At 37.4% G+C, this 504,989-nt stretch overlaps 138 protein-coding genes across 139 annotated transcripts; 63 read left to right on the forward strand and 75 right to left on the reverse strand.

The window, feature by feature from the left end:
• Positions 1 to 807: 807 nt before the first annotated feature.
• Positions 808 to 1,908, reverse strand: EAE97_005647 (uncharacterized protein; the record flags this gene model as incomplete). Its single annotated transcript, XM_038876159.1, has 1 exon — positions 808 to 1,908. One exon carries the CDS (start codon positions 1,906 to 1,908, stop codon positions 808 to 810), a length of 1,101 nt encoding a protein of 366 aa, XP_038732635.1.
• A 4,013-nt stretch (positions 1,909 to 5,921) lies between these two features.
• Positions 5,922 to 6,404, reverse strand: EAE97_005648 (uncharacterized protein; the record flags this gene model as incomplete). Its single annotated transcript, XM_038876160.1, has 2 exons — positions 5,922 to 6,300; positions 6,340 to 6,404. The coding sequence occupies 2 exons, from the start codon at positions 6,402 to 6,404 to the stop codon at positions 5,922 to 5,924; spliced, it is 444 nt and encodes a 147-aa protein (XP_038732636.1).
• Positions 6,405 to 7,598: 1,194 nt separating this feature from the next.
• Positions 7,599 to 8,339, forward strand: EAE97_005649 (uncharacterized protein; the record flags this gene model as incomplete). The annotated part of the gene is made up of 4 exons (XM_038876161.1): positions 7,599 to 7,667; positions 7,777 to 7,975; positions 8,073 to 8,227; positions 8,280 to 8,339. The coding sequence occupies 4 exons, from the start codon at positions 7,599 to 7,601 to the stop codon at positions 8,337 to 8,339; spliced, it is 483 nt and encodes a 160-aa protein (XP_038732637.1).
• A 532-nt stretch (positions 8,340 to 8,871) lies between these two features.
• EAE97_005650 (uncharacterized protein) lies at positions 8,872 to 9,716 on the reverse strand (the record flags this gene model as incomplete). The annotated part of the gene is made up of 2 exons (XM_038876162.1): positions 8,872 to 9,201; positions 9,480 to 9,716. 2 exons carry the CDS (start codon positions 9,714 to 9,716, stop codon positions 8,872 to 8,874), a joined length of 567 nt encoding a protein of 188 aa, XP_038732638.1.
• A 613-nt stretch (positions 9,717 to 10,329) lies between these two features.
• EAE97_005651 (uncharacterized protein) lies at positions 10,330 to 14,722 on the reverse strand (the record flags this gene model as incomplete). The annotated part of the gene is made up of 3 exons (XM_038876163.1): positions 10,330 to 11,131; positions 11,181 to 14,338; positions 14,417 to 14,722. The coding sequence occupies 3 exons, from the start codon at positions 14,720 to 14,722 to the stop codon at positions 10,438 to 10,440; spliced, it is 4,158 nt and encodes a 1,385-aa protein (XP_038732639.1). The 3' UTR covers positions 10,330 to 10,437.
• A 407-nt stretch (positions 14,723 to 15,129) lies between these two features.
• Positions 15,130 to 16,052, forward strand: EAE97_005652 (uncharacterized protein; the record flags this gene model as incomplete). The annotated part of the gene is made up of 2 exons (XM_038876164.1): positions 15,130 to 15,214; positions 15,277 to 16,052. The coding sequence occupies 2 exons, from the start codon at positions 15,130 to 15,132 to the stop codon at positions 16,050 to 16,052; spliced, it is 861 nt and encodes a 286-aa protein (XP_038732640.1).
• A 946-nt stretch (positions 16,053 to 16,998) lies between these two features.
• Positions 16,999 to 17,397, forward strand: EAE97_005653 (uncharacterized protein; the record flags this gene model as incomplete). The annotated part of the gene is made up of 1 exon (XM_038876165.1): positions 16,999 to 17,397. One exon carries the CDS (start codon positions 16,999 to 17,001, stop codon positions 17,395 to 17,397), a length of 399 nt encoding a protein of 132 aa, XP_038732641.1.
• Positions 17,398 to 18,158: 761 nt separating this feature from the next.
• On the forward strand, positions 18,159 to 18,596 carry EAE97_005654 (uncharacterized protein; the record flags this gene model as incomplete). The annotated part of the gene is made up of 2 exons (XM_038876166.1): positions 18,159 to 18,270; positions 18,322 to 18,596. The coding sequence occupies 2 exons, from the start codon at positions 18,159 to 18,161 to the stop codon at positions 18,594 to 18,596; spliced, it is 387 nt and encodes a 128-aa protein (XP_038732642.1).
• A 235-nt stretch (positions 18,597 to 18,831) lies between these two features.
• EAE97_005655 (uncharacterized protein) lies at positions 18,832 to 21,296 on the reverse strand. The gene is made up of 4 exons (XM_038876167.1): positions 20,931 to 21,296; positions 20,323 to 20,770; positions 19,860 to 20,275; positions 18,832 to 19,813 (listed from the first exon to the last, which is right to left on the reverse strand). The coding sequence occupies exons 1-4, from the start codon at positions 21,025 to 21,027 to the stop codon at positions 19,011 to 19,013; spliced, it is 1,764 nt and encodes a 587-aa protein (XP_038732643.1). The 5' UTR covers positions 21,028 to 21,296; the 3' UTR covers positions 18,832 to 19,010.
• Positions 21,297 to 23,117: 1,821 nt separating this feature from the next.
• EAE97_005656 (uncharacterized protein) lies at positions 23,118 to 23,639 on the reverse strand (the record flags this gene model as incomplete). Its single annotated transcript, XM_038876168.1, has 1 exon — positions 23,118 to 23,639. One exon carries the CDS (start codon positions 23,637 to 23,639, stop codon positions 23,118 to 23,120), a length of 522 nt encoding a protein of 173 aa, XP_038732644.1.
• A 3,950-nt stretch (positions 23,640 to 27,589) lies between these two features.
• EAE97_005657 (uncharacterized protein) lies at positions 27,590 to 27,958 on the forward strand (the record flags this gene model as incomplete). The annotated part of the gene is made up of 1 exon (XM_038876169.1): positions 27,590 to 27,958. The coding sequence occupies one exon, from the start codon at positions 27,590 to 27,592 to the stop codon at positions 27,956 to 27,958; it is 369 nt and encodes a 122-aa protein (XP_038732645.1).
• Positions 27,959 to 28,927: 969 nt separating this feature from the next.
• EAE97_005658 (uncharacterized protein) lies at positions 28,928 to 29,287 on the forward strand (the record flags this gene model as incomplete). Its single annotated transcript, XM_038876170.1, has 1 exon — positions 28,928 to 29,287. One exon carries the CDS (start codon positions 28,928 to 28,930, stop codon positions 29,285 to 29,287), a length of 360 nt encoding a protein of 119 aa, XP_038732646.1.
• A 1,138-nt stretch (positions 29,288 to 30,425) lies between these two features.
• EAE97_005659 (uncharacterized protein) lies at positions 30,426 to 33,110 on the reverse strand. Its single transcript, XM_038876171.1, has 9 exons — positions 32,835 to 33,110; positions 32,120 to 32,767; positions 31,940 to 32,054; positions 31,621 to 31,888; positions 31,449 to 31,566; positions 31,255 to 31,394; positions 30,982 to 31,192; positions 30,813 to 30,928; positions 30,426 to 30,676 (listed from the first exon to the last, which is right to left on the reverse strand). Exons 2-9 carry the CDS (start codon positions 32,471 to 32,473, stop codon positions 30,652 to 30,654), a joined length of 1,347 nt encoding a protein of 448 aa, XP_038732647.1. The 5' UTR covers positions 32,474 to 32,767; positions 32,835 to 33,110; the 3' UTR covers positions 30,426 to 30,651.
• Positions 33,111 to 33,687: 577 nt separating this feature from the next.
• On the forward strand, positions 33,688 to 37,488 carry EAE97_005660 (uncharacterized protein; the record flags this gene model as incomplete). Its single annotated transcript, XM_038876172.1, has 7 exons — positions 33,688 to 34,074; positions 34,285 to 35,164; positions 35,284 to 35,320; positions 35,377 to 36,089; positions 36,137 to 36,205; positions 36,278 to 37,202; positions 37,263 to 37,488. The coding sequence occupies 7 exons, from the start codon at positions 33,688 to 33,690 to the stop codon at positions 37,486 to 37,488; spliced, it is 3,237 nt and encodes a 1,078-aa protein (XP_038732648.1).
• Positions 37,489 to 37,528: 40 nt separating this feature from the next.
• Positions 37,529 to 38,119, forward strand: EAE97_005661 (uncharacterized protein; the record flags this gene model as incomplete). Its single annotated transcript, XM_038876173.1, has 1 exon — positions 37,529 to 38,119. One exon carries the CDS (start codon positions 37,529 to 37,531, stop codon positions 38,117 to 38,119), a length of 591 nt encoding a protein of 196 aa, XP_038732649.1.
• Positions 38,120 to 39,420: 1,301 nt separating this feature from the next.
• EAE97_005662 (uncharacterized protein) lies at positions 39,421 to 47,604 on the reverse strand (the record flags this gene model as incomplete). Its single annotated transcript, XM_038876174.1, has 2 exons — positions 39,421 to 47,207; positions 47,538 to 47,604. 2 exons carry the CDS (start codon positions 47,602 to 47,604, stop codon positions 39,421 to 39,423), a joined length of 7,854 nt encoding a protein of 2,617 aa, XP_038732650.1.
• A 477-nt stretch (positions 47,605 to 48,081) lies between these two features.
• Positions 48,082 to 49,114, reverse strand: EAE97_005663 (uncharacterized protein; the record flags this gene model as incomplete). Its single annotated transcript, XM_038876175.1, has 2 exons — positions 48,082 to 49,009; positions 49,071 to 49,114. 2 exons carry the CDS (start codon positions 49,112 to 49,114, stop codon positions 48,082 to 48,084), a joined length of 972 nt encoding a protein of 323 aa, XP_038732651.1.
• A 1,836-nt stretch (positions 49,115 to 50,950) lies between these two features.
• Positions 50,951 to 52,610, forward strand: EAE97_005664 (uncharacterized protein; the record flags this gene model as incomplete). Its single annotated transcript, XM_038876176.1, has 2 exons — positions 50,951 to 51,429; positions 51,482 to 52,610. 2 exons carry the CDS (start codon positions 50,951 to 50,953, stop codon positions 52,608 to 52,610), a joined length of 1,608 nt encoding a protein of 535 aa, XP_038732652.1.
• Positions 52,611 to 53,592: 982 nt separating this feature from the next.
• On the reverse strand, positions 53,593 to 54,765 carry EAE97_005665 (uncharacterized protein; the record flags this gene model as incomplete). Its single annotated transcript, XM_038876177.1, has 1 exon — positions 53,593 to 54,765. The coding sequence occupies one exon, from the start codon at positions 54,763 to 54,765 to the stop codon at positions 53,593 to 53,595; it is 1,173 nt and encodes a 390-aa protein (XP_038732653.1).
• Positions 54,766 to 56,658: 1,893 nt separating this feature from the next.
• EAE97_005666 (uncharacterized protein) lies at positions 56,659 to 58,303 on the forward strand (the record flags this gene model as incomplete). Its single annotated transcript, XM_038876178.1, has 3 exons — positions 56,659 to 56,701; positions 56,754 to 57,313; positions 57,515 to 58,303. 3 exons carry the CDS (start codon positions 56,659 to 56,661, stop codon positions 58,301 to 58,303), a joined length of 1,392 nt encoding a protein of 463 aa, XP_038732654.1.
• An 11,596-nt stretch (positions 58,304 to 69,899) lies between these two features.
• On the forward strand, positions 69,900 to 72,456 carry EAE97_005667 (uncharacterized protein; the record flags this gene model as incomplete). The annotated part of the gene is made up of 4 exons (XM_038876179.1): positions 69,900 to 70,581; positions 70,634 to 71,297; positions 71,358 to 72,284; positions 72,327 to 72,456. 4 exons carry the CDS (start codon positions 69,900 to 69,902, stop codon positions 72,454 to 72,456), a joined length of 2,403 nt encoding a protein of 800 aa, XP_038732655.1.
• Positions 72,457 to 89,236: 16,780 nt separating this feature from the next.
• EAE97_005668 (uncharacterized protein) lies at positions 89,237 to 91,036 on the reverse strand (the record flags this gene model as incomplete). Its single annotated transcript, XM_038876180.1, has 1 exon — positions 89,237 to 91,036. One exon carries the CDS (start codon positions 91,034 to 91,036, stop codon positions 89,237 to 89,239), a length of 1,800 nt encoding a protein of 599 aa, XP_038732656.1.
• Positions 91,037 to 91,173: 137 nt separating this feature from the next.
• EAE97_005669 (uncharacterized protein) lies at positions 91,174 to 92,325 on the reverse strand (the record flags this gene model as incomplete). The annotated part of the gene is made up of 2 exons (XM_038876181.1): positions 91,174 to 91,467; positions 91,507 to 92,325. The coding sequence occupies 2 exons, from the start codon at positions 92,323 to 92,325 to the stop codon at positions 91,174 to 91,176; spliced, it is 1,113 nt and encodes a 370-aa protein (XP_038732657.1).
• Positions 92,326 to 93,406: 1,081 nt separating this feature from the next.
• Positions 93,407 to 93,661, reverse strand: EAE97_005670 (uncharacterized protein; the record flags this gene model as incomplete). Its single annotated transcript, XM_038876182.1, has 1 exon — positions 93,407 to 93,661. One exon carries the CDS (start codon positions 93,659 to 93,661, stop codon positions 93,407 to 93,409), a length of 255 nt encoding a protein of 84 aa, XP_038732658.1.
• A 21-nt stretch (positions 93,662 to 93,682) lies between these two features.
• EAE97_005671 (uncharacterized protein) lies at positions 93,683 to 94,531 on the reverse strand (the record flags this gene model as incomplete). Its single annotated transcript, XM_038876183.1, has 1 exon — positions 93,683 to 94,531. One exon carries the CDS (start codon positions 94,529 to 94,531, stop codon positions 93,683 to 93,685), a length of 849 nt encoding a protein of 282 aa, XP_038732659.1.
• A 247-nt stretch (positions 94,532 to 94,778) lies between these two features.
• EAE97_005672 (uncharacterized protein) lies at positions 94,779 to 96,498 on the reverse strand (the record flags this gene model as incomplete). The annotated part of the gene is made up of 5 exons (XM_038876184.1): positions 94,779 to 95,234; positions 95,349 to 95,365; positions 95,632 to 95,763; positions 96,103 to 96,303; positions 96,456 to 96,498. The coding sequence occupies 5 exons, from the start codon at positions 96,496 to 96,498 to the stop codon at positions 94,779 to 94,781; spliced, it is 849 nt and encodes a 282-aa protein (XP_038732660.1).
• A 636-nt stretch (positions 96,499 to 97,134) lies between these two features.
• EAE97_005673 (uncharacterized protein) lies at positions 97,135 to 98,818 on the reverse strand (the record flags this gene model as incomplete). The annotated part of the gene is made up of 4 exons (XM_038876185.1): positions 97,135 to 97,304; positions 97,356 to 98,343; positions 98,393 to 98,464; positions 98,519 to 98,818. 4 exons carry the CDS (start codon positions 98,816 to 98,818, stop codon positions 97,135 to 97,137), a joined length of 1,530 nt encoding a protein of 509 aa, XP_038732661.1.
• A 624-nt stretch (positions 98,819 to 99,442) lies between these two features.
• EAE97_005674 (uncharacterized protein) lies at positions 99,443 to 100,067 on the forward strand (the record flags this gene model as incomplete). Its single annotated transcript, XM_038876186.1, has 2 exons — positions 99,443 to 99,820; positions 99,879 to 100,067. 2 exons carry the CDS (start codon positions 99,443 to 99,445, stop codon positions 100,065 to 100,067), a joined length of 567 nt encoding a protein of 188 aa, XP_038732662.1.
• An 8-nt stretch (positions 100,068 to 100,075) lies between these two features.
• EAE97_005675 (uncharacterized protein) lies at positions 100,076 to 106,574 on the reverse strand (the record flags this gene model as incomplete). The annotated part of the gene is made up of 3 exons (XM_038876187.1): positions 100,076 to 100,561; positions 100,618 to 106,226; positions 106,283 to 106,574. 3 exons carry the CDS (start codon positions 106,572 to 106,574, stop codon positions 100,280 to 100,282), a joined length of 6,183 nt encoding a protein of 2,060 aa, XP_038732663.1. The 3' UTR covers positions 100,076 to 100,279.
• Positions 106,575 to 107,369: 795 nt separating this feature from the next.
• Positions 107,370 to 108,266, forward strand: EAE97_005676 (uncharacterized protein; the record flags this gene model as incomplete). The annotated part of the gene is made up of 1 exon (XM_038876188.1): positions 107,370 to 108,266. The coding sequence occupies one exon, from the start codon at positions 107,370 to 107,372 to the stop codon at positions 108,264 to 108,266; it is 897 nt and encodes a 298-aa protein (XP_038732664.1).
• Positions 108,267 to 108,756: 490 nt separating this feature from the next.
• Positions 108,757 to 110,613, reverse strand: EAE97_005677 (uncharacterized protein; the record flags this gene model as incomplete). The annotated part of the gene is made up of 3 exons (XM_038876189.1): positions 108,757 to 110,451; positions 110,526 to 110,542; positions 110,604 to 110,613. The coding sequence occupies 3 exons, from the start codon at positions 110,611 to 110,613 to the stop codon at positions 108,757 to 108,759; spliced, it is 1,722 nt and encodes a 573-aa protein (XP_038732665.1).
• A 294-nt stretch (positions 110,614 to 110,907) lies between these two features.
• Positions 110,908 to 111,759, reverse strand: EAE97_005678 (uncharacterized protein; the record flags this gene model as incomplete). Its single annotated transcript, XM_038876190.1, has 3 exons — positions 110,908 to 111,219; positions 111,284 to 111,343; positions 111,388 to 111,759. The coding sequence occupies 3 exons, from the start codon at positions 111,757 to 111,759 to the stop codon at positions 111,169 to 111,171; spliced, it is 483 nt and encodes a 160-aa protein (XP_038732666.1). The 3' UTR covers positions 110,908 to 111,168.
• Positions 111,760 to 119,211: 7,452 nt separating this feature from the next.
• EAE97_005679 (uncharacterized protein) lies at positions 119,212 to 121,287 on the forward strand. Its single transcript, XM_038876191.1, has 2 exons — positions 119,212 to 119,860; positions 119,919 to 121,287. The coding sequence occupies exons 1-2, from the start codon at positions 119,562 to 119,564 to the stop codon at positions 121,171 to 121,173; spliced, it is 1,554 nt and encodes a 517-aa protein (XP_038732667.1). The 5' UTR covers positions 119,212 to 119,561; the 3' UTR covers positions 121,174 to 121,287.
• Positions 121,288 to 121,851: 564 nt separating this feature from the next.
• Positions 121,852 to 122,976, reverse strand: EAE97_005680 (uncharacterized protein; the record flags this gene model as incomplete). The annotated part of the gene is made up of 1 exon (XM_038876192.1): positions 121,852 to 122,976. One exon carries the CDS (start codon positions 122,974 to 122,976, stop codon positions 121,852 to 121,854), a length of 1,125 nt encoding a protein of 374 aa, XP_038732668.1.
• A 1,279-nt stretch (positions 122,977 to 124,255) lies between these two features.
• EAE97_005681 (uncharacterized protein) lies at positions 124,256 to 124,974 on the reverse strand (the record flags this gene model as incomplete). The annotated part of the gene is made up of 2 exons (XM_038876193.1): positions 124,256 to 124,427; positions 124,481 to 124,974. The coding sequence occupies 2 exons, from the start codon at positions 124,972 to 124,974 to the stop codon at positions 124,256 to 124,258; spliced, it is 666 nt and encodes a 221-aa protein (XP_038732669.1).
• A 2,227-nt stretch (positions 124,975 to 127,201) lies between these two features.
• On the reverse strand, positions 127,202 to 128,355 carry EAE97_005682 (uncharacterized protein; the record flags this gene model as incomplete). The annotated part of the gene is made up of 4 exons (XM_038876194.1): positions 127,202 to 127,220; positions 127,289 to 127,935; positions 127,998 to 128,080; positions 128,133 to 128,355. The coding sequence occupies 4 exons, from the start codon at positions 128,353 to 128,355 to the stop codon at positions 127,202 to 127,204; spliced, it is 972 nt and encodes a 323-aa protein (XP_038732670.1).
• Positions 128,356 to 131,285: 2,930 nt separating this feature from the next.
• EAE97_005683 (uncharacterized protein) lies at positions 131,286 to 132,299 on the forward strand (the record flags this gene model as incomplete). The annotated part of the gene is made up of 4 exons (XM_038876195.1): positions 131,286 to 131,454; positions 131,543 to 131,787; positions 131,849 to 132,012; positions 132,068 to 132,299. The coding sequence occupies 4 exons, from the start codon at positions 131,286 to 131,288 to the stop codon at positions 132,297 to 132,299; spliced, it is 810 nt and encodes a 269-aa protein (XP_038732671.1).
• A 1,519-nt stretch (positions 132,300 to 133,818) lies between these two features.
• EAE97_005684 (uncharacterized protein) lies at positions 133,819 to 137,075 on the reverse strand (the record flags this gene model as incomplete). The annotated part of the gene is made up of 3 exons (XM_038876196.1): positions 133,819 to 133,941; positions 133,999 to 136,557; positions 136,626 to 137,075. The coding sequence occupies 3 exons, from the start codon at positions 137,073 to 137,075 to the stop codon at positions 133,819 to 133,821; spliced, it is 3,132 nt and encodes a 1,043-aa protein (XP_038732672.1).
• Positions 137,076 to 139,896: 2,821 nt separating this feature from the next.
• Positions 139,897 to 142,285, forward strand: EAE97_005685 (uncharacterized protein; the record flags this gene model as incomplete). The annotated part of the gene is made up of 8 exons (XM_038876197.1): positions 139,897 to 140,088; positions 140,141 to 140,362; positions 140,416 to 140,686; positions 140,738 to 140,885; positions 140,935 to 141,175; positions 141,241 to 141,432; positions 141,479 to 141,698; positions 141,747 to 142,285. 8 exons carry the CDS (start codon positions 139,897 to 139,899, stop codon positions 142,283 to 142,285), a joined length of 2,025 nt encoding a protein of 674 aa, XP_038732673.1.
• Positions 142,286 to 145,990: 3,705 nt separating this feature from the next.
• Positions 145,991 to 148,228, forward strand: EAE97_005686 (uncharacterized protein; the record flags this gene model as incomplete). Its single annotated transcript, XM_038876198.1, has 1 exon — positions 145,991 to 148,228. One exon carries the CDS (start codon positions 145,991 to 145,993, stop codon positions 148,226 to 148,228), a length of 2,238 nt encoding a protein of 745 aa, XP_038732674.1.
• A 2,480-nt stretch (positions 148,229 to 150,708) lies between these two features.
• On the forward strand, positions 150,709 to 152,364 carry EAE97_005687 (uncharacterized protein; the record flags this gene model as incomplete). The annotated part of the gene is made up of 5 exons (XM_038876199.1): positions 150,709 to 150,774; positions 150,831 to 150,860; positions 150,941 to 151,249; positions 151,305 to 152,021; positions 152,074 to 152,364. 5 exons carry the CDS (start codon positions 150,709 to 150,711, stop codon positions 152,362 to 152,364), a joined length of 1,413 nt encoding a protein of 470 aa, XP_038732675.1.
• An 803-nt stretch (positions 152,365 to 153,167) lies between these two features.
• Positions 153,168 to 158,645, forward strand: EAE97_005688 (uncharacterized protein; the record flags this gene model as incomplete). Its single annotated transcript, XM_038876200.1, has 3 exons — positions 153,168 to 154,053; positions 154,114 to 155,056; positions 155,114 to 158,645. 3 exons carry the CDS (start codon positions 153,168 to 153,170, stop codon positions 158,643 to 158,645), a joined length of 5,361 nt encoding a protein of 1,786 aa, XP_038732676.1.
• Positions 158,646 to 160,798: 2,153 nt separating this feature from the next.
• EAE97_005689 (uncharacterized protein) lies at positions 160,799 to 166,025 on the reverse strand (the record flags this gene model as incomplete). The annotated part of the gene is made up of 2 exons (XM_038876201.1): positions 160,799 to 161,546; positions 161,683 to 166,025. The coding sequence occupies 2 exons, from the start codon at positions 166,023 to 166,025 to the stop codon at positions 160,799 to 160,801; spliced, it is 5,091 nt and encodes a 1,696-aa protein (XP_038732677.1).
• A 2,271-nt stretch (positions 166,026 to 168,296) lies between these two features.
• On the reverse strand, positions 168,297 to 170,190 carry EAE97_005690 (uncharacterized protein; the record flags this gene model as incomplete). Its single annotated transcript, XM_038876202.1, has 3 exons — positions 168,297 to 169,588; positions 169,643 to 169,851; positions 169,907 to 170,190. 3 exons carry the CDS (start codon positions 170,188 to 170,190, stop codon positions 168,297 to 168,299), a joined length of 1,785 nt encoding a protein of 594 aa, XP_038732678.1.
• A 5,867-nt stretch (positions 170,191 to 176,057) lies between these two features.
• Positions 176,058 to 177,972, reverse strand: EAE97_005691 (uncharacterized protein). The gene is made up of 3 exons (XM_038876203.1): positions 177,684 to 177,972; positions 177,165 to 177,503; positions 176,058 to 177,116 (listed from the first exon to the last, which is right to left on the reverse strand). Exons 1-3 carry the CDS (start codon positions 177,909 to 177,911, stop codon positions 177,030 to 177,032), a joined length of 654 nt encoding a protein of 217 aa, XP_038732679.1. The 5' UTR covers positions 177,912 to 177,972; the 3' UTR covers positions 176,058 to 177,029.
• Positions 177,973 to 178,155: 183 nt separating this feature from the next.
• Positions 178,156 to 178,775, forward strand: EAE97_005692 (uncharacterized protein; the record flags this gene model as incomplete). The annotated part of the gene is made up of 4 exons (XM_038876204.1): positions 178,156 to 178,203; positions 178,317 to 178,377; positions 178,459 to 178,588; positions 178,661 to 178,775. The coding sequence occupies 4 exons, from the start codon at positions 178,156 to 178,158 to the stop codon at positions 178,773 to 178,775; spliced, it is 354 nt and encodes a 117-aa protein (XP_038732680.1).
• A 416-nt stretch (positions 178,776 to 179,191) lies between these two features.
• On the forward strand, positions 179,192 to 180,230 carry EAE97_005693 (uncharacterized protein; the record flags this gene model as incomplete). Its single annotated transcript, XM_038876205.1, has 4 exons — positions 179,192 to 179,270; positions 179,327 to 179,764; positions 179,816 to 180,103; positions 180,151 to 180,230. The coding sequence occupies 4 exons, from the start codon at positions 179,192 to 179,194 to the stop codon at positions 180,228 to 180,230; spliced, it is 885 nt and encodes a 294-aa protein (XP_038732681.1).
• Positions 180,231 to 182,120: 1,890 nt separating this feature from the next.
• On the forward strand, positions 182,121 to 183,302 carry EAE97_005694 (uncharacterized protein; the record flags this gene model as incomplete). Its single annotated transcript, XM_038876206.1, has 1 exon — positions 182,121 to 183,302. One exon carries the CDS (start codon positions 182,121 to 182,123, stop codon positions 183,300 to 183,302), a length of 1,182 nt encoding a protein of 393 aa, XP_038732682.1.
• A 905-nt stretch (positions 183,303 to 184,207) lies between these two features.
• EAE97_005695 (uncharacterized protein) lies at positions 184,208 to 185,713 on the reverse strand. Its single transcript, XM_038876207.1, has 2 exons — positions 185,346 to 185,713; positions 184,208 to 185,293 (listed from the first exon to the last, which is right to left on the reverse strand). The coding sequence occupies exons 1-2, from the start codon at positions 185,397 to 185,399 to the stop codon at positions 184,295 to 184,297; spliced, it is 1,053 nt and encodes a 350-aa protein (XP_038732683.1). The 5' UTR covers positions 185,400 to 185,713; the 3' UTR covers positions 184,208 to 184,294.
• Positions 185,714 to 186,280: 567 nt separating this feature from the next.
• On the reverse strand, positions 186,281 to 188,447 carry EAE97_005696 (uncharacterized protein; the record flags this gene model as incomplete). Its single annotated transcript, XM_038876208.1, has 4 exons — positions 186,281 to 187,357; positions 187,416 to 187,758; positions 187,817 to 188,087; positions 188,149 to 188,447. 4 exons carry the CDS (start codon positions 188,445 to 188,447, stop codon positions 186,426 to 186,428), a joined length of 1,845 nt encoding a protein of 614 aa, XP_038732684.1. The 3' UTR covers positions 186,281 to 186,425.
• A 2,701-nt stretch (positions 188,448 to 191,148) lies between these two features.
• EAE97_005697 (uncharacterized protein) lies at positions 191,149 to 192,474 on the reverse strand (the record flags this gene model as incomplete). Its single annotated transcript, XM_038876209.1, has 1 exon — positions 191,149 to 192,474. The coding sequence occupies one exon, from the start codon at positions 192,472 to 192,474 to the stop codon at positions 191,149 to 191,151; it is 1,326 nt and encodes a 441-aa protein (XP_038732685.1).
• Positions 192,475 to 193,920: 1,446 nt separating this feature from the next.
• EAE97_005698 (uncharacterized protein) lies at positions 193,921 to 195,572 on the forward strand (the record flags this gene model as incomplete). The annotated part of the gene is made up of 5 exons (XM_038876210.1): positions 193,921 to 194,121; positions 194,174 to 194,378; positions 194,496 to 194,905; positions 194,972 to 195,232; positions 195,381 to 195,572. 5 exons carry the CDS (start codon positions 193,921 to 193,923, stop codon positions 195,570 to 195,572), a joined length of 1,269 nt encoding a protein of 422 aa, XP_038732686.1.
• A 598-nt stretch (positions 195,573 to 196,170) lies between these two features.
• Positions 196,171 to 196,569, reverse strand: EAE97_005699 (uncharacterized protein; the record flags this gene model as incomplete). Its single annotated transcript, XM_038876211.1, has 1 exon — positions 196,171 to 196,569. The coding sequence occupies one exon, from the start codon at positions 196,567 to 196,569 to the stop codon at positions 196,171 to 196,173; it is 399 nt and encodes a 132-aa protein (XP_038732687.1).
• A 2,036-nt stretch (positions 196,570 to 198,605) lies between these two features.
• EAE97_005700 (uncharacterized protein) lies at positions 198,606 to 199,607 on the reverse strand (the record flags this gene model as incomplete). The annotated part of the gene is made up of 2 exons (XM_038876212.1): positions 198,606 to 199,210; positions 199,289 to 199,607. The coding sequence occupies 2 exons, from the start codon at positions 199,605 to 199,607 to the stop codon at positions 198,606 to 198,608; spliced, it is 924 nt and encodes a 307-aa protein (XP_038732688.1).
• Positions 199,608 to 203,819: 4,212 nt separating this feature from the next.
• EAE97_005701 (uncharacterized protein) lies at positions 203,820 to 204,473 on the forward strand (the record flags this gene model as incomplete). The annotated part of the gene is made up of 4 exons (XM_038876213.1): positions 203,820 to 203,861; positions 203,912 to 204,044; positions 204,102 to 204,272; positions 204,319 to 204,473. 4 exons carry the CDS (start codon positions 203,820 to 203,822, stop codon positions 204,471 to 204,473), a joined length of 501 nt encoding a protein of 166 aa, XP_038732689.1.
• Positions 204,474 to 205,011: 538 nt separating this feature from the next.
• EAE97_005702 (uncharacterized protein) lies at positions 205,012 to 207,202 on the forward strand (the record flags this gene model as incomplete). Its single annotated transcript, XM_038876214.1, has 6 exons — positions 205,012 to 205,417; positions 205,477 to 205,511; positions 205,583 to 205,790; positions 206,727 to 206,816; positions 206,880 to 207,038; positions 207,105 to 207,202. 3 exons carry the CDS (start codon positions 205,012 to 205,014, stop codon positions 205,598 to 205,600), a joined length of 459 nt encoding a protein of 152 aa, XP_038732690.1. The 3' UTR covers positions 205,601 to 205,790; positions 206,727 to 206,816; positions 206,880 to 207,038; positions 207,105 to 207,202.
• A 581-nt stretch (positions 207,203 to 207,783) lies between these two features.
• EAE97_005703 (uncharacterized protein) lies at positions 207,784 to 208,503 on the reverse strand (the record flags this gene model as incomplete). The annotated part of the gene is made up of 1 exon (XM_038876215.1): positions 207,784 to 208,503. One exon carries the CDS (start codon positions 208,501 to 208,503, stop codon positions 207,784 to 207,786), a length of 720 nt encoding a protein of 239 aa, XP_038732691.1.
• Positions 208,504 to 209,114: 611 nt separating this feature from the next.
• Positions 209,115 to 210,693, forward strand: EAE97_005704 (uncharacterized protein; the record flags this gene model as incomplete). Its single annotated transcript, XM_038876216.1, has 4 exons — positions 209,115 to 209,171; positions 209,232 to 209,726; positions 209,779 to 209,910; positions 209,973 to 210,693. 4 exons carry the CDS (start codon positions 209,115 to 209,117, stop codon positions 210,606 to 210,608), a joined length of 1,320 nt encoding a protein of 439 aa, XP_038732692.1. The 3' UTR covers positions 210,609 to 210,693.
• A 118-nt stretch (positions 210,694 to 210,811) lies between these two features.
• Positions 210,812 to 211,342, reverse strand: EAE97_005705 (uncharacterized protein; the record flags this gene model as incomplete). Its single annotated transcript, XM_038876217.1, has 1 exon — positions 210,812 to 211,342. One exon carries the CDS (start codon positions 211,340 to 211,342, stop codon positions 210,812 to 210,814), a length of 531 nt encoding a protein of 176 aa, XP_038732693.1.
• Positions 211,343 to 211,790: 448 nt separating this feature from the next.
• Positions 211,791 to 212,372, reverse strand: EAE97_005706 (uncharacterized protein; the record flags this gene model as incomplete). Its single annotated transcript, XM_038876218.1, has 1 exon — positions 211,791 to 212,372. The coding sequence occupies one exon, from the start codon at positions 212,370 to 212,372 to the stop codon at positions 211,791 to 211,793; it is 582 nt and encodes a 193-aa protein (XP_038732694.1).
• A 1,699-nt stretch (positions 212,373 to 214,071) lies between these two features.
• Positions 214,072 to 216,231, reverse strand: EAE97_005707 (uncharacterized protein; the record flags this gene model as incomplete). The annotated part of the gene is made up of 3 exons (XM_038876219.1): positions 214,072 to 214,297; positions 214,350 to 216,144; positions 216,201 to 216,231. 3 exons carry the CDS (start codon positions 216,229 to 216,231, stop codon positions 214,072 to 214,074), a joined length of 2,052 nt encoding a protein of 683 aa, XP_038732695.1.
• A 2,111-nt stretch (positions 216,232 to 218,342) lies between these two features.
• Positions 218,343 to 222,632, forward strand: EAE97_005708 (uncharacterized protein; the record flags this gene model as incomplete). The annotated part of the gene is made up of 8 exons (XM_038876220.1): positions 218,343 to 218,723; positions 218,781 to 219,057; positions 219,109 to 219,196; positions 219,251 to 219,512; positions 219,588 to 220,056; positions 220,111 to 220,493; positions 220,540 to 221,139; positions 221,190 to 222,632. The coding sequence occupies 8 exons, from the start codon at positions 218,343 to 218,345 to the stop codon at positions 222,630 to 222,632; spliced, it is 3,903 nt and encodes a 1,300-aa protein (XP_038732696.1).
• A 709-nt stretch (positions 222,633 to 223,341) lies between these two features.
• Positions 223,342 to 224,497, reverse strand: EAE97_005709 (uncharacterized protein; the record flags this gene model as incomplete). The annotated part of the gene is made up of 2 exons (XM_038876221.1): positions 223,342 to 224,156; positions 224,323 to 224,497. 2 exons carry the CDS (start codon positions 224,495 to 224,497, stop codon positions 223,342 to 223,344), a joined length of 990 nt encoding a protein of 329 aa, XP_038732697.1.
• Positions 224,498 to 225,722: 1,225 nt separating this feature from the next.
• Positions 225,723 to 227,692, reverse strand: EAE97_005710 (uncharacterized protein; the record flags this gene model as incomplete). The annotated part of the gene is made up of 2 exons (XM_038876222.1): positions 225,723 to 227,591; positions 227,642 to 227,692. The coding sequence occupies 2 exons, from the start codon at positions 227,690 to 227,692 to the stop codon at positions 225,723 to 225,725; spliced, it is 1,920 nt and encodes a 639-aa protein (XP_038732698.1).
• Positions 227,693 to 228,651: 959 nt separating this feature from the next.
• On the forward strand, positions 228,652 to 229,396 carry EAE97_005711 (uncharacterized protein; the record flags this gene model as incomplete). The annotated part of the gene is made up of 2 exons (XM_038876223.1): positions 228,652 to 228,712; positions 229,053 to 229,396. The coding sequence occupies 2 exons, from the start codon at positions 228,652 to 228,654 to the stop codon at positions 229,394 to 229,396; spliced, it is 405 nt and encodes a 134-aa protein (XP_038732699.1).
• Positions 229,397 to 229,798: 402 nt separating this feature from the next.
• Positions 229,799 to 232,585, reverse strand: EAE97_005712 (uncharacterized protein; the record flags this gene model as incomplete). Its single annotated transcript, XM_038876224.1, has 1 exon — positions 229,799 to 232,585. The coding sequence occupies one exon, from the start codon at positions 232,583 to 232,585 to the stop codon at positions 229,799 to 229,801; it is 2,787 nt and encodes a 928-aa protein (XP_038732700.1).
• Positions 232,586 to 233,056: 471 nt separating this feature from the next.
• On the forward strand, positions 233,057 to 234,633 carry EAE97_005713 (uncharacterized protein; the record flags this gene model as incomplete). Its single annotated transcript, XM_038876225.1, has 2 exons — positions 233,057 to 233,141; positions 233,213 to 234,633. 2 exons carry the CDS (start codon positions 233,057 to 233,059, stop codon positions 234,631 to 234,633), a joined length of 1,506 nt encoding a protein of 501 aa, XP_038732701.1.
• A 393-nt stretch (positions 234,634 to 235,026) lies between these two features.
• On the reverse strand, positions 235,027 to 235,284 carry EAE97_005714 (uncharacterized protein; the record flags this gene model as incomplete). Its single annotated transcript, XM_038876226.1, has 1 exon — positions 235,027 to 235,284. The coding sequence occupies one exon, from the start codon at positions 235,282 to 235,284 to the stop codon at positions 235,027 to 235,029; it is 258 nt and encodes an 85-aa protein (XP_038732702.1).
• A 2,104-nt stretch (positions 235,285 to 237,388) lies between these two features.
• EAE97_005715 (uncharacterized protein) lies at positions 237,389 to 241,583 on the reverse strand (the record flags this gene model as incomplete). Its single annotated transcript, XM_038876227.1, has 5 exons — positions 237,389 to 237,646; positions 237,714 to 241,196; positions 241,256 to 241,342; positions 241,397 to 241,487; positions 241,552 to 241,583. 5 exons carry the CDS (start codon positions 241,581 to 241,583, stop codon positions 237,389 to 237,391), a joined length of 3,951 nt encoding a protein of 1,316 aa, XP_038732703.1.
• Positions 241,584 to 244,289: 2,706 nt separating this feature from the next.
• Positions 244,290 to 246,001, forward strand: EAE97_005716 (uncharacterized protein; the record flags this gene model as incomplete). The annotated part of the gene is made up of 3 exons (XM_038876228.1): positions 244,290 to 244,409; positions 244,538 to 245,786; positions 245,844 to 246,001. 3 exons carry the CDS (start codon positions 244,290 to 244,292, stop codon positions 245,999 to 246,001), a joined length of 1,527 nt encoding a protein of 508 aa, XP_038732704.1.
• Positions 246,002 to 246,959: 958 nt separating this feature from the next.
• On the reverse strand, positions 246,960 to 249,377 carry EAE97_005717 (uncharacterized protein; the record flags this gene model as incomplete). The annotated part of the gene is made up of 2 exons (XM_038876229.1): positions 246,960 to 248,455; positions 248,525 to 249,377. The coding sequence occupies 2 exons, from the start codon at positions 249,375 to 249,377 to the stop codon at positions 246,960 to 246,962; spliced, it is 2,349 nt and encodes a 782-aa protein (XP_038732705.1).
• Positions 249,378 to 249,698: 321 nt separating this feature from the next.
• EAE97_005718 (uncharacterized protein) lies at positions 249,699 to 250,263 on the reverse strand (the record flags this gene model as incomplete). The annotated part of the gene is made up of 3 exons (XM_038876230.1): positions 249,699 to 249,765; positions 249,822 to 250,045; positions 250,105 to 250,263. The coding sequence occupies 3 exons, from the start codon at positions 250,261 to 250,263 to the stop codon at positions 249,699 to 249,701; spliced, it is 450 nt and encodes a 149-aa protein (XP_038732706.1).
• Positions 250,264 to 251,181: 918 nt separating this feature from the next.
• EAE97_005719 (uncharacterized protein) lies at positions 251,182 to 252,435 on the forward strand (the record flags this gene model as incomplete). Its single annotated transcript, XM_038876231.1, has 5 exons — positions 251,182 to 251,496; positions 251,586 to 251,638; positions 251,702 to 251,727; positions 251,814 to 252,212; positions 252,269 to 252,435. 5 exons carry the CDS (start codon positions 251,182 to 251,184, stop codon positions 252,433 to 252,435), a joined length of 960 nt encoding a protein of 319 aa, XP_038732707.1.
• A 2,060-nt stretch (positions 252,436 to 254,495) lies between these two features.
• On the reverse strand, positions 254,496 to 255,051 carry EAE97_005720 (uncharacterized protein; the record flags this gene model as incomplete). Its single annotated transcript, XM_038876232.1, has 2 exons — positions 254,496 to 254,870; positions 254,923 to 255,051. The coding sequence occupies 2 exons, from the start codon at positions 255,049 to 255,051 to the stop codon at positions 254,496 to 254,498; spliced, it is 504 nt and encodes a 167-aa protein (XP_038732708.1).
• A 700-nt stretch (positions 255,052 to 255,751) lies between these two features.
• Positions 255,752 to 257,140, forward strand: EAE97_005721 (uncharacterized protein; the record flags this gene model as incomplete). Its single annotated transcript, XM_038876233.1, has 2 exons — positions 255,752 to 256,711; positions 256,760 to 257,140. 2 exons carry the CDS (start codon positions 255,752 to 255,754, stop codon positions 257,138 to 257,140), a joined length of 1,341 nt encoding a protein of 446 aa, XP_038732709.1.
• Positions 257,141 to 258,510: 1,370 nt separating this feature from the next.
• EAE97_005722 (uncharacterized protein) lies at positions 258,511 to 258,966 on the forward strand (the record flags this gene model as incomplete). The annotated part of the gene is made up of 1 exon (XM_038876234.1): positions 258,511 to 258,966. One exon carries the CDS (start codon positions 258,511 to 258,513, stop codon positions 258,964 to 258,966), a length of 456 nt encoding a protein of 151 aa, XP_038732710.1.
• Positions 258,967 to 260,316: 1,350 nt separating this feature from the next.
• Positions 260,317 to 262,015, forward strand: EAE97_005723 (uncharacterized protein). The gene is made up of 2 exons (XM_038876235.1): positions 260,317 to 261,131; positions 261,186 to 262,015. The coding sequence occupies exons 1-2, from the start codon at positions 260,667 to 260,669 to the stop codon at positions 261,783 to 261,785; spliced, it is 1,065 nt and encodes a 354-aa protein (XP_038732711.1). The 5' UTR covers positions 260,317 to 260,666; the 3' UTR covers positions 261,786 to 262,015.
• Positions 262,016 to 270,093: 8,078 nt separating this feature from the next.
• On the forward strand, positions 270,094 to 276,539 carry EAE97_005724 (uncharacterized protein). The gene is made up of 2 exons (XM_038876236.1): positions 270,094 to 270,706; positions 270,800 to 276,539. The coding sequence occupies exons 1-2, from the start codon at positions 270,273 to 270,275 to the stop codon at positions 275,676 to 275,678; spliced, it is 5,313 nt and encodes a 1,770-aa protein (XP_038732712.1). The 5' UTR covers positions 270,094 to 270,272; the 3' UTR covers positions 275,679 to 276,539.
• Positions 276,540 to 276,563: 24 nt separating this feature from the next.
• EAE97_005725 (uncharacterized protein) lies at positions 276,564 to 277,844 on the reverse strand. Its single transcript, XM_038876237.1, has 4 exons — positions 277,656 to 277,844; positions 277,370 to 277,595; positions 277,036 to 277,193; positions 276,564 to 276,854 (listed from the first exon to the last, which is right to left on the reverse strand). The coding sequence occupies exons 1-4, from the start codon at positions 277,742 to 277,744 to the stop codon at positions 276,716 to 276,718; spliced, it is 612 nt and encodes a 203-aa protein (XP_038732713.1). The 5' UTR covers positions 277,745 to 277,844; the 3' UTR covers positions 276,564 to 276,715.
• A 129-nt stretch (positions 277,845 to 277,973) lies between these two features.
• Positions 277,974 to 279,889, forward strand: EAE97_005726 (uncharacterized protein; the record flags this gene model as incomplete). The annotated part of the gene is made up of 2 exons (XM_038876238.1): positions 277,974 to 278,197; positions 278,251 to 279,889. The coding sequence occupies 2 exons, from the start codon at positions 277,974 to 277,976 to the stop codon at positions 279,887 to 279,889; spliced, it is 1,863 nt and encodes a 620-aa protein (XP_038732714.1).
• Positions 279,890 to 288,033: 8,144 nt separating this feature from the next.
• EAE97_005727 (uncharacterized protein) lies at positions 288,034 to 289,466 on the reverse strand (the record flags this gene model as incomplete). Its single annotated transcript, XM_038876239.1, has 6 exons — positions 289,204 to 289,466; positions 289,046 to 289,158; positions 288,852 to 289,012; positions 288,709 to 288,798; positions 288,195 to 288,654; positions 288,034 to 288,136 (listed from the first exon to the last, which is right to left on the reverse strand). The coding sequence occupies exons 1-6, from the start codon at positions 289,249 to 289,251 to the stop codon at positions 288,034 to 288,036; spliced, it is 975 nt and encodes a 324-aa protein (XP_038732715.1). The 5' UTR covers positions 289,252 to 289,466.
• A 905-nt stretch (positions 289,467 to 290,371) lies between these two features.
• EAE97_005728 (uncharacterized protein) lies at positions 290,372 to 292,886 on the reverse strand. The gene is made up of 5 exons (XM_038876240.1): positions 292,146 to 292,886; positions 291,377 to 291,951; positions 291,000 to 291,352; positions 290,841 to 290,975; positions 290,372 to 290,759 (listed from the first exon to the last, which is right to left on the reverse strand). The coding sequence occupies exons 1-5, from the start codon at positions 292,182 to 292,184 to the stop codon at positions 290,452 to 290,454; spliced, it is 1,410 nt and encodes a 469-aa protein (XP_038732716.1). The 5' UTR covers positions 292,185 to 292,886; the 3' UTR covers positions 290,372 to 290,451.
• A 124-nt stretch (positions 292,887 to 293,010) lies between these two features.
• Positions 293,011 to 293,376, reverse strand: EAE97_005729 (uncharacterized protein; the record flags this gene model as incomplete). Its single annotated transcript, XM_038876241.1, has 1 exon — positions 293,011 to 293,376. One exon carries the CDS (start codon positions 293,374 to 293,376, stop codon positions 293,011 to 293,013), a length of 366 nt encoding a protein of 121 aa, XP_038732717.1.
• An 844-nt stretch (positions 293,377 to 294,220) lies between these two features.
• Positions 294,221 to 296,804, reverse strand: EAE97_005730 (uncharacterized protein; the record flags this gene model as incomplete). The annotated part of the gene is made up of 3 exons (XM_038876242.1): positions 294,221 to 294,553; positions 294,603 to 296,454; positions 296,509 to 296,804. The coding sequence occupies 3 exons, from the start codon at positions 296,802 to 296,804 to the stop codon at positions 294,221 to 294,223; spliced, it is 2,481 nt and encodes an 826-aa protein (XP_038732718.1).
• Positions 296,805 to 297,164: 360 nt separating this feature from the next.
• On the forward strand, positions 297,165 to 298,441 carry EAE97_005731 (uncharacterized protein; the record flags this gene model as incomplete). The annotated part of the gene is made up of 2 exons (XM_038876243.1): positions 297,165 to 297,373; positions 297,424 to 298,441. The coding sequence occupies 2 exons, from the start codon at positions 297,165 to 297,167 to the stop codon at positions 298,439 to 298,441; spliced, it is 1,227 nt and encodes a 408-aa protein (XP_038732719.1).
• A 45-nt stretch (positions 298,442 to 298,486) lies between these two features.
• Positions 298,487 to 299,080, reverse strand: EAE97_005732 (uncharacterized protein; the record flags this gene model as incomplete). The annotated part of the gene is made up of 1 exon (XM_038876244.1): positions 298,487 to 299,080. One exon carries the CDS (start codon positions 299,078 to 299,080, stop codon positions 298,487 to 298,489), a length of 594 nt encoding a protein of 197 aa, XP_038732720.1.
• A 706-nt stretch (positions 299,081 to 299,786) lies between these two features.
• Positions 299,787 to 300,524, forward strand: EAE97_005733 (uncharacterized protein; the record flags this gene model as incomplete). Its single annotated transcript, XM_038876245.1, has 1 exon — positions 299,787 to 300,524. The coding sequence occupies one exon, from the start codon at positions 299,787 to 299,789 to the stop codon at positions 300,522 to 300,524; it is 738 nt and encodes a 245-aa protein (XP_038732721.1).
• A 296-nt stretch (positions 300,525 to 300,820) lies between these two features.
• Positions 300,821 to 302,831, reverse strand: EAE97_005734 (uncharacterized protein; the record flags this gene model as incomplete). The annotated part of the gene is made up of 2 exons (XM_038876246.1): positions 300,821 to 302,613; positions 302,661 to 302,831. 2 exons carry the CDS (start codon positions 302,829 to 302,831, stop codon positions 300,904 to 300,906), a joined length of 1,881 nt encoding a protein of 626 aa, XP_038732722.1. The 3' UTR covers positions 300,821 to 300,903.
• Positions 302,832 to 303,618: 787 nt separating this feature from the next.
• Positions 303,619 to 304,803, forward strand: EAE97_005735 (uncharacterized protein; the record flags this gene model as incomplete). The annotated part of the gene is made up of 1 exon (XM_038876247.1): positions 303,619 to 304,803. One exon carries the CDS (start codon positions 303,619 to 303,621, stop codon positions 304,801 to 304,803), a length of 1,185 nt encoding a protein of 394 aa, XP_038732723.1.
• A 1,543-nt stretch (positions 304,804 to 306,346) lies between these two features.
• On the forward strand, positions 306,347 to 308,314 carry EAE97_005736 (uncharacterized protein). The gene is made up of 3 exons (XM_038876248.1): positions 306,347 to 307,428; positions 307,487 to 307,639; positions 307,693 to 308,314. The coding sequence occupies exons 1-3, from the start codon at positions 307,091 to 307,093 to the stop codon at positions 307,772 to 307,774; spliced, it is 573 nt and encodes a 190-aa protein (XP_038732724.1). The 5' UTR covers positions 306,347 to 307,090; the 3' UTR covers positions 307,775 to 308,314.
• Positions 308,315 to 308,897: 583 nt separating this feature from the next.
• EAE97_005737 (uncharacterized protein) lies at positions 308,898 to 309,578 on the reverse strand (the record flags this gene model as incomplete). The annotated part of the gene is made up of 1 exon (XM_038876249.1): positions 308,898 to 309,578. One exon carries the CDS (start codon positions 309,576 to 309,578, stop codon positions 308,898 to 308,900), a length of 681 nt encoding a protein of 226 aa, XP_038732725.1.
• Positions 309,579 to 310,067: 489 nt separating this feature from the next.
• On the reverse strand, positions 310,068 to 310,775 carry EAE97_005738 (uncharacterized protein; the record flags this gene model as incomplete). The annotated part of the gene is made up of 1 exon (XM_038876250.1): positions 310,068 to 310,775. One exon carries the CDS (start codon positions 310,773 to 310,775, stop codon positions 310,068 to 310,070), a length of 708 nt encoding a protein of 235 aa, XP_038732726.1.
• A 546-nt stretch (positions 310,776 to 311,321) lies between these two features.
• EAE97_005739 (uncharacterized protein) lies at positions 311,322 to 313,167 on the reverse strand (the record flags this gene model as incomplete). Its single annotated transcript, XM_038876251.1, has 3 exons — positions 311,322 to 311,619; positions 311,674 to 312,966; positions 313,043 to 313,167. The coding sequence occupies 3 exons, from the start codon at positions 313,165 to 313,167 to the stop codon at positions 311,322 to 311,324; spliced, it is 1,716 nt and encodes a 571-aa protein (XP_038732727.1).
• Positions 313,168 to 313,472: 305 nt separating this feature from the next.
• EAE97_005740 (uncharacterized protein) lies at positions 313,473 to 314,721 on the forward strand (the record flags this gene model as incomplete). Its single annotated transcript, XM_038876252.1, has 4 exons — positions 313,473 to 313,504; positions 313,556 to 313,644; positions 313,695 to 314,587; positions 314,638 to 314,721. 4 exons carry the CDS (start codon positions 313,473 to 313,475, stop codon positions 314,719 to 314,721), a joined length of 1,098 nt encoding a protein of 365 aa, XP_038732728.1.
• A 188-nt stretch (positions 314,722 to 314,909) lies between these two features.
• On the reverse strand, positions 314,910 to 315,924 carry EAE97_005741 (uncharacterized protein; the record flags this gene model as incomplete). The annotated part of the gene is made up of 2 exons (XM_038876253.1): positions 314,910 to 315,823; positions 315,879 to 315,924. 2 exons carry the CDS (start codon positions 315,922 to 315,924, stop codon positions 314,910 to 314,912), a joined length of 960 nt encoding a protein of 319 aa, XP_038732729.1.
• Positions 315,925 to 316,223: 299 nt separating this feature from the next.
• On the forward strand, positions 316,224 to 317,243 carry EAE97_005742 (uncharacterized protein; the record flags this gene model as incomplete). The annotated part of the gene is made up of 3 exons (XM_038876254.1): positions 316,224 to 316,393; positions 316,466 to 316,982; positions 317,040 to 317,243. 3 exons carry the CDS (start codon positions 316,224 to 316,226, stop codon positions 317,241 to 317,243), a joined length of 891 nt encoding a protein of 296 aa, XP_038732730.1.
• A 1,095-nt stretch (positions 317,244 to 318,338) lies between these two features.
• EAE97_005743 (uncharacterized protein) lies at positions 318,339 to 320,922 on the reverse strand (the record flags this gene model as incomplete). The annotated part of the gene is made up of 9 exons (XM_038876255.1): positions 318,339 to 318,394; positions 318,516 to 318,851; positions 318,946 to 319,017; positions 319,083 to 319,193; positions 319,250 to 319,655; positions 319,707 to 319,828; positions 319,878 to 319,925; positions 319,972 to 320,341; positions 320,494 to 320,922. The coding sequence occupies 9 exons, from the start codon at positions 320,920 to 320,922 to the stop codon at positions 318,339 to 318,341; spliced, it is 1,950 nt and encodes a 649-aa protein (XP_038732731.1).
• A 1,441-nt stretch (positions 320,923 to 322,363) lies between these two features.
• On the forward strand, positions 322,364 to 323,906 carry EAE97_005744 (uncharacterized protein; the record flags this gene model as incomplete). The annotated part of the gene is made up of 2 exons (XM_038876256.1): positions 322,364 to 322,711; positions 322,773 to 323,906. 2 exons carry the CDS (start codon positions 322,364 to 322,366, stop codon positions 323,904 to 323,906), a joined length of 1,482 nt encoding a protein of 493 aa, XP_038732732.1.
• Positions 323,907 to 324,841: 935 nt separating this feature from the next.
• On the reverse strand, positions 324,842 to 326,354 carry EAE97_005745 (uncharacterized protein; the record flags this gene model as incomplete). The annotated part of the gene is made up of 2 exons (XM_038876257.1): positions 324,842 to 324,985; positions 325,101 to 326,354. The coding sequence occupies 2 exons, from the start codon at positions 326,352 to 326,354 to the stop codon at positions 324,842 to 324,844; spliced, it is 1,398 nt and encodes a 465-aa protein (XP_038732733.1).
• A 353-nt stretch (positions 326,355 to 326,707) lies between these two features.
• Positions 326,708 to 329,243, reverse strand: EAE97_005746 (uncharacterized protein). Its single transcript, XM_038876258.1, has 4 exons — positions 329,045 to 329,243; positions 328,476 to 328,841; positions 328,085 to 328,403; positions 326,708 to 328,029 (listed from the first exon to the last, which is right to left on the reverse strand). The coding sequence occupies exons 3-4, from the start codon at positions 328,353 to 328,355 to the stop codon at positions 326,975 to 326,977; spliced, it is 1,326 nt and encodes a 441-aa protein (XP_038732734.1). The 5' UTR covers positions 328,356 to 328,403; positions 328,476 to 328,841; positions 329,045 to 329,243; the 3' UTR covers positions 326,708 to 326,974.
• Positions 329,244 to 330,733: 1,490 nt separating this feature from the next.
• On the reverse strand, positions 330,734 to 333,873 carry EAE97_005747 (uncharacterized protein; the record flags this gene model as incomplete). The annotated part of the gene is made up of 2 exons (XM_038876259.1): positions 330,734 to 333,533; positions 333,596 to 333,873. The coding sequence occupies 2 exons, from the start codon at positions 333,871 to 333,873 to the stop codon at positions 330,734 to 330,736; spliced, it is 3,078 nt and encodes a 1,025-aa protein (XP_038732735.1).
• A 359-nt stretch (positions 333,874 to 334,232) lies between these two features.
• EAE97_005748 (uncharacterized protein) lies at positions 334,233 to 336,137 on the forward strand (the record flags this gene model as incomplete). Its single annotated transcript, XM_038876260.1, has 5 exons — positions 334,233 to 334,476; positions 334,823 to 335,094; positions 335,146 to 335,294; positions 335,343 to 335,586; positions 335,661 to 336,137. 5 exons carry the CDS (start codon positions 334,233 to 334,235, stop codon positions 336,135 to 336,137), a joined length of 1,386 nt encoding a protein of 461 aa, XP_038732736.1.
• Positions 336,138 to 337,261: 1,124 nt separating this feature from the next.
• Positions 337,262 to 337,807, forward strand: EAE97_005749 (uncharacterized protein; the record flags this gene model as incomplete). The annotated part of the gene is made up of 1 exon (XM_038876261.1): positions 337,262 to 337,807. The coding sequence occupies one exon, from the start codon at positions 337,262 to 337,264 to the stop codon at positions 337,805 to 337,807; it is 546 nt and encodes a 181-aa protein (XP_038732737.1).
• Positions 337,808 to 339,414: 1,607 nt separating this feature from the next.
• EAE97_005750 (uncharacterized protein) lies at positions 339,415 to 340,875 on the forward strand (the record flags this gene model as incomplete). The annotated part of the gene is made up of 3 exons (XM_038876262.1): positions 339,415 to 339,734; positions 339,810 to 340,127; positions 340,191 to 340,875. 3 exons carry the CDS (start codon positions 339,415 to 339,417, stop codon positions 340,873 to 340,875), a joined length of 1,323 nt encoding a protein of 440 aa, XP_038732738.1.
• A 307-nt stretch (positions 340,876 to 341,182) lies between these two features.
• EAE97_005751 (uncharacterized protein) lies at positions 341,183 to 342,585 on the reverse strand (the record flags this gene model as incomplete). The annotated part of the gene is made up of 2 exons (XM_038876263.1): positions 341,183 to 342,271; positions 342,481 to 342,585. 2 exons carry the CDS (start codon positions 342,583 to 342,585, stop codon positions 341,183 to 341,185), a joined length of 1,194 nt encoding a protein of 397 aa, XP_038732739.1.
• A 1,371-nt stretch (positions 342,586 to 343,956) lies between these two features.
• Positions 343,957 to 344,467, forward strand: EAE97_005752 (uncharacterized protein; the record flags this gene model as incomplete). The annotated part of the gene is made up of 2 exons (XM_038876264.1): positions 343,957 to 344,200; positions 344,274 to 344,467. 2 exons carry the CDS (start codon positions 343,957 to 343,959, stop codon positions 344,465 to 344,467), a joined length of 438 nt encoding a protein of 145 aa, XP_038732740.1.
• Positions 344,468 to 345,129: 662 nt separating this feature from the next.
• On the forward strand, positions 345,130 to 347,410 carry EAE97_005753 (uncharacterized protein; the record flags this gene model as incomplete). Its single annotated transcript, XM_038876265.1, has 4 exons — positions 345,130 to 345,153; positions 345,267 to 345,657; positions 345,719 to 346,608; positions 346,666 to 347,410. 4 exons carry the CDS (start codon positions 345,130 to 345,132, stop codon positions 347,185 to 347,187), a joined length of 1,827 nt encoding a protein of 608 aa, XP_038732741.1. The 3' UTR covers positions 347,188 to 347,410.
• A 468-nt stretch (positions 347,411 to 347,878) lies between these two features.
• EAE97_005754 (uncharacterized protein) lies at positions 347,879 to 349,824 on the forward strand. The gene is made up of 2 exons (XM_038876266.1): positions 347,879 to 349,281; positions 349,348 to 349,824. The coding sequence occupies exons 1-2, from the start codon at positions 348,112 to 348,114 to the stop codon at positions 349,516 to 349,518; spliced, it is 1,341 nt and encodes a 446-aa protein (XP_038732742.1). The 5' UTR covers positions 347,879 to 348,111; the 3' UTR covers positions 349,519 to 349,824.
• Positions 349,825 to 350,859: 1,035 nt separating this feature from the next.
• EAE97_005755 (uncharacterized protein) lies at positions 350,860 to 352,809 on the forward strand (the record flags this gene model as incomplete). The annotated part of the gene is made up of 3 exons (XM_038876267.1): positions 350,860 to 351,066; positions 351,122 to 351,469; positions 351,526 to 352,809. 3 exons carry the CDS (start codon positions 350,860 to 350,862, stop codon positions 352,807 to 352,809), a joined length of 1,839 nt encoding a protein of 612 aa, XP_038732743.1.
• A 411-nt stretch (positions 352,810 to 353,220) lies between these two features.
• EAE97_005756 (uncharacterized protein) lies at positions 353,221 to 355,763 on the reverse strand. Its single transcript, XM_038876268.1, has 6 exons — positions 355,324 to 355,763; positions 354,581 to 355,056; positions 354,158 to 354,520; positions 353,877 to 354,102; positions 353,594 to 353,816; positions 353,221 to 353,533 (listed from the first exon to the last, which is right to left on the reverse strand). Exons 1-6 carry the CDS (start codon positions 355,427 to 355,429, stop codon positions 353,479 to 353,481), a joined length of 1,449 nt encoding a protein of 482 aa, XP_038732744.1. The 5' UTR covers positions 355,430 to 355,763; the 3' UTR covers positions 353,221 to 353,478.
• A 555-nt stretch (positions 355,764 to 356,318) lies between these two features.
• On the reverse strand, positions 356,319 to 359,295 carry EAE97_005757 (uncharacterized protein). The gene is made up of 4 exons (XM_038876269.1): positions 359,053 to 359,295; positions 358,924 to 359,002; positions 356,867 to 358,873; positions 356,319 to 356,819 (listed from the first exon to the last, which is right to left on the reverse strand). The coding sequence occupies exons 1-4, from the start codon at positions 359,179 to 359,181 to the stop codon at positions 356,470 to 356,472; spliced, it is 2,565 nt and encodes an 854-aa protein (XP_038732745.1). The 5' UTR covers positions 359,182 to 359,295; the 3' UTR covers positions 356,319 to 356,469.
• A 2,111-nt stretch (positions 359,296 to 361,406) lies between these two features.
• Positions 361,407 to 362,735, forward strand: EAE97_005758 (uncharacterized protein; the record flags this gene model as incomplete). Its single annotated transcript, XM_038876270.1, has 1 exon — positions 361,407 to 362,735. The coding sequence occupies one exon, from the start codon at positions 361,407 to 361,409 to the stop codon at positions 362,733 to 362,735; it is 1,329 nt and encodes a 442-aa protein (XP_038732746.1).
• A 1,145-nt stretch (positions 362,736 to 363,880) lies between these two features.
• Positions 363,881 to 364,280, reverse strand: EAE97_005759 (uncharacterized protein; the record flags this gene model as incomplete). Its single annotated transcript, XM_038876271.1, has 2 exons — positions 363,881 to 364,157; positions 364,228 to 364,280. The coding sequence occupies 2 exons, from the start codon at positions 364,278 to 364,280 to the stop codon at positions 363,881 to 363,883; spliced, it is 330 nt and encodes a 109-aa protein (XP_038732747.1).
• A 2,288-nt stretch (positions 364,281 to 366,568) lies between these two features.
• EAE97_005760 (uncharacterized protein) lies at positions 366,569 to 366,806 on the reverse strand (the record flags this gene model as incomplete). The annotated part of the gene is made up of 2 exons (XM_038876272.1): positions 366,569 to 366,723; positions 366,761 to 366,806. 2 exons carry the CDS (start codon positions 366,804 to 366,806, stop codon positions 366,569 to 366,571), a joined length of 201 nt encoding a protein of 66 aa, XP_038732748.1.
• A 1,388-nt stretch (positions 366,807 to 368,194) lies between these two features.
• Positions 368,195 to 369,310, reverse strand: EAE97_005761 (uncharacterized protein; the record flags this gene model as incomplete). Its single annotated transcript, XM_038876273.1, has 1 exon — positions 368,195 to 369,310. The coding sequence occupies one exon, from the start codon at positions 369,308 to 369,310 to the stop codon at positions 368,195 to 368,197; it is 1,116 nt and encodes a 371-aa protein (XP_038732749.1).
• Positions 369,311 to 370,845: 1,535 nt separating this feature from the next.
• EAE97_005762 (uncharacterized protein) lies at positions 370,846 to 372,387 on the forward strand (the record flags this gene model as incomplete). The annotated part of the gene is made up of 2 exons (XM_038876274.1): positions 370,846 to 372,113; positions 372,183 to 372,387. The coding sequence occupies exons 1-2, from the start codon at positions 372,064 to 372,066 to the stop codon at positions 372,385 to 372,387; spliced, it is 255 nt and encodes an 84-aa protein (XP_038732750.1). The 5' UTR covers positions 370,846 to 372,063.
• A 1,097-nt stretch (positions 372,388 to 373,484) lies between these two features.
• On the forward strand, positions 373,485 to 375,317 carry EAE97_005763 (uncharacterized protein; the record flags this gene model as incomplete). 2 transcript variants are annotated; one of them, XM_038876276.1, is made up of 4 exons in its annotated part: positions 373,485 to 373,864; positions 373,918 to 374,014; positions 374,079 to 374,660; positions 374,874 to 375,317. In XM_038876276.1, the coding sequence occupies 4 exons, from the start codon at positions 373,485 to 373,487 to the stop codon at positions 375,072 to 375,074; spliced, it is 1,260 nt and encodes a 419-aa protein (XP_038732752.1). In that variant the 3' UTR covers positions 375,075 to 375,317. The 2 variants fall into 2 exon arrangements, with proteins under 2 accessions (XP_038732752.1, XP_038732751.1); XM_038876275.1 differs by having other exon boundaries at positions 374,079 to 375,317.
• A 297-nt stretch (positions 375,318 to 375,614) lies between these two features.
• EAE97_005764 (uncharacterized protein) lies at positions 375,615 to 377,468 on the reverse strand (the record flags this gene model as incomplete). Its single annotated transcript, XM_038876277.1, has 3 exons — positions 375,615 to 375,920; positions 375,977 to 377,229; positions 377,288 to 377,468. 3 exons carry the CDS (start codon positions 377,466 to 377,468, stop codon positions 375,615 to 375,617), a joined length of 1,740 nt encoding a protein of 579 aa, XP_038732753.1.
• Positions 377,469 to 377,743: 275 nt separating this feature from the next.
• EAE97_005765 (uncharacterized protein) lies at positions 377,744 to 378,319 on the forward strand (the record flags this gene model as incomplete). The annotated part of the gene is made up of 2 exons (XM_038876278.1): positions 377,744 to 377,789; positions 377,847 to 378,319. 2 exons carry the CDS (start codon positions 377,744 to 377,746, stop codon positions 378,317 to 378,319), a joined length of 519 nt encoding a protein of 172 aa, XP_038732754.1.
• Positions 378,320 to 379,380: 1,061 nt separating this feature from the next.
• Positions 379,381 to 383,288, forward strand: EAE97_005766 (uncharacterized protein; the record flags this gene model as incomplete). The annotated part of the gene is made up of 4 exons (XM_038876279.1): positions 379,381 to 379,762; positions 379,809 to 382,492; positions 382,543 to 382,599; positions 382,654 to 383,288. The coding sequence occupies 4 exons, from the start codon at positions 379,381 to 379,383 to the stop codon at positions 382,687 to 382,689; spliced, it is 3,159 nt and encodes a 1,052-aa protein (XP_038732755.1). The 3' UTR covers positions 382,690 to 383,288.
• Positions 383,289 to 383,462: 174 nt separating this feature from the next.
• On the reverse strand, positions 383,463 to 383,904 carry EAE97_005767 (uncharacterized protein; the record flags this gene model as incomplete). The annotated part of the gene is made up of 4 exons (XM_038876280.1): positions 383,463 to 383,549; positions 383,625 to 383,671; positions 383,722 to 383,818; positions 383,869 to 383,904. 4 exons carry the CDS (start codon positions 383,902 to 383,904, stop codon positions 383,463 to 383,465), a joined length of 267 nt encoding a protein of 88 aa, XP_038732756.1.
• A 437-nt stretch (positions 383,905 to 384,341) lies between these two features.
• EAE97_005768 (uncharacterized protein) lies at positions 384,342 to 384,913 on the forward strand (the record flags this gene model as incomplete). Its single annotated transcript, XM_038876281.1, has 4 exons — positions 384,342 to 384,371; positions 384,467 to 384,500; positions 384,670 to 384,801; positions 384,858 to 384,913. The coding sequence occupies 4 exons, from the start codon at positions 384,342 to 384,344 to the stop codon at positions 384,911 to 384,913; spliced, it is 252 nt and encodes an 83-aa protein (XP_038732757.1).
• Positions 384,914 to 385,938: 1,025 nt separating this feature from the next.
• On the forward strand, positions 385,939 to 387,429 carry EAE97_005769 (uncharacterized protein; the record flags this gene model as incomplete). Its single annotated transcript, XM_038876282.1, has 1 exon — positions 385,939 to 387,429. The coding sequence occupies one exon, from the start codon at positions 385,939 to 385,941 to the stop codon at positions 387,427 to 387,429; it is 1,491 nt and encodes a 496-aa protein (XP_038732758.1).
• Positions 387,430 to 388,536: 1,107 nt separating this feature from the next.
• Positions 388,537 to 389,649, reverse strand: EAE97_005770 (uncharacterized protein; the record flags this gene model as incomplete). Its single annotated transcript, XM_038876283.1, has 1 exon — positions 388,537 to 389,649. One exon carries the CDS (start codon positions 389,647 to 389,649, stop codon positions 388,537 to 388,539), a length of 1,113 nt encoding a protein of 370 aa, XP_038732759.1.
• Positions 389,650 to 390,886: 1,237 nt separating this feature from the next.
• EAE97_005771 (uncharacterized protein) lies at positions 390,887 to 393,920 on the reverse strand. Its single transcript, XM_038876284.1, has 4 exons — positions 393,828 to 393,920; positions 393,284 to 393,767; positions 393,005 to 393,216; positions 390,887 to 392,835 (listed from the first exon to the last, which is right to left on the reverse strand). The coding sequence occupies exons 1-4, from the start codon at positions 393,877 to 393,879 to the stop codon at positions 391,667 to 391,669; spliced, it is 1,917 nt and encodes a 638-aa protein (XP_038732760.1). The 5' UTR covers positions 393,880 to 393,920; the 3' UTR covers positions 390,887 to 391,666.
• A 644-nt stretch (positions 393,921 to 394,564) lies between these two features.
• EAE97_005772 (uncharacterized protein) lies at positions 394,565 to 395,911 on the reverse strand (the record flags this gene model as incomplete). Its single annotated transcript, XM_038876285.1, has 6 exons — positions 394,565 to 394,759; positions 394,822 to 395,084; positions 395,138 to 395,156; positions 395,278 to 395,411; positions 395,489 to 395,591; positions 395,666 to 395,911. The coding sequence occupies 6 exons, from the start codon at positions 395,909 to 395,911 to the stop codon at positions 394,565 to 394,567; spliced, it is 960 nt and encodes a 319-aa protein (XP_038732761.1).
• Positions 395,912 to 399,209: 3,298 nt separating this feature from the next.
• On the reverse strand, positions 399,210 to 401,697 carry EAE97_005773 (uncharacterized protein). Its single transcript, XM_038876286.1, has 2 exons — positions 401,170 to 401,697; positions 399,210 to 401,070 (listed from the first exon to the last, which is right to left on the reverse strand). The coding sequence occupies exons 1-2, from the start codon at positions 401,259 to 401,261 to the stop codon at positions 399,546 to 399,548; spliced, it is 1,617 nt and encodes a 538-aa protein (XP_038732762.1). The 5' UTR covers positions 401,262 to 401,697; the 3' UTR covers positions 399,210 to 399,545.
• Positions 401,698 to 402,300: 603 nt separating this feature from the next.
• Positions 402,301 to 403,004, forward strand: EAE97_005774 (uncharacterized protein; the record flags this gene model as incomplete). The annotated part of the gene is made up of 3 exons (XM_038876287.1): positions 402,301 to 402,413; positions 402,506 to 402,838; positions 402,902 to 403,004. 3 exons carry the CDS (start codon positions 402,301 to 402,303, stop codon positions 403,002 to 403,004), a joined length of 549 nt encoding a protein of 182 aa, XP_038732763.1.
• Positions 403,005 to 403,990: 986 nt separating this feature from the next.
• EAE97_005775 (uncharacterized protein) lies at positions 403,991 to 404,513 on the reverse strand (the record flags this gene model as incomplete). Its single annotated transcript, XM_038876288.1, has 3 exons — positions 403,991 to 404,197; positions 404,279 to 404,353; positions 404,418 to 404,513. The coding sequence occupies 3 exons, from the start codon at positions 404,511 to 404,513 to the stop codon at positions 403,991 to 403,993; spliced, it is 378 nt and encodes a 125-aa protein (XP_038732764.1).
• A 585-nt stretch (positions 404,514 to 405,098) lies between these two features.
• EAE97_005776 (uncharacterized protein) lies at positions 405,099 to 406,342 on the forward strand (the record flags this gene model as incomplete). The annotated part of the gene is made up of 3 exons (XM_038876289.1): positions 405,099 to 405,256; positions 405,308 to 406,049; positions 406,106 to 406,342. The coding sequence occupies 3 exons, from the start codon at positions 405,099 to 405,101 to the stop codon at positions 406,340 to 406,342; spliced, it is 1,137 nt and encodes a 378-aa protein (XP_038732765.1).
• A 742-nt stretch (positions 406,343 to 407,084) lies between these two features.
• EAE97_005777 (uncharacterized protein) lies at positions 407,085 to 408,024 on the reverse strand (the record flags this gene model as incomplete). The annotated part of the gene is made up of 2 exons (XM_038876290.1): positions 407,085 to 407,930; positions 407,992 to 408,024. The coding sequence occupies 2 exons, from the start codon at positions 408,022 to 408,024 to the stop codon at positions 407,085 to 407,087; spliced, it is 879 nt and encodes a 292-aa protein (XP_038732766.1).
• Positions 408,025 to 409,822: 1,798 nt separating this feature from the next.
• EAE97_005778 (uncharacterized protein) lies at positions 409,823 to 413,284 on the forward strand (the record flags this gene model as incomplete). Its single annotated transcript, XM_038876291.1, has 1 exon — positions 409,823 to 413,284. The coding sequence occupies one exon, from the start codon at positions 409,823 to 409,825 to the stop codon at positions 413,282 to 413,284; it is 3,462 nt and encodes a 1,153-aa protein (XP_038732767.1).
• A 5,045-nt stretch (positions 413,285 to 418,329) lies between these two features.
• Positions 418,330 to 418,872, forward strand: EAE97_005779 (uncharacterized protein; the record flags this gene model as incomplete). The annotated part of the gene is made up of 1 exon (XM_038876292.1): positions 418,330 to 418,872. One exon carries the CDS (start codon positions 418,330 to 418,332, stop codon positions 418,870 to 418,872), a length of 543 nt encoding a protein of 180 aa, XP_038732768.1.
• A 3,541-nt stretch (positions 418,873 to 422,413) lies between these two features.
• Positions 422,414 to 423,031, forward strand: EAE97_005780 (uncharacterized protein; the record flags this gene model as incomplete). Its single annotated transcript, XM_038876293.1, has 2 exons — positions 422,414 to 422,700; positions 422,806 to 423,031. 2 exons carry the CDS (start codon positions 422,414 to 422,416, stop codon positions 423,029 to 423,031), a joined length of 513 nt encoding a protein of 170 aa, XP_038732769.1.
• A 36,834-nt stretch (positions 423,032 to 459,865) lies between these two features.
• On the forward strand, positions 459,866 to 461,035 carry EAE97_005781 (uncharacterized protein; the record flags this gene model as incomplete). The annotated part of the gene is made up of 2 exons (XM_038876294.1): positions 459,866 to 459,871; positions 460,814 to 461,035. 2 exons carry the CDS (start codon positions 459,866 to 459,868, stop codon positions 461,033 to 461,035), a joined length of 228 nt encoding a protein of 75 aa, XP_038732770.1.
• Positions 461,036 to 465,031: 3,996 nt separating this feature from the next.
• On the reverse strand, positions 465,032 to 465,526 carry EAE97_005782 (uncharacterized protein; the record flags this gene model as incomplete). Its single annotated transcript, XM_038876295.1, has 1 exon — positions 465,032 to 465,526. The coding sequence occupies one exon, from the start codon at positions 465,524 to 465,526 to the stop codon at positions 465,032 to 465,034; it is 495 nt and encodes a 164-aa protein (XP_038732771.1).
• A 1,361-nt stretch (positions 465,527 to 466,887) lies between these two features.
• Positions 466,888 to 472,058, reverse strand: EAE97_005783 (uncharacterized protein; the record flags this gene model as incomplete). The annotated part of the gene is made up of 16 exons (XM_038876296.1): positions 466,888 to 467,587; positions 467,638 to 467,718; positions 467,775 to 468,208; positions 468,254 to 468,438; positions 468,498 to 468,562; positions 468,612 to 468,662; positions 468,724 to 468,795; positions 468,847 to 469,045; positions 469,100 to 469,339; positions 469,389 to 469,551; positions 469,599 to 470,326; positions 470,386 to 470,619; positions 470,666 to 470,945; positions 470,991 to 471,217; positions 471,268 to 471,790; positions 471,846 to 472,058. 16 exons carry the CDS (start codon positions 472,056 to 472,058, stop codon positions 466,888 to 466,890), a joined length of 4,395 nt encoding a protein of 1,464 aa, XP_038732772.1.
• A 30,287-nt stretch (positions 472,059 to 502,345) lies between these two features.
• EAE97_005784 (uncharacterized protein) lies at positions 502,346 to 503,193 on the reverse strand (the record flags this gene model as incomplete). The annotated part of the gene is made up of 2 exons (XM_038876297.1): positions 502,773 to 503,193; positions 502,346 to 502,636 (listed from the first exon to the last, which is right to left on the reverse strand). Exons 1-2 carry the CDS (start codon positions 502,806 to 502,808, stop codon positions 502,346 to 502,348), a joined length of 327 nt encoding a protein of 108 aa, XP_038732773.1. The 5' UTR covers positions 502,809 to 503,193.
• Positions 503,194 to 504,989: the final 1,796 nt, after the last annotated feature.

The following is a 504,989-nucleotide window of genomic DNA, read 5'->3' on the forward strand; positions in this document are numbered from 1 at the left end:
ATAGATTTCGAGTAATTAGTCATCGATGGCTTAAAATGTAGAACCTAGTCAATCAGGAGAGCCGTGGTCTGGTGGTGTTGCATCAAATATATGATCAAAAAGACCAAGCAGATAATGTGAATGAATTGGACAATCATACTGAAGATGACATGTGAAGCTCATAGTCTAGATGATTGGATAAAGAACCATCTTTTAGAAGACATGCCAACTGTTCCAGAAACATTCCTAGATCCAGACGACTTTAATTATCATTTTCAGTTGTATTTTTGATGCGCATTTCGCAAGAGGCAAAAATCCTCGAATGTAAAAACCGCGAGTAACAGATAGTAGGCTCGAACAGCATCTCATCCCTACTGGAGAAGCAAACTAGCCCTCGTACATGTTTCGACAGCATTTGGAGATAACACATGTACACAGCCACTAGAAAATGAGGCTTCTCAATTTGACTACAATAAAGTTATGGATCAAGTAACTAGGATGTTGAGAGCGTACAACATTTCATGAATCCACATACCTACTTTTATACCAGCACCTCTTTCATCTGTCTAGATTACTTCACTTGAATTGAGGATCGATTCATTCATCAACATAGCATCATAGCAATCAAATCTGTACTTTCGGTCCAAAATTGTTAAAAATTCAATTCGCTTGCTGTTGTGGTATCCAAGACGATGACCAAAATTCGCGGCTCAAAGCCTTTCCCAAGACGAGCCAATGTGTAACGCCTGACTTTGATTTTCTTACCAATCCAAATTTAACCGCCCTTGACCACAATATGCTTTCCATCAACCCAAATTACGCTGTGGTCTAAACTTCGAGTTTCTTCTCTTGTTCAATAGGGGTGGCCATCTCATCAGCCCAATCGCCAGCTCCGACCAGTGGAGAAATGACACCTGATGTCGCATTTTTGGATGCTGAGGTTGGTGGTAATGATGGGAAATCCTCCGGCGCGGGTACAGTTTGAATTTGCTGTGCTGAACCACCTCTTCCCCCTCTACCATTACCCCTACCTCTTCCTCTTCCACGCCCATTTCCCCGTCCTCTATTCTCATCATAAATGTACGCAGACATATCATCTTCTGGGGTATCGTTAAACCTACTACTAGCCAAACCACCTCTCCCTCCAATTACTCCACCATGACCACCCCTAACATATTGTGAGCTCCTTCCCTTATTATCCTCGAACTCCTTTTCATCCTTGCCCTCATCCCATTCCCTACCACCCATAGCCTTTAACTTTCTCTCTCTATTTTTCATTCTCTCGCCTTCCATTACTTTACCCCTTTCAATTTCCTCTTTTCTCTTGCGCTTCTCTTCTTTCTCCTTTGCAGCATAGCCTTCCCTATCTTTCTCACTCTTTCTGAAAGATTCTGCCTTTTCTGCATTTATTATCTTCATTCGCTCGAGCTTCGCTGTCAATTCTTCTTCGGTCAACTTCTTGTGCGATGGACCGCCAGTTAAAGAACGATCACCACGAACGGAAGGTGTGGGCTTTGGTTGAGTTTGTGGTTGCGCTTCAGTAGGAGATTGTAGAGGAGGAGAGTTCGAAGGCGCAGCAACTGGAACTTGTTCGACAGATTGAGGTTGAATGGCGACAGGCTCTGGTTCTTGAGTCGCATATCTCGATGATTTCAAACCATTATTCGGCGCACCACCTCGACCTCTTCCACCTCGTCTTCTATCCGCGCCACGTTCCCTCTGATTTTTGTTGTTGTTATGATGGTTGTTATTTGAAGGTCCAGTAGGTAAGGATTGTGCGCCATTGCTATGTACATATGTTTCTGCAGTTGGTGAGAGTTTGGAAACAGATTGAATTGGTGCCTCTTCTATAACTGTAGGCTCAGATGCAGGTTCGAACTCGTCGGCGAAAAGATCATCATCTCCTCTTGATTGCGCGAATTCATCCATGCTGAGTATGAATGAACTGGTGGGGTAAGTGGAAGAAGGTAGACTTGTTGAGTTCTTTGTAGAGTGCTTGCAAAGGAGGAACCAGCTATTTAAGTGTATCGCACTGTGAATTTCGAATTGAATTATCGGTTGTATATCTAATTTTGGAGAATTATTGGTGGTGAATAGCACAACAACCTTGAAGTTATTAGGTGAGTTTTCATGAGAAGGTGGGAGGACCGGCTAAATGTCGGCAAGTGGATTATGTAATAATACTCCATGATGACATTGATGACGACAAGTTGTGGATGGCCAATGCTATGAAAATCATAAAACGAAATATTTACTGCATGTACCCAGTTTCAATCCTACATCGAGTCGAAGGACGTCTTTAGTTTGACTAATTCAAAGAAACTTAAGTCTTTTTAGGGGAAGCCCTCTATTAATTTTTATTACTTACTAGATAGGCTTCCCTGTTCATCAAAAGGTAGACCAAGAAATGTGATGGAGCATCCTACGTGTTGATGATTTTACTCGCCTATAATCTTTGGATGAAAGTGTTTCAGTAAATTAGATATCTACGGAATACTCAGCAGTCGCAAATTGGATCACCACCTCAGAGTTGGTGACTCGATGGTCATCTTAAGCAGAGCCGAAGACATGGCATGAAGCGAATTCGAGACTAAGAGGGATTCATTCCTTCACACAATAGCATAGTAAACACAGAAATTTGTAGAGATAGAAAATATCGAATTATCAGCAAGATAAAATATACACTGAGGAAACATTCGTACCGAATTGAGAATACCATCACTCATGTATAGCTCAAAATATAGTAACCAACAATTGAAAAAAGCCATAGCTCAAAAATATACCTAAAATAGTTATTTCTCAACCTTTTCAATAATATATAATTATTTATTAAAAGTATTTGAATAAGTTATCTGAAATATTTTTTAATAAAAGAAATTTAGTAATTGTTTGATATGAAATATATTAATTATTCTTAAAATTTTACTTTATCTTGAATTTATAGTTTAAAATTGAAGCTTTTCAAAAAAATAAAAATAAAATAAATTAAGTAATAAAATTGTTATAAAGAGGAATTTTTGAATTCGATCAATTTTTATTGATTGAATTAATATAAATTAATTTTTAAAAATAATTTGTTCAATTTTAATTAATATATGCTACGAGCATCGATATAGAATCGGCATCGAGCCGATATTATTTCGATACTAAAGAATTTTCATATATATATAGCTTCAAAAAGAGATTTTAAAGAAATCAATAAAAAGTCTTATTTTAAGTCTACACCTATATTTATATTAGTTATCACCTTATATTCACTCTAATAATTCTTTTTATTCAATCTTTTTAGAATAAGCTAATAACTAGTTTTTGAGAATAGCTTCGAAAGCTTTAAAGATAGTTCTTTCGAAGATCTCATTTCAATTAAACTACAATATATCTACGATACGCTTGTAATATATAATTGATATTATTTATATTAAGATAATCTCAATTTCCTTTATTTAAATCGAATTAAAAGAAAGTTAAGAAAAAGAAAATGTTTTTATAATATAAATTCTTTAGAATATTTATAAGGCATTTTTGCAATATACCTTCTGTATTCTTTTGAAATTATCGTAGGTCATAGGCTAGTAGTATTATATGGAAGCTAGCTCGATTTAACAACTAAAATGGATTATATAAACAGTATAGCACGTGATATTAAAGAATCTATATATTGATATTCAATTTCTTATTTTACATTCAATGAGGAAAAGGCCTTATTTTATGCTTTTTCCTACTAATCTAGCTTTTCCGCTTTCGTTAATCTTTTGCAGATCTCTTCCTAATCCGGCCATTCTTTCGAAATAAAGCTCTTTTTCTTATTCTTTATTTCGTAGTCTGTTTTCGGATTTATGTCCGTTTTCGAAAGCTTATAATCGACGATCATGTGATTTGATTATATAATACGCTCATATTAGGTTGAATGCTTTCAAAAGATATATATATATTATATTATTTTTATTAAAACAATAGAAATAAAATAAAATAATTAAATAAAAAGGAAAAGAAAAGAATATTAGAAAAAAGAAGAGGATTCTTTTGAGAAAACGAACTCTATTCTAAACAATATCTGCAAGATACTAATAGTACTCTTATTATTTTATAAATCCTATTAGAAAAACAGAACCCCTTTATAATACCTCAGAAATCTTTTATATAAAAAAAGACCTAATTAGTTATTCTATAAATAATTAGATTCACTAATTAAAGCTGATTACAAACAATTGATATTATATTAAATAGCTTATACCTAATCAAAAACAAAATAATATTTGCTAAAGTCGTTTATTTTATAATAAATGTAAATAGACTATTTTCAGGATTTCCTTTAGGTTTTAAGAATCCAATAAGAAGCTAATAGAATTCCATATTTTTCAATTATTTTCAGAATTTTCAGGATTTCAGATTTTAAGTATATTTATTTAGTTAATGTCACGCTAAAAGTGACGCCACCTATAGCCTTAGGCTAATTGGGTTTATATAGGCTTAATTCTCTCGTGACAGTTAATTTATAAAATTCTATTATTTTTTTAGAGTTTCTAGGTTTTTGAATACTATATATTAGCGAACTATTATCGAATTCTAATTTTATAGATTTTATAGATTTTCGGAGATTTAGTAGGAAGCTAATAAAGCTTTATTATTTCAAGATTTTCCGGATTTTCTGGATTTTCTGGATTTTTAGGTTTTTTATAATATTCCGAATTTTCATTATTTTTAGGATTTTTAGGATTTCGAATATTATATAATAACGAAATACTATTGAAGTTTTAATATTATAAGTTTTATATATTTTCAGAATAAATAAGTTTTTGAAATTGAAAGTTGAAAAAAGAAAAACAAAATCCTATTGAATATAAATTATTATTCTATCAAATCGATTTCTTTCTTTCAAATTTTTCGAAAATTTTAAGAGTTTCAAATTTCGAATTATAGATTGGATTATTCCTAATATTCTTATATTACAATATAGCTTTTTTCGAAAACTATAAAGAAATTGAATCTTATAAAATGAGAATATAAGTATTATATAATTAATTCTTACTATAGGATTTAATAAAACTTCGAAAATATATCGATATAATAGTAATTGATTATCGAATAATTTTGAAAAGCTTTTGAAAATGAAAATTTAAAAAGAAGGATGTTATTACAAGCATTAATATAAAACCAGTATCAAATCAATATTATTCCGATACTAAAGAATTTTCATATATATATAACTTCAAAAAGAGGTTTTAAAGAAATCAATGAAAAGTCTTATTCTAGGCCTACACCTATATTCGTATTAGTCGTCACCTTGTACTCACTCTAATAATATAAATTATAATATTATTATTGGAAAACACGTGATAAGACATATGATGTGGCACGTACACCACACACATAAAAGGTTTTACGTGTAGATTCTACTTCAATAATACACTAAGAATATATACTACAATTCAATACATTATATCATATACGTAACTTACTGTCTATTTCTAACAATTATATTAAAATCTTTTAATAATTGATTTAAGAATTTCTAGAATATATGAATTTAAAAAGAATAAAAAATGAATATTTTTAATATGTTTTTTGATTTCGACTTATTTCAATTGTCTAGTACTGTATAATCGAATCAGCTGAGCTTCAATATTTACATACGTCTATATATTTAGAGCATTGATCTAGGATTGATACGAAAAGCCCTCACATCTTGTTACAACAAACTCACCCACGAAAAAGCAGCAAAAGTTAGACTGCAATATCTCTAATTATCAATAGTTTATTTCAAATCCGAGTTGCAGAGACAACATACACATTGAAAGGTCTAATGCCAAACTGCAACGATACCTCAAATCTGATAACTTCTAGAGGTTCACTTGAAACATTCGACATCTCCACATTCATTCTATCAGCATTCACCTCTCAAAATCGATGTGACACTAACTCAGTACTGTCATCCGCTCTTGCTAGTAACAGAAATACCCGGTCAGTGTTCGATGACAACATGAGCCCCGCGACAAATTTCGCATCAACAAATGGATTTTAGATTTTGTCGTGAAGTTTAGCATAGACCGCCAAGGCGTGTAAGTAGCTATCGATGATTTCCATGGATTTGTGGACCAGGACCAGATTCTAGATACCCCATGAGGATTAAGTGGTTTCTGTACGCTCATAACTTTCAAACTTATGATGATAGTGAAATGATACTTCTTGTTTAATTGGATTTGACTGGGCTCAACTTCGTCAGGAGCACTTTGGTGGGAGAACAGTCCACAGGTGATAGAGCGGTTGCTTTCCACAAACTGAGTTGCAATCACATCTATAGCAACATTATAGAGATGTCGCCTTTGCTAGAATGCGTATGGAATCTTGATCCGGGTCCACGGAAGGCGGGTAATCATGTTGGTTAGAGCCCACTCCACCGGAATAAGTGCTGAACCCTGGGCCATAACAGCAAGGCCTCGGTTAATAGTGGGGGTTTTATTAAGCGAAGTGTTTTGAAGTCAGATCAGCCAATCGACTCTGATTAGATGTCGAAGTACATGAATTAGCATGGCAATCGTCTTTTTAATCGAGGAATGGTTGAAGCATATATACTTCGAGCCTTTTCACTCCAGCAAACATATGAAGCCGTAAGTCTGAGTAAAAAGCGACGAATCCTATACCTTCATGACTCCGTTGAATGATGGGTTCTTTTTGTGTAATATTTGTAAATTTCTACCATACACAAGGAATCCCCAGTAAATCCAGGTAATTTGTGTCCAGCAATACTACACTCGAAACCCCAAGATAGTATTCTTGTCATCAAAGGATGCGTTGGGAAATGTTGAAAGTTCCCATATTCAAATCAAAAACGAAACAATCGCATCTACTCTTTGTATTGCATTGCAGTCCCTCGTTTGATTACCACAATAAACATGCAACAAATCTCCTTTCAGAGGATCTATTGGGGGTTTGAGATACATTGGTACCTCCATGTTCACCAAGAGCCTTTTTAGCAGCCAGCACTTGGAGACTATCAAGTGAAAAGGTCTCATGACAAAATCACTGATATCATCAAGGAATAATCTTCTGCTGGTAAGAATTAGTACCGGTCCAGTTTTTGATTGAAGAAAGAGGTTGCCAAAAATGTATCATTTGTATGAGGGTTGATTTGGTAGAAGTGAAGGTGGAAGCACAAATACTTCGAAGTGAGCAACGACTGAGATTAAATCAGATTTCAGGTTCAAATGAAATGACTTTTGCCACCCATCGTTTTTCTTATTATCTGATGGAATGAATGTAACAGCCGGGCTCATAAATGTAGATGAGAGGTTGTAGTGCCCAAAGAATTTTGGATTATGAGATCACGGGCTACGGAATATCATTCTACCGGACACCGACCGATTCCATTTTCAGCGCTAGGAATTTTATCAATTCACCATCATATCGCCATCGATTGAAGAAAAAAAAAGGTTGAACAATAATCAACCAGTAACGACCATTTATAACTCCGACCAGTCGCAATCATCTCAATCTATCGGTGCTCATACTTCGAATCCAACGCTCATCTGCCACAATCTCAAGACTTCACGATTTTTCTAGACGGGTCATCGAGCGGGAAGAAAAAAATAACAAGTCCTCTCAACTAAAGAATATACAAAATGGATCACACACGAGACCCATGTCCTTGGGTGGCCTTGAACGATTTCGGAGGAGCCTTTTGTATGGGTGTACGTACTTGCACCATTCTTTCTACTCTCCCGAGAAATACATCGAATTCCGCGGATTTCTCAAGTATAGATGTCATAAAAAAAGACATACTGATCAAGTTGTTTTCAGGCAATCGGAGGTGCAGTATGGCACGGTGTTAAAGGCTTTCGAAACTCACCTTATGGCGAAAGAAGGATTGGCGCACTCACAGCCATAAAGGCACGAGCTCCTGTACTAGGAGGAAACTTCGGTGTTTGGGGTGGGCTCTTCTCGACTTTCGATTGCGCTGTTAAAGGATTGAGGAAAAAGGAGGACCCTTATAATGCTAGTATGTTCTTCCGAAGATTTTAGCTTGGAACCTTCGCTGGCAGATTGTTGAGCGGGTGCATTGCAGCGATTCGAACGAAATACTGACACCGAGATAGTTATTGCTGGATTCTTTACTGGTGGTGCTTTAGCAATTCGTGGTGGTGCAAAAGCTGCAAGAAACTCAGCGATAGGATGTGCGGTTCTCTTGGGTGTTATTGAAGGTGTTGGAATTGGGTTCCAAAGAATGATGGCAGGGAATACGAAATTAGAGGTACACATTTTCTTTGCCCATTTCCGTCCATTCCCATATTAACTTTTAATAGCTACCTCCACCTCCCCCACCATCTGAATCCGGTCAAACCGGGTTCCCAGCTGTCGCATAATTTCTCTACTTCACATTGCTAAAATATAATACCTCATGTTGGTCGACCCCTCCAACAAATTACACAAACTCTACTCTTTCCGTCCAACCGATAGAAGGTTTTGGCCGCATGTATTTTCCTACATTATAATATCGTGTAGGACACCAGCACTTCATACTGGACTTGTTTGCATAGCTGGGGTTGGTGTATGTATATCTAGATTTGACCTTTTGGACCCTTTCCCAGACTTGAGGAAGGTTAAGGTTATGTTATCAAGCGTAACGAATGGAAATGAAGATAAAATTTCATGTGCCTCTAATTATGATTTTTTTGGCCGGGCTGTGTGCAAGTGATCCAGAATGATTTGTTTGGTTTAGCGGCCAACTCCTTATTGTTTAGCAAGCCAAAAATCTCATGTGTATATGTCTCTTGGTTTATGTAAGTGAAGGTTTCGTTTCGTGTTGAAAATTGTGACTATTGGAATTTTGATGACAACATTTATTTCATTTCCCATTGTACCGTATCTCCATCAGTCATATTAATCAATCCATCCTCACTCTTCTACACCGCTACCAATGAAAGTAATCAACTCTTCCAATTTACCATCTAAAGCTTGCGCTGCAGTCAATAATCCATTATTTCCTCTATCTATGGCACCAATTAAAGTACTAGGTACTTGCCACGTGATTTCCGTTCCCTCTTCACCTGATAATTGACGGACTAGAACCTCCACAGGTACAAATAATCCTGCGTCGAGAGATTTACTAGATTGAGAGAGCATCGTAAGAGCTATCAGTGGATTCCCGAGTATGATACGTTTTAGACCGAGCTGTGGATTGGAATTGATATTGAAGAGTGGGAGCCAGGAACCATGATTGAATTCCTTTTAATTGTCAGTCAGCGTCATTTCCTCTTCACAGGTATGTGTTGGTATCAACTTGGTTGATAAATATAAGTACTTAGTGCCATGGTGGTTGTATTGTTCTTCATCATTATTATCTATGGGAAGCTAGTACTAAATATAGGGAAGCGATAGCGCGACGCTAGCTAATACAGTGCCCTCTTGGATCACATGATCAATGTCCCGACAGTATGCTTTCAGGGTTTTCTTCGCCGTCACAAGCCAGTAGCAGCAGATAGAAACGATTGGGGCAAACATACACCAAAAATCATAAATCCTTGAGGTCCAACGGCCGCCTCAACTCCTTCAATGAATTTCTCCTTGTTGGTTTCGTCATATGATGTGATATTTGCGGCGATTGCTAGCCATTTTAAATCTGTAGGTTTCCCAATTGAAGCATAGAGATTGGACATAACAGTCTCAAATGCTAGAGAGGTGTGTGAAGTTTTCCGAGTTACAGAATAAGTAAAGAAAGTTATTGAACTTTTGTGAGCCATGATGGAAATAGGAATGAGACAAAAGAGAGTTCTAGATGAAGAGAGTTTTAAATGTTCAGAATCCAGATTTCGGAAGAGGACTGATTGAAACTTGGGTCGCTTTTAAGTTTCAGGGCATACTAGTAAGTTAAATACTAGTAGTAGTCACGATCACTATTCAAATGATTACTGATTGTATTTGTTGGTACAACTTAAGAAAGAGTCGCCTTTGAATGATATTCACTCATAGTGGAAAATAGCCTCTTTATTTATCTTTCATCAATGATATCCATTACAACAATCTCAAGAGTTCCTAGAAATGGGGCGTCAACCATGGTTCTCACGGAAAGAAGTACAGGATTTTGGTATCACGTGATATAGTTGATTACTTTACATTTCGCCAACCGAGGCTGATTGCATCCACCAGCTACTCACTCCCCGCTCTGAGTTGAAGGTTGATAAGCTGTTTATTGTGCTATAAAACTATCTAGACAATGCGCAAGATATGTATCTTCCAAATTATTGGCTCTCCCTTTTCAGCACCATGAACCATGCGCGGTGATATTGGAGGTCTATTTCCTAATAAAATTCCGAGTGATAATTGTAAAATCTTACATCTTGGTTGTTTTGAATCTATGTAGTCTGAACTAATTAATTGACTGCCAATCTAGCGTATATTTCTAGAACTCCCCTTAACCTAGTTCTACTCGAAAACCAGGCGGCGATACCATTTTCTTAACAATTACTGATCCATTCCATCCAACTCTACTAGCTTCAATACAACTTCCACTACCTCATTCCCGGACAAATCCATTCCAGGCTCATCAATCTTCTTTGCCAAAACATCATCCAACATTCCTCTCAATCTACTGACTAAAACACCGATACGTGCCCAACCCCTCAGTCGTAACCAACCATCTACCAAAAGACCTCTACCCAATGTATCTAATGTGATTGGTCCAGAGAATAAAAGTGCCGTATATGCGTTAAAAGGTGTAAGATCTCTAATAAATACTTTACTCGTCGCCATCTTATTGAAATAACTCATATATTTGCTGTTACCAGGGAATGTTTGTGCATCAAAGATTGTACTACTTGGATGAACAAAAACACGTCCGTTTTCTTGATTGAAATATTTGATTGTCTTTGCTTCCGGATCCAATTCCACAGCACCAGAGACAGAGGCCGCAAATTTTTTATCTGGGAAATCGATACGTGCAAGTTGAGGATTAAAAGCTCCTGCGCAAAGGGATCGAATGAGAGCATTGTTTGATGATTTAGCCGATAAAGCTGGAGGAAGAATAGATGATGATGGGATGAAACCTATTTCACGTAGTGACGTAAGATATTGAGTTCGATTTGAGGATATATCATTGAGTGTTTGATATGAGAGGAAATTATCGTTGCACCAATTTCGAATTTCTCCTTGTCGATAACTATTGAAAATTAGTGTCAAATATTGATATCGGGATTAGAATAACATACTTTCTATTGTTAATCATCTCGAACCATTCTTCGAAAGCTCGGAGATCGCCAATTAAATCACCCTGATTCTTAGCGAACTTTGCCCTTGCAGATTTCGACTCTTCCCTTCTATCCTGCGGTGATACAAAAGGCGATTTGACGGTCAAGATAGCTGCGATTGTGACAGCAGCATCCAAACAACCAAACATAGCTCCGTAAACCATTAGTTTACCGCAACGAAGGTCAGCAGGAATCATTGAAAGATGACGACCTAAAGCAGTAAGATCATCTCCATCAAGGGCACCCATTCTTCCCAATAAATCCATAGCACCGTCAACAGCAATACTCTCAGGAGGAGTAATGGCACTTGCTAAGAATGATCCAACCTCTTTAATTCCCATAGCTCGTACAGATAAACATAATTGTTCCAATGGTACTCGTCTAATCTCAGGTTCAGGCCTCTCCATCATCTTCGACGCCTCGGCATTTCGTGTGTATAACTTGTAACATTTTCCTGCTTGAACACGACCTGCTCTACCTCTTCTTTGCTTACATGCAGCACGTGAAGCCCATACTTCTTCCAATTTGCGCATATTATTTTGAGGATCATAACTAGTCTCCTTAACACGACCAGTATCTATGACTGCAACAATATCATCGATTGTGATTGAAGTTTCGGCAACATTTGTGGCAACGATGACTTTACGTTTGCCATACGGAGCATGTGGAAATACTTTTCTTTGATCTGATGATTGCAGAGATGCGTGTAATGGTAGAGCATGTAAATTCGGTATGTTCTTCAAGTAATCCAGGGTTCGAGTGATTTCAACCAGACCTGGCATAAAGATGAGAATTCCACCATCTTGTTTCAGATGAGTCAATTCAGCATTAATCTCTTTGACAGTTTGACTGATTAAATCATAATTGATTCTCATGCCAATACTTTGAATAGCAGCTGCGACGTCTTGATCCATACCAGATGTTTCCTGATTGTCTTCCTGGTACTTACTACCAAATCCTGGATTAAAATTAGTCATTCGAATAACATCGTCAAGATAGTAGTCTTCCACTGGGTATGTGCGACCACTGATCTCGACTCTACCAACTTTTCCACCACTCTTGAAATAATCTTCGAAAATGCCAGCATCCAAAGTGGCACTCATCAAGATTAATTTCAAATCTTTTCGTTGGCGAAGAACGTCCCGTAACAAAACAAGTAAGAAATCTGTATCCAAAGACCTCTCATGAACTTCATCGATGATAACATGACTAACATCTGCAAGAGACGCCACTACATCATCACTACTTCCTCCAGATGTTTGTAACCGCCTTAGAAGTACACCTGTAGTCACAAAGGTAATCTTGGTATTCGGTGATGCTTTTGACTCTCCCCGAATAATGTATCCAACCTCTTGACCAACGGCAGAACATCTCTCATCACTAACACGATCCGCCAATCCCAAGGCAGAAATACGTCTAGGTTGCGTACAAATAATTTTCGCACAATCTCCAAACGCTCGCTGATACATGTCATCCAGTATAAATTGAGCCGATTGAGTTGACTTTCCAGAACCAGTTTCACCTGAGATAATGGTAACTTGGTGAGAATTCACAGTATCCACGATAATATCCTTCATTTCCCACGCGGGTAAAGTTCTTCGACCTTTGATCATAGATTCCAATTTCGGATTGAGCTGTCGACTCTTCCATTCATCCTGACTTTTAATGTTGGCAATCCATTTAATCGCTCTAGGATGTCTTGAGATATTCTGTCTTCTCCGACGAACTGGCTGAACTTCACTGACTATCGATGCAGCGGCTGAAACATCGCTAAGCTTTCCGGGTCTTTCAATGATACTATAAAGATTTTGTTCCACCCAGTCTATCAGGAAGAATAGCATATGTTCACCCAACAAACTATCCATGGCAAATTTCAATGCCTGCTTCATAATGCTCAAACGAATATATGCCGGCAATTGAACGTGAACGGATATGACCGGAACCTTTTCTGGATACTCAGAGGATCGACGAAATTGGATAATAGGTTCGACAGGAAGATTCGTTCCACGCTTTGATGGTTTGATTTTAATTCTGCAAACATCTTTTGATGGACGTGAATATTTCTCGCCAAAAACCGACTGAAGACCAGTCATTTCCTCTTCCCAAATTTCTTCCGAAGATTCTTTGGCATCTTCCGTATCCCAGGATTCCTCGCTTGGAATAGACTCGACCTCTTTTCCACTCGATAAGAGTATGTGTTGTAAAGCCTCAGAAGTTTTTCCTTCATCGTTATGAATATCATAAATTTGCTTGCAAAGGTCGATTGAATATCCAGCTTCAGCCAATCTCTTGATAGCACCTTCACGCTTTAAGTCACTACTTGCCATACTAATACCAGCAACGTATCCTTCCGGCAGCGCCCATCCTGGTAGATCATCCTCTGGAACATGGATCAATAGCCATTCAAGTGTCTCCTCTCTATCTTTGCATATATCCACAGCTTCTTCAATATGACTCTGCCTGAAGTCAAGAGTCTTGAATTCTTTCACAATTGAATGCTTCTGGAAGTCAGACAACTTGACATCGTGTGGGTTCCAGATAGCATGTTTTCTTACTAAACTTTCGACTTTCGTTCGCGTACGTTTACCCATCTCGATTTTGGGTACCTTAGTCCACCCTCTGTGAATATTGTTATGTAATGATCCCCCTCCAGTTGAATTTGTACCATTGCTTCCATCACCACGTAATGCCAATCCTGCGCCTCCTGGACCTGCTGATCCAGGTGTATTCATCGCCTTTTCTCTAGCCTTTTGTTGTTCGTTCCGCTTCTTTTCCATTGCAGCTTTTGCATCTTCTCTTTCTCTCAACGCAGCAAATGGATCCGCCTCATACATCCATGCCTTTCCTTCCTTGATATCCTCTTTCTTCAAAACTTCAAACTCACCCTTCCATAAATCTCTATAATCAGGTGGAAGTGTCATGTGAATGTTTCGCATATTGAGAACCCGAAAGAGACCATATGTGGCAGCGAAATGTCTAGCTTCAAGAGCCGTAGGTTTGACGGCAAGGTGCTTATGCGAAGGTGGTAATTTGAAGGGGGCTAGCGATACAAGTTCTTGAGTTTTCGTATTCTTAGCCTTTAGGATTACCATTGAGGAGAACCCTTCCGGAGTTTTGATCTATTGTTGAAAACAATTAGTATTTCGCCGTCATTATTATAGACATTTCTGGAATCTCCACAGCATTGAAACACTCACCATGGTATATTCTGGTTTCTCCCATTTTTGCTTTTGACAATGTTCCGAAAGTAAATTGACAGGCAACTTTCCAGTCCATGATTGTCCACCAATCAATTTCTTAACATCCGGTCTCTTTGGCGCCTCGCCCAATGGATCGGGTCCATCTTGTCCTTGAGTTGGAGGCTTTCTTTGCTTTGGCTCTTTATCCGAATTTGAGAATACTATAAAGCTATCATCTGCAGCGGGTATTGTTGATGCTTTATTTTTACCGGCAGATGTACCTGGCTTTGGTCCACCCTTCGATGATTGTCCTTTCTTGACCATATTTGGTCTCTGCAGTCTTGATGACAGGCAGATCCATGAAATCAAACTTAGTAGTAATGAAGGCGTTGAGATCTTTTAGTGGTTCATTAAATTTGGATGTTAGTTTGAAATAAAGCTTTCCCCACAAGGCTGAAATAATTGTAAAGCTCGGACTTTTTTGCATTTGAAATGTATGTGCGTCATTCTGGTGGAACTTTGAAGCTCAGCCTTGTTAACTACCTGGTACCTGACTGGCGAGACTGGGTACGGAATTTGAATCCAATTAGTAGTCATCACCGAGTGAACATTAATTAAAGTACCGTTGCGTAGGTACTATTCTACCACTCTCTTTTACAAATTGGGTATTGACGAGGGTATATTTAAGGTTGATATCTGGAGTCTTACCAATACGCAGCTCTATCGTGATTATGACTTCAAAAATCGAAGACGATACTAATGGTACATCTCAAGCGTCTTCCTTATCTAATAAAAAGTCTCCTAAACCAAACGCATGTACTGTAACACCATTCGTTCTTTTACTCCCGCTATGTAAAATACTAACAAGACTTTTATAGTTACCCAAATAATGTCAAGTTCGCGATCCAAACGCCCTAATTCTTCTCCAACATCCTCCCCCCCTCCCAAAAAGATTGCGAATTCGAATCCTTTCCATTTTGGTCGAGCGGGCCTCGGAGTTTATCTATCAGACCCCTCATCACACCCTGCATCACGCATGATCTATCACAACTCTTCATTTGTAGCGATTCATGACCTTTACCCTAAATCTTCGGTTCATGCCCTTCTAATTCCACGAGAGGAGAAATGGAATAGCATGCACCCAAAAATCGCGTTATCCAACCCCGAATTCCTCGAAATGGTGAGACCGGAAGCAGAAAAGTTGAAGGGAATAGTCGCATCAGAGTTACGTCGAAAGTATGGACCGGAATCTGCAGAAGATTTGCAGAGGCAAAAAATACTCAACGGAGAATTCAATCTAGATGATGATGCTGAGATGCCAGAAGGTAGGAATTGGGAAAAAGATGTTATGATTGGAATACATATGCATCCATCTATGGATCATCTTCATATTCATGTTCTTTCCGTGGATCGTTATTCTTCATGTCTGAAGAAGCGAAAGCATTATAATTCATTTGCTACACCATTCTTCGTCAATTTATCAGAGTTTCCTTTGTCTGAGGAGAGACAAGAAGCTCTTGATAGGAAAGGACAAGGTAAAGCATGGCTAGAAGATAATTTGAAATGTTGGAGATGTGGTATGCAATTTGGAAATAAATTTACTAGATTGAAAGAGCATTTGGAGTTGGAGTTTGATGAATGGAGAATAAAATAAAGGTCAACCAAAAATCACCATGTCAATTTTCTTCCTCCACTCAAATTCATGAATAGGCTATATGGAAAGCAAAACGATTGGGGTGAATTCAAGACAATGCTTTTCTTTCATGCTACTTGTTTAATTCTTCCAGAATTTGCTAGTCCATCATCAAGCTCTCAATATACACTCGTCAGTGTCTAGAATTCAAGCAGTCTAGTCTTCAGATTTCTGGCTATCATCAATTTTTGCTTTGCTACTCAACAACAATACCAAATGCGTCTCGGTATCAAATGTCAGTCAAGCTAGGATTAGTATATAGCTTCTTTTCTACTAATTTGGAAAAATCCGCTTGATTCCAGCTTCATCGCTCTTCCTTGTTTTTGGTGTACAAAAAGTTATGCCTCGTAACCAGTCTTATTACATTTTTCTATCTCCGGATACTTACCTCATCAGACATCGATCTTGACACAGGTTCCTTCTATGAAAGTTCTACGACTTCTGTCATGTGGATCAAATCGATCCAACAATTGCACATAATTTCTGCAACACAATTACTGACAGGTCCACCTCAACCACACTGATCGTAGGGTTCGGATATCACGTGTATATACGTCCATATGAGTCGTAACACACCAAATAACAGAAAAAAATTCTAGGAAAGGGCGTATGCTAACCTAGTACCTACGAGATTCTTTCGTCCAGAAAACAATCCACCTCGCTTATCGAGCCCCTTTGTTCGCGCTGTCGACTCAACACAAAGGAACCCCCTTCACCACTGTTTCAAAACTACTTTGCAACAATCATAATTGTGTTCATAAAAATAGCTTTCCCCCACCTCAAATATTCCCATTTCACTCCATCCAAACTCCATTCAACTAAGCCCTCACCAAACAATTCACCAACTAACCACAAGCTACCATTCTAGATCCTCACTTCCAACTACAACTCTCAAATTACCGAAAATATGTCCGGAATGAACGCTGTTACAACAGTTGTCGCTTCTCTAATCGTTATTATCTTCGTTGTTGTCTTCATGATCTTCGTTCCCAGCTACATGGGCATCAGATTTGAGCGTCGACGCATCGCAGCTCAAAAAAACCGTACATCAATGAACTGGCCATTCCCTGCACAACAGGAACAAGGACAACATCAACAACCAAAACATGAATCCGATATCGAGATGAATGATTGGCCTTTGAGATACCCAGAAGCGGTTTTGACAAGAAGACCTTCTGATTGGCCATTGAGAAGAATGGAACCAGTAGTTATGTCGGAGAGAAGAAGAGAAAGTGTTAAGAATGTTGGTTCGGAGTCTGGTAGTGCTCGCGGTGATCTTGAGGGATTTCCTTACCATGTGCGATAAATGCTGATATTTAGCGCTCAGATGGAGAGGACTTGGAATGGTAAGTAAGAAACGTGATGCTAGACGTCACGAGTTTCTCATCAGGTAAGTGCAAGTACATTCAGATAATTCAATCTTTATATCCAACAAACAGTACAAAAATATCTATAAACGTGACCAATTGTGAAATGAAATAATATGATTATAATTACAGAAACTTTCTAGCATTAAGTTTTTGACGTTCGCACCTAATCAGACTAGAAATGAACTAAGACATCATGTCAATTCTACAACGTCATTAAAAAAGATCTACAGCGGGGTAACCTTAATGTAAGGAGAATTTCACATACCAACACCATAAATTACATCAATGGCTCAAAGAGCACAGAATTGAGTACACGATACGAGAAAACGGCTCTGTACAATATCTGAGTTACACAATATGTGTAGATCGGACTGGTATCAACTTTTAGAATGTGCAACGTATGATTCCATGAACGAATGAAGATCCATTTGCTACTAGAACACGAGAAACTCTACTCTTTCAGGTAAGGGTTTAGAAAACTGGTACGTTTTTTATGTTTATGACGGAGGACTAATGCAAAGTGCCGCTGCGGTCGGCTGAGGATATATTTTCTCTCAAAAAATGGTGAACGCACCGTTATATATATGCAGAGAACTTTCCCAATGCTGGTGCGTATTTTTAACCTTACCACATATCGTACTGAGAAGAAAAATCACCTTGCAACTAAAACATTTCACATTAAAAAACTCAATTCAAAATGCATCTTCGAAACTTTCTCTACGCCCTCACCTCCCTCACTCTCACAAACCTCGTGACCTCCTCGCCAGCTCAAGCCGGTACTCTCTCTACCCCACCCCCACCAGGAGAGAGTAAATTTCCCTTTCTCCTCTCACTTACACAATTAACTAACAAATACTCAGCCTATGTAGTCGGCTTTCCCATCTGCGCGATTCCCGGATTTACTGAGATTCCCGGCAATTATACCGAAACTATTCATCAATATCCCAACGCCACACTCGCGAGCTGCATCAACGAGTGTCGATCTGCATATCCAGAATGCAAAAGTATTGCTTTTCATGCGCGGTATACAGAATGTTTGTGGTTTGATGAGAGAGTGGATAAGACGCAATTGTATGAGGATGATACAAGTGAATTTGTTCATTACGATTTGATTTGTCCGGTGCCTGCTTGTTAGGTATGGAGGAATAGATGTAAATTGACGGCTGGGGGTAGGAGTTGAATGAGATTGTAATAATTTAACGAAGCGATGAATGAACTTCACTAGCAATGCTCTGATGAAAATCAACGACAAGGAGGTCAGTGGGATGACCGGTGGAGGTTGATGGAGACTCTTGATTCTATCCTTGCTCAATCAATTTTTCTCACTGAAACATTGTCATTGAGGAAATTGCTATACCATAGATTCTGAATGCATCTGAATCGCAATGTTCTGCTTCAATTTTTACTATATCATTTCTATATCTCAAATATGTTCAATCTCCCATATGAAGCCTCCAGGTGAAATACCCCGTCTGTCCCCAGTCCGAATCATTGGCAAACCAACCAGGGTGAACCAATCTATCATTGAAACATTAAGTATTATTTCCATTCATCTATTCCTCTTTTCCTTCATTCCTCTCTGCCTACTCTCTCTTCTCTCCCTTCCTTTTCTACTCCTCGATATTCCCCTCCTCTGGATTGTTCTCTTGACCCACCAAACAATCATATCCCTCATTAAGAATAAAATAACCACAAAAGCAACAGGTAAAGCTATTTGCCAAAAATATTTCTCGTTATGTTCTATACTTGGCATATCGGTGAAATTCATTCCAAAGTAACCTGTCAAAAAACTTAACGGCAAGAAAATTATCGTGACAATTGTCAGTTGTTTCATAGACTCATTTTGATATGCTGAGATGGTATTGAAAATTAAATCAATCATTCCATCAGCGTTTCGTCGAAGTTGATCCAAAGATTCAGTAATTAATACGATATGATCTTCAACATCTCCAAGATAAGTTTGTGCCATTTGACTAATCTTAACAGCAGATGCTGCCTTTTGTACATCACCTCTTTGTCCAACATTTTTATGATCCCGAAGGGAATTGATGAGGTTAGCAATTGGATTGATGAAGTTGCGCAATGTAGTTATTTCGCTAGTAACGACGTATAATGATGTTGTATGTTTAATATTCGGATTTGTTAAGACATCAAGCTCTAATGAACCAATAATGTCCTGATAGGCGGAAGTAACAGGTATAGCAAGATCAATGACGGCATCGATAACGGCCTGCATTACCATTGATGCATCACATGATTTGCGAAGTATTGTATCAGAATTACTTAATCTGTGAAGGATAGGTTCTTCAATATCATCTGCGGAATTTTCGAAGAAGGAAATGACGGTATTATCTATGATATATTAGATCAAACTCGGCAAATTAAGAAGACTACTAACCGGCAGTCAAGAATATTGAGACCTGCTCAGCACTAACAGCCAACTTCTTTTGTGTCAAAGGAGAAATTTTCTCCATGTGTGCCGCTCTTTCTTGGTTTGGTCCTCCATGATATCTTTGTAAAGTCCTTAATTTTTGCACTGGGGAGGATTGTACACCATCCGTATGTCCAGTGATATATTCCTTACTTGTATCATGAACACCGCCTGCTAGCGCATCGATGGGTGTAACATTGGAATTCCTCCGTTTCATGAATTTATATAATGCTTTACGGAATGGTCCTCGTTTCCTTTTCCTTGGAGCCTCCAGTGTTATATCTTGTTCGTCGTCGCTATCGTTTTCCGAATCGCTATCTTTATCTGGATGTAAATGGACGAGTTTTTGCAATGTCAAAACGACATAAGTATGGTCAGTATACCTATAAATCGTTAGTCTTCGACCATGAGAATGTACTGTACAACATACCAATCTGCCTTTGTCCTATTATTGAGATTGACCATATCTTCAATTGCCAATCTGTGTAATTTCTTCTTCTTGCCAATGGCTTGTATTACATCCCAACTTAGTCCATTAACATTGACCCATCGACATTTAATCCACTCCTCTTGTTCCATGTCCATAAATCGAACAAACTCATCATTATTAAATTCTCTTTTGACTATTTTCTCCTGACTGAAGTCCACAAGAGTTATTTGACAATCCTCGTGTAGGTTGAAGCTAGCAGTTCGACCACCATAAGGTTTTGATGGATCTAAACCAGGTTCTTGTCCTGGATGCCATTCTGGTTGACTTGGTGAAACATCAACAGTGGGAAAGGTATTGGTTCGTGAACGGGTTGCGCGACGTCGAACTGGTGATTGTCCCGCCAAAGAATCTGGGGCAGATTGAGTAGACATTGTAGGCTCGAGTTCATCTACAAATTGAGAATAAGCAGATTATTGAGAATGTGCACATAAAGATGATATCCATCGGGAGACATGAGAATGTGTGCGAAAGTTCTCAGAGTGAGGAGAATGATATATGCCGTTGTCGCACAGATATATTGATTGGTTCAAGTTGCGAAAGAAACTCACGGCTCAGTCTAGGAAATGGCTCCGATTCAAATCCCACAGTTCTTGATGGTAATTCTATACCCCCAGGTGAAAAATCTCTTATTTCTGGTTCATACATTCTTCCTTTTCGAGATCATTTGTATGCGACGTGGCAAAATCTTGTTGTTTCAATTCCTGGATTGATCAAACTCCTTTCCTCAAAATCGGACGAATTCGCGATTCAATCTCCAGCCCTCTATTTTTCTATAAAACTAATATCGCGTTACAATAGGGGTATCAAAATAAAGATTTAATGAATAACAAGAATTGAAAACAAAAAGTGCAAGAAAAGCAAGTAAATACAGATAGAATGAAGATGTTGATAATTCACTTGTTGAGAGTAAACAATGCATCGATGGTTCATCTGATAATTAATTTTTGGTGTACTCGAGTGCATGAATAAACAAGACAAGCTTTGCCAAGCTAAAATTACCTATTTCTGGGAAAGCCACATTTTACCAAGTGCCCACTTCAAATTTGCATGTCAAAAACAACCCCTATCATTTAACGAATACTAGACACCGGTACGGTAGTCTCTCACTAAAGGAGGTCCTTCATATGGAAGACCTTACTCACAAAGTGATGGACATCAGAATAGATTTTCATATGAATATACTGATGTTATGTATACTTTATTTCATTTCAGTTTGTTCACAAAGGCGTTGTGGCATCTACAACATCAACTATTTGGGATATTTAAACCATTTTCCTGTATGTAGGTGTGAAAATGAAGATTCAGAACTCAGGATCGTACGGGCCAATAGACCCTAAACTTCTAGTAAATGATGCTCCGCTAGGCCACTGCCGTGGAGGCTTCTTCGCTTCGCTCTAGGAGAAAATATGTTCAATTAACGATTGAATTAATTGAAGTGGAAAACGAAGGAAGATGTTGCCTAGTAATTCGTGATCAACACATGTATGAGGGCTTACATCTATGAAAACTTTTGAACAAAGTTCAAATATGTAGATTCGCATGAACATAGCTATTGTATTTAAACCCATAATGATACACAAGGGGAGGAAAGAATAGAAGTCCAAGAGGTTCTCAGGCCAAAACAGGAAAGAGGGGTTCCATCTAAATAGTCAACATGTATATGATAGATAGATAGGTACTATGATCTGAAGAATCTAGATCACACCTATTGACGTGATAAGTAGTCCGTTGTGGTTCAAGACCTGCCCAGGTGCCAGGTGGACATCAAATATGCTTAGTCACTATTCGTCAATAGCGGTGAATATGACGTGAAGAACGTCAAAGCCCATTCAAACCTTATCAATCTCCTGTCCACATTCGCATCCCTTTACAAAGTATCTACCTACCTACCGGTATCTATCATCGCCCGCACCAAGAGCCCAACACGATACAGATACGTAATCACAAGATGTTTTCAGCTCAACCCAATATTATACCTGATTTATGACAAACACGGAGAGCAGTGGACCCCAAGAAGATCATTATTTCCTAAGGTTATTTATTAATATTCATAAACTTTATACACAGCTATGCGAACCATCCAGCAATATCTACCCTAACAGGCCCCCAATCAGGCCCCAATTACTATAAAGTACAAGTGTTTTATACTTCGTGCATTAAAATGATAGACAGGTGTAAAACGAGGCTGACACGTGGCTGAGTAGTTCTCGAAGACGATTTATGGTTTTTTACATCATTTGAATGTAACCGCCAGGGTGGGGCAAAACATGTGTGAAATCACATCTTATCTTGGCTACCAAAATTTTAATTGGAAGCCTTGTACCTTACCTACTGTGTGTAGATCTTAATATGCCCGTACAAGTGTCGTGCATTAGTAATCTGGGGAGAATACCAATTATTGTAGATCTGAAAATGGAGAATCGATGGCTGTTCTATTGACGTGATGTTGGATGATCTGCCCGAAATTGATGGGGCAGAAATACCTTCCCACGTGCGAGACTATAGGGAACGAGGATAGAGCGAGTTAGAGATCTTCCTGTGCATTTACTACATCCTATACTCCGTTTGGAGAGAAGACATGTTTCAACAGATCACTATGTAGTTCTCATGTCACTGTCAACCCATCAAGCCAGGTAATAATAAAGATCGAGAAGAGAATAATTTTCATTTGGTATCATTTCCATATCGCCATCATAATACCCCTTTCATAATCCATTTCTACCGCTCTATTCTATTCAATAACCATGCGCATCCACAATTCTTAATTCCGAAGCCATACCAATTTCAAAGGGAGAATGAATTTCAAATGGCGATCCAATATTGATATCCAATCCCGTAAATGAATCTCTATCTCTCCCAAAACAGTCCCCATCAAATCTTGATGTTGGGCGAGAGGTATTCTTCCATGGTGTTGGTGGATGAACTGGTACCATAAAGTCATATCCTGATTCGTATGTACCCATAGGTTGTAACAAAGGACTTGCACAAGGTGTAGATCTAGCGCTTGGGAGACTGGATGATCTTGGAGTGTATGTGGGTGCGTCACAAGTCGATGATGCTTCGGAAGCATTACTTCCTCTTCTTTGACGTGCTGCATCACCAGATGCTCGAAGAAGGTCGAAATCCATTGATGATGTCTTTTTTATTGGTCTTTGACTTCGTGTGCTTTGTGCTAATTCTCCGAGCTTCATAAAGTTATCCATGTCTGATATCGAGATGATTGGTCCGCCGGCCATTTGTGAATTTGATGAAGACATGATTTACTACTGTTTATTAGTCTTTGTCAAGATAATATCTTGCCAGGAACAAACTTACAAGTGTAGAAGTTGCGAATGATTGATTGAATGAAATCCTGACCAAGTATAGATTGCTTGAGAATAGATGATGAATGTTTCTCAAAGTGTAGAAAAATGTTTTCGTGGATTGTAAATTCGTGTTGGTATATATTGTGAGAGAGAGAGAGAGAGAGATAAATTCTGAGAATGAAACCGTTGTAATATTCTCAAAGTCGTAATGATGTAATGAAGTGAAATCGTTAAGGATAGTATGAGTTAATTTATTAAACAATAAAGTTATAATACGCGAAGAATGATTGTGTGGTATAAAATTTAACTTTCCAGCAGGAGGACGACCGGATACATATATCAAGACCCGAAAACTCCGTACAACCAAATCACGAAATCCTACTAAACACGATATTCTAGTACCCCATGGCCAGCGCCTAGAGATTTAAGATCTGCCTACCACCTGGGTCACCCCACTCGCGCTTGTCACAATCCACCCGAGATCCACCATAAGGCTGTCTCCGTTTCTGACCCAACCAAAAGTTTTATATATTAAGAAATGAATGAACTGAACCGTGCCGTAAAATGAGGAAATAGGTACCAAGCGGTTGCAGTTCGCTTATCCAGTCGTTTCATATGATCACCACGTTTTTGGGGGACATGCGTCTAATTTTATGGGCCTATCAATCCGCCTATCGTTCTTGTGAACATGGACAAGCGAAGGCGGTGTTCTTGGTCTATTAGATCCACCAAAGAAATAAATTCTACGATTGGTGCATTTGTTCCGGAGATCAGGTTTGCCGCCGGTATCAATTAAGCTCCGAAAATCCTTGTTTTAGGCCATCATCATAACCGTTTAAGAAAACATTCAAATCCAATGCAGGGATAAGAAAAGGGAGGACAAGGGGGAAGCTTGGTATGTATGAAACTCTCACATGTTGTACTTATAGAGTTTTGTTTTGTTTCTTCCTTCCGGATTTGGATAAGATACCAACACTGGAAATGATCGAAAATTCTAGATATCTCTTGGAAAGATAGTTTCCACAATATTCGTATACGACACGTATATCAGCGGTCTCATTTTCTGCGACCTAGATGTCACTCGAAAAGACCCTGGTCTAGAATTACTCGGGGAATAAGATCGATTGGTCTAGTGACTCCATTCGTGACTATGAAGTAAATAAAAGAATCCTCCTGTTGGAATATTTAATTGTCGGGATACTGCCATGCAGATTCATTAATTGTTGTTGGGTTCTTTTGTATTCATAGCTAACGAAATTCCAACAATTGTATTGAGCCGAAGCAGTAATCTTGCGCACTTGTCCACACGAGATTCCAGAATAATTGTCTAAATGTCATTTGAAGTTAAAATCATGGTAAACGTTTCTTGGGAAGTAAATTTTGAAAGTATAACCAACTGACTTTTACAAAACATGTCATATGAGGACTCTTATCAATTCAGGGGATTGAAGTTGCGCAGCTTGGTGCCCATTAAAGTTAGATTACGAAAATTAAGGTTAGTTGGGGTTCCCAACCTTAACTTCCACATTGGGGCTTGATAGCAACATGCAATCCGGAATTCCGATTCCCTTGAACCGGAACAACTATTCGTAATTGAGAATATTATAAATCACCAAGTGGTACAATATAAACAACAATTAGAATGTCGTTTGTCATGAAACATCTCTTGACGCCTCAATCGATATTTAAGAAAAACTACAGATCCATTAGTTTGGAGCCGTGTGAAAATTTCATCCTGCTGTGTAATCATAGGATATTGTGAAAATTGAAACAGTTGGAAAATAATATTCCGTCATACTGCAATGCCTCACAGATCACGAATTTACTTACCATGCACTTATGTATCTGCCATGTATTGGATTCGGCGATAACTTTCCTCAAAAGCATGCCATTGTTGATGCATCTAGCTTCTATCAAACAAATATAGATAGGATCTGTATCAAATCCATCTTATCGTAGGTTTGATACTCGGCAGGCGTGATGTTGCGACTGGTACGGCCACGATAGAGGGTTGCAGTTACGAGATAATATGTACCAGACTTGAAGTTATGGTTTGAAGCTTACCTGGGAACCAATAAGATTTTGGATACCGTTGATGTTGATATGGGTGATGAAGTGGTGTTGGTGTGGTGTTGGTGTGGTGCTGCAAATCTTGCGTCTGAGCTTTTCCTCTCATGGTAATCAATATTCATACAGTTAAGTTCTCCATAGCAATTGGTCGAACTGGTTCTACTTTTCCGAGTATCTGGAAATTAAGGACTGATAATTGTAAACAGCCACCAACTCGGGGAAAGAAACCGGCGCTTTTACCAGTTTGCTAGATTGATTAATGGTTGATTCTTCGAGGATGCGTAGATTTTCAAGCATGGGGTATTGCTATAGGAAATAATGCGACCATGCAATACTGCACTTTTGCCGCGAGCACGGTATATACGATGCCAGTCTTCTGAAACATGAGCAAGGGGCTGTAATACTCGCGATATTATACCAAAGCTGTAGGAGCAAGGCATAGCATAGGATGAATGGAAACTATGTTAGTACGTCTCCCAGAGTTGGATGAATGCAAAATGCAAAATGAGAAATGCTGAAATTGATGACTCTGCCCTAAATGAGTAGCGAGAATCACAATGTGTGGTGTCATGTTGTATGCATCTTAGCGGAAAATCCTTATACTATTCTAATTATCTGACCTTGGAAAGCATGAGTTGGTTCATTTTCATGAATTCTACACTGGCATTGCCCTTTTTGATAGAATCCTTTGAGAATGGAAATGATCTATTCAAAATGTGAGCAAATAAATCTCGTGGAAAGTAAGAATAACTCAAGATAAGTTATTTACACCAACCCATTTTTATTCAAAGCTAGAGATCAATTTTTTTCCAACATTTCCTTACTCGGCCCGTGAAAAGAGGGTAAAAGTTCCTCAGTTTCGCCCGAAACTATCCGACCGTACTTAGTGGATGAATATCGGTCCTATCTTTTTCTAGTTTTTGCTAGTATTCGGGAGTTTATGATTTTCCGAGATCCGCGACCGGTCCAAATGAAATGGCTATACTATCTACGGTTGGGCTATTTGGAACTTTTTATGATCAACAATCAGATGAACTATCATTGGTACACTTACTTTTGACTTCAACGTGAAACGGTCGATCTTGAATATCAATTATCATGACAATTACTAGATCGTCTTCCTGCAGTAGTAGCATGTTTCTAAGAACAACAAGATCAAAACGAAAATGAATTCTACTAGGATTGAATCAAAACCTGACATCAGGACGTTCAAGGGTCCAAACACTACAGTCAATGCTAGAAATATTTCTCCGATAAATCTACATCGCTTCGAATACCTAAACCACATGGTTTATAGCTTTTGGTATATCGTTGTTTACCATTCTAGATATGCATTAGGAAAACCATGTCATGCGCTTAGTTTTCAGAGTAACGGAAGAAATTCAGAGATCGCATTCACTTCTTCACTAGAAGACTAGTAGATTTCAGATGCATGACAGGGTGTAAAGGATGACCATATCCTAATAGAAAATCTATCAGTAATCTGATGTTGGAAAAGCTTTCATAAGGACGTGTCACGAACTAAATTCTTGGCTCAAAAGATGATCACTTCTTTCCTTGGATTCCCAAGAGCAGATTTAAACTTTTTGATCCAGAAAATCGGAACGAAACAGCAGGGTCTTTGTCCGTTGGTTAGTGTTGCCACGTGGAGATGTTAGTGCCCGTTATAGCGTCAAACAGACCTTCTACCATCCCGCTTGGGTCATCTAACCCCACCTAACACTTTATCAAAACATAATTGACAAGTTCTAAAATGTTTGTATACAGGTTTCAATCTCCTGGCTCAATATTTTCATCCTTTTCTACATATGAAATGAAAGAATATCGACACAATGCCGCTCAGAAAATCATCGGTCATTGACATCGCACCACCTTCTGAATACAAATCATCTCAAAAATCCCATCATTCACAAACTCCAAGTTACAGTTCAAATTGTAGCACATCCTCGAATGTATTCTCGAGATCTTTGAGTTCCTCAAGCACTTCGGATTCTTCGTTTGATTCGAAAAGATTGGAAATAATGAAAACACAAACGATAGAATGGTCATATGAACCCGCATCACATTCAGATACGGAGAAAAGTCTACACAGCTCGAATACGTATCATACATGGGAAACGCAAGGCCCAAAAAAGGATCATGTCAGAAATTCTGAAATGGGGAAACTCTCATCAAAGAAGCAAAGATGGACTAAGGACTAGGACCCGAGAGTTTTACATCACTGAAAATTCTATTTCTTTGATAAATGAATATCAGCTGCATGGCATGAAGAATCAGAGTCGCAGTATCAGCGTTCATATCCATGAGGTCTGGGTAGGATGTAGAGCCGAGAGATTAGAATAGAAGTGATGTCTACTCGACGGCTCATTCATACCACAACCCATACTCAGAAAGCACAAATCACAAGAGAACAACCACTCGAAGGGTATCCCGAAGGATTCGCACGTAAAAGTCTCTGTCAGATTAGGCTTTCGATATCTCTGAATGTATCTAAATGAAGATGCGCTGCGCAAGTTTATTGGTACTACATACGGAGCGAGTAAAGTCCAGAGATAATCACGCGCTCATTATCAGAGAATATTGTAGGAAAGCGACGAAGATGAGGATATGAGAGGACAAGAATGTTGACCTAGCTTTCGAGCTCTCTACTTCATGCTAGGGGATGTTGTATGAGAAGCGACGCAAATTGAGGGTTCTAGACAAACTGGATGTGAAACGGCGACAGAATGTTACCGGACGAAAAAGGGTGTGGAGAAGGACTCCTGGAAAAATCGCACTGGAATTCCAAGAAATGTTCGGAATGGGGAGGAAGTTTTAGGAATTGAGTAATTCGGTGGAGTCAAAATCAATCTACACAATAGAAAATGTTTGATATTAATCAGGCTCACAGCGAAACACAAAGACTTCTTTGTTACTATTTTTAGGATATGTCTTCAAACAAAACATTTAAACAAAGAGACAAAGCAAAATATCTTTGATTGTACGAGAAAATAAGAACAATGCCTCAGTTAAATCCATAAAGTAATCTTGAACCCCCAACCCCTCTTCGCCTCCAAGTTACTTCTCAATTTTCTATCCCACCAAATCCTACATCACTTGATAGAATTCACAACAAAACTTCACAGCAACATCACAGCAACATCATCACCACCCCATCTTACCACGACAAAATGGGTCTCTCCAACAAAGGCGATAGTATCGCGGTCTTCACTCTAGTAACATTCTTCTTCATTTTCCTTTCCATCTTTCTCATATATGTTCCCCGCTATATCTTTCTTAAAATCAAGAACCACAAAAAAACACCCAGTCGAATAGAAATGAAAACTTGGTTTCAAAGAGGAGTTGGAATTACTTCATCGATAGGAAGACGAAATAAAGTGAAGAGAGATGCAAGAACTGCTCAATTTGAAGATATTGAGATGGGAGATATATCGGGCGTTACGAGTGCGAATGTGAGGAGGGGTGCTGTGGTTGTGGCATTGCCGGAACAAGGCAGAGTTTCTGGTGAGAGATTACCAAATGTGATATAAATGCTGGCATTTATGTTACTTGGTGAGTATGAGAAGTAAGGTATGAGGTATGCTATGATGCTGGACACTGTGTTATACTGACAGGTAAGAATATAATTTCATAATTTTTTTAATATAACTTTTTCATGTGTGAATGGAAGGATTTTGAGTGACTCTAACGACCTAGTCTATTTTTGAAGCCCCAAGAGTTTTGGATAAAGGTATAGGACTACTAAGCCAACTAAAGATCCTTTTGTTTGACTTAAAAACAACAAGAGATACAAACTCTTCTTGTTTATGATTGTTCTTTGTACTTCTGGCTGATCAAAGGTTGTACGCATCGCAATATTCATTCTTTGGGCTCATAACTCGTAGTAATGTTTCCATGAGAAAGAACCAGCTGGAGGCAATGGATCTCGTCTTGATTTCATAGGGAGCAAAACTTCAAGCCCTGTTCGCGGAGGAATACTGTACCTACGGAGCAGGTTTAATGCATAAAATTACTGGAGGTAACAGCATTCTCGGGTTGAGAGACTTCTCAGCTCTTGAAGCATTCGCAAACTTTTCCGCAAGAATAGAAAAATCTGTATGAAGTTTCCAACTTTGGAACCCTTCAGAGTATTTGTTTGGCGACTCGCTGAAAGGTCAGAAAGCTTAATCATCAAAATGGAGCCAAGCCAAATAACGCAAACTTAGAGTCCACGATCCCGGAATTTTGTGATGGACCGAAGCATGCTACCCAGAGTTCCTTGGCCAGGTTTTGATGTGAATATTCAAGATTTCTGGTGATTTCAGAGATCCCCACCCCTATTCACCACTAGAGAATAGTGAGCCTGATTTGCTTCACAAAATTCTCTAATTTTTTTTAGAAAACATGCTTTATTTGACATTTGTCAATTGTATCACCCGTATAGAGTAAATGTACTAGCTACCAATGTTATCCCAAAGCTTTTGAGGTCCCCAAAATATCCAAAATCACATTCCTTCTGCAGACTTGCATTGGCACAATGACAAAAAGAGTTGGTGTCGCAAGAAGAAATCAGTCCCTCTTTTTATCGCTGTGGCTAGCAATGCGTGGAATCTCATCCAAAACCCGAGAGAGAAAGAACACCATGGGCCCTAAAGATATTTGAGGCACTCTTGACAAACAATCACCTTACGCACAGCCAAGTGCAAACGCAGCGGAAACACAGACTTGTCCTCTACTCATGATCTTTCCGCCAACTCTAGGTGGATATCTAGCAGAATATTCTAGTGGCATGCCATTCAATTCAGCAGAGATCTCAAGCTCAACACAATAATGCGGTTTGGCCAGTTTTTTTTCCCCATAACGACGTTCTGCCAAGGGTATCTTTTTTTGAGTTTTGAGAAAAGTCATCTCAAATTCAAGTCGACCAGCTATTTGAGCATCTAAAGAAAAGTATGTCAGCAACGCTGTAATTAAATAATTCAGAATAATTTCAAGAAGATGGTAGTCTACGACGATCCGCTTTGTAACCATGAAGGATCGTAGTAGGAAAACTGAAGTCAAAAAAAAAAGATATACTTCGTCCTATCTGAGACATAGATCAATTCCTCACAGATCCAGGTTTCATATTCCTCAGGAAAGGCGTGAATTGATATCCAAGGCTCAAATCGATGTCTAGGTGGGATAAGTGAGTCCTATTTGATAATTAGCTAAACACCTTGTGCCGGGTTGACAAATCTCAGCTTACTTTGAAAACAAAATAGTTCACAACATAGAGATAATCTTGATTTTCAATTGAGCAGTTTCTAGCAGTGCAGTTCCTATGTGCCTCAAATCCTAGTACCGTCGGTTGATAAAGCTCTTTGCGGAATATTCCGTAGCTAGACTGGGCCCTTCGTGCTGGACCGTTATTCTTGTTCAAGGCAGCTAGGACGGCACCACAAGATACCGCTGTGACTCTATCCATAATTTAAGTCAATCACTAGCTGTAAAACGTTCAAAGAATATCCATGGAACTTACGGATATCCAGAGGCATCGTTTCCTGTCACTAACTCAATATCATAACCAACCTCGGGTTTATTTGACATCTCTCTTAAATGGTTTCGAAGATAAGACCTCAGGGATGGAGATGCTCCAAATCTTCTAAGTAAGAATACTTTCTAGAACATCTGTTAGTTCATTTTGCAGAGTTCCAAAATCTCCTCAATGCGTACCTTGACTTTTAGGCCTTTTTCAAGTGCAGTGAATAACTGGGCATGCAATAGCTTCTTTACCCGCTCCAGAAGAGGATTGAATAGTTCTTCCCAATCTTGTCTATTTCCGTAACCGAAGCTACATTAGCAGGTTTTCATTTTGATCAAGAATTTGATGCGGGGTGGAGCAGACTTTATGATAACGATGTGACCATCATCGAATCTTTTCTCTGCGTTTTCCTTCAGCCCAGGAAGATGGAGACGAGTTTTTAGTCCGAAAAGAGAGGTTAAATCTTTGCGTCTCTTATGATCATTCTCAAAATTCGGAATGAAACGATTGACAATTGATTCCAAGGATTCGCCAGCCGGCCACATATTGAGTAGATAACTTTCATCTTTTAATTTGTTGAGAAGCATATTTTTCCAGTTCTCATTGAGATAATTACTTCCACAGTTATCACCTGTTTAAGTCAGCATAATTGTGAGTATTGTTGTGAAAGTCTCTGACCTACCTCCTGGTGTAACTTTTTCCTCGCTCAATCTCAGAGGATGCTCTGTGCCAATCTCATATGTGATAATGTCGACAGTGCCACCCCCACAATCTGCTATAATGAAAGTTTCTCTGGGCTACATAGAGTTTGTTAGTCTTCATTCCTCCAGACTAAACGTTATGCATAAATGAATCAACTTACATGTACTGAGGAATTCCCTGCCAGCATATAAATTGCAGCCGCTTCTGGTTCCGACACAATATATGGTATGCCGACTTTCTTTGTTGAAATGTTTCCGAATTTGACAAGCCTTGCGGCGGTTTGTAGTGCAGTTTGAAGAATTCGAGACACATTAGGACTCCAGATCGTTGGTACAGTCAAGGCAAACTCGACGATAGACTGACTAGAAAAGTTGTGGAGTTGAATGAGCTGCTCTTTGGTATGATTGAGGACTTTCACTAGAAAGTCTGTAAATATATCGAGGACATCCCTGACATCAGGATTATCTTTCGAACCATGTTTGCGAATAATTCCGTTATCGATCAGAATCTCCATACTACGAAGTAGCTCAACACGATCGTCATGTGTGTAAGCTGTAGGAACCAGGTGTAACTTGGATCTCTTGACTCTAGTCCCAGTATTCCGGGAGATATTTTCTCTGTACTGCTGATGATGCACCTGGTAACCCCAGAGAAACTCCGAGGACTCGTCTCCACTCGACTCGGGATTTGCGTTTTTAACGAAAGTCAAAGAGTGACTTTTGTCAGCATATACGAATTCATCCAATGTTCCATCCTGATCGTCGGTGTCCTGGGGCGCCTCCCTAGACAAAGAAATCGGTGAATGCCACTGTAAATCTTATTAGTAACGCTCAGGTATTTCGGATGCAATCTGAAGTAGCCGTGAACCAACTTACTGTCTCGGAAGGTACTTGAGGGCGAGTTCCCCCAGCATTACCACTACTCAAATCATCTGGCCAGTTTTTAATGCTCAAAAGTTGTTCCGGGAAAGCTCGAAGATGCCGTTCATTGATAGGGTGGAAGAAATAGGATACAGATGTGAAGGTGGTTCCAAAGTCCACGCCAATGACAAACTTCTTTTCGGTCGTGAGATTCTTAGAATTTTGCTCAGCTATGCTCGAATTGAACTCTCGTTCTCTCAGAGAGGATCTTGCACTAGGCGCACTGCGTCATGCACTCATGCTCATTAATTGAAGTTGTTTGGGGTAGACTGGATTCGAACTCAAATCACAGGTTAAGAGGGAGAAAGTAATGGTCTTTGTGCGGGGAAATGAATTTGGGGGATTGGACGCAAAGAGGGATTTTAAAATATTAGCTGAAGTTTTGCGGCAAAATCCAGACGGTTTCGTTGATCATTAATGACTTGGTTTATTTTGAACATGTCAAGTGGATACAAACAAACGGATGAGAATTATTATGACAAATCAACATACTCTGACCAGCATCTCGGCAGGATGCATTTTTTCTTTTCACGGATGGCAATCGACGGGAAGTAATATCTATCAAGGATTCTTAGGCAGCAAGCTACCAAGGGTTTTCACGCAATTCAAGAAGCTGGAGCACCGTTTGGATTTACGGTAGTCGAATATTTGAATAGTATTTAGTGATCACCGTAGAAAAGCAAACTGATCATCTCAATTAGTGCTGGAAAGTCAACAATCTCTACATATAGGATCGAAAATTATATTGGAAACATCTGCGTGGTATTTGTGTCCATTTTTAATCAATCAAAAGAATCATTCAGTAAAGATGGGTTCATGGCCACTCGATCATGATGTGGTTCTCTTTGCTTGGCTCGACTTTTGCAATAAACACAAAATAGATTATTTGGCAACAATCGAACGACAATTGGAAGAAAGGACTGAGATTTCTCGTTCAAGATCCGCTGTATGTAGCCACCTCCGCTACACTGAGTGGAGATGCCGCAAGCCAAATGAAAAGCGCAGAATCCAGCATGATGAGCTCGTGCCGCATATTGGAATTATTGAGGCTGGATCTCAAGGTTTGCGGTACCCTCCGAAAGAAATGACCCCGAAAATCAGAAAGACTTTACGCGAATATGAAAAAGAGTACAGCCCAGAAAGAATCCAAAGGTTGATGAGGGTCACATCCGAGAATAAGCCGAGCCAACCAAAAGTATAACCACCCCCTCGAAGCTCGCCTCCTGTGAAAAAGCCAGCATATTCATCAAGTAACGTTCGAAAAAGAGTTTCGCCGCCAGAGGACGGGGAGTATTCAAATAAAAAGAGATGTGTAGAACAGGTACGCATAATTTTGCTTCACTTGATCTGGAACGTGAATTCTTCCTACGAGCAGTTCGATTCAACTGACACACTCTCGAAATAGAACACTAAGTCTATTCCATCTCAAAAGCAGCGAAGAAAGCTTGAACTTCAAAGGCCTCAGCTTACGTCTACACAAAAAAGTGCGACGATTCAACCGCTGAACGGCAGGTTGCCCACCAAAACAAAACTATCAAACGTTCAACCAGAAATCTCTCATCTTTCCAAAACCCCCTCCGTTGATGGAGAGCGTGACGACAAAGTTATAGAACCAACTCAAAAACGTATTGACAAAGTTATATCAAAAAGTCAAGAAAGCTACAAGGAACGCTTGAAGGAGAAGGAAGCAGAAATAGTTGCTATCCGCAAATACTGGGATTGCGACCTTCGGGAACTCCACGAGAGAATTGAAAAGCTTCAACAAGCAAATCTAGGACTAGAAGCCAAGGATTCGAGTCTGGAATCAGCTGTTATCGATGTCAGTAATGCAGAAAGAAATCCATTGGCAGATATGATTGGCCAAAAGAACAGAGAAACTTGGAAATTGACTGATATGATTCACCGACAGTTTGAGGTATCAAGTATCAAAGAGGCACAAGTAAAGTACCTCCCACGTCAACAAGTTGTTAATGCCATGAACGAAATTCGTCTGGAGTTAGAGACAATGACTCAAATGCAAGACTTCTCAAGTAGACTGAGTTCAAAAGAATGGTTCGGCGGAGACTTTGACCACTTGGTAAATTCTGCTTTCGCTTCTCCCGAAGGATCGATCGGCGGCAGGCTTCGATTAAAGAGGCTGGCCTTAAGAACTGGTTCATTTGCAGCACTCAGCATCTTGACCATAACTGCATTGAGAGATTGGGTTTTCCTAACAGATTTTCCGCGGGTAGAGTTAGGATCTTTGAGTCTGATTGAAGCATATCGCAGCATTGCTTTTAATCAAGGTGAGCGCTTTTCGTCGATAATTTTCCTTCTCTGATCATATTCGTGGACAGCATTATATCCTATACTTCTAGCTTTGGGTTTATTGTGATCATCTAGAGTACTAATTCAAGAATAACAGGCGGATGGGATGAACTGCGATGTTACGATTTCGGGGCGTTCAAGGAAGACATGAAAAAAAATACTTTAAGGAAGAATTGATTCGTACCGCCAGGCAGCTTTCATGTCGGTTGTCAAGGACATTAAGTCTTATTTTCGGCAAAAGTCTTGAAGAGGTGGTAGAGAATTCCTCCCTCCACACGTGGGGTGAAGACTTTGAATCCTGGAAAGAGAGACAGTACCACTTTGAAAAGCTTTTTCGGATTGCCTTGGAGTTGAAGAGTGACTCTATAATCACGGATGATACCTATACCTTCGAATTTCTTCTGAATGAGGCACACGCCAACAAGCCAATTGGTGAATCGGAAGCTCCTGAAGGTTTTTGGCTGCGATTTTCTATTGGCGCATACAAATCAAAACCATTGGTGACCCAGGATAAAAGGGTTGGTGCACTCGTCCAAACACGGAATTTTTTATCCTCTGTAACTGACGGCTGGATTTGCAATTATCGGAAGGACCTATATCTCAGTATTAATCGAGAACATGATCCCGAAATTATGTTATCGCATAGCAGAGTTTCAAGTAGACTCGCTGGGAGATCTCGGACTGATCGTCAAAACCTAGAGCAGGAGGACTTTCAACCAGAAGAGCCTGGTACCTTGGAGATGGCTTACAACAATAGTATTACAATTGACAAGATATCAGAACCTATGAGAAATATCCCACAGCTTCCTCTACAACTCTCTGGTATACCATCGGAGCATATGTGCAAAATATGCAAGATGAACTTTGGAAATAATCAAGGTTTGAGTGCGCACCAGAGAAATGGTAAGCTAAGAATATTACTTGAGAGATTGTACTAACATTCTTTCAAGGGACTTGTAGGCGATGCAAAGTATGCCGAACGGTTTGGCCTACGATAGCTGCTTTGAAAGAACACGCCAGTAAGAATCATAACGAAGAAATTGAAGATTTTACGTCTAGCACGGGCGATCATGTGTAGCCACAACAAGCAGCAATTCCTGCTTCAAAACGGGAAACTAAATCGAACATGGCCATTGAAGAAGGTATATGTGAGAAGGATGGTATCGAGGGGAATGATGCCGAGGATGATGATGTCGGGGATGATGTCGGGAATGATGTCGAGGAGGATGATGCTGAGGATAATGATATTGAGAGGAACGATATTGATTGGTCCTCCGCAAAAGCCTTGGGGATTGTGAGCAATGGACAGGCAGATCATCCTCACACCACAAAATCTCGAACATATTCAATTAGTGAGATACCCAACAGCGTCGATTTCGAGCAAGAACAAGGAGAAGAACCAGGATCGGCAGGATCAGTCCCGTGTCTCTTTTCTACGATTGAAACGGACAATATCAACCTTTTACCTAAAGAAAATAGGACCGGGAGCGAGAAAATTGACTACGCTTCAGAAGAAACAGAAGGCGAGGCACTCAAAACATCAGAAAGTAAACACGCGTGGGAGAAAATTGAGCATGGTGAGGGGGATATGGTTGGGTTTGAAGATTCTCGACATCGATCTAATTCGCAGACAATCATAGAATTTGACGGTCCAATCGAATTAGATTCAGACACTTTTGACACCAAAGGAGACGCGGCTCTTGATTTATGTGAGCAGAAAACTAAAGCCGAATCCGAAAGTTCAAGTACTACTAATTCTTCCATGAGCGATCTAAATCTGGAAACTTTGGAGACTCAATCTCCGGATCACTGGATCATTATCGAGGGTTACGACACCTCAAACATTTTATTCGAAAGCCCCAGACTGATACCTGAAAGACGCGCAAGTCAATTGTTCTTGGTAACTACTGAGAACGAAGAGGCCGTGGATGAAGATGCGGATGGATACAGGAGTCCTGTAATGAATACTCCTGAACATGTTATTGCGGAAGAACCCAAAAGTATCAATGCCGCTGAGTGAGAGGATACCGATTCGAGCAAACAGGATGGTTGTGAGATCAACTCATACGATGGTAGTATTGGAGTTGACCATGATGACGACGACCAAACAGAAGAAAACGAGAACTATGAAAGTCATGATGTTGATGACGAAGAGGGTGTAAATTTGGACAATAACGATGGCAGAGAAGCCACAGATGATGGCTTCGTTGGGGACAAAATAGACGAAACCGAAATCACTAACGGTACGGGAACAGCTGAAGCAATGAGCGGAATCATCAGACACCATCAGGGAAATGTGTGAAAAGTATACCGCTTGGATTTCAGTCACCGCAAATGAAACCATGGAAGTAGCCAGCAACGAAAGCATTGCGGATATTTTCAAGAAACTTTGCGAAGATTTCACATGTGTTGTAGTCAATATATACCAGACTCCAGAAGCAGAAAGTGAGAAGACCATTGACGTCGATGATGTTGCATATCATGAAGCGCAGGAACCTGAGGGGGTAGATGTCACTACGAAGCAGCATATTGAAGACTATGTCAACAACACTGATATGGTGAAAGACGAGATAAAAATTGAAGACGAGAATGAAGATTCTCTCCTGAAGCACAAAGCCGAGGAGGATAGAGTCATGGAGGAGGATGCCGACGTTCACGACAATATGACTGCTGAAACAAAAATCGAGAAAAGCATCGAGTTTTCGGCCAATGAACGAAATGACACGGGCAGCGATCAGCCACTTGCACGAGCAAATCAGAGCGCGGACAAGTCAAATGATCGGAGTTCTCCTGTGAATGAGGTGCAAGGAAAAGGCTCGAGTCTTGGGAATGAAGGCGGCTATGGTAGCTCTTTGTGGCGGTTTTGTGATCGTTTGCAGAGGCCGCAACAACAAGATAAGTCGAATGGTGCGGAAGTTCAATCAGAGGTATAATCAGAGGTACAACCAGAGGTACAATCGGAGAAAAAGAATGATTTAGAACTTGAGGGGGACGATATCGATGAAGTACATGTCGTTCCAACGGAGTTTGCATATGATTAATGAATTGGCGGAAGAGGGTGCCTGTAATTGACATGCTATCTACAAATATGAGGTAATTGAACAATAAAGAGACGATGATGAGAAATCGATAACCTATGAGTGTGATGTGATGCTTTGAAAAAGAAATGAAGATGAGCATGATATTTGCCAAGCAACTAACTCAGTCTCAATCTTACACGTGATCTGATACCGTCCAAGCTTTCTACAACATTCCAGGCTTTAGCCGTGAGTTTAGTGTTACATGACAGGGCTTCTAGGCTTATCGGTCGCAGTGCCTACCTACAGCGACGTATTTTGAAGGCTAAACTCAATTTCACCCGTCCACCAGATCCCTTGACATCTGATACATATTAAAAGCTCCCAAATATCAATTTCTAATGCAAGAGAAGTGATCAAACATTCCTAGTTTCCTACCAAACAATATCTTCTAAATCCACTACACTCTACTAGGGCTTACCTATTTACATCCATCCATCTCCACACTCCACCTTACCAAGATGTACATCTACAAATGGATACTCATCACTCTAACCATCCAAGTTACCCACTTATCTCACCATTCCTACCAATCTAAACTCAGTCTTTCATCCCGCAAAATGATCAACAAAAGCCTCCACCCTTTTTTCCCCATTACCCCAGCACCGTCAACGGCAGCCTTAGCTCTCCTATCCACGACCTCTTTATTACGAGGCGCAACGGCACCGGTGAGATGTTACGAAAGTATTCAAACACTTGCTTCTGCGAACAATTGCAAGAGTGGTTGTATGGAATGTGTTCAGGGTGATGTGGTCTTAACAAAGGTCATATGAATGGACTCTGGAGAACGACAGTGTATTGTCAACGTTGAACATGAGATAAATGTGTCTCTGGCTTAAATGGAGATGGAGAACTCATGGAGACTCTTAATCTGGGTACAATCCATGATCACTACCAAAATACTTTGGGGCAAATGGATTGATTCTATAATTATATTTCGTTGAGTAATAACGAAGCCGATCTAGGACGAAGTGTGTGCTTTCAAAATATTATGCGCCAGCAGTAAAATTATACTTGCTCTTTCATCCCCCCCCCCAAAAGTTACATACCATATAATAATTACAGTATACTGCATTGTTGTTTTTTCCTTTCGCGCCTTATACCCCAATATTCCACCATAACTCCAAATGATTTCAAAATCCACTACTTCAGTTCCATCATTGATCACTCTCCACCAAATATTTTCCCACAATCATCCACCACCAATCACCTACCTCCCAACCTTCCATATCTTGTGCCTCTCTAGCAGTTACGCCCAACCCTTCATAATCACATTTTTGCCAAACACCCTTTTCAACTCCCCAATCAATCAATTGTTTGATTTCCCATGCGTCGAGACTCGGTGCGAACACCCTTTCCAATCCCTCAATGTCAATACTACTTCGTAGAACGAATGCACCGGTAACTCCTAGGAGCACTTTTCTCCACATTCCCTCAATTACTTCTCCCGTTATACTTCTCCAAACCGGAAGCGCACCTCTTGCCCCAACAAATGGAGGTTCCGAAATCATGGCGTCAAGGTTAGGTATTGCGTGATTGTAAACATAACTTGAAGTGGGCGCGATATCCATTTGAAAACGATATTTCGCTTTGTCGATAAGTCTTGTTTCGTACCCGCCTTCGGTGAGACCAAATTTGTTCGCTCTAATGTTACTTTTTTGAATGTGAATACACCCATTAGCTTGTAGATTCGTAATAGCCAACACGGCACCTTCATTCACACCCCAAGGTATGTTCACAATAGACTCCCCATTTCGAAACTTTTGATCCAAGTCACACTTGAATAAATAAGCTTCTCGGTATTGTTTCTCGAAGATGATCTTTCCCGTACGAACGAAAACGGCGTTGAAAGCATCTGGAAGATTGTAAACTCGACCATTAGTACGAAGGCGTTTATTTTTGGTGATTATCTTGTTCTTCAACAAATCCTCTCTAGCTTCAATGATGATAGCGCTTGGAAGACGATTGAGCAACTTGTTTGCTGCTTTGCTATCCCATAAATGATCTGGTGTAACAGCTGCGGCCCTGCACCAAGATTTTGCAAGTGCGTAGTCGGTTATCTCATAATTGAGAGCATCTGGTTTCAACGGGTTTGAAAAAGGTACAGAATTGACAAGATTCATTCTTTGATAAACGGCAGCAAGGGTGTAATAATACTGTTCGGACCAGTAATTACTTCGAGTTTCGGGGACTAGTGCATATTTTTTCTTAAGTTCTGGGAATGAGCTTGGAAGGTCAAAGACTTTTTCTTCTTGTGTGGGAGTATTGATTTTTGACATGGCCCAATCGATTAAAGCGTTGAAATCATAGTCGACAATATGATCATAATCGATTGATTGGACTTGACCTTTTCGATATCCCTTGATGAAAGCTTCTTGGAAATCTTTTGTCAATTTATCGACCATTGGCTTTTTCTTAGCCCAAACAACCTGCCACCATTTCCTCAGGAAATTCAAGGAATAATCTTTAAAGACCGTTCCAAGAATAACCCAATCAATGTTCATTTCTAATCCTCCAAGCATTGCTCGAATGATAACAATACCCATGGTCAACCTCGCTTCTTCATCAACAGCTAAACCTTGCTCCTTGAATCTTTGTCTCTTTCTGCGAATATTCATATCATAATTGACCATTTGAGTACCGAGTAATTCTGCGGCGTATCGAACATCTCTGTGAACACCAAGAAGATCATCTGGCGCAGATGTGAGACGTCTAGGCATTACCCATTTGTTTTTCAGGCCTTTACGTACTCCTACATGTGGCTCCTTTTTCTGTTGTCTCTTTCGTTTGGCCCCAACAATGGTGTTTTGCTCTGGTGGTAGATCATCATTGTCTTCGAGAGCTGAGTATGGTATAGTTTCCATTGTAAAAGCAGTACGATCAAGCCATTGCATCTTCAGCTTTTCGGCATCGGTGCAAGCTACAAATGGATGAGCAAGATTCCACAGTCCAGCAGATTCGTCGAAAAATAAATGGGATAAACCTGGTGTCGCAGGGGTAGATGGTATGGAATCCAGACCAGGATTGTTCTGGCGACCAATTTCCTTTTCTAGTGGTTTAGCCTCGTAGTGATTCAAAATATCGAGTTCAGTCAAGCCATTAATACTAGCTTCCGTCAAGTCCATGGGATCTGGGGTTAATGATCTGTAAGCTCGCTTTGCAAGACCAGTATGTCTTGATATATCAGGATTCTTTTGTGATCTGGTGTGATATGTATAATTTCTTTTTGGCTGTCCATTAGTCTTCGAAATCTCTACTTGACCATCTGGTCGGTCAACAAGATCTCCCCGAATATTCTTGTTGAGAAAGAACTTTGATGGAACGGAAGGACGCATGATTGGTTTGTTAGTATGAATAACTGGTCGATGACTATCTTCCCGCTGCTGAAGATAATGTTCGCCTTGAGGGTTTCCAACAGTAATCTTATTTGGTCTAGTAAATATGGGATTTACACCATGTCCAAACGGTCTCACAGACCAAGAACCAGAATCACCTTGTATGAATGTAGTTGGCTCCGGAAGACGCTCTCTTATCTTGTAAGTTCTCTTTGGTTTGGCAGGTGTATTCCATGCGCTATTCGCCGAGTTTTGTAGCATTGTTGATTTTGATGACCACGTATGTTCCTGTGAAGCAGTTGTACCCTTTCTTCTTTCTAGTTCCTCGAGATTGAAAGTGTGAGCAGGACGTCTCATACGAGGTTTTATTGATTGACTACCATTGATATTTGCCGGAACCTGTTGGTACAATGGATGAAATTGCGACTCTCGCGTGGGGGTAGATCCAGGAAAGGGTGAAAACTCGCTTCCAGCGCCATCTGAATCTACATCGAGGTCCATTGGATCGTCTTCAAGGTCATCCTCGGCTTCCAATGCGTGAGCCTCAGGTTTGAACTCGTCATCTGAAGAATCGCCCCTACCTAGCTCCCCATCGGATCCCAGTACATCATTGAGTTGCGTTTCTATAACCTTCGGTGCCAAAGGAGGAAGCTTTCCAATAGAATTCAAAATCTCCAAAATGACACCTGGAGGAGAAAACCCAACTGGAATGTAAAATTCAGGATGCTTTGCTTTTGTATCATCTTGCATTTTGGTAATATCAGCTGAGGATGGGGTAGCCGCTTTTGGATCAAATAAAATGCTCCTAGTTATAGTTCTACTCCTAGCACCTGCAAAGTCAAATGTGATCTTTGAAAGTGCTCCATCCTCAAGTAACTCATCAAGAGCTCTGACAAACAACTTGTGTTCTGGAAGCACCCTAGAATTATGATAATACTTGAGCCAACATGCAACAAATGCAAACCAAAGGCCACGCTCTCCCGGTAAAGCATTGTTATTAGCCCGAAGAAGACAAAGAATGATATCTTTAACAACCTTCTCTTTCGACAATGGTGATACTGATTTTGGAAGCAAATGTTCTGGGGTTTGAGGTAATGACGGGATTTTGCCAAGTTCTTCAACGAGCGATGGTTTCTGCTTGACAATGTCAGCAATTTCCAAAAGTGCTGGTCGTTCCCCTCCCAAAGATTTGTAGACTTTTCCATTTCTACCAATGACCGGATCCCCTCGATCTCCTCTACTTTTGTCTGGAGATTTTTTCAACCCGGCAACTTTAGCAGCCCATTCAAAAACGGAGTCATCTGAGTCGCCGTGTTCAGACTCAGACTCGGATTGATCTGACGGTTCGGGTTGAACTTCTTTCTCTGGAGAAGTCACAGATTTACTTTTTGCCTCTGTCACTTTCGCCTTTTTCGGCGTCTCCTTTTGTGGTTTTCCATGTTGGCGTGGCTTGGTAGACGGAGCCTTCCAATTTGGATTGCATGTTGTTTGTGATTTAGAAAGATGATACTTGATACCTTCTTTATTCTTGAACCTAGAGCCACATTTTTCACATTTCCAGGGCTTGAGAGCGATCAATTCTGGATCTTCTGCCTGAATTATCTGGGGATTGGCCATTTGCACAAAAATTCGAGCAGTAACCAAATTTGCTCTCATTTCATTTGCAGACTTGTGAGCTTCTTTGGTGCGAGCAATCAAAAATCGATGAGCAGTAATTGAATCGTCATCCATCTTCTCTTTCAGGCGTAACTCCATCGGATTCGAACCCGGCATAGACACGATTGGGTTTTCGGCCATTTTAAAAACTTGCATTGTCCAAGTAGGCTCAATTATGCTTTCAGCCATTGGCCAGAATTTTAGTGTTGTTTTATCAGAAGATAAGATTAAATTCCCCATCACAGAATTGTAGATCGAAGACATGCGAGCAAAGATTGATTCAAATGGAATAGCATCGGCCTTTTCGAATCCTTCAAGATCATCGGGGTTAGCTGCTGGTGGTACTGTTCCAACTGGCTCGGCGATAGATGTTGAGGATTCTGGCAATATTGAACTCACCCCCGCTGAGATCTGGGGGCTTGGTATCTTTTTAATGTCAGGTATCAATTTCTTCTGTTGCTTCAATTCTGGAGCTGATTCGGAACCGGGCTGGATAGACGGTGATCTGTGGGATTGAACTGGAATGGGCTCCACCGAAGTGAGCTTGGACTGAGGTTCTACAGTTTCGGAAGACTGATTTTGATAAGATGCATGATCAGGTTGAGACACCTCCAGAGACTGCATTAATGCAGGATCTTGAACAGAGGAAGAAGAGGCTTCTACTTGTGTTTGAGATATTGTCTGACCTTGAGCCTGCTGTTCAATCTCGGGTCTATATGGGTGTGCATGACTGTTGGTAGAGGGAGAAGAGTGTGGTAAAAGTGTTGGGGACTGAGTCTGAGCCTTTCTCTCAATTTCTGGTCGGGCTGGATGTGCATGGCTTTCGGTAATTATCGCATGTTGTTTAGATAACGAAGAGTCTATTGGACCGAATTGCTCGCTGAGAGGCGAAGATACTTGCACTGGTCCCAAACTGTCTTTTCTTCCCACAAGTCTCTGTGGTTGTTGAATCTTTGCAGAAAAGGTAGTTGTAGAATATGGAGATGAATTATATGGAACGGGCGAAACAGACCCAGGTTGAAATACATGGGGGTGATTTGTTGACCTGGGACTACTATATGGAGCTAGACCGTTGGCAAGATTTTCTTGCGATGTATGAGACGATGTAGATGGATTTAAGCTATGAGAGACAGAAGCAGGACTTGATTGCTGGATTGAGTCTACGCTCATTGGAATAAACGGAGAGGCTTCCGATGATAGAGTATCCGGAGCTAAGAAACCTGCCGGCCATTGAATCTTGGATCTTGCATGAGGCGGCTTAGGAGGTGATGGTGGTAAAAATCCTGCAGGCCATGAATCTTGCATTGGGTCTTGACGGTCTGGGCTTTGTTGTATAGGACTTTGATGATCCGGGGTATGAATATGAGCCGGATTTCTAGTCAGCCAAGAGTTCAGGGCTGGGAACGTAGGTGTAGCCTGTCGACCGTCTTGATACAAACATTTGTACCTATCAGCTGGAGATGGTGTAAATATAGCTGGTACGTTGCCGCGGTATGATTGTTGATAATGGCGACCAGCAACTTGCTCATATTCAGACTGCTCTCGGTACGGTGAAATATGAGAGTTGAGATTCGGTGCTGGTGGCAGAGAATTTCTCATAGTTGCGTGTGACGGATGTGTTTCTAATGATACATTCCATCGTTTTGGTTGTGACTGCTCCATAGAAGCTGAACGAACTTCAGTCTGAATTGTGTCAGCCTGGCGAGAAAATTCACTATTGAACTTTTCAAATTCTAGTGCTAGTTCTTCGTTTGACGGGAAAGAGTCGGGGTGTGTATTGGAAGTTGATGATGGCTTTGCAGCTGACAAGGCCTTGAACTTTTCGAACTCCAGTGCCAGTTCCTCATTCGATGGAAATGAGACAGAATTGAGATTGGGTCTTTCCAGTTGCTTTTCAGGCGTAAGTATTGGAATATCTGCAGTCTTTTCAGTCTCAATAATGGAAGCTTCTGATGGATTCGCTGTCACAGCACTGGGCACGTCTGGGAGAATTTCAGGTCCAGGAATAGGCGCATCCAAAGATTTTTCAATTCCAGCACCAAGTAATTCCATTGGCTTTTGTGGTTCGGTGTCCGATGTCCTTGGGCGCTTTGAATTGTCTGTTTCAGATTGTTCATCTCTCTTTCTTTTCTTACGCTTTTCCTCTTCAGTGGCAGCGACATTCTTTGCAGCTTCTGACTCAGCTATAGATTGCAAAGCTTTTCTTCTCTCAGTAAGTACCTCAATCCATGTTCCCTTTCTATTTTCCAACAAATTAGGGTCACGAAGTTTTGCGGACTTTATCAATACAACAAATGTTTTTTTTCGAGCCAGCGATCTTCCTTCCTTAGAATCAAGAGGGTTTATATAGACGCCATCGATTCCAGCTTTGCGCTTCTTATCATCTTCTTCCCTTAACAGATCCTCATACGAGGTGAAAATTGGTTCACGGTGCCTTCTGTGGGGCTTAGATTTTGACGGTGTAGGGGAAGCCTCAGATTTTCCGGATTTTTCGACAACCGCAGGCTCAGGCTCTGGTGATGCTGTTTGAGTGGGAGTAAAGAATTTTCTGGGTTTTGGTTGTCTACGAGATGTACGGAGTCCCGATTCTGAGATTTGAAGTCCCGTATCGGCTGTATCCTCAGAGTTTATCTCTGGCCGCGACTCACTAGAAATTTCTTGGCGTTTGACTGTAGATCCTTTAGGACGACCACGTTTTTTGGGCGCAAGCTTTGGAGTTGAGAATGATTCCAGCTCGGCGAGTGACGAGAAGCTCATAGATGCAGGATCCTTCGGAGAACCCATTTCTATTGCTGAACCGCTAGGGGTGGCTTGACGAGCTGTACCTTTCGGACGGCCACGCTTCCGTTGTCCCGGTACAGGTCCGTGACGAGTTGCTTCCCGCGCAAAATAATCAATGTCATCTGCAGCATCCTCAATTGGAGATGTCTGTTGGACACCTTTACTAGGGGCGTTGCTTGATTGTGGAGAATGGTATTGATATCCAACTATAGGTGCAGATTGACCATTTCTTGACGAATGTATTTTTATTGGATGTTTTGGGATACTTATGTGTACTGCATCGCGTTGCTTATCGCTGGTTGTGGCGGTAGTATTTGAGGCTTGTTCTGACGAATCTGGACGTACAATATTAGAGGCTACGACGATAGTATCTGCATTGGTCTCTGGCGAATTATCAATCTCAGGTGTTGGCGTAGGGGTACTTTTGGCCGGAGGATGCCCATTACTTTCGACAACCTTTGGTTCATTATTATTTGTAAGATGGGCAATTTGGGGAGTGTGAAACCCGTCAGCCTCGGCGCGTGCTGCATTCAAAAGGCTTTGCAATCTTCTTTGCGAACCTTGCGTACCTCGTGGATCATCTGCAATCTTGTAAGACTTCTTATTACCAGACATCGGCTCAGAGGAAGGTGCTGCCTTTGTAAAAGATCCGTTCGGGATTGAATCCAATTGTTCTTGTGGTTCTGGTGATTGTTGCATCGGAGTTGTCACATCCGGAATGACTGAGCCAGGAACTGCTTTTGTTGATGAATCATTACTGACAATGGTAAGTTGCTCGATTGGCTCTCGTGCTCGCTGTATCGGTGTTGTTCTATCTAGAATGACTGGTCCGGAAGGGTCGATTAGAGCTATTGAGGTAGTAGGCCTTTCGTTGCTACTCGCTATCCTCTTTTCCAAATCCTTCTCGCCGAGTTCCTCCAAGGTGGTATCAATCATTTCAACATCAATTGGCTCTCCTCGGACCACAACTTTTCTGACACCATAGCCTAGAGCGACTGTATCACTCAACTCCAAACTCTTCATTACACCAACCTCTTCCTCAGAACCCTCTATCCTAACGTCATCCCGCTTGATAAAATCTTGCCAGACCTCATCTTTGATTTGCTCATTGGCAACAATTTCTTCCTTGAAATTTTCATCAAACTTCTCAGAAAGACTTTGTATAGCGATTCCTAGAGATTTTCCATCAGTTATGATCTCAACCTTGTGAAGGTCTCTCTCCCTATGGTTGACAGAGGCGGGTGATCTTCGTGGTCGATCACACGTGATGGACTATCACATCACATTCGCGAGAAACTCCAAAAAATGATGAAAAAGAGTGCCCCGCTCTCTCAAATGCGACTACAGACCACTGGACCATCGTAACATTTTTGTTGAAACAAGTCTGCTCATGAAGGAAACCGTGAATATCGATGACCCCAGTCACACAATATCCAATAGAAGGATTAATGGAATAAAATTTGACAAGGCTGAAAAGATTTTGAATATAAAATTTGACTCACCCTGCTCTCCTAAGCTCTTCACGAATTGATAAAACCAATCCATTACTTCCTCTTTTCCTTTTGGCATTGTGAAAAATTATCAACTCGCATTGTCTTATGAATTGAACGTGATTGCAATTGATAGAAGCAATAGAAATTTATCAAATTTTGAGGTTGTAAAAGTTGAAGTTGTATCTGTACAATGTTTATATTTTTGCGACATGTGAATTGAAAGACAATTGATAAATCTGCGATGAAGGCTTTGAAGCTTAAAATTTTAAGCGGGTATGGTATTGCGGGGTTTTGGTAGCCTTGGTACATGCACTAGTCAAATCAATGATTGGTCAAAGTGAGTTTTAATCAGGCTGTGACCTCGAAGTGAATATATTAATTGGAATTGAAAACCAATAATGACGAGCAAGGCTGATGAAAATTACTTGGTTTGATCAAATGAAAGTATTCGGGGGTTATTCAATATTACTAATAAGTTTCTCAACGAGTACATTAAAAGGGTTAGTATTTCTTATTATCTTGAAGTAAATTGGAGGTGTTCCATTCAAGTATATTATTGTGACTTGACTTTGTCCTTGTGATCCTTCATCATTTGTCTATATGATTCAACGATATTCTTCCTCTCTTCACCCAATTCTTCTCTTCTCCTTAAGCTTCCAGCTGCTTTGGGTACATCTGAAACTTCTACCTTGACTCCATGAAGCTCCTTAAACTTAGCTTTAGGAACTTTGGTGAAAGTTGGCGGAGCCTGTACCACATCATTCAACCCAGCCTTCACCTCACCTCTATTCTTCGCGATTATTGCCCAAGGATCATCATTCCCATCATCGATTTCTCCCAGAACCTTCTTCTTCTTCTTTTTATTCTTGCCTGTCTTTCCATCTGTGTTTATGTCGGACTTCCACTGCATTTGCCCTTCTCCATCCATCTCCATATCATCCTCCTCCCTCAATTCTGCTGCTTCTTGTCGTTTCTCTTGAATCTTTTTCTCTTCTTCTCTCCATTCATCATACATTCGATGCATCTTCTTCTCCGTCTTGGTACGTCCCTGTTTGAGACCTAATGGATCTTTACCGCCTTTAGCGCTTTTATGAATCAATCCTCCAACAGGTAATGCCGCGTCAACTCTTGCTGAAAACTCCGACATCTTTTCTCCAGGTCTAATTTTAGGAATTTCCATGGCTGGCTCTTCTTTCTTTGGTGTTGATACATTCTTCTTTTCCGAATCGTCGTCGTTATTCTTCGCCTTTTTGGCTTTTGGTTTTCTCAGTCCATCATCTAATCCTTTGGGTAATTTCTGTCCGGATTTAAAGGCCATGAGCCTGGCAAATGCTTTCGGTGTGTCATCGTCCGCATTGGTGTTTCTCTTTCTCTTCTTGTTTTTGCGCGTAGGATTTAGTTCGCTGGTAAAGATTCCGTTGGCATTGCTGGATTTAGAAACAGGTAGAGGTTTTGCGATGGTAGTGGGTGGTAGGTTAATACTATTGAAACATTGGGTTAGTAATTGAAAGTGATAACTCATTTTGATTGGAGAACTCGTACGTAGATTTATCATCCCCCCCTTTACGTGTATGTTTATGCGGCATATTTTCCAAGTGACTGAAAGTAATGTAGTATTGTCGTTGTCATTGAAAATCTCTAGTGATCTAGATTTGCGCAAAGAGATCATGGAAATTAAGTTTTTCTGCCATGAGGTCTTGGGCGGTGAGCTCCTTAGCTTGGCATCATTGATTTCCATTGCATAATTCTAGACTAAGATCTCCCATAATAGCCACTCAAACTAAGAGAAATCGCATTGTCAAATCAAATACAAATTAATAATAAATTAAAAACACCAATAACTTTATGATATAGTTATCTATAACGTGGTTTATTAGTATGCAGGCTATATCATTATATGGGCCACTTGAAAATACACCAAAATTTGATTTTTTTTTAATATTTGTATTTTAATAATTAATCATTATTTTTGTAAAAAAAAAGAATGCTAAATAATAATAAAAAATTAGTTTTTCAGAAATCTAGTTTTTATATAAATATTCTTATTATATTATAAAAAAGTGGAAATTATCACGATTTTCATTATAAAAAAATTATTTCTTCAATAACTACTATAATAATTCAAATTTCTAATAAAAAATTAAATTTTTATAATAATTATATAATTAAATTTCAAATTTTCAAATTTTATAAAATTATATTATTAAATAAAGAAAATGCACGATTATACACAGACAAATTTTGTATGTAAAAGAAGGTGGCTCATATAATGATATGGCCCACATGCTGATAAACCACGTTAATCACCTCGTTCGATGAACTTACATAATATTTTACGATATACGATTATCATGCCACCTCCGCTCTTAAACCTAAAACTTGAGAAAATCACAAAACGATGGTCTCGTTCCCAAGTATCTTTGTACTTGATGGAAGATGGATCTTGAAGCATTCTTAATGGTGGCTTTTAACACGTGCCCAACGAACGCGGCACGTTTGTCTTTGATGTGCCCCGATAATTGACCCTGATGGTCTAGATCCATTTGTTTGTTCCATGGGGTAAGATTGAAATGGCATATGAGATGAAGGCGTCGAAAGGTGTGCTTAATCTATAGGAAATGCTTGGACATATGACCGAAAGCAGAATCATATCCGGGGATATATGTACGTTGAGATGCAAAATGTCTAAAGGATCAATGTGACCATACAAAACATGTTTCTAGAATCATTTGGTTCTAGCAAGTCACAACTGAAGAAAGTGTGCCACCAACATTTCCATATTAGTTATTCCTTAAATTTCTTAAATTTCCCATATTAAATTCTTCGTTCCCTACATAATTCTTTTCCTCTCCCTGACAAGCATGATCCTTTAACTTTTTCCTGAATCATACAATATAACGCAGCTGCGGGTATTTTCTACAACCATATACGAACTTCCCAATCAGAAAGCTTCAGTCTCATCCAAATCCTCATCCTAAAAATCCTACCTGCCCTACCGTTACCAACAACTATACTAGACCAAATGTCAACTAACTGTTTTACATATACGGAAATACTCCAACGCCAACTATAATACGAGCTCTCCTTCATCGCCTCATCCTGCTGTTTGATCTGTCAGCAGTGACATTTCGACATTTCCCTCCAACGAACGCACGGAACTTGGGGTCTGGAGAGCGCTTTGAATCTACACCAAAACAGCAAAACTGTCTCAAGTATTTAATACCTCATAATTGTCCTTCGAAACTTGGTCCAAGCAATTATTCAGACTCAAACGACAACTGTTTTCATATTCAAGTCAAGTATTCAAGGGAACTCTTCAATTCGAATTGGAATTGTTTTAAACATTTCTATTTATACTGGACTGAAAGACCCTGCCAAGACTCTCAACTTTCTTCGATACGACTATCAATACGGGGAAAAACATGTCCCACTTATCACCCTGTCATGGCACCGAAGCTACTGTGATGTATGATGAAATGACGGAAATGTTAAATGGTTCCATACGGAATTCTCATGATGATGATATCCAAGCTTCAAATCATTCATCTAGATTCTTAACTCGTTCTAGTTCACCAATGGAGAAATCAAGAAAACCAGCAGATTCTTTCGAATATTCGGATACACCGACTCTTCGAGGTGAATTCATATCAAGACCGAGGAATTCGAATCAGACGAGTAGGGCGAGTAGGGCGAGATATTGGTTAAATAAGATGACTTTAAAGAGTAGGAGGAAATCATCATTTGATGAACATGAAGGATTTGAAGATTTCAATACAGATACAACTTCAGATATTGGTGATGGGTTATTGACGGGTTTACATAAAACGACCAGACGGCAAACGAGAAAGAATGGAATATTCAATTATTTCGTCTTTGGGGGGATAAGTGGTCTAGGAATATTGTGAGTTTTTTAAACATTCTCTACTTAGCAATTTAGTACTGATATCTCTTAGATCAATTCTTCTTTTCACGAATCTTATACTCGGGGCCGCAACATTATTTTGGGGTCATGATATTGATGATGTTTTGAGAAATTGGGGGAAATCTGGAACAGGAACAGAAAATTTGGCTTGGTATCCAACCGACTTCACACGAGATATAAACCCTATTCCATGTCATTCGCACAATGATTATTGGAGGCGAGTACCATTATTCGATGCATTAAGAGCAGGATGTACAGGAGTGGAGGCTGATGTTTGGCTTTTTGACAATGATTTATACGTTGGACATAATACTGCATCATTACAACGAAATCGAACATTTCAATCCCTCTACATTAACCCTCTTGTCGAAATTCTCGAACGACAAAATCCAACCACTGATTTCTACAATGGAACAAATCATGGAGTTTTTGATGCGGATGATGGGAAATCCCTAACACTTTTAGTGGATTTAAAAACTGATGGTGCAGAAACATGGGAATGGGTCCTCCAACAACTCGAACCATTACGAAAACGTGGATGGCTTTCTTACATGGAGAATGACACTTTACATACTCGACCTATTACTGTTGTTGGAACGGGTAATACACCATTCGATGTCCTTACGAAGAATTCAACATATCGCGATGCCTTTTTTGACGCGCCACTTGAAACAATGTGGGAACCAAAACATGTTACTGAGGAAATGAAAGATTGGTCTAATATTGAAGACGATTCATCAGGAGAAGATCTAGATGAAGATGAAGAAAATGCAGAGGAACAGATCTCAGAAACTTCTACCTCGATACCGATTCCAGCGAGAAAACCTATGCCGATTCCTCATAAGAAACCAAATAATGGACAGGGTATGTCTGGTGTATCACCAGATACTGATTTTAATCCTCTAAACTCATATTACGCATCTGTTTCTTTTCACAAAGCAGTGGGTACGGTATGGAGAGGAAGGCTAAGTCCTAAACAAATGAAGATCATTCGTGGGCAACTTAGAGGGGCACATAGAAGGGGACTGAAGGCTAGATATTGGGATCTGCCAAGTTGGCCGATTGGGCTAAGAAATCATATTTGGGATGTTCTTGTTAAAGAAGGAGTTGATTACCTGAATGTAGATGATTTGAGAGCGGCAGCAAAACAAGTCTGGTGAGGGGATTATAGATTTTTCTCTCGGACAAGAATTTGCAAAGACAAGGACGATAAATGGTGCAATGCATAGTGGGGTGTGTATAGGATGGTTGATTGACGATCGTTCATCATGATGTTTAAATATTAGCATTGGGGCATTTCTTTGAGGGCTTCCTGGTGCATAGATGGCGTTTTGATCTGCATTAGCATTGGGTATACCTTGGGAGTAGTTTGACATGAAGGCATGATTAGTATGATATTCTATCCGAATAGTTTAGTATAAAAATCAATACAACATTTGCATTTTGGGTGTGGCTTGTGGTGAGATTTCGTTTATCCAGATCTGTGAAACGGCAGCCATGACCTGAGAAGAATGGATAGGCGAGAAAAGGGAAATTTTGGGGAGGGATGGGGAAGAACGGGTGAGGAAGGAGGTGTAAGGAAGGAGAAAGATGGGAGACTATTATCTCAAAGCCGATTCAATATGATGTGCCATAACTAATGGCAACGAGCAAAACTTTTCATCTCTTATCCGGATCGGAGCTCGCTATTGAAGTTAATTTGCAAGTGTGTCTGAGCAAAAAGAAGCGGGGAGCGTGAATTCTGGTTATTCAAAAACAAGCCTAGTAGAAATTCGATGTTAGAAAGTATTTCTAGAGGCAAGGCAAAGTCCCACTAGAGATGGCCAGGTCATTTTACCTACCCCAATAGTAACTCAACGTCAATCGGGTTCCCACTTGGGTGCCCATCGACCATGACATACATCCATAACATATCACCGCCACCACAAACTCCTTGACGCAATTTTTGGACATGAAAAAAGAAGAAACTGTTTGCTATCTATCTATTCTAATTTTTATTATCACTCATAAGAGGATTTAGGTGTCATAAAAGACTGCGCAGAATGGCTCCTATGAGTTATCATTCAATATCCCCACAAGGGAATAGTATAAAGGGAAAGAAACCATTCGCCATCCACCTAACGGGCATAGAACTGGTTCCATCTATTTTTTGTTCCTAGGATGCTGTGGACAAATCTTCTGGAAACTTAGATGATCTGGTGCACCACATCGGAGGCACACCTTATGTAGGCCATGTGTGCCCGTCGTACCAGCAAGATGGTTGTTGAGGCCTGCACACTGTGGGCTTTTCCCATCTGAATTTGATGGATGTGAGACTGATGGGCCTCGTCTCTCTTGTTCTCGATATCGAGAAAGGTATCCAATGAGTGGCGGATCATTTGGTATGACTGGTTGATGGTCTCTAAAACCCTCGCTGATAACTAGTGCACCTTGTCTTACCACTTGATCTAGATGGTGATTTCCCGAGATTACTTGCTGAGTTTGCTGTTCTTCAGTATCTGCATTCAGAGGTTGCGGCAGAGTCAATTCCTGTCGTCGGTGTGTGCGTTCCAATGAGGCTTGATTTTCAGTTTGAGTATCTTCTTCCTTCTGAGCCTCTGCAGTATCAATGTCTTCTGGTGCTTGGGTATGGCGAAGTCTCTTGGCAGTACGGGATCCAAATCCTTCCTCTCCTGCACGCTTCTGTTCCACAATGGATGAGGGTCCCTCCATTATATGCTCTGCGGTGTAACGGGTACCATCTGCTGCGTGGGGCGCACCATTCAACAATAGGAAGCTCGACAGTGGAAGGGGAGGAGGATTTTCAGATTCGAGAGTATCGATTCCTTTTTCTGTTTCAGTTCTGCCGCCTGCAGTAATATCTTCGGTGTTGGTAATCCGAGAGGGGCGCGAATCTGGTGAGTTTTCAGGTAAATCGGAAGGGTGTTGAATACTTGTGCTTGCTCGATCTCGCATTTGATGATGGTTTCTCAAATTGAGCGCCTGCTGAATTTGTTCAATATCTTGCTGTTGCGTCTGCATTTGAGTACGCATCTGTTGTATATGATCCTCCAACATTCTTATCTGTATTCCACCTTGCATCTGTGTTTGTGTTATCTGTTGCATTTGTCGTATCTGCTGTGTCCATGATACCACAGCGGGCGATATTCGAAATGGAGAAGCGGGTGATGGACTGATTAAAGTATGCGCCATGTCAAGCTCCAGATTCTGGTTGTCATCTTCTTGTATTTGGTCATCGCCATGATTCTGATAGCTTTGATCTTCTGAAGTATACTGGTCTCCATCAGGAGTATTGTTCTTTCGATTGTCCGCCATTTTTATGAGTCGAAATTTACTGTATGTTTTTGATGGTGGCCGCTCTATTTCTTCAAGTCGCAAATTGTTGTGGGAGACCAAGCAAAATCCGGCAGCTGGGCTGAATTTCAGTTTAAGTGAATTTCCTCTCAAGTGTTTGCGTCTGATCATCTCGGACTACTAAGCAATGTTTACGCGTCAGACTTTGGGGTTCTTCACATTTATATAGTAAGCTCAACAACATTGATAGAATGTCATAGCACGCACTTCCTGTCAAGAGCGCTGAATTTAGTTATAGTTTATATCAGCATGAGTTTGTAACATCGTGGTATCGCAAGACCATAGTATCCTTATTGTGAATTAGATTCCCTTTGAAAGATACTGTATTCTTTTGGAGAAGAGTGAACGGGTGTGACATGTGGAAAGATTATGGAAGTGATCAGATTGAAATGAATTTGTTACATATAGCGGGCTGGGGTTCCGCTCGGAAAAAGTTCCTCCATTTTGAGGTGATAATGATTGTAAAGTGGACCGCGGGATAAGGGGCAGCTTGAAGGTCGTGTTGAAGTATTTCTGATACTGGGTGGAGCGGATAGGTGCTTCTGGGACTACTTGTCTCATTTATAATTAGATATGGGATGAGTAGCATCATAGGGGCATGGTCAGATTAGTGGAATATAATATGAGAAAGATTGACCTCGGGAAGACAAGATTCAACATTTGTGCTTGCTTTAGCTCTTTTAGACAGTATATAAGGAATTACGGCGAGGAGCATCGCGGTTAAGATTACCACAACGAACGGTTCTGTTTGAGTGGTGAAGTGATCTCGTAGGAGACACAGCTGAGGAACCTACTCGGAGTGTTGCATTACTTCAAGGAAGCCGATGGATGGGTTCAATTCCCGGCAGTATATTCATTTCCTTTCGTGCTATAATAAGGATAGAATCCTGTACACAGCCTAGCCTTGCTATTCAACCACCATCTTTACTGTTACTCTCGAATAAGACAAGGCAATCATAAACTTTCCATCCTATCCTGTCAACAATAACATATTGCCATCTCTGAGTAGTTTAATGATTCATATATCTGAACTGATATAATATATACTGAAATAGACATGTCACACGATTATCTCCATAGTTCCAATATCAATCTTTACTTTTTATATAATAAAAAGGCAATAAGAGTATAGCGCGCTAAGGAATTTTGTTCTATAACAAACAAAGTTTGTAAAAGTATTTTTTTTTTTTTAATTTATCAAATAGTTAATTTCAATTTCAATTTCAATTATTATTGTTGTTATTCTTTAAGATGGATGATTTTATAAATATTGTGTTTTTGTTTAAGTAAATTAAAGAGAAGATTAATATAGTTTATCAGTACGTGCATTATATCAGTATGTGTACTACTCATTTTATATACAAAATTCATCTGTGTGTAATTATACACTTTCTTTATTTATAAATTAAAATTTCTGAAAATTTAATATTAAATTTCTAATTATATATGAATTATAAAAATCTAATTAATTGTAAGAAAAACTTAATTTATAAAATAGTTATTATAGAAATAATTATTTTGTAACAAAAATCATAACAATTTTCATTTTTTCTAAGATTTAATAAGAATATTTATATAAAAACTAGATTTCTAAAAATCCATTTTCATATAATTATTTAATATTTTTTTTTTTCTAAAATAATGATTAATTATTAAAATAAGAATATTAAAAAAGGCCTAATTTTAATGTATTTTGAAATGATACACATACTGATATAATATACGCACTAATAAACTACGTTATAAGAGATGGTGATAATTAAGAAAAAGTTATTAAAAAGTTTTTCGAAAGTAAACTTAAGGTTTTTTGAAAAAGATTAAAACTCAAGAAGTTAGAAGATACTCCTTTGGAATATGAGATTAGAATCCCAAATTCAATTTGTGCTTACTTCTGTATGTTTATATTCAATTTATTTTCTTTTTAAAATATTTAATTAATTTTTTGATAGGGTATGAGAATGGCATTAAGAAGGTATATGAGCTCTTCCCTGATGCATTCACGCCCAGATCGAGATCGAAGGCTCCAGAAGCCAAGATTAAGAAGGTTGAGAGATCTGTCGTGGCACCATCACCACCAAGCTCGTCCACAACCTTGATTGCTGGTATTCCGTTGCAAGATTGGTTGGCGCTTAAGCAAGGAGATCCAGAAACTGCCCAGGAATTGATGGAGAATTGGAAGGCTGCGCAAGCAGAGAAAAAAGCCGAAGAGGCAAAGGCAAAGGCAAAGGCAAAGAAAGAGGCTGAAGAAGCAGAGGCCAAGGCAAAGAGAGAGGCTGAAGAGTCGAAGGCTAAGCCGAAGTCAGATTCTACCGCCAAGAAAGAAGGTTCGGAATCAGATGTTGATTTGTCGCACCTGCTCGACAACAGAGAGACCTCAGCGTACGCGCCCGGTGGAGCATGGAGAAATAGATTGCAGCCAAGTCAAGATAGAAAGGGTTCTAAGTCGCAAGATTCGAATCAGAAGAAAGGTTCCAACCCTCAAAGTAAAGATGAGAGAGAGAGCAAGCAAGTCGAATTCACTCTTCCGCTTCGCTCAGACATGCAGTGATTGATGAATGTCGCTGTCCAGTCTCAGCCTGGTCAGGTCTCCAAGATGTTTGTCGGACCGAAAGGAGAGTACGTCCATGAATTAGAGAACTACTTCAAGATCAATATTGTGAAGTATTGGAGAAAGAATGGGAAGTTCTCGGTGCTGCTTCTCATTCCATAGCCATGGAAGAAATACAAGCATTGGGACAATGTTCCAGCAGAATACAAGCGAGCTCTCAACGCAGCATACCAATTTTTGGAGCTTTGGGCTCAATTGAATAATCGCCCCGAGACGAGAACAGCTTTGGAGTTTCTCAACATTTTGTTGAAAGATCCAGAGCAAGTACCTCAAGATGGTCCTTTGAAGGAATTCCTTCTGAAGACCAAGAGAATTTTGAACAGCCCGAATCACGTTTCGAATTTTTTGAAAACTTCTGGTGGCAATTCGAGTTGGGCAGGATTTTCTAACAGCGGCCCAATGTCAGGTGGAGGACTTCCCTCGACTGATTTAAAGGGAGTTCAGAGCCGACTCGAGCCATTGCGCAGTGTTGGCGATAACCTCGGAAGCTCTGAGGATGAGATTCAGATTGCCAAGTTGACTACTGACATGGAAGCAATTTTGCTGGCTAACGAGGTCACGGAAGAGGAGATGCTAGATCCTAATGGACCTATGCAGAATGAATCCAAAGCTCGCGTTAATTGGATCAATTGGCGTAATCAGAGAGAGGCTTTGGTCAAGAAGAGAAAGACAATCTCTGCTGTTTACAAGGGAGGTGTCAATGTCAATGCAGTGACATTCGGTGATCCAAATCCGTTTGTTTTACTTGCAAAGAAGGAATCGAAGGAGGAATTGAAGAAGGGATTGGAGAAGGAAGGTCCTTCATCTCCTGCTGAAGCAGAGAGTGAAGAGACATCAAAGACTATTACTGAGGGGGGTGAAGATGCTGGTGGCGACACCTCGGTAGATTAAGTCAAGAATATGAGGGGATTTGAATGGAGGTGGGGGAGAGGGAAGGAGAGAGGGTGGATGAAAATTATGAACTCTTGAGAGTTGATTGAGTGATTCCTGAAGGAACACAATACCTCCTGAAGGAGATGATTGCTATGATGAAAACTCTTGAGAGTTGGTTCAGTGATTCCTTGAGGAACACGAAAAGACGACTTGCTTTTTGAGCATAGTACATCGACTTGGTAACTATAGTTATTGAAAATGATACTTGTCAACAACACCTAATGAAACGCTGACTATTTTTATCTACAGATGCCATGTCATGGCGTTGTGAATCTGCGGTGAATTTATGTGTGATATATTGAGGTCTCCCAAATCATTTTCCAGACAGCTGAATGTGTTCCTGCGGCAAAGAAAGATCAAATGTGACGGCTCCATCAAACAACATTTCATGGGATTACTCAACCAGAAACCCCTAAGATATTCCATAACCCGACTGAGGGTTTTCCGGAGTGTTATGAAAACAGGTAAATTGAAATTACTTTCATGAACAAGTACCGAGTGCTCTCTGGACCTAATCCTGGATGCGTGATTCACAAGGCAAGTGCTGGGCAGTGATCCCCAAAGAAGTTACAAGCGAGCTTCAAAATATCTTCCGTGCTAACTTGGGGGTGGAGAAATGCATATCCCACCTTACCAAAGTTGGGCTCATACTTTGGGATTTAGATTACTAGCCAAGACCTCTACCCCATACTACTGAGCTTAAAAGTATTGACCAACTCTATTTGCGTCAATCCAGCCCTTGTCGTCTCAGTGGCATTCCACTGTGTAAGCAGGCACCAAGACACAATTGTCATGACTTTAAGAAGGTATACTCTCCAATGCCCATGAACGAGTGTCGAATCAATATTCAGTTGTTGATCAACTAATAAAGCTATTTAAATCATGAGACTGAACGTGGTAAGTGATGATGTTGAACTTCGGTCCCGTGGTGCTGACGCTATTATATAAGCCGCCAAACATCGATTGGCGGGGCGGGGTGAAAGGGTGCACGCGTACATCCACCTCATCCCTCAAACCTCACGTTTTGCCCCACTCTATCTTCTTCTTTAAAAGACTATATGAATGTACTATACCTTTTAAGATGTGTCCTCATATGCCATTCAGTAACAACTGTGAAAGTTGACGGATGCTATAATATGTAAGAATGGGTGAAATGTTGGACCACAATTCCACTCGGTCTATCTAGCCTTTTCTCCATCCGCTTCTACCGCAAATGAACACGACCACAACTTCGAGAAAGTACTGAAATGCTTACTCGTTACTTTGATCCTATTCACAGATCAATCAGTAGCTTGAATACAAGAGGTGGCTAAACACCCTTTACAATGCATGATAGGCTTCTACCTTGGAGATATCATTCTTCGAGATGATCTTCCTGTTCCTAAAAGCCAGATGTCTAGAGTCCAGTTTCCGCTCTTGAGTGGGCAGAGCAAAACCGTGTTGTCTCCCCGTTCTTGTGTTCTCGAATCCTCTTTGCTCCTGCTCACTGTCCTCTGATTAGCACCCTAGTTGGGACATTTCTAGTAAGCATCAGCAGGAGCAGCGACGCCCTCGATCTTCTTACGCGATTCCCACTATACTGCTTGTTTTATGACCAGTAGTTATTTTCGACTGCCTCATTCGCTATCGAACAAAATGCCACCAGCAACGATAGGCCTTCGCCATTATCCCTGAGGTATTGGGCCCCTTCGATCACTGGTCAATTGATAGGATTAATCGAGCGACGGTTAAGGGTTTCTTTGGTAGCTACCTATGGCCGGGTGTACCGTCATGAGTGTGCATTAACTGAAGTCACTCGCCGTACTCGTCGCAAAAAGTGCCAGAGCCACACGTCAATGACTATGATGGTGGGCTCGCAATAGGTAACAAATTTACTACCTCTCGAATCACTCTCTCAGGTGATATCATAGTGTCAGCAAAAGAGCCCCAAAATATTCAACAGTCGCGGAATTTTAATGATTGTTCGGATGTGCAATCGCTCTCGAACGCTTCGTCGACTCGACGTATTACGTACAACCCTTTATGCGATGTGCCTATTACCCAGGTCCTGTCAGACCATAGTCTCTAATCCCATTATTCCAGAGTCTAACTAACGTGCCCGAGGACGAAAGCATACCGCACCGCGTTGTCGATGGTTAATGGGGGCTTACGGCATGTCAAATACCGCTTGAAGCCGTGAAAGCGTATTATTAACCGTATACATTAATGGCTGAATTTGATCGTTGCAACATTCTTGGGATGATCTGAGCCGTGGCGTAAAACGGTGCGATTTCAATCTAGTTACAAAATTAACTACTTGCTGCCCTTGTTCTGGCGTCATCGCCGTAGGTCATCCAGAACGCGTTAATATATCTGCCGTTCCGGGGTGTGGCCCAGTTGGGTTCGAAAAAATCTAGTGATTAGTTCTATCTTGTGCGGTTTTTTTCGGACTCCGTGATAGAGCTTACGAATCTGTACGCGCACTGCAATGTTTTATAATCATGCAGTAATATTGGGAGCCCTTGGAATAGCCGTGGGTCATTAATAAAACTTGCCATTTCTGACAACTTTTTGTCACCTACTATCAATGCCCCTTTCTTGCTGTTATCATTTTCTTTTTGTCTGTCACGAAATTTTAATAGTTACATGGGCTTTCATACCCTATATTGTAAAGCCTTCAGGGTGTACAAAGGCTCAAGTGAACTTTGTCAAGAATTAGTTTTTGGAAGGTAATTCTGAACAATCAATCTAATCAATCAGGCAGTCGTTTGAAATCCTCTAATTTAAGCTTATACTTCCTGATAATTCAGCAAAAATGAACTTTTTAAGTTCTCTGATTATGATCGTAGCGACGAATGAACGAGGGATCATCACATGCATTCTTGATTAACGTGATTTATCATCAAGTGAACCATATCATCGAGTGGACCACTTTCACCTCAATTCACACTTTCAAACTCATATTATTCAACAACAACTAAATCAATTAATTGAAACTATAAAGATTCTAATAATCTAGAATCTATTAAATCATTTTGACAAATTCTTATATTATACTTAATCTTTCTATACTTATTATAACATCAATTAAAAAATACTTTTCTATTAGAATTCCTCTTTTTTTGATATTTATTATATTAAATCTGAATATCAATCTCTTATTGAGATAATATATCAAAAGCCTTTTATTTAGTAAGTATTCCTTTTTAATATAATTAAGTTTTTTTCATATATCAATACTTATTTAATATTTCATTCACTATTTGAAATGTATAAATCTTTATATTCAAAAGTATATTTTCATAAGCTAATCTCTCTATATTTTTACACAAATCTGAACACACACAACAGCGAGCTTAGATCGTACTAAGCCGCACCTTTCGACTATATAAGCTCTAGTATCAGATATACCTATAGTTGTCGCTAACAGCGTAAATGCTATGGCAATTACTTCTATAAGAGTATTAATTGTAATCAATCCCTAGTTTATTTGTAATCAATTATTATCCTCACCCTTATTATTTAATTATAGTAATATGGGCATTTATAGTATAAAAACTACAAGAGCTATTATATTAAGTCTATAAGTAACAAGAGAATTTTTTATTATAATATAATTAAATGCTTTTGATGAGTAAATATAACTCAAATATAAGATTTATAAAATATTTGAAAAAATACTTCAACAATTCGAAGCTGATAGTATACTAAAAAAAGCATTTTTTAGTAAAAAAGTATATAATATAGCAATAAATAATATCAAAACCAAATTATTATAAATTATAATACAACCTATAATTGGAAATAGGTATAGTAATAATCCAAATTACATCTATGTGAATATTACAAAAATCCCGAAAAACTTGAATACATTTATAAATACAAATATATATATATAAGGGTAAATCAATAAATAGAAATCAATCAAATCCTAGAGAATTAGAGTAAATATCTATTTACTAGTAGTAGAAATTATTATACTAATAATAAATCGTTTAAGTATTTATATATTAAAAAAAGCAATTAATAAAGCTATTTTTAATTTAAAAGATATTGATATAGCGGCTATTATTCTTATAATTATTAATTAAATAGTATATATTGCTAATAGTGTTATATATAATAAACTTTTTGAAATTGAGAATATAAAAAAGATTAAAAAGATTCTAAATTATAATAACTTGGAATGATTTATAATATAATATTGCTATATACTAAAAAAAATTTCAATTTTTCTTAGTAGTTTGAATAGAAATAGAATATTAATTATTAAGGAAATAATAACTAAGGAAATATTAATATAAATAGGTATTCCTTTAATTAATTATTAAATCATTATTTGAACTACTAACTTCTATAAGTAGATCTGAATTATTAGTTTACTAAGAGAAATCTCTCCCTTTTAACTTTTTGATAGCTCTAAATAAGTTTAGTATATTAAACCGAAATAGTATATTATTCACTATAATTTAGAATATCAGAATTTCTATAATTCTATAATATATAAGAGTGCTTTAAGATATAATAACTATGGTATCCTATAAACTAATTATAACAGCCTATTTAGGTCTGAGTATAAAAACAAAATTGAATATACAAATTATACAGAATCATTCTAGATTGGGTATAACAGTTATTCTGTAATATTGTATTAAATTAATAAGAAAATTGTATATCTTATAAAATCCGAAATCTATAAAATCAAGAAATATAATCGAAAAACTCATTTAATTATTGAAATATTAATTAACAAAATATCTACCTCAATTATAATAGCTTCTTGGAATGTTATAATAAAAATTCCTTTCTCCTTCAATCTATAGAGAATATATTATTATATATAAAAATCTGAGTAATTCCTAATATATTTTTTAGAACTTCTTTTTGACTAATAGTTTGCTCAAGGATCTTTGTTATTCCAAAAGGAAGCACCCAAATAAAAATAGTTTGAATAAGAAAATATTCTTTAATATTATATTATCACAATATACCGATATAAATATCAATATTGACCTGAATGAGTAGTTACTTCTTTTAGTATTATAGTATTAGTTGCTAGATAGCTACAACTCAATTCATATAGATCAACTAAGTGAATATATAGAAGAAGATAGGAACATATATTATAATATTATAAATAATATATAAATAAAAATTGAAGATTTTATACATACAGGAATCCTTTATATACCCTAGAACTCGAATCTAGAATTATTCAGAGTATAATCTTTTTATATTGATAAATAACTAGAATAATCTAAATAATTCTAAAAGAAAAAAAAAAAGATCAAAAACAATAATATATATATATAAAAGCAAGTGATTATATATATAATAAAATGTATATAATTATATTAGAGTTTTTTCTAAATAGAAATAAATAATATATAGATTATTAATATATATTAATAATTAAATATTAGGAAGATAATAAATCTAATAATCTTTTTGATTTTTTTTAATTGTATAATAATAGATGGTGATTTCAATATTAAGTATAATCTATTCGAATCTAATATAATCTTGATTGATCAAGAAGCTTTTTTTATAGAATAATTCTTTTTGAATAGAATAAACTTTATTAGGATTTTAGGAGTTTCTATTTATAAAGTAGACTATATAATTGATTTAATCTTCTTTAATATTCCTTTTACTAATATTATTATTAATATTAATCTAAAAAGTGGTTTTGATTATGAAATATAGATAATTATAATCCCGAATTTTATCTTATTTATTATTAAATTCTCTAATTGTATAATTAGTAATAAAGGTTTTTTAGTTTTTTAAGAGATTATAAAAAACGGAATTCCTTATTTTCCAAATCTAATGAATATACTTACCGAATAGATTAATGAATTAATAGATATATTAGATTCTTTATTTGAATTAATAATTCGTTTAATAGAAAAAGAGAAAAGTGTTTTTAGATGCTTTATCTTCTAATGAATAAACAAATGCAGAATGATATATTAAAACTATAGAATAATTAGAATTAAGAGTATTAATCAAATGGAATAATAATAGTGGGGATTAATGATTATAATCAAAAAAGCAAAATACTAATACTAATATAAAATAATTGATGGGATAAGCTGTGATAAAGATTTATATAAAGTAATTAGTTAGTATAAGCTCACTATTAATCTTAGAGTATCGTCCTTGATTATTAATAATATAATAATTGAAAATATTATAAAAAAAGCCTGAATTCTATAAAAAGAGATTTTTGAATATTTTAATAATAATAATAATTTTATAATAAACCTATTCCATTTAGACTATATATTTAATAGACTTTTATAAAATATAGAAATATTTTTTGAAAAAATGGAAAAGAGTGTTATAGGAGTTTCAAGCATTTCACTAGAATTTAATCAAGTTATTATTTGCCTTCTAAAAACTTATTGGAATTTTATTAAATTAATAATTATTAGAATCTTTAATAAATACCTATAACTTAATTATTTTTTTAAATAAATGAAGATAGACAAAAATAATAATAATTCTTAAAATTAAAAAAAAAAACAAATTATTAATATAATCCTAATAATTGATAACCTTATTTTTATATATTTTAAAAGATTTAGAATATATAATTATTTGATATATCTCATAAATTATAATAACAATAGGAATACTTAATTTATAATATAATAGAGTACTCCCTAAATAAATAGTAATAAATCTAATTACTTTATTTATATATAATATTGAAAAAACCTTTACTTATAAATAAAAAGTTATAATAATTATATTAAATATTCAAGGTATATTTAATATATTCCTGCCAAATAGATTACTAGAATACATATATTAACAAAAATAACCCCACTTTTTTCTGCAATTAGTTTAAGCCTTTCTAAACAATTATATAATGAAAATTCAATTAGAGAATACAATTATAGAATATAACCATATCAAATATAATACCCTATAAAACTTTCTATTTTTATTAATATTATATATTCTATACTTTATTAAGCTTTTGAATTATAATATCAAACTATATTTCAAATATACTAATAATATTTGTATTTATTATATATTCAAGAATATTTATAAGAATATTAATTTTCTTAAATACAATCTCTACTAGATTTTCTAATGAAATAAACGAAATTATATAGTATTTATATCAAAAAAACTAGAGATAATATATTTCTCTTAAAGGAGAGAGGTGTATATCCTATATTTAGAAATAAATAATAAAATAATAATTCATTTAATTAATAAGATAAATAATGAAATTGTTTAATTAGTTTTATATTAATTAAAAATTTAATTTAATTAGAAATTTTTTTTTAAAAGATATATTACAAAACAAAAAGCAAAAGCCCGCAAGATTGCGAAATATATTAAAAGATTTGTATAAATATATTATAATCTATTAACTATAATATTATATAAAGTAATAATTATCTATATCCTCTTTTTTATTTTTTATGGATTCGAGATATAATATATAAATTAAATAAAGTTAAATTAAATAAAAGAAATTACTTATAATATAATAATAAGTATAAAACTAAGTAATTATATTATTAAAGTTGATTAAATAATTATTCTAGTAGTAAAAGGAGTTTTGCTCGTTTAATATATAATTCCAATTATTACAATTTTGAAAAACTCTAAACTACCACCCAGCAAGTTAATATTCAAATAGATATAAATAAGATTTGTATTTCAATTTCGCAAAGTAGATAAAAACTATTCATTAATAATTCATTTAATACAAATATTTCAATATAAAATAAATAATATTAATCTTTATAAATTAATCAAATTAATTTCAAAAGTACTAAAATTAATACTTTTCCCGCTATATTTCTTTACAGAAAGCTGCATTAACCTTATAAAAGATATGAAAAAAGAAGCAGCTATATTTGAATTTATATAATAATAAAATTATTTGTCCAATAATTATATTACAATTTTCTCAAATAATATTAAATAATATTATTAAAAACAAAAGATAATCGATTATAATTATATAATCTATTAGGAATAATCTCAAATAGTATTTGATTATAGAGTAATTAATCTATTCTTATATATTTTTGATATTAAGGTAATGGATATTCTAAAAGGCTTAAAGCATATAATTTGATTAGAGTTGATTGAATAGATTATTATATATATCAATAGCACCTTAGTTATTTAGTATATCAGGAATAATATTTCTAATTTATTCTAATAAGCATTTTTATATTATTATAAGATTATAAGGAATAGGTAAATAACAATTCAATAATTACTTAAACATATTGAAATCCTTGGAAACAAGAAAACCAATTAATTCATTAATTAGAGTGTTTACAATAATCATATTGAAAACAATAACTTATTGTTCCCTATTATCAATAGAATAAACTTAATAATTAGAATTTTTAAATAAGGAATAGAATAGAAATAGTGAAAACAAAATAAGATTATTTTTGCTAATTAATATTATTATTAATACTTTAATTATTAAATTAAGGAATTTGAGGAATTTACCCTCCTCCATTCTATTCTATAATAATTGATAATACTTAGAATTGGATATAAAGATTTTACATTTTATTATTAATATTTTTAATATAATAATATTATTTCAGAATATTTTTGTAAGTATAGTAAAGAATCTAAATATTTAATACTCTATTGATTTTCTTATATTCATTTTGATAATTAATTGAATAAACCCAATTCAATTTTATAAAATATAAAAAATGCAATTAATTATTTTTCTTTTTTTTTAAAAACTCTAATAGATTTTGTAATCTTTTTAATAATTATTAATTATTTCAAGTAATTATATTTAATTTCTTTAGAAATTCTCTAATTTCCTATTTTTATATTATTAATTAGGGCTATATTCTTTTTTAAAGTTATTTCTCCCTTTTCCCTTTATTGCTATATACAAACTGTATTATATAAAAACTAATAATATAGGGCCTTAAAGCTAGCTGCAAATCTGAACTATTTAGTATAAAATGGATTGAATAATATTAATATTATAAGCGGGAGATAAGTGGTAGGAGTATATATAATGTTTTTAACTACTTTTTTTCTGATCTGTATTATAATTATAAAAGAATGGAATACATAACTATGCTAGTATTTCTGTTTGTATAGTCCATTCCTAGTATTCTCTGGGAGGTTATAGTGAGCCCCTGTGGCTTATCCTCTGGATGTAAATTAAAATAAATAAATAAATAAATAAATCTATATTTTTAGCTAAAGTTAATATAATTTCGAATATAAATATAGAGAAGCTTGATTGATAACGAGTTATTCGAGATTTTATTAAAATTAATTATAAAAAAGTTTCAAATAGATTATAAGGAATTTGAGAGATTTATAAATCTTAATTAAAAAAAGGGAGAAGTAGATATGCGAATTCGAATATTCAGTTTCGAAAGTATAACTTCAGAATCGAAAGGTATTAAATCTATTTCTCGAAACCCTGATTTCATATTCTAAGAGATAATTGATTTTTTGTATACAACTTTAAAAGCTATAAAGAATTCAATTTTTGAAATATGATTAATATATACCTTAATAAATCCATTAATTTGATTATTATATAAATATTTCAGATTATTAAAATAATTAATATCAAATAACTAAATTAAATAACTTGAATATAATAGTAAACTTAAATATATAATATTGTTTTCTTTATAATATACTTGAAAAGCTATTAATTCATAATTTTCATATCTATTTAGTATTAATATTCGATATTTGCTTTTTTTTCAATTCTTAGTATACTTATTGAAATATTTCAATTATTCTAAATTCGTTTTATTATTTGTTTATTTATTAGATATAGATTTAATAATTTATTCTATAGAAAAATTAGTTTTGATATATTAATTAGAAAGATAAATCTGTTTTTGAATTATTAGAAATAAGGAAATAGTTTTATTCTTTCTATTTCCATATATTATTACTATAGTTTATTCTCGATTACCTAATTATATTGATTTACTTCTATTATATCTCTTAATATTAGTTATAATTATTCCGAAGTATATTATATCTATTATAAAGCCTGTTTTATTAAAATTATAAAAATTATTATTCAAAATATCAAATTTCGCTTATATATTTATAACCAATCGAAACTAGTCTTTAATAAACTTAAGATTTTTGTAAAAAGCTTTTTGAAAATTATAAATATAATTAAAATACATTTTTAATTCGATTCAACATTTTATAAATTAATATATTTAGAGCTTTCTAATATACTTTACATTCTTTAATTCAAAAATATAATTTGTCATATTTTTTATTCCCTTGAATTTAAATAAAAAACCTTTTGAATTTATATCAAAAATATATTAAATAATAATCTTCTTTTTTAATTCTATAAGTTTATATTAATTCACTCAAATTTCAGAATATAGAATTAAACTATTTATTCTATAAATAAAAATTGTATAAAGGATATTATATAATTGAAAGGTTTTTTGAAAATTTAGTTTTTTATTGTTTTTAATAGTTTTGATAATTAAAAGTAAGTGTACTTCTTTATTATTAAATTGTATAATAAATAATTAATAAATCATATGTTGAAGTTAGTTATGTTTATTAAGGTGAAAGTGGTCCACTCAATGATATGATTCACTCGATGATAAATCACGTTAAGCTTAGATTGTTTGGGCTATCTTGGTGTTCTCGGTGTTTAACTAAAAATTGAAGTGCCGGTGTCTCCACTGAGTGCGGTACTTGTACTTTCAATCTGCCCGTTTGACACCCTAACTTCATGAAAACAATTATAAGCATCATGTAGGCAGTGGAGTGGACGCGTATGCTATCCAATCACAAATGGTAGCGCATATCATGGAATTTGACATAGTCGTAAGGCTTGGCGTTTTTCGTCACCCGTCCACATTCGTTCACACTGTCCACGCATAACCATACCCATACCCTTACTCGTCCACACTCGTCCACACTTTTGCCAGCCGGTCTGCAGTTCCTATGGATGCTACATGGCACTAGAAGTCTCGTTTCACGTTGCAAAGTGTTTGCTTAGTGAAGGTCTGGTTGATAGTTGAGATGATCGTTGCCAACGTTAATCAAGAACTGCATGGCCCATCATCTAGAAGAGCTCTGATATCAACCATGAATTGACAGTGGCAATTGGTCTTCATTAGATCTGGTATTTCAGCTACTACTCGTCTGGACATAACGCATGGTAAGGATATGCTAGGCGAGAGGCTACAGGCAATACTACCTTCCCCTTGATGAATGACATTCAGAGGGTCCCGTCCACTTTACGATGAGGCGTATAATCTAAGTAGTTGAAGCCTTGATATTCAGACCGGAGACTGGTCTTCTAGCAAACCCATGGTGGTATATAGAAAAATAGTCACAATGAGCGGCAAGATTCGTGTCCAGTGACATCTTCTACTCTTTGAACTCCTCTAAACATTATATGGGTCGCCCTGCTGAATAACTTTAATTTAAAGAGGATGGGGAAGATTGATCTATAGACCCTTTTGTGGTTTGAAGATATATAAGACGAGTACAGAAGCCATGCTCTGAAAATCACCAATACTCACATCTCATTCATTCGTTTAACATGAAGGGCCACAAAGTCCTCAGTGTCGCTTCGGCGCTTTCATTATTTACCATTGGCCTTTGCGCCAGTAATTCCACCACAACTACACCTTCTTCTTCATCAGGTCTTCTCGCAGATGGCAACGTAAACTTGGGGGCTGCCTCTGATGCGTACGAGAAAGCTGTTACTTTCATATCTTCTTTGATCTACGCCCAAAAGATCGCTATCATCACCGGCCAGTCGATCGACGATGGCAACGTAACATGGACTCCCTTGGCATCCAGGGATGGTGCCGTTGGCATCAACATGAACTTTTTTGTTTCAGGATTTAGCACACCTCAAGCTGTCAGCATGACCTGGAATCGTACACTGTTTCTTGAAAGTTTCTCAGCCCTTGGAAAGGAGTTCTATGCTTTAGGTGTTAGTTTGGCGGATGGACCTATCTCTAGCTCAATGGGACGTGTGGCTTATGGAGGCCGTAATGGCGAAGGATTTGCTCCCGACCCATACTTGAACGGTATCGCCATGGGACAAGCTATTGTTGGTATAAGCAGTGCTGGTGTTGTCACAGCCGGTAGACATTTTCTCTTCAATGAACAGGAGACAAATCGATCTTCTACCAACAGATATTCGAGCAACGTAGATGATAAGACAACTCGTGAAGTCTACCTCTGGCCATTTGCCGATGCTGTCAAATCCGGCAGTGAGTTAAATCTTTTACAAAGGAATGATTAAAACTGACATAGTAATCTTAGTGATGGCTACCATGTGTGCCATGAACAAGAACAACACCCTTTCTTGCGAAAACTCCGAACTCCTCAACAACTACTTGAAGACCGCCGTTGGCTTCCCAGGTATGGTCACTCCTGATCAAGGTGCTCAATCTACCTCTTTCGGCTCCGCCAATGGTGGTCTGGATTATGAATCATCATCACTATGGTCAGAGGAGATCCTCGAAGCTGGTATCGCCAATGAGAGCTTTACCCAAGAGAGGCTAGATGATATGGCTGTTCGTAATGTCATTGGATATTACTTTGCTGGCCTTGACGACGGCCTTCTACCTTCGGAGTCAGGTTACACTGATGATCGTGATGTCCGTGAAAATCACGCCGATATCATACGACAAGTTGATGGAGAGGCACTTGTCCTTCTCAAGAACACGCAAGATGGTACGGGTCGAGGTCTACCCTTGAGCAAGCCTCGCACTATCTCTCTTTTTGGAGCTCATGCTGGTCCTGCTATGGCTGGTCCCAACCGAGCTTTCAGTGTTCAAGGAACCCCTGCCGACACCTACCAAGGTCATCTCGCCGGTCCTGGTGGTTCTGGTCAACCATCGCTCTCCTATCTCGTTACTCCATTCCAGGCCATCAGCGCCCGTGCAATTGCCGATCGATCGATGATCTGGTGGGTCCTCAACAAGTAAGTCCAATATTCTATTCTCTTATCGCTTCTAGAATTACTGACTAATTTGTGATGTAGTACATACACGGATTCTTCTAGCTCGTCTAGTGGTATGGGCGGTGGCATGGGTGGTGGCTTTACTGGAGGTGGTATGCCGACTACGAATACCAACAGCACCAGTATGACAGCTCCAGCTAGCGCTTCCCGAAACAGTAGCTCCAGCTCCGGTTCCACAAACTCTGTCAATCTTGGTAATTTGGGCTCAGGCACAGCATTATCCCCTTCAATCTCGAACTATGCTTTGAACTCTGCTGCTTGTCTCGTTTTAATCAATGCCGACTCTGGAGAGGGTGCTGACCGTGGCGAACTCTCCAATGATGAGCAGGATACTATGGTCACTACCGTTGCCGGCAACTGTAACAACACTATTGTGATTGTGAACACTGTTGGTCCACGTATCCTAGATGCTTGGATCGAGCACGAGAACGTCACTGCCGTTCTGTACAGTGGTCTTTTGGGTCAAGAGTCTGGAAATGCGATTGCCGATGTCCTGTACGGTGATGTAAACCCTAGTGCCAAGCTTGGATACACTCTTCCCAAGAATGCCAGCGATTACCCCTCCGAGTTTAACATTTGCGAGGAAGATCAATGCGACTACAGTGAGGGAGTATACCTTGACTACCGCTACTTTGACTCCAAGAATATTACCGTTCGTTACCCATTCGGATACGGTCTCTCCTACACCAACTTCACTTACACTACCGAGGTTGCTGCTACCATTGTCAATCAAACTGCCCTCACATACAAGTACGCTTCAGGACCAATAGGTCTTGGTGGTGAAGCCGATCTTTGGGATGATGTTCTTAACGTTACTACCAGTGTCTCGAACACTGGCGCTGTAGCTGGTGCTGAAGTTGCTCAACTTTACATTAGCTTCCCCGATGAGGCTGAACAGCCAGTTCGCATTCTTCGGGGCTTTGAGAAGGTCAATATTGCCCCTGGAGAGTCAGCAGATATTTCTTTCAGTCTCCGTTGACGTGATCTTAGTTATTGGGATACCGCAGCTCAGGCCTGGGCAGTTGCCTCCGGCGACTACACTCTCTCTGTTGGTGCCAGTTCGAGAGATTTGAAGGCTAGCACTACATTGACCCTTACAATTGGCTTCACTAGTACTTAGTGATGTACTTGATGCATACGGCAGTAGAGTTTTTATCCCCCAATAAATTCTTTCTTATTTGTATATAGAATTTAGAACATATAGATAGCGATCAACAAGTTGTTTCTTTAGGTTTTACCTCATTCCAAATCTATATTGTGTCAAAATACAATGTGATACTCTTCATAGTAGATTTTTAATCTACTTCTTTTACTATTATATAATTGCTTCTAATTGAGATCGAGTAGTATTGATATTAGTACTTCGTGGTTATGAATATTAGTAAATTATCTAGTAGAATTGAGGTTTATGTTTTAAACAAGATTTTTTTGCGTTTTAAACGCTTTTTATTTGTGTTTTAAACGTTACGAAATCAAAACTCGTTTTAAACACTTTTCATTTCTGTTTTAAACACTTTTTATTTACGTTTAAACATGTTATCATTAATACTTGCTTGAAACGATTTTTACTTAAGTTTTAAACAGGAAATATTTACGTTTTAAATAATAAATTCTTACGTTTTAAACGATAGTTATTTGTAATGTAAATAATAATAATAATCTATAATGATTAAAGTCTATTAAAGTAGTTTACTATTCTAAATTGACTTAGTAGAGAGCTTGAGAATCATTAAGAATGAATAGAGAAACTGTCACGGTCATGGACTAAAGGGCTCCATTAGGCACATGATAGTAAGCCCTCGGGCCTACTGTATGCCGAAGGGAGTCCGCATATATATATAAATTGTATAGTTTTTATAAATTTAAAAGAATTAATAAAAAATCTTAATACTATATTTCATCTAATTGATTTATTATTAATATTTATTTTAATAATTTTTTTCATTTTTTAATAAAGTAATTTATCAATTAATATTTATTAAAAAACTATTAATATTAATATAATTTCTATAAAAAGAATATTTAAAGATTATAATTCGTGTAGTATAATTTCAAATCAATTGAATAGGAATATTAATCAATTTCTTAAGGAAATCAATATCAATATATAAGTAATTTAATTACAACAATCTTTTGATAATAAGGATCTATTATTAATTCAATAACTTTAAGAAATAAGAGGAGAAATAATTATTATAAAGAAAGCTTATAAAGCAGTAATGGATTGCTTATTATATATAATTATTTTAATCAATTATAATAATTCTGTAATTACAATATATATAATTCTTAGGATTATTATTTTAAATCAAAGAAAGCTTTTTAAGCTATAAAAACTAAAGTAATATAAAGGGAAAAGTATTAGTAAAACTAAAGATTTTTTTTTTTAGATAAAGATTATATTTCAAAATAATAATGGATATTATTTTCTAATGGATAAGAAAAAAATAAATTATATTATTTAATATTTTGAAAAGCAATCTTTGGTGGTTTAATGTTAATATAAAAATAAATTATTAAACAAAACAATAAAATAGGGAAATTTCAAAGAATATATGTATAATATAATTATAGATAAGGAGAATTAGTAGTAATAGATAATTCAAAAAATTGTATATATAAAATAAAGAAAGGACAAAATTATAAATATCTTTATAATATATTTAAAAGATTTTGAAAAAAATATTAAACAAAAGTTAAATAGTATTTAGAGAGAAAAGCTATTGGTAGATCTTTTATCTAATTTAGCTCAAAGAATATCTGAGTTATTCTAATAATTTGAATTTTATTTCAAATTTATTAAATATACTTATAAATTGAAAAATGTTGATAAATTATATTCAAATAGAAATGCTAGGGAATTGTAATAAGTATATAAATATATCTATTCCTTTTTATAATTAAATTTTTTTTTAAAATATTTTTATATATAAAATAATATATTTATAAATACTATTTCTCAAAATCGAAAATCAAATTAATTAATAAAAGACTTAGTAATTAAACTAGAAAAACCTTTTATTGAAATATTATATATAAATTATATCCGAAATATTGTTTATTATAAATATCAGCAAAAAGAGTATTATATTATTATATATCAAAACCCTGTTATATATAGATATTATAAAGAAAAGCATAGAGATTTTATTTATTCAAATAATATATTTAATATCCCTCATTTAGAAAATGCTTAAATCTAATTATTATAATAAGTATTCCCTTCATACTAGACTTACAAAAAAAAAGGAGAGTAATTTGTATAATTATTGTGTTTTTCAATATAAATAAAAAGCTAATAGCTTTCCGATGTTTTATTGATTTAGGAATATAAGTTAATATTATTTAATAAAATAAATATATAGAATGAGATTAGATATTAAGTAAAAAGAATATTCTATTTATATTCGTAAATAATATTGCTATTATTTTATATAAGGATTATAAGTTTATTATAAAAATAAAGAATAATAAAAAAAAGAAAAGAATTTATATTTATAACTTTATTTTTATTATATTAGATTTACTAAAAATAAATATTATTCTAAATCTATTTTGGTTATAAGTAGTAAATCTGAATATTAACTAGAAATCAATATTTCTTTAATATTATTTTAATTTTAATAATCTTGAGATAATTTTGGTAAAAGAATTTTATTAAAAAATAAAATAAAACAATTAAGTTTTTATAATATTTTTAAATAATAGTATACTTTATCAATTAAAGATATAGAATTGTATAATACTTGTATTAAAATTATTTATTATATTAAAAAAATTCAAAAAATATAAAATAATATTCTTAAAGAATAAAAATAGTTTTTTATTTAATTATTATTCAATAAAATATTATATTGATTTCGAATCTGATTCAAACTCTTTTTGGAACTTTATTTATTTCTTATTAAAAAAGAAATTCTTAATATTATAAAAATATTTTAAAGAATATCAGAAAAAAGAGTAAATTAGAAAATTGATTAATTTAGTAAGTACTTTAATTATATTTATATTTAAAAAGCGGGAAGATTATTAATTATATATTAATTATTGTAAGTTAAACTGAATTATGAAGAAAGATAGAATCTTATTATTTTTTATTAATAAATCCTTAAATTGATTGTAGCAAAATATTATCTTTATAAAACTAGATTTAAGAAATGTATATTATTATATTTATATATAAATAAAAAACAAATAGAAAACAATGTTTTATATATAATATAGTTAATATAAATATAAAGTAATACTATTCAGTCTTACCAATACCCTAATAATATTCCAGATATACATCAATTAAGTACTGATAGGTTTAGTGGATAATATTTGTATAATATATTTAAACAATATTCTAATCTATTTAAAGAATAAGATTATATATATAATAAATATTTAAAGGGTTTTTGAATATTTTATTAAATATAAACTCTATACAAAATTAAAGAAATATATTTTTTATATAAATAAAATTAAATTCTTAAACTTTATTATTTCAATTATAGGGGTTATAATAGAATTAGAATATATTTAGATTATAATAAAATAGTTTATATTTAGTGATCTTCAGGATATATAGGTATTTCTTAACTTTACGAACTTTTATTAATATTTTATTAAAGTCTATTCGACTATAGCTTATAGTATAATTGTATTAATACAGGTAAAACACTACAACCTTTTTGCACAACAGTGAGCTTAGATCATACTAAGCCACATCTTCCGATTATATAAACTTTAGTATTAGATATAGCTATAATTATTGCCAATAATGTAAATGCTATAATAATTATTTTTATAAAAGCATCAATTATAATTAATTCCCAATTTATTTGCAATTAATTATCATTTTTATTTTTAATATTTAATTATAATAATACAAATACTTATAATATAAAAGCTATAAGAACTATTATATCAAAATTATAAATAATAAAAGAATTCTTTATTATAATATAACTTAATATTTTCAATAAATAAGTATAACTCAAATATAAGATTTATAAAATATTGAAATAATATTTATTATTCAAAACTAATAATATATTTGAAAAAATAGTTTTTTAATAAAGAAATATATAATATAATAATAAATAATATTAAACTAGATTATTACAAGTATAATATAATTTATAATTAAAAACAAAAATAATAATAATCCAAATTGTATTTATCAAATATTACAAAGATCCCAAAAAACTTAAGTATATTTTATAAATATGAATATATATATACAAAAACAGATTACAGAATAAAAATAATTAAACCCTAGAAAACTAAAGTGGATATTTATTTATTAATAATAAGAAATTAGTATATTAATAATAAGCTACTCAAATACTTATATATTAAAAAAAATAATTAATAAAGCTATCTAATCTAAAAGATATTAATATAATGAGTATTATCTTTATAGTTATTAATTAAATAATACATACTACTAATATATATTATATAATAAATTTCTCAAAATCAAGAATATAAAAAAGATTAAAAAGATTCTGAATTATAATAATCTAAAACAATTTATAATCTAATATTATTATATATTAAAAAAAATCCCAATTTCTTTTTATAATTTAAATAAAAATAGAATATTTATTATTAAGGAAATAATAATTAAGGAAATATTAATACAAATAAGTATTCTTTTAATTAATTATTGAATTATTATTCAAATAACTGATTTTTATAAACAAATCTGAATTATTAGTCTATTAAAAGAAATTTTTTTTTTTAGATTTTTTAATAATTTCAAATGAATTTAATATATTAAATTAAAATAATATATTATTTATTATAATTCAGGGTATTAAAGTTTTTATAATCCAATAATATATAAAAATATTCTAAAATACAATAATTACAATATTCTATAAATAAATTATAATAATTTATTTAGATTTAAATATAAAATCAAAATTGAATATATAAATTATACAAAATTATTTTAGATTGAATATAACAATTATTTTATAATATTATATTAAATCAATAAGAAAGTTATATATCTTATAAAATCTAAAGTTTATAAAATCAAAAAATATAACTGAAAAACTTATTTAATTATTAAAGTATTAGTTAATAAAATATCTATTTTAATTATAATATTTCCTCAAAGTATTACAATAGAAATTCCCCCTTTGATCCATAGAGAATATATCATTATATACAAAAATCTAAGTAATTCCTAATATACCCTTTAGAACATTTCCTTAGCTAACAATTTGTTTAAGGACTTTTACTATTTTAAAAAGAAGTATCTAAATAAAAACAGTTTAAATAAAAAGATACTCTTTAACACCATATTAACACAATATACTAGTATAAATATTGATATTAATTTAAATAAATAATCACTTCTTTTAGTATTATAGTACCAATTACTAGATAACTATAATCTGATTTATACAAATTGGCTAGGCAAATATACAAAAGAAAATAAAAATATATATTGCGATATTATAAATAATATATAAATAAGATTTAGAAGTTTTATATATATAGAAATCCTTTATATACCCTGGAACTTAAATTCAGAACTATCCAGAATACAATCTTTTTATATTAATAAATAACTAAGATAATCTAAATAATCTTAAAAAAAAAAGGAAAAGACTAAAAATAATAATATATATATATAAAAATAAGTAATTATATATTTAACAAAAATATATTCAATTATATTAGAATTTTCTTTAAATAAAAGTAAATAGTATATAGATTATTAATATATATTAATAATTAAATATTAGAGAAATAATAAATTTAATAATCTCTATAATTTTCTCTGATTATATAATAATAAATAGCAATTTCAATATTAAATATAATCTATTCAAATCTAATATAACTTTAATTAATTAAAAAGCTTTTTTTATAGAATAATCTTTTTTAAATAAAATAAACTTTATTAGAATCCCAAAAGTTTTTATTTATAAAGCAAATTATATAATTAATCTAATCTTTTCTAATATCTCTTTTGCTAATATCATTATTAATATTAATCTGAAAAATAGTTTTAATTATAAAACATAGATAATCATAATTCCGAATTTTATTTTATTTATTATCAAATCCTTTGATTATATAATTAATAATAAAAACCTTTCAATCTTTCAAGAAATTATAAAAAATGGAATTCCCTATTTTCTAAATTTAGTGAATATATTTATCAAATAAGTTAATAAATTAATAGGAATACTAGATTCTTTATTTGAATTAGCAATTCACTTAATAAAAAAAAAGAAAAGTATCTTTAAACACTCTGTTCTTTAATAAACAATCGAATACAGAACAGTACATCAAAACTATAGAATATTTAGAATTAAAAATACTAATTAAGCGAAATATTAGCAAAAAATATTAATAATTATAATTAGAAAAGTGAAATGCTAATATTAGTATAGAATTATTAATAAAATAAATTATAATAAAGATTTATATAAAGTAATTAGCTAGTATAAATATACTACCAATCTTAGAATACTATTTCTAATTATTGATAGTATAATAATCGAAGATATTATAGAAAAGGCTTGGATTTTATAAAAGGAGATCCTCAAATACTTTAATAATAATAACAATTTTATAACAAATCTACTCTAATTAGATTATATATTCAATAAATTTTTATAATATATAGAGATATTTTTTAAAGAAATGAAAAAAAGTATTATTAAAGTTTTGAATATTTTATCAAAATCTAATTAGATTATTATCTGTTTTCTAAAGATTTACTAAGATTTTATTAAATTAATAATTATTGAAATCTTTAATTAATATTTATAACTAAATTATTTCCCAAATAAATAAAAATATATAGAAATAGTAATAATCCCAAAGATCAAAAAGAAAAACAAATTATTAATATAATTCTAATAATTAATAGTATTACTTTTATATATCTCAAAGGATTTGAAATACATAATTGCTTAACACATTTTATAAATTGTTATAATAATAGGTATACTTAGTCCTCAATACGAAAAGGCATTCTCTAAACAAACAATAATAGATTTAATTATTTTATTTGTATATAATATTGAGAAAATCTTTGCTTATAAGTAAGAAATTATAATAATGATATTGAATATATAAAGCATATTTAATACATTTTTATCAAATAGATTACTGAAATGTATATATTAGTAAAAGTAGCTTCACTTCCTTTTATAATTAGTTCAAGTTTTTTTAAGAAATTATTTAATAAAAGTTCAGCTAGAAAATATAATTATTAAATATAGTTATATCAAGTATAATACTCTATAGAGCTTTCTACTCTTATTTATATTATATATTCTATACCTTATTAAGCTTTTAAATCAAAATACTAAGTTATACTTTAAATATACTAATAATATTTGTATTTACTATATATTCAAAAATATATATAAAAATATTAGTCTTTTCAAATACAATTTTCATCAAATCTTTTAATAGAATGAACAAAACTGTATAATATTTATATTAAAAAAGCTAGAGATAATATACTTTTCCAAAAGAAAAGAAATATATATTCTATATTTAGAAATAAATAATAAAATAATAATCTATTTTATTAATAAAATAAATGATAAAACTATTCAATCTATTTTATACTAATTAAATATTTAATTTAATTAAAAACTTTTTTTTAAAAGATATATAGTAAAATACAAAATGAAAGTTTACAAGATTATAAAATATATTAAAAAGTTTATATAGATATATTATAATTTATTAGCTATAATATTATATAAAATAATAATTATTTATATTCTATTCTTTGTTTTTTATAGATTCAAGATATAGTATATAGATTAAATAAAATCAAATTGGATGGGGGGAATTGCTTATAATATAATAATAAATATAAAACTAAGTAATTATATTATTAAAATTGATTAAACAATTATTCTAATAATAAAAAAAGTTTTATTTATTTAATATATAATCTTGATTATTATAATCCTAAAAAACTTTGAATTATTGTTTAATAAATTAATATTTAAATAAATATAAATAAAATTTGTATTCCAATTTTATAAAGTAAATAAAAATTATTTATTAATAATTTATTTAATGTAAGTATTTTAATACAAAATAAATAATATTAATCTCTATAGATTAATTAAATTAATCCTAAAAGCATTAAGATTAATACTCTTTTTACTATATTTCTTTATAAAGAATTATATCAACTTTATAAGAAATATAAAGAAAGAAGTAGCTATATTTGAATTTATATAATAATGAAATTATTTACCTAATAAATATATTATAATCTTTTTAAATAATATTAAACAATATTATTAAAAACAAAAGATAATTAGTTATAGTTATATAATCTATTAGAAATAATTTCTAATAATATTTGGTTATAAAGTAATTAATCTGTTTTTATATATTTTCAATATTAAAATAATAAATATACTAAAAGATCTGGAATATACTATTTAATTAAAACTAGCTAAATAAATCACTATATATATCAACAGTATTTCAGTTATTTGATATATCAAAAGCAATATTTTTAATTTATCTTAATAAATGTTTTTGTATTATTATAAGATTATAAGAAATAAATAAATAACAATTTAATAATTATTTAGATATACTGGAATCCTTAGAAATAAAAAGATTAATTGATTTATTAATTTAAGTATTTATAACAATCATATTAAAAATAATAATTTATTACTCTTTATTATTAATAGAATAAACTTAATAATCAGAATTTTCAAATAAAAAATAAAATAGAAATAATAAAAGTGAAATAAAATTATTCTTATTAACAAATATTATTATTAATATTTTAATTATTAAATCAAAAAATCTAAGGAATTTGCCTTTTTCTACTCTATTCTTTAATAACTAATAACACTTAGAATTAAATATAAAGACTTTGTATTCTATTATTAATACTTTTAATATAATAATATTATTTCAAAATACTTTTATAGATATAATAAAGAATTTAAATATTTAATACTCTATTAATATTTTTATATTTAATTTGAAAATTAATTAAATAAATTCAATTTAATTTTATAAAATATAAAAAATGCAATTGATTATTTCTCTCTTTTTCTAAAAACTTTAATAGATTTTACAAACTTTCTAGTGATTATTAATTACTTTGAGCGATTATATTCAATTTCTTTAGAGATTCTCTGATCTTCTATTTTCATATTATTAATCAAAACTATATTTTCTTTTAGAACTACTTTCTTTCTTTTTCTACCATTATATATAAATTGTATTATACAAAAACTAATAATATAAGATCTTAAAGCTAGTTATAAGTCTAAGCTATTTAGTATAAAATAAATTGAATAGTACTGATATTATAAGTGGAAGATAAATAGCAAAAGTGTATATAGCACCTCTAGTCGCTTTTCCCCTAATCTATATTATAATCATAGAAAAACAGAACGCGTGGTTATGCTAGCACCCCATTAGTATAGTTTATCCCTAGTATCCCTCGGGAGGTTGTGGCGAGCCCCTGCGGCTTGCCCTCTGGATGTAAATTAAAATAAATAAATAAATAAATAAATAATTGTATTAATAAAAAAAGCGAAAAAGGGAGAGAGTATAATCGAATTCAAATGAATTAACAAAATTCAAAAGGCTTTTAAAACTTTAAAAAAGGCTTTTATTTTAATACTAATCCTTTAATATTTCGATTCTTTATTTTATATAATAATTGAAACCAATATATTGATATTTATATTAGAGTATATATTATTGTAATTATTCCTTATAGATATAAAAATATTATCTATATAATAATAGTATTCTATTATGTTTTATTTGAGAAAACTAAATTCTATAGAATAATAGTATTTTATTTATAATCAAAAATTACTTGTAATATATAATACTTTTATATAATAATATTATTATATAATAGATAATTGATATATAATTATAGTTATATTTGATTATAATAATCTTTAATATTTTATAATAAAGAAAAGCCTAAATAGCAGACAAGCTAGATAAATAAAGATTTTAATTATATATAATTTCGAAATAATATATAGACTAGGAAAGCTAAACCCTATCAATAGACTATTATATCACCCTGATTATATAATAGAAATAGAGAATATCAATAATATACTCTTAATCTTACAAAATAAATTAAAGAATAAATTAATAATTATAAAGTTATTTTATAATATATCCATCAAGAAAATAGAATCTCTATATAATATTATAGACTTTTTATAACAAAAAAGGTATAACTTATTATTCTATAAATAATTAGCTTTATTAGTTGAAACTGGTTATAAATAATCAATATCTTATTAAATAACTTATATTTTAATAAAAAACAAAATAATATATAAATTAATATTAAAAATAATAAAAAATATTTTATTATATTTTTAATAAAATAATGAATTTATAAAGAATAAAGAGTATCTAAATTAAAAACTGTATTCCACTAGAATTGCTCTATTATGGTAGGTAAGTGCTAAAAAGCTGCTTAAATATAATAAGAATGCTTATATACTGCTAAACTTTGTTTTGAAAGTAGAAATCCTGGAAATCTATTATAATAATTTTATAAATAAATATTAGAGTATTGCGAAGACTTTCAAAATCTTGAAATCAAAATATTTCTAGTTTTTAATAAAAAAAGATGTTAAGAATTATATTAAGATCTATATAATATACTAATAAATTATTATAAAAAAATATAAATTCTATAGCGAATTATAAACCTTTTTTATACTTTATAAATTATAAAAAGAAATAATTATAGATTTCATTATAGATTTGCTTTTTTCAAAACTAAATAAATATATTTATAATATAATTTTAATAATTATTGATAGGTTTATAAAACTTATTCAATATATTCCTATAAATAAGATAATTATATTACTCAAACTTGTATAAAAACTAATATAGAATATATTCAAGGATTTCGGAGTATTAGAAGGTATTATTTCAGATAAAAAGCTATAATTCACAAGCAAGTTTTGGAATAATTTTCTATTCTATCTATAGATCTATTAAAAGCTTTTAATAATATTTCATTTATAAATTAACAAATAAATTGAAAGACAAAATCAAAATCTAATTTATTATATCATTTGTTATATAAATTACTAGTAAGATAACTAGATATTATTATTACTCTTTACAGAATTTATATATAATATTATATAATATAATATAATAAACACTATTTCTTTCCAAGTAATATATAAATATCAATCTATTTTTTATTATATTAATAAAAATACTAATATTATAGAAAAAGTATTAGCGATATATAAACAAATTACTTTTCTTAATAAAAAAAAAAAAAAATTAAAAGAATTTTAATAAGCTATTATTAAACAAAAAGTAGCAAAAGTAAAAAATACAATCCTATAATAATATAATATTAGGGATAAGATAATATTAAATATACGAAATATTAAGCAATTTTAATTAAAAAAGAAATTTTCAGATTAATTTATAGGTTTTTTTATAGTAATAAATATAAAAAGTAATAATCAAATATACAAACTCAAGTTATTACCCACCTATAAAATTCATAATATCTTTTATATTTCTTTATTAAAATTATAATATAAATAATCAAATACTATAAATCCGTTATTATTAAAAGAAATAAATGAATACTTAGAATATGAGATAAAGAAAATTATAATATATAAAAAAAAAGAAAAGAGTATTTAATATTTAATTCAATAAAAAGATTATTAATTAATAAAAGATATATAGAAAGCTTTTTATAATTTCAAAAATGCAAAATAAGTATTAAAAGAATATAACAAAAAAAAAAACTATTAATATAAATTTTAAAGAAAAGAAAAAAGAATATTACAAAATAATAGGGTTATACTATATATCTATCTAAGAATTATTATTATTATATAATTATTGAAATCTTTTCTTCCTTTATTATCTTTTATTTTAATAAAAATAAGAATATAATTTTTTATTTATTAATATATTATATATAATTATTAAACAAATCATTTCCTTCTAATATCTTTTAATAATCTCTAATTTCAATTTATAAATCTTAAGATTAATATTAGTTGAATCTTTATTAAAATTAGATTAATAGAATTGATATTAAGTTTTTTATAATATTTTATTTTATATAAGAGTTTATTTATAATTGATATAAATATAATATTGTAAAACTATTGTTATAATAGATTAATAATAAGGTTTTATAGCAAAAAATTAGATTTTTGATATTATACCCTTAAAATATCAATTAGAGAGAAAAGAATTTCAAAGTAGATATTATCTATATTATTGTTATATCATTTTTCTATACCTATTAATATATCGATCTTATCCTTATTAACTTATTCTTCCCCTTTTTCAGAAATATTATTAATAAATCAATTTTCTAGTAACTTAATAATAATATTTCATTATTTCTTATAAGATCAATTAATATTCTTATTCTTTTATTAAGGTTTTCCAGAGAAGTCTATTTAATTATTAGATTCTTTTATATAAATCTTTTAATTTAAATCTAATATTTTTGAAATAAATAGAGAATCTTTTATAATATCTAAATTCTAATAATTAAATATAAATAAAGTTTCAAAAGTAAATAATAAAGCTTTTTATTTAAAAAACTTCTAAGGAGTTTTATAAATAAAAGAAAAAGAAATAAAGAAAATAGAATAATAAAATATAAATAGTAAACTAATAATAATATTATAATATATCAAATGCAAAATATTATAAATATTATCTAGAACTTTGGAAAAGGTAATAATATATTATAAAACCTTTAAAATTTAATAAAAAATTTAAATATTTTTATTATTCTTTTTATTATTCTTATTAATATAGAATTTATTTTTATTAGATTCAAAAAGGGAAAAAAATTCTTTGGGGAATTGAATTCTATATTGTTTGTGCTTTATATAAATTTTAGAAATAAATATATTTAGTATTTTAATAGTGGGTTGATAGTAAATATAATCTTTTGAGTTAATTATTATATATAATATATTAAGTTAAGGAATTATGAATAGAGTAGCTAGTTATACAAATATTGTAAGGGGTATTGGTTCAAAAACTAGGTTTGGTAATAATAGTATATCTACAAGAATTATATAATTGTAAATAACTAAAACTACAAATTCACTTTTATAATCAAAATCGACTATAAAAATAAACTTTATAATAAAATCTGGTATAATAGTATTCAAAGGAAGCAAAGTATTTTATACATTTAATAGATTAATTCTATAAATCCAATATTTAAACAAAAGGGAATTAATTATAGATTAATAAGAATCTATAAAGTATTCCAATAAATTACCAAATCGATTAAATTTATTCACTATTAAAAAACCCAATTTCTCTATTGATTAAGATTTATAAATATCTTTATACTTAGTCTTTTTTTATAAGAAAATCTTTATATTTTTTGTATATTATTTCCCTTATTGAATTATAATTATATTATTTATAGCTTTCTCTATATTATAGACTAGAATATTATTATAATAAGTATATATTTGATATATAAAATTAATATTAGAAATATATTAGGGAGATATTAGAATATAGATTTTCTTTTAGTAATAATAATAGTTATAGAGAATATAAGGATTATTATTGAAATAGTAAAAGTTATTAGAAGAAATATTAATAATATATTTGAAGTAATAAAAACAAATAGAGATAATTAATTCTGTTAGGCTAATGATCAAATATAATATAATAAATACAACACCACCAGATTGAAGAATAGTTATTATAAAATAAATAAAAACTAGAAAGAATTATATTATTCAAATAAATATATTTTCTAAAAAAAAGAGATTTCTTTTATAAAGAAATATAATAATTTGCTGATAAAATAATAAAATATATAAAGATTGTTTATTTATATATTAAATTATTTATAATATACAAAAGCATTGGAATTTTCTTTTGGGAATATAATAAAGGCATAAGCATATTGTAATGTGATTATATATTGTTTAAATAGCCTTAGGAAATAAATAATTACTTCTTAGGATATAAAATATAAAAAGGGGGAGTTCTATTATGGTTATAGATTAAAGAGTTTTATTAGATATATAATAATAAGTCCTTGGGTTTATTATATATTAAAGGGAGTCTGCATATATATATAAATTATATAGTTTTTATAAGTTTAAAAGAATTAATGAAAAGTTTTGGTGCTACATCTCACTTAGTTGATTTATTGCTAGTATCTACTCTAACAGAAACGATTTCTTTTAATAAAGATGATTAAAATGTCTTTAAATTTAATATAATTAGAAATAGAATTAAAGTAATTATTCGTGAATATATTAATCTATATCTTTTGAAAAATTGATCTCAAAACTATTTTAATTATATTCAAAAGTAATTTAATTACCTTTAAACATAATTTAATTACTTTCAAAACTAATTAAATTAATTTTTTTCCTTCAAATCTCGATTTCAATAAAAATTAATTTCAAAGTTCATCACTTTCAAAATATGAATACAAACTAACATGTTTTTATCAGTATACGGCCTATATCACTATGCAGCTCATTTTCACCCCAATTCACTCTTTTTTCTTTTAATATATATTTTATTAATAATTTATAATAAATTCGAATAATCAAGAAGCTTATATACTTCTTATTATTAAAACTATTTAAAAAAAACAAAAAAACAAATATACAAAAGATTATAAAAATATATAATATTTTATATATAATACTATAATATCAAATTAATAATATTATTTTTTATTCAAAATATCAATTTATATTTTGTAATTTTTTAGAAATAAAAAAGAATATTATTTCTAAATATATATTTAATATAAATATAAAAGATTTTTTATTTAAATTTAGAAATATAAAAAATATAGTAAATTATATTTTTAAATCGAAGAATACAAAATATATTGAAAAGCTTTAGGTATATTGATTTGTAAAGTATTGAATTGAATCAAGAATATATTTTAATTATATTTATAATTTTCAAAGAGCTTTTTATAAAAATTCTAAATTTATTGAAAATTGATTTTGATTGATTATGAATATATAAGTAAAATATAATATTTTGAATAAATATTTTTATAATTTTAATAAAATAGGGTTTATAATAGAAATTATATATTTTGAAATAATTATAATTAATATTAAACAAAATAATAAAAATAAAATAATATAATCAGGTAATAAAAAATAAACTATGATAATTATATATAATAATAAAAAGAATAAAACTATACCCCTATTTCTAATAATTTAAGAATAGATTTATTTTTCTAATTAATATATCAAAATCGATTTTTCTATAAATTAGATTATTAGATTTATATCTAATAAATAGATAAATAATAAAATAAAATTAAAATAATTGAAATATTTTAATAAATATATTAAGAATTAAAGAAAGAGTAAATATTGAATATTGATATTAAATAAATATAAAAGTCATGAATTAATATTATTTTAGAATTATTATAAAAAGAATAATTTTAAATATATATTTATTATTATATTCAAATTATTTAGTTTAATTATTTAATATAAGTTATTTTAATAATCTGAAATATTTATATAATATTCAAATTAATAAATTTATCAAAATATATATTAATTATATTGCAAAAATTAAATTCTTTATAATTTTCAAAATTTTATATTAAGAATCAATTATAATTTAGAATATGAAATTAGAGTTTAAAAATAGATTTAATATCTTTCAATTCTGAAACTATATTTTCAAAATTGAATATTCGAATTTATATATTTATTTTCTTTTTTTTCTAAATTGAGATTTATAAACCTTTCAAATTCTTTATAATTCAATTAAAGCTTTTTAATAATCAATTTTAATAAAATCTCAAATAACTTATTATTAATTAAACTCTTTTATATTTATATTCGAAATTATATTAGCTTTAACTAAAAATATAAAAAAATTAGTTTATAAAATATATTTTGAATATAAAAAATTCATATATTTTGAAAAGTCAATAAAACATTAAGTAAATATTAATATATAAAAAAAACTTAATTATAATAAAAATAGATTTCATTATTAAGTCAAATAGAAATACTATTCAATATCTTAATAATCTATTAAAGATTTTTGTAATTAGGAAAATATAACTATTATCTTTTATTTAATGAATCTAAATAAACTAGATTTATTAGTCTAAATAAATTTCAAAAAATCTATTGTTTTTGATTCTATTGATGCTTTATTAATATTTACACTAAATATATTAAATATACTTCTAAAATAAGATTAAAATAGATTTAAAAAACCTTATTAATTAACTATTATTTCTAAAAAGATTTATTTTAATTCAATAATGGAAATTAGAGTATTTGATTGTAATTATAGATTAATCATTTTAAGCAAGGAGTATTATTATAATACTAATTATATACTTTATAATTATCTTTATATTTTAGATATAAATCATTAGTATATTCTATTTCTTATAAGTAAAGTCTTACTCTTTTATAGCTCTTCTATTCTTATGATATAATATAAGTCTTTACCTATACCTTGATAATATAATTCATTAAAACGATCTAATTAAAACATACTATAATTCAATTATAATTCTCATCATAGCGTCTCTTTACTCTCTTTATTATATCATTTACCAACTTTCTTTTAATTTCTCTATTAAAATATTCTCAACTCTTATTAATTATTACGAGATTATATACTTCTTTATAGATTTTAATGAATTTCATATTTAAGTATATAAGATTATCTATGCTTAGAAGAATAAACTATATAGCTCATAAAAGCTATATTTATACTAAAGTAATTTGTGGTTCTCCATAAAGAGAATATACTAACTCGAAATTTATATATTATCCATAAGGAATCCCATAAGGGGTACGTCTGAAAACGGAAACTTTCTGATCTGAAATTTCTCAATCCCTTCAATCAATATTCATGATATCATCAACTCCTAATTCTTTCAAGATTTCCAATAACCCTTCATCCAACTTTGCTTGAGAAAGTCGATCATGACACCAGGTCCTCTGTTCTGAATTGACACAACTAAACGCCAACGTATCTGATTCATTGATCGAGTAAGATAAATTCCCAAATTCTAATACCTTGTCTTTGCACACACAACCCTCTTCAACTAGATAAATAGTACGTTTCTCCTGACAAACAAAAATGATCCAATCCCATGTTTCTTGGGAAATGATGTACAAATTTCCAATGGAAATGAAATCTTCCGAATAGGTTTTCTCAAGTATGTCTTGGAGGTTCTTGGAACTATGTAAGACTTGATATAACTTCATAATTATCTCATGAGAATCTTTGAGGCATGTACGGAACTCATTTCTAAGTAGAAGATTCACAGTATGCCTGGATACTGATGATTCTCTTGTTTCGTAGCAATTCCATATTTCAGGAAACCTACGACCAACTTGTTGACATAGTTGATCAAAAGCAAGACTGAGTATTGATCCTTGATTTGATATATGCCTATCGGTATCTTTGAGATACTCTTGAATGCATTTTGCAATCATGTATCCTACGAAATGATCTGTGGTAGAACCGAGATCTTCCATGATACTCATGATGAGCTCCAAACACTCCGATATATTGTATTCTTTCTCAATAAGAATAGCAAATAAACGCAAGGATCGTGTTTGGACCTGGTGGTTCGTAAAATCTCTTGCCGCAGCATGTAATAGGTGACTTGATTTGACATGAAATCGCCACCAAGGAGCATTGACTTCTGCTAACAACATTCTTGGAATGATAGCATTATTTATGCTAGTCGTATGGTCCAAAATAGACTTTGCCAATTCTTTCCATAATTCATAATGCCTAGGATCGCTTTGAACAGATGAGGCCAAATAAGTTCCAATGAACTCAAAGGCGGACTTCTTCAAATCCTGCAACTCGATATAGTCTAATGACCAGAGACGATCCGCAGAATTTTTCTTGGCTCTCCATCCATCCTCGACCTCCTTTAAAGTATCTGAGCTCTTGACCCTCAAGTCTCTATACTCCTGTAAAGAAACTCTCAAGTCATTGAGAACCATGAGACACCGAGCTTTCCATGATTCTGATGAAGCTGCATTTAAAATGGCTTTCCAGAGGTATCTTCTGCCTCGAAACTCTGATTCTTTCTTTTCTTGAGAGATCAACTGTAATTGATGCTCCAATCTGTATATCTTTCCTCGACCAACTCTACAATCCTCAACTCTCTTTCGATAGAGTGCCTTGAAGATGAAAATATCCCAGGTCATGAGTGCGGCAATCTTGTTGTGTTCCTTCATATAATCTCGCTTTTCCTTCTGGACTTGCTTCAATTTCTTTTCATGAGCGGTCTGTTGTTGCTTTAGTTTCTCTCGGTGGGTGGTTCGCTCCTGTTCTGATTTCTTTACTTCTTTTTCATGAACGGATCGTTCCTCTTTCAACTGAATTTGATGATTGGATTTTTCTTGCTCCATCTTCTTTTCATAACTGGTCTGCTGCTGCTCCAATTTTTTCTCATCGGCATCTCGTTGATGTTCCAATATCTTTCTATGGGTAATCTGCTGTTCCTTCATTTGCTGCTGATGATTGGCTCGGTTCCGCTCCAATTGTTGCTGATAGACGGTCTTTTCTTGCTCTGTCCTTTTTTCATGCTTAGCCTGCTGTTGCTCTAATTGCACTCGGTAGGTGGCTCGTTCGTTTTCCAATTTATCTTCATATGCAGTCTGCTGTTGTTTCATTTGCTTTTGGTGGGTGGCTCGCTCCTGCTCTAGTTGCCTCGTAAAAGTAGCTTGCTCCTCCCTCAGTTCTTTCTTAAGATCATAAATGTCTTGTTTGTAATTTCCAAGGCTGACCTGATGTGCCTTTCGATATCCATCTACGGTCTCCTCGAGGCGGATCTATCTTCTTGAAGGTTCTTGATGGTTTTGTCGCCTTCTGTAATCTTTTCATCTCTCGATTTGACATTATCCAGTGCAACAAATGTCTCTGATTGGGATTTCCTGAGAAGTTCTCTCTCCAGCACTCTCTGATCTTGGTTTGCTTTCGCTTCGGCTCGAAGTGTTTCTTGGACCCTACGAAGATCGGAAATCTCAAGGCTTTTATCAGACAGTCTTTCACTCTGTTCGTCGATAGTTCTTCTTGCCCCCTTCAATTTTTCGTGAAGCTCAGTCTAACCTTTTCTAGCCCTCTCTAATTGCAATATGCAGACTTGGTGACGAAATCGAGACATTTCAAGCTCATTTTGCAATTTTTTCATGGTATCTTTCGTGGAACTTCTATCAGCAACTTCTTTTTCTAGTTTCTCCATAGATTGGGAAATCTCAAGATATGACTTGTTGGCTTCCCCAGCTTTCTCTTCCAAAGTTTTGATGGTATCTTGCGCAGATTTATCTTTAGCAATACATTCTTGAAGGTGTTTCTCGAGCTTGGATAGCTCGTCGACTGCCATCTTTCTTGCTTCAGTCGCATCATTTTCAGAATCTCTCTTTGATCTCAGACTATCGTAATCTTTTTGGAGCTTTTGGTTCTCATCCTTCAATGCTTGATACTTGGTCTTGGAAATGCTATCTTCTTTGGCCAGGAGCAATTCTCGGAATTCTTCGCCCTTTTCTCTAACCTCATCTAGATCACCCTTGTAAAGGAGAATGACTTCGAGTGCTTGATAGAATAGACCACTAGGCAAATTGTCTTTAATTCTAAGAACTTTGTGCTTCGGGAGGCTGGTCTGAATCTCTTTTTCTGCATCATCGCAAAAAGCTTGAACCTTTCGGAGTTTCTCTGTTGCAAATTTGACTCTTTGTTTGGAATTTTCTAATGAAACTACCGTCTTCTTAAAGTCTCTAATTTTTTTCTTGGTGATCTGACCATCATCGGATAGTATTTGAACGCTGTTGTTGACTTCCATCGATAGTTGCTCATGGCGTTCCATAATCTCATCTGCTTCTATCAAGTCTGGATCGAATCTTTCTTCACCAAAGTCTAGTGAAACAGACATTGGCTCATCTTCTGGATGCAATATTTGCGACATGGTGTAGAGAATGAAATTTGTTGTTGTTGGATAAAGAGAATGATTGGTACGAACACAGAATGATACTTCTAGGGCGTTGGGAAACTTCATTTTACATGGATTCACGTGTTCAAGCACATAGGACTTAGACACACCACCCCCTCAAGTATCTTTACCACACATTTTTGAGAATCTTAATTTTTGAGGATTATTGATGGCACAGATTTGATAAAAGATCCCTAGGATATATCTCTAGTATCTTAGATACACTTCGAATCGCGAAGCTAGGAAGGGGGAAAGGCAAAAAAGATTCTCCTGTACAGTGACATGTACAACCCTAAGATTTGGGTACTTTGAGTAGAATTTCCATAATCCCGTAAGGGTAATTCCAAGTTTTCATCATCAATCCCAACAGGTCACTTAGCATGCCATATGTATCAAGTCGCATTAAATCATAATCAGCCCAGAAGGGCAGAAGGGCAGAAAATAGTTTCATAATTCTTGGTTACCTTGTGGTAAGCTACCATTCTATTCTGCTGCTTATCAATTGGGAGGGAATCCTCCCTTATGTGAACTCAATTGCCTCAAATCTTTTTCGATTTCTCCTGGACACAAACTGAACAGTAACCAAACCCTTCACGAAACTCTCTTACATCTTCCCTTGTCTTTCAGTATCTTTCTGTATACTTCCAGATTCTCCCATATCTCATATCCTCTACTATCCTCCGGTATCCTTCCAAATTCTCCTATCTTCTCATATTCTGCCCCATTATTCCTTCAACCCCGAATACCTTTTGATGGTTGCGGCTGTTTTATGTATCCTGATATTACTCCCTGCTACTAATCCTAACCAAATGGTTATCATCCCGGCCAAATGGCCTAAATCCCTTCAAACACAGTAAAGATCAAAATCTTTCAAGCCACCAACTTAATTCCACCCCCTTGTGACGGAAAGTCTCAAGTCCATTCCTGGAAGCCAAAAGGCCCATTTTTTCTCTCGCCAACCCGAAGTCTTTCATCTCTTAAATTTCTTGTGTATCCCTGAGCAGCTTGATTCTTGACGTTGTTAGGTGGTAGTGATGGGATGCTGAATTCGAGGGTATCAAGTCCCACGAGAGGTCTCGGGAGCATCGACATTCATTTCACTGCTGTCCCATCCATCGGGAATTTCCTCTCTGTCATAGAATAGCATGTATTCTCCTATATCTCTAACGCTCCACGGTGTGTTGTGATTGTCTACACCTGTACATGGAAACTTCTTGTCGTGTTGACCGACTTGATCCGGTAACATCTCTTGCCCATTCTTCCAATATTTTCTTAAACTTGGTAATCTGCCAGGTGTAATATTGACTACCATGGCTAAAACATATGTCGATTTTCAAATTTCCAAGCTGGTGACCTTCGGAATTCTCTTATCTGTAACTTCGTACACTGCCCCAGGAACCTCGACGTATATCTTGCGTATATCTGCAATAGTCCTACGGCCGGTTTTGACTTTGTAGTGTATTCTAAGAAAGGTTGATGGATGGCAGAAGCTCTGGGTGAAGGCAGTCTTTTCAGCAGGGTAAAAGTGCTCTGTAAGTGAACCTGAGAGTGACGAAGAATCATCGAACTTTAGTTCATTCAGCTCAATGAACTTTAGTCTTGGAAAAAGGCCAGTTTCTGTTTTTGCGCTACCATCTTTATTGATGATCCGATTCCAGAACAATCTATCGACGAAATGGAATTGTGGATGATCTTTGAAGAGTGATTTCATCTTCCCAATCAGTGCAAGAAATGATGTATCGTCTTTGCAAATGAATCTACTGGACAAACTTTCTATGAGTTCTCGTTTCATCTTCCAGTCCTTTTCTTGATCCCAGCCGAAATCTTTCATAGCGGCTGCCATGAAAAGCTTCTCGAAAGTCATGAGTATCTTGATGGTTTCTCTTCCTGGCGCTGAATTTGGACCTGGAATATTGTTGGATGTATATCCGAAGGTGGTTAAAAATCGCAAAACTCCGAGCATGATATCAATGCCAGATGTATCGTAACTTTCTCTGAGATTATGAAGCTGCTGAATGGATTCATCTGTAAGTTCCCCTCGTTCGTTTCTGGTCAAATCGAGATTGTCAATATCCGCTTCCTCAAGGAAAGCTCCATAATGAGGTCGAATATTTCTAAGGGCTAAGATCTCATGAAATTCTTTGTTCTTGTAAATATCGGCAGTATTGGGTATTTCATCCATGATTGCAATTGATGGATAAATGATTTGAAAGTAAATGTTTGATTATTTGTTCGTAATGTGATTCTTTGGTTTGTGGCTGGAGTGGTAAAGAATTTTGGTTGGTATCTATAATTGGATTTCATTACGTCACGTGTTGATTTTCGCTTCATCAAGGAGAGTCATTTCAAAATGATTTTAATACTTTTTTTTATCAAAACGATTTTGATGTCTACTAAAATGATTTTGATACTCTTTTACTACCTGTATTCTAATTCCTCTTCATTCCCCCTTCCCTTTGCCCTTCCCGATTCCCAACTCTCCTCCAAATATCTCTCGAGCTAAGCAGTGTACTAATAACAGTCATCACACCTACAATGCCCCTATCACTAACGATCCATCCCGTTCCCGCTCCGGGTTGAAAGAGATCGGCTGCATTTTCAACAATTTTGAGCAATATTTCAGTCTTGTATTTTCCCTTATTTTCATTTTTCCCTGGCTGTTCCACGATAACCTGTGTGATTTCGACTGGTTTCGCTGATAGATCTGAGCCATGTGGATCTTGCTGTGAATTGGGTTTCGGTGTTGTGTCGTTACTTGCAAACAGATGGTAAAGATCCCATAGCCCTCCAAATATCGATATACTCAGCGAATAGAACCAAAATTTATTGCCTTCGAGAGCACATGTTGAAGACCAAGGAGTATTGCATACACCCATAATATCTAACTGTTTTATGAATTGGGATTAGTGACATTTCTTACATGGCTTTTCTGATTTTGTTCTCTTGTAAAGGGTTGGCAAGAAAAATACTGGGTAGGCAGTTGAGTAGCTGGTACTTACGATGGTGAGACTTTCCACTATTTGAGTAGATCTTAGTCAGTCAAATTTCAAAAGAGCGAGAGCGGAAAGTAGTAACCGAGGGGAAAAGGAGCGGAAGGGCAAGAGAGTAGAAGTGTAAGAGACTAGGAGTGTTGGTATGTCGAAGGGCGGAGTGCGGGGTTCTAGATATATGAAAGTCAAGGAGGACATGAGCGCCTAAGCGTTGGAGTGTAGGAACTCTGGAATACGAGAGCGCGAAGGCATAGTGATATAACAGCGGAGGACAACAGGAAAAAAAACTCACATCCCAAATAAGCACCCATAAATCCCGATTTTCCTACATTAATCAACATCCTCATCCCATCTTCATTTAACAAACTATCCCATGCTTTTGAGAAATTTTTGATGAATCGAAAGAAACGCATGTAGCGACGTCCTGTGAGGGTGTTAGTTCAGGCTCTTCTTTATTATTCATGCCTTCGGTGTTCGTTTCGCTCTTTGAACCCGTCTTGGGATGAAGACTAAAACATGGTGGGCAAAATCTCCATTAATCTAACCATCGAACGATGGTCCTTGGGTTTAAACTCCGGAGTCAGGACTGGTTGGGTGGAAGTCTCGCACACTAATACAAGCATCTCATTCCCATTCCAGAGTAGCCTCCTTCACTCGCTAAATCTCCCCCTCGTCCCCTCATCCCGTAGTCTCATCTTCCCACCATCCTTCCAACCCCCCCTCCCCGCTCCTCCCTTCCCATCAACCAAGAAATAAAACCTACCAACAGCAAGCTCCCTTCTCGCCTTCCACAACTTCTCCACAATCTGCACCTGCAACTTCCCATCCACACTCCCCTCCCCCCCTCCGCTTCTCCTCCCCATTCCAATCCCCAACCCCAACAAAATCCACCCCAGAACCGTCGGATAAAATGCACATATTTGACATAAAGCTTGTATCAACCTTAGAGTTTTTTCTAAGCCGGCTTTTCATTGGGTACAAGATTAGTAAACAGTTTTTGCAAACCTACGCTATTGGATGGGAGGGTACAGCACGTGAGTTCAACGCAGTAAAGGGAAGCGGTAAGAGAACAACAGAGAATGAGGGAAAGAATGGGGGAAAGAATAAAAACCATACCAGCATCCGAAGCAAAATCTACCGCATGTTTTAAAACGCCCATTTTATTGACCTTCTTCTTCGCAGAATCCGTCAAGTTGTAGTAATCCACGGCACGCCCAAGTTGTGATTAGGTATCGTAAAAATGAATTTCGATCCGAGCCGAAACTATCTTCTTAACCACAACAATCTTTTCCGTAAATTCAAGAAACAGTATGGGAAAGTCTAAAATATCAAAGACCGTACCGTACTTATATCATTGAGAAAACGTCAATGACGAAGTTCAGGGCTTCTAGCTAATGAATGACAAACATTTTATGCCTGACCCGACTTGCATGGAAAAGTTCTTTGTGGAGTAAAAAAGTGAGGTGGCACTCAAGATCGCTTAGCTAGGAACATCCTAATCGTATCCCCTGAAGTGTACCTCGACGTCTATGATTTGCTACGTATTATTGAAATGCCTACATTATCTACCGTGTGAATATCATTTTGATTCTAATCTTCATGATTTGCATACAGATAGTTATTCATGACACAGTAATAAATACATCACATCTCAAATAATCAAATGAACTAAAATATTGGCTTCCAATTGAAATAAAGCACCCATGCTTGAAATCAATAAATACATTTACATCCCCCTATGAACAGTCGATCATTCCATTCACTTCCCAATCCATGCTCCGCTTCACTCCCTGATTTATTGCCCAGGTGAAATAAGTTTACCTTGTTGCAATGCATTATTGTCCCAACCACCAGCCAATGCTTCACCTCCATTCTTCTCTGCATAATCCTTCATTCTTGCCTCTAATTCTGGTCTGAAATGTCTAATAAGACCTTGAATAGGCCAAGCAAAAGCTTCTCCGAGAGCTATTGATATTCGTCAGTCAAATTCATCATGAGAGGTAAAGATATACATACCACAAATAGTATGACCCTCAACTTGTTTTGTAAGTTCTTGCAACATATCAATCTCACGAACTCTACCTTGACCCTTTTCAAATCTTTTCATGATTTGTTCAGTCCACTTGCTACCTTCTCTGCATGGTGTACATTGACCACAAGACTCATGTCTATAGAAATGACTTAATCTTGAGATGGCACGTACAACATCAGTACTCTTATCCATAACGATAACAGCTGCTGTTCCAAGACCAGATTGACTATCCTTCAATGCATCAAAATCCATCAATTGATCATCACAAACATCCTTTGGTAAGATTGGTGTAGATGATCCTCCAGGAATAACAGCTTTAAGGTTATCCCAACCTCCACGAACACCACCACAATGTTTATCAATGAGTTCTCTAAGAGGAATACTCATCTCTTCTTCAACGGTACATGGGTTATTAACATGACCAGAGATACAGAAGAGTTTTGTACCGGCATTTCTTTCTCTACCAAAGGAAGCGAACCAATCTCCACCTCTTCGACAAATCGTTGGTGCAACAGCAATAGTTTCGACATTTGCCACAGTTGATGGACATCCAAAAAGACCGACAGCAGCAGGGAAAGGTGGCTTAAGACGAGGCTTTCCTGGTTTACCTTCGAGTGATTCAATCAAAGATGTTTCCTCACCACAAACGTAAGCTCCCATTCCACGATGAACATAAACGTCAAAATCATATCCACTACCACAAGCATTCTTTCCGATCAATCCATCTTTGTATGCTTCTTGGATCGCACGTTGTAAAACGGTAGCTTCGTGATAAAATTCTCCACGAATGTAGATATATGCGGCCGTACAGTTCATTGCTCTTCCTGCAACTAAACATCCTTCGATAAGTTTGTGAGGATCCTTTCGCATAATTTCTCTGTCTTTGCAAGTTCCGGGTTCTCCTTCATCTGCGTTTACGACGAGATATCTTGGTTTGTTGTCGTTTTCCCATCCTTTGAAGTTCATGAATGACTATCATAATTTAGCTTTATCCATTTGCTTCATGAAACATTAAACCTACCCATTTCATACCAGAAGGAAATCCAGCACCACCACGACCTCTCAAACCAGAAGCCTTGATTTCGGAGATGATCTATTTTGAATGTCAACATCCATACCACTATATTTGCAAACCTTTCCAACATACCCAATCATGACCTTTTGCGAGAATATCCTTCGTTCTATGCCAATCACCATATTTTTTCGCACTCGCAAGATCCGCTCCGTGATGCCCATATAAGTTTTGAAAGATTCTATCTTGATCTCTTAATCCACCCCATTGTGTCTTCTTTGGTGGAGGTGGTGTATCTGCGACTGTGGCAAGTCCTCTAGATTGTTGTATCGAAGAAATCGAAGGTGTTAATCGTGCTGTTGTTGTAGAAGTAGATAGGATTCGGGTTGAAAGTGTAGAGGCTGCCTTTGCAGAAGGCGCATTTCGCGAAAACATTTTGATATGTATTTTGTGCTCAATTGAGCGTTGTTGTGAGTGGAGAGTGATCGGATTGGGGGGAGGTTGAGGTTGTAAATATTTCCGAATAGTTCAAGTCATCATAGAAATCATCAATGTTTGATTGGTTGAAATGACAAAGCTACAAAGTGGTGGCGATAGCCGAGAACTTCCGTTGGTAAGTCTGAATCTGGAACTTTAAATTTATATATTCCATCTCGACTCTTCTACTATTCATATGAAACAAGTGGTAATGTTATTATCTTTTGAACTTCTTATTCTTTGAATTATCATCTGAATATACTTTTATTTTGAGATTGATAAATATTCAAAGATTTTATAGAAGTAAGCGGTAAAAATTGATATATTTTGCTCATTCTATAATACCTGATGCTTTGCTATACAATCGGATAGAAAAATTACTCACAACAACCTCTATTGACCCTCTAGCAGATACATCAAACACCTCCACAAGCCTCGAATTCGTGTTCGGGTTTATCAATACAACAAATCATTGGCCAGTACTGGCCGGTATTCACCAGGACCTACTAGGATTTCCCTGTACCTACCTTGCCAAAGACCTACACTCTACATTTCAAGCCTTGACACCGCCTATCATCAATCATGTCCTCCGCCAAAAGAGCTTCCATGCTCCCTCCACCTCCTAAACCACCGATTTCATTCTCAAACAATATCACCATCGCAGACCATGCCTCTCTCATTGGCACAAATCTCATAACCATTCGAGGACATACCATTCTTCATCCACGTACCAAATTGAATAGCAGCTTTGCTCCCATTACAATCGGTACACAATGTGTTATTGGTGAACGTAGTTCAATTGGCATGTTGAATTTTCCATCGGAAGAACAAGCTCAAGGTGTTACATTGGAGAACGGTGTTATAGTAGAAACTGGAGCTGTTGTTGAAGCAAAATTCGTGGGACAAGGAACTCTCATTGAGATTAATGCAAAAGTGGGAAGAGGGGCTGTCATAGGAAAGGTATGGAATTCGCAAGTAAAAATGTTACTATGATATGCTAATGATATACTTTACTTAGCATTGCAAGATTGGACCAATGTGCGAGGTTGAAGAAGATGAGGTTATTCCAGATTATACAGTGTTATATGGAAATGGTTTACGTAGAATAGATAAAAGTGGTGTGGAAGGTCTCAAAATGAAGATGATCGGTCGACATGTAGATGTGCTTAGAAGGCTTGTTCCTAGCAATTTATCCAAATATCAATGATACCCTTTTGATTTCTCTTGTACTCCTGATATTCGTTTGCCTCAATACTCATCATAGGTATAGCTATGCTACTATTTTCCATACATGATTTCCGTAACTCCTAAAAAAGTTCCATCTCTCTTAAAAAAAAAAGAAAAAGAAAATGGCCAAGCGAAGGCTATGCAACTCTGAAATATAATACAAGCAAATATAGTTTAACTTTTGCCAATCAATTAATTACTTCCTCCTCCACCCCTAGGACGTTTTCCTCCATTTCCTTGTGAACCACCCTCTGGTACAGGTCTCTTTTGTCCAGGCTGAGCATTTGGGCTAAAATTTTGAGCTGCTGCATTCATTCCTCCCCGTCCCGTAGGATTACCCCTTCCTCTACCGGCAGCTCCTCCACGTGGTTGATAAATACCTCCACGACCACCTGCACCTATATTTCCACCTCCACGGTTTTGATTACCGCCACGCATTTGTGGTAATCGTGATTGATTTCCTGCTTGAGGGGCCTATAATTCGTTAGTATTAGATGTGAGAGGTTTAGGTAATTAGAGGTGTTGCTTACAGATGGGATATTACTGACTGGCAGTGAAGAGGCACCATTGGTGGATGGAGTTATTGGACGTGGACCAGAAGGAATTCCACTCTTTGGGGGCTCAGCCTCCTCAACCTTGGTGCCTTCTGCGGGCGCACTATTGGGTTGGGTTCCGGTTACGTTAGTAGGGGGAACAGCAGCTGTTGTGGTGTTTGCCGCTGCTGGCAGAGCTGCTGAAATCGGATGGCTTGGTAAAGCAGTTGTAGCCGCTGTAGCAGCTGGTGTTGGTGGAGGTGGTTTAGCATTCTTCGCAATCTCCCACACCTCGCCGACTGGCTTTTCAGGGGTATCTGTCGCCGCTTTTTCAACCACAGTGATTTTTGCAGTGGCGTTCTTCACCCTGTTGTCTAGCATGTTGAGCTTCAATGATGACTTCTTCTCTGCCATCAAAACAGCCTGCGCTTGACTGGTTTCGGCCTTTGCTTGAGCTTCAGACAAAGTAGCTTCAGCCTTCTTCCTTTCCTCTGCAAGTTTTTCAGTCACCAATTTATCTTGCTCCGATTTAAGTTTCTGAGTTTCTTTCTCAAGTAGCTTCTTCAAATTATTGGCAAGAATACTCTTGATTGTTGGATTTGTTGATAAAAGATGTCGAACTTGATCATCCGAAAGATCTGAACCATCAGTCGATGGTGCAGCAGCTTTACTTGGAGTGGCAGGTGTCGCTGAAACGGCATTTTCTTCTACCTTTGGAGCAGATGGAGTAGGTGGTGGAACGGATGAATCAGCAGTTTTGTTCTCTGCAAGCCAAATTTGTTTCTCTTGCTCAAGTTTTAGCTTGAAATCAGCCTCGAGTTGTACTCTAAGAGTTTCCTTGGATTCACCAAGTTTTTTATTCAAAGCTGCCTTCATCTTGTCGGAACGTTGCTTGAGTGTAACTTCCATAGATTCTTCAATTTCCTTTGCCTTCTCATCACGTTCCTTAGCCATAGCTTCAGCAACAGCTATACGTGCTTCCAATGCCTTTCTCTCTTCCTCTGAGATACCATTTTGATTTTCATCAATCTGTCCCTCATCAGCAGCATCATCCATCGGGGCATCGGATGTTTGAGCCTTTTGTTGTGATCGTGCTTCAGCAGCGTCAGCGATGGCATTATCTCTCTCGGAGTTAGCAGCTTCGAGTTGTTGCTTAAGTTCTGTGATTTGTTCCTCGAGAGCTTGCTTCTCCAAGATTGCTTGATCACGTTCCTTACGAAGTTCAACAAGTTGTGCATTGACAGCTTCGTTACTTTCCGATCCATTCATTGTTGGAGGTGCAGAGGGGGTCTTGGGTGATGCAACAGATTGAACAGCATTAGCCAATGCTTGATCACGTTGAGTTTTAACTTCATTCAATTCTTGTTCCACTTCAGCAAGCTTAGCTTCTGCGGCTTCCTTTTCTTCCACGGCAGTTTGAAGTTGTTCTTGTAGAGAGGTGAGCTGTTCTTGAAGGGAATCCCTCTCAGAAATGGCGACATCTCTTTCTGCAGCTCGATCATTCTTATCTTTCGTTAAAGTGCGATTCCTCTCCTTGGCTTGCTCAATCAACCTTTGTCGGGTAGTTTGCCATTGTGTTCTGTCATTCTCCATAGTACTCTCCAAAGTTTGTACCTTCTCCTGCAATGGCTGTTGTTCCTGCAATAGAGAGTCTCTCTCACTTCGTAAAGTCTCAATAGTCTCCTTCATTTGTTCCATCTCAGCAGGGTCGATCCGATTGTACTTGGAAAGTATATCTTGGTTGCGTTTCTGCCAACGATCACGATCTTCCTGCAATAAATGCATTTCACCCTCCATTGTCTCTTTACCATGTTCCAATTCACGAACCTTTGTCTCCAATGGTTGAATTTGTGCCAAGAGCTCTTCAACGCGTTTGGTTTTATCCGCAAGTTGAGATTGAGCTTGGCGGGCCTCATTACGCAAGGTAATACTACTTTCGCGGAAAAGATTGAGCTCATTGAGTTTGTCCATGAGATCCTTGTGTGCAATGGAGGTTTTACCGCCATCAGCATGAGAGCGTCGCTCTTGATCTAGTTTCAGTCTAGCTTCGTCAAGTTGAGATTGAGTGTATTCGAGTTGCTGTTGTAGACGTTTGGCTTCTTGAATCTTGATATCATATTGAACCTCGCCAATCTCTTTTTCGCGTCTCAAATAAGTATTCAACTCACGCAAACCTTCTAGAGTACGATCAGTTGTTCCATCCGCGGTTGGTGATCCAGCTTCCGATGCACCTGGGGCGTTGGATCGGGATTCTTGCAAAGCAACGATTTGTGAAGAAACATTATCCAACTGTTGGTGGAGAAGTTTGTTCTGTGCATTGACATCGTCTCGCCTAGTCTTCAACTCAACCATCTCTCGTTCGAGTTGTTCACGTCGTTCCTCCCAAGATGCTTCGCTTTGGCTCAGAGTGACCTTGGCAGACTCAGCCTCCGCCTTCAATGTTGCTGACTCTGATTTCAGTTGATTATATTCAACGCGTAGAGTTTGAAGATGTTTTGCGGCTTCAGCATGCTTGACGAGTTCATATTCGTAATCTTGTTGAGCTTTGGTGGCAATGGCTGCTTGGGCACGAAGGTCTTCTTGATGAAATTTAGCGGCTGCGGAGTCCTTCTCTTGCTCATCCTTCAAACGTAAGATTTCTGCCTCAAGTCGTGATTTCTCTTCTTCAGCTTGCCTAGCAACTTCACCTTGTTGATTTCGAAGAGCTGTCAGCTCATTGTTTGAATTGGTGAGCTCGGTAGAAATATCTTCAGCTCGTTGCTCAAGTTCGCGAATCTTTGCATCTTTCTCCTCGATGATCTTATCCATCTCCTCGCGAGCTTCATCCAATGTGGCGTTAAGACTTTGTAACTCCTCCTCGGATGATTGACTGATAGACTTGAATTGCTCAGCTTGATGCTTTGCATTCTCAAGCTCCGATTTTGCTAATTCCAAATCTCTCTTCAATTCTGAAAGCTCAATTCCCAATTCTTGTTCGCGACTTAGAGATTCGTCTTCAGCGCTTGTATCTTGTCCGACTGTCTCCTGAGCATTGGTTCCTGGTCGTGGTGTAGGTCTTGGTTGTAATAACTCAACACGTTCCTCTGCACTCTTGAGTTCGATGTATAATTCATCTACTCGAGCTTGGAGATGATCGCGTGATGTCTGTGCTGCAACAAGCTCCTCTCTTGCCTGGCTGAGACTATTTGCAAGCTCATCAATTCTCTTTTGATTCTGTTGAGCATCATAGTCCTTTCTCAACTGTGCTTTCTTACTCTCTTCAACCTCATCGTTGAGCTTTCGCTTTGTCGAATTCAATTCCGATTCCAAAGACTCAACTTGGGTCTGTAATCTTCTTCTAGTTTCGGATTCGGATAATTCGCGTTCATTTTGAAGAGTTTGTTGATTGGCAATAAGTGTATTGAGTCTACTGCGTTCGTTGGCGAGATTTTCATTATCCTGACTGAGTCGATCCTGGATGTCCTTCCAAAGCTTCTTTTCGGCCTTCAGGTTGGCGGTTTCATTTCGCATGCTCTCCACCAATCCCTTAGCTTCGATCAAATCCTCAGCTACTTGTTGTGTCCTCAAGTCTTGCTTGGCAGCAGCCTCGGAAAGAATTTGAGAGCGCTTTTGCAACTCGCTATTTTCTGTCTGCAACAATGTGTAATTAGAGTGCAACATTTCGTAGCGTTCATTGGCAAGAGTTAATTGACTACTAGCCTTGGAAATTTCTGCTTGAAGTGCGCTCTTTTCCGATGACAGTCGTTCTGTTTGCTCTCTAAGAGTGCGTCGATCAACAGTTTGTTCTTCCCGGTATTGATCAAAGTGACCTTGTAATTCACGCAATAAAGCTGCATAATTAGCATTGTCCTTTTGATTTGGATTTTCAATTGTTGACATGACACCATTGCCATCAACTGATTGACCAAACATGGATTGAAGATCAGAATTTGCAGGTAATTGTCCTCGGTGTTGAAGCATACGACGGAACATGTCTCTCTCCTTGATATAACTTTCGGAACGAGTAATCATAGATCTCAACTCATCCTTCAAGTCCTCAACCTTGGCTTGGAGAGTTTGTACTTGTTCATGGTCTTGAACGGCTTGATTCTTTGCAGCTTGAGCTTCTTCGCTTTCCATCTTTTGACCAAGTTCTCGAGTAATCTTGAGCAACTCTTGATTCTTTTCTTGTAATTGACTGATGCTGCGGAAAACGGTAAGTCTCTGACTGATAAATCGATCGGTATCAGTCATTCCTTCTAATGAATCTTCGCTGACTTCTCCTCGAGCTAAACGTTCCATTTGTGCTCGCTCACTAGCATTCAAAGTCTCTAATCCTCTCTCTTTCGCATCTAGATCACAAAGAAGCATCTTGATCTGGGCGCTGAGATCTCTGAGTTGTTGTCGAAGAATATTCACCTCTGCTCGTGCTGTAGAAGCTTCACTTTCTGCCCGTCTGACATCTTTCTTGGCTCTATCACGTTCCTTGCCTGTTTGATCGACAAACTTCGACATCTCCACTACCTCCTGTTGAAGACGTTCGTGCTCGGCTTGCATTTCTTCCAACTCGGGTTGTTTCGCTTCAAGTCCTTGCATCATCTCCTCCATCTCAGCCGCAAGTCGTTCACTTCGTCTCTTCTCGGTAGCCAATTGACCCTTGACTTTGTAGAGTTCATCAATAGCTTGAGTAGCCGTGATAGCAGATTTACTGCGCAAAGATCCAGGTGTACCAAATTGAGCAGGTGAACCAGATCTTCCAAACACAGATCCATTTAATCCTCTTTGTGGGGTTGATGGTACTGAGCCGGGTTGGGGTTGTGAGGATACAAGGGCTTCAAGTCGATCAATCTCGGCTTCGAGTTCCGAAATACGATGCTCCGCCTGTTCACGTTCTTGTCGTTCTGCCTCAGCTGCTTGTTGACATCTACCAATTTCCTCGGCAGCTTCATCCTTGATTTTTTCTACTCCCCCTTCGACCTCCTTCAATCTTTGTCGGTGTGTCTCGGTTTGTTGGGCTTGTAGCTCGGCGAGACGGCGTGCGCTCTCCAATTCCTGGCGGAAACCATCTTCACTTTTTGCGGCTGCTTCTTGAAGTTGCTGTATCTTCTGAAGTGAATCCTCTGCTTTCTTTTGAACTTCATCCAATCTGGTTCGTAAAGCTTGTTCGGTGCGTCTCAAAGACTCAACATTGGAGGTGGCTTCTTCATTAAGACGCTGTAATTCTGCAATTCGTGCACCCTTCTCTTTGCGATACTTCAAAGCTTCGGCGCTTTTAGTCTTCAATTCATTCTCAAACCATTCGTTGTTGCGCTTGGCCAATTCGACTTCTTGTTTCAAAGATTGCTCTCGGAATTTAGCGCTGGATGCCGCAGAGTTTGCATTTTGAACGGATTGTTGTAGAGCTGTAATTTGTTGACTAAGTTCTAATCCTTTTGCATGTTGCTTTTGCAAGTCTTGTGCAAGAGCGCCATTAGCTGTTGTCTTTGACTCGATAACAGCTAATGCATCGCGATTCGAGGATTCGAGAGAAGAGATTCGTGACCTTAAGGTTTCTAATTCAGATGTCGACGTCGAAGAAGTAGATTTCAAGGTTTGAAGTTCATTTTGAAGAGATGACCTTGAGTTCTCTAAAAAGATATAAATCAGCATCACCATATAGTATAGTAAAATTCAAACATCTTACCCTCCTCATTGAGCTTTGTTCTCAACTCTTCCACATTTTTCTGCGCCTTTTCCACACTTGATCGAAGTCCTTCAATGCGCGTCTCTGAACTTCTCACAGCATTTTCAAGCTCGATATCAACTCGCAGTTTATCTGCCGCCAATTCATCATGTTCGCGTGCCTTTGCGGTAACAGCTTCAAGGACGCTTCGAACTAATTCCGCTGTAGGATTATCAACAACTGTCTCAAGGGTCTGTTGCGGCACACTTAAATATGCCGACAAATAATCGACATCAAGTACCGCGGTCGCCATCTTGAAAAGATTCCTTCAGACAATTCGTGGTTGTGTTTTGTAGAGGACCATTTGAAATGAGTGGTTGAGAATTTATGTTGATCGCGTTGCTTTGAGAAAGTGAAGGTAGATGAAAGTAAGTAATAAAGTTGAAAGAAACCCCAGTGGCCAATATTAGATTGAGATCTATAAAATTCCTTTCATTTATTGTACGACCATACTAAATCTCGGAATGAATGAATATATTAATAAGAGTCAGTATTCAAATACCCACGATGATCAAATCGCGGTGTTGTCAGTTTCTTGTATAGATTCAATCAGTCTTTGAAAGCTAGCTTCCATGTTGCTTTCAGGTCGGGAAGGCGCTGACTAATATGTACAAACCTGGGAAAATTGAATAATGTGAATGGATGGTTATCTTTAGCGCACGCTTGGGCCCTGTACGTTCTACATGCGCTAAAATTTACTCCCATGCAATTTCTCAGCCTCATCTACAGTACAGTACGGAGTCTTTAAGGCACTGAGTAACTTCTTTGTCTTATTTCAACGCATCCCGTCGAACGTTGCGCCAAATCTTTTCGAACTCTCCACAGCTCTCGATTTTGAATACATACTGTATTATCCAGTCCTTACCCGTCGCACGCATCAGGTAATCGACATCAGGCTTCCTAATCTTTAAGCACCGACGTCATCTGGACCTTAAAATCATTATACGGTTGTGCAACATCTATTAGGCCTTGACGCAAAAAGGTCTTTTGGGCTCAAACCTATTTAAGACTTTCAATCTCGATACATTCAATATCATTAACCGTCATCATGTCTTCATTCCTGGAGAAGCAACAAGCAGCCTTTGCAAAGGGTATTCAAAATACTTCAGCTAAGATTACAAGCAAGCAGCGTCCCACTGCACCAGTCTCAGTACCATCACCCGCTCCATCAAATACCTCAAATACATCGAAGAGCGAGAACAAAGATCCCAAACGTAAGAGAGAGCCCACGAATGTCGTTTACTCTCAACCTGCTGCCACCGGTTATGGAACAGAAGCATTTACACAAGTCACCTACGTTATCGAATTTTTGAAGAAGAAAGATGAACCCAAAACTTTCCAGGAGATTCTAGAATATTTGAGTCAGGTACACGTCGAGCAGAGTAAGAAACAACTCATTGCGCAAATTCTCAGAAGACATGATCGAGTTCAATGGATCGCAGATCCTGAGTTGAAGGTACAAGCTTGGGATTCTGGCACATTCAAACACCGACCCATCATTGGTGTTCGTAACAAGGGAGCTTTGTTATCATACCTTCAAAACAAACCTGATGCGCAAGGTGTCAGTGTGAAGGATTTGAAGGATGGTTGGCCAGATTGTGAAGATGCGATCAATGAATTGGAAAAGGAGTACAAGATTTTGGTTACGAGAACAAAAAAGGATAATCATGCACGAATGATTTGGATCAATGATCCTACTTTAATTCACCCTGTCGAATCCGAATTCCAAGTCATGTGGCACCGAACGGAACTTCCAAGCGTTGATGATCTTGTTCGAAAGCTCCTCGAAAATGGACAAAAACCTGCCAGTGAAGATCCAAGTAAGCGTGTCAAGGTAGCTCCAAAGGCAAAGGAAAAGAAGAGAAAGGCACCAAGAAAGGGTGGTCGTACCACAAATACTCACATGGCACATTTGTTGAACGATTACTCTCATATGAAGCGATAGATGGATAGCGGAGAAATTGTAAAAAAAAATGGTGGGACGGCGTTTTGTGAAGGGGTTCAAATCATAATACACAGCGAGGGCGTTTAAATTCAAGATCTCAAAGGATGATTCTTCATTTGTAGATCCCTTGACACATGGGAAGGGATGGGGACATGGCTGGGTGGGTGGGAAATTGATTTATACAATGCCATGCAGAACTTACGGTAGATGCGTTATGAGGATAAACCCGACATAGAATACATACTTGCTTTTTATTGATCTTAAACTGCACATGTAAATTCTTTGCGCCTTTCGGGTTTTGGTAGTTGCTAAACTGATATATTATTGTGACAGAGCCCATATATAGATGCCTAGGCAGAGAAACATGCATCACACTCCTTATTTATTTTCCCTGTATTGCAAAAGTTCTCCCCTGGTCCATACGCGAGAAGTACAATTCAGGGGTCAAATAAACCATCAACATCAACATAAAACCGCTTCCCATAAATAACTACCAAGCATCAAAATTCCCAAATCCCCCCGACTTTATCTTCTTCTTAACAGGCGCCTCCTCTTCGTCTACTTCCACAACACCAACACCATTATCCGTTCCACCAGCTTTAAGATATTTTCCCACTCCGCCCGTCGACTCATTTTGTACCACCGTTCCATCCCCCCTAATCCGTTTACCAGTCCAGGTAGTTTTATCATCTTCTGTTCCTCCCTGCCTCATAATTTCCGCTTTTTCCTTCTCCGCAACATCTTTCTCCTGCTTCTGTTTTTGGAATTCTTCAAATGGATCAACGAACACTACCACATTCTCCATGACGATATCTTTTATAGGACGACTTTTATCGTCTACTTCCACCTTTTCGAGTTTAGAGAGTACATCCATACCACCGACCACACGACCAAAAATGGTATGTTTCCGATCTAAATGTTTAGCTTCTTTGTAGGTGATGAAGAATTGACTCGAGTTGGTGTTTTTTCCCTTGTTGGCCATACTCATTACACCTCTTGAATCATGAGTTAAAGGTCCGTCGAATTCATCTTGAAAATTCTTTCCCCAAATACTTGAACCTCCTTTACCAGTTCCTGTTGGATCACCTCCTTGAATCATAAAATTTCGGATATTCCTGTGAAATGATACACCATTGTAGTAACTTTTTTTGGCCAATTGAACAAAGTTCCATACCGCGCGAGGTGCCGTCTCGGTTTGTAATTCAATATTCAATGATCCCAAATTCGTTTCGATCCTAGCGTACCCCTTTATCTTAACTCGTTTCGGCTTTAACATGTATTCTTCATCCGTAAGAATTGCTCTTTCTCCACTGGTTTCTGGAGTTAAGCCTGTGCTTGTAAAACTTGCTGCCGCTCTTCCTGTTGTATATTGTGCTGCATTGTATGCCATCTTCTTTTCCTGTAATAATGAAGGTTTAGCCATAGAAGTTGTCGACCCTGGTTTAATCATTGATTTCGTGCGATTAACATCTCCACCAGCCTCCCTTTCCCTTCTAGCTTTCTCGACAGCTTCCTTTGCCCTCAAAACTTTATCTCCAACTCTGCCCAATGCATTAATATTAACGCTACCTTTCGACCTCTCTTCCTCTTGTTCTTTGCTCAAAACAGATTCTCCTTCTTTCAAAAACTTGAACTTGCTAAGATCTCGACTTTCGATATTTTGCGGATCTTGTAATGTTATGATATCCGACCTCCCAAATTCTCTATCGTCGACTAAATCCAACCACATCTTTGCTTTGATATTTAATCTTTCGACAGTTTCCCATGCAAATACATTGGCCTCAGTACCATGCCTTATAGCGACGATATGTGTATTATCTGTAAAGACTTTGAAGGTAACTGGATCCACCATTTCTCCTTTACCATCCCCTCCAGCACCACCAGATCCTCTTTCTTGCGCATCAGTATCTCCATTCCGCGCAAAGTTCAATTTTATCAAATCTTTCGCACTCAACGGATTTCCATTAATAGGATTTGTGCCATGCTTTTCGAGCCATTGTGAAATAACTTCTATATCGAATATAGTACCTTCTGCTGTACAGACTGGATGTTTGAATGGTTGTAAACTCGCCGCACAAAAGTTGAATGGAAGGCGCTTGAATGAGCCATTGGGAGCTTTTTGAGAAACATTTGATCCACTACTCGCGGAGAATGCATCAGAGGATGACCATTCGGAATGGGTGATCTAAATGCGATGTAAAGATTAGCATATGGGAAAACTTGACATTGGAACGTAGTCTGGGACTGGTGAAAGCTCACATATAGTTTGTCCGTGCCTACGAGAAATCGATGTTAGTATGCCATTGTATTTTAGATCTAAATGGTATTGCGACGAACCTTTACCCATTATAAACTTTTAATATTATGTTGTGGATGGTTGATGGAGGTATGAATATTTAGAAGAGAGCTTCATCAATTGTTTGATATTTTAGCGCGACAGACTGTTATCGGGCTTATCGTGGGTCGCTACAGTTACTTCAACTCCCTGGAGGTACTACCTAGTAGGTTGGTAGGTATTTTGAATCACACTTCATTGTCATATGCATATCAAAAATCACCATACAATTTATCATAATTCAATATTGCATATCACTTTGTTTCTTTGGAGATGTATGGATACTTAGTTCTTGACGATGTTTACTCAGGATCATTATTTGGTCTCTCTACCCGTACACTAAAGCTACAGTCCTCCTGGATGTGCTCCACATAAGAATTAGACCATCCTCTCAAGATTTTCTGCCTCCTTTGCAACAAGCTCATCAACCGTCAGTGCAACATGATGGAAGCTTTGTTTGGATCCATCCCAATAAATTGCTAAGCTATAAGTATCAAGTGATAAAATCACAGTAGTTGTGAAAAAAAGTGGTTGCGTCAAGTGACACCGTGAGAATATCATTCTTTCTTATGCCAACGACGTGGTAAAAAGAATGAATCCCTGGTGAGCCCTGGTGAGCTGAGAAAAACGTATTGGTGTTAGTTGAGCTATAACAAGTTGTTGAATACATACTTATACATACCCCTGGCCAAGTGATCCTCTCCCTCCATTCACTATTCATTCTTCGCTTCCCCTCAATACTCTGATAAAATATGAACAGTGACAACTGCTACATCTCCAAATCACTCTTTCATCTGTAATACTATCCATACTCCACCATTGCTTTTGTTCCTTTTCCCATTGAATCACAGCTTGAACTTCTAGCTCACCAAAACTCTCGCCTGGATACATCTCAATGTATGGCCTATGTTTTTCCAGATCGTCTGTAAGTAAAAAATAACGAATATGGTACTTGGGGGACGTAGTACTATCCTTTTCAATCTTTTGAAGTTCGATAATTGGTTCTAATTTTGTTGGTATGTTACCCGCAAGAAGGGGAAAAGCTTTGTTGAGTCGGAGACGAGCATCCAAGGCCGAAAGAAAGAGAGAAAGGAGGTTGGACGAGTGTCCCCTCGGGATACTAGTCGCAAGACAGCAGAGAATGACACTTGAAGACATCTTCTCTCGCTGGAGTGATGCGGTTCGGGAATGAACAAGGATTCAACGTAAGTTTTTAAACCATTCTTCCTCCAGATAGGGACTCTTCCTCTTCAGCTCTGTAGTAACAAGCTATGAATATCTATATTGATCGTCGAATTCAACTATACTTGTGCAGGTTTGCTTGAATAACGCTGTGGATTTTTTTGTTATGAATCATCTTCTATACGACAGCACACAATCTGCCTGCCGTACCGATTAACATCACCCTATCAACTCTGTTCTCATTTTGAGTAGCCGTATATAATTTATAGCAAGTGAGGTGTTGCCATGATGAAGTTTTCAATCAATCGCATGTTTGCCCATGAAAGAGGCCATGAGGTTCCCCGCAACGTTTAGGTGCCCGGGAAGAACGGACATCTGATTGTTAGTTGTGATGAAACAATGACCAAAATCTTGTGACAATAGAAGGTAGATGAGTATAAATAAATCGCCCTGCTTCCTATGCACACCAAGTTCAGGATATCCATAACCTCCTTAGGATTGTGTCATGTTCAAATATATTTCGGCTTATAGTTCATGCCGCTCCTGACTCACGCGACATCGCATTTAGAAGACGTATCTAAAGATTCTAGCGAGTTAATAATGTTGAGTTTCCATTACTCACCCTGAAACCTAAACATGAAGACCGTAAATAAACGAAAAATCCATTCTGGAGCAAAGTAGAGCAAGCAAAGTAGAGCAATGGTACCCCGCACCCCTCAATCACCCCTCATCGCTTCACTACCCACCCCCAACTTTTCAATTCCCAAATCTCGCACAATAATTGAGATCAAACACAATAATACTCCCCCAGGTATCAAGTTTAGAAACTTGCATGAAGCAACCCATGATCACAAGATAAATGAAAGCAAAGACAAACGACAGGTACAGTAATTGAATCAATTGACATTTCGCAAGCTGAGAACTGTACACTGGTTGGATTCCTAATGAAGAGAAATTTACTTCCGAGTCACAGTGTACATTGAAGTCCTATGAGAATCTACTACTTTTTCTCAACAAAAAAAAAGAATTCAAGATCAATCCAATCGGGTCACTACCAACCATGGAATCATCTGGAAAAGACTGAATCGCTGTTCCTCGAGAATTTTGCACCAGACAAAAATCACCAATGATTTCTCATCGAAACGACACATGACGCGAAGACATTCGATGTGAAATACTAGGACACTGGTTCTTGAATCTACACGGACTAGAGCCTGAAATGTCAAGACATCAGAAGCGCAAAAATGAGCAACAAGAAAGGAAGATCTCCTGGTACATACACATTTAGTACTCACAAACCCAAGACACTCAACCTTTTCTACATGCATTCCACTCAGATAAGCACCACTCAGAACTCACATTTCACATCTGTATCGCACCTAGCCCAGCCACATCTTAAATGCATCCCAATCATCACCATCTCAAAAGCAAAAGTAAAACCTCAACCGCTTTACCGATCCCACTTCTAACCGCACGATACGTGCATTCCTCAAAATCCCGATGTTTGCAAGACAATCATCAATCTGCTTGGCCGCTCGCTGAGCGACTCGAGATCTACCGTACATACATACATACAGTATATAGTACATACTGACCAGTACCCAGCGTGCCTATCAGATGCAGCAGAGCCCTACCTCCCGTTCGTGAATATGCATGCAGCAGCAACCAGCTCGAGTGCCATGTCACACTCGCCCGCGTCTAGACAATTGACGTGGTCCGCCACGCCTTGCTGATGGACACTCCGTCGGCGCGCAGAAAGAGTGGAGCGTATCGGCTACGCCGCAGGAGCGGCAAACACATGGCATCTGTGGGGTGGGGATGCGCGAGTGAGACTTCGTTGGTACTGGTATGCTATGTGTATGTGTATGTGTGTATGTATGTGCGATAGACGCAGATGATGCGGTGAGGATGAGGTTGGTTTGGATGTACGGAGAATGGTTGGATTTGTTTACCGTTTGTTTTTACAAGGAGATTGAGCGAGCGGGTTGGGCTGGCCTGGGCTTGGGTTAGCACCCGGTATGTTTTGGAGTAGGGGATTGGGATGGACTGGAGGGGCTTGAGGAGGGGCAGAGGTGCAGTGTGGAGTATTATACATCATTTCATATCACATCATCTCTCATCCACAGTACCTACCATACTCCAAGACCTCGATATCAACGTAAATGAATAAACATACGAAGCACAATATAAAAAGGAAGCGGTGTACCTACTGCCGGGCGGTGTAAGGTAATTGACAACTGCCGCCCCTCTATCCTCTCGAGCTTCGGGGAGTCATTCCAGACCCACCCACAATATCACGTCGAGAAGAATATCCGTAGCGGGGCGGAAGTACCAATTGGTTGGAGCCTCAAGGTGCAAGGATGGAGGGGAAGATACTCCGTATATATATTTATTGTATGTTGTAGAGTAATTTGTGCGGACGATGGAAATGAGAATGGGGTGGGATGGAGAGAAGGATATTGCCGCATAGGCGGTGAGATACCGATTTAATTCGCTTTCGTCCCTTCACGAGGCCGAGACAAGGAACAGGAAGATGGGGAGCACGGCATGTGGAGAAACTTTCGCGTTGCATATTGTGGGTGGAGGGGAGGGAGGGGGGGGTCCGAGGGGTGTGTTTCGAAAAAAGGGGCAAAGGGGAAAGGAAAGGAAGGAAAGGAAAGCAAAGGGAGAAGAAAGACAAGAAAGACTTGCTTGCAATTATTTGCTTGGAATACGGTACAGTAAAACGGTAATAAAAGATATAGATTATAAATAAATAACAAATAAAAGAAATAGACAATTATTTCGCCCCCAAAATTCTCATCGTTTAATCGCGTACCACAACTGTTCCAAAATGTTTCAAAAAGATCACATCATATCGTCTTGCGCAATCTGAGCCATCTTACTGTATGGTATGTGTGTGTCTTGCTTGAAAAAGGAAAATCTGTTTCACATGTACGTTTGTGCTTTTCCTAGTAACTCTCAAGGTGTAATTTTATTAATGCTGGGTCACTATCACATGACCAAGACGGTTTCTACGTGAGGGAAATTTCTAAATACACACCATGATGAAGTACCACCACGCCGTTGCAACCCCCCGATATCTTTTTACTGCGAAAAAGAAAATATGGAGAGGCGGCGCGGCAATTACATGTTCTTGTTTGGGGTTGGACAAGCAGATTCATGCCGTGTTTGCAGAAGCGTTTGGAGACTTAGTTTTTGGGGGGGAGGGGGTCTAGATCTTTTTGATATGTTTGACTTTGATTTTGCTCAAACCTTATTATTATATGGTAGACAGGTAGCTTCTTGGGTTGGTATCGTTCACTGATAGATGGTGGATGGATGGATGGCTTAGAAGTTGGTGTTGGGATGGAAATCATAGTTCATAGTTCATAGTTCATACAGTCAGTCAGTGTACACTAATCAATCAATCATATCATCGATCATCCAACTTCCCGTTTTAGAAAATGAAGGGACATATCGAATCTGACTGTACTCTCTCCGGAGGATCTATTTTTTCCTTCCCTCCAGTGTAACATCAAATTCACATACCATACCCATCCATACCCATACCACCAATGTGCCACACGCGCCACTGCAATACGACTCTGGAACCAGGCTTGTTCTGGAAATACAGAGGCGAGATTGATTTATGCAGGATGGAGGAACACTGCACGCACACATACATATATACACACATCGATGCAAGGACAATTGTGCGCCGTACGTAGATACGGTACAAGCAACTTCTTTTTCTGGATGCATTATCCGAGGTTGTATATGGAGGATGTGAGGGGTGAGTAGACGGGTGGGATGGGTTATCCTCATGCTGTATCTAGCCTGTGTGAGGAGGCAGGTACACCTACTAGGTAGGTACCTCCATTGGTAATGCAATGTGATGTGATGTGAGTGGCAAAGTGAATAGGGATAGAAGTGAAGAATCGGAGGAATCATTGAGAATTCCGACTTTCTGCATAATGAAGTGTATCATGATTATGAACGTGAAGATGGGGAAAAAAGGGGAGAAGGGCCGGAGGTAGAAAGGGCCAGAGGGATGAAATGTGGTGAGATTGGTGGGATCGTATGGTATTGTGTCTACTGGATTCCAAGGTTGGATGATATAATTGACATTTGACAGGCATATTGGGTACTGGGAATTTGGGGTAGTGTGATGTTTATTTCTTCATGTAAGTGGTTTGGCTCGGTTGGTTTGGAGTGGCACAAGGGGATGGATTGTTTGGATAGATGATTATGCTAAATGCTAAATGCTAAATGTTGAATGTTAAATGTTCAATATCAAACGCATTATCATCAGATACTCTACGATACCTACCTACCTGGGTAAAGATAGTTGGGTAACATGGAACGAGCCATTGATCTAGTGGGACCAAAAGTCAAGTAAGTAACCTACGGAGCGGAGAATCGATACTAACTATGATCTATCTACGGAGGTATCGGATTGTGTGATCAATTGAGTAGTAGTAGCACCGCTGCACCGCACCATCTAGTGATATTTCTCCGGAATTATGGATTCAATAGGTTAGATGACCGACAACGGAGAAGTAGGAAAGCGGAGGGTGGTATTGTGAAGGGGTGGAATAATTTTATTTCTGATGTGAGGATGTGATGTGAGGATGTGGTGAGAAGGATGAAGGAATGCATTGTTGGAGGGATCGGAGGGAGTGATGGATGTGATGGATGTGATGGATGTAATGGATGTAATGGATGTAATGGATGTAATGGATGTAAGGTGGTTTGTAAGGTGGTTTGTAATTCTTTAGCATCTACGTCTTTACTTGAAATATACTGAAATGGCGTAGAATTATTGCTGAGTGAGAAGGTTGAGGGGCTGAAGTTTGATATAGTACTTTATGAATGCCAATGAAAGTTTAGATACCTGCATTAATACTGGCAGTAGTTGGTACTGTAGATTTGAATAAATTCTTAATTACTCGAATGAGTATATCCTCGAAGAAATAATAAAATCATACCCATTCTTGAAATCCCAATGTCAATATATCTATGTCGGTCGACCTTACGTTCAAAGTTCTCGAACAATTCCAATTCCACTTCCACTTCCACTTCCACTTCCACTTCGATCCCTTTTCGCTTTGATACCCACGTTCCCTCGCCTCCCGAGTCCCCTCGCACGTCTCCCCTCACCGATCTATATCATACCATCCTATACCCTACCCTACCTTACCCTACCCTACCCTACCTCCCATACGGTTTCTTCCCCAAACCCCTGATCGACAAGGAGGGGCAACCGCCGCGTCGAAGGTTTACGAATCAATCTCCTCTGGGCTCCATCAGCGATATCCAAAGATCAAACTTCCCTGTTGGGTTTGCTCAATGATGAAACTTAATATCAATCTTGTTGATGATATATTGACAAACACCTTCTATCCTGTGTAAACCTTTGTAAACTGTGCGTATCCGTTCCATACGGTGACGGTAATTAGAGAAAGTTTATTGCTTCGATCCAGGTATCACCATCACTCCGGAGTTTCCTATCATCTATAGAAGACCGTCTTTGAGAATCAAAGTCCAAATGTCACTCCCCGTCCATCCCGAGCATCCCTAGATATTTCTCTAACATGCTAAAGAAACTAAAGGTGGATCATCTTTTGTGGTTGAAACTTTATTGAGGAAGGTTTTGAGTGAATTTCTTGGGAACCTTGGGATCTTGGAAGATTAGAAGATTAGAACATTAGAACATTCGGGAATTTATTTATTCATTCAGAAATTGATTGCGTGGTGAATAAAGGGAAATAAAGGGGTTCATTTGTAAATCTCTCTTTACGAATGCACTATTCTGAGCTGGGCTGGGCTGGCTGGGCTGAGTATGGAACATATGTCGTACTTTTTGATATGAGGATTGGTAACGTATACAAACGTATCCATCTCCTAGGGAGCTTTTAGGTGGCATAGGGAGTACGAAAACAGGTACGAAGGAAGGCAGAGAAGCTCCACATGAGATTCTGGAAGTATCATCATCTTTATCATTATCATCATCGTATTATCATCATCGTATTATCATCATCGTATTATCATCATCGTATTATCATCATCGTATTATCATCATCGTAGGTTACGTGCTCGTAATAGATTCACATAAGAACAAGTAAGATATGATTATATATATATATATATATATAGTACTATTATCGTATTCCAACAGGTAACAATGCTATATAAGCCAAGTACATACAAGTGAATACCTGGTAATCACCCAAAGTATAAGCAAGAGATGGAGGAGGTACCCTAGATTGGTACGTACGATGTTCCTAGATAGGTAGGTAGGCAACCAAGGAAAGTTTCCCAAGCCTTCTTTTCTTGTTGGATAATAATCTAAATTTAGGATAAAAGGGTACACAAATCAATCTTTCCTTCTTTCGAGTTCTTTCTTTCTCTCTGGGTGATTCGCCATCCTTACGTATGTTTAAATGGGACATGAGATGATTGGTAAATAGGAGTGGTAACTGGTAACTTGTAAGCTCTCATGAGATTTCCATTGAGAGTGGTGAAGGTATGGGATTTCACGTATGGGCTAGAAAGTATAAGCTTGAGCTATGAGATCTGTTGTATGAACTATAGACTATGAATCATGAATCATGAACCATGAACCACGAACCTTAACCCTCAACCATAAATTACAAACCATAAACTCTCAATTGTAAACCCCCAGCCATAAACTCTATCAATAACTTCAAACTTCACACTTCACACTTCACACTTCATACTTCATACTTCAAACCCATCAAAATCTACCATGGAGGCTGTGTTAAGTTGGTTTTGCACTACTGTACGGTAAGGTAAGGTAAAAAGGCTTGAGCCCACTCATCAGTCGTACTCACCCACTCACTCACTCACTCACTCACTCACTCACCCACTCACCCACTTGCCCACTCTTTACGATGTGTGTTGGAAAATGGAATCTGGAACCCATAAATATAATGTAAGAGAGAGGAGAGCTTAATTCTTTAATTCTTAATTCTTAATTCTTAATTCTTACTAAATTGATTCAAATGGCGTGAACTTGACTTGGCGTATTACCTGTGTAGTTAAGCATCTAGACTGTTCACGCTAAACCTAATATGGTAAGTTCTGAGATCAAGCATGGATCCTATTGAGAACATTCCTTTCTGGGATCATGACTTTCCATCAAGTAAATGAATGATGTGATGTGATTGGTCTCTGGATTTCCTAGAATGATCTTGAATAAACCCCTTAACCGAACACCGTGTTCAATTGATAAAGAGGACAGATCTCCCACCTCGAATATTCCCATCTCACCCACACAAGCAATCCAATCTCTCTCTCTCTCTCTCTCTCTCTCTCCCTCTTCTTTCTATTCCATCTATCCTTGCTTGGAACCTTCCATCATCTTCTTACTTTTAATTCTCTTCTTCCATTCCTTAATTCTTATTCGTCTATCTACCTGAATTAAGGCATCTCCAGGCATCTCCAGGCATCTCCAGGCATCTCCAGGCATCCATTGACTCATACCTTCCATCTCAAGTGGGCCACCTGTCCTCCTCATTATGGGCTTGTCCACATTTGACCCCCTCCACAATATCCTACATCTACAATAGTCATTCTGTGCATTAACCCATTTTGATTGTCCCTTTTCCTCTCCATCTCCATCATAGAACATCAATAAGAGATCCACTCAGGAACTTAAGAACTAAGTTTCATCATCCACTTTGAGTTCGAGGTCAAGGTCGAGGTCGTCATTATCAATATCAACCTCAACCTCACATATAACCAATCCACATCAATCACCATACCACCAAAAGATGTCGACTCCAAACCTAAAATTTGAGTTATCACCAGCAGATTCTCTCGCCGAATCTTTCACTTCGATACCTGGTCAACAATATCCTTCATTATTTCACACTGAAGGAAGCATGGAGCCACTACAAGCTATGACTCCACAATCTTTCGATGGTGATAGCATGTTTGGAGATGATATGGGTGAGGATATGGGTTTAACTGGAAGTCTCGCTGGTACACCTGCACCAGAAAAGAAACAAGTCAAGAAGAGAAAGTCTTGGGGTCAACAATTACCTGAACCCAAAACCAATCTCCCTCCAAGGTAATTTAATTCACTCGTCATTCATCACCTCACAACATTGACTAATCTAATCCCACAGAAAACGAGCAAAGACAGAAGATGAAAAGGAACAACGTCGAGTTGAGAGAGTTCTTCGAAATCGTCGAGCTGCTCAAACATCGAGGGAGAGAAAGAGGCAAGAAGTTGATAATCTTCAAGCAGAAAAAGATCAAATCGAACGTAGAAATACCGATTTGCAATTACAATTGGCAGATATGCAAGCTAGATATGAAGAAGTTCGTCGAAAGCTAGAAGAGGTTACCGGTATGGCTGGGGAAAATATTACACCAGCATGCCTTCCTCCTTCATCTGTTACTTCATCACCAAGTCGAAAAGAAAGTTTCGATGGACAATCCCCACTCGCCTTTACAAAACAATTATTTGGAATGGAAGAGTCTGGATCAACCATGACATCAATTAGAGATAGTCACAATACCATGCAATCAGCAACTGGTACTGTTGATCTAGCTTCCGTTTCCCCACCACCACCTTCCATGGAATCAAATGATGAGGACTCATTCAACCCCAGTTCTTTCGGTATGACACAACATTCTGCTGCAATGTTGTGCGACCTGCAGTGTCAACCGAAAGTACAAGGGCATTGGATGAGTACCCCTCAGAATATTCTAATTTCACGGGTTTTGGTCAGTACACTATGGGTTCAAATGATGACTTCACCAGTCATCTCGAATATCCTGATTCCCTTGGTGCAGATCAAACTTTCTTTAATGAACGGATCGGTCCTATCGTCGACGCCTTCACTAATAACTTTGATAATTTGGTTACTGACAACAACGGCGCCACTAACGATGCCTTATTCGCGGACTTCATTCACCAAGACGAGATCACACCATCTGCGCCCGAAGTACACTCTTCGGATTCGATTGTTGAGGAGACTCTTAACCTGCAGTCCCAGCTTGGCGCGTCCTCTTCTGGATGCGACGCTGGAGACAATGCGGTTGTCGTCTAATCAACAATCAGCTAGCGATTGTATGAACGGCGCAAAGGTGTTTGATCTTCGTTACGGTGGTAAGTCTTCGAGTTTGGAATCTTTAATAACGTTGTCTTGGGCTATTAAAGTTATAATGAAGGAACAGGCAAAGGAACAGACGTCGACAATTTCAAAACCGGACGCGGTAATGAATGTTGAGCAGTCTTCTGAGAAGGATTTGTTTGAATTTAGAGAATTTAGTAAGGGTAGGGTGCATGGGAATTCTTCTGTGAAGGATAACAGTATACTTGGGGAAAAGTCCTTGGACGGACATTGGAGTATGGCGTTGGAGGATGATCAATAAGTTGATTCATTTCTCTTGAAATTAGCGATATCATAGGGTGGTTGGCGTGCTAGACCTTGTATCATCACCATTGTGCCAATACAAATATTGAACATTTGTTCACATGAATTTTTATCGTTCCATCCGTGAAGCTTGATTGTGATTGTAATTTATACAAAGACCATCGTTCCTTAGCTTAGGGATGCCGCTCCGCTAGGCCACTGCCGTGGGGGCTTTCGCGCTTCGCTTGAAGAAGCGAATGTAATGTAAGTGAAGGACTTCCAACCTCATCAAGTATCCAATAATGCTGCGCCAAAATTAATTATGAAAAATCAAAGTATAGTGTTTTGATCAAACTAACTACTATCTATCAATATTCCCGTACTCCATAAACTTCAAACCGAATCTATAACAATCGCTATCTATCAAAATTTTAATGCTTTAAAAACTCCAGAAACTCCAAACTTCAAACTTCAAATCGAATTTATACATCTTTCGATACGATGAGATGAGATGCGCGTACTGACTGGTTGACTGACTGTGTGGATATATAAACCCAAGCAGTTACGCAGGTAGGTAGGTAGGTAGGTAGGTAGGTAGGTAGGTAGGCAGGTAGTACCTACTCATACCTACTACCGGCATGGTATCATATTGAAGCCTCGAAGCCTCGAAGCCTCACCCGAAGCCGGATCCAGACTATCAATGATTATTTCTGTATGATTGAAAGGATTGCGAACTCATATAATGATTTGAACCATGTGCATTGTATGTACTTGACGACTGATGATGCTGACTCATCATAATTGATGTTTGTCTTCGTTTTGGTTGTTGCGGACGTGGTGGTGCTGTCGGTAGTGGTGCTACAGGGTATTCACTTGGTGTGTATGGTGATAGGGTCTTAACACTTCTTGGATGTTCACGCTCCGATCTATGTGATGATGATGGTGGTTGTTCAGTGAATTCACTTGGTGATGGGGCCCTAACCCTTCTTGGACGTTCACGCTCCGATCTATGTGATGATGGTGGTTGTTCAGTGGATTCACTTGGTGATGGGGCCCTAACCCTTCTTGGACGTTCACGCTCCGATCTATGTGATGATGGTGGTTGTTCAGTGAATTCACTTGGTGATAGGGCCTTAACCCTTCTTGAACGTTCACGCTCCGATCTATGTGATGATGGTGGTTGTTCAGTGAACCCACTTGGTTCGTATAATGATGGGTCCTTAACGCTTCTTTCTGCATTGCTTTTTAAATATTTCTGTATCGTTCTGGGTGTTGTTGTTGATGATGATGGTGGTGGCGGTGGTGGTAGTTCGAGAGGTGGCTCACGTGTACTGCTACTTGCGCCATGTTCACTACTCAGCTGTCTCACAGTTAAGTCTGAGTCGCGAGAGCTTGGAACCCCGCTGTGTGCATACCGTCCACTGCCCCGTATCTTGGTCACTGCCCAATCTTGATTCCTCGTATGACTAGAAGTAGAAGCAGGACCCCTTCTCATAGACGGTTGTACAGAAATTTGGCTGATGCTATCCCATGGCCCTACAGTATCGGCATAACTATCAGTATCAAAAACATCGTTATGATGACCAGAACGACCATCGTTATGAGAACCAGGAAGTCGTAGGGTTGGGCAGAATGGTTCTCCTGGGGGAGCCCTGTTCACCGTTTCATGTGGTTGACGTAGAAATTGTCGAAGGCCATTATTAGGACCACCCTCGCTCGGCGAATAGTTATAAACTTTCGTTTTCCCATTGCCAGTAGTTGTTATTTCGTTCTGGGCCTGGGTGGTTCGCGAGATACGGGAGCCGGATTTGCCAGAAGGCATGATTTTTTGAATGAGGATATAAGAGGCGAATATGCGAGACTTCGGAATTGCTGTGGAAAGTGAATTGTGCGCGCTGCAGATCTTTCTTATTAGGACTTTTCAGGGTATAAGGTTCATGGATATATATAGGTAGCATTTTGAATATATATGTCAGCCTGAAATAATGGTCACTTCTCGGTACAGAAAAGGGATCGAGAAATCTGGACCGAGACCCGGAGGAAAATATTGCCTAGACGGTAACCCCTCGGTGACCCAATCCCACGATAATTTTGGCGACATATTATGGAAGTAAAAATGGGCCGAGAGGTTTGTTTAGATCCATGATAGCCATTTCGTCCGAATGGGTCGGAAAATGAGGCATTGGAAAAGTTTCAAGAGTTGCCTAGTAACAATTCGTCAAGTAAATCAACCAACAAAGAGGACATCTGGAAATATTGACTCGTTAGTTACTGATTTCGGACCTCACTCTCATTTCGTATACGGTTCAAACACTCCGCCAGGCCTGTATCGTGGTGCTTTCATCGCTTTGCTCTAGGTACCTAGAAAAAGACAACGTTTCAGCGAAGCGATATAAAGAGGACTGAATTTCCATGTCGGATTTTACCAATTTGGTGTAAACGTTATAAAGAAAGTCTCTTCAATTATATGATAAGAAACTTTCATGTATGAATAATGGTAGAATGAATTGTTTCTAGATATATAACTGAGACATATAACGGGCAAGATGGTGAGAAAAGGAAATGAGAAAAGGAAATGATCAATGATGAGAAGAATTGGATTGCGGAAGCAAGCAATTGAAGACAACGGGGTAAAGTATTAACAACAGAGTGGATGAAGATGAGGTAACTAAAAGGTCTCTGGTAGTCCGAAAACTTAATCTCTGCACAAATAACAAAATGATGTGAGGGTTTCCTTATCCCACAGCACAGGTTAGAATGATTCGCACTTCAAGAACTGCACTGTTGTTATGTAGATGGATGAACAAACAATTGGATAGAAGGATGAGTGAACGACTAAATATATGAATGAATGAACGTCAGATACATAGATATATGTGAATAGAGGCCAAATAAATGATTGCATATATCCCCTCCTCCACTCCAATGTGTAAGGAACGATGAGGTAAAAGTGCAGAACAAATTGTCAATTCGATTCATTATGAATCAGTACTTCCCCAATAACCGCAGATATAACAGCAAAGCAGTGTTTCATAACCAGTATAAGCTTTCCAGTGGACCAGTAGATAGATATTGGAGATTGCCATGTCGATGAGTCGATATCATACCAAATTCTCAGCAGTTTGTCTATTCCCGTCGTCTCTAAGAATAATTCGATGAGCATCATTTCGACCAAACAATTCCTCTCGATTTTCATCGCTTTCACTGTGGAAGTGAAATTTGAGCATAAAAGTTTGATTTTGAATCGGTAATGCTATGATGTATTGTATAGCCCTGAAAGAAAATATTAGAAAACTATATCCACAAAAATATTGTTGATAACTTACATGGCGAAAAAGGCGATTACAATCCCATCAACCACTAGATAATTCTCGTAGTTGTTCACCATCCCACCAATCATTGAAAATGCTAAACCACTAGCCAACAAGAAATCCATAACATTTGTTGCTTTAGCTCCATTTGGTCTAACGGATAATTTACTCTGCCAGGAACCACGGCTAATTTCAACAGTGACATGAAAGACTGATGAAACAAATGTATGCAGGATTCGAACGGTATTGAAGATCAAACTGAGCATGAGAAAGACATCAGCAGCGATATACTTCTCATGACCATAGGTAACGAATAGTGCGAAAGCGGCTGATCCGAATGCGAGGTTCATGAGTCGGAGAATAAGTACATAGTTGATGGTGATAGAACGACTCTTGGAGGTACGAGGAGAATATTCCTCAGATGTTCGATATCCATCTGAACTTGGGGCAATGTATCGATCTGAATCCGTGGATTCTCGAGGGAGGGGAGAATAATCTGGGGAACCCATGATTGGAAATAGATGCTTCGTTATTGATGCTGTAATTCTATAATTTGACGAAAATGTAAACGCGTAGAACGAACGAAAAGAATGAATGAGAAGTACTACATGGAAATCAAGGACATTTGAGGTAATAAGTAAACAAAACAATACGATTGACAATCCACGTATTCAATTCTTATGTAAACAAAAAGCAAGGTATCTATCAAAGCGCTTCGTGTAAGAAAGGCGGCGTATGAAACTATATACGGGAATTTCGAAATAGCTTCCACAAATCAAACAGATTGACTCGGCCACTCAACCTTAAATCTCAATGATCTATTGCAAGTGTCATATAAATATCAAAGATCATTGGCTGGAAAACTCGCTTGAGTTCCATCTTGCATATACCCAGCCTTAGGGAGGATTTGAAATGCATATATTTGTACCAAATGGACCGGGACTGCAGAGCATAGCCACGTTAATGGGTTCACTGTGACGGCCTGCTAGGAGACACTCGAGGATGAACCATATAATGAAAGATGAATGCCTAATTGACCATCAAGTTGATAAGATAAGTATCCTTGAATGTTTCATGTGTGTGACATACCGTCCCAACCTCTTTCGCTGTTGTTCGTGAAATGTCTTCGGGGCGTCGTGGACGTTCTATCTTGATAGGTACTTTGTAGACTCGGTGATTACCCATATGGTCTGTCGATCTTGAATTGCGCCGTTCTTTATGTCTGCCTTGAGATATCATCAACTAAACAGATTGAATGCATGAATAGTTCGTTAATGATGAGTACGCCCTTTTGAGATGACTGGGTGATTGGATGTTTGACAGACAAGATAATCAAATATAGTTATGAAATGATGAATTAAGAGTATGGGGACCTGTCCTGTCAGTAAACTTGGTGGGGGTACCTAAATTAAGTGGACGGCAAGTATGAAAGGTTAGCGTGTATTACATAACATTCTATCATCTACTATGCATGATTATTCTATTACTTCAAGAACATCATCGACGAACATGTATCTACAAACACAAGTTTGATCTATAATACCTCGCTGTACAATTCTAAAATGTCAAATAACCACTACCAATCATTCAAACTCACCCAGTTTTACTTCTCACAATCAGAACGCAATATCCAAGGACCAGCGACAAGTAGATTCGCAAGCCCATTTCAACCATCACACGTTGAATTCCTCATGTCGAGTTTCTGAGTTTCTATGTTTCTGTCCCTCCTACAGATAACTGGATGGTATTCCCTGTTCTCTTCCTCATCATTCACTATCCTTCGAGATAAACCATTGATCGCCCACCCCTCATTTCTACTCTTTCGAACACACCAAGTGCTCCCAGCCCCTTGCCACCCCTTGAAACCCCGCCTCACAACTTCAACACCAACACCAAGATCAACACCAACATCTCACACCACTACCTACCCACTACCCACTACCCTCTACCACTTACCCGCAAGTTTAAGTATCCCCGTAAACTCTCATTCCAGTACTATAGCACTATAGTACCGTAGCATCATACAACCTTCAGCATCCATAAATCCAAGAGATGCAATTGGAATCTCCCTTCCCTACCACCATCAATCTTCCTTTCTTCCAAGCTCTTCTCTTCTCTTCCACCACTACCACTACCACTACCACCAACCTCTCAAATTCCATGTCCCCTCATCTCCCTTCCCTTCCCGCCACTTCCACCTTATTCATGGGGGCAAGCCCCCAAACCCCCTTTAGCTCGCTACGCTCGATTCTCAGATATCCTTTCCTTATTCCCGAATCCTAAGCCTCATTCTCCATTCTCCATTCCTCATGGCCTTACTCCTAATCTGCCTCCACGGCAGTGGCCCCCGGAGGGCCAGCGGAGCGACATTTACCCGCTTCTTGACTTACCTGCATACATAAGCTCTACCGAACATACCAATAGGTACTCAAGAGCTTCTCACAATTTCATACGTAGGAAAGTTGGTTTGTAGTTTAAAGGTCAGAAGCAACGCCAATGTAGATTCATCTATAGTGATCTAAAAGAATTTCCTTCCTTCCTCCATCCATCCATTCATCCATCATTCATAATAAAAAAGAGCTCCTTTCAGTATTCATCTAGGTATTCGTTTGCTTTCATTCGTTCGTTCGTTCATTTGCCCGCTCGCTTGCTTGCCTTCCATCAACCATTCATCTCTCCTGTATATGCCCCTTATTCATCCACAACCTCGCTTCCCCATTCTAACCATCATTCCATCTACAAAATTGTGCCGAAGCTATATTGTCAATGAGATTAGCATGCGTCGCAGTACAAATCCCACCGAGAACCCCCAAAGGAACTTACCCAAAAGTCTGTTTGATACTTCTAACATAATATTCACTCCAATTTCTCTTTGTAACTTCTTCTTGGCCAACTGGAACACCAGACCAAGAAACTCTCATAACCGTGACATTATCAACATCATTTTGATCAAAGTTAATCTCTAATCTAGAGAAATGTCCTTGTGGCCATTGATCAAGTCTCCAACTTTGTACGATTTTTGTTGGTTCAACAAGTTCAAGGTATTCACCAGAAACATTTCCTCCAAAAAGTTCGAATTTTCCTCCCTTCTTTGCACCTTCAAATAATTTTGGGGCGGCGCGTGTAAATGCGGCAATTCGAGAAGGATCGGTAAATGTTTGATAAAGTTCTGAAGCTGGAGCTCTGAATTCTTCATTATCGGTAACAGTAGTTGTGTTGACTAAAGAAGAACCTTTGTTGGAAGATGTGCTTGTAGATTGACCTGGAGCATAATGAGGATAAGTCTTTGCGGCTGTGATTTTGGCAGCTGGATTTGCATCTGGTGCATGTTGAATATCTTTTCCATGTTCCGTGATAAGAGCAGGACCTAATTGTGCGAACCGTTTTCGGAGTTGTGGAATAACCTTTGCACGAAGAAGATCCTTGACTGGGGCTTTGGAATTGGCATCAGAATAAATATCTATGTCAAACTAAAAAATCACCATTAGACAATTCATCCCAAGTGTTTATTCAGGAGACGATTCAAACATACAACATACTCATTCTCTTCTGTATCATGAGCAACTTCAGGAACTGTGATGGTACCACTAACGGATTCATCATCTTTGGTTTTGCCTAGTCCAATTAGACAGAAATTCATAATATTGACTATAACTACAGGGCATACCTGAATACTCAATAACGAGCTTGACATCAAATATGGTAATGACCTTTCCCTTTCGTTGATTGACATCAACATCTCCATCCATACTAATCAATTTATCCAATTGAGCAGTAACACCATCCTCCTCTGCTTTAACCTCCTTTATGTTATCCTCCAACCATTGTTTTGCCCATGTTGAAGCATCTTTGTTTACCCAGTGCCAATTGTTTGGGTTGTGAAGAACCATATTGATCGAAGTTTGATTGAAAGTTTGTTGGTTTAAAGAATCTGCCAAAATTGAATGTCAGCGACATGCATTTAAAATGAATGTGAAGATTTTCCAATATGTAAATGAAGGTTTTTTTTTTGTTCAGAAGGAGGCCCGAAGGCCATAGCATTGTCTTCAAAGATATGAGTACAAATCGACTCTGACTGGTGCCAGCTTGTGTCTCATCATTAAAAAAAAGGAAGGGGGTTTGAGATCTCTGTAGTGAGAACTATTGCAACGTACCTTTTAATTTGTAGAAGAAAGGAATTAAATGTAGATAATTATTAAGAAAAGCAACACAATCAAACTTGCAAAGTTGATATGACTGTAGACTGAAGAAAGAAGGGAGTATTTAAGCAGAAGTAGAAGAGTTGTTGAGATGGTGGGAAATGAGGCAGAAGTAAGAAATTATTTTGAAGAAGAAATCAAAAGAATGAATTGGAAGTTTTGAGGACAAGAAGAGGTTCAAAGTCAGTGGGGCTACATTCTAATATGGTGTAGTGTGGAATTTGTGATGCCTTAGAATAATTGAGAATTGTAAGGCATCAATCTAGATGGGTAATGTTACAAGTAACAACTTGGTGTATGGAAATCAAAATTGATATTTGAATCCACGAATGTCCTCATCTACCTACCTATCTAGGATGCACAGCAGGAATACTTGAAGAACGTGCGACGACAAGTATCGAATAGTCACTAGCAGCGTTATGTGTACTTCCCAAGAGAGACCGGGCATCTTCATACCAGTAAGAATTTCTTGAAACCATTCCATGCACTCTCACGGATCTAGAGAGCGCGCACAAGCCTCAAGAGGAAGAAGTCAGCCAGGTAGCAATAGTCGGCACTCTACTATTACCTAGTACATCATTATCAGTTGGGGCTCAACCGCCTAGATCATATCAATTTCGGGAGTCCGGGAACAAACAACCACGTACCAAATGAAAGTATGACTTCCGAACAATTCAGCTCTGTGATCAACTCAGCGGTTACTGGTTACTGGTTACTGGGTATTCCGAATTTTGTCTCTTGGATAGCGTCATGTGAGTTTTCCATCATATGATCAGCTTATCAAGCCAGCCCTTATTACCTTGGCTCGATTGGCAACCGGAACGGATCTTGTTGGTGTAGGTTTTTCTTTCGATCGAATGGAGAGCGGCTTCTACCAAAGCCGGCGCTGACCATTTAGTTTCCGTCCGGGAGTTTGTGAAGTTGTGTAGGTAGCTTCGTATTGAGATGAACTGTATCAACTGTATGAACTGTATGAAATGTATGAGATTTGATATTGTAGGTATTTTTCAAGCACTATCTATCGTAGAGGGAGGGGTAAAATCTTTGGTAGAAAAAAAAAAGACTCGATTCCAGGTTTCTTGAATTCGTCATAAACACAAAAAGGACGATCACGGCTTTGATATATATACGAGTATAGTATCTAGTATCTTTATCAAATGTCTCACCTAATACCTACCCTACCCACTTACAAACATACGTAATAATCTCGTAGGTCAAGAGAATTTCATAGTCATCGACTACCTAACCGTCCTAACCCAAGTCCCCCTTTCCGCAAGCGATGAAGATTTTCCCCTACCAAGCCGAGTCAGATATGAAATCTTCACAAACACCGGTAATGTTTTCGTGTTCAAGGGTCGATATTTGATATTTGTGGCTGCAAACGTCATATCTGATTTTACCCTTGTCAAATTCAGCCATTCGTGCTTCAAGAATGGATGAGGGACCAACCAACACAAGTGCGTGCGTGCATGGAAGAAGCGGAACGGAAGGGATGCACGTCAAGAAACAAAACGTGATCATTTTAACTTTTATAGATCTACGAGGACAGTAGCTTACTGAGATTGAGCATTCTCGTTATCGATGTAGAGAGTGAGGTAGGAAGGACAAGTATTTACTGTATGTTATTTCTTTGAAAAGATTTTGATGATATTAGACACATACCTAGTAGATAACACGAACTTACCTCGATTTCCTGCTCGAGATCATTTCCCGTTCTCTCACAATATGAATGATAAATGATAAATGATGAAGCTAACAAACATTAAAACCAACGCCTCAAAAAGCTTAACAATTATACTTTTACTCATCCGATTTACCGGACTCTCTTATATTCACACTCACACATTCGGTAACACCGAATGAAAATATCAATAGTGAAACCGGACCAAAATAGAGGTAGCTGGGTAGATAAATACTCAACAGAAACTTCGTCTAACCTCTCATCAATCCGTTTTCATATCTTGGCGTCTATCGGATGTGATACATTGATCCAAATTCGGTCTAAGGCATATACATATCTTCTCCCTCTATCTCTCTCTACTCGTAACCCTTCAACTCCTGCCACTCAATACGGACATGTCAAACCGACCACAGCCATGACGTAGTTCACGAACCCTTCCAATCCACCCCCTCAAACCACAAAAATATATCAAAGGTTTATCATCATACCTAGTACTCCCTTACCAAGAAAGAACAAACACCAAGCTTATCCTTAGTAGTTAGTCGATTAGTTGCTTCGTAATACATCAAGCTTTGCTTTTACCTTTCTATTTAATTTTTCTTTCTTCTCTCATCTTTCTCTCTTCTCTTTATCAATTAAGATATCTTCTTATATTTTCGTCTCAAGTTTCGCTACTTTAATTGCTTTAAGATTCAATTGTGTTTCAATAACTAATCATATTGAAATAATCCTTTGTTGCTTTAAGGAAACTTCATTGATAATCTTCACTATCATCACTATCATCATTATCGTCTACACGGCATAGATACCGGTACCTCTTTATAGCAAAGAAAAGAAGAACTTGTTTCTCGAAACACAAACTACCACATCACTACACCACACTACCATCCAATTCCTCAATTCCCAAACCCCCAAGTAGTACAAATCTCCATCCTTCAAAATGGCGATTATCTGGGGTCTAGATCTCCGGGATATGCAATGGGGAAAGTTCAAGGGAGCTTATATGTTCAACCACGTCTATCATCTTCGCAAAACTAAGATGATCGTATATCAAATCGCCATGATTCTATGTGTGTGTTCGGAATCCGTTGGAACGGCGGCCCTAAGTGGTAAGAATCCTTCTCACTTCTCATCCTACGCTATCAACTCTCACATCACCAAAAAGTAACAGTACTAATATTCACACCCAACTTTCAGATTACGTCGATCAACGAGATGGCATTAAATCACGTTACGGATATCATACATCAGTCCGAGACATTGTTGGGATTTTCTCCTTCAATATCTTTGTCGGTATAGCCGTCGCAACCATTTTTGGTTCTGGCTTCTTTTTCGATCTCTTCTGGCCCCAACGTCATGAATCCATCGCAGTTAAAAAAGCATGGAAGATTTGTTCGGTCTTGATGTGTTTCCTTACTTTCGCAGATGCTATTGCTCTTACCGTATGTATATATCTTGAATCATCTCATCCCTTCTACTCTCTCGCTAACCATTTCCATACAGGTCATTGTAGCCACCCAACGCGCAACGATCGATGGATTAACAAACTCCGAAGCACAACAATACTTCGACTTGAACGGTCCCCCAAATCCCATCTACCGCAAAAATGCATATTGTGTTGCTTCCGTCGTCCTTCTATGGCTTGGTATGCTAGGCACGATTGCCAGGTTAGCTCCTCCCACCCTATGTATCTTTAAAGCCATCAACTAATATATTTTCCAGTACATATATCATGTGGAAATCACTTGCGCACGACAAGGTTCTTGGACCATTTGCCAGCAATTTCGGACCCAAAGATGAACCTTGGCAAATCCACACGAAATCCGCTGCCATTGATACCAACAGTCCATCAATGGCCGAATCGGGTATTGCTGAGCAACCCATCACTGCCACCAATGGTCCAGCAGTGGCTCAACCAACTAATGGACATCAAACCGTTCATCACACAACTTAAGATCTATTGATCTACATAGTCCAACAACACTTAAATATACAAAACACAAAACGAGAATCCAAAGGAGGAGAAGCAGAAGCGGAGAAACATTTATACCCCACAGCACGATATTGAATGAGTTCAATATTCTTTTTGGAAAGGAATGAAATGAAATGACAGGAAAGAGAAGAACGGTTATGTTTTATTACGTCACGCATGCAGAAGGAAATAAATGATACCAGGCATGGAATTGGAGTTAAGGGGGTTTTCTTTGAATATTAGTCACTTTGATTTATGAACTACCTTACCTACCTACCTACCGAGGTCAAGGGAGGATAGTTCATGGTAATGAAAAGCGTGCATAATTACTTACATTTTTTCTTCCATTTCGAAAAGAATGCTTTGGATTTGCTGTGACGTGATTTGATAAATGGTACATCAGAGTAGTTCCGTATGTGTTCGTGTTTGTCATGGCACTAGCCCTGTGACAAACTGAGGATACATAGGTATAATTTTTCAACGGCCACCCCGTCCCCCCCGCAAGATCCCCAGACGGATCAGAACGATGAACATAACGTATAATTTGATCATCTTATTCATTAACTAATTGACTGATTGGACGGTATGTAATTACTTTTTTTCCTCGCCTAGCACCCCCCTTCCACCTCCACCCCTGAGCAATGATTTGCCGAATTTAATATCATAAAATAGCCATACAACTCGCACTAGCTCAAGCTCAAGCCCAAGCTCAAGTCATGCGCTTGAAATCAAGTGAGTGAGTGATTGCATTTCGCATCTTAAACATTGTCTCCCCCTCCACCCCATCCACCTCAACCCCCAAAATCATCGCAAGGAATCGGAACCGGTGAGACATGCGTGCATGAACGCGTGATCCGTCCTATGCCATAACATCTACTTGTACGATCCAAATCTTATCCACACTCAACTCCCTAGCCTCCCGACTTTCATCCGCCACCTAAGCATAAAATTGGTATGGTCGCATCATTCCTTACCCTTCCCTCCCTGCCTCCTTAACCCCCCGGGAAAGAAATACCTAGCCAGACAACACAAAGTCCAGCGTAGCTCATACTACTATATGTATAGAGATAGTCTACACCAGAAGTTGAATTCGCTTGTACCTCACACCTGTTGCCGAGGAAAAAAGAAAAGAGCACATCGGAAAGACCAGACGAGACGAGACGAAAAAATGAACTCAAACTAAAATCAAGGGAATTCGTAAAAAAGGAAAAAGAGAAGGACGAATTCCTCGCTATGCATAGAAAGAAATTATATGCACCAATTTGACCGGCCTCCTTTCAACCCAAAACGCCCCGATTGAGGAATTGAACCCCAAAACGTATACTGTGAAGAAATATAAAGCGAAGATAACAGCCGAATAAACTAGGGTATACCTCCCATCCATTTCCCCCTTCCCATTTCCCAATGAGAATGATGATTATTTCATGAATATGAGTAATTCTGTTTCATACATTCTCGGGTTTAAGTTTCATTAGACGTCATTTAAATTTCATACATTCGTTTATGCGTTTGCATTATCAGCAACTTCGACTATTCTTTCGGTTTCGTCGATGCTAGGTAACAGAATACGATGACCGCGTTCGGATTTTGGAACACCATCTCGTGATGCACCAAAGTCGAGAACCTATTGAATTTATTAGTAAAGAGTCAAGTGAAAATTTGGAAGTGAATGAATACTAACCTCGACAAATGTGAAATTATCACGCTGTACGGCAGCGACACATCTTCTTTCATCAAATTTGACTTGCCACACACCACTCAAGTCACCTAAAAGGTCCTTGATACATTCACCAGTTTTGACATCCCACATTTTCAAAGTACGATCTGATCCAGAGATGACCTTTTGTCCATCATGTTGGAAACATGTAATGGCACCTGTATGTGCACTCAAAGTGCTCTTGCATACACCACTTTCTGGGTCCCAAATTCGCAATGTTGAATCTGCAGCTGCCGAGACCAGACGTTCATCACGTAAATCTAAGAGACCAACAAGGGAGGTATGACCTTCAAGTGTGAATAAACAAGAACCAGTCTCAAGACACCAAACCTTGACGTATGTATCCATAGAACCACTGATACATCTATTGCGTTTATGATCTAAAACAACACTATAGACTTTTGCAGTATGTCCTGTTAAACGATACAAAACTTCACCAGTTGAGATTTTCCATACTCTCACTGAACAGTCGTAACTACCGCTTACTAAAGTATCTTGATGAGCAGCGATAGCACGAACTGAATGAGTATGTCCAGCTAATACGCGAACAAAGTAAGGGCAATCAGCATCATTAGTTGGTGGTCCAGTTTGAATGTATCGCTTATCTCCTTGGGCTGGTAATTTCCATACGCGTAATTGAGAATCACGAGAACCGGTAATAATAAGAGGTTGCTCAGGAACCATAATAGATTGACCACTTGCTGTCTTTCCTGCTTCTGACGGCATGAGGATTTGTAAACATCGTACAGTTGAAGTATGACCATGAAAGACTTGAGTGCAAAGACCTTTTTCAATATCCCACACGCGTACTGAACGATCAGTGGATCCAGAAACAAGAACATTTCCTTCATACTGTAAAGCCCAAACGCCTCCTTCGTGTCCTTCAAGCTTTTTTCGTAGAGCTCCAGTTTTAGTATCGTAGACATGAATACATGTATCATCACTACCTGTCAAGATCTTTTCATCATCAAATTGAAGACAAGTGATTACATGAGATGGATGAGCTTTGAAAGCCATATGATGAGGTTCAACAGTACGATTTGTCCAGCTGTGCCGAAGAAGAAAGTGGCGGCGATATAGGGATTTAAAAAGATGGAGTTTTCGTAATCCTGGCAGACCTAATTCGGGATTTGGTACTGCCAATGCAGCAGCAGAAGCAGCGCTTAATGGGCCTTCAGATTTATGAAATCTGGATGCCGGATCTAGTACTTTGGTTGAAACATCATTGCCTGTCGCTCTTCTCTTCGCGCGTTCCGATCCCGAAGTTCCAGTAGTGCGCTTTCTCTTAATGGTAGCCCGAGGTCTTCTAAGTGAATCAATCTTGCTGCTACTACCAGGCGTGTTTACTTCCGCATTGAGTGGTTTGTCTTTACTACTCAAATTCATTTCGTAACCATCCGGTCCATAAGGATCTTGCCATGCCCAACCTTGTCGTATTGCTCGATCGAGTTCTTCAGGCTGAAGTGTGAAACCATCACGATCAAAGAGTTCTTTCCATCCAGTCTCGTTCGAGTCAATAACATTTCTCCAACGCTTCGAAACTTGTGCGGCACGACAAAGGTCTTTATGGTCCAGGTAACTCAAGATATGTAGGCTTAATTCAGCAGGAAGTTCATCAAGGAAATCGCACATTAAAGCAGGATTTACGAAACCCGCAACAGCCCGTAAGGTTTTCTTGGAGCACCTTCTACCAAGCTGATACATCACTAGGGTCTTCAATTCGCTTGGCATCGCATCGAAAGTGTCCAGCATAGAACCAATATCCATGACGGTAGAAATTTGTGAATGCAATCCTGTAGCTTTGATATGCCGATCCCGAGTCGTACTTGACTGAGCTGCCTGAATAGAATACTCATCTAATGTCTCCTGATTGTCGCCTGTATCATCGTTATCAAATTCTGGAGAGGTTGGAGTAGGCGAAAGACCAGGGCTAGGCAGGCTTGCGTTTTGAGCGATTGCAGTATTCAAATGTGGGCGTTGGCCTTGTGCGAAGTTTGTATCAAGACCGGACGACTCAAGATCAGATTCTGCAATTGGTGGTGTAGCAACTGCGTTGTTGAACGTTTCTTCACTGACAATTTCCGAATGACTTTCTGAATTCTCGAACGAATCGTTTTGGCTTAGACCGGATTGAGGGGTGTATGCATTGGTTGGAAATCGAGAGCTTGACGAAGGAACAACTCTTGAAGACGATTCTACTTCGGACAAATCGGGAGTTACTGGCAATTCGGGTAGGTGCATACCAAGACCAAGGTTTCGACGTCGAATTTCGGGTTGAGCAGTCGAGCCTACATTTTTAACTTCATTATTGGAAACTTCTGGTGCTTGTGAACTGCTGGGTCTGCTGGCGGGTCGATAGTCGGATGTCCCTTTCGATTTCGAACACCTTCTTCTCAAGTTACTACTTTCAGCATCCAGCTTAATCATTCTGTCTGTTCTAGCCAATCCATCTTTGAACTGTTCTCGATTCTCTTTCGATCGACAGCGTGAAAGGGAATTGTGAAGAGATTCGATTTGTGAATTCTGGAGATTTTCCAAGATTAGTAATGTAGATCTCAAAAAAGCGTACAAGAAAATGAAAATATTCGAACCTCGCGCATAATACTTCGTAAATTATCTTCCTCATACTCCATTTGTCGTCCATCAATTTCGTATGAAAAACTGGTAAGCTCAGCAGGAGTCGGTTTGAATGCTAAAGGATATTCCTTTGCGTCAAGGCTATCGAGCGGTCGAGGATTTTGGAAGAGTATTGGAGGATATGATCGCTTGGTTGTAGTGGTTGTGGTAACAGTTTTCGTTTCGATAATATCTTCCAACTCAACTTGCAATCTCGATGCATGTCCAACTGTATCGTCTCCATCTTGCCATCCTAAAGAAACGGTCTGACTTGGATGTCGAGTCTCGACACTATGCTGCAACAACTTCGAATTCGACTTGAACGGACTCGGAGAGGCGTCTGATTTGAATTTTGGTGTTCCAGACATTTGAGTAGTTTGGGAAAGAGTTCGATGTTTACTCTGAGGTCTATGAGGAGGATCCATTGCGTTGAAATTCGAGTGCTCAGATGAGTTCGAGACTTTAAGAAAAAGTTCTAGCCTGCCCCTCTCCAGTAAGCCGTACGCGTTCCTAATATGAGGCTGACCAAACGCGAGTATATCGCAACGTTAAAACAACCCCTAGTTCCCTATGATTCCAATGATAACATAGCCAAATTAATCGACGTTGAAAAGTATTATCGTAGTCGTGGTGGGGGTATTTGAGATATGGAATCGACACGGATGACAGACAATCTGCAGAGTATGAAATCGGGGGCAACGTGGAAGAAGCACCGTGGTGAGACAATATGAAGTTGGTGAGTGGAAAGTATTATATTACTGCAAATAAAGAGAAAGAGAGAGAATGTACAAGAGAAGGGGAGAAATGAGTCCTTTTCTGTGTGAGAGAAATGAAGTACTGCGAAGATTTATCTCAGCGCGTGTGTACTGACTGGGTGGTGGTGAATGGAAAGTGGAAGGTGGAGATAGATCGGTTCGTATGTGGTTTGTTTCGCCGAGTTTAAACTTTTTTTTATTAAGCGGTTCTGGACAAGAATGCTCATCCATTCGTTGCCTTCACCGTACAATGGCGACAAATAGGTAGGTAGGTACGTAGATACCTAGGTACTACTCAGCTACGTACTGATGAATGTATGTGATATTGACTCTTATGTAATATTCTACAAAGGCAGGACAGGAAGGCGGAGTCAGCGAAATGGAACGTCAACATCACATTCTCATTCATTCCAGTATATTTATATTTAAGATTACATCTTGACACGGAGTACATATTACCAAGATATTTATATCCATAAAAAAATGGGGTCCTCATGAATCTCATCATTTTCTTGAAATACTACTTATACCCAGGTACTTACTGTACAGTATCGTCGCCACATTGCCTCACGATCTACCTCTTTTCATACTCGGGTTTCCGCGCCCCTTGTTGTCACGAGAAAGAGGCAAGATTTTCTGTCTATGTCTTCTATATGTACTTACGATAGATCACACACTGTTACATACCTAGGTAGGTATTAAATAAATGGACAATGAAATATCGACATTTTCTTTCTTTCCTTCTTTGCTTGGTACCATGGCAACAAGGAGATCTTCTAGTTGGAGAACTTCTGTGTATCTACCCGAGGCGAGCGCAACTTGCTTTGAACATGTCTATCATAATTTTCATGGCAAATCATCATACTCTGAGTTAGCCATCTTGAATGACTCGATCTTCAAGTGTGTAAGTAGAACTCCGCACGACAAAAATTTTCAATATGTGCCGAGCCCGCCACAAGAGGATTATACGACACTGGGTATTCCGTATCTAGGGATGTCAGCTTACAAGTACACAACAACACATTCCCCTTCGTCTTCAGGTCATGAGCTCTGCCTCTAAGTGCTTGATATATTTACCAAATAGACAATACAATAGCTATCAAGGGAAATGGCTATTGAATGGTTGATATTGATGCGGCTCTCAACCAGAAATTGTTACATTACAAATGTTCGGCCTCCACAGAAGGGGCACTAGAGGATCAGGGGAGCGTCTATTCAGCCGATATATCAATCAGTCTAATGATGCCATGCGTGTCAACTCTTAAAGTTTTATATGTCAAAGCAAAGGCTAGCATGGGATATTGTGAACTCTGCCTAGAGTCGTTCAAAGGCATCGGGTAGATGAAGGGAACTCATTGGATTCTACAAGTGCTAGCATGATAGATTCCCAAAACAATATCAAATGGGAGAGAAGTTGTCGAACTGAACGAGATTATACTCCAGAAAAAATGGCAAGATTATTCAGATAGTTCGCATGATATTCCAAGACCAGGTGTTGAATGACGGCTGTTTGAAATTGAACTTCTGGATGAATCGTTTGGAAATGCAACCTATCATTGAGAATTGGAAGTACTCATAGTTCCCCAAAATGAAAGGGGCTGCATGTCTATCCAGCCAGTAGGTGAAATGTATGAAACGTGGAATTGCCTGGTTGATGTTGATTCCATCGAAGTAATGGATTGACAACGTTAAGATTCATTTGCTGACCGATTCTTGGGCATACCTACCTATTGATTCTGTCGCCATCTACCATGATAACACGGTCTGAGGCTAAACTGTGTAACAGTCTACAGTTCACGAATCTTTAATCTGTATACTAGACAGGTAGTAAGTATTTGGAAGTTTCGAAGAATCTCAGCAAATTGATGAGATATGAGGGTTTACTTCTTGTCTCTCCGAATCCTCAGATTCCTACTAGAAGTAATCGGACTGGACTGGGTAACACTCAGTTCATCTCAGGTTCTGCTTATCATTTGGGGTGAGGGTCGAGGGCGAGGTCAAGAAGAGTGAGGGGTGCGCGCCTTCCCTTTCTGTCTACATGTAACTTCCCATTATCACATAATACCTACCTACCTACCTGCTTCTCGCCTCATTTCCTTAGTCATTCTCTTCTCCGTCAACTTGACACAAACCTTTCACTTTCACCTTCACTTTCAACTAACTATTTCCATCCTCATTCATCAAAATGTTGAGTTGAATATCTTCTCTGATTGAATTCCCTATCATCTTATATTGTCTTTTCCGTACAAAGTATTTGTCCACCATTACCTAGTATTCAATCATTTACTCGCCACGATTTTCTTCCTCATCGCCTTGAATTGGATTTGCCTAGTTTCTCCCGAGGGGATTCCAGGCTCCAGCAAGGGCCAGAGCTTTAATGAACGGTTGAATTGTGATTGATTGAAAGTTGGATTACACCTTCAACTTGTTTTCTGTACAACTTTCTCCATTCATAATTGTCCAGAAATCGTCCATATCAGCGCCCTTCATTATGCCACCAAAGCTACTCTCACATCCTGATCGTCCTGTCCGTGTCAAACCAGCGGTAAAACCACAAACGAAAACGAAGCAGAAGGGTAAGGGCAAGGCGAAGGCTCCTGTCGAAGCTCCTAAGACAGTCCAAGAACTTGTACTCAACCAACAAAAAAGTTTCGAGCTAGTTAAGATTGGTGTCAATGCTGCTGTGTGTATCCTGGGCCCTTTTACTTCTGTGCCCGCTAATAAATGCTTCTCAGGTCAGCCAGTTTGTGTTTGGTAGGAAATTCTTTCCGAGTAATTGTTACAAGACCCGAATCTACAATGCTTTCGATCCAAACCTCACCTATGAAACTTTTATCAATGGAACAAACATCCCCAAGAACTTCAATCTGAATGAAGCTGGCGATGAAATCGTTTCCTTCAATTCCGTTGTGCGAGGAACAGGTCACCCTGGCGCAGAAAAACTTCTCGATTGGCTGGTATTGTACCATATTCTAGTCTCTTATACAGTGGTTAACTAATCAACACTCAGGAGTTCGGAGTTGGGGATGCTGTAAGCGATAAATGTTTGGCAAAATTCCAACTTTCTGTTTATCGAAAAGAAGTCGTCCCGGAACAGCTTGTTGAAGCATTCACCATAAACTTCACTTACAAAGATGTTGAAAAAACCCCTCATGTTCAAATTTCTGCTTCCTTATCGAACAAGAATGGAAATATCATCAATTTAGGATTGGCACAGGAGGGACTAAGGGACTTGATTCGACAAGTTATGAATAATTCCCGAAATCTTCAAGGCCAATCGGGTGAGTTCATACCATCAAGTATTACTCTATATCCTCTGATCATAAATATAGTTGGACGCAAAGTGAGTATGCAATTGCTGTACAATGAAAATGCGCGCCCTAAGCATGAATATCGAGGATTCCGTGCTGCGTCAACATCTCAGATACTTCCTGATGGTTGTGGAATTCTCATGGGTCAAACAAGCAACGGTATTCATGGGTACAACATTGCGATATCCAAGACTCTCTAACCATTCTAACTTTTATAGACTTGAGATAAAGTACTATGATGCCCCAATCATCGATATCAACTTTTCAAAAGCAACCGCATTGAATAATATGATGGCAACCTCTAATCGAAAACTTTTCGCAACGGTCAGAGGTCTCAAATCCACAGGACCACTGGCAAACGTGATTATCGATGACAATAGCCAGTCTTCCTTGAGACAAAGTCAATTATCACAGAGCGTTGATACACAGCAGAGCACAATGCAATGGATCAATCAAATTGTAGGTTATTGCCGATACATAAAATATCTTATTTGGTCAATATACTAATTCGATTATGAATTAAGGGACACGCAAAAGGGTCTGATGATACGGACACACAACCGATACCCGCCTGCCCGTCAGCTACCTTTGGAAAGCATACGTCATTTCTTGAATTAGAAGAGCTCAATGGTAAAGGAGTTGGAGAAGTGTCTGAAGAAGAGGAGGTAGAGGAGGTACGGTGCCAGTGTCTTAATGATGATGACCGCGAGAATTTGGTATGTCAGCCTTCGTCTTCGTTTGCAAACTCTAATTTGTAAAAAGATTCAATGTGAAAAGTGTAGGAACTTTTGTCACAGTCAGTGCTATGGCTACAGCAGGGGAAGTGTCAGCGCGGATTTCGAGTGTTATGAGTGTCTTTTAGAAGAGTCGGAACCAGAAATTCTTTTCCAGAAAATGTATCCCCTATGTGGCCGCAGACGCATGGTGTATTATCTTGAACAGAATGGCTTCAATGATATGGAAGGTCTTTGCCAGTACATGAGTAGGTTCACTTCAACGAACATTTGTACAGCACTAATCACGATTCTAGATTGGAACTTGGAAAAGACGCAGAAAGAATTTGAGTCTTTGAAAACTGAGGGTATCATTAAGAAATGTTCAAAGTCCTCTAAGGTGCCATTTCGATTCTCCGACCTCAAGAAGCTTCGAATGGAATTGTTTGATCCATCTAAACACATTTCTCATACCAAGCCTGTGGGTTCTTCTTCGTCTCAGCGAATGAAAAGTTCTAATGCATTACAGTTTGCTACAGCAATCTCAAAACCCGATTTGACTCATAAATCCTTAGACCAGACCCAACTTACACCAGTCGGTCATCGTCTTCGTCAACTCGATAGTTCAATCAGAAGTGGCTTGCGAAGTGAAGGAAGCAGTACTCAGACCCCTAGTTCATGGAGAAGCTTGCATAATGAGGCGTTGCGAAGATCACCAAGAGGGCTTGCTCAAACGACCCCTCAACAACCCAACAAACGTACTGGCGATGAAGGGTTGGATAGTGCTCGCAAGAGAATGCGATCAGCTCTAGTAGCGACTAGTCCCTTCAGCCTCAGATCAAATAGTTCGCATTAGTCTGCTACCGAGAAGTCGGGCAGAAAGATGGGCACGATATTCATACTGGCTGATGCTCGTGATGATGTTTCGGGAGAGTATGAAACGTTTTATTATTGATTGATAGTTCTTTGCTAGCTTGAGCACCATTTCATGTAGATTAGCTTTGCATTCGGTCGTCACAAGATAAATCAGTCTTTTATGTACAATCTTATATGAAGAAAATAATTTCTGTACATTTCAATTCATCCGACTTCCTTGAGGTTTCATACATGATGTGATGTTTATATGTAGTACCTGTGATTCTAATTCATTTTGTGTATCAAACATTTTTGACTAAGCTAAGTGTACGGAGTAACGTTTACTTAGGAGGCAAGGGAGGTTGGGTATATATTTGTAACGTGTGCAACATATGGTTGCTGGTTGTCGTGAAACGAATGAGGTTTCAAGAATTGGACTAGGAAGGGCACGTAGGTCGATCACGAAATATGGATAGGATGAAGAGTACGGAATGAAATAGGAAACTATGAAGAGATACCGTACTAAATGATGAGATAGGGTGACATAGGATGAGATGGGGAGAAATTTTAGTATTATGCTATGATTCATGGAAGATGTGATGTTATGATGTTATCAGTCGATCAGGATCTAGGTAGTTTCTGGTACCTGAATTAGTGTTGGGTGCAAGTGGAATGAAGCGTGGGAAACATGTGGGAATGAGTTTTAGTGCTAGTGCTGGTGTTCGAAGTCGGTATCGGTGTCACCGTTTAGAGTTTAGGGTCTAGATGATATTGGAAAAAAAGGAAGAATGGAAACATGGAAAATGGAAGGTTAGGAAAAAGAAGAGATGTACGGAGGATAGATTTTCAGGGTACTGTTTTTAGAAATTGAAATAGAATAAAAAGTAATTCTATACTAGGTACGTGATCGGATACCTAGTTTGTGATGGGGAAAAAAGCAATACTGATCTCCTGTGACGGCAGATCCAAATGACGGGCAGGAGTTCTGCTTGTCATTCGCTTTCTTGCTTGATTCCTTTCTTTTTCCTTCTTTTGAACCGTCAGGTTGGTAAAGGAAAGTGTGGGAATAGGTGCGAGCGTCACAGCGTGGAATGATTGGAATATGTGAAATGCTTCTGCTGTGTTTTGGAGGGATAGACCTTGGATATGGATGGGTTTAGGCTGAGACTATTTGAATGCTATGAACGCATTTTTGATGGATTTAGCTTTGGGCGTTTTTCTTTTCTTTTGAGGTTTAGTCTTTAGATCACTGGTGGATGTTAAAGTAGTTTGTTGGTGTGTTCTAGTGTTCGTAGACAGGACAGGCTCGGTAGATGGGTTTTTGATAGACTGTCGATCAAGCTGGGTGTGAAGGGTTGAGAGTCCCAATCCAAGGAATTAGACGTTGCCTGTAAAAGAGGCTCGTGACTTGTGATGTGATTTGATGTGATAGAAAATAGAGTGAAAGAGGGTTCGCGCTGTGATATCTAGAGGATTGAAGGAAGGAGATCACAAATGGTAGTATACGTCTCTTTCTTATCATGTGAGACTTTTAGGATGGAGTGACAGGGGTGAGAAAGGGGGTGGTTCTTGAGGTGTATTCACGTACGATTCACCTGGCTACTACTGGTACATCGTACTGTACTGTATGTACATGTAGTGAGGGTACATGTATGTTTGCGGGGAACTCTTTAATCTCGAGACCTTGAGATTGGAATTGGGGGTCGGATGCAATAGGCTTGGGGGTAGGTTGGGGGATGTGCACTCCCTGATTCATACACATGCCATACGTGCACACTAGGGGAATGGGAAATGGGAAGTGGGAAATGGGGGATTTACTACCATTCTTCACAACTTTATCAACACATAATATGAAGAATAGATGGTAGCCTGCGGTAAAGATATAGTATGAGATAGTGACTTGGCGAGGAGTTTATAATACAGGTAGATGGACAAGAATTGATTTGATTTCAGTTGTCGAATCAAGACTTGCTGATGGGATACGAATGATTGATTGATTGATGAAATGAGGATGAAGGGATGAAGGGATGAAGTTAGATGGTTCAATAGTTTTGATGGATCATGTTAGATCAGATGAATTCGTTTAATTTTAGAGTTGAAAATTACAGTTCAGGGTCGTCTGTGGCGGCGCAGGAAGGCGAAAACACTGAATCGTGCCATCTGTTATGAAGGAAAGTAGTGGGCAATAGTGAATACAGATTATGATTGCAGGATATTACTTTTGTTGATGAAGTGATATCTTCTTTTGAAGTTTTACATGGTTTCGTCTTTTTGAATGGGATAGGATGGGATTTACCCCCTTCACGAATCATGGTGTTAACGAGATCTCATCAATGATAGTACCCGACGCGATACAGAGTAGTTCCATCGTACAACATGAGATAGCAATAGCATAGCATATGGAAGTCTAAAGTGCACTCAACCTGCTTGAAGTAGTCAGTACCAAGAGGGAATTCGTATGATGGTACATGTAACATAATATACGTAACCATACAAGTCACAAACTCTCCAATCAAATTCCCAGCCACGTCTTCCTCCTACTCCGTATATGTAGTTTTACCTCCGTGGTTTATGTAGCTAGCTAGGTAGGCGTATAAGAAAATCTTCATGCATTCCCAGATGTTACCTATACTCGCTATGCCACTTCCGTGGCTTAAAGCGGACGGGCCGTCAAGTCCACCATCCAACAGATCTCAATATATGAAGCACAATCTCGAAGAGTTTCCGGCATCCGAATTCTCTTCAACACGCTACTAGGTAGTCCTCCGTCCGGTGTACATGTTCGTCCATAGGTGGATTCATACCAAACTTTATACCCTCGCGACAGACGAGATGATTCGACTGATTTAAGAATCTAAACAACATATCATCAATGATCATGTACCATCCCAGCAATCCCAGTCTTTTTTAATCGTCAACTATGGAGTCCTCTCCGTACTTGGTACTTTAATCCCTTGGACTTGGGAGCCATGGGGAGCCACTGGGAGCCACTGGGAGCTTGGTAAGTATTTATCCTGGTAAATGGTTCCTCAATTATCGCGCAGGGTCCATTCCATATTGATCAAGGATGGGCCTTTATGGAGATTACGATTTGACACGACCAAATTCAATTTCATCCTACTAACCCGTAAGTTGTAACATCCATCTTCCTAGATACTTTTTTTTTTATTGTTATGAAATAATGAAATTTCCGAGAAAGACTAGGAATCTTTTCTCTTTTGTTTTGTTATCTGTTTCTTTGCATTTCTGCACTTGAGACCATTGCATCTCAAGCTGCTTCAAACGTTATCTCTTTCACATCTTTCTTCAACGACTTCATGATAACTATATAGCGAGCGAGTACTTTATATTGTAAGCCTTGTCAGCAATCGCATCACATCACAGACACACACATATACATATATATATACACACCGACTGTATAACGAACCCTGGTATCAAGCTTGGTTAGCGGAATTCAAAGCCCCTCCCAATTAATTCACGATCCAAAGCTACGATGCTCATTGAAAAACGGTAACGGCGGTTCAATTTGATAACATCACAGCGCCTGCATGTGCGCTGCACACGAAATTGTGAGATTTTCTAGAATATAACTACATATAGCTTAGGCCTTGGAGCTTGAAAAGAGATACCGAGGTCGACCATCTCTACGAATACATAATTTCTACCTACCAGCCATCTTCCGATCCATTGGAGCTTCATCAAGATGGGACGAATTTCAAAATTCTCATTTCCCATTCCTGGGCGCAAGCGTAGTTCAAGTAGAGAACAAGCATATCAAGTACCTCCACCACCATCCAAGATATCTTCCGGGAACTTATCAAAAGCCGAAGAAATTCTGGGAACTGGCACCATCGATTCTGGGGATTGGAGGAGACCTGGATCTAGATCGAGTCGAATTAGTATTTCTATATCAGAATCAACACATTCGACGGTCCAGGATGGTAATGATTATGATCAATGGGATGGGGAATCGGGCGTTTTTCCTAGGCAAACAAATTTGAGAGGACAGGCTTCATCTAATGCATTGGGTCAGCGTTTTGGAGAAGATATGGCTACGGAAACTTCTAGTACAACACATCGATTGAGAAATGAAAATTCTACATCTACCTTGAAATCATATTATGATCGACAAAAGTTACCGGCTGCGATATCACAACAAACTTCTGCATCATCTGCACGAGATATGGCCCTTCGAAAAGGACTTACTCCAGTTGTTAGTAGGAGTCCACTTTTAGAAGTCGATTCCGTGGATCCTTGGGATCAAGCTGGTCAAAGTCCATCGAGTATGAATGATAATCATTTGGGATCACCGGAACGAAAGAAGTCAGTGAGGGCGGGTATATCTTCGTTGTTTCATAGGTCAGAAAGAAGACCTTCAGTAGCATCACAAAATTCCTACGATTCTTCCAAGCAAAATACCTCACTTCGAAATAGACTTGTCAAAGCCGCTTCGAAAGAATCATTACAATCACAAAGGCAAAATATTCTATCAACCAAGTCCAGAGACCAAAGGGAACAGAAACAAAATTATGCTAACCCCGACGACTCACATGATTACTATGAACAATCAACCAGAAATGCTCATATGAAAGCGATACCAGAATCGAACGTCCCGGAAACCTTTAATCTATTCCCCAGCACGTCAGAGAATAGCAATAGTCGTCAACCAGGATCACTAAATTCAGAAAAACGGGAAGGACATCGGAGATTGGAAGATTTGCATTCTAGCTCTGGAGAAAAGGAAGCATTTTCGTGGAAAAACGTACGTTCGAATAAGAATGGAAACTTCCGCAACAGTATGATTTCTCAGAGCACAGGTCATTCTAGTTTGGGTATATCCAGTACCGGAAGTATATCTAGTCATAACACCAAAACATCAAGACAAACCGGAGGAAGTGTCTTCTCGAGTGCGGACCTACAACAAAGCAGCGTATTGTCATTGTCATCTGATTCGGAAGAAGATTTATCTGACACCGAACCATCGAAATCCCGTGATAATATATCCATTGGAAAAGCTCCCTCACATGCCGAGAGCGAAATAATTCCTCCTGCACTCCAAAGTCGCCTAAGTACCACGAAAAATCTTTCAAGAAGACCTTCCGCAATGAAAACTTCACCATCCACAAGGAAGACAAGTCAGCAATCAAATGCATTTTTGACAATTCCGGAGCCGAATGGAGGATTATCTAAATGGCCAATGCCACCAAGTATTACAAGGCAAGATTCTATAAATTCACAAGAGTCTGGACCAACTTCATCTCTCAAGCCCAAAAAATACATCCCACCGCCACCACCACAACAGCAACAACCAACACCGCCATTATCACCCAAAGAAATTGATGCCGAAACGGATTCTACTCATACAGCATCTAGTGGTCGCATGATGCAAGTTACTCAACAAGAAGAAGCACTTCTTGAAGCATTACGTCAAAAAAGAGCACGCATGAGAGAAAAGATTCTTGAAGAACATCGAGCGGAAGGTGGAGTCAGTAGATCACCGCCGAGGTCGACGGGGAATAGAGCTTCATCAAGATTCTCGAAAGCGAGTACGGCGAGTACGATTAGACCAGGGACGGAAAAGGTGCCATTAATTCTTGATGCGCCGATTATGAAGGGGAAGGAGATGGGATTCGGGGGTAGATATGGGATAGGAAGCGAATATGGACAGCCGAGTCCAGATTTGAGTGATTTTTTGAGTATGGGAAGTGAGGAATTTGAAGACGATGAGACGCCTACGAATAGTCGAGGGGTTTCGAGGAATGAGGTTAGGGGAAATGGAAATGGTATTGGGAGTACGATTGATGTACCGCAATTTAAGAGGCCGGGTACGCCACCACAACATGATCCGAGATTTACTTCTTTGGTGGTGGAGAAGGGGAGTAGAAATGAGGATCAGATGAAGAGAAATCCTAGTATGGGGAAAGTGAGATTCGTGGGGTAAGAGGATGGGGATGGGATAGGATGAGGAGTGGGATTGGGGTTTGTAATTTTGAGGAGCGGGTGGAGGGGTAATTTTTATATTTATTGTCGTTATGAGATATCACTGGGTGCGAATTGAATTTTGGAATTTCGGAATTGGAATGGGGAATTTATGTACGTATGTATGTATGTGTGTATTTTTGTATTTTTGGATCGGCAGATGTTGATGTTGATGTGGATGTGGATGTGGATGTGGATGTGGATGTGGATGTGGATGTGGATGTGGATGTGGATGTGGATGTGGATGGGGTGTCTTGTTTACTTTCATGATCTTACATTGATTGATTGATTGATGGATGGATGGGTTTGGGTTATATTTGCTTATACCCCTCTTGATTACTTTTATATTTATACATTCTATAGGAAGGGAAGGGGGAAGTGGGAAGGAATTTACATCGTTAGATGGTGTGGATGGAGATGGAGGCTTGGGAGGGGGATAGTTTTTGTACAAATAGATAGATGAAGGGTGGATGGATGTAGGTGTATACTAGGTATGTGGTGATAGAGAGAAAGGTTTATATTATAAATAGATAGATGATATAGAGAGTTGACAATCGAACTCGGACTCGAACGCAATTGAAGTTTAATATTTTTAATTGAATGGATATTCTTGTATGTGTTGATTTCATCAGGTAGGTAGGTAGGTAGGTAGGTAGGTAGGTTAATTGGCAGGGTAATGTTGATATGAATGGCGATTGTCAAATGTCAAGTGTCAAATGTTAAGAACACCGAAAAAAATGTAGAATACCATGTATCTATGCATCCATGGAGGTAGGTACCTAGGTATTCCGTGATCAGGAGTAGCTCGGCTGCGGGATACTTCCGAGGTTAGTATAGTAAGTAGGTAGGTAGGTAGGTATTTAGTATTATAATATTTACCTAGGTAGTATACAGTATAGATAGAATATGGATGGATGTACTCGTAAGATGTGTAGAAAAGTCTGGATGCATGATGGGTGGATTGTTTTGGGATTAGTGGTGATGGGGTTCTGATTAGTGTGTGATGTGTGATGTGTGATGAGTGATGGGTTGGTGGTTAAGAGGCTGGTTTTTGGGGGGAGGGAGCGGGGTGGTGGGTGGTGGTTGGTGAATGGATGGTGGATGGTGGATGGTTTGGCTTAGGCTTGGTTGCGAGTCAGAGGTTAGAGGAGGAAGACATGTTGGGTTTGGGTTGGTTTGGGTTGAGGACTGGATGGATGGATGGATGGATGGATGGATGGATGGATAGATAGATGGATAGATGGAGGGGGGCAGGGAGGAGAGGAGAGAGGAGAGAGGAGAGAGGAAGGAAGATTTGGGGATGAGAAGTGTGTGTGTTTGTTTGTATGTCTGTGTTTGTGTGCACAGTGTGGGAATGTTGGTATGTAAATGTAAATGTAAATGTAAATATAATTTAATTGAATGCTGTATGTATATGGTATTATTTACCTATGTATCCAAACTACAGTACAGTACTCACTCGCATCTACTCTTTAAAGTTGGGTTTGGTGGGATGGTGGGCTGGTACATGCAATATATTGGATTGGGGTTTAGGTATGAAAACTAGCCAACTAGCTAATTAGGTGCTGTTTGTGCGTGGTGAGGTGATTCTGTTTGTGGGATCTTTGGATTGATCTGGAGATCTGGGGATGCCCAGGTGGGTGATGGTGAGACATATGTTGTCATTGAATTTGGAGATGTGGTTTAAACTTTTTATTGGGAAAAATCTTTTTGAGCTGGTTTGACAGTGGGTGGTTGTTTGTGATTGTTTAAGGATGGGATGGGATGGAGAGAGATGAGATGGGATGGGGAGAGATGAGATGAGATGGAATTCATTAATTGATTAATTTGATACTTTATTAGTTCTTCAATGTAGATATTATCGTGAATTGTTAGATGATAGCTGATCAACTCTGAAATTAGAAACCAAAATTCTACTTTGGTGAATATGGATCCTCATAAAATTGGAGAGGACAAGGGCATGTAAATCTCCACACTGTACAAGTTTGATCAGCTTGTCAATGTGGTGGTGGATTTACAGGAGAGAGCTTGCTGCATCCTGATGATGATTGGTTGATTTGTACAACCAAGAATCTTGAATTTTGAACATCTGGAAAGGAAAGGAAAGCAAAGCAAAGCAAAGCAAAGCAAAGCAAAGCAAAGCAAGCACAGCAGGGCAAACCAATGAACAGGGTCAAGAAATATCTAGCTAGAACATTAGATCGTCGCTCTTCTAACAAGACCAAATTTACTTCCTTTCCTTTACATCATTGACCTCACTGTTTGCCTTGCACTTAAAGGCTTTTGCTTATTCATGATCAATTTTATTTTACTTCTAACGATATTATTCATATTTTGAGAGATAAGATTATTGAGGATACCTAGAGGGAGGATACCTAGAGAGAGGAGATCCACCCCCGCGGTTTGGGCACATAGAACAAGAGCAGTATAATCTTGAGCGCGATGGCGATAGACGACGCGTCGCAGAGTTGGATGGGGGCGTCGATGAAGCATGTTTCTCTTATTTCAGTGAGGATCTACTTTGATGACTTTGAGGAATGTACGTATGCTAATACTTTTCACAGCTTACTTTTCAAAACTCGGCCCTCATTCTTGTACGTTGACATGATCGAAATGCTTCTACTTTTTCTTCGACACGATATATTGGGGGGAAGGTTGGCTAATATGGTTTTAGATAATGCATTATAGTAGGATAATGCCATTAGGGGGTGGGCATAGATATTTCACATCAACCGCGGTTTTCCTTAATGAGATCTTGAAGCTGGCTGTTTCCTTGACGATTGCCATGTACGATATTTCACGAACGTTGCCCCCCTCTACACCAGCTACGGTTCTTTTTGAGCAATTGTATATGTCTGTGTTCTCTGGAGATGGGTGGAAATTGGCTATCCCAGCTACTCTGTACACCCTGCAGAATTCCTTACAATACATTGCTGTGAGCAATTTGGAAGCTGTGCAATTTCAGGTTTTATATCAATTGAAGGTTTGTTCTGTCTATTGCATGTGCGGGATGATTGTTCGCTAATTTGGCTATGTAGATCCTCACAACGGCGATTTTCAGTGTGGTTTTGCTTAGGAGGGCACTTTCTTCTAAACGATGGATCGCTCTAGTTTTGCTCACAGTTGGTGTTACGATTGTGCAATTACCCGGCGGTACCCCGTCTGCCTATTCGACGATGAATGATTCACAATCCCGGTTCTACTTTCCACGCTCTTTTCATGAGTTGGGACAAATCGGCAATGGCGCAGTGGAAGTGGCAGCCGAATTGACAAAACGTGGCATGGAGGGGGTTTCCGAAGGTCTTACGAAACGATCTGCTACATATGAGGGAATACAAGAAGATCAAGGACTCGTCAAACCAGTTATGAATTATTCAATTGGTCTTATGGCTGTGTTGGGCGCGGCGGTCATATCAGGTCTCACAGGGGTATATTTTGAGAAGGTGCTAAAGGAATCCACGACTCATGTTACGATCTGGACGAGGAATGTTCAGCTTTCTTTCTATTCTCTCTTTCCAGCATTCATTTTTGGAGTGATATTCAAAGATGGAGAGGAAATTGCGAAAAATGGTTTCTTTGATGGCTATAATGCGATCGTTTGGACAGCGATTGTTATGCAAGCTTTGGGAGGGATTCTCGTTGCACTTTGCATAAATTATAGTGACAATATCGCGAAGAATTTTGCAACAAGTATTAGCATTGTTATTAGTTTTATCTTCAGCGTTTGGTTTTTTGACTTCAAGGTTACACTCAATGTAAGGCTTTGGAGAGAATTACTTTAGAGAATTGTTACTAATGTATTCATAGTTCCTTATCGGTACATCGATAGTTCTTTTTGCAACATGGCTCTACAGCGGTCCGGAGAGGAAACGTAATAGACCTCCACCAATCAATATCGCGAGTTATGAGAAGACGACGATTGATAATGGATTTACGCCAAAGTACGAAGAGGATAGGTCAAGTTTGACGTTGGATCCATTGAATGGGCTGAAAGGCCCAGGAGCGGGAGCCTCGTTATCAACTAGTAGGCCTAGTTCGCCTATGAGACATCATTCGAGGGTGGGAAGTTCGAGAGGAAAGGTCAAGAGGGATGATTGATCTCTGGGTGGATAGGTTGAATAGACTGGGGTTGAAGTTGATAGTGCGCGAGTTGCAGCGGGGTCCTTTAATGCATACTTCACTTTAGCGAGCGATTTATCATCCCAGATTTCTCGAGCATCGACAATGGTTTCATACTGTTGGAAACTCCATAGAGATCACTTGAGGATTGGGTGAAGAGGTAAAGAAGGGGTGAAGCGTCATGACGAAATGTAGAGATGAAGAAAATGATACCTGGGTGGGGAAAAAAGATGTTTTGCGAGCACACGCATAGGATACCTATGGGATAGCGAAATACTACATACATGATTAGGGAAAGTCAGCTGGAATGATTTTTCTGTACGAAAAAGGCAATGAAAAGGAAGGGAATGGATGAAGGGCACGTGACGCTTGACCTGTGATAGATACGAGAAGGAGATCCTCTTGATGTTGACACGGTTTGAGACTTTTGATAGTACAATCTTAAGATTTCATGCATTGCACGATATATTTTGCTCGATTTTTAAAGTGAAGAATCTCAACGTGGTTGGTAGGTGAAGAATAAAGCGAAGTGAGGTCAAAAATGGAAAGTACGCTAAACAACTGAGGGGTACCAACATCAATGGTTGCCTTCAACGCACACATACACTTCATTTCATTATTTCTCATGTGTTGATGAAATTTTTTCTTATGGTAAAAGAGAGTTATCTGATACTTCCTATTCCTTTCCAATCTCTTTTTCATTTATCATCAATCCTGAAACGGCTTCAGATGACATACGAACAGTCAAGCAAAGTCTTGCTCCACGTCGAGTGAAAGTCACCATGGATAGAGGCTGGGATCCTCATCTCCAGAAAATCATGAATAGTGCAGTTGGCAATACATCTGGTAGTGTACCTCATCATGAAGATGGAAAAGATATAGGATTTTCTACAAACTTCTTCACGGGTAAAGACTCTCAACAGTTACTCCCAGAACCAGGATTTGCCTTTGGACCATCTCCAATGCAACATACTCAACAAATTACTGGTTCATACGACCAGGATTTGAACGTGCGAGGTCGTTATAACAGCATAGAACATAATGAATCGACTGGATATTTGATGGCACCTAGAGAGGAACCAACTTCTGCGGGTTTTACTTTTGCTCCGGGACCAAGGCAGCCTGGGCAAAGGATTTCGCCTCTTGGTCCGAATACAGATGCGCGAGCTTCGTATGATATTCCGGGACATGATCCACTTCAGGGGTACTTGAGTCGTCCTTTGTTTGAGTTCTCCCAACCTATGCAAAGACTCGCTGCATATTCTACGACTGGTATTGGTAATGGGCAAGGTCGCTTATCTCTTCCTAGATTTTCTTCTCATGTTGGCGGCCAAGCAGAATCCAAGGCTCCCGTGGAACGAAAGGAACCAAGGATTCTGACCAGAACAGATAATCACTTCAAACAGCAGATCTTGCAGGATATCGAGTTGAAAACTAAATCTGGAAATAGACCCGCACATCTTTCCAATTCTGGTGTTGGTGAAGGACAGAGTCCTCTTACTCAGCTTGCCAATAATATGATCTCGCAGGCGTCAATGTCGATGCCCCGACCTATGGGACTTAGCCCTCCAAAACAGAACATTTTTCAGACCCAACTGGAGAGACCACAGCAGTTTCAGCAGCAGAACCAACAGGCTTTTACACCACCGTCTACTAGAATGGACTTGAGTATGCCATTTATCATTGCTTTCTTGAATTGATGCGGACTATGTCGGCTAATTATTTTAGGTGCCTTCGCCTATAGACCTCCTGAACGCATAAATACATCCATAAACTCTTCTCCTTCCGAACTTTCAGTTTCGAGTCCTAGTGCTAGAGTCAGTTCACGTCGAAATTCGAATCGCCGTTTACCTTCGCAAAATATAAAAGCCACAGGGCAGGGGCTTGAACACCAGTATAAAACTCCACATACACCTCAGAATCAGGTTTCATCGAGTGAGAGATATGCTCTATCATCGAGAGTCTCTCAAGGGCAGGAGATCGGTCATAGTTTAGAGCATTCGGGTTTCTCGCCTGCTCAGACATACCCTGGCAATGCTGGACAATTTGAAAATGACCGTCAGATTATTCCCTTTGCGAATGGACCACCAATGGCACACGGAATTCAGCTCATCTCCCCTCATGAACTTCCGGATCGATTTCGCCAAGTCTTCCCGTACGAAATCTTCAATGCTGTGCAATCCAAATGTTTTGCGCCAATCTATAAGAACAATAATAATATTGTTGTCTCTGCTCCTACTGGAAGTGGCAAGACGGCTCTTCTGGAACTTGCTATTTGTAAGCTAGTTGAAAGCTATGGTTCTGGACAGTTCAAGATCGTATATCAAGCACCGATTAAATCTCTCTGTTCGGAACGTATGAGGGATTGGACCAAGAAGTTTAGTCATTTGAATTTACCTGTTGCGGAACTTACTGGTGACACTAGCAATGCCGAAATGAGTCGAGTAGGGAACGCATCGATCATTATCACCACACCTGAGAAATGGGATAGTATTACACGAAAATGGACGGATTATCAGAAGCTTCTGCAATTGGTGAAACTTTTCTTGATTGATGAGGTTCATATCCTTAAAGACGCTAGAGGGGCCACTCTTGAGGCTGTAGTTTCTCGGATGCATTCTATTGGAGCCAGTGTTCGGTTTGTTGCTTTGAGTGCTACCGTTCCTAATGCGTAAGTAGATATTTATTGGCGCAGCACTTTTCAAACACTAATGGATTTATGCTCCAGACATGATATTGCCACTTGGCTAGGAAGGGATTCAAGCAGTCGACAATTACCTGCTCATCGAGAAACGTTCGGTGAAGAATTTCGACCTGTCAAGTTACGGAAACATGTTCATGGATATGAGAGTCGTGCAAATGATTTTGCTTTCGAGAAAATCCTTGATGGCAAGTTGCCGGCTTTGATTCAAAAATATTCTTGTAAGAAGCCTATCATGGTTTTTTGCTTCACAAGAAAATCATGCGAGGGCACGGCAGCTATTCTAGCAGAACATTGGACTCGACAAAGAGTTGTTGACCGTGCTTGGCCAGCTCCAACTATTCGAACAGTGGTAGGAAGTAAAGATCTACAAGAGTTGGTTGGATGCGGTGTTGCTTATCATCATGCAGGTCTTGATGCGCAAGACAGATGTGTTATTGAGACAGCATATCTGAAAGGAGATATCAGTGTAATATGTTGTACTTCGACATTAGCTGTTGGAGTCAATTTACCTTGTCATCTTGTGGTTCTGAAGGGGACAGTTTGCTTTCAAGATAGTGGACTTGTTGAGTATTCCGACCTCGAGGTTATGCAAATGTTAGGCCGTGCTGGAAGACCTCAGTTTGATGATAGTGCTATTGCAATCATTATGACTCGAATGGAGAAAGCAGATCGATACAAAAAGATGATTTCGGGTCAAGATATCTTGGAGAGTACGCTACACTTGAATCTTATCGAACATCTCAACTCGGAAATCGGACTTCGCACCATCAAGACTGCTTATGAAGCCAAGATTTGGTTAGGGGGGACATTTTTGAGTGTCAGGATGAGACAGAATCCTAAGTATTACACATTTTCTGGGATTGTTCCTAGTAGAGATGCGGACGAACAGCTCGAATTGGTATGTGAGAGAGACATCAAACTGCTTCAAGAATATGAGCTGGTCACAAAGGAGGTAAATTTTTCGTGCACAGATTACGGTGCTGCTATGAGTCGATACATGGTTCAGTTTGAAACGATGAAATTATTATTGAGTATTCCTCGTCATTCGAAGACGGAAGTAATCTTGAATACCATATGCCAAGCAGCAGAATTTAAAGACCTTCGAATGAAGCCGAACGAACGATCAAGTCTTCGAGAATTCAACAAATCACCAATGATGAAGTTTCCAATCAAGGAGAATATATCAACAACAGGTCATAAAATCTTTCTTATGATTCAAGTACAATTAGGTGGCATTGAACCATTAACGAATAACGACTTTCGAGTCATCAGCCGACAGTTCGCGATGGAGACTAATATCATACTTGAACGATTTCAACGCTTGATTCGATGTGTTGTTGATTGTAAATCTGTGGATTGTGATTCAATCTCTGTACGTTGTGCTCTTGACCTTTGTAGGAGTGTTACAGCGGGTTACTGGGAGAATTCATCTTTACAATTGAGGCAAGTTCCTCAAATAGGACCAGCTTCTTTACGAAAACTGGCTGGGAACAATGTCAATACTGTTGAGAAGCTTGCTGGGCTTGATACGGCAGGGATTGAGAGAGTTATGGGAAAGAATCCTCCATTTGGGAAGAAGATGAAGGATAATTTGATTGAATTTCCTCAATTGACTCTCACTACTCAAATTGTTGGGAGAGCCTTTTCAAAAGTAGGAGAGCAACCAAAGATTAATGTCAATGCTGTACTTGGTTATGCGAATGCAAAGGTACCGAACTGGTCCGGTAGGATACCTTCAATAACCTTCATAGCCGAGACATCTAGCGGTACTTTGGTGTATTTCTCGCGTATGAACATCAAAAAGTTGTCGAATGGTGGTTCTAAACAAGAGTTTACTGTTGAACTTTCATCACCGGATGATGAGATCAAATGTTGGCTTGCATGCGATGAGATTGTTGGTACTCTGAAATCTTGCGTTCTACAGCACCATGTTCCCGCATCTGAGTTTCCTCCTCCGAAAGTTATGGTTGAGCGGCCGAGCATAAAGAAGTCTAAGCCAGAATATATGGGAACTTCTGATGAATTCGATGATGGTATTGATGATGATGCTATGCTCGCAGTAGCTAAGCAAATCGAAGGTGGACGTCGAGCTTCTAGTGATTATGGCTCGGATGCTTTTGTTGATATTGATACAGTTAGTCTGGGCAATTTCAAAGAGGATAAGAAAGCCAAAGGAGACATCGTCGAACTAGAGCCTGTGAAGATGGAAAATGGAAAATGGGCTTGTAATCATCATTGCCGTGATGGAAATCCTTTGAAAAACGGTCAGCTCTGCAAGCACAGGTGTTGTAGGGAAGGTTTGGATAAACCTAGAAAGATTACGAGAAAGAAGTCTTCCACTGGAATTACCGAATCTCAAGCTTCGAAGATTGACGATAAGATTAAGGGGACTGTGACCAAGTCCAATATGAGCAATACTCAACCTTCTGGTACCAAACAGCTCTCGAAGCCGACCAAGAAACCTAAGATTATGCAATCGTTGGGTCCAAGTTCGGATCAAGACGTTGTTGAAGTAATTGATCTTTCGAAAACTTTGCCTCCAGTAACATACCCCGATGTTGCTCCTAGAGATTATCGCAAATTACATAACTTGCACACAAGTATTCAAAAAGATACATCTGTTCGACTTCCAAAAGGCCAAACCAAGTTCTCTTATGCAAGTGGACAAATGACAAATCTTTCATTCATGGATGCTGATGGCTTTAAGGACGAGCAAAAAAATGAATCGGAACATTTTGATTCTGATGAGTATGAATTTCCTTCTCCTTCTGCTCTTTTAAGCAGTGAAAAGCAAGCGTCTAAAGGTTTTCCTGTCTCTGCAACTCAGTTACCACCTCCAGCTATGGGCATGGATATCTCTAGGCAAGATAAAAATGAGCAACAAACTCTTTCAGATGACCCATTTGAAGATTCATCTGGTAGTCTCGAAGCTGCGATGATAGGTTTGGAAGATTCTATCAACCTTCGAACTGCTCCAGCTACTCCCAAGCTCAATACAAGCTTCGCTAATAATGTGTTTGACTTTGCGGCATTCAATTCTGAGGAAGTCAATGAACAACAATTCTCTAGTCCATTGATGAGCCAGATGCAAAAAGAATATCATGAAGGAGAAGATGATGAGATTGATAGTATTGATGTTGGTATGCCATCTGCAAAGCGTCAGCAGTCAAGTCCGTGGATGAAAGATTTCCAAAATGGTAATGTGATGGGATATGAGCAGTGGAGTGAAAATGAGAACGAGGATAATGATGGTCCGGTATTGCCTCAGATGAAAAGAAGAAGGATTGATGTGGAAGGTGAGGATGAGATTCGTGGAGGTATGGAAAGCACGGGAAAGGATTCGGAAGACGCTATTAAATATACTAGTGGAAGTAGTGCTACAGTATGGATCAATGAGATGGGTTCTAGAACCATGGAATCGGATACAGGGAATGGCGGTGATAATGAGCAGAGTGAAAATTTGAAGGCCGATGTCCGTCAAGAACCTGCTTGGGTGTGTGAGATGGATCCAGATTTCATTGATATGTTTAGAGGATATGTGGATTTTGTTGAATGATGGAAGAGTTGCATTGTCATCAAGGATGGTCAGATGAATTGAGGATGTTATGATGGATTATGTGAGAGATAGTTGGCTGGGTATATTTGGGATTTGGGAGAAGTATATAAGTGAAACTACCTATCGCTATATTGCTGGGCGAATTGAAGATAAAGGGAAATAAGCTAGAGCTATGTTGGCTGAGAAATTATTTTTATCACGATTTATAGCAAATTATTGTTAGCGCTTACATATGAATTATATACGATAAAATCATCAGTGTCTATCTATTGACACTGATTTGGTATTATCTTGAGAATCAATTATGTATTTGATTTGGGAAGTTTCCCTTTATTTCTCTCCTGCTCTCTCTTACCCACCATTTTCTTTCTTTCTTTCTTTCTTTCTTTCTTTCTCTCTCTTCTCCTGCTTCTCATTCTATACCTAAAACTTTACATTGCAGTAGTAGCAAGTAACAAGTAGCTGCAGGAAAAAGATAATCTCTCAATTAGTATCCAATATAAGTACGAATACAAATACAAATCGAAACTGAAGCCTATTGCTAGTGCCAACGCTACCTCTATTGCTATTGCTAATACAATTACAAATGCTTAATGCCCAATGCCCAATGCCTAACCAGAACCAGAACCAGAAACGGAAAGTTAAAGATCAAAAATCCACCCACCCATCCGTCCCAAAACCAAAAGAAATCCCATATCGGACATTCATCTCATCTCATCTCATCTCATCTCGTTTCATTTCATCTTGGCTCTTTTCGTAATCGTATATAAGAGTTGAGGCCCCGGCTTATCGCACACCACTCATTTTTCGGTCTAATTTTTTAAAATTTAATAATAAATCAATTATATAATATAATCTTATAAAACTTGAATATTATATTAATGAATAGTAACTAATCCTTATATTTCAATTATATTTTTAATTTTATAAGTCAATCTTTTAATATATAATCTGAAATCTAAGGGATCTATTTAATCTCAAAAAGCTTATAAATTATATTTTAATTTCTTTATAGAAGTAAATATAAATGGTAGCTTTTTTAGTTCCTTTTTTATTTATTATCATATTTTTTTAATTGGATTAAGATCCGGAAAGGAGAGTAGTTAATCAAAGCCTTATATACTATATTCCAATCGAACTTTATAGGCATACCCGAAATACATTTTAGAATTATTCTTTATAAATATATATTCAGATTCTAGTTTATTGAATAATGGGAATATAATAGACTTAAGGATTTATTATATATATATTTTGGAAATAATATCTTTATTGTCTTTAAGTTTTTTCAAAAAGATTAATAGAGATTTATAGTTTTAACTGATTATATTTTATATTATTATTAACACTTTTCCTAATTGATATACTGATTTAATATAATCAATACATTTTTTTTTATTAATCTATTTAGCAATCTATATCCTATTTGCTTTTTCTAATTCAAAAGTGCTTTTGTTTGATTATATAATTAACCTCTAATCCCTCTCTTTTAATCTAATGATAGTAATATTACTAATTCCCTATTAGTAATGGTTATATATAAAATCTAGCCTCTTTTTTGCTTATATCCTCGAGATAAAAAGCCTAGGATATACTATATATCTTCTATACTTATATCAATATAATTCCTTTTGAATTGTATATATCAAAACCTTAATATCAAATATATTTTTAATTTATTCAAAAGTTATTCTTCTTCTACTCTAATCTTTAACAATTGTTCTTATAATTCAATAAATCTTTTTAGTAATTATTATAGGCTTTTGATAAACCTTTTTTTTCGAATTCTTCTAATCGAATTAGATTTAATTATACTTTTTGTAATAAATTATGATACACCTAAATTTGAAGTAATCCATCCCCAGGATTTTCTATTAATTCTAGTTTGAATAATTTTAGAATATCGAGAAATATACTAATTTTAATAAAATTTATGATTATTATCTTTGTGATTATATTTAATATCCATTTTGAATTTGAGTCAAAAATAATGAATTTTAGAATAATAATTGAATTTTTAAAAAAAGATATGCGAAATTAGGTGGCTACCCTAATCTCGCTTAAATGTGCGATAAGCCGGGGCCTCAACTCTTACATTTCTCGGTTATGCTTTCATACTCTCATCTCTTCATACCTTCATTCCTTTCGTACTTTCATCTCTTCATGCCCGGATAAGTAAAGCTGAAAACTCTCCTTTTAGTTCCTTTAATACCCTTGCCTCCCGTTGTATCAGTTGGACTTATGGGACTCGTAATGAAATGTCCATGTCCATGTCCTATCTCATCATCGTCATCCTCTACACTTGCACCCGCACCCGCACCCGCACCCGACGCAACACCAACACCAGCATCGGCTAAACTCCCCTTTCTCATTCTTAAATGCGTAGATGTTCTCGCCACCCCTGTACCACTACTGATCGGTCTCTCTCTTTCTATCTCCTGCTCTCCCGCTCGCGATTCAGAATGCATAATCCGAGGTCTCTCGAGTAATTCCGCAATTTCTCTTTCCCCCTCCTCCAGCTCCTCTTGACTCTTCTTTCCATCCCCACCCATCTCAAAACCCATATCTCCATCCTCTCCCCTAACCGCCGCCTCCAACCTTCTCCACACTCCCGCATCCTTCTCCAACTCCTGCCACGCTTCGATATCATTTCCCCAAAAAGTCTTCCTCACGCTACTCACTCCCACCTCCAACAACGTCACCGCCGCCAAGATAACAATTAACGTGCACCACCAAAGTGGATTGCTACCAAAGTGATGAATGAACCCATCGCGGACATTGTAGGTGAGTGATTCTGGGGAATAGAGGGCGGAAAGGAGAAGATTCCAGAGGAACCAGCCGCCTATGCTGAGAATGAGACCGATGGCTGTGATGTAGGTTTTGCTGTGCATTTCTAGGATACTATGGGGGAGGGATATTAGCATGGGATTGCGGGTTGGTGGAAAGGGGTATGTATGGGATGAGATGACAATGGAAACGAAACGGGAAATGAAAATGGAAATGAAGATGAAAAGGAAAAAGACAATCGAGTACTCACAGAAGTTTCGTAACGATAATAATCACCGCCGCCGTGAAACACAAATCTCCCAACGAATACAAAGTATTATCATCCGTGAACCTCGATTCTCCAAAAAGTCCATACGCCAAAAAGAAGATGATGATCATTTCGCTCGCCGCCATGAAGGTCCAACCAAAATACTTTTTCAAATTAAACGCTTCATTACGTTGTCCATACGTGTAGAGTTCCGGGACGGCAAGAAGCGTGGTAGCCGAAAGATCTTGATCGAATACACCGAGGAAGATAACACATAGTGATGTGAAGAGCGTATTGAAAACAGTTAGAGAAGCGGATTCAAAGAGGGAAGTTCCAGAATAACCATTCCACTTTTGGTAGATGGCTTGAATCATGTAGAACAGGAATTCTTTCCAAAAGGTCGCCAAGATGTATTTTCCCGTGCGCACATAATTCCAATGCCCATGGACGAACAAGAGACGTTGAAGAAATCGAAATTGAGCGATAGAGTAATCGGATATACGAGCTGCTTGAAGACCTTCCTTGCCGCTGATGCCGATTCCGACGTGAGCTTCTTGAATCATGGCGATGTCGTTTGCGCCGTCGCCAATGGCTAGCGTGATGGATTTATTGACTTTAGTTCGGATTTTCTTTACCAGCGATGCTTTTTGACTGGGGCTTGCTCGACAACAAATGACTGAATCGGCTTGGACGACGAGATCGAAGAACAATAGAGAAAGTGTTTGGTTCGCATCGATATCCGAAAGGGTTTGTCCGTCCACGACGATAACCGAGTGAGCGACATTTCCATTGTTGATATCAATTAATGTAGTAGCCATTCGTTGCTCAACTTCACCAGTAGTGCGATCCAGAATGACGACTTCCGAATAATGTTTTGCAATCCTCGCCGAGTGCGCGATATTAATAGCCGTCTCTCGCTTATCACCCGTAAGCATCCAAATCTTGATATTCGCTCTCCTCAATTTATCTACCGTTTCCGGAACACCTTTTTGAAGTTTATCTTCAATGGCCGTGGCTCCCGCAAGATCAAAATCTTGTTCTATCATCTCTCCTGCATTTTCAATCATGTTTTGACGATCTACTAGACTCGTTGTCGCATCCAAATATATCTTCTTCCATCCAGCATATTCTTGCTCTTCCAAGAATCTATAACCATATAACAAAGTTCGAAGTCCCTCGCCAGCAAAATCATCAATATGTTGAAAACAACGTTCAAAAACAGCAGCATCATCCAAAACCAATGCTTCATCAACAAACTCATCAAAATGTTCAGTTTGCATAGAAGTTCTAACGTCCGAAGAAGCGAAAGAAGATCGACCCATAGCCATTGAAGTTCTCGGAGTTCTATAAGCATCAGCCGATCCATGCAAATCTGGCAATTCAACATCACTTTCTCTTTCTCTCAACCAAGAATCAAGCTCATCTCGTATAGGTTGTAATCGAGTACTGGCCATACTTGGTCTTCCACCCCCAATACTTTTCCGATTTCGACTTAAACTTGATCGTGGAAGATTCATACTAGGTCGACTGTAACTTGTCCTAGGACTACTTTCACTCATTCTTCGTAGTGCTTCCTCGGCTTCTAAACTCTTTCTCACACTTGATCTTCTCTGGACCTCGGAAGCTTTCTGCATAGCTAATGGCGCGAGCTTCAAACGTGGCAGGATTGAAGAATCTGCACCTTTACAAAAGATACAAATCCTTCCATTAGGAAAACGGACGATAATCGACATTCGCTTTCGCTTACTCGAAAATTCAATCACATCAAGAACTTCATAGGTTTCCGTAATATCCTCGGATTCACTCGGAATGGTCAAAGTAATAGAACGAGCAGGTCTATCTATGACCAAATATCCAAGTTCTTGAGCTGCTTGTACCAAAGCCAATTCATCAGGAGATGCAGCTTGGAATTCAATATGCCCATTTTCTCGAACTTCCGGAAGACATGTATGACAAAGTGCAATGGACAAGAGGAAGAATTTAGCCTTCTTAGTAAATATACCATGAGGTTTACTTTGCATATATCGAATCATTTCCTCAGTTCGAAATTCAGGTTGAATACGATTCGGTTGTGCTGATGATCTCCAGACAGATCCTGATCTTCTAGGAAGATCGGTGGTTGAGCTGTTCAATCTATCATCCTCTACATGAGACTGATGTGTTCGTTTCTTCGAAAAGTGTTTAGAGACTCCCTTGCCTTTATTTTTTGACTTCACTTTATCTCCTTTACTCACATCCAACTCTAGTTCAGCCGCTTCTCGAACTAAATCAAAATCATGAAGCCAAGCATATCCAGCAACACTGAGTTTTCGAAAACGCATAACATTATCGGTCAAAGTACCCGTTTTATCGGAAAACACATAACTAATCTGACCCAAATTTTCGAGAATCGTAGACGTATTTGAAACCATCGGAGTATTCGATACGGGATCATACATCTCAACATCATGCATGAGAAGTAATTGTCCAACCTTGATAATTTCCAAACTAACATATAGCGAAAGTGGAATCAATGTATTGAAGAGGATGATAAATGCAACAATAGAGTAGCTGAATTTAAAGTGCGCTCCTGTCAAATACCAAGAATTATTCTCGACATTCTGGGACCATACTTGATATGCAATGGTACAAAACAAAGCAAGGATAATGACAAATATGACGAGAATAATGACAATATTGTTTGCAATCTTTTGCATCTCGGGTGCTTTCGTTCGAGGATTTTTATTGGCGTTCATTCTAATCTTGCACTCTTCGCCCGTGTTGAGAATCATACCAATGGCATTAGGCGTATTCCTCAAAATACTTCCTCGGAAAACAATCTCATTGGTTGTGAGTGGTAACGTCTCGCCATCAATAGTAACTCTCCCATCAAAATTATACAAATCCAGATTGGGATCCTCAATCACCACGTGGGCTCGACAATCAACCAACTTCTCCACCGTGGAGCATTTCTTCGCCAAAGGAACCGGAGGTGATTTCGTCTTTAAATTTGTCTCACCATCCAAGGCCATGGTTTCGATAAAAGCGATATTATTAGGTCCATCTGCATGCAAAAGGAGAATATCTGCGGGTACCGCTTCGTCCCGTTCAAGTTTTATAATATCCCCGACCTTGAGATTTTTCCACTTCAACGTTGTCCAATGTCTTGGTCCAGAAGCAGTCGCTTCGATGTCGATCTCGTGCACCGTTTCGGGAGAATCAATACCCAAGCCCTTCTTGGCCCTCTTTGATCGCGGATCTTTAGATCCGATATGAGATTTCTCATTGATATCTAGATGTTTATATGCGCTTAAAACCAATGTTTGATTGTTATTCTCAACTTGATCCAACTTGTAGCGACGAACGTCATCATATCCCTCCTTGGCCATACTGATCATCACGAAAACTAAAAGTGGAGCAATGGTGGTATAGCTTCCCGTAGGTGAAAGTCCAGGAACCATTTGAAGAATAGAAACAAGTAAAAAGTACGCATTTGCCAGCTTTGAAAATTGGAAGAAAAGCTGTCGGGGTACAAAATTCCATATTGTGTATCGACTAGAGCGAATAGTATTACCGATATATGCAACTCCAGTCCTCTCATCAATTAGCGGGGTCCCTCGCGGACGAGTAGCATCTAAATCAATATGTCGTCCATCTTTCGAAGGAGGTATTTCCCTTTGTCTAAGAATATCTTTCAAAATCTTCTCTCTCCAAAACCATTGCGATGTCTTCTTCGCTTTCCGGATAATCGAATCGTCCCCCTTAACTTTGCGCACGAAGCGATCATAATTTGGTAAATCACTCGTCCCAAAAGCCTTCTTGTCCTTGTATCTGGAGGCTCTACTCGAGCTCGTAGGTTGGGTACTCTCGCTTAGTGTCTCTTCAATCTCATCATGTACCGGACATACAGCCACCGAACTTTGTGTCTTCTTCCCACCATTCTGTGAAGGTTCTGCTTCTGCAAGTTCGATATTCTCCGGCTCGGGGTCCGAATTGTTCAATCCTCGCGCAAATAATGTCCTTCTCAACGAATATCCTCTATCCCTCGTCCTCGGCGAAATTGGCGACATCCCCAGAATCCTCCTCCCTTGTCCCGATGTTGTTGATCTGCCATCTGCAGCTGTTTCATTCCCCGCTACCCTAGTATCGATACTTAAATTCGGAGTCGCAGGTCTCTGACTAGAAGATTCGACAAAACTTCCTCGTTCTCGTTCTACATCCACCGAGAAGCGCACACGATGATTCTCTTTATTCGCTGCGAGAGGTGCGGGGACCATTATCGCAGGCGGGGCATTCGAATCATCTGCTGAGGTTATTTCATCGCAAGACGATGGACTCGTACTTCTTGCTTCAATATCACCGGTCATGGTTCTGATTCATCTGTTGTTCCTCATCAATTTCAAGGTGTTGCGAGAACTACCTCCAGTTTCCTTCTCAATTCGGGAATCAATTTATGCACCGCCTCTCCAGCCACCAGGCAATAATGAGTGCCCTAAAACTACCAAAAATAAAGGTATAAATCAAGTGTAACCACAACTGCAAACAAGAATAACTTTGTGGAGCTTGTGCGAAGCAATCTGTATCTGCGAAGTACCTAGTCTGGGTATGGATGTATGTAGTTTTGCGAAACCTTGTGGAGGAAAGCCCAAGCTCAAGATTGAATACTGTAAACAAAACACAAAACACCAAACACAAATAACAACAACAATAGCAATTATTGATTAATAGAAAAGAAGAAGAAGAAAAAATGGTGTAAAGGTGCAACTATCCGAACGAGTGAGTATACACTGGTACCTAGATTGGTTGATATTTCGGATCCCAATGTCTGGTGACCTTTAGGTAATATGAATTGTAAAGAGATACCTGGTAGGCAGTTCTCCAGCCAAATCTAGCCCTTGAGCCCGTTTTCGTTTCGTTTCGTTTCGTTTCGTTTCGTCATTGCTGATTGATTGTTACTCCGAAGAGTTTTTGGTGTTATCTTACTGGTCGGTACGTATTTGTGTAGTATGTACCATGGTATGTACGTTCCACCTCCCCTGCAGAATCTATGATGATAGAGCAGAGGCTCAGCGATGTAGTCAGCGAGGAGAAATGTTTTACGAGCACACACTAGGGATATGCATGCATAGACATCGTATAACATGTATTGTGATCATAGTGGATATAAATACAAGCTGTCGATATATAGCCAGGTCAGGTATATTCCGATCACAGATTATATCTACGAATATCCAATTCACCCTCTAACGCTCGACTAACATTTTGATACATACATGTAACATCTATACCTGAACGTTTTGTTATTCGCTTACCTATACATCTACCTTCCTGTCCACATGCCTAATATCTCTCTATTCATATCATCCATCCCATCTACTCCTCCATTCATCCATTCATCTATTTATCTATTTATCTATTCACCTACATCCACTCATCCACTCATCGACTCATCCACTCATCCACTCATCGACTCATCCACTCATCCACTCATCCACTCATAAACCACTTATTACTCCCCAATATCCCCCAAATCCCCAGATTCAGATCCAGATCTAGCATAAAATGGATCCTCATACATCCTCATACATCCCAACCCCAACCCCAACATCCCAACACCACAAGTTACAAAACCCCCAAGCTGAACAAGTCCTACCTATCTTACAAAATCCTCAACTAGGTAATACATGGTCTAGAACAGTCAATAGTCGATGTAAAGATCAAAACTTAATATCCAAACTAACAAAATACACTCTCAGACATATCACATCACACAGATCTCACACATCCATCACAAAAGCATGTAGGGAAAAAACTCACACACATTCTCACACATAAATACACCCATCATAAATATTAATTATATGCACATTTTTTTAACTTTACTACTCAAGCTCAAAAAAAGAACAAGACTAAAAAAAACGAGGAAAACGATTTTACAAAATAGATTTTCCACTATTAAGCCCACCATGATTCGTCAATCCATTGCTTTACGCACATGTGCGCCAGCCAGCAAAATAAAATAAAAGTACCAAAAGCAAAATTTGTAAACCCCCCCTACCATGTTATTGTTTCCAGATTCAAATATCGCACGCTTTCCCCCTAAAGCTTTCCACCCGTCCATTTATATCTTCAATCCAACTACCACACAAAATCTCCACAAGAGAGTTAAGTAAAAACAGTAAAGATGAAGCTGATTAACAGACATCAAGTTCAAGAGAGAATGCGCAAGAGCAAAGATATCAATGAGAAAACGATCGCTGTACCAGACAGGCATGATAGAATTGGGTAAAGTCGTCATGCAAGTCGTGGCGTAAAAAGACAGAAGGAAATTTGGGAATATGAAATCAAGACTATGCTACAATGCCCAGAATAGCAAGTGCAAAGTCGAGAGAAGAATCGACATGAAATACCCAAAAATTGAGACGGCCGTTGACACCTCCCCCTTTCCGTGCAAGATGATAATCAACCCAACGCCACCCCCGAAAATCGCCCCAAAAAATCTCTAAGCAAAAACACTTTCTGAAATGCAGACATTGATCATCTCAACCATCTGTAATTTCAAACTCATTTCCAACCAAGGTCAAGAGTAGCCCTTTCAGGCTCTCGACCAATTCCAAAGTTCAAAAAGTTGATCTAATCTACTGAGGCATATGCTCAGGCGAAAGACCATCATGATCAACAGGGAATTGAACAAGATTACTCATGTCCATATCCGCCGCAGATTGTTCACCAAAAGCTGGGGAGTGAGGATGCATAGGAATATTAAGGGTGTGCTTCTGATACATCTCATTAAGTCCGGTACCATCATCGGAGATGGCTGAATCATTATGCATACTGTAGACATCGGCAGAAGCACTTCGGTGCATCATTGACATTGGTGGAGATTGATCAACAATTGCTGGGTCTCCATGACTCATAAAAGACAAAGGAGACACGGATGGAGGAACAAGCGAAGAAGGATCAGGCGACAGGTAAGGCATCGAGTATGGCGTAAAGTTCGAAGCTGGCATTGAAGACGATGTTGGCATTGGCCCTGTCATAGGTCCATTATCATTCTGGTGAGGGAAGAAGCCAGGGCTGGCATAATCCGATGGGGAAGTTGTTGTTGCTGCTGACATGGGATACTGTCTGAAATCCATGCCATAACCCGATGAGGTATCAATCCGTAGATTAGGTCCAAGAGGTCCGAGGTTGTTTGGTTGTTGAGGAATAGGAGCAAAGATGTTGGGGTTTCCATGTTGGTGTTGATGTTGATGTTGGTTTTCACCAGGGTGTTGAATGAGGAATGATGGCATTGGGTTGTTGAACATGGAGAAATCGACGGCCATTGGAACGGATCTACTCCTCTGTCTTCTGTGACCAGGTCCACGCGCACTTGGATGAACACCAATACCCCATTGAGATTCTTGGAACATACCAACATGCGCTTGCGCATTGAAATTTGGCTGAGAAGACGGACGGAGACCAGTTGGAGATGCAGGTGCTGAGATAGATAATGGTTGTTGGTGTGTGAATGGATTATCGCGTGTGATGAAAGACTCAAGGGAAACAAGCTTGGCTAATTGACCACTGAGAACCTTAGGGTGACCACCCAAATGATGAACCATGACTTGAGATGCTTGCTGGTCTTCTGTGAAATCACCACATTGGTAAAATCCACCCGATCCAGAAGAATCCATGAAAAAGTTTGGCGCACGAATAAGTTCAACAACTAATCCACCAGGTCGCGACTCATTATCTCCATTTTCCAGGTAGATATTTTTGATTGACGAAAATGGATACTCAATCTTGTAACCAGCTTGATCGTTATTGATGTAGTAAGTCATTGTTGACTTATCCGGCGAGTAGAAGATGATGAGGTCCATGGCATTCTGACCAATTCGTCTCCAGGATCCAATACTCAGTGATCTACACGAAAGATGATGAATCACTATTCAATGTCAGCGTCAGATCACAACATGAAGAGTTCTGTAGTTCTACTTACCAACTTTTCCTTGAGGGCCGTGATCACCACCCATAAGCATGTTGCCACTGCCGTAAGGCATAAGTCCACCTCGACCCAAGAAGTTACCACCCAATGACTTTCCTGATTCCATCTCCTGAATCGCAAGGTATTGACGCATAGTTTCTGGAATTTCACAAGTCTCTCCAGTCTCGATACTCTTCTTTGCCATGAGCTTGATCTTTGCACGTCTGCGAAAGGCAATTAGACTATGCGATGTTTACTTAGTGTATGAAAATAACTGACCTGTTTTGAAACCAGATTTGAACAGAACGTTCAGTCATGGTGATATCTTCCGCGATTCTCTCTCTAACTGTGGCTGTAGGTGTTGGGTTTTTATTAAATTCCATTTCCAAAGTAACCAGTTGATCTTGTGTAGCTCTCTGTCTCTTCTGATTCTTTTGTTGTTGTGTTAATGTGCTCTTGCGCGGAGGTCTGCGGGAAGCCGAACTACTTCCAGCCGAGTTCGACGCGGTAGGGGAGGGTGTTGAGAGCATCTTGAGAGCATCTTCTTGCGACATGTCCGACATCTTTCTCAAGCTGTTGGGACCGTAGTCAATTGCTTTCGTATATTCCGAATAGTTTAATCTTCCTCCAATGTTTGTGTATGTAATATATGACAAGCGGTTGTCTTTGGTTGCACGAGTCTCTGTGATCGTCGAGATGCTATGTGCTTTGTATGCACAGGTTGCTTTTCTGGATCGGAACCTAAGTGAGAATGAATAAAAGGGTCTTTGAGTAAATCCAAACTTTGATAAGATGGATATATTTCAAAACAAATGCTTCGCTGAATCTTGCAGGAAATATTGTAATGTATTGTATAGATTTGAATAGATTCTCAAGAGATTCGTAAATGAAGCGTCGTAGATTTATGAAGAAAGAGTGTTGAAAGGGTCAAGATGACTCTTCTGTTTACTTTGAGGTTGAATGTAAAGACTGGAAGTGTGAAGTTCGAATCGAAGGAGTGTTCAAGTCAAGAATGACTTTATTCTTTTCTCTACAGACAGAATAATTGTGAAGAGGTAGAATGTAAATGTGAATTTGATAACTGAGAATCCGAAGGAGTGTAATGGACCCGAAGAATCCGATTAAAAGAAAGACAAGAGGGAAAGGGGAGAAAATCACAAGGGGGGTGGAAAGAGTTTTGATAGAAGAGACGATGATGAAGTTGTTTTAAGAGAGAGGAAGATTCCACGATAGTAAAAGGGAATAAGACAAAAAAAGAGGGAATGGGAAGGGGGAAAAGGCGAGCGGATCAGAGGTGTGGGTATAGTGAATAATAAATTTTAGCGTAATAAATGGTGGGAGTAGTGGGAGTAGTGTGGTAAACTGGTAGTAGTGTGGTTATGTTATGTGGTAGCGTAGCGTGGTGTATTAAAAAGTCATTTGGTCAACCGTCACCCACTGGTCAAATTTATTCAATTGTTACTGGCTCAACTTGAGTCTGACCAGTCAAAATAGACTAAAATAGAGCTAATCCTTGAAACCATCCACCAATCCACAAACCCATAAGTGAACTTTTGAAGCAAGCCGAAGTCCATAACTTGCAGGACAGGGCAGGACAGGACAGGACTGGCAAGCTCGCAAGCAAACAGACCAGCAGACAAGCAGGTAAGAAGTTGAGAACTTATAAGCATCTAGACAAAACAAGACAAAGATAAGCAGTAGCAGCAAGTATAGTCATCGTAAACAAGAAAGAATCTAAGCGACAGTTGGTGGCTTGTAGATAGATGCATGCGTGTGTGTGTGTGTGTGTGTGTGTGTGTGCTGCTAGTAGTCTTTCTTCACAACTATCTCTCTACTCTGGATAATCTAGGTCTTCTACTCACTCTCACTCTCGAAATTCTAATTACCTAGGTACAATACTGACAATATTGTACGTACAGGATTAGAGACAAAGAGAATAGGTAAGTGAAAGCGAGGGAGAGGGGGTGAAGGAGGAATGAGAGAGAGTGAATGGGATGATTGGAAAAGAACACAATCACGCGCTCCTGTTGATTCTCCATCTTGTCATTCTTTTCTATTCTAGACCTCTCCATTCAACTAAAACTACCCAGGTAGGTAGGCTCGTAGGTACTCGAGTATTCCTCCCTGAAAGGCACATCAACTCAACAACGCATACCATTGATTGAATTTGCCAGTTCATACATCCAACGCATGTAGGTACCTTCATGTAGTCCATTGGCACAGTGGATGAGTGGGGATGAGGGGGGTGGTTCTCTCAAAAATAGTAATGCAGTAGTCTCAATTGATTCTTGTTAGGTACCGACTTTCTACTTCTGTTATCCAATACTATCTTTCCATCTACCCAGTTACTTTCTCGCGATCCATATACCTACATGAACTGATGAATTAGTATAATCTATCTGACAAACTGTTGGACTATTATTTACTACATCGAGTAATGGAATACCGACGCCCATTACGAATGGCAGTTTGACATTTTTGTGCACGATCTAAGGCATCAGACGGGCACCAAAACAGGACGGTATTCCGGTACTAAACGAGGCGAATCTTTCTCTTTCTCTTTCTCTCCATCCAGGATTTGATAAACTCGATCCCTTGATCATTGTATTCCTTTCGAAAATCATACCTCCCCCCCCAAGATGCCTGTGCGTGGCCCAGCGGTTTAGTCACCTACACCAAAACCTACACCCATGCGAGCACGACCTGGATTGGAAAAAGATGCAAAAAGGGGGTAAAGAAGATCCATGTAAGTTGCTTAGCGTCATATGTACTTTTATGTCGAAGTACGCACGTATGCAAAATTTTATGTCCTATGTAAGTTATTCTTGCATTTTGGACTTGTACGGCAAGAATAATAATTCAAAGCTCCGCTGCTGCCATTGAATGCACTACCTAAGTGCTCCGTAGACTGGTGCACTACTACCAATTCATACACCAATCGTCGTGTAGTGGCTCTCGTCATCCTGGTTTTGTTCCGCTTCCTCCTCAAACATGGGTATACCATACCCCTGAATTGCGTTGTTGCAGATTCCGGACTTTTCAGGACCAGTATCAACCCTCGTTGGTGGCTGGCAGCGAATCCAACCGCCGCATTTTCTTGTCTGGAATCATCTGTCTTCGGCCTTTGTACATACTTACGGTATGATTGTCGTTGGATAGACGGTGAATGTCCTGGAAAAAGACACCGGATGGGGGCGAATTGATATATCATTGCCAGTGGAGTGGCAACTTGGGGGTCGAGTCGTACAATGCTCTTACCTTTCATTTTTTAAGAGGATCCGTCTTCTGACTTTCTGGTACCGACCCTCTTCATCCGAGTCCATATGCACCTTTTCTGTACCAATCACCATGCACATCTTTTGCTGCACGTTACTCGATCACTTGTAACTATAACAACACATGCAATCAACCGACCGAGTCATGCAAAGTGTACAGTATAACGCAGTACATTGTACACATCTTTTGCTGACAATGATATGATGTGACAATGTTGCAAATACATACACAAAAGTTACTAAGATATATATGCTTTTCTACACAGGATACTGACTATGATGATAAAGTTAGGAAGAAGGGAATTATTTGTATTCGAAATCCAAGACTTTGCTTCTTTCCCCCCTCGCAAACAATTGAAACCATTCAGAGTTCCATCCATCGTCAAGATAAATATAACCCCTGATTCCCTGAAAAACCTTACATACCCATTCAGCCACGATTTACCGCTCGTTGAAACCAATAACAAGCGCGAATGCCGAAATGTATAAAAAAAGATGGGACGGAGGGAAAAAAAAGACATGATGGCATTGGCAATTTGGCATCAACATAAATATTAAAAACCTTGATCTAAACACCTTTAGCTCGAATGATTCGTTTGACTGGTGACATATCTAAGCCCGAGGGAGAATAGTTTGTTCTTTTAGTTGCGAGCCGTACCTAGATGGAAATAGCATTTGCTTCGTACCGCATTACCGGCAAACAAAAAGGGTGAACTTCGAAGCATGCAACAACTTTTGTACCTGCATCGACTGGCTCGGCGATTGCGCGGGACTAACGTGTGGTTCATCTTTTGTATGATTATGCACGATACTCAATCAAGATTAGTTTGATAGTCATGGTGGAAGTTCTAGTCAGGAACGCTGCCAGCTTTAAGGGGGTGGCAATAGTGATTTGTATAAATTGACGAATCAATCCATAAAAATTCGAACCCCCAAAGCAATAAATTGGGGTAGCCTTGTCTTGTCTCGTCTACTATCTACGAAGCTATTCGATCGCTCTCTCGTATCTTTGCATTTGGGTACGGTATCGATCAAGAAATGGTTGGTTGTAACTTGTAAGTAAGATCGATACGACATTATCAATTGCTGCCCTTGACGATGAGGTAATATATGGCTACTGTGTAAATCGGCAATCCCGTCTATTCGAAGGAGAAAACCAGACCAGAATTGACCACTAGCGAATCCCTCCCACGATTCAGTTGTTCTATCTCAATCCAGAGAATTAACAGTTTACATACACATAGTATGATCACTGAACAACATCTAAAGAATTGTGTAATATTTATATTCTTGCAAATTCATTTGTGATCAATTTTATCAACTTTGGCCTCTTTTTCGCCTACCCACGTACAGCTCGTTCAATAAAACCTAGAATCCACTAAAATCATCAGCAACAAAAATCACTCTTCTCTTCCACGTACTGAAACAAAAGGATTGAAGCCAGTCAGGTAAAGGAAGCCCGTTTTACGATCGTAAGGAATCCGTATTGCTCCATCCGAAGGTTTCTGAAGACAGAACCTGTGCGACGCTAACCAGAGATGGATAAAGATGCTATCTTCACCCCCACCAAAAAAGGATGCATAAAGGGGTAGGAGGGCATTAGCCTATTTTTCGTGCGGAAAATTGGCCTAAAACGTCAAACCGCAGAGCATAAGCATAATGCAGAAGCATGGGATGAGCGGCTCACGTGTTCCGCTCCATTAAGAAGGTTCTCCGATTTTCTCTCGAGAGCAGATGTTGATCTTTTGTCAGTGTTGCGCGTAAGCATAACTCAATCGTGATACTTTTGAGTTTTGACAGGAGATGGGGACAAGACATTATTGCGAGTTGAACGGAGAAGAACCGAAGAAGTCGAGTAAATTGACCCCATAATATTTCACGAGACCTTACAATTATGAGGCCATCGCGGCCATTTATCTCGCCGTGAGCATCCCTGGTACGCACGGCTATATCCTATGCAAGACATGGTGGTGGCTTTTTCGACCTACGCCACTCTCACCGGGATTTTTACAGTCAAAAATGTTTTTAATAGTAGCATCGCTGTGCCGGCCCTGAATTCCTCGATTGTCCTTTCGTTTTCAAGTATTACAAGCCCGAAAAATCGCGAGATCTACCTAGGTATTTTTTGTGGTAGGTAGTATCTCTAGATCCACAACACTATCTGCTAATCAGCTTACTACTGCGCCAAAAATAAACCACACAACTACTCAAATATATTATGTCGTATTCTTGTTCCTCTTTGATGCATAACACCACTAGCAGAACATAAGCTGGGATTCCCTATCCTATCTGCCAAGTTCAGACGACAATCATTGCATGGCCCTCCCGGTTCCATGCTTGGCCTTCCCAATGGAGATTATGAGATTGTTCCCTCCCCACAAGATCTACTGCCTCCACCCGACTGTCAAATCGGTGTCGCATAAACTTCGAGAAGGACTTGTTGAGGCTCGACCGTTATCACAATAATGTTTTCAATGCGGCCTGTCTCGCTTTCGATTAGTTGAATATAGAGAACAAAGCGAGACGAACTTGATGTTTTGAGTTAACTCTAAGTCGAAACGAGAAAGATAAGGTTTCTCAGATCTTCTGGCCAAGAAGAGACTGTGGGCCTATTTCTCTAGCCAAGCGGTGACTATGGAACATCCATTACATGTACAACGAGGCTCAGTGTGTTCCATCTGTTTGGGAACATGGTGACTCGGTAGAATTGCCATGTAAGTACCGCACAAAGTCTCAAACAGAAACATCGTCTACATTTGTATTCTGTTCAGACGTCATTGTCGGACATGTGTTCTGGTTTCGAGGTCTCGCACACGAGTGTAGCCATTTATGACAAACAATAGTGTTGAAAGAACAGCAGCTAGCCAGTGTTCCAATAGACGTATTTTCATGCCAGTTGCGCTAATGTAACATGATCTGGGCTTTGCAATCATACAATTGTATGCGAAACTGCATGGCTCTCAGCGTTAATAAACTATGGATTTCTAACCTAGCTTGATCCCGAGAGAAAGAAAGACGACGAAAGAAGACTCAACCTCTCAAATGAATCCAAATATCCAAAATGGGCGGAAGTATCGAGACGAAGAATCAAGACTCAACTTCTCGAATTCGATATTTCAGATGAGCTAAGAATATCGAGAAAGATTAGTACACGAGAAAGATCCAACATGGAACATACTTAGAAATCTTATTTGATATCTAACAATGGCGTCAATGATGGCTTGCAATATGCAGAATTACAAACTTCGTCACAAGTCTTTGCAAAGTATTGTAGTCATATGACGGGAGATTGCAGATTCCCAGTTCTCCGGTAATAATGGGGATGGAAAGCTAAACATTAATTGATGCATGTGGGTTTCCAAGCAACCACAATCAATCTCCTATAGGTTGTTCAGTAGACATATCGCTTCATGTTTTGTAAAGCTGTTTTAACTTCGGACATCTTTCAAAAAAGCCGATGTGGTGATAATCGCGCGGAAAATACCAAGAAGCATACGATACGAGGAGTGGAGCACAAGAATTGATTTGAAAAAAAGAGAAATATGTTGCGTTCGTATTGTACTCGTTGGTCAAAGTTGATCTGGTGAGAATGGTATCATTCTCTTAGACACATCATAATCAAGCTGCCTACGTTTGTCGGTTGCTCGTGTGTTTGTCTCGTCTATCAGGACGATGGCAAGTGACATCTCCACCGTTCCATACCAATCGGGCTCCTTTTTCTTCATATCACCAGATTGAGAATTACTTGGGCAGCCTTAATAAACCTCTGTATGTTTAGGCTGAACTTTTAATTCTCATCCGATATAGTCTTGGCCAAATTGATTCAACTAGTCCAACAGATCAAGCATTTTGAAGCTGTGGAGGTATCCGGTTACCACTAGCAGTCCTAGTTAAAGGAGCATCACTACTCCTTCCCTCGCTTCTGCTTGATGATCTTGGACCACCAGCTGCTCCCCTGACTGTTTCTCGTTATCCCCATGTGAGTACCATCAACACAACTAGTGTACTATAATGGTAGCTTCTGCACATTTACTTGCGAGAAGGGAGAGGTCAAGGTAGAGTAAGGTAAGATTTATTTTGATTAGAAAGCAATGCATCATTGCAGATGAGTAATAAACTATGCAAGTCTACTTCTCGAATGGACTTACTGGCTCTGGCGCCTCGTAACCTCGTCGAATCAAAAATCCAGCGAACTTCTGCTCTAACCTTGCAAACTAGGATATCTATTAGATCAAACTTGTAATGATACCTACAATACTTACCACACTTGTTTCCTCCACTGGCACAACTCCATCTTTGATCCATATGGAATAACTTCCCATGAGGTTTGCCATCATAACATCAGTGGTGAGTCTATCCCCGACAACTGCTATCTGATCTGGTCTGGTAACTCCGGTCTCGGGATACTTCGAAAAGTATTCCATAATATCAGGACCGCATCCGGGCTTCTTAGAAGCGTGAGATAAGACTGTGACGCCTGTAGACTTCTCAACTTCAACAGCCAGCTTGCCAGAACGATCTAAAGATTCAGCACCTGCTGTATTAGAAACAATCAGAAGCCGCCGACCTGGATAAGCTTCCCGAAGTTTCTTAAAAGTTTCCTAGAACACATTAACATTGAAAGAAGATCCATGGAGCAAATTCGTTTGGAAATGCAAGGAATGCGGAAGTGATAGGACAAATGTAAGAAAGGTAGATGTAGGTAGAGCAAACACCCCACCCAGCGTGCTCAGTTTAGATCGATCAGCTTGAGAAACCATAAAATATACCCTTCAACGTACATTGTAAGGTTCGTGTATGTCATTGGATTTAGGATATGCGAAGCAATTATCCTTGTCCAACACTACAGCTCTAATATCAGCATTTTTGTATTTATCAAAAGCCGAGTTGAGAGGTATCGGCAGGTGGTTGAATGTGGAAACGGTTGCTTGAGGTAAAATCAATTTCGGTCTTACGAGAAGACGAAATATATTCACCGTTGCTGATATGTTAAGAGTATTCATATCCATTGATGTAATTTCTTAAGCAATGGTTGTAATGTTCGGATCGGATCAATAATTCTGAGGAGGATTGCTTGAAGATGGTGGACGGAAGTTGCCGAAAGCTTCAAGATCACTAGCGTCAAATTATTCTGAGATATCCAAAGCTTCACTCGGATGTTGACATTCACGCGCGCCGACTTTCAACGACTTTATCCCAGACCCTCATCTCTCTCTACCCAATTCCTCGCGATAAAATCGATCTCTAGCAATCATGACAAGCACAATCGGAATACCAATCAAGCTTTTGAACGAGGCCCAAGTTAGTCCTTTCTATTCCTTATAGGCTCCAAGGTCCAATATACCAAGGCCCGGCGGACTTCTCTTCTCATATGACATCTGCCATGTTCTCTACTGATAATTATCGTCTATTAGGGTCATGTTGTAACTCTCGAGATCACGACCGGTCAGGTCTACCGTGGAAAGCTTTTGGAAGGTACGATTACTTATTACGTTCATCAGGCTCGCAAATCGCAAGAAAAGGAAGAAAGGACATACTAATTCGAGATCATTATAGCGGAAGATAACATGAACGTTCAACTCAAGGACATCACCGTCACAGCGCGCGATGGTCGTGTCAGTCATTTGGACCAGGTATACATTAGAGGCTCACACGTGAGATTCTTTATTGTTCCAGATATGTTAAGGTTGGTGGAGTCAATACGAAGCTCCAGAGCAGTATATATCATTGTGGACAAGGCTAACGTGAATCATTGTAGGAACGCGCCTATGTTCAGGAGTAGAAATACCAGGGGTAGAGGTGTCGGATTGGCAAGAGGAAGGGCTACAGTCAGCAGGGCGAGAGCAAGTGGACGAGGAGCACCAAGAGGTTGAGAGACTCATATTATATGTGGATGAAAGGATAAATTTTCAAATGTCGGCGTTTGAGGAAAACTTATGATAAATTGCAAAGCTAGTCTGGGCAGAGGAGAGCTACCAAGGCTCGAATATTGAGGATGGCCCAGCGCACAAGCATACATGGAGGGAGAGTGCTTTTTCCTTACTGGCATTTGAGTTAGAGCAGAGTAATTGGGAGCTTATATCCAATATCCTAAAGGTAATTGCTATATCTCTCCCAATTTGGGCATATTCCAATGAACTTGTTCAGATATCAAAGAAAATGAGCCAATGATATAATGCTACTGTAAATTTCGGATCGGGCAAAGAAACTTCCGACATAATATCAAACGTACTGTTTTTGCTTGTGTTCCCGACCTACCTAGTAGACTGACCAATACATACAATCAATCATGGCAATGGAAATTTCACATCCACGGCGTATTCTAGCTGTTAGTAGACCAGATTCTGGCCTTGTAGACTTATTGAAAGGTTTGAACATCACTTGTGCTCATAAATACGATTTGGACATTAACTTATCTTTCCAGGTCTCACGGGTTCTGCGCCTGCTCTCACAGGAGACTCCATCGCAGGTGTAACCCATGACTGGCCTATCAAAACTAATTACTATACCGCAAGTGTTCCAATATGGCTTGATGAGATACACGAGCCAGAAATATGGTGTAAGGAATTTTTGGCACCAGAAGCTCGAGAAGTTCTGACGGTTCTTGGTGCCTTTATTGTATGTTTCCGAAAGCCTGTCGATGAAGCCGAGTTACAAGCTTTTAAGATTCTTTTGGAGAGTGTGGCCGAGGTTGTAAAGGAGGGTTGTGGTTATACTTGGGATGGCGTTTGTTTGGCCGTGGCTATGCCACAGTCAACGACTCCATACCTTGAGAAAAGCTTCGATGAGTGGGAAGAATTATGCCAGGAGCATGGTTTTGAATTTATTGATTTTGAAAGCAAAGGTCGAAATGAATACTCAGGTAGGATAAGGATTTTAATGAAGTTACATGTCTTATCGTTGACACTTGTAGAACCTATGGGTCTTGAGAGATTGAAGGAAGCTTTAGAAGCCAATGAATGGGAGGGTGGTGATGACGATGGGGAAGGTATTGATCTCGGTAACTTCGAGGATGATGGCGATGATAATAAAAGCATCGGGTTCGGTATCGAAGCGGCTGAATTGGAAATGGAAATGTTCGGTATGAAGCAGGCAATTTATGGCGAGTCCTCTGGAAAGACAAATCCTGAAGAAGAAATCGAGAATGAGGATGGAGTAGAGCAGCTTGAAGCTTTGATGTTGAGAATGCAAGCAGTCAAAGGTAAGAGATGTCTACTTCTTTGAAAGATTAAAAACTGACATAAACAGATATGGGTGCGGATTTGCCAGAAGCCGAGAGGAAGAAATTTGCTGCGAAAGCCGTCAACGATTTAATGAAAACTTTATAAGATGACCCGTTGTTACCATGATCCAAGAAGCAATAATGTGTAAATAATGGACTTAAGTCGCACGCGAGATTGTCTTGGAGTAACGCCTTAAAATTCCACATATCGCACTACATGCCAGTTCCAAGATGGTTTTTCTACACCCCGCAGTAGCAAGAACTGGAATGATAGATTAGCGCCGGTCGCGCATACCAAGTCGCCGGAGCAGGTAGATATTCCCTACAGTGGTTGTGGCTATGTGGCCCAGGGTCTAGCATGTCTTTTTGGTTCTAGACACAATGTCGCCAATGTTGGCGCTCCAGCTCTACATTATGAACTCAAGCCAAGTGGCTTACTTTCTGACTTTCTGCCGATCTTGATATCTCCTTAGGTCTCGAGCGGTGTGTTACACATCTACAGTCCTTATCATATTCTGCAATATTGAAGTTATCGTCTGGGTCCTGAATGCCTATCCACGGACTTGCAGCCTCGCCGCCTCATCATTCCTACCCGTACGGGAACGCCTGTCGATGAGCTTCTGCTCTCCATTCTGCTTGCCGTGTACTTCCAGCAGCAAGAAAGCTTCATCTGCTCTCCTACTGTGATAAAATCTCAGTCAGTACTCTTCCATTTCGTAAACTTCATTCTTGCTTCAGGCTTCAAGTAGTCAAGTGATAACTCCACTTAACCTTCGAATTGCTGACAACATATCTTCAAATTGTGATGCTATTGGAATTTTGAACTGAAATTTGTGTGAATTCCCCTCGAAACTGCAATTCTTGAGCCGCGATTCTATAAAGAGCTCTTAAGGCTACACTTCCGTTTTTTCGCTTTGAATACTAGGCAACATTTCTTTATATCTCAAAACCCAAAAAGAATATGAAAAATCATCCAATATGTTATGACTGATGAAGAATCTAATTCACTTTCAACATAACATACCACTTCATGACTGAACCCTAGCCCCCTTTAAGTATCGCTCCTATCCTTCTCTCCCAAACTTTAATCCATCATCCTTTAAACTCGTTCATTACAAACTGCTCTCAACGTTCTTAACAATTACTCCACGCCTTTTCATTGTGTATTAGCCTCGGAAAGCTTCCTGAGATCTATTAACTTCATATTTCAATACTAAGTTTCTCAATATAATTCATTTTGTCGTCTCCAACGGGCCATTCTCATCAAAGAATCGAACTTCTGTGGTTAAATTCGATCTAAGAATTGTGTATGGTTGATTACCTGCCAGTATACCTTGTTTTATACCAAGATTATATTTGGAACTGCCTACAGAACTGCCTACACTCGAACTTTATGGAATAGAATGTATGAAATCTCGTTTGCTCACCCCCTTCATTTCCTTTCTTGATGGATTATTTTTGAAATAGCGATGATGTCTTGCTAACATGGCTACACATAACTTCTAGACCTATTTCATCTCCGAGCCACGATAACATTTTACTCCAAACTAGCAGACCAAGCTATCTTTTGATCATCCGATCCTCAATATTAACAAAACCTCCCAGATCTTTTCCCTTTCGGATATCAAAGAGCAAGTTTCTTCTACTGGCGGCTCAAAAACACGCTGATACCTCTATCAAGGATCTTTTTATCTCCTCAAAGTCAAAATTTTCAGACAGCCTTCGGGGCAAAACATTCTTCAATCTTGCAATCACGTGACCAGGCTTACTTTTGGGTACATACCACGACGGCACTGGGACTGCCTCTGAATCATATTTCAACCATCTATCTTCTTGAATAGGATGTTTTGACATAATTCAGGCTTTTTTTGAACCTTCTGGTTACTCTTATTGCTTCCAACAGTCCTACCAATACAACACACCTCCACAATAAACCTCGCCTATCATTATCATATCCCCCAACATCTCCCCCTATCCAAATCAGCATTACTTCAAGATGGGTGGTAAATTCTGGAGTCCAGAAGAACAGGAATATTTCATTCACGAAGTCATGTCCAAGTCCCGCTTCAACGGTAAAGATGGCGCATATAACCCCAACAAAGGCATGTCATGGACGGAACTCGCGGACATGATGCAACATGACATGGATGAAAGAAAACTTGCTCGTAGACAATATACTGGAAATATGTTGTATGAGCACTGGTACCAAACTGTCAAGAAGGATTGGGGTGAAGATCGCGTTAGGATACTGGCGGCAAGTGCGAAAGCTGCTCGGCATGGTGCTGATCGACAACCAAGATCAAATCGAGTCAAGAAAGCTAAGAAGAGGGTTGATACGATGTCACCTTTACCAGTTGCTGCAAAGCAGTCTAATCAACGTACAATAAGCCCCAAAGAACAGCGAAAAGAAGTTGTTTCACGCCGAAATAGCACGGAATCATCAGATTCCACTTCAAACCATTCTCTCATGACCTGCTATCCCGCTCCTGAGAGTTATTCCACACTAATTGAAGGTTCGAGCATGGCTCACAGACGATTCCCTGATCCTCCAATAAACTCCGGTTCATCAACAAATCGCCACTTTCACCCATACAGGGCTCCAGATGCATACCGCCAATCCCACACTAGAGATCCGGCAACATATCACCACCAACGGTACCCTGAACATCCTGAAGCTCAAACCCCTCTTCAGACCCGTGACCCAGAAATTCACATGAGAATCACTTCTACAACCCCATCAAAAGCTCCCCACCAACCGCTAAATCTCCAACAACGCCTGCCTATCATGATCCGCGATCCCACTCCCGACGGTGACGAAAATAGTCTTTTCGTCGAGCAAGATTATTCCGAATATAACCGCAGAACCTCTGTTCCGCGTCCGAATACCGAGTTGGATGCCGCGGTCACCATGACCATGTTTCATCGTCAGGAGATGCATACTTTGCATGGAACTCCTGCTAGGAGATTTGATCATTTAGATGGCCGTCGTACTTTCCAGCAGGTTCGTCCTGATGCTCATGCTTATCAACGGTATATTGGGGATACTACTCCAGAAGTCCGCCTTGCAGCTTCAATTCCTCGTGCTGATACGGTTCGCCGGAGCCAGAAGCAGGGTCGGTCAGGCCAGTTGGAAAAGAGCAACGAAGATGATGAGAATGATGGGAATGGGAATGAGTAGTTTTTGGAGATATCACGGGCTGATTTGGGAGTATGCGCGGGATCTTCACGTTGAATTTGAATCATCAGAATGGCTTTATAGGCATTCGGAAGTCGAAAGGATTTCTTTTTTTTGCTTCAAGGTATTTCGGATACACGAAGGGAGTTTTGCGAGTTTTATTAGATACCTAGATATCCATGACTGAATAAATACAATTGATTTATCTTTCCTACACACATGTATCCAGGTCTTCCACACAGATTGATGAGAACTTTTTGAAATGGGACTTTGAAATGTAAGCTCTCCGGTCTCCGGAGCTCACATGAATGAGATGTTCATCTAGATAGCTTGATTCTGAGATGTAGAATGTCCCTGTGATAGGAGACTGCTAATTTAATGAGTTTATTTGTTCTATTTTGCAGGAAGATCCATGGATAGCCTTGATCTCGACCGAAGGATGACCAGCCTATACTTTGTCGAATGATACCAGCACGAATATGAGATGGGGAATAAGCAATGCTTTGCATACAACTCGAGATGAGAACACGAGATTATTTGAATGGATGAGGTATAAGAATCGTCATGTCATATAATATGATCAAGCATTTGCATTCTTCTCCTGTCGTATCTATTCTTAGCATTTGGAAAATCGACAAGTCCGTCCTCATTTTGCCCCCGGGATATTGTAATCTCTCAGCCCACAAACACCCCTTTCATTTGTGATACTGCTCTAAAAGGACATCGTCTTTGTTCTAAGAGCGCTGGAACCTATCAACTTTTTCAGACTCTTAATTTATCATTTCCGCTTGGGATCGACATTCGCCTTCCCTTCGTTACCCTGAAAGCAGAACATTTTCTTACACACATTCGATCAGTCACAATACTCGAATGCAACTTCAAAACCCCAAGAGACATGTAGAGACCGAGAATCATTTGTATAGCTGTATTCTATATAGACCCATAGCATTCAACAAATATGTATCGCATTAATTAACATTCATTTCCACAACCCCTCACTTCTGCTCTATCCTTTGAACATAACCCATCAACCTTTTACACAAAAATGCTCTCGCAGGGGCCTGATCATCATTACTCAATGCATGACTAGCTCCTGGAATAATCGCAGTAAATTCATCATCCCAGATCTTCTCCTTTCCTCCATGATCCGCCGCATTCTTCCACCTCTTCAACAATGCTTCCTTATCCACCCAATCCGGCACCGCCTGATCAGCCCCCGAGTAAAAAATAACTAATTGATCCCGCAATAATCCCCTCTCTTTAATCATCCCAAACGTTTTCGATAATTGCTCATCACTCAAATCCGAGCTGAATAAATCATCTTCCTCAGGTTGTTGCGGACTCTTAGGACTAGCCAGACTCATAAATCGGCGACAGCTAATCGGAGTAGTGCCGTAGCCGATTTGTGAGGTCAGTGCCATGGGGAGAAGAATATCGATCGATTGATCACGTTTCGCGGCATCTTTTGCAATTTCTTGGATGGTTCGAAATGCTGCTTGACATTCGCTGGCGGGACGTTTGCCAAGCCCGTCTTGGAGGACCGATTGAATGGCCTCGCGATCGGAAATCGGTGCTTGCATAACTGCACCGTCGAGAACGGGACGCTTCACGTGTTTTAGATGGGGATCAAATTTGGGGGTGGTGGTGTGGGGATTGGGTTTGTGTAAATAATGAAGCACGACTTGGGAGCCGGTTGAATGACCCATGAGAATGGTTTTGCTGTGGGGGTATTTAGACTGTTTGTAGGCTTGGATGTAGCGGAGACATTCAGCTATTTCGTCGCAATCACGGTCGAGGTGAGAAGTTCCCCATTGGGCGTATGATGATGAGAGATTGAGGGTGAAGAGGGACCAGGGAGTGGGTTGGAGGGCTTTGGCTATATCGGCCATGAAAGAGGTGGTTGCGAGACCATCTCCTAAGCCTCCGATGAAGAGAAGACTATGGGGTTTGGCGATGGTGCCGGATGTATATTCGAATGTGGTGAGAGTCTCGGTCTATGGGATTTGTTAATTGAATTGCCCTTCATTTACAGACAATAATGCTCACATAATGATGTAGGATACCTGGAAGACCACCTTTAGGCCAGAATTTGGATGCCATTTTGAGGGATGTTTAGGTGATATTATCGAAGAAAATGGTATGTAAATTTAGGAAGAATAGGATGAGCTTGAAAAATACTCAATCGTAAATATACGGTGGCAGTAAATCAAGATCGGCGACCACGTTGATGTAGATTTGTCTTACTAGCCAAGTAGTGTGATTGAGTTCTCGAAACAAAAAGTGGGATGCAATTTTCACAGACACGACTCGAAACGTCCGTGTTCACCGCAACAAGGATTTTGCAATACTATCGGATACTCTAGTCATCAATTTCAAAGCACCAACAGCACAGCACAGCACGCTCAAACAATATTCCGAGATCGGATATTATTTCGTATACTACGAGAGAATTCCAAGAATACGGATAAAAATCAATTCGATCGCGTCGATAGTTCCTAGTGGATAAGTCTTCCTAGCAAAAAACCCTCAAAAAATCAAGGATTGAGGGAAAATGCTTATTTAAGCGGATCAGATAAGATTGATTACATGTGATTTAATCTAATCAGATGACGCTAAATAGACTTCGCTTGCTCTATGCACTGATGAAGAGGTTTAAATTTGATCAATGTTCGTGATTACAAGGGTTGTTGTGGGTTGATGTATTGGGCCCCCGCTATGAGACGTAATGGATAACTGTCAGTGACATTCTGGATTGATGAGAATGGTAGTTTGAGGGGTCAACAAACACTATTAAAAGAAGAAGACTAACTAACAAGAATGTTCTATTTTCTTGGATTCGGAAGAGAAACAAAACTGTTTACAACTATGGGCCTGCAAATGTTGGATATGATGTATATGTGATTTTTCCCGCCTAAACACAATATCAAATCAATGTCGGCTTGCACGAACAAGGATCACCAGGAACGATAAGGTGGAATAATTTGCAGGGTATCCAAAAACTTTTGATATTATGACATGTTAATTACGAGGACCTGCCAAGGGTCAAGAGAAGAGCGGTAAATCTAGTGAATTACCACATGGCATTTGATAATATACGTCTGTAAAAATCCAAACTATTTTCCATACTTAGAATACTGTACCCTTGACTTGTGTCTTTTGGGCGACATTGATATTCTTAATCATCATAACCCAGACAAATGCCAAAGCAATAATGACAGTTCCTGCAATAAGCATTCTCTCTTGTGCATATCCATATGCGTGTTGAATAGCGATTCTAGTCTCGCTTCCCAATGGATAAGTGAGTTGAGTGGAGAGATCACCATAGATGTTATCGAAATCTGCCATAGCCGATTCAGGAAGATATCTCTCCAGAGCCTGTGGGAATGTGTTGGTCCAGATAGCACCACAAATAGCGTTTCCAATGGCACCACCGATATTTCCAACAACATAAAGCAACGCAAGAATGGCAGCAACGTGTTGATGGTCAGAAGCGGCGAGAACAGCGAGTTGTTCGACGATGATGAAAACACTTCCACCAATAGAGATGAAAATTTGACACATGACAATGTAACCGATGCTTTGATTGGGTTGACGGAAGTAAATCATGAGACCTTGAGCGAAGACGTAAAGTGGAACCGCAATATACAAAAGCCACTTGAAGTATCCGGTCTTGCGAATCAATACACCGACTCCCAGAAGGAGGATACCAGAAACAACATCAAAAGTGTCGCTCACATAACCAGCCTCTGCTATAGTCAAGTTGTTGACAACTTGCAGAAAAGATGTGAAGTAACTGTTCCAGCAGTAGTAAGAGATTTGATATGTCAAATCAAGCAGACAAGCGCCAATGACAGTTCGGTTTGCTAAAAGGTTAACGTCCAAGAAAGGAGTCCTGGCAAGGTAGGTTTCGTAAAGCGCAAAGATAACGAGGACCACAAATCCAACAACAATCATAGCAATGATATAATCCGTTTGCCAACCATTTGGTGCAGTGTCAGCAAGTGTGAATGGCAACAAAAACACGGTGAAACCTCCAGCAAAGAGAACAACACCAAAAGCTAGTCAATGGTCAAAAAAATGCCAAATGCGCATCTACGTTGGAAAAGCATGACTTACCATCAAATTCTACAAAGTAATGCCAGATGTTCTCTGTAAGGGTTCGGCCACTGCTCTCTCTAATCAAAACACCTGTGTTCTTTGCCTTTTTGAGATTTGTCTTCAAAATAAAGTATAATGGTGCTGCTACAAATGGTAAGATGATAGCAAAGGTACCGAATCCCCATCTCCAGCTGATGTTATAGTAGTAATCATCAGAGACCTTTGGTCCAGCAAATGCTGTAATAATGTATGGTGAAGAAGTGAAGGCGTATGCAAGACCTCGATTCTTTAATTTCGAAACATCGGCAGTGATGACGTCAATACTGTAGATCAAACCACCAAATCCAATGGAGTAAAAGACCTAGAAAAAGAAGATTAGTGTGCTGAAGGTAAAAAAATATGGCATGGCGAGAAAGTACCTGTGCAGCACAAAAGGTAGCAATACCATTGCAAGCCGCCATCATGATCAATCCAATGGTAGAGAATAATACCATGAGAAGGAATCCTTCAGCACGACCCCAAAGATCCAACATCTTCGCAAGTGGAATGTAAATGGCGGCTGTCATAGCATTCGCAACGATATTAATAACGGTAATCAAAGAATGCGATTCGAAAGCACTCGTGGCGAATGGAATAAGATTGTAACAAATTGAAGATTGCATGGCATTAACAAAGTAAAGCAACCACATGCTGTCATTGAATAGTTTAGCTTCCATATCAGGACATGAGAATAACAAGTGGGTGCACATACTTTAGGAAAACGGCGATGAGCATTGGTTTGGTCCATGTTAAAGCCACTGCTTCGACTTCTTGAACACCACGTTGTGCAGTTTCGGTTGGCAGAGCATCTTTTTCGGCTTGCTCTGAGATTGGTAGGTCATTGGCACTGCTTGGAGAAATAGCATCGTCGGCACCAGTGACTGCGGGCTTTGCAGGATTTTTTTCGTTTGAAGATGACATATCAGCCATAGCTACTTCTGAACTTTCATTGATTATATCCTCGGTAGCCTTTCGACGGAATCCAGGTCTGAATTTTGATAATGCCCCCATGATTGCGGTTTGTCGATTCCGCAAATGTTTCGGAAATCAATGGAAGGACGTCACAGAAGAATTGGAATGGTATAGGTAATACAAAGCAACGAGTGCATCGTAGGAGACGGCCACTACTAATACTTAAAATCTCGGCCTACCTTTTGACACGGCTATTCACATCCACATGTGCCCATTCATTCATAGCTGCAGCTAGGACAAGGTTGGGAAATTTCGCATGCTGCCGTGTGCTTGGGACAGCCAAGAAGTATCCCATAAAGTCCCACAAGTTAGTGATTGTCAACGAGCTTCGGCGTGGATTAGGACGCGAGTAATAGGAAGATTCATAAAAGATACACACAAGGTAAGGCAGGCTCAGGCAAGTAAGAAGCAGATTGAATGAGCTTGGAGCTGCGTATTCCACGCACATCAATCAATCAGAAAACGTTTTCAAACACATCTTTTTCCTAAGAGTGGACATATTGCCGAATGTCGATGGATCCATGAACAAGGTGGGCAGAAATTTGAATGGGTCGATTGTGTTAACTATTACCGGAGACAGGTGATTAGCTGGTTAAAGGCGTCTAAGTGGGGTTAGGTGGGATCAAGTGGGGATAATTGAGCTAGCTTTTATCTAATCTGATCAAAATTTTCATCGATAACCAGGGATGAATGGCAGGAAGTAAATTTCCCGACTCACCTACTTATTAAAACTTAGACCGGCTTTTCCTCAAGTAGGCAACAACTGTATAAATGGCGTTACATTACTGCTCGCCACCACCACTTCCATGGGTGAAATCGGAATGTGTGTTTGGTATCGAAGCCGGTCTCGATTTCGGTACCGTGGTACCAAGGACTAGTGACCATTATGATAATCTAATCAGATTGACTAAATCAAAGCTTTAAGCTTTTCAAAATTTATCTAATCTGATCGACATCTTCATCATGATTCATGACCAGGAAGATAAAGTTCTCACTCATCTGATATATGTTTGAGGTGGTCACTATAAGATCGTAAGTCATCGTATATATGCCTGACACCACATTGTCATCACCAGAATCCTGAAATCGGAAATTCGGAAGCTATGTGGAGTACAAAGTTTTCGTGGAACGGATCGTTCACATGGGATGCATTCACACTTGACTATTTCAGAGAGAAGACAAGCGAGTGCGGGTGGGACCGAGTAAGTAATTACGCCTCGAGCTCACCTATGTACATAATCAGATTGATCAGATAACAAGGTACCAATGAGAATTGAAAAGAGGGTAATACTTTATTGGGTATCAACTATCATCTCTAACAGGATCATCAGATCAATCCGATAAGATTTCAACAACGAGAAGAGGATTTGCCTCTTTCGCATTCGGGGGTTAACCCCCACTACCTAGATGGCATTGGCCCAATCTAGCGTCCGCGTAGACGAATTTATTTTCCATCTCGTGACCCTCGTTCCAAAAATTAAAGCCAGCACCGGACAAAATATCCGGGATCGGGCATTTGACCATTGTGGGCAGTGCGCTTCAAGCGATAATGAGGCACCACTCTTGTATGCGGCGTCCGTGGAGAAGCCTGAGTAGGTTTTCCGTCTTGTTGGTAGTCATTCTCGGTAGCAAAGACCCTTATTTTTCTAAACAGTATCTAGCATTAACGTCAATAGTTCCATGCAGTGTGATGTCAAACTAAGTTGACGCGCAACACTGCTTTTAAGTGCAGTGCTGAATTGATCGACTCGCAAGTCATCGACCAGGATAAATAGTGCCAGTGTCAAATCATTAGGTACTTTCGATGTTTTCGGAGATTTGACGCTAGCAAGATACGTAAAATAGTAAATTTGAGATCAGTCATACCCCACGTAGCACATTGATTAATTCTTCTCAAAAAGTGAAAGTGCTCGTCGAGTGATACATGAAGATAGGATGTGGGAATTTCTATTAATCTCATCTGTGGCTGAAACCACTCTGATCCAAGGGCGATACTTAGCTTCCGGCGAAAAGCCAGTCGGATGGCTACAGTCGACAGCAACATAAGAATGGAATCACATAGTATATATTGAATTACATCTTCCTCGTCCAGTATGTGACAGCAAATGATGGAATTTACTCGCAAGTCAATATGAGCTGTGAGACCTGAGCATCACGATCCCTGAGCGCCTAGGTCTGACTTACGTCTTAAAAAGAGAGAAACCACTCGATCCGAATCTCTGCGTTGCTCCTAAGCAATATCAGACTCTAACCCACGGAATAGATATGCTCGAAAAAGTGCTTGGAATTAGAATTGGCTGTTATCATTTTATTAATGGGTTGTCAAGATGGATAGAATGAAGGTTGTTGAATTTAGAAGGGATGAGAGAGACGGAATTAAGGGGTTATAACTACTTCATCGCCGGCCTATTGCTCGTGGCATCGAGAACGGATCAAATGGCTCACTAGAGCAATCTGAATGAACCATAAGCTTCAGTAGCAAGTCTTTTTCTTCTTAAATCTGCTTGCAGTGCCTCTCAAGAATCCTGATTGGCAAACTAGACACGGTACCTGCAGATGAAATTGAGAAGGGATTTGTGAAAGTAAAGTTTTGCGAGGAAGATCCCAAGTGGTATAATCTTATAAATATTTATGATTACTTACCATCATTGTAGACGACCGAAGCATTTGTAGTCTTTGATATACCCGAGAATGTCTCCACCCGAGAAAACATACACTCGTGTACCTAGGTAGTTTGATCTTAAGCGGCAAATAACGACTTAAAAACAAATATAGCCCCCACTCCACCAACAACCATTGCGACGAATAGAGCAGCGCCCTCCTTTGTACCTGTGAAGTACATTGTATACCCTACAACCAATTCCAGCATTCTAGCTCTCTCCCTCTTCTTCTTCCAATCAATGTCGATATCAAATGGCATTTTGACCCTAGGATCATTTACACCTTCCTCCTCTTCGGGTTCTGGAATAGGTAACAAAGGAATCGTTACATCCAAAGCTACAGCTCTATGATCCGATGTTGGAAGAAGAGGTAATGCGGAGTATTTGTTTGGAATAATTTTGGCCTCTGGATCACTCTGCTGTACCCAAGATGGCATATCAAGGAACAGGATCCTATCACACCAACTCGGCCATCTATGCTTTGCCCAAGGCCATTTGTTCAATTCTTCATCGGAGGTGTTGAATGGTCCTTCGGCATCATATTTATATGTAGGCGGGAACGATATTGGAGCTTCGATGAGCCCATGGCAAGTTCGACCAGCTAGTCTTTCTTGGTTGAGTTGATCGTTTTTGAACAGGGTTGAATAATGATTGGAAGATGAAGCAGAATCTTTCGGTTGTGGAAATGTGTTGATGTGATCATTTGGCGCCGGGGAAAGTAAGGAGGTTCGATAATTCAAGTCGCCGCCGAAAAATAGATGGGATGTTGCTTTGAAGATTGAACCATCTTGTGGTGAAATTGATAACAATGGTCTATCTTCATCACCTCGAGGTAAAGTTGTGGAATGATTTGAGGTTGTCGAAGAAAACACCAATCCGCGCACAATATCTTTCCAGTCTTGATTGCGTCTTTGCAGTTCTTCTTCCATGGCAGCAAGATGTGCCGCAACAAATGTTAACTCTGTTGAGGTATTTCCACTTCCATATGTAAATCTTATTCCAACTGCTCCTTTATTTCCCATTGACCAAGCTCCTACCCCAATTTCAGCAGCCTCTAGATCTTGTATAAGTGTTGGGTCCTTTGCAAATATCATAATTCCCGTCAAGCCAACATTCCGTGCTGCTATCGAAGTATATGCCGACCCATCGTTTGATAATTTCTTTGAAGCTTTTCCGACCGCATCGTGGAATCGATTGAAGTATGGTACCAGAAAGGATCCACCTATAAGAGAATATGGTATGGGCGCAATTTCTTGTAAGGAGAGAACGAGTAGGTCTGGTAAGTTAGGAGATGAGAGACCATTAAAGAGTTGAGAGGCAAATGCATCAGTATCGATAAGAGCGAGACCACAATTAAAGGTCAAAAAATATAAACTTAATGTCTTCATCTCTGAGGAACTTGCCATATCTGGTTGTGTAGAGTTCAGGTATGAATCAAATCATGACCATTCATATAGTGACTTTGTGTTTGCTTTGTCTTGATGTTGATGTTGATGTTGATGTTGATGGATCTCAAGGAAAGGTAAGGTAAGGTAAGAGAAGCAACGATATGAATTAAGAATCTTGGCCTTAACTTAAGGTTACCGACGTCACCAGGCCACATGTTTTGGCGCATTCCCGCATTCAACGAGAAAAGTCACAGGCCAAAGTCACAAGTTACCTACTTCAATAAGTTACATTATATCTTCAACAATGGAACTCTCTTAGGTATTATGTATTTGAGAAACGAATGTAAATATAAAGCTGGAGAGAGATTAAGTGCACACGAACATTTGGAGGAACGAGATTGAGCTTATCAACCCCGCATATCCCCAAGCGCAAACCACTTGTCAATTTGCCGAATTGCAACGCAAAGGAACAAATTAAGAACTTCTCCAAAATCCAGCAAAATCCAGCAAAATCCAGCAACCTAAAACATAAAAACCTTGCCTTATTCTGGGATCTTCATTCCCCTCGATGTTGATCAAGATCGAAATGGTGGGGCCCAATGATAGGTCTGAGACATCTGCACTTTGGAGCGTGATCTTGAAGTCAAGAACTCCCTTAACAAGAATCAAAATTCTCAAGTGTTTCACTATGGAGATGTCAATTGTATTGGAAATGGGATGATATCAATTTCCCTACGTTCATAGTTGAGATTCTGAGAAAACCACAATATCAAGCTCGTTGGTTGACTCAGACTATAAGCAAAAGGTCTTCAACAGTTTGGCTACGGTTCGACAAGACGGCAGTCAGTCTTGCAACAATGTGATCTTATATTCTAAGCTGGCATATATTGTTTGGAAAGATCAATTACTCTGAGTCGTGAAAATTCTTAGTCTTCAAGCTTCTGCTAGGTTCCCAATTCCGCATCCGAATTAGGTCTGCCAGAGGAACCCCGGGTACAGAGTTATTGATTATCAATAGTTGCAGATTTTGCAGAGGAATTTGGATCTGAACGTAGAAGGTGGGGAGTGAAGCATTGAAGAGAAATTGTTCGTTATTTTGAGAGAAAGTAGAGCCGATTATGTATATTCACATTCATCTTGAGATCAAGTACTGAGATAATACAGTTCAATCACGAGTGACATAAAGCACGTAGGTGAAAGCATTATAAGCTTGATAAGCTTTTGGTTTCTCTGCAAGTATAGTGGGATGTTCTAGCAGGGGTTACATGCAGGTAAGATGACGGCTTACGATTAAAGATTGGTTCAAATGTACGAGTATGTACACTATTCTTTGACGAAGAAAACTTAACCAACAGTTGGAAATTGATATCTATCTATATAAGCATTGCAAGTGGGTGCAGAACTGCCCGTTTTCTCCCTCTGAATATAGGAAATCTTTTTCTTCAACTGGACTTTCAGCACGTCATGACTTCAACTTCAGAGTATCTAGAGCATGGTCTCTCCACTCACATGGCCAACAAACTTCCTAAATTGGCGCCACTGGGATTTCTATCATATGTTGCACCACCAGATATAATACGTTTAGAGCAAGCCGAGAATCGTTTACTAAGACCTCAACTGTTGAGCATATGTAAAGATGCTCTGAATGAAGGTCTTAGCGAAGATGTACAGAATTTTCTACGGTCTTTTTATCAATACTCATGCTGACATATCCTAGAGTTTCCTCTACCCTACAGGTCTTGGCGGCGAAGCAGCAATGCGAAGAGGATTCGCTTCATTCTTCAATACACATTTCAACCCTTCATTAAAGGTAGAAGAAGATCATGTCTCGACGGGCAGTGGTTGCGCAAGTGTTCTTGATTCACTGATGTACTCTATTTGTGATGAGGGAGACATCGTGTTGGCCTTTGCTCCAGTTGCCCGTTAGTGCCCGCGTTCCAAATGGCTATATCTCTGCTTTCTCGATTTGAGTCATTGACAGTCTCGTGCATTTGACCCTCGAGAAATCGCCCTACTGATCTCATAACTCTTCAATACAGGAACTTTCGATATCTTCACCAGACTCCATGCACCCGCCACCATTCTCACCATACCTTCACCAGACTTTCGCAGCATAGTGGATGCCGACTCAGTCGATCGTCTAATCGCCACCTACAATTCATGTCCCACTCAGCCCCGTATCAAAGCTCTCTTGATGTGTAATCCTCACAACCCTGGAGATGACACTTATTCCCCAGAGACTCTTCGCAGACTGATGGATTTCTGTCATGAAAAACAAATTCATTATATATCTGATGAAATTGGTACTCTCTCAGCATTTAATACAGATGCCGAGAAGCCCTTTACCTCTGCTTTAAGTTTGGTAGAAGAGGGAAGGGGAATTGATCGGAGTAGAGTCCATGTTATGTGGGGTCCAAGTAAAGATTTCGGTTGTGCTGGTATGAGAGTGGTGAGTCAAATACTTTCTACCCTTTATGAAATAGTGAGATTGAGACAACTGGCTTATAGTGATCAGGGATGTATCGTATCACAAGCAAATAAGCCTTTACTTTATAGCATATCATACTCGAATGTCTGGCAAGTTTCAACGCCAAGCAGTTTGTGCATGACAGCGATTCTTACGTCACCGCAACTTCCGGCTCTTGTTCAAGCTAATAAGGAAGGACTAAGAGTTTCATATGATTTATTGACATCTACTTTGGAACGTTGGAATATAGATTACGTTCCTGTAAAAGCAGGAATTCTGATATTTGTTAGAATAGCAGCAGATGCAAAGGTAAATGGATGACTATCTTATTTTCCCTTCTCACAAAGAGTCCCGTGCAGAAGCAGACCTTCTCCACGTCTTTTTCCATGGGTTTGAAATTTGTGTTTGCCTGAAAAGCTATCATCAGATAAGTTAACTAACATGTATAATTTCACAGAATGCGCAAGACGAGATGGAAGTCTTGGTAAAGTTGAGGGATGAAGGAGTTTTGATGTCACCAGGAGGGGGATATTTGGGCTCTTACGGAGAATTTGGATGGGCGAGATTGACATTTGCTGTGAAGCGGGAAGTTATGGCGGAGGCACTTGATAGGATGAAGAAAGTTCTGAGGCCAACTCTCATTGTTTGATCGCCCTAGAAACGAATAAACACCAACTTCTTGGCGACCGAAAGGATAATCATATAAGTTTATCGGGACATAGTATCATTGATTTCACAAATTCCGCTGTAGCATACGGATGCAACCTCAAATGTCAAACAGTACAAGCCCAGGGACTTCCGACATCTCAAAATGCTCTTTAAACCTCCTGTAAACGTCACAGATATTTTCTCCATTGACCTGCCCAAACGCTTTTCCAGAAAAGATCCACATGCCAACAGCAGTTGAAGGATTTTTCTCCAATTCTTTATGGCCTTCTTCACCCCTCAGAAAGCCATGCTTAGGGATATTCATACCGAGATTATTCTTGTAAAACTCGAGAGATTCCTCCCATTGGGCTAGTTCGTTCTCTCTATTAACGGTCAACCATCTGACGCATCCCAAACTTTGTTGACATATGTTTCTCAGTATCTTCTCCCCATTCCTGAAGAGGTGATAGTCGTGTGGTTACACATACATAAAAATTGAAAGCGGATCTATGCCTTACACCCAAAATTCCTTCTAGGATGCACCAGCTATGGTAAAATCAGCGTGGATCCCGCCAGAAAGCTAATTGTTTTAGATCTGGTTAAATTGGTGTAGGATCCCTCTCCAACCATTCAAAGTTGATACTGGATTTTCCCATTTGTTTCATAAAAGTCATGATAGGACATGTCTCTGGTAAGTGAGGTCTTCCCATGCGCGGACTTATATTGCTGTAGATCCTTGAGTCGCATAGTAACTTGTCAACACACCACAATGATCGAAGCTTGGTACTGAGCATATCAACGAGGGATGCGATGGCTGTAGGATGATGAGGAACACGTGAAGTTCCATAACCCATACCGCGATCACGACGTTCTTGACATGAATTTCTCAAAAAAGTCAGTGTTTCATTGTAAAAGGGTACTTCATTATCTGGTTGCATCTCTTCCTTAGCTCCATTTCGAAATGTGTTAAGAAATGTGTCGGAGTCAAAATCAACCATCTCAATATGTCCGGAGAGTATATTAGAGGGATGTGAAATATCAATAAACTATCTCCTGATTCTTCCGCCAAATCCAGATGCATCAGGCCTTCATCTTCTGGATCATAAGCTCTGATATCATGAAGAATATCAGCGAGCATTTGAGGAGCTTTATCCCAATCCTGCAAGAACAATACATCATACTCAGGATTGATTCGAATACAACCTCGAGTAAGAGGTAGGCAAATACGGTAAAAGTCTAGTGCTACTGATCTTGATTCTATTGTGGCATAGAATATGTGGTTGGTTGTATCCAAGATGGGTTTATTTATAGAAAGCTGGTAATGACCTCCGCTTATAATCTTGCCCAGTTCATTATATTTAGAATAGAAGTGTGATCGATCATGGTGGCTTGAGTTGTCCTGACTAGCTGTCTTACTTACACAAATCGGGATGAAGCGGTTTTAGTGAAGAGATAAAGTCCATATCTTTAGGCGTATCTCTTTAGGAAAACGAGAGAAGCAGTGAAATCTTGAAGACTGATTCTGCTTTGACTGATTTAAGTGAATGTCATTAAAAAGTGCAACCATTATCGTATTGTATGTTGCAAATGCACTGTTATAGCTACAGGGCTGTATGAAATGAAGTGCGCATAGGATCGAATTTGTGCCTAGAAAAAATCTGGTCTATGTCTTTGATTAAATACCATTCGGTACAATATCTGCAACCTAGATGTCATTCTGCGTTGTAGCATTCAAAAGTAAGAAGAATGCGAGTTCTCGTTTCCCAGTGCGGTCGTCTGAAGCTGGGTCATATTTCGTGTTCAGACTCGATGCTTGCTAAGACTGCTTCTGTATTTGTGACAACATGCTAAGATTTTACTACGAACGTGCAGAAATTATAAGTAAAAGCGATCGCGAGCTTAAGACTAACCTTGTATTTCGAGATCGCGGGTAATCTTGACAAGATGGCAACTAGAGATATTATTCTGTATGATTCATGAGCTAGTACCAATGTCAAGTTAAGGAAAATAGAAACATGAAGAACTCTGGGATAGCCTGTCTATCTCCTTCTATCGTTTCGTACTCTGAACTCTCAAAGTTGCCCATGGACAACGTGAATACCGAGAGGTTGAAATACCTGCTCTCTGGCGTTGCGGACTGAGAGTACTAAACAAAAAACAAGACCACTTGTAGACTTTGTAATCAGCGCGTGAACAAGTCAAACATACAGATACCAGAGGGGCTGGGCGCCCTTGATTTAATGGCAGACGATTACAATCATTTGTCAGTTCAGGAACAAGATATCAAGTTCCTCAGAAGCCGAGTAGAAGAGTTAGAAATGAGGAATTATTGTTTTCGCAAGCAGACAAATCAAACCAGCAGTCGTACTTGAATTGTGGTGTTGTAAAAGGAATGCACAGAAATGAACTAAAAACAAATAGGATATTCCATTCAGCATCTAGTATGGTGGCGAGAGGAGCAGAGAACTATTCGTGCTTTGGATGTAATCTTTTCGGCCGAGAGCTCAGTTGCAGGGCTACTTGAGAGCGATTGATAGACTAGGTAAGTGGAATCACGCAGGATAAATATGCATGAAACAAGATACGAATTGATAGCTGTAGGTAGGTAGTGACTGGTGAGTTCAAAGCTCTCAGGATTGATCGTGGTCACATGTTCGAATGAATAGAACGAGATGAGAATGACCACTAGTCACACCGCCTGGCAGAATTATCCATTCTATTCCAACTCCTCACCCAACGATGATTCATGTTTTTCAATCCAGTCACTCGACTGTCCTGATTACGTTCCTCTTCAAGACGGGCTTGGATCTATGTACTGTATGTGTCAACCATACAAATTTCTTGAGGGGAACTAAAGATTTCCTGACATATTCACAGAGACATAAAAAGTGTTTAAAGTTTGTCACCTCTGTGGTAACTTAATGTAAACCGCCGAATGACATATCATCAGATTGAAGACTATACACAGGCGCGAAAACCCCGACTTCTTATATTGAGCGTCATGAGTATGGATATACCATAATATCCCCAACCACTAACCCCAAAACACCAACTTCGTCTTTTCACCTTCGTTCAGTGGTGGAATAACTCCAAGGAAGCTTGACATCGCCAAACGGCGCGTTCCTATCTCGGAATAGACAGGATGTACTTGGTGCATATTGCGAGAATTGAAGAGGTATAGATCACCAATGTGAGGTTGGAAATCTACCTTTTGACGTCCCTCAACAAGACCTGGAAAGTATCCATAACTATCAGGGTCACGAAATTTTAACGCTTCGGAAGACCACTGCAAATCGTGAACAGTAGTACCACCACTGTTGATGGGTGGTGGGGTTATGCAGAGATTGGCCGCAAGTTGATGGGTCAATCGGCTAATCGCCCATGATTCCGTCCGAGTATCATAAGGTGCCCAATCGCAATGAACTGGTGTTCCGTTGTTGATTACTCGAAAGATGCCAGCGAAGTAAGATTGTGTCCCGTCGTCTACTACCTCTGTTGCAATCATGACCTCCCAGTCTTCAGGTGCAATTGATTTAATAAACTCAAAGACCTTAGCGAACGCATTCACGCCAATTTCCGCTTCTAACTTTCCATGCGGGTCGCCCAGATCGCGTACAGCCTGAAAGTATTCCTGCTTCTCTACATATGCAATTAGCAAGTGTCTACATGCCTTGGCATGAGAATGACTTTGGAGGGCTTGCTTTTGACAGCACTTACCGTTTCCGGACCTATTTTTCAAGTCATCCTCACTTTGTGCTTGAAACTCAAACTGAGCAACGCCTACTTTTGCCAATTTTGGGCCAGTAGCATGGAGATACGGCGTAAGTCTTGGCTCCAGTGTCTTAGTGAGCTTAGAACAATCCTCTTTGGAAAGGAATTCAGGCTCGTGAAGGATAGGAGTTCGACCTTCCAAGAGATCTAGCAAGGATGCCTTTGTAGCTCGAACCGGTTTGGTGGTTTTCCATTTCAATTCAATGACTGGATTCGCCTTGAGATCGTGATGAAGATCGGGTGTGATTTCACTGGCTGCAATCATGATTTTTGATTACAACCGCAATGTTAGGAGAACAAATTGTTTTGGAAATCAGCTAACGAGAGAAAAGCTATACAAATATCATCCTAAATGGAGGCTTGGGGGATATATATATATTGAGCCAAATCTCTTTACAAAATCAAAAGCAGCTTTCTACATGGACTTTCCGCTTGATACAATCGGAAATTGTATCTCGTGAATCTAACCTCATTTCACTCCGATTTTTAATTTAGGATATAGTGCTGACCAACGGGAATATCATCGCTTAAGAAATTTCTTCAGCAGCGATATTATACACAATCACAATTTTAGCTATTAATATTATGCGGGAATATCTACTTCAGTGCTGGAATTATTTGTAACACCATGCACAAGAATTCCTTGACATTGATTTTATGTATGAGCATATATTGTCGTACTGACATCATGCATCCTGTCCCAAGATTGGCTATCATGACAGAAATAATCAACCGGATATCTACAGCACTAATGCCGTGCATGCACGGATGATTTCTTAGGTTGTAAATTGAAGGAATCGGATTATCCAATGGCCATGTTATGATAGGTTACACGGCATTGCTAATCGTCCCATCAGCAGAATCATATCAGTTTCACCAACCTCTGGATATTAGTCGACGAATCAAACCGGAAACTTTGAATGAAACGAGCTCCAGTTGCGTTTACACCATTGACAAGAAAAAATGGCTCGTACTAGCTGGAAATACATGTGGCGTCTGTGAGACATTCAGAACCCCGTCGCTGATATGCAAACAGTTGAAAAAAAAAAATGCGTTTGATTGGACAAAGTCGCGAAACAGCATGTTGCATATATCAGCCATGACGACGTAAGATTTCTCAACATTCTTGTAAAAGTACAGAATTCCGAGAATATAAAACTATGGCTTTGAGCATTTCATACCATAGGCGAGCAATCGGAACCGGGCTGCTTTTCTGAACAGCAATTTTATGCATGCGCCTCTGTGAACCTTGAATTCTAGCCAGAAATTTCCGAGATAACAAACTTGTAAGTCAACTACCCCACTTTCCGACCACCCCCTCTTTTCGACCACCTCGAAAACCACACCGCTTTGAGTAATTATAAAATTTACACTTTGAATAACTCAACGATGCTTTAATCAATTAATTTGAAATTTTGATATTATCATAATTGTGATATGAAGAATAGATATACCAAAGAAGATATCGCAGAGGCTCTTAGAGCGATTACAAATGGAGCAAGTATACAAAGAGCTAGCTTGGATTATGGTGTTCCACATACCACACTTCACAATCGAATATATAATGGAGTTTCACATCAAAAAGGTGCCCAAATACTTCAAAAGTTATCTCCAATTCAGGAGAATCAACTAGTAGAATGGATATTAGTATAGGAAGCTCTTAGTACTAGCCCTATACATCATCAAATCAGAGAGATGGCAGAGCACCTCCTTATTGTACAAGAAGAGGATCCCTCACTTGGAAAGAAATGGATACATAGCTTTTTTCAAAGGCATCCTAATATTGGAACTAAGAAGCAATATCAAATCGATTCTGCACGAGTTTCAGGTGCTACATCTGATATTATTAAGAAGTGGTTCCGGAACCTCGCAATCCCTGAAATCAAGGCTATTAAGCCGGCCAATAGATGGAATATGGATGAAGCAGGTATAATGAAGGGTCAGGGTCTTAATGAACTAGTAGTAGGAAGCACTGATCGAAGATTTATTCAAAAAAAGCAATCTGGATCTCGAATTTGGACCTCTTTTATAGAATGCATTTCAGCCAATGGAAAAAGCATTACTCCCCTTGTAATATATAAGGGAAAATCAGTTCAACAACAATGGTTTCCAACCGATTTGACTCTATTTAAGGGTTGGAACTTTACCGCTACAGAAAATGGATGGACTACAGATGCTACAGCTTTAGAATGGCTGAAAAAGATCTATATCCCTCAAACTACCCCTATTCAGCCGGAAAATTCAAGACTCCTCATTTTGGACGGACACGGAAGCCATGAAACTACAGCATTTATGTTAGAATGCTTCAATAACAACATATATCTCTTATTTCTCCCACCACATACATCACACGTACTACAACCACTCGATTTATCTGTGTTCTCACCCCTAAAAAGTGCATATCGAATCGAACTTAATAAATTAAGTCTATTATCCGATTCCTCACCAATTGGAAAGCGCAATTTCCTTTCTTGCTATCAGAAGGCTAGAATAGAAGGTTTAACTATTCAAAATATCAAGTCTGGGTGGCAAGCTAGTGGTCTTTGGCCCAAAAATATGGCTAAACCTCTTATGAGTCGACTTTTGCTTGAAAATAGCAATAAAGAGGTTTTATCACTTAATCCTGAATCTGATGATGATCCTATTCTTCAATGGAATATACATTCATTGTTTATTCAATGGAAAACCCCTCAAAAAGGAGCCGATATCAGAAAATATAGAGATATAATGATTCAAGAGAAGGAGATCGATTTGCCAACACAAAGATTACTATTTCGCAAGATTATAAAAGGATTCGATGCTAAGGATTATAAACTCTTAGAGGCAGAGAATAAGATTAGAAAGCTAGAATATCAATTAGATGAAGCATTACCTAGAAAAAGGCGAAAGGTTGTGGTATCTCCAAATTCGAAGTTCGCAGGGATTAGAGCTATAAGGCGTACACAAATTGAAGCGGGAGATCGTGAAATTGAGGGAGATGATAGCTCTAGTGCTATAGAAAGTGATTCTACAGGCGATTTTATTGAAGTTCAATAGTTATTGAGTTATTAAAGTTTTAAGTGTAGATAATATGATTTTTTTAGGTGGTCGGAAACAGGGGGTGGTCGGAAAGTGGGGTAGTTGACTTATCACGCACTATTTTACGGCAAGTATCGGAGAATATAAAGAGAGATAACTACGTTAGGAGCCTGTATTGGCCCCATCGATAGGAATCTGTGGGTTTAGCTGTACGGATCCAATTTCTCATGAGCCGCTGCACACACTCACTTGATACTGGCTGGAAGTGGTTGAATAGATATTATCAGCATTGCCGGAATGTTGAATAACAATCATATTAGCAATCATATTTACTGAACGCCGAAGGCTAACGAGATGCTCATGGCAGATGTTATTAATACCACTCAAAGCTCCTTAAGACAACCACCTTAGATTCAAGTATAAACCAACTCTTACATTCTTTCAGAGCTCCTTCCCCCTTCCCGCTCATTCCAAAAGCTACCATCGTGTTTCCATTTTGATGATAGCAAGTGGGTTACAGTTGCAGTTGCCAGATCATAGTATTGATATCTAGGTATCTAGTCAACAGAGTTTGTGGCGTACTTGAGCTGCTGAATGTAACCCCTTCGGTTTCTCAACTGCATATAATCATAACTGACACCGCAGATCCTATCAAATAATACGTAATTGCCGACACAGCGTTGTTCACTCATGATGTGACAAATGTTCGCGTTGATATAGGTGTGGATTGTGGCGTCCCTACGCCACCTCTGACAGACTTAATTGACTCCTGAAAGCTTGTCACACCGACTGGTCTGTATAACTAGGCGGTGGTATTATAAATACATATGGCCCATGTAGGTGTTGTGTAACTTGTGTTACAATTTGTATATCATCAACACCAAAGATTTCATTGGCATACTGGTCAGATTTCACATATTGAACTTGGATCTTAGATCCAAATAGCCACAAGCTTGGGTTCGAGTGAGAGACTGCTGATATAAAGGTCAAAATTCATCTCAATATAAATCTATTTCTGATACATTGCTTGTTCCTGATGAAACACTCGTTGCCTTCTTTGCTTTTAGGCTTGAATAAGAAATCATCACCTTCTAAAAATTGAAGAGCGTCGTGTGCAATCTTACTGTTTGTTTTTTGCACGGGAACCTGCCTCTGCAAGTTCTCATAACATTTGCGATCTACATGATAATGATATGGCGGAGTTTAATGGACTCACGAAGCAATGAGGCGACAAGGTGCGCCGTAGAAAATGCAATGAGCCATAGGAAGTTTCAATGAAAGCACAGTAAAAATGGTTTCAGCCATAGCCGTCAACAAATTCGAAACGATCAATATTCGAGAGTGTAATCTTCCGCAATCTCACCTTCATGATTAGTCTGCCTTGAAATATTCACTTTTTAGTTGACCAGATTGGGTTATTACATTATCGCAAGATTTCACCACATCATCTTCAGCGACCATGCAACTCGAGAATTTGTCACTCATACAACTATTGCAAAAGGTCAATATATAGAAACTTCCTTTCCACGCAAATGTGCTAAACGTATATAGGAACCAAGAATGGAGGAGATCAAGCGCACGAGGAGAAACCGACAGCATATAGTGGGTGGAGGTACAAGACGACTCTTCAACAAAAAACCAAGAAGAGACGTCAACTGCCCAAGAAAGATGGATGACTGGGACCGTAAGTCTTCCTGTTTCTGTAGACTTCGACGAAATATACTAACTACACAACGCATAGTTTTCGCTCTGCATCCCAAGACGGACTTAATTATCCCAAAATCGTCCTTCGCACGTTTGGCAAGAGGAATCACGGAACTTATCAAACCGGAAGAAAATTACGAGATTGATCAGCTTGCCTTGGATTCTTTGCAGGAATGTGCCGAAGCTCATCTTGTTCGGGAATTTGAAAGTGAGTCTCTACTTTCTCTTGGGTGATTTTGATACTAATATGATAGTGGCCACTATGTTCACTGCTCGTGCGAGTAGAGCGACGATTCATTCGAAAGATATGAAGGATGCAAAGTTTATCAGGGACTTACGGGATGGATACACGGTTCGATTGGAGACGGAGAAGATAAACAAAATGGGAGAGACCAAGGAGTCAGACTGATGATGGATTCTTGGAGATTTTCATAGCAGTTGGTACTCCAGGGCCTCTTGATAAATGTCGCAAAAGAGATACTTCTATTGTCATGGAAAACGAAAGGTTGCATAGTTAGTTGCAGGTAATATGTGTCTGATTACCTCGATAAATGAAGGTGTTTTATTCCCTTTAGACTTCTCATCCTCAAGCAAAACGAGTTGAAGAAATGAAAATTACGAGTGTACTCTTGCCTTCTACAATCAAATCAATGACTGAACTCATTAGTTGGATAGCTTCTCCGACAGATCTTTTACAGCCGCGTGAACCTCGTCTTGTTCTATTTGACTTCCAACCGTTTGTTCACCAAACGCATGAGTTCATGCGTTTGACGATTTATCCGCTTACCACAATATTATACTCTGGCCAATGGGTAGCCAAGAAATTCACCAACATCATACCGACCAACAGTTCGTTTATTTCGGAATAGCTTATGATCTTGACCGATAGAACCGTGGTAATATTTCTTCCACGATACTTTCATATTCATAAGTATTCACTTCAATCTATGACTACAATGTTCTTGCGACCAATAACCACGCTTCTACTCCTCCCACCTCGCACATGGGGTGCACGCAACATCTACAAATTGTATCAGAATTATATTTCACCCAAAAAGATCGGTGTACCCATCATTATTCTCCCACTGAGTCCCCAAAATCCAATATGGATGCTACTTGCAGATATCATCGTTCCTCTCTTCCAGAAACTCAGTATTACTCGTTCGTGGCCATTGATCAGGTTCGGGAGAAGAGCATGGGGATTCAAGGATAAAGCACAGATTCATTTGGAAATCGGAGACATTTTTATTATGGTTACGGCGGATAAGAATGTTTTGTATATTTATGATGCTGATACTTTGAATGAGGTGCTACTGAGACGAAATGAATTCAAGAGGCCAAGAGAGGTTCTTGGTATGTCATCTACTAGATTGGGATAAAGCCTTACTTGAGCTCTTACTAACTCGGCTTAGAGATGTTGAATGTGTTTGGACCAAATATCTCTACGGTTAGTAGGATTACATACCAGCTAGAGAGAGAAAAATCTACCTCTGCTTATCGACTTACTATATACTATAGGTATCAGAGGAAGACTAGCCTCGACACAAAAAAGCCACAGGTCCACCTTTCAGCAACGAGCAAACCAACAACCTGGTATGGCAAGAAGTGCTTCGACAAAGTCAAGAAATGATGCATTATTGGATTGTCCAGGGGAAATTGGGACTTCGAACTACCGCCGAAGATGCCAAAACCTTCTCGCTCAACATCCTGACGAGTGCTGGATTTGGTAAATCATATCCTTTCAAGTCTTCACCAAACATAGATAATGATCCAGGTCATTCAATGAGTTACAAATAATCATTGAGCTTGATCATCGGGAATGCAATTCCAATCCTGATAATTGGATCTAAGAGCTCGTTTGATTACAAAATCCACACTGAATCCACTAAAATAATCCGCTCTTTATACCACCACAGATTTTGCAATAATAACAATCTACTTCAAAAAGAATGGATTATTAATTTATAGTTTTATAATTTATATATCAAATTCATTAAATAATCTATTAAAATAAAAGAAAATAAAGTATGTGTATAATATGTGTATAGATTAAATAGGATAATTTGAATTTTCAATATACTACCACTATTTGAATAATTAAATAAACAAATATAAGAATAGCTTTATTTAAATTTATATATAATTATAAATTCTAATTCAAAATAAACCTATAGTTTTAGATTTTATTCACTATAACTTTAAGCTTTATATATTAAAGCTTTAGGTTTTAAAGTTTATAAAGGCCTATAAAAAAAATGGATTATTTTAGTGGATTTAACAAGGTCAGCTTTTTCTAATTCTTGTTTTTAATCTGCGTTTTTATTTTCCTATACAAATTTATTGAAAAACGTGGATTATTTAATATCATTTTAAAATAATCTATCTCTTTCTTATTTCAAAATATACTAAATTTATTAAAATATGGATTATTTAATAGAATTTGCAATTTAATATTTAAATATAAATTCAAAATCCACTTTTAAAAAGCGTGGAATATTCAGCGAATTTAGTGTGGATTTGTATATCCAAATTAGCCCTAACTTCCTCTTAAAATGGAAACGATATCTTCCAAAATCATTGCAGAAGATCGCTCAAGCTACTGTTGAATTCCAGGAATATATGAAAGAGATGGTACGAGAAGAGCGATAACTGATCGCGAAAGGCAAAATATCTAAGCCCAATTTGATGACATCTCTGATCCGAGCCTCGCAGTTCAGTTCTGAACTTAAGACTGGCGATATGGATCCTAGGAGTAAGTAACCCGGTTTATCGGAATCCGAGATCTTCGGAAACATGTTTGTGTTTAATTTCGCAGGATATGATACGGTATCCCATCCGCTTTGCTATGCGCTGAATCTCCTTGCTGCTCATCCTACTGTGCAGGATTGGATTTTTGAAGAGGTGAACGCGGTGATTCTGTCTTCGGATTCTTCTACTTGGGATTATGCAGACTCTTTTCCTAAACTAAAACGTTGTATGGCTATTATGGTGTGTAAATACTCTATCGATTTTGTGTATACACACTAAGATTATTACATAGTTAGAGACGCTCCATTTTTACCACCCTCTAGTTACATTCACGAAATCAACAAGAGATCTTCCAAGAAATCTTCCAAGAACCCTCACATATGGTTCTAAAGAACTCCATCTACCACCAAACACAATGATTTTGCCAAATCTCCTCGGTATACAATCCCATCCCCGCTACTGGGGATTAGATCGACTCCTCTGGCGTCCATCTCGTTGGATCATCTCATCCTAAAACCACAATAGTGAATTGAGAGAAGAAATCTGGATACCGTCTAAAGGTTCATACATGCCATGGTCCGAAGGACCTCGAGGATGTCCGGGTAAGAAATTTGGTCAAGTTTAATTTGTGGCCGCGATCGCGGGATTATTTCATGGGCACAGAGTAGAGATTGGAAAAGAGGGTGGGGAAAACCAGAGAGAAGCTGAGAAGAGAGTTAAGACTTTGGTGGATGATAATGCGGTGATACTTTTGCTACAGATGATGAATCCCGAGAAGGCTGGTTTGAGATGGGTTAAGAAAAGATAATAGGTTGAATGATGAGAATATTTGTAGCAATGAAACAAAATCAGGGTAAATCACCGCCAAAACGCCATCTAAATCTAGAATATAAAACCTGGTATCACATAAATCTCCTTCTTTCACTTCCATTCCCCATCTCCAATAATCACCATCCAACCTCTGCACCCACCTAATCCCCATGAACCTTCCCATCCTTCGCTTGCCCCGCTTTGCCCTCCTCCTCATTTTCCTTCTTCCCAGGTTTCGAAAACACCGCTCCAAAAAGACTCAAAAAACTCGTCGATCTCAAAACCATCGTATACATCAACGTCATGCCCACCACCACAATCTCCTCTTTAAACGCCTCATTTCCTATGACCTCCTCACCCAAAAATTCAATCCGTCCCACATTCTTGAAACTCATCGTATTGGCCGAGAACTTTGCAACCGGCATAGACGACGCATCTAGACAGATGAAATCCCAATTCTTCCAACCCGAGGATGACGTCCATAACATCTGCACCGGCTCGTTACTCGAGGGCGAAAAGGTACGGGATAGATGCGAATATTCTGTCTTGAAACGTTTCATGGCTTTTACTTTTATGGGGTGGTCGCGCACCGAACAGTCGGAGTCGACGGAGAAGGAGTGGAGCGTTCCGGTGCCGAAGACGGATTTGTCGAGGGCGGATTTGAAGATGAGGTTGGGAGACAAGGTTTTGTAGGAAACGGTGTAGAGGGGTTGAGGTGGAGAGGAGGGGGAAGAGGGGTCTTGGGTTGTGATGAGCGATTTCCATTTTTTCCAGGAAAAATCGACCGAGAGGGCTTGGTGGGGGGAAGAACATGAGGTGGTGGAGGTAGTGGCGGTAGTGGTTTGAAGAGGTATCGATGGACCTGCAGCTGTTGTAGCCATGTTTGCGATGGTGTAGATTTTGATTCTTGCAAGTGGACTGTAAATATTGATGTTTTTGCTTCTTCTTATCTTTAAAATAACTAATTAGCCAGCCGCAAATCTTTCATTCTTATATACTCAAGCTATCCCTCACAGCAGCCGTGACGTCGAGCTCCACAAACAGCTGATAAAGCTCTTCCCATGCCATCCCACCCTATCAAAAATAAAGTTCCACGCCAACCACCAATTTCGGTATAATATCGCGCTTTGTCTCCCCATACATCTGACACTCTATTCTCTAATCATGTCAGATCCACATAAGCTTACTTCCACTCCTCCCCATGATTCAGCTAGTCGTGACATGAAAATGATCGACAAGTCGATTATGTCATCCCACTTCCCAAATAGGTGCTACGTGCCGCTCGCATCTTGGCGAATTTAGGCCCCCAACTGTAAGCCCCGCTAAGCCCCTTCGCTTCTTCATTCTCCCCAGTTGTTCTGACAATCATTGATTTTTATAGATTTATATATCGCGTTGCGTTTTCAATTATCCACATTATCCACATATACCATATTTCCTCTTAGGGTCTCATGTAGCGCTTTCATCTTTGACTTATTCTTGTGCAATCGCAATGCCTGGTGTACCATCTGGACGTGGATGTGAAGCGTGTCGCAAACAGAAGAAGAAGGTTTGGTTACTTAACATTTCGTGTGTTGGACCAATTATGAATATCTCTAATATTAAATAGTGTGATCAAGTCCAGCCCTCATGTTCACGATGTATTCGACTATCAATTCCATGCGTAGGTAGTGGAATTAGGCGCTACAAATTCATATCTGGCTCCATCGACTCCACCGTAACAACTAGCTCCACAAGCACAAATCACAACAGTGCACTCCACACTAGTCATAAACGAATACTCCGAATGCCCGGTAACAAAACTCTTTCCGTGGCAAGATCATTCATATCCGTTCTGGAAGTAAAAGATATTCGCTATGATATTGGTGTTTATGGAACATTTCTGACAGAGATCCCAAAGCGTCTGGGGAGTAGCGCCGCGCTAGATGCTTCGGTTAATGCTATTTCGACGACATATACATCGATATACTCACGAACGAAACCAGTAGAGGCGCTAGAGAGTTATGGGAAGGGTTTGAAGGCTCTGAGGGTTGCGTTGAATGATCCGAAAGAGGCTATTCAAGCGAATACTATTTGTGCGTTTTATTTGATGATGATTTGTCAGGTGAGTTGTTCTTGGTATGAATGAAGCGAATAATGATGCTTATTTAGGTTAGAATTGGATGGCTGACGGTGATGATAATGCCAATCATGGGGAAATATTAATATATTTGTTGAATGCAGCTGCAGCGCAAAATTGGCAAGGCACCTTTGAAGCAGACCTCTTGGTAACCTTGTGTGTTCCTCTGGTATGTGGAATTTTATTTCCAATAAAAACAGTGTGAATACCTCGACTGATGGCTTGTTACAGATCATGGAAGGCATCAGAAACCCCAGGGTTAAGTGGACCCCAGTAATAGGAAAACTAACCGAAGCTCGAGATAACGCCATCCGAATTGAAAGCCTCAAGCTCCAAACCCTGGCCAAAGTCCCAGAATACTTGAGATATCCAAAAGAATACCTTTCTGAAATTAAATCCACATACATTCAAATGAAAATTGACCTCTCAACCATGCGAAATACCCTAGACAAGCTCGGTCAAGCCCCATATACCAGAACACTACATTCACGCTTCCAAGCCGCGTATAGTCTGATACTTTCATTTGCCAATTTGTTAAACAGTTTACTTCGTGTCTTATCGGAAGATCATACATCTCTAATTCCGGAATCGGTATGTTATGTCGATGAAACCATCGTCCTTGCTGAAGAAGCACTTGAGTATCGACCATTAGGATCTAGTGCCATGCCATTGGTTCTTACAACTGCTTGGGTAGCGACGAGTGATATGTCTCGGAGAATTAGGATAGAGAAGCTGTTGATAGAACACCAATCCGATTTTACTATTATGAATTGGATGGAGGTCGCTTTGTGGCTCGAAGAAAGGTTGGGAGGTATTCACCTCTCATTGCAGGATTTTGATGCTGCGGCCCCGCCGGTGGTCAGTTGAAACTTGGAGTGTTTAAGATGCGGGGATGAACCGTAGAAACTGTTTGGCAGTGCAGCCTCCGATGAGGATGAGATCCTCAAATATGATTCTAGCCTGGACTTTGGGTAGTTTCTAGACTCGTTGTAGAAACTCAAACTAAAAAATACAGATACAATACCCACCATTCGTGAGTAGAGCAGCCAGCCGGACAGCAGTCAGCCTTATCATAAGCAATACGGAGCTAAGATAAGTTCATTATTCCATGAATTCTGGAACATTATATTCAGGACCGTATCGGTAGTTTCCCCCTTTGAATCAAGTGAGTTCTCAAACAGAACAATGACATCTCGGCCCTGTTCACTCGCTACCTCCTGAACCTTGTCTTTGACGATAGATTTAACTTCCCAGATATCTTTGTGCCCACCCCCGATAAGCCAAAAATACTCTTTGAAATCATTTCGATTCAATTTACGTGATTCTAAGTTCGTCATAAACTCATCAAGATGTGTGAAGAGTATTACACACTTCGGAATCGTCCAGTACCGAGGTTTACAGGCTGCTTCAAAGTATATCAAGTCCACAAATGGTTGGTAGGTATCGGCATCCTTCAGAAATTCAGAACTCATCATTGAAATCGTGTAGAGAATTGTTTCTGGTCCTATCGCTACTCTAAAGTCCTCCCATTTTTTATGGTGGTCTTCGAATCCGCCATAATCGTAGACTTTGACAATTTTAATTCTCCACATGATGTCCATGTTTGTAGCCCTGCTATATAGTAGGAGGTCTTCTTTCGTAGGGGTATAACTGGAGCTCCAAATACGGTGTCTAGAGCGAAAATAACTACGGATAGTTGGTAAACTCAACTTGAAGTGGTCACTGAACAGATTGACCTTTCAGCGGCTTTTATTCTTGGATTTTTGCTTGACCAAGCATCAAAAGTTTCTCGAAATCCTTGGTCGCTCCATGAACCCTTAGCCAAATGACGAATCGTCTCTAGTGTATGATTATATGGGCAGCCTTTATATGACCAAACATTATGTGAAACAAGGATTCCGTTCTTAAAGTCCCCAGTATCATATAACCCATATCTGTCGGCCCAATTCGAGAAGACATTGCGTTTCTTCATCTCCCAAACTGTGTGCAAAATGCAACGTAGAATGTACGATTGGATGGCCTTTCCGTAGACCCAAATTTCATCCCCAATCATGCTGAGATAAAGAAACTCAATAGAATCTGCAAGGGTGGCTTTTCCACTGTAACTGCAACCTGATAAGAGAATATAATGGAGTATCTGGAGAGATTGATATGATTTGGGCCAGAGATTATTGTTCCTGTGGATAATTGATGCATCTGAAGAGTTTTCGTATAGACTTCGAGCACAGCATTGATTTGTCTATTCAAGTAATTGTTGAGTTCTTTAATTTCACTTTCGTTCCAAAGTAATTTGACTTTTCCTTTCAGTTGCCGGTCAATACCATTCTGATCCAGCCGGGTAATGTGATCTTCCAGCATCAATAAAAAAACATGACAACTTTCAAGAGAGCCTTCTAGATTAATTATGAGTTGTTCGTTTTTGTCAGCTCCCTGAAGAGATGTTGCAATCCAGTTCGACATCTCATCTAACGCAGCTTTGATAGTCGTCAATTGTACAATCAGATGACTGGCCATAAGGCTGGCGCTTTTATATTTCGACTTGAGTGTGACGAGATTTGTGATGAGACTCGTAATGAATTTCCCGGTAGTAAAGACCGAGCCGGTGAGAGTGATTATTGATACTGGATCCATTTTGTGACGAATGCTATTTTTTAGAGAAGAGCAAAAGAAAAGAAATCGAGAATCAAATTCAAGAGCCCAACTGCTCGTTAAAAACGCACCAAAAAGCTGATGTCTGCGCCTACCCTCGTGCCACCGGTATCAACGTTGATGTATTACCTATTTGTGACACCTAATAGTAATCTGTCAAGGTAATAGGCTTCGATCGATGCAGTCGGGTTACCATTTCGGAAAATGCTTATCACGAATTAGAGTAAGGCTATGAGCAAGACCGTCTTGCCGATCCTTGAGGAATATAGTCAAAGCGGAGTAAAGAACTTACGTCAGTTATTGAGTTGGTTACCTTGAGTCGTCACACAATATCTGATCAAAAGAAAAGTTCCTTCAGTCAAGTAGACATGCAGCCCCAATGCGTAATCTATCATCTTATCCAAATTTGATAATAAAGTGCAGCGTCTTTTAATTTGCTATTTCTCCATATTAGTAGTCCCTACAAGTCTAATGAAGATGCACAAGAGCAAAAGAATCTCTCCACAGATCTTCACTTTAATTGCTCCTTCAGTGACCTTCAGTGCCCTTTGCCTCCCAAAGATCGCTGGGTTCTTGTCAACAATGGCGCACAATATTCAGGATTATCATAATATGATAGCACCAGACGACGGCGAGAAGCTCTCGCTACAGAATTGACGGCTAGAATACAACTCGGAGCATATAAAAGCATCCTTGCATTTGTGTCGCCCATCCGAGATCAGACTCATCCACTACTACTCAAGCTGGATCTAAACCACTCCTTCTCTCCACTCCTTCTCTCCACCCCTTCTCTCCCCTTCCTCTCTCTCCCAAACGAAAACAGCCCAACTTTACTCCCATCCCGGCTCGAGAATACTACCAGTATTTAAATATAAATAGCATTCCCAAACCACCACCACGCACAAGAAGACAAGCCCTCAGTCCACATACTGTCCCATCCAAACCTCCCAAACCTCCCTTCCATCACCATCTCAAAGTTTCTCGCGAATTCAAACCCCGAAAGGAAGATAGAAATCGTTTCCAACAAAAAAGTCCCAACTTGATTAAGCAGCAAAGCCGGGTTAACAACCCCAATCAAAGCTACCTAGGTGCCATCCATCTAACTCGACAAGTCCACTGCATTCTGTAGAGGAAACCCAGAAACCAAACCGTCTAGTTTGTAGACTGTAACCACACTTGCGGTTGTCGATCATATAATAAACATCGTATTGATGAGGAATATAGCAGTCAGTCTCGTAGGCCGCACGCCATTATCACCGGCTATTGGAGGTATCTATCCATATATAACAGAAGCAACGAGAAAGTCAAAAACTGCCTTAATAGATTGAGTCTTTAGATTTGACAACTATTATCATCTGTATGTATAAATATATAATATCTTGTGAACGCCATCATGAAAGACCCGTGGTATCCCAATATCCACTGAACGCCTTTAATTAACCTGTATCGAATCTCTTACTCCCTTTATATGAAGAGTAGCAATTATACCTCCTCCAAATTTTTTGGTGCTTATAAGAATGGCACATATATACTATATTAGATAAATACGAACTTGTCCCACGTAACGAGCCTACAATGTCCATCCAAAGGCTATACAATTTCTCTTTTCCCCAAAATGAATTGCATCATAAGAGTGTGGTCAAGGTGTTTGGGTCTCAATAGAACGCTGGAGTCAAGATATTCAAGATGGTATGTTGATCTCGTAACCAATCATAACCTCCGTATTAGTACCCTCCCAACCTCTGTTTCCCGCAGCTGATATCATATATTTGCACGTCGGATCGATATGAAGTGCAGCTATGACACCAGCCCTTGGTGGCCCAGGAACGATGAGGAAAGGTACGGATGAATGTGATTTAGTCTGTGGTTGCTTGAGGTCATATAATCGTAAGATATCATGTGATGCACTATTGATCATTAGTTTGGAGGATAAAGCAGGAGAGAGAATGTTTAATATACCAAATAAGATGTCTTCCATTAGGCATGGCCTTTATAGCACTGACTGCACCACTTCCATTTGGAAATTTAAACGTCCTTTCGGGTTGTTTGAGACCTTTATGTAGACTGAACTCTTCCACTGTTCCATTCCTTCGGCCAGCATAAATGTAGTTTCCATCAGGTGACCAGCAAGCAGACATACACCATGGGGGTACTCCTGTTCTGGTCAAGATTCGAGCAATTGGGTTCGGTTGACGTCTATCCCAGACACGAATGGTTCCATTGATAGATGCAGCAAGAAATGTGGAGTCAGATGTTGCATCAGCATCTTGAGTTTCAGGCTCTGCTTTTACTTCAATAATATCTTCAGAATGGGGTAAACCATTAGATAGATCAGCCTGTGGTTGTTCGGATTGGATTTGAAGGGAAGAAGCAGGCTCTTCCTCAATTGCTAGAGGTGGTGCATCCATCATAGACATATCACCGGAAGAATCTGGTCGTGCTTCTTCTATGTTCATATCCAAGGCTTTCGAGAACAAATCTTCGTCATCACCAAAATTTCCTCCGGATGGAGCTCCCAATCCATCTGTATCTCCAAATAATGAATCTCCACCCCCGAAAAGAGAATCTGCAGGTGACCCAGGAGCATCCTCATTACCGTCTGCATCCCCGTTCAACCCATTGGTCCCATTCATTCCACCAGAAGCTCCATTCAACAGTAGCTTTTCCCCAATGTTACTAGAGAAGGTTCCGTTCTGAGGGCTTGGTTCGCCAGACTCTTCGGGAACAGGTAGTGTAGACGCCGGTCTTACTTCTATTGCAGAGATTTGACCACCACTCCCATCAAATGTGCGCTTGACCAATCCAGTATTCAAATCCCAGTCCAGAACCTTTTTGTCCCAACTTCCTGATAAGACGGATCTCTCATCACGAGCAAGAATAAGAACCGAGACAGCAGATGTATGTTTTTGGAGAGTGGCTATTTTCTTCCCTTCATCGTGTCGCACCGATTGTAAGTTTATACTTCCTGATTCAAGTCCGGATAACATCCAAAGAGCCTCAGATTGTACTGCCAACGAATAGACGGGAGACAGTGGATTATCCTCCCCGCCAGGGCCTCTACTTGATTCCTCGTTATCCCAATAGCTCATAAGAACGCCAGCTTTAACGACACTATCAACGAATGGATGCCGTTGAGCAACAGTCAATAGTGTTTTACCGTTGACTGTATCGACTCCATTATATTTCCTTATGAAACAATCCGAACCTCCACTGAACCAATATCTCATATCAGGTGTTGCCGTGATTGCATTGATCGATGTACTCTGAGGAGCAGCTATTGTTGGTACAATATCATAGGTAGAAGCAGTTAGCGCTTCGGCCCTAACTTCATATCTAAATCTTGGGGATAACGATAAAGTAGAATTGTGTTGCGGCGAGGCTGAAGTCCTTACTAAAGTCGGATGAGGATGTGACGTGGGACCCTCGCCATTCATTTGAGTGTCGTTCGAGTTCAATCTCTCGTTTGAATTGTCTAGGTCTCCTCTGTTCTGCGAAGGGGAGAAGTCGTCTTCACCTTCTCCATCACCATCGCCGTCACCATCATCTTGGTCATCCTCTCCATTATCGTCATCATTGTCGTCGTCGTCTACTTCTTCATCTCCGTCCCCATCAGCATCCCCATCCCCGTCTCCGTCCTCGTCTCCGTCTCCATCTCCATCTCCATCTCCGTCCCCATCTCCATCTAGTTCGGGGTCTAGGTTATCTGCATCTTCCATCATATCATCTTGTTCATTGTCGGAGCTCGCATTCGATCCTGACAAAGCCAAAGTTAGTACTCAATTATGATTGAGAGATTCTACATTTACCGACCGTCATCAATGTCTAATGCGAAATCCACCATCTTGAATACCTACAGACCCCTCCTCCACAACACTATCCTCGGGGTTGGGTCAGCAATGAATTCGCGTTAGCGCAAGCTATTCAGCTTGAATTCGATTGCAGGGCAACGCGGGGCGCACAAGGATATTCTAAGTAAATGCTCGGGAATGAGTTCGGGAAATCCTGCGAATATGGACAAATAAAGTACGTCACAGATTCTCCAGACGTTGGAAACAATTCAAGCTCATTTAAACTACAACTGTTGAAGGGCTTTTTGTACAATTGAAGAATCGCGAATAAGTTATATTGTGAGGATACAAATATAATTGGCTTTTGAATCATGAATGCGAAAGCAGGGTCTTGATAGCTTGATAGCTAGTCATGCTAGCGGCCGCATCAGCAAGGTTATGCATCACGTGGCAGGCTGAAAACCTCACTACATCAATATTGGAAATATATTAAATCTTCTTTCATAACATCAAGGCAGTCCAGTGCACAGTGTGGTAGATTGGATTGGACTTGAAGCAACTATTGAATCCATTGACTCGAAATATCTCATCTTGGAGAACGTGACTGCCCAGTAAATTTGAGTGCACTTTATACATTCTCATGATCATGGTTCGAATCAATGCTTGCTTTGGAACATCTCAGAAAGCAATGGGATATCTGGAATCTCATCCAGAAAACAGATATACATCAAGATTTTGACGAGGAGTAGGTGAGTTGAGGTGAGGTGTCATAAGGCTTTCAGTCACACCACTAGGTACCTAGATAGGTTTACTTTGCAGGTCTGGGCAATATCTTTTACTTACCCGTCTTCAAAACATGTGTTTGAATAGTTTGTGAAGAGAGTAGATGCTAAAGATATATTCAATCATCTATCTACTTTGAGTATGGAGACTGTCAAAGATTCGTTACATACATAAGCCCGACTATAAACTGATTTGGATAAGACTTGCTTTTGTACATGGCAAACCACCCGTCTAGTATTTACTAGGTAATGGTCTACTAGGCACCTGAATCTCTGTTTGCTTTGAGACGCAACCTTCAATAAAGGTCCTAATATATGCAATATGCAAACTGCAAGCTACCGAGCCGATCCAACGCTTGCAAACGAGTGGAAATGTACACGCTCCAAAAACTTCTCAGGAGTCCGTACAAGATATTGACCTCTTTCCTTTTTACATTTTCATCTCTTCGTTCAATACGTAGGCAATACTTGGAGGGTTAATCCAATATCTAGTAGGTATCAAAGGAAATTCCGAAGCACTTATCATTCTCGCCTTTTTAAGGCTGCCCACCTCATTCCGATTCTCGCTTGCAATCTTGAAATGTTTTGGGAAGGCTCGACAAAGTGAATTCTACCAAATCTTTTTCTACTAGGCATTTGAAAAATTCCGATCTCGCTCTCTAGGCAACCTTCAAATCACTCGCATAACAAAATCTTGTATCGAGATCGACTGGGAAGAATTGATATCAACTCTTTGTAGGACCAATTGTGCGTGTCATGAATGAACGTTTGCGACCAATATTAAATCTTCAACGCGCCAATCACACAGTTTTCGACGACAACAATAGTCTTCGAAAGCTTGAACACGGGTTTAGACAATCAGATTCTCCCTCAACTACCGGAAATCAGTTGAAACAAGGTAAGAGGAGTCAGCTCTATGGGATTGTTTGACATACAGTGGCACACAGGATGCTGACTATTATAAGATTTCTCAACGTCTTGCCACACTTGAGAATATCCTCCAAGACCGTAAACCTTGTATTTGCTCAGTCAATCAAAACATTGTTTCTATCCGTTTGCGTTTGAAGTTGAAGTCTAATAAATTGTCACCTTCATAGTCTTACGCAGCCCGCTCAGATACATTTAAACTCTGAAGAGTCTTGGAGGTCACAAGTTCATCTTTCAAACGACAATCGCTGTGGAATTCGACCTTTCGCAAACCTCATCCAGTTTTCTATCTAGTAATTAAAGATAATGCGAGTCTAAGATCTACATCGCAGCCATTGAATGACACAGGGAATGACCTGGAACTCACACGCCAAGGTCAGTAACATCACATGCTTGACGAAGCCAAAGGTTTAAAACTTGGACTGACTTGTGACTGTAGAGAAGAAATTGCGACCATGGTATACAGCAGAACTTCTGCGAATCTTGTACTGCGAGAGCATGTGCAGAAATCTTATGCAAGAATCAACTATGCCGAATCTTGGAGAAATCTTCCCGAGATTCCCACTAGCAATGAAATTCTTGAAGATGTATCATGGCAAGACAAAGATGGTCCAGAGCAGCCAATGGATTACCAAAGATTGGCGGAGCCGAATGAATTCGACCCACGTCTGCCACACAACAATATCAATGGGGCTTGGGGCTCTAAGGAAGAGTACCTAGGTTTTCATTACCAGATTTTACGAGAAGATGCAGTCGCTCCTCTTCGTCAGTCTGTTGCTGAATTCAAGAGAAACAGCGATATGAGTGATACACAAGACACTTCTATCTACACAGATGTAGGTGATCATGCGAAATAGTAGTGAGCGAAGACGTTGTAACTAATCTCGTAATAGGTCCACCTCGTGGGTCTCCAATTGAGCCATTTCGGTCCAGCATTCAGGATCGAATTTTCAAGTGACAAAGCTGGCAAAAGAATTCGGTGGGAGCAGTCAAGCCGACTTACACAAGGTAGTCTCGTGTGCCTAAGTCCAACTAGCGATAAGTTTCGTTCCATTTGTAAGGTTGGAACTGTCGCAGCTAGGCCCATAGAAGGTGGTTTAGACTGTGACCCTCCACGAGTTGACATCTTCTTTGGGGACGACAAAGACATCATATTGAATCCAACAGAGTGTTAGTCGCATAATGCTCTCAAAAATCAGTAGATGCTAATTTCTATTATAGCATATATTATGATTCAGTCCCGAGTGGGATTTTTTGAGGCGTACCGTCATGTGCTTGTAGCACTCCAGAAATTGGTCACTGAAGATTCGTACGTGAATGAACATTGAGGAAGCAAAATGGAACAGGATGCTAATGAGAATAGAACCTATATTCAAAAGTATCTGATTGAAATGGATAGAGATATCTTGCCACCTGATCATATTAAGGAAAGACCTTGCCTCGACCTTCGTTCGATTGCTCTGTCGAGCGGCGATCATCTTTCAGACCTTACTGACGAAGAAGACGAAAATCTGTGCCATGTCAACGTTTTGAAAGAGTTTCCAATTCTTCCAAAATCAGGCATGGATGACTCCCAGCTCGCGGCTTGTAAGCGTATGCTCACTCAAAGCTTAGCAATTGTACAGGTGAGATACTAATTTTCACCATTTTCAATTTTGCTGGCGCAGTGAGCTCGGAACTGATTCAACCCTCGTCGATAGGGTCCGCCTGGTACTGGTAAGACATTTACTTCCGTCCAAGCTCTCAAAGCCATGTTGTGCAACAGGGGCAATGGACCGATCATTGTCGCTGCTCAGACAAATCATGCCCTCGATCAATTACTCACCCACATTGCTGGTTTTGAGGAAAACTTTGCGCGTCTAGGGAGCAGATGTGACAAGAAAAATTCGACAATCCTAGCACGAACACTGTATGAGCTCCGCGAAGAACACAGAAAATCGAAAACTAAGCAGTTTAATGGCGGCGTCAGATCAGCTTCCAAAGCACACGATAACTTGATTGAATCTATTGAATCAATGCTTTCTCCCATCATTGCTTTTGGTTTTTTACCCGCTGGAGTTCTTTTAAAGTCAGGCGTTATGAGTCAAGAGCATTACGACTCTTTCTTCGAGCCTGGTTGGTGCGACTCGGCGAATACGCAAGATGAAAATGTCGACCCTCTGGAATCTTGTACGTATATAAGAATTCAGGCATGTTTAATTGACTCTGCTTACTAGTATATAGGGCTTGGAGCACAGAAAGTCCGCATGCCAAGAACTCCAGTGATTAACAAGCATCTAGAGATAGAAGATCCTGACCAGGAATTTGATCAATTACAAGAGAACGAAGTTGAAATCCAAGCGAACGATGTCATGGATGCTCTAAACGGGAGGTGGGTTCGATTCAGTCGTTCATTCACAGGTAAAACTCTTGGTGCCCGGGCCATTGGTAAGAATTCTCCTAAGAACATGCTCGCTAGATTTGGGAGTCTTCTCGACATTCCAGACAAGTATCGCGGTCATGTTTATTGCTACTGGGAAAAGCTCTACTATGATCAACTGACCCATAAGCTCAGTGAGAAATTCGATAGTTACAGAGCTTCGATGAACGACTTGAAGATTGCGAAGGTATGTCAACTACTTTAGAATTGATAAAGTTTACTAACAAAAATAGTGGAGACGTGATGCCGAGTTTATCGATCATATAGACACAAGAGTCATTGGTTGCACAACAACTGGTCTATCTAAATATAGAGGACTACTTTCTGCTTTAAATCCATGTGTACTACTCATCGAAGAAGCGGCAGAAACTCTAGAAGCGAATGTCACAGCGGGTATCATTCCATCTCTTGAGCAAGTGATACTTGTGGGAGATCATCGACAATTGACGGCAAATACTACACTTGACCGCTTCATGTCACACCCATATTACATGTCAATCTCCTTGTTTGAGAGACTTGTTAATAATGGTATGGCTTACACAATGTTGAACAAACAACGTCGTATGATTCCAGAGATTCGAGAGCTTTTATGTATTGAACCAGATCCGTTCTATGTCGATCTTCATGATCACCAGAATGTACGAGACCGAGTCAATCATCGCCCTCCAGTTCCTGGCATGAACATTGATTCATACTTCTTCTCACACAACTGGCAAGAACATAGAGATGTCAACATGAGTTGTTATAATGCTCTGGAAGCTGAAATGGTTGCTGGATTCTTCAACTACTTAGTGATCAATGGTGTTAAGCCAGAAAAAATTACTGTATTAACAGTATGGATTGATCTTGACTTTCTTACAGTTCGTGGCTAATAGATTGATAGTACTATAACGGCCAACGAAAATTACTTCTAAAAGAGCTTGGTCAACGTGTTACGAGCGTTGCAGCACCATACTTCAAGGTCTATACCGTTGATGCGTACCAAGGCGAAGAAAATGAAGTTATTTTGCTATCATTAGTAAGAGGCAATCCTCACAGTTCGGTAGGATTTTTGAAAAGTAAGAATCGTGTGGTTGTTGCCTTGTCTCGTGCACAACGTGGTCTCTACATCTTTGGGAATGCAATTACTGTTGCGGGGCAAGAAGCTGAAAATGGCTCTCGAGATAAGCTTTGGATGCCGATTCTTTTGCATCTATTGGATGAGAAGAGATTTGGCTCTAAGCTGCCTATCTTATGCTCGAACCACGAGAATTACTCTTATGTCTCAGAGCCTGAACATTGGGAAGATCTAAGTGGTGGTTGTCATGAGTATTGTGGTGGCATGTTGCCGTGTGGCCATTTATGTCCTTATAAGTGCCATCCAACTCCTCATGATCAAGTTATCTGTAAAGAACCTTGTGAGAAGCTGCTCGACTGTGGTCATGGTTGCAGTAATAATTGTGGTCAACCCTGTCGATGCGAAGAATGTCGTACATTGGATCGCATGCAGGCTCTTCAGCTAGTATCTTCACCCAAGAGAGTTATTGCCGAAAATGAGTTTGGAACCGATGCATTGAACACTACTCCCTCCAAGCAGAAAGAACGCTCTCCACAAAAGTCATGGAAATTGGATCAGCAAATTGGACAGAACAATTCATGCACACAGCTCTCATCTGTTCAGTCGGGGGGTCAAAATTCGCTTTACACATTTGCATCCTCTCCTACCAAGAGAGAGTTGTCACCAGAAAAGGGCCGTCAACTTTGGGATACTTGGGACCCAGTTTGTTCGGATAGAAACATTGATCAAGAGCGTCTTGAACGAGAGAAGCTTGCCATTGAGAACAAGCCAGATTCTGGAGATTTGATCTATGAAGAAACTCATAAACTAGTTCGATTTGAGAATGGAAAGAGAATTGTTGGTCCCAAAATCCAGAACGTTATTCCTCGAGTGGTAAGCAGCAATGAAATCACTCGCAGCGAAAACCAAAGTCCAAGAAGCAGTTATGAGGAGTTTCGAAGCTTTGATGAGATTTTTCCAAGCAACCACAAAATCAATGGAGACAGCGGCGGCATTGCTTACAGCAATAATGGCACTCTTCAGAATAACAGCTATAGTTTGGCCGCTTCCATCAACAACGAAATTACTAGCCGTACTAACGGGGTTCACACAAACGGAGTTACTCACAGTAGCAACGATCTTCTTCTTAATGCTGCTTTCAGCATTGAGGTCGATCTTAGCAACGGCGAAATTACTTCCAATAACAACGAGGTCGCTAATGCTCCAGGTCCTGAGGATGACATGCTCAAATTCAGCAACGATGATTTTGATTTTCTAGAAGGTCTTTAAATTTGCGATGTAGTAGTATCGAAAGATGGATCATTGCATATTGTTGTTTCTATTTCAGTTGGTCTGCGGAGTGTTCCTCACATTTCTAGCATGTTCCTGCTTCTCGAAAGTCGGCATTCAAGTTTTGAGAATCCTCATGATGGCTCTGGGGTACATCTGGAAATAGTATGGAGTTGCTTGAGATTTGTTTTTATGGATGTTTATTTTGACTTTTATTTGTACACTAGAATTAGAATACTAGGTAGCTAGAGAGAAGAAATGAATCGATTTTAGAGAATCATTGGGTTTATTGAGTGGAATGTGATGTGTTTTTGTGAAATCTATATGGGATTGTGGTGTTGTGTCAAAAATGCTGTGGTATTGTATCTATGAACGTGGCTATGAGACTTTCACTGCGATCATATGATAACCTGTTGCTTCGCATTTTATTTCACATAATTTCCAACACATCACAATCAATTCTCATACTGACAGACTCAAATCCATGAATTATCATCTCATTTCTTTTCTTTCTTTTCATGTAATTTCACAAAGCATCTCATCATACATAATGCATCATACAAAATCCACATTCCCCCCAAAAACCAAGTCAAGAAATAAACCTCCAAACCCTGATCCCTAATTCCGAATCCCAATAACCATAAATGATATAATATCATAACCTCTCGCATCACCTTCCTAGCAATCCACAACCTTAATGCTTCCACACCTAATGCTTATGCAACTTCTCCTTAATCTTCTCCTTCAAATGCGTCAATTTTCCCTCTTTCTTTCCCTCCCCATGTTCATGTTCATGATCACGTTCCTCTTCACTCCCCATCTCTGTATTTCCTCCTACAGTACTCTTCCCATCCTTTCCCAATAATCGATCTGCCCCCTTCCCGGCCCCAGGCCTCGTCGCGTCGAAATCGCCGCCTTCGGCTACGAGTCCTGAACTCTTGATGTGTTTTTCTCCCGTACCGGAACTTGTTGCTGTACCTGTGCTTTCGCTTGTGGAGGTCTCTGGTTTTTCGGACGAGGATTTCGAGCCGAGCGGTTGCAGATCGGTAGGCACGCCTTGGGCGTTGGCGGTGCTGCTGGGTTTACCAGTTGGATTGGGAGTTTCGACTGCGAGTCTGGAGAGGGGTGCGGGGTCGACTGTGTTCGAGGTTGTGCTTGTGGCGGTGGTGGAGGAGGGGATGTTTGTGCTTGGGATGGAGCTGGAGAGGGATTTTTCGGCGGCTGCAGAGGGTTCCGGGAGATTGGGATTGATGTGTTCGGAGATTAACGGTTTTTCAGAAGTTACTTTGATGGGGGTGGAGGTGGAAGGGGTAGAGGTAGAATCGGATAGGGGCGCGATGTGTGTTTCGGCGAGAGTGTGGGATACGGAGTCTGGGGTTGGAGAGACGGAGGTGGAGGTAGAGGAGGATTCGAGAGGTTTGGCGGCGAGGCCGGGGGGAGAGAGAGTCGTGCTGTCGGTGGGTGTGAAGGTGGAAGTGGCACCGTCGGTGGTGGAGGAGAGGGTTTTTTGTGTGCTTGTGGAATCTAGGGACGTGTTAGTAGATTGATTAATTTGTTTATTTTTATCGTTCATTTCGTCGTCTCGCAATTCACCTCCTAATACATTTATTTCATCCCCATCCCACCCAACCCTCAAGAATCAAAACCAAAACGAAAAACAAACAAGCAATCAAAACAGAAGAAAACATACCCGCATTCCCCAAATCATACGGCTCTCCCTTCTTCGTATCGCCCAACTCCCCACTAATCGGTTCCGTTCCCTTCGTCTCTGGCACAATCGTTGCATTTGCTGCATCTGTCGTTTCTTGAGGTTCTCCCCAGATAACCTTTGAAGCAGCAGCCGCGATGCTATTTACTGTTTCCATATTTGCGTTTGTGGTATAATGACGTGTGTGGTTTTGTTATTATTTGTCGTATGTATGTATGTATCTGTAGGAAGGTAGATATATTTGTATACAAAGAAACAAACAAGCAAAGCGAAGTAAAAGGAATCTCTTCAATATCAAGACAGGTGGGTAGCGTTCACTAATATAATAAAATCGAATATAAATCAAGGAACAAGAAAAAGACCCTTCCATCCTTTATCCAATTGACCCCTCCCTCGCGCCTCTCCAAACCCATCCAATCCGCATCAGGCAAACTCACCCTTAGGAAAAAAACCTGAACTCACACCCCTCCACTAAATCCTAATAAACCACATGTCCAACCCCCCTTTCAATAATTCCATTGTACGACTCCTTCCCACAGCCCAACAACTGACGCAGTGTCCAAAATCCCAACTCCTCTCAGTACGCCATTGGACAAATCACAAATATATGCTTGTTCAACAAAGAAATGCGCCTTGTTCTTCCTTTCGTACCACTTACCTGCTTTCCCAGAAACTCCCCATCCCACTATTCGAATGAATGAATGACCAATAGACAAAAATTGTAAAACGCATCAATTCATCTAATCGCAATAAATAAACCAATCAAATCAATAGATCAAAGATTATCCTGGATTTTTCGCAAAATGAAAATCTCGTGCGTCCAGCCCATTCATACCTCTAGACCTTGATATCGGAAAAGTTATTGATGACGTTCATAAATCCACTTATGTAAGGTTACCCCAGATTTTTATCGACGTCATATCACGTGCTGTGATGCAGTTTCAGAGGCCAGTATGCCAGTTGGTTGGGTGTAATTGTGGCTTACTGTTTGGGTACCTCATTTCCAACAATAGTGCGCTTACTTTAGTTTAGATGGAGTATTAGATTCTAGATGCTTGGAGATTCCCTGGGTAGCTTCGATCTAGATGTTCAGGATCTCTGGGCTTGACAGTTTAGGAAGACTCTCGAGCTTAAGATTGTACGGAGTAGTAGCTCTGATTTTGTCACTATCTCTTTTCCAAATCTAGGTTTAGATTTTATTTGTGTGATAAAAAGTATGCATTAACTCATAAAATCATTTCGTAACCCCATAATAAACCATCGTTGACTCTACCCCATCTCCCATGTACACCACCTTCTGCCTTCACCATGAATATGACCCTACCCCCATGATACAATGCAAAATGAAACATTAATATGTGATTTCACAGCCCCAAAGCCCATCAAGTAGCCTTGGTAGTCTCAGCAGGAGTATTCGTCTCTGCTGCAGCCTCTGTGCCATCGCCTTCAGGTTTAACACCCCCCAACGGTTTCGCAGGATCATAGCCCACACTCTTCACAATCCCCAGACCTTTCGTTCTCCCCTCCCTAAACAGCAGCCTATCACCCGGAGCCAAATATTCTGGTCTTTGTACAAATCGAAATGCGACTGTTGCTCTATCACCAGTTCGAATATAACTTCGATCAATATCAATAATAGCGCACGTTTGACTGACAGGTCCAACATGTAACATTGCCTGATATTTCGTTTTGATAGTAGTGGCATGAGAAAGAATCAAAACTTCAGCAACAAATTCTCGGTAAACTTTAGGGGCATTCTGTTCGAGTTTTGGAAGTACCACCATTCCTTTTCTAACATCTTTTCTTCGAACACGCTTTAATGCGAACGAAGCTGATTGACCAGCAGATGTAGCCGGAACTGGTATTCGTTTACGTTCGATGGAACGAATGGTTGTAGTTGTGAATTGACCAAGAGAGTCAGGCCCAACGAGTACAGTGTCACCTGCGTGGACCACGCCGGACTTTACAATTCCTGATACTACGGTTCCTACGAATGGAACGGAGAAAGTATCATTAATATGGAATTCGAAAGGTGCCTCGGCATCATAATGGCCATGATGAGGTAGGATATTGAGGAAAGCTCGAACGAGATCTAAAGATTCTCCAGTAACATTGGATACTTGGAAAATTGGACAAATTCGTTTGCTGACAAATTGAGTGGCAGTATTGATACACTCTTCTCGATTCTTGATGAAGATTGGTATTTTTCTGGCTCCAGGACTTTTTAATATGCTGGTGATCTGCTTGATGGTTTGTTCCAGAATTTGAGGAGGACAAATATCGATTTTAGTAATGACAACCATAACCGGTACATTTAACGCAAGAGCGATCCCAAGATGTTCTTTACTCATACCAATGAGTCCATTATTTGCAGCGACCATTAGTAAACAGTAATTTGGAGACGAAGATAACAGCCCAAACACGGTAGTCCGTAGATACCGTTCATGGCCAGCCAGATCGGTAAAGGAGATAACTTTGGCGGATCGTTTTCCAATTTCTTCCCATGATAGTTTCCTTCCTGGAACATCAGATGCGACAACTTTGCCCATAGTATCAAAACCCATGATTTCCATACCAACAGAACTAGTCCTTCCACTCTCTATTTCGTGCTTGTGGCGGAAGAGATTGACTCTTGCTTTTCCTCTTCCATCGTCCAACCCACCTTTCACCAATACACCCAGCATAGTACTTTTCCCCGCGTCGACATTTCCCACCACAGCAATTCTGGTCTCAATGACCTCCTCCACACTCGCAGGATGTTGCCGTACTAAAACTTTCCCTGTACAATCTTTCTCTTTTGATTCTCCAGTTTCACCCTCTACCTCGCCACCTACTCCATTCGTTAACAGTAACTGACAATCACTGTTCAATTTTCCTGCCGCTTCCTTTAATCTCTTCAAGGCGATATCCCATTCCTCTTTGTTGAATCCCATTGCATCACCATTGTTCTCGAATCCAATTTCAAAAATAGTCTCTCCATGCCCCTCCTCTAATCGCAACTCCAGAACATTTTTTAGGAGTATTAATTGATCTTCGTCGGTTGACAGCAGTAGTTCTTTTATCCGTACTTGAGAACTAGTATCTGCTATATCGAGAGAATTTAAGATATCCGTAAGTTCGGCATGATCTTCTACGGTAGTGACTGATGTTGCGGTGGTTGAGGGACCACCGGTTGTTGAACTGGAAGTGGAATACGAGGGATATCGAAGTGCTTGTTGCTTTTCAACGTATTCCGCGAACTCGCTCAGGGCCTATTGTCTGTTAGCAATATGATATAAAGTCTGCCAAAGGATATTAATACAGTTTCGCCTTTCCGCCGCTCATGCGGAAGCTGTTTGCCTTTTGAAGTCATGTTTCCGTATGTTTACCTTCCAAGAAAGAGTTGTGGCAATAACCCAATTTACTTGCAGTATATTCGTAGGATCATAAAAGACTGCTTTGAAGTAGGTATCTAGGTAGGTAATATAAGATAATCCGCAATAATAGTGAATTGAATGCAAAAGAGTTCTCAATGGAAACCGGTAGTTCTTAAGTGCCTAATACAGTTGGAGATGACTGTCCTGGTGGTCTACACCGAATTGTTGATGCGCCTTCATGTCATTGTCGAGAATTTATAAGTTACTAGTATTACCAGCTGGGGCATACCAAAATATTATATTCTGACTAATCCGTAGAATGTTGTGATCTGTACAACCTACTAATGTTGCAATATTATTAATATCTGATCCAAAATAATCCGACAGTTCGTCTCTCGTAAGGCTGACTGGTTGCTAACTATCAATTCTGACTTCTCTGATCAAACAATTGAATATCTCTTCAATGTTGTCTTACAGATGCAACCGGAATAGCGATATCCAACTCCGAACTACCATAGGAATAAGAACGCAAGTCTGGAATTCAAACATTACCCATTCTCCATTCCCGTCACATCATACGGACCACTCGAACCTTCTCTTCCCTACGCTTTTAAAAGAGCTACCTGATACTCATCCCAAATCGCAGGATCTCCATCAGCCAACCTTTCCTCCAAAGGTATTCCTATCCTTTTCCCTCCCCAGCACGCACGAAGCAATACCATTGAGGGAAAGGCGCGACTCCTTCATCTCCACCGCAAACCCTCGTATCCACCCCCCCAAAGCACGCACTAAACGAAATTTTCGCGACCTTAATTCAACATCGCAAATACTTAACGTACACGATCACCTCTGACACATATCTCTCTTACAACTGCTTATAGCGATCAAACTCCCAGCCAACGTGTTGAAATTTTCACGTCCTGCAATTTCTGCAATTGCTTGGGCGCATTTCATCATGGGTACACGAATGTCATTTGCAAATTCTAGACTTGGAGTATACGAACCTGGGATGTTTAGTATGTATGATGTATCCACAATGCGATTCGACTGATGTCGTGATGAAAGGATTGGTTCTCGAAGTTTGGTTGTGCCATTTTGGTTATTTGAAGTGTCATCTCACACACTGGTAGCGGTGGTATCTGATATCTTTCCCATGTGAAAAGTTCATCACTCCCTAGAATAGAGGAGACTATTTTAGTTCCCCTTCTATCCCACTCCACCACATCCCCATAAATCGTCGGTTGCCTAGGAAGTACTCTAGCACTCTACATCGTACAGAACCATAAACCCCCAACCCAGCAAAAATTTCACATGTAAGATTTCCGCCCTGTGCTCTATGATTAAGTTCAAGTTTAGAGATCGAACCGATATCGGACGCGCGGGGAAGAGTCATCCATCTACCTCTCTCCATTCACATTCACCCACACGTCCACCCATTCCACACCGCATCACATCACATCACATCACATCCAAAACCACACGGCAAAACGGCTCACGGCAAGCCAGAAGCAGAAGCAGAAGCAGAAGCAGAAGCAGAAGCAGAACAAAATCTAGCTTTCCAGGTTCGCTCTAGGCCTCCCCCACACAGACTCATCCGTACCTTGATGGTGTGGTGTGGTGCGGTACTGGTACTCCGTGAGTCTCCATCTACGAAGCGAACTCCGTGTCGGTGTTCAAGTGTCGGTGTTGAGACCGAGTAGGTATCTACCGGTAGACAATCGAAACCCTACTACGTACGCTACTACCCTACTATATGTCATCTCCGGTATTTTAACTTTTCTTTCGATAACTAGCGCTCAGGGTATCTAGGTACCTACCTAGTTATACGATACCGGTCAAATAGCGTGTTTAGGGTTTTGAATTTTAGTGTTGTATGAGTCTTACAGGGTCAGAGAGTTAGAATGGTAGAATGGTAGAGTCACATATCAAGAGCAGTACACATAAACAGAGACAGATACTTTTGTAACACCCGTCTACACTCATCGTGGGAACATATTGACTTTTGGTTTGTTAAATAGGTTTTGTTATATTATTTCTATTGATATTCTAGCAGCTACTGGTATCTTAAGCAAATATACTTTCTCCGAAATGCACTATATTATCTATTCCATCGCCGGTTCACCCATTCGTTTAGCACTCAATCCACATCTAAAGCAAAAAGCCCTCTGACACGCGAACCCATCTTTTCCGCATTTTCTCAGCGTTCCTCCGGGCGTTTTCACCATTCCTGGACTATGTGATGAATCTCTCAATCCCCTCTTTCCCATAAGATCTCTTCGGGTAGGTGTGGTATAGTCAAGAAGAGGCGTTCTTGACTTCCTTGATTCACTGCGAGTGGGTGTGATGATACCCCCTCTCCTCTTGTGTGGTGATACAGTAGGCGTTCTGTTACCATTGATCATATTCTGGAGAGCTAAATCTTCAGAGTCGGATGTAGGTGTCTCAATACCTTGGTTAATATGATGCGATGGAGTGAGAGGCGCATTTTCTTTCTCATCCAGGTCAACAAATTTTCGTTTGGGGCGAGGTGTAGGAGAGGACCGAGTAGGCGACGAAGTACGCGGTACAGGGCCGTTATCAATCGAATTTCTCCTATGTTGCATTCTCGACTGTATCCTTTCATCCACTGCAACAGTAGGTGACGACTCAACTTGCGAAGTTGATGGAATAACAGCACCACTGCTGAATTTTCTGTTCGTTCTATGTTTCCTCCGCGAGTCCAGAGCACTTCTTGGAGACGTTTCCGGAAGTTGATCGATATCAAATATATCAATGCCAGTCTCGTTTACTTTATTTGATAAAGCAACTGCGACATTAATATCAACAATATCAGGCTCAGTTTTTATATCGAGTGTAGATTTTTCGGGAGAAGCGACAGGTAGAGACTGTGGCCATTCGGCGCTGAGCTCGTCAAACTCATCAAGATCTTCGAGGACACTCAACCCTTCCTTCGGCGGTACAAAGGCGACAGCATTTAATTTTGAGACTGCTACTTGTTTTCCATCCCGTTTCATAGTATTTCGAGGCCCCTTTTGTTTGTGCGTTCCCGGCAATGAGCAAAGAAACAAAACATCATCTCCCTCAAGGCCAAGGCTCAGCTCATCAACTTCTTCTGACACAAACTTCGTTGTGCTTTTCCTGTGAGAAGATTCTGATTTCTTACTAGTTTTATCTTTCAGCTTGCTACTGCTCGATTTTCTTGCTCCTTTCTTGAGCTTGGTTGTTGAACTTTTTGAATGTCGCGTCGCCTCAAGATTAGACCCGGTTTCGTCATCTGAGAATTCGTAGGCGGGGTTGACAGTGACTGGCGAAATCCTCTGAACTCTAGGGCCTATATGTGTAGGAAGTTCCGGCTGATCATCACTTTCTTCCGAAGATTCCAAATCAGAGCTCCTTAGGTTCAAGGCCTCTTCATCTACATCCACCGGTCTGACATCGGTCAAGTCAAATAGACTGGCGTCTCGAGCCAAGTCCTTGTGTAATCTACGGTCCAAAGATTTAATTGTGGCGACAGCATCTGACCAACTAACTAAAGTCGATGCCTGCTGTGCAGGTTTTCGAGTTCTGGAAGATCGTTGGAAAGAAGATATCGGATGCGAACTACGTGATGCAGATCTGATGATCGATTCTGGTTCCTGATCTTTCGCATTGTATGACCCACGAGAACCTGGTCTAGTTGAGCATTCCTTAGACCACAAATGGAGATATTTTTTGCGGTACCTCTGTTTCCAAGAAACCCTCGAGTGCCGACTATTTAGAATTTCTAATCCTTCCCATATAGATTCCCTTGCAAACGGCAGACCCTGATCGCGTGCTTCAGCCACCTTTGCGATGAGCATCTTGTCCTCTTCTTCCGTGAATAAATTGTGTCCTCGTGGTGAGCCAGCGTGACTTGAAGTGCCCAATCCGTCCGAAAGTAATGTTGGTTTATGTGTAGCTCTTGGAGTTCCCTTTCCGCCTCGTCCTCTTGGTAAAGCCCATATCGACTCAGAAATACCGGGAGATGGACTACGCTCAGTTTCTGGCTCTGGAATAAAAGCTCTCATTGCTGACTGCTTTCTCGATCCTAGCGAAGGCAGTTCAGGTACTCTCCAGGCTGGCTCGATAATGGTGTCATCGTGACTTTGCTTTTGTGAAATGAGGCTCACAATTTGAGGGGCAACTTCAGGTCCAAATGAACGTAAAATTTCATTATATGAAGGGAAAGAAATGCCGTGTCCTTCAGATTGTACATTCTGACGCTGTTGTAAATCGTTTTTAGGAGTGCTATTTTGAATATATTCTGTCTCTGTCGTAGTAACCATGTCAAGAAAAGGCTCCTGATTCGATTCATCATAGCCACGTAAAATAATGTCGTCCTCCTCCACATCCTCATCACTCATCTCGGCCGCGTCGTCTTTATCAACTGTTTTGTCGCGTACGTTATCTTCCTCTCCCCTATCATCTCCTTCTTCCACATTGCTATATTCGTCGCCCGATGTCTCTGTGACACTCTCTGGTTCGACGGTCAAGGCTCTTAACAGATTACCTCCCACCTTTTTGACGCCAGCATCTCGCTCATCTTGCATCTCTTTCAAATGTCCATTATCAACCAATATTTCCCCAGTAAGCAAGTCGATTTCATCTCCAACGCCATCGAAGTCTTTCCCATATTTTTCGAAGATTGATTCGAATGTTGATTTTAACTTGTAGTCGAGGCGAGCTCTCTTTTGTTGAAGTTCTTGATCGGGATCATATCCGGGCTCGTAAATTATATCGTCGTTCTCGTCATCGACAATAAAATCATCTTCCTCAGTGTCGCTGTAATCATCAGAGTACTCGTCGTTAACTTCGAGGTCGACAAGATTGGAATCAGCAGGCATCTTCTGCCTTTCTGTTGGAGATTCCATATTGACAATTCGCAATCATGTCCGAAATTTGAGAATGCTGTGGGAATCAGAGAGTGCGTAGTTGTACATCACTATTTCAGTAAATGAAGTTTAGAAGTTGATCATAGTCGCGAGCCGTAATTCATAAAGTCTCGGGAGTACGCGTTGGGTTCGTGTAAATTGAATAGTACTAGGAAGGTAAGTCTTACATGCATAAGCTTAAAAGTAGATTGGCGGGGTTGCACAGGTAACTGAGCTAAGATTATGTAAGCATGCATTTAGCTTTACCGTACGAAATACGTCAAGGTATCAATCATGTCAGTCGTATCAATACAACTAACTCTGAATGAGTGAATCTACAAGCCATTTTATTCTAGAATTCTCTTAGACTTTGAGGGACCAAAATGCCAGAGATTCATTGTTCGATACTTTTTTGATGATTCTCCATAATTTAACTTGATTGAACAGTTATCAGCGGTCAAACATCACAACATGTATTGTCAAAAGTGTCGGACGTCATTGAAACTCGATAGCTCTTTGGAGGATTTGAACCCCGCGGCATTTGATTTGTTAGTTGGTTCGTAATTATTCTCTAGATTCTCCACATAACGTCTCGAGAGGGATCAGAGTATTAACATTGATTTCTAGGTGCAGCCTCACAAAACCAAGCCAAAAACATTCCCCCTTCGCGACCAGCATACCCTCAAGACCGAAAGCAACTATATGATCGTGTCTCGAAGCATGCCGGTCCACCAACTTTCAAGCGGACAATCTCCGCTCCTCGTCGACATGAATCTAATCTATCAGATACGTTGAGAAGTGGCACGAACAATCCAGCCATGTCTTTTGTCATGCTGACGGAGTCGCAAGTCGTACCGCCATCAGTTGCCAAATCACCAGACGCTACAAGCCCGAATAAATTAAATAAAGATGACTTGACTGGTAGTGATGCAGCAGGTGATGGGGGTAAAGCAATGTCGCAAGAAATGGAACGGGTATCAAGACTCTTCGAGATTCTTACAGCGAAATCCGATATTGATCATCCTATTTGTGTTGAATGTACAGAGATGCTTGTTGATGGATTGCAAAAGCGATTAGAAGCTGCGACCCGAGAAAGGGATGCGTATGTTGGGTTTTTGAAGCAAGTCAACGCCGAAGTACCAACAGAGGAGGAGGTGAAGGAAGCCAATGACCTCCTTGCAAAGGTACAAGCAGAGGAGGCCGCGGCGATAGAGGAACTAAAGAAGATTGAAGCGGAAACTGCTGCGGTAAACCAAGAAAACGCACAGCTGGAAGAAGAGGCCAGAGCTCTTGATATTGAGGAAGAAAAATTCTGGAGTGATCGAAATGAGTTTGCAATGAAGCTCTCGGAGTTTCAAAACATACGGGATAGTATCAACCTTCAATACGATCATGATTCACAGCTACTGGATAAACTACAAAGAACGAATGTCTATAACGATACATTTTGTATAAGCCACGACGGAAAGTTTGGTACAATAAATGGCCTACGACTTGGACGTCTCTCAAGTGTGCCGGTTGACTGGCCGGAAATTAACGCAGCATGGGGGCACGCATTGCTCCTCCTAGCTACTGTTGCTGGTCGTCTCAACTTCAAATTCGATGGCTATGAGCTGCAGCCTATGGGTTCTACTTCTCGAATAATACGTTTTGATTATCCCTCGCCGTCTGCAAGTCGTTCTAGCTCACAACGCGTTAATATACCTAAACCACCCAAGAAATCGATTCTTGAACTTCATTCATCTGGTGATATGCCCCTTGGCCTTACATTCATGCATCGCAAATTTGATATAGCTATGGAGGCATTCCTTGAATGTATGCGTCAATTAGGTGCTTTTGTTGAGCAGGAATCTGCCAAGAACTCTGAAACTGGAAGGGGTCTTAAATTACCATATAAAATTGAAGGGGAGAAGATTGGTGAAATTAGTATAAAACTAGGGATAGCACAAGATGATGCGTGGAGTAAAGCGTGCAAGTACACTCTCACATGCTGCAAATTCCTGTTAGCTCACGCTAGTAATGTTAATACAACGAGGAGGAGTATATAATTTATGATTTTGGGTGCACAGGGGACTTACGGCGCATTGGGTCAAAGAATGGAAACGTGGAAAAGGCGTTTCTGGCACTTGGACTGGACTTACGGCGTTTAATATGATCGCAATGTTCCACTACGCACACTAAGAGACAGTTTTGAGAAATGCAACATTAATTTTTTCATCATTTTATATTTTAAAGCACCTGATTCTTTCTGTTTCAATGTAGATTTTGCGAAACTATACAAATCAAACTCTCTTTGTCAATTTTGTTGAAGCGAAATTGCCAATCTAGGCCACTTTTTTTGTGCGTTTCCTTCTTTTATTGAGTTTTTTTGGTTGGCAAGGTTGCCTTTTCGAAGTCTTTTCAAATCACCTTATCGTACACGCGTCGTCTCCAAGTGGCTACTACATGCTAAGGTCAGACAATGTTTCTGCGGGCACATTGTCTTCCCTCTCGGCTTTTCTCTGCTGGGTCTTGTCACGATCGTTAGCTCTACCTGCATCTCTACCTCGCTCTATGTACTCCTGCGCCAAAGAAGGGAGTTGTTTGGCATATCTCTTCTTGGCGTTGTGAAGCTTTCTGCTGCGTTCGCTCCGATGTTTGATGGTTGCTTCAGGGGCAAGCTCGGGTTTCGAGCTCTTGGGTTGCGTGGTTGGTGACATGGTGATGTGACGCGGGCAGCAGTTGGTAAATTCTGGATAATGTGTAAGTGCTTGGATTTCAGTGTTAAAATTTCAATGTTAGCGATTGGTTAATACAATGAATGAAGATTTTGGTGATGGATAGTGGTGTTGTGAGATGATTGTATTAGATGAAGATGAATGAAGAAGAGGATGGATTTTAACTCTCAATCTGAGGAAATAACAGTATTTATATACCCAATTTCGTAGCATTGTTCAGCGATTATTCGATATCTCTTGTCCATTCTGAACAAGGCAGTTCATGTGTTCATGAATAACGGTCTGAATCAAAAAAAAAATGACACTGTTCTCCTTTCCATGAGCTTCGACGCCCATGTTTCACAAAACGCTTTATCGAGAGATAAACCTCCTTATCCCCAAGTCAACGAGTATACATCTCAAAAAGGAGGTCTTGAGAACTTGGGTGGATTCCTGAATTAAGAGAATCAGTAAATGATTGTAGAGGAGAGAACATTACATGATTAGAAGATCCGTGGCGGTGATTGTGAAAAATCAAAACGGGACGCAACAATTCATTTAATTTCGAAATTGTACACATCCTTTGTCACTACGGACAATCTTGATATCCCAATCAAGACACAAATCATACATATATTTCCATTTCTCCATATAATATGTATTCTATTCTATTATTTGATATCTGTTCAACATACATTGCAAACTACCTCCTTTTTCATTCACCCCCTATCGTTGTGATGATGTAGAGCCCAGACTCCGTAAGCGAAATATGCTGAGCCCCCTTCGAAGCGGCCAGTTTTTGTAACTGGTCTATGTAACTTTTTTCTGAAGACCTTTCGTGTTATGTGTGGTGTGATTCGTGATAGAATTCAAGTTCGGCGTGCGAATAAGTCCTTCATGTACAGATCTCGAGAATTTCACTCTCACCACGCATTGTTCACCCACTAAATGCTATCTTCCAACTCCCTCACCCTCGCTCACTCTCCCCCATCCAACCTCTTACAACCACCTGATTTCATGCCATCCCTCTCCATATCTACAAAAAGCTCCTCTTAACCAACCTCAAAATCTCTACCAAAATTCCTTTTCCCTTCATCGGGTTTTCCCACAAACTCGATATCCAGAACTGAGATCGAAATATCTACACATACATACACATACTGCGAGAAAATTCAAATCACAGTGTGGTGAGCATGGGCGTGAGAGAAGGAATTGTAAACAGGCAGAGGAAGAGACAGGAAGGCAGGAAGGAGAAAAAGATCAGAAAGAAAGAAGCCGAGAAGGAGGAAAGGAGGAAGACAGAAAGAAAGAAAGGAGAAGAGAAGAGAGTAGTAATATTCTCAGCTAACTAAGCCGAGATCTTGAAATGGTGATTGAAATTGAACCTTGAATATGAGTATGAATATAAATACCAATACCAATACCAATACCCATACCACACCTAAATCTCACTTCCCCTATGAGTGATGAGCTTGCGCGACAATTATCATCATCACTATCGTCATCATCATCAATGATACATAGTTTTCAAGATTCTCTCAATGTGTCTCACTTCCTTTCCTCCTGCCTTTAATCCTCCTTCTCTCCTCGTTTTTCTCTCATCCCCCCTCCCGTTCTTTCATAACCGGAGAAAAGCAAAACAGAGGACAACGGGATCTTTGGGGAATTAGGAATTAGGAACCCAAAGAATAGCAATACGGAAAAATAGAAAAATAGAAAAATAGAAAACCTGTGAAATATTTCAGTATCACTGGAACGAATACGGGTATTTTCCTCGAGTCAAGATAACTGTCATCATCTGTTTCAGACACTAGATACATCAAGAATAACCTCGTGTACTAGAAGAAATATTGTACAGTAGGTAGGTATATATGATCTCATCTCTCATTATCATTAAAAGTAGGTATCTATACCTCAGCCTAGCTGCCTAGCTAAGCTAACATTCATTTACAACAAGCAAGCTATGTAAAAAGCTCACTACTAGGTATATCTTCAAAACTCCTAAATCATCATCCCGCCCATATAACTACAGATCTCTCATTCTCGCCATCTTCTCACAGATATCAAGCTCGAATCCCAATTCTCCCTCTACCGCTCACAAATGCAATCAATTCCCCTCCATGACCTGCGCAATAGGAATCTTTTCAATCTTACTATTTTGTTCCTGATCCCTACTGACTTGATAGAAATCATCACAGAAATCAGAACACTGCATAACCTTCAAGAATTCTTCGTCGTGAGTAATAATGATGAGTTGGAAATTGGCTTGCTGTTGACGGGATTTAATGATGTCATGTAGAGATTGTGCAAGTGCTTTGATGTTGTCTTGGTCTAGATTAGTGGTAGGCTCATCGAGTGCAATGAGCTGTAAATAACGTTAGAATGATAACAATCAAGATAAAAGAAGGGAATAAGAAAAGATGCAAACTTACACCACAATTAATACCGAAACATTCGGCTAGCGCTAAACGAATGATGATACATGCCAAAACTTTTTGACCAGCACTACAACGACCACGCATATCCATCTCGACATCTTGCTTAACCATCACAACTCGATATTTATAATTTGTCTTCTTGTTACCAGCTGCGGTTTCGCCCTCATCTTTCTCAGAACGAATCATGATCGTATCGACATCCGTACCCTGGTAAGTAGTCTGCCATAATTCCCCAGCAATTCGATTGATTTCCTCCATCTTGACACTATGAAATTTTACAATTGCTTTGTCCATAGCTGTAATCATCTTGCCTAGATCATCAATAGCAGCTTTGGTGGTCTTGACTTTGATCATAGCTGTACGATACTCTGATCGAGCATTTTTGTAATTCAGATCCCAGTCCTGTAAATATTGTGCCAAGTTCTGGTCCTTTTCCGAGAGAACGGCCGTTTTCTGTTGGTAGAGGCGACGATGGTCGTAGAACGTTGCTTGTATTCTCTCAGCCTCTTTTGTTAAAGTTTGAAAATTTCCTTCCACATTTTGAGATTCCAAGTCAATAGTTTGTTTCTTGTAAACCTCCAATTTAGCCAATTCCTGACGGTATAGGATATTGTCGCTGATATTTGTCTTTAGTCGATCGGAATCACTCTTTTTGGCTCGGAGTGCATTCAACTCGGTAGTAATACCATTCATCTCTTCGCTGATACGCTTCTGATCCTGCTGAATGGATTTGATTGCTCGCTCACAAGCAGCAAGATTTTCAGGGCCACTGTTGTCAATATATCCATTGATATTTTTCTCATGTTGCAGGAATTGGCGGACAGTATCTGCCAACTTCTCCTTTTGAGATCGGACTTCTCTTTCTTTTGCATGACCTTGCTGTTGAATGTCTTCGTATTTAGCCTTTGCAGTATCAATTTTGGGTTTCAAACTTTCCAGCTCAGCATCAGCACGATTCATGGTTTCACGTTGCTGTGTGCTGCTCTCGAGAAGCTCATTAATCTCTTTACGCAAAGCTTGTTTCTTTGCCAGTCCGTGAATGACATCCCGGAGCCTTTGCGATTTGCGAGATAGGTCACGCTCCACGTCATTTATCTTGTCCTTAGCTGCATCTTTCTCGGAAGAAATTTTCGATAATTGTTCTCTGACCTCGCGCATACTTTCGCTACAAGCTGTCTGTCGTTCTTGGATATCGTCAGCAGTCATAATACTTCCAGTAATGCTTTGCTGCGAGGCTAAGCTATCAATCTTTGCCTCGTGATCCGTAATATCACTATGGTACCTAATGATGGAGGAGATGATATGTGTCAAAGATTCAACATCTCTCTGTCTAGCGTTCTTGCGTTCAACAATATTGTCGTGATGCTCGACTTCTTCAAGCAATCTTTGCTTCTCATCTTCCGCCTTCTTCATATCTTGCTCAATATTTGGGATTTGGTCCTTGAGGGATTGATAAATGTCATACTGCGATTGAGCAGCTTTCGCAGTCTTCAATTGTTCATTGTACATCTCCAGCTCTCCCTGCAATCTTTCTCGGGCATCTTTGTTGAGAAGTTTTTGAATCTTCTTCATGGCGGCTGAACGATGTGATTCTTCTGCAAAACCTCTCTCACAGAGTTTGCACATGTCCTTAGTTTGAACGGTGGTTAAGCATTGGGTGAAATATTCGATCTTGTGTTTAAAGCCATCGATATTATCTCGGATCTCATCACGCTCCTCCTCCAGTTGATTCAGCTCCCTAGGATATTCTTCAACACTTACTAATGGCTTCAAGTCTTCATCCTTTATAGAGTTGAGTACAGCATTCTCACAAGCCTTCAATTGCTCCTTCTTAGCTTTGAGGTCTTCACGAAGTGCATTGAAACGAAAACCTGCTTCAGAATGAGATTTCTTCGCGGCTTCTTGTTCATCTGTTGCGTCTGAAACTTCATCTTTCTCTCTATCCAATGCACTTTGGAAATCCTTTGCGAGAGTGTCAACTTGCCAGTCGGAGCCGAGAATTGAATCGAGCTTTGCACCGTGGGTCGCTTTCATGGTGTCTAGTTTTCCCTTGGTTTTTTTCAACTCCCCCATAACATAGTCAAGTTGCGCGCGGTCATTCGAACGTTTGTTGATCTCGAAAGCCTCTTTCCTCAAAGACTTCTCCTCGTCTTCGAGTTCACGCAAGCGTCCATTGCTAGCACTGATGCGGTTGTCCCAGCCTGCACCATCAAATTGAGTCCTAAGTTTCTCCAAAAGTTCCTTAGTCTCATTATGGGAGGCCTCAAGACCGGTTTTATCACCTTCGTCGAATTGGATAAAGCCCAGTTCTGTTTGTTTAGGGCCTACTTTCCTTTCGTTGTTGGAGATTGTTTGCTTGGCTGTGACCTTTTCTTGAACGCGTATTGCGTGTTGGTTCTGAAGTTCCGTCAACGTGGTCTGGACATTCTTCAACTCATCATTAGTGGCGGTCTTGGCCCGCTCCAACTCACGTTCCTTGTCGCGAGATAGCTTTTTGATTCTCTCTATAAATTCATTCACCCGAGACTCGTTGATGTCGTCATTGTAGCCCCGAATGGAATGCTTGGATGCAGCACTCTTGACCAGTTGAACTCGAGATTCAAGCTCTCCTTCGTAGGCTTGTTTTAAAGCTTGTTGTCGACCTAAATCTGCCTGTTTTTTGCCCAATTCGGTAGTATTTGCCGATACCTTCTGCTGCTGATCACGATATTGTTTCTGTAATTGTTCGTCTTGCTGTTCCATCTCCAGTATACGATCCGCGTATTGATCTAATGTTGAATTAAGCCATTCGTCTGACTCGGAAAGTGGCTTGATTCTTTTTCGGAGAGACTCTAGATTTTCTTCACTGAACTTGACCCGCTCTTTGTTAGTTCTGAGCTTTTGAACTAGTTCCCAAAACTCGGCTGCCTGCGCCTGTTTTGCGTCAACGACCTCTCGAACTGCTTCCATGTTGGCTTTGTCTTTCAAGGCCTCTTCAGAAAGCTGATCTATTTGCGCCGAAAGTTCTTCACAGCGACTCTTGGTTTTTTCTCCTTTATCTTTGTTATCCTTAGCAATCGATTCGTCTGCTATCATGCCTTTAATCTGCTGAGCGTAATCCTTCTTCAAAGATTTGAGACTGTCAACAGCCTTGGTATATTTTGTAGCTTCGAATATATCATCAAATTTCTTCTTGAGCTGTGAAGGCTCACTCATCGGCCACAATGAATCATCTTGGTGACAGAAAATAACATTGTCCAAAACAGCTTCAGAAACGCCTAGAGCTGTTTGCATTATCTTGTCAATCTCACCAACTTTGTGAGATACAGCAGTTCTCTCGCCACCATTGTTAACCATCAATCCCGCATCTAGGGTCTTCATCTTCCTGGCCGTCTTTGTAACCGTAAGTTGCATACTTCTCGTAATGACCATTCTCGATCCGGTCGTACTTTGAAATGAGAGCTTGACTTGTGCCAGTACTTCCTTTTCGCCGCAAAGCTGTATCTAGATGAGCATCTTGTGTAAAAACGTATATCAAAGGACCATGAGCAACACACTTTGGGGTCATGAATAAAAGCCCCTCCAACCTTACTATTCGGTGGTTGCGCACCAGTTGTAGCATACTTCAAGCATTCGATGATTGTCTAATTGTCATTTAGCTAAACCCTGGAGGATAGTATCTGAAAACAAAGACGTACAGTTTTCCCCGAACCATTGAGTCCGACGATGAGTGTGAGAGGGGTATTGAACGAGATATTCTCCCAACCCTTGTGATCGAAGGATCGCACCCTATAAGAACGAAACCTAATAAGCCCAGCTATCCTAACATATGATTGGCACCAATGCGACTAACCCGCATATTCTCATCTTCTCTATTTTCGACATGGTGTTGGTTTGTGACGGCTGTTACAGCTGTTCCAGCCTGTTAAGTTCTGGCGATTAAAGAAGAAAGTTAATGATTGCGAAGAAATTATCGATGGCCTGGAATGATAAAGTCAGTACTGAAACTGATGTGAAAGATACGGAGTTAAAAAATAACGAAGATGGCTACCTTTTCTCTTGCGCTTGTCTGTATTTTATGTGTGCGTGAGATCGAATTGGCAACTTGGTAACAATCAAAGAAACAAATAGATATGACGCTCCGCTGGGCCACTGCCGTGGAGGCTTTTTCGCTTCGCTCCAGATAATAGAATCTTCTGCGAAGTTGATGAAATGATGAATTGGACAGGGAGGTTGTATGTGGTAATGGAATTGTAGAAGAAGAAAAATGTGTTGGAGAGGTTGAAGTGAACGCGCAGTACGATAGACAGAGATGAAAAGAAACGCGTTGAAAGAGCACGCAGTCACGTGTTAGATTCTAGGCAACTGTTCCCTCATTGCTTGGATGGTTACTAGGCAGATTGATGGTCTCGGATGGTCAATGCATAGCTGGCTCGAGACTGGCTCGCTGGGTAGTCCTAGAGAGCGAGGTAGAGATTCCCATTCCCCGCCGCCAAGTTGGTAATAGTCGGCCGCTTATAAGAGCCGACTATGAGCAGGTGGAAGGGACACAGTAGTAATCATTTAATGCGTACTGGTGTATCTAGTAAGCTAAGTAATAAATCGATGACGTTGACGATGTCATCCGATTTCACTCCAAATATTACGATGCACGGAGTTTGAGTACCCGACGACGGAATCTAGCCCAAGGGGGAGAAAAGAAAAGGAAAAAAGAAAATTCGAGCAAGCAAAAGAAAAGGGTCGACGAGGGAGGGAGGTAGATATGAGAATACAATATATGTGCATATGATACTATATACCAGTCAGTATATATCTACATAGATAGATAGATATATATAGGTAGGTATTCAAGTAACTATATATAATTAAACATTCTACTAAAATGTGATTGATATAACGTGATTTATCATCGAGTGGATCATATCATTGAGTGGGCTACTTCAAAATACACCAAAATTAAGGCTTTTTGAATATTCATATTTTAATAATTAATTATTATTTTAAAAAAAGAAAAAAAGATTAAATAATAATAAAAGATTACTTTTCTAAAAATCTAATTTTTATATTAATATTTTCATTTTATATTAAAAAAAGTGAAAATTGTTATGATTTTCGTTACAAAAAAATATTTCTAATAATAATTCTTATATTAATTTGAATTTCTAATAAATAATGAGATTTTTGTAATATTTATATAATTAAATTTTATATTTTTAATTTTTAAAAAATTCTATCAATAAATAAAGAAAGTATACGATTACACACAGACAAATTTTGTATATAAAAATGATAGCCTATTCGATGATATAGTCTACTCGATGATAAATCACGTTATACTCTTATTATTAATCTGAATATAAAGTTCATTCCATACATCAACCAGTCATATGTACGTATATATATATATAACTATATCATTTTATATCCCAATTTATCCTCAGAGAACATAGCAAAGCAATCAATCACTTATTAGCAATGTGTAACCAAGACTCAACATATCTCTCGACTCGCTCATGCTCATTATACCTTGTCCTGAGAACAATTGATAAATCAATCCGGAACTTCATTTCTTTTGTCTCTTATATATAGGTATGTATGTATGTATGTAGGTATGTATGTATGTATGTAGGTATGTATGTATGTATGTAGGTATGTATGTATGTATGTATATATGTATATATGTATGTATGTATGTATGTATGTATGTATGTATATATGTATATATGTATGTATGTATGTATGTATGTATATAGGTAGGTATGTATACTATAGCTATACCTGTCTTTCTTGACATGACCCTGGGCTTTGGATAATAGCACCTTCTACCATACACATACGCACGCCCTCACATCTATTCCTCTTATTCTCCAAGAACATTACGACATACGACATACGACATCTTGCATCTTTTACATCTTACATCTTACATCCAACATCTAAAATCCCACATCTTCTCCATGCCACACAGATCTTGGATGACCTACATACCAGGCATACCAGGTACTAACCATCTTCACTCTAATAATGAAAACCAAAAAAAAACATCACATTTTCACAATTGCCATGTTTCTCCATTCCCCATTTTACCGCCTTATATTTCGTCATTGAAAAGGTACTCGAATACTCGAATACTCGAATACTCGAATACTCAAATATTCAAATACTTTTAATCACTCAAATCCCTAAAGACCTAAATACCTAAATAGGTTGGTGCTAGTAACGGTACCTGATATTGCTTAGGTATCATCAATCCATTTATTTGTTATTAATTCCGCTCGATTCGACTCAACTCAACTCGACCTGACTTGACTTGACTTGAACTCCAAAATCTCGGGGGGAAATTTTCTTCCCCTCTTTAAAATCCAGACTTCCCGACAAAGCCTCGAGGGCGTCATATCTCATCTCACCACCACATTTTACGTTTTACGTTCTACCGTTCACGATAAACTTATACACCTACCTACCCACTCAGAACCTTCACGTCCTCGCTACCTATCCGCCTCGAATCCAAATGCGCATACAGAGACAGAGACAGAGACACATACAGATAGATACTCTTCTTCACGCTCGCAGCATAATTAGAGTTCGAAAATGTCCGAGGGGGATACATCTATGAATATGAATAATTTGAATCTGGATCCGACCGATTACTTGCAACATCATCATGCAGCCAACCTCGGATCCATGGATCGGGCACTGTCAGCCTCGCAGGTACGAAAACCTTCAATTTTCCGAAATCTCTTGGTCCTTTCTAGCCTTTCTTACATTTTTATTTTTATTTGGAAATTTCTCATGGCATTTATTTTCAGTATGCTAATTATATATGATCCCAAATCTAGGTCGATCAAGATTTACCCGATACATTAATGTCGGAGATGCTACAGGATAATTTAATGATGGACTTTGACGGTCTACCCGATATGAATATGGATATGAATACCCTTGGCGACAATGGCAATATTCCGAAATCTTTTACATCACTCAACATGATGTCGCCCGTCGGGAATGAACACACCGACGATGGGAGAAGGGGAGGAACAAATGATGGAGATGCTCAGATTGAGGAAATCGGGGCGGGTCCTTTACCTGCAGGCTTTGGTGTCCAACCAACAAATACAAGTAACAGCTCAGTCAATGATTTCACGAGACGAAGAAATTGGCAACAAAAGGTGGTAGAAGAGATCAAGGACTTTTTGCACGTCTTGACCCCCTTCGGAAAGTTCGTTTTTCTTTCGCCTAGTTGTCAAAGCCTCACTGGGTATGCCGCAGAGGAGCTTCAGGGGAAATTCATTGTCGATTACATACATCCAGATGATAGTGCAATGTTTGTGAGGGAGTTCAATGAAGCCATTGCATCGGGTAATAAACTGCGATTCTATCTTCGATTTCGCAAGAAGGACGAGTCCTACGTAATATTCGAGTGTCACGGACATGCCCACTATGCATCAAGGCCGTCGCCATCAGCAGCTGTCCCAATTCCAGATCCAGATATCCCACCTAGAGAAACGGCGGATTATTGTAGAGGCTTTTTTATGATGGCAAGGAAGTATCCAACAAAGAACGCCCTTCTACTGGATTCATTCTTGGAACATAAAACCGAGTTTGAGCGAATGTCAAAGAAAATCAGGGATCTCAAGAGGGAAGAGGAAGAAGAATTCGAAGATAGTGAAAGGAACTGGACGCATCGACATCCATCAGACTCATCTGAGACGATGACCACAGGCATGAGCGCATCTCTACCTGCGGATCCGAGCCATCCTGATTTCCGAGCGATGCCTCCGCCAGCAAGACCGGATATGTCGTATAGCACGTTGACAAAAGCAAATCTTGAGGATGCGATTTCTAGTCGACAACCTGATTCTATCAAAGATAAAATGCAACGATATGAGGGTGTTGATACTGTAGAAATGCTCACCGGGTTACAATATCGAGATGGTGAAAGAAGTCAAGGGATTAGCACTGGCGCCCGTAGTCCAGCTTTAATCAGAGGCGATGTCGGAATTGCCATACCAATTGACAAGGATGGCCGTCTGGGGGATAAGAAAAAGAAGATGAAGCTAGCAGATGAATATGTTTGCGCAGATTGTGGTATGTATCGTGTTAATCCTCTCAATTCTACTCAGAAAAAGCTAACTTTTTTTTAAGGTGTTATGGATTCACCAGAATGGCGCAAAGGTCCCAAGGGTCCCAAGACGCTTTGCAATGCCTGCGGACTTCGCTGGGCAAAGAAAGAGAAGAAGCCGCAGGCAGGGTCTGCGCCAGCACCTTCAAATGCCCTCACAGGACCTTCTCCAGGCCCTTGAAGATATTGTGCGACTCTCTTACGAATATGACATGATTGATATACAAGGCGTTTGGATCGAGAGGATTTATATTAAATTCAGCATGGAGTTTGACGGGGATGGTGTTCTAGAGGGTTTATGACCTTAATACCCAATTGGCTAATTTTAAAGGCCGGCGTTTCTCCTTTATATTTTGGACTGAAATGTCAGATGATTTGCTTCGCGTGTTTGAATCTCAAGAGGGCTACCTAGTTATAGTGGATGAATTCAAAACCATGTCGTGTCTTGTCTTGTCGGTTTAACAATTGATTTTATGCACTCCATGAGTGACGTATCTAGTATTCTCCGATGACCAAATAGTAGATGATTGTTTTATGGGGTGTGTTATTCCATTTTTTGTGAGGGGTTGTTGTATTACAAACCCGATATAGTCATATCTATATATGTTTTATCCAGAGTTTCTCTCTCTCTCTCGTCCTCCTTCCTCCTTCCTGCCACCATACACATATTTGATTAGTTTGGGAATATGATGGGTATGAGAATGGGGATTGGGATAGATAGATAGACAGATAGATAGATACTAGGAAAGTATGTATATATCCCACATTATCGATCATTAGAATGATTATTACAAGGTAATGAATAATTTGTATATCTCGCAAAGTAGCTTTGAATAGTAAGTAGCTCATATGTGGATTTTTTCGAAATGTTAGAGGGGGGAATTGGGTCACACTTCACAGATATGTACTGAATCACCCAATTTATATGTTAGTTTTATACCTGGGTAGGTAGGTAGGCAGATAGAGAGTCACTCAAGCAACAGTGATGTCAACATAAAACATAGAGTATACAATCTTTAATCCAAAATACATACATACATGCATAGGTACTCAATAAACTGACTAACCAACTAACCAATCAACTAACTAACTACACCAAAAAGAACCAACCCAACAGCTAGAGAACAAAAAAAACACAATCACAAATTCCTCATCCCCTCTCTCGTATACGCCTCCCCCTTTGCCCGTTTCTTCGTCGCCTGAACCGTCGCCCTCGCTCCCGCTCCCCTCGACGTTCTCCCGTAAGCTCCACCCGCCGCATTTTTCACCCGCGACGTGACCCTTTCTGCCGTAAGTCTCGCCGCGCTCTTCGCCTTCGATGTGATTTTCTCGGCAGGACCTCCAGCCGCGCTCTTGGCTTTTGATGCGATTTTCTCGCCGGAACTGCTGGCTGCTTTTCTCGCTTTGTCTGTCGCTTTCTCGTATACTCTCCCTGCGCTTTTGGCCTTTGATGCTGCATTCTCAATAACGTCTTCCGCCTGTGATTTTCGGGTCGCATACGCATTGTAGCCACCTTTTACGCCATCTTTAGCTTTGGCTGTCACTCTATCATATGCATCACCAGCGAAATCCTCAGCCTTCGAAGCGCCCTTGTGCAACTCCTCTTTGACACCTTCCTTTGCATTTGAATATGCGGTGTGGTAATCAGGAATCGGCTGTTCTCTTCTTTCCCCGAACCAGTTGTGGCCAGGTGATCCGGTATATTCATATGCACTAGACGCCGTTTCTCTTCCCCTTACCACTGACTCTCTCAATGACTCCGTAATCGCAGCAATAGAACTTGTAAGCCAAGCGATCAACGCTGCCCATCCAACCACATACAAGAGAACCATAAATGCACCCAGAGACAACAGAGCCAACACCGCCAGAAGATCCTTAACTCTCTCATATCTCCCACCCAATTTCTTTTTTTTCTCTGTCACGAAATCCAGAAGTGGTTCAACGGGTTTACCTTTTTCTTTATAGTAAAATACCGCTCCCGCTTTCGTGACGTCAAACACACTCTGACCATCCATATCGCCACCTGGTTTTGAACTTCCCGCCCAGTATCTTTTCGTGACGGGCCAGATTGCAATTTTCACCGCTGCCTCGTGCGTAAAACCGGGAGGTTTATGCTCTGCCAATTTCTTCTGCACATCTTGCAGACGACGAAGAGCACGCAAGCCGGCGTTTGATTCAAGACGTCTATCTCCTGCGTTTCTGTAGCCGATCACGTAACCCTCGGCTTCCGCGCGTTCGATTTCCCATGCTTCATGATCTCGGTTCCAGTTGTTTTGAACGACGGTTTTGGATAGGGTCCAGGAGTTTTGGAGAATAGAAGTGTGTTCGTCGGGTTTGTAGGCGGTGCCGGGGAGGAGAGAAACGGTGTGGATTATGGTTGGGGAGATGCGGATGCAGATGGATAGGTAGGCGGCGCTGGAGAATATGTTGTGAAGGGCCTGGTATAGGGCTGTAGCTTTGGGGGTGACGGTTTCAGGACCGGCAGGGAGAAGCGTGAGGTAGTTGAAGAGAGGCATAAAGAGGAGTAGTACTTGGGCGGTCAATTGTGTGCAATCCTTGTGAAAATTAGGGGTTAGAGATGCTCCACCCAAGAGAGTGCGAATAGATCTGTGGCGGAGTTCTTGACGACTGTATCCTACACAGTAAGGGAGTCAGTTTGGATTGTAATCAAAGTTTCCATCTGCTGATTTTTGGGATATCATACCTTCACTATCGAGAAGTGCACGATCTAAACCATGAAGGAATTCTTCCCCCTCTTTAGTGTTTCCCCATAGAACCGGCGAAAAAACCCTAGCCTCTAATATCCTTACGATAATACCGACAATGAGATATTCTCTTGTACTCGTATCGAGCAACATCTCATCCCATCCTCCGACTACAGTATCTGGCTCAGCAACAACTTCCACATATCTGTAGAACTCCTCCGGCATCCGAACAGCCCAGGGCTCGTGAAACCCTTCCTGTAAATCCTGAAATCCAAAAAACTCTGTAGCAAACCTGACTATCGCTACATACAGATTGGCATATTCATCCTTAAACCATGCATTACTGCGATCTCCATTCGGATGTGGAGGATGCTCGAGTTGAAGGGGCATAAAGCGTTTGATGTCGGCCATAGTAGTAGGTCGCGCCTGAGCTTGTCCAAACCATTTACGTCCTCTGGCCGGCACTTGATTCGTTACATTTGGACTGTCAGCTTCAGCCAATGCCTCTTTTGCTACCGGAGGAAGAGCCTCAGACTTTTCCGCTGTTTGAGAGGCTGCACTTGCAGGAACCATGTCTGTCACTGGACTGCTGGTTAGGCTATTGAGCAGTGTAAGCCCTTCCGTTTTATCGCCCTCCTCTCGCACCGCTAACAATGCTTCTAGGGCTTTATTTCTTCGTTTTTGGATCAGATCTTGATTCACGATCTGGCTGCCAACTAGTCGCGGTGCATTCCGGAGAGTTGTTCCTGTTGTTTGAAACAAAACACTCTTGTCGTCCTCGCCAGGAAGTCTGTCCTCGTCGTCCACATCATCAAGCAGGTTGAAATTGGTTCTATTTCGTGAGAACGACATAATGAAGATGATTGAACAGTTACAATATGTGTAGCATTTAGATTGGAATTTCACGATTTTGCAATGTTGCAACGTTTATTGAGATTTGTATGTAACAGAAGAAAAGAAAATGAAGGACAATCATGAAGCTCTCTTCAAAGAAACGAAGAATGCCGGCCACACAAAGAAAATCAAAGCTGGAAGCAATCACCTCTTTTTGTTCTGAATCAAGTCAAGCGATATAATTGAAAGCACTGCAAGGAGTTAAACAATTGTAAATCGCTTTGATTTAAAAAAAAAATTGTGGTATTGTAATCCAGAGTTCGGCTCCCTGATATCTTGCTACCAATCCTTGGTCATAAGATTTGGCCTTGATAGCAAATTTGTTGACGACAAGAACTCTTCTCCCCTAGACAGTCTATATTAGCGGTGGCTTTTAAATATATCAAAAAGGCATTACCTTACTGATGAGCTGTACATTCAATTTCCACATCGGTCCCGAGTGGCAATTGGTGTACCGCAACGCAAGTCCTGACTGGCTTGGGATCCTTATGGAAGAATTCTACATAGACTTTGTTCATGGCTGCAAAATTCTGCATGTCGGTTAGGAAGACGTTGACTTTGACAACATTGTCAAGACTACTGCCAGCGGCTTCCAAAACCGCCTGGAGGTTCAAAATTGCTTGTTTCTAGATTTGTCACTCAATAACGTTGACCTTAGAATCTGTAGATAGGAATTGAGACATACGGTTCGATCAGCAACACCTCCTTCGACGAGCTTCATTGTAGCAACATCCATCCCAATGCTACCAGAGCAATAAACCATTCCTTGACATTTAATGGCCTGGGAGAAGAAGGGCAATGGCGGTGGCGCCTTGTCGGTCGAAACAGCTTCTTTTTGAGGCATCGTGTATACTTTGTTTCCTCAGTTTTCAACGATTGGATCAAGTAATTACAGTTTGATAGAAACGATAATGTGTTTAATATGAATTTGAAGTTGGAGTTGAAGTTGTTTTACGAATAGCTATTGTTGGAATTAGGAAGGTGGGGGGATGATGGGGCAATACAACAATACAAAGATGACGGGGAATAAGACTGATTTGATTTGCCTTCATCGCCGTGGCTTTTCAATTCAACATAATTCCTATACTTCCTGTAAGCCAACCAATTACACCTCGCAAATTTCACTCTATCGGTGACAATTAGTTCTTTTCTAAGATATCCATATCCGCAAAAGCCATCTACTCTCTTACTATTTTTACCCAAGCTATTGACAAATGTGACGTTATAATACATGAAAAGAGAGCATAGAATATGAATATGAATATGTGCTACACAACTGCTCGATGTATTTTCAGGGGAAGTCAAAAGGGGTCTTAAACATACGAGTATGTCTAATGAATTATATATCTTTTGTTAGCATATTTTGAGTTGTCGATCGTGAACGGCTTTCCCACGTGTCATGAGCAAGGGCTCCCGGTGACCCCGCACAAGATCTAATTATCCTCGGCATCTCGAGAGTCGACATACTGTTCGCGAGTTGAAGGATTAATTTGAGAATTTTTTTGATAGCGACTATGTAATTACTGCAATATCCTTATTGCTCTAGATTCACAGAATTTGTCTTCATCTTGCTTTATACATCCATCGTTCAATTTAATGGTTCAGGAGACATTGACTACTTTTTACATACTTATTTTAAACTTGGATACAAAAGTACATGTGAGTTTCTCATGCTACGTTTCTCCAAAGTTTGATTATAATGAAAGTTAAATTTTAATCGAATCATCAAATCAAATCTTCAAGTAGAGTCAGACAACCGAACATGACTCCCTCACTTCCAAGCTCCTACTCAGCACTTCCTTTCCAACATATCCGCGTCTCTCACATACCAGAGTCCTCGCCCACACCCACTCCAACTATTCTAATCACACTATATCGACCAGGAAAACACAATGCGTTCACAGATACTATGGCTGAAGAACTTGAAACAGCTTTCAATCTTCTGTCACTTGATCCTAGAGTGAAATGTATTGTTATGACTGGTCATGGAAAGATGTTTTGTGCCGGAGTGGATTTGGAAGCCGGATTGTCATATGAGAATGATACGGCGTTGACGCATCGGGATGGTGGTGGAAAGGTGTGTGATTTATTTTTTCGCGTTTTGGAGGGGTGTTCAATTTCCCTCATTCTTTAGTATAGTTTCTTTGGATTAATCCTATTCATTAGGTAGCACTAGCTATTCATAGATGTATGAAACCTACAATTGCAGCTATTAATGGGCGAGTAAAACAACCACGATTCCCTCATTTGATGCCTTTTGAACACAACTAACACCTTCGTAGCTCGGCTGTCGGTGTAGGCATAACCGGTAAGCATGGATACTATCCCCATCAGATACCTAATTCGGGTTCAAATCTCGTTTCTACACAGGAATGCTTTTCTAATCCACCTCAGTGACACTCCCAACTTCTATCCGTATCGTTTCTTCTACAGCAAAAATCGGATTCGTATTTGCCCGCCGTGGTATCATAATGGAAGCATGTTCCTCCTACTTCCTCCCCCGTCTTATCGGTCTCTCCCGCGCTATGCACCTCACGACAACTGGCTCAATATACCCCTCAACATCCCCTCTTCTCTCCTCCCTCTTCTCCGAGATCTTACCCCCCGAAAAAGTTCTTCCACGTGCATTAGAACTTGCAAATGATATAGCTCAAAATACGAGTGCAGTTTCAACTGCGGTTATGAGAGATTTGATGTGGAAAGGGCCGGGAACGGCGGAAGAAACGCATCTTTTAGACAGTAAGGTTTTGTTGGAGTTGTTCAAATCGGGGGATAAGAACGAGGGAATTAAGAGTATGTGGTTTTTCCTTAGGCAGAATTTTGGGATCATACTAATCGGTATATGTCAGGCTTCATGGAAAAGAGAAACCCTGAGTTCAAGGATAATATGCAAGAGAATGCACCAAGTGTCTGGCCATGGTGGAAACCAGTCGATACTAAACCTCCGGCGACGATTGAAGAATTGACCCAGAAATTAAAGAAAACGGAGATGGAACCGGCTAAGCCTAAACTTTGAGTTTAACTTATCAGCTTTGGTATAGATGATGTGCAAACTGTTCAGAGCTTTTTGAACTAGAAATACCTCGACTTCTGGGAGAAAAATGTGCGGCAACAAATGAAGACGATGACTATACTTTTTTAGTGCCCATGCCCATTGAAATAAATTGAGGCGAAGGGTGACAGTAAGGGTGCAACCTATGATCAGACAGCTGCTCAGTGGGTAGGAGGAAACAGATAGTCAATGCTTCGGAGACTCAACAGTAAATTTCGAGATTGATCGAAATATATACAAAGGCGTGCGTTCAATTATTAAGCTCACCACCTGTGTAGGAAATAGAACTATGCCAATCTGCAGAGTGATCAAAATTGTCGTTTTGTTGTAGCCAAAAAAATGCAGTGAAGCTCGGCAACAACTGAGTTTCGTAGAACATGCAGCAAGTGATTGGTGGCAATTAGATTTATTCAAGCCAACATAGGCTGCGCAAGTCAGTCTAATATAACGATAATGACAAATGTTGATGATGCTGATGACCTACAAATAAGAGGTGACAACGAAAGGCTTTGATTAAAGGTGACGTTGACTAGCAAATGTTGATATTCTGGTATAACGGCAGCATATACGTCCGAAGCTGACCTGTTTATTACACAAGACATTGATATACGCGTGGTATTGCTTCTGTTTGTGAGAACGAATGAACGTTAAAAGCCTTTTATTTTCCAAGACATGAGTTAAATAAGTTTCATATAACCAAATACTAACTTAACGAAGGAGCCAAACCGAGTCCTTGCCTCGCCCGGTAAGATACTTTTCCAGAATGAGATTCAACCACTTTTCTTCCAAAATAGAGCCCAGGACTAGAAGCCAATATCGTATGCCTCTCCCCGCTGTGGAAGCGAGATGGTAAAATTGTTCAATAGGTATGTAAACCACTTGATATGTGGCAACAGACCGCAGATATATCAATACTAATAATGTCAAATCTGAACCTTTCTCATGGCAAACAGAGTGTAAAATCAAGATATTATAATCCAAGCCAATGCGCAGATATTGGAACAAGGTCACTAATTTCGAGAGATTGTGGAAGATAAGTATCCTATGTTTGTATTGCCATTGTATACACTTCTTGTCATGATATTTCAAAATAGACGAACGGTATGATTCGCATTGATAGTAAAAGAACCTGTAACAATAAACATTCCTTCCAATATTCTTACCCGGACACTATCCCAAATCACGCTTCATGATATTCGCAACCACATTAGTAGGATATGATTGAGTAAAGAGCTAGCTACTCAATAGGAGTAGCCTCTACCGTGTTATCATACTATGTCATAGGAGGAGACTCTACGCTTTGTTCGCTTTTGCTCTTTTATCTCGTGATATTTGAGAAAGAGTTTGGCAGTGGGGCAGTATGAGAGGGGGAAACAAGAAAAGTGATTGCGTTGTAGATGGGTTTCGCGTTCACACATTGTGGCTACTTTAGACAGGCAGGTTTAGAAAGACCAAGCCTTTAATATCCAGTTTAAGGTAGGTGGTACTTGGTTGAACTTGAAGTAGCTTGGTTCCACTTGGAATCTTGATATACAATACTGGAATTGTCATTGACTTCACTTTGAGCTCTGAATACTTTTCTGTTTGAATTATTTGTTTTTATTTAAGATGTAGTGGCTTTTGCGGTTCTCACCACAGTTATATTGTCGGTCATTATTGACATTTAATGGCGTGTCGCATGACCGATATGAGATCAGACATGAAGGATTTTAGACACCTTTACGCCACGAACGCCTACCGTTTTGTCCTATTTTTAAACCCAAAGATGGATAGCCTCCATAATCTGAGATCAATCGTAAACGTATCGATTTGCCATACTTCCTCTTCTTGGGCAGCCAAATCGTCTTGTGCGTCGACACAGTAGACCTAGAACTTCGTTCTCGGCGATTCGTTCGAATAAGCCACTGAGAATATTTCTACAATGTACACATTGACCGATTTGCATATAGTCTGTTATGCAGCCGGTGTTCGGGATTGACCTAAATCTGCGAACACGAAGAGCGTTGCCCAGCATTCCTACACACTCACGATTGGTCCATAAGCGCCTTGTATTGTCTCTCTTCATCTTCCAGTCTTTTCTGCTCATCCTTTTTGGCAGCTTCGGTATTATCTGCCATGGTCTGCTTCATTTCTTCGGCATCCTGTGCACCTAGCACATCTTTGACAACATCTATAATTCCCCACTGATCATTTTCATCTGGAAATCTCAGCTCCAATTCTTCAATGATGATGTTCAAATTCTCCATTGATGTTGGTCGGTGATTGATAATCATAAGGATTTCGGCTTTGGTCAAGTCATAGGGACGAAGCTGTTCAAGGAGATTTCGAATTGTAACCTCATTATATGGGCATGGCTTTTGCGCGAGAGGTGAAGGTGCTTCCTCGAGGTATTGCATTAACTAAAAACAGATCAGTTTTAGATTCACGAGTCATAAAGAAGCAAGGTGCTACCTCTTTGATAACATTGTCAAGATTTCCTGGCCTCCTTCCTCCTGTGCGGTGTTTCTTTTGAATATCCTTCAAATGAGTATAAACCTCAAAATTGCTAAGGGTTGCGGATTGTGCTTCTAGAATCTTCATGGCTGTTTAGTATCCCTGGCGTACTAGTGTGTTGTAACTGGCAGCTAGACGTCACCTAGTACTCCCAAGACGTTGTATTATGTGGCTCTTCGTAAACAGGCGTTGATTGTTGGATCACAATCTTCAGCCTTGAGGAGAAATAATTTCCAGAGTTGACTATCTCATGCAAAACATTTTAAGCGAGTTCAGCCTCGTACTGCGGGGTCTCAATGGGGTTTAAATGCTTAACTCTAATAGGCTAAGCACGTCACCAGATCTGACCGTATGAATCTTTTTTTTCTTTCCCTCTTGTGTGATTCAAAACTTTTGCTTGTGAGAGGTTTTTTTGATATTTTATTTATATTCAATTTCAATTTCCATTTCCATTCATATCAATTCGATTTATCAACAAGAACTTTTGAAATCAATTGGAAATCACAAACCTCTATCTTGAGAAAAAGGGAAGATATATTATAGCATTTGCTATATCTATAAAAGGTTCATCATCTACCATTAATTGCCTTAAATTCCTGTGCGATCCAATTCTTTCTTCTTTATTTCAAAGCCCTTAGACCGCCCCAGATTTGACGCGGCTACGAAACCCCTCACAAAAAAGTTAATCCCGCATCTCAATTTAAACCTTTCAACAAAAATCTCAATCATCATTACCATCATCACCATATCGCAACTACCTCAAACTCCTTGCCATATATCTGAAGATATGGTTCGTAATTTGGTTGTTCTCGGAGGAAACTCCCATCCTCAAATAACAGAGATCATCTGCAATACGCTCGGTGTTCCACCCTGCAACAGAATTCTTAAGAAATTTTCCGTTGGTGAGAGTCGTCTCGAGATCCAAGACTCAGTTCGAGGCAAAGATGTTTATATCATTCAATCGGGCGGAGGAAAGGCCAATGATCATTTCATAGATCTTTGCATTATGATTTCCGCATGCAAAACTGGATCTGCTAAGCGTGTTACTGTCGTCCTTCCTTTGTTTCCTTATTCACGACAACCTGATCTTCCATACAATAAGATTGGCGCACCACTTGCCAAGGGACCCGCCGACGTTAAAGGTAACTTTACTTTCGAAAGTCGACCAGCAACACCGGGTCCCTCCTCCCCTCAAACACCAGGCCTCAGCAATGGCACTAATGGTATGGAAAAATTACAGAAGAAGCTTGGAAAAGCATCTCTCGAGCAGATTAATACCCAAACTTCAAATGGAATAACACCCAGACGACAAGATACTTCGGATTCCATTGCTTCTCTTACCAATGGTCGCTTGGCTGACGGAGCATCAACTCCCGTGTCAACTCCACATTTCACCACTCACGATTACGAGAACCCTGGATTCGTCAATGGTCAAAGCAAAACTCTTTTCCAAGGCAAGCCAGGATACAAACAGTGGGTAGCGCAAGCTGGCACACTCGTCGCAGATCTTTTGACTTGCTCTGGTGCCGATCAGGTAATCACCATGGATCTCCACGACCCCCAGTACCAAGGATTCTTTGACATTCCAGTGGACAATCTTTATGGCAAGCCTCTCTTGAAGAGATACATCCAGCAAAATATCCCGAACTTTCAGGATGCTATCGTCGTAAGTCCTGATGCTGGTGGAGCAAAGAGAGCAACTGCGATTGCCGATGGACTCAACATGGAGTTTGCATTGATTCATAAGGTAAAACTTCCTCCAATTCTACTCCCTGCGCACACTCATATCAATTAGGAACGTCGACCTACCCGAATCACCGATCGCCAAAATGCTACAATGATGCTTGTAGGCAATGTTCGTGATAAAGTTGCTATACTCATCGACGATTTGGCCGATACCTCGAACACCATTACAAGAGCTGCCAAATTGCTCAAGAAAGAGGGCGCCACTTACGTTTACGCTTTGATAACCCATGGAGTTTTCAGTGGTGATGCTATTGAGCGTATCAATGCATCTGCACTGGATAAAATTATCGTGACCAATAGTGTTCCACAAGATGAACATCAACGTCTCTGCCCCAAGTTAGAGGTCTTGGAAGTTGGCCCGGTCTTCGCCGAGGCAATTCGTCGTGTTCACCATGGAGAGAGCATTTCTGTGTTGTTTAACTATGATTAGACTAAAGATTGGCTATTTTCCGTTAGGGGCACTGCATTTAGGAGTTCGGGCATTGGAGGGGAGTACATTGGTAGAGTACTCGCTTGGCGCATTGCAAACCATGGCTCATATACAATTGCTATACCCGTAAACCGCACTGCGGACTATTCAAAGTTTTCCATTCTTGTTCATATGGCATGGAAGAGAATTAGATATATACAAACACTCGATCTTTGGTAGATTTCCATTGAACGTCTTGACGAACCAAGTGCTGGGTTAGGCGTCTAGAGTTGCATATAAATTAAAAGCATAGACTGAACATAGAAATGGATGAATGGGAACGTAATCTCAAAGAACATTTATTGGTCGGAAATGAGTGTGCGTTTGTATGTAATTGTATCTACGTGCGACTTTATGTCATCTTGTCCAATCGGTATAGCACTCACTGATATCATGCTGTGCCACCGAGCCATGAAATGATGAACACTTTAATCTGGTCTGTCCATGACTAAGAAGTCAATATTACTTGAACTAAATGATCGTCAATTTCAGGAATTGGACTTTATACATTTATGGGTACTTGGAAAGTAAGCATCAATTGCAGTGCGCAGTGGAGAAATAGGAACAGGTTACTCTATTCAAATCAATTGGTGACAGGTGAGGTTGAGAGATTGTTGAGTTGGGCAGAACACTGGCTACATCGTCTGGTATATTATGCATGCTTGACTCAGGATGTATCTGCCTACTTGGCTTCAGGGAAGCTAGCTATTCTTAAATATCTTACCATATTCTGCAGTGACGTTTAGCAAGCCGAAACTGGGAGTGCGTGGATAGTATTCTGCTGGAAGCTTTCCTTTGTGACAATGAGCGTCACAGTCGCGTGTAGGTAGGCTTTGATGGGAATTCTACATATTTCGGCGAGCTGGTCTCTCAACTTGACTCCTTTGGTACATTTTCAGATGAACCTGAGATTCCGTTATTGATGAGTCTGGTACTACGGTCTTCGAAGTATCCCTGGTGTAGCATTATACTGTCACTTCATGTGTCGTAGAATGTATATCATGGACTACCTAGGTATCATTAGACGAATCCACCAGAGATCTCTCCTGTACCTGTAAAAATATGTTTGATACGGTCGCAAAGAGATGTGATTTCTCTAAGGTTGCAAACAAAGTAGCAGGGAGCTGCCATAACATAAAACATTTAAGATCGCTCACAAACTACAAGATACCAAGCATTAGACTCCAGGACCAAACTTCTCTTTACATCATCACACATACACCAAGATGGCGTCTTCAACGCCACCTAGTCTTCGTTTCATAGACCATCCGCATATTGCACATCACAGTACTCATCATACCAGAGATCGTAGCTGGTACTTAAGCGTCACCATGACTACCAGAAAAGAAACTGCAGCCGACGATTCTCCACCTACATATTCACCTCCAAGATCAGCCTCTCCCCCAATCCCAGACTCTCCAGCACCTCCTCGCTCTTTTCACCCTTTCCCCCGTCTTCCCATCGAACTCCAACACCGAATCTGGACGCTCGCAGCGAAAGATATCGCATCTCGCAAAATCATTATCCGTCATGAGCCCTGCGAATTCAAAGGTTACGCAAGCATAATTGCGAAATTCATCAAATACATCACCGATCTTCTGACATTCGGCTGCGAGAAGAAGATAGTTGATCATAAGTGTTCGGCTGTTCCTGCTTTGCTTCATACGAATTTTTTGGCGCGCAGTATTGCACGCAAAGTGTATAGGAGACGGTTTCAGGAGGTGCTTAATAGAAAGATTTATGTGGGAGCGAAGGATAGGGTTGTGGTTGTGCCTAGGCCTACTTGAGGGACAGCGAAGTGCTCGGGGGGCAAGGTCAATTGAAGGGAAGATGGGATGGTCTTATTGTCATAATAAGAACGATCTAGATAGGTTGGCTTCCTGGGAGATCCATTGTGCTGCGTGTAGAGACCACGTGGTTTGGGAGGCTCGGAAGAGATCTGTCATTTGAGGGGTATCATGGCGGCTTTTGTTTGGCAGTTTAATCCTGTATTATAGGATTCCACCTAGGTAAGTTTCATTTGCAGCAAACCAGGTGTTAACTATTTGACGAACCTTCGCATAGTTATGGGTAATCGGTATACAGTGTATGGACCGTGTATGGACCGTGTAAGGGAACTTACACCATGTAAACCATCTCACCATTCTTACGCTATCTCAGTGAGTATATATGGTGTATACACTGTGTAAAGATCGATACACCATGTAAGAAATATTGCACGTGTACGGGTATTACTGCAAACGATTTTTGGATCACCGTAACATTGAAAGTGGACAACTATATTTTAGCTCTTCGTATGAAGTAATGATTGAATTAGATAGACAATCTTCAGATGATAACTTCCAGAACATTACCTTTGTAATTAGACGACATTCATTAGCTACATTCTTGTTTTTGTTGCGTATCTTAGAACGTATAGCTGCTAGCCTCTTCATTATAATGGCTTCTAGACGGGTTAGCAGAAGGTAAATATCATTAGAATCATTGCTTGTATCGCTTATTAAGAAGACGGAAGCAATGCAATACATCTCAGATATGCAACAAAACAGCAAACTTTGGCCTGAGATCTAGGCGAGACTTGAGAGAATCATCTCTGATTGATGTGCTGGATGATGTCCAATAATACTGGACTTGATCTTCCAACCTATGCCACATACGTTGAGCGTATGACGGACGAGGGTGTCTCGTTGCCTGAGCTCGGGTCAGGTACAGGAATGTTGAGAATCGGATGAACGCAACTAGAAGCCGCAGTTCAATTCGTGGGTTATTCATTGCGTGATCTTTTTTACTTGAGATGACAGTGAGAAGAAGTACACATCATTCGGAAAGAGATACTGTGATCCTACTGTTCCTAAAACAGATTGGGCTAGCAGTAGCAAGAAAACATCGAAAGTACATAGCAAGCGTACAAAAACCGAGACAGCTTCTCGCTACTCACTTGAGACACAATGTCACAATAGCCAGCATCCACCTCCCAATGACGAGAGATACGGATGTATTTATCACTCGTGGCTGTTTAACGAATGGTCAAAACAAAAAAAGGAAGCCAATAAGCTTTAGATAATCGTTGGGACAGATTTGAACGGGACAATTAATATTCGCACGGGGATCAATACTTTTGAACAGTGCACTCTCCTTCAAAACGCACTCGCAATTACTGCTGAACACCATCAAAACTTCAACATGGTATCTGTGGGATCAGCACTTCTATTTACACATCTCGGTCCGCCAGTGGGGCCACCATGAAACGCAAGGCTGAGATGCACAGACCAAATTTACACACGGCGGTTATCTAGCCTTGCCTCATGAAACAAACCACTCCTCCTCCTCACATCAGATTCGTCTCATATGCACTCCTCAAAAAAAATGATGCCACTTATATGAATGAACTTCTCCTCCCCTCACATTCTCTTCATCCCATCCATCGAGTTCTCCCAAAAATCATCCCAACTCTCTTCTACAGAATTTCCAGCCAAACACTCTCAAAATGAATCGACCACGCCAAGGCGAAGAGCTCCCATGGGCTAAACCCCTCAGCATAGATCTCCTGCACAAAGTGCTCCAAGTAACTTTCCTGCACCCTTTCGTCGCCTGGATGATTCCCCTTTGTATGCGCGCCCAAGCAATGCCCTGGCATCATCAAGCCATTCAGTATGCCATCGGCTATGCTTCTCTCCTCACCATGTTATATTTCCTTTCCATCCTCAATCGTCAAATCGCATACTCTAAAGCCCGAGAAGTAGATCTTTTAGAAGAGGTTATAGTGATTACGGGCGGCGCTAGCGGACTGGGATTGTTGGTTGCTGAGGTTTATGGAATGCGCGGCGCGACGGTTGCGGTGTTAGATGTGAGAGATTTGGAGAGTGGAGAGGCGAGGGGAGTGAGTTATTATAAGTGCGATGTTGGAAATCGAGAGGAGGTTGCTAGAGTGGCTGTGGAGATTGAGCGAGATGTGAGTTTTCCTGTCTACTTGAAGAATAACATGAAACTGATACATAGCAAATAGCTCGGTACCCCTACAATCCTCATCAACAATGCGGCGATTGTAAATGGCAAATCGCTTATGGATCTATCTCTCGATGAAATAGAACAGAATTTCAAAGTAAACCTCCTAGGAAGTTTCTACACTCTCAAAGCCTTCCTCCCAGGCCTCATCCGCACCGGTCACGGTACTATCGTAACCATGTCCAGTGTTCTAGGCCATCTAGGAGCCGCTCAACTCAGCGACTACAGCGCTTCCAAAGCCGGCCTTACTGCGCTGCACCACTCTCTAACTGCAGAACTCAAAGCCTATCCTAATATCAAAACGGTATTAGTTGAGCCAGGCCAATTGAGCACTCCGTTATTTTCCGGTACCGTAACGCCAAATAGTTTTTTCGCGCCGATACTGGAACCGGTTGATGTGGCGAGGGAAATTATCGCGACGATCGATAAGGGAAGTAGTGCGGTGTTGGCTATGCCGTTGTATGCGCGATGGGTGGAATGGATGGGGGTTTTGCCTGTGGGAGTGCAGGCGATTGCTAGGAGGGTTAGTGGGATTGATGGGGCGATGAAGACCTTTGAAGGGAGGAGGGAAGGAAGTAAGGAGAAGGAAAGTCTGATTTAGATGAATGGTTTTGATGCTGGCATCGGATCTGTATGGACTGGATAGGGAGATAGAGGTATAATATGAATGGATGAGATTGGATGGGATGGTATGGGACGATTTATAATGATATCTAAGAATCATCATTACTCTGTGGTATCACTGGGGTTCATGGAATGATCACATATAATCTGATGTAATTTTATATCAAATCAAGTACACATACATATGCTACGAGTAGTTGTCCCCGAATTACCCAACTCTTATTACTGAGATCACAAGCAAACATTCTACACCCAAGATGACGATCAATGGTATGAACATGAACCAACCCCCATCTAATTTCGAATTTATCACATCATATCACATCATATCACATCATATCACATCATATCACATCATATCACATCACAAAAGCATTCCAGTAAAAGAAGAAGCACTACATCAAGTACACAACCAACCGCCATCACTCTCACAAACCAACCATCTACACCCAATTAGCCAACACCTCAAAACCAGCAGATAAATCAACACACACAACCACAATACCAGTTCTAATACCCTAACCCTTTCCAACTTTCAGATACCACTCGTTCCTCAATCCCTTGTGCGCTGTGGACCCAACCCAAATCTCGAATATAAACCCATTATAAGAAGAACGAGAACGAGAACGAGAACGAGAACGAGAACGAGAAAAATAAATCTCACATTTCCCAAAGATACATTTACTTACCCACATATCCAAGCTCATATTTCTATTTCTATTTCTATTTCTACCACACTATCCCCTCTAAATTCTAATCCCGCTCGATATCCACACATCTACACATCCACACATCCACACATCCAGCGCAACCCAAACCCGACCCCAAAACCAAAACCACACAATCAAAACCCTTCACCAATTCCAGATTTTCCCCAAGTACCTATGTAGATAAATAACACCTCCTCCAAATCTCCCACTCTTACCTATATATATGAATCTCCAGCTATCAGTGAGATTTCCATCTTCGTCCACAAACTGCGAGTGAGTGAATTATACTTTATACTTTATAATAATGAATATCTGGAGATATATTATGATTTATAGATTCATTAGAATGGGATTTGTGATTAACATCCGTATCTGTATCTGAGATTTAATCTCTCGTTACTCGGCTCAAGCTACGATTTTGAAAGATGTGATGCTCGTTTTTGTATTTTATATTCTTATTTTTTTATTTTTTATTTTTTAAAAAAAAGGGGATGGACGATAAATAGATACGAGAAAATGTATATAGATACCTAGGTAGATCGAAGCATGTGAGATTTTCTCGTTCGACTTTGTTAACCATATCCTGTTACAGCATTTTGAATGCCCATTTCGTATCATATCGTATGGATCTTGGAGTTTAGATTCGATGCCTCCGTTCGGTGATCAGGCATGAAATAGAATACATGTTGTGGGATGAAGAAATGGCAATAATCAGATACGTTGGAAGTGTACCAGACGACTGAATACTTGAGATGGAATCAGAGGAGATGAGATTAAAGAAAAAGAAAATAGGTGCTTTTCAGTCTTTTGGTAGATAGGTATTTTTTGATTGCTATCTACTTTATTTCGTCTATAACACATACCTAGCTAGAGTGGATAGATATACATGTCAAACGATTTCACGAATATATTGCGGAGAGGATAAAAATTGTATAAGGGGGAAGAGGGGAGGAAATCGACTGCTTTTATTACTGAATTATAGGATGATGTTATTTGTACGTTTGAGCCTTGTTCGTGAATGTGAGACCAAAGAGATGAAGCGGCTGGGAGAGTGCGAGAGTGTAGCTTTCTGGTAATAAAGTACTAGATTCGATATGTTATGCTGTGCTATACTGATAAGTGATTATTGTTTCCCCCTGAAGCCATTTCGGATTGATGAAAAGAATTAGGCGAGTCGAAACAGAGATGGTTGACCTAGTAGGATCTCAACCAATCTCAAAGATACGTTTAGTTTGTACAGTTGTGGAGCTTTATTTCTTCCGTAACATGTCAAAATGATTCTGATTCCTGATACTGATCAACGACTTAACTTTTAGCCACCGCACTGAGAGGTATTGTTCTGGAAGTTGGTCATGAGAATGGCTATAACGAAAATGAACATGGATTGGAAGTAGGCGAGGGGAGAATCCTTGGATGGAATAATTGCTATCATGATGATCCGGTCCTATCTGCCCTCCAATCCTCCTTCGATACATCAAAATTCGAGAGTCACTAGACCATTCCTACGAAGCCAGCTCATCAGTTATACCACAAGGATATTCCAGATGCGATGAGCTAGCTATTTAATAAGTGTCAGATTTGACACTTGTCACAATACTGATATAATTAGCATCCAAAAAAAAATGAATTCTCAGCGTCCAATTTGGAAGATTATTATCTTGCAAGTTATATTAACACAAAGCTTAGAAAACTTTGCATACAATAGGTTTCCGATTGGATAAATCACTCCAAGGAAGACCTAAAACATTCCAAACCAGCATCAACCTTTATACAATTCGCAATTGCATCGCTAAATGAACAGTGCGAGCCGAGCTTTCGGCCTGTAATTGACAAAGCCCAACTGTCAAACAAATTGGGCAGTCATAGATCTAAACGAGGAAAAGAAACACATGGAAAGATCACTTAAGAACAAAGTAAACAATAGAGTTTTTACCAGTAGTCCCAAGTGCTTATCCTATGATATGTCATATAATAATAGTAACAGGGGGTCAGGAGCGTTGGAAGGGAGTGCGTTCTTCCATTTCATGCGAGGATTGCCTTGAATGATTTTTCTCGACACCCTTTCTAAATTCTGACAAGAGGCACGTCCCGCTTGCCATTCCGAGTACGATCCGTTCGTTGCTGGCAGAATGTTCTTTTTGATTGGTCGTTTGAGAGTCTTGCATGTAAGCAAAGGTGCAGCGTGCTGCGTCGGTGAGGCTGACATGAAGATGAGAAAACCTGTAGAACTTACATAGAAGGAGAACCAAGACGTAGAATCACATTCCATGTGTAATACGTAGACTTATTACGGAGAAATCTTGTGTTGTTCCTTCGAAAATAACAGATACCGGGTTCTTCATAATAAACCGGTAGGTACCGGCACTGCAGATACCAACCACCGTTATTATATTAATATGCCAATAAGTCCAACCTGTCACGGCGGAAAAGAGAAGGGAACATCCCGTCAAGTAAGGCCAGTCAGTAATCTGAAACCGCTTCCGATTCGTAAGCGCCGAAAAGCGTTTAGCTTGATTTCGGGATCGGAAGGTGGATGAGGGATAATGCCGGAGGGAAATGAATGGCCACGAGGCATAGAGAAGGCTGAATATCATTACGACGTGAGGCGGACTTAAGGTATCATTCTTAGCTGTGATGACGGTAGCATTTATCCGGCCACCTCGGCGATCTAGTGGGTCCGTAGGTTAGATATCTTAGCTTGTGAAAATCGTATACGGTACAGTATACAGAACTTTTTCCAGGCCCTAAGATCTCGAGGCGCGGAAACCCGAATGACATATCTGGCATTCGATCCAACAGACTTATTTTGTACAGGACAGGACAATTGCAAAATCATTTAAAATGACTTTTTGATTTTGCTCAAGAGTAATAATCCAGTAGCTTGGGATGCCACATCCACAAGTAAGTGTTACGCACAGACGAATAATCCTTTCCGTATGAAAGCTGGGATCTCCCAAAGAGTGTATCCATGTTAGACCAAGACTCGTCTACGAAGGTTGGAAGGGTCAATCTCTGTAGAATGTTAGAAACCACAACTAGAAATTAGACTTTTCTCCAAAGTTAATGGATGATCCGTGTACGGATTAGATTTAACAGAAGTGGCTGGGCATTTTACAAAGGGGGTGTAATTCTTGAAATGGGAATAATTGCTGTCTGAGGCGTGTTATATCCGCAGTAGAATTTAGTTTGAGGATAAGTGCCTATCACTTACACTGATCTGGTGATGATGCCACTCAAAGCTTCCATTGAAGCGGCCCAAGAGGATGCATTCTGATGGTTTAGATCTCCCGCGCACGAATGTATGGCGCATTGGTATATGCGGCCTCCTCTTTGCTCCAATAAAGTTGGCTAATCCTGTGACCATAACTTGTTATACACTGCCTCTTTCCAGCTAGATTCTAGAAAGTCATGGCCATCAATCCTTCCTAAGACCCCTCTCATCTTTATCCCGCATTTCTACTTGCCGTATTGTACGGGAACTTGTGTTTCTTGTCCTTGGGAAGGGTCACGATCTATGTAGCTGGGTCTAGCCCATGAGCTACTTCTCCTGCATGTAAATCTCCAGGTCATCGGCATCCATGAATAGTATCGTATACTGGTGGGACCCAATCGTATAACATGAGCATGGCGGGCTTGATCTGTCAATCTCACAATTCTTTGATCGGGAAAACCCCAGAGTTTTTGCTTTTTGGGCACGAAGTAGGTTTTGGGCTCTCAACAAGAAGTCACTAAACATCTCTCCTGAACAAGGTTGAGATCTAATGCGCCGATCTCTATGAAGAGAGAAATGTAGACCCATATCGAGATGATACGGAGAAACGTGCTGCGGGAAACATTGCTCGACCTCTTCTTCGGCTCCAGCCTGACAAGAAAAACAAGCAAGTCTTAAATGTGAAGGCGAATACTGGAACTGTTTCCTGTATAAGATGAGAATCCCATTGATGTGGCAAAACACAGTGTGAATGTTTTGGACTGACGTCCATAAGGTTTGAGAAGCAGCAGATATGTGGACAACCCATATCATAATGAAGAGAAAAAGGGTCTTGATTCCTGGATAATCCTCCTGCATAAGAAATATAAGAAGTATAAAGAGCAGATACTTCTTCATGATGGCGTCTAGGACTTGATATGAACCGGCTTTACAAATTTGGATAATCCGCACTGTCAATCATAACCGTTTTTTCGCAACGTATCTCTTTTCCATTATCTTTGCCGGCTCCGGGGGTATGTCTATTTAAGCTCAATCCTAATGAAGGTGCTTGGGGCTTGAGCCGACGGATAAATCCAATTCATCTCAGTCGTTGATCGTATTTTATCGTAGAAGTAGAAGATGGTAGACACGTAGCAGTAGTCTAATACTTCAACATGGAATTCCCAAGGCGTTTCCGGATGCTCATTTAGAAAATCAAAGGGTATGATTTATCCATTCGCAAATCATCCTCACTGGGAAATTGTACAATCTGAGTGGTCAGTTACATCCACGGCTCCACTATTCCAAAGTTCGTTTCCACTGTGCTGGGCTGGGCTGGGCAGGCGATATGTAGGAGAAAAAAAGGGACCAAAATTAATTATCCTGATGAATTTTATAATAAACCAACCACGAATTGAATTATGAGAGTCAACAGTACTAAGCACACCCTGGAATAGCCCTAAGGTATGATACTGTCTAGAATCTTGATTCTTTGGATTGAAATAGAACAATCGGATTGTTGAAGGGTTCCATTTCGCCAGAGGTCAATACCAGGCAGGCTGTTTTTTCTCCTACGACTAGGCTGCTGCTTATTGCAAATCCAATTGCTCAGTGATGATGAATAGTATGAACTTCTTTTTCTCCCCAGAGTCAATGGTACAGAATGTGCTCGAGTCGTTGGCTGCCCAGGTGATCTGGTTCCTTTGTGATTTTTCACAAGTAGCCGCTTGGATCTTTGAAAATTTCCCTTTTTCCTTTTAGATAACTGGGTACCGTGAAGGAGTCAATGTCAGAGTGCGTAATTTTATTTCACTTCCAGAAGTTATCTTTTGGCCCAGATCTTTGCCCAAGTTGGATATAATGGCGAAGCAGCTCTCTCTTAGATTTGGGGGTGGAATCGGTAGATGTTAGATAGGTATGTACCTCCACGATGGCTCGACAAGTACTCCGTACAAAATAGAAAATATCCCTCCACACTAATTATATCAATGCGGTAAACAGCCCTTGGAATCAAGATTGCTTTTGATGCTTGAAGTCATGTTTGGAATTATTTTAAGATAGAGACTTTTGCATGATCGTCTCAAAGTTGGGGGTGACTTATTATGGTTTGATCATAGCGCAAAAAAACAATAACGAAAATAGCTTCATCTGGATGCAGTAGGTCGTGAGCAGGTAGATGGATAGCCTATTCTATGAATGACCAACGCTGCAGGTTTGCGGCGTCAAGTGGCAGATATAGTAATCATAGCTGTATCGCAGGTCATCATCCAAGGACCAAGATGTGAAGGCAGCAGATATGAATTGATGACCAAGTGCCTACTGTGTATGAAGTACCAAGTTTCAACGGCAATGTGATTTTCATCGGTGAACATCACCCCACCAGATCCTATGGAGACTCGAGTAATAAATGGGAGTTGGAATTGCATCCTCCACTTTTGTCTCTAGTTAATTTTCTATTTATTAACCCGTGCAGACGAGGGAGATGGGTTACTCCGTTCCAAGATTCACATTTATGATGTTTCCTGTATTCCTGTGCGAAGGATGATTTCATTTCAGGTCTTTTGCTATTCCGATACCAAGGTCGGATGGATTTGCTTCTTGTTGTTTGGGACAGACAGGGACAATTGCTGATGAAAGTGGTTGGCTCATGTAAGACAGCAGGTACTCCGTACAGTAGTAGTAGAGTAGTAGTAGAGTAGTAGTAGAGTAGTAGTAGAGTAGTAGTAGAGTAGTAGTAGAGTAGTAGTAGAGTAGTAGTAGAGTAGTAGTAGCAGTTTCCAGTGTTCAGCCCTCAGCCCTCAGCCCTCAGCCCAAACGGATTTCCACCAAAGACGTACATCGTACATCATCGGTCGTCAGGACACTGTTATAGTGCCTGTTATCTGTATGCAGGATGAAACTAGAGTCTGGAGAGCTGTAGGATTTCACGACAAGGAGATAGATACAATGTGTCTACAAGCAGACATCTTTTCTTCTTCCCACTATTGCAAGCGGTCGCATATACGTATGTATGTACGATGGATATAAATTGAATAGCCGCTACAGACTACAGTATTGCATCCAGATGGTGTACGAGGCAGCGAGGTACCAGTATGTACTATGTAAGATTACTTAATTGCTTACTACACATCTAGTACCTATGTGGTTAATGTTAGCCAGGTACCACATGATATTTCCCTTCGGTGCCTAGTATTTTCCTTAGGCAAAGTTAAATCTCAAGTGACGTTTTTTTGTTTTTGTTTTTGTTTTTGTTTTTGTTTTGGATTGTTTACGAAGGAACACCAGAAGTACTTCACTTCTCTGGAAACAGCTTTTGTTGCAACAAGCAAACATCTCTCACACATCACTCCAAGCATACTTTCATACCTCATCATGATTTACCCAGTCTTCCAGTCCTCATTTCCAACCTTGCCACTCTTCCAAGCCTCCCCTTGGTTACTTACTACTACCGAGTCCAGCCCAGTCAGTCAAGGACTCAAGAGTCAAGACTCAATTGATAACACAACGCTCGTACCAATTCTTATTGATGAACGCAACTCGACTCAACCCACATGCTCCCGAATCAATCAACCAGTCTTTTCATTTGTTTATCTTTTGCAAAATCCAAAGTGTCAAGGATGTGGTGGTGGTGCAGGAGACAATCTCATTCGTCGACTGATCTCGACTTGACATCTGATGCATTAGCCCCGGGGATCCAAATCGGAGATAGACTGACTGATAATGATTAAAGCTGGGACTTTTCCCTCATTGACCTCCTTAGTGGCCTCGTAGCGTAGCTCTAACTTCTAAGGAACCTTTGCCCCTTGTAAGAAATAAATAATTACCTCGAATACCTGCACCGACAAGCCTTCACGCCCCTGCAAAGCAAAATGCACATACGGACTACATAACTACATAACCAGGTACTCGATGAACCAACCAAAAGTGGCTTACGCTACTCCTCTTTTTGTAAATTTCTCTTAATTGCCATTTCGAGATGAGAATTCGGAATTCTAAGTGGCTGGCGGAATCATTTGCTCATGCCCGCCTTGTCCTGTCCCAATGTGTAGTGTAGGTACATTCATTACATTTACAATTTCACATCTTGCTACTTCTTTCGCATATGCTCCTGCACACTCACATACACACTCGCATACCTACTCACGCACTCACTCACTCACTCGCTCACTCACTCATTACAGTATTCTCTATTCCCAGTTTCCAATTCCCAATTCGCACTTTCCACCTTACCTTACCTTTCCATTCCATTCCTTTCCTTGCCTTTCCTTCCCTTCTTTCCCTTCCTTTGATATCCTCGCGCTGGCCAGAAGCAATATTATCGGCGAATACCTCCCTTCCAACTTAAACCTGCGAGTGAACTGATCGAACCCCCCCCCCCCAACCCATCACATTATTGCCAATTGGACGGCCTTTTGGTGATCGAGAGCCCGTCGCAAGCCTCCTTCAACCTTCCCATTTTTTCATTATCCCAACCTCTCAAACCTAATATAATTGACTCGCAATGTTCACTTGATTCATCCTCCATGTGTCGAAAATCAGGAAAAAGACGAAGAAGCTGAGAGCCATGAAGGAGGCGAAAATCCGGGCAAACAATAAATTAATAATGGAGGTCGAGGCGCAGACCCAAGCCTCTCGTTCACCTGTAGCTCGTTCACCTGAAAGTTTGCGTCAACGTCAACGAGATCGATTGTCCCCTAGAGGTCGTTTTGCAACACCTAATAATATATCTACAACCATTACAGAGGTCGAACGACACAAGAATATTAGCGTTCCGTCATTGTCAGTCCCCACACCGAGAATAACGGGAAAGAGAAGCCCGAACCAACAGGAGAAGCTGATGCAGGAAAGTTCGCGCAATGATAATAATGTTTACCGTCGGGTCAAGAGAGAGATAGAAGATGAGAAAGGTAGCATTACTCCAGACGGGGGTTCTGCTGGTCGGGAAGGTAGGCAATTTACGGTTGCTAAGGTGGGAAATGGAGGAAAGATATACTTACGGTAAGACAGGGTGATGCTGGTTGATGGTATAGTGCTCGTTACCACCACAACGAGTTCAAAATTTGACAGTAAACAGAACTAACAAACCAACAGCCCTTCAATACGTCCAGCAAACCAACGATATCCTCAGCCATCGTTCGTCTTTCCAACAACACCACCAGATACTGCTGGACCTGATGCTGTCGCGTTTCGTAGAGAGGAGGATGATTTGAGCCACCGTGAAAGTCTGTGGTCACCATCGAAGTCAGCAGCATCGAGCCTGAACCAGCGAATTCAAGGCATTGGACCAATCAAGCCTGGACGCGGAAGAGCACATTCGTACTCGACGGTGGATGACCAACACGCACCAGTTACTGACAAGGACGCTGGCGCTTTTAAGGTTATCATCGAGAGACCTGGGACTGCTACTGCCACTCAAAAGCTCGACTTCTTTCAAGGTATTCCTGCTCTTGACGTTAATATTCCTTCATACAAACTGGGAAAACCACGATTTAGCATGCGCGGCACGCCTTTTCTTCGAGGATCTTCCTATACAACCAATAACGATGATATGCGCTCCAGTGTTTTATCGAGTAGAGAAACATCACAGATGGATCCAGCCTCGCAGCGTCATTCGCGAATTTTTCCACGGCGTCATTCTGATTCATCTCCACAGTCTCGTGCTGTCACTGGCCCACCAAGCCCTGAGGACCAATCACGCCCAATTCCGTCGCCAAGAATTGTTAAGCCATCGAGGGCTATCGAACCCGAAATGTTCGATGCTCTCACCTTCAAACCGGCTTGCGACCATCCATCCATTGTGCGTTATGGCGAAAATGGAGGCATTAGAGCGGCAACGCCAGCTCGTCTTGTTGCAGAAATCACGTCTCCGACCTTCGTCGATTATGATCTTCTATCCGACTTCTTTCTAACTTTTAGATCGTTTTTGGAGACAACAGACCTTTTACTCATGTTAATCGCAAGACTGCAGTGGGCAGTTTCAAGGAACGACGAAATTGGTACGGTGGTCAGAGTTCGAACCTTCGTCGCGATTCGCCATTGGGTGCTTAATTACTTTCTGGACGACTATGTCATCGACTACGAACTGAGAGTGTTATTTTGTGAACGTCTCAACGCATTCGCAAAAACACTTTTGGAGGGCACGATGCACTCCAAGGTGCCTCTGAAGATAGTAGAGGAATTGAAGAAGTGTTGGCGGAGAGTATGTGCGTTATACTGGGATGGGCCTGACTTCGACCCAGATCTTGGAGTTGAGGTTCCAATAGCGGCTGGAGGAGTAGCTGGTTCTCGTGATCCTACTCTCGACCCAGCCTTTTGGGAAGCCCACCCAGAAGGTCCTCCACGTCTTGATGGAATTATTGAGCCCGACTTCATTGAACACGATACCTCCATGGTTGAAGGGCGAAACTTTTTTGCGGATGTTTCTCGCGCAGGCCATATTGACTCTTTCGCCTATAATCCCACTCCTCCCAATGTCAGGGAAGAAGACGATGATCTTGAACCACCTCTGTCTCCTACGAGCATAGTCAGTGAAGATATTGTATCATGCTCATTTCCTAGTCGATCCAGGGGTGGTGGAACAATAAACCCCCTCGGGGCACATCCAGTCCCTGCCAGCTCTATATACGATCCTGCCCCCCCTATAGCAACCACACCCAAAGCCCTCACCGGTAAACGTGTTCGCCCTTCGCATTCACACAAGCGCAGCGCAAGCTTTTCTGACTCATTGCGAGATCGCCGAGCACAACCGGAACCCGAGCCACCTGTACAGAAGGTTATCTATAAGAGTACGGAGCTACTTCTTGCTTTACCTTATTCTGGAAGTTTGGTGAGAGGTAATCTCTTTCCACCTGGACAAGCGTTTGTCGACATTGTCGCGCCAAGCACTCCAGCAGAATTTGGTCGCGAAACCACTTTGTTTCCCAGAGCACCTCCCAATCACAAAGGTCCCTCGGCGATGTCAGGGCCAGGGATGAAGAGACTCTTGGGTAGCGTACGTCGTGCATTGAGCACCAGAGGAGGGCATGGCCCAATTAGCTCTCCAACCCAAGGTAGCTTTCCCAATATGCCTCCTCTCGGAGTTCGAGGGGCAACCGTAAATCGCCTTCCTGGTACTGCTGTGGTCCCACAAGCTCAAAAGCACGATTCAATTCGTACACCAATGAGAATTGACCTCCTTGGCGCCGAAGTTGCTGAAGACTTCAAAAGGGCAGTTCGAGAGGAAGAGGAGGCCGATGAAGCTCGTCGATCACGTATGATTGAGCAGCCATCGCCACCAACAAGCCGTCATCACGAATCTGGCATTCACTACTCGACTATGTGTCCAGATGTTACCTTGGAAAATTCAAGTCCCATCACCTACAGGTCACCCAAGAGCGAAGTTACAAATGGAAGCAAGAGCATCTTAATTGTTGACGATACCATGTCATTGCCTTTGCCTATGATGACCGGCGCATTGGCCGTGAGTCCATCGGTCGGCTCGTTCGCTGATACATTTTTGCATCCATCACATGGACCTACGCCACCAACGACGCCGCCAGGCGTTCTCTTCGCTGGAACTCCAAGAAGATCATCCCATCTACTAGGACATATCGTGAATCGTAGTTTATCACTAGAAGGCCTTCCTTCGCTGATCGGTGACTCACTGCCATCAAGAGACTATGAGCACCCTCTCGGACCCCGACCAATACCTACACATTCAATGAGACTTCACAGTCAAACTTACCGAGTCAGAAAATCCGCATCATTGCGACGTTATGCGTCCTACCAGAGTGGTTTTACTCAACACCACAGAAGCGAGCGGAGCTTTGATGCTACCACATTCACAGAGGAAGCATCGATTGCAGAGAGCTTTTCTCGAAACGCACCCATTCCACGGCCACTGCGAGTACTTAGGAGAAGGCCAGGTGGAGATCTGAGGGCCGTTGGCAATGTTGGAGATCTCAATACTGCTCATGTTCGGCCAATGTCGACTGGTTCCATTACAACATATTCCGATTCTGTTCGAAGCTCATACCTTCTCGGCAGTGGGGATGATGGCCAATACGTCGATGTAGTCAATAGTGATTATGATGGAACTCAAGGCCATGTAGAGACATTCTCATTAGGGGCACTAGCTGAGATCACGCCCAAAGCTCGTGTGTCCTTCTTCGACACTCATTCATCTCAACCTGTGATGCGTCCGTCTTTCGAAAAAGAAGCTCAAATGCTTGCCCAAATTCCCGATGATATCGATGACGATGGAGGCGTTGAGTCAGCTCTTCTGAAACTCGAAGGGAAATTTGAGCAAAGGCGTTCCCACACCTCAGGCGGCGAATTATCTGGGAGGTTTGAAAATGAAGGGAATACCAACAGTTTTGGTGTCAGTCCATATGATAGAAGTAACCTTGCTTTGGATGATGAGGAAGAAGGGAAGCGCAGACATAGACAACGAAACGTCGTGGACTCGACCATTTTCAATCTAGCCCCATCTACATATCAGCCCCAGGAAGCTTCAACGAAGGCGGAACGTCGAACTTTTGCATACCACCCAACAGGCGTATCAAGAACTTCATCAGTACCAGAGTCAATCGGTCTCACCGATTCATTTTTTGAAGGTTCTTTCATTGATGGTGCTTTTAGCGAAAATGAAAGCCATGAAAGACACACACGCAATTGGTCAGAACGATCGATCCTCGAAGGCCCTAATGAAGGGCGTCAAGGACCGATGGACAATAGTCCGCACTCTTCTCATCCTGGATCTTTTGATTTCATAACTGAAACGGAAAGCTTGCGAAGAATACGCCCTGGTGCAAAAGAACATATTAGTGAAGGTGGTAATCACTCATTCCTCAACATTGACAGTGACCTTTCATCCGAAATGTCTGTGATCTCAAAGTCTGAATATACTGAAGAGACATCAAATGTGCCTGCTCCAAATTCTCTTGCTTTGAGACGGGGAGCAGGAGTCAAGGAGATACCCCATTCACCTCAATCACCACATCAACCCCCTTCGCCCCCAATGACCTTGGTACAGGCATTGAACATGTCTCCAAACACTGCGAATATCCCTCAGGTCCATGAGTACCAGTTACAGCAAGGGCATCGTTTACCGCCAACGCCAGACATTACCCCCACTAGTGCCCTAGGATTATGCGGGTTTGGTAGAGATGCGTTGCGCCCCAGCGGTACAAGTGAAGCTTCTCGCAAAACGTCTGTTCACCTGCCGTTTATTCTTGCATTTGATTCAAGAGTTCTTGCTCAACAATTCACTCTCATTGAGAAAGATGCCTTGAACGAAATTGATTGGAAAGATCTGATTGAAATGCGCTGGAGAGATGCTGCCACAGATACTCGCTCATGGGTTGACTTCCTGCGCTCTTCGGAACCTCGCGGAGTGGAAGTCGTCATCGCACGGTTCAACATAATGGTTAAGTGGGCCGTGTCTGAAATCGTTTTGACAGGCGATCTGGAAGAACGCGTTCGATGCATCATCAAGTATATTCACATTGCTGTTAATTGTCGCAAATATCGAAACTTTGCTACAATGACACAACTCACTGTAGCCTTAACTTCGAAGGATATCTCCCGACTCACCTCAACGTGGGCCCACGTTCCGGCATCCGATATACAAACCCTTAACGAATTGGAAGAGCTTGTAACACCGACAGGTAATTTTCATAACTTGAGAGCTGAGATGGAAGGCTCCGGTGCAGATCAAGGCTGCATTCCATTTGTCGGGATCTATACTCACGATCTTATTGTCAACTCAGAGCGTCCAAGTCAGTTTGCAAGTACGCCAACAACGGAACCTTTGGTGAACTTTGAGAGATGTCGATGCGATGCCACGATCATCAAGAATCTACTTAGATTGCTCGAGGCTAGCCAGCTGTATAGATTTCTTCCAATTGAAGGCATCACAGAAAGGTGTTTATGGATGGCAGCATTACGAGACGAAGACATTGCAAAATATGGAAAATCAATCCAGAATTGATCACTCAGATTAATCGTGCCTCTACCACATAGCCGATAATTCCCATGGAAACAGTCTAGCTGGTTGGTCTTCCATCCTTTCTCGATCAATCTAATCTACGAAACTTTCGATCAAGTTTCGCGTTCATCAAAAGATGGATAAAACAACAAATTCTTTGTAATAACAAATTGAAATTTTGGGACCTTTTGTTTAAAATTTTGTAATGTGTGTTTCAGCACCGTATTCGAACTTCACACCTCTCATCTTGAGACAGCTTTGAAGGATTCTTTTCATGTATTTTCTTCCCTTTTTATCGGTCCCAAGTCTCTACAAGCCCAGCATAGCCTGCGCGTCACCACGACGGCTTAACATAATATTTCCTTATTGCTATTAAAGTCTGGCTTCGGACTCTTTTTCTACGACCATGACTGTCACGATTTATATTTCATTGGTTCGCTGTATTATTCTTTTTCCTCTCGCCTACCTTCATGGAGTGTTAGGCTTTAAGCGACTTTGTGGTGTTACGTCGATAGATGGATGTATGGACGGGTGTATGGAGACGGGGATTTTGCTCCAAATGTTTCAGGGGGGCCGCTGCTACTGATTGGCGAGATTGGAATGTAAATGGGAGAGAGGAAAATACTTTATCGAAGCCCGAGGTAGGGAGCATTATCTCTTGTATCGTAATGGCGGATCAGCTTGACCTCGGGTGAAATAGATGGGATGGATGGATGAGTGGATGGATGGATGTAAAAGATGGATGAGCGAGTCGTATACCCCTTTGTGTGTTACTTGTCTGCTTGCGAGACAGTCAGTTGAGTGGTGGTGGTAAAGTAGCTGGAGTGTCTAGATGAGATATCAATGAATGAAAGAAGAAAGATTTCGATCTAGCTATGCGATCCTCATGTGAAATTCTCAATAATCATCTAACCTTTGAGTGATATTCAATGTGTATATACATATTAGGCTGTTAGACGATGCACCCTTTGAATCCAAAATGAAGCATAACTGAATCGAAATCGTATTACACATGCTGGAACTCCCTCTCCCATTGAGCTTTACATAATTGAACATCCCCCTTCGCTTAGCCCACCATCACCATTGGAACCCGCTTTTCCTCCCCCAGCAGCTAGAACGGCGGTGCGGCTGATATCTTCCCATACTTCTGCTACTAGCTCGCCGGTCATGGATGAACATCTGAGGGGGTGGTGGGTCAGTGCTTTGTTGGGGACGGATAATATTTGTTGCGTTTCTGTTTCGCGTTGAGTTTGGAGGGGAGGGGAAGGATGGGTTATTATGAAATATGAAATATGAAATATCAAGTACGAAGTATAAAAGAGGAATGGTAAATTGAGAACCACGGATGAATAAAACTCACTCCATATATCGATCGCATCTCAATTCCTGCGCAATGCGATGACCTTCTTGCGGATAGATAATTCCATTTGGATCTTTTTCGGATCGGAGATCGCGCTTGAGAGCGAGAAGGAGGACGGGGAGTTCGTATTGGAAGGCGGTTTGGAGTTCTTTGGCCCACTGTTTGGGGGATTAGTTTTGTTTCTTTTGTTTGTTTGATGTGCATCAGGTTCTTCTTGTTTGTGTTTTTGGTGATGTATTTGTGTGTTCCTGTCCTTCGCGCGTGATTTTCACTCATCTACTTGTCATGGGGATGGAATATTGGCTATCAAGGAAATTAACTATACAATACATACAAATCTCTGTAGATTAATCAAACTCAGCCGATTGGAAACGGCATAACAGAGTACAACAACATTAGGTTTCAATGTTTTCCAATCGGTAGGCGAAGAGGTGTCGTAGAAATTTAAGCGGTAAGGGATGTTGGAGAAGCGGATGCCGAAGGTAAATGGTTGGTGGGAATCGAAGAGGAGATGGGCTTGTTTCGAGGTGGCGGAGGGGGAGAGATTGGATGGGGGTTGGCTGGAAGGGAGGATAAGTTCGGGCCTTGGGGGTGGATGGGGGAGGGGTGGGAAATCTCACGATAGGAAGGTTGATTTACCGACTTCGGAATCGCCCAGGAGGAGAACGGTTGTTTCTATAGGAGGGGGTCCTAGTTGGGTGTCATTCATGGTTGATTCTATGAATGCATAGTCTCATGTTTGCATGAACAATGAATGTGACTTGAAGGAGTCGTTGTGGAGTAGAGTTGATAGGAGTGCAGAGGGGTAAGGTTACGATAAGCGATAAGGAATTTACCCCTGCTGCATCTAAGAGCTCATTGGCCCGAAGATTCATGAGTCAATAAAAATTTCGGACAAACAATATCATTGAAGAAAATCTAATGATTTGATTTCATGAATGTTCGTCCGGAAGACCTGTAGAAGAGAAGTGCTTTCGATACCACAGAAGTGTTCACGAGCTTTCTTCACAAAAGACAATTGGATTCCCGACGCAGAGAGAAGTGCAAGAGAGAGAAGATCGAAGAAGATGGGAGGAACGACGGATTATAGCGATTGGTCGCATGAGAATTTGATCAAGAGGGTTACTCAACTAGAGAAGGAGCTTAAAAGCAATACCAAAAGGTACTGATCATCCTTCTCACAATCCTCAGAAATCAATATTGATCGAACACCAGCGTAACCCCTCTCCCCAAACGAAATCTTCAGAAACCCCGCCGCGAACGCGATTTTGACCCATCCAAATACAATACTCGACTCATAGCCCTCAAACTTGCATATTTGGGAAAACGCTACAATGGATTCGAACATCATGCACACCCAACACCTTTGACTACCATTGAAGAAGAATTGTGGCAGGCGTTGAATAAGGCTCGTCTTATATTTCCTCAAGGGGTAAATCCTCTGGCGCCGGGAGAAGTCAATTGGGAGGGATGTGAATATTCGAAATGTGGGAGGACGGATAAGGGTGTTAGTGCTTTTGGACAGGTGATTGGGATTAGAGTGAGGAGTAACCGACCACTGCCTAAACCGAAAGCGAAGTCCACACAAGAAGGATCTGTAGAGGGAGAAGCTGGTGAAGAGGAAGATATGTATAACACGTATCCGAGGGAAAACGGCATCGAAGTCACATCTGCGCCGCTATCTCCATCTGCAGGCGTTCCAGGACCACAGGGTTCCGATAGTGGAACGTTCAGTTTGTCGGATCCAGAGATTCAGGAAAGTCTCGATTTTGATCATATTACGGATGAGATACCTTATCCACAAGTTCTCAATCGTCTTCTACCACCCGATATTCGTATACTAGCATGGTGTCCATCACCGCCTGTCGATTTCTCTGCCCGCTTCTCTTGTCGTGAGCGCCGCTATCGATATTTCTTTACTCAGCCTGCGTTTTCTCCTATTCCTTCTCAGTTGGAACATGGTACATCGGCTAGTAAGATGAAAGATGGCTGGTTGGATATCGATGCTATGAGGGAAGCGGCGAGGTTGTATGAGGGATTGCACGATTTTAGGAACTTTTGCAAGGTGGATCCGGGAAAACAAATCACCAATTTTGAAAGGAGGATCTTTTATGCGAATATCGAAGAGGTAGATGATTACACTAGTTCGCTAGCTTATGTAAATGGGGGTTCGTTCCTTGATGAATCAGTTCGTTCCAAAGCGAACGGTGAGAGTAAGGCTCCTAAAGTCTATACTTTCGACCTTCATGGGTCGGCGTTTCTCTGGCATCAAGTACGTCACATGGTTGCTATTTTGTTTCTAGTAGGACAGGGCCTAGAGAAACCTTCTGTGGTCTCGGAATTATTGGATGTGGAAAAGAATCCAGGAAGACCTACTTATGAAATGGCAACCGATACTCCACTTGTTCTTTGGGACTGTATCTTTCCCCACGAAGACGACGAGTCCCGAACCGATGCTTTGGATTGGCATTACATAGGCGACTCTCCCGGATTCTCCGAGGGTAAATTCGGACAAGCTGGCTTGATGGATGATTTATGGAAAGTCTGGAGAGAACGTAAAATTGACTCGATTCTCGCGGGTGAATTAATGGGGATTGTCAGTCGTCAAGGAGTGGATGCGAGTGAGCTAAGTGGAGGTAAAGGAGGGAAAGGAAGGAGTCAGAAGGTTTTTGATGGGAGTGATAGCCCGAGATTTGCGGGGAAGTATACAAAGGTTATGGATAAGACGAGGATGGAAACGGTGGAGGTGGTTAATGAGAGGTATGTGGTTAGAAAGGGGTTGGTGGCGAAGGATCAGAAAAAGGGGTTTAAGAGGATGGAGAAGGAGGGAGAAAGTGAGAAGGATGGAGAATAGTATTACAAATAAGACAGAAAGAGGAAGTAAACTACACGTATCAATTTAGACATAAAAAAATCCCAACACAGCTTAAATTCGCAATCAGAAATTTGTTTGGAGTTTTCAATTTTGTTACACTATGCCATGTTTTCAATGGTCTAAATCTACATGGGAATGCACAACTCGGCTAGAATACTGTGTCGATATAGAAACATTGTGTTTCTATACCACTTCACTGACTACTAAAATTCTGCTCACCATTCCTACGGAGGTAACGATGTGGAAAAAAAATTCAATGCCCGCCAAGCGTCGTCAAGTTCCCCTTTGGAATACACTGTTGAGTCTTGTTTGTAGTGATAGTTGTAGTTACTTTTGAGAGGTTTACATAGAGTATTTTTTTTTTGATTAACTTTGAAGAACTTGCTATAAAGAAATGAAATGAAGATTATGTATGAGTTGTGCCATTTAAGCACGCGGAGATGTCCAGAAGGTATGGGCGGGCGTTCGTTACATAACCCCAACCCTAATATTTGCCGAGTGCGTAGATGAGATCATTCCCTACCTACATTAGGTCATGATTGAATCTTACTTCCAGGGCACATCAAAAAGTAAGAAATTAGTCGATACTATTGAATATTTCGCGAGAGAACGTAATTGTAAAAATACACATGTATATTCCTAAATACATTTCCGTGTATTCCTGGGGACGCTTCCATATCCTACGAGAACAAATCTCATCGTTCTCTCGCCTTGACAGTAACCATCAAATCCGGTTTCTCCCACAGGATGAAAACTTTCTGCTCATTCCAATTGCGGCTCTCCTCGCACAAATTTATGTCGAAATGCCACAGGATACGCGTGAGAATGGCTCGCATTTCTGACATTGCAAGATGCTAGTTGATGATTAGTTATTAAGTCAACTACCCCACTTTCCGACCACCCCCTGTTTCCAACCACCTAAAAAAATCATATTATCTACACTTAAAACTTTAATAACTCAATAATTATTGAACTTCAATAAAATCGCTTATAGAATCACTTTCTATAGCACTAAAACTATTATCTCCTTCAATTTCATAATCTCTCACTTCAATTTGTATATACTTTATAATTCTAATCTTTACAAATTTCGAATTTGGAGATACTACAACCTTTTGCCTTTTTTTAAGTAATACTTCATCTAATTAATATTCTAATTTTCTAATTTTATTCTTTATTTCTAAAAGTTTATAATCTTTAGTATTAAATTCTTTTATAATCTTACAAAATAATAATCTTTATATTAATAAATTGGTTTTTTTTTGAATTATTATATTTCTATATTTTCTAATATTGATTTCTTTTTAAAGGGTTTTCTATTAAATAAATAATAAATATATATTCTATTGAAAAATAGGATTATTATTAGATTTAGAATTAAATAATAAAACCTTTTTATTATTATTTTCAAGTAAAAATTGATTTATAAGAGATTTAGTTATATTTTTGAACCAAAGATTATTAGCTTGTTATCAGACTTAATATTTTGAATAATTAAACCTTCTATTCTAATCTTTTAATAACAAAAAGGAAATTATGTTTTCTAATTAATAAGAAATTAAATAATAAATTTAATTTATTAAATTCAATTCAATATATACTTTTTAGAAATAAGAATATAAATAAATCAAATGATTATAATATATATAATATATATAATAAAAGAAATAAGAGATATATATTATTATTAAAATATTCTAATATAAATACTATAATTTTATAATTTCCATATCCATTCAAAATGAGAAATTTTGAATTTTCTAATTGAATAGGGATAATTTGAAGGATATAAATCTTTTTTAGCCATTTTAAAACTATAATATCTATAATCTATTTATTTTTTATAATAATAAAGTTCTAATTCTTAAATAGAATTAAATCAATTGGAAATTATTATTATTAAACTGATTTTTTCTTATATATTACAAAAGGAATAATGCTTTTTCTATTAACTAAAATGTTGGAAATATATGATATATACCACATGACATATCACGTGAGCTATGGCACGTGCACATATATATATATCTTCCACTTTGTAATCTAGATCTACGAAGTGATAAGTCAATCTACATAGTTATTAATATATACAACCACTATTCTACCACTCTCTTTTTAACAAATTATAAAGCCTAATGCTCAACAGTAAGACTACAACTAAAGACTATTTATAAATTTATATAGCCTAAGTAGAGATTAATAATAAATAAATTCTATATAAGAACTAAGTTAATCACAATTTCATTTAGTATAATAGAATAACTATTATACAACAATTATGATGTAATTATTATATATATCACACCTTTCTTTTAAAAGATCATTTTTATCTAAATACATAACTTTATTACAAATTAGCAAAGTTATATTATATACAAAAAATACCTTACACTAACAAATTTTTTCATTTATTCATTATTACAATAAATAACAATACTAAGTATAAGAACTACCCTAAATATATCTCTTTATTTATTCAAAAGAATTATAAGCAATAAACCCATCAAATACAAATTCAACTTTGGGGGAAAACTATATTCTATATTTGTAAAAAGATATTATATAAATATATATAAGTTGCGATCAACACCAAGGATATTCTAGTAGAAGGCTTCGAGGAACTGAGATTATTTGGAAGTAATAGTATAACAATTATTCAATTCAATATTGAAAAGAAAGCTAATTACTTTAAAAATGAAGCAAATGTATTATTCTATATCTACTACTCATTTTTTGATAATAATAAAGCTTTAATTAATAAATATGATATAGTAAAAGAACTCTAGAACTACCTTACAATTAAATATTTTTAGATTGATAATATTGTAGTAAATAAATATTTTCTCAAAATCAAAAACTTTGTTTTCTAATTAAAAGATATACCAAATATGATTATTATAAATGCTTGGGACAAATTCAAGGAATTCTATCAAAGATTATTATTTGCAAACCCCTTTGCTAATATTATATATACTAATAAATCGCTTTTTCAAAATCTAACTGCATCCCTTCCAAATGAGTACAAAATTACCATTGATATGATATACATTATTAATATTATTCTAATAATTGATTAAAAAATTAAGTATCTCCAAATAAAGGAAATTGAGATTAAGGATTCCACAAAGATAATACACATTACTAAAGAAAACAGAAATAATTTATACCACAATCTTTATCAAAACTCAAATATAGACTTAAAGTTTAATATATTCGATCCCTATAAACTCTACAATAAAATAGAATATTCAATATAGAAATATCTCTTATTTAAATATGCAAAACGATTTTTGATATACAATACTAAATATAAAAAGAAGTAATAACAATCGATTTCTTCTTTATAGAATAATAAAAGAGAAAGATATAATTATAAAGCTTATATAACCAAATCAAATTCAACAAAAAACATTAATAATAAAAAAGATAATAATTCTGATTCCGAATATTGCTATTTTATTAAAAAAATTATTAATAAAACATTCCTATTTTTATAATATACCGATTCTGATGTTATATTATATATATTTAATCAATATTCTTTTTTCAAAACCCTAACTACTATATTATATCGAAAGATAATAATTGGTGGGGGAGCTATATATTTATACAAAAAAGGAATGGTAGATATGGTATATAAGAATAGATCAAGAATAATATTGAATAAAATCTTATATATACTTAGACTAGGAGTCAATTTATTCTCTACTAAGAAAATCTGTAAAACAGAATTCGAAAAAAGGTTTAACTTAAAAAGGATATATTTCATATTAAAAGATAATAAGTATAATAAGATTATCGAAGCCAAAATGAAAGATGGAATATATATTATTTCATATATAAAATTAGAATATAAAAACTCTATATTGTTTATTAAAATTATAAATAGTATAAAAAATACCTCTAAAAAACTAATTATATCAGAAAAAGAGAGATATCTAATATAACATTAATACTTTAATCATTTTAACCCCAATAAAATCAGAAATCTATATAAAATAATTATATTTCAAAAACCTATCAAAATTCCCTCATTTTTTGATATATATAATATATATTTTTTCACCAAAATAATCAATAGAATCCTAAATCAATTGAGTATATAGAAATCCAAAAAATTAGAATTGATTTATTTTGATATAGTTAACCTTTTTCTAAAATCTATTTGAAGATACAAATACTTTATTCTTATTATCGATAATGCAACAAAAGTAAATTGAATTATTTCTTTGAAATATAAGAATAATATAATATTTTTACTAAAAGAATAAAAATAAGTAATCGAATTTAATATAAAAGTATCAATAATCGCTACTAGAATTGATAATACCCCAGAACTACTATAATCAATTTGAGAATGGAAATCTGATATACAATCAAAAGTTATAATGATAGTATTATTACATCAAAATGGATTGACTGTATATAATATTTGTATAACAAAAACTAATATAAAAGTAATATTAAAAGAAGTTTACTTACCTTTAAAATTCTGGAATAAAACTATAAAGCATAATGTATATATCCGAAACTGTATTAGTATTAAACCAAACTCAAATGGAATTAATCGAAGCCTATTGAAAACATTTATTAGTACTGTATCAAATATTAATAAATATAAGATCTAGGGGAATCAATATTATATTTATATTAATTCTAAAACAATTCTAAATAGATAAAGATACAATAAATTGCGGGATATTATAAGAATCAATATATTCTTAAAGTATTCGAAGGATATAATCAAATATATAAAAGTATATTCACTTGAATTGGACTATATTTATTGATCTTTTCAAATTATAATCGATGAAAATTATAGAAATAGAAATATGGATTTGAGATTCAAAAATTATATAACTAAATCTCAAAAAACAAAGAATATAAAACTAGACCAAAACTCCCACAATAAACCAAAATTCGATTTGGAAATATCATTTAATTAAATCAACCCATCAATCTCTTTAAATTTAATAATCCCAAACTTTATTAAAATACAACTATCTAAAAAAATCAACAAAAAAAATATCTCTCGCTTCAACAAAAACAAAAACAGTAATATTCACCTTATTCCCAATTTGCTACCCAATTTATTAGAATAAACAAAAAAAATATTAAATATATTTATAGTAATTTCAATAACCTTATCTATAAAAATATCATTTGAAACTAATATATCCTTAGCTTTTATTCCGATTTTATTTTTTAAATATAATTTTATCAAAAGTTAGTAAAGTTATAAATCACAAAATCAATTTTTGAAATCAAAATATAATCTTTGTAAGAGAAAAAGAGATGCGATTATAGATAACCAAAAGGAATAAAGTATTTCCAAAATAATCCAAATATTTCTTATTATATCAAATAAGCTATTTGATAAACAAATCGAACAAATTATAATAGCAATTCTAAATATTTTATAAAGTAATAAGAAAACGAAAAATATAATTATCTTTAATCTTATAGTAATATTTGCAAACACTTCTGAAGATAATAATATAGTATTATCTACAAATGAGATTCTGGGAATCAAAATCCCTAAAACCTATAAGGAAGTTATAGTAAACAAAAATCATATAAAAAAATAGCAAACAGTAATCCAAAAAGAAATAGATTTTTTGATTAAAAATAGTATTTGAAAAGAGTTTATTCTTCTATAAGAAAGTAATCTTATTTCAACAAAATAGATATTTATTATAAAAACAAAAAACAATTTAATAAAGAGATTCAAAGTATAATTAATCATCTAAAGTTTCAGTTAAGTTTTAGAAAAAGATTATAATAAAACATTTGCACCTACAATCCAATTTAATACTTTTTGCCTTTTCCTAGCAATTATTACTCAAGAAAATTTAGAGTGTTCACATTTCGATATCAAAAATACATTTATGGAATTATATTTGAAAGAAGAAATCTATTTGGCCCCTTCTCAGAGAATATAAGTAAAGCAGGGATACATTCTTTATACACTTTGTAATCTTTATGGATTGAAATAAACTAATAGAAACTAAAGCTTATTATTGAAAAACCATCTTATAAAAATTGGATTTATATAAAGCCAAGCTAACCCTTATTTATATATTAATTATCAAAGGGAAATAATATTGTTAGTATATATAGACGATATTGTTGTAACTGTAGTATAGAGATAAAACATCAAATGGTTTTATCAAGAATTATCTAATCGTTTTAATATTAAGGATCTGGGGGAGATTAGTAAGATCTTAGGAGTCTGTATTATTCAAAATAGAAAAAAAAGAATTCTAATAATAGATCAAAAAGAATACCTGGATACTATACTTATACAATTCGGAATCCCTTATGATTAATATATGCCAAAAAAGATATCAATTTCTAATTACAATTAATTACAACCTATATATTCAGATAATAAATTTATAGATGTTTATAAATATCAACAAGTGATTAATAATATAATTTATTCTATAATTTATATAAGATCAGATATTACTTTTAGTTTCAAAAAATTAGTATAAGCTATATTCAACCCAGCAAAATATTATAGCATTACATTTAAAAACCTTATAAGATATCTGAAATCAATTATTAAACAGAAACTATATTTTAAGCCTAGAGGAGTTTAATCAACTATATATAAAGCCTATAACCTTCTGTAATATATTATCAAAGTTTATATAAATATAGATTAGGTATTTGATAAAGCTGATCAAAAAAGCATTTCTGGAGATATAACTATGTTCTATAATGGATCAATCTTATAGGCAAGTAAGAAGCAAATATCTATAATAATATCAAATATAAAAGCAAAATATATTTCAGTAGTTATATTTATAAAGCAAAACTAATAACTAATTCAACTCTTAAGAAACTTAAAACACTCAAAGTATATTAATAATAAAGATATAATATAAATACTTAATAACAATCAAAAAGCATTAGTTTTAATTAAAAATCCTCATCTATACAAACAATCAAAATATATCAATATATACTATCACTTTATCAGAAACCTTATTGAGAAATAATTAATTAATATTAATTATATTAATACTAAGAATATAGCTATAAACAAATTAACAAAGCCATATACAAAAATAATATTCGAAAGATATAAAAATATATTAGGTCTTATAGTAAATTAAAAGCTCAACTACAAAAGCTAAAAGAGAGTAATTTCTTTAAAAGAGTATTGGAAATATATAATATATATTACATAATATATTATATAAGCTATGATATATATATATATATATATATCTTCCACTTTGTAGTCTAGATCTACGAAGTAATAAGTCAATCTACATAGTCATTAATACATGCAACCACTGTCCTACCACTCTCTTTTTAACATAAAATATATTTTATAAAAAAGATTCAAATTCGAGATTCAGATTGTTTTTTTTGAATAAATCTTTAATTAATATTTTTTATTATTAATTTATTAAAATTTTGATTTTCTATTATATCTATTTTATTTATATTTTATTTATTGGTTAGCTTAATAATCTTGATTTCAGGGATTGTAAGATTCCGGAATTATTTCTTAATAATATTAGATATAATATCTAAAACTTATGTAGAATCAATTTGATATTATTTCTTAATTCTAATATTAAAATGTTTTTAAAAAAAGTTATATATTTATTTCTTTTCAAATAAAGAATCCTTTCTTTATATAATAAAAAGGTACTCTATTATCTCTCTAATTTAATAATATATAAAGCTAATACCAAAAGCTTTTTATATTAATATTCATTCTACTAATTGATTCTTCTAAATTAAAAATAATTTTTGAAATATTTAGATATCTTTTTAATACAAAACTCTATTATATATTCAATTATAAAATATAATATATAAAATATTATAATCCAAACTAGTTTTTTATATACTTACTCCATTTATAATCACTTTAAAAGCCTTTATAATATTTTTTTTGATATATTGATTCTTTATATTATAATTATAATAATATTAAAATTTCAAATCAATTAATTAAAGTATTATTGAATTATTCAAAATATAAATTTTATAATTACTTAAAGTGGTATGGTTTTTAAGGTGGTCGAAAAGAGGGGGTGGTTGGAAAGTGGGGTAGTTGACTTAATAGTATATCTTACACGGGAACGTGATTCACATGCCTATCCTAAGTAATTCCTGGGTCCCACGGAAAACGGTTGTACGACACCAAGCTTGTCCGACGCTCTCGTCATCCCTTTCTCATCGTTATGACGAAGAATATAACTATTTGCGCTAAAGTCAGTACTATTGATATTGTTTGGCGATACTAAGGGCTACGAACCTCATGAAATCACTTCTATCAGTAACGGTATCTAGACGACGAGCAGTCTTATCTTGCGTGTATTGTATGTGTCTGTGTCTCGCCTTCTGCAGTGCAGAAAACAGCGCCAACATAGCCAAAATGGGTATTCCAAGCAGCGGGTAGGCACGCATGACGCGGAATAGACGTGCGAACTTGAGACCCTTGAAGATGTTGGCAATCCAAGAATTGTATTCCTGGGTGCGGAGAGCATCGAAAGATTCGGCGAAGCATAGATCGCCGATCAAATCGAATGTGGTGAAGTTGAAGAATCGGACAATGTTCACTTTGTCATTTGAGGGACTGTCGATTTGCTCGTAGAGTTTCTGGGTGAGGAGGTCAAAGTATACGTTCATTAGAGGCTCTTGCTCGCGAAGAGAAGCTTCTGAGAAGGCGTGGCTTAGTGCTCGTCTGATTCGAGCGTGTTCTACGTCGTTGGATGCTGATTTGGTCAGTTTAAATCCTTTCTTGAACATGCTATGAAGTATCAACTTACAGATGATGTCTGCGACTCCGTCATTTCCAGAGAAATACACATCTTTATCTTTTGGGATAGGTTTCTTTCCATGATGCTGGCCGTAGATTTCTAGATAGAAGAGTAAGGACTAGTTTTCATTCCAAAAATTCGCCAGACCATACCTTGCCATGCTTCAGAATTGTTGAAGGATACTGTTGCGGGAGATATTCGAACAGTATTTCCGTAAAGATCATGAAGCTTCTTTGGGTTTGCCACCCCGTCACCTGTCCAAATCTCTGTGAATCCAGTTTGGTTAGCAAGTTTATCGCATTTTTTAAAGAGTCTATGAGGTGAATGGCAATGAGAGGTGTTTCACTTGCCCCAGTAAGTTGGAAAGTAAAAGGTACCACGTAATCGAGGTCCAGGGGTTTTAGCGAGAGGATGAAATGTGACGTTGTATAAACCGACAATTAGACAAAAAATTGCATACTTGAAAATGATTAGCCTAGTATATCAATGCCAGGTTTGACTCACAAATAAACCAAGGAATAGCAGGATGTTGAAAAATTCTAAGAAAGCCATTATTGTTCCGGTGAATGGAAGACTCTGGAAGCGATGAAAGTGATTTGAGATTATTGGGAGTAACTTGGAAGTTTGTCTTGTGGATAAAAGGTGTAAGTAAGATCGCTCTGGGTAAAAAGTACAAACAAACTTATAGTATTTGATTTTTCAGCACACTTCGCCTCAGTACGGCGCAATCATGCAGGTGCAAGGTGCAAGCAGGAAACCGGCCTAATAGAACCCGACGCCTTTAGACACAATGAATCATAATAGAATGCAAAATAGTGAGTACCTAAGTGAATGATTCACATCACTCATTAGCTTTTATTCTGACCAGCCAAATAAACAACTATCTTAGAAGCTATAGGTGACGATGCTTTCCAAAGATTGAAGTTCATGTGCTCAATATGGTACAATTCTCCATTCAAAGGTCCACCTACTCCTGAAGTCCAAGAAGCATGGCACGATATCATGAAATGTATGTCATCTTCTGGAAATACTTTTCAGCACTAATAGTTTTCGATTAGATTGTGAAATCGGAGTGCCCGCATCTGATATTCTTCGCGTCGGACACAATCTCACTGCTGTACAGTACCCTGCATCCGTTGGCGGCGGTCATCCAGCTATTGCCTCCGGCACCCATACCCTTCATTGTTTGCATTATATCTGGCAGGATCACTATATTGATGTTCTACCCTCGGTCGCCGAAACCAAAGCTCAGATACCCGAAATGTATGAGCGATTATGAGCACTGTGTCGACTATACTAGACAGTATTCGATGTGCAATTTTGATACAACTATCATTCCATTGTACTGGATTAGAAATCGCCAGAAACCTACGCCAAATGGTAACACAATTCATAAATGGGTTGACAAAGATCGTTTGCAAAATTGATTAGGGGAGAGAGCTGTACAGATGCCAGAAGGGTTTAAGTGGCGTCAACCAGAAGATGCAGTCAGCCTTGATGGCAATCCATGATCGAGATTCAAATTGCAATCTAGATATCATTTAAGATAAAAATTCATGACTGGCTTTAGTAATGTAACTTTGTTAATAGTAAAAGTGAGAAACATATTCAGAACATGCATGGTTCATTACTTACAGTGATCAAAAAGCTTTCAAACAAGAAGGATAGCAAAACACGCTGCGCAAAAATTGTCATCTTTACTATGATTGACAAGTTGGAAGTTACAATCGAAAAATCTCGTTTCGGAGGTGGTCATTCTCGACGCATTTTGAAATCGCCCATCTCATCAACATTCAATACTACTTCTACAACAGCTCCACGCCCATTTTGAACCTCTTTCACAGCCTTGCTGAGCACATTACTTAGTTCCGTAGCTGTAGAAACTTTCACCGCAAATAGGCTACCCTGAAGGGAGCCAAAATTATCCCCAGCTGCTGCTTTAGCAATTCCGCTATAGTCAGGAGAAGGATCTAATGATATATGCATGTCCTTATTCGACGCTGTGGCACCAAGGCCTGTTGGATGAACGAGCCGATGCGATTGGCGAGGTGCGTTCCACCCTGTATCACATATAGTTAGCATATTTTGAATAATTTCATACGTATCAAAATTAGAATCGATGACAATAATTAGACACTCACCTCTATTGTTGAGCACGATTGTTAAAATTGGTATACCGTATCGAGATACAGTCCAATATACACTTCCAGGAACTGTGAATAGATAGGTTCCATCACCCACGACCTGACAAACAAACTTTGGAGTCCCGGCAGCATCTTATGCCAACTTAACCCCCATACCCGCTCCACCACTCCATCCCAAGCCCACACCAGCAGAATTAATCAAAGAGCCAGGGATTTCTACTTGTAGTTGGTCCGATAAAGGCATTGCGCACGTTGCGGCCTCGACGACAAATATTGTGTCCCGTGGTGCAGCGGATTTTAGCGCGGCTCCAACGTAATGAATATCTAGCGAGCCATCGGAAGGCGGGGTTGCAAGCCTAGCGATGGATTCCATGCGTTCTTGGTATTTTTTGGCAACAACCTTATGTCGTTTTGCAGATTCTTCGTCTGCGAGCTTTTTCTTCGCAAGCTCTGAGGTTGTCAGATATTGATTGATTTTGGTTAAAGCAATATAACTATCCACTTTCCATCTCCCTTATGCAGGAAAAAAATACAACCCCATTGTTGAATTCAGGGGATCGACGTCGACATGATATATGACTGCATCCTCACGAGGACGATTGCGAGAAGGAATCCATGGAACATCGCAATCCAGAACAAATATCACATCAGCTTCGGTTGCAGATTTGTCAAAGCTGAGATGAAAGCCAAGGTATGCAGGATGTGAGGCTGGAAAGCACATGTCACAACCACCGGTATCTGAAACTTGCAATCCAGGAATCATGTCTGCTAATTTGACTAGCTCTGCAGGACAAGCATGGTTTCTACCGGAGTATCCGGTGATAATGAGAGGCGAATTAGCATTTAACAAAGCATCTGCAATTTTTTTGACTGTAGATTGGAGCAAGGCAGAGGGGCCGATAGGTCCATACTGTCCAGTATCAAATTTCTGAGGCTGAACAGTCTCAGCCATCACTTCTCGGGCTCCGGCCAGATATGCGGGTCCCTTGGGATCACTAATAGCAAACTGCAGCGCTCGTGCAACAGTCTTCTTCACGGTAGAACCCGTACGAAACTCTCCTACGTAGCGATTATATTGTCGAACGAGAGCCTTTTGGTCTGGGGCATCCTGTAGTCAATGTTGGTATTCAGTTCTTGACCCAGGTATTTCGTCGTCCTCAGTGTATGGGCACAGGCCGGCAAATATCAAAACAGGTGCTCGTCCTGTGTTAGCATCATCTATGAAGACAGGCGAGTCAGTAATTGCTTCTTATGTTATGCCTGAGGATTCTGGGCTTAGGTCAAAGAATCAGAGATACTCACGCATGGCAGCCCCCAGAGCTTGAGTTCCAACATCAACATGAACAATTACGGCTTGTACCCGTCCAGTCGCTCAGGCCCAACCATCAGCCATAGAAAGCGCAACCATCTTTATCAATAATGCTAAATCAGTCTTCAACTAACATTGGACAAACGGAAAAGATAAAATGATATGTACTTCATTAGGACAAGTGTAGATGGTAGGAAAGTTTCTTCTCTTTTCTTTCTGTCCCTTCAACATTGATTATATTAGACTGGGATGGTCTGACCCAAGATTAACGAAGCAGGCTTGAATGCCAAACTTGCAATTGTTAGTCAATGCTTTGAATATGGAGCATTCTCATTACACGAAACTCGCTTAAAGCCTCAAAAAATACATCCGAAGCCGTGTACGTCACAGATGAAGCCATCGTTGAAAGTTTTGGTGGAAATATAATAGATGGAATAGGAGGCAAAGTATGAATACACTTGTTTTGAAAAGACTTAGAAAATATTGGAAATGAACTTCTGTACTTAAACTTGAGAAAAAATGGGGTAGACGCAGTAAGGTGGCGTATGATCACAGTGAGCGACCCAAAAGCTTTCCTTATTGTATCTTGACATGAGAACAAATGTCAACATCACATGTAGAGAGACTTTTATCTATAGAAAGCAGCCTAAGCACGGAAGAATGCCGAGGCAAGCGATGAAGGCGGCAACCCATCACATTTCAGGCTATTCAGTTTATCATATGGGATCACCCAGCTAGAATGAGACTATAATATTCGTCAAATAAGCCCTTAGGGAGTTACCTTGCTGTTTTAATAATCGTAATGACATATCTGTAGTTGTTGTGAATTTTGTTTTCCATGTTCCTATAGAAACAAAATTAGTTCGAGTTGACAATTACACCAGCAAAGTGCTTCATACCTGCGTTCAGAATTGCTATGTCAATACGTTGACCCTCAAGTCCTTTGACAAAATTCTGGACAGGAAGAAAGCTCGAACGATCCAACTTGTGCACATCGATTTGAATGCTTAACATCATTTCATTTTGTAGCTCTTTATTTGTGACATTGCCTTTTTTGATATCGCGCACAGCAAGGATCAGACGTTCTGGCTTGGAGAGAAGAATCTCACGAGCGGATTCTAATCCGAGACCGGAATCTGCGCCCGTAATAAAAAGGGTACTCTTTGAAAGATTCACAAGTTTGAGTTTAGAAATCTTAGTAAACTGGGCTTTGAGGAAATCCATAATGGCAATAGAGAATGATCGATTGATGATTTGTTGGCTATAACACGTTGTTCAGGAAGTGGGTTGGGGGCACAGCTGCATGTTGTAATATCTGATCACCAACCGAACATCCTGTGCCCCTCAACATGAACAACTCTGTTCACTCTGAACATGTCATGTAGTCCCAAAAAGCATTCACTCGAAAACATCTTGGTCCATCATGACTAAGGTTCGGTACCCATTTAGACTTGATAGGTTGAACGAGTGACAATGAGCGGTTGGCCTATCATAAACGCCTTTTCGACCATGAATTATGCCAGTGTTATGCTTAAATTTGCGCCACGGTAGTGATTTACTTAATGGAGCCCTGGAGATAATGATTCGCAGAAGTTAAGAACGCATAGATGTGGCGCTGTAGAACTCACTTGACGCAAAAGTTGGTTCTAGTTGATAAGAAGGCTTGAACCTCACGAACTTCTCTTGTCGCCCTATGCACAACAGAAATGATAGACGGTCGTTGAATTAAGTATCACATCACCCTCTGTTTGAAGAGGTCTGTCACAATTATTTTGGTTTCATTTTACACTTCAACTACAGACAACTTGTTCAGACTTCCTGGTATGGTGTCTCGATTGCACTTGCAATTTTACTACCAATTTCAGGCACTTCTCGTCTAAGAATTATGAGGAAACTTGTCTAAAGAGTTATGATCAATGAATGCTTAATCAATATATTGTCTGATATACTCTTCGGCTCGTCTTATCATCTATCATAACCCTATCTATCATGTCCTTATTCAATGCAAACTGATTTTCCTCCTCTATTGCTCTCCACACTTATTCATTATAGTCCTATCTCAGTCCATCTAATCCCTCCCGCTAGCAATCAACTGTTCCATAATATCCGCAAACCTGGCTGGTACACTACCTCTCTCTTGCTTCGCCTCTCCAACTGCCAAAAGCACCTTCTTAATGCCCACACCTACACTATCACTTTCCGTGTATTGTTTTAGTTGATTCAGGGACTCTTGCAAATCACCTTCATTGTCGAAAGCTTTAACTTCTCGCAAGATAGTTGCTAGTTCACTGAAAGTATTGACGTTGGGGACTGCAAGTTCGCGGTTGAAAATGGGTTGGAGATCAAGTTGTTTGAGGACACTGCGTTGAGACGTAGTGCCTATAATCAAGAGGCGACGTTGCTAGAAATTTTTTAGTATAAAGGTGTAGGTAATAAAGTAGAGAACTTACATTTGGTGGTTGCTTAGTGAGCAGAACCATAAGGGCTTGTAGCACTGCGTTTGAGAATCGGGGACCAATAGGAACCCATTCGATAATACGCTCAATATTGTCTATAACAACAATATTTTGAGGAGATTTGTATGCATCCATAAAGACTTTGTTGAGATATTGAATTTTTTGTGCATCACCAAATCCAACCATGTTCTCGGCGGAAACAAGCTTGATGAATGGGAATTCTGAACCTTTGGCAATAGCTGCTGCGAGGGCAGTCTTTCCAGAACCAGGGGGTCCATGAAGAAGCACCGAGAGGAGCGATGTTGTTTGTGACTGTCTTACTAGATCTATGAATAGACGTCCATCTTTGAGAATGGTATCAATGTGCCTGCTGAAAGGCAAGATACCTGCTGCCATGGCGCCTTCAAGTTCTTCTTCAGATACACCGAACGCGGCTTTAACTTCATCAAGAGCATGCATGAAATCGCTTCTGTTGACCTTCATATTTTCGATATCATCGCTAACACCTGCTACGGTGCCAACTTTGACGTGTCGATTGAAAGCAAACGATGAAGCTGACTTGACTAGACCACCAATCTCAGCTCCTGAGAAATTCTTGGTTAGATGAGCGAGTTCAGCAACATCGACATCTGTATCCATGACATCATTTTTCAACATCTTGGAAGTGTGAATCTTCAGAATTTGTGCTCTGCCGGCTTCATCTGGCAGTGAAATCTCCATGTGAACTTCTAGACGTCCAGGTCTAAGAAGAGCGTCATCAATCATATCCATACGATTTGTCATTCCAATAAGGAGAATATTATTGAGCTGGTCAACACCATCGAGCTTAGACAGCAGTTGATTGACTACACTGTCGCCAACACCAGTTCCACCACCTGATCCACTTCCTCTTTGTTTGCAAACAGCATCCAATTCATCGAAAATGATAATATGAAGACCACTCTCGTCTCCCTTTTCCTTATACTCCTTTTCGGCATCGGCAAAAAGCTTTCGGATATTTTCTTCGGATTGACCAACGTATTTATTAAGTACTTCGGGACCGTTTATGACCTTTGGCTCTCTTGAATTCAACATCTTTCCAATTTGACGAGCAATGAGTGTCTTTCCAGTACCCGGAGGACCAAACAGAAGAATACCTTTCACGTGCTGGATGCCCAATTTCTCGATTAAACCAGGGGGGAAAATACGAGAAGCGAAAGCTCTTCGGAAAATAGCACTGAACTCTGTATCTAGACCACCAATACCCATATTTTCGAATTTAAAATCCGGTGCAATGATGGAATTAGCGGCCGGCCGCTTACTCGATCCCTTCAGCTTAATGGGTGATTTTGAATCCTTATAGAATGTGATAGGCGTCGTTCTAACTAGAATACCCCGAGCTTGTGGAGCGCTGACAGTGGGAGACGGTTCGGCATTTTTCTCCATACTCAAATCAGACAATTGAACAGTTTTAACAAGAAATGACAAAGGGACATTCTTGTGATCCATTAGCAACCTTTGACCAGGAGCAAAGACTTGGTTCTCGAACCACTTGATGAATACACTAGCTAATTCATCTTGGTCGTAAGGTACATCTGTAAACTTCTTCGCTGAGGCAAATCCGACCTCGACGTCCAGAGCACCAAGGTAAGCTTGTGGGCCTTGGTGAAAAGGATCGTATGTTTCAGCGTTTATTCTATCCAGCATTCCGACATTACACCATGTTCTTTGTGGATCCGACAAACTTATGCATCCTGGAGGGAAGCCATCCAATGGTCTTGCAGTAACAACAAACATGCCATTCAATATGAGATATATATCTGATCCGTCCTGGTTGGGTGGAAAGTCCATAGGAGATACGGCGGATCTTGTAATAATGTTAGTACAAGCAGTGCATTAAATTTTAACCACAAATACTCACAAATTGCCAAAAATGTATTGATTTGCCTTTGTTTTATCTTCGACTTTGGCGATACTGAGCTGCGCTCTTCGGGGAGACATTGGGCCTCTGCCACCAACAGGTTGTCTCATGGGCATAGCTTGTCTTGGAGAGGTCATAGGAGACTTTTCTTGACGTCCTGCATAACCATTTCCATCATAACCACCCATGGCAGTGTCTTCCCGGGGAGGAGGTGCTGGAGCCCTGCCATAACCTGCAGGTGGTTGGTCTCTTGATGATCTTGGCCCCGAGCCAAATAGGTTATTGCGGAGATTCATAATTTCGTTGGCAAATTCGTGTGTAAAGAAGAATGATTGTTTTTTGGGACTCGATAGATGATACGAGAGGCTTCGTAGTATTCAGAGAAGGCGTGGAGGTGAAACTCGTTTTAACTTCTTATGTACACGAGGCAAAATAGTGTCGGTAGTGGTAGTGGTAGTGGTAGTCGTAGCCGTAGCCTGCTGCGGAGTGGTTGATCTTCAGGGGATTTCGCGAGGCACCAGCCTTATGATATCGATAATCAAACTGTCCTTTCAACAATGACTCAAAGTCAAAGAGAACAGATATAATTTTGTAAGTGAATAAAGTATCAGATCAGATCTTCTATTTCTTTGAAATTCCGAATAAAATATGAAAATATGAAGTTTCCAAAGTGGACAGTGCCATTCGTGTTGCGACTGCTGTCTCTTGCAGGTTTGACATCAGCAACCGGCGACCGAGCACAGCTAATGATTGGATTGGCCTTGTCTTCTCCAACCCCAGAATCCTTATCGCAACCTCTCAGCCTTGATCTAGATTTCTTTGTCCAAAGCGGGGATCAACAACTTCGTTTACCAATAATGCCTCTGTAAGTTTCGCTATTTCAATTATTAAGATCAGATAACTGACTTTTACTAGTCATTTGTTGGGCAAAAAGTCGTGGAATGTCTACAACAAAGATAACATCGAGAAAGTTCGGCGCGATGAAGCTATTGCAAAAGCCAAGGAGGAGGCGGAGGAGCAACAGATGCAAGAGTTAGATGCCGAACGTCGCATGCAAATACTACGAGGAGAAATACCTACAACTCTATCAATAGAAGACAAGCCAGAAAAACATAATGACCCGCATGAGAGACGCTCACATAGCTCCGGCGAAGAACGCAAGCGGAGACCTAGGAAACGAAATGGGGAGAACGAAACTGACTTCGAGATGCGCATTGCAGCTCAAGACTCACAGTCTTCAAAGAATGAACGTCAAATTGTTCTACGAAAATCTACCGATGCGCCATTAGTTGACCACGCGGGACATATCGATTTATTCCCCCAACAACGCCCACAAAAACTGCGAGTAGAGAAGAATGCAGAGGTAGAGCAGGAAAAGGAGAAGAAGAAGAAAGAATACGAAGATCAATATACGATGCGATTTTCAAATGCGGCAGGATTCAAACAAGCTCTCGACAACCCATGGTATTCGAAAGCAACGGCAGAGGTGAAATCTATCGATGAAGATAACCCAGGCAAGGACGCATGGGGTAATGAAGATCCAAGACGAAAAGAAAGAGATGCAGCGAGGATTATTTCAAACGATCCATTGGCTGCCATGAGACAGGGTGCTGCTCAAGTACGACAGGTAAAAAGGGAAAGAGAACAGTGGATAAAAGAGAAAGAGAGAGAAGTCAAGGAACTGGAGGCAGAGGAGCGGAGAAACAAAAGAAAGCGAAGACACACTGACGATATAGACGACGACAACCTGGAGGGGTTTAGTTTGGACAGACCTGAAAAGAGGTCACGAAGCTCCCATCATAGAACTGATTCGGAGCATGAAAAGGAACGAGAGCGTAGGCATCGACATCGCCGGAGGTCAGAAAGGGATGAAATTGATCGACATCGACACAGACATCGACATCATCATCGTCATCATCATAGAGATGAGTAGATCTATTACTTTAATATTACAACTTATAGCCTTAATCTGATACCCTTAATACTCAATCTTAACCTCAAACATATCTCCCTTGACCAGTTCTCCCAAATCACCAGCTTCCATCTCCTCCAGTGCCTTCTTAATCTCCTTATAGGTTCCCTCCGACAGACCCTCCTTCCGACTACTGTAAATATCCAGCCCCTGCGGTGTAAATAAACTCGGCGCAAACCAAGTCACAACCCATCTCTCTTTCTCACCCTTCTGTGGCCCCTCCGTAATCTCCCTCTCTCCCCACCCCAAAACCTCCCAGTGACTACTCGCAATCTTCAACCAACCCTTTCCTCTCCAATTCCAAGCTCCATCCCCATCTGATGTATCGATACCTTGTATACTTTTTGGCTGCGGCATCCAGGTTTTAGAGGTGGGTGTAGAAGTCACTTCGTCGTCAAGAAGAGGCGCTGCATGAGGAGAGGTGGGTGGTATGATTTTATAGGTTATGCGAACATTTTTCGCCTTTTTCCACATGGGAAGTGTGGAATGCGTGACAGACCAGGTGTGTTGAAGCCATTCAAGAGGTGGAGTGGTGAAGGTAGGTGAGGGGTGGTTGTACTTGAGGGGAGAGCGGATGATTACTCTGGATGTGTCATTCATGTCTGCGACTAATTAGATTATGATGTAGAAATTTCTGCGATGCGCGAAAGCAACATGTACTCTCAATCCCGGATTCTTCGAACAAAATGAGGTTCTCGTTTTGTAAGGCGCGATGTAGCTAAGACGTGACGATCAATCGAAACAAAGCGCCACAGAAGTATTGCACTTTTGGCACAAGCTCGCTCATCGTACACTCCCTACCTGGACATTATGCTTATTGGCTGTGTTTAATTATATTTGTTATGGGCAAAAGACAGCAAGATTTTTATGTTCCCTATCAAGGAACAATGAGTTTCTTCTCATCAGATCAAAGTGAATGCGAGAAAGTAATCGAGAACCTTGGGAGCTTATCAAGTGAATCAGAGCTTGGCGAAGCTCCTGTGGATCCAATCGCAACCACCCTCTGCAAGGCTATGTGCCTAGCCTCACCAAAGTAAACAAAAAACCATCAAAACGCCCCTCGCCGTCGCACCTCAAAAAATCCGTCAAAATCCCCGGGACAATTTTTTTCGAGATCGCGCAATCTCCTTCTTTTCAAATCCGCAATAAAATTTATACATTTCCCAGAAGCCCCGTACTTGAGTTTTCCATCAGACGTGCAACAACAAACCTTTCGAGAAGTTAAAGGTTGCGAGGCTGACCTACCAATTCAACACCCGCAACTTTATTCTCAGCAATAACAACCATAATCACTGCGTTATAAACCATGGATGATATCGGACTTGAAGATGATTCTGCCGCTATGGCAGCCATGATGGGCTTTTCTGGCTTCGGAAATCAAGACTCTCGTTCTAAGAAACGTAAATTCAATGCTGCGACGGATGCATTTGTCGAAGGCGCAGAGTTAGAAAAGATTGATCGGGGAGGGAAGAAGGGACTGGGAAGTGGTGGGAATCAAATTCCGTTGGGAAAGATGAGGGTTATGGGAGAGAAAGCCGAGGAGAAGAGGAACGATGAAGAGATTGATTTGGGGGATGATGAAGATGCAGAGGATGAGGGACCAAGATATTTGGATACGAGTGCGCCGCCTCCAATATTTGATGGGATCGAGGGAGGGGAAAATGCCTTAAGTCAGGATGGTATATCAGATGATCCGGCGGTAGTGGAGGAAAGGCGCAAAGCACAGGAGCAGGTTGATGCAATTCTAGCTGCTGCCCCTGATTCTGCCGAGACGAATACATCGCAGCCGGTTTCGGGACACCCACATGGGCTTCCAGAAAGACCAGTGCATAGTAATATAGGATTTCCAGAAAATAGTGGGAATAGGAGGGGAGGAAAGGGTGGAGGGAGTGATGCAGGAAGCATGGCAAGCTCAAGGCCGAGTGGACGGGGTGCATTTAACAAGACATGGTATGAGGGATACTATGACCGAAGTTTCAACGAGAATCCATGGGCAAAATTGGAGGAAAGGATGGGACTAGAAGCCAAGGGTACCTGGGTTTGAATGGCGAAGGATTATGGAGATACTTACAAAGGAGGATATATAAAGGTCGTTCTTCCGAGATTGCTTCTGGTTCTAGGGAGACAATGTCTGGGGGCTGTACGTGATAGGGGATACAAATTGCGGCGAAAATCTTGCTGTAGCATGAGAACAAGCATCGGATGCTTAAGGGGAGAAATGGAAATATATGCAAACGTACACAGATATGTGGTGAGGTGTTGGACTTCGGCTGCCTTGCTACACGTACAAAAACAAGATTAAATTTTGTACAACGGGGTAACGTTCAAGAACATCTCCAGAGATTTAATAGCAATATTCAATTAAGTAACAGACATTGGAAGGGTATATTTCAGTAATGATCTAGAATACAATGAGTTTCCAGCTAATCAGCGAAACCCTCAAACTCAACATCAGCATCATCCTCGATCTTTCTCTTTTTCACCTGCTCTATCAAGTCCTGTAACTCTTTCTCCTTTGCTTGCTCTTCTTTCTTTTCTTCGTCTGTCATCTTTTCCAGCCTTTCGATCTCTCTCTTTCTCTTCTTCTTTTCTCGCTTCAACTCTTTGAGATCTTGTTTCTCGTGTTTCTGACTCCAAGCTTCCCTTTGCTTTCTTTTTGCTATTTGCTCTTCAGTTGGTACGTATGGCCCGGCATTCTTCGCTTCCTCCATCGCCACTCTTCTTGCTTTCTCTCTGATCTTATCTTTATATGCATACTCAGACATATCTAATTTGATGCCCAAGGTTTTGTCACCTTCCCACTTCTTTAGTTCAGGCATTTTTGGTAACCTTACAAGTGCCCAAGCATTGCCCAGGTCAGTCCAGTCAAGATCTGCAACTCTGAATATACTACTTGCTTGATGTTTCGAATAGGCTTGAACCCAACTGACAAATGCACGTTGCCCTTTATCATAAAGAGCACGATCTGCGAGAACTTCTTTGCGCATCTTTGAAATTAGAATTTTAGCAGCCTCATCAGTCGTGCTGATTTCAGGCCGCTTAAGGGGTGTAATTGGGGTTTTACGGATCTCAAGAAATGGGATATAATCTTCCTCACGTCCTGGTTGTAGGAAAATGACACTCAATCCTTTTCGCCCAGCTCGACCCGCTCTTCCGCATCTGTGAAGAAACACTTTTGGGTCTGACGGTGGATCGATTTGTACCACTAAATCGACCTGAGGTATGTCGAGACCTCTTGCGGCAACATCTGTAGTGAGAAGTATCGTCGGGGTGACTGCTGTAACATATTTGGAGAAATTTCTTTGCCTTACGTTAGGTGGGTGCTTGCCATGTAGGGAAACCAAGCCAAATTGTTTAGGCAATACTGCCTCAAGTAAAGGTTGGAAGTAATCGACGGCGGCGCAAGTCGAAAGATAGATGATAGATTTCTGAGGAGTTGGTTCAAGCTGTGAAAGTAAAGACAGTAACGCGGGAAACTTGTGGGTTGGTGGAGTCAGTAGGTAAGACATTTGAAGACTTGCAGGGGTCATTTTGTCACCCCCTCCAGCCCCCTTAACCTTCACAGCGATTTTCACTGGATTCCTCAGACCAACCCTGACTATCTCCCCTACTGCTTCACTGACACTGGCACTGAAAAGACCTGTCCTCCTCTGCTTCGGCAGACGACCGAGAATCTTCTGTAAATCATCCTTGAAACCCAGATCCAATAACCTATCTGCCTCGTCCAACACTAAAACCTCGAAGGAAGATTGTGGGCAATGAACATGCGGAGACGAAAGTAGTTCTAGTAGTCTACCAGGCGTTGAGATGAGGAGATTGGGGCTGTTCTTGAGAAATCTGCTTAGATCTTGCGCCGGAGTAGTTGTACCCCCAAGTAGAAGTTGTGGGATTACTCTCGGGGTAGACGAGGGCTTTCGTTTCTCGCCTTCCTCCAATGGTTGCAGTGCTTCCGCAGATGGCTCGTGAAATTTGAGTAGGGATGTGAGGACCGAATGAATTTGGGTCGCGAGCTCTCGAGTTGGGGAGACAATTATAGCTCCCACATGGTGTTTCTTTAGAGGTTCCTCCAATCGCAATAGCTTTTCCACAACGGGTATCAAAAAGGACAAAGTTTTCCCACTACCTGTGACAGCCTTGAAGTTATTAGTACGAGGTTTGCATGATGATATACTAGACCTACCTCAACAACGACATCTTTGTTCCCCATAAACAAGGGAATGGTAGATGCTTGTACTGGTGTCATTTTTTCAAACCCCATTGACGAGATGGCGTCTAATACCCATTCCGCCAATGAAGGCGTGAGCGCATCCCAAGCTCTTGGGTCTTTCTTTTTCTCGCTCTCAACTGCCATGATTATGTTGTAATGGTATGAAGCTTGTCGGATTTTTCTACATTTTTAGTTTTCCGTCGATGGAATTTTCTTATCTTATCGGAATCAACATTTTTTTCCGGGTCCGACTACCTAGTTAACGAGCGGGACCCTTGTCGGGGACGCACCTCTCCCTCCATTCAAGGTTCAAACACTTTCTGTTCTACGTCAGAAGGATGAATGCAAGAAATAATACATAAAACTTTACCAATTTATCCATTGGTAAAGTAAACAAACTTTGATATTGACAGGAAAATAGAGACAACGAGAGGATTATTGGAAAAGGTAAGAATATTCCATTCTACATTATGATATTAGTAAATTCATTTTCTTCCCTCAGTTATCCAGCATCAATTTCACATGTAAAAGTGTTCGTGGTCGCGTGCTTAGTCATGTTTTTCAGGAATTCAGAGTAATAATCTTCTATACAGTTCTTCTGTGCCGCGTCCGGGTCGTCTTATCAGTCCGTGTCTCATTTAATTCAATCTCCGTTGACACTTAAAAAAGAAACCACCATATATCCCATGTGCCACGTCTTCACGGGGCGCAAAAAGTCATCATATCTTTCTTCAACAATGCAGCTCAGTCTGCACTTCTCGTGCCTGCTCACACAATAAATTCATTTGATACTACTCCCCACAACGACATAGAACGCTCTTCACGGAAAGACAGACATCTAATCTCTACCATCTCATTATTGCGAACATTTACCTTTAGTCGACGGACACTCGCTGGTGTGGTTCCAGTGCCTTGTTTGCCCAAATTTGCAATGTCGAGATCATATTCAGATATTCCGGCTACTCCGCGTGTCATATCTCCTTCTCCAACCCCGTCGGAATTGTCCCAAAATGGAGAGTATTTTGGACCTATGACCAGATCTGCGAGAAAGAAGCTGGCAGCGCAGACGCTCCCAATAGACGAAGGGATAGATGAGGGTGAAACAGACCCCGAGGACTCAGCTATTGAGTTGGACAGATCCAGGACAAGGAGCCGAAGTCCTCTGAAACCTCGAAAAGTAGCAACTTCCACAGTCAAGAATACGAAAAAGTCGTCCAAGCCTACAGATAATGTCCGACCTGAAGAAACAAACGGTACAAATGGAAAGGCGTCAAATGGACATCTATCCCCCACCAGCGCAAGATCTGGCTGGAGCTGGAGAGACTTCAGCAGAAGCCCTAGTCCTTTGGGGCTTATACCTATCCACAGACAATGGAGGTCGTTTATACATCGCCACGAAATACCAAGAAAGGTGTTGCACGTCTCCATAGGATTCTTCACAATTTGGTTTTACATGTCTGGTGTCCAAACAAATGCTATTACACCTTACCTAATGGGTGCTCTGATACCCATAGCAACTGTGGATTATGTCCGACATAATTACCCGGCCTTTAACGGTTTATACGTGCGGTTACTTGGAGCGTTTATGCGGGAAACCGAGTACGATGGATGGAATGGTGTCATCTGGTATTTACTTGGCGCGTGGATCGTTCTTGGATTCTTTCCGAAAGATGTTGGTGTAATGGGAATACTTCTTTTGAGCTGGTGTGATACAGCGGCGAGTACTTTTGGACGGGCCTACGGAAGATATACTCCTCGGTTGAGACGTGGTAAATCACTTGCTGGATCTCTCGCTGCATTCGCCGTTGGCGTGGTCACCGCAGCCGTATTTTGGGGGTGGTTAGCACCAAGAACTGGCCCCTTTCCCGATGATCTGGACTGGCCCTTTATGTTCTCGGGAGACCTATTCCTTCCTGCGGGAATCCGAGATCTCATTGGTTTGAATGAGGCTCAAAGCGTCATTTCTGGGGGGTTGGCTTTAGGTATAATGAGTGTTTGGACGGGTTTCACAGCGGCAGCTAGTGAGGTGGTAGACATATTTGGGTGGGATGACAACTTGACCATTCCGGTACTCAGTGGGATTGGAATGTGGGGATTTTTAAAGATATTTGGGTAGGAGGATAAAGGACAATATAATCATAGGCATAGGAGGCGTTTCGGGTAGCTCAACATAGCGAGCGTTCTAGAGATGAGATGGGGCGATAACGCAGGCATCTTCTAATGTGCATATATGGGTTCACTTCACACCGAGTTTATGTCATGTAAGGAGGGAGTACAATATGGATGTATTAGTAGGACGATTCGAAAATTCTAAACACTAAGCATAAGCATGCAGTGAGAGATGCGTGGCTAATTTGACGAAAATTCCGAACTTGAAGCATGTGAGGACAATCTACGCATACCACCTCGAAGAATTGGTCGATATCATTCGCTGACAGGATAAATGAACACAGCCCTGCCAGTTCAACCGTTCTCACGTTCGTACATTGCTGTCGCGCCGTTTGATTGTAGCTCAACACTAAAATGCACATGGAACATGATATATCTGCAGGCTAGGACCCAGCTTCGGAACAACAAAATGTAATCTATTTGGTAAGACATCAAACCACTTTGATGGCCTCATGAGTAATGTACCACTGTCAATCCAATGATCCTCGGATTAGTTGCAAACATCCAGCTACCATGTTGTACTAATGGAAATGGTTTCTTGGTCACAGAAATCAATGTCTTTGGTACTTTTTACTGTCATGACGTGCAGGAGTGTTGTTCACAATGCCAGGAAAGGAATCGAGATCTCTGGAACCAAAAGCAATCCTGTGACCATTTGTCCTGCATGTATCGGTAGTTTCTCAAGAACCGAAAAGTAGGTGAAAGATATCACAATGATTGGTTTCCTTAGATGTCTAATCCCTTCAGGAATCTTCAATGTTGGTGTCATTTCTATTCGCCTGCTTTCTCATTCCCGTCCCAATCCGACAAGGGGGGCGTGTTGGGAGGGCATTAAACGGTAGAATCTTCAAATTGACAACGCATACAGATAGGAACAAACCAAAGTAAGTCATACTCTCTGTAAGTAGGAGATTTGCGAAAAGCTAATTGTCCAATTATCCAATTGTACAATTCTCTTGCTAGAAAATTTCAGGATTTCAAAACTGGAAACAACGTACTTAGGTAGCTATGAGACTATCAAATGAGTTGTACCACTTGTACCTACCAAGATACTGAGCAATACTAACTACTCAAATATGTCACTTAACAATTGTATCATGTTAGGATCTTCTCTCCGGTCCTAAAGCCTAATATTCCTGCAATGAAGCCCAAATGAAAGTCCATTGACCATTGAACGTTCAGAAATCTTTCCGCCATGATTATCTTACTTTGCCTTACCAATACCTTGATACCTTACCACCTTACTTACCACCTTACATGATCACCTAACCTTACTAGCGATGCTCATGTGGAAAACCCTAGGAAAATCCTACATGGTATATTCATCCAATGCTGCTTTTATGTCGGGAACCTCAATTCACTTGATTAATCCTTTTATTCTAGCGGGAGCGCGCTTGCTCGTTTGTTCGTCGGTTTTCATGCTTACTAAATCCTTTTACGGCATAGTTCGTTTCCTCGAAAATTATAGAGAATGAATTTGTCCACCACCACCACCACTACTACCACCAACCCTTCCATTCCTTCCTCTTTCCCACCCTTTCCCACCAATCCAATCCCCTCGGCATATGCAATAGCAACATGGCCTATCTCTGATCAATAACATTTTCTACTCTTGCACCAATCCACATCAACTGCGTAAGCCAGAACCTTCAAGGGTCACCCCATCGAGAGATACTACTGCATGTCTGGAGGGGCTCGGGTTAAACGTGAGAGGATGGAAGGGGTGGATTGGAGGAGGCTGATGGTAATGGACTAGTAAGGAAAGGGGCAAGAGAGCAAACGATCAGCCTATCTCTTCCTTCTTGACGCGGGGTCATTGATAAGTAGGTAAGGAAGTTCGGGGACAAGACAATTTTCCTATTCCCCCTCCTCAATGCTAGTCCTCTCTGGGTGATTTGGGCCAACTGGCCGTGTATAAAAGGAAGCTTGAGACCCTTCTCGAAAGAATCTCTTTCTTCTTCCTTTTAATCCATTCTCAAATCCAATCTCAACTCTACACCGCTTCATACAAACAACTTTATCTTGTCTAAGAAACAAGACGTCTCATACCCATTGACCCTCAAATTACTGTCTGTGCTTGACCATTGTATCATATCACCATCAAGATATTACAATTGCATCTTTCCTATTGCTTGCATTGCATAGGAATCCATATCAAAGAAAATCATTCGTCTGAAGTTCTTTGTTGTCGTTTACGAAAATTTAACTTCACTCTAACTATACGCTATTACATCATGGCCTACCAAGCAACCTACTACCAAACCACTTCCCTCCCCATTCCTGTTCCTACAAAATCTCAACAAGTTTCCTATTACACTCCACAAAACACGACTTATGGTGTCTCGCCACCAGAAGCTCCAGAATCTGTCACTACAGGTTCAGGCATGACGCCTGCATATGGACATTCGACTTACTCTACTACCTCTAGTAGTTATGCTGGGAGTGCAAGTGGTGAATATGACAGCACCGCTTCCGCCAATGGTGTCGATTTGCAAGAATATATGCAAGATCGATTTTCTGGCGCATTTGATCCTCTTCCTTTAGATCGCACTCTAGCAGTCCAAGCACAAACGTGAGAATTGAGTCCTGAACACTTTCCTTCAATTTTCACCCACTGACATTTCCATCAGATCTGGCTTGTTGAACGCAAAACATAGAGAAATCATGGATTTGCAAGCATTGGCACAACAACGTCTTGCGAGAACCAGAGCGAGATTGCAAGAAGGTTATCAAGATGCCAAGGAGGTGAAGGCGAATTTAGAGTGGACTCAACATCGAATGGGGTGAGTCAAATTTTCTATTATTCCACTAAACATCAAATCTAACAACATTCCAGAGCCATGAAAACCAAAGTCTCAAAACGACACCCCAAAGAATATGCACAAGCTCGCGAGCGTTACCCATCTCCAGAGTACTAAAAGCATATTCCTTCATATTGCATATTTCCTACTTCTATCCATCGCTTACGAAAAAAAAGTTCCCTTTTTCTTTTCCTTAATACTGTTCATGTTAGCCGCAACCCATGAATTATTATCTGCGCTGCTTTTATTTTTCACACAAAGCGGAACTCCAGAGCATTTTCTAACGAAGTAACGACGATTATGATTGGGTGGAGCGCTTGTCCCCAGTGCGGGGATGGAGCAGCGCCGGTTGAACATGCTCTTTAGTGCTTGTAGCTGGTAAGAGACGCCAGGGCTGCAGTAGTTCCCGTTTATGCATGGTTCTGCGGGCCCCTGGGAACCGGGTTGTGCAGCTGTGGAGCTGTATGTGGTGTGGTTGGAATGAGATAGTATGAAATGGTGTGAGACTGAGACCGTGGGATTCGGGTGGAGGGTTTGTTTGTAGAATGATTGGACTGTATTTTTCTTGGGCGTGCGAGGTTGCTTTGAGTACAGGCGTGAGGGGTGGGTGGGATTTTGTAAGGCAAAATGAAATGGCGTGGATTTATCAAGTAGTTTTGGATGGCTACTGGAGTTAGAACTGGACTGGAGATGAATATGGAGTTAGTAAATACAAGGACTCTTCAAATATATGCAGATGCTTGTATGTGAGTGGTTGATGTGTGTAAATTGAGACCTGAATAGGTATAGACGATGGGCTGAGAGGGGTAGATATGGGTCCTTTTTGCCTCTGAGACATATCATGCGTCTTCCTCCCGCCTGACACCCCACTTGCCCATCTGCGTGCCCTTCTACGGACTAGGGGATGAGAATCGACCCTAATTCAGATGTCCTTAATACGCTAATGACATAATCAGGTCTCCTGCTAACCCCTCCAGTTCTTGACTGGGAATTGGTTGTCGGGCCCTCCCATCCTCCTATTCCCAGTACTTCCTTCGTAATGCAAGGCTAATAAGACACTTCTTTCTCTATGCCATACGCCAATCTTGAAGCGCAAAACGCAAGCAGTTTGTAGATGCCATGTAAACAGCCCAGACGCCCGCTCATCTCGTACAGATTACTCAAAGCATATCGTCACCATCCACATTAGAAGACTTTTCAAACCGCGTTCCCAAGGTCAGGGCAAACAGCAAGACTTTTATTATGTCAGAGTCTCTTTTCCTCCAAGACTTCCATTAACTCCCCCATTCGCATCCCCATTCCCACCACCCCTCTCCTCTCCCCCAAACAACCCTCTTCTGCCTCCCCTCCAAACCCTCTCCAACACCGCCCTCCCAGGCAACAGCCTCTCGAAAACAACAACCAATTCTCCCTCTCCTTCCACAACAACCACTAACACATAGCGTACCTCAAAATTCGAAAATACTTCGTTAATGTAGATATCCTGAATCTTCTGACTCGGGATAAATCTTGTTTTCGTAGTACTCAGGTATGTCTTCGGGGAACTTGAGATTTGGAGACCGAGATGGCGGAGGATGAGTAGTGACTCGGAGGTATGAGGGCGCAGGGTGAGGAAGAGGAGGAGAGCAAGGGAGATAGGGACGAGGAGTAGGGGTGAGAGGAGAGTGGTGAGAGCTTGGAGGCGGAGGAGGATGGACGGAGGGATGGTGAGGGAGAAGAGGATACTCGGGGGAGGGAGAAGTGTCAGGTAGTAGGTATATAGGAGGAGGAGAATCGCGAGGGCAAGGACCACTCGGATGATGTGTGTGAGGATTAGAAGAATGCGAAGGGGGAGTGCAAGAGGTGGGCGGGTGCTGACGGTGTATTCGATAGTTGTTGGAGATGGGTGGCGGATAAAGAGGGTTGGGGGACAGGTGAGCATGATTGATGCATCAATTAATCTCTCGAGAATGGTTGGGAGGGTTTAAAGAGTAGAAAATTGAGAGTTGCTCAATGCATATTGTCTGTTGTGATGGGAAATTGGTTTAGGAAGACGAGGCTTATCGATAAGGACATTTATTTTTTGGATCCAGACAAGGCTGAAAGTCAAAGATTTGGATCTCGCAAAATTGGAGATGTAGGATGGATGGTTTGGTATAACTTAAATTTTCATTAGTAGCAGAGAGTATCATGTATCAATGCTAGTTTCTCTTTCTCATTGTATATTTTTGACGAATGCATACGTGGCAGATCTGCAAGCCATTCCGGTTTCCGTGAGCTTTTCCGAGCCCGCCAGATCAAAGTCTACCTAGGTACTTTGATACCAACGATGATTTCCCCATCGCCATAGTCAAAACTATAGACGAACTCTCCAAAATTAAAATCTATCAAATTGGCCGCAAATCATCCCATTCCTCCCATAATCTCCCGCTCACTCCCCAGTATCAATTTCCAAGTCAATTTGCACCCCATTACCCACCCCATAATCTTCCAGCGTCAATTTATCCTTGAACGGCCGCTCTCCCTGTCTCTTCAACATAATCTCATGCGGTTGTCTACCAATCCTCGCGGCTACCTGCGCTTTAAAAAGTCTAATTGGATCGCTCGCCAAACACGGAATGGCAGCTTTCGTTCCCAATCGATCATTAACATGAACAATAATCATGGGTTCATTCGACGGCGCCGCCGAAGCAGTGACGGGTGTAGATATCGAAGCTGCAGGTGTTCTAACAGGAGCAGACAAAGAATCCGTAGTTTGATTCTTAGATTTGGAGGAAGATGAGGCAGAAGAAGCTTTGAATTTCGAAAATGCAGATGCGCCGAATTTGCTAGCTATGTCGAGTGTATCTTCTTCCTCTGGCTGCTCAGCATCTTTTGGTTTCTCTTCATCTTTCTTTTGCGCTTTAGTAGTAGAAGAAGAACCAAACTTCCCAGCTATATTTAAATCATCATCTGCAGCAGCTTTTGGAGGCGAAGGTCTTCTTCGTTCAGGTTCGCGCTCACGTTCGCGCTCTCGTTCTCTAATTGGTGATCTCTTTCTATCTCTTCTGGGCGATCGCGATCGCTTGCGGTAAGTTTTATCGGTATCGCGTTCAGGAGATCGGGAGCGAGCTCGCTTTTTAAGTTTGAGACCTGCCATGGTGTTTATGAGATTATGACGAGGAGGAAGCTATTGCAGCTGGCTCGCGATATTCTGATCTGGTATTCGTTCGGCTAATTCTCGGTCCTTCTCTCAAAACCACCAATCTGTGATGTGATATTAGGAAAACCCCATACAGTGTCATATCTTCTGTGATTCTGTTTGACTCTTTGAGATTGAGATTTTGATTACAACGCTATCATAAACATTGCACTTCAAAGCTTATCCTTTTTTTGTACAGAGTAGTAGTATAATGGTGTTCGTCTCTTGTGTAAATCCCTGTAGACAAATGGGAAACACAAGACTATTTTCTTGTAGCAGACAGAAGATTGATTGCAGTGATTATTTTGAACAAAGCTTTTATTGAAAGTGCTGACTATTTTGTCAATGCAAAATATGTGTTATGCAAAAGCATCTAAGCCTAAAGACAATACCCTGACACTGCCGTCCCTACGCCAATTTATAAACAAGCAACCCTATACGCCCAGACTCGTGATATCCGAAGCATTATGATACAGAACTGAAAGAAGAGTTACGTCCAATCAATCAATCCTTGCTCTTCTTCTTCTTCTTTTTCTCAGACTTTTCACCATCGTCTTCTGACTTCCTCTTCTTGCTGCCGTTGGCTTCTGGTGTGCCATTTACGGCGCTCTTCTTTGCTTCCTTCTCAGCCTTTGCAGCCTTTTTAGCTTCCTTTGCGGCTTTCTTAGCGGCCTTTTCAGCTTTCTTCGCAGCCTTCTCGGCCTTCTTAGTTTCCTTGTCTCCCTTCTTGGGTTTCTTCTCAGAAGCATCACTGTCATCGGAAGAATCAGAACCAGATTCCTCAGCGACTTCTTCGATGAGTCTAAAGATAGTTAGTCTTGAACGTAACATGTGGGGATGAAGCATTTCAACTTACTGCTTGCTCTTCTTCTCTCTAATAGGAACTGCGGCAGCTGGTTCGTCTCCAGCAAGTCCATCTGCATCTGCGTTGTATTTGCGGGCTTCTTTGACTTCCCATTTACCAGGAGCTGAGGTGCTCTTGCCATTTGGTCCAACAGCAACACCTCGAGGAAGAAGGGGCTTTCCTTCAAGTCCTCGAAGGTGACGCTCAATCTTCGCACGTGAAGTGACACCCAATGCAGATCTCTCTTCATCATCAACATTGTCACCCTTACCTTCACCTTGTGCACTCCAGTCTGATAAAGCATCGACGCGGAGACCAATGGCTGCTTTGGCAGCCAACATACGGGCGATCTTTCCCTTGTTCTTGCCGGTAGCTTGACCAACCAATGAAGCATGGTAGATAAGACCGTACTTTGGTGTGTCATGTTTGGTCTTGAGGGCTCTGAACAGAGCCTTCTCAGCACCAAGAATTTGGATGGTACTGGCAGGACTCTTTGCGAGGTTCATGAGAGATCCAGCGTGGGCGATCAATCGAGCTCCAACCAAATCACCAACCAACTCAGTCAAGTTGGGGGCAATTGCTTGCATACGAGCAGACAAGTAACTGGACAATTGTTGGCGATATTCGGTAAAGCCAACAACTTGCTCAGCCAAGAGCTTGATGTTGTCCAAATCTTCTTGGGTGATTTCAGTACCCATACTAACTTCAGCAGCAGCTTTGATGGCAGTTTCGATTTCCTCTGGGAGAATATCTGCGAGATCGGTACTGGAAGTGTTGACGCGCATACCAACCTTCAAAATGACTCTAGCATAGGCCAAGTTGTCGTTAACAATCTTGCCCATTTCTGGGAAATGCCATCCGTACCATTCCTTGACTCTCATGGCGTACGTGTTTAGCTCCTTGTCCAGATCGTCCAACAACGAAATAGCTTGTACAATCATAGTATCAACCTTATCGGGAGAGAACTTCAGCTTGTGGCGCGACAAAGAATGCGACAGACCGAGTGACATGGTGGAGATGTGTTCGGGAAGGAGACCTGGAATCAAAGAGGGGAGGTGATCGCGAATTCCACGGAAAATGTCATTCGTTTTCGAGTCGGAAATTGGTGTCAAAGTCAAACCTGGAAGTTTGTTGATAGCTTGGCCCAATTTAGGATCGGCGACTGCCAAAGATGCCTTCTTCTCATCTTTCAAGGTATCGAGCAGTGATGCAAGCATAGGTGAAACCTTTCCCTCGACCAACGAAGCAACCTCTTCCAAAGCTGTCGCGGCACTGTCGAACTTTTGAAACTGCTTGAGCTTCAATCTAATTTGTGTAATTGAATATGTTAGAAGTCTATATCTCAATTGGAAATGTGCGATATTGAATCAATTGCACTCACAATCCATTGATACCCTCTGCGGTCTCAATTTCTGAAGCAACATCGTCTTTCTTCAAAAGCTTTTTGTCAGCCTTAAATAAGACCAATCCAGCCGCCGTCTCCGTAAGAATAAATAAAGGCGCCATTGTGAAGAAATAATCCAAGTCTCTTCGTGGTGATGTTGTTCAATGGGCGTCCAAAATTCTGAAGCTTGAGGTTTTTCGCAAGGAATAATTTTTTGTTCAAGCAAAAAATAGTGGCAGACGCTAATGAGAATCTCGAGCCAAACAGGGGTGCCCACCGTGGCTTAGTCGTATGGTCAGGTGATAAATAACCAACTTCGTTGAACCCACTCGCAATCCATGCAAGTAGCTCTTACGAAGGCAACTCAACTGGTCCAGACAAACCTCAAGCAACGACAACAGATTGTGTTTGCAGACAACAAAACAAAATGGAAGGTCTATTTTTCAATGTTCAGAATGGGTAAGGTTACAAAATCACGACTTGCACCATCAACAACTAATACTTTCGTAGCTATATCGAGGGTATCGTCAGAGGTTATCGCAACGGACTCTTGACTGGCCAGAACTATAATAATTTGATTCAATGCGAGACCATCGATGGTAAATAATTTTCTCCTGTACATCAAATACATTTAGTAACGAAGGGCTAGATCTCAAGCTTCAACTTGGACCAGCGTATGGCGATTTCCTAGCATCACTTCCACCTAATCCTTCAACATCTACCCTCGCTGCCAAAACGACCGACAAACTCATCTCCGAATTTCGATACCTACGCGCAAACGCGGTTGGCTCACTTGCAAAGTTTATGGACTACCTCACGTATGGATACATGATCGACAATGTAGCCCTTTTAATTACTGGTACTCTCCATGAAAGAGATACCCGAGAACTACTTGAACGATGCCATCCTCTTGGTTGGTTCGAAACTATGCCTGTCTTGTGTGTGGCTACAAACATAGAAGAGTTATACAACAGTGTCTTGATTGAAACTCCATTGGCGCCCTACTTTAAGGGGAGTTTGAGTCACCAAGATTTGGATGAGCTCAACATTGAGATTGTCCGTAATACGTTGTATAAAAACTACCTAGAGGACTTCTACAACTTTGTCAATACCGACCCAGAAATGGCCAACACTCCGACAGCCGAAGTTATGTCTGAGATGCTTGAATTCGAAGCCGATAGAAGAGCTATCAACATCACCCTCAACTCTTTCGGCACAGAGCTATCAAAGAAAGACCGCCAAAAGCTATACCCAAGCTTTGGGCGCCTTTCTCCATCAGGAACGATTTTGCTTTCGAGAGCAGAGGATATAGAAGGTGTTAGACTTGCTGTTGAGGGAGTTAGTGATTACAAGGGTTATTTTGATGCCACGGGAATGGGACAGAGCACCACGGGAGCAGGCAACATGAGTGGGGGAGCTGGTGGTAATGAAAAGAGTTTAGAAGATCTGTTTTACCAAAAGGAGATGGAAATTTCCAAAGGTGCATTCACAAGACAATTCACATTTGCTATTGTCTATGCATGGGTCAAGTTGAGAGAACAGGTATGTGTATTCTTCGTAAACTGCTAACGAATGGACACTGACATTCACAGGAAATCCGCAACATCACCTGGATCGCCGAGTGTATAGCACAAAACCAAAAGGAACGAATCGGCAACTACATCAGTGTATTTTAGGATGGGGATAAATATGTTACTAATAGTCTTTCTTTCAAACCTGACAGTTGGCTGTTGGGTCTTTGTACAGGTCTAGTTGGCGAGCTGGCGTAGGGAGATTACGGATACTGATTTCAAAATTGCAAGACAAACTTTTATACTTTTCAGGACGTATCCTTTGGGCGTGGTGATATACATTTTGATATTATTTACAGACTGATCTCTCCTTTCCATGTACCCTCTGTCAAGCCCAAGGTTGCGATCAAATTCTCCCATCTATCACTTCCCCGCTCCTTTTTCCTTAAATAGTTTAGCAGCTTCTGCCTCCTGTGGACCAGCAAACGTAAATTTCTCTTGTTAACTTTATCCTTATTTCCCCGCTTCGATTCCAGTTGATTCGCCAAGACCCTGATTTTTGTAGTCAAAATCGCAATCTGAACCTCAGAACTGCCGGTGTCAGGACCAGCTCTTGGTGTCTTCTCTGGCAGATCAGCTCCTTCGATAGCATCGCGCGTGGGTGCCCTGGGCCTCAATACTCCATCCGTCTGGTGGCGTCCAAATGTATTTATGCACCTTACAATATTCGCTCTGGTCTTATCCTTCGAACTTGCGTTTTCTAAGCTTACGATACGTGCCAATGCTGCGGCTGCATTCGCATGAGCCTCCTCATGATGCTTCTTTGCCTGTTCCTCGGCGTGAACATCTGCTAGATCCCGATTCTCGGCCAACAGAGGCTCTGTAAGGTAGTATGAATGCTGAATGGCGCCTTGAAGTTCAGTTGGGGTCAAGAAGTGATTCAAAAGAACATTGTCGACATTTTTTATTTTTGCGCCCTCTCCAGAACCTTTAGTTATAGTCGCATCGAGTTTGACCGTGGATCCTCCAACGTCATCAAGAGACTCTAGAAATGGTGTCGACACACCCCGTACCGGATCCCCCAATGATGATTCCCGCTCCTTCTTCAACACAGCCTGCCTTTCCAAATTGGACTGCTTTCTCTGTCTAGATTGTGCTAATGCGTAAGGGTCTTTATGCGCTCTTCGCTGGGCAAATGTAGCCGCATTAGCTGCAGATGTGGTTGAGAAAGAGCATGTTGTTGAACTTGAGATCGGGCGAAAACACACTATTGCTACGATTAGATAAATTGATTCATGGATTTGTCGGTGTTTTCATCTTACAAGGAGTTGCACTCAATCGCGAAATTAGGGATATTCGAGGAGGCATCGTAAATGTGTTTAATCAAATCAACTCATTTATTCCATCAGCCCAGTACTTTGCTCCCCTCAAAGTCCCATCTGGATAAATTTCCGCGCTAACCTAAATTCAACTAGCTGATATCATACAGTCACGCCTCGTATCTAAGGCACCAGCTACAAGGGTCAGTTGACAATCTTGATTAGGGTTTCGCATACTTTTATCTCGCACTATCGCAAAATTATTCTTCGTCCTCAGCAAATCGACAACTTTCGACAACCATCTTCCAAAGGTTTGACCAAATTCGACAACCACATCAAATCGCAAAGATGGCACCTTCTCAACTCCCCGCGATTTTCAATCCTACCTCCCAGGATATTGAGCAGCTTTTGGCCGCTCAATGCCATTTGGGAGCCAAGAACTTGCAAGTTCACATGGAGCCATACCTCTGGAAGACTCGCCCAGATGGAATCAATGTTATCAACATTGGCAAGACCTGGTATGTATGAACAGAACGAAATTTGAATGCGCCAGTTGAAAAATCTTAAATCTAACAAATTTCTTTTTACAGGGAGAAGATCGTCCTTGCTGCCCGTATCATCGCAGCCATCGACAACCCAGCTGATATCTGTGTTATCTCTGCTCGTCCTTACGGTCAACGTGCCGTCTTGAAGTTCGCCGCCCACACTGGTGCCGTTGCCATCGCTGGTCGTTTCACCCCTGGTAACTTCACCAATTACATTACCCGCTCCTTCAAAGAACCCCGCCTCATCATTGTTACCGACCCACGTACCGATGCTCAAGCTATCAAGGAAGCTTCCTACGTTAACATCCCAGTTATCGCCCTTTGCGACACCGATTCCCCAACCGAGTTCGTCGATGTAGCTATCCCAACCAACAACAAGGGTCGTCACTCCATTGGTTTGGTTTGGTGGATGTTGGCCCGTGAGGTCCTCCGTCTCCGTGGTTCCATCGCTTCCCGTGAGGCTGAATGGGATACCATGGTTGATTTGTACTTCTACCGTGACCCAGAAGCTGAGGAGAACAAGGAGGCTATTGAGGAGGCCAAGGCTCCAGGTGCTGATGAGGTATGTCATATATTCCAGATCGATTTTGAAAGATCTATTGCTAACTCGATCTCATAGGTCGGTGCCGCTGCTGTTGACCAAGGATTCGCAGGTGCTGGTGACTGGGAGGTCTCTGGTGCTACTGCTGGTGCATTCACTGCTGCTAGCAACACTGCTGCCGCTGGTGGAGCTTCATGGGATGCTGCTGAGCCATCTGACTGGGCTGCTGCACCAGCTGCCGCTGGACAAGAGTGGGCTGCTTCCGGTACCGAGCAATGGTAAATGTCACACTACCCAACAAAAAATAATTAAGATGTTTCCGCAATGAACTGTATTCCTTGGGGGTAAAATTTGAAAGCACTTATGAGGGAAAGATACTCGATTACCGTTCATGTGTCATGGTTTGAGAGGGAAAGCCCTGTGCGTTCAAAAGGAGTGGACTTGATCGTTATTCCGCTCTCAATGAAATGAGTCTCTGGTTGTGGCATGACAATCTTTGATTATCTTTGCAGAGGATTGATATTTTCGCTGTGATACGAAGCTTCGTCGTAATAAATGGAGCATGTCATAAAATCTAATCAAACGCATTGCAAAAATACATCGATCTCAGACCATGATCCAGTGTATTTGTGCATAATCCTCCTGCAGTTTCTTTTGTAAACCATGCCATTTCCTTTCACTCAATCTTGTAGTTCACCTCGACCGCGACCAACCAGTACGCCTCTAAACCCCTAGAATCCGCTGGATGAGTCTCCATCATCCATTACCTGTGGTCCCCTTCATAAATGCACTTATCCTATTGAATCACTATTGTAGTCAGTCATACGAAAGCTAGCTCCTGGTGAGCTTCAAAAGTTCTCCTGATGGCAAGCGAGGTTTATTTTGTAATCGTAAGTTCTCCAAAACTTCAGGTTGTGAGTAATCACCCTTTAGGTAGGTATTTTGGGAAGCTCTCAAAAAGAAAGCATGGAAACACAAGGGTGTTGTGGTATTGAATATGCCAAACACTCGGTCAGATGTAAGCCGATATGAATAAGAATTAAATTAGCTATATTTTTAATGCGCATATTCAGAGTGTTTTGATGCAAATGATATGTTATGGTATGCTGATAATTCTCTCTCGACATTATATATCGTTTGTATAGTATATGTATTACTCAATAAGATACATACATAGTCCTCAAAGATCGTCCAATAAATAAAACAGACATCTTTAGCCTACATTTCCGATATCCTGTGTTTCTTCAAACTATATACAATATTCATCTCAACGATTCCAAGGCCTAAAGTCTCAATTATGATTGACTATCCGCGAGTCCAGGTCGTCTGGTTTGTCCATGATATATATATATACCTATGTATGCAAATGAACATCCTCTAAGGAAGTGAGAGGTAGAGTTTAAGAAGTTTGGGGTAGTTGGGTGTTCCGAGACCTGTTTCACGGACGTTAGTACACCACTCTAGAATCATAAGATCTTATACTCTTCTCAATCCAACGGTGGACAAAACACCAGAGAAAGATAGAGAAAAGCAAGACAAGACAAGAACACTCACCAGTAACGGGATCCCATCCCTCCACTGCCGTGAATCCAGCAGTGTCGCAACCTTGGTTGCCTCCACTAGTGATATCATTCAATACACCTGGATTAGCATACAAAACCGGGTTGACGAAGCCAATAGGCGCTTTTCCAGCATTGATACGCTCAGCGTTGATTAAGGTAAAGATGGCGCCAACCACGGGAGCAGAAGCAGAGGTGCCGTAGACGAGAGAGAACACGCCGTCGACAGCAACAACGTAGTTTACGCCGTTGGCGGAGATGTCTGGGAAGCCGCGGGTCACTTGGGAGTTGTTGTATTGGGCGGATGTGTAAGGTGGGAGATGCTCGGCAACTTGAGGGAGGTTAGTGCGTGCTTTGGGGGTACAAAGGTAGTATATGTAGATGGGGTTAAGACGGCCGTGGTATTCAAGACTGAGTGTACTTACAGTAGGTTGCTAAGGCATCAGTTTGGTAGTCGGGAGTTGAGAAGACGTTGGAGAATCCTCCACCAGAATAGACTGAGAATTGTGATTAGTAAACATCAAGAGGATTGTCAGACCAATTGAGAAATGACGGTACATACTGACGGACTCAGCAGCCTCTTCTGGTTGAGTAACAGTAGCGTTTGGCTTGACTTGGGTAGCTCCGACAGCTGTAACATATGGACATGAGGCAGGGAACGAAGGGTTGAATGCTGTTGCAATTGTTAAAATGAGATTTCCCGATAACATATGAGATGAGATGACATACTGTTGCCAGCGCCACATGCGCCTCCATTGCCCGCAACACCGTAATCACCAGAAGAATACAAGACGGTGACACCTTGAAGACCTAGCTTAAGATATTCATTGCATTGACGAATCTCATAGGCGGGGGAAAGACCAGTCTCGTCATAACCATAGGATGTAGAAATAACGTTGGTAGCAGCGAATCCACCACAGTTCGCAGGTCCTTGGTAATAGTAGCTGGTGTTACCGTATGGATCAGGGTAGACGGCATCGTAATCTGGATCATCACCGCCATCTGTTGTACAATAGTCGCCATCGATAGCATCAAGGAAGTTGTTGAATGAAGCTCCCTGCGCAATGTCTCCAGTTTGATATAATGTTACCTCTTGAGGGTATGCAAGTGCCATCCCGTATTCGAAATCCAAGTCCTGGGCTGAATTAGGTGGATAATTTATGAGTGAATGTCAGAATCAACTTACTGATTCTCCGTTATAGCTGAAGGACTCAACAATTGTCTGAAGAACACCTCCATCTATGGAATCGAAGACAGGTCTAGACCCGACAAGTGCAGGAGAGAAGTTACCAAAGAACAGATCCAAATCTATACTTGATGTCAATATATGCAATACTAAATCGAAAGCAACACTTACCCCGAGGAAGATATGCCTGTGGCGTATATTCGACAATACCATATGAATCTATGAATGGTTAAATTTGATGTCATCAGCGGAGGGGCATACTTACTTCCTTCCGCAAAAGGAGCATCTTTTGGAAGCTCATACAAAGCTTGAAGACAATCGGGTGTGATGTGTGTATTACAAGTTGTCAACGCCGAAGCTTGTAGTTTAGCGTGTGATGTAGTGGAAACAATTTTGCCTTGCTTGGGTAATGATGGATCATTTGGTGATCCCACTCTGTGGCCCTCACCAATTGCTCTTCTGGCAAGCTGACCTTTCTGACGAGTACTCAAATCTCGCTTCTCCTTTTGAGGTACAACCTTTGCATCGAAGTGCAGTGTTGGTGTAATAAAATCAATGTGTTTGCGAACGTTTTCAGGAACGCTGTAGTCATCACAAGCAGCGGCGGTTTGGCCACTTTCCGCATGTGTATAAGACTACAAGTTAGAGAATCAATAATTGTCTGGCGAATAGTATTTTGGGAAAAGACGAAAACCAGAGCTGTGGATGGACGAAGAGAGTTGTGATGGATACACACATGTATAATCGAACACTGGTAGAAGCAAATGGAAGACGTAGTTGGACTTACGTAGTACTTGGTGTTGAGAAGAGACTCTGCTTCTGCAACAGTAACATTGGCATGAATCCAATTGAGACTTTGCGACTGCTTCACGCGGTCGCTTTTGATTCCATACTCTGCAAGCCATTGAGTTACTGCTCTAAGCGATTCAGCACTTGGGGCAAAGGTTTCAGCGACCTTCTTCGCACTCCAATGATTGCCAAAGTTTGGAGAAGATGGGTCGGAGACATCCATCAAGTATGCTTCGGCATTGTGCAAGTTGTTTTGGGTGATGGCAAATCGCATTGGGAGGCTTGAATCCGGGTGCAATGGATTCTCTCTACGCCAATTGCGAGGTGCTTGATCTCTTCGCTCATGAACAACATGTCTTTTCTGAGGAGCTGGAGCGGCAATCACTCCAGTCAAGAGACCGTATGCAACGAAAAGTGAGAAATGCATGATGTGAGCAAAAAGAAAATTCACTTGAATTCTCAACCACTTGGGGAGAGCTCGAGTTCTTATGGAACAATGAAAATAGCTATGGGAGCTTCCTTATCACCTACCATGTCTGGTAAATAACTGCGAATATCGGTACAGAGCTCTCTTCCTAGAGTGCTAAGGACTTGGCAAGTAACGTATTGCAAGGCTGCATGCAAGGCTACATGTGTATTCAGGGGTGGCCAACAGGGTTATTGACACCATTCTTGCTCATATTCGACTAGTATGATAAGTAACTTGCAGCATTGATCAGATGCAATATCTCTATCTCAATCCACCTGCATGAGGGAAGACAGTAAAGGAAGGAGTCAACACGATGTGCATTACCTGCCTGATAAAGAATAGTTGGCAGGTACTCGTGAAGGTATAGGAAGTGTTGTGATGAGGCATGTCAATAACATCATCAGTAAGTTGCAACGTTCCAATTGATCTTCACACTGCTATCTGAGACCTTTGGGGATAATAAGACGTTTGAGCATCTCGTGGTCACTCGAATCACCCAAACCCTAGACATTGTTGAAAGAGTGTGGGTGTTGATAAGACGAATACAACATGTGCCGAGATGAGGAATGTCTGGGGTGTTGCTGTGTGTGATGGCATATGAGGGTGGTGGCGGTAGTGGAAAGAAGGTTGATTCGATATCCATTGGTCATGGATATCATAGTGAAGATAGAGATGAAAAGCCGGAAATGCTCCAACGGCTATGGCTTACATACAGAATGCAGAATAAATGTAACATGGGAATTAAAACAGAGGTAGACGGAAGATTTTACCCCTCCACTCATGTGTCGTGTGTCTTATTAGTAATCAAATCAGTAGCCTCGCAAAATGCCGATGAAGCTTGTCATTGAGATCTTTCAAAATCATTGGTTACCTAGGTATCTTTCTTCATTCCATCTCCAGTAGAATGAATCTTACGGGATGATATAATATACGATTTAATATGAGTCTATTTTCAACTTCTTGAGTTGGAGAATTAATTGATACAAGGATACTTTATGATTGGTCAATCATCCATTAGCCTTGCAGGTGATCTCGGCGCTCGAATCATAAGTACGATATATGATTGGCCCAAAAAGAGGGACGATCCGTTCACATCTGTTCACTTACCCCATATGGCTCACTCCCACCGTTAGCCTTATTACCTCAGCCTTACTCGTCATGGATTTTTCCCGTAACATCCAAATTCAAATTCATGCACTCAAATTTAAGCAATGTTTCAAACAATGCATAATAATTTGAAAAGTCTGTTGAAGCATGTAAGTCTTACATCATCAGATACAATGAGAAAATCTATTCCTACCTGATACTTATATAAAATACAACGCTCAACGCTCAGGCAACGCAAAACACCCCACGAACTACAACATCATCACTCAACGATAGAGATAGATCAAGCAGTATGTCTATTCTCGGGGATTTTGTCGAGCCACCCGAGATCGAAAGCCGTCTTGTATCTTTCTATCGAAACAAGACCCCGGACAATGCAGGACGATTACTTTCGCACATTATGTCTTGGGATTATGAGAAGTTGGAGGATGTACACGACTATATCCAATGGCTGTTCCCTCTTCCAGAAGAGTCTATGTTTTCCGGTGCACCTTTGATTGATGAGAATGTCTTCAATGCGTTCCATGCATTCAATTCCTCCACCGAATTACAATGCCATCTCAAGGATTCTTTGATTAAAATGTTGGACTTCTATGGGTTCAAGTTCGCTGATGATTTGGATGGAAATGGTCTGCCTGTTGTAAGTTTTTCATCAATTCGGCAACCATAACTGATCGCAAAAGTCTAACATCTTCTCTCAGATAATTAAATCCTCCAATTTCTATGAAAGATGCTCCAATTGGCTTATCAGGAGAGATCACAACCATTTGAGAATCAGCAGAATCCTTCGCTCTCTTCGCGTTCTGGGCTTAGAAGCAGAAGCAGCCGCATTCTATAAGGCACTGTCAGACATTGTTTACAATGGACATTCTCAAGTTGTTAGCTCTCAATCTGCGGAATTCTGGCGACGCGCTGCTGAGAGACCTTTACATTGGGCACCACATCTAACCGAGAGTGAATGTGCCAGAGATAAACAATGGAAAATAGGCCTAGATTTTTTAAAAGAGTACGAAAGGTTCAACATGGCTAGAGATTTGCAAAAACAGCATGACGCAAAGAAGGCTCTTGAGGAAAAGAAAGAAGCAGAATTTCAAGCCACGAAAGCACATATTGCTGCAGTCACCGCCGACCGGAAGAGGAAAATTAGTGGAGAGAGCAAGACTACCCCGAAAAAGCGAGCTAGTATTTCTCAGGAAAGCAAAGGTCAAAATTCCGAACCTCAACGTTCTGAAAAAGAAGTTGCCGTTGTCGATGCACGTGAACCCATATCAGAACTGCAGGACGTCGTACAAGATAAAGCACCACCAAACGAACCTAAGCCTTTCCAATCTCGGCTCACTAGGCCTGTGCTTTTTGAACTTGCACTTCCTGGGCCCGGGCATGCTGGATCCGAGCCTAATGTTGACCAACTCGAGCTTGAAGATCCTAGACCTAGGCTTGTTGAACCTGAGCCTATTCAACCTGAGCTTATTCCACCCGCCCTTGCTAAATCCAAGCTTGAAGATCCCAGACCTAAGCTTGTTGAATCTGAGTTTATTGAGCCGGAGCTTCTTGCACTTACCCTTGCTAAACCCGGGCTTGCTGCAACTGAGAATGCTGAGCCTAAGGTTGGCCAACCTGAGCTTGAAGTCCCCAAACCTACGCCTGCTGAATCTGAGTTTGTTAAATCTGAGACTTTTGAACTCGCACTTGCTAAAACCAAGCTTGAACATTCCAGACCTAAGCTTGATAAAACTGCCGGTGGACGTATGGAACGAAAGTCCTCGCAACGCGGTGAACAATCTGCAATTCACCAAATTCAACAATACCAGCTCATGTCTCCTCGCCAACCGTGATCGAGATAAACTTATGTCTTACGAATCTCCTTTCCTCTTCCGTTCTACTCTACACGTCATGAAAATTTAGATCTAGAGGATCTAGAGTTAACTGATAGACACTGGGTGGTATACAGGTCGCGGCGTTCACACTATGGCGTTCTGGGCTACGTATTGCAGGGGGCGGAGTTTAAAGGGTCGAAATGGAGAGAGGCTGGCATATGGTGAAACTAAAATATGCCCAAATTTTCTTTGTGGCTTCTGGCGGAAAGGGAAGAAATGCTTCTAGAAAGATATACACATATCGGATAGTGATACACGGATTAGAATAAAAAATGTGCCAATATGTTCCTCTCAAAGTCTGGAGAACATAATCTCATTCTCGTCTCGTACTGAAATTATAGCTGATGTGTGTATATGTTGAAAATTAAATCAAATTAATCTATCGTTCTTACCATGATACAGATAATGGCTATCATCATCCAGTGCCTACCTACCTACCTGTTTACCTACAGAAGCGAGTTCACTACTACCCGAAACTTGAGATCGTCTACCTAACCTAATATATCGAAATGGGAATGCTGCATGCAAGTATGCAAGCATCCCATGATTTCAAGATGTGCTAGAATAGATGACCGACTTTGAGTTAGTATAGCAGTCACTTATGAACAAAACCACCGTTAGAAAAAATATCAAAAAATGAAATACTCAAACTAGAAATTTCCTTTTCCTCAGAATTTCATCTCCATTCACATTTATTCAAACCAGCGAAAGAACGTAAAGATTCTAAAGTCTAAATATCCTTCTATTCTTTACAATTTGTACTAATTCGTCTAGAATCGCATCTACGGTCTACCCTAGGTAGGTATTCGATATACCACCATTCTCACACCCATCAACCCTTCCTTTCCAAACCGCACCTTTCTATTACATATTTTTCTTCTGATCCCCATACCTCAAGGTTCGTAAGGGGATTTGGCGCGCGATCCTGTCATCACTCTAGCCCCCTTCTCAGTAACCAAAACGGCGTCTTCGATTCTAACGCCGAAGCCAACTTTTTTGCCGAGTCTGGTGGCTTGGGAGGAGGTTATGTAGATTCCCTTTTGGGGTTGGTGGGTTAGTTTTGTGGGTTTGTTTTGAAGGGGAGGGAGAGGGGAAGGGGTATTTTGTGTGAGAGGAAGGGAGAAGGGCAAGAGAGAGGATAAGGCAACTTACGGGTTCATTAGTAACGACCTCTCCTTTCTTCAATTTCTCTCCATTAACCCCATTGAGGTATGGATGTTCGTGCATTTCCAACCCTAATCCATGACCTAATCGATGTGTGAAAAACTCTCCATACCCCTTAGCTTTAATGACGTTCCTAGCCGTTTCATCCACAACCGAACACGTCTCGTTAATATTCATCTTCTCGATCGCCGCAGATTGCGCATCGTATACCAAATGCCATATGTCCATCAATTCTTGATCAACCGTAGATGTGGATGGCAGAATAGTACGAGTCACATCACTTCCATACCCATGCAACGAAGTCCCTATATCCACCAACACAAACTCCCCATCCCTGAGAACCCGTCCCTTACCACCCCCATGCGGATTAGCAGCCTGCTCGCCAAAGAGAACGATTGACCAAAACCCAGCCCCAACACCCGCTTGTGTAAAAAGTCCTTCGGCAGCTTCCACGATACTTTCCTGGCTCATACCCACCTTGATACATTTCTGCAAACTCCTTACCAGCTGCACCGTAAACTCGTTTACGCCCCTCAAGATATCCAACTCCGTCTCGCTCTTCACAGCCCTCAATTCCTTCATTTCCAAACTCATCAATTGCACATCCACCCCCACATCCTGCAGTCCCGCCGCCACCATAAACCGAACATGTTCATCCAACACCACCTTTTTCAATCCCATCTCTCTACGCAATACCTCATAAGGATTCTCCTCCTCCCTCCACTCCACAATCCTCTTTATCTTCTCCTCAAAAACCATATCCAAAGCCCCAATCCTCCCCCTCTCAAATTTCGGCACCAACAACGTCGCTGCCCCCTCCTTGTCCAAAATAATCAAAAACGGCCTCTCAGAAAGTTCAAACGCGCTCGAAACATTCCCAAAATACTCCGTCGAAGCCGACGGCTCCGCAATAAACGCATCTACCCCGTCCTTCCCCAACACCCCCGCCAACACCCTCTGTCTCTCCAGAAACTCTTCTCGAGCAATCGGTTTTACATCCAGAAGTTGCTCATATTTCTCCAAGTGCGACCACGCGCATTCGTAGAGAGATTCGGATGTGAGCTGGAATTCCCGATGGCGATGAATAGATTGGGATGAGAAATAGGTGATGACCATTGCGAGAAAAAGGGCCGAGGCGAGGAGTGGAAGGAATGTCAGGTGATCTCTATAACGGCGTCGTTGATTTTTCGAGGGGGTGTCTAAAGGGAGGAGATATTCCCTCATATCTTTTTCTGACACCATGTTGTATATGCTCTTATCGGAATGTATTGGGGTTACGGTGTTTGATGAAGATTGCGTGTAGTTTAGAATTTGGTTTGGTTGAATTGGGGGTTCCAGAGTAAAAGGATCCGGCAGATACCATCGACGATATATGTTACCTCTCTCTGAATTGGGAAATAGCACTATAGAGACTGATTTTGATGCTAGAATTTTATTGTCATCCCAATGTTGACGAAACCTGGAAGTTCACCGTGAAAGATAACCTTGAAAGATAAAGAAGGGGCCGTGCATGATTTCATCTCATCACATCAAATCGAACGGCACAGGGGTGTATCATGTAACTAACCAGTTTTAAGGAAGCTACTATCAAATTGACTCATTGCAACAAGTAGATCAAATTCTATGAACATCTCTATATTTGTATGTAAACTTAGAAAAGAGCGATATAGACAACGATTTCGCTTTTTTGATACAAAAAAGTATTATAATCAATGAATCTCTCATATCCAAGGAAATCTAGTCAAGCAAGAAACATACAACGCATACAACGCTAATCTATACCATCCCCCTTCTTCTTCTTTTCTACCACCAACCATCATTGAGAAACCACGTATTAAAAGATAGTGACTACCTGAAACTTTTCACATTTCAAGTAGGGCATTGACTCCTGGCTCACTAGAAACATAGATAACATCATGGCTGTCTGTGAAGCCATTGAATCTCGTTGCAGAACACTTGGTGTATGCACCCATACTCTCAAAATAGAGCCAGTCTCCAACGTCAAGATTGTGATTGAAGCGAATGCTTGCAGAGATACGATCAATACCGTCGCAAGTTGGACCCCAGATTGAGTACTCGGTACCTCCGAGAATTGCTTGACTTGCCAGAGTGTCAAAGTAAGTGCGGTTGCCAGTTTGAAGAACTTGAGCAATTGGGTTTTGATGATCAAACATGATGCTAGAGAAATTGCCATAAAGACCATCATTGAGGTAAAGCATATAGCTCTTTTCCAATGTTTCGGGATCTTCGACGGTTCGGCGTGCAATGACGTTGCAAGCGAGCGTGAAAGCATTAGCGACATAGTAACGTCCAGGTTCTCCGATAATTTTGATGTGTTTTGGCATATATTCCTCGAGAGCATCACTGAGTGCGGAAGCCATTACTTCAAATGTTTCAGTGCAGAAACCCCCACCGACATCGAGGGTGTGCATGTAGTAGCCATAGGTGCGAGCTTGTTCGAAGACGGTGTGAGCGTCCTGAACTGCCTTCCTGAATGCAAGAGGGTCTGAGGCACCGGATCCTACATGAAAGCTAACGCCAACAACATTGAGGTCAAGTTCTCTGGCTAAAGCAAGAAGATTGCTTGTTGCATCCATGGCTGCTCCAAATTTCAAGCTCAATCGGCACAAGCTCGAGGAGTCATCGGTAGAGATCCGGAGAAAGAGTTCAGCCCCTGGGAACAATTTCTTAATCTTGTATAACTCATCGCTGTTGTCGAATGTCATTTGCTTGACTCCTTGCTTCTCAGCATATCGAACATAGGAGTTCGTCTTGCATGGCTGAGCATAAATAATACGAGAAGGGTCGATGCCAGCCTTGAGGACTTGCTCTATCTCGCCCTTGGAAGCACAATCAAATCCTGTGCCAAGTTCTGCCAAGAGACGAATGACTTGTGGGTCTGGGTTGCATTTGACCGCTGTTCTGAAGTTAGAAAAATTGAAACCGACACGTGAGTAGGTATGAAGACTGACCATAAAACGGCTTGACTCTGGGTAAATTCTTCTTCCACCTCATGTGCTGTCTGTAAACCTCGCCTAGATCAGCGACGAAGAACGCATCTTCGTCATCTGCCTCGCAGATGTCGTTATCAATATTTTCCACCCTTTGCTTTAAAGCATTTCCAATTATAGTTTTTGCGGTATTCACGCCATTGAGTTCAATATAAGAATCTTTGGGATAGTATGATTCGATACTATCAAGATTGTTATTGTTTTCGTAGGTAATAGTGGCGGAAGGTGACATATCCTCGTATTTAACCAAGGATTGTTTGATATAGTTGTGATTTGTTTACTAGTAGATGTCAGTATGGCCAAGAAAGTGTCAAAATGTAGCCAAGCAATGCCAGTAGGTGATCAAACATACTTGTACTTTGAAAGCCCAAGGGTATGTTAAGGTGGTCTATAACGATCAGATCCTGTGCTGATCTGGCGAGGACGGCTCGACTCTTCCTCTGCGAGAGGAAGGCCCTTTAAACTCGTCCTATGCGGCAGCTGAGGAGTTTCGGACGAAGACGGGGTGTTGTTAAACAACTCGTAAAACAAACGCTCAAGCTGATTAACGTGCAGCAAAAGGAGGTGGTGTGGTGTTGATGATGTGCCGGTTAGGACGTTCGGAGTAATCTTGATCAGAAACTAGTATCGCGGCCGTTGGAGCCGTGCTGGATGTTTCGCCTTTGATTAGACCAAAGGCAGTCGAGAGGGAATTGTAGGTTCTTCGTGGTTAGAAGATCTGCGAGTGAGGTATTAGCAACAGTGTCTTGAAATGCCGCACCTCTACGTCCAAGTAACATGCGTGAGGCGTTTAAAAATCGCTCTGATCCTCGCACCATGGGAAGATGGCAAAACAGATGCGATGAGCGACGATAATAGCATTGCTCTGCGAAAGAACAGATTTTTCATCGGCGGGGTAAAGATTATTGTTCATGTACGTACCCAGAAAGAATTTTCTCAATATAGTCCAGACAAAGACTATATCACGCAGATGTTTTGGTTGATTGAAGATGATGAAGTTAAACAAATGGATAGGATTCAGCACAGCAAGTGGCCAGTATATTCCACTCTCTGTGTTATGTACTGAGTAGGTTATGAAGGTTGGTGGCTAGACTGGCTTCTTTGGAGCTTTTTCACGGGTGAGCTTGACGCTTGACCTCAGATTTGGCTGTTTAAAAATTTGTATTAGACTAAAAGTTTTAGCCGACCCACTCCTTTCCCAATAAAAAATACCTCACGCCTCGATTATGATTTCTCCCGATCCTCTCGGTTTCCCAACTTATTATTACATATGCACACATTTACATCTCTGTCTACACGTCTATGGAATTTAATTTATATCTCATTTAATTCCTCACCATCCTGTGTAAATTTGATTTCGGATGAATACGAAGGAGGCATTAGGTACGGAGACGAGGCCGGCCAGGTATCGATGAAGTTCTACAACTCTGCCCAAATTCCAATTTTTACCGCGATCTTCAGGCACGTCTTGGAAATTTGAATATTTTGACTGGATGACGTACAAGAAGTAAATTCCAATACCTGGTGATAAAATAATGAATTCCCCAGTATTTTTCATGACTCGCTCTTCTTATTCGTGGGCTGCGTGGAGCGGGCTGCGGGTGTCAATTCCAACAATAATAAAATGACCAAATATTTGAGTACCTACGTTAGCGAGGTTTAGATAACAAAAGACTCGAGTCGGTCAGCAATATTTGTCTCACATTAGGTTATTTTATATGCATGCCGGTTAACTTACCCAGTGTTTCAAAAGTAAATCTGTAATCTGTAATATGAAGACTATCGTTACTAAAAATACAGTCGATCATCTACGATACAAACGGCTATAAACTTCCGAGATGCCCCAGATCAACCACCAGTATTTAATATCGCATTAGTTCAAACTGTTCTATGGCGAACACTTAACAGATTTACCTACTCAATAAGCTTTAGTTTGCTTCGGTGGTTGTAGTATGGCTGACTGGCTGTAAACGTTCACCTCCGCCATTTCTCAAACCCTCTTTGACCCCTTTATGGACCACCAACAGACTTCCAAATATCCAAATATCCCTCATGCAATACCACACACACAGCCCAAATCCTATCAGGTAGCCAATAACTTCCCCTCATTTACCTTCTACAGTACATGGCTCCGGTATGTCCTCGCATCTTTAGTCCGCCATCCCATGCCTCCGGGACCACAGCTCTGAAATAAGATGGAACCATAAAGCGACAACTCACGACATATATGCCTGGTTATACACTAAATGTTGCTATTGCGCTAGTCTTCTCAGAGGAAGACGTGACTTGTGATCTAACAGCCATCAAAATAGGACTGCAGACGTGATAATCTGTTCGTAGCGCGAAGAAAGAATTGAAAGTCAAAGAAAAGAGGAAATAACATGCCTACCAAGGTGCATCTTCAAAATATTGACTTTATTCGTTCGAAAGAGTCATGTTGTCGAAAGGTTATATGTCATTGCTCATTACATACTAATCAGATACCTGTCACGGACATCGCCGATCTTTGTCTTTACCTATCATACATACCATTCAATCATTAATATTGTACATCCCAAACGCCAGTATATGCAGTTGAGTGGAATACAATATGTTACAGAACCGCGGGTTCTATGATCCGAACGCGGCGTCCTTCACATCTTCTTCATCCATGACCTCAGGTTGCTCTTGGGCGAGTCCCAAATTCTTTGTTTCCCAAGTTCCATCTACCCATGGCTTTTGCTCTCCAAGGAAAACCATGTTACCTTGGCCATTTTCTAATGCATCAACGAGGTATTTTTGCGCAACGGTTTGGACTTGCTCCTTGGTCACATCCAATAAACGCTCACGTCGCTCTTGAACCATCTCTTCCGAAACTCCGGATACGAACCTGGTCATGCCCTCTTGACTGACCGATTGAGGTGCATCGACACTTTGGAATACAGATAATTTGGCTTCTTCGAGATCGCGTTCGGTCCATTCCTTTTGGACTGCCCATTTACCAGCGTTGCGCATGATCGACATTGTGTTTAAGGGATTTGGATCACGATAAGAGTAAAATCCAAAGATGCCATCAAGTCCCCGCGAGTAAGCTCCTCCGCCATAAGCTCCGCCCTTTTCTCTAATCTCATGATGCAGATGTTTATGAGTCAAGAGCTGAGAGAGTATTTGGAGAGGCGCTCCAGCTGGAGAGGTATAAGATACCGTCGGAAGAGCAAGGCCACCATAGTATATTTGGTATGGCAGAGGAAAGAACGTCTTGGTGTTTCTTGTGAAATCTGGGAGAGGGACTAGGCGAGATGGCAATTCAGATCTTGGGATTGATGATAGAAATTGCTGGAGCGCGGCTTCGTTGTTTGTGACACTTTCACTACCACAGGTGAGGGCAGTCTTGAAGGTGGAAGATCCAGAAAATGCGAGTCGCTGAATCGTCTTGAGTTTATCAATAACATCGGCCAGTCCTTCGGCCTCAGGTCTCGAGGCAAGTGAGGTGGTGAGCTTGACTTGGGATAATCCTCCCACTTGTTCCTTCAAACGCCCGTATTGTGTTACGCCAGCTTCAGCATAGCCTCTGGCAAATACATGCCCAGATGAAGCGATGTTGTTAACTGCACCGTCTGCCGAGCCCTGCAAAAGCTGACGGATGCGGACTTCGGCATCAGGGCTATCAAAATCAGTTTCAAGGACTAGTTTTCGTAATAACCCGAACATCTCAGGCACGTTTCGATCTAAAGCAGTCCCGGAAAAGCTCAAGCCCTCGGATGCTGACCTGAAATCTGTGGGAGACGAGGAAGCATGATAGCCGACACCAATTCCTCCAGTCTTAAGTTTCATCAAATCTTCTAACTGCTCCATGGTCATGTCCTTTGTCCCAAGACGCATTATAGCATCTGTAAATAATGGAATATAGGCTCGCAGTTCCTCGGGTAGATTTTCGAAAGTGTTGATGGCTCTGAAGTAGGTCAGTCCGTTTGTGGGTGCTTCTCGCCATTGTACATTGACATTTTCAACCTTCGAATCCCTTAACTCTATTTTCTCGTCTTGCCTTGGGATGTCCTTAACGTGAACAGTTGGGAGACAACTGAGATCTTGAGTGTTGGATTTTCCTTGCTCTTCCAAAAGCTCTAATTCCCTCTTTTCTAACTGCGCACGAGCTTCAGCTTCACCACCGGCCTTCTCAGTAACCTCTGCAATCTTCTTTGCGAGACGTGTGGCTTCTTCGGCTACAAGCTCATCTCCATAAGTTGTTGAAGGAGCCATTGTAAAAGTGAGTGTATTGTCATTTAGTAAGTACTTCTCCAATAATCCCTCCAAATAACCACCCTTCTCGAACTTTCTTTGAAATGCGGCAACAGTATCGTTCCAAGCCAGTGCTTCAAAAGGATCAACACCCTCAAACCACTTAGGTTTAATTCTTTGCATTAATGACATGCCGAACTTAGCGGTTTTATGCTTCAAGCTCAACTCCAATTGATGTAGGTAGCCATCGATTTTCGATTTCTCAAATCCATTTTTATGTGCTTCTTGGAAAGTCTTGTGAATTGCTTCCTTGACTTTCGGTACGTCGGCTTCTTTAACGCCGGTTAAACCAACAGAGAATATTCCAACTTTTCCAGAAGGGTCATAGCCACTATTTGGACTCCATTCGGTTCCCAAGCCAGCTTCAATTAAGTTTCTATAGAGTGGAGATCCATATCCATCCATGAGTAGAGCAAACATTATTGAAAGAGAGAAAGTCTCTAAAACATCCGTAGCATCACCTACCAGCCATGACGTTGAGGTCTTGAACTGCATATCTGCATCCACCAATGGGTCGACAGGCCCTGGAACTGTGATAGTCTGTGGACCAGATGATAAATCGATAGGTTTTAGTACTTCCATATCTCCATTAATGCGCTCAAAAGCATTCAGTTGAGCATTGACCTCTACAAGATGATCTGCCAAAGGCATATCGCCGTATGTAAAAACTTTAGCATTGCTTGGATGGTAATGCTCGGCGTGGAAGTTCTTTAATTGCTCATATGTTAACTCGGTCATCTTTTGGGGATCACCTCCAGAGTTGTTGATGGCAGGGAAAATATGGTCTTGAAACCTGATGTAGTATAGATATCCAGCATCCGACATTTGTCCCTTCATCTCATTGTACACAACACCTTTGAACACCAATTTGCTATCTTCAGGTTTGGCAGTGTCTCCCTCGATTGCCACTCGTGGGTTCTCGGGCCCTATTCTCCATCCCTCTTGTGTAAAGTCGCTCTGTTTCAATAGTGGATGCAACGTTGCATCAAGGTAAACAGACATGAGATTTTTGAAATCTTGCTCATTGGTGGTGGCGAAAGGATAGAATGTGTGAGAAGACGCAGTGAATGCATTCATGAAATTTGACAATGTTCTGGGTAGCATTTTGAAGAATGGGTCACGAATGGGATACCTACAAACTATTCAGCGCGATCCAATGTGATATGGATAATGATAGAAAGGAAGACAATTTACTTTTTGCTTCCACATAATGTTGTGTGTTCCAATATATGAGGAACTCCAGTATCATCTGGAGGATTCGTTTTGAATCCAATAGAGAAGACATTATTCTTATCTTCTCTGGCAACATGTAAGTAATCTGCGCCCGTCTTATCATGCTTCAAATGAAGTGCTGTCAACTCAAGTTCTTGAACATGTTTTGATCTTAAGAGTGTAAATCCATGAAGCTTTTCGCCTGGCTTTGGATATTGGGCGAGTTCCGTCACACCTTTCTTTGCAGCTTGTCGTAACATATTTCTTGTATCAATATGTCATCAAAGACAGAAAAAAAGTGTGAGAGAGGTAATGAAAGGACGATGGAAGGAAGGGAAGAAACGAGGGTGAATTAATATGGTGAGGCGCAAAGGAATATGATTACTGATTTCACTATTGGAAGGTTCGCTTCAGTGAATTTTCGTGTTTTTGATTGCCCGAGTGTCCGGCTCGGCCACACTAGCTTGGTTATACAGTCAACCTCGTAATATCTTATTTTGAGAAAGAACGTCAACGTGCAGAGAGGCAATACATGAAAAATCAGAAAATCGCATTGCGACAAAATTAGTCGTCGCACATAAACGATAAGTACCTAGATACTCACACTTGAATTTTAACAATGTCGACTGGGGCAAATCCCACTTACGCACCTGGCCCTACGAATTCAAGAACCACCTCTATGAATGCGAACCATACCCATGCCGATTATCCCAATGGACATCATCACCATAACGATGCTGGAGTTAAGAAGGGAAAACAGAAGAAGGGGACGGATCCGAGTGAAGCCTCAAAACTTATTGCGGCCAAAATCTCGCAACTGGAACTAGATGCAGCTGGAGAGAAGGATCAAGAGGCAGAGATTGGTTCGTTTTGTCCGTTCTAGAAACTCCCTCCCTATTACCGATTTGCATGCTGCACCAAATTTTTGCTGTCGTGTGCGTTGTCTGCTCGAAGTGCGTCGCGGTGGAAGGAGAGGGGTAAGCGCTTCGCTTCAGAACTGAATTATTGAGTGTGGTCGATTCAAGAATGAGGGGTGTCCTTTTTGGAGGGGGTTCCACGATCGATCGAAATGCCCCTGCTCTATTTCTTCAATTTGTAGATACCACAGGGCTGATATGCTCTTTCTGAAGTCCCCCGCGAGTGCAGATGGAGGGGCAATGCGAGATTGAGTTCTGCTTGAAAAAATTGCTAACGTATTGTGCTATCAAGAACGCGAAGTCAAAAAAGCGAATCGAGAACTGAATTCCTCAATATCCAAAATGGACGATCTTCAAAAAATCGAGACACTCCAGAAGAGGGTCACCGAACACCTTGCGGACATGAAACGACTGGAGCGAGATAATCAGAAAAACAAGAAGCGTGGTGATGTACTGCAGAAGGAAAAAGACGTCGCGAGAACCGACCTTGGCAAAGCCGTCGTCCTCCGAGAGAAGTTGGAGAAGCTCTGCAGGGAATTACAGAAAGAGAACAATAGACTCAAGGTGCGCATTCTGTTGGGTGCATGCGATTTTACAGATGCTAAGCGGGGTTAGGGTGAAAACAAAACTCTACAAGATAATGAAAAGATCGCCAAAGAAGAATGGGATCAGAAGTGTAGTGAAATTCTGTGGCAATTCCAGGACTATCAGCATACGAAGGATAATCCGAAAACTGTGGTTATCAATCCTGAGCTTGACGAACTGTAAGTTCCTTCATGTTAACGCTAGTCCAAGCACTAATGCCCTTGCAGTTTCAAAGCAAAGTTCAAGTCATTGATTGATCAGTACGAATTACGAGAGCTCCATTTCCATTCTCTGCTGCGTACAAAGGAGCTCGAAGTTCAGTATAATCTTGCTAGGTTCGAGCGTGAACGAAGAGCTGCTGAGCAGGAGGTAAATCGGGCAAAACAGTTGAATCAGCAGGTTCTAACTTTTTCCAAAACCGAAACCGAGTTGCGAAATCAGTTGAACATTTATGTGGAGAAGTTCAAGCAGGTAGGACCTACTTTTCTACATGCGATAGTCGGTTTTTTGCTGCTATTGGATGCCTAGAGCTAATTGCCCGCCAGGTGGAAGATACGCTCAACAACAGCAATGACTTATTTCTAACGTTTCGCAAGGAAATGGAAGAAATGTCGAAAAAGACGAAACGTCTCGAAAAGGAAAACATGGCTTTGACTCGAAAGCACGAAGCTACCAATAAGAACATACTTACGATGGCCGAGGAGCGTACCAAGAGTTCCCATGAAATCGAGGCATTAAAGACGAGGAATGAAAAGTTGAGAGATATCATTGATCAGATGCAGAGGCAAGGACGAGGTCTTACCCAAGGCATGGCAGGAGCCGTGGAAGGAGAGTATGCCGAAGGAGATTTAGAAGGCACGGAGAGCGAGTACGAGTACGAAGAGGGTGAGGAAGGAAGTGAGGGAGAATATGACGACGATACAGAGGAAGATGTTCACCCAGTGCCTCCAAGACCCTTTGGACCTGTACCACCACCTCCTCCGGCCTTGAATGGAATGGCGGCTGCGAATGGCGTACACTGAGAACAGTAGCGAGGCCCGTCTGTTACACAATTTTGTATTACGGTCTTGACATCCATTTCGCGACGCGTGGTTGTCTTTTTATGTGCAAATAAACTAGTAAAGTACTTCTTTTGCAACTAATCAGCCATTGAAACTGGAAGATCTTCTTCACACATATGTATATGTACTAGCAGAAGAACAACTAAATAGTCAACATCGCTAGCGCACAGGAACAATTAACATTGAGCGATCTGGTTGAAATTGTGACCTGTCAATTTTGTCAATACTATCTCCACGTCCCTTTGTGACGGAAAACAAACTTCATTATTCTTACTCAAGTGCACAAGAAAACTCGTCCTTGTTCCATTCCTCGTCATATTGAAGATCATTCCTCCCGAAACCTGATAACAAACTCTTTCATATAACCCACAAGCTTTTTTGCCGTACTAAAATAGATTATAGACCGACAGAGGAACCTGCACTTAAGTCTCTATGCTTTACAAACCCCTAAAACAATTGCCGCAAAGTTAAGTAGTCCAACTGGCTGGTTATGATTGACGTTTTTAGTTTATATAAATGCTGTTGGAGCTGTGAGAAGTCTCACTCAACGAAATGCTACGTCTCTGAATATGAGAATTTATTCGCATCACCCGCACCTGAGATCGGAGCCTAACGACCTCTACTAACAGTAGGTGGTTGTTCACAGTGCACAAAGAGAGGCTTACATTGTCAATCTGAAAGAAGTCTCCAATTTGTTACTTGGTCCGATGGATGGGATGAACTGGCGGGCTAGCCTCTGGTTATGGTCACAGTTCCTCTGTTCAATGTCTGAAAAATTGCGTTACATGAATCTCAAGAAGTTCGCAGCATCGTTCGTGTTAAGAATGCGCGAAACAATGCTGGATTAAGCAGTGAGGTTGTTCTCGCATTGAGCTTCTTGTTTAGGTATCGAAACAGTATTGAAATAGCACCTCCTGTTCCACTATTTAAGAGCTTGTCTCTTTCCCTATCATTCAATTCCCCGTCCACTCATCCGCTACTCGAGCTTCATCTACAGACAATTCGATCAAGACTTTCAAGCAAGACTTTTAAGCAACAATCAGAATTATCAACCAGATCCTACTCGCAACCACTCAACAGGCAAGATGCCAGCCACACCAGCACTTAGAACGCTTCTCATCCGAGAGGATAGAGTCGCTCCAGCTCCTGTTTCCACCGCGACACTCGCCCCCGGACAAATCCCCAACCACCCTTGGGTCACCTTCGGAGGTGAAACTCTCGCACTCTCCATCAACCTTGCCCAGAAGAAGTTTCCCACAGACACCCAGGTTCAAGACTTCCACCGCATCGTCGCACTCTACTCGGTTTTCACTAAAACCTGCTTGGTCTCAGTAACACTTCCCGGATACCGCTCCGACGTCGAGAAGTCTAACCACAGCCACGTCTTCTTCAATCTCGTCACAGCCATCAACCAGTTCTCTCGCCTCGCCCGCTGCGAAGTCGTCTTTCGCATGCCGAACGAAAACTTCACGCAGCTCACCAACGCTTGCCACTTCTACCGCCTCAGCTTCAAACAATGGAAATTGTTTAGCAAGGTCGGATCTCAGGAAGTCGCACAGATCACAGTTGGATCGAGAATGGAGCGCAGATTGAATGGTTGGTTCCGAGCCAACCTCGCCGGTTCTCCTTGAGAACCCCGATTCCATACCCCACCGCCGGTCAGTATAACACAATGGTAATTTCTTCCATATTTCCTTTGTAACACAGTTTCCTACTTCGAGAGTCACAGTATCAAGATCCATAGATCCAACACAATGGTAACATCTTCCATCCTTCATTTGTAGTACAATCTGGGATGCGATAGAAGTTTTGCATTTGATTTTGTATTTCCTTTTCGAGAAAACCCACCAAAAAATCAACTATTTTTCTTTTTTAATATTCCCCTTTCCATTTCCTTTGTGATTCCAATTTTCCTTCTTTTCCTTCGTTTTCGGTGTGCTATATAGTGTTCAGATGAGCATTAGTGATAAGGTAAGTGAAGATGAGACCGAAGTTTTATTAACAGAAAACAGGACCAATTTGATTGCCTTGGTGTCTCCAGTGGAGGTCATTGATATTCTTTTTCCCATTCAGAGCCCCAAAGCAATAAATCTTACAAAAACCCCAAATGGCAAGTTTCCCCTTAATTGATGATGTGACTTCGGTAATCATGAATTGATTAATACAAACAATAACATATCAGCAGATATGAGATAACATGACATTGACTGTTATACCTAGTAAAAGATAGTTCTACAAGAGACTTGTTCATCATTGACTACATAACAATAAGGTTAACTACAAGCCAGGTATTTTAGCTCTAGTCGTATCGTCAGATCACATAACAGATTAAATATCGGGTATACCGTGTATCAGAGCATAAAATACTAATCATCTGCCAAATTGACCAGTAAAAACCATATCACAACTACACATTATCCCTCAAGACCCTATTCAACCCCCTACAATATCACATAATTCGAGCTCTTTCGGTAATTGACAACCATCTTTCCCCCCTCCCTAGTGCATAATACGACGGCCCGGGTCGCAAAACTCTCCACAAAAGCTTGAAAGCACCAGCCCCCTGTCAAACTACAGGCCGCTTACGATATCTCCTTCCCTTTTGCGTGTGATAAGGACGGATTTCGGATGATCCCATCCTCGCCATCCTCGCCATCCACTCCCACTTATCTGCGCCAATAATCGTGCTCATGATTGCTGCGGGGATTAGAAATGCTTATCTGGATTTCTATTCGTCTTGCACACCTCCAGTCTTGCTGTACATACGAACTGTCTTTCTCCGCAATACTACTCTGTTCCTGGATTTGTGATTCTTTCTCTTGGCTCTTTATCCACCAATCATTGGTGAGATGTGTCGTCTCAATGCCGAAGAATCTAGATATCGGGATTTGATAGAGGGGCGTCGGTGCTAGTGTGCCTTGCAGCGGATCATGGTATCTCTGATAGGAAACTACTCTATCTACTCATTGCGGATATCGTTCTTCAACTGCCTTTTTGGATCGGCACCGTGCAGGTGAAGAGAATTTTGCAAGGGAATGTGATATTAATCTGATAGCGAAAGAGTGGTGAATGTATGATGCTATCATTTGCAGATTTGCGCGCGTTATGAGGAAAGAGTATATGAAGAAGCCTCTGCCTCTCTTGGCTTATTGCCTCTTCTCTTTCTCCTGTAGCATTCTTTTAAGTGCCAGCTTCTTTTCTACTCTCCCGGATTTTCCCCAATAGGACGTCCTTCAAGATGTATTTCTCCGTCCTCTCCACCCTTACCACTCTTTCTCTCCTCTCCCTCACTTCCGCTCGCTCACTTCCCCGCGCCCCAAACTCAAAGATTTCTGTTCGTAGTGTCGTTCCTTCTAGACCTAGAAGTATTCCAGTCGTCACAGACAATGTCTTGGAACTTACCAAGAAATCTACCGGAGGCTCCGAAGTCAGAAGCGCAGCTAAATTCTTGAAGAATTTGGATATCGTTAATGGAAGTTCAACTGCTCTTATCAGTTTGTTTGAAGGACAAGAATTTACTACGGATATCACATTTGGAACGCAGACTTTTGAGGTTATGTAAGTGCTTTCCTGGAAATAGTTAACCCGATGATTGGAAGATATTATAGACTTACTTTTTTTCCTCTCATCTAGTGTCGATACCGGATCTAGTGATACTTGGTTAGCCGAGACTGGGTATTCTTGTGTTGATCTCGATACCGGAAAGAGTGCCTCGGAAGCCACCTGTGCATTTGGCCCTGCCTACACCAAAGATTCGACCTTCAAAGCCATCTCGGGCGAAGAATTTTCCATTAAATATGGCGATGGAGAGTATCTCACTGGTGTTCTTGGATCGCAGCCCGTGACTTTCGCTGGTATCAATGTAACCACCACTGTCGCTTTAGTCACATCTGCTGCATGGAACGGTGACGGAACCACCAGTGGTTTGGTCGGTATGGCTTATCCCGCAATGTAAGTTTTCCCCACAAACATCAAACAATATAAAGAAAAAAACTCATACTAACACCCCATCAGCACATCCGCCTACAAAGGTTCCACCAAAGTAGTCTACGACCCCATCTTCACCACTATGTACAAAGAAGGACTCGTCGACTCCCTCTTCAGTCTTGTCATTGAGCGCGACGTCTCCGGCCCCGCCGGCTACCTCGCTCTCGGCGGTGTCCCCCCCGTCAACTTCGTGCAAGATTTCGCAAGCACCCCTATCCTTGTTACATCCGCCACCGGATACCCCAAAGCATACGATTTCTACACCATCAAAATCGATGCCGCGTATCTAAATGGAAAAGCCATCTCCGGCGCTGCAACTCCTCAATACATTATCGATTCGGGAACCACGCTTAATTACCTTCCTACCGCGATGGCTAATGCTATTAATAAGGCTTTCGTGCCGGCTGCCGTGTACAGTAGCGATCAGGGCTCGTATGTCGTGTCTTGTACTGCTGTTCCACCTGTTTTCAGTATCAAGATTGGTGGTACAGTTTTCTATACTAATCCTCTCGATATGATTCTCTACACCGGTACTGTTGATGGAAAAGATGTTTGCATTAGCGGTATCAATGATGGTGGAAGTGATACCGCCGATGATTTGTACATTTTGGGCGACACCTTCCAGAAGAACGTCGTTACCGTTTTCGATATTGGGGCTGGCATGTTGCAATTCGCTGCTAGGGAAAACTATACCAGTAATGATATTTACTAGGCAGAGCAAAGAGAAGGAGAAATGATTGAACGGGAGGTTAACATTTTGAAGATTTGCATGGGCATAATCGAGAGGTTTGATGATTCTATTGTACATATTTAAAGGCTGAAGTGAATATAATGAATTTATGAAGGTACAATCCATAATGGAGAATATAGATGAGAGCGATGTTTAAATTTTTCTTGAACAAACAAAAGTGACACAATTAAGAAAGAAATATGAATAAAGATGACTCTCAACTTTGATTTGTTCTCATCCCAACTGAGCCCAAGAAATCCTTGGATTTTGCGATTCTAACAGTTTCTGATCATTGATATGGGACCCAACCAATCTCATCAATAGGTGCCTGGACCCATAGTCTATGTTCTTCATCTAAAAATTGATAGATATTGGCCATCAAATGATTGCTCCATCCTTCTATCCACCAGAGACTTTCCAACTTCTTAAAGCACACAACCGAATATGCGAGAATGGCTAATGCTTCTTGAGTGCCGTCATTCAGACGACTCAAGTACTCATCAGGCACACGAAAAAGCCAGATGAAAATGTCTCCCGTCTCATATTGCTCAGCTGGACACTTGTACATGAATTTATAGGATATTTCCAAGCCGCGGATAGCCTCGGTATATATTTGTACTTCATGCTCATCGGGTACTGTGGTTTCAATTGCGATTCTTAGGTGACTTAGATGTTCAACCTCATCATCTGCGTATGTTTGACGCAACATGACTCTTTCTTCTCTGGCTTTGAACAAGGTGGCCAAAGGCCCTGTTAAAAGTGCATCTTTGAATTGCTCGATGATTGCGGCTACGCCTCGAAATAGCACAAGCCATGATGTAATGCCATTTTCGCCGACAATGACAAATTCATCCACGCAGCGAGGTCGACCTAATGTGTGCATGCCGGTGAATATCGAGAAGACATGAAGCGCTGCACAGGTCTCAGTGGTAATTTGAGGAATGAACGCAGTGCCTTGACGGAGTGCCGCCTCATGTTGCTGCTTTGAATACTCATGAAGTTGTTGACTCCGATCAGGCCTATTGCGAGCCATGTGGAGGGCTGATAGAGCGAGCAGCGCACGCATGACGAATTCGTGCTGAAACGCAATCTGGACAATTGTGGTTTGATATATCTTTCTCACCACAGGATTGGAGTTCAGCGAGTTGCTTGTCGATATGCAGAAGTTGTTGAAGACCTCCAAATCCATAAGATTCAGATATGGGTCTTGGCCCTCGACAATTCGACCCAGCACATTATTTGGAGCTGAAACTGAAGTTGATGATCCGGGAGAGGAGAGTGGTATATTCTTTGCTGAAGTTGCTGCATCTGCTTTTGAATAATCACATGGTACTGAATGCTTGATACAATTCAAGCAGCTAGGTCTTCCTTCGCCACACTAATCGATGAATTAGCCACTGTTGAACTGAGGCCTATCAACACTCAAGTGAGGGTAACAAGAAATTGGCACTAAGAATACACAATGTCAAATGGAATGTTTTGTAGAATGTGAAATGAAGATCTGGAACTCACCTGTGTGTGTACTGTTGCCGGCTTGGGTAGGAGAAGGATGTACAACGGATCAGTCAAACGACAGCTTCAACTAACCTTAATCTTTCTCCTCTTACAATTATTGCACCCCGTCCTCGTTTTCCGGTGAGAGCGACGAGAGGAACTGAACATTTTATCGGGTCTTGTGACATCATTATCCATCGTTATGGTTACAGAATTATAGTCAGTCCACACTCGAGTCTGGAATCTGGAATTAATGCTTGACGTTAATGGGGAACCTCGGCGTGGGTGCGATGTAGATCCCCGAGTATATATCACTCTGCTCTGTTTCCTTGCGAATCTCCAATAAGCTCTTATGTATATATATGTATGTATGTCACAAGATGAGTCCAGCACCTGGTATTAATATAAATATATCCAGAATGTAGTCGTTGATGAAAAACGAGTAGCTAAAACCAAATCGGGGATTTCGGCAGAAGTAGTAAAGTCCGAAGAACAATTCAACAATGCTTTAATGTTCCTCTTCCAGGTGGTGATCTATTTAGGTTTATTTGAGATGTTAACCTTAATAGATAGCTGCTTACTGATCATTGGTTGATTGAGAATAATGGATAAAGAAATCCTATATATCCAATGCCATATGAAGCTTGAATGGAGCAGCTAGCATACATAGTCACTCACTCACTCACTCTACTTTATCTCGTTCAATCAACATCGACTTATAAAAGATTAGTTATTACGCGAGTAAGAGTGGCATCGTGTCGCACATAATCAAGCGGGGTCGGTCTAAGACTGGAAATACCAATCACCTACCCGTATTTAAGGTTACTAATAAGTACCTATGTACCTATCTATGTATGGAGTAAAAGGCTTCAGACTGATGTGCAATACCTGTTCCTGGATCAAGGTTGTTCCTGATCTTCATAGAATCTTATTCTTGTCTTGTTATGATTTTCACAAATTACAGTACAAAAGAACGGAGCATCCAAATAGCGGCGATTAACTTGATCCGGGTAGAGACCGAAAGGGGGCTGTACCGGTACTTATTGTCAGTAGGTGGGCCATATGGAAGAATAACCTATAGGGCTGACAATATAAGAATTGATTGATACTATTTTGAGCTTCGTTGCGGCAGCTTGGTTATTATGATTAATTGATTCGATTATCTATCCAACTTTCTCAAGATTTCATATGCCTCCAACGGGTAATCGGAAGATGACACCTTAAAGCAATTGCTTGGCTGTTTCTCCCTCACTGACGTCAAGCGGATAACTTGGTGATATTCTCTGTCAGGGACGAGGACAAAGGGCATTATGTTGTATGTTACGTTACAAGCGATAACCATACAATCACATCGATAACAGATTATTTTCGATTCCAGGCTCGTTCGTTTCTTTAAATCCATTATATACCTTTTATCTTCAATCCTCACATCTACGCGTGTTGGCTAGTTCTCACAGCATTGCCAGCCTTCAATTGACTCGGTTGGCACTCCTTCCACCCAGCAATCCTCTGTTTGGTATTATATCTTGTTGGAGGCTGACTGACTGACTGACCACAGACTTCTTCAACATGTCATCTCAACCCTCGACCATCGATCAATTGAAGAATACAGCTTCTTCCGCATACGAGACTGTGGCCAACAGTGTATCTGCGATTTCTAAAGATGGTGTTTATGATCCTGACCAAGACAAGAACATGGTGGGAAAAGATGCACACGGGAACAAGTTTAGGAAGGGCGATTTTAAAGATAAATTGAATCAAGCTGCCTGTGGAGGACAACCAGAAAAGGAAGAAGAAAGCCTGACAGAGAAAGGTAGGCAAATAATTCAGCATTGCTGATCAGGCTGAACCATAAAATCCCAACAGCAGACTGCTAATGATGAAAGCATTTTCGTGGATACCAGGCATAAGCGCATTACAAAAATCAACTTTGGAACAAGGACCGGAGGATACAACGGTGAAGGGCAATGAAGCACCCCCAGTTCGGCCACAACACGATGTGCCAATTGAACAATTTTTGAGAAAGCAATATCATAGCAGAAGTGGGGATGGGATCCCAAACCCGGGGGAAGGTAATTGATTGACCCTAGGCTTCGATCAATGAAGCTTTACGAATGTGTACGACATGACAGGAGACACGGAATGCGTATGACAACGATAATATCGTTTGGACAAGGCGTTTGGAAGAGTTCTGAATGGAACTTGTCAAATTATATGGAAATGGCATGAATGGGTGGCGTACACAGCTGAGAGCAGCTTAGTAGGCTGCAGTTCGTATTTACTTTATGGTACAAGATATTTTGTGGATATCCGCATGTGTCAATGCCTGTCATCAATAGTGATTCACCGCAGCTTTGGCCAAATTGTTCTGAGAGCAACACAATGGAACCCGCAAACACACCCAACTCCTTACATATTTATGCCTATTTTTATTTTTTGGCGTCTGCTGCAAGTGCTCAGTCCCTGTCGGCGGGGCCTTGGCAGTTGGTGATCAGCAAAAATGTCAACCAAATATTGAAGCCATCCACAATTTCTCCTATTCCAACGGTACGGAGTACCATGGTTCGGCATCAAAGTGACTTGAATCATGACCTCTCAGGAGAGCCATGATGTGGTGTTCTTAAAAGCTCATATTTCTCTTCATTGTTCAAGTTCGACATCATTCTTCATTCGTATTTCTTTCCTTTTGGTTTTTTCTTACCTGACTAGCCATCGCCCCCCACCAGAAATCGCAAATACACAATGTATCGGACGAATCCACAAATTGTAAGCACGCACAAATAAAATCGTACTTAACAGTCTTCAAAGCTCTTAGACTCGTTGCCACAATCACGTGAAGTACTACTGTCAAAAGATCATGTTGCTAACACGATTTCTAGCATGGCTATCGAATCATCATGGCCCGATTCATATTTGGCTTGTTAGTTATCCCGCTGGCTTCTTCATACCCGTTTGGTGGAGTCGAAACCCGCGCTTCAAGCATTCAAGACTGCTTGACTCAGCACTCTGTTCCATATCAAGATAGTTCCTCATCTTCATGGGCTACAACCATTTCCCCTTATAATCTTCGGTTACCATATACCCCTGCTGTTGTCACTTTACCTACCACCTCACAACATGTCAGTGACGCAATCACTTGTGCCGCCGCTGCCGGACTTAAAGTACAGGCTAAATCAGGCGGGCATTCATATGCTAGCTATTCAACTGGTGGTAAAGATGGAAGTCTTATCGTCAGTCTCGAGAACTTCAATTCTATAAGCGTTGATGCTCGTAAGTTCGAACTGTATCTTGAATCTGCGTTCTGAACGACGTCTAATCAAAAATGTTCTAGAAACCAATATTGCTACCGTTGGAGGAGGTGTACGTTTAGGAAATCTCGCTCTTGGACTCTACAGTCAGGGTAAACGAGCTGTTCCACATGGAACATGCCCAGGGGTTGGAATAGGTGGACATTTCACTCATGGAGGTTATGGATACGCATCTAGATTTTGGGGTCTGGCTCTTGATACCATCGTTGGTCTCGATGTAGTTCTTGCCAATGGAACACAACTCCACACGACAGCCACAGCTTATCCTGATATCTTTTACGCAATGAGAGGAGCTGCCGATTCATTTGCTATCGCAATAGCCTTCTACCTCCAGACTTTTGCCGCTCCATCGTCCGTTCTTACCTTCGCAGCGAGTATTCCCGCAACACTAGATAGTGTCAGCACTGCTGTCTCGTCCTTCACCAAACTCCAAGAACTTACCCTCGATGCTACCAAGATCAACAAAAATATCACATTGGGTATTTACACCGACAGCTATGGATCATTCAGTCTTAGTGGCTGGTGCATGAGCTGTGATCAGAACCAATTCGAGAGCGTCACTTTTCCAGAAATTTTGTCCGCTTTTCCCACCGCTGATAGTAGCAGTGTTAAATCTCTAGGATGGACAGATGCTTTGGTCAGTGCAAACAATGGAGGGCAGCTTCAAGAGCCATTGACTGGATATGCTGCTCACGATACATTTTATGCCAAGTCTGTGGTTACGAAGAACGCAGAGCCGTTGACTTCCGCTCAGCTGACTAGCTACTTCACCTATATTCTGAATCAAGGAAGAAGTGCTCCTTCCCCTTGGTATACTATTATTGATTTGTATGGAGGTGCCGATAGTCAGATAAATGTGCCTTCTTCTGACTCTTCGGCATACTCTGATCGTGATGCTCATTGGGTTTTCCAGGTAAGACACCTTTTCTTGACAATTCGAGTATTTGCACACCTAACTAACACTTGACAGAACTACGGCTTTACATCCAACTCTTTGCCACCATATGATGACGCTATAACACCCTTCGTCGACTCTCTCAATAGCGCCCTTTCAGCTGGTGCATCTAGCGATTTTGGGGTATATCTCAACTATGTAGATCCAGAACTAAGCGCAAACGATGCCGCGATGCTCGGATACGGACAAACTGCCTATAACAAATTGTTGGCCATTAAACAAACCATTGATCCCAACGAAGTGTTCTGGAATCCGCAGAGTATTGGCGCTGCTGATGATAACATCGGAAATAATGGTAGTAGTGGAACTACAAGCTCAGCTACGTCTACATCTGCATCTGCATCAACACCTACATCTACGACGCCAAGAGCAACTGCAACAGTGTCGTTGAAAGTCTCATCTGATGCGTCGTGTGGTAATGGGTATACGTGCCAGGGAAGCTCGTTTGGAAATTGCTGCTCGCAGTATGGATGGTGTGGTAGTACGAGTACGTACTGTGGAACTGGGTGTCAAAGTGGATTTGGAACTTGCTCGTGAGGAGAAAGTCCTTTTAGAGATGATCGGGATGGGTCATAGAAATAGAGGGAAGAAGGAGATTAGAATTCAAGGTTGGAGAACTAAGAGAAGAAAAAACAGTAGTACTGTTTAGATGATAGATGATATGCCGCGAGGTATACATGGATGAGATATGAATGGCGTTGAAATGGGATGGCATGGTAATATTTTAATGGGTATTCTTGGAATTTGGAAAATTGGTTCGTATAGAAAAGTAGAAAATGAAATAGAAAGATTCAATACCTCATATTGTGAGTATGAAGAGGATATTAATATTCCGAGACTTTATTCTGAGCAAGTAAAGTGTATTTGTCCATCTACTGGGATTTTATGATGAAAAAAGGGGAGCCACTCTTCAAAATAGCCTATACATTGAAGATCCCAGGGTTGATATCTTGATATCGGAAAGAAACATTAATAATATGCACTTGAATGTAAAGAGCAAAAATGAGAAAGAAATGATTTGAAATATCCTGATTACTTGTCATTATACTTTACCCTACAAATAGGAAAGTTAATTATTTGATTTGATATCGTATATTCAAAAAGCATAAATATTTCTTCAGTACATCGCTTTTTTGATTGGTTTGATTGGAGCGGGGGAAGTTTATGGGGGTTGATTTATCCGACAACCCCCACGAAACAGAAACAAAAATGGTAAGTGATCCGTACCGCTGTATTATTTATGTACGTGGACATGAACGTCATGTTTGTTCTGCCGTTGGGATGAATTATGAGGGGTACCGATACTGGATGGAACCATTTATATGGTTCCTTCAATGCTGAGTTTGGTAGGGGAAGATTCATGATGGAGAACTTCAGATTACCCCTCTTCAAGTTTAAGTAGCATTTGCTCAATTCTTGTTGTTCCCGTTCTTCTTCTATCGTTCATTCCACATTGACAACATGCCTTCATTTGATGAACCAGTCGTGGCCTTCATCGGTCTTGGAGCTATGGGGATGGGCATGGCTACGAATCTCCTCAAAACATTCGCTGTTACTGGCTTCGATGTCCACGAACCCACCCTCGAGAGATTCAGATCTGCGGGCGGAAACACGGCTACCACGCCTCGATCTGCCGTCGCCAATGCAAAATACATCGTGATCATGGTAGCGACAGCTGCGCAAACGCTTTCGGTTCTTTTTGACGATGTCACTGGAGCTATTGACGAATTGCAGCCGAATGCTACGATAATATTAAGCTCCACCGCTTTCCCCGAACACGTACCGGAAGTTAGAGAATTGCTCGACAATAAATATAACAGGAGAGATGTGGAATTGGTAGATGCACCTGTGTCCGGAGGAACCGGTCGAGCAGCTCTTGGTACGCTTGTGGTTCTCGCTTCGGGGCCGGAAAAATCGTTGAGAGCCGCGAATCCGGTATTGGACGCCATGGCAGATCCATTACATCTAATCCCTGGTGGGTTGGGGGCGGGTACCAAGGTTAAAATGGTACACCAAGCTCTCGCGGGTATACACATGATTATGGCATCAGAAGCAATGGGATTTGCTGCATTCCTGGGACTTAATACCAAGCAGGCTCTTGACTATCTTGTTAAGTCATCTGGAGAGAGCTGGATGTTAGGAAATAGGGTACCACATATGTTGGAGAATAATCTTCATCCATTTTCGGCTTTGAATATTTTTGTCAAAGATATGGGTATAGTGACAGCCGATGGCCGTCGAGTCAAATGTCCACTGTTCCTTTGCTCTGCAGCCGAGCAAGTATTGGCGTCCGGCGTACGTTCTGGGTTTGGTCTAGACGATGATTCTGGGCTTATCAGAGTTTATATGCCCACCCGGCCAAGTCTTGTCTCCGAACAGACTGCAGCCTTTACTACAAGTGCGGATGACCCGAGATTGAAGCTAGTTGAAGATATACTAGCAGGTGTACATTTAGTCGCAGCAGTAGAAGCAATGGCTTTTGGTCAAGCTATTGGTCTAGATACCGGGATGCTTTACGATGTAGTAAAAGGGGCGGCTGGAGCAAGCGCCATGTTCGTGGATAGAGTGCCAGCTTTGCTAAGTGGAAAGTGTGCCTCGAAATCCTCCATTAATGATGTTATTGCTCGTCTAGTAAGTAATTTCCAAGATCCCTTCAAAATCATGCCCTGTGAGTATATGGTGCTCACAATCAAATAGAATACAGCAATCGAGGAAGCAAGCCGTCTCAGGTACCCTCTACATCTCACAGCCACAGCACTACAAATATCACAATTGGCGAGAACTCGAGGTTCTGGGAACGAGCCTGATGTAGCAGCTGTGAGGGTATGGGATGGCATCGTCACATTTACCATACCTGGCCTTGCATGAGGAAATGGCTTCGTTAAGGAGCGATACTTGAGCTTTGATAGAGATCATTCCTCTTGGATACTAACGCAAAGTCAATCCGCATAGGATAAGGTTTGGATGGCTGTAGATGTAGTCAAATAAATTTGCTTCATTGGCAATTATTACGCGGGAATTTCCCGCACTATACGAGAGCGTGTCTTTGATGAATGCCGGGTCCGTGCACAATAACATTTCCTTATTAAAATAAGCACAAACTCATCTATTTTGGAATTCAATAGCAATTGAAGTAAAAATAATATTTGAAAAATCTTTTCAAATTCGAATAATTTTTTATATCAAGACTTATATATAAATTTGATAAAATAAACTTATTAATATTCATAGAGTTATATTCATTATAAAAATCATATAATAAATATTAGTGAGTTCGGTTATTTTGCCCGGCAATCATCAAAGACACGCCCTCGTATGCATCATCTCGTTCCTGCAGAAACTAGTAAATTTGGCTTCTGCTGTGAGTTGTTTCAATTAAGTATATTTCCGAAAGTTAATTGTGTCTCCAAATCTTCACAAATGTGGAAACTTCGCCTCGAAGAGAACGTGCAACTTGGAAATATTGAATGCCGTTGTTCTTGATGGTATGGGGGTTCCAGATCTTATGACATGTTTATCCAATGTCTTTCACAACACGACTCAACACCACGATGCAAGGGCCCGTCCGTCCGCACACCCGAACCCCCCAAATGCTTTTCCACTTCTTAGTCTACCACCAAAAACGGCAGATCATTATAGCTTGAGTGCTACTTCTAGTATAGCCGCTTTAAGTTTCTGGGCACATGGTCCCAGGAACATTTTGATAATCACCAAATAGCTTACTTTTTTTTTGGCAATGCTACGGTAGCAACATCGTCCCGTTTCCTAGCTAGGCAACACGGAATCTAATAATATGAGCTTGGCTTCGTCTCTTCTAAATGGGGCTTAGCGCTGTTCGCAGGGACGTCTTGGAACTAGAGTGGATATTTTGGAGAGTCTTGGGATTGGTGCTAATTATTACTATCGCTGTACTGTCTCGGTTGATGCTGCTCACTTTGATGATGGTTTGCTCGCCGTCGGAAAGCTATATCGCTTATTGGTAGGTTGGCGCAATCTATTTCTAGCCTTAATCTCGTGTGGAGAGGCTTAGTATGGGGATTCGGCTGTGAGGGGTTTTTCGTGCTCCTTGGTTATGGGTAGTTCAATCGTATGATCTGATGCCTGGAAGTTGTCTTGGACATAGAAATATGTTTATAACTTAAAGATCATTTCTCCTTTGATGTGCATTTATCTCGAAAACTGTACATGCTCCTCTCGGTGATCACAAAGATGCATTTCAAGTCTTTCTTATATGTTGCCGCTGCAATCCCTCTGAGTATTGCTGCCCCCACAGGCGATGGTCCAATAAAGAGAGAAGACACTACATTCGACTATGTAGTTGTTGGCGGCGGAACCGCAGGGCTGACAATAGCCTCACGGTTATCCGAAGATTCGGGGACCACAGTGGCAGTCATTGAAGCCGGAACTTTCTACCAGGTAGGTACAAACAAACATCTTCGTCACGAGACCATGCATTGCTAAACAAACTTAGATCACCAATCCCGCGCTCAGCTCAACGCCAGCTGGAGACTCTTTCTGGGCGGGCTCTAGTCCAGCTGATACCAACCCGCTCGTGGATTGGAAATTCGTGACGACACCCCAAGCTGGTGCAGCGGGTCGCTCGATTTCGTATGCCCGGGGAAAATGTCTCGGTGGAAGTTCAGCCAGGAATTTCATGATCTATCAGCGTGGTACCACGCAGTCGTATCAGAAATGGGCTGATGCAGTGGATGATCAATCGTATACTTTTGATGGGCTCTTTCCCTTCTTTCAAAAGAGTGTTCGGTTCACTCCTCCGGGATCGAGTCGCGCATCGAATGCATCGGCGGAATTTAGCGCTGTAAGTATATCTGATTCATCGTTCTCTTCCTGGAGAATACTGATTGACATCTCTAGTCTGCATATTCGTCTTCGGGAGGACCGCTGGAGGTTTCGTATGCTAACTATGCACAACCTTTTTCGAGTTATATGGAGGGATCCCTAGGGGAAATCGGAATCAATGATATCCAAGATTTCAACACTGGTTCTCTCATGGGCAAACAGTATTGCAGTTCTACCATCGATCCTTCCAGCCAAAAACGAGAGTCATCTCAAACAGCCTATTATGACTCCACAGTGCAGAAACGCTCAAATCTCAAAGTCTATTCACTCACCACGGCGCAAAAAATTCTCTTTGATAACGACAAGAAAGCGACTGGTGTCAAAGTCACATCACTCGGTTTCATCCCATACACAATCAATGCCAGAAAAGAAGTCATCATGTCAGCGGGTGCCTTTCAAAGTCCTCAACTTCTCATGCTCTCGGGAATCGGCCCCAAAGATACACTAGCGAAATGGAATATCCCAGCGATTTCCATCCTCGAGGGCGTGGGCCAAAATATGTGGGATCATGTTTTCTTCGGCCCAACTTATCGCGTCAAAGTGCAAACATTGACCAGACTTGCCAACGATCTCATCTACACCGCCGCACAATTCATAGGTCCCTATCTCATCCAAAAAATCGGCCCCTTAACCAACCCCATCTGCGATTACCTCGGCTGGGAAAAACTCCCCAGTTCCCTCCGCAACACTTTCTCCTCCTCCACCCTCAACGATCTCTCTCAATTCCCTCCCGATTGGCCGGAAATCGAATATCTCTCCGGCGCCGGCTACGTCGGCGACTTCGCCAGTCTCCCCACCACCCAACCCCGCGACGGCTACCAATACGCCACCATCCTCACCGCGCTCGTGGCGCCCCTGTCCCGCGGCACCGTCACCCTCGCCTCCACCTCCGCCTCGGACCTCCCCCTCATCAACCCCTCATGGCTCACCTCCCCCACCGACCAAGCCGTCGCCGTCGCCGCCTACAAACGCACGCGCGCCGCCTTCGCCTCGAAATTCATGGCCCCCGTGCTCATCGGACAGGAGTACTTCCCCGGTCCCTCCGTCGCCAGCGATGCGCAGATCCTCGAGACGATTCAGAAAACGCTGCATACGGTGTGGCACGCCTCGTGCACCTGTAAAATGGGGGTTCAGAGCGATCCCATGGCCGTGGTGGATAGCAAGGCAAGGGTGTTCGGCACCAAGGGCTTGAGAGTCGTGGATGCGAGCGCCTTTGCGCTTTTGCCACCCGGTCATCCGCAGAGTACCGTGTATGCGCTCGCGGAGAAGATTGCGGCGGGGATAAGGAATGGGGATTAATTAGCGTGTGGTTTGGTGATTGTGGTGGTGGAATGTAGGTTGGTGGAGTAAGGGCGTTAGGGTTCACTCTTATTCTAAATCTGTGTATCTTACACGTCTAAGCAAAGCCTTAGTTTCATGTATATATTTATTACCATAAATCTTTCTTCATAATGCACATATTAAGATGTCCCATAAATTATTAAAGGGTGTAATCAACCCATTAGGAATGTGCATTAAAAACTCCTAGAAGAGGAACTTGCACATCTATTGATACCTCTCTACACATCATAGCAGTACTCAGAAATCCAGCATTCGATACCGAAAAACGGAGTTACCAAACTACCAATGATGAAGGAACAGGAGAGTAAATTAGAAGTGAATGCCAAGGAAATAACCTAGTATTGAGATCGATCAGGCGAAGGAAAACCATTCAGATGTGTTCTGCATAAGCAGAAACTTGACTGTTATAATACAACCCCTATTTCTAGTCCTGACGCAAGAGATAGTTGAGAGTGCAATAGTTGTGAATATCTTTGTTCAAGTACATTGTGTGTTCTATTTATCATATATATTCTGTATTTCCAAATGCTATCGTTTCAACGAAACCATCCATCGTGCTTAAAGTCAGGCATGCCGCTATAACTTGCTGTCTATCATCTCTTCGTATGTAAAAGCTTTCATAATTCTCTATTCTTCATCATCTTCTATCGCCTGCTCTAATGGTTCTCCTGGCTTTGTAAATCTACCTGATTATTAGTATACTTTCCTGAATGGCCTTATGAGATATTGGTGAGAAACTTACTTATTAACTACTCTCTCAATGCCATCCAATCCCATTTTCAAAGTTTCCATCGTTGGACCGTAGGAGAATCTAACAAAGTGGTGACAAGGACTATCAAACAGATCTCTTCTCTTACTTGGGTTCAAGTCGAAAAAGATACCTGGGACGACAATGACACGCTCCTCGAGACATGCTTGGAAGAAGTTAAGGCCATCGGAAATTGCAGCCGGGAGTCCTTCGAGATCTATAATTCCATTAGATTAGCATTTTTGTGTCCAAAATATATTGTCGTTTGTTGACTCACCCAACCACAAGTAGAAGGTACTGTCAGGTACTTCCTTGACCTTGAAACCCATTTCACGAAGACGGCTGATAACATAATCACGCTTGTCACGGAAATGACTTTGCAGAGCCTTCATTTCCTCCCTAACCTTGTTAGGCTCAAGCATAGGAATAGCAGCCTCTTGGAAAGGAACATTGGCACCACCGTCAAGGTATGAACCACATGAGCCAATGGCTTTGATAAATTCCTATTTGAACATTAGTCAGGCTAGCGATGTTTGAGAGATAGAGAGTAAAACAAACCTTTGGTCCAACAATCCACGCAATTCTCCATCCAGGTAATCTGAAGCGCTTGGTGAGACCATCAATGATCAAAACATCATCTTCATCAACATTTCCAACATTCTCAGCGGCACTGATTGTGGTACCATCGCAATCACTGGTGTAGTTATAGCCTCCATAGAACTCATCCATAATGAGAGTGGCTCTGTCTCTGCAGATATCTTGAATTTCAGCAAGTTCAGGGTTCTTGACAACCTTTCCGGTAGGATTTCTAGGATTTGAAGTCAAGATGACTGAGGTACCACGAGAAATCTCCTCCTCAATTTTGTTAGGGTGGATGTGGTACCCATCTTCTCCAGAGAGAGGGGATGGAATTGCCGCAAACTAATCGAGGTAAGCTTTCAAGTGTTCTTCCCACTAAGTGCAGAGAGGGGGGCGACTTACATTCTTGAATAATGACAACATCTCGTTGTATGCAGTATAATCAGGAATGAAGAAGCCCAAGTATGCATTATTCAATACTGCAGCAATTCTGATCAATCCAGCACGACCACCTGGAACAATGCACACATTCTCCCAAGTATATTGACTTTCTTTGCCCTCTCTGTGATGAACATTATACAAGTTTGCAACAGCAGCTCTCAAACTCTTGATACCAGCTGTAGGTCCGTACTCTCTGCCTGCCATTGTAATATCGATGGTCTCGGGACGCTTGAAACTGCCAGCGATTTCGTCATCGACTTCAGGAGCTCCCTGTCCAAGGTTCGCCCATTTCTCAGGCTCCTCAGCAAATCCATGCTCATAGGCTCTTTCGGTACACCAGACTACACCAGTAGAGGCACGGGTTGGATCGAGTCCTGCGTGAGTTTTGTGGCCTTCGTGGGCATTGCGGAATTGCTTGTGAATCTTGGAGTCCATTTCTTCGTCCATGGTCAGCTAAGCTCTAAGAAGCAAGTGAATAAACAGTACGACCTCCTCTACATGCATAGAGGGACCTGAATATGATAGTACATAGACGTCTTTTGCAATCCCTGCCCCGCAATCCCCGGGATTTTTGAATCTCCCCCGAAATTGAGCCGTTCCAAAAGAGCTACTGCTCAAGAGGATGATGGCTATATCTCAGAGGGCTCTCTGGAATTATAGACGGTTTCTGCAAGAAAAGTTGAGAGATAAAGCGAAGAACTTACCATTGGCAGAAGGATCATGTGTAGAGAATCTTCTGTTTGGTTTGGACGACAATCTTGGAGCTCCAGTGGACCTATTCATAGAAAACTTTCTGTTGTTGAACGCCATATTGTCTATCGTTTCTTCTTTCTCTAATTTGGTGTTGTGTGTGATATATTAATCAAAGGTCGAAAGCTCTTCTGCAATCTTCTAAACAACGAGGTGGTATTTGTATCTACAAGTTAGTACAAGGCTGAGGTGAAGTGAATGATCAAGAATGACTGAACGGCACCGTTCTTCTTTCTCTTTCAGTAAAATGGAGGAAAACAAGCTCTTAAGAACAAGAGCGGAGAAAGGAGAAGGGAAGTGGGGTGAGCAGTTCAGTTGGAGAGAAAATGGAGCAAGTATATAATAAAAAAAGGATCAGAGTAATAAAAATTGGGTTGATTGGGTTCTCAATTCTGCCGTTATGTGTAACTCTGACCAAAAAATTAGTGGTCGCGGGGCGATGAACAGGGGATACAAGGGAAAAGCTTGTTTTCTTCCGCCTTATCGATTACGCAGCACAACCCGAGAAAAGATGAGAATGAGCCATTTCTCTGGAATATCGGTGTAGATAACGTGTCTAGGGAGCGATTTCCCCCATACACCGTTCTTCATATACGATATAAAGCATTGCAACATGTAACAATGCAATGGATGTCTCACTTATGTCATACGAATTTAATATAAAATCTGCCGTCTTCAATCCAGGCCAGGTACCCTCTCTCGAGCCTCTACAGCATTACTCCACTGTTAAAGCCCCCGAAGCCCCCCACGAGACTAAAATATTTAGGATGATTGGTGCCACCAACAAATATATCCACTCCGATGCTGCATCACGAGCCCGGGATTGTTTGGTATCTGGTATCTGGACTCTGGATACGACCCAAAGGCTAGTCACGTCCTGCAAAGCGTAGCGAATCGCTTAGTGTAAATATCGCGTGCAAAGTTGATTTGATCGTCACCGTTAGAGGAAGGCAAAAAGCTGCTCCTTCATCAATTTTCTGATATATTTAGAGCCATCAAAAACGGATATTGAAACAGGTATGGTAAAGTACATTTTGATTCTACAGGTGGATCTACGAGGATGAAAAAGAAACTAATAAAGACAAGGAACTATTCGACTCTTAAGAAATATCAGCTGCTGAAGCATCATCCTCTAGCATTTGCTTGAAGGAGAACGGTTCGAATGGTATGCCATCTCCCATGAAATGCTTGCTCATAGCTTCGACCCAATGCAAACGAAGACTGTGCAACATTGCACTAGTACCTTCCATGACAACCAATACGGCAATTGTGAGGAAAAACCATGCGGTGAATGTTACCACGACCATGAAGACACCTGCAACACCGGTCATATGAAGACCGATGGAAAGGGTCATATCCCACAACACAACGGAAAGTTGTTGATGTGCAAGGGACAAGGCCCATAGACGAAGGTATGAGGCGGTGTGAGAAACACAATTCAAGCAGAATTCTGGGCAATGTTAGTAACGATAAAACTATGAGGGTAAGAAAACATACCAATTGTATGAATAACCTGATGAATCATGACCTCAGAAAACTCAAATTCTTCATGTTCTTCATCTCCAATATCTTGTGTAATCATAGCGACACCTTCACCTTCGCTGTTCATACTTATTCTACCGTCCAAAGTGTGGTCATCATCATCGTCGCCATCAAGTGCGCTAACTCGGGATGTTTCGCCAATGCCTCTGTAACCTCTTCCTCGTGCTTTGTTGTGCTCCCATCGAAGATAGAATGGCTTGAGTAGTAGTAAAATTGGCACTTGGACGACGGCAATGAGAACAAGGCAGATTTGAACAAATCCTTGGCCAGAGTAAAGCGGCTCTTCAATAGTTCCGGGCGACAAGAACATGTAGATCAACATATTCAATAGACCTGGAGGCGATTCGCCAATGGCCTGCCAGTCTATTGACCATTTGTAGACAATGGCAAAAACAAGGTAACCAAAAATAGCTTGGAAGAAAATCATGCCTGGGACGAACACACCCCAAATATCAATAGGAGTCTTGAAGTGACGGGCATTGATATAGGACAAGCACAGTGAGTAGGTCATGTGGCACCAACCCATCAAGATACTCAACTTCATCTTGTAACTGTTGGTAAACAGAAGGTCGTTTTCCGTATCATGCCACATCCAGTCGAGGCCGAAAGGATATCGATATCCGGTTGGCTCTCTAAGATGAGCCTCAATAGAGTCAGGGTAATTTTCTGACCAAGCCCAAGCACTTGGAAAGAATGAAAACGACTTGGAGAATACATCATTATAGATGAGACCAGTGTACATAGAGAAGATACCCATCATCAACATGATGTATCGACCATAGAAAGCCATTGAAAAAAGTTCATCGCGAACTTTCTTCAATGATTTCTCCCAATAGATCATAGCCGAAGCTGCGCAAACCATGATAACACCGTGTCCAAAATCACCGAACATGACGGCGAAGAGGAATGGGAAAGTAACGATGGTTGGGAGACCAGGATTGACTTCCTGGTACTTTGCCGTACCATAAGCATTGATAATCGTTTGGAAGCCTTCCGTGAATTTGTTAGTCTTCTGGTAGGTTGGAGGCGTTTTGTTCGTCCTAATCTCATTGATAATCGAGGGTACAGAAAGGCCTGCTCTGTTGTTGACATCGTGAAGAGTTGATTTGATCAAAGGCAGAGAGTTGGAGGGGCACCAAGCCTCAGCAATTAAAGTCTTCCTCGCATGATCGTACGAGAAAAGGTTCAGTGTTTGGTAGACAGCCTTCTCTTTCTTGATAATGACCATCCAGGCAGCCAAGCTCCGTGCAATTTGAGTAAGTTCAGCGTCAAGTGTTTGCTTTGTGTTACGAAGAACGCTACCAAGATCGCCCAAACGAGTATTGACTTCATGAATCTGGTCCCTACGAAGATCGCTATTCTCATCCACACTGTAAAGATCCGCACCAAGAGACTCCGAGATCTTTCTAATCTTAGCAATAAGCTCCTTTCCATGTGCGAAAATGACAAACACGTTTTTGTTGATGGCCTCGTTATTCGTGGGATCAACAATGGGCTCTGAAATCTCCGATTGATTCATGTAAAGATTACCTCGAAGGGTTCTCCATAAGATACGCTCGAATGCTGCAATACGATCCCGAGGAATGACTCCGGACACGAACCCAATATTCATACCGGAAAACGACCGCTCGGCGTCCCCATTTTGGTGTGATTGTTCTATATCTTGCAGGAGAGGAGCATCGTCGTTGTCGGTGGAAGCTCTAATTTCATCCACATTTCCGTGAGCTCGATCGAAGAAAGACCCAGCCTCTCTTAAAACCCATCTCCATTCAGTAAGCTCTACCTCCCTCTTCTTCAAAGTTTCATAGCTATCATTCAATGATGCAATTCGTTGCTCGAGGCTCTGGCTGCGATCGGAAAGCTCGTCGATTTCGGTGGCGGAAGGAGTGGCTAGAGTTTCGATGTCCAGATCTAGCTTTCTAAGAGGGATTCCTGCTTTATCCATTTGGGTGTGGAAGTATCCTAATTATCAATTAGTATCGATGAAACAAGAGATGGAGGCTGGCACATACGAAGCTGTCTTTCGACATTGTCGAGTCGTCTTATCTCCTGAGTGAAAGTCCGTTGAAAAGCAGTGACGTCGGAGTTGAGCTGCGCAATCCATTAGTAACTCATCATAATCTGATAGACCTGAGACATACGTCGCGAAATTGAATTTGCCCAAGCTCTCCTAATGCGTTTACGATCTCGCGTCCAATTTCGTTGGCGATGTAGAGTTGGACCAAACTCATGTCCGCTGAGCGGAACATGGTGTCCTGCGACGGTGCCATAATGAGAAGCTTGGGAATGATCCCTAGATTCTATTTTGGCAATTATGTAAAGCCTCCCAAGCAAGTTGAGGTGGGTTTGTAGGATTGATTTGGAGGTTGTAAATGTTGGAAGATGCAAGCACATCATTAACGATTTCAAGCTTGGATACCTAGCGCCCGACTTTGTCCTGAGCTAGTATATCACGTGACAATTCGCATCCTTCCAATTCGCATTCCAACATATTCTCTAACCTTTTCATGATCTGGACTGCGGATAAAAACATCTAGTCAAGTCTCTCGATACAACTATGATATCTACTTAAGATTCCTTTTGGAAGAAAAGATAAATTCCCCGGGCTTATAGACAATAAGAAAGTCGTTTTGTTTTAAACCAATAAGACAATTCTTTCTATGCCATAATCTCTACTATTATCATTACCGTTCTTGTCATAATCGTCGTTATCTACGCATATGTATCTTATCCCTACACCCATTTTCCAAAAGGCACAGATTAGACCTGCGTGCAAGCAAAGAAAAACGTTGCGAGAATTCGATCAACGGTGGATGAATGACAGAGCAATGGTACAGAATTTACTAGTGATCAGAGCACCGATGGCCACAGTGTATTTGTGAATAAGTAATCGATGATTTGCCGCGGAAAGGGGATACGCCAGAACTATCAGTGTCCATGGTAAGCAAGGTATTCACGTTGATAAAGCAATCTTGTTGGTTGCAGATAGTCCTTTAAATTGTATGGTCAATTCGAAGATCGACAGCTTATTGCTTCTGTGTACGGGTCCAATAGTGCCATATGTGTCAAGCATTTCAATCATTATTGAGCATCAGCGATGGTATCCCAAAGCCCTCTTTTGAAATGCATTAGTAATGGGACATGGTTTTCTTTCCGAGTAGATATTCAGGCGTTTTCTGGAGCCAACCTTGTAGTATATATAACGTATGCCCATCCCTCGTTATTGTTGTTGTGAGTATAAATTCCACCCGCTAAGTAATTCGATTTCACGAGCCGACGTAAAAGCTGGAAAGGCAATCGGAGTGATTCGAGGCTGGAGTCGCTGAAGACTAGATACACATTGAGTCCCATGCTAGGAAACCAGCCACAGCTTGCTTGACCCAAGTCCCAAATGTTGCAGGCAAATGACATGTCATGCCCAAGACTCATTGCTTCTTGCTGGAGGGGGGTGGGGGTTGGGTAAACTGTTATATCAAGAATAAGAGTCCCTTTACCACCAAAGCCTATCAGCATAATGACGAATGCCAAAAAGTTCCATGAGAGTAATGCGCGTGATACGATGCACGCTCGTGCACAGATGAAAAGCGAAGCGTTTAAAGCAAATGGCGGACCAAAGATATCTATAAAGCTCTTTGAAGTATACATTGTACTAACATACACTACACTGCGATTGTCAACGCACAGGAGTATGCAGGACTAAAGTTGTAGGCTGCATGTACAGCAATGGACTGCAAGAGGTAAGAGCAAATAATCGACAGTATGACCGAATGTAGAATGCCAGTTAGCCTCTCGTGATGACGGTTATTTTCTCACTTACAAACCCAAAAGTTCTTGAGTTTGTGTTGCTGTCGAACTTTAAGTAGGTATATGGTAGCATATACCATAGTCATGGTTCGACTTGGAGTAGTCGTGATCAACTTCCAACTCTTAAAATAGCAGGATCCCGTACAAGATGCGAAAGCTTTTAAACATTTAGGTAGTAATAAAGCTCTTGCTTTAGACCTCCTCCATACATAATAACAATGATAAGTAATATGTAGCTAAAATAAAAAAAAGAGGAACTCGCTAATCTCAGTACCTGCCTCGAGCATACAAAGCAGAAAGGCTCAAAAGGCTACTTATTATTAGAGTGCCAGGTTCGCCAGGTACGTACTTTGTCCTTGTCCATGTCCCTTAACCAGGCCCACTTCCAATTTCCCTTTCGTCGCAATTTTATCAATACACTGTACCGGTAATCTTATTACATTCGACATCAACATCATCATTCAGTCCTACCACCAAAATACATATCAACAAACTGCTTACCTTTTGAGATCGATATTATCCATTCGACTTATCTCACAGTTATTCCCTTTTCTTGCAAGGAGGAGAGTATTCATTACACCATACATGATAGCTCCATACATATAGTTGCATAGCATACTTAAGGTGGATAAGCCCCTCTTCTGTTAAGACCTGCAGGGAGCTTAATGCCCAAACAGACAATGTCGTCAATATGAAGCTGCATTCTCTGAAGCTGGGTACTTGGAAGCCGGGTACTTGGACACTGGGCTCTGTCGCCTATGTTTCGACTTTTGTCATCCTCTACGTTGTAATTGGAGGTCTACTCTTCGTTACTCCTCTCGATACCGTCGTCCAAGCCCAAGCAAATCATCAATTATACAATACCTTTGTAATCCTTATATGCTACGGTGTCACTCTAGTTTCGGCCTTCGTGCTCTTCGCGACGCGGATCTACACAAACAAGGAAATCATAAAAGCGATACCGAAAACATGGATACCTATCGAAGAAGGCGATGTCGAGAAAAAAGTTCGAAAAATGATTGTGGCGAGCCTGGCGAGAAGTGCGACACTAGCATGGGATTCACGACCACGAATAGATCAACATGCGACTACACTAGTATCGACGCAAGACACACTAGGTGAAGCGACAATCGCTGCTGAGAACAGTCGCTCTGAGAGGGAAATGGACGAGAAAGGGTCTCATGGATCTACAACTGGTATATCTACAAAAGAACCCGTCTGGGGCCAAATTTCCCACGATGGATGGTCTTCTCCAACCGCCGCGGTTCTGCCAAATTTACAGTATATCACTGTGATTCTCGAGTTACCTCACTTGATCGAAGCAAAGGCCGTATCTTTAGCACCCCCTGACCCACAATCGACGTCTCGACCGCTCATGCCTGATCTCAGAGCAGTGGATGTACTTCAACGACCTGCGGCGATGTGTTTGCGCGACTACATCGGTCATCTATCTGGATTTGGCGTGGTCAACGATTCCTCCATCGCCACATCTTTTCTGTCAGCGTACGAATACGCTCGATTTTCCTCTAATGCTATCAGCGAAGTCGAATTCCGCGATCTGATGAAACATTTCGCAGAACTTCTTCGCTGTATGGAACCACTCAGTCCTGCGATAATGATGAGTCTAGCCATCGACGACCAGGAGAGCGACATTGACGGCGATGCGTCATCTAGTCCCACTCCCACCACACCACAAAGTCGTTCCCTCGCATCATCCTTGAGGAGTGTTAGTATACGTAGTGGCAGTGAAGGAACCATTCGAACAGCACGTTCTCATAGACATGGTACGGATCATACAATGCCGAATCGGTCACATGTCGGTACAGCTTTTGTTGCTCCCCGAAGCACAAGGCCTAAACTACCTGGATCGCAAAGACGGACCAGGGGCTTTTATACTAGCAGCAGCTCAAGTTCCAGTTCGAGTATGAGATCTATAAGCCAAACAAGCGTGATCAAGCTGAGCAAAGTTCAGACTGGAGAGTCATTACCTTATGAGTTAAATATACCCCGGGTGCGCTGATATATCGGTCGCCTTTTCCTTATCTTTTTTTGAATCGTTATTAGCGTTGGAGTACGGGCTAGAACAAATGGTCTACATAGGCATGGGAAACGTCTAGATATATTCCTCTAATTTTCAATGATAATGTACAATTACTGAATCACCCCATGCGAACTCTCCAATCTGTTTCCGCCTATACCAACGTCTTCCTCAATCTGATCCTCACAGTAGAAAGCCTGCAATTTCTCCCTCATAGACGCTAGATTCTCGCGGGATATGAGGAGGGTATCATGGCCAATCACTACTCATCTCCGATTTCGATCAAAAGACTCTTGAGCAAATGGCGATTAAATGCAGAACATCATTGCCAGAGATGCGAACGATTGCTTGATGTGCCTTGTGACCGTTAGATCACCGAGTATGAGTTTAGTCGAATCTATTTCAAGATGTATTTCAGCCTCAGAAGCACTCATGCAACCATTATTTTCTGTCGATCTGGCTTTAGGGGCTGGTCGTGTTTAGATAATCCGCAGCTATGATGTTCGACGGCCTTGCTTTGCGCATGCACGACGAAGCTTACAAACAAAGCCACGTTAATGTGAAATAAAATAGGAAACTTTTGTTGGAGGAGAAGTTTCGCTATGGAGGCGGAAGGACAATGTTGTGCTGCCTTGGGAACACGTGGGATTAGGGGTACTTCTTGTTCCCCGCGAAAGTTCGTGCCAGCTGAAGGCAGTAATCCCGGATCCGTGGAGGCAACCCCCCGATGTCCTGAGTGTACTCAGCCTTATTGCTAACCATAGCTATATGCATAATTGACGGTATGGAGGGACCAAAAGCTGTCATTCGTTGGGTGTTCTTGGCCGAAGTTTCATGTGTGTGGTAATCGTGCTGCTTGGGGTAATGAAGGGGTAAAACGTGGTGCAGTCGCAGTCGTATCCGATGATCTTCTGCAACCATGAAATAAACATGGCAGCCATGTGGATTGAAGGCGTGGTTGTATATCCGAAAGCACTATACAAGAATCAACCAGTTTCCGATAGGCTGAGTATTCGGTCCTTCTTTTAGAGACATCAGCACCGTTTATTTTCCTGGGGTCATAACATACATTCATCCCAACTTTCAACGCCTCTTTCCCGCGCCTGGATTTTAGTGCTATGCCCGATTTATTGCGAGACGTGGCTCCAGGTATCATCGTAGTGTTCGAGATACTGTCTCATGTCGGCTTTATGGGCATCCATGCTTTTCTTTGCTGACCAATGTTCGTATCCCGGGTTAGGATTTATAGGGTCTGCGGCGTATCTTGACGCTCTTTGAAATGAGTAGTATCCTTCATCAATGGGTTGCGATGGGGAAGTATCTTGTGTTTCGTTGTCAGGCGAACTGGGTTTCGTTCTCGATTGCGATTCCACTTTCTCCTCAGAGTTCTTGGAATGAGAGCCGCTTTGAGAAATAAAGATTGTTAGTGAGTAACTCTCCTAATATCTGGCTCAACTAATTTGAAGGAACGAACCTTTTGACAGATGGATGATTGGTTTTTGTGGACCAAGTATCGGAGTGAGCCATTGTACTGGATGGAAAGTTTAACAGAGCTTATGGGTTCAAGCACGCGAATAAAGACCAGACTTTGATAGTCGAAATGTTTGTGTATTCTTCAGAGACTGGCTGTGAAACAAGTATGGATGGCAAGAAAAAGCAATTCAACGAAGTGGGAAACGATCAGAATTTATGCACTCGAGAGCCTCATAGCAAGAACAAATTAATACCTTTCATGGCTTGCAAAAACTCCATACGACCAGACCAGACCAGACTGAGTCGTGCATTGAGCATCTGTAAGCAGAAACAAGATAGTTGGTACCTCACTCACAAGAACTCATTTTGAACCCCAAGTTAAGCATGCATGGTAGATTAATGATGAAACCAGTACTGAGCTCAAGGATTGTTGTGGGGTCGGCATGTTAACAGCCCTCAAGTGAGTAATGGAGAGTCGAGATGATGAGCCCTTTTACTCAAATCGACCGTTGAAGGTTCCTCGCACTCATCAGCTAGGCAAGGTCTAAATAGAGACCGGGGATTGAAATTCCCCTGACCTTGACATCACTTGCAGTAGTAGTCTCCGAGGACAGATTCCAGAAAGCTTCAGAAGATTCAGCGCTCGCCAGATCCTTTCGGGAAAGACTTCCTTCTTTGATATTGCGAAAGGTGGTTTTCCAATGTTCTTTACAAGGGTCAGATCTTATAATGTACTGATGCATATCATTCAACCAATCAACTCAAAAGCAACCCTTGTATGAATGGCGTATCTATCGATCCATGCTATTACGATGTCTCTACCAATGTATGCCAGGTACCGCAGTTTCTTCTACAAGCCTTCCATGCTTTATGTCTGGGTGCACCACCCACTAGGATACATGTCATCAAGATCTTTTTAGTAAATTTCCTTGCCAGAGGATAGCAATTCCAATATCGAACGATCGCGATACTCGGCATGGTTGGTGTTTCCACACGCATTGAGTTTGACTTCTACAATGAAACCGAGTTCACATTTCTTTGGGAAAAGCCAAAATTTACCAGCGTTCCGAGTATGAACACCAAGTCTATACGAACTCTGCATCGTCAAAGGATACCAACTGCAGCATCCAACCCTGGCCATCATCCGTCCTCAAATCGTACGTACCTACAGCAAACGAAAGCCGACTCCTGCATATGCATGTGCATAGATATGCGACTGGGGTAGTGTTCTTTTTGTTTAATTTCTAATCGCCATCCCTACCAGGTAGCTTCCATGCACAAACGTTGATGCGCTATTTTGACACCTTTGACGTAGGTTATTCGTAGTCAACTGATGGGAAAGTTACCCAAGGTAACTTTCATCCCTGTTGGTTTTTGCATTTCTTGCTACCTATCTATTTTTTGATAGGCAGATATGGATAATGCATACGTTGTTTGAGCATTCAGTCGTGATTTTCTGTTCACCTAATGGCTAAGATAAGTTAGCTATGTGTGTTGGCATGGCTGTATCTACATTTATACGTGCTTCCTGGTCCCTGGAAGGCTATTGCTTTGTTACTGGTCTTTACCCTTCAGGTCGCAATCCGAGTGGTTGCAATACTCCTATGTTAATAACATGTATGAAATTATAGAGGATTTAGGCTTTGTCAACTTAACTCTACTCAAGAAAGGGGGGTTAACATAACCTTGTGAGAAAATAAATCACACAGAATACACAACTACTTTTTAGACTTCATGATTTCAGCGCCGGGTAACTCCTGAGATTAGTTCAATTGCTATCTCTCGTCTTGAAAGTTTATACAGGTTTCTCCATGGAATGTTTTCCAAATCAAGAGATATATCTAGCTACCTCTCCCAACGACTCAACAACCTAGGATTGGCATGGATTACAGCCTAACATCGCACAACTTTTGAGCCTCATAATCCTTCAAGTAACGGGCGACTCTACTTGCAGATCTCCCAAGGAAACAAGGCCTTCCAGAATTATAACGACTCGTCACATTACTCCTTAGCCATGCGACTTTCTCATGTTGTACCACGGCAATATCTCCGCAACCACGAGGCTCTCATGCACGATTACAGAGCAAATCAAGTTAAATCCATCCATGCATCTATTCACAATGCCAACGCCAACGCTAATGATACATAAACCTCTCAATATTAACGGCATTCCCGAGTCCAACCTTCGTCGCCAAGATCCTTCGCTTGCCTTGCCGATTCTCCCATGAGCCTCGGGTTCGAACTCGGTTTCTCGTTTACGACTTCCCGATTGTATCTACTTGCATCGTTACTTTTCAGCTCCTATCTATAGTTCATCGCATATATCCTCCCAGGCTCAACAATCATATCTTAATATATCCTTCATCGTCGATATCAAAACTGATGACTCCTCCACGAGACATGTCCTTCACCAGTCCACAGCAAACCCCAACTCTCGATTCCAAACCCCAAGCAAAGAGACGGACATCAGCGATAGCCTCGTGCGAAGAGGAAATTACTAACTACAGTTAGTATCCGAAGTGAACGTTACATACACGTTTCAGCCTTGCAGGTAGCGGCGAACTCTGCTGTATCGTGCATATGGCATACATATCTCATTCATCACCTTCTCGAATAATTTTGGAACCTTCAGTAATCTCTGATCGGTGGAAAATACTAGGTGCGGTAGCTTTCATCCAGCCAATCGGTAATTTACCCTCATATTCCGATTATAAGACTTATTGTTTGTTATGTGACGTTATTGGATGGAACATACAAGACAAGACAAGACATGACATACTCAATGTTCTAAAAATAACCTGTCAGTGTCATCTATCTCATCTCATCTTTTTTCATTTCTTATCTCGTCATCTGTCATTTTTTGAAACATCTTATCTTTAATCGATATACTCACACATACATACATACATACATACATACATCAACCCCATATTCTCACTTCCCTACCACCTAACCTCAGACACAACCTGCAAACTGCAAACTGCACGCTCTCATAATCAATCCATCCACCCATCAAAATCCCTCCCATCGCTAAAATAAGCAATTCTCGGTCCCGAATCCCTTCTTTTCTTCTTCTTCTTCTCCCCCCTTTTATTTGGGGGGTGGGGGGGGGAGAAAATACCTAGTAAGCAAATAGTAGTAAAAATAAGAAATATAAATATACACCACTTGCGGACCGTACCGTAGAAACGGCATGGCATTTCGCGATTGTGAGATCTTGGGCCCTGCGATCGGTGATGTGCTGTGTGTATGTGTATGTGTATGTGTATGTGTATGTATTCATTCTGAGATACGAGAAAAGGGGAAAGGGGATACGCGTACGAGAGTGGAGAATTTTTCTTTGTTTCTTGTCTTGGGGTTTGGGGTTGTTGGTCAGAATGTAATGTAATGTAATTGTTTTGTTTGGAATAATTATTTGGGTCGAGTGAAATTAGGTCATAGGTCTATAAAATCACAGGCGAGGAGAACTTTGGACCCCATCTTGTTTCGGAAGTGTAGAGGTGTAGTGGAGAGTGAGAATCATGTATGTATGTGTACACTGCTTTGATGCGTGTATGCAGGTACGGTTTGCACGTCGGGAGTATTGTATTGTGTTGGATCGTTTACTGGGTATCTTTCTTTCTTTCTTACTTACTTACTTACTTACTTGTGGATCACCAGATGAAGTGAGCGGATGAGTGAGCGGATACTCGGATGCGTGGGGGTGAGAAATGGGGGCGAGGATGATGATGAGGATGGGGAGGATATTGAGGTGCTGATAATACCTAGGTACTCATGCTGAGATCTGAAAGTTGAGAGTGAGAGTGAGGTTAGAGATCAATGCACATACGGTATGAGATAGTCAAGGGAAGCCGATCACAGCATATGCTTCATATTTATTCGTAATCAAATTTCATTATCTTTGTACCGAAACTCCAACTTGGATAATCAGATATTGTAATGCAGTATATAAAACAAGGATTACGATCTTATGGAATCGCGACGCTCTTCTTGGAAAACTTTCCTTTCGGCATTCCTTTTGGCTTCTCGGCAGTTTTCTTCTCTGCAGGCTTCTTGAGTTCTGGCTGCTTGGGTTCTGGCTTCTTAGGCTCTGGCTTCTTAGGTTCTGGCTTTTTCACTTCTTCTTCTTCCTCCTCCTCCTCCTCCTCCTCCCCCTCATCGTCATCGTCATCATCTTCTTCATCATCATCTTCTTCTTCCTCTTCTTCCTCTTCCTCAGAAGATGATTCTCTTCCATCAGATGAAGTTATCTCTTCAATTACATAGCCATCATCATCCTCGTCGTCATCAGATTCCTCCTCGCTACTAGACTCTTCCTCCTGTACAAGTTTCTTTTTCGTTGGCTTTTGCTTTTTTCCCACCTCTTTCTTTGCGGTTTGTTGTTTTGGCGTCGAGACTTTACTCTTACTCTTCGTCGTCGTAGCGCTCTTCTTGGGTTTCGGGTTTTCTTCTATATCTTCTTCTTCCTCCTCTTCCTCCTCCTCTTCTTCTCCCTCAGTGCTCGTATAATCTCCACTAGTGTACTCCTCACTATCAGTATATTCTTCCTCACTATCCTCCTCGCTCTCCTCTTCACTTTCCTCACTCTCCACTTCTTGCACAATCCTTCCCCTCCCTCTACTCTCCAACGCGTCATTTGCAACCCTTGCCATAATTCCGTTCAACCAATTTTCCGTTCCCTTTCCCACCCCTCCTTTCCCAAAATTATTCCCCAACCCATTTCCATTCCCCACCACATTCTTACTCGGCTCACACGTCATCCCCAGAATCGTTCCCTTTCTCCTACTTCCCCCTTTGTTCGTATTCTGAATTGGTTTCACAGTAGGTCCCTGGACTTGTACCCATCCTTTCCCCTTTCCATTCTTCTCATAGATACTTCCATCCTCCAGGACTCTCCGTCCCTTTCCATCCCATCGTCGTGTTTCTTCAATAATGGGTTCTCCAAGACGTTGAGTACGTTTTGTACGTGTAGTACCGTCTTTATTGATGGTTGTTTTTGTTTGATATGCGCGACCCCAATCATCTCCCGATGCTGTAGAGGAGGTAAGGGCAAAAGATGCCGAGGTGTTTAATGTCAAGGGCATTTTGCGATAATCTTTCAATGAGCTTTGCTTGTTATCTTTGTGTAAGTTTTGAGGAAGAGATTAGTAGAAAACTCAAAGGCAACAGGATTATTTGGATCCGGATATATGATAATAAAATCAAAATCGTATGTTGGTTTTTCTCGAATTCAAAAACAGGATGACGAGGGATTTGACGTCATAATGTGAAGTCATGATCACGTGTCAGCTGACACGTCGTTCGCGATCATGATTCAGGTTCTGTTGCATTCATGGCTTGATTTGATGTATTTAATTTGTTATTTGAAAAAACTGGTGAAAGATGTAGCGATACCTGGCTCCCTGGGTATTTACTTCGCACTCGACTTTTCTTGACGTAACAAACTAGTATAGTTGAGAGTAGTTATGTAGTTATTAGCTATGGAAACTATCAACCGACCGTTTATTTTATCGCGTGTGCACTGTCTTGAGACTGTACTAAACTAATCAAGATAGTTTTCGACGATGGATCTTGGCATGTCACAGAGAACAAGTACTGTGGGATAGTGCGAAGAAGAGTGCCGATGGTTACTTTTTTCGGCTGCAGGAACCAAAATAAAAGGTACGAAGATACAAAAGGTATGAGAGTACTACCTAGTACCGAGGGACATCGATGCTTGTTAGATCCAGCAAACACTCGGTACATTTTCAGACGAGAATGGCGAAGCTCGAGTCTCGAATCAATTTCCACAAGGAGGTCACTTTGAGGTGATTCTTGATGAAGTTTGTACTTGTTGTGCTTGTTGTTTCTCTGAGTTGTTTCTTGGCGCTCATTGGTCATACCCGGCAAATATATTCTCCTGAATGTCTAGATACCTCCCTTCCTCTTTGCCGTCGGATCTGGCAACAATAGAAGTGATCGGGAATAGAAGGAAATAGGAGGGAAGAAGAGACAAGAAAGGGAAGGTAGAGAAGATGGATAAGACGGAGAAGGTAGGGCGTGTGTATTAATCTGCAGAGTGGGGGTTCGATGAGTCTAGACTGTAGTACTCGGTCTCGCAGTCTGCGGTTCAACCATGAGAGATTATCTATCATTGAATCCATATGCTGAGCTGAATCAATCTACTTGGCATAGAATCTAATCAGGCGACCGAGTTCTAGATAGTAGTCCGGATGGTTGAAATCCACAACGCGATGCCTTTGGAATTACCTGAATGGGTCACCAAGGGCAGACTTCTAAGGCATCTTTCATGAAGATTGTTTCAAACTCCAAGCCGGCGGTAGATTGAATGATGAACTTTCCACCCAGTGATGAAGAAATGAGTCTAGACCTTTGCAGAATTCTACAGGAACCTTGAGCTTACCACCCAGCTTCCTACGAGGGATTAATCAACACCTATCAACGAAACGGATGGCTGCAGAGGTCTAGAACGTTCCCTCAATATACTGCGCTGCTCCTCAGATCTGAAAAGTTGAGAGAATTGACATGATTGGACAGTCAGAAGAATAGGGCACCGGAGATGCGTCGATGAAAGGATGTATGAGGGAAGAATGGGAAGAATGGGAAGAATGGGAAGAAGAGCATGATGGCTACGTGCAGATAACCTAGTAAGGTAGTAGCTTACCTACTAGGTAGTGCATGTAAATCTAAGACTAAGCCTCTTTGAGTCAACCATAACTACGTCCGTGCACCCAAGTTCATCCAGTTTGCTGCAGACCCTGAAACTTTGGATGCAATACCGAATTTTATAAATCGATTCAACAATTCGAATGTTCTGGCCATACGCCCATGGTGAACGCCTTGGTGGTTGGATAATGAGTTTTGGCTGGGACGAATAAGCAACCGACTTTGCGATATTATCTTTATGTTTAACCTTGTTTAAACCTGACGCACATCAATGCGTCTAATCAGATGAACACTCGATTTGATCTCTCATCGACACCAATATTGTTTCTTCATAGCAAGGACTAGACGCCGAGGTGGCTCTCAATCGAACCAGAGCTTTGGATTGCTCCGAAGTTGCCTACAGATGTTGTACAAGTGACCCTTTTAATTGTCATCTATTCGCGCACTTGGATGTACAGATCACGCTCTCCACGGAAGATCTACGCATGAACTTGCTGCATTAGGGCATTCGTCGTGCGAATCAAAATGCATCAAATTGCTCAGCCTTGTTTATATCTCAAGTACTCGCAGATTCTGCGAATCAAAGTGTAACATACCCGGCAAACGCGCAACAGACCGATCCAAATTCAGAAGTACCCGGGCCGACGAACGAGGGTTTTTTGCTTGGTCGTAAAAAATGCCCCGAATACTAAGGTGTTTTTTGGTGATTGGTTGCAGTTTGCTCAAATGTTCACTCATTCGTCTAAAGCCTTGCTATTCCTTGGCGCTTCATCTCAAATGCTGTATCGAGACGATGGAGCGGAGACGAAATGTAAAGGAACGATCCGTTGCCTTCCTTGCCGGCCAATGGAAAACGGTTCATTTTCTTTGACAATCTTTCATCAGTACTGAACAAAGTCAGGGTGATTAAAATGATGTCTGTCACCAGCCAAGTTATTCATTCCGCCGACTTGCGAAATGTTTATATATCGGTAGGCCTCCCCCACGCCTTTCCAACAACATCATTGTTAAAACAATCAAGAAAAGCTACATCCAAATATCTTTATTTTGTGTTCTCTTCTCCAGATACTCACTCGTCTGACTTGACTTGCATCACACTTAACACTTTTTGACTTTCAATCGCAATTCCCATCGGTCTTACTGAATCAAACCTTCTTATCACTTGATCACCATGCCTCAATCCTTGTCATCTTCTATGCAAGGCTACTATGGATCGGAGAAGTAAGTCTTGAGTTCCCCGTTGTACGATGGATCATCATTTAGCCGAATTTTGTCTAATGATCTTCATAGAATTATCGATGAACTCAAGTCACATGTTCCTGCTTCCATCAAGCAACAACGACTCTCACATTCGCCATCGTACAACCTTAGCCAATTCAAACATGTCAACGGGACACCTCCATTGGCTTTCCGGAAGCCAATCCCGGTCGCTGATCGTATTAGCAGTGCGAAAAATGCCATCAAGGATTTTGATGGAAAGATGAATAAAGGCTAGACGGCTCTTCTCCAAGAGAATCAAATAAAGACAAGGCTGATGCAATATCTTGTCATACGTTATTGTAATGTACAATTACCGTCATTCAGCCTCAAATCGGTTGCTAATTATCATAGAATTCACCTGATCTTCTGACGCGTCATCGCCTCAAGACGGACAAATCATTCCGCTGCTGTTCTCAAAGTTACCAGACCCTCTTAAATTTAAAAGAGTATCTGCTTGAGAGTGATGAAGGTGGATTTCGATACTTGCTCGATTATTTATAGGATGCTAGGCAACGGACCCGAGTGATTGCAGTCCTCTATCGATGTTCATGTCCTCGATAGATCACATGAGGCATCACTTATCAAAGCATTGAAGCATCAAACTTCAAGTGGAGTAATAGCCACAGATACCCCATTTGATACCGGAATCTACGACCCCGAGATCTACAACTGAGGGGAGATATCTTCACAAGACGAAATGCGGGGTAACAGGGGTTTGAATTTATCCAAACTGGACGGTTATTATATTGCATTTTGCCGCAATTAGTACGTTGTTATTGAACTTTTATTTAGAGGTTGCGGGCCGTCAAGTTGTTTTGAATATGGAGAAAAAGTTTGTTTCGTCCAACACGTGGAATCCGAGTTTGGGTTAGAGTCATCCCTGTAATAGGTCAATTTGTTCCCCACAACCGGTCAGATAGACGAGATCAATGCTAGGTCAGGGGCTCTCATCGTATATCGAGCGTATTTGAAGTCCTTTAATTTTATTCCACACTACCCAATTCATGTCCGGTTCTCCACTATTCTTCGCATAAGCGCTCCGGATATATTAGATGTTCACCCAGTATGGAAAAATACCATGCCCCTTGGGTCATTTATCCGAAACAGGCAAATTTCGTTTTGCCGTATTTCTCTAAAGCGATCCGTACAATGAGTTAGTTTGTTTGACGGGGCGTTTATGTACTCGTCGTAACTTCCAGGGCAAGCGAATATATATATATATATAACCGCTCTGTTCCCCCCCAAGTCCATTTCTCATCACCATTCCCGAGTCAGGTTACTCGAAAATTACACTCTTTGTTATTCCTTCCTTATCATACCTTTCTGTTCAAAATGCATATCTCAAATCTTATACCTCTTGCTATCTTGCCTTTAGCTCATGGTCAGCTTAACACGCTTGCCAAGGCTGCTGGTCTCAAATACTTTGGTTCCGCTACAGATAACGGTGAACTTACTGATGCTCAATATACTGCTATCTTGTCAAATAACAGTCAGTTCGGACAAATCACACCTGGAAACACACAAAAATGGCAATACATCGAACCCACCCAAAACACGTTCAGCTACACTCAGGGAGATGTTATCGTTGACTTCGCGGAGAAGAATGATCAAATTCTGAGATGTCATAACTTGGTTTGGTATAATCAATTGCCATCATGGGTTACTTCAGGCACATGGACAAATGAGACTTTGATTGCGGTCTTGAAGAATCAGTGAGTGGTTTCGCGCAGCTCTTTATGGACATTGAAAGCTAACCATAACGCAGCATCAAAAATGAAGTAACTTACTACAAAGGCAAATGCTACGCCTGGGATGTCGTCAATGAGGCATTCAACGATGATGGTACTTGGCGATCATTCATCGTAAGTTTTGATCACACTTCTTGTAACTTTCGAATACCCCAGTACAGAAACTAACTCATCCAAGTTCTATGACACCATTGGTCCCGAATACATCCCAATCGCATTCGAAACTGCCGCTCTCTACGATCCAGATGTCAAGCTCTATTACAACGACTACAACATCGAGTCTTCCGGTGCCAAGGCAACCTCTGCCCTCAACCTTGTCAAATCTCTCCAAGCTCGCGGTATCAAGATCGACGGTGTCGGTCTCCAAGCTCACTTCATCGTCGGCTCTACCCCCAGCGAATCCGCCCTCGCCACCACCCTCAAATCCTTCACTGCTCTCGACGTTGAAGTCGCCTACACCGAACTCGACGTCCGCTTCAGCACCCTCCCTCCCACCGCTGCCGGGCTCGCCCAACAAGGTGTCGACTACGCTAACACCGTCAACGCCTGTCTCAGCGTCGACGGCTGCGTCGGTATCACCATCTGGGATTTCACAGATGCATACTCGTGGATCCCATCGACCTTCTCCGGCCAAGGCGACGCTTGTCTCTGGTACGCTAACTACACCGTTCATCCCGCCTACAACAACGTGGTTGCTGCTCTTGCCGCCGCAGCAGGCACCGCTTCCCCCGTTACTTCCACCACTGTTTCTACAGCAAAAGTAAGTATCTCCAGTGCGGTTTCTACTAGTAAATCTGCGCCGGTCGTTTTGAGCGCTAGTCCTGATTCCGTTTCCGCTTCTGCGGTTGTATCTTCCGTCTCTTCAGTTGTACAAATTGCCAGTTCTTCTGTAGCCGTTTCTTCCGCTGTTTCCTCACTTCCTATTTCCTCATCTCCCCTTCCCTCAAGCAGCACACTAAAAAAATGCACAAAGACCTCTTCCACCTCCGCTCCCTCCTCCACCATCATCTCCAGCACAAAAACCACCTCTACAGCCGCAGCTTCGGGAACCGGCGCCGCGGTCGCGCTTTATGGACAGTGTGGCGGCGCGACTTGGACCGGAAGTACCGTTTGTGCGTCTGGCGCAAAGTGTGTTAAGCAAAATGATTGGTATTCACAGTGTATTGCTGCATAAGGGTGGAAGAATGTATGGTTAGATGAATATGTATATAAGGGTGGAAAGTGGTGATTGGACATTGGATATGTGAAAGAAGAATCGAAAGAAAGGGATGTTGTATATAAAAAGGAGGAGGATGTATGTTCTTTGTATATAGCTTTAATCTGTGAGATATATTTTAGGAAGGTATTGGGAGATGGGAAATAAGAAGATCGTTTTATCCTTCGATTTTTGGTTTGCATTGTAGCTTCTGAAATCCTATAATCTTCGAGCTTGGGAATGTAACTCCATTGATGGACGTAATCTTTTCGATCGTGAAGCTTGGAATTTATTTGGTGATTTCCTTCGGAATAAATGAAAAGGCTTCACGTACACATGAATATATTCCACGCTTGGGTTCGTTCGGTTCAGATCAATACAACAGACCTTGCTGAAAGTAACGCCCAAAAAACAGATCCCGACCCGACAGTTCACCTGGAAGTAGAGTGGGAACATTTATTCAAAGCCATACGGGTATTTTCACATATGATACACAACAAAAATTCCAAGCTACGTAACTCATTTCTCAATAGCCAAAGGAGGGAATAGCCCATCCCACGCACCCTTGCCTAACGGAGCCTGCGCATCACCATAAGAAGGATCGGCACCCAGTATCGCATATTCATATGTTCGACGCTCTGGTATTACACCAATCATATCGAGTAATAGCGATGCTTTTGCCGGCATGTATGGCTGGAGGAGAATACCAACGATGCGAATTGCCTCTGCGGAATGATATACAGCGCTTACGAGTTTTTCTTTCGCATCTGGATCTTCGGATTTGGCGAGACTCCAGGGTGCTTCGTTTTGGATGTATTTGTTGGTCTTATGGTTTGTGGTTAGTATTGTGGTTTGTAGAAATATGTAGATGATGTGCTTACTTCGTATACGGTATCCATAATAACATGCAAAGCTGCTCCTGCATTTAGCTCTTGCATTTTCTCATTGGCCTTATCGCGAACGCTGTTCAGGAAGTCAATCTGTCGACTAGTTGTAGTGTTCGGATTGCTCGAGCCTTTAAAGTGTGTGGCTTCCACGCAAGAACGAACATTCCATACTTTTGGTCTGGTTAATCGACTGACAAGATTACCTAGACCTTGCTGCAGTCCTTTCTTGTATCTTTCAACAATATATTCATTCCCGTAGTCGGAGTCTTCCTTGATTCCACCGTCGTGAATAAGATAGTATCGCATCACATCGACCCCAAATCGATCCATTGCAAAAAGTGGGTTGACGACATTTCCGATTGACTTGGACATCTTTTGATTGTCCATTGTCCAGTGGGCGTGGGTCAATATTTGCTTTGGTGGTGGTAGATTCAGAGCGAGAAGGAATGCTGGCCAATATATGCAATGAAATCGAACAATATCCTTTCCAATAACTTGTACATCTGCAGGCCATCCTCCTGCAGCTTCCTTCCCTGGCGCCCATGGATAGCCGGCTTTTGTAATATAGTTGACCAGCGCATCGAGCCATACGTATATAGTCTGAGTCTCATCGTCTGGAACTCGAATACCCCAGCTTAACCGATCATAGGGACGGGATATTGAAAGGTCTTCTAAGCCCCTAGATACTTGGTTGACAACATCCTTCATTCGAGTCATTGGGACAACAAAATCGGGATTCTTCCCGTAAAACTCAAGCAGTTGGTCCTTGAAAGCAGATAATCGAAAATGGTAATTCTTCTCCGATGTCCATTCAACCTCCTTACCAGTCTCTTGAGAAGCAATGAATGTTCTTCCAGTAAAGGGATCCAGCCTCTTCTCAATAGCCGATTCAGGATAGAAAGTTTCGTCACTGACGCAATACCATCCTTCGTGTTTCGACTCGTATATATATTCCCGTTCCCTCAGCATATACCAGATATATTCAACTGTCTCCTTGTGATCTGGATCAGTCGTGCGCACAAAATGATCGTTTGAAAGTCCTGCTCGCTGTGCCAATTCCTTAAACGTCTCAGCGCCAATATCACAAAATTCTTTGGGCAATGCTCCTGCTTGCGCAGCAGCTCGTTGGATTTTCATGCCATGTTCATCCGTTCCTGTACATAGGATTGCCGTATCGCCCTTTAAAACCTGCCATCGTTTGAAGACGTCCGCGAGGACCATAGTATATAAGTGGCCAACATGAGGCGCTGAAGATGAACCAATTAGCTCAGAATGCTGCGCCGGCGCAAAGTCATTCAGACTTACCAGCATTCACGTAGAAAATTGGTGTGGTCACATAGTATGGCTTTTTCGATTTTGTATCGACAGAATAGCTAGCTTTCGGTATGGGTCTTGCCCTGCATGAGCTACAAACCCAGCCAGCCCTCAATATTGATCTGGTCCTGGACTGCAAAGAGCCCCGCAGTAGAGGATTGAGGCCATACATTTGAACGAAATGCGCTGACTGAGACTCGATTGAGCATGATCCAAGACAAATAGTAAGATTGCGGGAATGCGGCGATGCGGCCGCTTCTCCGCCCCCGCATTTTGTCAAAACTATAAATTCAAATTTCACTTCGTGCGTCATTCTTTCTGAGAAGGGCAAAGACATCCTAGAGAATTATCGAATTGTTATTTAAGTAAACTTCTCTTGTTTGATATACTGTAATCTATCCTCTTTTCTTGGATATTCATAATTACATACTATCTGTGCGACTTATCATGTCTGACCCTACAAACGATGTCCAAGCCGAATTGGCTACCAAAGGTAATCGTGTAATTATTCTTTAATGAAACTATGAAACATTATGCTAATACACTCCAGCGGCCGATATTTTTGTTGAAAGTTTCTACGAAGCTTTGAACAAGCCAAATCTTCGCTCAACAATTACATCCTTCTATATTAAGCCTTCCGCTCTGGCCCCGGCTGAAGCATCCATAACCATTAATGGAAACATCGTGCCAACACCCTCCGCCTTCCAAGAAACGTTCGAGAACAAAATAGGCAAAACTTCATATGAAGCGCAAGCATACGATGCTCATGTCATAAACCCAAACTACAACATAGGAGTTGAGGAAAGTAAGCTTGGGCCGGATAAGGACGGGAGGAAAATTAGTATTGCCGTTATGGTTAGCGGGCAAGTGAAATATACGTCGAAGAATGGGGATGAGGGGGAAGAGCGAGGTTTCATGGAGAATTTTGTCTTGGTGCCCAATGTGGAGGCTAGAAATCCAAAGGCGCCGAAGGGGATTAAGAAATGGTTGATTCAGAGTCAGATATTTAGATTGGTTCTTTGAGGTCTTGAAATCTAGATATTATGAAGGAAATATGGAAGATGATATGGAGAACCTTATTCTTGACAGCAGGTTAGAAGGCTCTCTCCACAGGAAGCAGCATTGCTCCGCGGATCGATGTAATGCTACCCTACGGAAAGCAATCTTGGTCGGTCAACCTATGGTCGATTCATTTGGGGGCACCCCTCAAACGTCTCAAATTTGACATCAATTCTGGTCAGATGACGAGACTAGAAGAGTTACAAAAATTCGGCGGTGGACAGACTTAGGTCCTCGGGCAAGATAATAGGTTGACATCTTGGTAAAGACGCAGGTAGCACCTTGAAAAGAGTTGCAAATCTACAAGCTGACGCGCCGTCGATGTTGAGAGTATAAAAGCAATATGGTATTTATTTATATAATAAAAGCTGCTATTTATCTTAATGCATAATACTACTTTGAACAACAGTGATATGTGGGTGCATACAAAACATCTTCGATTCCCAAGGTCCTTCCCGAATATTCTTCTTAAGAAAATAATGAAATTTTGTTGAATTATGAGAGGGTATGAAGAACGTTCTTCATACCAAGTATCTTATGTCAATTCATACATTTAGAGCACCCGCAAAATTAAGCTCTTCAAACCATTCGAGTTGCATTCCCATGTCTCCATATTCACTTCTAACTTCAGTTTTCAATCCTCAATAAACTCTGTTATCCATCCTCAGTAACCTTCGTCCCCACAACAACCACTTCCCTCTTCAACACCTGTTGATCGCTTTTCATCCAGATTCCTATCGAAATTTATGATTTCAAATATCTTCAAGTCACTTCAACTATAATTGTCTCTTGCAAATTTGCACATATTGGTACTTATTTACTATTCAGCTCACCCTCTCACGATTTATCTACCTGTCAAGGCTTATTCAGTTCTCCTTCAACATCCTTCGATCTCATCAACTCCCTTCAGATGCGACTTTCGATCCGATCCCACTAACAAAATCAATATTGCCCTTCTCACCAAGGGTTTTCAACACGTCAAAGCATAGAAGTAAATTCAAAAGGCTTTCTCGATATCCACAAACATGAAAATCCCACCTGGCTTGACTGGCTTTGATGGGAAGGCTCTCAAGGGAGAAGTCTACTTGACAAGTGGTAACTCAGGTCCTCCAGGTAACCGGACGAAGCTACTTGAAGAGGGCGTGAAGCGCGAAGGCAATCACTTCACCTGCTACGCTCTGACCGCAGAAGACGATGCTATCGTACCGTGCTTCAACATCAATTCAGGTGTTGTCGAGTTCACTGACGTTGTCGTCGATGGTATCTTACGAGCTTCTCATAGCAACGAGGCTGGCACCAGGAACTTCAGCAAGAAGTTTGAATGGGTTGTTGGTCAAACCAAATCGAGGAACAGATATGTCGACAGAATTTATCAGCTACAAGTAGCAAAGAGGAACATTGAAAAGAGTTAGTTGTTCTCTCTAATTAATAACTTATACTGACTGTGAAACAGCACGAAATGTCAAAGGTGGCGCACCTCATTCTGTCGGTAGCATCGTAATACAAATATTCCGCAAAGATCCCAACGCTCATAAGAACCACGCGACTGATTCTGATTCTGATGATTCCTCATTATCAAAAGAAAGAACTCCAGATCTCGGCTATGCAGAACGTGCACCGACGTTCGAAGACCATACTGAATGGTGGACTCTTAATCCTTGTATTGACGAAGACACTGTTCCTTCTCCCCCCTTCGAAGTTGGCGGCGTTGGCTATAGGAAGTTTCAGGGGAACGCAAAAAGCCTCGTTGTGAAGAAATGGCCCGGTGATTACAAGATTTGGGCTTCATTCAAATTTCTCCTCTTCTCTACCGCCGAGTTCCATAAGTTGGGCTTCCTGGATACCCCAGAATACATTGGAACACCGTGGAATGGAACAAGGGCATCGTCAAAAAAGCCGACTGCAAAGGATGTTTCACGAGCATCAAAGGTATCTTCGGTCATTGACCCCGACGATGTCGGCAGCGATCATGATGATGATGTTGATACTGTTGAAAATGTCGATAAGCCTACACCTGAGACAAAGACTAAATTGGACGAGTCAAGAAAAACTAACAAAGGCAAAGAAGTTAGTAGTAATATCATTAAGAGCAGTGTTTCTGTAGAAATCGAAGTTCCTTTTCAAGCAACCAAGTCGATGAAATCAGTGGGGAAACATACTAGGGTCATCGAAGATTCTCAGTACTCAGAAACCCTCGATGAGAGCTCTGCTGAAGCAAACAGAACTGTCTTAAAGCCTGGCCGTCTTTCAAAAGTATCTCAGGTTATTGATCTTAGTGGTGAAGATGCTAGCGAACCTACAGATACCGCAGTCTTTACACCAACTATTAAGGTCGAGAGGGATGAGTTGACAGGCAATGGCGTCGATCAAAGCAATGGAACCCGAACAAACCGCAAGAGAAAGCCACTTTCTATGCCCGGGATGGAAGGAGCTCCGGCAAGCGAAGCCTGGAATGATCCTCATCGTTCTTTATGGTATCAACACAGAAGCTTAAGCAAAAATGTAGACGATTTCCTCACGCTCAACACTGATCAATCCCAAGCTGAGGGAGATCTTACCTCATCGGAAAAATCCAGAATTACATCTTTGGATAACTCAGACAGCTTGAAACAGCCCTCTGTGCCATGTATAGTTGGAGAAGCAGCCGAGAAACAGACTGTCACTCACTTTAAGCCACTTGGTACTCAGGGGTATGGTCTATCCTGGGAGCCTTTAACCCCGCCAGTATCGTCAAAGAAGTCAGGTTCAAATTACTTAAACCACTTTGGAACCGAAAGACGTGTTTTATTTGGAGATTCTGATGGCACAATCCAAATTGAATCAGCAGCTCGTGCTATTATCACTGAAGATAATTATAGTGACAATGATAGCCGCGAAGCAAGTCCCTCAGTCAAACACGACCAGACAGTTCCAGAAAACAAAGCTGGAGAATTAAGCCAACACGGCCTAGAATTCACCTTGAAAACAAAAGCTTCAAATATTGAGAAACCTGGCCAGTCTTCAAACGCCAATCACATGGAAACAAATTTTAACGAGTTCATTCACACATCACCTCAGCCTGAAGATACAGAAATGGTCGACGCCGTCGAAGCCGAACCTGAAGCACAGTTAACAGCATCACGATCGCCATCTCCTAAGCTTGGTCCTCAATCTACAACCACAGACCAAGATCAAGATGCTGTGAATAAAACCGAACCCTCTGAATCTAAAGAGTTGAATGCGTCACAAGATGGTCAAAATGACTCTGAGAAATCAACACAAGAAATACCTGAGAGCATTCTTGAAGGGATCGCGGAAGGTCAAAGACTTCAGAGGGCCAAACGATTCCCATCAAGTGCTATTCCTGAAGTAGAAACTGAAGCAGCTTTCGAGTTTCATCAAGCTGGAGTCTCATCAGACACTGAGATGACCAATTCTGAAAACAATAAATTGCCTTCCACAGCCACGGATCCTAATAGCAGACTCAATGATGCACCTTCTGACATTGGAAACCAACAAGATGGTCGAAAAGACTCTCCTTCTGAAGCTGATGAGTCTACGATAACAGTCGGTACCACCAAGCCAGCCACGCAATCAAATACAAGAGCCCCAGCTGCTTCCAAACCCTCCTCTGCTCCAAAGACACAGCCTTCGTCGGTCTCTAAGACAGCCGCTGTCCAAAAGCCACCAGCTGTGAAGGTTGAAAAACATTCAAATGTCTCCGCTCAACCGGAAAATTCTCAAGCTAAGCCAAGAAAGTCGACTTCAAAAGTTGAAAGCTCTTCGGCTGCATCAGCACAACCTGAGCAATCTCAAGCCAAGCCAAAGAAGCCCTCTCCAAAGACTACCAAAGCCGCAAGTACCCCAAAGGCTTCAAAGGTACCAACAGCTGTTGTTCCTGAAGAGCCCGTAGCCAAACCCAAGGGCAAAAGCAGGGCTAAGGCTGGAGTGAATGATAAGCGCAAGGCTGATCAAATGACCTCCGCTAGCAGCAATTCGGGACCGAACAAGACGAATATATCTCCCGCTTTGAAGCAAACATCTACCGTTGAGGGTGCGATTGCCATAGCAGAAGCAAGAAAGCAAGCAGCTATCGAGAAGAAGCAAGCTTTGGAAGAAAAGTTAAAGGCAATTCAAGTAGCGAAGGCGGAGAGGGAGGTAAGTTTGCCATGCTTCGATTTTTTGACAACTGACTGACCTATCGACAGGCTGATAGAATCAACAAAGAGGCACAGGCTTTTGAGGATGAAGTCGCTGAATTAGAGGTAAGCTTTACACTCCCCAGTTTGATCAACGTGTGCTAATTCACAATGTGACAGAAGAAGATTGCGATGGAACAAATGGATGACGAATGAGCTTACTCCATCGATTTAAAATAAGTTACCGAACTGGCGCCCTTGTGATGCAAAGCCAACTTCAACATCTTTTACAATAACCATATTCCAAATCCGGGAATAGCTCGTTATCATGCGCCAACTCCCAGTTACAAAACCTTCTTATATTTTTTCGCACATTTGCTTTATTGGTTATTATGCGGATTTCGAAGGAGTTTATTGTTGCATGATCATTCCCTACTCATACTGAAACTCTCTTATCTAAAGGCAACACCAAAATAGCTAGAATCTTTTTGCAGGTTGAAGTTGACAATCAACATTTGATATGGTTGGCTGTCTTCAACAACTTCGAGCAAATAGCAGAATATCTAGCATACTTATGCTGGGCCACAAGCTTACTGAGAGTGTTTTATTGCTACTCTTTATTTTTCCTTTTGATCTCTATGTGGGCTGCAGCAAGCACAGCATACATCAATTTATGGGCGTAGATTTTTGCGGAATTTGATACCTTTCTTCATGGTGGTAGCATTAGGATATCAAACAAACGATGATAGATCAAGAACAAAAAGGCGAATTTGCATGACAAGAAGGTCATGAGGTCCAATGGGAACCATCAAATAACCCGGAGAAAGTTGTTAGTTTATGAAATTTTATCAATATCAATGCATGCTGAACTGAACTGAACATAAGTGACCTGACGCCTCCCCTAATCGTAATCGTGAAATCCGGAGTACTGACTCCAACGCCCTATTCCCCTGCCTCAAAAGACCCATAATCACTAGGTATCATGGTGTTCATGATTTTCTTGGCACTCGTAAGTTTGCTTTTACTCGCTCCAGCAACTGCTCTTTGGTATCCCTGGGTTGTGGATGAAGATCTCTCTGTAGAGAATGTGGTTAATTTCGATGGGTGATATATTTGAAGGAAATGAAAAGAAGAGCTCCGAGAGTACTAACAGCCGCCAACCATCTCCGTAATTCCTCTTTTGACCACGTTGCTGGATCTATTGCAACTTAATATCGGTTTGTCAGCTGACAATGGGGTCATACACACCACCGGTAGGATCTTCTTCCTTTGGGAACATATCAGTACCCCAAATGGACCAAGCTGCCGCTGCAGTTACGATGCCAGTGAAAGCTAATACTGCATTCTACAAATCTGTTAATAACTTGCTTGCGAAGTGATGGGGGAGAAACCTACTTTGGAGCTAAGAGCTCTATCCAAAGGAGTAGGCATTATTGACGGAGGGGGTGGCGTTGCTTGTCTCTTAAGTATGGACAACGTTGTACTTTCAGAAGTCTTTCTTTCTTCAACACAAATCTTTTACCAAATGTACGGGCAAAACAAATGTAAGTATCGAATTTCAATTATGGAATTTTAAAGACTTTAAATAGATAATCATTCATAGAGAAGTGCTTGCCTAATAAATGATCAGAAACCTGTCCTCCTCACAAGCCACAAAACTGTGCGACAACTAACGCCACATTAATTGGCTCATCCATGCTCATGGATCTTATCAACCAAAACCCTTCCGTACAATCGTAACCGAGCTTGCTTACTAATCAGCACACAATCCCGATTTTCCACATCAACAACCTCATTATCACGAAGTCCCGATTCCTGTCATCAATTCCCGATATTCTCACCAATTTTCGACTAATCAATCCGTCAAAATGCCTCGCGAAATCACCGACATCAAATCCGTAAGTTATATCCTTTTGAGGCGGCTGGTAGGAATGGAGATCGGGAAAAAGTTTTGAGGACAAGTTTGGACAGATGCTAATATTGAATTAAATAGTTCTTGGAGATTTGCAGACGCAAGGATGCTTCCTGTATGTGTTTATTCCTATTCTGTTATCGCCTTGCACAGTTCACATTGGATTTCTAATACGGGAGAGTTTTGTCGGCATTTAAAATTGGGCTGTTGGAGGAAGGAAGATTCTGCGGGATAGAATGGCGCAAACTACAAAGCTACGGAAAGGCTAACATAATACACAATAGCTGCCCGCATAAAGAAGAATGTCGGAAAGACCAGTGCCATCAAGATCAAGGTCAGATGCCAAAAGTACTTGTACACCCTTGTCCTTAAGGATTTGGAGAAGGCCGAGAAGTTGAAGCAAAGTCTTCCACCTAGTATGATCTCCTCACTTCCTCCGCTTGAGGTCCAAAAATACTAACATAACCGTTAGACCTCACCATCGCCGATACCCCAAAGAAGAACCAAAAGGGAAAGAGAATCGCATAAACGGCTGAATATTGGGATTAGATTATGGATTCGAGCAGTGGATGAGACAATACAAACATTGATTGCACAGTCAAGATATTTTGAGCATGGTCGGCGTTTGCAAAACTGCAATGTGATATCCTACTTCCGTTCTTTGAAAATAAACGGAGCAGAGTGCGAAAATGAGATAAGCTTTCGGAATCCATTTTTTGTGTGTGGTTGTCCAAGACAACATGTGTATGGTTGGTGACATGTGAACTGGACACCTGCAATGACTTGCCTAGGTTGTTATTACGAATTATCTTCGACTATCTGCGCACCACTTAAGTCTAAGATGATACTGGGTAGTCTACTTGTGTATTTTCGACTTTGGATTCTTCCACTATCAGTATCTACAATGCAAGTATTTACAGAGCAAGGTTTCAATACTTATGTTTGAGAACTCCATTCGCTCAATAACAGAAAAATAGATCAAGGACCATCAGGTTACTATCTGGCTGCCTCAACACAAATTCAACAACAGATGGATGCCAAGATCGCTGATTGGGACACTTGACTCTCATGTTCTCACTAATTCTTTGTCTCTCGACGTGTCAAAGAACAATGATTCGCTTTGTCAAGATATCCTTCACAAAGAATTTTAAACATAGTGACATTTTATTCTTTGAACTTTCACTAACCGCGGTGCTCACCCTTTCATCTGTTCGATCTCTTTGTTCTTTTCGACATATATCCATCGACAATCCCATTGTCTTCCCTTTTCCTACCTATTTTCACAAACATCTTCTGCTTGCCAATTTTTACCTTTTCTGCTCTCTCTTAATGTTATATCTTTGCATTCATTCTCAGCAGAAACATTTCACATTCAAGACGCTGGTCGTCATTATTACAAGCGAAAACTTCAGGGAGACACATAACCCTCTTACAAATCCAGTTATCAAGTCAGTAACACATTTCCTGTTGTCACATTCAATATTGGGCAGGCCCAAAGTCATTATCCGTCCATTTAAAAATCAGTAAGTTAAATTTCCATTCTGATTCTCACAATGACAATCCACGAGTGCCATCTCAATCCCTACGCTGCCCGGCGCATACTCTGGGCTGGTGATCGCGCCCATATCCCCCTCCAACCTCTCTGCTGTACCTATTCACAAGCCGCCGATCTCATCGCCGACAACATAGCCAATGCTCTGCATGGCCCCACTGGCCAGCCGCTCCACGACCCCTTCTACAAAATCAAGGAAAACTGGAGACGCTCCAACCTCTCTGATCTCGCGGCCGTCATCAAAAACCCCTGGTTAAAAGGTAAGAAAGAACAAGATCTTCTCGATCTCTATTTTTCCTATTTCAACGCTATGATTTTTGGAGGCGCGCTTAATACCATGAGATGTGTGATGAAGCTCGAAGAGCCGAATGCGGAACAAAAGGCGAGAAATGTGTTGGGCACGACGGTTGATAAGAGAGGAGAAAAGACTACCACGAGACATAATGTTCGTTGTTATATTAGTGTATTTGTAAGGTCTCCGCCTCCTGAAAATGAAGAGGAGAGTAAGATCTTGTTGGAGAATTATCTGGGCACTATGTTGCATGAAATGGTTCATGCTTTTTTTAGCATCTATGTGTGTAAATGCAATACGAGCTGTAGGAGAAAGGTTCTGGAATTTGAAGAATCGGGGATGACGGGACATGGGATGCAATGGCAACGAGCGGCGAGGAGTGTTGAAAGTTTTGCTAGACAGGGGTTGAGATTGGATGTTCGGTTAGGGAGGGAGGAAGCATTGGGATTGGAATTGGTGATTGCGGATAAAGAAATTTGGTATGTGGATTTGGAGAAGATGGGGATGGATAGGGAGGTTGTGGATCGGGAGATGGATTGGTTTGCGCATGTATTTATGGAGGAGTTGGAGGAAAGGAAGATGATTGAGAAGGAAAAGGAAGATCGATTGGAGAAATTAGAACTTGAAAGAGTGGAAAGAGAAGAGGAGGAAGAACTCGCAAAGGAAGAATGGGAAAGAGAAAGACCTGAACGCGAAGCGAAGGAAAGACAATTGCTAAAGAATCATAGAGCACGTATTCATGAGAGTTTACGAGGAATGAGCAGCAGAGCGAATGGGAAGATCTTCAAGAGGATCACGAATCCCGTGCGCAAACACCTTGCTACTTCGACGAGTCGACTAGATGGTGAAGATGCGACTGCGTCTTCACAATCCTCTCTTCCTAATTTTTTACTCGCCCGAAGAACGCATTTCGCGACTGAAAATGTAAGAATCAGCCCAGCTACTAATAAATACCTCCAGAACCTGAAATCAAGACATGCATATCCGTACATACAGAAAACGGTCAATCCTAATATTCCTAGTATAAATGCAAAATATAAGATAGGGATGGAGGTAAGCAAACCTACTTACGAGAACAGAGAAAGGAACACAAAGAAAATGGAGAGAAGCGGAATGGCTCCTGTGAAGATTCTAGATCTGGAGAATTTTTGGAATTTGCATGAGTGTGCGGAGGAGGTTTATAGGGTGCGGTATTATTAGATCTTTTTTTAATTTTCTTTTCTTGGATGGTTTTCTTAGGGTAGCTGGGATATATAGAGATGTAGGTAAGTATATATAAAAATTTACTTGTTCGATTTGGATTTTGAATGTGCGGAGTGGGGATTGTTCTGATGTGTGGAAATGACACGTGAAGTGGATATCTGAAGAAAGAAGGCTGTCTAGCCCTTTTCGATCTCGAGTTGTGCTTCTCAATGTACTACTCTGGTTGAGAGAAAATAATAAGTATGTTCTATGATGACACTCACATATGATACTGCCTCCTCCCTCCACACATATTTTATCTTTTGGAGCGAAGAAGTACGGGGCTAATACCAACACTAGAGCACCTATTGAAAGAGACACTACTTGCTCTCCTCATTTTCCCATCGGGCGCTCAGAGAATCCTCAAGAAACTGTTTGTTGTCAATAAGCCCTAAAAATAGAACACAAAAATGCAAGAAACGTGAAAGAGATATTCTGCTCGAATCACTTTCTTTCAAACCAAGTTCACTAGAAAAGAAACCGCGTATTGTACCCAATCAAATTAACAGAAATATAATTGTATATACATATTCCACATTGTAGACTTTCCAATTGTACTTCCTCACCACTAACAACAAAACACTCCACAGAAATCTCTAGAGTAAAACGTGTTTATTATATACAAACTACACAAGCATCTCCATCTCTAAATTCAAATCCTGATGCTAATCCAATTCCAGTCCCCTCAAGTATCTAACCCAATATAATGTCCAATCCCTCATGCAAATCCCATCCCCCTCTTTCCGTCCATCCATCCATCCATGTATCGTGAACTTTTAGCGTGTACAAAAAAACCCATCATATCATAACCTCCTAAAAGTTTCCCATGAGAAGAAAACCCCCCCGTGATGATAATCCAACGCCTCTAAATGCACCCGTTGATGCTGGTTGTGAAAGTCAAACGCTCCGGATCCTATCGTTCGCCGCGCTAAAGTGATGTGATCCATACGGAAGAAAATGCTTCGAAAGACGAAAAAACGAAAAAAGAAGAGAAGAAAAAAAAAATCCAAAGTGTGGAATAACGTAAGCCGCAGGTCGTCCCATCACGCACAGAAGCGAGATAGATTATCGAAATCCGTCATCTCCAGCGTTAGGGAGAAAGGGAAGATCATGGCGTGTATAGGCCAATCCCCTATCCATTTCTGGGCCGAGACTCTGTCCGCATCCGTCGTGGGGGTAACGTCCATGATGATGTACTCCCCGAATCCGTTCCCGATGTCTCATCTCTCTCTCCGCATGCTCGTCTACCCTCCACTCTCCACCCCCCTGCCACCCCGGTCCATACGCTTCCCGCCTCACTTTAAAAAGCTCCAAGTTCGCCCTCATGCTACACAACCTCAGCCAATCCCTTCCAATCCACCTCTCCACCCACCCATCAATAACACCGACCACCCTATGAAAGCCATCCGTGTGTCCCCCCATCTCCCTTGCGCCCCACCCACATTTCACAAAGAGATAGCAATGCACCGACTCATGCAACAGCGCACTTAACAATAATCTCCGATCATATTTTGGATCTCTAAGAATGGGTTCAGATAAAACTATTAGAGTTTCGAAGCCCCCTAGAGAAGAAGGACGAAGAGCAGTAGTACCGATGAGTTCTGACGAATAGCGAGGCTGGGACGGCGAGGACCAGGAAAGCCGAACGCGGTTGTGCAGGGAGTTGTGGAAGAATATCGTATCGATGAGGTAGATGATGCGGTCTATAGCGGGATCAGACAGGTGAGCTTTGAGGAGAAGATTTTGAAGTTCGACTTCGAGATAGTGATGGTCAGGAGGCCGGGTGTAGAGGAAGTGGTGTTCAACGATATTGGCTGCTTGGTCATCGCTCAATACTGTATGGTCGTGTAGACCAGGAGAAGGGATAGAGATGTTGTGATCAGAGACAATCGAATCACCGGAGAGAGTTCGTTCCATAACCGGAGCAGCGTAAACATTAAGAGGCGGTGAGGGGGATGTTAAACATGGAGAAGGTGTTTTCATTGGAGTGAGTATTCGTTGATGGTATTGCAAAGTTTGTCGTGGAGGAGGCCGATATTGCGAGGCATTTGGACTAGATCTTTCGCGTTGTAAACGAGGTTCCCTTTCGAGTTTCGCCTTGACCTTCTCATAACGATGCCGCGAGTTTGGCCTTTTACCATCCGTACTTGCACTTCTTTTGATCGAAGCAGTAGCCATGAGAAATAAAGAAAAACGACGGATGGAATACAAAATTGGTGACCTTAGGAGTGGAAGGTAAGCTGGTGTATATCGTTTTCGGACAAAAGCTCGCACTACTATGAGGAGCTGCATATGCCACACAACGCATGCACAGTGCAGTGAGGCTTACTCGGGTTAATATTGAATTAGCCCTGTCACCGCTTCTGAGATGCAGAGCTGTCGAAGTACATAAGGAAAAGGGAATGACAATATGGATTTGTTTTTTCGTGATTTTGTTATTCCAAAAACAATAGCATGAGGCTGAAAAGAATATCTTTTACAAGTATCTAGGACTTTCCTTGATAAAAGTTGACCATTTACCACATATATCTCAATTGATAAGTGGGAGGAAACGTCAGATGCGGAGAAAGGTTTTAACAACCATAATCCTTTTTAAATCTCAATGACTCTCTCACTTGCGAATCGTGGATCTTTGATGAACGGATTGAACGGATTATGCGGAAATTTTTACCAAGGTTGTAAATTTAGTTGGGGTTTCTAGGGTTTCTAAGGTTCCTAAGTGTGCGTGTGCTGTGTGTGCAGTGACAGCGGGCGATCCGAAACCCCCAAGCAGAGCAATTGGAAAGTTACACACCGCCTCGCCTCATGTGTGAGATTCAAGAAGGGAAAAAGAAAAGATACGTTTCGTACCGTTAACGGCTTGAACAAGGTCAATCAAATGTAAGGTAAGAAGTTGAAACTTAGAACCGGGCCCACAAGGTCAACTAAATCCAAGTATCAACACATGTGTGGACATGTATGTACAAAGGATGTATGTATCTGGGTTCTTAGCATCATCGTGGCCATTTTGCTTGGATCCACATGTTCCTCATCAACTTTCAAGCTTGATTTGCAATACAGGTGTCTAATTCGTCTAATTGTCTGATAGTCTAATTGTATCAAAAAGGACTTCGTATTAAGAAATATAATACTATGACTTACTACTTAGTAAGTTGGTAAGCTAGTAAATCGATATTGTATAATTAAATCCCAAGCTTGGTACTCTTTAGGGTCTCAACATATACTCTGTCGTATTCAAAATATATCACAGTATCAAGCAATTTCCCTGACGCTAATGTAACTTTAATCTGATCTTGGTTGCCGCATTTCGTTCGCCTTGTTTGAAATGATAGGTCGAAAATTAATCTGACATTTCCTTAAATCTTCGAATCCATCTTTTACAGACCACAAACTTTACATGCCAATGCTAGACAGAATATCCATTTAATTGCGAGATTGCCGCACATTTCAGATCAATCCTCTTAGAATGGATGATCAAGTTGTACCGCCCTGTGAAAATTGATATGTGAGTACGAAGTGAGAAGCTAGTCACAACAGTCCAATAAGTTTAACGTATACAAATGTATAACCTTTCTACCGCATATCTGAAGTAACAAGGCTACCACTCAAATTCCTACAAAAATGACCCGAAAGATCTTAAGGTTGTAAGGTACATGATCTTCGTCCCAAAATGTCTCAACTGGTCCAGAATCTTCGATTGCTACATGGAATACCAAGACGGGGATGCTTGATATCCGATTCCATTAAAAATTCATCAAGGACTACCCCAGCGGCCCCAGCGTTACTCGATTAGTATAAATGTACCTTCATCTCACCAATTTGAATGAGATTAAGTTTCGTTGAACGAGGATGCGTGGAATCGTACAGCCTTATTCTCCGATCGGCATACAAATACTGTCAATCTTTTACCTTGTAGTAAATAGAGCCTTCTGTGGTCAACATTTCACAAAAATGTGGTCCTGGGAACTTAGCCTGTGTCACAGGGGGTATCGCGGATTCCCTGTTGTGCTGGCAGAATATCGGCTGACCATATCAAATGGTCTAAAAATCGAGGATAATCTGTATGTACAATGGCTATTCCATTGTTGTGCAGCAAGAATGTACAGACCATTGACCCTGACTACGTCTCAAATGTCCGGCTTGGGTGTGAACATGCATTGGGAAAATACTTGGGGAGAGTAACCAGCTAAAGAAGTTACACAAATCCCATTCCTAAACCTTTCACGTACCTGACCTCGTTCGCCTGCATCTCCAATGCTCTTCTCATAGTTTCCGAATGGGTATGCTCTTCCTTTTCTCGCAGAGCCTCCTCAGCAGTCTTAGGGGTTTCTTCAAAAGAGTCGGCCGTGAACCCAGGTTTGTTAGAGAAATTCAATAGCCCTATTTTGTCTCCCGTCCACAAAACAAGATCATTTTCGTTGACCGATCGATCATGGAGCCCAGAGTCAGTTGTCAAAATCTTGAGCGCAATGTCTCCAGATCCAGAATCCATGTAAGAATCGCCCAATGTGCCAAATATGCCTCTCGGGGCTGCAACAGAACCGTGAGAAATATTCCATCTTCGTGACTCGGTAAATCCATCCCTCTCAAACCATTTTAGATTGCCCCCGCCGTCAGAAACAACAATGCGGGTACCATGATTGGCAACAGATAAGAGTTTTGAGCTGGATGATGTTTGACGATTCTTCATGGTAGAATCTTGCAGGCGCCCGGCAGAAATTTGGGAAGATATGTTGGAGAGATTCGGGTCAGGTGATAGACCGTACATCTCCAAAGAGCCTTTGCTGTTATACTCACCGCAAGCAATCAACGTTTTCCCTGGTCTAGTCTTTGCTTGCCATACTTGCTCGACAGACAATTCACCCCGGCGGGCGAGGTCTTTCTCCATTGAAGCAAAAGGATATGGAAGACTAGCAATTTGAGATAAGCGTGCGCCAGAATGGATCGTCCCGCGGAGCTTAGGAAAATTTCTACGATCATAGTTGAGAATGCTAGGAAATCGACCAGCAACGTATATATCTCCATTACCATTCCATTCACTTCCTGCACTGGGTAGATGGACAATACTGAGTGGGCCCGGCTGGTACAGATGGGCGTACTCGGCGCTTGGTTCTGGATCTAGCAAGCTTTTGAAACTAAAATGATCGCTAGCAGAGCCAGATGTGCCGCTAAAAGAATCAAGTTGCTCAGCCTGGCTGGGCGATCCAACATTTGTTCTTTGACGAGAATCATGAAGGTAGAGAGATAGATTGGTTCCTACAGTGAGAGGTGTTGGATGTTTTGCCTCGGAAAGAGCAGTGATAGAAAACGGATATCTTTCATGATTGACTGTCTGTAAGGTCTCAAGATCAACTTCGACAAGACCTGTAGTAATGTCAGCAGCTATTGGAAGACGGGTAATGGACTTCATCTTCCAGAATAGACTCAACATGAGATTGAATGGTCGAGAACCCTTGTCATCAAATCATCATTTCAAGTAATCGAAATGTTGCTCCAAAGTGCTGTAGCTTTTTAAGAGAAAGTTTTTACTTACCACTTTGAACAGCAACATAGGCTCTCTTTAAAGTACTGTCAACACTAATACATTCTGTGACACCGGTACTTATCATCTTTGATCTTGACTTTAGATCTTTTGGATTCTCATCCACCGACAAAATCCCTGACTTGCTTCTTGCAATAATGCTACCCTTTTTGGGAGCATCAGTACTGATATCCCAGATACAAATGGAACCATCATCAAGAGGTCTATGGCATGGCATTTAGTACAATTCTTATCTCCTAGTATATGCCAATGAGAAACCAAGTAACTTACGCAACCACCATCGTGGTTTTAGTTTCTCCCATGGGTGTATATAACGCCATTCCTCGTACCTCCAAGTGTTCATGACTAGCACTTTCGCGATGTCGAGGCTGTTGCACCCAGCTTGTTGAAATTGGCGCATTTCTCGCTATGTACTCATCATACCATTTAACCTTCTCAGTCGGATAACTCGGATCCCAATTCGCCAATATCCTCACTCGCTCATTGGATTGAGCTTTGAGGTCGCGAGCTTCATGACGAGGTTTGTGTAGTCTCGAATCGCCTGTTCCATTGTTCGTAGCAAGAGCTATGGCTAAATCCCGCATACCTGACTCGTCCTCTGACTCTGTAGATATTAATTCTTGACGTCTGCGAAGTCTTTCGAGAAAGAAAGAATGGGTAAAACATTGTTCTCGCCACAGTGTATCATCGCGACCTAATTCCAGGTATCGTTTGGAAACAAATTGCAGTTTGACGATGTCCGAAGGCTCTAGGTCTATAAAAATGAATCATGTTAGCATTCGATTCTCATTTAGAAGATGTGAGAGAAATTCACATGAAGTAATATTCAGAACTATCTCTGAAGGGAGGTCATCCATTCTGGGCATTTTTTAAATAATTAATAAGAATAAGTAGTTATATACTTGTACTGGAAGAAGGAATGTTAAGAATGTTAAACATTGAAAGACTGACCTTGACCTTGACATCGAGATCATAATCAATGATCAATCAATGATCAATCAACCTTGAGCTTCTAGCCGATCCGATAAGACCGATTATGCAAGGGTCGGTGAATGATCTGTGCACGAAATAGACCTCATAGACCTCTTGGGCTTCTCTCTCTCTGGAGTCTCTTCAACCCCACGTGCCCCACCAAATGAATATTTTCGAATGATTTGTCGGTAGGAAATCATTAACCCTCCGAGGCCGGTGGCTTTTTTTTCATTGGGTGGCTCGGTGGGCTCTTCTCCATCACGTGATAAACTCTTCAACATCGAACATTCACGGACATCCATCTTCTTTGTCCACGAGATGGGTACACCAGTGGTATCAACATCAATATAAAAAGGCGACCCAAAATATTACATATCAAAATCTTGAATACAGCTTCAATTTGATTGAGCTCATTGTTTTTGCACGGCCATGTTCATCATATGAAGTCATATAGATGCGCACTAAACTTTAAAATTCCTATCTCTGAGCTCATAAACTTTGCAAGCTACACAATTTTATGTTGAAGGCCACACATCCTTTCAAGATTTCAATGTATCTGGAAGCCATAGCATTAATCCTTCATGCCAGTTCCTTTGCCATTCTTTCATCGTAGGCTGGTACCTCAATTAGAATGGCAGCCTTGGAGTGGAAGCACATGATGGTTGATTCATTCCCATATGCTAATCCATAGAATGCAGGCAAATTGTTACTTCCCCAACCATTAAGCCAAGCTACATTCTTATACTTCTTATGCGGCCATTTCGACTTGAGATACTACATTACTTGGTAAGTGGATTGGAATCGTGCCGACGGATTCGGGGATGCTAAGTGCTTACCCATCGAACATCATCTTTATATTGTTCGTTGAAGGTACTCTCCTCGACTCCATGGAATTGAGTTCCTGCTCGAGTTATATGTTCCTCATCCTCAAGGTCATCATCCATGCCCAGCACAGGACAGGCTTTGACCACTAGACCAAGCGATTGAAACGTATTAAAGATGGTCATATCAATACCCTTCAATGTATATGGCATGATGTCATCTGTGTCTTCTTGAGTATGGGCATATAGATGGTCACAATAAAATCCAATCACACCACCTAGCAACACGTCAATGATGCCTTCCGATATGGCAGAACAATAATGCACATACCTCTCTTCATGAAATCAGGCTGAACCAAAATGTTTCTCGCAACTTCGTATAACGGCGACAAGGTCGGATCTGCTACCAGGTTTTTTTTGCAAGGGGATACCAATTTTCTGCGAGATATAGAGATTATAGGTCAACGTCACACGATGACCACTGGTGACCTCGAGTACCTCGTGCTCGCAGTCACTATAGAACGCAGCCCATTGGATGCTGTCCGATTTATTGCCCCAGTCAAAGAAAGTGTTAGAGTCTCTGTGGGTGATGCGCAATTGTCCACCTGCATGAAATTAGATCTATATTGATTGCAGAAGGTGAAGAGAGCAACGAGTAGGGGAGAGAAATGGATATACTGACCTTGATGAGAATATGGAAGACAGACGACTAGAGAACCAAACTGTCTCGTGCCACGTGGCGTGTCCACATGTGCTTTGAATTTCCCGCTGGGGCCAGAATAGATCTGAACCACATTGCATTGTGTCAGTCGGGCTTTCTCCACAAAGCTTTACAATATCCCCGACGAACGGCACTTACATTGAGCTTGTATAATTCGGCAAGCACACCTCGATGATCTCCCCTGTTCCGTAAAAAGTCTGTTTGAGAAACATCCTGTAGCAATGTTTGAGCAATGACATCAAGGATTCCATAGTCGTGCGGGTGGAAGTCGATGGAAAACTGGCTTCTATCGAGCTTGCCGGCTTTACAATATGTTTCATCAAGCACATTTTTTCCTCCGAGACCGAACGACGCCGGGACACAGGTCTGAAGAAGCGCTTCCATTGACTTGGAAGTCGTGGGAACAGAGAATACTATCTTCTCACATAAATTTCCTGGCTTGGAGTCCCAGCGAAGCGCGATCGGGGGCACCTGCTGCTGAAAAGATTGGTCGAAATCTGATCAAGAACTAGGTTAACTTTGTCTTGAGAGTAAGAGAGTAAGGCCTGGACTGAAAAGATATTACTTGCCTTCTGTGGGCTCTTTCTGGTTGGAAGACGAATCGTCAGGGGCTGTGATAGGAATGCTACCACCGCAGCAATAATTTGCACTCTCAGATATATCCACAGCTTTTACCAATTCATGGAGAAGCTCTTCTTCAGCGAGCCCTGTCCAGGTTTTTGAAGAGATCGTAAAATGAGCAGTCTTCCTTTCTTTTTATCTTCTTGTTGATGAAGAAGAAGAAAACATTAAAGGGAGAAGAATGTTTTAGAAGGAGAAATACAAACTCCAAGCTTCACTTATACTTTACCATGTCTGCCTGTCTGCCTATCTTGATTTAGGCAGACTGCATAGTTTGAGACTGAATGATTGGCCATATGCGCCACCTACCTAGGTAAGTCTCGATATACATATATCCATGTGTGAGTCAAGACGCGTTTGCGGCGCGTGACCACATGATTTTTCAGGCAAAAGTCGATTCAAGTGGTGAGTCATCAATCATGCATACCTACTCAAGCATCAATCTTACCACAAAAATAATTCTGATACATCTGTGTAACATACACAGGGTTGTGGAAGGGGATGCGGTTAGATTTATATTATTTGGATTTTTGATATCAATGTCAATGCATATATACATGTTATGAAAACTTATCTCTAGCGAGCTATCATCTGGACTAAAAGTGTGTTTAATGAGGTGCTTGGAAGTTGAAATTGAGTTATTAGGTATGGATTTTCAAATTCGGTTGGTTGGGTGATACTTGATTTGATGGAGGGAGGGAGAGTGAGTGGGCTGATGATTTATTTATATTTATATTTTTTGTTTTATATTTTTGTGGGTTATCTCTTACTTAAGAATTAAATAGCAATGAGAAATCTTGATTTTGGAATCACTAAACTAACCAGGAGATTGTGCGATCGAAGGAGTAAGTCAGTAAGTAAATGGAACCGACCTCAAGAAACCCAACCCTAAATCCGACTCCTCCCCTCCCCCCTTCTCAAAAAAATCACAAAATCTCACAAACCTGCGCCAGCAAAACTGAAGCAAACACAGAGCCCACGACGGCGCACGCGCACAGCATGGCTCGCTTGCGCTCCATCTCCTGCTGCAGACGAAGATGCCGCGAATTGTTCTCCTGCACGCGCTCGGCTAGCTCGAGCAATTCCTGGGATCCGCGGGCGTAGATGCGTTGGGCTTCGCGCTCGCGGCCGGAGAGTTGCGCGATGCGCATTTCGCTTGCCGTGAGCGCGCTTGCGAGATCGAAGATCTGGTTTAGGTACTCGTTGATGCGGGGGGTGTCGGGCATGTTCGTGGTTTTTTGTGTGTGGTTGGTTCTTCTTGCTTTGGGGAAGCAGGAATAGAGTGCTGGAGAGATGAAGAATGTAATTTTGGTGGTGAGAAAGTGGATTTATGCAGTGTTTGTTTGGCGTTGTTCGGGTCTTGTACATACAGACGTTGCTGCTGTACTGGGAGTTCGGACACGGTTCGCTTTGTTTGATCACGATTATCATGATTATCATTGTTGTCCAACAGTACAGATATAGTTGTAACTTGTGCGAGAGCTTCAGATTGCTAGATATATAGTGTGTGTGTGAGTAGTGTAGCACTTCAACGCGGTTGCAGTATCAAGTTATGAATGAAGCTAGCCTATCTATATATAAGCACACGAACTGCAAGTTCAGATGAAGACTTCCTTTTTGATACCTATATCACGGGAGCAATACCATCACACGGAGTGATATATATCGGTTACCTACGCATTGAAATCGCTAGATGAACATTATGAAAATAAAAGCGTAAATATGTTTGTATACCTACTTCCAAAAGCTTGGATTTTTGAAGTATGTTGCAACATACGTACCATATGTATAATCTCCAAGTCCAAGTTTCAGGACAGGATTGGTGAACCCAGATTTGATCTATATAACGATTCACCAGCTATCTATCTCGAAAAGAAAAAGAAAGATCGTGTAAAGGGAATTCACACACTCACGCGTTGGGAAAGACAAAACTTATCTACTTTATATGTTATATGTTAGTTAAGAGAGCCTTTTCATCATATGCCTTAGCAATCTAACATTCCCTCGCTTTGGAACATTGCATTGCATTGCATCACTCATCACTGTAAAATTTCTACTCCGAACTCAGGACAGACAGATAGATAGACAGATAGATCGATAGATAGATAGATAGATACCATCTCATCTCCTCTTTTCAAATCTCAAGACTTACTTACACATCCCATCATACATCCCATCATACATACCATCGCACAAAAAAGAATACACAAAAACTACAAATACACAAACCACCCAGTTAAAATATACCCAAACACGCACCACGCAAGAAAATACCCAAAGCAAACCATCGATACATATAGTCCTTAGACACCTACCTACCTACCACAAACCAACAAAATGCGCAACTCACTCCATCCATCATAACTTTAACCGAAACGCGATATAGAAAAAGATAATTATTACAGAAGATTCCTCACGCTCACTCCTCACTCCTCAGTAGTCACTCCTCAGTAGTCAATACATACACCCACCTACCTATACACAACATACAAACAAAGACAGTACAACTACAACACCATAAAAAGAACAATAAGAATACAATGCATTACTCGCTGGAAAAATCACTCACTCACTCACTCACTCACTCACTCACTCACTCACTCACTCACTCACTCACTCACTCACTCACTCACTAACTAACTAACCAACTAACTAACGCCAGATACATACATATTATCAAGATCCCTCCCTGAGATATCTCAAGAGCAAGCTAGATATTCATATTCAACAATACTCAATAGATGCGACTTCTAGATAGCTATCCGTGAGAGCAACGCGATATGAAAGTACTGTAGAGTTGTCGAATGGACTTATGAGTGCTTGTTAGCTAAACGCAACAAGTACGGCTTGTTTGAAGAAATGTTGAGGGTTGAAATTGGCAGAATCGTTATTTGATTGTTTGGATTGTTGCCTGTTGATATCTCTCCTTCAATCCTTGAAATCAAACCAAATGCCCAAGGTTTTACCCCCTCCTATCCCCCCCCTCTCCCAATACTCCCTTCCGATCTCAGATAATCTTCTGTAACATCAATTTTCGAACCAAACAAAAGGCAGGTGTATCAAAAAAAGAAAAGTCAAATTAACATTAATTGCTTTCTAGAAATAGAATATGGACGAAGAATCTATCTAAGTAACTACGTAAAGTCATCATCATCGTTTCGTTTCGTTTCGCTTCGAAGGGGATATCATGGGTGGTCTGTGTTCCTTTCCTTTCCTAACCTACTATCAGGTTATCCAAATCCCTACCTTAATCAGCTTCTGCAATCCTATAATCCAGATATCATATGATAGCTCTTGAGTCCCTCCATTTCCTATCCAACCCATCCAGCCATAATTCATTCAACCATACTCCAAACCCCCTCTCCACCTTCGACTCTCCACCTTCGACTTCATACCTCTATACATCATCAATATCCGGTATGTAGACTCCCTCCTTACATGCCACCACCACTCTCTTAAAGAATCGTCTCCACTCTAATGGATCTCCCTTAACCTTCACAAATCTCACCTCCACCAATTCAATCTCTTCCGTCTCATAAGAATCCAAAACGATTTCCCCATTCATCCCACATCTTCTACTATCTACCGCTCGTACCTTGATCCACGCTGCATGCAATTGACTATTTTGCAATTGTGCCAAGGGTGGCACTGGTATGTTCATCGCATGCAAAGATTCAGAAAGAAGAGTCAGCAATTGAGGAACGGGAAGATGGGAAAAGAATCGCGTAAGCGAGTAATTCGGGAGAATGTCTTGAAATTGACGAGCATGTTGTGTGAGACGAAGAGCGACAGTAGGATTGGATGAAAATTGAGACATGGAAGGTTCATCTGCGAGTGTGGCATCTCCATGGTTCGATGCCACTGGTGATGGAAGTTGGAAATTACATGTAGTCTCGGCGGGTTGAGATGTGGGTAATACACGAGGTGGTCGTTCCCAGTCAAATTGCATATCCATGACGGGAGCTTCTGGTTGCGTGAATGCAAAGTTATGACTATCGAGTTGCATTGCATCTTGACTAAGCTGTGATGCACTTGGCTTTTGCTTGAAGTCGATACGAAGATTTGCTAACATTTGAGTAGCAAGACCTAATGGATCGCTCATCTTACCATCGGTGGTGAGAAGTGGATTCTTGCGTGTGTACCATGGATGTCGTTTGATGTGTTCAAAGTTAAAGCGTTTGGATACATCGACATTCATCATGCCTCTTAGTAATGATAGAACCGAAGTCGGCAATCTTCGCCATAATTCATCTGAACTGCGTCCATTGGATTTTACGTATTCATCGAATTCCCAGCTTTCAGAAGTAGGTTGATCCCAAGGTGTATTTCCCACCAAGAGCACAAATAAGACGACCCCGCATGACCAAATATCCACCATATTTGCAGCGTATCCTGCACCCTTCACCTTGGTTTGAGTACTCCTAGAGCAAGAGATGACTTCCGGTGCAATGTATGGAGGGCTACCACACATAGTGGTACTGAGTTTTCTCGCTCCATTATATTCAAATAGTGTTGCCAATCCAAAATCCGCAATCTTCAAATCGCCACTACTCGATAGTAATATATTCTCAGGCTTGATATCTCGATGACCCACGCCTTTCTGATGCATATAATTTACTCCCCCAATCAGTTGTGTAAAGTAGAAATGTGCAATATCTTCTTTGACTCCAACATCTGCTTCAATTTTGTCGAATAAGTCTCCCCCCTCTGCATACTCCATAGCAATCCACTTCCACACAGCATCCTCGCCCGTCGCAAACCACTCTATAATATTTGGATGTCGTCCAATATGGGAATGCAGTGAAACCTCCATGGCAATTTGCTTCGACGAAATCCGGCCATGCTTGACTGCATAAGCTTTGTGTATGAATTTGACTGCGAATACTGGAGTGGAATCAGTTGGAGGGATGGCTTTCTTGATTCTACGCAATTATTAGCATACACACATACATGTATACATATATTGTAATTCCGAGTATAGCAAAGAGCACCAAGCTGGTATTGTAGTATTTTCGACTTACGATGCATAAGCACCGCGACCTATGGTTTTCGAAATGATTCGAAAAGGTAGGTCGCGGGGCAGCGGGTCCATCTGTGACATCTGCATTGCCATAACTTTTAGATTGAGAAGAACGACGTTAAAAATGGACGAACGCGGGATGGATGTCTTTCCAAACCCCACCACTTGATTCAAAACGTATATGGTAGAAAGAAAACGAACGAAGCTACGTGGGTGCCAATGGAAGAACCTTGGGAGAATAGGTACTAGAGTAGAAACTTAACCAATTAACTATCCAAGAAGTGGGAATTGTTGTGAGTTATTGTGAGTTATTGTGAATTATTGTGAACCCCAAACTATTGATTGTTTTCTTATAAACCAATTAAATTATTATTACAGACAGTAATTGAATGTATGAAGCGCGTCTTGATGCGTCTTGGTTTCAATTAACACTTTAAGTCGCGAATCACGAAAATTGGTGACTGATGACTGATGACTGGTGACTGGTGACTGGTGACTGGTGACTGGTGACTGGTGACTGGTGACTGCTTATTACTACGTAGGGAACGCGTACTAAAGACCTAATGCCGTCCGTTCGCGTTTCTATGGCTACCCTGCCTAAAAAAAAGAGAAGGTCGAAATAAACAAAGTCCAACCTCCAACCTCCAACCTCCAATCCTTCTTTATTACTTTAAACATCAACCCTTTCTTTCCTACACAATAAACACACTTTCTTACATCTTCCTTCACTTCACATCACATCACATCACATCACATCACATCACATCACATCACTTCACATCACAACACTTTTGTAAGATTACATTCACCACACATATACATCAAAAATTCAAATCGATAAAAAACTCCCAAAAGGTTCCCAAAAGAATTTCTTTGTTTCTCTTCTCTTTTTCTTCTTCTTCTTCTTCTTCTTCTTCTAGAAATAACCCTCCGTTTGCTTCTTTCCACACAATTGCCAATTGCTTTCAGATTGGCATTTCTTTTTATACATTCCTCATCCACTAAACCACCTTTGTCCGTTTCTGTCTCTCTTCTACACTAGTACTCCTTACTGATCAATTTCTCAGTTACAAATACTTCACCTACTTAATTGGATTGCATTCCTATTCTTCCTCCAAAAAAGATTATCGTCATGAATTACGCTATGGAGGATACACAGAACACTTCCCCAGGCGACGTGCCACCCGCTCAAGCTGCCAAACTTGCTCCTCGTAAAGGTCCCGATGCTCAGAGTACTACTAAACGGTTTGTTCTCTCCCTTGCATACCTTGACCTCTTCCCATTTCCCAATCTACATTCCAGAAATCCAATACTAATCCCTCATTCTATCCTTCCAGTCTTCAAACCGAATTAATGCAACTCATGACCTCGGCCGCCCCTGGTATCTCCGCGTTCCCCTCCGCAGATGGCAATCTTCTTTCCTGGACCGCGACTATCGATGGGCCAGATGATACCCCGTATGCATCTAAGAAATTCAAGTTATCTTTTGCGTTTCCATCAAACTATCCCTACGCACCACCAACCGTTCTCTTCAAGACTCCTATTTATCATCCTAATGTCGATTTCTCTGGTAGAATTTGCTTGGATATTTTGAAGGATAAGTGGACAGCCGCTTATAATATTCAAACGGTATTGTTGAGTTTGCAGAGTCTCTTGGGCGAACCTAATAAGTATGTTTGAGGAATCCTGATATGAGTGAATGAGTATAAGACCTAGGCTAACATACATCACAGTGCATCACCATTGAACGGCGAAGCCGCAGAATTGTGGGACAAGAACCCCGAGGAGTTTCAAAAGAAAGTTAATGGTCGTCACCAAGACATTGATGACGAATAGGATTTAGGGGAAGGAGGAGTAAAAAACATCGTCATTCAGATACCCGGCGTCAATATGTTTATGAATTGGAGATTGTGCATAATGGACTTTGGTCTATGTCTCGGCTCGGGCATTGGGTTATTGCTGCATTCTCAGGATAGTACAGAAGGGTGTAGTCCTATTGGGACTTCGAAGGTTGTATCCTTATTTTGGACCTTCAATCAATACAAACGAACGCATTGTTAAATGTTCTTGAACTCTATTTGATGTGCATGCATTATGACGTGAGACCTACTTCATGAAACCTATTTCCGATTGTCGATTTTGACCGAGTCTGATGTTTGCTTTTTACGAAAGGGCGTCGCGATAGGAAAACCTTTCAAGGACCTACCTAGGCCAATGCACAAAGCGGGCTTCTCATCCTTGATTGTAAACTCGGCCCTTCAACCATTCGTCCACTGGCCATAGCCATGTTGACTTTATATGAGCAGCTCATTTTTGGGTTTTCAGGATTCTTTGCCATCGCTCAAGGTCGCGAACGTAGTGATTATCGCTGTGGGCTATGTGTGATGCGTGGTGGAATGAAACAAGAAACAAAATATTCAGTTATTCTGCAGGAAAGTCTGGCAATGTGGTATCAAGATTTGAAGATTCCTATGCTCAATGAAATATGGGAACTGCAAAGCTCGCAGAAATTATGTCGAAGGGGGTTTCTGATGCATCACTTGTTTGCATGTTTCGATGGCCCAAAAGTAACCTCACACTATTTCCAATGCACATTTGCATGGCCTGGAGAAGCATTACTTCCCCATCTCCTCGGAAAAAGACCCCATCTGCCTTCTCCCAGCCTCATAGCACAGACCAATATCACAAGTGCATGAAAATGTTCCCACAACAATTGACTGCATTTAGGTATCGAAAGTTAGACCTTTTCATTTTCCGCTACCTTAGCAAGCAGAAATGCAGCAACTCCAGAAGTATCCCCCATGCCATTTGATTTTTATCATTTATGCATCCTCAACAACAACGGTGTGAAGACCCTTGGGGTTTTGGACATTGACGGCTTGGACGTAACTGTACAACTTCTCCTTGGCGCCCTCCTCGTCGTTACGCTTTCTCGAGATTCGTACGCGGAGTCTGAATGGAACACCCTTGATACCAGCTTCCCAGACCTTCTTGTTCAATTGGGGATCGAGACGGACATCGGTGGTACCCTATAGATTAATGAAATACCAACATCAGTATTGATTCCTTGTTGTATCCTCCTGCCGATCTTGCTAGATGGAAATCCATACCATTGACAAAGTAGCGAATGCCTTAATCTCCTTGATGGCCTTTGGGGCACGCTTCTTGAAAGAAACACCATGTAACTAAAACAAAGCTATCAGTCTTCTGCCTATTTTCGACGCCCTATTTTTCGCAATTTCGACGTACTCTCTTGTGGAGGTGGATGGTGTACTCGCGCGCAACAACATCAGCGATGGCGGATCTTTGGGCCTTGCCGCCGGTCTTCTTAGTGGTCGTCGACATTTCTGAGATATTTGTTAGAACTGAGAGATTTCGATTTTCGATCTTCGATTGATTCGGCTGGGAGGTATATTAACGTACTGAAGGATTCGTCGCGAGATTTGTCGTGAAAAGTTGTCTTGTCTAAGCTTCAATAATGCAGTCTTAGAATTTCGAAATTCCTTCAGTGTGGAAGGCGCTAGTTAACCGAAAAGTTCAATAGATCGTTGATGCCTTACACTTGATTACATAATATTATGAGGCCACAACCGCGAACAGTTTGTCAATGGATTCAGTGCGACGCCGATAACATAACGTTTATGACTTCAATTTTAATTTGGACTGAGCGTCGCAAACTTAAAAACTCTCCTCAGGTTCTAAGTTTTTTTAACAGATCCTATTCACTCTTTTAGTTTATCCCGACTTTCGACGCTCTTTCCAATATTCTCTTTTCATTACCACGACAACAACAACTTCACAACAATCCTCCAATTTGCGACAACACCTGAGAACTCCTTGCAGAAGCAGAGCCAATAGTTCGAGCAATCCCTTCCAATTCGATTCATTTCGCTTTCCAATCAACCCAGTTCTGGTCTTGTCTCTGTCAACATGTCAGGAATCGGCTCCCCTCAACCCGATCTAAATCGTAATCGGCTTCCAACTCTATTCGAGGTGCTCAGTAGAAGGACTTTACCCCCAGTGGATCTATTCTCCTTCTATATTTATATGAGAGATCAGCAGCGCTCTGTTGATTACCTTGATTTTTGGTTCGTGTTCCTTGCATTGAATTGTCTATTCAATCACTAACGTGAGGGCAGGCTTGATGTTGCTCAACATATGTCGTTATGCCGACACTATGTTCGCGAACTGCGACGATCTGTAATGATTGGTACACCCAAAGGCGAAGATGCTCAATCAAAACGATCTTCTGCTGTTCTAGAAAATCTCGGTGATATGTCAAATCCCGCCGGACCATCCATGTTCACTACAGAAAAGGAGAAAAACCAAGATGCTCAGATGTCCGCCTTCCTCAGGGAACAATCTGATACTGGAGAGGTTATTGCCCCACAAGGACACTCTCCTTCTCATAGTTTGGGATCCAATGGTAACGGCCACGATCTGGGAAACATGTCTAGCGAAAGGCCTAGACCAAGTTTCATGAGCAGCCCTATGGATTTGACGTCAGATTCAAACTCTCCTGCACACACTGTCGCGAGAGCCGACATCCGAGCTTCTGCTGAGAAGATTCTCTATACTTTCCTCCTCCCAGGTGCTGAACGTGAGATTATTCTTCCACACTCCATCACCCAAGATATCATCATTTCCATTGAGGAAAGAGGACGCGACGATCCGGAAGTGTTTGATGCAGCCAAGGACTATGTTTTCCAAGCAATGGAAAGGGATGCTTTCCCAGGCTTCTTAAGAATGAAAGCTCTAGGCAACTTGGTCCCCCCTTCGATGATGTTGAGATTGATTGTTGGCTTACTTTCAATGTTTGCCGCATTCTGGGTTGGATTCATTCTAATCTTCCTCAACTATCCCCACCATACTCGTGTTTGGGTACGTATCTCACATTTATCTTCACACTCTTCATCTCCGTACTAACATGATCTTAGCTCCTTCTTCCCTTCACCATTGGTGTCTATGCACTCTGTTCTCACCAATATGCCCTCGATCCCATTCTTGCCCTGGCCGGATACAGTGAATACACATTCATGTCTTTCTCCAAAATTCGAGAACCATTTGTTCGAAGGCTTCTCCACAAACGTGCACTCATGGTCCTAATGGTCACAGCTATCACCGATGCAGCACTAGTCCTAATATTTGCGTTGGTACCTGGAAAGAGATTGTAATGTGAGGATTGATGGATGAAGGCTAAATGCAAAAGTATAACAACTGCATGAAACATAAGCAAAGCACATTCGGAACTGGGATGGAAAGGAAGGGAGTTTTGGGAGTTCTGTTTATAGAGCGAGGTGTTCTGGGGACCAATTCTCTCTTTCATGTTATGTGATTTGGGATTTTGTACACAGGGTTGGCAGACAGGCAGGATGATATCACAGGTTGATTTAATGGCGTTGAGTTGATTTGTTTTCATCATTTTGGAGGAACTTTATTTGTTTTTATATTCTTCTTCTCGAAAAAGACTGGACGTCTCTTTAAAGAGGATGTGATGGCACCTCTTTTATGTTTTTTTCCTTAACTTATCTATTTGTATGCGTGGGAGCTAATAGCGTGTGAATTTGATATCCTCTTCCTTCATACATTTAATGCATGATTATTTTCATATAGAAACCGCCCAACCTGACTAAACCAATGTGAGAATGTATGCACTGCTTTCTACCTTTTTATCATTGATTCCTGCTTCCACGCCCGAAAACGAATTGGGGTATACCTCGCCACAACATAAGAAATCTTCATGCGTATGAAACTACGAGTTCCTGTAGCCAAATAATTTCCGGAGGATACCAGGAATTTTTTCTGGGCCTTCTGGGCTTGCTGAAGTCGTTGAAGAAGCTAAATTTTCTGCGCTAAAGAATTGGTCAGTGAAGAGTCCTACTGGTCACAAGCTCGAAGCTGCGACAGCAAAACAACTCACTTCCCAAATCCTAACCCGCCAAAACCTCTCTTCTTCGAACTTCGTGTATCCTTATGCTGACCACCCGCTGGATCCACATCATCCATTTCTTCATCACTAGACTGTCCCTCTAGTCGGTTGTGGCGTTTTCCAGACGATCTTGTCATTCTGCCCGTTAGACTTTGGATATTGCCCATGATGCCAGTCGGTCCTGACGAATTCTCAGAGGGAGGAGTGGGTTCGAGGAGAGATTCGACGTGGGCGTTCCAATCCTGTTCATCGCGGTGACGGCGCTGGGCATCGGCTTTGATGGAGGCGATTTGAGATTCGAGGGAAGAGAGGGTAGTGGTGCAACGAGCGGACCAGGCGGAGAGAGTGGAGAGCATAGATGGGATTGTGGAGTGGGGAACATCGCGGAGGGGTGAGACGGAGGAGACAAGCACCGTTTGATTGTATGGGTCCAACGTAGAAGTAATGAGACCGGCGTATATAGTACTGATGACAAGGTCTTCGAGTTCGCGGGGAGTGGAGAGACCGAGGGCAGATTGAAGTTTGGGGTAAGTCAATTCGGCGGGGTTTTTGGCAAGGGTGAGAAAGGAAAGCTGGCGGAGTTTGAGGGTTTGAGCTGCGGAAAGGGTGGGGAGAGATGGATCGCTAGTGTAGTCGGCGTATGTGCCATAACTGAAGATCTTAAGAAGGGAGAGATAGGCTGCTTGCTCTGGAGGGGCGGTAGAAAGAGCTTGAATTTGGGGAGTGAGGAGAAGCTCGGTGAATATGTAGGTTCCTGGAGCATCAGTCGCTCGAGTGATCAGGTCGATAGCAGCGCGGGGTGATGTCGCAGATTTAGTAAGAGCTAGGAAGGGCTTGATACAGTTAGCACATTGGTGTCAATTCTGAGTAAAACCAGATGAGAATCATAAATACCTCCAAAGCATTCAGAGCCTTGATTTGCTCCATCTTATATTGTTGAGTATTGGTATGGTTTGTATGAGCTTTTTGCCTATTAAAGAGCTTCGAATATTGTAGAGTCAAGTAATGTCTCGACTTTTGGAACAGACAGGCAATACTCTCGAGAGTCGAATTGCTGTATGTTTCGTATTGAAGTCGGGAAGAATAAATCTTTTTCACAAAGTAATATTGTGCAGTGGTAGAGTGTGAATTGATGGAGATGTAGCGTTTGCTATCTAATCGAGACTATCCGAGCTTGAGGCGCTAGTATGGTTAAGGTACATCTGATCTCCACTTTTATTGCACTTCATATTCTCGTCAACGACAACGACGTCAATGACAATGACTACCGAAATCCGACAACATTCAATAGATCCAAACTCGAATCATGATGCCAAACCCTCAGACTTGATGGTACTGTAGAGTCCGAATCACGATAGGAGCTGAATTCATTGATGATCCTTTATGAGTATAAGTAAACTATTCCTGCTGTTCTCCCATGAGATTACGTCTAGAGAATATTCAAATTTCGACCTCGATAAAGGGGGCACAGTATCTAGATATGCATAGAGTCTATTGAGGGCATGAGTGGGTATTGGTGTGCTAAGAAGGGAAGCAAGCGCCTGCCAGGTTTCTTAGTTCGTATAGAGTGAAGGTAGGAATAGCTTCCGTGGGATGCTGGCAAGAGGTCGAGGATGCAGCAGTATACCAGCATCATTAGCTTCTTCTCAAAACTTGGGCAGTCTTCTGCATCTCCTGAAGAGAATTTCGGCGCAACTAAGTGATAGAGGAGCTTCCCAACAACTTGAGCAGACGTCTAAGAAACTTGGCAAGGAAATAATGATGTAGTAGTAAATCATCATTATAAGCTTCCAAGATCTTCTCATAATCTGGGAAAGCGTATCAATGGATTTTGAACATCCAATGCATATATAATAGGTGGTCAAAAGAATCCGCCAATGTTGGTAAGTCATGCGGTTTGAAAAAGTAAGACTGTGAGTTCCCTCCTTTTTAGTCTGGAATTGGAAGGAACGATGTCGGACCATGATATCAACCAGGTTGTTCTCAATTCAAAGAATTAAATAACTGTTCCTTCACAAGATGAATCTATCACTCCAACTTCCAATCCTCAAGTTCTCATTCGTATCATAAATTTCTCCAATTGCCTGTCAGCTCTTCATTATACACTCCTGGTATTAGCCAGAGGTATCGAGTGGCCTATCAAAAGTATAGTAGGTAGATCACACAATAGTGAAGCCTGTTTGAACTGAAAATCCTTCTTCCCCTCATTCGCTTGAGGAAAACATGATTTGTTTATGCCGGCAAACCGATCGCGTTTTCAGAGTTACCTGAAATATCAACATCATAACAAAATAATCAACAACATACGACAAACCTCTTGAAGACCGATTCACTCGCAGCTACCAACTCCATTCGTTCTTTTATTAAAAAGTCTCTCGTTCTTATACAACCCGCTGAACACGACAAGAGTGCGTTTTTCCATTCATTTTCAATTCGACTACAACTCAAGGAACTCTACATCATCAACGATACACGCGATTTCGACTATAGAATCCATCTTTCGGCGCTGTGCATCTCTATTTGGTACCAAGCACTATGAACGATTTCTTTTCTTAATCTGCTGTCTCTCAACCGATCATTGAGTCAAATTTCTACTTGACCGACTGAATCTTGTGTTAATATTCGGCCGCAAGTCAAGGTACCATCAACACGGTGAATACTTCAATAGTAAAACCCCACATTTCTGTCTATCGATGCTTGTTAATAGACAGTCTTCTTTAATATAATGTCTCATTCGATGGTTGGGTTTGCAGACCTACAAATCTCCAAAAATCTATCCAAGAACCCATATCGTCAACGACCAGACTCATCTGACTACCCCAGATCGAGATCAACTTCTCACGAAGTCGAGTTGTCTTCTGCTTCCAATAAGCCAACACCAGTCAGGGCAGTCTTCGATGATCTGCATACGGCCCACTCCTCAATTACATCAGGAAATAAAAAAACCTTAAGTGGACGGCGTGCAATTTCACACAATCTCTTCGAACCACCCGAAAGATCCGATTCAATTCCACTCCAGAAGATAGAGAGAAAGCGCGGTACTAATGTCGAGTCGTTTCTTCAAAATATACCGCTTCCTCCACCTCCTGCTGCCTTGTTCGGAGGCCGTTATGGGTCTGATATTGAAAATTCCACACCGGTTCCTCGCTCAAGACCACAACGTCTTCCATCAACAGTCAAGGGCGAGTCTGGCTCTTTACTTGGCAACATAAAAACCGCACTTACAAATGTATCTTCACCCATTACACAGGATATAATAGATGAAGAAAATAATGCTCCGCATCGGCAACCAGCAAATCTCGACATTGCCCAGGGCACTTTTGGGAAGAAAGCGTCAGGTTACATGGCGCTTGTTAAAGAAAATGATGAAAAGGATCCATCTACTCCAGAAGCTCGACAATCAGGCCATGGTGGAAATGTCAGAGACAAATCAAGCATTCAATGTCAAGGTCATGACTTTCCTATTCATCATTCTCCTCTTGGCGAAGCACTATCGGGCTCGTCAATTAGTGATGAAGGAGAGAGTTTGGGTGATCTGACGCGTACAAAACCTCAACATCCGACACGGCATTCTTTGTATACACCAAATCAAGGAGATGTTCAATCACCAATACGCAAGGGTTTTTCTGACACAACTCCTCAGAGACACAGCTATGACTTCCGTCGAGCTACTAGCACTGTTGGCAATATCTATAAGCAATATCTTCACTCCAGCGGAGGAGGAGCTGACACCGATAGTGAAGAAGAGATGAACGAGAAAAGCCCTCTACGAGGAGAAATCGCCACTCGAGGTTCAGATCAACAAAAATACATTCGAGAATTCGACCTAAATATGAGACTGGACTCTGAAGAAATGTTGCCCACCGCTCTTAATATACACAAACAGCGCAAAGTTGTTAGGGTAGCCGAAGAGCCCAATTGTCAGCCACCAACTCGTACTTTGCCCGAAATACCAATTCTGGGTGTGCCAACAATTGCTCCAAATACATTTCAAGGAACCGGTCAGCCTTCCTGCAGTGGTACACACAAACTCACTCAAACAACTAAAGGGGTATCTCGAAAAGTTTTGCAGCAGAGAACTAACGATATGGATTCTGAGGTAGATGACTCTGAAGCAGACGTCGCCGCGCAACTGCATGTGCCCTCGTTTCCCTTCGCAACACCAAAAATCCAAGCAACCCCAAAAGTCATAATATCTCCAGCAGATGATCCTTCGGTATATGGAGATGATCCTCATTGGACGGACCCGGTTATCATGCGACAGCCATTGGAGAGAGAAGTCAGCAAAGCCCTCCGTCGTGCTAGTGGTTATAGTGTCTATAGTATGGAAAGCGCATCGACTTCGTTAACTCGCCGGAATGAGCATCCTCGACCTCAAAGGTCTGGATTAAATTTCTCAAGGAAAATCAACGTCGAAGATACTCCCCCATCTGACTCTGGAAGCCTTAGCACTGAGCAAAGAGATTTCATAGCACAGGCGCAAGCCTTTTATGACCGTGGAGCAATTGCACAAAATTGGGTTACTGCTCATCATCAGAATGTTGTTCGTATCCCGATTAGTCACAGTGTTAATCTTCCAGATTCTCCCCCAGAATCTCCTAACGATCGACCTCATGAATCGTCCGAAAAACATGCCACACCTACTGAGGCCGAGGATTGGGAAACTGTGGCAGACAGTGCTGCGGGACCTTTTGGTCGTTCCAAACCAAACGAACCAATGATGATGGGGGGTCTTGTAAATAGAGCTGGAAGCAGCATTGCGGATAACTCAGATGATGGCACAGATAGTACGGAACCACTACATATTGATGATTACGGATCTTCAGACCGTATTCCGCATCATCCAGGTAATGTTGAATACTATGGAGATTATCGTCAAAGAGATCTAAAGAAGACTCATATTCCTGTGTTTTTGCCTGTTTTCAGAGAACACAAGGTCAATGGATATCTTGCAGATTCAAATAGGACACGGCCACCTCCGAATTATTACAACTACAATCCACAGCCCCTTCTCAAAACTCATACCAATCCATTCAAATCTTCTCCGCCAAAAATGAAGCCAACTCGTGGTCAAAACATCAATTTGATTCCGCCATCCCTACATACAAGCGAGGAAAGTGCAGACTTTACAAATTCAAATCAAGGCCAGCAAGTCCCTTCCGGAAATCAAGGTCATGTAAATGATCGCTTGAGATTCGACTGGACAGGTGAATTGGAGCCAGGAATCGCTTTGGGCGGTTCTAGTGATAATCTACCACCATTGAACAAAAAGCGATCCAGTTCGTGGCAATATGTGTTGGCCCTTGGTGAGAAGATTGCTAGTCCAAAGAAAGAACTATTCGCGACAACGTCAACTACCAGCAGCAAACACAAAGAGATCAATATCGAACTGAAGGCTACCGGTAGTTCAAAGCTTCAAGGTCAAAAGCCTTTCATCAAAGGTCCTCCAGGCGCCTTCTATAGGGATCTACATTTGAACTCGAAGCATGAACCAAGGCGTGTTAGTTTGATCCAGGCAAATAGGCCTGCTAAAGTTCCTGCTCAGAATAACAAAACAAAGGAGTACCCAACAAATACCCTTCGGCCTTTCGCACTGCAGGCATCTGCTACTAATACATCTTCAAACATCGAAAATCGCCCGATTGTTAAGCAACCCTCAACACCTATTCGTAGCAATAAGAACCAGGGAGCTGAAAGTGATACTCCAAATGACTTCGTTTATCGATCACCTCTTGCTCCTCCCAAGCGTCCAAGCTGGCAAGATTTGTACAGTCTTCGTCAATTACAGGAAATTCGAAATGCTGCAATTTCCGATGGTTTCTTTGAATCCCAACCTGTACTTGGTGATAACCCTCGTGATTCGAAAGGAAATACATGGAAGCATCTATTTGAAAACCCCAAGTTATCTCCTTGGTCTCAAAACCCTGCTCATATCATTATTGAAGCTCGTCGCAAGAGAAGCATCTCAATCATAGTATTGGCTTTGTGTAACTTATTTCCTCCAATTTTATTATTGTATGCAACTGGTCGAATGGATGGGATAATTGTGTGGTGGACAAATGGGGACTTCTCATCTTTTGCATTAAAACAAAAGAGATATGCATGGTTATTATTGGCTTGTTGGATGTGTGTTATTGCTATTGGCCTTGTCGCATTTTTGATTATTTTCTTTACAAAATTGCGTTAGCGATAGGATTTTTTTATTATTCGGATGATAGTACGAGGTGAGGAATGGAGAGGAGGGGGAAGGAGAAGGTAGAGGAGGGGAGGGGGGTAAAGAAGTAAAGCGAAGGATTCAAGTATGATGGGTGAATTGAAGGGATGAGCAATTGCATGTTATTATATGTGCTTTATGTTTGATAGAAGATAAAATGGGTTTTCTGACGTACGAGATCTTGAGTTGAGGTTCTACAAATTTGATACGAAGGAGCACTCAAGGGAGTGGATAATGGAGGTCAAATAATTGGCCATGGAGATAATTTTGGGAAGATGTCAGAAAGTGTATAGTGTGTATAGTGTGTATAATATTACCCTGAGCTATGAACAATATGAAAAGCATAATGGAAACAGAGTTTTCACTCAATTTTATTGTTTTCAATATGCTACTATGTGCGTGAATGACAAATGCAAAATATAGCAGGTGGTGAGACATGAGCTTGAAGAAGTACAACTCAAAATCTATAGCCGAGAAGAGAAGTATGCCGTTCAAAAATGTGGCATACGTTCTATCATGTTGGGCAAAATTTTACTTTCGAGCTTTAAAAAACAGGCTTTCAAAAAATGATGTATGTGGAGCTCTTTGATATGAATCAGAATCCAAAATTGAGGTTAAAGATCTGTCAATGGTGGCTTGAAGAGAGGAGTTTTGAATCAGAATTGCGTGAAACTCTACATTTCCATTATCCCTTGCTTAAATGATAGAATACGATCTTATATCTTTATTTCAGCCCCCCCAAGAAAAATCTAACACCACACAACAAAATGATAGGAGACTGCAAACCACAAGCGAAGCCCACCCGCCCCATAAAATTATTTCTTACCCCACATCCACGCAAGGGAAAAGAGAAGAGGGATGATTATTCCCACCACCAGCATCATCCAAAAAAGTAACTCTTCACAACCATGTAACAACCTCGAAATAATACCTAATTTGATCGGAAAAAATGGAAAAGTGAATATTGGGGAGAGAGGATTATGGGGATGGAAAAAAAAAACAAAAAAGATGGACTAGCGGCGAATCGAACGCCGGACCTCTCCCATGCTAAGGGAACATTATACCACTAAACCACAAGCCCGTTCGTTACATTTTGGAGGATGTTTTTGATGGTGGTCAGAGCCAGAAAAAGGTATATATATAAGCAAACACGGGTGCTGTGAGCTAGGGGGCTTGCTGGGGTGAAGGAGCACGTGATTTGAATGAGGATTTTGCTGGTATTGATAATTTGAAGAAATGGAGAATCTTTGGATGGGATATATAGGAATAGAAATAATTGAAAGTGTTCAAATTATTTAAACTATTCGGAATTATTTGTATCACTTACATTATCTAATCAATCGAAAGAATTAAAATGAGTTCGCTCGTCGGAAAAAGCGATGATTAGACTAAGAATGAGTAATAAGAAAGAGAGAACTCTCCACTCTTAGTTATATTATCTGTTTATTTGTTGATTTATTTAGGATTCTTCTTCAATTTAAGACTATATAAGACGATTTGAATTCTAAGGCTTTAAATACGTTTTCGTTTTATAGAAGCAATTAGATAGTAGTGACTATCAAGGGGGTCTTCTGAAGTTCTATTTGATCAGTTTTATCTTCGTTGTATATGTGTAATATCTTCAATCTCAACGGGAACTTCTTTCTTGACTTCGAAATCTGAGATTGTAGTTTCGGATTTGTTACGAAAGGTAGTTGAGATTATATAGATGCTTTGAAAATTGTTTTTAGATATTATAATTTCCCTCCTCTTCGGAAATATATATTTTTATTTTTGTATACTCTCATTACTCTAGTAAGATCTTATAGATAGTAAACTTATATTCAAACCTGACACATAAAGGCCTCTCGATCTGCATTTATTAGTCTTCTTCTGTCTGATTCTTGTTATTTATATTCTATTGCGCTCAATTCTCCTCTGCCAATTCTTATCTTGCGTGATTTCAAATTTTAGTTCGATAGGAGGTGGGACTGATTAGTTGCGTATAATGAGTACTATCTACAATACATTTTCTGGTATTGCCGTTTAATAATAGGTGTGCGAACTTACTCGGGTGATGAAGAGCTTCTTAAACAATCATACTCTCGCGCCGGCTTGGAAGAAGCATTTCCTAGTGAAGATTCGCGACAATGTCAACGATTGAGGTAAATTTTTGATCGAGTCGTTCTTGAAATAGATTTGAATAATTGCTTTGTAAGAGTGATTACAAGTAACATGATGAGCTTCATTTCATAAGAAGCATTCTCTAGGTCCACTCGAACTACAAGGTCTCTGATTCCAATTATAACTTTGGCAGCGGTTACCGTTACGGTCATGGTCTCCGTCTTCTCGTGGTTTTGTCTCTTCCAACTCGGGTGCGAACCCGGTCTCGCAATCTATTAATAAGTTCACAACTCTCTATAGGATGCAATAGAAAGCTTAGAATAGACTTTGAGACTTTGAAACGCTGTAGATTATGTTACTCCTATCCAATAAATATTTTAGTATCTATAAGATGAGATTTTATTAATTATCAGAGTTTCATCAGTATAGAGTAGGATTAGCTCTATCTGTATAATATTAGTATGCGAATCTCTTCTCAACAGGTATTTGAGTTACAAACTGTAAATATGTAGCTAATAAGTACAATCAAAATATAGTATCTAAGTCAATTACCCCACTTTCCAACCACCCTCTCTTTTCGACCATCTCAAAAACCATATTGCTTTGAGTAATTATAAAATTTACACTTTGAATAACTCAATAATACTTTAATTAATTGATTTGAAATTTTGATATTATTATAATTGTAATATAAAGAATAAATATATCAAAAAAAGATATTATAAAGATTTTTAAAATAATTATAAATAAAATAAATATACAAAAAGCTAATTTGAATTATAATATTCTATATATTATATTTTATAATTAAATATATAATAAAGTTTTATATTAAAAAGATATTCAAATACTTCAAAAGTTATTTCTAATTCAAAAAAATCAATTAATAAAATAAATATTAATATAGAAAGCTTTTAATATTAATTTTATATATTATTAAATCAAAGAAATAATAAAGTATCTCTTTATTATATAAGAAAAGAATCTCTTATTTAAAAAGAAATGAATATATAGCTTTTTTTAAAAATATTCTAATATTGAAATTAAGAAATAATATCAAATCGATTCTATATAAGTTTTAGATACTATATCTAATATTATTAAAAAGTAGTTTCGAAATCTCACAATTTCTAAAATCAAGGCTATTAAACTAGCTAATAAATGAAATATAAATAAAATAGATATAATAAAAAATTAAAGTTTTAATAAACTAATAATAAAAAGTATTAATCAAAGATTTATTCAAAAAAAGTAATCTGAATCTCAAATTTGAATTTTTTTTATAAAATATATTTTAATTAATAAAAAAAGTATTACTCTTTTTATAATATATAAGAAAAAATTAATTCAATAATAATAGTTTCCAATTAATTTGATTCTATTTAAGGATTAGAACTTTATTATTATAGAAAATAAATGGATTATAGATATTATAGCTTTAGAATAATTGAAAAAGATCTATATCCCTTAAATTATCTCTATTCAATCAGAAAATTCAAAACTTCTTATTTTGAATGAATATAGAAATTATAAAATTACAATATTTATATCAGAATACTTTAATAATAATATATATTTCTTATTTCTTTTATTATATATATTATATATACTACAATCACTTAATTTATCTATATTTTCATTTTTAAAAAGTATATATTGAATTGAATTTAATAAATTAAATCTATTATCCAATTCCTTATTAATTAGAAAGTACAATTTCCTTTTTTGCTATTAGAAGGCTAAAATAAAAGATTTAATTATTCAAAATATTAAGTTTGAATAGTAAACTAATAATCTTTAATTTAAAAATATAACTAAATCTCTTATAAATCAATTTTTGCTTAAAAATAATAATAAAAAAGTTTTATTATTTAATTCTGAATTTAATAATAATTTTATTTTTTAATAAAATATATATTTATTATTTATTTAATAAAAAACTCCTCAAAAAGGAATTGATATTAGAAAATATAGAGATATAATAATTCAAGAAAAAAAGATTGATTTATTAATATAAAGATTATTATTTTGTAAGATTATAAAAGGATTTAATATTAAAGATTATAAACTTTTAAAAACAAAAAATAAAATTAGAAAACTAAAATATCAATTAAATAAAATATTATTTAGAAAAAAATGAAAGATTATAATATTTCCAAATTCGAAATTTATAAAGATTAAAGCTATAAAATGTATACAAATTGAAATAAGAGATTATGAAATTGAAAGAAATAATAGCTCTAGTGCTATAGAAAGTGATTTTATAAGTGATTTTATTGAAATTCAATAGTTATTGAGTTATTAAAGTTTTAAGTATGAATAATATGATTTTTTTAGGTGATCGGAAACAGGGGGTGGTCGGAAAGTGGGGTAGTTGACTTATATATAAAGTTTTAAAGAAGTTTGAATGCTTACAGAATAAACCAAAACCCTGATAGAATCAAGTAATATAAACACTTTAGTTACTCACACTATGACTGGATACTCTTTCTAGTCTTTCTAGTATCTCTTTTTCTGTTGTTAGAATATTACTTGTTCAATTCATACCCTGCCTTTACCCTCTGATATCGTTGATGCCTGTAATTAGACATAGGGTCTAACACGTCTTATAACGGTCTCTTACGTTAGTAGGATGAGTCTACAAAGATGAGTTCGGTATCTAGACCTGGATTTTCCAAGACCGTTTGAATAACCTTAATGTTTAGATACTGAAAAGATAATTGAGAAAGATAATTAAAAAGATATAAAAAGAGGGGGTTTCCATCAAAATCTCTCAAATAAATAAAATCAACATCATTATCTTCAAAGTCAATCAAGCTCTCTAATATTATTCTTCTATATTTGCTCACTTACATTCGCCGTGCACACACATACACACGTATATATAAAGCCACTTAAAACCACACTTTTCCATCATGGGACGTCTTGGTAATATAGCTGCTGCAGCTTCTGCCATACCAGAGGCTAAACGACTTGAGAACGAACTCAAGCTAGAATACCACTATCAGCTACTTACTAATCCTGAAGCCAACGGTAATTACCTCCTAGAACTGGGATATATCGATCAAGCTCGTTTGAGAGCACTGCTTAATAAACGGGTTGATAAAGATGAATTCAAGCACTTGAGAGGTCGTCTATATGCTTGGAGCCAGATTTATGGGACGTATACGGAAAGTGCATCGGAGATCATGGAATATAAAGAGCTTGAGAACTACCCACTTGTTAGAGATCGGAAGAAGGCTGAAGAAGAAAAGAAGAAGAAGGATGAAAAAGAGGCTAAGAAACAGGCGGATAAGTCATCAAAAAACGAAGAAAAAGAGCGGAAGAAGAATGAAGAAAAGGCTAAGAAACAAACGGATAAGCCAGCAAACAGGGATACAAAGAAAAAGGCCCCTACGAGTGGAAAAACACGAGGAGTTGCAACTGGTAGTACTGGTAGAGGATCTCACAGAGGATAGGTAGTTTTTTATGGACGGCGTTTGCGTTTGTTTTACTTGTTATCTCTTAGAATTAGAATGGGTGTCTAGGCTATCTGGCATTTGTAGTTTGCTAATCTATCATCTCTTCGATTTGGATTATTGAATCGTTCTGAAATTCAAGAATCAATTTGTGAATTTTGCGAGAAATCCATTATGAAAAACTACTAAATTTCAATGGAGTAGAAAATAATATGAAATTCTAAGTCGCCTTTACTTAATATAGCGTTGGACAGACTTCATTAGATGTGTTCAGATAATACATATGCAGGGTTTAGAGATTGTAATTCATTATGTCTTCCCCGTCGTCTGAAGTGAGAATATTAAATTATATAGATGTATCCCACTCTACGCACGCGCGTACATCGCGTTTGAAGCGCTAGAACGGCGAAATGTTTGTCCCATCCATGCCGAGAGATAGACCGATAGCACCTAAATTTAGCCCGTAACAACTGCTAGCGCACTAACAATTCGCACAATCCGGACAGATCGTAGCGAGAAGATATAAAGATGTTTCAAGATGGAAGTTACGAGGTCACCATGTCCAGAGCCCTAAGACCAATCGCAAATTCATGCTCAAAGCAGATTCCACCTCTTCCAAAACCAGCCATCCTTACCACAACTTTCCATTGTTGGAAATTCTAGTTCCAGCCTGAGCCATCTTGGATATCGCTCAGGGAAATCTTGACATCAATAGTTTGCGAAATTCCTATCAGAATGTTTTGAAGTAGTGCGATGAAGAGATTGCTACATGTATCATCTCATGTCTTGTCTTCCTGTCGTAGCCATCTGTATTGAAATTTCTGCCCGTTTATTTTTATTCCACTCCGCATTCTAGTGAAAGCGAAGAGAGAACGAACTATTAGTAGTCTATTCTAATAGGAATTGAACAAATCTTGATGGTTCTTACATTCAAAAGTCAGGGTATTGAAATTGGAGGTAATAAAAATGATCGCTGATTAGAGTGTTTGATGGTCCGGACTGCAATGCAACAATAAAGATCATCAAATATCTAGATCAGTTAGAATGTTTGAATCATTTAAAACATTGAATTGGATTAGAATATTGAATCATTTTCGAATTTTCAATTGCTTTTGGATATTCAAAACTCTGTATTGTTGGACGGTAGTCCGAACTATTGTATAACCTGTCGTCGATGGCCTGTGGCATGCTGAAATACACCTCGCTATGCTTGTGAGGGGAGTTGATAAGGAAAGTTTTGAGGTTCTGAGGCTGTGAGATCTCATGAGATCGGGTTTTTAATTAGATGTCGATAGATTGAATGTAACCTTTTTGTTGTTGCGTCAGTGCAGTGGGGTAAACATGCATACAACCAAGGTCAGCTTACACCTCTCCTTTTTACTTCCCATTCTTGCATTTTCGTGTTATTCAATGATGCTTCTCATCCAAACCAACTGTCTATACTTCCATATCATCCGATCTCGCGAACACTCTGTCATCTTCTCCAACCTAAAATGCTGTGCGAGTATTGCGGCAAATTATCTGCAAAAGAGAGCATTAGGGCTCGTTTGATTGCAAAATCCGCGCTGAATCCGCTGAAATAATCTGCTTTTTGTATCACTATGGATTCCACAATGATAGCAATTTGCTTCAAAAAGAGTGGATTATTGATCTGTGGTTTTATAATTTGTATATCAAATCCATTAAATAATTTATTAAAATAAAAAAAAGTAAAATATATATATAATATGTATACAAACTAAATAAAATAATTCAAATTTTTAATATATTGTTACTATTTGAATAATTAAATAAATAAATATGAAAATAACTTTATTTAAATTTATATATAATTATAAACTCTAATTCAAAATAAACCTATAGCTTTAGATTTTATTTATTATAATTTTAGATTTTATATATTAAAGCTTTAGGTTTTAAAATCTATAAAAGTTTATAAAAAAAATGGATTATTTCAATAGATTCAATAAAATTAGTTTTTTCTAATTCTTGTTTTCAATTTGTGTTTTCATTTTCTTATACAAATTTATTGAAAAACATGAATTATTTAATATTATTTTAGAATAATCTATTCTTTCCTTATTTCAAAATATACTAAATTTATTAAAATACAAATTATTTAATAAAATCCACAATTTAATATCCAAATATAAATTCAAAATCTGCTTTCAAAAAGTATGGAATATTCAGTGGATTCAGTGCGGATTTGTATATCCAAACTAGCCCTTACCTTGTACTTGACTCCCCGAGATCAGGAATTGTCTGCTTGTTTACGGTGCCGAATTGTTTGGAATGCTGTGCTACAGTATTGCTCTGCCAGATATGATTCGAAAGTACAGCCAATAAAGGCTTATATTTATGCCAAATATGTCTCTTTGCAATATACTGGAGAGGTGGGGGATCTAGACTTCTATCAGCTACCAGGTATTAATTCGTACGGCTACAGAGTATCGAGAGTTGAGTTGATTGAAGGAGATAGATTCGAATATAGAACAATAGGAACCGGACCTGTCGTCAAGGCCATTCATTATCTCACCGCACATCATCCCAAAAATCGACTTGAATTTTGCCTTGGCTCTCATAACGTCTTGGCTGAAAAAATGCTATACGCAACATAAAAGCTGTATCGAAACGTCAACAACGATTTTACCAAGACGTCTAATTGATGTGAAGGAGTTTGTTATCACAGGAAAAGTTCGGCTAGTAGAATCAAGGAGTATCGAGAGGGTTGATACGACTAAAATAAAGTATGCAACACTAAGCCACTGTTGGGGTCCTATTGCGTCTAGAGTTGCCCGAACAACATCGCACAATTACGATGAGCACATGGAGGAGGAAATCATTATTTCTAAGCTTCCTCAAACATTTCAAGATGCAATTCTCCTTACAGGTGGGCTCGATATGCAACACATATGGATAGATTCGCTGTGTATTGTAAAAGATGACCCTTCTGATTGACAACAACAGTCAGCAATGATGGCGGATATTTATGCTGGATCATTGTTAAATGTTTCTGCTACTCACAGCTCTGACAGTCATGTAGGACTTTCAATACTCGATACGCATCCATGCGTCCAGTTCAATCGTTGAACGGGCTAATAATATCGCCCTTCGAACGACAACCTCTTGTTGACAAATCAGAATCTATTTGTAAATGGGTTGGCAGGCCAATATACACCCTGCCATCTTTAAAAAACACTCATTTGAATTCTTATCGTAGGGGAGGTCGCTGGGGCGAAGATTTGCCGCTAGCACCACTCGATTCACGCGCATGGGTTTACCAGGAACGTGTTCTGTCGCCAAGAACTGTGAGCTTTTATGATAGCGAACTTATTTGGGAGTGTAGAAATGGGCGATGTTGTGAATGTAAAATGATTGAGAATCACATTGCTGAACATCATACGACTCGCGAGTTGATTGGTATATACGCGTTCGTGTTTATAGCGCCCTTCGGCTGACAAAGGAAGAAGATCGCCTTCCGGCTATTTCTGAAATCGCAAGCCGCATTGCTGAGCGCTTGCGCTGTCTTTCTTACTCCAAGATGACTAAGTATCGAGCTGGAATATGGAGCGAAAGCGGAGTTTTCGCATTTTTTTGGTCAACAGATGGAACTTATAGGGATACCAACCCTTGTAGGATCAAAAGACCTCAAACTTATGTAGCGTCAACTTGGTCTTGGGCATCAATTTCATTGGAATATAAGGTGAACAATGAGAACGTTGTACGGTGGCTCATGTGGAAGACGTCCAAGCTGGACGACCGGAAACAGCTACAAGATCATCTTTTCGAAATTGAAGATATCACCTGTACAGTGGAGGGAGACAGTCCGTATGGGGCGGTCTCTTCAGGAATGCTAAAGGTCCGTAGGAGATTAATGCTAGCACGAGACGTTCGCTAACTTCTTGCTGCCTCGGATTTAAACACGACCCACAGAGGTCTTTCTACGATGTATTATTCGGAGAGAGATCTGGATGTCGATGGCTGGCAGCCAGAATATGATTTTGGAGAGACATATGGTTTGTTGGTTACTACACAAGGGTTGCGGATAGAGTCAGGAGTGGTGTTGATATTGCAGAAGGTCAGCGAAAAGAAAGGCAACGTTGATGTCGATAACACGTTTAGACGTATCGGCATCACAGATACCGGTACCTATTGTTAGCGGAAATGTTGTTGTTTTCATTTTAATAATATTAGAGAAGCTACATCTATCGCTATTATCTGAGCTAAGGGGAGGGGCATTAGTTATTTTCGTCGCTGAATTTTGTTCGTATACTTTAATACCAACTCTTTATTCATCAAAAATTTGTTATCCGAACAATGTCATTTTGGATATAATCTACTTCTTCAGAACGAGAGCGACCAAGTGGCGGTTCTAAATTCGTATTTCCTACGCTAAGAAGTAGTTGAAGCTTGATAAGAAGATTAAAATTTGAAATCGACCTGATGTGTAGATTTTTCGGACACATTCTTCAATGATATGTTATGAGGCAGAAAGATCAGGTGTTGCAATTGTTATTTTATAAGCTTTATTAAGATGACTTATAGTTTCAACTTTTCTTTGAATAGATTCTGGTTTGAATTGGGGATCACTTAAGATAGTCTCACTTTTCCTGGGATCGAGAAAGTGAAGTCGCGCTGCTTTCCCTATTAAATTACTTTAGAATATCAATGGAATAGGCATGGCCGTTGAAGGCCCTGCGTAGAACTTCCTCATCGGTTTTCATAGCCAGCATGGCTGGATTTAGTCATACAAATAATTATCATCTATAGTATTAGACATTAAAATAAGAGCCAGAAATCCTTTTTTTCCCCCAGTAATATTCGCATATAAAGTAAAGTAACCTCTGAATCTAGTAAAGTAAGAAGGTCTATAAAATGGACAGGATTTACTTGGTATATAGAGCTTCATATTCAAGAATAATCATTAGTCTTATTATTATAGTTACGAGAATTGGAATCATTTATAATTATATCCATTTCCTATTTACGCTTAGTCTAAACTACCTCGGGAAATTTCTAGAGACTTCCACGTGAACCTAGAAGCAGCTCTTGTAATATTCTTATAAGATATAGATATCTGTTGGTATCACCTCGGTGGTGATTATGAAGTCTTCATGATAGGTATGCTGTATTGATTGATATTGTGTCTAATCTCTTCAAGGTTCTAGAGCTACGAAAGCTACATGCAATACGTGCGTGTGCTAGTGAGCTAGCGCTAACGGGCGTATATTCACTCGTGTCGAAACAATATCTATGTTTGGTTTTTTTTGTACAAGTACGTTGTACACACACACGCAGACCTCTTCCAAGAAGTGCTAAGAATTTTTCGCAGAAGAGCGGAGTGTACACCCTATCTCCCTTCAATAGCCCTCTTCTGTCTATTTGAATAAATCTTGATAGTATTAATAGTAATTATCCCTTGGGATTTCTATCCTTCTTCAAATACTGCTAGATACGAGGAGCTTGCAGAGCGGCAATCAGTATCATTCCAAGTTTTCATATGGATCCAAAAACTGTTTTCACAGACATCTTGGCCCATTTTTCCACTTCTGTGTGTAACCTGACATTACGCTCTCCACTAATATCGAAGGAATTCAACCTAGCCCAAACGCGAAATTTTGTCCTATCACAACCCTGCTGCTCCAGCCTATCTGTGAGGTCAAATCTCTCTGAGTAGCCTCGACGATTGTCTTTCTCCCCATGCCACACTTTCATATGTTGGCCTACTGTGCTGCCACTGAAGATACCCTGTTTATCTTTGGGATATGCGATCCATGTCGCCATGACACGATGAAGTTTTGTATTGCCCTTGGGGTCGATGCGGATCTCAAAGTTACCTTGGGTAATTTCATGCGCGGATACAGTGAGACCAATATCTGTGCCAGTCTCAATGTAAAAGCCCCGGATCCAGACGACAACTTCAGGAGGCGATTCAAAAGCTCGTTTGAACTTTATGATATACTTGAGGTTGGATAATGTGAAAATCCATAATAAGTCTACTAAATTACTTATTAATATCTTACTAATTAAGAGATATATTGATGACTAATATATATATAATATGATTTTATATTATAAAATTATATTATCATATATTTATATAATAGTATCTTTTATCAAATCGATTTATAATAAAATAAAACCAAATGGAAATATATAGAAGATTATTATTAAATTAATTAAATTCAATTGATTGTATTTTATTATTATTATATAAAATGATTCTATAGAATTTGATTTAAATCAATCTTATTTAGAAATATAGAATATACTAGAATTTCATTATAAACTATATAAACCTAGGATATTCTTTAAAGAAAACCTAGAAAAACTAAGCAATTTAATTTAAAATAAGCTTAGTTTTTATAGATTGATTTCAATTTAATTCGAATATATATATTCGATTTATCCCTTAAGCTTAAATTAACTAGATCTTTTATTATTATTATAAATTACATAATATATACATAGTTATACAATAATTATAGTTAAAGTAATTAGTTTATTATTTAAAATATATATATAATAAATTTATTAGTAAAGTTAAAGTTTTAATATTCTAGATTTATTAATGGTATAGTAAACACTAATCGGTGGTGAGATATCAAGTAAAGCTCTTTAGATAACCTTCATTTTTTCTACTAACTTTTCTAAGTTTTTTCTTTTATAATATTATTATTTATTAAATATAATATCAAGAGTAATCTTTTCAAATTTTTATAAAACAAACTAGGATTGAAAACAATATATTATATAACTTCTAGTTTTAATATTTTAAATATAATAATTGATTATAAATTAGAATTATATATTATTTTAATTACAAAATATTCTTTTTAATTATTTATTATACAAATATTTAAGAAAAAGTTTATCTTTTTTCTTTTTTCTCTTCTTCTTTTCTTAATTATTGATTCTAAATAGTGAATCGAGTTAATTAAATTAGTTTGTTATATAAAAAACTTTTTTTTTGAAATATTAAGTTTTAATTTATTTATAAAAATATAAGTCTTTTATAATATTATAAATCTTATTATATAACTAGAATATTATAGACTAAAAAAACGTTTTATATAAAAACCGAAGTAATAAAAAATAATATTGAAAATAAAAAGTATAATTACTTTAAAGAAAAGATTTATAATATATTTTTATAAAAAGCTTTGAAAATAATCAAAATAATAAATCTCAAGATCTAGAGATTATTTCAAAATTATATTATTTTTATAATTATTAAGGATGAAATCCAAGTGAAAGGATATATATAATATTAAATTAAAGTTATATTAATTAAAAGAATTCTTTATCTTTCTTTATATAAAACTATTATATAATAAGATTAAAATATACTAAAATCGAGATGATATATAAAAAGTATATATAATTATAGACTTTTTCTAATTTCTTTATTGAATAGAGAGAAAACAAAAATTTATTATATCAAAACTTAATATAATATAATAACTAATTATATCGAAATTTATTATTATTTAAAATTATTATATTCAAATTTGAGAAAGAAAAATATTCTTAGAGAAAACTTATTTTTAATTATAATCTATTTATAAGCAAATATATTAATATAATTTATTAGTACATAACTCATATTAATATATAATCTACTTTCATCTCAATTTATACTTTTAAATTTATTTCATTCAATACTTATTAAATCAATTAATTAAAACTATTAAAAATCTAATAATCTAGAATCTATTATATTATTTTGATACATTTTTATATTATAATCTATTTTTTTATATTTACTATAATATCAATTAAAGGATATTTCTATATTAGAATTCCCTTTATTTTAATATTTATTATATCAAATCTAAATATCAATCTTTCATTGAAATAATATATTTATAGCTTTCTGTTTAGTAAATATTTTCCCTTAATATATTTATGTTTTTTTTATATATTGATATTAGCTTAATATCTTATTAGCCTTTTAAAATATACAATTTTCTATATTTAGAAATATATTCTTATATATTAATTTTTATATATTTTTAATTAGAATTAATATAATTTCAAATGAAAATATAAAAGAGTTTGATTAATAATAAGTTATTCGAGATTTAATTAATATTGATGAAAAGGAAGTTCCTATAGAATTATAAAATATTTAAGAGATTTAAAGATCTAAATTGATAGAAAGAGGAGTAGGTATATAAAATCAAATATTTAATTTAGAAAGTATAATTTCAAAATTAAATATAATTAATTCTACTCCTTGAAACTCTAATTTCATATTCTGATTTACAATTGACTATTGATATACAGCTTTAAAAGCTATAAAGAATTCAATCTTTAAGATATAATTAATATATACTCTTATAAACCCCTCAATTTGTATACCATACTCTTATTTTAAAGTATTAAAATATTCAATATTAAGAGACTGAATTAAATAACTTGAATGCGATAGTAAATGTATATATTTAATATTATTCTTCTTATAATAGTTCTAGAATAATATTAATTCATAGCTCTTATACCCATTTAGTATTAGTATTCTATATTTTCTTTTCTTTTGGTTTGATTTCTTTTATATTTAATTGAAGTGTTTTAATTATTTCAATTCTGTTTTATTATTTATTTATTTATTACTTATAGATTTGGTAGTCTAATCTACAAAAAGATTAGTTTTATTAAGAGATTAAGTAGAAGAGACCTCTATATTAACTATTTTGCTACGCGTATAAGTATCTTAATCCTCTCATTGTATTATATGAGGGGACTAATATACCCGTCTATAGTTCGTCTAATCTAGCCCGTTTAGGTAACCGTATTACTAATCACTACACGTGCTTAGCACCGGTAACTTCTATTCCTTTTAATAAGTTTCTATATATTAATTGAAAAGATATATCTGTTTTTGAATTACTAGAAATGAAGATATAATATTTCTCTTACTATTATTATATATAATTTGTTAAAAGGAATAGAAGTTACTAGTGCTAAGCATGTGTAGTGATTAGTAATATGGTTATCTAAATGGGCTAAATTAAACAAATTATAGACAGATATATTAATCCCTTTATATAATATTATAAAAGAATTAATATATTTATATATATAGTAATATAGTTAATATAGAGATCTTTTCCATCTAATCTTTTAATAGATTATAAGATCCGGTTAGTATGGCCTCTGGACATTATTAATGTAATTATTATCACAATCCAACTCGTGGAGTTGAAGAATGCGTGGCACTACCCTATGAGTAATATATAATATTGTGATTGCTATTATCACTAATTCACAGAGTTAAAAGAATATATAATGCTATTTATAAATAAATATATATATAATATAATAAAAAGTATATAATATTAATTATATTTATATTTATAATTTATATGGATTTATTTATATAGAAAAAAAGGAAAAAAAATCTTATAAATTCTTTGTATAGATATCAAAATAAATAAAATCAAAAAGTAAACAAAAAGCATTCTAAATTTTATTTAAGAGATCTATAATTAATAATTTCAATAAATAAAAATACAATTGAAAAAAAAGAATTAATTCTATATAATTGAGTTTATATTACAAAAATATACTAAGATTAGAAAAATTGGAATAGAAATTGATAATACTAAAGTTTTTCTAATCCTTAAAGAAAATAAAATTATAAATATTAGATTTAATTTAAATAAAAAGACCAAATATTTAAAAGATAAAGTTAATATATTATTATATATATGCAAATCATTTAATAATAATAATAAAGTGTTTATTAATAAGTATAATATAGTATAAATATTATGGAATTATCTGAAATCAAAGTACTCAAGAATTAATAATATTATAATTAATTTATATTTAATAATAATCTAAATATTTATTTTTAAATCTATTAGTTATTTAAAGATAATTATTATTAAAGTTTAAAATAAATTAAAAGAATATTAATATAAGCTTAATACTATTAATCCTATATTTAAGGATTTATATAGAAATGAAACTTTATTTTTAATTTTAATTAAAAGTTTTTCAAGTGAATATTAAATAATAATCAATACTATAAGCATTTAAAGTATATTAATAATAAAAAACAAGATCAAATATTTTATTATTAAAGAGCTTAGTATTCAAAAGATAGAATAAGTTTATATTATTAATAGAAAATATGTAATCCCAAATCAACAAAGAAATAATAAAGAATCAAATCTATTAATATAATAAAACTAAGAGGAAATAGCTAACACTTATATTTACTATCTTTATAAACAAAAGAATTACTTTCTATATAATTATAAAGATCTTATATTTATATAAATTCTAATTTATAAATATTATAAAGCTTAGTAATAAAAAGTAATATTTAAAAAAATAACTAAAGTATTATTTTCTAAGAGAAAGAATAATTAAGCTTATCTTGTAAATAATGAGAGTCTTCCAATTAATCTTAATTTATTAAAAAGCAAAGAAGAATTTAATAATAAAAAATGTTATATCTTTAAAAAACTTATTTGTAAAATCATCTTTTTTTATTAATATATAGATATTAATGTTTTTTTATATATATCTAATCAACTTTTTCTTTTTAAAGATATTAAGAAGATAAAGAGAAAAATGATAAAAGTTGGTAAAAAAGTTATATATTATAATCGAATAAATATTATTATAATGGAATTAGAAAATAATAATATAATTTTATTTTCAAAAATATTATATATATTGGAATTAGAAATCAATTTCCTTTTTAATAGGAAGATTTGTAAGATTGGATTTAAGGGTAAATTCAATTCAGATTATATATATTTTCGAAAAAATGGAATAAATATTATTAAAGCAAAAATGGATAAAGGAATTTATATGATTTTGAATATTATAAAAGGATATGAAGATATTATTCTACAAAGTATAGAGATTATTAATAATATTAAATCAAATGAGATTATTTTAGATATCTCTTTAAATAAAATTAAAAAAAATCTAGAAATTTATTTATTATAATATAAACAATTCAATCATCTTAATCTAAAGAAAATACGGAATTTCTATAAAATTATAATATTAGAAAAGCTAATTAAAGTCCTATTTAAGATCTCTATATATAAAGTGTATATACTTATTAAGATAAAGAATCTAATTCCGAAATAATTCAGCTTTTATAAGATAAAAAGATTAGATCTTATTTATTTCGATATTACTAGCCTATTCCCAAAATCCTTATAAGAAAATTACTACTTTCTATTAATTATAAATAGCTAAATAAGAGTGAATTGGATTTTGATTTTGAAGATAAAAGACAAAATTATATTAAGATTAAAGAAATAGAAAACTAAATTAGAATTTAATATTAATAATAAGATAATAACTGCTCAAATTAATAATATATTAGAGTTAATTTAAATTATTAAAGAATGGAATTCTGAAATCTAATTAAAACTGATTATTGTAGTATTATTGTAGTATTATTTTATTAGAATGGAATTATCAAGAGAAATATTGATATTACTAAAGCTGATATAAGAGTTATATTAAAAGAGGCTGGATTATTATTGGAATTCTGGGATAAAGCTATTAAATATAATATATACTATAAAAATAAAACAAATATTGAATTAATTATTAATAATAGTATTATTAATTCAATCGAAATATTCATAAAATCAACCCCGGATATCAGTTATTATAGAATATGGAGAAACAAGTACTATATATATCAATTCAAAAACAATCTCAAAGAATTAATAATATAATAAATTATAAGATATAGCTTAAATAGATATTTTTATGGAATATTTACATATAATCAATAAGTATATTAGAATATATTCATTAAAGCTAGATTATATTATATAAATAAGCCAAGTGATTATAAATAAATTTAAAAAAGAAAAAAACTTAAATTTAAGAATAAGAAATTCTATATTAAAATCTTAAGATATAAAGAATATTATTTCTAATAAAAAATCTAAAAATAGATTTTATAAGATATAAAAAGTATAAGAATCCCTATTTAAGTTTTTATAAAATATTATTATTTTTGAATTCCTAAAAATTATAATTTCTAATATATTCAAAGTTAATAATATTCAAAAATTCAATAAAGATAATAAAGAAAATATTATAGAGATTAATTTATTTATAAAATCAATTCTATCTTTAGGAACAAAAAAGATAAAGATATTAAATATAATATTTAAAATTAATAAATCTTTAATAAAAACCCCAATTATATTTATAAATATAGATCCCTTTAAAAAATATTTTTTTTAAAAATATAAGTAAAATAATAATAAATTAAATAAATATATTCAAAAACTAATAAAAATAATAATAATAATATTCTCAATAAATTTAAATAAAAATACTATTGAATATATTATAATCTTTATATCCCTTATATCAAAAATTGATTTAAATATTAAAATAAAAATATTCGAAAATCTTTAAATGATTTTAAAGAGCTCTATAGATAAGGATATAGCCTTCCCTATAGAATAGATTCTAGAAATTTCTATTTCTATTATATATAATCAGATAATCTCAAATCCTGAATATAATAAAAAATAGAAATAAGTTGTTTAAAAGGAGATTAATTTATTAGTTGAAAATGATATTTGAGAAGAATATATTTTATTAAAAGGAGGGAATTTTGTTTTAATAAAATAAATATTTATAATAAAAATGAAAAATAATAAGATTAAGAGATTCAAAATATAATTAATAATAAAAGATTTTAGTTAAATTCTTGGAAAAGATTATAATAAAATCTTTACTTCTATAATATAATTTGATATACTTTGCTTATTCTTAATAATTATTATAAAGGAAAACTTGGAGTACTAGTATTTTAATATAAAAAATATTTTTATAGAATTCTATTTCAAAAAGGAGATATACCTTATATTATCTTAGAGAATTAATATATTAGATAAATATATCTTATATATACTATAAAGTTTATATAGTTTTAAATAAACTAGACAAAATTGAAATCGATTTTTAAAATTCAAATTAATTAATTAGAACTTTACTCAAAATTTTATTAATTTATATTTGTATATATATATTACTTAATAACTCAATCTACTAGTTTATATTAATAATATAATTATCTTTTCAATTTTAAAAGATTAATTCAATTAATTCTTTATAATATTTTCCTTATACTTCAATATTATCACGGCGCAAGAGGTAGGTACTAGGTAAGATATATGATATTCTATAAGAAGTAAAGAAGGAGGCGGAGAGGCACTGATTATATAAAGGGCAAATGCCTAAGGTATTCATATAATTATATATTGAATTTGTGATAGTATCTTCTTTTAAGAGCTTACTTATTCTAAGCAAACTAAAACTATTATATAGCTTATTATTATATATAAATCAAATAAATAATTGAATTTATCGAATTAATAGTTTAAATACTTTATATTAATTTAACTTTTCTTTTGTAAATCAATTTTTAAATTCCTTATATTTTCTTTAAATATTTTAATATTAATAATAGGATTACTTTAGTTTCAGGATTATTCAATATTTATTTTGGTGGGCTAAGCTTTTCAGGATATATATAATAAAATTTTGTTAATAGTTTTTTATTTCCTTTTAAATTTATTATTAATTACCAAATAAAAGTATAATATTTCTATTTAATTAAATAATAATAACCATCTTTATTATGATTATTTATAACTTCTTTAAAGATTTATTTCTATATTAACTTATTTTTATTATTCTTTTTTTCAAGAATTCTATTTCTAATAATAGTTGATTCTAATTTATTAATTATAATTTATACTAAGAAATATATTCTATTAATTATAAAAATAAATAATAAATAATAAAAAACAGAAAATATTCAAATATTATTTAATAATTAAATAAAATAAAAATAAAAATAAACTTTTATAATCTTATATAATTCTATTTATTAATTATTCAATTTCTTTATCTTTCAAAAGATTTTTATATTTTTAATATTTATAAATATCTTTTGGTCTATATAATAATATAATAAATCAATATAATATTAGTTTACATTTTCTTTATATATTATAACTATTTGCTTAGTAAGAGCTTGTAATTATAACAGAATTCTTTCCATTCTATTTATTATTTTATTATTCTTAAAAAACTCTTATTTTTATATTATAGTTATATTCAATGAATAAGGTTTATTAAGCTCTATGCTAATGTGTGGATTAAATCTATAATTAATAAAGAATAGCGAGTAGCTAATGATCTTCAAAATTATATTATTTAATGTAAATTCAGTAAAAGGTAATCATTATATTTAATTATTTTAATGAAAATTCACGAAAACTTATAAATATTATTTGAGAATAAAATTTATTTATTCCATTTATTTATCTATTTATAAATAGAATACTAAAAAATACTAAAAAGTTATAGTTAATCATTCAGCTAATTGAGACTAGAAATCGAATATAAATTATATACTATAATCGGAAATAATATTATCTAATAGATCATATAAAATATAGATATAGCTAATAAAGATATTAATAAACTTTTCTATTATAAATATTCTAATTCCTATAAAATATTTCATTTTAATTAATTAATAAATAATAATTAGAATATATTTGTATATAGAATTATAATAAGTATAATCTAAAAGCAATATAATATAATCTATTAATATATTAGATCAAATTTGAAAGAGAATTAATAATAAATATAGGAATCTAGGTGAAACCGATTTTGATAACTTTATATATATATAGAGTTTGTATATTTGCATATATAAAGTAATCTTCTAATATATTTATAATTATTAATAGGTATGAGAAACAAGATTGATTATTTTAATTCAATCTGAATATCCAGTTAAACCAAATGAATATATTCTATAAATAATTTATACTTTCAATTTATTATTTAATAGAATTCATAATCTCTTTTAATAATATATTCTATTATTTATTATATAGCAATCTTATATAACAATTCAAAGTGTTTTCCTGAATTCTATTAGTTATTTACATATATACTGATTCTTGATTACTATAATAAGTTAATAAGCCATATCTAATCTTCTATAAGCATTATCAATTAATTTATTAATTAATTTATCTTCTATAGATATTATAAAATCTATTAATATTAAATAAATATTAGCTTTTAATTTATTATAAAGATTAATATCGAATTTATTTATTAATAAAACTATATGCTTTTTGTTTTTCAAGCATTCATCTTCTTTAATCACAAAGTTTGATCTATTCTCCCTCTTTTGATTCAAAGTATTTGGTTGAATAGCTTTAAATTTTGATTAATAAATTATATAAAAATTATAATAAAAAAGAAACTCAAATCAATGGATTTATTATTAATTTAAAGCCTTTATTATAATAAAGTACTCTAGGTTCTTATAATTAATAAGAATCTCAAATTCCTATTATAAACCTTAAAGCTTTAATTGTCATTTCTCTATAAATTTAATAATTATAAGAAACTTTTTATTATAAATCTTATAATTACATTCTATTATAAAATGTTTTGTTAAGAAATAAGCTATTAATTATAAAAGGTTATCAGAATTGTATTAAGAAAGTACTTCTTTTAATATTTAATCTAAAGTATCTGTTTTCAAGACTATTTATTTATTATAATTAAAATATATAAGAATCAATATTATTATAAATATATTCTTAAATATAGCAAAAGCATTTCTATATAATATATCCCAAATCTAATTAATATTTTTCTATAATAAATTATTGAGAAATTAATATATTTTTGAAAAGTTCTTTATAAATTATTAGTAGAAATTAGCAAATTCCAAAAAGCATTATAAATCTTTTATTAAAAATAGCTATTTCTAGAATATAATTATAATAATCTTTTCAGGATTTATCTATATATTATTTATTATAATTATCAATTTTAAATAATAAATAAAAACAATTTCGAATTCGCATTTATTTATATTAATCTATAGTTTAGTATTTATTAACTTTTATACTATAATTCGAATATACTTTTTATACTCCGATTTATTCATTAAGTATATAAAAATATTGTTTAGATATACTATATAATATTTATTTAGTTCATTAAATAGAATATAATTAATATAATATTAAAAGAATGCTAATATATTATAAAGATTAAAGAGTATAACAAATAATTTGAAAAGATTGAAATAGATAATAAAAACTATTTTTCATTTATTATTTTCTATAATACAAAGTTTATTAAAAGTAGTAATAATATTTAGTTTTATATATACTATAATATTACAAAAAGTATTCAGAGTTTTATAAATAATAGGGAATAAATAACGATTCTTTATTATAATATTATTTAATTCTTAATAATCTTAATATATATATATATTATTATTTAGCTTAATAGTTAAAAGCAAGGGTACAGTACTATATGATTTTGATTCCTGAATAAAGTCTTTATTAAAATTATTATTAATTCATTTATATATAATTTCGAGCTTTAATGATAATAATAGGCAGTTCTTAAAGTATAATAACTCCTTTTCAGGCATCAGCTTAATTTTATAATTCTATACTTAATGTGGTGAAAAAGTATCCGTATAATGTGGAAGGAATGTGGGTAGCTTATCTTGTAACCAGAAAGAAAGCTTTTGTTGAATCTCCGCATTACTAAATTCAGGTTTTTCAGTTAGAAACTTAGTGTCGGGACATCGATCATGTGATCAAAGAGGGCACTGTATTAGCTAGCGTCGCGCTAGCGCTACCCTATATAAAGTACTAGCTTCCTATAGATAATAATAATCAAGAACGAATATAACTATAATAGACTAAAGTACTTTACACTTATATCAACTAAATTGATACCAACACTAATTAGTAATATTACAAATTAGGACCTTGAATTCTACTACAAAGCACTAAATATTTTGAAATAGTTTTTAGGATTAATATAAATTCTGAAGAGATTATAAAAAAGATATCATTATATCTAATATAGTGTACTATTTCTTTTTATTATACTAAAGAATATACTCTAAATAATTACATTAAAAAGATATATTCAAAAAAATTGATCTTATTAATTATAACAAATTGAGCTTGTATTCATTATATATTCACCTTTATATTATACATTGTATAAGGTAACCCATAAAACCTTTATCTAAATATCTTTATAAATACCCTTTTATAAACACTTATATCTATAATCTTCAAAATATCTATAAATCTCGAAATACTTTTATATATTATTATATTGAATAATAATAATATCATTAATCCAATTGCCCCTAAGATTATTAATAAGAATCTATATATAAAGGAAAAAGAGGAGTATTATAAAAAGTGATTAAATCTATTAAAGAAATAATAAACTAATAATAAAATTATTGATTTTAATGCTAGAGAATTCACCAAATATGTTAAATTCAAGTACAAATAATATAATTATAAGTATATTAATAATAACAAATTTACTAAAATCTTTTATAATAACTTTAATATATTTATAACTATATAATTTGTAAAGATCCATTAGATAAATATATAAAAACTATATATAATATTATATACCTAAGGAGTATTAATATCAAAAATAGATATTAAAATATTTAAAGTTTTATATAATTAATCTCATAGATCTATTATAGATATATGAATAAAAGAATAAGTTCAAAAAGTTTTGAAAAATTATAATATTAAAAAACCTAAGTTTAAATTCAGAATATTCAACAAATTTATTAAAAATAACTTCGAATATAAAGAAAATAATTAAAAGGATAAAAAGAATAATAAAGGAGGAGATTCTAATGATAATAATAGTGATGATAATAATAATAAAAAGAATAATAGGGAATGATATAATAGGAATAAGAAATTATTAATATATTTTAATTTATAATCTCTTATTAATTTATTCAAATTCTATATTAGCAAAAAGAAATATAATAGGGATAATAACAATTTCGACTTCAAACTCTCAATATTCTATAAAATTATATAATATATGAAAATACTAATGGATATATAATATAAAATATTCCTTATTATATTTAAAAATAATACATTTGAATTCTTTTATATTAACTACAAATCGCTACCACCTATCTTTAAAGAACTATATATCTATATATAAAATAATTTTGAGAAAAACAAATATTAATATAATATACTATCTAAATAGAATAGTATTACTTTTCAATCAATTAAAAAGAAAAATAAAAATAAATCATTTAGTGAATATTTTATTATTATAATTAAACAATTATACATACTATAATATCGACTTAATTCTATTATACAGTAAACATTCTATTTATATAATAAGCTTATACTTATATATAAGAATATGGAGGTATGTAATCTAGCTTGTTTTAACTCTAAGAAAGAGATGTTTGATTTAATTAATTAATTATAACAATTTATTAATATATAGAAAAAATTACACAAAAATAAAAAAGATATAATACTATTTATTAATAGAAGATTCCGCAGTAATAATAATAATGATTAAAATAGTTCTAGGGATTTCAGGAATAGTAACTTTAAAAGTAATAACTTTAGAAACAACTTCTATAATAAGTTATAATATTTCAATTCCTCAAATCAATGCAATTAATGCTGAATATGTAAAAAAAAGGGATGCTGATCCACAAAGCAAAGCATTCTAAGGAGGAATAAGATAAATAAAGATATGAATACAGGGAGAAGATCAAGGGCGGTAATAACAACACATTTAATAAGCACTATGACCAATGGATAATCGAATATAAGAAAAAAGTTACCAATGCAAAATCTGATTTAGAAACCGAAATGGGCCTGTTTTTCACAGATCTTAATATTAAAGATAATATGGACGAAGTATTTTTTATAAGCTTTGAGTTTATTAATGGTTAGGAAGTATTCAATTAATTGTTAATTAATATAATATTACATATAATAATTAGAGATTTAGTTAAAGTTATTCTATTAACAGAGAGCGTAATAGATATCTTTTATATAAGTTATATAAGCAAAGAATTCTATAGTATATATATTAATATAATATATACAGAAAAATCTATTATTGGGATTAAATAATATTATATATAAAAGCAAATTTGTCTAGTTATATATAATTCATAAATAATAGGTACTATAAATATACACTTTGGAAAGGGAATTATAATATTAATAGGATTATTTTATATTAATATATTATTTAAAAATATTGATTTCTATATTATGGATATTAATATTCTATTTTTATTAAGCCTTAAGAATATAAATTATTTTAAAGTGTTTTATAATAATATTACTAATCAATTTATTATATTAAATGGTTAATACTTTATTATTAAAAAATGTGGTTATACATTTTTAATATAGAAAATGAATATAAATCAATTTATTCAAAAGTTAATCTACTAGAATAACTACTATTTAATCATTACCAAACTATAACATCTATATCAACAATTCAGCCACCCATTAGTATAACACTTTTATTAAATATTATAATAAACAGGCTATAATAAAAACAATAATATTATTAAATATCTCATTAAGTATTGCAAATACTATCAAATGTATAGTAAATTATCTGGATATTTCAGATTTACTTTATTAAAGAATACTGAATTTAATTATATTATATATATCGATATTATATATATTGTAGATGAACTAGTTTTGTATATTATTAATAAAATGATATATTATTAAGTAGCTTGGTTTCTTAATAATATATCCGTTAAGTATATATTTGATATCCTTAGGGAATGCTGAATTGATATATATATTGAATTATTAAATTATATTATTTATAATATAAAAAAGAACTTTGTGAATAAAGAGTTTATTCAAAATGTTAAGTCTATGTCAATTATTATTAAGAATGTATTAGTTGAGGTATATAACTCTATAGACATTATGAAGAGATATTATTATTCTTTATATTATATATATAAGATTTTGATTAAGGAACTTAAGGATAATAATCTAATTAAAGTAATAGTTCTATAAATGGCAGTAAAGACTATAAATGATATAGTAGGATCAAATGGGCTTATTCCTATATTATTAATTTATGAAATATATTCCAGATTAAATAATATTAACTCACTAATTATAATAATTATTTAATATACAAAAACTATAAAAAAAGCTATAATAAAAGTATATTATATTTATATTAAAAAATAGATTATAAAGATATTAAAATTAAAAAACGGATTATCTATAATATCAATCCTTACTCTATCTTTAAACTTAAAGGTTTTAATATAAAGAAAAAATAAAGAAAATAATATATCAAATAAATAAACTGAATTATATCCTTTAATTGAAATAGATAAGGAGATATACAAGGTAGAGCTCTTTAGTAAATCAATTAAATTCCATTCTATATCTATATAACCTTTTTATATAAAATTAGAAGAAATTAAACAAAATAATGGAAATATAGATGATGATAATAATAATACTATAATAGTTAATATATTATGAATAAAGATATCATAATCCCAAATATTATTATTAATAGTACAATCAGATGTATAATTATATTAATATATAAGAAATAACTTAACTAATATAATTAATATAATAAATATTAACATCAACTCATTACAATTAACTATATTCTTATAAGAAAATATATTTATAAAATATATAGAATTCTGATATAAGAAAGTTAATAAATTAATAAAAAATAGAATCTTTAAAATTATCTTAAAAACTAATATATTATCTGAAATGAGATTATTTAGATCATAATTTATTAATAAAATAAAGAATAAAGATATTAATAAAATATATGCTAAATTATAATTAATAATTCAAATATATCAAGATAAGAGTAAAACCATTGTTTTGATATAATTACCAATTATTCAATATATTAGTCAATATATTATTCTTATATTTATCGTTATTTTACGAGTATTAAATAAGTATATTCAAGTTTATTTACAGAATATTATATAGGTATATATTTAATCAATTATAATATTAAATAGACCAATTTATATGGAAATATTGAAAAAGATTGAATTTAAAGATGGATATATTCTATATATTATTAAATCTTTATATAATATTCCTAAAACAAGAAATCACTAATTTGAAATTTACTATAACCACCATAGGGATAAGCTAAATATAATGCAATCTATATACAATTTCTATTTACTCTATTTCAATAATAATATTAGTATTATAGAATTCCAAATAAATAATATTTTTATAATTACCAATAAAAGATTTGCATACTTAAAATAAGAATAATTAGACAAAGTTTATTTTATAGCTAAAAATAGAGAGTAACTTATTAAAGATTATTCACTTAAATTCAATAATAGTTTAATTACTCTTAAAAATAATAAAATCTACTTGAATTAGAAGAAATAATATAATAATATTAGAATAATTATATTAGAAAATATTAATATATATAATATAAAAGGAAAAGTTTAAAAGAATATTATTTCAAAGAATTAATATATTGCTTAATATATAAAAGAAGTATATATTATAATTATATATTAATTAAAGATATTATATTATTTCTCTATTGCTGCTCAAATAATAGATTTAAAAGAGAAAGATGTGATTAAGCTTAATAAGATTATTAAATAGTAAATAAATAATTTAATAAAAGGACTCATATTTATACCTCTAAATATGGATTTTATTCAGTTAGTTGTATTTACAGATATATTCTTCACTAATAATACTGATTTATCATTACAAATTGACTATATTATTTATTTAATAAATAAATATAATAATGCTAATATTATCCACTAAATATTAATTAAATATAAGAGAATTATTAGAAGTATACTAGCTTCTAAGCTATATGCATTAGTTCTAGGCTTTGATATTGAAGTAGCTATTAAAGGTATGATTAATACTATTCTCAAACCTAAAAAGCCAATATTATTTATATTTTATACAAATTCAAAGTTATTATATAATCTATTGACTAAATTTAGTATAAATATAGAAAAGCGGCTTCTAATTGATATTATAGCTTTAAAACAATACTATAAGAATAGGAAGATTATAAAAATTAAATGAATTAATAAAAAGTTGAATTCTATGGATACTATAATTAAAAATGATGTATATCAAGTATTAAAAAACTTAATTAATATTAATAAAATAATTATTAAGGAGATATATTAAATAAAAAGAGAATAGAAAACTAAAGGGAACTAAAAGAATATTATATCTAAAGAAATGGATTATAAATTAAAGTATATAATTATATTCATTTTTAAAAAGTTGTTAGTGTTGGAATATCAATTATATAATTAAAGAGGGCATTATATTAACTAGCGTCGCACTAGCGCTACCCTATATAAAGTACTAGCTTCCTATAGATAATAATGATCAAGAATGAATACAATTATAATAGACTAAAGTACTTTACACTTATATCAACCAAGTTGATACCAACACTTAGAAATATCTGTTTTCGAGATTTTGCGTAAGTGAACTAGCTTATAATAGTTGTAAACAAAATCATATAAATGTGGTAATAGTTGAGATAAGGTTTTAGCCAGATCCCTTTCATTAAGCAGGATATCTCTATATTCTTTTTCATTGAGATAAATTGTTTATAATAAAATGATTATATTAAAAGATTTCCTATTATTTATAATTTAATATTCTACTATTTAATCAAATTTATTCTAAGTAATTCTTATTACATAAACATTATTCTATTAACAAAAAGAAACAAAACTTAAGGCCTATAACTAATAAATATTCTTTATATTTGGATTTAATAAAAATAGCTATACTTTTGATATTAACACTAAAAATAATAATAGATAATTATATTTTGAATTGATTTGTTATTTATATTAACCAGCCGTTTTTTCTATTGAAATTATATATATATTCAGAAGATTACTTATTATCTAAGCTTATATATAAGGATCTTTATTACAAATTCTTATATAATAATAATTTATATCTAATATAAGTATTATTTCAATATTTAATTCATTTTTATTAATAACAAACTCATATTCCTTATTCTCCTCAAATTAATTTTTTATATATAATAATTAATAAGTCTCCTTAAGAAATTCCTTAATTAATAATAATATATTTAAAACTCTTTTTATCTAAAATTATTCCCGAACTATTAATAGATCTGTAGCTAATTATAGTAAATGAATTATTAATATTCGAATAATATATAGTATATCTCAAGGGTAATATTATATAGTATAATAAAATGATATAAAGAAAAGAATTATATTCGATTAATTTATATATAGGTTATAATATTAAAGCTATAATAAGTTAAAGATAACTAATATATTAGAAAATAATTTAATAATAAAAAATAGTTAGATTTCATAATAAAATCTTATAACTATATTTATAATAAAATATTCAGTAATAATATTCATAACTTTGCTATTTGCTAAGTAAAGTTCCTTTTAATAAAATAGAATTTGAATATATATTTTATAATTACTAATAAAAAAACAATTTATAAACACTTTTCCAAAATATTCACTATCAATCAGACTAATTATATCAAAAAAAGATTTATATATTAAAAATATAATAGTTTTAATAAATAAAGATTTACTATTTATAATATTAAATTATAAAGGCTCTTTACTAATTACAATTTATCTTATCTATTTAATATTTTTTAACAATCTTTATAAACAATTCAATATAGAAATTAGACTTTTTTCATATAATTATTAATTGGAAATATTAATATATTATAAAATGAAATATTAAATACATTTTCTGAAGATATTAAAGACTCGATTTCAACAAATCCCTAAAATATATTTAATTATTATTTAAAATAAAATATAATATAGGCATTATTGTTATTACTATAACTACTCTGAGAATCATATTCCTGGAAATCGTTTTGATTATAAGATTCACCTCGATTATTAGAATATTAATTAAAATATTAATTACTTTGATTAGTAAGAGTACCTCAATATAAGTCATAATTATCGAAATCTTTTTAGAAATCTATGAATTTAGGGTTTTCTCTAATTCTTTATTATATATTCATTTATTTCTTAATATTACAATTCTATACTAAATAATTAGATTTTTTATAATAATAGTAGAAATCAAATCGATATTCCTTTTCTTATTATTGATCTCATATTTTAAAAGCATTGAGATCTATAGAATCAGATAATACTAATATAGTGAATAATATATTAATTAAGGATATATAGAATTATATAAAGCTCAAATTCATTTTTAATCCCAAAAGGTACTTATTCTCCTATAAATTCTAATTCCAAACTTCAAACTTCTATTTCTAACTATTAATATCAATAAAAAAGCAAGAATTAAAATCTTATATAAATAGTTATTAAAGATTATAAAAGACTTTTATCTTTATTATTATAATTATCTCATATAATTACTTATAATATATTATATCAAAATATTCTAATTGAATATAAAAAGCCAAAAAAGATATTTTATTGATTATCTTGAATTTATTAAATTAAATCAAAACTTTATATACTATATTAACTGAAATATAAAGTCCATCAAGTTTACTAAAAAAGAAATCACTAGTAATATAAATCAAAATTCTATTAATAATATTATTTATATTAATTAATCTCTTTTGACATATATAATTATTAATAAAAAAGACTAAATATAAAAACTTCTTTTTTTCTATATTGAAAACAATTAAATCAATTATCCAATAGATTTATAAACCTTATTTTCAAATAATATATTTCTTTTATTAAAATATCAATTCTATCTTTTCCTTTTAAAGAAGCTTAGAGTTTTTTGAAGTTTATTATTAACCAATCTTATTTTAGATAAAAGTATCTAATAGGTTTTATATAAATTGAGATTGCAATAATTGATTTAATTGAAGTTAAATATTTAATTAATTATTTATAGTAGTTTTAAAGAGATACTTTATAGCTAAATCTCATTTGAATACTTATTAAATAATAAAAAATGAATTGAATATATAATTAATAATATTATACAAATAATTAAAATAATCCTATTAATTTTATATTAATATCAATAAAAGAAAAGGGCTATAAAATTCATAATCCTAGAAACTAAATAGTTCTTCTATAATCCATTATTATTAATTAAAAACATTATTGATTTTAGCTTTAAGTGTTTCAAGCAAAACAAATAATAATAAACTAATGCTCGAAGTACTTGGTATATTAGCTATAATGGGAAAAGAAGATGAGACAAAGACGAAGGCAAAGACAAAAACAAAGACAAAGGTGAAGACAAAGATGAAAACAAAGGTGAAGACAAAGACAAAGATAAAGACAAAAACAAAGGTGAAAATAAATAAACGCAAAAGGTGTAAAGGATTATAAAAATTATAAAAAGATTTGCCTTAAATAAATAAAAACAGAAATAAAGAATTTCTTTTCAAAATCGGATTGTTTTTATTATAATAAGACTCTTTTATAAGATAGAATATACTATTATGATATAAAAGGTAAATATTAGATAAAATATATAATATTCTATAAGAAGTGAAGAAGGAGGCGGAGAGACGCCGACTATATGAAGGGCGAATGCCTAAGGCATCCACATAACTACGTATTGAACCCGTGACAAATATCAAAAATCTAGGGGAAATTAGTAAGATTCTAGATATTAAAGTTATAAAAGATTAAGCAAATAAATCATTTATATTAGATTAAAAAGAATATTTAAAAATTATGTTTATAAAATTCGGAATTTTATATATTTAATATTATATTAAAAAAATATCTGCTATTGATTACTTATATCTATAATTAATTATAGAAAATAATAAATTAATTGATATTATTAAATATCAATAAGTTATAGGTGTTACAACGGATTAGTAACAGGCTGTAGAATCACTGACTTATAGGCTATAATGGTACTATAGGCCTCAGTGATTCAGCTGTAGTATACCGGGGGACACTAGGCACCCAAGGAAAGCCTTAGGCATATATATAGTATTAGTTATAGAATACCCTAGAAACCTAGAATATAGTTTTTAGAATAGTAGATCCTAAGAAAAATAGAATATAATAAGTAAGAAGACTTTACTAGAATTAATAATATCCTAGAGAATTAATTTCAAAACAAAAGAATAAATTAGAATAATAGAAATTATAAGATAAATATTATATGATTAAAAGCCAATCAATTTATCTATTAATTTACTAATCAATTTATCAATTAACTTCAATATAAAGATTTATATAGAGAATAGATTTTATTATAATATAAAGCTTTATATTCAAGAATAATTATTAGTTTTATTATTATAATTATGAGAATTGCAATTAATTATAATCTTATTGAATTCCTATTTGAAATTTAATTTAAATTATTTTGAGAAATCTCTAAACACTTTTATATAACCCTAGAAACAACTCCCATAACATTTTGAACACTCTTTCTACTTCAAATACCAATTCGATAACCTATTGCTGAAATATGACCACCAGAAATATCCCTACAGAACAGTCTGTACCAGCAGTAGACACCAATGATGTCGAGATGGCTGATGCTCCACAAGAGATCACTATGAACGAGGACCTCAGCGTAACAAACGCTGAAGAAGGCGAATCATATAAGGTTCAATATATCAATCAGTATTGGATCCTATAGTTTAGGATTACTACAAATACATTATTTATAAAAAGAATTAATACCAATTATCTCTAATAATCAAATAAAGAAAAGCTATGGGAAATATTTTATCACTACACATTTAAAAAAAATAAGAATTAAATTCTATTTTTATATAGAAAAATGAAAAAAGAATATTAGGTTCAAACTCAGATTATAATATCACCACCAGTTTTGGGTATAATAATAAAAATTACTTAAGGGAACTACCAATATATTCTATAAAAGAATTTACTTAATAATAAAGCTAAATTAAAAACAAGTACTGTTTATTTAGAAAAAGAAAAAGAATCTTAATATATAATATTTACAAATAAAATCATTTAGAATAATAAGAATAAGCAAATTATATTATAATTGAATGTTATAGGATAAATAGAATAAATATACTGTAGAATCAAAATAAATGAATAAATATAGTAAGCCATAATAGATTTAAGGGCTATAGAAAATTTTATTATATTAGAAACTATAAAGTACTTAGGAGTCCTATTCCAAAGGAAATAAAACCCTTATCAATTATAGTTAATTAATAGATAACTAATAGAATTTAATAAGAACATTTTATAAGAAATATAATTAATATAAATAAATATAACCCAATATTCAGAGATTATATAGCTTGATATTATATTATTAGGCCAATAATAAATCATCTTAGAAATATTATAATTGAAGATATATAATCCTAGAATAGATTGATTACAAGAAATAATAATATTTAATTAATATAAGAATAATTATAATAATATATTTAAAATATTTGCGAAATGTAATATACATTAAAAAGAATTGAATACAAATAATATCAAAGATATAGAATATTTAGTTTAAGATTCTCCATTAAAAATAAAGATCAATATATCTCCTTTATAAATATAGAAATCAATAATATAATAGGAAATCACAATCAAGACAAAAAAGCCTGTAATACCAGAATAGTATAAAAAATACAAATATATTTTTAAAAAACCAGGAATCCATAAGGCTTTATTAAAACACAAGTTATAGAATTATAAAATAATATTGAAGGAAAGCAAAATGCTTATATACATCCCAATTTATTTAATATTAGTTAATAAGCTAAAAATATTTAAAGAATATATTAATAATAATTTGGTCAAAGAATAAATTAGAGAATCCATATCCTAAGTGATTAGTTCAATTATATGAGTATCCAAGAAAAATAATATTAAGAAATTAATTATAAATTATAAAAAGTTTAATATATTTATAAAAAAAGATTAATATTCATTTTTATTAATTATAGAATTAAAAGATTGATTAGGTGAAATAATAATATTTATTAAGATAGATCTACAAAACGGGTACCATTTGATTAAAATAAAGAAAGGTGAAGAATAGAAAATTGTTTTTAAAATAAGATATAGGTTATATAAATATTAAATTATATTATTCGGGTTAATAAATACACTAACTATTTTTATAAAACTTATAAATAATATATTATTATAATATTTGAATATCTATTATATATATTATTTAAATAATATTCTAATACATTCAAATAATAAGGTTTAATATATAAAAAATATTAGGAATATTTTTGAAAATTTAATTAAAACTGATTTGCTATATAAATCAAGCAAATATAAATTTTATATTATAAAAACAAAGTTCCTAGAATTTATTATATCAAGCTAAGGACTTAAGATAAGTAAAGATAAAATCAAAATAATACTTAAGTAAAAGCAGCTAAATATAATTAAAGAGTTATAGTTTTTTTTAGGATTTATTAACTTTTATTAAAGATTTATTAAAGAATATTTAGGGATTATAATATTCTTAATTAATTTAATCAAAAAGAATTAAAAAAGTTTCAAATAGACTACCAAGATATAAGAGTTATTTAATATATTTAAATAAATAATAGCAAAAGAACTAATACTATTAATATTCAATCCCAAGAAACTAATTATAATAAAAACGGATTTCTCAGATTTCATTATAAATATAATTTTAAGTTAATTAAACTAAAATAAGAAATAATAATCAATTATATTCTATTTTTGAAAACTATTATTAATTAAATTAAATTATAAAATATATAATAAAGAATTACTAGCAATAATTGATATATTCAGAGAATAATAAGTTTATTTAAAAGGATCTAAATATTTAGTATAAATATATATAAATTATAAGAACTTGGTTTATTTTATTATAATAAAATAGTTAAATAGATGATAGGTCAAATGGTCGAAGATTATGGCTAATTATAATTTCAAGATTTTATATATTAAAGAATCAGAAAATGCTAGAGTCGATATTCTTAGCCAAAAATCAGAATACTAAGAAAATAAATTATATAAATTATATATAATATTTAAGAAAGAAGACAAATTACTAGTTTACAATGTATTACAGCTTATAGTTATTTATATATTAGAAAATAATTATTTCAAAAACCAGATTTAATTATATTATAATAAGAATACTATAATTATATATATATATAAAATAATAAAATCAGGATTTATAATAAAAAACAAAATCATATACTTTTATAGGAAAATATATATTCCAAATCAAATAACTAAGGAATTTATAACAAAATAATATAGATTACTAATATATAGATATTAAGGAATTATAAGAATATTTATAAGAATTCAGAAAATCAGTTATTTTCTACAAATAAGAATAATAATTAAAGAAATTATTGGAAATTATAATATCTATATACAAAATAAGTTATTATAATATACTCCATATAATCAGTTTCAGACCCCAGATATACCTTTTCAGCTATAGAAATCTATTATATAGGACTTTGTAATTAAATTATTATTTTTAAAAGATTTTATTATAAAAGTTGAATATAACACAATATTCAATATAATAAATAGACTAATTAAATTTGTATATATAATATCATTCAAAGAAATATGGAATACTAAATAACTAATATATATATTTCTTAGAATTATAGTAAGTATATATAAAATATCAAATAAGATAATCTCGGATTGAAATAAGCTTTTTATTTCAAAATTCTGGATTATCTTATTAGTATTTATGGATATTAAAAGAAAGCTATTAATAATTTTTTATTTATAGATAGATAATTAAACAAAGAGAACTAATCAAATAATGGAAGTATATCTTAAATATTATATAAATTATTGATAAAATAATTAAATAGAATTATTATTTATGGTATAATTCGTATATAATATATTGGAGATGGAAACTACAAAAATAATATTAATATATACTAATTTTGAATTTAATCCTAAAGTATATCAAATATCAATATTATAAGAAGTTAATATTGAATTGGTAATAATACAAGTCGAATAATTAAAGGATTTATAAGAATAATTTACTCTTGATTTAAGATTTATTTCTTTTAGAATAGTAGTTTATTATAATACAAAATGTAATATGGAATTTATATTTAAAGAGAGAAATAAAGTTTATTTGCTATAAAGAAATATCAAAATCAAAAGATTAAGCAATAAACTCAATTACAGGAAATTAGGATTATTCAAGATTAATAAGGTAATAGGAATAATTAATTATCAATTAGAATTATTAGATATAATAAATATTTATTCAATATTTTATATATCCTTGCTTAAATTAGTATCATTAGGAATATTTAATATGTCATTTATGAAAATCAAATTAATTAATTTAAAAGCTATATATAATATTGAAACAATATTAGATTATAAATATATTAGAGATAAGATTAAGTATTTAATCAAATAATTAAATTATCCATATTCAGAAAATATATAGGAATTCAAAAAGGATTTTAATTACTTTAAAAAATTATGAATATTCTATCTAAAGTATTTATATCTATCAATAAAGCCTTAAGCTTTATATCAAATAATAAATATAATAAGAGATTAAAGAAATCAAAAGAGGAATTATTAGAAATAAATGTAATAATAGTAGTAACTACTTCTTTTTTTGTATACTCCTTTTCCAATTTTTCCTTTTTCAATCTTTTATTCTCCTCAATTAGATTAAACTTTTTTAATATATAAAGATTTTAATGAATTATTTCCTTTTTATATTTACAAAGAAATTCTTATTGTTTATATAATTAAAGAATCCAGGTATTAATTTTTTATAATTAAATAAAAGCCTTTTCTTTTTTCAAATACAATAATTTCTATTATTATTCCAGAAATTTATAATTTATAAATATTTCTGATTTAGAATAATAATGATCTTTTTTATAATAAATATATTTGGTATAATGTTATAATAAATTATTATTAATAATATAATGATAATTGGATTTGATATATAAATCATAAGAATCTTTTTTAATACCAGAATACTCAATATAATGAATTAAGTTAAAAATATTATGAATAGAAACTATTTGTATAGGAGATATACTGAAAAAGAAAAATACCATAATTATTTAAATAAACAAAAAAGAAGATGTACTAATATAAACGCTTGGGATAAGTACTAGACTAAAAAGGGAATAGTGTTACAACGGATTAGTAATAGGCTGTAGAATCACTGACTTATAGGCTATAATGATACTATAGGCCTCAGTAATTCAGCTGCAGTATACTGAAGGATATTAGGTACCCAAGGAAAGCCTTAGATATATATATAATATTAGTTATAGAATACCCTAGAAATCTAGAATATAGTTTCTAGGACAATAAGTTTTAGAAAAGATAGAATATAATAAATAAGAAGGTTTTACTAAAATTAGTAATGTCCTAAGGAATTAGTTTCAGAATAAAAGGATAAATTAGAATAATAGAAATCATAAGATAAATATTATATAATCAAAAATCAATTGACTTATCTATCGATTTATTAATCAACTTATCAATCGATTTTAATACAAAAATCTATATAGAAAATGAATTTTATTATAATATAAAGCTTTATATTCAAGAATAATTATTAGTTTTATTATTATAATTATGAGAATTGCAATTAATTATAATCTTATTGAATTCCTATTTGAAGTCTAGTCTAAATTACCTCGAGAGATCTCTAGACACTTCCACGTGACCCTAGAGGCAGCTCTCGTAACAATAGGTAATCTCATTTATTTAATAATATATACAAAATTAGACATCTCCTTTATATTAAACCGACTATTATAATATATAATAAAGTTAATAAAATATTATGGAATAAAAATAAAAAATTTAATATAATATTTAAAGACTATAATCACTTAGAAATTCAAATATAGATTTAAAGGAATATAATATCAAATCGCAAAGAAATATAATTTATTAATAGATACTATAAAAATCTTTATTAATACAGATTGAGCAAATAATTAATATAATTGAAAAAATATTTCTAGAGGAATTATTATATTTTATAAAAAATCGATATTATAAATTAATAAAAAGCAGAATTTAATAATAATATTAAATATTGAATCTAAATATATATTAATAATAATATTCTTTAAATAAGAGAAATAATTAGTTTAAATGCTTAAAGATCTTAAAAAAGCAGAATATATATTTATATACAAAAATATTATTTAATTATTAAATAATAATTAAGAAATAATAGTTTTAATTAAGAATTTGTATTTATATAAATAATTAAAGTATATTGATATATACTATTACTTTATTAAAGATTTTATTAAAAAGCAAAAGGTAATAATCAATTATATTAATATATCAAATATAATAATAAATAAAATAATTAAATCTTTAATAAAAATAGTATTCAAAAGATTTAAGAATATACTAGAATTGAGATTATAGAAATACAAAAGATCAAGGAGATTAAAAATAGTAATTTCTATAAAAAAGTATTAAAAGGAATAAAAGTTATTAATGCTAAGTATATATAGTGATTAATAATATAGTTACCTAAATGGGCTAGATTAGACAAATTATAGACAAGTATATTGATCCTTTTATATAATATTATAAGAGAATCAATATGCTTATACGCGTAGTAATATAGTTAATATAGAGGCCTCTTTCACTCAATCTTTTAATATAATTACTATTATTTATTCTTAATTACCTAATTATATAGCTTTGCTTTTACTATATTTCTTAGTATTAATAATAATTAGATTAGTATTTATAATATCTATTATAAAGTCTATTTTATCGAAATTCTATAAATTATAATCGAAAATATTAAATTTCGCTTTTATATTCGATATAAATTAAAACTAATTTTTAATAAGTATAGAATCTTTATAAAAAACTTTTCGAAAGTTATTAATATATTTGAAATACGTTTTTAGCTTTATACAACGATTTATAAATCGATAAGCTTAAAGTTTTTCAATCTTTTCTATATTTCGAAATTCAAGAATATAATTTATTATAACTTCTATCTCCTTTTACTTAAATATAGAATCTCTTGAATTTATATTAATTATATACTAAATAATAATCTCCTCTTCTAATCTTAAAAGATTTTGAGATTTAAATCGATTTTCTATATAAGAAGAAATAGTATAAATAATAATATTTTCTATAATCAATATACGAGATTGTATAATAATAATTATTAGATTTATTTGGAATATTGATATATATAATATTGTTTTTCATATTTTTAAAGATATCCAATATTATTTTAATACTAAATATCACTATCAATATATTGAAATACTAGAATCTATTCTAAAATACTTAATTTTATATATTCCTAATCTCAAATCAAGAGAAAATTCTTATTTTATAATCTAATATAGTTAGGAATATATAAAATTAGATATTTTATAATAGATTCTAATATTTCAATATATTAATAATATTATAAAATATAAAAATAAGTATGAGAGTATACGAGCTTTTTTATTATTCGAATCTATAATAGATTGTTAATACAACGTATATTGAAATAAAAGAGTTAAATTAAGATAAAAGTAGATTATATATTAATATAAGTCACGTACTAATAAACTATATTAGATAGTATAAAGGACTATTATAAAAAGGATTTAAGTTTATCTTAGAATCTAAAACTAAGAAAGAAAGAAAAGAATAAGAAGAGGACTATAAGAGCTCCGGACTATATACATCAATAAGTTATATACTAGGCTCAGATCACCAGTGGGTGCACAGACTCACGGGACACTTAAGAGGAAAAGCACAATTTCACACCAAAAAGAGCTGTTTTGAAAATTCAATTAAAATTCAAAAAATTGATATTTGACTTTGAAATTAAGAATTATTATTCTCAAGTATAAGAATTTTATATAATGAAAGTTTTATTTCAAAAAAAAACAAAATTCAAACTTATACAATCGATTATATGATACTCTACTAGAAAATTTGATGGGAAAATGTATTATTTGATTTTTAAACTCAATATTCATTTTTAAGATTCAATCTTTATATATTATATAAATTTTATATTTATAAATCATATATCTTGATCTGAATGATATTAGATGGAATTTGGAATTTTGATTGAGTTTTGAAGTTGATAAATTTGAGTGTGAAATTGTGCTTTCCTGTCACGTTGTCCCGTGAGTCTGTGCACCCCCTGGTGATTCTAGAAACTAGATGACTAAGAAGGAAACCTGAAAGGGATCGAATCAATGATTAGAAGATAATTAAAGAATAATTTATATTTCTTCCTTCATCTATATTTTTATTGAGAGATAAGATTATATGAAATAAATATATATAATATTTATATAAAAGATTCCTTTTTCTCAATATTCAATATAAGAATTAAATCTTTTAATTAATCTTTTCTATATCAATTAATTAGCCTTTCTTAATACTTTCTGATTATCTCAATAATTAAATTTTGCTTTTTCTAAACTATTATTATTAAAGGTATTATATTATAATTATTTAATATAAACAAATCAGTTTTATATTTCAATAAATACTCAATAATTTCTATATAGTTTTTATTCATAACTAATCAAAATAGAATTCGATTATTTTGATTCTTGAAATTTAATTTATTATTACTTCTTTTAATAAAAAGAAAAACTATTATAATATTCTCTTGAATTACTAATATATATAAAATATAAATATAATTACTCTTAGGAATATTTATTCTTATATTATTATCGAGTACTAAAATGATTATAATTTTATTATCGAAATAAACTTTATTATAAAAATCTTTTATTTCCTATATACAATTAAAAAGAAACTATATTTTAATCAAAATATTTTGTATCTAGAAAGGATTAATAGATAAGAAATTTGAATAAAGATAAAGCTTTGTTTCAACTATAAGTAATAACTTTATAATCTTTAAATACTATACCTTAAAGAGTATTATTATATCTTTCATCTTAAGCGTTAATATTAGTCTTGTAATCTAATAATATTTATACTATAGCTCTATTCTCTTTAAGAGTAGTTCTATATAAGATATTATTAGTATAGTTAGTTTATTTATTAACATTTATATCTTTTATAAGTAGTATTTTAACTACTTTTCGATAGTTGTTAACTATCGTAGGTCATAGGCTAGTAGTATAGTATGGAAGCTGGCTCAGGTTAACGACTAAAATGGATTATATAAGCAGTGTGACACGTGATATTAAAGAATCTGTATTGAATAGTGATTGCTCTTATTCTATATTCAAGGGGAAAAGGCCTCTTTTTATACTTTTCCTTTCTAATTCAGTATTTCCGTTTTCATAAATCTCTTATAGATCTCTTTCTAATCTGTCCATTCTTTCGAAATAAAGCCTTTTTTCATATTCTTTATTTTATATCCGTTTTCGGATTTATGGCTGTTTTTCGGCTTAATGATCGTTTTCGGATTAATGGTTGCTTTCGTAAGCTTTATAAGCAATAATCATGTAATCTGATTATATAATATGCCTATACTTGATTGAATGCTTATTAAAAAGGTGTATATATTATATTATTTTTAATTAAAACAATATTAACTACTGCTCGCTCGAGTATTATATATTTCGTTTTATTCTCTATATCAATTAATATCTCTATAGTAAGTAAAGCTTTAATAATTTGTATATAGTCTTAATGAGACGCATAATAAAGTACTTGATTTCCATTATTATTAATTAACTCTAGTTTATAGTCTACTTTTAGCAAACTATTTATAATACTTAAAAGATTGATATCAAAGATAATATAAAGCAGAGTAGAATTGTATTCAGATCGCCGTCCAGAACTATTATATTGATCGATGATTTTATAAAGTTAGATTTAATTTTTATTAGCAAATGGATAATATTAAATGAATTATAGAAGATAATTCTATAAGACTTCTTATATGTCGGTCTTTTTAGTATATAAATACCAGAATCTAATAATATAATCCACAAATAAAAACTATATCTGAATAGCTAATTTATTAAACTATTTTAAATAGTTAGATTTAATTATTCCTATATAATTCGTATAAATAACTTATGTATGATTATAACCTTATTCGATAGAATTATTAGGAATTATTATATCTAGAAAGCTAAGATTATCTTGAAATAGAAAGTTATTAACAGATTAATAAATAAACTAAACGATCTCTTATTCCTTATACCATTTGAATTCTATAAGACTATTAGAGAGACTTACAACTTATCTCTTTATTATATTATAAGTCGATAATTCTAATTCTTCGAATTCTGCGTCGAATATATTTGTTTCTAATAGATTCATAGCGAAGTATATCTCTATTATAGTCAAAGGACGCTCAGCGAGATATATCCATCGCATAAGACGTAAAGTTTACTAGTAATCTTTCTTCTCAATGACTTACTTTAAGATATATTTATAAATATCTTCTAGCTGCTTTGGAATCTTTATTAACATTTGTCTTATCTCTCTAAGCAATATATTATTATTGTAATATTAAGTTACTATATTAATTATAAGAGTTACTCATTGAAATACTCCTTAAGCTTTTTTGATTATAATATCTTATTATTTTATCAAATACTGGTTTTCAGTTTTAGCTGAGGAACGTCTTTTTTCAAGCTTGTTACTGTCACGGCGCCAACTACATGTTCTGTAGTTGCCTTCGTGCCTCAGGCATAGACCACTAGCGTGCCCTACTTCTTATAAATAGAGCCTTACTTTTTCATAGTTCTTCTATCTTTATAATATAATATAAGTCTTTATCTATATTTTAATAATTTGTATTATCTTTATAAAAATTATTATAATTTCATTTTAATTAAATTTCTATTAAAGTTATAATCTAATTATATTAATTATATTTATTACTGATTTGTTATATATTTTAGTTATTATTATTCAAAAATTCTATAAGATTATTTTATAATTATAGGAGTATCCTGAAGATAATCGATTAAGTATTTACATTTAGTCTATTTCTATAATTCCTTTTTGTGAATTATATTTTCAATTTTATTGAAATTAATATCTTTTTATTTATAAATTTATTTAATAATTTAAATATTATATATTTTGTAATTACTTAAATTATATTTGAATTAATTAAATTGATTATAAATTGATTATAAATCTAAATCATTATAGCACCAGTGGGTGCATGGACTGACGGGACACTTCCCAATTTTCAATATTTTCAATAAATCCATTCTTCAATTGTTTGATATCAGAATTTGTATTTTGATTATTTTATCTTTATTCAAGAAATATAACAAATTTTAAAATAAATGGTTCAATATATCAAAAGATATTTACAAGTTCATTTTTGTACTGTCCCGTGAGTCCGTACACCCACTGGTGTAGTATAAATTTAAATCATTAATGTTTAATTAATGTTACGGACATCGATATGAAACCGGCATCGGGCCGATATTATTCCGATACTAAAGAATTTTCATATATATATAATTTCAAAAAGAGATTTTAAAAGGAATTAATAAAAAGTCTTACTCTAAACCTATATCTATATTTAAACTAGTCGTTACCTTGCACCCACTCTAATAATTAAAGATTATTAAATTAAAGAATATAATTAAAATATTAAAAATTGCTATTTACAATAACTTATAAATCTTATTTTACTGAAAATATTTTATTATCTCTAAAAAGTGTTAATAATAATAAGTAAAAATATTATAAAGTATTAGAATTTATATATAAGATTTTATAATATAATTAAATTATTATTTAATTATAAATTACAAACATAAATGAGAATTACTAAAAGATTCTCATTCTTATTAATTTATTCTCTAATGCTAATTTATCTAAATAATTAGATATATTATTTTGATATACTATTAATAATCTATATAATTTCAATCTTTAGTTTTTTAGAATGTAATATTAAGAGTAAGTATTTATATAAATTAAATAAACAAATTATCAAATCTTAATCTTTATATAAAACCTCTATAAATTAATAATAAGTCAAAATGAAAGAAAACTTTATTTAGTAATTTTATTATTAAATTCAAATCATTTATTATTAAATATTAAAAAATTATAGAATAGTAAATTATTAATTTCAAGTTCAAGATTTTATAAAAATTGATTAATACTTAAATTAATTATTTTAATAAATTTTTTATTACCAATATTAATTTATAAATAATTTAATAGCAAAATATTTATAATAATTTGAAAAAAAAAAGCCTATCTCAATAATCAACAAAAAAATCAAAATATCAATTTTAATTATAATTAATCAAAATCTTATAATAGAAAGCAGGCTATTATTATAATTTCTCCTATATCTAATTTCTTCAATAATTCTATACAATTGAATATCATTCAACAAGATTAGTATCCTCTATCTTATTATATTCAAGAATAATAGAATAATATATTGATTTCAGCCTCTACCTCTATTATAAAAACCTAATTATATTAAAAGCAATTATAAGAAAAAATAAGCTAATAATATAAAGTATAATATTAATACTAATATTAATATTAATATAAAATATATCCTTCATATTAATTATTTCCTTGCGATTAATTAATATTAAAATCCCAAATTTTATTATAATATTATTATCTCTTTATATTAAAATTTATTTTTATTTATTAATTATTTTTTAATTATATTATTATATTATATCTCTCTAATACCTTTTAATTTTATTTAAAAATTTGATTTAGTAGGATATATTAAAGGTTTTATTTATTTAAAGGAGAGTAAAAGCTTAATTTCTTAATTGAATATATTAAAAGATGAATCTTAATTTATAATTATAAATTGAGGTTCTTTATAGGAAATTTATTTTTATGAATTAAAAGATTAGTTATATTTAGAAATTCTTTGTATTTTAAATCAATAAATAATAAATCTTTTAAAATCTTAATAAAAATCTTTTCAATATTTAATATAATTATTTTGTTTAATGTGTTTTATTAGCGTGCGGGTTATATTAATATGCAGGTTATTTTGAAAACTATTTAAATCAAGCTTTTTAAAATATTAATATTTTAATAATTAATTATTGTTTTCTTAAATAAAAGATCTTAAAAAAAATTAAAATCTAGGTTTTTTATTAATCTAATTTTTATATAATAATTTTATCGCTTTTTAAAAGAAAAAGAAAATTGTTATGATTTTCATTACAAAAAAACTATTTTTATAATAGCAACTTTATAAATTCGAATTTCTCAAAATTAATTAGATTTTTAGAATTTTTATATATTCAAATATTTTGTATCAAATTTTCAGAAAATTATATCCATAAATAAAGAAAGTATACAATTATACACAAACGAATTTTATATATAAAATAAATAACCCATATACTAATATAACCTGTACACTAATAAAACACGTTATTAATCTTATAAATAATAGAGTTATAAATTATTACTTTATTAAAAAAAAATTATTTTCAAGTTCTATATATTTATATATCTTTTTCTTTATATTTATTAGTTATTTCTAATTAATAAGAAACTTTTTGATATCTTTTTATAATATGTATTTTTGAATATATAAATTAATAATTACAAAAAGATTAATTTGTTTTATATTATTACTTTATTAATTATAAACCCTATAATCCTCAATTTCCTATGGCTCCAATATTACAATTTTATTATTGATTAGTTAATAATAATATTCAAATTTATATTTATATATTATTTAAGATATTATTATTCTATTAATTTATAATAATTATTATTTTTGATATATCTAATAATTACAAAATAACTTTACTAAAAAATCATAAAGTTATATTAATTAATTCTAAATTATTTTTATAAAAACTTATTTCAAAATCAGTTTTTATAAAAGAAATTATTAATAAAAACTTCAAAAACATTTTATTATTATTCTGAAATTAATTTATAATTTTTGAATTTATTAAAATCTCAAATATCCAAAGAAATTCTAATATTGCTAATCTCAAAATATTATTTGAATTAAATTTATATTATATTTATTATATCAATAATAAAGTGGATATTCAAGCTAAAATAATTCTGAATCGATTAATCTTGAAATTAATCTTGGTTTAAATAATTATTAGCTTCAGAATATATGAAAGATTATTATAGAATCAAAATATTTTATTTTTATTATATATATTAATACTATTAGGCTTTTCAGATAAATTATTTAATATTTTATAAAATATTTGATTCGAAATATAAATTATAAAATTCTTTATAGTCAATAGCTTTATATAATTCTATAAAAACTAAAATATTTATATTACAAAAGTATTCTGGAACAAATTGGATAAAGCTTATGAACTATATTATATAATTATAGAAAATTTTATTTAATCATACCATAATTTAATAAATAGTAATATAGATGCTCAAATCTATTAGATTAATCTGTTTTAATATCTTTAAAGTCTTTATTCTTGCTTTACCTTGTACTCTTCGCTTCTAGCTTGTAGTTTTTTTAATTAGTTAAATATGACTTGAAATGAATAATAATTAGTAATAACAAAGAGATTAATATAACTTGGAAGAATAATCGATTATATACTCTAAGAATTCTATCGAAAATAGATTTTCAAGAAATAAAAATGTTGCTATATTGAGGCTATATTCCATATACTACTATTCACTTAATTAATATAATTAAATATGAGTTATATAGGCTGATATACTTTGGGTAGATAATAATATCGAAGCAGATATAATATACATATATACTTAGTATATATACGAAACCTATTTTCAGTATAAATTTGACATATTTAAATTAACTACTACCTCCTCAAATACTCCTAGTATATTCTTCTATATCATAAATATTGTTCTAAACTTAACTATAATGATAAGATAACCAGTAGTATAAATATTAGTCTAATATTATTCAAATACTCGTTTAAGAAAGAGTATGAATTATATAGACTATATAGTTCAGATAAAGCTCAGCGATTACCTAACTATCCCCAAATTTTATTTCAAAACATAATAGAATTAATAACTTTTATATCTAAAGATCTTTATATATTATTGTTTTAATAAATATAATATAATATATATATATCTTTTGAAAGCATTCAACCTAATATGAGCGTATTATATAATCAAATCACATGATCGTCGATTATAAGCTTCCGAAAACAGTTATAAATACGAAAATAGCCATAAATACGAAAATGGTTATAAATCTGAAAACAGATTACGAAATAAAGAATAAGAAAAAGAGCTTTATTTCGAAAGAATGGCTGGATTAGAAAAAGATCTATAAAAGATTAACAAAAGCGGAAAAGCTAGATTAGTAAGAAAAAGCACAAAATAAGATCTTTTTCCCTATTGCATATTAAATAAGAAATTGAATATCGATATATAGATTCTTTAATATCACGTGTTACACTGCTTATATAATCCATTTAGTTGTTAAACCGAGCTAGCTTCCATATAATACTACTAGCCTATGACCTACGATATATCAATACTAAATAAATTTTCTTTTTGTATATAATGGATATCTATAACGTGATTCATATGCGAGTGGATCATATCACCGAATGGATCACTTCATTTTATATACAAAATTCGTCTGTGTGTAACCGTGCACTTTCTTTATTTATCGATATAATTTTTCAGAAATTAAATATATAATATCTAATTATATAAATAATATAAAAATCTAATTTTCATTTCAAAATTCTAATTAATATAAAATTTAATTGAAAAAGAAGGTTTTTGTAATATAAAGTGTAACAATTTTAAGCTATAATCAAAATATCTATAAAGAAATTAGAAATTAGAAATATTTCATTTTTATTATTATTTTATATCCTTTTATTTTTCAAAAATAATGAATAGTTATTAAAATAGGAATATTAAAAATGACTAATTTTGGTGCATTTTCAAGTGATCCATTCGATGATATGATCCACTCGCGTATGAATCACGTTATAGTTAAATATATATATTAAGTCTCTTTATTATTAAGCAATTATATTACATAATATTATTATCTCAGAAAATCCAGAACTTCATTTGATTTAGTATTATAATAGAATCTTCATTAAATCTATATTAAAATATTTATTATTATTTGACTTTTGGAATATATATCTTATATTATCAATTTTGCTTTTAGACTCAAAAAAAGAGATTATCAAATGCTTAATACTTGAAGTTCTATATACATATCGATATTTCATATACTATAAATCTGATTCCAATATTACTATGAAGAAAAGGCTTTTATTAGAAACAATAATATAGGAATTATTCTCTAAACTTGCTTTTAATCTTTATAGAATCAATGATATTAATATAATAGAATATTATTATTTTTAATATTTGTTTTTTGGATAATAACAAAGTGATATCATGCTTGTCGTGATGAGAGACAGCAAAGACGAAGACTTGATTATGTTCTTTAAACATTTTCGATGCTAACCAGAGGGAGATGATTGAGATAGAAGGAAGATCATTATCTTTATTGAGGTCATAAAATATATACGCTCTAGAGTTACATAAACAACTTTAGTCTTTCCAGAAAACAAAACCTCAGATTAATTTCATATTGTTACTTTGCTTCCGTCAAACCAGTCGGAAAAGATCCGAAAATAGTTAACTCATATTGCTGAGTATGTCTTTTAATCAGTTTTTATAATAGCCTATATCTAAGTACAATGATTTGGACCGCGGAATTCTACGGAATTAGTCGTAGTTTTATACAGCCTTGACCGTTGGCTAAGTCGCTCGGCCCTTATACACCCACTCTCTTACAACCCTCAGAAAACGGTGGTCCAATAATTTTCTCCCCACCATATTCCCGACTTATTCCCAGCCTAATGGTCCGTGACCGAAGATCATCAAAATCGAAAGCACGTGTCTTTGATAGCCTTGACAAATCCCATGAGTATACTCCAAAAGCAAGATACCTTGCCATGATCTATATAAAAGTAGTCTAGTATTCTTGACGAAACTGTATTGATGGTAATAGAAGTTATAGATAAAATAATCGAGGTATATTCCAATCTTGAAAGATTTGACTTTCAATGATCATAACTAACTTTTGAGAATCCGAACAGATTGATCCTGTCTGCTGCGATGGCAACAATGATCTCGAATTTTCCGCAAACGAAAAACCGCAATATATTACGATATTAAAGAACGTCGGATAGAAGAGCCCCAGTCTAGAAAACATAATACAAGAGGACGAGATAACTTTAGGCAAAACAGATGATGGCTTCCCATCGGTGGAGAACATGCTAGTTCCGCCTTTGCCAAGGGAGATCTCAATAAAAAGACTTCAATATAACAGGAGCATTCAAAGTGTATGTATTAGCTCCAGTGTAGGCAATAGTATTTCCCGTATTTCGTATACGGGTTAGTTTAGTAGTGCGTATCGAGTTTTTTCGAAATATGTACATATATGGTATAGAATTCAATACCACTAAAAATATTCAATATCATTTAATTATTTAATATTATTAGCAATATACTAAAATACTAGAATTTAATATAAAATATATATTCCTATCCAAATTAAACTAGAAATAAGAGATTCCTATTCAATTTGAAATAAGGAATAGAATTTTATTATTTAATTTGAATAGAAATATATATTTTATATTAAATTTCAATATTTCAATATATTGCTAATATTCTCTAGATATATGAATATATATGAAAATGGTATAACCTTCTTTCTATATGTACTAGCTGCAATATCAATATGCTAATACACGTCACAGTTTCACTGCAGTATACTATTGCCTACACTGATTAGCTCGGTATACCTTTTTATTTTAATCTCTAGATCCTTATGATCTTCTTGCTTTCTTGCGAACAACTTTTCAATCAAAGATCTATCTCCAAAGCGTTGTAGTTCCCTAACACCAACACTGAGGGTGGTATCCCGTATCTATCAGCTTACTGTACAGACTCATGAAAACGTCTGGGATTGCTTTGTAAGCGTGTATAATGACGCCCTGAGTAACACCATCCGGGCCCGGAGTTCTCCCCTGAATCTTCACTGAGCAAGCAACCCGGAGTTCAATTTCTGATAATACTGGCCATATCCAGGGACTATCCGCTATGTATCCAGACCATTGTGGTTGCTGGGTTGTTGAAGGAGGCGGGAATAGTTTAGTTCTGAATGCCTGAATTTTTCCAGTGAATGATCTTTGAAGTCTTTCTATAGCTAACTTGACATCCGGAATCCTCCCCTCATTGCACTCCTTGATGTACTTGAAGGCTTGAAAAGTAGATTCTGTATCCTCATTCTCTAGAAATTCATTCCAGTGCTCTTGTTTAGCGCATTGAATCGCTTGAAAATAAATGTTTCTACATTATTTCTTGCGCTGCTGAAAGATTTCGTTGGTTAGGGTAGTTCTTACACTTTCTAGTAGCTTTCGAATATTCATTTGGAACATTTCTGAGTTTGGGAGACCACCACCTCTTCTCTATACCTTTTGCAGTGTTGCGTGGGATTGAGACTTCTGCTGCTCGGGTGATGGCCTTAGATAGTTCTTCTGCAGCTTGGCCCAAACTGCTTGTGTGAGGAGTATCTCCTGTCAGCAAGCTCAAGAATTCCCTCATCTCAAAAAGTATAGAGTTCACTTGGAGTACTGTCTGAAGGCTGAGGTCTTGTTTTATTTTGTTCTCAAACTTCTCCCAGTCAGCCTGTTTGGTATAAATCTAGATATCGATATGATATCAGGAATAAGAAATGAGTTGAGTTCGTGCAAGCCAAACAGCAATCCACAATGATCTGATCCGCTTTCGGGAATAACTTGCCAGTTTGAGATCCGATCCACAAGCAGTGTAGGCAATAGTATTTCCCGTATTCCGTATACGGATTAGTTTAGTGATATATATCGAATTTTTTCGAAATACATACATATGTAATATAGAATTCAATACTACTGAAAGTATTCAATATTATTTAGTTATTCAATACTATTAGCAATATACTGAAATACTGGAATCCAATATCCCTGTGGTGGCAAAGTTAATATTCCGGACGAAGATAAATTCAATATAAATCCCTATATAAATTTCTATTTCATATATTATAATATTAATATATATATTTATTAATAATGAATAAAGCTTTTTGTTATTAATAAATCAAATTAATTCTTTTTATAATTTGTTTATTATTAAATTTTGATTAAAAAAAAGAAAATGAGAATCTTGAAAGGTCTTAAAGTTTTTAAGATTTTTGAATATTAGAGTTAAGGGGAAGGTGGATGGAAAGGTATATGTGTAGAAGATTAAAGAGATAAATAAGAGTTAAAAAGAAGAAAAGAAATAAGTATAGAAATTAAAAAATAGGTGGAAGATATTAACTAAAAGTTTAAAAGGGAGTAGAATTCTTTTGGTAAGTTATATTATATAAGGGAAATCTATAAAAAAGCTTTCAAATAAAATTATAAACTATATTATTATATTATATAATATAGAATGTATTATATAAATAAGAATATAATTTAATTTTAATTTATATATGAATAAATTTGAATTCAATAAATAGAAGTATAATAGAAAGATTAATAATCCTTAATAAATTCTAATTAAAATATCTAAAAAAACTTTTCTATTTTTTTATTAAAATCTAATAGGAAATCAATTTAGAAGGAAAAGAAGAGGAAGAGAGGGGAGGAGAGGTTGAAAAGTAAGTAAAATCTAGAAGCTTTCTATTTAATAAATAATTGTTATCTCAGATCAAAACTTTTAATTAATCTTTTAGAATTCAAGAAATTTATTAAGAATTTATTGATTAGAATAAGCTTTGTAAGATATAGAGACTTAGATTGATTATATTAATACTTTAAAAACGATTTATTCAATATATAATAAAGGTATTATAGAATTTATGGCAATTACGAAAGGATTACTTCGTCAACCACGGATTCTGCCACCACAGGGTATAAAATATATATTCCTATTTATATTAGATAACAAATTTCTATTCCTTATTTCAAACTAAATAAGAATCCATTATTTCTAACCTAATTTGAATAGAAATATATATTTTATATTGGATTCTAGTATTTCAATATATTGCTAGTATTCTTTAGTATATAAATATATACAAGAATAATATAATCTCCTTTTTATACATACTAGCTGCAATATCAATATACTAATACGCGCCATAGTTTCACTGTAGTATACTATTGCCTACACTATCCACAAGGGTAGGAGTGGCTAGCGTGAGATCAAGTACACTCGGACGTGTCAGATTTGGCCTAGTAAAGGTTCCTACTCCTGGCCATTGGCGAGCTCGAAGTTATTATCTTCGAACCATTCGTAGAGTTCTTCTGCTTCTAAACTAGGTTCGTTGAAATGGCCCCAACTAGGGTGATGGGAGTTGAAGTCTCCTATTAACAGAGATTGTGGATGCAGAGATGTGGTGAAAAGACTCCGGGTAGTGGTCTTCTCACACGTATTTCCCTCGTTGTAGATATTGATTGGCTGAATCTCTTTGCCTCCCTCTACAATGCTGAGAATCTGGAGATCCGCATCGTTGGGGGAATTTCTAGAGATTGTGACGAGACTTTTGAAGTGTTTGGCGATATATGTGATAGTGCGTGGCTTGTGTGCAGAAGGATAGTTTGGGAGAATCTGGTGGAGGCTGCTGTGCACCACTGACCTCGTGTTCTTGTATCCCCAATGGGGGTTGAGATTGGATGAGATATCATTATTCCATCCATGACGTTGCTCTAATCTTGCCAACGACAAACAAAATTGGACCATTATGAATATGAGCAGATTACGTACAAAGGCTGAACTCGGAATTAGTATGGGATACAAAGACTCAACATCTATACGCAGTGCATCCTACTAATCTCCAGCTTTTTATAAGAGTTTACAAAGCTAAGTTCGAGTTATTTAATAAAGTTGTAATAATTAAAAGAAAAAAAGGTATTTGATTATAATATTTTTATTTATCTATAGTTTTTTGATAATCGCATTATTGGAATCCACTTTCTATAACATTATCTTTATTATGAAATAAAGGATAATACTATTATCTACAATAATACACTATAAAATCATCTCTAAGAGCCCTCTGGAGCATTAGGTGCAATTTACCATTTTCGATTTGTGCGGGAATTTGTATGCTGAGGCTTTTGTCCAGAGTTATCACATAATCAACTCCATTTTTCTTCTTCAATTTCATTCAAATAATAATACACATATACTGGAAAAAAACTGGGGAATACGACTTGAGCTAATAATGTATCTACCATGGGAATCAATGGAGGAATATTGAACTAATAAGGGTGTAATGCCCCCTACAATCAATACCCTTAGGGAATTAGTTGACAAAAAGGACTTGTCAACTCTGGTCCGTCAATTCAAAGGATATATACTATAAGTTTGAGGGTTTTGTAGAATCACTACTCCATTGCTTCAATACTATAAAGTCGATATTAGGCAAGGTATGATTGTTGGGAAGTTACGAACAGGACAAAAGGTTAATATGAGGAAAGGTTGTTCGGATTTGATTGATGGAGAAGTTTGATTTGGAAAATCATGAGTGTAATGCTTTGATTAGTATTTATTTACTATATGCATTATGTATAGTAAATAGGCTTGTTCCCTAATATTTATTTTCACTTCCATTATTTGAAAATATAACTATTTTTGTATACTAGTTAGCTAGCAGTAACCCATTATTCCCTGTCAAGAGCTTAATTGAGCTTTTGGCTGTCCTATATAGTCTTGGACTGAAGGTGGACGTTAATATAAATCAATCAATCAATCAATCGGAATTAGTATATTTTTTCATACTCGTCTAAGCAGGTGAATAGAAAAAAGTATCTTTCAAGCTAGTCGTTACCATATATCTCGAGGGTCAAGTAGTGTGCCCCTTCGGTTAGTCTATTCCGTCGAAGCATTAATAGAAGAACAGCATTCAAGATGTTATAGATAAAAGATAATTAAAGTAAGGGGAGCAATTCTCTTGGGATGTTTTCGTGTGAGATTTGAAGTTAAGAAGTATTAGGGGATGAAGTGTACATCGTTTTTGGTGATATGATGCCATACTAATGATTGCAGTACACAGAGTAGGAACCTTCGTCTATTTAGCAAGCATAATAACACACTATCTCTCAATTGAATCTCTCAAGTTTTGCTAACATCGCCAGATTCAAATCTGTGAAGACTTCCTGCAATCGACCATCTCCCAGCAATACAACGACATCTCTTCCAGGTTCTGTGTGCTTTGCTAACACCTCAATCCTATGAGCAACACATATAACAGTATGCCCCTTCTGAGTAAACTCATCGTCAATGATACCGTGTATGACTGACTCTGTACCAGGGTCAAGAGAAGAAGTAACTTCGTCTAAAAGAACGACAGGTTTTCGACCAGAACGCTGAGCTGTTTGAGCTTTGACAAGCGCCCGGCAGAGTGCAAGTAGCTGGCCTTGCCCTACAGAAAGTTCTGACAACATTGAAAGGTTCATGTCCAAAATTGGATGTTGGTTGTAAGGCAAATTATCAATAGAAAGTCCTGATTCAGTCTCTAATATTTCGTTCATTCCAGCCGACCCTTGCTTGAAGTGTTCCCAGAGTTCTGTTCTATCTAACGAGGCAATTAAAGCCTCATTCGATAGTGCAGCATCTGGGTCCAAATTAAAACGCAATGACTCGTTGAACAGCAGTAGAGGATCTTGCGATACAGTGATGAAGCAGCGTTGTCGGAGAATATCAAGCCCAACTTTCTTGATGTCAATGCCGTCTAGCACAATCTGGCCGGATTGCAACTCGAGAAGCCGTAGAAGCGTCAATAGTAGGGTGCTTTTGCCACTAATATGAAAGTGAGTATTCGAGAACATTAGTGTAGTGAAAATACGGACCTGCCTGTACGTCCGCAGACGATAATTTTCTGGCCTGAGATGATATTTAAGCTCAGATTTCGGAGAGCCATTGAATCGGATCTAAGTTTTATTCTTGTTAGCTAGCAGTATTAATGACCTTTTTGAAGATTATATACATATAAGATGCAGTAATATTCTTAAATTCGATATCCCCTCTAGAAGGCCAGGACTCTGCGGGCTCCAAGTTCCAGGTCATGCCACCCTCAAATGGTGTCATCTTTTCAAGTGTCCTCAAACGAGCAATGGCTCCGAGAGAAATTTCTAATGCCGTCCAACTCTCTACGAGTTTTATCAAGGTTGTATTTGCCACGAGCATAATATTGAGGGCGATTCCAACTTGTGCACCACTAACCCGATCTCGATATGCTATAGCTATAGCAATAACACTGGTTGCAACAGCAGCTGCTAGTAGATCCAAGACGACATTGAGCCATCTCTGAAGACACAGGAGGAGAAATTCGGGACGCTGGGCATTGTCCAAACTTATAATGTTATCCTGTATTATTGTATTTGACCAACCAAACGAGCGTATTGTTTCGAGGCCCTCAACCTAGAATTATTAGCCAAAGACTCATTATCGGAAATTTATACTTGCAGATTCTAAGAAGCTCGAGAAAACCCCAGCCCTGGCCTCTAGCTCCAGAAACCGAAGTTGTCTAGAGGTACGGAGATAGACTTTCTGGACGACGTAGACTACAAGTATACAGGCTGGTAGGCACACTACGAGCCATTTCTGGGCGATGAAAAGAAGTATGACTTGCATCAAGAGCTTGAAGGTTTCTGCGTACGTTAGGATCTGTTAGGTAATTTGAGAAGGTGAAATTCAATAATTGTCTTACGAGTTATAATAGTCTGAAGGGCCGGTGGTAGTTGCTTGTCCACGAGCTGGATGTCTTGACTAAATCTAGAAAACTTTTAGTTTTTACCAAAACATTCTGTATATAAATTGCTACCTATTTAAAATCGAACCATTTCCGGTTTGGGAAAAATATGACAATGGTGCACTGATAACTATCAGTTTCTCCTATATCATCTTTCATCTTTTGTGGAGTAAAAGAGACTGACCTCGTTACGATATGTAGAAGCCGTTCGTGTAAGCGGGATCCAGATTGCGGCGCTAATCGTATGAGAACTGCCCTATAAGGCGTTCAATGACCATTAGCTCATAGGAGTTTGCAAGAAACCTACCACATCTGGAAACTCGTTGTGATCCACGACATAAAAGATAGAAATAGAAATCCAGAGACATAAAACACAGTATCTCCACCACTTGAATCGGTCCATAACTGTAGGTAGTATTGAGGTATGGTGATGAAGAAAGCATATGACGCTGTATAAGCAATAAGAAGAAAAAGGTTTTTCGATTCAACAAACTTTAGATAGTATCCTTCGTTTATATCAATTATGATTTCAACGTTGAGGAAGCAAAGAAAGGAATTACCATATAGAGCCGGGTCTCCACTCTGTCTTGCAAGGTCAATTTCAGCTTCGTCTTTTGCTCGAACCTGGGCGCTAAGTTTAGCAAAGGCTGCCGAAACCGTAGCATTATCTTTGGTATGGCTTCCAGAAGAGAACTTTGCTATAGATCCAGCTTTAATTTTAATACTTTGCCAGTTCCCTTGATCTATAATCCCATTGTCTCCCAAAACAACGACATGATCTGCTGATTGGAAGTATTGAGCTATTTCACAATAAGGTACTGCATTGAGATGCGAACAAGGAAAACTTACAAGAGTTAGATACTAGGATGACAGTAGTCTTCAATCGCCGCATTAGGCCTGTATATCCGAATAAATTATCAAAGATAGTTTGCTCTGTATCCCCGTCTAGTCCACTAAAAGTATCATCCAGCAGAAGCATATCCGATCTGGCAAATAACGCTCGTGCTAGTGTCTACCGTTGTCAATTTAGTGTATACCTCGTCGTTCTGGAGCACATACCACACGCTGTCTTTGGCCTCCAGACAAATTAAGACCTCTGCTGCCAATCTGTGTCTGATCTCCATCAGGTAGGGTATCGAAGTCATGAGTGAGACAGCATATTTCTGCTACGGTATCATACCATTTCTCATTATCGTGCGTTATAGCACTGTCAATATCCTTAGCACCATAAATAACCTCTTTAATGGTACCACTGGGTAGCCAGGGTCTTTGTGCACAGTATGCTATCTTTCTTGTTGATAGAGTAATTGATCCAGCAGCAGGTATCACTTCTCCAATTATAGTGCGCAATAAAGTCGATTTGCCGCTACCCGTAGGGCCTGAGATTATAACGAACGACGTGGCGCGTACTCCAATGTTTATATTGTCAAGAATTATCTGCTTATTACCGACTCTCAGCTGATGGATTTGAACTGCGGGATTAGGTTTTGTGAGATGACCGGCTGCTGGGTTCCACGCCAGTTCACCTTGAGTGGGTCTAGGTAATGTTCCACGATTGTCTTGTAAGGATGGACGGAGCAAGAATGATTGAATTCTTTCAAATCCAGCAAAAGCCGCCACTGCACGCGGCACGATAGTCATGACCATGTTTGCTGGGTGGGTAACCATACTCAAAATTGCCATGGTTGGAAATGCAGTAGTTGTATCGAACTTGATACCATAAGCTTGTGATATAACAGCAAATATGGCTAGCGTAATTGCCGGAGAAAATATCCCCAGTGCGTTAGCTACATTGTTGTTAGCATACGCATGGAAAGGCTAGATTCACGTATTACTGTCGACGAACCAGATGCATTGTAATATACCATAACCCATCGAAGTTTCGAAGCCACCCAGAGCTCCTCTTTTCGAAGTTGCTGCACTCGGTAGTTAAGGTTATGTTGGAATCCAATCATCTTGACAACTTTCATGGCACTTATAAATGAACTCGTAGCTGCTATACGACTTTGCGTCGCCGAATTCCAAGCTTTTTGGTGAGGTTGTAAATGCTTCGCAACAAATCGGCTCATGTGTGAACATACTACCCAACTTAGTATAATATTAAGAGATTAGAGTGAAATACTGACAATAAATCAGAAAAAGCGGTAAAGACCAGATCCAACCAACTTGAATAGCGAGAAGCCTTATACCAATCAGGACTTCAATGACTTGAGCCCATGTTTCGTGAACCATTTCGGCAATCCCATCAAGACTATCTGCATCCGTACTCATGAGTGTGGTTGCCTCGCCATTATCATAAGCAATGCTGGGCGATTCCATAGTCTTTGCATGAATCAATCCCACAAGGGCTCCTCTGGTCATAAGTTTCAGTCTGTTTATGCGGTGTTGGTACACAGCTGTTGATAGCTAGACACATTAGCTTGTGGTAGGAAAACAAAGACAGGATCTTACAGCTAGGCCAACATAAATAGCCATGGCTGATACAACAAGCCAAAATCCCTGGCTGCTATCTTCCGTGGCAGGATATGCTACAACGTACTTAATGGACTCTTTTATTAGGGTAGGTTGAGAATAGCGGAAGGCGATCAAGAATAGTCGGGGTATGACAGCAGCAAAAAATGGTTGCTTCAGGCATTTCATCAATGTCAGAGGTAGGCTGTTCTTCGTATCGGGCTTGGCTAGTTGTGTGAGAGGTGAGAAAATAAATGTCCTGGATCTTCTGACTAACCTCGACGAGACCATGTTTGAAGCATTGCCTTCCTTGTAAACTCTGGCTTCATATCTCGGCTGAGACGCGGTAAATCTTGATCGACAAGAATATTTGTATATCCTTGAAGCAAGATGGGGTTTATCCAGGTGTACAATACCCTGTCTAACACGCTACGTGATTCTTCTGGGGATCGGAGATTGCTGGAGCTGCTAGCCGAAGGGCGTTTATCACAAATCTCAAATACGAAAAGGGTTGAGTGTATGAGACACCGAGCAAGTATTGGACGTGAAGCTCTAGATACAGCCTGGATTTTCGACGGCATGGTAAGAAGAAGCACATCGCATATGATTGATGGTACAAGGTACAGAATGGCTAAGTCTGACGGTCTCAGAGATCGCTGTTGCTCAAGTACCAAAAGCAGACTCAAACCAAATGCAGCACCCGACGAAGCCAGCAGAGAGATAACGAGAATGATTTCATGCTCCACATGTACGGTGACAGCATATATCAACAGAATAAAGGAGAGTAATATTCCAAGAGCCTATGGTCATTATTGGCGTTGTTCATCCAGATATTGAATGGAAATAAGTACTGACCGCTTTTGAGCGTCCTTGCCATCTTAAGGCATTTTTCGCGCGAGAAATACGCAGCTGCCAGATTCTAGCAGGCAAATACAATATAAATGCTACTGCGCAAATCGCAGATAAGATATTTACAGCATTTGTAGGTTCTACAACACTGCTTTGCGAGAGGCGTCTCATAAGAATGAGTTTAGGATGGAAGGCATTGTGCTTCCGAAATTGATTCATGACAGGCAGATGTTCCATGCGCTCAACTTTCTTGTGACCAAATGGTGGTTAAAGGAGGGAAAGATACCAGGGTTTAAGTGTATCAGAAGAGCTCTCCGGCGGGAGAAAGCTTAGGTGGTTTCAAGTGTAAGTTGTTTTGTTCATGTTGCACCATATGGTATTTGGTTATGCCACATTAGGCTAGTCTTTCTCAAATCCCGCCTCAATACTACCGCACCACTATCCCCGTACTATATTTGATAGATTTGCGTTAGCTGCTTTACAGAAGGTGAACAGAATTCCAGTTGCGCTCCTTGTAGGTAAGCTGTAAAAATTTGTGTAAATACTCTAATAGTAATCGTGCAGCTCTGATCCACTTATGTATTGGCTGCAGACCCCCTGACAGCTTACGCTTGGCAGCCAGATGCGAACCTAACGACCGAATGCGCGGAATAAATTTTTTTTTGATTTGATTTCATTTATGTCCACCTCCAGTCTAAGACTATATAGGACGACTAGGCCTCTAGGGGCTCTAGTAGATAACTTTTTATTCTATAAGATTAAATATATTTAATTTAGAAGAATAAAAACAATTGTTAGAAATCAATACCTATTTATTATATGTATTATATATAATAAAAAAATTAAAGAAATATAATAATTAAAGAATTAAAAAGAGATTTATTTCTTATTTTTCCAATTATTATTTTTTTATTTTTATAATAAATTTTTTTCCCTCTATTATTACTTTTTCTTTTTTAAATATTCTTTTTTTTTCATTTTATATAAAAACTTTTACTAAATACCATGCTCTTAAAATAAGTTTGATAATATTAATAAATTGAATTACTAATTTAATACCTGCTTTTATATGCAATAGAAATTATATAATAATTTTAAATAGAAATTTTTTTTAATTTTCTTTTCTTTCGATTTTATATATTAAATAATTAATAAGAAAATATTATATTATTTTAATATTATTACATATACATTTGTAATTAATAAACTTAAATCAATATAAATAAAATTTAATATATTTATATCCTAATTTGAATTGAAAATATATATTAACAATATTTCGATTAAACCCACTTGATAGCTTAATTTTCGATTTTATTTTCCATAGAAATAGTTTTGAATAAATTAATAAAGATTGATTTAATTTAAATTCATATTAATTGAGAATAAAAAGCTATTAGTTTAAATTGTATTCTTTAATAATTATTTCTAATAGTTTAAAGTTTATTTCATTTAAAACAAATTATATTATAGTTGTTTTTCTTGTTAGTTTATTTACTAATTTGTTTTCTATAATCAAAATATAATCAAAACATAATCAAAACATGATTAAAATATGATTAAAATATGATTAAAATATGATTAAAATATGATTAAAATATGATTAAAATATGATTAAAATATGATTAAAATATGATTAAAATATGATTAAAATATGATTAAAATATGATTAAAATATGATTAAAATATGATTAAAATATGATTAAAATATGATTAAAATATGATTAAAATATGATTAAAATATGATTAAAATATAATTCAAATATAATTCAAAAATATTTCAATTCCTTTTGCTTTAATAGTATGTGAACAAAGGGTATTTACTTCAAAGGAATGACTTCAATACAATGGCTACTATATCAAAGGGATTAAGCGAATACAAAAGAAACTAGCTCTTTCAGTAGTGTCTATATAAGGCCTACTACTTTTCTATATTGCTAGCTCTTTAGACAAAATATAATTAGATATATAGGATCTACAAATATATGGATATTATATTTTCCATATCCTTTTCAAACTAATATTAATTAATAATATCACAAATTACTTTAAACTAATTATTGATTCGAGTAGGATACGGAAGACGTAGCATCCACGTATTCGTAGGTCCTGTATATCTAATTGTATTCTATCTAAAGAGCTAGCTATGTAGAAAAGTAGTAGGCTTTATATAGGCACTATTGAACGAGCTAGTCTCTTTCGCATTCGCTTAGTCCCTTTGATACAGTAGCCATTGTATTGAAGTCATTCCTTTGAAGTCATTCCTTTGAAGTCATTCCTTTGAAGTGAATACTCTTGTTCACATACTAATTATTCGAAATACCTTTTTATTCTTACTTCTTTTATTTCTATTATTAATATTATAATATCCTGGGTAAATATTAATTTTAAATAAATTAATAAGAAATCTAATTAATCTATTAATATAGAAGCTTACAACAATATAACTAATAATATTAACTTTTTATAATAAAATTATAAAAATTCTATGTATAATAATATAATTAATGCTTCTTCTTATCTTTCTATTTCTATTAATTCCTATATTCCTTTTAATAAAGTATTAATTAATAATAAAAAAGCTTAGAAAACTATTAGGAATTTAAAGTTTAAAGAAAAGTTTTAAAAAAGAAATCTTCTAAAGAATTTTAATAAAACTAAATAATTTTATAAAGAATATATATTCAAAATTGAAACTAAATATTAGATTAATAAATATTTTCTTTTCAAAATAACTATATATTTAAAAACAAGGATTATCGATATATTTCTTTAGAATATAATTATATTCGATTTTGATCTTATTTAATAATTATTGTTACGATATACATGTGATCGCGTTTGATCAGGCTAGTGCGGCACTAAGCTCAAAGCCAATCGCATATATAGCTCGTAGCACACTCTCTTTAATTCTATAGCTTTTAATTCTAAGATTGATCTCTAAACGCTTATTAGATTCATTATATTATTAAAAGCTTTTTTAGATAAGAAATAGAATAATATCTGTATATACTTATAAATAAAGCTCTTATATATACTCCGCTTGCTTTTATTTAGATATACTGTTTTTGCTTTCTTATTTATATATAGATTTTTTTGATTTTAATTAAAGATATTATCTCTTTTCTTATTCTTAATTTCTTAGTTATAAAGATTAAGATTTCTTATATAATTAAGGAATTTTATAGCAAAATAATCCAATAGTATAATAAAATCTTTTTTTTACACTTTTTAATTCTCAAGTATTCTTCTATACTATATATATTATCCTAATTGAAATCCTTTCTTTCTAATTCTGAAAAATTTAATAATAATTCCTAGAAATTTGATATATAGTTATTTTTAATTCAAATAAAATTATAAATAAATAATATTATAATTAGCAATTCTATAGCTTAATTTTATTATATTTATTTTAATTTCAAATCTTATATACAAACTATAATATTATCTTAGTTTTTTTTTTTAATCAAAATATTCCCTTAGATTATATGATAATTCTGAATCAATTTATATATATTTATAATAATTCGAATAAAGTTTAAAAGGTTGAAGATAAATTATTTAATCTCAAATAAGAAACCAATTCTTTATATATCTATATTATGAAATTCAAAAGAACTCTTTACAAAATTAAAAAATAGAATTAACCCAATTTGAATAAAATCTCAACCTTTTGTAATAAACTCAATATAACTCTTAGAAATTGTTTTTTTCAATAGCTTTCTCTTTCCCATTCTTATCCCAACTTTATTCAGGTCATACAACAACTAGCTATATAAACAGCGAATGGATTCCCTGCATTATCCCACTCTAATGAACCTAGAGCTTTATATATACTGCAGAATCCGTTTTACTCTTAAAACCATAATTCAATGAATATTGGTAACCTTAATATCATTAGTGCTTTTGATTCTCTTAGGGCCTAAACCAATTCTACCCCGATTCCACCCCGCTCTTACATACCCAAGTTTTTCTTTACTAAAAGAACTTTATTATATAAATAAAATAAGTATATTCAATATGAAAATACTTTTTATTAGATATAAGTCTACCTATTTGATTTATATTAAGATATTCGAAATCGAAAAGAGCTTATTATAGCTACAATTATTTCTACTAACTTTAATTATAATAATAATAATAATAAGAATCTAAATGAAATGATTAATGGCTAATACTTTGAAGATTATTTGAAAGATATAAATACTTCTCATAACGCTTTCCAATTAATTGCTATATATTTAACATCTCAAGGTGTTTTATATAAAAACAATGAAGAAAATAATAATATTGATAATAAAAAGGAGAATGATTATTAATCATATTTTATATTTAAATTATTCGTTTAAAGCGAATTTGAGATGAATTTTCTAGAAGAGAGGGGTAGTGTTATAATATATATATAATTGTATTCGATTGGGCTAGTGCGGTATTAAGCTCGAAGCTGATCGCATATATAGCTTGTAGTACGCTCTCTTTAGTTCTGTAGCTTTTAATTCTAAGGTTGATCTCTAAACGCTCGTTGGGTTCGTCACAATTATGATTTAAAAGTATTAATAAGTTAATATTATATAACTTTTATAAGATCTTATAATATTATAGAATATATATTAATATTAATATAAATATCAATAAGACTCTTACAAAAATGTTTTTCTATAATAAATATTATTATTAAACTAAGAAATAACTTCTGGAATACAAAATTAATAAAGTCTAATTATTTGTTTTTACAAAATAAACTAATCTTCTTATTAGATTTAATATAAAGACTTAAATTGAACTCTTTATTAATCCTTTTATTAAGCTTTTGAATAATGATTTTATTGATTATCTAATTTTGTTAAAATTTGATAAAATTAAAACTCTTTTTGATATATATAGAGGACTACTTTTATTTTATAGTATTAAGGATATATAAGTTCTATATATAATTTTGCCGGGATCTAGAATTCTATTAGTAAATATCTTTATAGAACTATTTAATAATAATAATAACTCGGATAATTCTGATAATAAAAACAACTAAAGAAATAGTAATAATAAAAAGAATAATAATAATTAAGGAAATAAAAAAATCATAATTATTCTAATTACAAAAATGATTAAATTATTAATTAATATAATCAAAGTCGATATTTTATTAATCTTTTAAAAATTTATAAGAATAATAATAAATATAAAAATATTAATAATTCTTTTGATTTAAAGATTTCTATGTTTGAAAAACATTATTATAAAATATTTGTATTATTTGAGATAATTATAGCAGCTTTTTCGATTATACTTTTGGATATAGTTAGTGAATATTATTAAGCAAATCTAAATAAATTTCCTGATTTATATTAAAATTTATATAAAATAATAATTAATAATTTCAAAGAATTTGAATATTAATAAAATATGCTTTTTAAATGGAATAATATTATCTTCAAAATCTATATTAAAAAGAATCTGAATATAGATTTTTAGAAAATATTTAATATAATAATTATAGATTTATACTTCTTTTAGTATATAATTCCTATAATTATGTATAATTTTTAATTATATTATATTAAGATTTTGTTTATATATAATAATATTCTAGAATATTATTCTATAATATATAATTCTTATGTCACGGTCATGAACTAAAGAGCTCCATTAGGCATATAATAGTAAGCCCTCAGGCCTACTATATGCCAAAGGGAGCCCGCATATACATATAAATTATATAGTTTTTATAAGTTTAGAAGAATTAATGAAAAGTCTTTGTGCTACATTTCACCTAGTTGATTCATTGCTAGTATCTACTCTAACAAATAATATTATTATTATATTTAAAAGTATTTATTCTATATATTAATAATTTAGTTATATATTTTTATTATAGAATATTAATATTCAAGATTTGATTTATTATTCTATTAATAATAGAGAATATTATTTTATTGAAATTGAATTATAATAAATTTATTATCAATTTGGTTATTTATTTATTTATAAGTTCTATAAAATACTCAAATGTTTTAAATATAATAAGGATTTTGAAGCTATTAAATAATTTATTAAGTTCTATTATTATTATCAAATTTATAATAAGTCATTTGATAGATTTAAGTTTTCTTTATTTAATAAGAACTTTGAATTCAATTATATAATATTTATTAATATACTTTATATCAATAATAATTCTATTCTATATATTATTAATAAAACCACACATTTTCAAACTATTCAATAATTAAATAATATATTTACAAAATATGTATGAAATAAATTCCAGAAATACTAAATTAATATATATATTAATTTATTAGAATATATTACTTATAATATTAATATTAATTTTGTTAAAAAGGAATTTCAATAATATATTATATTAATATTGATTCAAATAAAGATAATTCTTATTAATGTATATTATTCTATAAATATTATTAAGAGATTTTATATATTACTATATAAATCTTATAAAATTATTTATAATAAGATTTATAAACTAAGTATTAATAAGATAGCTATATTTCGAATAGTTATAAAAACTATTAATAATATTATTGGATTTAATGGTTTAGTATTTATATTACTTGTTTTTGACATATTCCCCTATATTATTAAAAATAGTTCTTTAATATTTATTATTCAATAATAAATTATTACAATTTCTAAAACTATAACAAAAGTTTATAAGCTCTATAATTCTATATAAATAAAAAGCTCTGAATATATATAATAGTTTTTCTATAATTATATTTTATAATTTATTATCAAATAATATTATTTTGATTTGGAGAAAGAATAATAAAATAGTTTCTAATAAATAGAAAGAACTATTCTCATTATTTAATATAAATAATGAGATTTGTATATTTGATCTATTTTATAGATCTATAAGATTCAGATTTATATTAATAAAATCTTATTATCAAATCAATCAAATTAATTAAATTAATCAAATCAATTAAATCGATTATATTTTAGATTGCTTTAATAAATATAAGATAATTTTACTAAAATCTAATAAAGTTAGATTATTTGTTTTTGATATATCTATTATATATACTACAAATCCTAAAAAACCTTTTTTAGATTTATTTAAAAACAGCTAAATATTTATATCAATATCTTTTTTATAAATAATACAATCTAATAAGGATAATATTATAATATTGAATAAGTATATCAAATGGTAAAAAGAAAGTTCTACTAAGGGATTTGATTATATATTATTACATTTGAATTTATTTAAGATTATTGTTTTTACTGATATCTTTTTGTAAATAATAAAGATTATTTATTCCAAATAGGCTAACGTAATTTATCAGTGTACGGGTCATATCAGTATACAGGTTATTTTCATTTCAATTCACTCTCTTCTTTTTCAATACGCGTTTTTATTAATAATCTATAATGAATTCGAATAATCAAAAAGCCTATATACTCGTCACTATTAAAACTATTCAAAAAAACAAAAAAACAAGTATTCAAAAGATTACAAAAATAGATAATATCTCGAATATAATATTATAATATAAAACTAATAATATTATTTCTTATTTTAAATATCAATCTAAATCTTGTAATCTTTTAGAATTAAAAGAAAATATTATTTCTGAATATATAATTAATATAAATATAAGAGGATTTTTACCTAAATTAAGAAATATAAAAGATATAGTAAATTATATTTTTAAATTAAGGGATATAAAATGTATTAGGAAGCTTTAGGTATATTAATTTGTAAAGCATTAAATCGAATTAAAAATATATTTTACTTATATTTATAGTTTTCAAAAAGCCTTCTATAAAGATTCTAAATTTATTAAAAAATGATTTCAATTAATTTCGAATGTATAAGTAAAATATAATATTCTTAATTACAATTTCTATAATTTCAATAAAATAAGCTTCATAATGAATATAATATATCCCAGAATAATAATAATTAATATTAAATAAAATAATAGAAATAAAATAATAGAAATAAAACAATAGAAATAATATAATATAATCAAGTAATAATAAATAAACTATATTCTTATTTCTAATAATTCAAAAATAGATTTATCTTTTTAATTAATATACTAAAACTGATTTTCTTATAAATTAGATTATTAAATCTATATCTAATAAATAAATAAATAAATAATGAAATAAATTGAGAATAATTAAAATATTTTAATAAATATATTAAGAATTAAACAAAAAATAGATATCGAATATTAATATTAAATAGATATAAAAGTTATAAATCAAAAGTTTTTTAAATATATTATATATTTAAATTCATTATTATATTTAATTCATTTCATTTAATTATTTAATATAAATTAATCTAGTAATTTGAAATATTAATATAATAATTAAATTAATGAATTTATTAAAATATATATTAATTATATTTCAAAGATTAAATTCTTTATAATTTTTAAAATTATATATAAAGAATTAATTACTTTTTAAAATATATAATTAGAATTTCGAAAAATAGATTTAATTTAATTTAATTCTAAAACAATATTTTCAAAATTAAATATTCAAATTCATATATTTACCCCTTTCTCTTTCAATCTAAATTAATAAATCTCTCAAATCTTTTACAATCTAATTAATATTCTTTTTTAATTAATATTAATTAAATCTTAAATAACTTATTATTATTCAAATTTCCTTATATCTATATTTGAAATTATATTAATTTTAGCTAAAAATATAAAAAGATTAATCTATAAGAATATAATTTTAAGTATAAAGATTTTTATATTTCAAATAATAAATAAAATATTAATCAAATATTAATATACAAAAAAAATCTAATTATATTAAGAAAAAGTTTTTATTAAATAAAAGACTTTTGATATATTATCTTAATAAAAGATTAGTATTTAAATTTAATATAATAAATATTAAAAAGGAAAAAATTCTAATAAAAAAATATCTTTTAATTAATATTATAGTAAATATAAAAAAATAGATTATTATCGTAGGTCATAGGCTAGTAGTATAGTATGGAAGCTGGCTCAGGTTAACGACTAAAATGGATTATATAAGCAGTGTGACATGTGATATTAAAGAATCTGTATTGAATAGTGATCGCTCTTATTCTACATTCAAGGGGAAAAGGCCTCTTTTTATGCTTTTTCTTTCTAATTCAGTATTTCCGTTTTCATAAATCTCTTGTAGATCTCTTCCTAATCCGTTTATTCTTTCGAAATAAAGCCTTTTTTTATATTCTTTATTTTATATCCGTTTTCGGATTTATGGTCATTTTTGACTTAATAGTTGTTTTCGGATTAATGATCGCTTTCGTAAGCTTTATAAGCAATGATCATGTGATCTGATTATATAATATGCCTATACTTGATTGAATACTTATTAAAAAGGTGTATATATTATATTATTTTTAATTAAAACAATAATCCCTTTTAATATATATCATCTTTTTGTATTTTTAATATATATATATTAGCCTTATTAAAACCTTCTTATTTTAAAGGGAAAAGAGTATCAATATCTTATATATATATATATATATTAGTTTCATTAAAAATCTTATTTATAAAGGAAAAAAGAATATTAATAAATATATATTTTATTTTTAATAATAATTATTAAAATTTTGAATCATATTAATGAATCTTAATAATTTGATTCTATCTAATGGCTTAGTTAATTCATCAGCTAGTTGATTTTTTATAGAAATCTATATTAGGTCTAAATATCCTTTATTTATAAGATCTCTTATATAATAATATTTAATATTAATATACTTGCTTTTATTGTAATATATAGGATTATTCAATATAGCTTTTACTAATATATTATTTATATATAATAGGAATTTATTTTGATTATATTGATTTAATTCCTATAGTATATATTTTAAATATATAATTTCTTTAGTAACTAAATTTATAATAATTAGCTCGGATTCTATTATATTTTGTACTATAATAGATTACAATTTAGTTTTCCAGTTAATTAAATTATTAGTATATATAAATATATAGCTATTAGTGGATTTAGTAGAGCTTTTATCTTTTATATAATCTGTATTACAAAATCTTTTAATATATTTATTATTATTTTTTTTATATATGGTTTTAAATGTTTTAATCCTTTTTAAATATCGAAATATTCTTTTTATAATTATTATATAATTCTTATTAGGATTAGATATATATCTTGCTAATTTTAATATAGAATAAACAATATCTTATTTAATTTTTAATACTAAATATAATAATTTCCCTATTACTTTTTGTATTCATTTGATTTTATTTAAATTAATTTTATTAGGATTGATTTTTATATTATTTTTAGTAATTATAGGTATAACTATAGGGGTGCAATCTTTTAGTTTTAGATTCTTTAAATATTTATTTATATATTCTTTTTGATATAATTCAATATATTTTTTATTTAAATTAATTTGAATATCTAAATAATCTTTTATTAAATCTAAATTCTTTAAATCTAAATAATTTTTAAGATTTTTAATAAAATCTTTAATTAGAACTTTGCTAAAACCTATAATAGTAATATTATCAATAAATATATTTAATATTAATCCCAAATATTTATTTATAAATATATATTTATCTAATTTTATATTAATAAAATTTAATTTATTTAATATTCTTTTTAATATAATATATTATATTCTAACGGATTATTTTAATTTATATAAAGCTTTATTTAGCTTTAATATTATATTATTATTATAATATATCTTAAAGGCTTTTATATATATATTTTTATTAATATTACTCTATACAAAAGCTAAAATTATATTTATTTTGCATATATACCACTCTTTATTGATTATTAATATAAATATTAATTTCCAGGTTATTTGCTTTATTATACTAGCAAAAGTATTTAAATAATCTAATTCATATAATTATTCAAATTCTTTAATTATATATTTAGCTTTAAATTTAATATTATTTTTAAATAAATATTTAATTTTATAAATCCATTTTGTTTTTAATATATTTAGCTTTTTATATTATTATTCTTTTTTTTAATAATATTTCAGATATTATTCTTTTTAAAAGTATTTATTTTATATTTTATAGCTTTTTTTTAATATTCTTTTTAATCAGAATTTATAGTTTGTAAATATATTCCAGGAATTATTAGATTTTTATTATAAAATCTTTTTATTATTACTTTTTCATTAGTTTTTATATTAAAATATAATAATATATTCTCTTTATATTGATTATTATTAATATTATTTAATTTAAATTTATAATTTTGATTTTTCAATTTTATATATTATAAATAAACGAGATTATATATATTTAATTATAGTTCTATTTTTAATATATATTTAGATTATTTAATAGAAATAGACAAATTAAAATTAAATAGTATTTTAATTATTAATCTGCTTTTATTAATATTAGAATCTTTAGAATTAATATTTTTATTTAAATTTTTATATATATTATTATATATATCTATTTCTTCTTTTTGATTATTAATATTAGAATCTTTTTCTAATAAATCCTTTTTAATAAAATTGCTTTTAATATTATTATTATAATATAGTATATCTTCTTTAATAATAAAATCACTAGAATTTATTATCTTATTTCTATTTGGAATATAAAATAATAAATTCTTAAAAGATTCAAATGCTATTAAAATTCCTTTTTCTGATTTATAATCAAGTTTATTCTCTCTTTTTTCTTTATGTTTTAATATATATATAAGAAATCCTAGGATTCTAATATATTTTATATTAGGTTTTTTATTATATAATAATTCAAAGAGTAAGCTTTTTATAGTTCTATTATAATATCTGTTTTTAATATAGACTATTCTCTTTAGTATATTAGGCTATAAAAATATAGGTAGATTTTTATCTTTTATAAATATTAGTATTTTTTCTATTAAATATTTATTTATTCTTTTAATTATTTCATTTTGGGAATAGTAATAAGGACTAATATATTCTAGTATAATTCCTTTTGATTTTGCAAATAAATTTCATTGATTGAAATTAAATTCTTTTATATTATCTAATCTGATTGTTTTTATTCTAGTATTAAATTGATTATATATCAAATAAATACTTCTTTTAATATATTAAAAGCGTCTGATTTAAATTTTATGGAATACATCTATATGCCTTGTGTAGCCCAATTTGTGAAAGTAATAAAATATTTTTCTCCTTTTAATCCTGATGTATTAAATGATCTATAAATATTAGTAACGTGATTTATCATCGAGTGGACCATATCATCGAGTGGGCCATCATTTTTATATACAAAATTCGTTTGTGTGTAACCATGCACTTTTTTTATTTATTGATAGAATTTTTTAAAAATTAAAATTATAAAATTTAATTATATAAATACTACAAAAATCTCATTATTTATTAGAAATTCGAATTAATATAAGAATTATTATTAGGAATATTTTTTTATAACAAAAATCATAACAATTTTCACATTTTTTAATATAAAATGAAAATATTAATATAAAAACTAGATTTTTAGAAAACTAATCTTTTATTATTATTTAATCTTTTTTTCTTTTTCTAAAATAATGATTAGTTATTAAAATACAAATATTCAAAAAGCCTTAATTTTGGTGTATTTTGAAGTAGCCCACTCAATGATATGATCCACTCGATGATAAATCACGTTACTAATTTTATCAAATTTGTCTAATTTCAAATCTAATAGGGATTTACTAATATTTTGAGTCATTTTATTGTATATACAGGCTTCACAATAACTTAAATCTGTTTTAGAATCTTTTAAATTTAATGTTTTTATAATATAATTTTTATTTATATAATTTAAATATTTGTGCTATAGATTTAAATCTTTTAGATTTATATTATTTAATTCATTTTTAAAATTAAATTCCTTTTTAGATTTATTTATTTAATTTATTTTAGAATCTTTATTATTATTATAAATAATAATCTTATTTTGATTTAATAAATCATAGTTTATATTGCATTCTAGATAAAAAGTATTATTAATCTATTTAGCATTCGCTTTTATATTTAGAATTTTATTCAAAAATTTATAAATATTGTTTAGAAATAAAATTTCATTAGCCTATCCCCTTTTTGCAATTTGTTTAATACTAATTAGAATTGATTTTGTCGGGACAGGGATCATGTGACCGCACTAGCGCTTGCGCTAGTGCCTCGGCACTATAGTATAAACGTATCGTAGCCCTAGCTTTTAGAACCTTAAGCAATATTACAACAGTGTGAACCATAGTACTATATTGTCTTCACCATCCCCATGGTGATACCAACAGATTTTAATAATGGAATATGCTTTATTATTTAAATGAATATTTTCTTATTATTTATAATAATAGGAATATCCCTATATCCTAATATTAATATAGATTCTCTATTAGCTATATTTATATATTTTAGAATTTTATATTCTTTATAATTTATAAACTAATCTTTATTTAAATAATAATGTTTTATAACTTTTGAATCTATTATAATATTATTTTTAGATCTATTAGTATAATTGGTTAGTATGGATATAGTTATAATATTATTTTCCTATTCAGAACTAGATATTATATTATAATCTATTAAAGAGACCTGATTTATTTCTTTAATTTCAAAGCTTTCTTTATAATTTTTATCATTTTTATTATAATTTTTATTATTTTTCTTTTGTTTTTGATTGAAATTTTTATTATTTTTATTATTTTTATAGGTCCTATTGGATTTTTTAAGATTATTTAACTCTTTAGTGATTTTATAGAGTTGTTTTTTAGGATTACTCTTATTATTTGAGTTTTTAGACCTTTTATAATCTTTATTATATAGTTCTAGATGTTTTTTGAAATACTTTTCTTCTAAATACTCCTTTTTATTACAAAATATACAATTTGAAATAATATTTAATAGTTTTATAACCCTATTAAACTCTATAGAGCCTTTCATTCTTGATTCTTCGAATATTAATTCAGATATTAATTTATTTAAATTAATATTATCATTATTATTTAAATCTTTTGATATTTCTTTTGTTTTTCTAGATTTAAATAAATCAAATAAGTTATTTAAATTATTAAATACAACCCATATTATATAAACTTTTTGCAATTCGAATTTTAATTCTTTTAAATATATATATAATAATAATATATGATTTATATATTTATTCATATTATTAAAATCATTATAATTTGATTCTATTAATTTATTAAAATATCGATTTATTATATTAAATGAGGTTTCATTATAAATCTTATTTATAATATCCCAAAGCTCTTTTGAATTGGTTTTTTCCTTAAATCTTTTTATTAAATCCATCGATATTATAGATTTTAGTATTACTAAAACTCTTTTTGATTTATTTTTATATTCCTTTACTTTTTCGTTATATTTGAGGCAAATCTCTTTCAATATAAGTGTATTATTTTCTTTAAAATATAATAATCGATCAGGGCCTGTATCTAAATCATCTATATAGGATATAAATCCATTAGTTTCTAAAAAGAGCTTAGATTTTATATACTATTCTATATAATTAGAACAATCATTTAGTTTAAAACCTGTAAACTTGATTCCTTGATTTATATTCATTTTTATTTGATATATATAAATATTTTATTATAGTATAGTAAATATTATATAATCAGAATTTTAATATAGCTTTTATAAAGCTTTATTTCAGGAAGTAATAAGTTTTTAATTGTTATCTTTTGATATAAATCTATATAAACTTTTATATATAAATCTATTCAAGTTAGGGTACCTTTATATGAGATATAATACTATACAATCTGCTATGGATGATGTATATATATATGTATAGCTTTTAGAGATCTAGTTTTATTCTTTAATTAGATTTAGTCTCAAGAATATAGGCTAAAAGTAGGCTAAAAGAGCTTAATATATTAATAACTGATATATATATTAATATAAAGAGATATATATATAAAGAGATATATATATATATATATTTATATATATATATCTATATTTGCTAATAATATTATACAAATATCAGAAATATGATATTTCTCTAATTTATTGAATTCTTTATTGAAAGTATTATTTATAAAATCAATATTTTTGAATTCAAGATCGAATAAATTAGAATTCGCTTTTGTAGTACTTTTTATAATGAAATTCCTTATATAATAAGGTAATCAAGTTTCTTGTTGTGTAGAATTTGATATAATAGCTTTTATATTATAATTATATAATATAGAAATATTATATATTGAATCTCTAATACCTAATTGATTTAATTCAGCTTGAATTTCGTTTTTTTATACTATTAAATAATATTTTATTACTATTTGAAACTCTATTTTAATAATAAAATTATTATTATTATAGGTTTCCTTTTTATTTTTATATTAAAACACTTTGTATTCCCTATTATTCAATTTCTTTTTGAATCTTTTGATAATTCTTATAGGTATATACTGACCTATAAGATCCATATGATATATTGATTTATATTGTGATATATAATATATCTTCGTATATAGAGATTCGATATAATCTTAGTTGATTTATCTCTTTTCTTATCAATCTGAATATTAAATCGATATTTTGATCTTTGATTTGAATCAGATTTGGATTCGTATTTATTCCTTTTTCTATAAAAGCATTTTAAATATATATCGAATTCCAGGCTTTTTTAATAATAAAAATAGAATTCCTTTTAAAAGCTTTTATATCAAAATTATAATATATAATTATACTATAATTAGAATCTAATATGTATATTAAATTCAAATAGGCTTAACTTTTAATTCCTAAGGCTTTTGGGTAATATTTAATTTTTATAGAATATATAACAAAATGATATAAATTATTTATATATCTTTCCCTTCTTTTTTCATATTGAATTATATTATATTCCTTATTATTTAATATTCTTATATATCCTTTTATTATTCAATTCAGAAAATCTTCAATTAATTTCATATATATTATAGAATCGATAATATATATAAGGTTTATAGATATATATAGAAATCGATAAGGTATATAGAAGGTATATATAGAGTTAATAGATTTATATAATAATCGATAATTGTTTGTTTATAAACAACAATTAGCTTTATACCTCTAGTAAGATATAATATTCGATTTTATTATATTTAGTGATATATAATATTGATATAGTAAAAGGGCTTATATATACCCGGTAATATATAATGCTATTGATATATATATTCAATAATATATACACTCCTTTTAGTATTATTTAATAATACTACAAATATATATATATATATATAATTTGAATAAGAATTTGAAGTTGTTATAGATTTGTATTAGCATATGAAAGTGTTTGTATAATATATGAGATATCTGGATTGAGTGAATTTCTTTGTATTCTTCGTTTTTAGATGCGAAGTCAATTGTTTTTCGGCTTTTTCACTCTTTCCTTGCTTTTTCGATATGTATTTGATATACTATTGATATATATAAGCTTTTTTTAGTTGTATTTATGAATTGCTAGGCTCATAATCTATTGTAGGTTATAAACTAGTAGTATAATATAAAAGCTGGCTTAGGTTAACAACTAAAATGGATTATATAAGCAGTGTAACATATGATATTAAAGAATCTGTATTGAATAATAATCGCTCTTATTCTATATTCAAGGGGAAAAGACCTCTTTTTATGCTTTTTCTTTCTAATTCAGTATTTCCGTTTTCATAAATCTCTTGTAGATCTCTTCCTAATCCGTTTATTCTTTCGAAATAAAGCCTTTTTTTATATTCTTTATTTTATATCCGTTTTCGGATTTATGGTCGTTTTCGGCTTAATGGTTGTTTTCGGATTAATGGTCGCTTTCGTAAGCTTATAGGCGATGATCATGTGATCTGATTATATAATATGCCTATACTTGATTGAATGCTTATTAAAAAGGTGTATATATTATATTATTTTTAATTAAAACAATAATTATAATATAAAAATCTATTAAAATAATATAATAGATTCTAGATTATTGATATCTTTATAGTTTCAATTAATTGATTTTGTTATTTATTGAATAATATGATTTTGAATAAATGAATTAAAGTAAAAGTAACTCATTTACTAATATAGCCTACTCACTAATAAAACACGTTATATCTTTTAATATTAATCATAATTATTCCGGAATATATTATATTTATTATAAAGCTTAATTTATTGAAGTTATAGAAATTGATATTTAAAATGCTGAATTTCATTTGTATATTTATAATTAATCAAAACCAATTTTCAATAAACTTGAAATTTTTGTAAAAAGCTTTTTAAAAATTATAAATATAACTAAAATGTATTTTTAATTCAATTTAATGTTTTATAAATTGATATGCCTAAAGCTTTCTAATATATTTTATATTTTTAAATTCGAGAATATAATTTACTATATTTTCTATTCCTTTGAATTTAAATAAAAACCCTCTTTGTGACACTTTGCCTTAGAAGAACTGCGAGAGCAGGGTACAATTTATCCTTAGAATCTACAACTACAGAATCGAGAGCAAAGCGCTCGTAGAGCGCACCTATATACTAACTATGTACACGTGATCGAGCACGTGTGCAAATGCGCACGTGAGCGATCGCAATTGCGATTGGGTGCGATCCGTGACACTCTTGAATTTATATTAAGAATATATTAAATAATAATTTTCTTTTCTAATTGTATAAGTTTATATTAATTTATTTGAATTTCGGAATATGGAATTAAAAAAATTTTCTATAGATAAAAATTATATAAGAATATGTCACGAGAGAATTAAGCCTATATAAACCCAATTAGCCTAAGGCTATTAGTGGCATCACTATTAGCGTAATAGAATATTATCTAATTAGAAAGTCTTTTGAAGATTTAGTTTTTTATTATTTTCAATAGTTTTGATAGCTAAAAGTAAATATACTTCTTTTCTATTAAATTGTATAATAAATGATTAATAAATCGTATGTTGAAGTTGATTATATTTATTAAGATGAAAGTGATTTACTCGATGATATGATTTACTCGATGATAAATCACGTTAGTATTTTTATTTAAATGAAAATATTAATCTAATGATATTATTGTTTTTGATTAAAAATCATATAATAAATATATCCTTTTGAATATATATATAATAATTCTATTTTCATATGATCCACTAGTATCGAGTCACATGACCAAATCACGTGATCACAGTCTATAAGCTTCCGAAAACGATTATACAAAAACGATTATAATTGTAATTCAAAAACAGATTATAATTAAAGAATATGGAAAGGAGCTTTATTTGGAAGGAATGATTGAATTAGAAAGAGATTTATAAGAAATTAATAAAAGCAGAAAGCTAGATTGGAATGGAAAAAAGTATAAAATAAGGACTTTTTTCTATTAAATATAGAATAAGAAAGTAAATATCGATATACAGATTCATAAATATCATGTGTTTTCATTGCTTTTTAATTGTTAACCTGAGCCAGCTTTCTATAATAGACAAATACTAGTCTATTTATTATTATAATATAGTTTATTAGTGGTCGGTCATATCAGTGGATCAATTACTTTTACCTCGAATTATTACTCTAAAGCTATATTATTCAATAATAACTAAATCAATTAATTAAAACTATTAAGAATCTAATAATCTAGAATTTATTATATTATTTTAATAGATTCTTATATTATAATCTATTTTTCTATATTTATTACAATATCAATTAAAAAATACTTTTTTATTAGAAAATATTCTTTTTAATACTTATTATATTAAATCTGAATATTAATTTTTTATTGAGATAATATATCAAAAGCTTTTTATTTAATAAATATTTTTTCTTAATATAATTAGGTTTTTTTTATATATTAATATTTATTTAATATTTTATTTATTATCTAAAATAGATAATTCTTTATATTTAAAAATATATTTTTATAAACTAATTTTTTTATATTTTCAATTAAAATTAATATAATGTTAAATATAAGTATAAAAAACTTTAATTAATAATAAATTATTTGAGATTTAATTAATATTAATTAAAAAAAAGCTTTTATTAAATTACAAGGGATTTAAGAAATTTATTAATTTAAATTGAAAGAAAAGAGAATAGATATATAAATTCGAATATCTAATTTCAAAAATATAGTTTTAGAATTAAATAGAATTAAATTTATTCCTTAAAATCCTGATTTTATATGTTAAAGATAATTGATTTCTTATATATAGTTTAAAAACTATAAAGAATACAATTTTCAAATATAATTGATATATACTTTAATAAATCTATTAATTTGATTATTATATAAATATTTTAGATTACTAAAACAATTAATATTAAGTGGTTGAATTAAATAACTTGAATATAATAATAAATATAAATATTATTACGAACATCGATATGAAACCGGCATCGGGTCGATATTATTCCGATACTAAAGAATTTTCATATATATAGCTTCAAAAAGAGATTTTAAAAGGAATTAATGAAAAGTCTTACTCAAAACCTATACTTATATTTATATTAGTCGTCATCTTATACCCACTCTAACAAATATATAATATTATTCTCTTTATAATATATTTGAAAAACTATTGATTTATAGTTTTTATATTTATCTAATATTAATATTTGATATTTGCTTTTTCTTTAATTCTTAATATATTTATCAAAGTATTTCAATTATTCTAAATCTATTTTATTATTTATTTATTTATTAAATATAGATTTAATAGTCTATTCTATAAAAAGATTAGTTTTAATATATTAATTAGAGAGATAAATCTATCCCTGGATTATTAGAAATAAGGAAATAGTTTTGCTCTTTTTATTTCTATATATTATTATTATAATTTATTTTCGATTATCTAATTATATAGATTTATTTTTATTGTATTTCTTAGTATTAGTAATAACTATTATTATATATATAATTCCTATTATAAAGTTTATTTTATTGAAATTATAGAAATCTTTATTTAATATATTATATTTCACTTATATATTTGTAATTAATTAAAACTATTTTTCAATAAGCTTGGGATTTTTGTAGAAAGCTTTTTGAAAGTTATAAATATAATTAAAATACATTTTTAATTCGATTTGATATTTTACAAATCGATATACTCAAAGTTTCTTAATATATTTTATATTCTTCAATTTAAGAATATAGTTTATTATATCTTTTACATTCTTAAGTTTAAATAGAAAATCTTTCAAATCTATATTAAGAATATATTAAATAAATATCTCTTCTTTTAATTCAATCAAATTATAACTTTTTGATCGATTTTTAATTATATTAGGTTTACTTTGAATTCTATTACTTAATATAACTCGAAATATATAACAAAATTAAGTTGTTTTTTGAATTGATAATTTTTTATTTAATTCAATAGCTTAAATAACTAAGATTATATATACTTCTTTAGAATGAATTTTTATAATTAATTATAAAGAAAACACATATTAAATATAGAATAATAATTTAAGATAAAAGTGATCAATTCACTAATATGACCGATCTACTGATAAACTACGTTATTCTATTTATATTTATTGTTTTAATTAAAATAATTATTGTTTTAATTAAAATAATATAATATATATATCTTTTTAGTAGCATTCAATTTAGTATTAGCATATTATATAATCAGATCACATGATTGTCGCCTATAAGCTTACGAAAGCGACCATTAATCCGAAAACGACCATTAAGCCGAAAACGGCCATAAATCCGAAAACGGATATAAAATAAAGAATATGAAAAAAGGCTTTATTTCGAAAGAATGAACGGATTAAAAAGAAATCTATAAGAGATTTATAAAAGCGAAAATACTGAATTAAAAGGAAAAAGTATAAAAAGAGGTCTTTTTCCCTTAAATATAAAATAAGAAAGAAAATTATTCAATATAGATTCTTTAATATCATATGTCACACTGCTTATATAATCCATTTTAATTGTTAATCTGAGCCAGCTTCTATACTATATTACTAGCCTATAATCTATAATAGATTATAAGCCTGGTAACTTATATATACAATTAAAAAGAAGTATATACACATTGAAATACACATTGAAAAAGCAAGAAAAAAGTGAAAAAGCTGAAAGACAATTGATTTCACACTAAAAAACAAAGTATATAAAGAAATTCACTCAATCAAAATATTTCATACATTATACAAACACTCCCACACACTAGTATAAATTTACATCAATCTCAAATCCATATTCAAGTTCTAAGCCTATATATAATACCCTTATTATACTACTAGATAGTATAAAAAGGAGTACACACATTATCAAACATAAATATCAATACTATACATCATTGGGTATATAATAATCCCCTTACTATATATCACTAAGTATAGCAGAATTAAATATTATACCTCACTAAAGGTATAAAGTTAGTTATTGCTTATATACAAACTCTTATTAACCCTTATATATATCTATAAACTATATATATACTATCAATTCAATAATATATATGGAATTAATTAAAGATTTCCCTGATTAAATAATAAAAGGGTATAAAAGAATATTAAATAATAGGGAATATAATATAATTCAATATGAAAAAAGAAGAGAAAGATATATAAACAATTTATATCATTTTATCATATATTCAATAAGGGTTAAATACTAATTAATAGTTTAAGGAATTAAAAGCTAAAAGCTAAGCCCAATTGAATTTACTAAGTATATTAGATTCTAATTATAGTCTAATTATATATTATAATATCGATTTAAAAGCTATTAATAGGAATTCCAATCTTATTTCCAAAAAAGCCTGGAATCCGACCTATATTCAAAGCGCTATTATAAAAAAAGGACTAAATATGAATCTAAATCTAATTTAAATTAAAGATTAAAATATTGATTTAATATTTAGATTAATGAGAAAAGAGGTTAATTAACTAAGATCATATCAAATCCCTATATACGAAAATATATTGTATATTATAATATAAATTATATATCATATAAATTTTATAGGCTAGAATATATCTATAAGAATCATTAAAAGATTCAAAAAAAGATTAAATAATAGGGAATATAAAGCGATTCAATATGAAAGCAAGAAAGAAATCTATAATAATAATAATCTTATTATTAAAATAGAATTTCGAATAATAGTTAAATACTATTCAAAAGTATAAGAAAACGAAACTTAAGCCGAATTAGATTAATTAGATATTGAAGATTCAATATATAATATTTTTATATTATATAATTATAATATAAAAACTATTATATCAAACTCTATGTAACAAAACACTTGGTCCCCTATTTATATAAGAAATGTTATTATATATTTACAAATAAACACAAATATCAATCTCTTTGATCTTGAATCCAAAAATATTGATTATATAAATAATATAATTAATAAGGAATTAGATCGTCTAGACGAATATCAAATTCCTTATAATTATATGTTTATATCAAGAGATATAAATTAATAAATCTATATCTCTATTTCTTTATATTAATATATATATATATATTATTTATTAATATATTTAACTCTTTTAACCTATTTTTAGCCTGTGTCCCTAAGATTAAACCTAGTTGAAGAATAAAACTAGATTTTTAGAAGCTATATATATACATGTATATCATTTATAACGGATTATATAGCATTATATCTTATATAAAGGTGCCCTAGTTTGAATAGATTTATATATAAGGATTTATATAGATTTATATCAAGAGGTGACAGCTAAAATCTAATTACTTCCCAAAATAAAAGCTTTATAAAAACTATATTAAAATTCTGATTATATAGTATTTATTACACTATAATAAAATATTTATATATATTAATAAAAATATATAAAAAATGAATATAAATTAAGGAATTAAGTTTATAGGTTCTAAACTAAATGGTTATTCTAATTATATAGAATAATATAATAAATCTAAACTCTATTTAAAGACTAATGGTTTTATACCCTATATAGATAATTCAAAAAAAGACCCCAATCGATCCCTATATTTTAAAGAAAATAATACGTTTATTTTAAGAGAAATTCACTTCAAATATAGTGAAAAAGTGAAGGAATATGAAGATAAATTTAAAAGAACTCTAGCGACACTAAAATTAATAATATTAATGGATTTAGTGGAAAGATTTAAAGAAAAAACAAATCTAATAAAGCTTTGGGATACTATAAATAAGATTTATAGTAAAACTTTACTTGATATAATAGATCGATATTTTAATAAATTAATAAAATCAAATTATAATGATTTTAATAATATGGATGAATATACAAACCATATATTATCATTATATATATATTTAAAAGAATTAAAATTCGAATTGTAAAAAGCTTATATAATATGGATTGTATTTAATGGCCTAAATGACTCATTTGATTCATTTAAATCACGAAAAACAGAAGAATTATTAAAAGATTTAAATAATAATGAAAATATTGATTTGAATAAGCTTATATCCGAATTAATATTCAAAAAATTAAGAATAAAAGGTTTTATAAAGTCTAATAGAATTATAAAACCATTAAATACTATTCCAAATTATATATTTTACAATAAAAAGGGGTATTTAAAAGAAAAGTGTTTCAAAAAGTATTTAGAACTATATAATAAGGATTATAAAAAGTCTAAAAACTCTAATAATAAGAATAATTCTAAAAAACAATTTTACAAAATTATTAAAGAATTAAATAATCTTAAAAAATCCAATAGAATCTATAAAAACAATAAAAATAATAAAAATTTCAATTAAAAACAAAAGAAAAATAATAAAAATTATAATAAAAATTATAAAAATTATAAAGAAAGCTTTAATAATAAGATAAATTAGGCTTTTTAAATGGACTATAATTTAGTATCTAGCCCTGAATAGAAAAATAATATTATGACTATATTTATGCTAATCAATCATACTAATAGGTCTAAAAATAATATTATAATAGATTCAGATACTACAGAGCATTACTGCCCAAATAAAGATTGGTTTATAAATTATAAAGAATATAAAGTCTTAAAATACACAAATATAGCTAATAGAGAATCTATATTAATATTAGGGCAAGGGGATATTCCTATTATTATAAATAATAAGAAAATATTTATTTGAATGATAAAGTATATTCCATTATTAAAATCAATTCTAATTAGCACTAAATAAGCCGCTAAAAAGGGTTGGGCTAGTGAAATACTATCCCCCAGTAATATTTATAAATTTTCGAATAAATTTTTAAATATAAAGGTGAACGCTAAATGGATTGATAATGCTTTCTATTTAGAATATGATATAAATTATAATTTATTAAATCAAAATAAGAATATTATTTATAATAATAATAAAGATTCTAAAATAGATTAAATAAATAAATCTAAAAAGGAATTTAATTCTAAAAATAAATTAAATAATATAAATCTAAAAGATTTAAATTTATAGCATAAATGTTTAAATTATATAAATAAGAATTATATTATAAAAATATTAAATTTGAAAGATTCTAAAACAGATTTAAGTTATTATGAAGCCTGTATATACGGTAAAATGACTCAAAATATTAGTAAATCCCTATTAAATTTGAAATTAGACAAATTTAATAAAATTAGCACTGATATTTATGGATTATTTAATATATCAGAATTAAAAGGAGAAAAATATTTTATTACTTTTATAAATTGGGCTATGTAAGATATATAGGTATATTCCATAAAATTTAAATTAAACACTTTTAATATATTAAAAAAAGTATTTTATTTAATATATAATCAATTTAATACTAAAATAAAAGTAATCAGATTAGATAATGCTAAAGAATTTAATTCCAATTAATAGAATTTATTCATTAAATCTAAAGGAATTATATTAGAATATATTAATTCTCATTATTATTCTCAGAATGGAATAGTCGAAAAATTAAATAGATATTTAGTAGAAAGAATACTAGTATTTATAAGAAATAAAAATCTATTTATATTCTTATAGTCTAATATACTAAAAGAAATAGTTTATATTAAAAATAAATATTATAATAGAATTATAAAAAGTTTATCCTTTAAGTTATTATATAATAAAGAATCTAATATAAAATATATTAGAATTCTAGGATCTCTTACATATATATTAAAATATAAAAAAAAAAGAGATAATAAATTTGATTATAAATCAGAAAAAGGAATTTTAATAGGATTTGAATCTTTAAAGAATTTATTATTTTATATTCCAAATAAAAATAAAATAATGAGTTCTAGTGATTTTATTATTAAAAAAGATATGCTATATTATAATAATAATATTAAAAACAATTTTATTAAAAAGGATTTATTAGAAAAATTAAAAGAAAACTTTAATATTAATAATCAAGAAGAAGAAATAGATATATATAATAATATATATAAAAATTTAAATAAAAATATTAATTCTAAAAATTCTAATATAAATAAAAGCAGATTAATAATTGAAATATTATTTAATTCTAATTTACCTATTTCTATTAAATAATCTAAATATATGTGAAAAATAAAATCATAATTAAATATATATAATCTTATTTATATATTATATATTAAATCAAAGAATCAAAATTATAAATTTAAATTAAATAATATTAATAATAATTAATATAAAAAGAATATGTTATTATATTTCAGTATAAAAACTAATGAAAAAATAATAATAAAAAGACTTTATAATAAAAATTTAATAACTCCTGAAATATATTTACAAACTATAAATTCTAATTAAAAAGAATATTAAAAAAAAGCTATGAAATATGAAATAAAGATTCTTAAAAAAAATAAAATCTAGAATATTATTATTAAAAAGAATAATAATAATATAAAAGAGCTTAATGTTCTAAAAATAAAATGGGTTTATAAAATTAAATATTTATCTAATAATAATATTGAATTTAAAGCTAGATATATAGCTAAAGGATTTGAATAATTATATGAATTAAATTATTTAAATACTTTTGCTAATATAATAAAGCAAATAACCTGGAAATTAGTATTTGCACTAGCAATAAATAAAAGATGGTATATATACAAAATAAATATGATTTTAGCTTTTGTATAGAAAGATATTAATAAAAATATATATATTAAAACTTTTGAAATATATTATAATAATAATATAATATTAAAGCTAAATAAAGCTTTATATGGATTAAAATAGTTCATTAGAATCTAATATATTATATTAAAAAGTATATTAAATAAATTAAATTTTATTAATATAAAATTAGATAAGTATATATTTATAAATAAATATTCGGGATTAATATTGAATATATTCATTGATGATATTGCTATTATAAGTTTTAGCAAGGTTCTAATTAAAGATTTTATTAAAAATCTTAAAAATTATTTAGATCTAAAGGATTTAGATTTAATAAAAGATTATTTAGATATTTAAATCAATTTAAATAAAGATTATATTAAATTAAATTAAGAAGAATATATAAATAAATATCTAAAAGATTTAAAACTAAAAGATTGCATCTTTATAATTATATTTATAATTATTAAAAATAATATAAAAATAAATCTCAATAAAATTAATTTAAATAAAATTAAATGGGCATAAAAAGTAATAGGGAAATTATTATATTTAATATTAGGAATTAAATGGGATATTGTTTATTTTATATTAAAATTAGTAAGATATATATTTAATTTTAGTAAAGATTATATAATAATTATAAAAAGAATATTTCGATATTTAAAAGGAATTAAAATATTTAAAACTATATATAAAAAGAATAATAATAAATATATCAAAGGATTTTGTAATATAGATTATATGGGAAATAAAAGTTCTACTAAATCTATTAATGATTATATATTTATATATACTAATGATCTAATTAGCTGGAGGATTAAATTGCAATCTATTATAGCACAAAATATAGTAGAATCTGAGCTAATTGCTATAAATTTAGTTGCTAGAAAAGCTATATATTTAAGATATATATTACAGGAATTAAATCAATTTAATTAAAATAAATTCCCATTATATATAGATAATATGTTAGTAAAAGCTATATCAAATAATCCTATATATTATGATAGGAACAAGCATATTAATATTAAATATTATTATATAAGAAATCTTATAAATAAAGGATATTTAGATTTAATATAAATTTCTATAGAAAATCAATTAGCTAATGGATTAACTAAGCCATTAGACAAAATCAAATTATTAAGATTTATTGATATAATTCAAAATTTTAATAATTATTATTAAAAACAAAAATATATATTTATTAATACTTTTTTTCCTTTTATAAATAAGGTTTTTAATAAGATTAATATATATATATATATGAGATATTAATACTCTTTTTCCTTTAAAAATAAGAAGGTTTTAATAAGGCTAATATAAAAATATATATATAAATATATATAAAAAGATAATATACATTAAAGAGAACTATTATTTTAATTAAAATAATTATTATTTTAATTAAAATAATATAATATATATATTTTTTTAATAGTATTCAATTTAGTATTAGTATATTATATAATTAGATCATATGATTGTTGCCTATAAGCTTATGAAAGCGATTATTAATTCGAAAACGATCATTAAGCCGAAAACGGCCATAAATCCAAAAACGGATATAAAATAAAGAATATAAAAAAAGGCTTTATTTCGAAAGAATGGATGGATTAAAAAGAAATCTATAAGAGATTTATGAAAGCGGAAATATTGAATTAGAAGAAAAAAGTATAAAAAGAGGCCTTTTTCCCTTGAATATAAAATAAAAAAGAAAATTATTCAATATAGATTCTTTAATATCACGTGTCACACTGCTTATATAATCCATTTTAGTCGTTAACCTGAGCCAGCTTCCATACTATATTACTAGCCTATGACCTACGATAATATTATATACTATGATAATAACCCCATATAGTATTATTTCATGTATTGATACCTCAAATATCAAAAGTGTTAGTTAAAGTTTAGTATATACTATTTCAAATCGTTTTGATTTTTAAAATATTACTATTCTAGTTTCAATTTGAAAAGTATTAGTTTAATTCAAATTCATAAAGATATTGATATTCTGGTTTCAGATTTAAAAGTAATATTAGTTTAAATATAATATAAAATTTGGATTTTCTATTCAAACTATAATTAATCAAATTAGAAAATCAAATTCTAATCTCAAATTAAATCTCAAAGCTTTTATTTCTTAAATAAATTTTGTTTTATTTTATATTTTTTCTTTTTATATTTTCCATTTTTAGATATTCTTATTTTTTTTTAATTTCAATATAAAAAAAATAAGAAAAATAAAAAAGGAAAATATAAAAAGAAAAAGGGAAAGAAAGATATTTATAAATTTAAAAAATTAAAAAAGAGATTTTAAATTTATAAGTTTATAATTTATAATTGTTTAATATATTTTATATTATATTATAATTAGAATATAACTTTTGAGATTAAAATGATATATAGTTTTTGAAATTAAAATAATATATAATTTTTAAAATCAGAATATTATATATTTTTGAGATCAAAATATCAATTTTTTATTTAAATCAAACTGAAACTAGATTAATAATATTATTAAAAAAAATCGAGACTGAAATATCAAAAATATTAATTGAGATCATTTTGGTCATATTCCTGACATTTGAGGTATTTATATATGGAATAATGCTATATGAGGTTATTATCGTATATACTAATATACTAACTCATAACCTACAATAGATATAAATAATCTAATCATTACTATTTAAAATCGTTTTATATAAAAATATCCGTAAAGCACGCTATAGATACAAACAGATTCAGTGTATTCATGAAGGAACGACCATCACCAAAAAAAGACAATACAGTCCAAGGCAGTACACCACAGAAAGTTCGTAGTCATAACAATCATGTATATCAGTATCAGATTAGACCACTCAGAACGTTCTGCAAACTAAAAGCACTAGATTATAATCTCGACATTAGATATCTCCATATAGACTATCAACCTACGCGATGAATAATCAACGAAAACGCACTCACGCCCCCAAAAAATCTCGGTGAATCCGGCATACAGGTGCGAAAACAAATAAGTAGATCTTCAAAAATAGGTTTGCAGTTGCCAAATATCAACTAAGATATCACATAAGCATATCAAGACCCAATCAGAATCTCACCACTTCTCCATCCATCTTACTCATCCAATGAGATTACAGCAATCGTCATAAATCATTTTCAAGACAAATCATTTCAGGTTCAGGGATTGAGGGATGGCTCCAGTGCTTATTATGTACAGTACTAGTACCGTAATTCTGGGAATCGGAGCCGGTCGAATTCATTCCCCCATTGGTATTTGTGTGAGATGCCGCGATTAATTCATCAATGATCTGGAATAAGCCTGAAATTCCACGTGGACATGCGAGACAAATTTATCAAGAAAAAAGTAGTACCAACTATGGTAGCGTGGCTGAACTCTGTTTGATTTGTAGAAATAGAATTAGTTCAGCCCTGACCGTGATGTGGGGCGATGGATTTTCATCACCAACAAGTTGGGATCGAAACCGCTAGCCCGGGTGTAAACTTCGTACTCGAGACGCTCGGTAAGTCTACAATCAGAAATCAAAATTCAAACTAAAATGATATATGTTTCTAAATCGGCGTTCAATTGTTATCAGCTATTCCAAAAATCGAATATGGCTGATAAAGAGATGGAGGCGCGGATAATTCGCCCTACTGTAATGTGGTATTTCATGTCAAGACGAGGATACAGCTTCCAGCTATACTACCAAATGTAAAACTAACATTTTGACTGGAAACGATGATTGAAGTGCATAAAAGATTGTCTCGAATGAGCACTTCCGAATTCCGACCGCCTAGGCTACAATGCTGGCAAATGACAGCGAGGAGTACAAAGACATCTCTCGTTGGTCATATTAAACCACTATATTTGCGTAGTATTAATGGTAGACAACATCTCGGCGAAGCCACTTGTAACAAGAGACAACATGAAAATTATAGCCGGCCAAGTCTAACACAAAACAGTATGTCTTGGAATGACAGCGTGTAGGTATAAAAAGCAGGTGCGGGTAAGATTTGGATTCAGCATTGAACCCTCCCACATTTACTACTGCGGGAGAGGAAACATAGATGAGCGTTTCACGTTGTTGGATTGCCGTTACCAAGAAATCCTATGGTACAAATACACAGGTACATTGATTGAGGTGGGAAGCAATATGGTACTTCGCTTTTGCTCCAAGGAGATAGTATCTTAAACTCGCTAGCGCTGGAATCCCAAGATTGAGAGAGGATTCGGAATGCCATGCTTTTCAATCCTCCAAGTTGAAGCTAGAAGGTTCACTATTGTCAAGGCCTGGATTCCCGTAGAAGCTTGCTAGACGCTTATGTCGGCAATTTGTGAGCAGAAACTGTTGCAGATATGGATTGATTGGATGAGTTCTTGATGCTCGTATTTATTTGTTTGAGACACACGTGGATGATCTGCGGCAATGTACCATAAGGTAATGGATTCGAAATCCAAGAGATGATAGTCAAAATAGCCTTGCAGGATTGATCGTAAGGCGGAGGGATAAGTGCGACTGTGCCGTTTTGATATGAACGAGATTATGAAGGGCCGTTTTACAATGGAATTGTGCGACCGTAAGAGATGCTGTGTAATAGATTTCATGTAGAAGGATTGACAATTTAATTGGGTCGTGATAATGCCGAATGGTTGACGAAACCTTTAATGCTACTGGCCTGTTCATTGATTGGGTTAACACTTTAAAGCGAGCAATGAATTGTGTCGTCTCTTGGCGAATATCTTTTTTGGCATGGTATTCCTGAAAGATACTGTGGTAGTATTCTGTGCCTCTGGATAAAGGCAGATAACAAGTCCTTGGGCAAATCAGTACTTTGATTTTGCCGGAGTTATTGATGAGATGGAGAACGCCGGGTAAGCAAATCCATTACACATACACTCGCGGGGTAATCCTGCATACACAAACATTCCATTTTGTTTCAGCTGGTTGATTTTGTCTTAGGCCGAGTTTTTCAATGGATTTTCTAGCTTTTCCAAGTTCTACTTGAACGGATTGTGTTGAATGCTACCTTCCCAAACTTGAGGCTTAGCTCATCAAGGTAACATCGAGGGGAATGCGCCAACGGGGGTTGATAACTTGATCGTAACCACGGCTTGAGAAGGATTTGATCTCCAAGCAAAAGTCCCAATGCACATTGCGCAGGACGAAAAAAACGTAAATTAGAATTCGTACACTTCCTGTATATCCTGTGTCCCGTGTAGGTATGGTAGGCAACTAGCCAATGGGATAGGGGTTGCCATGTGTGAAGAAAGAAAGAATAATCTAAATATACTTCAGTGGGTTGACTTATCTAGATTAAGTAATCAGAAAAAACAGCGATGATGTGGCGCAGACTCGATAGTTGCTGGAATTGTACATGGTACGGACGGCAATGCATAAGTCAGACTCATCCGCCAACCACAACTGTGCATTTTAGCTAAATATGAAAGCTGCAGGACCAGCAGGTACATTGATATCATGTACATGATGTATCAACTCGGCATATACCTATTGACTTGGCTGTATACGACGGAGTGTATGTTTTATTGTTTGTCCTTTGGGTTGACCTTCTTGTTTGTGATGTTTATAGATTTACCTCGTCTATTCACGGTGCTGCCTTGGCTTGAGTCCTACCAATTGTTGCTTTGCATTCCTTGTATTGTTGAATGGCTGCATGTTGGATTACAACTTTGTTGACATATTAATTAGTTCATCTAACAAGTTTAGGGTCACAAAGTTCCACTTTGTGAGCTTAGGGATGTGATCACCGAAAGGTAGGAGCCTAGAAAGCGAAATCAGTCCTGTTCGTATTCATTGTCGTCCTGGAGAATATCAAAGAGCCTGAGCTGTGATTGTGGTGGGTGTGGTGTGGGTGCGGGTGCGGTTGCAGTTGCAACAGTTTGTTAATGTTGATATTCTGTTCCTATTCTGTTGCTTGCCTTGCCTCTTGCTAAATGGCTTAGGTGGGGTACTCGCAGCCGCCCGGGTCGGGGACTTTTGGGGAAAAGCGCCACTATCACGTGCACCACATGCATGTTTGTATCTTACTCTAGCCTATTTGCGTAACAATCATCTAGGCAATAGGTAATGTCAATTCATTCATTTTTGGTATTGTATTTCATTGGATAGTACTATTTACTCAGTCAATGTGAAGAATACCTAAATAGGTTGTCATCGTTATCGTCGTCGTCGTCGCCATCGTCGTCGTCGCTGCCTTTCCCATAAAAAGGAACATGGCGATAAATTAGAAAGAGACAATCCAGCAAGCTCTTTCCTGTCTCTTCGATCGTATAAGTCCAAAAAGAGCATACCAATGCAAAAGGGACTGCAATTAGAATAAGTGAGGACTGAAATGGGTAGAGCGAACTCGTCACACATGGAATTATCCACTCTTAATTTATTTCAACTGCCGCTAAGTTACCAGTGCACACCGCGCACAGCACTACCATGTTTTTCTCCACTACATGCTGATACCGATTGCACATCTCATTTAGAAACCTTGGATATCGAAATTTGTTTCTTTGCTACCTAATATCTCTTCATCAATTTCGTTCTTCTTGTCAGTATCAACACCAACTCCGGCGATGAAGATTTGGTGGAAGTCTCCGAATCCCCGAATGCCGGAGCGAACAAACTCCTTTTGAACACAACTTCACGCGGCTTCTTGCATTTGTGTACAGATTCCTTGCCTCCTTCAGACCAAGAACCATCCCATTCTTTATGCAAACTACTAGTCAATGTCATCCTTGCTAGATAAGCATCTTCAAATATTGTACACAATCACGTCACTAGCATCTAAATTTAGCGCGGTACCTCAGTCACGAACATGTTTATGCGCTTATCCGTCGTTGTGGGAGTCTTTGGACTTCTCGGGGACGACCCTTGCCGCTGCTGTGAAATTCCAAATCCCCGCAATCAAGTTCAGTAAGTGGATGTCTCTTTGAGATTTGCCACAAGGAAGTCAACTCCACCCTTCCTTCTCTTGCATGAATCGGAAGTATAGCCTATCACTCATTTGTTATGAAAGCTGTTGGTATTTTGCGTTTGACATGGGCGGCGCTTGTCACTCAAAGGAATCTGGTCTTTGGAATCCAGTACCACGAGGTCGGTGTGG

This window comes from Botrytis byssoidea (genome assembly GCF_014898295.1).
Source record: "Botrytis byssoidea strain MUCL 94 chromosome Unknown BBYS_010, whole genome shotgun sequence".
NCBI classification, from domain to species: domain Eukaryota; kingdom Fungi; phylum Ascomycota; class Leotiomycetes; order Helotiales; family Sclerotiniaceae; genus Botrytis; species Botrytis byssoidea.

Coding starts and splice junctions, on each gene's coding strand:
- EAE97_005655 (XM_038876167.1), bottom strand. CDS start 21,027: ATGTATGAACCAGAAATAAGAGATTTTTCACCTGGGGGTATAGAATTA. Junction 20,276..20,322: donor AATAGGACAAAGGCAGATTG/GTATGTTGTACA, acceptor AACGATTTATAG/GTATACTGACCATACTTATG. Junction 19,814..19,859: donor CTCAATATTCTTGACTGCCG/GTTAGTAGTCTT, acceptor AATATATCATAG/ATAATACCGTCATTTCCTTC.
- EAE97_005724 (XM_038876236.1), top strand. CDS start 270,273: ATGAAGGAGGCGAAAATCCGGGCAAACAATAAATTAATAATGGAGGTC. Junction 270,707..270,799: donor GGAGGAAAGATATACTTACG/GTAAGACAGGGT, acceptor ACAAACCAACAG/CCCTTCAATACGTCCAGCAA.
- EAE97_005771 (XM_038876284.1), bottom strand. CDS start 393,879: ATGCCCAGAATGGATGACCTCCCTTCAGAGATAGTTCTGAATATTACT. Junction 393,217..393,283: donor AAAACCACGATGGTGGTTGC/GTAAGTTACTTG, acceptor GCCATGCCATAG/ACCTCTTGATGATGGTTCCA. Junction 392,836..393,004: donor CTATGTTGCTGTTCAAAGTG/GTAAGTAAAAAC, acceptor ACATTACTACAG/GTCTTGTCGAAGTTGATCTT.
- EAE97_005659 (XM_038876171.1), bottom strand. CDS start 32,473: ATGGAGATTCTGATCGATAACGGAATTATTCGCAAACATGGTTCGAAA. Junction 31,889..31,939: donor GGAAAAAGTTACACCAGGAG/GTAGGTCAGAGA, acceptor TGACTTAAACAG/GTGATAACTGTGGAAGTAAT. Junction 30,929..30,981: donor TGAACTATTTTGTTTTCAAA/GTAAGCTGAGAT, acceptor ATTATCAAATAG/GACTCACTTATCCCACCTAG.
- EAE97_005756 (XM_038876268.1), bottom strand. CDS start 355,429: ATGGCGTTCAACAACAGAAAGTTTTCTATGAATAGGTCCACTGGAGCT. Junction 355,057..355,323: donor ACATGATCCTTCTGCCAATG/GTAAGTTCTTCG, acceptor CCATGGACGAAG/AAATGGACTCCAAGATTCAC. Junction 354,103..354,157: donor CGTGGATTGTTGGACCAAAG/GTTTGTTTTACT, acceptor ATGTTCAAATAG/GAATTTATCAAAGCCATTGG.
- EAE97_005679 (XM_038876191.1), top strand. CDS start 119,562: ATGTCGACTCCAAACCTAAAATTTGAGTTATCACCAGCAGATTCTCTC. Junction 119,861..119,918: donor AAAACCAATCTCCCTCCAAG/GTAATTTAATTC, acceptor CTAATCCCACAG/AAAACGAGCAAAGACAGAAG.
- EAE97_005754 (XM_038876266.1), top strand. CDS start 348,112: ATGCCTTCATTTGATGAACCAGTCGTGGCCTTCATCGGTCTTGGAGCT. Junction 349,282..349,347: donor ATGATGTTATTGCTCGTCTA/GTAAGTAATTTC, acceptor ACAATCAAATAG/AATACAGCAATCGAGGAAGC.
- EAE97_005728 (XM_038876240.1), bottom strand. CDS start 292,184: ATGTTGATGTTGGAACTCAAGCTCTGGGGGCTGCCATGC. Junction 291,353..291,376: donor CTGAATTCAACAATGGGGTT/GTATTTTTTTCC, acceptor TGCATAAGGGAG/ATGGAAAGTGGATAGTTATA. Junction 290,760..290,840: donor AATCGTGCTCAACAATAGAG/GTGAGTGTCTAA, acceptor TATGTGATACAG/GGTGGAACGCACCTCGCCAA.
- EAE97_005723 (XM_038876235.1), top strand. CDS start 260,667: ATGAATCGACCACGCCAAGGCGAAGAGCTCCCATGGGCTAAACCCCTC. Junction 261,132..261,185: donor CTGTGGAGATTGAGCGAGAT/GTGAGTTTTCCT, acceptor CATAGCAAATAG/CTCGGTACCCCTACAATCCT.
- EAE97_005746 (XM_038876258.1), bottom strand. CDS start 328,355: ATGTCACCTTCCGCCACTATTACCTACGAAAACAATAACAATCTTGAT. Junction 328,030..328,084: donor CAGAGTCAAGCCGTTTTATG/GTCAGTCTTCAT, acceptor ACTTCAGAACAG/CGGTCAAATGCAACCCAGAC.
- EAE97_005695 (XM_038876207.1), bottom strand. CDS start 185,399: ATGGCATCCAAATTCTGGCCTAAAGGTGGTCTTCCAGGTATCCTACAT. Junction 185,294..185,345: donor CAGGTATCCTACATCATTAT/GTGAGCATTATT, acceptor CAAATCCCATAG/ACCGAGACTCTCACCACATT.
- EAE97_005773 (XM_038876286.1), bottom strand. CDS start 401,261: ATGGCAATGCAGATGTCACAGATGGACCCGCTGCCCCGCGACCTACCT. Junction 401,071..401,169: donor GGTCGCGGTGCTTATGCATC/GTAAGTCGAAAA, acceptor ATAATTGCGTAG/AATCAAGAAAGCCATCCCTC.
- EAE97_005691 (XM_038876203.1), bottom strand. CDS start 177,911: ATGGATATGAATACTCTTAACATATCAGCAACGGTGAATATATTTCGT. Junction 177,504..177,683: donor ACATACACGAACCTTACAAT/GTACGTTGAAGG, acceptor AATGTGTTCTAG/GAAACTTTTAAGAAACTTCG. Junction 177,117..177,164: donor CAGTGGAGGAAACAAGTGTG/GTAAGTATTGTA, acceptor TAGATATCCTAG/TTTGCAAGGTTAGAGCAGAA.
- EAE97_005725 (XM_038876237.1), bottom strand. CDS start 277,744: ATGAATGACACCCAACTAGGACCCCCTCCTATAGAAACAACCGTTCTC. Junction 277,194..277,369: donor TGATTAATCTACAGAGATTT/GTATGTATTGTA, acceptor TCCCCCAAACAG/TGGGCCAAAGAACTCCAAAC. Junction 276,855..277,035: donor AGATGCGATCGATATATGGA/GTGAGTTTTATT, acceptor CCACCCCCTCAG/ATGTTCATCCATGACCGGCG.
- EAE97_005736 (XM_038876248.1), top strand. CDS start 307,091: ATGGCCTACCAAGCAACCTACTACCAAACCACTTCCCTCCCCATTCCT. Junction 307,429..307,486: donor CTAGCAGTCCAAGCACAAAC/GTGAGAATTGAG, acceptor CATTTCCATCAG/ATCTGGCTTGTTGAACGCAA. Junction 307,640..307,692: donor TGGACTCAACATCGAATGGG/GTGAGTCAAATT, acceptor ACAACATTCCAG/AGCCATGAAAACCAAAGTCT.
- EAE97_005757 (XM_038876269.1), bottom strand. CDS start 359,181: ATGGCACCGTCGCAGGACACCATGTTCCGCTCAGCGGACATGAGTTTG. Junction 359,003..359,052: donor GGCAAATTCAATTTCGCGAC/GTATGTCTCAGG, acceptor TGGATTGCGCAG/CTCAACTCCGACGTCACTGC. Junction 358,874..358,923: donor CAATGTCGAAAGACAGCTTC/GTATGTGCCAGC, acceptor ATTGATAATTAG/GATACTTCCACACCCAAATG.